The sequence below is a fragment of the Ambystoma mexicanum genome, chromosome 3p (genome assembly GCF_040938575.1).
Source record: "Ambystoma mexicanum isolate Mex_15411 chromosome 3p, UKY_AmexF1_1, whole genome shotgun sequence".
NCBI classification, from domain to species: Eukaryota; Metazoa; Chordata; class Amphibia; order Caudata; family Ambystomatidae; genus Ambystoma; species Ambystoma mexicanum.
The window spans coordinates 10,362,586-10,939,301 of record NC_090925.1 but is presented as its reverse complement, the minus strand read 5'-3'; the positions used below and the strand labels follow the sequence as shown (position 1 = coordinate 10,939,301).

At 48.5% G+C, this 576,716-nt stretch overlaps 1 protein-coding gene across 3 annotated transcripts; it reads right to left on the bottom strand.

Moving 5' to 3' along the window:
• Positions 1-164,174: 164,174 nt before the first annotated feature.
• On the bottom strand, positions 164,175-410,538 carry LOC138580069 (vitelline membrane outer layer protein 1 homolog). 3 transcript variants are annotated; one of them, XM_069650319.1, is made up of 4 exons: positions 410,453-410,538; positions 196,611-196,790; positions 165,908-166,020; positions 164,175-164,611 (listed from the first exon to the last, which is right to left on the bottom strand). In XM_069650319.1, exons 2-4 carry the CDS (start codon positions 196,773-196,775, stop codon positions 164,317-164,319), a joined length of 573 nt encoding a protein of 190 aa, XP_069506420.1. In that variant the 5' UTR covers positions 196,776-196,790; positions 410,453-410,538; the 3' UTR covers positions 164,175-164,316. The 3 variants fall into 3 exon arrangements, with proteins under 3 accessions (XP_069506420.1, XP_069506419.1, XP_069506421.1); XM_069650318.1 differs by lacking the exon at positions 410,453-410,538 and adding an exon at positions 317,237-317,299; XM_069650320.1 differs by lacking the exon at positions 410,453-410,538 and adding an exon at positions 268,603-268,756.
• Positions 410,539-576,716: the final 166,178 nt, after the last annotated feature.

Genomic DNA, 576,716 nt, shown 5'->3' with positions numbered 1-576,716 from the left:
ATGCCCTTCTAGAGAATGTGCATCATTTGGAGCATTGGCCATTGTGATACCCCTCTAGAGTACTAGTGGTTTGCGAGCATTTGCAATTGTGATACCCTTCTAGAGTACTAGTGGCTTGCGAGCATTGGTCATTGTGATACCCCTCTAGAGTACTAGCAGCTTGTGAGCATTGGCCAATGTGATATCTCCCTAGAATACTAGCGGCTTGCAAGCATTGGCCATTGTGATACCCCTCTAGAGTACTAGGAGCTTGCGAGCATTGGCCATTGTGATATCCTTGTAGAGTCCTAGCAGCTTGTGAGCATTGGCCAATGTGATAACCCCCTAGAATACTAGCGGCTTGCGAGCATTGGCCATTGTGATACCCCTCTAGAGTAGCAGGAGCTTGCGAGCATTGGCCATTGTGATATCCTTCTAGAGTACTAGCGGCTTGTGAGCATTGGCTATTGTAATACCCCTCTAGAGTACTAGCATCTTGTGAGCATTGGCCATTGTGATATCCCTCTAGAGTACTTGTCTCTTGATAGCATTGGCCATTGTGATACCCATCTAGAGTACTAGTGGCTTGCAAGTGTTGGCCATTGTGATACCCTTCTAGAGTACTTGTGGCTTGCAAGCATTGGCCATTGTGATACCCCTCTAGAGTACTAGTGGCTTGCGAGCATTGGCATTGTGATAAGCTTCTAGAGTACTTGTGTCTTGCAAGCATTGGCTATTGTGTTACCGTTCTAGATTACTAGTGGCTTGCGGGCATTGGCCATTGTGATACCCATCTAGTGTACTAGTGGCTTGCAAGCATTGGCCATTGTGATAGCCTTCTAGAGTACTAGTGTCTTGCGAGCATTGGCCATTGTGATACCCTTCTACATTACTAGTGTCTTGCGAGCATTGGCCTTTGTGATACCCTTCTAGAGTACTAGTGGCTTGCGCGCATTGGCCATTATGATCCCCTTCTAGAGTACAATTGGCTTGCGAGCATTGGCCATTGTGATACCCTTCTAGAGTGCTAGTGTCTTTCGAACATTGGGCATTGTGATACCCCTATCGAGTACTAATGGCTTTCGAGCATTGCCCAATGTGATACCCCTGTAGAGTAGTAGTGGCTTGCGAGCATTGGCCATTGTGATCCCCTTCTAGAGTACTAGCAGCTTGTGATCATTGGCCATTGTGATGCCCTTCTAGAGAACTTGCGTCTTGCGAGCACTGGCCATTGTGATACCCTTCTAGAGTACTAGTGTCTTGTGGGCATTGCCCATTGTGATACCCCTCTAGAGTACTAGTGGTTTGCGAGTTTTGTCCATTGTGATACCTCTCTAGAGTACTAGTGGCTTGCGAGCATTGGCCATTTTGATACCCTTCTAGAGTACTATGGTCTTGTGATCATTGGCCATTTTGATACTCTTTTAGAGTACTAATGTCTTGCAAGAATTGGCCATTTTAATACCCCTCTAATGTACTAGTAGCTTGCGAGCATTGGCCATTGTGATACCCTTCTAGAGTACTAGTGTCTTGCAAGCATTGGCCATTGTGATACCCTTTTAGAGTACTAGTGTCTTGCAAGCATTGGCTATTGTGATACCCCTCTAGAGTACTAGTGTCTTGCAAGCATTGGCCATTGTGATACCCTTTTAGAGTACTAGTGTCTTGCAAGCATTGGCTATTGTGATACCCCTCTAGAGTACTAGTGTCTTGCAAGCATTGGCCATTGTGATACCCTTCTAGAGTACTAGTGTCTTGCAAGCATTGGCCATTGTGATACCCTTCTACAGTACTAGCGTGTTGCGCGCTTTGGCCATTGTGATACTCCTCTAGAGTACTAGCGGCTTGCAAGCATTGGTGATTGTGATACCATTCTAGAGTACTAGCAGCTTGTGAGCATTGGCCATTGTGATGCCCCACTAGAGTACTAGCAGCTTGTGATCATTGGCCATTGTCATGTCCTTCTAGTGAATGTGCATCTTGGGAGCATTGGCCATTGTGATACCCTTCTAGAGCACTAGTGTCTTGCAGGCATTGGCCATTGTGATACCCCTCTAGAGTACAAGTGGTTTGCGAGTATTGGCCCTTGTGATACCCCCTAGAGTATTAGTGGCTTGCGAGCATTGGCCATTGTAATACCCTTCTAGAGTACTAGTGTCTTGTGAGCATTGGCCATTGTGATACCCTTTTAGAGTACAAGTGTCTTGCAAGCATTGGCCATTGTGATACCCCTCCAAAGTACTAGTGGCTTGCGAGCATTGGCCATTGTAATACCATTCTAGCGTACTAGTGTCTTGCGAGCATTGGCCATTGTGATACCCCTTTAGAGTACTAGCGGATTGCGAGCATTGGCCATTGTGATGCCCCTCTACAGTACTAGCAGCTTGTGATCATTGTCCATTGTGATGCCCTTCTAGAGAACTTGCGTCTTGCGAGCATTGGCCATTGTGATACCTTCCTAGAGTACTAGTGTCTTGTGGGCATTGGCAATTGTGATACCCCTCTAGAGTACTAGTGGTTTGCGAGCATTGGCCATTGTGATACCCTTCTAGAGTACTAGTGGCTTGTGAGCATTCGCCATTGTGATACCCCTCTAGAGTACTAGCAGCTTGTGAGCATTGGCCAATGTGATATCTCCATAGAATACTAGCGGCTTGCGAGCATTGGCCATTGTGATACCCCTCTAGAGTACTAGGAGCTTGCGAGCATTGGCCTTCTGATATCCTTCTAGAGTACTAGCAGCTTGTGAGCATTGGCCAATGTGATATCCCCCTAGAATACTAGCGGCTTGCGAGCATTGGCCATTGTGATACCCTTCTAGAGTACTAGGAGCTTGCAAACATTGGCCATTGTGATATCCTTGTAGAGTACTAGCGGCTTGTGAGCATTGGCCATTGTAATACCCCTCTAGAGTACTAGCATCTTGTGAGCATTGGCCATTGTGATTTCCCTCTAGAGTATTTGCGGCTTGCGAGCATTGGTCATTGTTATACCCTTCTAGAGTACCAGTTGCTTGCTAGCATTGACCATTATGATACCCTTTTAGAGTACTAGTGGCTTGCAAGTGTTGGCCATTGTGATACCCTTCTAGAGTACTAGTGTCTTGCGAGCATTGGCCATTGTGATACTCCCTTTAGCATACTAGCGGCTTGCGAGCAATGGCCATTGTGATACCCTTCTAGAGTACTAGCAGCTTGTGAGCATTGGCCATTGTGAAACCCCTCTAGAGTACTAGCGTCTTGCGAGCATTGGCCATTGTGATACCCTTCTAGAGTACCATTAGCTTGTGAGCATTGGCCATCATGATGCCCCTCTAGAGTATTAGCAGCTTGTGAGCATTGGCCATTGTGATGCCCTTCTAGAGTACTAGCGTCCTGCGAGCATTGGCCATTGTGATACCCTTCTAGAGTACTAGTGTCTTGCGAGCATTGGCCATTGTGGTACTCCTCTAGAGTACTAGTGGTTTGCGAGTATTGGCCATTGTGATACCCCTTTAGAGTACTAGTGGCTTGCGAACATTGGCCATTGTGATACCCTTCTAGAGTACTAGTGTCTTGCGAGCACTGGCCATTGTGATACCCCTTTAGAGTACTAGCGGCTTGCAAGCATTGGCCATTGTGATACCCTTCTAGAGTACTAGTTTCTTGCAAGCATTGGCCATTGTGATATCCCTCTAGAGTACTAGTGGCTTGCGACCATTGGCCATTGTGATACCCTTCTAGAGTAATAGTTTCTTGCAAGCATTGGCCATTGTGATATCCCTCTAGAGTACTAGTGGCTTGAAAGCATTGGCCATTGCGATACCTCTCTAGAGTACTTGCAGCTTGTGAGTATTGGCCATTGTGATACCCTTCTAGAGTACTAGTGTCTTGCGAGCATTGGCCATTGTGATACCCCCTTTAGAGTACTAGCGGCTTGCGAGCAATGGCCATTGTGATACCCTTCTAGAGTACTAGCAGCTTGTGAGCATTGGCCATTGTGATGCCCTTCTAGAGAACTTGCATCTTGCAAGCATTGGCCATTGTGATACCCTTCTAGAGTACTAGTGTTTTGTGGGCATTGGCCATCGTGATACCCTTCTAGAGTACTAGTGTCATGTGAGCATTGGCCATTGTGAAACCCCTCTTCAGTACTAGCGTCTAGCGAGCATTTGCCATTGTGATACCCTTCTAGAGTACCATTAGCTTGTGAGCATTGGCCATCGTGATGCCCTTTTAGAGTACTAGTGTCTTGAAAGCATTGGCCATTGTGATACCCTTTAAAGTACAAGTGGCTTGTGAGCATTGGCCATTGTGATACCCTTCTAGAGTACTAGTGTCTTGCAAGCATTTGCCATTGTGATACCCTTTTAGAGTACTAGTGTCTTGCAAGCATTCCCACTGTGATACCTGTCTAGAGTACTAGTGTCCTGCAAGCATTGGCCATTGTGATACCCTTCTAGAGTGCTAGCGTCTTGCGCGCATTGACCATTGTGAAAACCCTCTAGAGTACTGGCAGCTTGTGATCATTGGCCATTGTGATACCCTTCTAGAGAACTTGCATCTTGAGAGCATTGGCCATTGTGATACCCTTTTAGAGTACTAGTGTCTTGCGAGCACTGGCCATTGTGATACCCCTTTAGAGTACTAGCGGCTTGCGAGCATTGGCCATTGTGATACCCTTCTAGAGTACTAACAGCTTGTGAGCATTGGCCATTGTGATGCCCCTCTAGAGTACTAGCAGCTTGTGATCATTGGCCATTGTGATGCCGTTCTAGAGAACTGACGTCTTGCGAGCATTGGCCATTGTGATACCCCTCTAGAGTACTAGTGGCTTGCAAGCATTAGCCATTGTGATACCCTTCTAGAGTACTAGTTTCTTGCAAGCATTGGCCATTGTGATAACCTTTTAGAGTACTGGTGTCTTGCAAGCATTGGCCATTGTGATATCCCTCTAGAGTACTAGTGGCTTGCGAGCATTGGCCATTGCGATACCTCTCTAGAGTACTTGCAGCTTGTGAGTATTGGCCATTGTGATACCCTTCTAGAGTACTAGTGTCTTGCTGTCAATAGTGGGGCTCACCTGTGATTCGGTGTCTTATTCGCAGGAAGATATTTCAACATCAGCAGATGGCGTAGTGCGGTCCGGAGTCTTTTTTTTAGAGAAGAGATACGGTCTGTTCCGGGAACTCGCCACAGTGGTTGTGTAAGAAGGCAGACAGCAACCAAGGCGGAGGATTCCCTGCACAGCCTGTTGAGGGGAAAAAGCCAGTGGCAGAAAAAACCCCTGAATATTTGAATGTGCACAGGGCTGGATGGACGTTCAAAGATCTTTCAGTTCCGGGAAGAAAACTGTCACTGAGGCGCGCAAGAGCAAGCGCCTCGAGGAAATAAGGACAAGAGGGTCCACAGCAGGGGATCCGGTAAGTCCCAGGTAACAGATCCAGCTTCAGTATCCGACAGATGAAGGCCGGGAAACCAAGTTCTTTCATCCATCCAATAAAGGATCGGCTGCAGGTAGGGTGTAATGGAAAACTGGAGAAAGACCAAAGAAACTAAAAAACAGAAGCAGTGAAGCTAGACGTGATGCAGCAAAGACAAGAATGAAGAGGACCATAACTATAAAAAAAAGGAAAGGCAGAATCCAAATGTACTCACCCAAATGTTTACGAGGAGAGAAAGTAAGTAGAATCAAAAAGAAACTCGGAGAGGAATGCAAGTGGAAAAGCCAGAGGCTCGAAGGAGCTGTAAAAATGGCAGGGTGAAAATAACGAAACCCCGGAGGAAAAGCAGTCCGAAAATGCAGAAAAAAAAAGGAGGCGGAGTCACCTGAAAGTGAAAAGCCTAGCGGAGGCAGAGAAACGGAGGAAATAAACAGAAAGAAAGAAAAGAAGTCGAGAGTAATACCGCTAAAGGCGGAAAAATAAGGCTCAGGAACAAGAACGCTATGGAAGAGAGAATTCCAGTCGGGAGGCAAATACACAGAGGGCACGGGAACCAAAGGCACCAGTGTAGCGAAGAACAGGAAACAGTTGCAACGCAAGGAGGTGGCGTGGCTAACCTCCATATGAAGAGTACAGAACGTAACAGCTAGAACGCTGCACAGGGCGCCGTGAAGGGTGTATTAATGGCGCTTCCACCGTGTCCAACACTTCCATCGTCCTGTCCTCATGACAGTATGCCCCCTTCTAGGGGTACCTACCCCGGGTTTACCGGGATGAAGGGCATGAAACTGCCATACACATCTGGGAGCTGAAATACTGGTCACAGGTTCCCAGGAATCTTCAGCCTGAGAGTATCCTTTCCACCGGATCAAGTACTGAAGTCTGCCTCTGTAATACCTGGAGTCCAGGATCTTGTCTACTTCATAGACTTCTGGATCAGGTTCCGTGCTCTTTATCTGGAACCTTTTCTTCCGGTGGTGAAGATCAGGGATAAACGACTTCAACAAGGAAGAGTGAAATACTGGATGGATTCGGCTGAGTTGATAAGGAAGTTTTAGCCGAAAAGCCACTGGATTAATCCGAGCAGTGATAGAATATGGACCTAGATATTTGGGGGCCAATTTTGATGGATGAGTCCATCTGGGTAGGTACTTGGTAGAGAGCCAGACCTTATCTCCGACTTGCCAGTTAGGATCTTGGGTGCGGTGTAGGTCGGCCTGGTGTTTATATCGGGCTCGACTTTCTTGTAGATTACGGACAGCCATCTTTTGGGTCTTGTGTATGTTTTCCAACAGAGAATCCACCGTTGGTAGGTTTGAAGGTTGGATCTTATCCAGCGGAAAGGATCAGGGATGGTGCCCATAAGTGCAGAAGAAGGGTGACATCTTGATAGCTGAGTGTACTGTATTATTATAAGAGAATTCGGCCAAGGGGAGGAGTGACACCCAGTCGTCTTGTTGATCATTGACAAAGCAACGGAGGTACTGCTCCATGGTGGCATTGAGTCGCTCTGTCTGTCCATTTGACTGGGGATGGTATCCAGAGGTGAGAGCTCTTTCAATCCCTAGAAGGTCACATAATGTCTTCCAGAATGTTGAAGTGAATTGTGAGCCTCGGTCAGATAGGATGGTAGTTGGAATACCATGGAGTTTAATTACGTCTCTGAGAAACACCTGTGCCATCTCCGGAGCCAAAGGTACTCCCTTCAGAGGGGTGAAATGACCCATCTTGCTGAAGCTGTCAACAGTAACCATGATTGCAGTGTATCCTTGTGATAACGGAAGATCAATTACAAAGTCTGTGGAGACATGTGACCACGGAGTAGTTGGTAGTCTGGGTTGTAGTAGTAGCCCTGCCGGTTTGGAAAGGATTGTCTTACTTCTGGCACAGATAGGACAAGAACTAACAAATTGTTTGATGTCAGAGAGCATGGATGGCCACCAAAACATCCGTCGGATCAGGTCTGATGTTGCAGCGAAGCCCTTGTGTCCTGCGATCCGAGAATGGTGACCCCAATGAAGGACTTGTTCTTGTAGTTTGGCATCGGGTACAAAGAGTCTTCCTTGATGGAACCACATTCCTTCTTTCTTGGTTAGTTTGTTTCTTACACATCTGGGAAGAGGCTTGAGAGCCTCTACCGAGGCTTCTTTTACTTTCTGAAGAAACTTTGAAATTGAATGGACAATTCGGACTTCTGGGAACATTTCTTCTCCCTTAAAAGGGGGACTGGCGAAAGAAGAAGGACTCCTAGATAAGCAGTCTGCCAATATGTTCTTGCTACCCGGAAGGTAGGTAATGTAAAAATCATATTGAGCCAAGAAATAAGCCCATCGGGCTTGTCTGGAGTTCCTGCACTCCATTTGTTGTAATACCTTAAGATTGCTATGGTCGTACGAATTTCAAATGGGTGTCTTGACCCTTGAAGCAGATGTCTCCTTTCCGAGCATGCCTTTTTAATGGCCAGCAGCTCTTTTTCAATTACTGAGTAATTGTACTCACTGGGTTTTAGTGTGCGCGAGAGGTAGGCAATAGGGTGTTCCACCCCGTTATGCTCTTGTTTGAGTACTGCCCCCAAAGCCCCAGCTGAAGCGTCCGTTTCAACAATGAAGGGTATGCTTTGATCAGGTTGTTTTAGAATGGGTGCGGAACAAAAGGCTTTCTTCAATCCTTGAAACGCTTGTTCCGCAGTGTGATTCCAACTGAAGGGAACGTCTTTTTTTAGAAGAGTAGTGATGGGGAGTACTTGTTCAGAGAAGTTGAGAATGAACCTTCTGTAAAAGTTGGAGAGACCCAAGAAGGCTTGTACTTCTTTTACAGTGGAAGGAGAGGGCCATTCGAGAATAGCCGTGACCTTCTTCTGATCCATTTCAATGCCTTGTTCAGATAGGATAAATCCTAAATAGGGTACAGAAGATACAGCAATAAGACATTTTTCAGGTTTTGCAAAGAGTTGATGGTGCCTCAATCTCTTCATAACTTCGGTAAGATGTTCCTGATGTTGATGAGGATGACGAGAAAAAACTAAAATGTCGTCCAAGTAAACAATTACTGAAACAAACAATAAGTCACCAAACAGATGGTCCATAAACCTCTGGAAGGCTGCCGGGGCATTGACTAGACCAAACGGCATAACTCTGTATTCAAACAGTCCAAAAGGAGTACGGAAAGCCGTCTTCCATTCGTCCCTTTTCTTTACCCTTAAGAGGTGATAGGTGCCTCTTAGGTCAAGTTTACTAAACATGCGTGCCCCTTCGACTGCTTCCAGTATGTCCTTGATCAAAGGCATTGGGTAGCGATCTCTCACAGTGATCTTGTTTAGTCCTCTATAATCGATGCAAGGGCGCAGCTCACTAGTATCCTTCTTGGCAATAAAAAATAAAGAAGCCCCAGCTGGGGATTTAGAAGGCCGGATCAATCCGTTTTGTAGGTTTTGATCTAAATAGGTTCTTAGAGCTTGCTTTTCGGGTATTGTCAAGGAGAACATGCGCCCAAAGGGGACCGAAGTCTCCGGAATCAGGTCAATGACACAGTCTTCAGGACGGTGTGGGGGTAGATCCTTAGGTAATCGGTCTTCAAATACTTCAGCATACTCCTGAAATACTGAATGGATATGATGGACCTGAAGAGATTCAGAAGCCACCGAGGGGCACGAGACAGCAACTCTTTCTGTTTGATTATGGAAACAACAATGTTGGACACAAAACTCAGAATCAAATCTTATGGTGTTGAGGGACCAGTTTATCGTTGGATTGTGTCGGCGTAGCCAAGGAATCCCTAGAATTACAGGAAAATGTGCTGCTCTTATAACGTTGAATTCGAGGGTTTCCTTGTGATGTGAAATACATACTTGGATGTTGGTCGCTGCTTGCACAATGGGTCCAGAACTCAAGGGGCGTCCATCCACTCCTTCCACCTTTTGTTTCTCCTCCTTATTCACTAGGCAGATGCCTTCTTGTGTGGCCCAGTTTACGTCGAGGAAATTACCAGCTGCTCCGCTGTCAATGAGGGCTAGGGCCTTTTTCTTAGATTGATCTTTCCACTGCAGAGTGAGTTGTAACACCATAAAATGTGGATCTTCTCCTGAAGTTTGAGCACAAGGTGAGCCTTCCACTACACCCCGGTAAGCGGCTCCTTCTAAAACCGGGGTCCGTCGTTTCCCCGACGCTGTGGGGGTACTTCTGGGCAGTCCCTAAGAAGGTGGGCGTCGGATGCACAATACATGCAAAGGCCTCTTTCTTTTCTTCTGCTTCTTTCCACAGAGGAAAGGGGACCCCTGGCCGTGCTGATTTGCATTGGTTCTTCCCCTCCCCGGTGGGATGTTTGAGGTGTCGAGGATGGGAGTCCAGGAACTGGGGATACCTGGGATCGACCCTTCCTTTTCTCTGTCTTTCGTTCCGTAATACGATAGTCTATTTGAAGAACCAGAGAGAATAATTCAGTTAGCGTAGCAGGTCTAGGAACCCTTGCCAACTCGTCTTTTAGATCTTCATGTAGACCTCTTCTGAATGCCGTATATTGCACGGTCTCGGGCCAACCCACTTCAGCTGCCAGTCTCTTAAACGCTGAGATATAGGACATTAGGTCCGTAGATCCTTGCTTGATATCAAACATAGCTTCACCCGCCAAGAAGCCGATCTCCTGGCGTTCAAAAGACTGTCGTAACAAGTTATTGAAGGCGTTATAATCTTGTAGGACCGGATTGTTGGACGTGACCAACGGAGTAGCCCATGCTAGGGCATTCCCAATCATGTTCGATATGAGAAATCCCACTCGAGTGCGGTCTGAGGCATATGTAGTTGGCCGGAAAGTAAAATAGACCAGGCAGGCATCCAAAAACTCCTTAACCTTTTTGGGTGCTCCATCAAATTTCCCAACCGCAAGAGAAAAAGGCGGTAGGTCGGACAGATGGGCATCTCTGGTGGTCACCATCTGTCGGAGCACTGCATTTTCTGCCTTCACTCCCTGCATCTCCAGGGAGAGGCTCTGTACTGCATTTATCAACTCCTGGACCTGTTCTGCTGTGGCCATAACTGGGCGTTGCAATCTGTCAATAGTGGGGCTCACCTGTGATTTGGTGTCTGATTCGCAGGAAGATATTTCAGCCTCAGCAGATGGCGTAGTCCGGTCCAGAGTCTTTTTTTTAGAGAAGAGATACGGTCTGTTCCGGGAACTCGCCACAGTGGTTGTGTAAGAAGGCAGACAGCAACCAAGGCGGAGGATTCCCTGCACAGCCTGTTGAGGGGAAAAAGCCAGTGGCAGAAAAAACCCCTGAATATTTGAATGTGCACAGGGCTGGATGGACGTTCAAAGATCTTTCAGTTCCGGGAAGAAAACTGTCACTGAGGCGCGCTAGAGTAAGCGCCACGAGGAAATAAGGACAAGAGGGTCCGCAGCAGGGGATCCGGTAAGTCCCAGGTAACAGATCCAGCTTCAGTATCCGACAGATGAAGGCCGGGAAACCAAGTTCTTTCATCCATCCAATAAAGGATCGGCTGCAGGTAGGGTGTAATGGAAAACTGGAGAAAGACCAAAGAAACTAAAAAACAGAAGCCGTGAAGCTAGACGTGATGCAGCAAAGACAAGAATGAAGAGGACCATAAGTATAAAAAAAAGGAAAGGCAGAATCCAAATGTACTCACCCAAATGTTTATGAGGAGAGAAAGTAAGTAGAATCAAAAAGAAACTCGGAGAGGAATGCAAGTGGAAAAGCCAGAGGCTCGAAGGAGCTGTAAAAATGGCAGGGTGAAAATAACGAAACCCCAGAGGAAAAGCAGTCCGAAAATGCTGAAAAAAAAAGGAGGCGGAGTCACCTGAAATTGAAAAGCCTAGCGGAGGCAGAGAAACGGAGGAAATAAACAGAAAGAAAGAAAAGAAGTCGAGAGTAATACCGCTAAAGGCGGAAAAATAAGGCTCAGGAACAAGAACGCTATGGAAGAGAGAATTCCAGTCGGGAGGCAAATACACAGAGGGCACGGGAACCAAAGGCACCAGTGTAGCGAAGAACAGGAAACAGTTGCAACGCAAGGTGGGGGCGTGGCTAACCTCCATATGAAGAGTACAGAACGTAACAGCTAGAACGCTGCACAGGGCGCCGTGAAGGGTGTATTAATGGCGCTTCCACCGTGTCCAACACTTCCATCGTCCTGTCCTCATCACACTTGCGAGCATTGGCCATTGTGATACCCCCTTTAGAGTACTAGCGGCTTGCGAGCAATGGCCATTGTGATACCCTTCTAGAGAACTTGCATCTTGCAAGCATTGGCCATTGTGATACCCTTCTAGAGTACTAGTGTCTTGTGGGCATTGGCCATCGTGATACCCTTCTAGAGTACTAGTGTCATGTGAGCATTGGCCATTGTGAAACCCCTCTTGAGTACTAGCGTCTTGCGAGCATTTGCCATTGTGATACCCTTCTAGAGTACCATTAGCTTGTGAGCATTGGCCATCGTGATGCCCTTTTAGAGTACTAGTGTCTTGAAAGCATTGGCCATTGTGATACCCTTCTAGAGTACTAGTGTCTTGCAAGCATTGGCCATTGTGATACCCTTTTAGAGTACTAGTGTCTTGCAAGCATTGCCACTGTGATACCTGTCTAGAGTACTAGTGTCCTGCAAGCATTGGCCATTGTGATACCCTTCTAGAGTGCTAGCGTCTTGCGCGCATTGACCATTGTGAAAACCCTCTAGAGTACTGGCAGCTTGTGATCATTGGCCATTGTGATACCCTTCTAGAGAACTTGCATCTTGAGAGCATTGGCCATTGTGATACCCTTCTAGAGTACTAGTGTCTTGTGGGCATTGGCTATTGTGATACCCTTCTAGAGTACTAGTGTCTTGCGAGCATTGGCCATTGTGAAACCCCTCTAGAGTACTAGCGTCTTGCGAGCATTGGCCATTGTGAAACCCTTCTAGAGTACCATTAGCTTGTGAGCATTGGCCATCGTGATGCCCCTCTAGAGTATTAGAAGCTTGTAAGCATTGGCCATTGTGATGCCCTTCTAGAGTACTAGCATCCTGGGAGCATTGGCCATTGTGATACCCTACTAGAGTACTAGTGTCTTGTGAGCATTGGCCATTGTGATACTCCTCTAGAGTACTAGTGGTTTGCGAGTATTGGCCTTTGTGATACCCCTTTAGAGTACTAGTGGCTTGCGAACATTGGCCATTGTGATACCCTTCTAGAGTACTAGTGTCTTGTGAGCATTGGCCATTGTGATACCCTTTTAGAGTACTAGTGTCTTGCGAGCACTGGCCATTGTGATACCCCTTTAGAGTACTAGCAGCTTGCGAGCATTGGCCATTGTGATACCCTTCTAGAGTACTAACAGCTTGTGAGCATTGGCCATTGTGATGCCCCTCTAGAGTACTAGCAGCTTGTGATCATTGGTCATTGTGATGCCGTTCTAGAGAACTTGCGTCTTGCGAGCATTGGCCATTGTGATACCCCTCTAGAGTACTAGTGGCTTGCGAGCATTGGCCATTGTGATACCCTTCTAGAGTACTGGTGTCTTGCAAGCATTGGCCATTGTCCTCTTCCCAGTAAAACAGCGCATCATCTTCAAAACAATGTGCATAACGCACAGGGCAATCAGCGGACAAGGAGCAGAATTCCTACAAAAGAAAATAACAATCTACAAGCCAACGAGACCGCTCAGGTCAACCAATGAAATCCGACTGGAACAAAAACCTTACATCAAGAAGAAACTCGGAGGAACCGCTTTCTACCACCTAGCCGCGAAAACCTGGAACAGCATCCCAAAAATAATAAGGAACACCAAAGATCACCTCAAATTCAGAAAATTACTAAAAACCTGGCTCTTCAAAACCAGAGACTAAAACCGAAACAACAATAAGACAAATGACTCAACAAAAAGGACCTTGACACAGGGGTCCACCTGCGAGACCCAGGGAGACGGAGGCAACGACTCCAGCCAACCCTCACCATCCCCCATCACCCGTACAGCCACAACTAGGTACCACGAGCTGTGGAACGGACAAGACACAACTAATCACCACACAAACGGAAGTATGGACACTAGCAGCTGCGCTAGTCATGTGGGGGGGTGAGGAGCATGCAAAGTTATTAAGGGAGCGGGCGGAGGATACAGCTAAATCCTCAAACGGCCTCGAATGGAGAAAAAAAAAAAAAAAAAACGAGCACGTACCTCCTGAAGCACAGGGTGTACAAGCATCCCGTCGTGTAAGATTACACGAGCCCAACCGGCTCAATCCAGGATAGAGATGCCAACTAACCAATACCACTAACAACTTCCTTCTCTGCATACACCTCTCAAACTCCAAACCAAACACAACCACAAACCTCCAGCACAGCAAACCGCACGAACTTCACTACACTGCAACAACAAAACAAAAACACACATAGACTCGCACATCAGCACACGACGACTACCGGCCGCATACACCCCAGGCCCAGCCGACGGAACCACCGGGCTGAGGCTGCCAACAGCACATCACTGTAATCTTGCACTTTTCCAGCCTCCACCCACTAACCCACCCCTCCCTCCCTCTTTCAGAGCCGCCAGACCGCCAGGGGACCACTCCGGTGGTGATAGTGCGCGGTACAAATGACCTTTAACATTAACATTAACATTGTGATAACCTTTTATAGTACTAGTGTCTTGCAAGCATTGGCCATTGTGATATCCCTTTAGAGTACTAGTGGCTTGCGAGCATTGGCCTTTGCGATACCTCTCTATAGTACTTGCAGCTTGTGAGTATTGGCCATTGTGATACCCTTCTAGACTACTAGTGTCTTGCGAGCATTGGCCATTGTGATACTCCTTTAGAGTACTAGCGGCTTGTGAGCATTGGCCATTGTGATACCCTTCTAGAGTACTAGCAGCTTGTGAGCATTGGCCATTGTGATGCCCCTCTAGAGTACTAGCAGCTTGGGATCATTGGCCATTGTGATGCCCTTCTAGAGAACTTGCATCTTGCAAGCATTGGCCATTGTGATACCCTTCTAGAGTACTAGTGTCTTGTGGGCATTGGCCATCGTGATACCCTTCTAGAGTACTAGTGTCATGTGAGCATTGGCCATTGTGAAACCCCTCTTGAATACTAGCGTCTTGCGAGCATTGGCCATTGTGATACCCTTCTAGAGTACCATTAGCTAGTGAGCATTGGCCATCGTGATGCCCTTTTAGAGTACTAGTGTCTTGAAAGCATTGGCCATTGTGATACCCCTCTAAAGTACAAGTGGCTTGTGAGCATTGGCCATTGTGATGCCCTTCTAGAGTACTAGTGTCTTGCAAGCATTGGCCATTGTGATACCGTTTTAGAGTACTAGTGTCTTGCAAGCATTGGCCACTGTGAGACCTGTCTAGAGTACTAGTGTCCTGCAAGCATTGGCCATTGTGATACCCTTCTAGAGTACTAGCGGCTTGCGAGCATTGGCCATTCTGATACCCCCCTAGAGTACTAACAGCTTTTGAGCATTGTATGATACCCTTCTAGAGTGCTAGAGTCTTGCGCGCATTGGCCATTGTGAAACCCCTCTAGAGTACTGGCAGCTTGTGATCATTGGCCATTGTGATGCCCTTCTAGAGAACTTGCATCTTGAGAGCATTGGCCATTGTGATACCCTTCTAGAGTACTAGTGTCTTGCGAACATTGGCCATTGTGATACCCTTCTAGAGTACTAGTGTCTTGTGAGCATTGGCCATTGTGAAATCCATCTAGAGTACTAGCGTCTTGCGAGCATTGGCCATTGTGATACCCCTCTAGAGTACTAACAGCTTGTGAGCATTGGCCATTGTGATGCCCTTCTAGAGTACTTGCAGCTTGTGAGTATTGGCCATTGTGATACCCTTCTAGAGTACTAGTGTCTTGCGAGCATTGGCCATTGTGATACCCCTTTAGAGTACTAGCGGCTTGCGAGCATTGGCCATTGTGATACCCTTCTAGAGTACTAGTAGCTTGTGAGCATTGGCCATTGTGATGCCCCTCTAGAGTACTAGCAGCTTGGGATCATTGGCCATTGTGATGCCCTTCTAGAGAACTTGCATCTTGCAAGCATTGGCCATTGTGATACCCTTCTAGAGTACTAGTGTCTTGTGGGCATTGGCCATTGTGATACCCTTCTAGAGTACTAGTGTCATGTGAGCATTGGCCATTGTGAAACCCCTCTTTTATACTAGCGTCTTGCGAGCATTGGTCATTGTGATACCCTTCTAGAGTACCATTAGCTTGTGAGCATTGGCCATCGTGATGCCCTTTTAGAGTACTAGTGTCTTGAAAGCATTGGCCATTGTGATACCCCTCTAAAGTACAAGTGGCTTGTGAGCATTGGCCATTGTGATACCCTTCTAGAGTACTAGTGTCTTGCAAGCATTGGCCATTGTGATACCGTTTTAGAGTACTAGTGTCCTGCAAGCATTGGCCACTGTGATACCTGTCTAGAGTACTAGTGTCCTGCAAGCATTGGCCATTGTGATACCCTTCTAGAGTACTAGCGGCTTGCGAGCATTGGCCATTCTGATACCCCCCTAGAGTACTAGCAGCTTTTGAGCATTGTATGATACCCTTCTAGAGTGCATTGGCCATTGTGAAACCCCTCTAGAGTACTGGCAGCTTGTGATCATTGGCCATTGTGATTCCCTTCTAGAGAACTTGCAGCTTGCGAGCATTGGCCATTGTGATACCCTTCTAGAGTACTAGTGTCTTGTGGGCATTGGCCATTGTGATACCCTTCTAGAGTACTAGTGTCTTGTGAGCATTGGCCATTGTGAAATCCATCTAGGGTACTAGCGTCTTGCGAGCATTGGCCATTGTGATACCCTTCTAGAGTACCATTAGCTTGTGAGCATTGGCCATCGTGATGCCCCTCTAGAGTATTAGCAGCTTGTGAGCATTGGCCATTTTGATGCCCTTCTAGAGTACTAGCGTCCTGGGAGCATTGGCCATTGTGATACCCTACTAGAGTACTAGTGTCTTGTGAGCATTGGCCACTGTGATACTCCTCTAGAGTACTAGTGGTTTGTGAGTATTGGCCATTGTGATACCCCTTTAGAGTACTAGTGGCTTGCGAACATTGGCCATTGTGATACCCTTCTAGAGTACTAGTGTCTTGTGAGCATTGGCCATTGTGATACCCTATTAGAGTACTAGTGTCTTGCGAGCACTGGCCATTGCGATACCCCTTTAGAGTACTAGCGGCTTGCGAGCATTGGCCATTGTGATACCCTTCTAGAGTACTATCCGCTTGCGCGCATTGGCCATTGTGAAACCCCTCTAGAGTACTGGCAGCTTGTGATCATTGGCCATTGTGATGCCCTTCTAGAGAATTTGCATCTTGAGAGCATTGGCCATTGTGATACCCTTCTAGAGTACTAGTGTCTTGCGAACATTGGCCATTGTGATACCCTTCTAGAGTACTAGTGTCTTGTGAGCATTGGCCATTGTGAAATCCATCTAGAGTACTAGCGTCTTGCGAGCATTGGCCATTGTGATACCCCTCTAGAGTACTAACAGCTTGTGAGCATTGGCCATTGTGATGCCCTTCTAGAGTACTTGCAGCTTGTGAGTATTGGCCATTGTGATACCCTTCTAGAGTACTAGTGTCTTGCGAGCATTGGCCATTGTGATACCCCTTTAGAGTACTAGCGGCTTGCGAGCATTGGTCATTGTGATACCCTTCTAGAGTACTAGTAGCTTGTGAGCATTGGCCATTGTGATGCCCCTCTAGAGTACTAGCAGCTTGGGATCATTGGCCATTGTGATGCCCTTCTAGAGAACTTGCATCTTGCAAGCATTGGCCATTGTGATACCCTTCTAGAGTACTAGTGTCTTGTGGGCATTGGCCATTGTGATACCCTTCTAGAGTACTAGTGTCATGTGAGCATTGGCCATTGTGAAACCCCTCTTTTATACTAGCGTCTTGCGAGCATTGGTCATTGTGATACCCTTCTAGAGTACCATTAGCTTGTGAGCATTGGCCATCGTGATGCCCTTTTAGAGTACTAGTGTCTTGAAAGCATTGGCCATTGTGATACCCCTCTAAAGTACAAGTGGCTTGTGAGCATTGGCCATTGTGATACCCTTCTAGAGTACTAGTGTCTTGCAAGCATTGGCCATTGTGATACCGTTTTAGAGTACTAGTGTCCTGCAAGCATTGGCCACTGTGATACCTGTCTAGAGTACTAGTGTCCTGCAAGCATTGGCCATTGTGATACCCTTCTAGAGTACTAGCGGCTTGCGAGCATTGGCCATTCTGATACCCCCCTAGAGTACTAGCAGCTTTTGAGCATTGTATGATACCCTTCTAGAGTGCTAGAGTCTTGCGCGCATTGGCCATTGTGAAACCCCTCTAGAGTACTGGCAGCTTGTGATCATTGGCCATTGTGATTCCCTTCTAGAGAACTTGCAGCTTGCGAGCATTGGCCATTGTGATACCCTTCTAGAGTACTAGTGTCTTGTGGGCATTGGCCATTGTGATACCCTTCTAGAGTACTAGTGTCTTGTGAGCATTGGCCATTGTGAAATCCATCTAGGGTACTAGCGTCTTGCGAGCATTGGCCATTGTGATACCCTTCTAGAGTACCATTAGCTTGTGAGCATTGGCCATCGTGATGCCCCTCTAGAGTATTAGCAGCTTGTGAGCATTGGCCATTTTGATGCCCTTCTAGAGTACTAGCGTCCTGGGAGCATTGGCCATTGTGATACCCTACTAGAGTACTAGTGTCTTGTGAGCATTGGCCACTGTGATACTCCTCTAGAGTACTAGTGGTTTGTGAGTATTGGCCATTGTGATACCCCTTTAGAGTACTAGTGGCTTGCGAACATTGGCCATTGTGATACCCTTCTAGAGTACTAGTGTCTTGTGAGCATTGGCCATTGTGATACCCTATTAGAGTACTAGTGTCTTGCGAGCACTGGCCATTGCGATACCCCTTTAGAGTACTAGCGGCTTGCGAGCATTGGCCATTGTGATACCCTTCTAGAGTACTAACCGCTTGTGAGCATTGGCCATTGTGATGCCCCTCTAGAGTACTAGCAGCTTGTGATCATTGGTCATTGTGATGCCGTTCTAGAGAACTTGCGTCTTGCGAGCATTGGCCATTGTGATACCCCTCTAGAGTCCTAGTGGCTTGCGAGCATTGGCCATTGTGATACCCTTCTAGAGTACTAGTGTCTTGCAAGCATTGGCCATTGTGATAACCTTTTAGAGTACTAGAGTCTTGCAAGCATTGGCCATTGTGATATCCCTCTAGAGTACTAGTGGCTTGCGAGCATTGGCCATTGCGATACCTCTCTAGAGTACTTGCAGCTTGTGAGTATTGGCCATTGTGATACCCTTCTAGAGTACTAGTGTCTTGCGAGCATTGGCCATTGTGATACCCCTTTAGAGTACTAGCATCTTGCGAGCATTGGCCATTGTGATACCCTTCTAAAGTACTAGTAGCTTGTGAGCATTGCCCATTGTGATGCCCCTCTAGAGTACTAGCAGCTTGGGATCATTGGCCATTGTGATGCCCTTCTAGAGAACTTGCATCTTGCAAGCATTGGCCATTGTGATACCCTTCTAGAGTACTAGTGTCTTGTGGGCATTGGCCATCGTGATACCCTTCTAGAGTACTAGTGTCATGTGAGCATTGGCCATTGTGAAACCCCTCTTGAATACTAGCGTCTTGCGAGCATTGGCCATTGTGATATCCTTCTAGAGTACCATTAGCTTGTGAGCATTAGCCATCATGATGCCCTTTTAGAGTACTAGTGTCTTGAAAGCATTGGCCATTGTGATACCCCTCTAAAGTACAAGTGGCTTGTGAGCATTGGCCATTGTGATATCCTTCTAGAGTACTAGTGTCTTGCAAGCATTGGCCATTCTGATACCCTTTTAGAGTACTAGTGTCTTGCAAGCATTGGCCACTGTGATACCTGTCTAGAGTACTAGTGTCCTGCAAGCATTGGCCATTGTGATACCCTTCTAGAGTACTAGCGGCTTGCGAGCATTGGCCATTCTGATACCCCCCTAGAGTACTAGCAGCTTTTGAGCATTGTATGATACCCTTCTAGAGTGCTAGAGTCTTGCGCGCATTGGCCATTGTGAAACCCCTCTAGAGTACTGGCAGCTTGTGATCATTGGCCATTGTGATGCCCTTCTAGAGAACTTGCATCTTGCGAGCATTGGCCATTGTGATACCCTTTTAGAGTACTAGTGTCTTCTGGGCATTGGCCATTGTGATACCCTTCTAGAGTGCTAGTGTCTTGTGAGCATTGGCCATTGTGAAATCCATCTAGAGTAATAGCATCTTGCGAGCATTGGCCATTGTGATACCCTTCTAGAGTACCATTAGCTTGTGAGCATTGGCCATCGTGATGCCCCTCTAGAGTATTAGCAGCTTGTGAGCATTGGCCATTGTGATGCCCTTCTAGAGTACTAGCGTCCTGGGAGCATTGGCCATTGTGATACCCTACTAGAGTACTAGGGTCTTGTGAGCATTGGCCATTGTGATACTCCTCTAGAGTACTAGTGGTTTGCGAGTATTGGCCATTGTGATACCCCTTTAGAGTACTAGTGGCTTGCGAACATTGGCCATTGTGATACCCTTCTAGAGTACTAGTGTCTTGTGAGCATTGGCCATTGTGATACCCTTTTAGAGTACTAGTGTCTTGCGAGCACTGGCCATTGTGATACCCCTTTAGAGTACTAGCGGCTTGCAAGCATTGGCCATTGTGATACCCTTCTAGAGTACTAACAGCTTGTGAGCATTGGCCATTGTGATGCCCCTCTAGAGTACTAGCAGCTTGTGATCATTGGTCATTGTGATGCCGTTCTAGAGAACTTGCGTCTTGCGAGCATTGGCCATTGTGATACCCCTCTAGAGTACTAGTGGCTTGCGAGCATTGGCCATTGTGATACACTTCTAGAGTACTAGTGTCTTGCAAGCATTGGCCATTGTGATAACCTTTTAGAGTACTAGAGTCTTGCAAGCATTGGCCATTGTGATATCCCTCTAGAGTACTAGTGGCTTGCGAGCATTGGCCATTGCGATACCTCTCTAGAGTACTTGCAGCTTGTGAGTATTGGCCATTGTGATACCCTTCTAGAGTACTAGTGTCTTGCGAGCATTGGCCATTGTGATACCGCTTTAGAGTACTAGCAGCTTGCGAGCATTGGCCATTGTGATACCCTTCTAGAGTACTAGTAGCTTGTGAGCATTGGCCATTGTGATGCCCCTCTAGAGTACTAGCAGCTTGGGATCATTGGCCATTGTGATGCCCTTCTAGAGAACTTGCATCTTGCAAGCATTGGCCATTGTGATACCCTTCTAGAGTACTAGTGTCTTGTGGGCATTGGCCATCGTGATACCCTTCTAGAGTACTAGTGTCATGTGAGCATTGGCCATTGTGAAACCCCTCTTGAATACTAGCATCTTGCGAGCATTGGCCATTGTGATACCCTTCTAGAGTACCATTAGCTTGTGAGCATTAGCCATCGTGATGCCCTTTTAGAGTACTAGTGTCTTGAAAGCATTGGCCATTGTGATACCCCTCTAAAGTACAAGTGGGTTGTGAGCATTGGCCATTGTGATACCCTTCTAGAGTACTAGTGTCTTGCAAGCATTGGCCATTGTGATACCCTTTTAGAGTACTAGTGTCTTGCAAGCATTGGCCACTGTGATACCTTTCTAGAGTACTAGTGTCCTGCAAGCATTGGCCATTGTGATACCCTTCTAGAGTACTAGCGGCTTGCGAGCATTGGCCATTCTGATACCCCCCTAGAGTACTAGCAGCTTTTGAGCATTGTATGATACCCTTCTAGAGTGCTAGCGTCTTGCGCGCATTGGCCATTGTGAAACCCCTCTAGAGTACTGGCAGCTTGTGATCATTGGCCATTGTGATGCCCTTATAGAGAACATGCATCTTGCGAGCATTGGCCATTGTGATACCCTTCGAGAGTACTAGTGTCTTGTGGGCATTGTCCATTGTGATACCCTTCTAGAGTACTAGTGACTTGCAAGCATTGGCCATTGTGATACCCTTCTAGAGTACTAGTGTCTTGCAAGCATTGGCCATTGTGATAACCTTTTAGAGTACTAGAGTCTTGCAAGCATTGGCCATTGTGATATCCCTCTAGAGTACTAGTGGCGTGCGAGCATTGGCCATTGCGATACCTCTCTAGAGTACTTGCAGCTTGTGAGTATTGGCCATTGTGATACCCTTCTAGAGTACTAGTGTCTTGCGAGCATTGGCCATTGTGATACCCCATTAGAGTACTAGCGGCTTGCGAGCATTGGCCATTGTGATACCCTTCTAGAGTACTAGTAGCTTGTGAGCATTGGCCATTGTGATGCCCCTCTAGAGTACTAGTAGCTTGGGATCATTGGCCATTGTGATGCCCTTCTAGAGAACTTGCATCTTGCAAGCATTGGCCATTGTGATACCCTTCTAGAGTACTAGTGTTTTGTGGGCATTGGCCATCGTGATACCCTTCTAGAGTACTAGTGTCATGTGAGCATTGGCCATTGTGAAAACCCTCTTGAATACTAGCGTCTTGCGTGCATTGGCCATTGTGATACCCTTCTAGAGTGCCATTAGCTTGTGAGCATTAGCCATTGTGATGCCCTTTTAGAGTACTAGTGTCTTGAAAGCATTGGCCATTGTGATACCCCTCTAAAGTACAAGTGGCTTGTGAGCATTGGCCATTGTGATACCCTTCTAGAGTACTAGTGTCTTGCAAGCATTGGCCATTGTGATACCGTTTTAGAGTACTAGTGTCTTGCAAGCATTGGCCACTGTGATACCTGTCTAGAGTAGTAGTGTCCTGCAAGCATTGGCCATTGTGATACCCTTCTAGAGTACTAGCGGCTTGCGAGCATTGGCCATTCTGATACCCCCCTAGAGTACTAGCAGCTTTTGAGCATTGTATGATACCCTTCTAGAGTGCTAGAGTCTTGCGCGTATTGGCCATTGTGAAACCCCTCTAGAGTACTGGCAGCTTGTGATCATTGGCCATTGTGATGCCCTTCTAGAGAACTTGCATCTTGCAAGCATTGGCCATTGTGATACCCTTCTAGAGTACTAGTGTCTTGTGGGCATTGGCCATCATGATACCCTTCTAGAGTACTAGTGTCATGTGAGCATTGGCCATTGTGAAACCCCTCTTGAATACTAGCGTCTTGCGAGCATTGGCCATTGTGATACCCTTCTAGAGTAACATTAGCTTGTGAGCATTGGCCATCGTGATGCCCTTTTAGAGTACTAGTGTCTTGAAAGCATTGGCCATTGTGATACCCCTCTAAAGTACAAGTGGCTTGTGAGCATTGGCCATTGTGATACCCTTCTAGAGTACTAGTGTCCTGCAAGCATTGGCCATTGTGATACCCTTCTAGAGTACTAGTGGCTTGCGAGCATTGGCCATTCTGATACCCCCCTAGAGTACTAGCAGCTTTTGAGCATTGTATGATACCCTTCTAGAGTGCTAGAGTCTTGCACGCATTGGCCATTGTGAAACCCCTCTAGAGTACTGGCAGCTTGTGATCATTGGCCATTGTGATGCCCTTCTAGAGAACTTGCATCTTGCGAGCATTGGCCATTATGATACCCTTCTAGAGTACTAGTGTCTTGTGGGCATTGGCCATTGTGATACCCTTCTAGAGTACTAGTGTCTTGTGAGCATTGGCCATTGTGAAATCCCTCTAGAGTACTAGCGTCTTGCGAGCATTGGCCATTGTGATACCCTTCTAGAGTACCATTAGCTTGTGAGCATTGGCCATCGTGATGCCCCTCTAGAGTATTAGCAGCTTGTGAGCATTGGCCATTGTGATGCCCTTCTAGAGTACTAGCGTCCTGGGAGCATTGGCCATTGTGATGCCCTGCTAGAGTCCTAGTATTTTGTGAGCATTGGCCATTGTGATACTCCTCTAGAGTACTAGTGGTTTGCGAGTATTGGCCATTGTGATACCCCTTTAGAGTACTAGTGGCTTGCGAACATTGGCCATTGTGATACCCTTCTAGAGTACTAGTGTCTTGTGAGCATTGGCCATTGTGAAACCCCTCTAGAGTACTAGCGTCTTGCAGTTATTGGCCATTGTGATACCCTTCTAGAGTACCATTAGCTTGTGAGCATTGGCCATCGTGATGCCCCTCTAGAGTACTAGCAGCTTGTGAGCATTGGCCATTGTGATGCCCTTTTAGAGTACTAGCGTCCTGCAAGCATTGGCCATTGTGATACCGTTCTAGAGTACTAGTGTCTTGCGAGCATTGGCCATTGTGATACTCCTCTAGAGTACTAGTGGTTTGCTGCAAGTATTGGCCATTGTGATACCCCTTTAGAGTACTAGTGGCTTGCGAACATTGGACATTGTGATACCCTTCTAGAGTACTAGTGTCTTGCAAGCACTGGCCGTTGTGATACCCCTTTAGAGTACTAGCAGATTGCGAGCATTGGCCATTGTGATACCCTTCTAGAGTACTAACAGCTTGTGAGCATTGGCCATTGTGATGCCCCTCTAGAGTACTAGCAGCTTGTGATCATTGGCCATTGTGATGCTGTTCTAGAGAACTTGCATCTTGCGGGCATTGGCCATTGTGATACTCTTCTAGAGTACTAGTGTCTTGTGGGCATTGTCCATTGTGATACCCCTCTAGAGTACTAGCAGCTTGTGATCATTGGCCATTGTGATGCTGTTCTAGAGAACTTGCGTCTTGCGGGCATTGGCCATTGTGATACTCTTCTAGAGTACTAGTGTCTTGTGAGCATTGGCCATTGTGATACCCTTTTAGAGTACTAGTGTCTTGCAAGCATTGGCCATTTTGATACCCCTCTAAAGTACTAGTGGCTTGCGAGCATTGGCCATTGTGATACCCTTCTAGAGTACTAGTGTCTTGCGAGCATTGGCCATTGTGATACCCTTTTAGAGTACTAGTGTCTAGCAAGCATTGGCCATTGTGATACCCCTTTAGAGTACTAGTGTCTTGCAAGCATTGACCATTGTGATGCCCTTCTAGAGTACTAGCGGATTGCGAGCATTGTCCATTATGTTACCCTTCTAGAGTACTAGCGGCTTGCAAGCATTGGCCATTGTGATACCATTCTAGAGTACTAGCAGCTTGTGAGCATTGGCCATTGTGATGCCCCTCTAGAGTACTAGCAGCTTGTGATCATTGGCCATTGTGATGCCCTTCTAGAGAACGTGCATCTTGGGAGCATTTTCCATTGTGATACCCTTCTAGAGCACTAGTGTCTTGCGGGCATTGGCCATTGTGATACCCCTCTAGAGTACAAGTGGTTTGCGAGTATTAGCCATTGTGATACCCTTCTAGAGCACTAGTGTCTTGCGGGCATTGACCATTGTGATATCCCTCTAGAGTACAAGTGGTTTTCGAGTATTGGCCATTGTAATACCCTTCTAGAGTACTAGTGTCTTGTGAGCATTGACCATTGTGATACCCTTTTAGAGTACAAGTGTCTTGCAAGCATTGGCCATTGTGATAGCCCTCCAAAGTACTAGTGGCTTGCGAGCATTGGCCATTGTGACACCCTTCTAGTGTACTAGTGTCTTGCGAGCATTGGCCATTGTGATACCCTTGTAGCGTACTAGTGTCTTGTGAGCATTGGCCATTGTGATCCCCCTTTAGAGTACTAGTGGCTATCGAGCATTGGACATTGTGATACCCTTCTAGAGTACTAGTGTCTTGTGGGCATTGTCCATTGTGATACCCCTCTAGAGTACTAGTGGTTTGCGAGTTTTGGCCATTGTGATACCCCTCTAGAGTACTAGTGGCTTGCGAGTATTGGCCATTCTGATACCCTTCTAGAGTGCTAGTGTCTTGTGAGCATTGGCCATTGTGATGCCCTTCTAGAGAATGTGCATCATTTGGAGCATTGGCCATTGTGATACCCCTCTAGAGTACTAGTGGTTTGCGAGCATTTGCAATTGTGATACCCTTCTAGAGTACTAGTGGCTTGCGAGCATTGGTCATTGTGATACCCCTCTAGAGTACTAGCAGCTTGTGAGCATTGGCCAATGTGATATCTCCCTAGAATACTAGCGGCTTGCAAGCATTGGCCATTGTGATACCCCTCTAGAGTACTAGGAGCTTGCGAGCATTGGCCATTGTGATATCCTTGTAGAGTCCTAGCAGCTTGTGAGCATTGGCCAATGTGATAACCCCCTAGAATACTAGCGGCTTGCGAGCATTGGCCATTGTGATACCCCTCTAGAGTAGCAGGAGCTTGCGAGCATTGGCCATTGTGATATCCTTCTAGAGTACTAGCGGCTTGTGAGCATTGGCTATTGTAATACCCCTCTAGAGTACTAGCATCTTGTGAGCATTGGCCATTGTGATATCCCTCTAGAGTACTTGTCTCTTGATAGCATTGGCCATTGTGATACCCATCTAGAGTACTAGTGGCTTGCAAGTGTTGGCCATTGTGATACCCTTCTAGAGTACTTGTGGCTTGCAAGCATTGGCCATTGTGATACCCCTCTAGAGTACTAGTGGCTTGCGAGCATTGGCATTGTGATAAGCTTCTAGAGTACTTGTGTCTTGCAAGCATTGGCTATTGTGTTACCGTTCTAGATTACTAGTGGCTTGCGGGCATTGGCCATTGTGATACCCATCTAGTGTACTAGTGGCTTGCAAGCATTGGCCATTGTGATAGCCTTCTAGAGTACTAGTGTCTTGCGAGCATTGGCCATTGTGATACCCTTCTACATTACTAGTGTCTTGCGAGCATTGGCCTTTGTGATACCCTTCTAGAGTACTAGTGGCTTGCGCGCATTGGCCATTATGATCCCCTTCTAGAGTACAATTGGCTTGCGAGCATTGGCCATTGTGATACCCTTCTAGAGTGCTAGTGTCTTTCGAACATTGGGCATTGTGATACCCCTATCGAGTACTAATGGCTTTCGAGCATTGCCCAATGTGATACCCCTGTAGAGTAGTAGTGGCTTGCGAGCATTGACCATTGTGATCCCCTTCTAGAGTACTAGCAGCTTGTGATCATTGGCCATTGTGATGCCCTTCTAGAGAACTTGCGTCTTGCGAGCACTGGCCATTGTGATACCCTTCTAGAGTACTAGTGTCTTGTGGGCATTGCCCATTGTGATACCCCTCTAGAGTACTAGTGGTTTGCGAGTTTTGTCCATTGTGATACCTCTCTAGAGTACTAGTGGCTTGCGAGCATTGGCCATTTTGATACCCTTCTAGAGTACTATGGTCTTGTGATCATTGGCCATTTTGATACTCTTTTAGAGTACTAATGTCTTGCAAGAATTGGCCATTTTAATACCCCTCTAATGTACTAGTAGCTTGCGAGCATTGGCCATTGTGATACCCTTCTAGAGTACTAGTGTCTTGCAAGCATTGGCCATTGTGATACCCTTTTAGAGTACTAGTGTCTTGCAAGCATTGGCTATTGTGATACCCCTCTAGAGTACTAGTGTCTTGCAAGCATTGGCCATTGTGATACCCTTTTAGAGTACTAGTGTCTTGCAAGCATTGGCTATTGTGATACCCCTCTAGAGTACTAGTGTCTTGCAAGCATTGGCCATTGTGATACCCTTCTACAGTACTAGCGTGTTGCGCACTTTGGCCATTGTGATACTCCTCTAGAGTACTAGCGGCTTGCAAGCATTGGTGATTGTGATACCATTCTAGAGTACTAGCAGCTTGTGAGCATTGGCCATTGTGATGCCCCACTAGAGTACTAGCAGCTTGTGATCATTGGCCATTGTCATGTCCTTCTAGTGAACGTGCATCTTGGGAGCATTGGCCATTGTGATACCCTTCTAGAGCACTAGTGTCTTGCAGGCATTGGCCATTGTGATACCCCTCTAGAGTACAAGTGGTTTGCGAGTATTGGCCCTTGTGATACCCCCTAGAGTATTAGTGGCTTGCGAGCATTGGCCATTGTAATACCCTTCTAGAGTACTAGTGTCTTGTGAGCATTGGCCATTGTGATACCCTTTTAGAGTACAAGTGTCTTGCAAGCATTGGCCATTGTGATACCCCTCCAAAGTACTAGTGGCTTGCGAGCATTGGCCATTGTAATACCATTCTAGCGTACTAGTGTCTTGCGAGCATTGGCCATTGTGATACCCCTTTAGAGTACTAGCGGATTTCGAGCATTGGCCATTGTGATGCCCCTCTACAGTACTAGCAGCTTGTGATCATTGTCCATTGTGATGCCCTTCTAGAGAACTTGCGTCTTGCGAGCATTGGCCATTGTGATACCTTCCTAGAGTACTAGTGTCTTGTGGGCATTGGCAATTGTGATACCCCTCTAGAGTACTAGTGGTTTGCGAGCATTGGCCATTGTGATACCCTTCTAGAGTACTAGTGGCTTGTGAGCATTCGCCATTGTGATACCCCTCTAGAGTACTAGCAGCTTGTGAGCATTGGCCAATGTGATATCTCCATAGAATACTAGCGGCTTGCGAGCATTGGCCATTGTGATACCCCTCTAGAGTACTAGGAGCTTGCGAGCATTGGCCTTCTGATATCCTTCTAGAGTACTAGCAGCTTGTGAGCATTGGCCAATGTGATATCCCCCTAGAATACTAGCGGCTTGCGAGCATTGGCCATTGTGATACCCTTCTAGAGTACTAGGAGCTTGCAAACATTGGCCATTGTGATATCCTTGTAGAGTACTAGCGGCTTGTGAGCATTGGCCATTGTAATACCCCTCTAGAGTATTAGCATCTTGTGAGCATTGGCCATTGTGATTTCCCTCTAGAGTATTTGCGGCTTGCGAGCATTGGTCATTGTTATACCCTTCTAGAGTACCAGTTGCTTGCTAGCATTGACCATTATGATACCCTTTTAGAGTACTAGTGGCTTGCAAGTGTTGGCCATTGTGATACCCTTCTAGAGTACTAGTGTCTTGCGAGCATTGGCCATTGTGATACTCCCTTTAGCATACTAGCAGCTTGCGAGCAATGGCCATTGTGATACCCTTCTAGAGTACTAGCAGCTTGTGAGCATTGGCCATTGTGAAACCCCTCTAGAGTACTAGCGTCTTGCGAGCATTGGCCATTGTGATACCCTTCTAGAGTACCATTAGCTTGTGAGCATTGGCCATCATGATGCCCCTCTAGAGGATTAGCAGCTTGTGAGCATTGGCCATTGTGATGCCCTTCTAGAGTACTAGCGTCCTGCGAGCATTGGCCATTGTGATACCCTTCTAGAGTACTAGTGTCTTGCGAGCATTGGCCATTGTGGTACTCCTCTAGAGTACTAGTGGTTTGCGAGTATTGGCCATTGTGATACCCCTTTAGAGTACTAGTGGCTTGCGAACATTGGCCATTGTGATACCCTTCTAGAGTACTAGTGTCTTGCGAGCACTGGCCATTGTGATACCCCTTTAGAGTACTAGCGGCTTGCAAGCATTGGCCATTGTGATACCCTTCTAGAGTACTAGCAGCTTGCGAGCATTGGCCATTGTGATACCCCTCTAGAGTACTAGTGGCTTGCGAGCATTGGCCATTGTGATACCCTTCTAGAGTAATAGTTTCTTGCAAGCATTGGCCATTGTGATATCCCTCTAGAGTACTAGTGGCTTGAAAGCATTGGCCATTGCGATACCTCTCTAGAGTACTTGCAGCTTGTGAGTATTGGCCATTGTGATACCCTTCTAGAGTACTAGTGTCTTGCGAGCATTGGCCATTGTGATACCCCCTTTAGAGTACTAGCGGCTTGCGAGCAATGGCCATTGTGATACCCTTCTAGAGTACTAGCAGCTTGTGAGCATTGGCCATTGTGATGCCCTTCTAGAGAACTTGCATCTTGCAAGCATTGGCCATTGTGATACCCTTCTAGAGTACTAGTGTTTTGTGGGCATTGGCCATCGTGATACCCTTCTAGAGTACTAGTGTCATGTGAGCATTGGCCATTGTGAAACCCCTCTTCAGTACTAGCGTCTAGCGAGCATTTGCCATTGTGATACCCTTCTAGAGTACCATTAGCTTGTCAGCATTGGCCATCGTGATGCCCTTTTAGAGTACTAGTGTCTTGAAAGCATTGGCCATTGTGATACCCTTTAAAGTACAAGTGGCTTGTGAGCATTGGCCATTGTGATACCCTTCTAGAGTACTAGTGTCTTGCAAGCATTTGCCATTGTGATACCCTTTTAGAGTACTAGTGTCTTGCAAGCATTCCCACTGTGATACCTGTCTAGAGTACTAGTGTCCTGCAAGCATTGGCCATTGTGATACCCTTCTAGAGTGCTAGCGTCTTGCGCGCATTGACCATTGTGAAAACCCTCTAGAGTACTGGCAGCTTGTGATCATTGGCCATTGTGATACCCTTCTAGAGAACTTGCATCTTGAGAGCATTGGCCATTGTGATACCCTTTTAGAGTACTAGTGTCTTGCGAGCACTGGCCATTGTGATACCCCTTTAGAGTACTAGCGGCTTGCGAGCATTGGCCATTGTGATACCCTTCTAGAGTACTAACAGCTTGTGAGCATTGGCCATTGTGATGCCCCTCTAGAGTACTAGCAGCTTGTGATCATTGGCCATTGTGATGCCGTTCTAGAGAACTGACGTCTTGCGAGCATTGGCCATTGTGATACCCCTCTAGAGTACTAGTGGCTTGCGAGCATTAGCCATTGTAATACCCTTCTAGAGTACTAGTGTCTTGTGAGCATTGGCCATTGTGATACCCTTTTAGAGTACAAGTGTCTTGCAAGCATTGGCCATTGTGATACCCCTCCAAAGTACTAGTGGCTTGCGAGCATTGGCCATTGTAATACCATTCTAGCGTACTAGTGTCTTGCGAGCATTGGCCATTGTGATACCCCTTTAGAGTACTAGCGGATTTCGAGCATTGGCCATTGTGATGCCCCTCTACAGTACTAGCAGCTTGTGATCATTGTCCATTGTGATGCCCTTCTAGAGAACTTGCGTCTTGCGAGCATTGGCCATTGTGATACCTTCCTAGAGTACTAGTGTCTTGTGGGCATTGGCAATTGTGATACCCCTCTAGAGTACTAGTGGTTTGCGAGCATTGGCCATTGTGATACCCTTCTAGAGTACTAGTGGCTTGTGAGCATTCGCCATTGTGATACCCCTCTAGAGTACTAGCAGCTTGTGAGCATTGGCCAATGTGATATCTCCATAGAATACTAGCGGCTTGCGAGCATTGGCCATTGTGATACCCCTCTAGAGTACTAGGAGCTTGCGAGCATTGGCCTTCTGATATCCTTCTAGAGTACTAGCAGCTTGTGAGCATTGGCCAATGTGATATCCCCCTAGAATACTAGCGGCTTGCGAGCATTGGCCATTGTGATACCCTTCTAGAGTACTAGGAGCTTGCAAACATTGGCCATTGTGATATCCTTGTAGAGTACTAGCGGCTTGTGAGCATTGGCCATTGTAATACCCCTCTAGAGTATTAGCATCTTGTGAGCATTGGCCATTGTGATTTCCCTCTAGAGTATTTGCGGCTTGCGAGCATTGGTCATTGTTATACCCTTCTAGAGTACCAGTTGCTTGCTAGCATTGACCATTATGATACCCTTTTAGAGTACTAGTGGCTTGCAAGTGTTGGCCATTGTGATACCCTTCTAGAGTACTAGTGTCTTGCGAGCATTGGCCATTGTGATACTCCCTTTAGCATACTAGCAGCTTGCGAGCAATGGCCATTGTGATACCCTTCTAGAGTACTAGCAGCTTGTGAGCATTGGCCATTGTGAAACCCCTCTAGAGTACTAGCGTCTTGCGAGCATTGGCCATTGTGATACCCTTCTAGAGTACCATTAGCTTGTGAGCATTGGCCATCATGATGCCCCTCTAGAGTATTAGCAGCTTGTGAGCATTGGCCATTGTGATGCCCTTCTAGAGTACTAGCGTCCTGCGAGCATTGGCCATTGTGATACCCTTCTAGAGTACTAGTGTCTTGCGAGCATTGGCCATTGTGGTACTCCTCTAGAGTACTAGTGGTTTGCGAGTATTGGCCATTGTGATACCCCTTTAGAGTACTAGTGGCTTGCGAACATTGGCCATTGTGATACCCTTCTAGAGTACTAGTGTCTTGCGAGCACTGGCCATTGTGATACCCCTTTAGAGTACTAGCGGCTTGCAAGCATTGGCCATTGTGATACCCTTCTAGAGTACTAGCAGCTTGCGAGCATTGGCCATTGTGATACCCCTCTAGAGTACTAGTGGCTTGCGAGCATTGGCCATTGTGATACCCTTCTAGAGTAATAGTTTCTTGCAAGCATTGGCCATTGTGATATCCCTCTAGAGTACTAGTGGCTTGAAAGCATTGGCCATTGCGATACCTCTCTAGAGTACTTGCAGCTTGTGAGTATTGGCCATTGTGATACCCTTCTAGAGTACTAGTGTCTTGCGAGCATTGGCCATTGTGATACCCCCTTTAGAGTACTAGCGGCTTGCGAGCAATGGCCATTGTGATACCCTTCTAGAGTACTAGCAGCTTGTGAGCATTGGCCATTGTGATGCCCTTCTAGAGAACTTGCATCTTGCAAGCATTGGCCATTGTGATACCCTTCTAGAGTACTAGTGTTTTGTGGGCATTGGCCATCGTGATACCCTTCTAGAGTACTAGTGTCATGTGAGCATTGGCCATTGTGAAACCCCTCTTCAGTACTAGCGTCTAGCGAGCATTTGCCATTGTGATACCCTTCTAGAGTACCATTAGCTTGTGAGCATTGGCCATCGTGATGCCCTTTTAGAGTACTAGTGTCTTGAAAGCATTGGCCATTGTGATACCCTTTAAAGTACAAGTGGCTTGTGAGCATTGGCCATTGTGATACCCTTCTAGAGTACTAGTGTCTTGCAAGCATTTGCCATTGTGATACCCTTTTAGAGTACTAGTGTCTTGCAAGCATTCCCACTGTGATACCTGTCTAGAGTACTAGTGTCCTGCAAGCATTGGCCATTGTGATACCCTTCTAGAGTGCTAGCGTCTTGCGCGCATTGACCATTGTGAAAACCCTCTAGAGTACTGGCAGCTTGTGATCATTGGCCATTGTGATACCCTTCTAGAGAACTTGCATCTTGAGAGCATTGGCCATTGTGATACCCTTTTAGAGTACTAGTGTCTTGCGAGCACTGGCCATTGTGATACCCCTTTAGAGTACTAGCGGCTTGCGAGCATTGGCCATTGTGATACCCTTCTAGAGTACTAACAGCTTGTGAGCATTGGCCATTGTGATGCCCCTCTAGAGTACTAGCAGCTTGTGATCATTGGCCATTGTGATGCCGTTCTAGAGAACTGACGTCTTGCGAGCATTGGCCATTGTGATACCCCTCTAGAGTACTAGTGGCTTGCGAGCATTAGCCATTGTGATACCCTTCTAGAGTACTAGTTTCTTGCAAGCATTGGCCATTGTGATAACCTTTTAGAGTACTGGTGTCTTGCAAGCATTGGCCATTGTGATATCCCTCTAGAGTACTAGTGGCTTGCGAGCATTGGCCATTGCGATACCTCTCTAGAGTACTTGCAGCTTGTGAGTATTGGCCATTGTGATACCCTTCTAGAGTACTAGTGTCTTGCTGTCAATAGTGGGGCTCACCTGTGATTCGGTGTCTGATTCGCAGGAAGATATTTCAGCCTCAGCAGATGGCGTAGTCCGGTCCGGAGTCTTTTTTTTAGAGAAGAGATACGGTCTGTTCCGGGAACTCGCCACAGTGGTTGTGTAAGAAGGCAGACAGCAACCAAGGCGGAGGATTCCCTGCACAGCCTGTTGAGGGGAAAAAGCCAGTGGCAGAAAAAACCCCTGAATATTTGAATGTGCACAGGGCTGGATGGACGTTCAAAGATCTTTCAGTTCCGGGAAGAAAACTGTCACTGAGGCGCGCTAGAGTAAGCGCCACGAGGAAATAAGGACAAGAGGGTCCACAGCAGGGGATCCGGTAAGTCCCAGGTAACAGATCCAGCTTCAGTATCCGACAGATGAAGGCCGGGAAACCAAGTTCTTTCATCCATCCAATAAAGGATCGGCTGCAGGTAGGGTGTAATGGAAAACTGGAGAAAGACCAAAGAAACTAAAAAACAGAAGCAGTGAAGCTAGACGTGATGCAGCAAAGACAAGAATGAAGAGGACCATAAGTATAAAAAAAAGGAAAGGCAGAATCCAAATGTACTCACCCAAATGTTTACGAGGAGAGAAAGTAAGTAGAATCAAAAAGAAACTCGGAGAGGAATGCAAGTGGAAAAGCCAGAGGCTCGAAGGAGCTGTAAAAATGGCAGGGTGAAAATAACGAAACCCCGGAGGAAAAGCAGTCCGAAAATGCAGAAAAAAAAAGGAGGCGGAGTCACCTGAAAGTGAAAAGCCTAGCGGAGGCAGAGAAACGGAGGAAATAAACAGAAAGAAAGAAAAGAAGTCGAGAGTAATACCGCTAAAGGCGGAAAAATAAGGCTCAGGAACAAGAACGCTATGGAAGAGAGAATTCCAGTCGGGAGGCAAATACACAGAGGGCACGGGAACCAAAGGCACCAGTGTAGCGAAGAACAGGAAACAGTTGCAACGCAAGGAGGTGGCGTGGCTAACCTCCATATGAAGAGTACAGAACGTAACAGCTAGAACGCTGCACAGGGCGCCGTGAAGGGTGTATTAATGGCGCTTCCACCGTGTCCAACACTTCCATCGTCCTGTCCTCATGACAGTATGCCCCCTTCTAGGGGTACCTACCCCGGGTTTACCGGGATGAAGGGCATGAAACTGCCATACACATCTGGGAGCTGAAATACTGGTCACAGGTTCCCAGGAATCTTCAGCCTGAGAGTATCCTTTCCACCGGATCAAGTACTGAAGTCTGCCTCTGTAATACCTGGAGTCCAGGATCTTGTCTACTTCATAGACTTCTGGATCAGGTTCCGTGCTCTTTATCTGGAACCTTTTCTTCCGGTGGTGAAGATCAGGGATAAACGACTTCAACAAGGAAGAGTGAAATACTGGATGGATTCGGCTGAGTTGATAAGGAAGTTTTAGCCGAAAAGCCACTGGATTAATCCGAGCAGTGATAGAATATGGACCTAGATATTTGGGGGCCAATTTTGATGGATGAGTCCATCTGGGTAGGTACTTGGTAGAGAGCCAGACCTTATCTCCGACTTGCCAGTTAGGATCTTGGGTGCGGTGTAGGTCGGCCTGGTGTTTATATCGGGCTCGACTTTCTTGTAGATTACGGACAGTCATCTTTTGGGTCTTGTGTATGTTTTCCAACAGAGAATCCACCGTTGGTAGGTTTGAAGGTTGGATCTTATCCAGCGGAAAGGATCGGGGATGTTGCCCATAAGTGCAGAAGAAGGGTGACATCTTGATGGCTGAGTGTACTCTATTATTATAAGAGAATTCGGCCAAGGGGAGGAGTGACACCCAGTCGTCTTGTTGATCATTGACAAAGCAACGGAGGTACTGCTCCATGGTGGCATTGAGTCGCTCTGTCTGTCCATTTGACTGGGGATGGTATCCAGAGGTGAGAGCTCTTTCAATCCCTAGTAGGTCACATAATGTCTTCCAGAATGTTGAAGTGAATTGTGAGCCTCGGTCAGATAGGATGGTAGTTGGAATACCATGGAGTTTAATTACGTCTCTGAGAAACACCTGTGCCATCTCCGGAGCCAAAGGTACTCCCTTCAGAGGGGTGAAATGACCCATCTTGCTGAAGCTGTCAACAGTAACCATGATTGCAGTGTATCCTTGTGATAACGGAAGATCAATTACAAAGTCTGTGGAGACATGTGACCACGGAGTAGTTGGTAGTCTGGGTTGTAGTAGTAGCCCTGCCGGTTTGGAAAGGATTGTCTTACTTCTGGCACAGATAGGACAAGAACTAACAAATTGTTTGATGTCAGAGAGCATGGATGGCCACCAAAACATCCGTCGGATCAGGTCTGATGTTGCAGCGAAGCCCTTGTGTCCTGCGATCCGAGAATGGTGACCCCAATGAAGGACTTGTTCTTGTAGTTTGGCATCGGGTACAAAGAGTCTTCCTTGATGGAACCACATTCCTTCTTTCTTGGTTAGTTTGTTTCTTACACATCTGGGAAGAGGCTTGAGAGCCTCTACCGAGGCTTCTTTTACTTTCTGAAGAAACTTTGAAATTGAATGGACAATTCGGACTTCTGGGAACATTTCTTCTCCCTTAAAAGGGGGACTGGCGAAAGAAGAAGGACTCCTAGATAAGCAGTCTGCCAATATGTTCTTGCTACCCGGAAGGTAGGTAATGTAAAAATCATATTGAGCCAAGAAATAAGCCCATCGGGCTTGTCTGGAGTTCCTGCACTCCATTTGTTGTAATACCTTAAGATTGCTATGGTCGTACGAATTTCAAATGGGTGTCTTGACCCTTGAAGCAGATGTCTCCTTTCCGAGCATGCCTTTTTAATGGCCAGCAGCTCTTTTTCAATTACTGAGTAATTGTACTCACTGGGTTTTAGTGTGCGCGAGAGGTAGGCAATAGGGTGTTCCACCCCGTTATGCTCTTGTTTGAGTACTGCCCCCAAAGCCCCAGCTGAAGCGTCCGTTTCAACAATGAAGGGTATGCTTTGATCAGGTTGTTTTAGAATGGGTGCGGAACAAAAGGCTTTCTTCAATCCTTGAAACGCTTGTTCCGCAGTGTGATTCCAACTGAAGGGAACGTCTTTTTTTAGAAGAGTAGTGATGGGGAGTACTTGTTCAGAGAAGTTGAGAATGAACCTTCTGTAAAAGTTGGAGAGACCCAAGAAGGCTTGTACTTCTTTTACAGTGGAAGGAGAGGGCCATTCGAGAATAGCCGTGACCTTCTTCTGATCCATTTCAATGCCTTGTTCAGATAGGATAAATCCTAAATAGGGTACAGAAGATACAGCAATAAGACATTTTTCAGGTTTTGCAAAGAGTTGATGGCGCCTCAATCTCTTCATAACTTCGGTAAGATGTTCCTGATGTTGATGAGGATGACGAGAAAAAACTAAAATGTCGTCCAAGTAAACAATTACTGAAACAAACAATAAGTCACCAAACAGATGGTCCATAAACCTCTGGAAGGCTGCCGGGGCATTGACTAGACCAAACGGCATAACTCTGTATTCAAACAGTCCAAAAGGAGTACGGAAAGCCGTCTTCCATTCGTCCCTTTTCTTTACCCTTAAGAGGTGATAGGTGCCTCTTAGGTCAAGTTTACTAAACATGCGTGCCCCTTCGACTGCTTCCAGTATGTCCTTGATCAAAGGCATTGGGTAGCGATCTCTCACAGTGATCTTGTTTAGTCCTCTATAATCGATGCAAGGGCGCAGCTCACTAGTATCCTTCTTGGCAATAAAAAATAAAGAAGCCCCAGCTGGGGATTTAGAAGGCCGGATCAATCCGTTTTGTAGGTTTTGATCTAAATAGGTTCTTAGAGCTTGCTTTTCGGGTATTGTCAAGGAGAACATGCGCCCAAAGGGGACCGAAGTCTCCGGAATCAGGTCAATGACACAGTCTTCAGGACGGTGTGGGGGTAGATCCTTAGGTAATCGGTCTTCAAATACTTCAGCATACTCCTGAAATACTGAATGGATATGATGGACCTGAAGAGATTCAGAAGCCACCGAGGGGCACGAGACAGCAACTCTTTCTGTTTGATTATGGAAACAACAATGTTGGACACAAAACTCAGAATCAAATCTTATGGTGTTGAGGGACCAGTTTATCGTTGGATTGTGTCGGCGTAGCCAAGGAATCCCTAGAATTACAGGAAAATGTGCTGCTCTTATAACGTCGAATTCGAGGGTTTCCTTGTGATGTGAAATACATACTTGGATGTTGGTCGCTGCTTGCACAATGGGTCCAGAACTCAAGGGGCGTCCATCCACTCCTTCCACCTTTTGTTTCTCCTCCTTATTCACTAGGCAGATGCCTTCTTGTGTGGCCCAGTTTACGTCGAGGAAATTACCAGCTGCTCCGCTGTCAATGAGGGCTAGGGCCTTTTTCTTAGATTGATCTTTCCACTGCAGAGTGAGTTGTAACACCATAAAATGTGGATCTTCTCCTGAAGTTTGAGCACAAGGTGAGCCTTCCACTACACCCCGGTAAGCGGCTCCTTCTAAAACCGGGGTCCGTCGTTTCCCCGACGCTGTGGGGGTACTTCTGGGCAGTCCCTAAGAAGGTGGGCGTCGGATGCACAATACATGCAAAGGCCTCTTTCTTTTCTTCTGCTTCTTTCCACAGAGGAAAGGGGACCCCTGGCCGTGCTGATTTGCATTGGTTCTTCCCCTCCCCGGTGGGATGTTTGAGGTGTCGAGGATGGGAGTCCAGGAACTGGGGATATCTGGGATCGACCCTTCCTTTTCTCTGTCTTTCGTTCCGTAATACGATAGTCTATTTGAAGAACCAGAGAGAATAATTCAGTTAGCGTAGCAGGTCTAGGAACCCTTGCCAACTCGTCTTTTAGATCTTCATGTAGACCTCTTCTGAATGCCGTATATTGCACGGTCTCGGGCCAACCCACTTCAGCTGCCAGTCTCTTAAACGCTGAGATATAGGACATTAGGTCCGTAGATCCTTGCTTGATATCAAACATAGCTTCACCCGCCAAGAAGCCGATCTCCTGGCGTTCAAAAGACTGTCGTAACAAGTTATTGAAGGCGTTATAATCTTGTAGGACCGGATTGTTGGACGTGACCAACGGAGTAGCCCATGCTAGGGCATTCCCAATCATGTTTGATATGAGAAATCCCACTCGAGTGCGGTCTGAGGCATATGTAGTTGGCCGGAAAGTAAAATAGACCAGGCAGGCATCCAAAAACTCCTTAACCTTTTTGGGTGCTCCATCAAATTTCCCAACCGCAAGAGAAAAAGGCGGTAGGTCGGACAGATGGGCATCTCTGGTGGTCACCATCTGTCGGAGCACTGCATTTTCTGCCTTCACTCCCTGCATCTCCAGGTAGAGGCTCTGTACTGCATTTATCAACTCCTGGACCTGTTCTGCTGTGGCCATAACTGGGCGTTGCAATCTGTCAATAGTGGGGCTCACCTGTGATTTGGTGTCTGATTCGCAGGAAGATATTTCAGCCTCAGCAGATGGCGTAGTCCGGTCCAGAGTCTTTTTTTTAGAGAAGAGATACGGTCTGTTCCGGGAACTCGCCACAGTGGTTGTGTAAAAAGGCAGACAGCAACCAAGGCGGAGGATTCCCTGCACAGCCTGTTGAGGGGAAAAAGCCAGTGGCAGAAAAAACCCCTGAATATTTGAATGTGCACAGGGCTGGATGGACGTTCAAAGATCTTTCAGTTCCGGGAAGAAAACTGTCACTGAGGCGCGCTAGAGTAAGCGCCACGAGGAAATAAGGACAAGAGGGTCCGCAGCAGGGGATCCGGTAAGTCCCAGGTAACAGATCCAGCTTCAGTATCCGACAGATGAAGGCCGGGAAACCAAGTTCTTTCATCCATCCAATAAAGGATCGGCTGCAGGTAGGGTGTAATGGAAAACTGGAGAAAGACCAAAGAAACTAAAAAACAGAAGCAGTGAAGCTAGACGTGATGCAGCAAAGACAAGAATGAAGAGGACCATAAGTATAAAAAAAAGGAAAGGCAGAATCCAAATGTACTCACCCAAATGTTTATGAGGAGAGAAAGTAAGTAGAATCAAAAAGAAACTCGGAGAGGAATGCAAGTGGAAAAGCCAGAGGCTCGAAGGAGCTGTAAAAATGGCAGGGTGAAAATAACGAAACCCCAGAGGAAAAGCAGTCCGAAAATGCTGAAAAAAAAGGAGGCGGAGTCACCTGAAATTGAAAAGCCTAGCGGAGGCAGAGAAACGGAGGAAATAAACAGAAAGAAAGAAAAGAAGTCGAGAGTAATACCGCTAAAGGCGGAAAAATAAGGCTCAGGAACAAGAACGCTATGGAAGAGAGAATTCCAGTCGGGAGGCAAATACACAGAGGGCACGGGAACCAAAGGCACCAGTGTAGCGAAGAACAGGAAACAGTTGCAACACAAGGTGGGGGCGTGGCTAACCTCCATATGAAGAGTACAGAACGTAACAGCTAGAACGCTGCACAGGGCGCCGTGAAGGGTGTATTAATGGCGCTTCCACCGTGTCCAACACTTCCATCGTCCTGTCCTCATGACACTTGCGAGCATTGGCCATTGTGATACCCCCTTTAGAGTACTAGCGGCTTGCGAGCAATGGCCATTGTGATACCCTTCTAGAGAACTTGCATCTTGCAAGCATTGGCCATTGTGATACCCTTCTAGAGTACTAGTGTCTTGTGGGCATTGGCCATCGTGATACCCTTCTAGAGTACTAGTGTCATGTGAGCATTGGCCATTGTGAAACCCCTCTTGAGTACTAGCGTCTTGCGAGCATTTGCCATTGTGATACCCTTCTAGAGTACCATTAGCTTGTGAGCATTGGCCATCGTGATGCCCTTTTAGAGTACTAGTGTCTTGAAAGCATTGGCCATTGTGATAACCTTCTAGAGTACTAGTGTCTTGCAAGCATTGGCCATTGTGATACCCTTTTAGAGTACTAGTGTCTTGCAAGCATTGCCACTGTGATACCTGTCTAGAGTACTAGTGTCCTGCAAGCATTGGCCATTGTGATACCCTTCTAGAGTGCTAGCGTCTTGCGCGCATTGACCATTGTGAAAACCCTCTAGAGTACTGGCAGCTTGTGATCATTGGCCATTGTGATACCCTTCTAGAGAACTTGCATCTTGAGAGCATTGGCCATTGTGATACCCTTCTAGAGTACTAGTGTCTTGTGGGCATTGGCTATTGTGATACCCTTCTAGAGTACTAGTGTCTTGCGAGCATTGGCCATTGTGAAACCCCTCTAGAGTACTAGCGTCTTGCGAGCATTGGCCATTGTGAAACCCTTCTAGAGTACCATTAGCTTGTGAGCATTGGCCATCGTGATGCCCCTCTAGAGTATTAGAAGCTTGTAAGCATTGGCCATTGTGATGCCCTTCTAGAGTACTAGCATCCTGGGAGCATTGGCCATTGTGATACCCTACTAGAGTACTAGTGTCTTGTGAGCATTGGCCATTGTGATACTCCTCTAGAGTACTAGTGGTTTGCGAGTATTGGCCTTTGTGATACCCCTTTAGAGTACTAGTGGCTTGCGAACATTGGCCATTGTGATACCCTTCTAGAGTACTAGTGTCTTGTGAGCATTGGCCATTGTGATACCCTTTTAGAGTACTAGTGTCTTGCGAGCACTGGCCATTGTGATACCCCTTTAGAGTATTAGCAGCTTGCGAGCATTGGCCATTGTGATACCCTTCTAGAGTACTAACAGCTTGTGAGCATTGGCCATTGTGATGCCCCTCTAGAGTACTAGCAGCTTGTGATCATTGGTCATTGTGATGCCGTTCTAGAGAACTTGCGTCTTGCGAGCATTGGCCATTGTGATACCCCTCTAGAGTACTAGTGGCTTGCGAGCATTGGCCATTGTGATACCCTTCTAGAGTACTGGTGTCTTGCAAGCATTGGCCATTGTCCTCTTCCCAGTAAAACAGCGCATCATCTTCAAAACAATGTGCATAACGCACAGGGCAATCAGCGGACAAGGAGCAGAATTCCTACAAAAGAAAATAACAATCTACAAGCCAACGAGACCGCTCAGGTCAACCAATAAAATCCGACTGGAACAAAAACCTTACATCAAGAAGAAACTCGGAGGAACCGCTTTCTACCACCTAGCCGCGAAAACCTGGAACAGCATCCCAAAAATAATAAGGAACACCAAAGATCACCTCAAATTCAGAAAATTACTAAAAACCTGGCTCTTCAAAACCAGAGACTAAAACCGAAACAACAATAAGACAAATGACTCAACAAAAAGGACCTTGACACAGGGGTCCACCTGCGAGACCCAGGGAGACGGAGGCAACGACTCCAGCCAACCCTCACCATCCCCCATCACCCGTACAGCCACAACTAGGTACCACGAGCTGTGGAACGGACAAGACACAACTAATCACCACACAAACGGAAGTATGGACACTAGCAGCTGCGCTAGTCATGTGGGGGGGTGAGGAGCATGCAAAGTTATTAAGGGAGCGGGCGGAGGATACAGCTAAATCCTCAAACGGCCTCGAATGGAGAAAAAAAAAAAAAAAAAACGAGCACGTACCTCCTGAAGCACAGGGTGTACAAGCATCCCGTCGTGTAAGATTACACGAGCCCAACCGGCTCAATCCAGGATAGAGATGCCAACTAACCAATACCACTAACAACTTCCTTCTCTGCATACACCTCTCAAACTCCAAACCAAACACAACCACAAACCTCCAGCACAGCAAACCGCACGAACTTCACTACACTGCAACAACAAAACAAAAACACACATAGACTCGCACATCAGCACACGACGACTACCGGCCGCATACACCCCAGGCCCAGCCGACGGAACCACCGGGCTGAGGCTGCCAACAGCACATCACTGTAATCTTGCACTTTTCCAGCCTCCACCCACTAACCCACCCCTCCCTCCCTCTTTCAGAGCCGCCAGACCGCCAGGGGACCACTCCGGTGGTGATAGTGCGCGGTACAAATGACCTTTAACATTAACATTAACATTGTGATAACCTTTTATAGTACTAGTGTCTTGCAAGCATTGGCCATTGTGATATCCCTTTAGAGTACTAGTGGCTTGTGAGCATTGGCCTTTGCGATACCTCTCTATAGTACTTGCAGCTTGTGAGTATTGGCCATTGTGATACCCTTCTAGACTACTAGTGTCTTGCGAGCATTGGCCATTGTGATACTCCTTTAGAGTACTAGCGGCTTGTGAGCATTGGCCATTGTGATACCCTTCTAGAGTACTAGCAGCTTGTGAGCATTGGCCATTGTGATGCCCCTCTAGAGTACTAGCAGCTTGGGATCATTGGCCATTGTGATGCCCTTCTAGAGAACTTGCATCTTGCAAGCATTGGCCATTGTGATACCCTTCTAGAGTACTAGTGTCTTGTGGGCATTGGCCATCGTGATACCCTTCTAGAGTACTAGTGTCATGTGAGCATTGGCCATTGTGAAACCCCTCTTGAATACTAGCGTCTTGCGAGCATTGGCCATTGTGATACCCTTCTAGAGTACCATTAGCTTGTGAGCATTGGCCATCGTGATGCCCTTTTAGAGTACTAGTGTCTTGAAAGCATTGGCCATTGTGATACCCCTCTAAAGTACAAGTGGCTTGTGAGCATTGGCCATTGTGATGCCCTTCTAGAGTACTAGTGTCTTGCAAGCATTGGCCATTGTGATACCGTTTTAGAGTACTAGTGTCTCGCAAGCATTGGCCACTGTGAGACCTGTCTAGAGTACTAGTGTCCTGCAAGCATTGGCCATTGTGATACCCTTCTAGAGTACTAGCGGCTTGCGAGCATTGGCCATTCTGATACCCCCCTAGAGTACTAACAGCTTTTGAGCATTGTATGATACCCTTCTAGAGTGCTAGAGTCTTGCGCGCATTGGCCATTGTGAAACCCCTCTAGAGTACTGGCAGCTTGTGATCATTGGCCATTGTGATGCCCTTCTAGAGAACTTGCATCTTGAGAGCATTGGCCATTGTGATACCCTTCTAGAGTACTAGTGTCTTGCGAACATTGGCCATTGTGATACCCTTCTAGAGTACTAGTGTCTTGTGAGCATTGGCCATTGTGAAATCCATCTAGAGTACTAGCGTCTTGCGAGCATTGGCCATTGTGATACCCCTCTAGAGTACTAACAGCTTGTGAGCATTGGCCATTGTGATGCCCTTCTAGAGTACTTGCAGCTTGTGAGTATTGGCCATTGTGATACCCTTCTAGAGTACTAGTGTCTTGCGAGCATTGGCCATTGTGATACCCCTTTAGAGTACTAGCGGCTTGCGAGCATTGGCCATTGTGATACCCTTCTAGAGTACTAGTAGCTTGTGAGCATTGGCCATTGTGATGCCCCTCTAGAGTACTAGCAGCTTGGGATCATTGGCCATTGTGATGCCCTTCTAGAGAACTTGCATCTTGCAAGCATTGGCCATTGTGATACCCTTCTAGAGTACTAGTGTCTTGTGGGCATTGGCCATTGTGATACCCTTCTAGAGTACTAGTGTCATGTGAGCATTGGCCATTGTGAAACCCCTCTTTTATACTAGCGTCTTGCGAGCATTGGTCATTGTGATACCCTTCTAGAGTACCATTAGCTTGTGAGCATTGGCCATCGTGATGCCCTTTTAGAGTACTAGTGTCTTGAAAGCATTGGCCATTGTGATACCCCTCTAAAGTACAAGTGGCTTGTGAGCATTGGCCATTGTGATATCCTTCTAGAGTACTAGTGTCTTGCAAGCATTGGCCATTCTGATACCCTTTTAGAGTACTAGTGTCTTGCAAGCATTGGCCACTGTGATACCTGTCTAGAGTACTAGTGTCCTGCAAGCATTGGCCATTGTGATACCCTTCTAGAGTACTAGCGGCTTGCGAGCATTGGCCATTCTGATACCCCCCTAGAGTACTAGCAGCTTTTGAGCATTGTATGATACCCTTCTAGAGTGCTAGAGTCTTGCGCGCATTGGCCATTGTGAAACCCCTCTAGAGTACTGGCAGCTTGTGATCATTGGCCATTGTGATGCCCTTCTAGAGAACTTGCATCTTGCGAGCATTGGCCATTGTGATACCCTTTTAGAGTACTAGTGTCTTCTGGGCATTGGCCATTGTGATACCCTTCTAGAGTACTAGTGTCTTGTGAGCATTGGCCATTGTGAAATCCATCTAGAGTAATAGCATCTTGCGAGCATTGGCCATTGTGATACCCTTCTAGAGTACCATTAGCTTGTGAGCATTGGCCATCGTGATGCCCCTCTAGAGTATTAGCAGCTTGTGAGCATTGGCCATTGTGATGCCCTTCTAGAGTACTAGCGTCCTGGGAGCATTGGCCATTGTGATACCCTAATGGAGTACTAGTGTCTTGTGAGCATTGGCCATTGTGATACTCCTCTAGAGTACTAGTGGTTTGCGAGTATTGGCCATTGTGATACCCCTTTAGAGTACTAGTGGCTTGCGAACATTGGCCATTGTGATACCCTTCTGGAGTACTAGTGTCTTGTGAGCATTGGTCATTGTGATACCCTTTTAGAGTACTAGTGTCTTGCGAGCACTGGCCATTGTGATACCCCTTTAGAGTACTAGCGGCTTGCAAGCATTGGCCATTGTGATACCCTTCTAGAGTACTAACAGCTTGTGAGCATTGGCCATTGTGATGCCCCTCTAGAGTACTAGCAGCTTGTGATCATTGGTCATTGTGATGCCGTTCTAGAGAACTTGCGTCTTGCGAGCATTGGCCATTGTGATACCCCTCTAGAGTACTAGTGGCTTGCGAGCATTGGCCATTGTGATACACTTCTAGAGTACTAGTGTCTTGCAAGCATTGGCCATTGTGATAACCTTTTAGAGTACTAGAGTCTTGCAAGCATTGGCCATTGTGATATCCCTCTAGAGTACTAGTGGCTTGCGAGCATTGGCCATTGCGATACCTCTCTAGAGTACTTGCAGCTTGTGAGTATTGGCCATTGTGATACCCTTCTAGAGTACTAGTGTCTTGCGAGCATTGGCCATTGTGATACCGCTTTAGAGTACTAGCAGCTTGCGAGCATTGGCCATTGTGATACCCTTCTAGAGTACTAGTAGCTTGTGAGCATTGGCCATTGTGATGCCCCTCTAGAGTACTAGCAGCTTGGGATCATTGGCCATTGTGATGCCCTTCTAGAGAACTTGCATCTTGCAAGCATTGGCCATTGTGATACCCTTCTAGAGTACTAGTATCTTGTGGGCATTGGCCATCGTGATACCCTTCTAGAGTACTAGTGTCATGTGAGCATTGGCCATTGTGAAACCCCTCTTGAATACTAGCATCTTGCGAGCATTGGCCATTGTGATACCCTTCTAGAGTACCATTAGCTTGTGAGCATTAGCCATCGTGATGCCCTTTTAGAGTACTAGTGTCTTGAAAGCATTGGCCATTGTGATACCCCTCTAAAGTACAAGTGGGTTGTGAGCATTGGCCATTGTGATACCCTTCTAGAGTACTAGTGTCTTGCAAGCATTGGCCATTGTGATACCCTTTTAGAGTACTAGTGTCTTGCAAGCATTGGCCACTGTGATACCTGTCTAGAGTACTAGTGTCCTGCAAGCATTGGCCATTGTGATACCCTTCTAGAGTACTAGCGGCTTGCGAGCATTGGCCATTCTGATACCCCCCTAGAGTACTAGCAGCTTTTGAGCATTGTATGATACCCTTCTAGAGTGCTAGCGTCTTGCGCGCATTGGCCATTGTGAAACCCCTCTAGAGTACTGGCAGCTTGTGATCATTGGCCATTGTGATGCCCTTATAGAGAACATGCATCTTGCGAGCATTGGCCATTGTGATACCCTTCTAGAGTACTAGTGTCTTGTGGGCATTGTCCATTGTGATACCCTTCTAGAGTACTAGTGACTTGCAAGCATTGGCCATTGTGATACCCTTCTAGAGTACTAGTGTCTTGCAAGCATTGGCCATTGTGATAACCTTTTAGAGTACTAGAGTCTTGCAAGCATTGGCCATTGTGATATCCCTCTAGAGTACTAGTGGCGTGCGAGCATTGGCCATTGCGATACCTCTCTAGAGTACTTGCAGCTTGTGAGTATTGGCCATTGTGATACCCTTCTAGAGTACTAGTGTCTTGCAAGCATTGGCCATTGTGATACCCCATTAGAGTACTAGCGGCTTGCGAGCATTGGCCATTGTGATACCCTTCTAGAGTACTAGTAGCTTGTGAGCATTGGCCATTGTGATGCCCCTCTAGAGTACTAGTAGCTTGGGATCATTGGCCATTGTGATGCCCTTCTAGAGAACTTGCATCTTGCAAGCATTGGCCATTGTGATACCCTTCTAGAGTACTAGTGTTTTGTGGGCATTGGCCATCGTGATACCCTTCTAGAGTACTAGTGTCATGTGAGCATTGGCCATTGTGAAAACCCTCTTGAATACTAGCGTCTTGCGTGCATTGGCCATTGTGATACCCTTCTAGAGTGCCATTAGCTTGTGAGCATTAGCCATTGTGATGCCCTTTTAGAGTACTAGTGTCTTGAAAGCATTGGCCATTGTGATACCCCTCTAAAGTACAAGTGGCTTGTGAGCATTGGCCATTGTGATACCCTTCTAGAGTACTAGTGTCTTGCAAGCATTGGCCATTGTGATACCGTTTTAGAGTACTAGTGTCTTGCAAGCATTGGCCACTGTGATACCTGTCTAGAGTAGTAGTGTCCTGCAAGCATTGGCCATTGTGATACCCTTCTAGAGTACTAGCGGCTTGCGAGCATTGGCCATTCTGATACCCCCCTAGAGTACTAGCAGCTTTTGAGCATTGTATGATACCCTTCTAGAGTGCTAGAGTCTTGCGCGTATTGGCCATTGTGAAACCCCTCTAGAGTACTGGCAGCTTGTGATCATTGGCCATTGTGATGCCCTTCTAGAGAACTTGCATCTTGCAAGCATTGGCCATTGTGATACCCTTCTAGAGTACTAGTGTCTTGTGGGCATTGGCCATCATGATACCCTTCTAGAGTACTAGTGTCATGTGAGCATTGGCCATTGTGAAACCCCTCTTGAATACTAGCGTCTTGCGAGCATTGGCCATTGTGATACCCTTCTAGAGTAACATTAGCTTGTGAGCATTGGCCATCGTGATGCCCTTTTAGAGTACTAGTGTCTTGAAAGCATTGGCCATTGTGATACCCCTCTAAAGTACAAGTGGCTTGTGAGCATTGGCCATTGTGATACCCTTCTAGAGTACTAGTGTCCTGCAAGCATTGGCCATTGTGATACCCTTCTAGAGTACTAGTGGCTTGCGAGCATTGGCCATTCTGATACCCCCCTAGAGTACTAGCAGCTTTTGAGCATTGTATGATACCCTTCTAGAGTGCTAGAGTCTTGCGCGCATTGGCCATTGTGAAACCCCTCTAGAGTACTGGCAGCTTGTGATCATTGGCCATTGTGATGCCCTTCTAGAGAACTTGCATCTTGCGAGCATTGGCCATTGTGATACCCTTCTAGAGTACTAGTGTCTTGTGGGCATTGGCCATTGTGATACCCTTCTAGAGTACTAGTGTCTTGTGAGCATTGGCCATTGTGAAATCCCTCTAGAGTACTAGCGTCTTGCGAGCATTGGCCATTGTGATACCCTTCTAGAGTACCATTAGCTTGTGAGCATTGGCCATCGTGATGCCCCTCTAGAGTATTAGCAGCTTGTGAGCATTGGCCATTGTGATGCCCTTCTAGAGTACTAGCGTCCTGGGAGCATTGGCCATTGTGATGCCCTGCTAGAGTCCTAGTATTTTGTGAGCATTGGCCATTGTGATACTCCTCTAGAGTACTAGTGGTTTGCGAGTATTGGCCATTGTGATACCCCTTTAGAGTACTAGTGGCTTGCGAACATTGGCCATTGTGATACCCTTCTAGAGTACTAGTGTCTTGTGAGCATTGGCCATTGTGATACCCTTTTAGAGTACTAGTGTCTTGCGAGCACTGGCCATTGTGATACCCCTTTAGAGTACTAGCGGCTTGCGAGCATTGGCCATTGGGATACCCTTCTAGAGTACTAACAGCGTGTGAGCATTGGCCGTTGTGATGCCCCTCTAGAGTACTAGCAGCTTGTGATCGTTGGTCATTGTGATGCCGTTCTAGAGAACTTGCGTCTTGCGAGCATTGGCCATTGTGATACCCCTCTAGAGTACTAGTGGCTTGCGAGCATTGGCCATTGTGATACCCTTCTAGAGTACTAGTGTCTTGCAAGCATTGGCCATTGTGATAACCTTTTAGAGTACTAGAGTCTTGCAAGCATTGGCCATTGTGATATCCCTCTAGAGTACTAGTGGCTTGCGAGCATTGGCCATTGCGATACCTCTCTAGAGTACTTGCAGCTTGTGAGTATTGGCCATTGTGATACCCTTCTAGAGTACTAGTGTCTTGCGAGCATTGGCCATTGTGATACTCCTTTAGAGTACTAGCGGCTTGCGAGCATTGGCCATTGTGATACCCTCCTAGAGTACTAGCAGCTTGTGAGCATTGTCCATTGTGATGCCCCTCTAGAGTACTAGCAGCTTGGGATCATTGGCCATTGTGATGCCCTTCTAGAGAACTTGCATCTTGCAAGCATTGGCCATTGTGATACCCTTCTAGAGTACTAGTGTCTTGTGGGCATTGGCCATCGTGATACCCTTCTAGAGTACTAGTGTCATGTGAGCATTGGCCATTGTGAAACCCCTCTTGAATACTAGCGTCTTGCGAGCATTGGCCATTGTGATATCCTTCTAGAGTACCATTAGCTTGTGAGCATTAGCCATCATGATGCCCTTTTAGAGTACTAGTGTCTTGAAAGCATTGGCCATTGTGATACCCCTCTAAAGTACAAGTGGCTTGTGAGCATTGGCCATTGTGATACCCTTCTAGAGTACTAGTGTCTTGCAAGCATTGGCCATTGTGATACCCTTTTAGAGTACTAGTGTCTTGCAAGCATTGGCCACTGTGATACCTGTCTAGAGTACTAGTGTCCTGCAAGCATTGGCCATTGTGATACCATTCTAGAGTACTAGCAGCTTGTGAGCATTGGCCATTGTGATGCCCCTCTAGAGTACTAGCAGCTTGTGATCATTGGCCATTGTGATGCCCTTCTAGAGAACGTGCATCTTGGGAGCATTTTCCATTGTGATACCCTTCCAGAGCACTAGTGTCTTGCGGGCATTGGCCATTGTGATACCCCTCTAGAGTACAAGTGGTTTGTGAGTATTGGCCATTGTGATACCCTTCTAGAGCACTAGTGTCTTGCGGGCATTGGCCATTGTGATACCCCTCTAGAGTACAAGTGGTTTGTGAGTATTGGCCATTGTAATACCCTTCTAGAGTACTAGTGTCTTGTGAGCATTGACCATTGTGATACCCTTTTAGAGTACAAGTGTCTTGCAAGCATTGGCCATTGTGACATCCTTCTAGAGTACTAGTGTCTTGCGAGCATTGGCCATTGTGATACCCTTCTAGCGTACTAGTGTCTTGCGAGCATTGGCCATTGTGATCCCCCTTTAGAGTACTAGTGGCTTGCGAGCATTGGCCATTGTGATACCCTTCTAGAGTACTAGCAGCTTGTGAGCATTGGCCATTGTGATGCCCCTCTAGAGTACTAGCAGTTTGTGATCATTGTCCATTGTGATGCCCTTCTAGAGAACTTGCGTCTTCCGAGCATTGGCCATTGTGATACCCCTCTAGAGTACTAGTGGCTTGCAAGCATTGGCCATTGTGATCCCCCTTGAGAGTACTAGCGGCTTGCGAGCATTGGCCATTGTGATACCCTTCTAGCGTACTAGTGTCTTGCGAGCATTGGCCATTGTGATACCCTTCAAGAGTACTAGTGTCTTCCGAGCATTGGCCATTGTGATCCCCCTTTAGAGTACTAGTGGGTTGCGAGCATTGGCCATTGTGATACCCTTCTAGAGTACTAGCAGCTTGTGAGCATTGGCCATTGTGATGCCCCTCTAGAGTACAAGCAGTTTGTGATCATTGTCCATTGTGATGCCCTTCTAGAGAACTTGCGTCTTGCGAGCATTGGCCATTGTGATACCCTTCTAGAGTACTAGGGTCTTGTGGGCATTGGCCATTGTGATACCCCTCTAGAGTACTAGTGGCTTGCGAGCATTGGCCATTGTTATACCCCTCTAGAGTACTAGCAGCTTGTGAGCATTGGCCAATGTGATATCTCCCTAGAATACTAGCGGCTTGCGAGCATTGGCCATTGTGATACCCCTCTAGAGTACTAGCAGCTTGTGAGCATTGGCCAATGTGATATCCCCCTAGAATACTAGCGGCTTGCGAGCATTGGCCATTGTGATACCCCTCTAGAGTACTAGGAGCTTACGAGCATTGGCCATTGTGATATCCTTCTAGAGTACTAGCGGCTTGTGAGCATTGGCCATTGTAATACCCCTCTAGAGTACTAGCATCTTGTGAGCAATGGCAATTTTGATACCCTTTTAGAGTACTAGTGTCTTGCAAGCATTGCCACTGTGATACCTGTCTAGAGTACTAGTGTCCTGCAATCATTGGCCATTGTGATACCCTTCTAGAGTGCTAGCGTCTTGCGCGCATTGACCATTGTGAAAACTCTCTAGAGTACTGGCAGCTTGTGATCATTGGCCATTGTGATGCCCTTCTAGAGAACTTGCATCTTGCGAGCATTGGCCATTGTGATACCCTTCTAGAGTACTAGTGTCTTGTGGGCATTGGCCATTTTGATACCCTTCTAGAGTACTAGTGTCTTGTGAGCATTGGCGATTGTGAAACCCCTCTAGAGTACTAGCGTCTTGCGAGCATTGGCCCTTGTGATCCCCTTCTAGAGTATTAGAAGCTTGTAAGCATTGGCCATTGTGATGCCCTTCTAGAGTACTAGCGTCCTGGGAGCATTGGCCATTGTGATACCCTACTAGAGTACTAGTGTCTTGTGAGCATTGGCCATTGTGATACTCCTCTAGAGTACTAGTGGTTTGCGTGTATTGGCCTTTGTGATACCCCTTTAGAGTACTAGTGGCTTGCGAACATTGGCCATTGTGATCCCCTTCTAGAGTACTAGTGTCTTGTGAGCATTGGCCATTGTGATACCCTTTTAGAGTACTAGTGTCTTGCGAGCACTGGCCATTGTGATACCCCTTTAGAGTACTAGCGGCTTGCGAGCATTGGCCATTGTGATACCCTTCTAGAGTACTAACAGCTTGTGAGCATTGGCCATTGTGATGCCCCTCTAGAGTACTAGCAGCTTGTGATCATTGGTCATTGTGATGCCGTTCTAGAGAACTTGCGTCTTGCGAGCATTGGCCATTGTGATACCCCTCTAGAGTACTAGTGGCTTGCGAGCATTGGCCATTGTGATACCCTTCTAGAGTACTAGTGTCTTACAAGCATTGGCCATTGTGATAACCTTTTAGAGTACTAGTGTCTTGCAAGCATTGGCCATTGTGATATCCCTCTAGCGTACTGGTGGCTTGCGAGCATTGGCCATTGCGATACCTCTCTAGAGTACTTGCAGCTTGTGAGTATTGGGCATTGTGATACCCTTCTAGAGTACTAGTGTCTTGCGAGCATTGGCCATTGTGATACCCCTTTAGAGTACTAGCGGCTTGCGAGCATTTTCCATTGTGATACCCTTCTAGAGTACTAGCAGCTTGTGAGCATTGGCCATTGTGATGCCCCTCTAGAGTACAGCAGCTTGGGATCATTGGCCATTGTGATGCCCTTCTAGAGAACTTGCATCTTGCAAGCATTGGCCATTGTGATACCCTTCTAGAGTACTAGTGTCTTGTGGGCATTGGCCATCGTGATACCCTTCTAGAGTACTAGTGTCATGTGAGCATTGGCCATTGTGAAACCCCTCTTGAATACTAGCGTCTTGCGAGCATTGGCCATTGTGATACCCTTCTAGAGTAACATTAGCTTGTGAGCATTGGCCATCGTGATGCCCTTTTAGAGTACTAGTGTCTTGAAAGCATTGGCCATTGTGATACCCCTCTAAAGTACAAGTGGCTTGTGAGCATTGGCCATTGTGATACCCTTCTAGAGTACTAGTGTCCTGCAAGCATTGGCCATTGTGATACCCTTCTAGAGTACTAGTGGCTTGCGAGCATTGGCCATTCTGATACCCCCCTAGAGTACTAGCAGCTTTTGAGCATTGTATGATACCCTTCTAGAGTGCTAGAGTCTTGCGCGCATTGGCCATTGTAAAACCCCTCTAGAGTACTGGCATCTTGTGATCATTGGCCATTGTGATGCCCTTCTAGAGAACTTGCATCTTGCGAGCATTGGCCATTGTGATACCCTTCTAGAGTACTAGTGTCTTGTGGGCATTGGCCATTGTGATACCCTTCTAGAGTACTCGTGTCTTGTGAGCATTGGCCATTGTGAAATCCCTCTAGAGTACTAGCGTCTTGCGAGCATTGGCCATTGTGATACCCTTCTAGAGTACCATTAGCTTGTGAGCATTGGCCATCGTGATGCCCCTCTAGAGTATTAGCAGCTTGTGAGCATTGGCCATTGTGATGCCCTTCTAGAGTACTAGCATCCTGGGAGCATTGGCCATTGTGATGCCCTGCTAGAGTACTAGTGTTTTGTGAGCATTGGCCATTGTGATACTCCTCTAGAGTACTAGTGGTTTGCGAGTATTGGCCATTGTGATACCCCTTTAGAGTACTAGTGGCTTGCGAACATTGGCCATTGTGATACCCTTCTAGAGTACTAGTCTCTTGTGAGCATTGGCCATTGTGATATCCTTTTAGAGTACTAGTGTCTTGCGAGCACTGGCCATTGTGATACCCCTTTAGAGTACTAGCGGCTTGCGAGCATTGGCCATTGGGATACCCTTCTAGAGTACTAACAGCGTGTGAGCATTGGCCATTGTGATGCCCCTCTAGAGTACTAGCAGCTTGTGATCATTGGTCATTGTGATGCCGTTCTAGAGAACTTGCGTCTTGCGAGCATTGGCCATTGTGATACCCCTCTAGAGTACTAGTGGCTTGCGAGCATTGGCCATTGTGATACCCTTCTAGAGTACTAGTGTCTTGCAAGCATTGGCCATTGTGATAACCTTTTAGAGTACTAGAGTCTTGCAAGCATTGGCCATTGTGATATCCCTTTAGAGTACTAGCGGCTTGCGAGCATTGGCCATTGTGATACCCCTTTAGAGTACTAGCAGCTTGTGAGCATTGGCCATTGTGATGCCCCTCTAGAGTACCTGCAGCTTGGGATCATTGGCCATTGTGATGCCCTTCTAGAGAACTTGCATCTTGCAAGCATTGGCCATTGTGATACCCTTCTAGAGTACTAGTGTCTTGTGGGCATTGGCCATCGTGATACCCTTCTAGAGTACTAGTGTCATGTGAGCATTGGCCATTGTGAAACCACTCTTGAATACTAGCGTCTTGCGAGCATTGGCCATTGTGATATCCTTCTAGAGTACCATTAGCTTGTGAGCATTAGCCATCATGATGCCCTTTTAGAGTACTAGTGTCTTGAAAGCATTGGCCATTGTGATACCCCTCTAAAGTACAAGTGGCTTGTGAGCATTGGCCATTGTGATACCCTTCTAGAGTACTAGTGTCTTGCAAGCATTGGCCATTGTGATACCCTTTTAGAGTACTAGTGTCTTGCAAGCATTGGCCACTGTGATACCTGTCTAGAGTACTAGTGTCCTGTAAGCATTGGCCATTGTGATACCCTTCTAGAGTACTAGCGGCTTGCGAGCATTGGCCATTTTGATACCCCCCTAGAGTACTAGCAGCTTTTGAGCATTGTATGATACCCTTCTAGAGTGCTAGCGTCTTGCGCACATTGGCCATTGTGAAACCCCTCTAGAGTACTGGCAGCTTGTGATCATTGGCCATGGTGATGCCCTTCTAGAGAACTTGCATCTTGCGAGCATTGGCCATTGTGATACCCTTCTAGAGTACTAGTGTCTTGTGGGCATTGGCCATTGTGATACCCTTCTAGAGTACTAGTGTCTTGTGAGCATTGGCCATTGTGAAATCCCTCTAGAGTACTAGCGTCTTGCGAGCATTGGCCATTGTGATACCCTTCTAGAGTACCATTAGCTTGTGAGCATTGGCCATCGTGATGCCCCTCTAGAGTACTAGCAGCTTGTGAGCATTGGCCATTGTGATGCCCTTCTAGAGTACTAGCGTCCTGCAAGCATTGGCCACTGTGATACCTGTATAGAGTACTAGTGTCCTGCAAGCATTGGCCATTGTGATACCCTTCTAGACTACTAGCGGCTTGCGAGCATTGGCCATTCTGATATCCCCCTAGAGTACTAGCAGCTTTTGAGCATTGTATGATATCCTTCTAGAGTGCAAGCGTCTTGCACGCATTGGCCATTGTGAAACCCCTCTAGAGTACTGGCAGCTTGTGATCATTGGCCATTGTGATTTCCTTCTAGAGAACTTGTATCTTGCGAGCATTGGCCACTGTGATACCCTTCTAGAGTACTAGTGTCTTGTGGGCATTGGCCATTGTGATACCCTTCTAGAGTACTAGTGTCTTGTGAGCATTGGCCATTGTGAAACCCCTCTAGAGTACTAGCGTCTTGCAATTATTGGCCATTGTGATACCCTTCTAGAGTACCATTAGCTTGTGAGCATTGGCCATCGTGATGCCCCTCTAGAGTACTAGCAGCTTGTGAGCATTGGCCATTGTGATGCCCTTTTAGAGTACCAGCGTCCTGCAAGCATTGGCCATTGTGATACCCTTCTAGAGTACTAGTGTCTTGCGAGCATTGGCCATTGTGATACTCCTCTAGAGTACTAGTGGTTTGCGAGTATTGGCCATTGTGATACCCCTTTAGAGTACTAGTGGCTTGCGTACATTGGCCATTGTGATACCCTTCTAGAGTACTAGTGTCTTGTGAGCATTGGCCATTGTGATACCCTTTTAGAGTACTAGTGTCTTGCGAGCACTGGCCGTTGTGATACCCCTTTAGAGTACTAGCAGCTTGCGAGCATTGGCCATTGTGATACCCTTCTAGAGTACTAACAGCTTGTGAGCATTGACCATTGTGATGCCCCTCTAGAGTACTAGCAGCTTGTGATCATTGGCCATTGTGATGCTGTTCTAGAGAACTTGCGTCTTGCGGGCATTGGCCATTGTAATACCCTTCTAGAGTACTAGTGTCTTGTGGGCATTGTCCATTGTGATACCCCTCTAGAGTACTAGTGGTTTGTGAGTGTTGGCCATTGTGATACCCCTCTAGACTACTAGTGGCTTGCGAACATTGGCCATTCTGATACCCTTCTAGAGTACTAGTGTCTTGTGAGCATTGGCCATTGTGATACCCTTTATGAGTACTAGTGTCTTGCAAGCATTGGCCATTGTGATACCCCTCTAAAGTACTAGTGGCTTGCAAGCATTGGCCATTGTGATACCCTTCTAGAGTACTAGTGTCTTGCGAGCATTGGCCATTGTGATACCCCTTTAGAGTACTAGTGTCTTGCAAGCATTGACCATTGTGATGCCCTTCTAGAGTACTAGCAGATTGCGAGCATTGTCCATTATGATACCCTTCTAGAGTACTAGCGTGTTGCAAGCTTTGGCCATTGTGATACCCCTCTAGAGTACTAGCGGCTTGCAAGCATTGGCCATTGTGATACCATTCTAGAGTACTAGCAGCTTGTGAGCATTGGCCATTGTGATGCCCCTCTAGAGTACTAGCAGCTTGTGATCATTGGCCATTGTGATGCCCTTCTAGAGAACGTGCATCTTGGGAGCATTTTCCATTGTGATACCCTTCTAGAGCACGAGTGTCTTGCGGGCATTGGCCATTGTGATACCCCTCTAGAGTACAAGTGGTTTGCGAGTATTGGCCATTGTGATACCCTTCTAGAGCACTAGTGTCTTGCGGGCATTGGCCATTGTGATACCCCTCTAGAGTACAAGTGGTTTGCGAGTATTGGCCATTGTAATACCCTTCTAGAGTACCATTAGCTTGTGAGCATTGGCCATCGTGATGCCCCTCTAGAGTACTAGCAGCTTGTGAGCATTGGCCATTGTGATGCCCTTCTAGAGTACTAGCGTCCTGCAAGCATTGGCCACTGTGATACCTGTATAGAGTACTAGTGTCCTGCAAGCATTGGCCATTGTGATACCCTTCTAGACTACTAGCGGCTTGCGAGCATTGGCCATTCTGATATCCCCCTAGAGTACTAGCAGCTTTTGAGCATTGTATGATATCCTTCTAGAGTGCAAGCGTCTTGCACGCATTGGCCATTGTGAAACCCCTCTAGAGTACTGGCAGCTTGTGATCATTGGCCATTGTGATTTCCTTCTAGAGAACTTGTATCTTGCGAGCATTGGCCACTGTGATACCCTTCTAGAGTACTAGTGTCTTGTGGGCATTGGCCATTGTGATACCCTTCTAGAGTACTAGTGTCTTGTGAGCATTGGCCATTGTGAAACCCCTCTAGAGTACTAGCGTCTTGCAATTATTGGCCATTGTGATACCCTTCTAGAGTACCATTAGCTTGTGAGCATTGGCCATCGTGATGCCCCTCTAGAGTACTAGCAGCTTGTGAGCATTGGCCATTGTGATGCCCTTTTAGAGTACCAGCGTCCTGCAAGCATTGGCCATTGTGATACCCTTCTAGAGTACTAGTGTCTTGCGAGCATTGGCCATTGTGATACTCCTCTAGAGTACTAGTGGTTTGCGAGTATTGGCCATTGTGATACCCCTTTAGAGTACTAGTGGCTTGCGTACATTGGCCATTGTGATACCCTTCTAGAGTACTAGTGTCTTGTGAGCATTGGCCATTGTGATACCCTTTTAGAGTACTAGTGTCTTGCGAGCACTGGCCGTTGTGATACCCCTTTAGAGTACTAGCAGCTTGCGAGCATTGGCCATTGTGATACCCTTCTAGAGTACTAACAGCTTGTGAGCATTGACCATTGTGATGCCCCTCTAGAGTACTAGCAGCTTGTGATCATTGGCCATTGTGATGCTGTTCTAGAGAACTTGCGTCTTGCGGGCATTGGCCATTGTAATACCCTTCTAGAGTACTAGTGTCTTGTGGGCATTGTCCATTGTGATACCCCTCTAGAGTACTAGTGGTTTGTGAGTGTTGGCCATTGTGATACCCCTCTAGACTACTAGTGGCTTGCGAACATTGGCCATTCTGATACCCTTCTAGAGTACTAGTGTCTTGTGAGCATTGGCCATTGTGATACCCTTTATGAGTACTAGTGTCTTGCAAGCATTGGCCATTGTGATACCCCTCTAAAGTACTAGTGGCTTGCAAGCATTGGCCATTGTGATACCCTTCTAGAGTACTAGTGTCTTGCGAGCATTGGCCATTGTGATACCCCTTTAGAGTACTAGTGTCTTGCAAGCATTGACCATTGTGATGCCCTTCTAGAGTACTAGCAGATTGCGAGCATTGTCCATTATGATACCCTTCTAGAGTACTAGCGTGTTGCAAGCTTTGGCCATTGTGATACCCCTCTAGAGTACTAGCGGCTTGCAAGCATTGGCCATTGTGATACCATTCTAGAGTACTAGCAGCTTGTGAGCATTGGCCATTGTGATGCCCCTCTAGAGTACTAGCAGCTTGTGATCATTGGCCATTGTGATGCCCTTCTAGAGAACGTGCATCTTGGGAGCATTTTCCATTGTGATACCCTTCTAGAGCACGAGTGTCTTGCGGGCATTGGCCATTGTGATACCCCTCTAGAGTACAAGTGGTTTGCGAGTATTGGCCATTGTGATACCCTTCTAGAGCACTAGTGTCTTGCGGGCATTGGCCATTGTGATACCCCTCTAGAGTACAAGTGGTTTGCGAGTATTGGCCATTGTAATACCCTTCTAGAGTACTAGTGTCTTGTGAGCATTGACCATTGTGATACCCTTTTAGAGTACAAGTGTCTTGCAAGCATTGGCCATTGTAATAGCCTTCCAAAGTACTAATGGCTTGCGAGCATTGGCCATTGTGACACAATTCTAGCGTACTAGTGTCTTGCGAGCATTGGCCATTGTGATACCCTTCTAGCGTACTAGTGTCTTGGGAGCATTGGCCATTGTGATCCCCCTTTAGAGTACTAGTGGCTTGCGAGCATTGGCCATTGTGATACCCTTCTAGAGTACTAGGGTCTTGTGGACATTGGCCATTGTGATACCCCTCTAGAGTACTAGTGGCTTGCGAGCATTGGCCATTGTGATACCCCTCTAGAGTACTAGCAGCTTGTGAGCATTGGCCAATGTGATATCTCCCTAGAATACTAGCGGCTTGCGAGCATTGGCCATTGTGATACCCCTCTAGAGTACTAGCAGCTTGTGAGCATTGGCCAATGTGATATCCCCCTAGAATACTAGCGGCTTGCGAGCATTGGCCATTTTGATACCCCTCTAGAGTACTAGGAGCTTACGAGCATTGGCCATTGTGATATCCTTCTAGAGTACTAGCGGCTTGTGAGCATTGGCCATTGTAATACCCCTCTAGAGAACTAGCATCTTGTGAGCATTGGCAATTTTGATACCCTTTTAGAGTACTAGTGTCTTGCAAGCATTGCCACTGTGATACCTGTCTAGAGTACTAGTGTCCTGCAATCATTGGCCATTGTGATACCCTTCTAGAGTGCTAGCGTCTTGCGCGCATTGACCATTGTGAAAACCCTCTAGAGTACTGGCAGCTTGTGATCATTGGCCATTGTGATGCCCTTCTAGAGAACTTGCATCTTGCGAGCATTGGCCATTGTGATACCCTTCTAGAGTACTAGTGTCTTGTGGGCATTGGCCATTGTGATACCCTTCTAGAGTACTAGTGTCTTGTGAGCATTGGCCATTGTGAAACCCCTCTAGAGTACTAGCGTCTTGCGAGCATTGGCCATTGTGATCCCCTTCTAGAGTATTAGAAGCTTGTAAGCATTGGCCATTGTGATGCCCTTCTAGAGTACTAGCGTCCTGGGAGCATTGGCCATTGTGATACCCTACTAGAGTACTAGTGTCTTGTGAGCATTGGCCATTGTGATACTCCTCTAGAGTACTAGTGGTTTGCGTGTATTGGCCTTTGTGATACCCCTTTAGAGTACTAGTGGCTTGCGAACATTGGCCATTGTGATCCCCTTCTAGAGTACTAGTGTCTTGTGAGCATTGGCCATTGTGATACCCTTTTAGAGTACTAGTGTCTTGCGAGCACTGGCCATTGTGATACCCCTTTAGAGTACTAGCGGCTTGCGAGCATTGGCCATTGTGATACCCTTCTAGAGTACTAACAGCTTGTGAGCATTGGCCATTGTGATGCCCCTCTAGAGTACTAGCAGCTTGTGATCATTGGTCATTGTGATGCCGTTCTAGAGAACTTGCGTCTTGCGAGCATTGGCCATTGTGATACCCCTCTAGAGTACTAGTGGCTTGCGAGCATTGGCCATTGTGATACCCTTCTAGAGTACTAGTGTCTTACAAGCATTGGCCATTGTGATAACCTTTTAGAGTACTAGTGTCTTGCAAGCATTGGCCATTGTGATATCCCTCTAGCGTACTGGTGGCTTGCGAGCATTGGCCATTGCGATACCTCTCTAGAGTACTTGCAGCTTGTGAGTATTGGTCATTGTGATACCCTTCTAGAGTACTAGTGTCTTGCGAGCATTGGCCATTGTGATACCCCTTTAGAGTACTAGCGGCTTGCGAGCATTTTCCATTGTGATACCCTTCTAGAGTACTAGCAGCTTGTGAGCATTGGCCATTGTGATGCCCCTCTAGAGTACAGCAGCTTGGGATCATTGGCCATTGTGATGCCCTTCTAGAGAACTTGCATCTTGCAAGCATTGGCCATTGTGATACCCTTCTAGAGTACTAGTGTCTTGTGGGCATTGGCCATCGTGATACCCTTCTAGAGTACTAGTGTCATGTGAGCATTGGCCATTGTGAAACCCCTCTTGAATACTAGCGTCTTGCGAGCATTGGCCATTGTGATACCCTTCTAGAGTAACATTAGCTTGTGAGCATTGGCCATCGTGATGCCCTTTTAGAGTACTAGTGTCTTGAAAGCATTGGCCATTGTGATACCCCTCTAAAGTACAAGTGGCTTGTGAGCATTGGCCATTGTGATACCCTTCTAGAGTACTAGTGTCCTGCAAGCATTGGCCATTGTGATACCCTTCTAGAGTACTAGTGGCTTGCGAGCATTGGCCATTCTGATACCCCCCTAGAGTACTAGCAGCTTTTGAGCATTGTATGATACCCTTCTAGAGTGCTAGAGTCTTGCGCGCATTGGCCATTGTGAAACCCCTCTAGAGTACTGGCAGCTTGTGATCATTGGCCATTGTGATGCCCTTCTAGAGAACTTGCATCTTGCGAGCATTGGCCATTGTGATACCCTTCTAGAGTACTAGTGTCTTGTGGGCATTGGCCATTGTGATACCCTTCTAGAGTACTCGTGTCTTGTGAGCATTGGCCATTGTGAAATCCCTCTAGAGTACTAGCGTCTTGCGAGCATTGGCCATTGTGATACCCTTATAGAGTACCATTAGCTTGTGAGCATTGGTCATCGTGATGCCCCTCTAGAGTATTAGCAGCTTGTGAGCATTGGCCATTGTGATGCCCTTCTAGAGTACTAGCGTCCTGGGAGCATTGGCCATTGTGATGCCCTGCTAGAGTACTAGTGTTTTGTGAGCATTGGCCATTGTGATACTCCTCTAGAGTACTAGTGGTTTGCGAGTATTGGCCATTGTGATACCCCTTTAGAGTACTAGTGGCTTGCGAACATTGGCCATTGTGATACCCTTCTAGAGTACTAGTGTCTTGTGAGCATTGGCCATTGTGATACCCCTTTAGAGTACTAGCGGCTTGCGAGCATTTTCCATTGTGATACCCTTCTAGAGTACTAGCAGCTTGTGAGCATTGGCCATTGTGATGCCCCTCTAGAGTACTAGTGTCTTGCGAGCATTGGCCATTGTGATACCCCTTTAGAGTACTAGCGGCTTGCGAGCATTTTCCATTGTGATACCCTTCTAGAGTACTAGCAGCTTGTGAGCATTGGCCATTGTGATGCCCCTCTAGAGTACAGCAGCTTGGGATCATTGGCCATTGTGATGCCCTTCTAGAGAACTTGCATCTTGCAAGCATTGGCCATTGTGATACCCTTCTAGAGTACTAGTGTCTTGTGGGCATTGGCCATCGTGATACCCTTCTAGAGTACTAGTGTCATGTGAGCATTGGCCATTGTGAAACCCCTCTTGAATACTATCGTCTTGCGAGCATTGGCCATTGTGATACCCTTCTAGAGTAACATTAGCTTGTGAGCATTGGCCATCGTGATGCCCTTTTAGAGTACTAGTGTCTTGAAAGCATTGGCCATTGTGATACCCCTCTAAAGTACAAGTGGCTTGTGAGCATTGGCCATTGTGATACCCTTCTAGAGTACTAGTGTCCTGCAAGCATTGGCCATTGTGATACCCTTCTAGAGTACTAGTGGCTTGCGAGCATTGGCCATTCTGATACCCCCCTAGAGTACTAGCAGCTTTTGAGCATTGTATGATACCCTTCTAGAGTGCTAGAGTCTTGCGCGCATTGGCCATTGTGAAACCCCTCTAGAGTACTGGCAGCTTGTGATCATTGGCCATTGTGATGCCCTTCTAGAGAACTTGCATCTTGCGAGCATTGGCCATTGTGATACCCTTCTAGAGTACTAGTGTCTTGTGGGCATTGGCCATTGTGATACCCTTCTAGAGTACTCGTGTCTTGTGAGCATTGGCCATTGTGAAATCCCTCTAGAGTACTAGCGTCTTGCGAGCATTGGCCATTGTGATACCCTTCTAGAGTACCATTAGCTTGTGAGCATTGGCCATCGTGATGCCCCTCTAGAGTATTAGCAGCTTGTGAGCATTGGCCATTGTGATGCCCTTCTAGAGTACTAGCGTCCTGGGAGCATTGGCCATTGTGATGCCCTGCTAGAGTACTAGTGTTTTGTGAGCATTGGCCATTGTGATACTCCTCTAGAGTACTAGTGGTTTGCGAGTATTGGCCATTGTGATACCCCTTTAGAGTACTAGTGGCTTGCGAACATTGGCCATTGTGATACCCTTCTAGAGTACTAGTGTCTTGTGAGCATTGGCCATTGTGATACCCTTTTAGAGTACTAGTGTCTTGCGAGCACTGGCCATTGTGATACCCCTTTAGAGTACTAGCGGCTTGCGAGCATTGGCCATTGGGATACCCTTCTAGAGTACTAACAGCGTGTGAGCATTGGCCATTGTGATGCCCCTCTAGAGTACTAGCAGCTTGTGATCATTGGTCATTGTGATGCCGTTCTAGAGAACTTGCGTCTTGCGAACATTGGCCATTGTGATACCCCTCTAGAGTACTAGTGGCTTGCGAGCATTGGCCATTGTGATACCCTTCTAGAGTACTAGTGTCTTGCAAGCATTGGCCATTGTGATAACCTTTTAGAGTACTAGAGTCTTGCAAGCATTGGCCATTGTGATATCCCTTTAGAGTACTAGCGGCTTGCGAGCATTGGCCATTGTGATACCCCTTTAGAGTACTAGCAGCTTGTGAGCATTGGCCATTGTGATGCCCCTCTAGAGTACTAGCAGCTTGGGATCATTGGCCATTGTGATGCCCTTCTAGAGAACTTGCATCTTGCAAGCATTGGCCATTGTGATACCCTTCTAGAGTACTAGTGTCTTGTGGGCATTGGCCATCGTGATACCCTTCTAGAGTACTAGTGTCATGTGAGCATTGGCCATTGTGAAACCACTCTTGAATACTAGCGTCTTGCGAGCATTGGCCATTGTGATATCCTTCTAGAGTACCATTAGCTTGTGAGCATTAGCCATCATGATGCCCTTTTAGAGTACTAGTGTCTTGAAAGCATTGGCCATTGTGATACCCCTCTAAAGTACAAGTGGCTTGTGAGCATTGGCCATTGTGATACCCTTCTAGAGTACTAGTGTCTTGCAAGCATTGGCCATTGTGATACCCTTTTAGAGTACTAGTGTCTTGCAAGCATTGGCCACTGTGATACCTGTCTAGAGTACTAGTGTCCTGCAAGCATTGGCCATTGTGATACCCTTCTAGAGTACTAGCGGCTTGCGAGCATTGGCCATTTTGATACCCCCCTAGAGTACTAGCAGCTTTTGAGCATTGTATGATACCCTTCTAGAGTGCTAGCGTCTTGCGCACATTGGCCATTGTGAAACCCCTCTAGAGTACTGGCAGCTTGTGATCATTGGCCATGGTGATGCCCTTCTAGAGAACTTGCATCTTGCGAGCATTGGCCATTGTGATACCCTTCTAGAGTACTAGTGTCTTGTGGGCATTGGCCATTGTGATACCCTTCTAGAGTACTAGTGTCTTGTGAGCATTGGCCATTGTGAAATCCCTCTAGAGTACTAGCGTCTTGCGAGCATTGGCCATTGTGATACCCTTCTAGAGTACCATTAGCTTGTGAGCATTGGCCATCGTGATGCCCCTCTAGAGTACTAGCAGCTTGTGAGCATTGGCCATTGTGATGCCCTTTTAGAGTACTAGCGTCCTGCAAGCATTGGCCATTGTGATACCCTTCTAGAGTACTAGTGTCTTGCGAGCATTGGCCATTGTGATACTCCTCTAGAGTACTAGTGGTTTGCGAGTATTGGCCATTGTGATACCCCTTTAGAGTACTAGTGGCTTGCGTACATTGGCCATTGTGATACCCTTCTAGAGTACTAGTGTCTTGTGAGCATTGGCCATTGTGATACCCTTTTAGAGTACTAGTGTCTTGCGAGCACTGGCCGTTGTGATACCCCTTTAGAGTACTAGCAGCTTGCGAGCATTGGCCATTGTGATACCCTTCTAGAGTACTAACAGCTTGTGAGCATTGACCATTGTGATGCCCCTCTAGAGTACTAGCAGCTTGTGATCATTGGCCATTGTGATGCTGTTCTAGAGAACTTGCGTCTTGCGGGCATTGGCCATTGTAATACCCTTCTAGAGTACTAGTGTCTTGTGGGCATTGTCCATTGTGATACCCCTCTAGAGTACTAGTGGTTTGTGAGTGTTGGCCATTGTGATACCCCTCTAGACTACTAGTGGCTTGCGAACATTGGCCATTCTGATACCCTTCTAGAGTACTAGTGTCTTGTGAGCATTGGCCATTGTGATACCCTTTATGAGTACTAGTGTCTTGCAAGCATTGGCCATTGTGATACCCCTCTAAAGTACTAGTGGCTTGCAAGCATTGGCCATTGTGATACCCTTCTAGAGTACTAGTGTCTTGCGAGCATTGGCCATTGTGATACCCCTTTAGAGTACTAGTGTCTTGCAAGCATTGACCATTGTGATGCCCTTCTAGAGTACTAGCAGATTGCAAGCATTGTCCATTATGATACCCTTCTAGAGTACTAGCGTGTTGCAAGCTTTGGCCATTGTGATACCCCTCTAGAGTACTAGCGGCTTGCAAGCATTGGCCATTGTGATACCATTCTAGAGTACTAGCAGCTTGTGAGCATTGGCCATTGTGATGCCCCTCTAGAGTACTAGCAGCTTGTGATCATTGGCCATTGTGATGCCCTTCTAGAGAACGTGCATCTTGGGAGCATTTTCCATTGTGATACCCTTCTAGAGCACTAGTGTCTTGCGGGCATTGGCCATTGTGATACCCCTCTAGAGTACAAGTGGTTTGCGAGTATTGGCCATTGTGATACCCTTCTAGAGCACTAGTGTCTTGCGGGCATTGGCCATTGTGATACCCCTCTAGAGTACAAGTGGTTTGCGAGTATTGGCCATTGTAATACCCTTCTAGAGTACTAGTGTCTTGTGAGCATTGACCATTGTGATACCCTTTTAGAGTACAAGTGTCTTGCAAGCATTGGCCATTGTAATAGCCTTCCAAAGTACTAATGGCTTGCGAGCATTGGCCATTGTGACACAATTCTAGCGTACTAGTGTCTTGCGAGCATTGGCCATTGTGATACCCTTCTAGCGTACTAGTGTCTTGGGAGCATTGGCCATTGTGATCCCCCTTTAGAGTACTAGTGGCTTGCGAGCATTGGCCATTGTGATACCCTTCTAGAGTACTAGCAGCTTGTGAGCATTGGCCATTGTGATGCCCCTCTAGAGTACTAGCAGTTTGTGATCATTGTCCATTGTGATGCCCTTCTAGAGAACTTGGGTCTTGCGAGCATTGGCCATTGTGATACCCTTCTAGAGTACTAGAGTCTTGTGGGCATTGGCCATTGTGATACCCCTCTAGAGTACTAGTGGCTTGCAAGCATTGGCCATTGTGATACTCCTCTAGAGTACTAGTGGTTTGCTGCGAGTATTGGCCATTGTGATAACCCTTTAGTGTACTAGTGGCTTGCGAACATTGGTCATTGTGATACCCTTCTAGAGTACTAGTGTCTTGTGACCATTGGCCATTGTGATACCCTTTTAGAGTACTAGTGTCTTGCGAGCACTGGCCGTTGTGATACCCCTTTAGAGTACTAGCAGCTTGCGAGCATTGGCCATTGTGATACCCTTCTAGAGTACTAACAGCTTGTGAGCATTGGCCATTGTGATACCCCTCTAGAGTACTAGTGGTTTGTGAGTGTTGGCCATTGTGATACCCCTCTAGACTACTAGTGGCTTGCGAGCATTGGCCATTCTGATACCCTTCTAGAGTACTAGTGTCTTGTGAGCATTGGCCATTGTGATAGCCTTTTAGAGTACTAGTGTCTTGCAAGCATTGGCCATTGTGATACCCCTCTAAAGTACTAGTGGCTTGCGAGCATTGGCCATTGTGATACCCTTCTAGAGTACTAGTGTCTTGCGAGCATTGGCCATTGTGATACCCTTTTAGAGTACTAGTATTTAGCAAGCATTGGCCATTGTGATACCCCTTTAGAGTACTAGTGTCTTGCAAGCATTGACCATTGTGATGCCCTTCTAGAGTACTAGCGGATTGCGAGCATTGTCCATTATGATACCCTTCTAGAGTACTAGCGTGTTGCAAGCTTTGGCCATTGTGATACCCCTCTAGAGTACTAGCGGCTTGCAAGCATTGGCCATTGTGATACCATTCTAGAGTACTAGCAGCTTGTGAGCATTGGCCATTGTGATGCCCCTCTAGAGTACTAGCAGCTTGTGATCATTGGCCATTGTGATGCCCTTCTAGAGAACGTGCATCTTGGGAGCATTTTCCATTGTGATACCCTTCTAGAGCACTAGTGTCTTGCGGGCATTGGCCATTGGGATACCCCTCTAGAGTACAAGTGGTTTGGGAGTATTGGCCATTGTGATACCCTTCTAGAGCACTAGTGTCTTGCGGGTATTGGCCATTGTGATACCCCTCTAGAGTACAAGTGGTTTGCGAGTATTGGCCATTGTAATACCCTTCTAGAGTACTAGTGTCTTGTGAGCATTGACCATTGTGATACCCTTTTAGAGTACAAGTGTCTTGCAAGCATTGGCCATTGTAATAGCCTTCCAAAGTACTAATGGCTTGCGAGCATTGGCCATTGTGACACAATTCTAGCGTACTAGTGTCTTGCGAGCATTGGCCATTGTGATACCCTTCTAGCGTACTAGTGTCTTGGGAGCATTGGCCATTGTGATCCCCCTTTAGAGTACTAGTGGCTTGCGAGCATTGGCCATTGTGATACCCTTCTAGAGTACTAGCAGCTTGTGAGCATTGGCCATTGTGATGCCCCTCTAGAGTACTAGCAGTTTGTGATCATTGTCCATTGTGATGCCCTTCTAGAGAACTTGGGTCTTGCGAGCATTGGCCATTGTGATACCCTTCTAGAGTACTAGAGTCTTGTGGGCATTGGCCATTGTGATACCCCTCTAGAGTACTAGTGGCTTGCAAGCATTGGCCATTGTGATACTCCTCTAGAGTACTAGTGGTTTGCTGCGAGTATTTGCCATTGTGATAACCCTTTAGTGTACTAGTGGCTTGCGAACATTGGTCATTGTGATACCCTTCTAGAGTACTAGTGTCTTGTGAGCATTGGCCATTGTGATACCCTTTTAGAGTACTAGTGTCTTGCGAGCACTGGCCGTTGTGATACCCCTTTAGAGTACTAGCAGCTTGCGAGCATTGGCCATTGTGATACCCTTCTAGAGTACTAACAGCTTGTGAGCATTGGCCATTGTGATACCCCTCTAGAGTACTAGTGGTTTGTGAGTGTTGGCCATTGTGATACCCCTCTAGACTACTAGTGGCTTGCGAGCATTGGCCATTCTGATACCCTTCTAGAGTACTAGTGTCTTGTGAGCATTGGCCATTGTGATAGCCTTTTAGAGTACTAGTGTCTTGCAAGCATTGGCCATTGTGATACCCCTCTAAAGTACTAGTGGCTTGCGAGCATTGGCCATTGTGATACCCTTCTAGAGTACTAGTGTCTTGCGAGCATTGGCCATTGTGATACCCTTTTAGAGTACTAGTATTTAGCAAGCATTGGCCATTGTGATACCCCTTTAGAGTACTAGTGTCTTGCAAGCATTGACCATTGTGATGCCCTTCTAGAGTACTAGCGGATTGCGAGCATTGTCCATTATGATACCCTTCTAGAGTACTAGCGTGTTGCAAGCTTTGGCCATTGTGATACCCCTCTAGAGTACTAGCAGCTTGCAAGCATTGGCCATTGTGATACCATTCTAGAGTACTAGCAGCTTGTGAGCATTGGCCATTGTGATGCCCCTCTAGAGTACTAGCAGCTTGTGATCATTGGCCATTGTGATGCCCTTCTAGAGAACGTGCATCTTGGGAGCATTTTCCATTGTGATACCCTTCTAGAGCACTAGTGTCTTGCGGGCATTGGCCATTGGGATACCCCTCTAGAGTACAAGTGGTTTGGGAGTATTGGCCATTGTGATACCCTTCTAGAGCACTAGTGTCTTGCGGGTATTGGCCATTGTGATACCCCTCTAGAGTACAAGTGGTTTGCGAGTATTGGCCATTGTAATACCCCTCTAGAGTACTAGTGTCTTGTGAGCATTGACCATTGTGATACCCTTTTAGAGTACAAGTGTCTTGCAAGCATTGGCCATTGTGATAGCCCTCCAAAGTACTAGTGGCTTGCGAGCATTGGCCATTGTGACACCCTTCTAGCGTACTAGTGTCTTGCAAGCATTGGCCATTGTGATACCCTTCTAGCATACTAGTGTCTTGCGAGCATTGGCCATTGTGATCCCCCTTTAGAGTACTAGTGGCTTGCGAGCATTGGCCATTGTGATACCCCTCTAGAGTACTAGTGGCTTGCAAGCATTGGCCATTGTGATACCCTTCTAGCGTACTAGTGTCTTGCGAGAATTGGCCATTGTGATCCTCCTTGAGAGTACTAGCGGCTTGCGAGCATTGGCCATTGTGATACCCTTCTAGCGTACTAGTGTCTTGCGAGCATTGGCCATTGTGATACCCTTCTAGCGTACTAGTGTCTTGCGAGCATTGGCCATTGTGATCCCCCATTAGAGTACTAGTGGCTTGCGAGCATTGGCGATTGTGATACCCTTCTAGAGTACTAGCAGCTTGTGAGCATTGGCCATTGTGATGCCCCTCTAGAGTACTAGCAGTTTGTGATCATTGTCCATTGTGATGCCCTTCTAGAGAACTTGCGTCTTGTGAGCATTGGCCATTCTGATACCCTTCTAGAGTACTAGTGTCTTGGGGGCATTGGCCATTGTGATACCCCTCTAGAGTACTAGTGGCTGGCGAGCATTGGCCATTGTGATACCCCTCTAGAGTACTAGCAGCTTGTGAGCATTGGCCAATGTGATATCTCCCTAGAATACTAGCGGCTTGCGAGCATTGTCCATTTTGATACCCCTCTAGAGTACTAGCAGCTTGTGAGCATTGGCCAATGTGATATCCCCCTAGAATACTAGCGGCTTGCGAGCATTGGCCATTGTGATACCCCTCTAGAGTACTAGGAGCTTACGAGCATTGGCCATTGTGATATCCTTCTAGAGTACTAGCGGCTTGTGAGCATTGGCCATTGTAATACCCCTCTAGAGTACTAGCATCTTGTGAGCATTGGCCATTGTGATATCCCTCTAGAGTATTTGCGGCTTCCGAGCATTGGTCATTTTTATACCCTACAACAGTACCAGTTGCTTGCGAGCATTCGCCATTATGATACCCTTCTAGAGTACTAGTGGCTTGCAAATGTTGGCCATTGTGATCCCCCTTTAGAGTACTAGTGGCTTGCGAGCATTGGCCATTGTGATAAGCTTCTAGAGTACTAGCGGATTGCGAGCATTGTCCATTATGATACCCTTCTAGAGTACTAGCGTGTTGCAAGCATTGGCTATTGGGTTACCCTTCTAGATTACTAGTGGCTTGCGAGCATTGGCCATTGTGATACCCATCTAGTGTACTAGTGGCTTGCAAGCATTGGCCATTGTGATACCTTTCTAGAGTACTAGTGTCTTGCGAGCATTGGCCATTGTGATACCCCTCTAAAGTACTAGTGGCTTCCGAGCATTGGCCATTGTGATACCCTTCTAGAGTACTAGTGTCTTGCGAGCATTGGCCATTGTGATACCCTTTTAGAGTACTAGTGTTTAGCAAGCATTGGCCATTGTGATACCCCTTTAGAGCACTAGTGTCTTGCAAGCATTGACCATTGTGATGCCCTTCTAGAGTACTAGCGGATTGCGAGCATTGTCCATTATGATACCCTTCTAGACTACTAGCTGTTGCAAGCATTGGCCATTGTGATACCATTCTAGAGTACTAGCAGCTTGTGAGCATTGGCCATTGTGATGCCCCTCTAGAGTACTAGCAGCTTGTGATCATTGGCCATTGTGATGCCCTTCTAGAGAACGTGCATCTTGGGAGCATTTTCCATTGTGATACCCTTCTAGAGCACTAGTGTCTTGCGGGCATTGGCCATTGTGATACCCCTCTAGAGTACAAGTGGTTTGTGAGTATTGGCCATTGTGATACCCTTCTAGAGCACTAGTGTCTTGCGGGCATTGGCCATTGTGATACCCCTCTAAAGTACTAGTGGCTTCCGAGCATTGGCCATTGTGATACCCTTCTAGAGTACTAGTGTCTTGCGAGCATTGGCCATTGTGATACCCTTTTAGAGTACTAGTGTTTAGCAAGCATTGGCCATTGTGATACCCCTTTAGAGTACTAGTGTCTTGCAAGCATTGACCATTGTGATGCCCTTCTAGAGTACTAGCGGATTGCGAGCATTGTCCATTATGATACCCTTCTAGACTACTAGCTGTTGCAAGCATTGGCCATTGTGATACCATTCTAGAGTACTAGCAGCTTGTGAGCATTGGCCATTGTGATGCCCCTCTAGAGTACTAGCAGCTTGTGATCATTGGCCATTGTGATGCCCTTATAGAGAACGTGCATCTTGGGAGCCTTTTCCATTGTGATACCCTTCTAGAGCACTAGTGTCTTGCGGGCATTGGCCATTGTGATACCCCTCTAGAGTACAAGTGGTTTGTGAGTATTGGCCATTGTGATACCCTTCTAGAGCACTAGTGTCTTGCGGGCATTGGCCATTGTGATACCCCTCCAGAGTACAAGTGGTTTGTGAGTATTGGCCATTGTAATACCCTTCTAGAGTACTAGTGTCTTGTGAGCATTGACCATTGTGATACCCTTTTAGAGTACAAGTGTCTTGCAAGAATTGGCCATTGTGATAGCCCTCCAAAGTACTAGTGGCTTGCGAGCATTGGCCATTGTGACACCCTTCTAGAGTACTAGTGTCTTGCAAGCATTGGCCATTGTGATACCCTTCTAGCGTACTAGTGTCTTGCGAGCATTGGCCATTGTGATCCCCCTTTAGAGTACTAGTGGCTTGCGAGCATTGGCAATTGTGATACCCTTCTAGAGTACTAGCAGCTTGTGAGCATTGGCCATTGTGATGCCCCTCTAGAGTACTAGCAGTTTGTGATCATTGTCCATTGTGATGCCCTTCTAGACAACTTGCGTCTTCCGAGCATTGGCCATTGTGATACCCCTCTAGAGTACTAGTGGCTTGCAAGCATTGGCCATTGTGATACCCTTCTAGCGTACTAGTGTCTTGCGAGCATTGGCCATTGTGATCCCCCTTGAGAGTACTAGCGGCTTGCGAGCATTGGCCATTGTGATACCCTTCTAGCGTAGAAGTGTCTTGCGAGCATTGGCCATTGTGATACCCTTCAAGAGTACTAGTGTCTTGCGAGCATTGGCCATTGTGATCCCCCTTTAGAGTACTAGTGGCTTGCCAGCATTGGCCATTGTGATACCCTTCTAGAGTACTAGCAGCTTGTGAGCATTGGCCATTGTGATGCCCCTCTAGAGTACAAGCAGTTTGTGAGCGTTGGCCATTGTGATGCCCTTCTAGAGAACTTGCGTCTTGCGAGCATTGGCCATTGTGATATCCTTCTAGAGTACTAGTGTCTTGTGGGCATTGGCCATTGTGATACCCCTCTAGAGTACTAGTGGCTTGCGAGCATTGGCCATTGTGATACCCCTCTAGAGTACTAGCAGCTTGTGAGCATTGGCCAATGTGATATCTCCCTAGAATACTATCGGCTTGCGAGCATTGGCCATTGTGATACCCCTCTAGAGTACTAGCAGCTTGTGAGCATTGGCCAATGTGATATCCCCCTAGAATACTAGCGGCTTGCGAGCATTGGCCATTGTGATACCCCTCTAGAGTACTAGGAGCTTACGAGCATTGGCCATTGTGATATCCTTCTAGAGTACTAGCGGCTTGTGAGCATTGGTCATTGTAATACCCCTCTAGAGTACTAGCATCTTGTGAGCATTGGCCATTGTGATACCCTTTTAGAGTACTAGTGTCTTGCAAGCATTGCCACTGTGATACCTGTCTAGAGTACTAGTGTCCTGCAATCATTGGCCATTGTGATACCCTTCTAGAGTGCTAGCGTCTTGCGCGCATTGACCATTGTGAAAACCCTCTAGAGTACTGGCAGCTTGTGATCATTGGCCATTGTGATGCCCTTCTAGAGAACTTGCATCTTGCGAGCATTGGCCATTGTGATACCCTTCTAGAGTACTAGTGTCTTGTGGGCATTGGCCATTGTGATACCCTTCTAGTGTACTAGTGTCTTGTGAGCATTGGCCATTGTGAAACCCCTCTAGAGTACGAGCGTCTTGCGAGCATTGGCCATTGTGATACCCTTCTAGAGTACCATTAGCTTGTGAGCATTGGCCATCGTGATGCCCCTCTAGAGTATTAGAAGCTTGTAAGCATTGGCCATTGTGATGCCCTTCTAGAGTACTAGCGTCCTGGGAGCATTGGCCATTGTGATACCCTACTAGAGTACTAGTGTCTTGTGAGCATTGGCCATTGTGATACTCCTCTAGAGTACTAGTGGTTTGCATGTATTGGCCTTTGTGATAACCCTTTAGAGTACTAGTGGCTTGCGAACATTGGCCATTGTAATACCCTTCTAGAGTACTAGTGTCTTGTGAGCATTGGCCATTGTGATACCCTTTTAGAGTACTAGTGTCTTGCGAGCACTGGCCATTGTGATACCCCTTTAGAGTACTGGCGGCTTGCGAGCATTGGCCATTGTGATACCCTTCTAGAGTACTAACAGCTTGTGAGCATTGGCCATTGTGATGCCCCTCTAGAGTACTAGCAGCTTGTGATCATTGGTCATTGTGATGCCGTTCTAGAGAACTTGCGTCTTGCGAGCATTGGCCATTGTGATACCCCTCTAGAGTACTAGTGGCTTGCGAGCATTGGCCATTGTGATACCCTTCTAGAGTACTAGTGTCTTGCAAGCATTGGCCATTGTGATAACCTTTTAGAGTACTAGTGTCTTGCAAGCATTGGCCATTGTGATATCCCTCTAGCCTACTGGTGGCTTGCGAGCATTGGCCATTGCGATACCTCTCTAGAGTACTTGTAGCTTGTGAGTATTGGCCATTGTGATACCCTTCTAGAGTACTAGTGTCTTGCGAGCATTGGCCATTGTGATACCCCTTTAGAGTACTAGCGGCTTGCGAGCATTTTCCATTGTGATACCCTTCTAGAGTACTAGCAGCTTGTGAGCATTGGCCATTGTGATGCCCCTCTAGAGTACTAGCAGCTTGGGATCATTGGCCATTGTGATGCCCTTCTAGAGAACTTGCATCTTGCAAGCATTGGCCATTGTGATACCCTTCTAGAGTACTAGTGTCTTGTGGGCATTGGCCATCGTGATACCCTTCTAGAGTACTAGTGTCATGTGAGCATTGGCCATTGTGAAACCCCTCTTGAATACTAGCGTCTTGCGAGCATTGGCCATTGTGATACCCTTCTAGAGTAACATTAGCTTGTGAGCATTGGCCATCGTGATGCCCTTTTAGAGTACTAGTGTCTTGAAAGCATTGGCCATTGTGATACCCCTCTAAAGTACAAGTGGCTTGTGAGCATTGGCCATTGTGATACCCTTCTAGAGTACTAGTGTCCTGCAAGCATTGGCCATTGTGATACCCTTCTAGAGTACTAGTGGCTTGCGAGCATTGGCCATTCTGATACCCCCCTAGAGTACTAGCAGCTTTTGAGCATTGTATGATACCCTTCTAGAGTGCTAGAGTCTTGCGCGCATTGGCCATTGTGAAACCCCTCTAGAGTACTGGCAGCTTGTGATCATTGGCCATTGTGATGCCCTTCTAGAGAACTTGCATCTTGCGAGCATTGGCCATTGTGATACCCTTCTAGAGTACTAGTGTCTTGTGGGCATTGGCCATTGTGATACCCTTCTAGAGTACTCGTGTCTTGTGAGCATTGGCCATTGTGAAATCCCTCTAGAGTACTAGCGTCTTGCGAGCATTGGCCATTGTGATACACTTCTAGAGTACCATTAGCTTGTGAGCATTGGCCATCGTGATGCCCCTCTAGAGTATTAGCAGCTTGTGAGCATTGGCCATTGTGATGCCCTTCTAGAGTACTAGCGTCCTGGGAGCATTGGCCATTGTGATGCCCTGCTAGAGTACTAGTGTTTTGTGAGCATTGGCCATTGTGATACTCCTCTAGAGTACAAGTGGTTTGTGAGTATTGGCCATTGTGATACCCCTTTAGAGTACTAGTGGCTTGCGAACATTGGCCATTGTGATACCCTTCTAGAGTACTAGTGTCTTGTGAGCATTGGCCATTGTGATACCCTTTTAGAGTACTAGTGTCTTGCGAGCACTGGCCATTGTGATACCCCTTTAGAGTACTAGCGGCTTGCGAGCATTGGCCATTGGGATACCCTTCTAGAGTACTAACAGCGTGTGAGCATTGGCCATTGTGATGCCCCTCTAGAGTACTAGCAGCTTGTGATCATTGGTCATTGTGATGCCGTTCTAGAGAACTTGCGTCTTGCGAGCATTGGCCATTGTGATACCCCTCTAGAGTACTAGTGGCTTGCGAGCATTGGCCATTGTGATACCCTTCTAGAGTACTAGTGTCTTGCAAGCATTGGCCATTGTGATAACCTTTTAGAGTACTAGAGTCTTGCAAGCATTGGCCATTGTGATATCCCTCTAGAGTACTAGTGGCTTGCGAGCATTGGCCATTGCGATACCTCTCTAGAGTACTTGCAGCTTGTGAGTATTGGCCATTGTGATACCCTTCTAGAGTACTAGTGTCTTGCGAGCATTGGCCATTGTGATACCCCTTTAGAGTACTAGCGGCTTGCGAGCATTGGCCATTGTGATACACTCCTAGAGTACTAGCAGCTTGTGAGCATTGGCCATTGTGATGCCCCTCTAGAGTACTAGCAGCTTGGGATCATTGGCCATTGTGATGCCCTTCTAGAGAACTTGCATCTTGAAAGCATTGGTCATTGTGATACCCTTCTAGAGTACTAGTGTCTTGTGGGCATTGGCCATCGTGATACCCTTCTAGAGTAGTAGTGTCATGTGAGCATTGGCCATTGTGAAACCCCTCTTGAATACTAGCGTCTTGCGAGCATTGGCCATTGTGATATCCTTCTAGAGTACCATTAGCTTGTGAGCATTAGCCATCATGATGCCCTTTTAGAGTACTAGTGTCTTGAAAGCATTGGCCATTGTGATACCCCTCTAAAGTACAAGTGGCTTGTGAGCATTGGCCATTGTGATACCCTTCTAGAGTACTAGTGTCTTGCAAGCATTGGCCATTGTGATACCCTTTTAGAGTACTAGTGTCTTGCAAGCATTGGCCACTGTGATACCTGTCTAGAGTACTAGTGTCCTGCAAGCATTGGCCATTGTGATACCCTTCTAGAGTACTAGCGGCTTGCGAGCATTGGCCATTTTGATACCCCCCTAGAGTACTAGCAGCTTTTGAGCATTGTATGATACCCTTCTAGAGTGCTAGCGTCTTGCGCACATTGGCCATTGTGAAACCCCTCTAGAGTACTGGCAGCTTGTGATCATTGGCCATCGTGATGCCCTTCTAGAAAACTTGCATCTTGCGAGCATTGGCCATTGTGATACCCTTCTAGAGTACTAGTGTCTTGTGGGCATTGGCCATTGTGATACCCTTCTAGAGTACTAGGGTCTTGTGAGCATTGGCCATTGTGAAATCCCTCTAGAGTACTAGCGTCTTGCGAGCATTGGCCATTGTGATACCCTTCTAGAGTACCATTAGCTTGTGAGCATTGGCCATCGTGATGCCCCTCTAGAGTACTAGCAGCTTGTGAGCATTGGCCATTGTGATGCCCTTCTAGAGTACTAGCGTCCTGCAAGCATTGGCCACTGTGATACCTGTCTAGAGTACTAGTGTCCTGCAAGCATTGGCCATTGTGATACCCTTCTAGACTACTAGCGGCTTGCGAGCATTGGCCATTCTGATATCCCCCTAGAGTACTAGCAGCTTTTGAGCATTGTATGATATCCTTCTAGAGTGCAAGCGTCTTGCACGCATTGGCCATTGTGAAACCCCTCTAGAGTACTGGCAGCTTGTGATCATTGGCCATTGTGATGTCCTTCTAGAGAACTTGCATCTTGCGAGCATTGGCCACTGTGATACCCTTCTAGAGTACTAGTGTCTTGTGGGCATTGGCCATTGTGATTCCCTTCTAGAGTACTAGTGTCTTGTGAGCATTGGCCATTGTGAAACCCCTTTAGAGTACTAGCGTCTTGCAATTATTGGCCATTGTGATACCCTTCTAGAGTACCATTAGCTTGTGAGCATTGGCCATCGTGATGCCCCTCTAGAGTACTAGCAGCTTGTGCGCATTGGCCATTGTGATGCCCTTTTAGAGTACTAGCGTCCTGCAAGCATTGGCCATTGTAATACCCTTCTAGAGTACTAGTGTCTTGCGAGCATTGGCCATTGTGATACTCCTCTAGAGTACTAGTGGTTTGCGAGTATTGGCCATTGTGATACCCCTTTAGAGTACTAGTGGCTTGCGTACATTGGCCATTGTGATACCCTTCTAGAGTACTAGTGTCTTGTGAGCATTGGCCATTGTGATACCCTTTTAGAGTACTAGTGTCTTGCGAGCACTGGCCATTGTGATACCCCTTTAGAGTACTAGCAGCTTGCGAGCATTGGCCATTGTGATACCCTTCTAGAGTACTAACAGCTTGTGAGCATTGACCATTGTGATGCCCCTCTAGAGTACTAGCAGCTTGTGATCATTGGCCATTGTGATGCTGTTCTAGAGAACTTGCGTCTTGCGGGCATTGGCCATTGTAATACCCTTCTAGAGTACTAGTGTCTTGTGGGCATTGTCCATTGTGATACCCCTCTAGAGTACTAGTGGTTTGTGAGTGTTGGCCATTGTGATACCCCTCTAGACTACTAGTGGCTTGCGAACATTGGCCATTCTGATACCCTTCTAGAGTACTAGTGTCTTGTGAGCATTGGCCATTGTGATACCCTTTATGAGTACTAGTGTCTTGCAAGCATTGGCCATTGTGATACCCCTCTAAAGTACTAGTGGCTTGCAAGCATTGGCCATTGTGATACCCTTCTAGAGTACTAGTGTCTTGCGAGCATTGGCCATTGTGATACCCCTTTAGAGTACTAGTGTCTTGCAAGCATTGACCATTGTGATGCCCTTCTAGAGTACTAGCAGATTGCGAGCATTGTCCATTATGATACCCTTCTAGAGTACTAGCGTGTTCCAAGCTTTGGCCATTTTGATACCCCTCTAGAGTACTAGCGGCTTGCAAGCATTGGCCATTGTGATACCATTCTAGAGTACTAGCAGCTTGTGAGCATTGGCCATTGTGATGCCCCTCTAGAGTACTAGCAGCTTGTGATCATTGGCCATTGTGATGCCCTTCTAGAGAACGTGCATCTTGGGAGCATTTTCCATTGTGATACCCTTCTAGAGCACTAGTGTCTTGCGGGCATTGGCCATTGTGATACCCCTCTAGAGTACAAGTGGTTTGGGAGTATTGGCCATTGTGATACCCTTCTAGAGCACTAGTGTCTTGCGGGCATTGGCCATTGTGATACCCCTCTAGAGTACAAGTGGTTTGCGAGTATTGGCCATTGTAATACCCTTCTAGAGTACTAGTGTCTTGTGAGCATTGACCATTGTGATACCCTTTTAGAGTACAAGTGTCTTGCAAGCATTGGCCATTGTGATAGCCTTCCAAAGTACTAGTGGCTTGCGAGCATTGGCCATTGTGACACAATTCTAGCGTACTGGTGTCTTGCGAGCATTGGCCATTGTGATACCCTTCTAGCGTACTAGTGTCTTGGGAGCATTGGCCATTGTGATCCCCCTTTAGAATACTAGTGGCTTGCAAGCATTGGCCATTGTGATACCCTTCTAGAGTACTAGCAGCTTGTGAGCATTGGCCATTGTGATGCCCCTCTAGAGTACTAGCAGTTTGTGATCATTGTCCATTGTGATGCCTTTCTAGAGAACTTGGGTCTTGCGAGCATTGGCCATTGTGATACCCTTCTAGAGTACTAGAGTCTTGTGGGCATTGGCCATTGTGATACCCCTCTAGAGTACTAGTGGCTTGCAAGCATTGGCCATTGTGATACTCCTCTAGAGTAATAGTGGTTTGCTGGGAGTATTGGCCATTGTGATAACCCTTTAGTGTACTAGTGGCTTGCGAACATTGGTCATTGTGATACCCTTCTAGAGTACTAGTGTCTTGTGAGCATTGGCCATTGTGATACCCTTTTAGAGTACTAGTGTCTTGCGAGCACTGGCCGTTGTGATACCCCTTTAGAGTACTAGCAGCTTGCGAGCATTGGCCATTGTGATACCCTTCTAGAGTACTAACAGCTTGTGAGCATTGGCCATTGTGATACCCCTCTAGAGTACTAGTGGTTTGTGAGTGTTGGCCATTGTGATACCCCTCTAGACTACTAGTGGCTTGCGAAAATTGGCCATTCTGATACCCTTCTAGAGTACTAGTGTCTTGTGAGCATTGGCCATTGTGATACCCTTTTAGAGTACTAGTGTCTTGCAAGCATTGGCCATTGTGATACCCCTCTAACGTACTAGTGGCTTGCGAGCATTGGCCATTGTGATACCCTTCTAGAGTACTAGTGTCTTGCGAGCATTGGCCATTGTGATACCCTTTTAGAGTACTAGTGTTTAGCAAGCATTGGCCATTGTGATACCCCTTTAGAGTACTAGTGTCTTGCAAGCATTGACCATTGTGATGCCCTTCTAGAGTACTAGCGGATTGCGAGCATTGTCCATTATGATACCCTTCTAGAGTACTAGCGTGTTGCAAGCTTTGGCCATTGTGATACCCCTCTAGAGTACTAGCGGCTTGCAAGCATTGGCCATTGTGATACCATTCTAGAGTACTAGCAGCTTGTGAGCATTGGCCATTGTGATGCCCCTCTAGAGTACTAGCAGCTTGTGATCATTGGCCATTGTGATGCCCTTCTAGAGAACGTGCATCTTGGGAGCATTTTCCATTGTGATACCCTTTTAGAGTACAAGTGTCTTGCAAGCATTGGCCATTGTGATAGCCTTCCAAAGTACTAGTGGCTTGCGAGCATTGGCCATTGTGACACAATTCTAGCGTACTAGTGTCTTGCGAGCATTGGCCATTGTGATACCCTTCTAGCGTACTAGTGTCTTCGGAGCATTGGCCATTGTGATCCCCCTTTAGAATACTAGTGGCTTGCAAGCATTGGCCATTGTGATACCCTTCTAGAGTACTAGCAGCTTGTGAGCATTGGCCATTGTGATGCCCCTCTAGAGTACTAGCAGTTTGTGATCATTGTCCATTGTGATGCCTTTCTAGAGAACTTGGGTCTTGCGAGCATTGGCCATTGTGATACCCTTCTAGAGTACTAGAGTCTTGTGGGCATTGGTCATTGTGATACCCCTCTAGAGTACTAGTGGCTTGCAAGCATTGGCCATTGTGATACTCCTCTAGAGTACTAGTGGTTTGCTGCGAGTATTGGCCATTGTGATAACCCTTTAGTGTACTAGTGGCTTGCGAACATTGGTCATTGTGATACCCTTCTAGAGTACTAGTGTCTTGTGAGCATTGGCCATTGTGATACCCTTTTAGAGTACTAGTGTCTTGCGAGCACTGGCCGTTGTGATACCCCTTTAGAGTACTAGCAGCTTGCGAGCATTGGCCATTGTGATACCCTTCTAGAGTACTAACAGCTTGTGAGCATTGGCCATTGTGATACCCCTCTAGAGTACTAGTGGTTTGTGAGTGTTGGCCATTGTGATACCCCTCTAGACTACTAGTGGCTTGCGAGCATTGGCCATTCTGATACCCTTCTAGAGTACTAGTGTCTTGTGAGCATTGGCCATTGTGATACCCTTTTAGAGTACTAGTGTCTTGCAAGCATTGGCCATTGTGATACCCCTCTAAAGTACTAGTGGCTTGCGAGCATTGGCCATTGTGATACCCTTCTAGAGTACTAGTGTCTTGCGAGCATTGGCCATTGTGATACCCTTTTAGAGTACTAGTGTTTAGCAAGCATTGGCCATTGTGATACCCCTTTAGAGTACTAGTGTCTTGCAAGCATTGACCATTGTGATGCCCTTCTAGAGTACTAGCGGATTGCGAGCATTGTCCATTATGATACCCTTCTAGAGTACTAGCGTGTTGCAAGCTTTGGCCATTGTGATACCCCTCTAGAGTACTAGCGGCTTGCAAGCATTGGCCATTGTGATACCATTCTAGAGTACTAGCAGCTTGTGAGCATTGGCCATTGTGATGCCCCTCTAGAGTACTAGCAGCTTGTGATCATTGGCCATTGTGATGCCCTTCTAGAGAACGTGCATCTTGGGAGCATTTTCCATTGTGATACCCTTCTAGAGCACGAGTGTCTTGCGGGCATTGGCCATTGTGATACCCCTCTAGAGTACAAGTGGTTTGGGAGTATTGGCCATTGTGATATCCTTCTAGAGCACTAGTGTCTTGCGGGTATTGGCCATTGTGATACCCCTCTAGAGTACAAGTGGTTTGCGAGTATTGGCCATTGTAATACCCTTCTAGAGTACTAGTGTCTTGTGAGCATTGACCATTGTGAAACCCTTTTAGAGTACAAGTGTCTTGCAAGCATTGGCCATTGTGATAGCCCTCCAAAGTACTAGTGGCTTGCGAGCATTGGCCATTGTGACACCCTTCTAGCGTACTAGTGTCTTGCGAGCATTGGCCATTGTGATACCCTTCTAGCGTACTAGTGTCTTGCGAGCATTGGCCATTGTGATCCCCCTTTAGAGTACTAGTGGCTTGCGAGCATTGGCCATTGTGATACCCCTCTAGAGTACTAGTGGCTTGCAAGCATTGGCCATTGTGATACCCTTCTAGCGTACTAGTGTCTTGCGAGAATTGGCCATTGTGATCCCCCTTGAGAGTACTAGCGGCTTGCGAGCATTGGCCATAGTGATACCCTTCTAGCGTTCTAGTGTCTTGCGAGCATTGGCCATTGTGATACCCTTCTAGCGTACTAGTGTCTTGCGAGCATTGGCCATTGTGATCCCCCATTAGAGTACTAGTGGCTTGCGAGCATTGGCCATTGTGATACCCTTCTAGAGTACTAGCAGCTTGTGAGCATTGGCCATTGTGATGCCCCTCTAGAGTACTAGCAGTTTGTGATCATTGTCCATTGTGATGCCCTTCTAGAGAACTTGCGTCTTGCGAGCATTGGCCATTCTGATACCCTTCTAGAGTACTAGTGTCTTGGGGGCATTGGCCATTGTAATACCCCTCTAGAGTACTAGTGGCTGGCGAGCATTGGCCATTGTGATACCCCTCTAGAGTACTAGCAGCTTGTGAGCATTGGCCAATGTGATATCTCCCTAGAATACTAGCGGCTTGCGAGCATTGTCCATCTTGATACCCCTCTAGAGTACTAGCAGCTTGTGAGCATTGGCCAATGTGATATCCCCCTAGAATACTAGCGGCTTGCGAGCATTGGCCATTGTGATACCCCTCTAGAGTACTAGGAGCTTACGAGCATTGGCCATTGTGATATCCTTCTAGAGTACTAGCGACTTGTGAGCATTGGCCATTGTAATACCCCTCTAGAGTACTAGCATCTTCTGAGCATTGGCCATTGTGATATCCCTCTAGAGTATTTGCGGCTTCCGAGCATTGGTCATTTTTATACCCTTCTACAGTACCAGTTGCTTGCGAGCATTCGCCATTATGATACCCTTCTAGAGTACTAGTGGCTTGCAAGTGTTGGCCATTGTGATCCCCCTTTAGAGTACTAGTGGCTTGCGAGCATTGGCCATTGTGATAAGCTTCTAGAGTACTAGCGGATTGCGAGCATTGTCCATTATGATACCCTTCTAGAATACTAGCGTGTTGCAAGCATTAGCTATTGAGTTACCCTTCTAGATTACTAGTGGCTTGCGAGCATTGGCCATTGTGATACCCATCTAGTGTACTAGTGGCTTGCAAGCATTGGCCATTGTGATACCCTTCTAGAGTACTAGTGTCTTGCGAGCATTGGCCATTGTGATACCCCTCTAAAGTACTAGTGGCTTCCGAGCATTGGCCATTGTGATACCCTTCTAGAGTACTAGTGTCTTGCGAGCATTGGCCATTGTGATACCCTTTTAGAGTACTAGTGTTTAGCAAGCATTGGCCATTGTGATACCCCTTTAGAGTACTAGTGTCTTGCAAGCATTGACCATTGTGATGCCCTTCTAGAGTACTAGCAGATTGCGAGCATTGTCCATTATGATACCCTTCTTGACTACTAGCTGTTGCAAGCTTTGGGCATTGTGATACCCCTCTAGAGTACTAGCGGCTTGCAAGCATTGGCCATTGTGATACCATTCTAGAGTACTAGCAGCTTGTGAGCATTGGCCATTGTGATGCCCCTCTAGAGTACTAGCAGCTTGTGATCATTGGCCATTGTGATGCCCTTCTAGAGAACGTGCATCTTGGGAGCATTTTCCATTGTGATACCCTTCTAGAGCACTAGTGTCTTGCGGGCATTGGCCATTGTGATACCCCTCTAGAGTACAAGTGGTTTGGGAGTATTGACCATTGTGATACCCTTCTAGAGCACTAGTGTCTTGCGGGCATTGGCCATTGTGATACCCCTCTAGAGTACAAGTGGTTTGCGAGTATTGACCATTGTAATACCCTTCTAGAGTACTAGTGTCTTGTGAGCATTGACCATTGTGATACCCTTTTAGAGTACAAGTGTCTTGCAAGAATTGGCCATTGTGATAGCCCTCCAAAGTACTAGTGGCTTGCGAGCATTGGCCATTGTGACACCCTTCTAGCGTACTAGTGTCTTGCGAGCATTGGCCATTGTGATACCCTTCTAGCGTACTAGTGTCTTGCGAGCATTGGCCATTGTGATCCCCCTTTAGAGTACTAGTGGCTTGCAAGCATTGGCCATTGTGATCCCCCTTGAGAGTACTAGCGGCTTGCGAGCATTGGCCATTGTGATACCCTTCTAGCGTACTAGTGTCTTGCGAGCATTGGCCATTGTGATACCCTTCTAGCGTACTAGTGTCTTGCGAGCATTGGCCATTGTGACCCCCCTTTAGAGTACTAGCAGTTTGTGATCATTGTCCATTGTGATGCCCTTCTAGAGAACTTGCGTCTTGCGAGCATTGGCCATTCTGATACCCTTCTAGAGTACTAGTGTCTTGGGGGCATTGGCCATTGTGATACCCCTCTAGAGTACTAGTGGCTGGCGAGCATTGGCCATTGTGATACCCCTCTAGAGTACTAGCAGCTTGTGAGCATTGGCCAATGTGATATCTCCCTAGAATACTAGCGGCTTGCGAGCATTGTCCATTGTGATACCCCTCTAGAGTACTAGCAGCTTGTGTGCATTGGCCAATGTGATATCCCCCTAGAATACTAGCGGCTTGCGAGCATTGGCCATTGTGATACCCCTCTAGAGTACTAGGAGCTTACGAGCATTGGCCATTGTGATATCCTTCTAGAGTACTAGCGGCTTGTGAGAATTGGCCATTGTAATACCCCTCTAGAGTACTAGCATCTTGTGAGCATTGGCCATTGTGATATCCCTCTAGAGTATTTGCGGCTTCCAAGCATTGGCCATTGTGATACCCTTTTAGAGTACTAGTGTCTTGCAAGCATTGGCCATTGTTACACCCCTCTAGAGTACTCGTGGCTTGCGAGCATTGGCCATTGTGATCCCCCTTTAGAGTACTAGTGGCTTGCGAGCATTGGCCATTGTGATAAGCTTCTAGAGTACTTGTCTCTTGCAAGCATTGGCTATTGGGTTACCCTTCTAGATTACTAGTGTCTTGCGAGCATTGGCCATTGTGATACCCCTTTAGAGTGCTAGCGGCTTGTGAGCATTGGCCATTGTGATGCCCCTCTAGAGTACTAGCAGCTTGTGATCATTGTCCATTGTGATGCCCTTCTAGAGAACTTGCGTCTTGCGAGCATTGGCCATTGTGATACCCTTCTAGAGTACTAGTGTCTTGTGGGCATTGGCCATTGTGATACCCCTCTAGAGTACTAGTGGTTTGCGAGCATTTGCAATTGTGATACCCTTCTAGAGTACTAGTGGCTTGCGAGCATTGGTCATTGTGATACCCCTCTAGAGTACTAGCAGCTTGTGAGCATTGGCCAATGTGATATCTCCCTAGAATACTAGCGGCTTGCGAGCATTGGCCATTGTGATACCCCTCTAGAGTACTAGGAGCTTGCAAGCATTGGCCATTGTGATATCCTTGTAGAGTCCTAGCAGCTTGTGAGCATTGGCCAATGTGATAACCCCCTAGAATACTAGCGGCTTGCGAGCATTGGCCATTGTGATACCCCACTAGAGTACCAGGAGCTTGCGAGCATTGGCCATTGTGATATCCTTCTAGAGTACTAGCGGCTTGTGAGCATTGGCTATTGTAATACCCCTCTAGAGTACTAGCATCTTGTGAGCATTGGCCATTGTGATATCCCTCTAGAGTACTTGTGGCTTGCAAGCATTGGTCATTGTTATACCCTTCTACAGTACCAGTTGCTTGCGAGCATTGGCCATTATGATACCCTTCTAGAGTACTTGCCTCTTGATAGCATTGGCCATTGTGATACCCATCTAGAGTACTAGTGGCTTGCAAGTGTTGGCCATTGTGATACCCCTCTAGAGTACTAGTGGCTTGCGAGCATTGGCATTGTGATAAGCTTCTAGAGTACTTGTGTCTTGCAAGCATTGGCTATTGGGTTACCGTTCTAGATTACTAGTGGCTTGCGAGCATTGGCCATTGTGATACCCATCTAGTGTACTAGTGGCTTGCAAGAATTGGCCATTGTGATAGCCTTCTAGAGTACTAGTGTCTTGCGAGCATTGGCAATTGTGATACCCTTCTAGATTACTAGTGTCGTGCGTGCATTGGCCTTTGTGATACCCTTCTAGAGTACAATTGGCTTGCGAGCATTGGCCATTGTGATACCCTTCTAGAGTGCTAGTGTCTTGCGAACATTGGGCATTGTGATACCCCTATAGAGTACTAATGGCTTTCGAGCATTGCCCATTTTGATACCCCTGTAGAGTACTAGTGGCTTGCGAGCATGGTCCATTGTGATACCCTTCTAGAGTACTAGCAGCTTGTGATCATTGGCCAATGTGATGCCCTTCTAGAGAACTTGCGCCTTGCGAGCACTGGCCATTGTGATACCCTTCTAGAGTACTAGTGTCTTGTGGGCATTGTCCATTGTGATACCCCTCTAGAGTACTAGTAGTTTGCGAGTTTTTTCCATTGTGATACCTCTCTAGAGTACTAGTGGCTTTCGAGCATTGGCCATTCTGATAACCTTCTAGAGTACTATGGTCTCGTGATCATTGGCCATTGTGATACCCTTTTAGAGTACTAATGTCTTGCAAGCATTGGCCATTTTGATACCCCTCTAATGTACTAGTAGCTTGCGAGCATTGGCCATTGTGATACCCTTCTAGAGTACTAGTGACTTGCAAGCATTGGCCATTGTGATACCCTTTTAGAGTACTAGTGTCTTGCAAGCACTGGCTATTGTGATACCCCTCTAGAGTACTAGTGTCTTGCAAGCATTGGCCATTGTGATACCCTTCTAGAGTACTAGTGGCTTGCGAGCATTGCCCATTATGATACCCTTCTAGAGTACTAGCGTGTTGCGAGCTTTGGCCATTGTGATACTCCTCTAGAGTACTAGCGGCTTGCAAGCATTGGCCATTGTGATACCATTCTAGAGTGCTAGCAGCTTGTGAGCATTGGCCATTGTGATGCCCTACTAGAGTACTAGCAGCTTGTGATCATTGGCCATTGTGATGTCCTTCTAGTGAACGTGCATCTTGGGAGCATTGGCCATTGGGATACCCTTCTAGAGTACTAGTGTCTTGTGGGCATTGGCCATTGTGATACCCCTCTAGAGTACTAGTGGTTTGCGAGCATTGACCATTGTGATACCCCTTTAGAGTACTAGCGGCTTGCGAGCATTGGCCATTGTGATGCCCCTCTACAGTACTAGCATCTTGTGATCATTGTCCATTGTGATGCCCTTCTAGAGAACTTGCGTCTTGCGAGCATTGGCCATTGTGATACCCTCCTAGAGTACTAGTGTCTTGTGGGCATTGGCCATTGTGATACCCCTCTAGAGTACTAGCAGCTTGTGTGCATTGGCCAATGTGATATCTCCATAGAATACTAGCGGCTTGCGAGCATTGGCCATTGTGATACCCCTCTAGAGTACTAGGAGCTTGCGAGCATTGGCCTTCTGATATCCTTCTAGAGTAATAGCAGCTTGTGAGCATTGGCCAATGTGATATCCCCCTAGAATACTAGCGGCTTGCGAGCATTGGCCATTGTGATACCCCTCTAGAGTACTAGGAGCTTGCAAACATTGGCCATTGTGATATCCTTCTAGAGTACTAGCGGCTTGTGAGCATTGGCCATTGAAATACCCCTCTAGAGTACTAGCATCTTGTGAGCATTGGCCATTGTGATTTCCCTCTAGAGTACTTGCGGCTTGCGAGCATTGGTCATTGTTATACCCTTCTAGAGTACCAGTTGCTTGCTAGCATTGACCATTATGATACCCTTCTAGAGTACTTGTCTCTTGCGAGCATTGGCCTAAGTGATACCCTTCTAGAGTACTAGTGGCTTGCAAGTGTTGGCCATTGTGATACCCTTCTAGAGTACTAGTGTCTTGCGAGCATTGGCCATTGTGATACCCCCTTTAGAGTACTAGCGGCGTGCGAGCAATGGCCATTGTGATACCCTTCTAGAGTACTAGCAGCTTGTGAGCATTGGCCATTGTGAAACCCCTCTAGAGTACTAGCTTCTGGCGAGCATTGGCCATTGTGATGCCCTTCTAGAGTGCCATTAGCTTGTGAGCATTGGCCATCATGATGCCCCTCTAGAGTATTAGCAGCTTGTGAGCATTGGCCATTGTGATGCCCTTCTAGAGTACTAGCGTCATGCGAGCATTGGCCATTGTGATACCCTTCTAGAGTACTAGTGTCTTGCGAGCATTGGCCATTGTGATACTCCTCTAGAGTGCTAGTGGTTTACGAGTATTGGCCATTGTGATACCCCTTTAGAGTACTAGTGGCTTGCAAACATTGGCCATTGTGATACTCTTCTAGAGTATTAGTGTCTTGTGAGCATTGGCCATTGTGATACCCTTTTAGAGTACTAGTGTCTTGCAAGCACTGGCCATTGTGATACCCCTTTAGAGTACTAGCGGCTTGCGAGCATTGGCCATTGTGATACCCTTCTAGAGTACTAACAGCTTGTGAGCATTGGCCATTGTGATGCCCCTCTAGAGTACTAGCAGCTTGTGATCATTGGCCATTGTGATGCCGTTCTAGAGAACTGGCGTCTTGCGAGCATTGGCCATTGTGATACCCCTCTAGAGTACTAGTGGCTTGCGAGCATTGGCCATTTTGATACCCTTCTAGAGTACTAGTTTCTTGCAAGCATTGGCCATTGTGATAACCTTTTAGAGTACTAGTGTCTTGCAAGCATTGGCCATTGTGATATCCCTCTAGAGTACTAGTGGCTTGCGAGCATTGTCCATTGCGATACCTCTCTAGAGTACTTGCAGCTTGTGAGTATTGGCCATTGTGATACCCTTCTAGAGTACTAGTGTCTTGCGAGCATTGGCCATTGTGATACCCCCTTTAGAGTACTAGCGGCTTGCGAGCAATGGCCATTGTTATACCCTTCTAGAGTACTAGCAGCTTGTGAGCATTGGCCATTGTGATGCCCTTCTACAGAACTTGCATCTTGCAAGCATTGGCCATTGTGATACCCTTCTAGAGTACTAGTGTCTTGTGGGCATTGGCCATCGTGATACCCTTCTAGAGTACTAGTGTCATGTGAGCATTGGCCATTGTGAAACCCCTCTTGAGTACTAGCGTCTTGTGAGCATTTGCCATTGTGATACCCTTCTAGAGTACCATTAGCTTGTGAGCATTGGCCATCGTGATGCCCTTTTAGAGTACTAGTGTCTTGAAAGCATTAGCCATTGTGATACCCTCTAAAGTACAAGTGGCTTGTGAGCATTGGCCATTGTGATACCCTTCTAGAGGACTAGTGTCTTGCAAGCATTGGCCATTGTGATACCCTTTTAGAGTACTAGTGTCTTGCAAGCATTGCCACTGTGATACCTGTCTAGAGTACTAGTGTCCTGCAAGCATTGGCCATTGTGATACCCTTCTAGAGTGCTAGCGTCTTGCGCGCATTGACCATTGTGAAAACCCTCTAGAGTACTGGCAGCTTGTGATCATTGGCCATTGTGATGCCCTTCTAGAGAACTTGCATCTTGCGAGCATTGGCCATTGTGATACCCTTCTAGAGTACTAGTGTCTTGTGGGCATTGGCCATTGTGATACCCTTCTAGAGTACTAGTGTCTTGTGAGCATTGGCCATTGTGAAACCCCTCTAGAGTACTAGCATCTTGCGAGCATTGGCCATTGTGATAACCTTCTAGAGTACCATTAGCTTGTGAGCATTGGCCATCGTGATGCCCCTCTAGAGTATAAGAAGCTTGTAAGCATTGGCCATTGTGATGCCTTTCTAGAGTACTAGCGTCCTGGGAGCATTGGCCATTGTGATACCCTACTAGAGAACTTGCGTCTTGCGAGCATTGGCCATTGTGATACCCTTCTAGAGTACTAGTGTCTTGTGGGCATTGGCCATTGTGATACCCCTCTAGAGTACTAGTGGTTTGCGAGCATTTGCAATTGTGATACCCTTCTAGAGTACTAGTGGCTTGCGAGCATTGGTCATTGTGATACCCCTCTAGAGTACTAGCAGCTTGTGAGCATTGGCCAATGTGATATCTCCCTAGAATACTAGCGGCTTGCGAGCATTGGCCATTGTGATACCCCTCTAGAGTACTAGGAGCTTGCGAGCATTGGCCATTGTGATATCCTTGTAGAGTCCTAGCAGCTTGTGAGCATTGGCCAATGTGATAACCCCCTTGAATACTAGCGGCTTGCGAGCATTGGCCATTGTGATACCCCTCTAGAGTACCAGGAGCTTGCGAGCATTGGCCATTGTGATATCCTTCTAGAGTACTAGCGGCTTGTGAGCATTGGCTATTGTAATACCCCTCTAGAGTACTAGCATCTTGTGAGCATTGGCCATTGTGATATCCCTCTAGAGTACTAGTGGCTTGCGAGCATTGGTCATTGTTATACCCTTCTACAGTACCAGTTGCTTACGAGCATTGGCCATTATGATACCCTTCTAGAGTACTTGTCTCTTGATAGCATTGGCCATTGTGATACCCATCTAGAGTACTAGTGGCTTGCAAGTGTTGGCCATTGTGATACCCTTCTAGAGTACTTGTGGCTTGCGAGCATTGGCCATTGTGGTACCCCTCTAGAGTACTAGTGGCTTGCGAGCATTGGCATTGTGATAAGCTTCTAGAGTACTTGTGTCTTGCAAGCATTGGCTATTGGGTTACCGTACTAGATTACTAGTGGCTTGCGAGCATTCGCCATTGTGATACCCATCTAGTGTACTAGTGGCTTGCAAGCATTGGCCATTGTGATAGCCTTCTAGAGTACTAGTGTCTTGCGAGCATTGGCCATTGTGATACCCTTCTAGATTACTAGTGTCTTGCGAGAATTGGCCTTTGTGATACCCTTCTAGAGTACTAGTGGCTTGCGCGCATTGGCCATTATGATACCCTTCTAGAGTAGAATTGGCTTGCGAGCATTGGCCATTGTGATACCCTTCTAGAGTGCTAGTGTCTTGCGAACATTGGGCATTGTGATACCGCTATAGAGTACTAATGGCTTTTGAGCATTGTCCATTTTGATACCCCTGTAGAGTACTAGTGGCTTGCGAGCATTGGCCATTGTGATACCCTTCTAGAGTACTAGCAGCTTTTGATCATTGGCCAATGTGATGCCCTTCTAGAGAACTTGCGTCTTGCGAGCACTGGCCATTGTGATACCCTTCTAGAGTACTAGTGTCTTGTGGGCATTGTCCATTGTGATACCCCTCTAGAGTACTAGTGGTTTGCGAGTTTTGGCCATTGTGATACCTCTCTAGAGTACTAGTGGCTTGCGAGCATTGGCCATTCTGATACCCTTCTAGAGTACTATGGTCTTGTGCTCATTGACCATTGTGATACCCTTTTAGAGTACTAATGTCTTGCAAGCATTGGCCATTTTGATACCCCTCTAATGTACTAGTAGCTTGCGAGCATTGGCCATTATGATACCCTTCTAGAGTACTAGTGTCTTGCAAGCATTGGCCATTGTGATACCCTTTTAGAGTACTAGTGTCTTGCAAGCATTGGCTATTGTGATACCCCTCTAGAGTACTAGTGTCTTGCAAGCATTGGCCATTGTGATACCCTTCTAGAGTACTAGTGGCTTGCGAGCATTGCCCATTATGATACCCTTCTAGAGTACTAGCGTGTTGCGAGCTTTGGCCATTGTGATACTCCTCTAGAGTACTAGCGGCTTGCAAGCATTGGCCATTGTGAAACCATTCTAGAGTGTTAGCAGCTTGTGAGCATTGGCCATTGTGATGCCCCACTAGAGTACTAGCACCTTGTGATCATTGGCCATTGTGATGTTCTTCTAGTGATCGTGCATCTTGGGAGCATTGGCCATTGGGATACCCTTCTAGAGCACTAGTGTCTTGTGGGCATTGGCCATTGTGATACCCCTCTAGAGTACTAGTGGTTTGCGAGCATTGGCCATTGTGATACCCTTCTAGAGTACTAGTGGCTTGCGAGCATTGGCCATAGTGATACCCCTCTAGAGTACTAGCAGCTTGTGAGCATTGGCCATTGTGATACCCCTTTAGAGTACTAGCGGCTTGCGAGCATTGGCCATTTTGATGCCCCTCTACAGTACTAGCAGCTTGTGATCATTGTCCATTGTGATGCCCTTCTAGAGAACTTGCGTCTTGCAAGCATTGGCCATTGTGATACCCTCCTAGAGTACTAGTGTCTTGTGGGCATTGGCCATTGTGATACCCCTCTAGAGTACTAGTGGTTTGCGAGCATTGGCCATTGTGATACCCTTCTAGAGTACTAGTGGCTTGCGAGCATTGGCCATTGTGATACCCCTCTAGAGTACTAGCAGCTTGTGAGCATTGGCCAATGTGATATCTCCATAGAATACTAGCGGCTTGCGAGCATTGGCCATTGTGATACCCCTCTAGAGTACTAGGAGCTTGCAAGCATTGGCCTTCTGATATCCTTCTAGAGTACTAGCAGCTTGTGAGCATTGGCCAATGTGATATCCCCCTAGAATACTAGCGGCTTGCGAGCATTGGCCATTGTGATACCCCTCTAGAGTACTAGGAGCTTGCAAACATTGGCCATTGTGATATCCTTCTAGAGTACTAGCGGCTTGTGAGCATTGGCCATTGAAATACCTCTCTAGAGTATTAGCATCTTGTGAGCATTGGCCATTGTGATTTCCCTCTAGAGTACTTGCGGCTTGCGAGCATTGGTCATTGTTATACCCTTCTAGAGTACCAGTTGCTTACTAGCATTGACCATTATGATACCCTTCTAGAGTACTTGTCTCTTGCGAGCATTGGCCATTGTGATACCCTTCTAGAGTACTAGTGGCTTGCAAGTGTTGGCCATTGTGATACCCTTCTAGAGTACTAGTGTCTTGCGAGCATTGGCCATTGTGATACCCCCTTTAGAGTACTAGCGGCGTGCGAGCAATGGCCATTGTGATACCCTTCTAGAGTACTAGCAGCTTGTGAGCATTGGCCATTGTGAATCCCCTCTAGAGTACTAGCGTCTTGCGCGCCTTGGCCATTGTGATACCCTTCTAGAGTATCATTAGCTTGTGAGCATTGGCCATCATGATGCCCCTCTAGAGTATTAGCAGCTTGTGAGCATTGGCCATTGTGATGCCCTTCTAGAGTACTAGCGTCATGCGAGCATTGGCCATTGTGATACCATTCTAGAGTACTAGTGTCTTGTGAGCATTGGCCATTGTGATACTTCTCTAGAGTACTAGTGGTTTGCGAGTATTGGACATTGTGATACCCCTTTAGAGTACTAGTGGCTTGCGAACATTGGCCATTGTGATACTCTTCTAGAGTATTAGTGTCTTGTGAGCATTGGCCATTGTGATACCCTTTTAGAGTACTAGTGTCATGCGAGCACTGGCCATTGTGATACCCCTTTAGAGTACTAGCGGCTTGCGAGCATTGGCCATTGTGATACCCTTCTAGAGTACTAACAGCTTGTGAGCATTGGCCATTGTGATGCCCCTCTCGAGTACTAGCAGCTTGTGATCATTGGCCATTGTGATGCCGTTCTAGAGAACTGGCATCTTGCGAGCATTGGCCATTGTGATACCCCTCTAGAGTACTAGTGGCTTGCGAGCATTGGCCATTGTGATACCCTTCTAGAGTACTAGTTTCTTGCAAGCATTGGCCATTGTGATATCCCTCTAGAGTACTAGTGGCTTGCGAGCATTGCCCATTGCGATACCTCTCTAGAGTACTTGCAGCTTGTGAGTATTGGCCGTTGTGATACCCTTCTAGAGTACTAGTGTCTTGCGAGCATTGGCCATTGTGATACCCCCTTTAGAGTACTAGCGGCTTGCGAGCAATGGCCATTGTGATACCCTTCTAGAGTACTAGCAGCTTGTGAGCATTGGCCATTGTGATGCCCTTCTAGAGAACTTGCATCTTGCAAGCATTGGCCATTGTGATACCCTTCTAGAGTACTAGTGTCTTGTGGGCATTGGCCATCGTGATACCCTTCTAGAGTACTAGTGTCATGTGAGCATTGGCCATTGTGAAACCCCTCTTGAGTACTAGCGTCTTGCGAGCATTTGCCATTGTGATACCCTTCTAGAGTACCATTAGCTTGTGAGCATTGGTCATCGTGATGCCCTTTTAGAGTACTAGTGTCTTGAAAGCATTGGCCATTGTGATACCCCTCTAAAGTACAAGTGGCTTGTGAGCATTGGCCATTGTGATACCCTTCTAGAGTACTAGTGTCCTGCAAGCATTGGCCATTGTGATACCCTTCTAGATTACTAGTGTCTTGCGAGAATTGGCCTTTGTGATACCCTTCTAGAGTACTAGTGGCTTGCGCGCATTGGCCATTATGATACCCTTCTAGAGTAGAATTGGCTTGCGAGCATTGGCCATTGTGATACCCTTCTAGAGTGCTAGTGTCTTGCGAACATTGGGCATTGTGATACCGCTATAGAGTACTAATGGCTTTTGAGCATTGTCCATTTTGATACCCCTGTAGAGTACTAGTGGCTTGCGAGCATTGGCCATTGTGATACCCTTCTAGAGTACTAGCAGCTTTTGATCATTGGCCAATGTGATGCCCTTCTAGAGAACTTGCGTCTTGCGAGCACTGGCCATTGTGATACCCTTCTAGAGTACTAGTGTCTTGTGGGCATTGTCCATTGTGATACCCCTCTAGAGTACTAGTGGTTTGCGAGTTTTGGCCATTGTGATACCTCTCTAGAGTACTAGTGGCTTGCGAGCATTGGCCATTCTGATACCCTTCTAGAGTACTATGGTCTTGTGCTCATTGACCATTGTGATACCCTTTTAGAGTACTAATGTCTTGCAAGCATTGGCCATTTTGATACCCCTCTAATGTACTAGTAGCTTGCGAGCATTGGCCATTATGATACCCTTCTAGAGTACTAGTGTCTTGCAAGCATTGGCCATTGTGATACCCTTTTAGAGTACTAGTGTCTTGCAAGCATTGGCTATTGTGATACCCCTCTAGAGTACTAGTGTCTTGCAAGCATTGGCCATTGTGATACCCTTCTAGAGTACTAGTGGCTTGCGAGCATTGCCCATTATGATACCCTTCTAGAGTACTAGCGTGTTGCGAGCTTTGGCCATTGTGATACTCCTCTAGAGTACTAGCGGCTTGCAAGCATTGGCCATTGTGAAACCATTCTAGAGTGTTAGCAGCTTGTGAGCATTGGCCATTGTGATGCCCCACTAGAGTACTAGCACCTTGTGATCATTGGCCATTGTGATGTTCTTCTAGTGATCGTGCATCTTGGGAGCATTGGCCATTGGGATACCCTTCTAGAGCACTAGTGTCTTGTGGGCATTGGCCATTGTGATACCCCTCTAGAGTACTAGTGGTTTGCGAGCATTGGCCATTGTGATACCCTTCTAGAGTACTAGTGGCTTGCGAGCATTGGCCATAGTGATACCCCTCTAGAGTACTAGCAGCTTGTGAGCATTGGCCATTGTGATACCCCTTTAGAGTACTAGCGGCTTGCGAGCATTGGCCATTTTGATGCCCCTCTACAGTACTAGCAGCTTGTGATCATTGTCCATTGTGATGCCCTTCTAGAGAACTTGCGTCTTGCAAGCATTGGCCATTGTGATACCCTCCTAGAGTACTAGTGTCTTGTGGGCATTGGCCATTGTGATACCCCTCTAGAGTACTAGTGGTTTGCGAGCATTGGCCATTGTGATACCCTTCTAGAGTACTAGTGGCTTGCGAGCATTGGCCATTGTGATACCCCTCTAGAGTACTAGCAGCTTGTGAGCATTGGCCAATGTGATATCTCCATAGAATACTAGCGGCTTGCGAGCATTGGCCATTGTGATACCCCTCTAGAGTACTAGGAGCTTGCAAGCATTGGCCTTCTGATATCCTTCTAGAGTACTAGCAGCTTGTGAGCATTGGCCAATGTGATATCCCCCTAGAATACTAGCGGCTTGCGAGCATTGGCCATTGTGATACCCCTCTAGAGTACTAGGAGCTTGCAAACATTGGCCATTGTGATATCCTTCTAGAGTACTAGCGGCTTGTGAGCATTGGCCATTGAAATACCTCTCTAGAGTATTAGCATCTTGTGAGCATTGGCCATTGTGATTTCCCTCTAGAGTACTTGCGGCTTGCGAGCATTGGTCATTGTTATACCCTTCTAGAGTACCAGTTGCTTACTAGCATTGACCATTATGATACCCTTCTAGAGTACTTGTCTCTTGCGAGCATTGGCCATTGTGATACCCTTCTAGAGTACTAGTGGCTTGCAAGTGTTGGCCATTGTGATACCCTTCTAGAGTACTAGTGTCTTGCGAGCATTGGCCATTGTGATACCCCCTTTAGAGTACTAGCGGCGTGCGAGCAATGGCCATTGTGATACCCTTCTAGAGTACTAGCAGCTTGTGAGCATTGGCCATTGTGAATCCCCTCTAGAGTACTAGCGTCTTGCGCGCCTTGGCCATTGTGATACCCTTCTAGAGTATCATTAGCTTGTGAGCATTGGCCATCATGATGCCCCTCTAGAGTATTAGCAGCTTGTGAGCATTGGCCATTGTGATGCCCTTCTAGAGTACTAGCGTCATGCGAGCATTGGCCATTGTGATACCATTCTAGAGTACTAGTGTCTTGTGAGCATTGGCCATTGTGATACTTCTCTAGAGTACTAGTGGTTTGCGAGTATTGGACATTGTGATACCCCTTTAGAGTACTAGTGGCTTGCGAACATTGGCCATTGTGATACTCTTCTAGAGTATTAGTGTCTTGTGAGCATTGGCCATTGTGATACCCTTTTAGAGTACTAGTGTCATGCGAGCACTGGCCATTGTGATACCCCTTTAGAGTACTAGCGGCTTGCGAGCATTGGCCATTGTGATACCCTTCTAGAGTACTAACAGCTTGTGAGCATTGGCCATTGTGATGCCCCTCTCGAGTACTAGCAGCTTGTGATCATTGGCCATTGTGATGCCGTTCTAGAGAACTGGCATCTTGCGAGCATTGGCCATTGTGATACCCCTCTAGAGTACTAGTGGCTTGCGAGCATTGGCCATTGTGATACCCTTCTAGAGTACTAGTTTCTTGCAAGCATTGGCCATTGTGATATCCCTCTAGAGTACTAGTGGCTTGCGAGCATTGCCCATTGCGATACCTCTCTAGAGTACTTGCAGCTTGTGAGTATTGGCCGTTGTGATACCCTTCTAGAGTACTAGTGTCTTGCGAGCATTGGCCATTGTGATACCCCCTTTAGAGTACTAGCGGCTTGCGAGCAATGGCCATTGTGATACCCTTCTAGAGTACTAGCAGCTTGTGAGCATTGGCCATTGTGATGCCCTTCTAGAGAACTTGCATCTTGCAAGCATTGGCCATTGTGATACCCTTCTAGAGTACTAGTGTCTTGTGGGCATTGGCCATCGTGATACCCTTCTAGAGTACTAGTGTCATGTGAGCATTGGCCATTGTGAAACCCCTCTTGAGTACTAGCGTCTTGCGAGCATTTGCCATTGTGATACCCTTCTAGAGTACCATTAGCTTGTGAGCATTGGTCATCGTGATGCCCTTTTAGAGTACTAGTGTCTTGAAAGCATTGGCCATTGTGATACCCTTTAAAGTACAAGTGGCTTGTGAGAATTGGCCATTGTGATACCCTTCTAGAGTACTAGTGTCTTGCAAGCATTGGCCATTGTGATACCCTTTTAGAGTACTAGTGTCTTGCAAGCATAGCCACTGTGATACCTGTCTAGAGTACTAGTGTCCTGCAAGCATTGGCCATTGTGACACCCTTCTAGAGTGCTAGCGTCTTGCGCGCATTGAACATTGTGAAAACCCTCTAGAGTACTGGCAGCTTGTGATCATTGGCCATTGTGATGCCCTTCTAGAGAACTTGCATCTTGCGAGCATTGGCCATTGTGATACCCTTCTAGAGTACTAGTGTCTTGTGGGCATTGGCCATTGTTATACCCTTCTAGAGTACTAGTGTCTTGTGAGCATTGGCCATTGTGAAACCCCTCTAGAGTACTAGCGTCTTGCGAGCATTGGCCATTGTGATACCCTTCTAGAGTACCATTATCTTGTGAGCATTTGCCATCGTGATGCCCCTCTAGAGTATTAGAAGCTTGTAAGCATTGGCCATTGTGATGCCCTTCTAGAGTACTAGCGTCCTGGGAGCATTGGCCATTGTGATACCCTACTAGAGTACTAGTGTCTTGTGAGCATTGGCCATTGTGATACTCCTCTAGAGTACTAGTGGTTTGCGAGTATTGGCCATTGTGATACCCCTTTAGAGTACTAGTGGCCAGCGAACATTTGCCATTGTGATACCCTTCTAGAGTACTAGTGTCTTGTGAGCATTGACCATTGTGATACCCTTTTAGAGTACTAGTGTCTTGCGAGCACTGGCCATTGTGATACCCCTTTAGAGTACTAGCGGCTGCGAGCATTGGCCATTGTGATACCCTTCTAGAGTACTAGTGTCTTGCAAGCATTGGCCATTGTGATATCCCTCTAGAGTACTAGTGGCTTGCGAGCATTGGCCATTGCGATACCTCTCTAGAGTACTTGCAGCTTGTGAGTATTGGCCATTGTGATACCCTTCTAGAGTACTAGTGTCTTGTGAGAATTGGCCATTGTGATGCCCCTCTAGAGTACTAGCAGCTTGTGATCATTGATCATTGTGATGCCGTTCTAGAGAACTTGCGTCTTGCGAGCATTGGCCATTGTGATACCCCTCTAGAGTACTAGTGGCTTGCGAGCATTGGCCATTGTGATACCCTTCTAGAGTACTAGTGTCTTGCAAGCATTGGCCATTGTGATAACCTTTTAGAGTACTAGTGTCTTGCAAGCATTGGCCATTGTGATATCCCTTTAGAGTACTAGTGGCTTGCGAGCATTGGCCATTGCGATACCTCTGTAGAGTACTTGCAGCTTGTGAGTATTGGCCATTGTGATACCCTTCTAGAGTACTAGTGTCTTGCGAGAATTGGCCATTGTGATACCCCTTTAGAGTACTAGCGGCTTGCAAGCATTGGCCATTGTGATACCCTTCTAGAGTACTAGCAGCTTAAGAGCATTGGCCATTGTGATGCCCCTCTAGAGTACTAGCAGCTTGTGAGCATTGGAAATTGTGATGCTCTTCTAGAGTACTAGCATCTTGCGAGCATTGGCCATTGTGATACCCTTCTAGAGTACTAGTGTCTTGTGGGCATTGGCCATCGTGATACCCTTCTAGAGTACTAGTGTCATGTGAGCATTGGGCATTGTGAAACCCCTCTTGAATACTAGCGTCTTGCGAGCATTGGCCATTGTGATACCCTTCTAGAGTACCATTAGCTTGTGAGCATTGGCCATCGTGATGCCCTTTTAGAGTACTAGTGTCTTGAAAGCATTGGCCATTGTGATACCCCTCTAAAGTACAAGTGGCTTGTGAGCATTGGCCATTGTGATACCCTTCTAGAGTACTAGTGTCTTGCAAGATTTGGCCATTGTGATACCCTTTTAGAGTATTAGTGTCTTGCAAGCATTGGCCACTGTGATACCTGTCTAGAGTACTAGTGTCCTGCAAGCATTGGCCATTGTGATACCCTTCTAGAGTACTAGTGTCTTGTGAGCATTGGCCATTGTGAAACCCCTCTTGAATACTAGCGTCTTGCGAACATTGGCCATTGTGATACCCTTCTAGAGTACCATTAGCTTGTGAGCATTGGCCATCGTGATGCCCTTTTAGAGTACTAGTGTCTTGAAAGCATTGGCCATTGTGATACCCCTCTAAAGTACAAGTGGCTTGTGAGAATTGGCCATTGTGATACCCTTCTAGAGTGCTAGTGTCTTGCAAGCATTGGCCATTGTGATACCCTTTTAGAGTACTAGTGTCTTGCAAGCATTGGCCACTGTGATACCTGTCTAGAGTACTAGTGTCCTGCAAGCATTGGCCATTGTGATACCCTTCTAGAGTACTAGTGTCTTGCAAGCATTGGCCACTGTGATACCTGTCTAGAGTACTAGTGTCCTGCAAGCATTGGCCATTGTGATACCCTACTAGAGTACTAGTGTCTTGTGAGCATTGGCCATTGTGATACTCCTCTAGAGTACTAGTGGTTTGCGAGTATTGGCCATTGTGATACTGTCATGATCACTGCTTCCAAGGAGCCAGGACCAGCCCAACGTCCTTGGAAGCAGGCCCCTAACCCTAATCCTAGGCACCAGCCGGTCCTCACTGGGACCTTTTGGACCTTGTCCTGGCGCCGGTGGCACCAGGCTCATCAAAACCATCGGTCCCGGCACTGGAAGCGCTGGGCTCATAATATGTGTGAAGATGCTTGGGTGGACTTACCTGCAGCAGACCATGCTGCTTACTTACCAGCCACTTAGAAGTCCTCTGTGAACAGGAACTACTTTCTTACCTGGGTGGGGCAAGCTCCACTCCCTGGATACAGCACTGGAACTCTTCTGGAACTCTTTTCTTACCTAGGCGGGGCCGTGGAGGAAGACGCCTCATCACTCCAAGGCTATTTAAACCACACCCGATAGATGAAACGTGCTTCGCGTTATTCTGCATCTGCAGCAGAACGCTCACCGAGTCTGTTCCAGCCTTTCTTCTTTCGATCCTGAACCTGCAAGAATTATACTTACCATTCCTGTATCCAGTCAACAGCAGCACCTGCAAAGACAAGAAACAACAGGTTAGCAGGGCAACCTTTACTCGCAGTGCTTACTCACCTGATCCATCGGCTGCGGCCATTTCTTCACGCTGCACCTCCGCCTGTGAAGACAAAAGCATTGTTATTACTTACCGGCACTCCGCGAATTCCGGATTTCTTCACGCTGCATCGCCGCCTGTGAAGAGAAAAGCATTGTTATTACTTACGGACATTCCACGGACTCCGGCGCTGCAACCCAACTTCTGAAAGACAAAAGAAGAGACATTAGACAGGTATTTACTTACGCCCATCGCGCTCGTCGCAATAGAACGCCTGCAAATACTCTGGCGTCTCTTCAGCACGAATTAAGCTGCAAGGGAAAAAGACAGTTTGAGCGCTTGCATTTACTTACTCATTTCCAGGCGCTTCACTCCATCTTCCATCTCAAGAGTCCTGCAAGACAAAAAGGGAAAAGCATTATACAGAGTCCTGTTCAATATTAACGTGCTACGCACCTAAAGACTATAAAGACTAAAAAGGTGTCTGGAAACTCACCGCTCGTGCAGTTAACGACGGTAACGATCCTCTGAGTTCAAGAGGCGTATGTTTCATCAGTGAAGGAACTGGCAACGGCACCCTGCACCAGACGCAGATGGAGAGTCCAGCATTCACCTATCTAAGGTGAGCACGTTGACCTGGGGGCTCTACGGAGAAGCTAGGAAGAGAGAGAGAGAGAGGGACATTCAACAACCCAGACCATTAACCCCCATATTCTTTCACCTGCAGAAACCTCACCCTACGAGTTCGACACACAGTGCGAAGAGGTTCGACCCCAGAAGCCAATCGAGTCCTGCACATCACTTTTCGAGTCACAGACACCTTCCTGCCAAGACCAGCGCCTCCGTGGGAATCAGGTGAGCGTTACAGAACGCGAAGCCCACCGCAAAACTCCTACCCAGGCGCAATGGAAACCTCAGACACTGATCAATTAGCCCAGTTGCTCGGGGAATTAAGAGCAGAAGTACATGCAGCTCGTCAGGAAACAAACTCTCTAAGAAGAGAACTCATAATTTCCAAGGAGCGAACAGAGGACCTCGCTAGGCAATTGCTACAAACGCAGGCAGACAGACACCTCTGCCCGCTCCAGGAGGAAGCTATCCTTCTGCATCATCTTTAAATCCAGTGCAAATCAATCTACCCGGTAATGTGCCCTTGGCTCCGCCCGAACGCTTTTCTGGTGACCCAAAGAAATTTGCAGTGTTCATCAACCAGTGCCGCCTACACTTCTTATGTCGACCAGCTGCATTCCCAACAGACCGGACCAAGGTGGCTTTCGTGCTTTCTTATCTCAGTGGCAGCGCCGCAGATTGGTCGATCCCTTTAGTCACCCAGGATGATCTGGTTTTACATGATTTCCAGGCCTTCCAGTCCAGCATGGAGAAACTGTTCGCAAGACATGCACAAGGGCAGGCCTTGGACAATGAACTTCTTTCATTACGACAGGGTAATCAAGACCTCTTGACTTATATAGCCTCATTTAACAGACTTATAGTGGAAACTCAATGGCCTGAGGATAAGAGAATAACGCTTTTCTACCGAGGCCTGCGTGGAGAGCTCAAGGATGTGTTAGCTCAAGTTGTGAACCCTCCACAAGAATGCTCACACTATATTGACTTAGTTGTCCAATTGGACCACAGATTACAGAACAGGAAGGCTGATCGTTCTAAATTTGATACCCGAGTGTTTTCTAAACCACAGACCTCTACTAAGGGAGCTGACACTGTGGAACCCATGCAAATAGCGGGCATGAAAGGTCCTTTAACCCAAAAGGAGCGGGAAAGAAGAAGACAGCTGCAATTATGCCTCTATTGCGGGAACTCAGGGCACTTTCTTCGAGACTGTCCAGTGAAACCAGCTAAGAAGGCTGTAGGAGCCGCAGATACCTGTACCACAAGTTCTGAGCAGGGAAACGACCTAGCCCGGCAAGTGTAGAGGTCCTCTTGCCGAGCGTTAAAATCTGTCCCGTGACCTCGCATTTCGTGGTGCCCATGGTCCTCATTAGTCCTGAACGTCCGGATCGTTTGCATGCAATTGAAGCTTACATCGACAGCGGAGCAATCGGTAATTATGTGGACCGTGAAATGGTATCAAGGATGAATCTACCCCTTGTCCCTAAGGCGGTAAAAGACGTCATTACTACAGCGGATGGCACGGAGATAGCCTCCGGACCAGTAACGCACGCCACCCAAGAAGTGACGCTAGTGAGCCAAGATGGACACCGGGAGAAAATCGTGTTCGATGTGATCAAGGCCCCTCAGTTCCAGATCATTCTGGGAATCCCTTGGTTAGAGAAGCACAATCCTCAGATCGATTGGCGAGCAAAGACGGTTCAGTTTCCAGAATGTTTTACCACTTGTTATCCTCGGCCTGATGTTTCACTGGTGGCAATCTCTTCTGAGGTTCCCAAATTACCTCCCGAATACCAGGAATTCCAAGATGTCTTTCAGAAGGCTCAAGCTAACACCCTGCCTCCTCATAGGTCTTACGACTGTCAAATAGATCTGATACCCGGAACAACTCCTCCTTGCAGTAGGATTTATGCCCTCACCGAGCCAGAGAATCTTCACCTCAGACAATATCTGGACCAATACCTAGCTAACGGGTTTATCCGTCCTTCAAAATCTCCAGCTTCATCGGCTTTGTTCTTCGTTCCGAAAAAGGAAGGAGACCTTAGGACTTGTATAGATTACCGCGCCCTGAATCAAATCACCGTTAAAAACAGATACCCGTTACCTTTGATCCCTGAACTCCTGGACCAAGTCATAGATGCATGTATATATACAAAGTTGGATCTCAGAGGAGCCTACCACTTGGTACGAATAAAAGAGGGCGATGAATGGAAGACGGCCTTCCGCACCAAGTATAGGCTATTCCAATATCAAGTGATGCCCTTTGGACTTTGTAACGCTCCTGCCGCTTTCCAGTATTTTATGAACGATGTCCTTAGAGAACTCATAGATGTGTGTGTTGTTGTCTACATTGATGACATCCTTGTCTATTCATCATCTGAAGAGGAACATCAGAGACATGTTAAAAAGGTTCTCGAGAGATTGCGTCAACATAACCTTTTTGCTAAGCTTGAAAAATGCGTTTTCAACGTAACTGAAGTTGAGTTCCTGGGATTCATATTGTCACCTAACGGAGTCCATATGGATTCAAAGAAAGTCGATGCAATCATCAAGTGGCCATCACCAACCTCTGTAAAAGGAGTTCAAAGCATGTTAGGCTTCGCTAACTTTTACCACAGATTCATTCCTGAATTCCCTCGGATAGTCCAGCCCATCACCGCTCTGTTAATGAAGAACAAACGTTTTGAGTGGTCTACTGAAGCAGAACAAGCTTTTCAGGACTTAAAAGCTAAATTCATTTCTGCACCTGTTCTAAAACATCCTCGCCCAGAACTCCCCAACATCGTGGAAACAGATGCTTCTAGTCTTGCTATGGGGGCAGTTTTATCACAAAGAGATCCGGTCACACACCAATTACATCCTGTAGCCTTTTGGTCCCGCAAATTCTCGGCTCCCGAGATCAACTATTCAATTACAGACAAGGAACTTTTAGCTATCAGATCGGCCTTTAAAGCCTGGCGGCATTATCTTTTGGGAGCCAGACACAAAGTCACCGTAATGATTGATCACCCCAATTTACAATATCTGAAGACGGCCAAAGCTCAGTCTTCCCGACAGCTTCGCTGGGCTCTGTTTCTGGCTGAGTTTGACTTTATAATTACTTATCGACCAGGCAATAAAAACGGAAAAGCAGATGCCCTCTCCCGGATGGGAGTAGATGAACATTTGACCAATCCAGAACCAATACCCATAATCCCAGAACAAAGGATTTTGGGTTTGGTCAGCGCTCAATCCTTTGAAGACATCAAGACTACAGTCAAATCACTCCTAACTCCGGCCGATTTGCAGGACTGGCAATTAAAGGGAAAAGAATTCTCAGTGGATCAAGACCTACCATATTTCCGAGGACGATTGTACTTGCCCTGTGAGAAAATACAAAAACAAGTAATCTCCTGTTATCACGACTCTCTAATGGAGGGTCACCCTGGCATTACCAAAACCATGGAAAAGATCAAAAGACATTTCTGGTGGCCATCATGGAAGAAGGATATTAGAGACTTTGTAATCTCCTGCGGTGTGTGTGCCCAGAATAAAAGTCAGAAGGAGAAACCAGCCGGCCTATTACACCCTCTAGACATTCCTCCCTGTCCATGGCATACCCTGTCCATGGATTTCATCACGGACTTACCTCCATGCTCAGGGTATAATACCATTTTAGTAGTTGTGGATCTATTCTCCAAGATGGCTCACTTCATTCCCCTGAAGGGCCTACCTTCAGCTTCAGTATTGGCCTGAGAATTCTTAGAAAACATTGTTCGGTTACACGGTTTTCCCTCGGTTTTAGTCTCCGATAGGGGAAGTCAATTCATCTCCCGCTTTTGGCGAAGTTGCTGTCGTCTAGCCCAAATTGATGTAAGACTTTCAACCAGTCACCATCCCCAAACTGACGGACAAACCGAGAGGACAAATCAGACTCTAGAGCAATATCTACGTTGCATGCTCCAACAAACTGAAAACCCTTGGAAGGATATTCTTTGGATCGCTGAATACGCTTACAACAATTCGACTCATTCTGGAACCGGGAAGACTCCCTTCTTCCTATTATACGGACACCATCCTAGAACCTCTAACCTGGATCCTCCCCAAGAATTCGAAACACCTGCTGTGGATCACTTGCACTCGGAGATCACCCGTGCTTTTAAGGAAGCCACTGTCCATCTGCAAAGAGCTAAAGCTCAATTAAAAAAAGGAGCAGATCGACACCGTAAAGAGGCCCCTCACTACGCAGTAGGAGATCAGGTCTGGTTATCCACTAAGCACCTGCCTCTAAAAGGACCCCACACCTTCATCCCGAGATACCTTGGACCCTATCTCATCTCTACCATAGTTAATCCGGTGGCTGTCAAATTGGAATTACCTGCGCATATGAAAATACATCCAGTATTCCATGTCTCCTTATTAAAACCAGTACAACCAGAAACCCGATTGACTGAACTCCCAGAACCTGTTTTGGTAGATGGAGAACTTGAATTCGAAGTAAAGAACATCCTAGACTCCAAAATCTCCAAATCTAAGTTATATTATCTGGTTGATTGGAAAGGATACGGCCCCCAGGAAAGGTCTTGGGAACCCTCAGAATATGTCCACGCACCTCGTCTGGTCAAGAAATTCCATCTGAATCACCCCGACAAGCCAAAACCCCCGGAGAAGACACGCTTAGGAGGGGCCTTGAGGGGGGGTGCTGTCATGATCACTGCTTCCAAGGAGCCAGGACCAGCCCAACGTCCTTGGAAGCAGGCCCCTAACCCTAATCCTAGGCACCAGCCGGTCCCCACTGGGACCTTTTGGACCTTGTCCTGGCGCCGGTGGCACCAGGCTCATCAAAAACATCGGTCCCGGCACTGGAAGCACCGGGCTCATAATATGCGTGAAGATGCTTGGGTGGACTTACCTGCAGCAGACCATGCTGCTTACTTACCAGCCACTTAGAAGTCCTCTGTGAACAGGAACTACTTTCTTACCTGGGTGGGGCAAGCTCCACTCCCTGGATACAGCACTGGAACTCTTCTGGAACTGGAACTCTTTTCTTACCTAGGCGGGGCCGTGGAGGAAGACGCCTCATCACTCCAAGGCTATTTAAACCACACCCGATAGATGAAACGTGCTTCGCGTTATTCTGCATCTGCAGCAGAACGCTCACCGAGTCTGTTCCAGCCTTTCTTCTTTCGATCCTGAACCTGCAAGAATTATACTTACCATTCCTGTATCCAGTCAACAGCAGCACCTGCAAAGACAAGAAACAACAGGTTAGCAGGGCAACCTTTACTCGGAGTGCTTACTCACCTGATCCATCGGCTGCGGCCATTTCTTCACGCTGCACCTCCGCCTGTGAAGACAAAAGCATTGTTATTACTTACCGGCACTCCGCGAATTCCGGATTTCTTCACGCTGCATCGCCGCCTGTGAAGACAAAAGCATTGTTATTACTTACGGACATTCCGCGGACTCCGGCGCTGCAACCCAACTTCTGAAAGACAAAAGAAGAGACATTAGACAGGTATTTACTTACGCCCATCGCGCTCGTCGCAATAGAACGCCTGCAAATACTCCGGCGTCTCTTCAGCACGAATTAAGCTGCAAGGGAAAAAGACAGTTTGAGCGCTTGCATTTACTTACGCATTTCCAGGTGCTCACTCCATCTTCCATCTCAAGAGTCCTGCAAGACAAAAAGGGAAAAGCATTATACAGAGTCCTGTTCAATATTAACGTGCTACGCACCTAAAGACTATAAAGACTAAAAAGGTGTCTGGAAACTCACCGCTCGTGCAGTTAACGACGGTAACGATCCTCTGAGTTCAAGAGGCGTATGTTTCACCAGTGAAGGAACTGGCAACGACACCCTGCACCAGACGCAGATGGAGAGTCCAGCATTCACCTATCTAAGGTGAGCACGTTGACCTGGGGGCTCTACGGAGAAGCTAGGAAGAGAGAGAGAGAGAGGGACATTCAACAACCCAGACCATTAACCCCCATATTCTTTCACCTGCAGAAACCTCACCCTACGAGTTCGACACACAGTGCAAAGAGGTTCGACCCCAGAAGCCAATCGAGTCCTGCACATCACTTTTCGAGTCACAGACACCTTCCTGCCAAGACCAGCGCCTCCGTGGGAATCAGGTGAGCGTTACAGATACCCCTTTAGAGTACTAGTGGCTTGCGAACATTGGCCATTGTGATACCCTTCTAGAGTACTAGTGTCTTGTGAGCATTGGCCATTGTGATACCCTTTTAGAGTACTAGTTTCTTGCGAGCACTGGCCATTGTGATACCCCTTTAGAGTACTAGTGGCTTGCGAGCATTGGCCATTGTGATACCCTTCTAGAGTACTAGTGTCTTGCAAGCATTGGCCATTGTGATAACCTTTTAGAGTACTAGAGTCTTGCAAGCATTGGCCATTGTGATATCCCTCTAGAGTACTAGTGGCTTGCGAGCATTGGCCATTGCGATACCTCGCTAGAGTACTTGGAGCTTGTGAGTATTGGCCATTGTGATACCCTTCTAGAGTACTAGTGTCTTGCGAGCATTGGCCATTGTGATACCCCTTTAGAGTACTAGCGGCTTGCGAGCATTGGCCATTGTGATATCCTTCTAGAGTACTAGCAGCTTGTGAGCATTGGCCATTGTGATGCCCCTCTAGAGTCCTAGCAGCTTGGGATCATTGGCCATTGTGATGCCCTTCTAGGGAACTTGCATCTTGCAAGCATTGGCCATTGTGATACCCTTCTAGAGTACTAGTGTCTTGTGAGCATTGGCCATTGTGATACCCTTTTAGAGTACTAGTTTCTTGCGAGCACTGGCCATTGTGATACCCCTTTAGAGTACTAGTGGCTTGCGAGTATTGGCCATTGTGATACCCTTCTAGAGTACTAGTGTCTTGCAAGCATTGGCCATTGTGATAACCTTTTAGAGTACTAGAGTCTTGCGGGGTGGCGCTGTGGAGCAGCCCAAGATGGCTGCTTAGCTTTTGAGCTCCGTGCGGCTCCGGCCCTCATCTGCCCACATCTGCGAACATCGGAGCTTGCTACACTCCTATTGCGGCCAACCATCTGCCCCTGTCTGCTGGGCAGCTCCTGGCGGAGTCCCGGCCCTCTCTGACTACTGGGAGACTTGCTACTGCCACATCTCTCTGGAGGCCTACCCGGGCTGCGGCGATCACTCGAGGCCTCGCCACTCTTTCGCGGCCCGCCCGCCCCTGTCTTCCACCTTGGGGGGCCCCGCGGGGGCGATCACTGCCGGACGGTCTGTGGGGTGCCCCGCCACATCGACACCCACCTGGCGGAGGACTGCACTGTCGAGGTGAGGAGCGGAGGGGTGACGCATCCGGACGGGGCACGGTGGGCCCGGCCATCACCTCGCGCTGCCCCTGGACCTGCCCTGTGGGCGCCCCTGGCCCCCCCCCCCCCACTCTGTACTGCCAGCGTGATCCACGTCCACATCGGTGAAGATCCCCCCGGGCTTGACTCGACTCCTGGACCCTGTGCCCACCACCTCCACGTGGCTGACGCTTGATAACCACGGCGGCCGTCGCTACCCTTCGTCATGCCAAGTAAATCGAAAGGAAACTGCAGGGGAGGATCGATGGATAGATTCGCTAGAGCGGTTCCGAGATCCGACGCTTGCTCATCCCCACCCCCGCCGGAGGGGTCTGGGGTGGAGTCGCAGGCCGGGCCGCCGGGACCTGACCTCACGGTTATCATGGAGTCGATGGCCAAAAATTTCGCTTCCTTCCACGAGAAGTTGGACGATATACATGCCAATGTTGCCTCGCTCAAGACACGTGTAGACCAAGCCGGGACCCGAATAGCGGAGGCTGAAGGCAGGATCTCTACTAACGAGGACGAACTACACATGCTGCAGTCCACGGTCGCGGCCCTGTCCCGGGACATGAAGGCGGTTAAATCCAAATGCGATGACTTGGAGTCCGGCTCTCGCAGGAATAATCTACGCATCATTGGTGTCCCCGAGAACGCACTCAAGGGGCGCATGGAGGATGCGATCGAGAGCTTGCTTAGGGAACTGCTCGACAACCCGACCCTGTCTCCGCACTTTACGGTCGAGCGCGCACATCGGGCCCTGTCCCCTCGCCCTAGACCGGGTGATCTTCCGAGACCAATCATTGCCAGGATCCTGAACTATCGGGACAGGGACCTCATCCTACGCCTGGCACGGGAGAAGGGAGAGCTGCGTCTGGAGGCCAACACCGTTAGGATCTTCCCCGACTTCTCCGTAGCGGTCCAGCAGGAAAGGCGCCAATTTCTCGGGGTCAAAAAGCTGCTCAGGGAACGCAATGTCCCATACGCCATCCTCTTCCCGGCGCGATTGAAATTGACCCACAACGGCAAACTCTACTTCTTCACGGTCCCCGAGGAGGCAGTGAAGTTCATCGAGCTGGAGATACCATTACCTAATCCGATAAATGCTCCCGTGGCCGCTGAGTGAGCACTCCCTGTAGTGCCCCACTCTCCTCGCCAGCTCTCTCCGCTCATTTTGGATGTGTTGTTGGCAATGCTGTTCTTTACCCCAGCGACTCGAACCCCGTGGATGGCCATCCGGCCTGGGGTTTCGCCCTGGGCCCTTGGACACTACTCAATACTCCTCGTACACTGTATGCCCATGCGTTAGGTCGCCTATTGTTTTCCTGTTATCATCCGACCTCAACTCCTGGGTTCGAACTTGGATCCTTCACCGCAGAACTTGACTTGATGGCCCATGTCGGCCTACATGATGTTTAAGATGCCGTCCGCACGGCTACAGCGCCCCCACTGCGTTTGCAATGTTTGTGTGTGTGCTTGGTTTGCTGTTAGGGCTGGGTGGCCACTGTTGGGCCGAATCGTGGGCGCATCCCCGTTGGGTGGTGCCCTCTGTTCCTCCCCGGTTGGGGAGACCCTGTCACTCCCCTGGCTTAGCTGGGGACCTTGGGTGTGGGTGGGGGATGATACCTACTGCAAGTTGCGGGTGGGCAGTGTGGGTGGTGGGTGGTGATGTTGGGGGTGTGTGGGATTGTATTACAAAAGACGGAGGTAGTGTGGCAGAATGCATGACATCGGGGCACCATTGTGGGGCCCATTTTAAACTACTGGCTGGCTCTAAGCAGAGAGTGTGGGATGTACCCTAGTTTGATGCAATGACAACTGTTGTGCTGTCTTGGAATGTACGGGGCCTTAGTAACTACACCAAGGCTCGTAAAATTATGGCTTACGCCAACAGACATTGTTGTAAAATTTTGTTCCTGCAGGAGACCCACTCTGGGGGCCACCTGGCCAGATGCATGGCCCCTTCCTGGGGCCCCAATAGATATTTTACCTCCTACTCCTCCCGGGCTAGGGGGGTCCTGACGATGGTTCATAGATCGCTCAAGTTTTCTCTACATAAGAATTATGTTGACCCTGAAGGGAGGTATGTTATCCTGCATTGTTCTTTGGCGAATAGGGAATACCTGCTGGTCAATACCTATGGCCCTAATGTGGACTCTCCTGATTTCGTTGACCGGGTGGCGGCGATACTGCTGGGTTATGTGGGGGTACAGATTATCTGGGGGGGGACATGAATTTCATAATGGATACCACGTTGGACAGAACGGGCACTGCCCCCAGATTGCTCTCGGGCGCAGCGCGTAGGCTATTAGCACACGGGGTGTCACTAGATGTTCGAGACGCATGGCGGGCGATGCACCCGATGGCGCGCGAATATACCCATTATTCCTCGGTACACGACAGCTCCTCGAGGATTGACATGTTTTTCGTGTCCAGTACGCTTCTGGGCAGGGTGGCTGAAACTCAGATCTTGGCGCGTACCCTATCGGACCATTCTCCTGTCCGGATGTCCGTGGATCTGGGAGTCCCGGTTCCCACTATTAATACTTGGCGCTTCAAGTCTGCCGCCCTGCAAGACATAGTATTCAAGGCGGATATTCTTGCTGATATACAGTCCTACTTTGAGTTTAACTTGTCCCGGTCCACCTCCCTGGGGGTCCGGTGGGAGGCCTTCAAAGTCTTCATCAGGGGAATGTCCATATCGAGGGAGGCGGGAGTACTCAAGGCTATACGTGCTGCTCTTGCCCGTTCCGAAACCAAATTACGCGACCTGGAAAGAGCGCATCCCACTTCGGTTGACCCGGCCACCCTCTCCCAGATCAGTGAGGGGCTCCAAGCTTTTAATGACCAGGCCATCAGGGAAGTTCGTTATTTCAGTCGCCCCCAGGCGGCTCGCAAGTATGGCGAGGGGGACAGGCCGGGCAGGACGCTGGCTGCTGTGGCCAGGGGCGAGTGGGGTCATTCACAGATCTCCTGTATTAGGGACAGGTTAGGGCTGAGTCAAACATCTGACCAACGAATCTTGGAAGTCTTCGCGGACTTCTACGCTGACCTATACTCCCAGCCCCCGGAACATAGCGAGTCCCAAATGCGCGATCTCCTCAGCCAGATCCCCACGACACTCATTTCCCCCACAACCAAAGACTCACTGGACTCCCCCATTCTGCTGGACGAAATTGTCGGGGCAATCTCCAATCTACCCAAAGGAAAAGCTCCCGGTCCGGATGGGCTAACGGCAGAATTTTATCAGGAGCATGTGGCCATCTTGGCCCCCAGGCTGCTGGAGGTCTGGAATGAGTCGCTCCGGCTGGGCACCCTTCCTCCATCATTGCGGGAGGCCGCCATTACGGTCCTTCTTAAACCTGGGAAACCTGCTGATGAGTGTGGATCATATAGGCCCCTCTCACTAATGAATCTAGATACCAAAATATTCGCTAAGGTGATTGCCAACCGCTTCCTCCCGGTCATGTCCTATATGGTGCATGATGACCAATCAGGATTCGTCCCTGGGAGGTCGACGTCCCACAATATTAGACGGCTATTCAATGTCATGGCCCGCATGGATCAGGGAGTTGGCGCCGTGGCGGTTACGCTGGATGCCCAGAAGGCTTTTGACATGGTCTCCTGGAAATATACCTGGCTGGTGCTGGAGACCATGGGTGTAGGGCCTAACATGATAGCGTACATTAAGTTGCTATACACTTCCCCGGTGGCTAGGGTGCGGGTCAATTCCCAGACGTCAGCTCTGTTCCCACTCTCTAGGGGCACCCGTCAAGGTTGCCCGTTTTCTCCGATCTTATTCGCCCTGGCAATAGAGCCGATGGCCGACTATATCAGGGCCCGGCACGCCCACCAGGGGATCCGCCTGAAGGACGCTCCCGAAATCGTCTCGCTCTATGCAGATGATGTTTTACTTTTCGTAAGAGACCCGGATGTGCACCTGGACCCGATTATACGCGGTATCACCCAGATTGGCACTCACTCCGGGTTCACCATTAACTATACCAAATCCGAAATTTTCCCTCTTACTAGCTCCACCGCCCAACCGCTCACGGAGTACCCGCTACGCTGGTCCCCAATGGGGATTAAATATTTGGGGGTCTGGGTGTCTCGGTCTAGGGAAACACTGCTAGCGGATAACTACCGAGCGGTGGCGGAACAAGCTGAGGCTAAAATCACGCGCTGGCGCGCTCTCCCGCTGTCGCTGGCCGGTAGACTCTCGCTGGTGAAAATGATCCTGCTTCCTAAGTTCTTGTATATCTTCTCTAACGTCCCTGTCTGGCCGGGTGGGAGATACCTTACAGACCTTCATAAAGCACTTGCACAATTTCTCTGGCACTCTGGTGCGGTGCGTAAGAAATGGTCGGACATGTGCCTCCCATATGACAAAGGGGGCTTCACGGCCCCGGACCTGCTTAGATACTGGACGGCGGCACAGGCGCAATTCGCCTCGTACTGGTACCCCGGACCCCCACCTCGCCCCCACGTCAAATTGGGGACTCTGGCGGGGGCACCCTGTAACATAATGTCCCTGATTCTAAATAGGAAGTATGTCCCGGACTCGCCTATCGATCCAGTCCGCGCCACTGTACAGGCCTGGGGCCGGCTGTTTAACACGTGTGCCGAACAACACCCATACTACAGGTGGCTTCCCGCCTGGAACCTTCCCGGGCTTGAACCCACGTGTGACATTGCACTGGCGCGGTACTGGGAGGCGCTGGGTTACCGTGCCCTCACTGACTTTTACCCAGATGGGTGGTTTATAACACTGCAGACGTTGAAGCCGGGGCACTCCGGTTCAGTCATGGAGCTGCTGCAATTCTACAGGCTGCGCGCAGCCTTCCGCAGCGCGTGGCCTGACTTCCCAGCTGAGCCTCCGGACTCCCCCGGGATCGCATACATCGCCAATTCGGGAGGGGCGCGGGGTGTGGTCTCCTCATTATATGGATTGTTACTAACCGGCCCCTCTCCCCGCCCGTCCAGGGCACGGGAGGACTGGGCCGCCGAACTGGGGACGGACCTTACAGACCAATTGTGGGGGAAAATGTGCTCTCATACCAGTGGGGTGTCCTTGAACTTTCGCTACCGCACCATACAGTATAAATTGCTCAATAGGCTGTATTTTACACCGGGTAGAATTTCGAGATTTGCACGCTCTACTCCCCGGCCCTGCCTTCGCTGCGGAACCGATGGGGCTGACCATCTACACATGTTCTGGGCCTGCCCGGAGCTGGCCACATTCTGGTCCAAGATCATGCAGACGTTGTCGACAATTATTGATGTTGATGTTGACCTCGACCCGCTGGGGGCACTGTTTGGGGTGTGGGACCTCGGGGAGCCTAGAGATGTGGTCAAGTTCCTAAATGTAAGTTGTGTGGTGGCCAAGAAATGCATCTTGCTGGATTGGAAAAGCTCGACCCCCCCTACATATCAGAAATGGTTGAACCTGCTCACATGGTCTAGGAATTGCGAGGAGGGGTTTTTGGATATGCTCCCGGTCCGGTCCCGCCCCCGTAATATCTGGTCTGCCTTTAATAGTTATTTGAACGGTTTGGATGACATCTCCACGGTGGGCGGATCTCCCCGGCCTTCCACTAGTGTTGTCTAAAGTGTTGGTGTCTCATGTTATGTTGCTGATGGTCCCTGACAGCTTATGTTCCGCAGAAAAGCCCGTGCATTAATGTACCTATGTACTGTATTTGCTCTTGCTGTCCTGATGTAAGTGTGTATGCTACCTGCCTCTGTCAACAAAAATAAAAGTTTAAAAAAAAAGAGTACTAGAGTCTTGCAAGCATTGGCCATTGTGATATCCCTCTAGAGTACTAGTGGCTTGCGAGCATTGGCCATTGCGATACCTCTCTAGAGTACTTGGAGCTTGTGAGTATTGGCCATTGTGATACCCTTCTAGAGTACTAGTGTCTTGCGAGCATTGGCCATTGTGATACCCCTTTAGAGTACTAGCGGCTTGCGAGCATTGGCCATTGTGATATCCTTCTAGAGTACTAGCAGCTTGTGAGCATTGGCCATTGTGATGCCCCTCTAGAGTCCTAGCAGCTTGGGATCATTGGCCATTGTGATGCCCTTCTAGGGAACTTGCATCTTGCAAGCATTGGCCATTGTGATACCCTTCTAGAGTACTAGTGTCTTGTGGGCATTGGCCATCGTGATACCCTTCTAGAGTACTAGTGTCATGTGAGCATTGGCCATTGTGAAACCCCTCTTGAATACTAGTGTCTTGCGAGCATTGGCCATTGTGATACCCTTCTAGAGTACCATTAGCTTGTGAGCATTAGCCATCGTGATGCCCTTTTAGAGTACTAGTGTCTTGAAAGCATTGGACATTGTGATACCCCTGTAAAGTACAAGTGGCTTGTGAGCGTTGGCCATTGTGATACCCTTCTAGAGTACTAGTGTCTTGCAAGCATTGGCCATTGTGATACCCTTTTAGAGTACTAGTGTCTTGCAAGCATTGGCCACTGTGATACCTGTCTAGAGTACTAGTGTCCTGCAAGCATTGGCCATTGTGATACCCTTCTAGAGTACTAGCGGCTTGCGAGCATTGGCCATTCTGATACCCCCCTAGAGTACTAGCAGCTTTTGAGCATTGTATGATACCCTTCTAGAGTGCTGTGTCTTGCGCGCATTGGTCATTGTGAAACCCCTCTAGAGTACTGGCAGCTTGTGATCATTGGCCATTGTGACGCCCTTCTAGAGAACTTGCATCTTGCGAGCATTGGCCATTGTGATACCCTTCTAGAGTACTAGTGTCTTGTGGGCATTGGCCATTGTGATACCCTTCTCGAGTACTAGTGTCTTGTGAGCATTGGCCATTGTGAAATCCCTCTAGAGTACTAGTGTCTTGCGAGCATTGGCCATTGTGAAACCCTTCTAGAGTACCATTAGCTTGTGAGCATTGGCCATCGTGATGCCCCTCTAGAGTACTAGCAGCTTGTGAACATTGGCCATTGTGATGCCCTTCTAGAGTACTAGCGTCCTGCAAGCATTGGCCACTGTGATACCTGTCTAGAGTACTAGTGTCCTGCAAGCATTGGCCATTGTGATACCCTTCTAGAGTACTAGCGGCTTGCGAGCATTGGCCATTCTGATACCCCCCTAGAGTACTAGCAGCTTTTGAGCATTGTATGATATCCTTCTAGAGTGCTAGCATCTTGCACGCATTGGCCATTGTGAAACCCCTCTAGAGTACTGGCAGCTTGTGATCATTGGCCATTGTGATGTCCTTCTAGAGAACTTGCATCTTGCGAGCATTGGCCACTGTGATACCCTTCTAGAGTACTAGTGCCTTGTGGGCATTGGCCATTGTGATACCCTTCTAGAGTACTAGTGTCTTGTGAGCATTGGCCATTGTGATACCCCTTTAGAGTACTAGAAGCTTGCGAGCATTGGCCATTGTGATACCCTTCTAGAGTACTAACAGCTTGTGAGCATTGGCCATTGTGATGCCCCTCTAGAGTACTAGCAGCTTGTGATCATTGGCCATTGTGATGCTGTTCTATAGAACTTGCGTCTTGCGGGCATTGGCCATTGTGATACCCTTCTAGAGTACTAGTGTCTTGTGGGCATTGTCCATTGTGATACCCCTCTAGAGTACTAGTGGTTTGTGAGTGTTGGCCATTGTGATACCCCTCTAGACTACTAGTGGCTTGCGAGCATTGGTCATTCTGATACCCTTCTAGAGTACTAGTGTCTTGTGAGCATTGGCCATTGTGATACCCTTTTAGAGTACTAGTGTCTTGCAAGCATTGGCCATTGTGATACTCCTCTAAAGTACTAGTGGCTTGCGAGCATTGGCCATTGTGATACCCTTCTAGAGTACTAGTGTCTTGCGAGCATTGGCCATTGTGATACCCTTTTAGAGTACTAGTGTCTTGCAAGCATTGGCCATTGTGATGCCCCTTTAGAGTACTAGTGTCTTGCAAGCATTGACCATTGTGATGCCCTTCTAGAGTACTAGCGGATTGCGAGCATTGTCCATTATGATACCCTTCTAGAGTACTAGCGTGTTGCAAGCTTTGGCCATTGTGATACCCCTCTAGAGTACTAGCGGCTTGCAAGCATTGGCCATTGTGATACCATTCTAGAGTACTAGCAGCTTGTGAGCATTGGCCATTGTGATGCCCCTCTAGAGTACTAGCAGCTTGTGATCATTGGCCATTGTGATGCCCTTCTAGAGAACGTGCATCTTGGGCGCATTTTCCATTTTGATACCCTTCTAGAGCACTAGTGTCTTGCGGGCATTGGCCATTGTGATACCCCTCTAGAGTACAAGTGGTTTGCGAGTATTGGCCATTGTGATACCCTTCTAGAGCACTAGTGTCTTGTGGGCATTGGCCATTGTGATACCCCTCTAGAGTACAAGTGGTTTGCGAGTATTGGCCATTGTAATACCTTTCTAGAGTACTAGTGTCTTGTGAGCATTGACCATTGTGATACCCTTTTAGAGTGCAAGTGTCTTGCAAGCATTGGCCATTGTGATAGCCCTCCAAAGTACTAGTGGCTTGCGAGCATTGGCCATTGTGACACCCTTCTAGCGTACTAGTGTCTTGCGAGCATTGGCCATTGTGATACCCTTCTAGCGTACTATTGTCTTGCGAGCATTGGTCATTGTGATCCCACTTTAGAGTACTAGTGGCTTGCGAGCATTGGCCATTGTGATACCCTTCTAGAGTACTAGCAGCTTGTGAGTATTGGCCATTGTGATGCCCCTCTAGAGTACTAGCAGTTTGTGATCATTGTCCATTGTGATGCCCTTCTAGAGAACTTGCGTCTTGCGAGCATTGGCCATTGTGATACCCTTCTAGAGTACTAGTGTCTTGTGGGCATTGGCCATTGTGATACCCCTCTAGAGTACTAGTGGCTTGCAAGCATTGGCCATTGTGATACCCTTCTAGCGTACTAGTGTCTTGCGAGCATTGGCCATTGTGATCCCCCTTTAGAGTACTAGCGGCTTGCGAGCATTGGCCATTGTGATACCCTTCTAGCGTACTAGTGTCTTGCGAGCATTGGCCATTGTGATACCCTTCTAGCATACTAGTGTCTTGCGAGCATTGGCCATTGTGAGCCCCCTTTAGAGTACTAGTGGCTTGCGAGCATTGGCCATTGTGATACCCTTCTAGAGTACTAGCAGCTTGTGAGCATTGGCCATTGTGATGCCCCTCTAGAGTACTAGCAGTTAGTGATCATTGTCCATTGTGAAGCCCTTCTAGAGAACTTGCGTCTTGCAAGCATTGGCCATTGTGATACCCTTCTAGAGTACTAGTGTCTTGTGGGCATTGACCATTGTGATACCCCTCTAGAGTACTAGTGGCTTGCAAGCATTGGCCATTGTGATACCCCTCTAGAGTACTAGCAGCTTGTGAGCATTGGCCAATGTGATATCTCCCTAGAATACTAGCGGCTTGCGAGCATTGGCCATTGTGATACCCCTCTAGAGTACTAGCAGCTTGTGAGCATTGGCCAATGTGATATCCCCCTAGAATACTAGCGGCTTGCGAGCATTGGCCATTGTGATACCCCTCTAGAGTACTAGGAGCTTACGAGCATTGGCCATTGTAATACCCCTCTAGAGTACTAGCATCTTGTGAGCATTGGCCATTGTGATATCCCTCTAGAGTATTTGCAGCTTCCGAGCATTGGTCATTTTTATACTCTTCTACAGTACTAGTGGCTTGCGAGCATTGGCCATTGTCACACCCTTCTAGCGTACTAGTGTCTTGCGAGCATTGGCCATTGTGATACCCTTCTAGCGTACTAGTGTCTTGTGAGCATTGGCCATTGTGATACTCCTCTAGAGTACTAGCGGCTTGCAAGCATTGGCCATTGTGATACCCTTCTAGAGTATTAGCAGCTTGTGAGCATTGGCCATTGTGATGCCCCTCTAGAGTACTAGCAGTTTGTGATCATTGTCCATTGTGATGCCCTTCTAGAGAACTTGCGTCTTGCGAGCATTGGCCATTGTGATACCCTTCTAGAGTACTAGTGTCTTGTGGGCATTGGCCATTGTGATACCCCTCTAGAGTACTAGTGGCTTGTATGCATTGGCCATTGTGATACCCTTCTAGCGTACTAGTGTCTTGCGAGCATTGGCCATTGTGATCCCCCTTTAGAGTACTAGCGGCTTGCAAGCATTGGCCATTGTGATACCCTTCTAGCGTACTAGTGTCTTGCGAGCATTGGCCATTGTGATACCCTTCTAGCGTACTAGTGTCTTGCGAGCATTGGCCATTGTGATCCCCTTTAGAGTACTAGCAGCTTGTGAGCATTGGCCAATGTGATGTCCCTCTAGGGTACTAGCAGTTGGTGATCACTGTCCATTGTGATGCCCTTCTAGAGAACTTGCGTCTTGGAAGCATTGGCCATTGATATACCCTTCTAGAGTACTAGTGTCTTGTGGGCATTGGCCATTGTGATACCCCTCTAGAGTACTAGTGGCTTGCAAGCATTGGCCATTGTGATACCCCTCTAGAGTACTAGCAGCTTGTGAGCATTGGCCAATGTGATATCTCCTTAGAATATTAGAGGCTTGCGAGCATTGGCCATTGTGATACCCCTCTAGAGTACTAGCAGCTTGTGAGCATTGGCCAATGTGATATCCCCCTAGAATACTAGCGGCTTGCGAGCATTGGCCATTGTGATACCCCTCTAGAGTACTAGGAGCTTACGAGCATTGGCCATTGTGATATCCTTCTAGAGTACTAGCGGCTTGTGAGCATTAGCCATTGTAATACCCCTCTAGAGTACTAGCATCTTGTGAGCATTGGCCATTGTGATATCCCTCTAGAGTATTTGCGGCTTCCAAGCATTGGTCATTTTTATACCCTTCTACAGTACCAGTTGCTTGCGAGCATTGGCCATTATGATACCCTTCTAGAGTACTTGTCTCTTGAGAGCATTGGCCATTGTGATACCCTTCTAGAGTACTAGTGGCTTGCAAGTGTTGGCCATTGTGATACCCTTCTAGAGTACTTGTGGCTTGTGAGCATTGGCCATTGTGATACCCCTCTAGAGTACTAGTGGCTTGCGAGCATTGGCCATTGTGATTAGCTTCTAGAGTACTTGTCTCTTGCAAGCATTGGCTATTGGGTTACCCTTTTAGATTACTAGTGGCTTGCGAGCATTGGCCATTGTGATACCCATCTAGTGTACTAGTGGCTTGCATGCATTGGCCATTGTGATACCCTTCTAGAGGACTAGTGTCTTGCGAGCATTGGCCATTGTGATACCCCTCTAGAGTACTAGTGGCTTGCGAACATTGCCATTATGATACCCTTCTAGAGTACTAGTGGCTTGCGAGCATTGGCCATTGTGATATCCCTCTAGAGTACTAGTGGCTTACAAGCATTGGCCATTGTGATACCCCTCTGGAGTACTGGAGGCGTGTGAGAATTGGCCATTGTGATACCGCTCTAGAGTACTAGTGGCTTCTGAGCATTGGCCATGGTGATACTCTTCTAGAGTACTAGTGGCTTGCAAGCATTGGCCTTTGTGATACCCTTCTAGAGGACTAGTGGCTTGCGAGCATGGGCCATCATGATACCCTTCTAGAGTGCTATTGGCTTGCGAGCATTGGCCATTGTCATACCCTTCTAGAGTGCTAGTGTCTTGCGAACATTGGGCATTGTGATACCCCTCTAGAGTACTAGTGTCTTGTGAGCATTCGCCATTGTGATACCCTTTTAGAGTACTAGTGTCTTGTGAGCACTGCCAATTGTGATACCCCTTTAGAGTACTAGCAGCTTGCGAGCATTGACCATTGTGATACCCTTCTAGAGTACTAACAGCTTGTGAGCATTGGCCATTGTGATGCCCCTCTAGAGTACTAGCAGCTTGTGATCATTGGCCATTGTGATGCCCTTCTAGAGTACTAGTGTCTTGTGGGCATTGTCCATTGTGATACCCCTCTAGAGTACTAGTGGTTTGCGAGTTTTGGCCATTGTGATACCCCTCTAGAGTACTAGTGGCTTGCAAGTATTGGCCATTCTGATACCCTTCTAGAGTATTAGTGTCTTGTGAGCATTGGTCATTGTGATGCCCTTCTAGAGAACGTGCACCTTGGGAGCATTGGCCATTGTGATACCCTTCTAGAGCACTAGTGTCTTGCGGGCATTGGCCATTGTGATACCCCTCTAAAGTACAAGTGGTTTGCGAGTATTGGCCATTGTGATACCCCTCTAGAGTACTAGTGGCTTGTGAGCATTGGCCATTGTAATACCCTTCTAGAGTACTAGTGTCTTGCGAGCATTCGCCATTGTGATACCCTTTTAGAGTACTAGTGTCTTGTGAGCACTGGCTATTGTGATACCCCTTTAGAGTACTAGCGAATTGCGAGCATTGACAATTGTGATACCCTTCGAGAGTACTAACAGCTTGTGAGCATTGGCCATTGTGATGCCCCTCTAGAGTACTAGCAGCTTGTGATCATTGGCCATTGTGATGCCCTTCTAGAGAATTTGCGTCTTGCGAGCATTGACCATTGTGATACCCTTCTAGAGTACTAGTGTCTTGTAGGCATTGTCCATTGTGATACCCCTCTAGAGTACTAGTGGTTTGCGAGTTTTGGCCATTGTGATACCCCTCTAGAGTACTAGTGGCTTGCGAGTATTGGCCATTCTGATACCCTTCTAGAGTACTAGTGTCTTGTGAGCATTGGTCATTGTGATGCCCTTCTAGAGAATGTGCATCTTGGGAGCATTGGCCATTGTAATACCCTTCTAGAGCACTAGTGTCTTGCGGGCATTGGCCATTGTCATACCCCTCTAGAGTACAAGTGGTTTGCGAGTATTGGCCATTGTGATACCCCTCTAGAGTACTAGTGGCTTGTGAGCATTGGCCATTGTAATACCCTTCTAGAGTACTAGTGTCTTGTGAGCATTGGCCATTGTGATACCCTTTTAGAGTACAAGTGTCTTGCAAGCATTGGCCATTGTGATACCCCTCCAAAGTATTAGTGGCTTGCGAGCATTGGCCATTGTGATACCCTTCTAGCGTACTAGTGTCTTGCGAACATTGGCCATTGTGATGCCCCTCTAGAGTACTAGCAGCTTGTGATCATTGTCCATTGTGATGCCCTTCTAGAGAACTTGCGTCTTGCGAGCATTGGCCATTGTGATACCCTTCTAGAGTACTAGTGTCTTGTGGGCATTGGCCATTGTGATACCCCTCTAGAGTACTAGTGGTTTGCGAGCATTTGCAATTGTGATGCCCTTCTAGAGTACTAGTGGCTTGCGAGCATTGGCCATTGTGATACCCCTCTAGAGTACTAGCAGCTTGTGAGCATTGGCCAATGTGATATCTCCCTAGAATACTAGCGGCTTGTGAGCATTGGCCATTGTGATACCCCTCTAGAGTACTAGGAGCTTGCGAGCATTGGCCATTGTGATATCCTTGTAGAGTCCTAGTAGCTTGTGAGCATTGGCCAATGTGATAACCCCCTAGAATACTAGCGGCTTGTGAGCATTGGCCATTGTGATACCCCTCTAGAGTACCAGGAGCTTGCGAGCATTGGCCATTGTGATATCCTTCTAGAGTACTTGTCTCTTGATAGCATTGGCCATTGTGATACCCATTTAGAGTACTAGCGGCTTGCAAGTGTTGGCCATTGTGATACCCTTCTAGAGTACTTGTGGCTTGCGAGCATTGGCCATTGTGATACCCCTCTAGAGTACTAGTGGCTTGCGAGCATTGGCATTGTGATAAGCTTCTAGAGTACTTGTGTCTTGCAAGCATTGGCTATTGGGTTACCGTTCTAGATTACTAGTGGCTTGCGAGCATTGGCCATTGTGATACCCATCTAGTGTACTAGTGGCTTGCAAGCATTGGCCATTGTGATAGCCTTCTAGAGTACTATTGTCTTGCAAGCATTGGCCATTGTGATACCGTTCTAGATTACTAGTGTCTTGCGAGCATTGGCCTCGGTGATACCCTTCTAGAGTACTAATGGCTTTCGAGCATTGGCCATTATGATACCCTTCTAGAGTACAATTGGCTTGCGAGCATTGGCCATTGTGATACCCTTCTAGAGTGCTAGTGTCTTGCGAACATTGGGCATTGTGATACCCTTCTAGAGTACTAGTGTCTTGTGGGCATTGTCCATTGTGTTACCCCTCTAGAGTACTAGTGGTTTGCGAGTTTTGGCCATTGTGATACCTCTCTAGAGTACTAGTGGCTTGCGAGCATTGGCCATTCTGATACCCTTCTAGAGTACTATGGTCTTGTGATCATTGGCCATTGTGATACCCTTTTAGAGTTCTAATGTCTTGCAAGCATTGGCCATTGTGATACCGCTCTAGAGTACTAGTGGCTTCTGAGCATTGGCCATGGTGATACTCTTCTAGAGTACTAGTGGCTTGCAAGCATTGGCCTTTGTGATACCCTTCTAGAGGACTAGTGGCTTGCGAGCATTGGCCATCATGATACCCTTCTAGAGTGCTATTGGCTTGCGAGCATTGGCCATTGTCATACCCTTCTAGAGTGCTAGTGTCTTGCGAACATTGGGCATTGTGATACCCCTCTAGAGTACTAGTGTCTTGTGAGCATTCGCCATTGTGATACCCTTTTAGAGTACTAGTGTCTTGTGAGCACTGCCAATTGTGATACCCCTTTAGAGTACTAGCAGCTTGCGAGCATTGACCATTGTGATACCCTTCTAGAGTACTAACAGCTTGTGAGCATTGGCCATTGTGATGCCCCTCTAGAGTACTAGCAGCTTGTGATCATTGGCCATTGTGATGCCCTTCTAGAGTACTAGTGTCTTGTGGGCATTGTCCATTGTGATACCCCTCTAGAGTACTAGTGGTTTGCGAGTTTTGGCCATTGTGATACCCCTCTAGAGTACTAGTGGCTTGCAAGTATTGGCCATTCTGATACCCTTCTAGAGTATTAGTGTCTTGTGAGCATTGGTCATTGTGATGCCCTTCTAGAGAACGTGCACCTTGGGAGCATTGGCCATTGTGATACCCTTCTAGAGCACTAGTGTCTTGCGGGCATTGGCCATTGTGATACCCCTCTAAAGTACAAGTGGTTTGCGAGTATTGGCCATTGTGATACCCCTCTAGAGTACTAGTGGCTTGTGAGCATTGGCCATTGTAATACCCTTCTAGAGTACTAGTGTCTTGCGAGCATTCGCCATTGTGATACCCTTTTAGAGTACTAGTGTCTTGTGAGCACTGGCTATTGTGATACCCCTTTAGAGTACTAGCGAATTGCGAGCATTGACAATTGTGATACCCTTCGAGAGTACTAACAGCTTGTGAGCATTGGCCATTGTGATGCCCCTCTAGAGTACTAGCAGCTTGTGATCATTGGCCATTGTGATGCCCTTCTAGAGAATTTGCGTCTTGCGAGCATTGACCATTGTGATACCCTTCTAGAGTACTAGTGTCTTGTAGGCATTGTCCATTGTGATACCCCTCTAGAGTACTAGTGGTTTGCGAGTTTTGTCCATTGTGATACCCCTCTAGAGTACTAGTGGCTTGCGAGTATTGGCCATTCTGATACCCTTCTAGAGTACTAGTGTCTTGTGAGCATTGGTCATTGTGATGCCCTTCTAGAGAATGTGCATCTTGGGAGCATTGGCCATTGTAATACCCTTCTAGAGCACTAGTGTCTTGCGGGCATTGGCCATTGTCATACCCCTCTAGAGTACAAGTGGTTTGCGAGTATTGGCCATTGTGATACCCCTCTAGAGTACTAGTGGCTTGTGAGCATTGGCCATTGTAATACCCTTCTAGAGTACTAGTGTCTTGTGAGCATTGGCCATTGTGATACCCTTTTAGAGTACAAGTGTCTTGCAAGCATTGGCCATTGTGATACCCCTCCAAAGTATTAGTGGCTTGCGAGCATTGGCCATTGTGATACCCTTCTAGCGTACTAGTGTCTTGCGAACATTGGCCATTGTGATGCCCCTCTAGAGTACTAGCAGCTTGTGATCATTGTCCATTGTGATGCCCTTCTAGAGAACTTGCGTCTTGCGAGCATTGGCCATTGTGATACCCTTCTAGAGTACTAGTGTCTTGTGGGCATTGGCCATTGTGATACCCCTCTAGAGTACTAGTGGTTTGCGAGCATTTGCAATTGTGATGCCCTTCTAGAGTACTAGTGGCTTGCGAGCATTGGCCATTGTGATACCCCTCTAGAGTACTAGCAGCTTGTGAGCATTGGCCAATGTGATATCTCCCTAGAATACTAGCGGCTTGTGAGCATTGGCCATTGTGATACCCCTCTAGAGTACTAGGAGCTTGCGAGCATTGGCCATTGTGATATCCTTGTAGAGTCCTAGTAGCTTGTGAGCATTGGCCAATGTGATAACCCCCTAGAATACTAGCGGCTTGTGAGCATTGGCCATTGTGATACCCCTCTAGAGTACCAGGAGCTTGCGAGCATTGGCCATTGTGATATCCTTCTAGAGTACTTGTCTCTTGATAGCATTGGCCATTGTGATACCCATTTAGAGTACTAGCGGCTTGCAAGTGTTGGCCATTGTGATACCCTTCTAGAGTACTTGTGGCTTGCGAGCATTGGCCATTGTGATACCCCTCTAGAGTACTAGTGGCTTGCGAGCATTGGCATTGTGATAAGCTTCTAGAGTACTTGTGTCTTGCAAGCATTGGCTATTGGGTTACCGTTCTAGATTACTAGTGGCTTGCGAGCATTGGCCATTGTGATACCCATCTAGTGTACTAGTGGCTTGCAAGCATTGGCCATTGTGATAGCCTTCTAGAGTACTATTGTCTTGCAAGCATTGGCCATTGTGATACCGTTCTAGATTACTAGTGTCTTGCGAGCATTGGCCTCGGTGATACCCTTCTAGAGTACTAATGGCTTTCGAGCATTGGCCATTATGATACCCTTCTAGAGTACAATTGGCTTGCGAGCATTGGCCATTGTGATACCCTTCTAGAGTGCTAGTGTCTCGCGAACATTGGGCATTGTGATACCCTTCTAGAGTACTAGTGTCTTGTGGGCATTGTCCATTGTGTTACCCCTCTAGAGTACTAGTGGTTTGCGAGTTTTGGCCATTGTGATACCTCTCTAGAGTACTAGTGGCTTGCGAGCATTGGCCATTCTGATACCCTTCTAGAGTACTATGGTCTTGTGATCATTGGCCATTGTGATACCCTTTTAGAGTTCTAATGTCTTGCAAGCATTGGCCATTTTGATACCCCTCTAATGTACTAGTTGCTTGCGAGCATTGGCCATTGTGATACCCTTCTAGAGTACTAGTGTCTTGCAAGCATTGGCCATTGTGATACCCTTTTAGAGTACTAGTGTCTTGCAAGCATTGGCTATTGTGATACCCCTCTAGAGTACTAGTGTCTTGCAAGCATTGGCCATTGTGATACCCTTCTAGAGTACTAGTGGCATGCGAACATTGGCCATTATGATACCCTTCTAGAGTACTAGTGTGTTGCGAGCTTTGGCCATTGTGATACTCCTCTAGAGTACTAGCGGCTTGCAAGCATTGGCGATTGTGATACCATTCTAGAGTACTAGCAGCTTGTGAGCATTGGCCATTGTGATGCCCCACTAGAGTACTAGCAGCTTGTGATCATTGGCCATTGTGATGTCCTTCTAGTGAACGTGCATCTTGGGAGCATTGGCCATTGTGATACCCTTCTAGAGCACTAGTGTCTTGCGGGCATTGGCCATTGTGATACCCCTCTAGAGTACAAGTGGTTTGCGAGTATTGGCCCTTGTGATACTCCCTAGAGTACTAGTGGCTTGCGAGCATTGGCCATTGTAATACCCTTCTAGAGTACTAGTGTCTTGTGAGCATTGGCCATTGTGATACCCTTTTAGAGTACAAGTGTCTTGCAAGCATTGGCCATTGTGATACCCCTCCAAAGTACTAGTGGCTTGCGAGCATTGGCCATTGTGATACCATTCTAGCGTACTAGTGTCTTGCGAGCATTGGCCATTGTGATACCCCTTTAGAGTACTAGCGGCTTGCGAGCATTGGCTATTGTGATGCCCCTCTAGAGTACTAGCAGCTTGTGATCATTGTCCATTGTGATGCCCTTCTAGAGAACTTGCGTCTTGCGAGCATTGGCCATTGTGATACCCTCCTAGAGTACTAGTGTCTTGTGGGCATTGGCCATTGTGATACCCCTCTAGAGTACTAGTGGTTTGCGAGCATTGGCCATTGTGATACCCTTCTAGAGTACATGTGGTTTGCGAGTATTGGCCATTGTGATACCCCTCTAGAGTACTAGTGGCTTGTGAGCATTGGCCATTGTAATACCCTTCTAGAGTACTAGTGTCTTGCGAGCATTCGCCATTGTGATACCCTTTTAGAGTACTAGTGTCTTGTGAGCACTGGCGATTGTGATACCCTTTTAGAGTACTAGCGAATTGCAAGCATTGACAATTGTGATACCCTTCGAGAGTACTAACAGCTTGTGAGCATTGGCCATTGTGATACCCCTCTAAAGTACAAGTGGTTTGCGAGTATTGGCCATTGTGATACCCCTCTAGAGTACTAGTGGCTTGTGAGCATTGGCCATTGTAATACCCTTCTAGAGTACTAGTGTCTTGCGAGCATTCGCCATTGTGATACCCTTTTAGAGTACTAGTGTCTTGTGAGCACTGGCGATTGTGATACCCCTTTAGAGTACTAGCGAATTGCGAGCATTGACAATTGTGATACCCTTCGAGAGTACTAACAGCTTGTGAGCATTGGCCATTGTGATGCCCCTCTAGAGTACTAGCAGCTTGTGATCATTGGCCATTGTGATGCCCTTCTAGAGAATTTGCGTCTTGCGAGCATTGACCATTGTGATACCCTTCTAGAGTACTAGTGTCTTGTAGGCATTGTCCATTGTGATACCCCTCTAGAGTACTAGTGGTTTGCGAGTTTTGGCCATTGTGATACCCCTCTAGAGTACTAGTGGCTTGCGAGTATTGGCCATTCTGATACCCTTCTAGAGTACTAGTGTCTTGTGAGCATTGGTCATTGTGATGCCCTTCTAGAGAATGTGCATCTTGGGAGCATTGGCCATTGTAATACCCTTCTAGAGCACTAGTGTCTTGCGGGCATTGGCCATTGTCATACCCCTCTAGAGTACAAGTGGTTTGCGAGTATTGGCCATTGTGATACCCCTCTAGAGTACTAGTGGCTTGTGAGCATTGGCCATTGTAATACCCTTCTAGAGTACTAGTGTCTTGTGAGCATTGGCCATTGTGATACCCTTTTAGAGTACAAGTGTCTTGCAAGCATTGGCCATTGTGATACCCCTCCAAAGTATTAGTAGCTTGCGAGCATTGGCCATTGTGATACCCTTCTAGCGTACTAGTGTCTTGCGAACATTGGCCATTGTGATGCCCCTCTAGAGTACTAGCAGCTTGTGATCATTGTCCATTGTGATGCCCTTCTAGAGAACTTGCGTCTTGCGAGCATTGGCCATTGTGATACCCTTCTAGAGTACTAGTGTCTTGTGGGCATTGGCCATTGTGATACCCCTCTAGAGTACTAGTGGTTTGCGAGCATTTGCAATTGTGATGCCCTTCTAGAGTACTAGTGGCTTGCGAGCATTGGCCATTGTGATACCCCTCTAGAGTACTAGCAGCTTGTGAGCATTGGCCAATGTGATATCTCCCTAGAATACTAGCGGCTTGTGAGCATTGGCCATTGTGATACCCCTCTAGAGTACTAGGAGCTTGCGAGCATTGGCCATTGTGATATCCTTGTAGAGTCCTAGTAGCTTGTGAGCATTGGCCAATGTGATAACCCACTAGAATACTAGCGGCTTGTGAGCATTGGCCATTGTGATACCCCTCTAGAGTACCAGGAGCTTGCGAGCATTGGCCATTGTGATATCCTTCTAGAGTACTTGTCTCTTGATAGCATTGGCCATTGTGATACCCATTTAGAGTACTAGCGGCTTGCAAGTGTTGGCCATTGTGATACCCTTCTAGAGTACTTGTGGCTTGCGAGCATTGGCCATTGTGATACCCCTCTAGAGTACTAGTGGCTTGCGAGCATTGGCATTGTGATAAGCTTCTAGAGTACTTGTGTCTTGCAAGCATTGGCTATTGGGTTACCGTTCTAGATTACTAGTGGCTTGCGAGCATTGGCCATTGTGATACCCATCTAGTGTACTAGTGGCTTGCAAGCATTGGCCATTGTGATAGCCTTCTAGAGTACTATTGTCTTGCAAGCATTGGCCATTGTGATACCGTTCTAGATTACTAGTGTCTTGCGAGCATTGGCCTCGGTGATACCCTTCTAGAGTACTAATGGCTTTCGAGCATTGGCCATTATGATACCCTTCTAAAGTACAATTGGCTTGCGAGCATTGGCCATTGTGATACCCTTCTAGAGTGCTAGTGTCTCGCGAACATTGGGCATTGTGATACCCTTCTAGAGTACTAGTGTCTTGTGGGCATTGTCCATTGTGTTACCCCTCTAGAGTACTAGTGGTTTGCGAGTTTTGGCCATTGTGATACCTCTCTAGAGTACTAGTGGCTTGCGAGCATTGGCCATTCTGATACCCTTCTAGAGTACTATGGTCTTGTGATCATTGGCCATTGTGATACCCTTTTAGAGTTCTAATGTCTTGCAAGCATTGGCCATTTTGATACCCCTCTAATGTACTAGTTGCTTGCGAGCATTGGCCATTGTGATACCCTTCTAGAGTACTAGTGTCTTGCAAGCATTGGCCATTGTGATACCCTTTTAGAGTACTAGTGTCTTGCAAGCATTGGCTATTGTGATACCCCTCTAGAGTACTAGTGTCTTGCAAGCATTGGCCATTGTGATACCCTTCTAGAGTACTAGTGGCATGCGAACATTGGCCATTATGATACCCTTCTAGAGTACTAGTGTGTTGCGAGCTTTGGCCATTGTGATACTCCTCTAGAGTACTAGCGGCTTGCAAGCATTGGCGATTGTGATACCATTCTAGAGTACTAGCAGCTTGTGAGCATTGGCCATTGTGATGCCCCACTAGAGTACTAGCAGCTTGTGATCATTGGCCATTGTGATGTCCTTCTAGTGAACGTGCATCTTGGGAGCATTGGCCATTGTGATACCCTTCTAGAGCACTAGTGTCTTGCGGGCATTGGCCATTGTGATACCCCTCTAGAGTACAAGTGGTTTGCGAGTATTGGCCCTTGTGATACTCCCTAGAGTACTACTGGCTTGCGAGCATTGGCCATTGTAATACCCTTCTAGAGTACTAGTGTCTTGTGAGCATTGGCCATTGTGATACCCTTTTAGAGTACAAGTGTCTTGCAAGCATTGGCCATTGTGATACCCCTCCAAAGTACTAGTGGCTTGCGAGCATTGGCCATTGTGATACCATTCTAGCGTACTAGTGTCTTGCGAGCATTGGCCATTGTGATACCCCTTTAGAGTACTAGCGGCTTGCGAGCATTGGCTATTGTGATGCCCCTCTAGAGTACTAGCAGCTTGTGATCATTGTCCATTGTGATGCCCTTCTAGAGAACTTGCGTCTTGCGAGCATTGGCCATTGTGATACCCTCCTAGAGTACTAGTGTCTTGTGGGCATTGGCCATTGTGATACCCCTCTAGAGTACTAGTGGTTTGCGAGCATTGGCCATTGTGATACCCTTCTAGAGTACTAGTGGCTTGCGAGCATTGGCCATTGTGATACCCCTCTAGAGTACTAGCAGCTTGTGAGCATTGGCCATTGTGATACCCCTCTAGAGTACTAGGAGCTTGCGAGCATTGGCCTTCTGATATCCTTCTAGAGTACTAGCAGCTTGTGAGCATTGGCCAATGTGATATCCCCCTAGAATACTAGCGGCTTGCGAGCATTGGCCATTGTGAAACCCCTCTAGAGTACTAGGAGCTTGCGAGCATTGGCCTTCTGATATCCTTCTAGAGTACTAGCAGCTTGTGAGCATTGGCCAATGTGATATCCCCCTAGAATACTAGCGGCTTGCGAGCATTGGCCATTGTGATACCCCTCTAGAGTACTAGGAGCTTGCAAACATTGGCCATTGTGATATCCTTCTAGAGTACTAGCGGCTTGTAAGCATTGGCCATTGTAATACGCCTCTAGAGTACTAGCATCTTGTGAGCATTGGCCATTGTGATTTCCCTCTAGAGTACTTGCGGCTTGCGAGCATTGGTCATTGTTATACCCTTCTAGAGTACCAGTTGCTCTCTAGCATTGACCATTATGATACCCTTTTAGAGTACTTGTCTCTTGCGAGCATTGGCCATTGTGATACCCTCCTAGAGTACTAGTGGCTTGCAAGTTTTGGCCATTGTGATACCCTTCTAGAGTACTAGTGGCTTGCAAGTGTTGGCCATTGTGATACCCTTCTAGAGAACTGGTGGCTTGCGAGCATTGGCCATCGTGATACCCCTCTAGAGTACTAGCGGCTTGCAAGCATTCGCCATTGTGATAAGCTTCTAGACTACTTGTGTCTTGCAAGCATTGGCTATTGGGTTACCCTTCTAGATTACTACTGGCTTGCGAGCATTGGCCATTGTGATACCTATCTAGTGTACTAGTGACTTGCAAGCATTGGCCATTATGTTACCCTTCTAGAGTACTAGTGGCTTGCGAGCATTGGCCATTGTGATACCCCTCTTGAGTACTAATGGCTTACAAGCATTGGCCATTGTGATAACCCTCTAGAGTACTGGAGGCATGTGAGAATTGGCCATTGTGATACCGCTCTAGAGTACTAGTGACTTGTGAGCATTGGCCACGGTGACACTCTTCTAGAGTACTAGTGGCTTGCAAGCATTGGCCTTTCTGATACCCTTCTAGATTACTAGTGTCTTGCGAGCATTGGCCTTTGTGATACCCTTCTAGAGTACTAGTGGCTTGCGAACATTGGCCATTATGATACCCTTCTAGAGTACTATTGGCTTGCGAGCATTGGCCATTGTGATACCCTTCTAGAGTGCTAGTGTCTTGCGAACATTGGGCATTGTGAAACCCCTCTAGAGTACTAATGGCTTGCGAGCATTGGCCATTGTGATAGCGCTCTAGAGTACTAGTGGCTTGCGAGCATTGGCCATTGTGATACCCTTCTAGAGTACTAGTTTCTTGTAAACATTGGCCATTGTGATACCCTTTTAGAATACTAGTGTCTTGCAAGCATTGGCCATCGTGATACCCCTCTAGAGTACTTGCAGCTTGTGAGTATTGGCCATTGTGATACCCTTCTAGAGTACTAGTGTCTTGCGAGCACTGGCCATTGTGATATCCCCCTAGAATACTAGCGGCTTGCGAGCATTGGCCATTGTGATACCCCTCTAGAGTACTAGGAGCTTGCAAGCATTGGCCATTGTGATATCCTTCTAGAGTACTAGCGGCTTGTGAGCATTGGCCATTGTAATACCCCTCTAGAGTACTAGCATCTTGTGAGCATTGGCCATTGTGATTTCCCTCTAGAGTACCTGCGGCTTGCGAGCATTGGTCATTGTTATACCCTTCTAGAGTACTAGTGTCTTGCGAGCATTGGCCATTGTGATACCCTTTTAGAGTACTAGTGTCTTGCAAGCATTGGCCATTGTGATACCCCTTTAGAGTACTAGTGTCTTGCAAGCATTGACCATTGTGATGCCCTTCTAGAGTACTAGCGGATTGCGAGCATTGTCCATTATGATACCCTTCTAGAGTACTAGCGTGTTGCAAGCTTTGGCCATTGTGATACCCCTCTAGAGTACTAGTGGCTTGCGAGCATTGGCCATTGTGATACCCTTCTAGAGTACTAGTGTCTTGGGAGCATTGGCCATTGTGATACTCCTCTAAAGTACTAGTGGCTTGCGAGCATTGGCCATTGTGATACCCTTCTAGAGTACCTTTGTCTTGCGAGCATTGGCCATTGTGATACCCTTTTAGAGTACTAGTGTCTTGCAAGCATTGGCCATTGTTACACCCCTCTAGAGTACTAGTGGCTTGCGAGCATTGGCCATTGTGATACCCTTCTAGAGTACTAGTGTCTTGCAAGCATTGGCCATTGTGATACCCTTTTAGAGTACTACTGGCTTGCAAGCATTGGCCATTGTGAAACACCTCTAGAGTACTAGTGGCTTGCGAGCATTGGCCATTGTGATACCCCTCTAGAGTACTAGTGGCTTGCGAGCATTGGCCATTGTGATACCCTTCTAGAGTACTAGTGTCTTGCAAGCATTGGCCATTGTGATACCCCTCTAGAGTACTAGCAGCTTGTGAGCATTGGCCATTGTGATGCCCCTCTAGAGTACTAGCGGCTTGCGAGCATTGGCCATTGTGATACCCTTCTTGAGTACTAGTGTCTTGCAAGCATTGGCCATTGTGATACCCTTTTAGAGTACTACTGTCTTGCAAGCATTGGCCATTGTGATACACCTCTAGAGTACTAGTGGCTTGCGAGCATTGGCCATTGTTATACCCCTCTAGAGTACTAGTGTCTTGTGAGCATTGGCCATTGTGATACCCCTATAGAGTACTAGCGGCTTGTGAGCATTGACCATTGTGATACCCTTCTAGAGTACTAGCAGCTTGTGAGCAAATTATCCATTGTGATGCCCCTCTAGAGTACTAGCAGCTTGTGATCATTGGCCATTGTGATACCCTTCTAGAGAACTTGCGTCTTGCGAGCATTGGCCATTGTGATACCCTTCTAGAGTACTAGTGTCTTGTCTGCATTGGCCTTTGTGATTCCCCTCTCAAGTACTAGTGGTTTGCGAGTATTGGCCATTGTGATACCCCTCTAGAGTACTAGTGGCTTGCGAGCATTGGCCATTGTGATACCCTTCTAGAATACTAGTGTCTTGTGAGCATTGGCCATTGTGATACCCTTTTAGAGTACTAGTGTCTTGAAAGCATTGGCCATTGTGATACCCCTCTAGAGTACTAGTGTCTTGCAAGCATTGGCCATTGTGATACCCTTCTAGAGTACTAGCCGCTTGCGAGCATTGGCCATTGCGATACCCTTCTAACGTACTGGTGGCTTGCGAACATTGAACATTGTGATACCCTTTTAGAGTACTAGTGTCTTGCAAGCTTTGGCCATTGTGATACCCCTCTAGAGTACTAGTGGCTTGCGAGCATTGGCCATTGCGATACCATTCTAAAGTACTGGTTGCTTGCGAACATTGAGCATTGTGATACCCTTCTAGAATACTAGCGGCTTGCGAGCAGTGGCCATTGTGATACCCCTCTAGAGTACTAGCGTCTTGCAAACATTGGCCCTTGTGATACACTTCTAGAGTACTAGCGGCTTGCGAGCATTGGCCATTGCGATACCCCTCTAGAGTACTAGCGGCATGCGAGAATTGGCCATTGTGATACCCTTCTAGAGTACTAGCGTCTTACAAGCATTGGCCATTGTGATACCCTTCTATAGTACTAGCATCTTGCAAGCATTGGCCATTGTGATACCCTTCTAAAGTGCTAGTGGCTTGTGAGCATTGGCCATTGTGATACCCCTCTAAAGTACTAGTGGCTTGCAAGCATTGGCCATTGTGATACCCCTTTAGAGCACTAGTGGCTTGCAAGCTTTGGCCATTGTGATACCCCTCTAGCGTACTAGTGGCTTCAGAGCATTGGCCATTGTGAGAATCTTCTAGAGTACTAGCTTCTTGCGAGCATTGGGCATTTTTATATCCTTCTAGAGTACTAGCATCTTGCGAGCATTGGCCATTGTGATACCCCTCTAGAGTACTAGCGGCATGCGAGAATTGGCCATTGTGATACCCTTCTAGAGTACTAGCGTCTTACAAGCATTGGCCATTGTGATACCCTTCTAAAATACTAGTGGCTTGTGAGCATTGGCCATTGTGATACCCCTCTAGAGTATTAGTGGCTTGCAAGCATTGGCCATTGTGATACCCCTTTAGAGCACTAGTGGCTTGCAAGCTTTGGCCATTGTGATACCCCTCTAGCGTACTAGTGGCTTCAGAGCATTGGCCATTGTGAGAATCTTCTAGAGTACTAGCTTCTTGCGAGCATTGGGTACTTTTATATCCCTCTAGAGTACTAGGGTCTTGCAAGCACTGGCCATTGTGATACCCCTCTAGATTACTAGTGTCTTGGGGGCATTGGCCATTGTGATACCGCTCTAGAGTACTAGTGGTTTGCAAGCATTCGCCATTGTGATATCCCTCTCGAGTACTAGCGGCTTGCGAGCATTGGCTGTTGTAATATCCCTCTAGAGTACTAGTGTCTTGTGAGCACTGGCCATTGTGATACCCCTGTAGAGTACTAGTTTCTTGTGAGCATTGGCCATTGCGATACCGCTCTAGAGTACTAATGGTTTGCGGGCATTGGCCATTGTGATATCCCTGTAGAGTACTAGCAGCTTGTGAGCATTGGCCATTGTGATACCCTTCTAGAGTACTAGTGGCTTGCGAACATTGGCCATTGTGATAACCTTCTAGAGTACTAGTGTCTTGCGAGCATTGGCCATTGTGATACCCGTTTAGAGTACTAGTGTTTTGCAAGCATTGGCCATTGTGATACCCTCTAGAGTACTGGTGGCTTGCGAGCATTGGCCATTGCGATACCCCTCTAGATTACTTGCAGCTTGTGAGTATTGGCATCGTGATAACTCTCTAGAGCACTAGTGGCTTGCAAGCTTTTGCCATTGTGATACCCTTCTATCCTACTAGTGGCTTGCGAGCATTGGCCATTCTGATATCCCTCTAGAGAACTAGCAGCTTGTGAGCATTGGCCATTATGATACCCTTCTAGAGTACTAGCGTGTTGCGAGCTTTGGCCATTGCCATACCCCTCTAGAGTACTAGCGGCTTGCAAGCATTGGCCATTGTGATACCATTCTAGAGTACTAGCAGCTTGTGAGCATTGGCCATTGTGATGCCCCTCTAGAGTACTAGCAGCTTGTGATCATTGGCCATTGTGATGCCCTTCTAGAGACCGTGCATCTTGGGAGCATTGGCCATTGTGATACCCTTCTAGAGCACTAGTGTCTTGCGAGCATTGGCCATTGTGATACCCCTCTACAGTACTAGTGGCCTGCGAGCATTGGCCATTGTAATACCCTTCTTGAGTACTAGTGTCTTGTGAGCATTGGCCATTGTGATACCCTTTTAGAGTACTAGTGTCTTGTGAGCATTGGCCATTGTGATACCCTTTTAGAGTACTAGTGTCTTGCAAGCATTGCCCATTGTGATACCACTCTAAAGTACTAGTGGCTTGCAAGCATTGGCCATTGTGATACCCTTCTAGAGTACTAGTGTCTTGTGAGCATTGGCCATTGTGATACCCCTCCAAAGTACTCGTGGCTTGCGAGCATTGGCAATTGTGATACCCTTCTAGAGTACTAGTGTCTTGTGAGCATTGGCCATTGTGATACCCCTCCAAAGTACTCGTGGCTTGCGAGCATTGGCAATTGTGATACCCTTCTAGAGTACTAGTGTATTGTGAGCATTGGCCATTGTGATGCCCTTTCAGAGTACTAGTGTCTTGCAAGCATTGGCTATTGTGATACCCCTCTAGAGTACTGGTGTCTTGAAAGCATTGGCCATTGTGATACCCTTCTAGAGTAGTAGCAGCTTGTGAGCATTGGCCATTGTGATACCACTCTAGAGTACTTGCAGCTTGTGAGCATTGGCCATTGTGATGCCCTTATAGAGAACTTGCGTCTTGCGAGCATTGGCCATTTTGATGCCCCTCTAGAGTACAAGTGGTTTGCGAGTATTGGCCATTGTGATACCCCTCTAGAGTACTAGTGACTTGCGAGCATTGGCCATTGTGATACCCTTCTAGAGTACTAGTTTCTTGCGAGCATTGGCCATTGTGATACCCTTCTAGAGTACTAGTGTCATGCGAGCATTGGCCATTGTGATACCCTTTTAGAGTACTAGTGTCTTGCAAGCATTGGCCATTTTGATACCCCTCTTGAGAACTAGTGGCTTGCGAGCATTGGCCATTGTGATACCCTTCTAGAGTATTAGTGTCTTGCAAGCATTGGCCATTGTAATACCCTTTTAGAGTACTAGTGTCTTGCAAGCATTGGCCATTGTGATACCCCTCTAGAGTATTAGTGGCTTCCGAGCATTGGCCATTGTGATACCCCTCTAGAGTACTTGCAGCTTGTGAGTATTGGCCATTGTGATGCCCCTCTAGAGTACTAGCAGCTTGTGATCATTGGCTATTGTCATGCCCTTCTAGGGAACTTGTGTCTTGCGAGCATTGGCCATTGAGATACCCTTCTAGAGTACTAGTGGTTTGCGAACATTGGCCATAGTGATACCCCTTTAGAGCACTAGAGGCTTGCAAGCATTGGCCATTGTGATACCCTTCTAGAGTGCTAGCGGCTTGTGAGCATTGGCCATTGTGATGCCCCTCTAAAGTACTAGCAGCTTGTGATCATTGGCCATTGTGATGCCCTTCTATAGAACGTGTGTCTTGCGAGCATTGGCCATTGTGATACCCTTATAGAGTACTAGTGGTTTGCGAGTATTGGCCATTGTTATACCCCTCTAGAGTACTAGTGGCTTGCAAGCATTGGCCATTGTGATACCCTTCTAGAGTACCAGTGTCTTGTGAGCATTGGCCATTGTGATACCCTTTTAGAGTACTAGTGTCTTGCAAGCATTGCCCATTGTGATACCCCTCTAAAGTACTAGTGGCTTGTGAGCATTGGCCATTGTGATACCCTTCTAGAGTACTAGTGTCTTGTGAGCATTGGCCATTGTGATACCCTTTTAGATTACTAGTGTCTTGCAAGCATTGGCCATTGTGATACCCTTCTAGAGTACTAGCGGCTTGCGAGCATTGGCCATTCTGATACCCCTATATAGTACTAGCAGCTTGTGAGCATTGTATGATACCCTTCTAGAGTGCTAGCGTCTTGCGAGCATTGGCCATTGGGAAACCCCTCTAGAGTACTAGCGGCTTGCGAGCATTGGCCATTGTGATACCTTCTAGAGTACTAGCAGCTTAAGAGCATTGGCCATTGTGATGCCCCTCTAGAGTACTAGCAGCTTGTGAACATTGGAAATTGTGATGCTCTTCTAGAGTACTCGAATCTTGCGAGCATTGGCCATTGTGATACCCTTCTAGAGTACTAGTGTCTTGCACGCATTGGCCATTGTGATATCCCTTTAGAGTACTAGTGTTTTGCAAGCATTGGCCATTGTGATACCCTTCTAGAGCACTAGTGTCTTGCAGGCATTGGCCATTGTGATACCCCTCTAGAGTACTAGTGGCTTGCGAGCATTGGCCATTGTGATACCCTTCTGGAGTACTAGTGTCTTGGGAGCATTGGCCATTGTGATACTCCTCTAAAGAACTAGTGGCTTGCGAGCATTGGCCATTGTGATACCCTTCTAGAGTACCTTTGTCTTGCGAGCATTGGCCATTGTGATACCCTTTTAGAGTACTAGTGTCTTGCAAGCATTGGCCATTGTTACACCCCTCTAGAGTACTAGTGGCTTGCGAGCGTTGGCCATTGTGATACCCTTCTAGAGTACTAGTGTCTTGCAAGCATTGGCCATTGTGATACCCTTTTAGAGTACTACTGTCTTGCAAGCATTGGCCATTGTGATACACCTCTAGAGTACTAGTGGCTTGCGAGCATTGGCCATTGCAATACCCCTTAGAGTATTTGCAGCTTGTGAGTATTTGCCATTGTGATACCCCTCCAAAGTACTCGTGGCTTGCGAGCATTGGCAATTGTGATACCCTTCTAGAGTACTAGTGTATTGTGAGCATTGACCATTGTGATGCCCTTTCAGAGTACTAGTGTCTTGCAAGCATTGGCTATTGTGATACGCCTCTAGAGTACTGGTGTCTTGAAAGCATTGGCCATTGTGATACCCTTCTAGAGTAGTAGCAGCTTGTGAGCATTGGCCATTGTGATACCACTCTAGAGTACTTGCAGCTTGTGAGCATTGGCCATTGTGATGCCCTTATAGAGAACTTGCGTCTTGCGAGCATTGGCCATTTTGATGCCCCTCTAGAGTACAAGTGGTTTGCGAGTATTGGCCATTGTGATACCCCTCTAGAGTACTAGTGGCTTGCGAGCATTGGCCATTGTGATACCCTTCTAGAGTACTAGTGTCTTGCGAGCATTGGCCATTGTGATACCCTTCTAGAGTACTAGTGTCATGCGAGCATTGGCCATTGTGATACCCTTTTAGAGTACTAGTGTCTTGCAAGCATTGGCCATTTTGATACCCCTCTTGAGAACTAGTGGCTTGCGAGCATTGGCCATTGTGATACCCTTCTAGAGTATTAGTGTCTTGCAAGCATTGGCCATTGTGATACCCTTTTAGAGTACGAGTGTCTTGCAAGCATTGGCCATTGTGATACCCCTCTAGAGTATTAGTGGCTTCCGAGCATTGGCCATTGTGTTACCCCTCTAGAGTACTTGCAGCTTGTGAGTATTGGCCATTGTGATGCCCCTCTAGAGTACTAGCAGCTTGTGATCATTGGCCATTGTCATGCCCTTCTAGGGAACTTGTGTCTTGCGAGCATTGGCCATTGAGATACCCTTCTAGATTTCTAGTGGTTTGCGAACATTGGCCATAGTGATACCCCTTTAGAGTACTAGAGGCTTGCAAGCATTGGCCATTGTGATACCCTTCTAGAGTACTAGCAGCTTGTGGACATTGGCCATTGTGATGCCCCTCTAAAGAACTAGCAGCTTGTGATCATTGGCCATTGTGATGCCCTTCTAGAGAACGTGTGTCTTGCGAGCATTGGCCATTGTGATACCCTTATAGAGTACTAGTGGTTTGCGAGTATTGGCCATTGTTATACGCCTCTAGAGTACTAGTGGCTTGCAAGCATTGGCCATTGTGATACCCTTCTAGAGTACCAGTGTCTTGTGAGCATTGGCCATTGTGATACCCTTTTAGAGTACTAGTGTCTTGCAAGCATTGCCCATTGTGATACCCCTCTAAAGTATTAGTGGCTTGCGAGCATTGGCCATTGTGATACCCTTCTAGAGTACTAGTGTCTTGTGAGCATTGGCCATTGTGATACCCTTTTAGAGTACTAGTGTCTTGCAAGCATTGGCCATTGTGATACCCCTCTAGATTACTAGTGTCTTGCAAGCATTGGCCATTGTGATACCCTACTAGAGTACTAGCGGCTTGCGAGCATTGGCCATTCTGATACCCCTCTAGAGTACTAGCAGCTTGTGAGCATTGTATGATACCCTTCTAGAGTGCTAGCGTCTTGCGAGCATTGGCCATTGGGAAACCCCTCTAGAGTACTAGCGGCTTGCGAGCATTGGCCATTGTGATACCTTCTAGAGTACTAGCAGCTTAAGAGCATTGGCCATTGTGATGCCCCTCTAGAGTACTAGCAGCTTGTGAGCATTGGAAATTGTGATGCTCTTCTAGAGTACTAGAATCTTGCGAGCATTGGCCATTGTGATACCCTTCTAGAGTACTAGTGTCTTGCACGCATTGGCCATTGTGATATCCTTTTAGAGTACTAGTGTTTTGCAAGCATTGGCCATTGTGATACCCTTCTAGAGCACAAGTGTCTTGCAAGCTTTGGCCATTGTGATACCCCTCTAGAGTACTAGTGGCTTGCGAGCATTGGCCATTGCGATACCATTCTAAAGTACTGGTTGCTTGCGAACATTGAGCATTGTGATACCCTTCTAGAATACTAGCGGCTTGCGAGCAGTGGCCATTGTGATACCCCTCTAGAGTACTAGCGTCTTGCAAACATTGGCCCTTGTGATACACTTCTAGAGTACTAGCGGCTTGCGAGCATTGGCCATTGCGATACCCCTCTAGAGTACTAGCGGCATGCGAGAATTGGCCATTGTGATACCCTTCTAGAGTACTAGCGTCTTACAAGCATTGGCCATTGTGATACCCTTCTATAGTACTAGCATCTTGCAAGCATTGGCCATTGTGATACCCTTCTAAAGTGCTAGTGGCTTGTGAGCATTGGCCATTGTGATACCCCTCTAAAGTACTAGTGGCTTGCAAGCATTGGCCATTGTGATACCCCTTTAGAGCACTAGTGGCTTGCAAGCTTTGGCCATTGTGATACCCCTCTAGCGTACTAGTGGCTTCAGAGCATTGGCCATTGTGAGAATCTTCTAGAGTACTAGCTTCTTGCGAGCATTGGGCATTTTTATATCCTTCTAGAGTACTAGCATCTTGCGAGCATTGGCCATTGTGATACCCCTCTAGAGTACTAGCGGCATGCGAGAATTGGCCATTGTGATACCCTTCTAGAGTACTAGCGTCTTACAAGCATTGGCCATTGTGATACCCTTCTAAAATACTAGTGGCTTGTGAGCATTGGCCATTGTGATACCCCTCTAGAGTATTAGTGGCTTGCAAGCATTGGCCATTGTGATACCCCTTTAGAGCACTAGTGGCTTGCAAGCTTTGGCCATTGTGATACCCCTCTAGCGTACTAGTGGCTTCAGAGCATTGGCCATTGTGAGAATCTTCTAGAGTACTAGCTTCTTGCGAGCATTGGGTACTTTTATATCCCTCTAGAGTACTAGGGTCTTGCAAGCACTGGCCATTGTGATACCCCTCTAGATTACTAGTGTCTTGGGGGCATTGGCCATTGTGATACCGCTCTAGAGTACTAGTGGTTTGCAAGCATTCGCCATTGTGATATCCCTCTCGAGTACTAGCGGCTTGCGAGCATTGGCTGTTGTAATATCCCTCTAGAGTACTAGTGTCTTGTGAGCACTGGCCATTGTGATACCCCTGTAGAGTACTAGTTTCTTGTGAGCATTGGCCATTGCGATACCGCTCTAGAGTACTAATGGTTTGCGGGCATTGGCCATTGTGATATCCCTGTAGAGTACTAGCAGCTTGTGAGCATTGGCCATTGTGATACCCTTCTAGAGTACTAGTGGCTTGCGAACATTGGCCATTGTGATAACCTTCTAGAGTACTAGTGTCTTGCGAGCATTGGCCATTGTGATACCCGTTTAGAGTACTAGTGTTTTGCAAGCATTGGCCATTGTGATACCCTCTAGAGTACTGGTGGCTTGCGAGCATTGGCCATTGCGATACCCCTCTAGATTACTTGCAGCTTGTGAGTATTGGCATCGTGATAACTCTCTAGAGCACTAGTGGCTTGCAAGCTTTTGCCATTGTGATACCCTTCTATCCTACTAGTGGCTTGCGAGCATTGGCCATTCTGATATCCCTCTAGAGAACTAGCAGCTTGTGAGCATTGGCCATTATGATACCCTTCTAGAGTACTAGCGTGTTGCGAGCTTTGGCCATTGCCATACCCCTCTAGAGTACTAGCGGCTTGCAAGCATTGGCCATTGTGATACCATTCTAGAGTACTAGCAGCTTGTGAGCATTGGCCATTGTGATGCCCCTCTAGAGTACTAGCAGCTTGTGATCATTGGCCATTGTGATGCCCTTCTAGAGACCGTGCATCTTGGGAGCATTGGCCATTGTGATACCCTTCTAGAGCACTAGTGTCTTGCGAGCATTGGCCATTGTGATACCCCTCTACAGTACTAGTGGCCTGCGAGCATTGGCCATTGTAATACCCTTCTTGAGTACTAGTGTCTTGTGAGCATTGGCCATTGTGATACCCTTTTAGAGTACTAGTGTCTTGTGAGCATTGGCCATTGTGATACCCTTTTAGAGTACTAGTGTCTTGCAAGCATTGCCCATTGTGATACCACTCTAAAGTACTAGTGGCTTGCAAGCATTGGCCATTGTGATACCCTTCTAGAGTACTAGTGTCTTGTGAGCATTGGCCATTGTGATACCCCTCCAAAGTACTCGTGGCTTGCGAGCATTGGCAATTGTGATACCCTTCTAGAGTACTAGTGTCTTGTGAGCATTGGCCATTGTGATACCCCTCCAAAGTACTCGTGGCTTGCGAGCATTGGCAATTGTGATACCCTTCTAGAGTACTAGTGTATTGTGAGCATTGGCCATTGTGATGCCCTTTCAGAGTACTAGTGTCTTGCAAGCATTGGCTATTGTGATACCCCTCTAGAGTACTGGTGTCTTGAAAGCATTGGCCATTGTGATACCCTTCTAGAGTAGTAGCAGCTTGTGAGCATTGGCCATTGTGATACCACTCTAGAGTACTTGCAGCTTGTGAGCATTGGCCATTGTGATGCCCTTATAGAGAACTTGCGTCTTGCGAGCATTGGCCATTTTGATGCCCCTCTAGAGTACAAGTGGTTTGCGAGTATTGGCCATTGTGATACCCCTCTAGAGTACTAGTGACTTGCGAGCATTGGCCATTGTGATACCCTTCTAGAGTACTAGTTTCTTGCGAGCATTGGCCATTGTGATACCCTTCTAGAGTACTAGTGTCATGCGAGCATTGGCCATTGTGATACCCTTTTAGAGTACTAGTGTCTTGCAAGCATTGGCCATTTTGATACCCCTCTTGAGAACTAGTGGCTTGCGAGCATTGGCCATTGTGATACCCTTCTAGAGTATTAGTGTCTTGCAAGCATTGGCCATTGTAATACCCTTTTAGAGTACTAGTGTCTTGCAAGCATTGGCCATTGTGATACCCCTCTAGAGTATTAGTGGCTTCCGAGCATTGGCCATTGTGATACCCCTCTAGAGTACTTGCAGCTTGTGAGTATTGGCCATTGTGATGCCCCTCTAGAGTACTAGCAGCTTGTGATCATTGGCTATTGTCATGCCCTTCTAGGGAACTTGTGTCTTGCGAGCATTGGCCATTGAGATACCCTTCTAGAGTACTAGTGGTTTGCGAACATTGGCCATAGTGATACCCCTTTAGAGCACTAGAGGCTTGCAAGCATTGGCCATTGTGATACCCTTCTAGAGTGCTAGCGGCTTGTGAGCATTGGCCATTGTGATGCCCCTCTAAAGTACTAGCAGCTTGTGATCATTGGCCATTGTGATGCCCTTCTATAGAACGTGTGTCTTGCGAGCATTGGCCATTGTGATACCCTTATAGAGTACTAGTGGTTTGCGAGTATTGGCCATTGTTATACCCCTCTAGAGTACTAGTGGCTTGCAAGCATTGGCCATTGTGATACCCTTCTAGAGTACCAGTGTCTTGTGAGCATTGGCCATTGTGATACCCTTTTAGAGTACTAGTGTCTTGCAAGCATTGCCCATTGTGATACCCCTCTAAAGTACTAGTGGCTTGTGAGCATTGGCCATTGTGATACCCTTCTAGAGTACTAGTGTCTTGTGAGCATTGGCCATTGTGATACCCTTTTAGATTACTAGTGTCTTGCAAGCATTGGCCATTGTGATACCCTTCTAGAGTACTAGCGGCTTGCGAGCATTGGCCATTCTGATACCCCTATATAGTACTAGCAGCTTGTGAGCATTGTATGATACCCTTCTAGAGTGCTAGCGTCTTGCGAGCATTGGCCATTGGGAAACCCCTCTAGAGTACTAGCGGCTTGCGAGCATTGGCCATTGTGATACCTTCTAGAGTACTAGCAGCTTAAGAGCATTGGCCATTGTGATGCCCCTCTAGAGTACTAGCAGCTTGTGAACATTGGAAATTGTGATGCTCTTCTAGAGTACTCGAATCTTGCGAGCATTGGCCATTGTGATACCCTTCTAGAGTACTAGTGTCTTGCACGCATTGGCCATTGTGATATCCCTTTAGAGTACTAGTGTTTTGCAAGCATTGGCCATTGTGATACCCTTCTAGAGCACTAGTGTCTTGCAGGCATTGGCCATTGTGATACCCCTCTAGAGTACTAGTGGCTTGCGAGCATTGGCCATTGTGATACCCTTCTGGAGTACTAGTGTCTTGGGAGCATTGGCCATTGTGATACTCCTCTAAAGAACTAGTGGCTTGCGAGCATTGGCCATTGTGATACCCTTCTAGAGTACCTTTGTCTTGCGAGCATTGGCCATTGTGATACCCTTTTAGAGTACTAGTGTCTTGCAAGCATTGGCCATTGTTACACCCCTCTAGAGTACTAGTGGCTTGCGAGCGTTGGCCATTGTGATACCCTTCTAGAGTACTAGTGTCTTGCAAGCATTGGCCATTGTGATACCCTTTTAGAGTACTACTGTCTTGCAAGCATTGGCCATTGTGATACACCTCTAGAGTACTAGTGGCTTGCGAGCATTGGCCATTGCAATACCCCTTAGAGTATTTGCAGCTTGTGAGTATTTGCCATTGTGATACCCCTCCAAAGTACTCGTGGCTTGCGAGCATTGGCAATTGTGATACCCTTCTAGAGTACTAGTGTATTGTGAGCATTGACCATTGTGATGCCCTTTCAGAGTACTAGTGTCTTGCAAGCATTGGCTATTGTGATACGCCTCTAGAGTACTGGTGTCTTGAAAGCATTGGCCATTGTGATACCCTTCTAGAGTAGTAGCAGCTTGTGAGCATTGGCCATTGTGATACCACTCTAGAGTACTTGCAGCTTGTGAGCATTGGCCATTGTGATGCCCTTATAGAGAACTTGCGTCTTGCGAGCATTGGCCATTTTGATGCCCCTCTAGAGTACAAGTGGTTTGCGAGTATTGGCCATTGTGATACCCCTCTAGAGTACTAGTGGCTTGCGAGCATTGGCCATTGTGATACCCTTCTAGAGTACTAGTGTCTTGCGAGCATTGGCCATTGTGATACCCTTCTAGAGTACTAGTGTCATGCGAGCATTGGCCATTGTGATACCCTTTTAGAGTACTAGTGTCTTGCAAGCATTGGCCATTTTGATACCCCTCTTGAGAACTAGTGGCTTGCGAGCATTGGCCATTGTGATACCCTTCTAGAGTATTAGTGTCTTGCAAGCATTGGCCATTGTGATACCCTTTTAGAGTACGAGTGTCTTGCAAGCATTGGCCATTGTGATACCCCTCTAGAGTATTAGTGGCTTCCGAGCATTGGCCATTGTGTTACCCCTCTAGAGTACTTGCAGCTTGTGAGTATTGGCCATTGTGATGCCCCTCTAGAGTACTAGCAGCTTGTGATCATTGGCCATTGTCATGCCCTTCTAGGGAACTTGTGTCTTGCGAGCATTGGCCATTGAGATACCCTTCTAGATTTCTAGTGGTTTGCGAACATTGGCCATAGTGATACCCCTTTAGAGTACTAGAGGCTTGCAAGCATTGGCCATTGTGATACCCTTCTAGAGTACTAGCAGCTTGTGGACATTGGCCATTGTGATGCCCCTCTAAAGAACTAGCAGCTTGTGATCATTGGCCATTGTGATGCCCTTCTAGAGAACGTGTGTCTTGCGAGCATTGGCCATTGTGATACCCTTATAGAGTACTAGTGGTTTGCGAGTATTGGCCATTGTTATACGCCTCTAGAGTACTAGTGGCTTGCAAGCATTGGCCATTGTGATACCCTTCTAGAGTACCAGTGTCTTGTGAGCATTGGCCATTGTGATACCCTTTTAGAGTACTAGTGTCTTGCAAGCATTGCCCATTGTGATACCCCTCTAAAGTATTAGTGGCTTGCGAGCATTGGCCATTGTGATACCCTTCTAGAGTACTAGTGTCTTGTGAGCATTGGCCATTGTGATACCCTTTTAGAGTACTAGTGTCTTGCAAGCATTGGCCATTGTGATACCCCTCTAGATTACTAGTGTCTTGCAAGCATTGGCCATTGTGATACCCTACTAGAGTACTAGCGGCTTGCGAGCATTGGCCATTCTGATACCCCTCTAGAGTACTAGCAGCTTGTGAGCATTGTATGATACCCTTCTAGAGTGCTAGCGTCTTGCGAGCATTGGCCATTGGGAAACCCCTCTAGAGTACTAGCGGCTTGCGAGCATTGGCCATTGTGATACCTTCTAGAGTACTAGCAGCTTAAGAGCATTGGCCATTGTGATGCCCCTCTAGAGTACTAGCAGCTTGTGAGCATTGGAAATTGTGATGCTCTTCTAGAGTACTAGAATCTTGCGAGCATTGGCCATTGTGATACCCTTCTAGAGTACTAGTGTCTTGCACGCATTGGCCATTGTGATATCCTTTTAGAGTACTAGTGTTTTGCAAGCATTGGCCATTGTGATACCCTTCTAGAGCACAAGTGTCTTGCAGGCATTGGCCATTGTGATACCCCTCTAGAGTACTAGTGGCTTGCGAGCATTGGCCATTGTGATACCCTTCTGGAGTACTAGTGTCTTGGGAGCATTGGCCATTGTGATACTCCTCTAAAGTACTAGTGGCTTGCGAGCATTGGCCATTGTGATACCCTTCTAGAGTACCTTTGTCTTGCGAGCATTGGCCATTGTGATACCCTTTTAGAGTACTAGTGTCTTGCAAGCATTGGCCATTGTTACACCCCTCTAGAGTACTAGTGGCTTGCGAGCGTTGGCCATTGTGATACCCTTCTAGAGTACTAGTGTCTTGCAAGCATTGGCCATTGTGATACCCTTTTAGAGTACTACTGTCTTGCAAGCATTGGCCATTGTGATACACCTCTAGAGTACTAGTGGCTTGCGAGCATTGGCCATTGCAATACCCCTTAGAGTATTTGCAGCTTGTGAGTATTTGCCATTGTGATACCCCATTAGAGTACTAGCGGCTTGCGAGCATTGGCCATTGTGATACCCTTCTAGAGTACTAGTGTCTTGTATGCATTGGCCTTTGTGATACCCCTCTAGAGTACTAGTGGTTTGCGAGTATTGGCCATTGTGATACCCCTCTAGAGTACTAGTGGCTTGCGAGCATTGGCCATTGTGATACCCTTCTAGAGTACTAGTGTCTTGTGAGCATTGGCCATAGTGATACCCTTTTAGAGTACTAGTGTCTTGCAAGCATTGGCCATTGTGATACCCCTCTAGAGTACTAGTGTCTTGCAAGCATTGGCCATTGTGATACCCTTCTAGAGTACTAGCGGCTTGCGAGCATTGGCCATTGCAATACCCTTCTAACGTACTGGTGGCTTGCGAACATTGACATTGTGATACCCTTTTAGAGTACTAGTGTCTTGCAAGCTTTGGCCGTTGTGATACCCCTCTAGAGTACTAGTGGCTTGCAAACATTGGCCATTGCAATACCATTCTAAAGTACTGGTTGCTTGCGAACATTGAGCATTGTGATACCCTTCTAGAATACTAGCGGCTTGCGAGCAGTGGCCATTGTGATACCCCTCTAGAGTACTAGCGTCTTGCAAACATTGGCCCTTGTGATACACTTCTAGAGTACTAGCGGCTTGCGAGCATTGGCCATTGCGATACCCCTCTAGAGTACTAGCAGCATGCAAGAATTGGCCATTGTGATACCCTTCTAGAGTAGTAGCGTCTTACAAGCATTGGCCATTGTGATACCCTTCTATAGTACTAGCATCTTGCAAGCATTGGCCATTGTGATACCCTTCTAAAGTGCTAGTGGCTTGTGAGCATTGGCCATTGTGATACCCCTCTAAAGTACTAGTGGCTTGCAAGCATTGGCCATTGTGATACCCCTTTAGAGCACTAGTGGCTTGCAAGCTTTAGCCATTGTGATACCGCCTAGAGTACTAGTGGTTTGCAAGCATTCGCGGTTGTGATATCCCTCTCGAGGACTAGCGGCTTGCGAGCATTGGCTGTTGTAATATCCCTCTAGAGTATAGTGTCTTGTGAGCACTGGCCATTGTGATACCCCTTTAGAGTACTAGTTTCTTGTGAGCATTGGCCATTGCAATACCGCTCTAGAGTACTAATGGTTTGCGGGCATTGGCCATTGTGATATCCCTTTAGAGTACTAGCTGCTTGTGAGCATTGGCCATTGTGATACCCTTCTAGAGTACTAGTGGCTTGCGAACATTGGCCATTGTGATACCCTTCTAGAGTACTAGTGTCTTGCGAGCATTGGCCATTGTGATACCCGTTTAGAGTACTAGTGTTTTGCAAGCATTGGCCATTGTAATACCCTCTAGAGTACTAGTGGCTTGCGAGCATTGACCATTGCGATACCCCTCTAGATTACTTGCAGCTTGTGAGTATTGGCATTGTGATAACTCTCTAGAGCACTAGTGGCTTGCAAGCTTTTGCCATTGTGATACCCTTCTATCCTACTAGTGGCTTGCGAGCATTGGCCATTCTGATATCCCTCTAGAGAACTAGCAGCTTGTGGGCATTGGCCATTATGATACCCTTCTAGAGTACTAGCGTGTTGCGAGCTTTGGCCATTGCCATACCCCTCTAGAGTACTAGCGGCTTTCAAGCATTAGCCATTGTGATACCATTCTAGAGTACTAGCAGCTTGTGAGCATTGGCCATTGTGATGCCCCTCTAGAGTACTAGCAGCTTGTGATCATTGGCCATTGTGATGCCCTTCTAGAGAACGTGCATCTTGGGAGCATTGGCCATTGTGATACCCTTCTAGAGCACTAGTGTCTTGCGGGCATTGGCCATTGTGATACCCCTCTAGAGTACAAGTGGTTTGCGAGCATTGGCCATTGTGATACCCCTCTACAGTACTAGTGGCCTGCGAGCATTGGCCATTGTAATACCCTTCTTGAGTACTAGTGTCTTGTGAGCATTGGCCATTGTGATACCCTTTTAGAGCACAAGTGTCTTGCAAGCATTGGCCATTGTGATACCCCTCCAAAGTACTCGTGGCTTGCGAGCATTGGCCATTGTGATGCCCTTTCAGAGTACTAGTGTCTTGCAAGCATTGGCTATTGTGATACCCCTCTAGAGTACTGGTGTCTTGAAAGCATTGGCCATTGTGATACCCTTCTAGAGTACTAGCGGCTTGCGAGCATTGGCCATTCTGATACCCCTCTCGAGTACTAGAAGCTTGTGAGCATTGTATGATACCCTTCTTGAGTGCTAGCGTCTTGCGAGCATTGGCCATTGTGAAACCCCTCTAGAGTACTAGCGGCTTGCAAGCATTGGCCATTGTGATACCCTTCTAGAGTACTAGCAGCTTGTGAGCATTGGCCATCGTGATGCCCCTCTAGAGTACTAGCATCTTGTGAGCATTGGCCATTGTGATGCCCTTCTAGAGTACTAGCATCTTGCGAGCATTGGCCATTGTGATACCTTTCTAGAGTTCTAGTGTCTTGCGAGCATTGGCCATTGTGATACCCCTCTAGAGTACTAGTGGTTTGCGAGTATTGGCCACTGTGATACCCCTCTAGAGTACTAGTGGCTTGCAACCATTGGCCATGGTGATACCCTTCTAGAGTACTAGTGTCTTACGAGCATTGGTTATTGTGATTGTCAGGGCCACCACAGTAGTCAGGGTGGACCTGGTGCATGGGAGGCAGCAACCCGGGCCCAAGACAGCGTTAATGGGACACAGACAATCATACTTCAGGACTCTGTTGTGTCCTTATTGCAGGAAATGGCCCGGGAGCAGCAGAAAACACTATCCGGCATCCAGATCGTTGAAAGACTCCATTGCCCAGCATGCTCGCGCGTTCGCGAGCCCAGGAACTACTTGCGGGACCACGCCCGACGTTCTGCACATGCGAGAGTCACGCGCAAGGATACCTGCTTGCGCTAATGGACACGGAGCAGAGAAGACGTCTCGGCTGAGGGCTCCTGCAGGCTGCGATCCGCGGGGCCACACCCTGCCTGCGAGAACTGCAGGCCCCGCTCACCCAGACAGATAAGTGCTTTCCCCTTCTCTGTGTATGATTACGAACAAGGGATCGATGAGGATCGCTTGTCATATGTTGGCTGACATCAGTGTGTAGCTTCCCTTCGCCGGGAGGGCGTCACTTGGAGTCAGGCACCTCGTGCAAATGCTGATCAGCTGGGGGAAGCCTCGGCATACCACGTAGTGTGGCAAGACCAAGTTGCAGATAATTTACTGGCATCCTTAGCGCCGTGTGCAGTAACACGGCATCTTGTTTACTCAGGGGCAGATTGTGAATGTCCCTAGAACCGTGTGAAGCAACATGGCCTTTGACCTTATCTCATATATGTTTTTGGTTCTCTTGTAGCGGCGCACCGCTGTACTGACAGCAAGAACTTACCTCGCTCAGCGCCGTGGTATTATGGCAAGAACTGGCAGTCGCCTTGCACACAACTCCGCATCATCACTCGAAGCTAAGTGCTGTTTGGTTTCTAACTATTGAGTTTGTAAATGAGCGCTGGGGTTCACAGAATCTTTTGGTTGTGATTGGGGAATAACAATCAAGGAAATGCTTTGAATCTGGGCGTGACAGTAACGCTCCACACGTGGTGTAATATGTACATTCTGATACAGTGTCATAGAATTGAGGTTATAGTGTGCATGAGTGTGAGAGAGTGAGCAAGGGCGGAGTACCTACGATCTCAGGAGCCCCAGCAGGGGACATCAAGGCGGACCTTCCCCAAAACACCCTTTCCTAACCATAACCACTCCCTAACCCTTTTCCCGGTTACCCTAGCTCCCCTCTACCTACCCAATCCATCGGACCCTAACCCTCTTTCCCCAGCGGGTGGCGGTGGCCTGTGTTTTCTACCAAGCCAGGCGCCAAGACCCAATGGGGAGGTAGGTGTACGTGCTACCTCTGCGCAAGACGGCAAGCCTGACAGTAGCGCAAGCCCAAGTTTCTTTAAGCGCCTGGGTGGCACGTCACCATGGAAGAGGTATTCCAAGACTTAAAAAGGGAATTACAGGCCACCCGCCAGGATTATGTGAACCTAGCAGGGCAAGTGCATACACTAACTTTACAGAGCACTGCCCAAGCTACTCCCTTACCCCGGGACCATGTTACACCCACCCCAGTCCAGGTGCAAGTGTCTACAGGGCCACCGTTACCCTTGTCAGCCCCAGAGAGGTATCATGGTGACCCGCTGTGCTATAACCAATTTATCATGCAGTGTCAGCTTCACTTCATCACCAAACCCAATTTATTTCGTAGCGCCCAGTCCCGCACAGCATTTATTTCATATCTGGGTGGGGATGCAGCTTCTTGGGCCACACCCCTGGTAACCAAGGCGATGCTATACTATATAGTTGGGATACCTTTCTAGAGGAGTTTGGCAAGATCTTTAACCGAAAAGCAGCGACCTTGATTAAGGATAGGGAACTACTCACTCTACGCCAGGGAGGTAAAGACTTGGTTACCTATGTAACCACTTTCAACCAATTAGCAGTGGAAACGGACTGGCCAGAGGAGAAGCGTCTGGCGTTATTCTATCAAGGCCTACGGGATGATATGAAGGATATCATAGTGCAAGTGGACCCCCAGCCAAAGAGTTGCTCTTCTATGATAGATCTTGCCTTATGACTGGATCAACGACAGAGCGAAAGAAGGCAGGATAGAAGAAAATGGGAAACCAAACCCGTAGCTAGATTGGACCAACAACTAAAGACTACTAAAACTGAGAAACCAATCGATGAACCTATGCAGATTGGAACAATACGTGAGCCATTAACCACAGAGGAGAAGGACAAGAGGCGTAGGGAAAAGCTTTGTCTATATTGCGGTAAGGGAGGACACTTTGTTAGGGAATGTCCCGCGAAACCTAACGGGGGATCGCCGGGAGTACAGAGACCTTACCAGTCATCTACCAAGCTTGCCGGGATGTTTTTAGTAAAGCCGCAGTGGAGACTTTGCCACCCCATCGCACGTTTGACTGCAGGATCGATCTTGAACCTGGAGCAGCATTACCGTGTAGTCGCATCTACGCCTTAACGGAGTCAGAGAACAAACACTTAAGGGACTACATCGACACAAATCTAGCTAATGGCTTTATACGTCACTCCATGTCACCAGTGCCATCGCCGTTATTCTTCGTTCCAAAAAAGACCGGAGAGTTGAGAACTTGTATCGACTATAGAGCGATAAACCGAATAACCATAAAAAACCGATATCCACTGCCCCTAATACCAACCTTGCTGGATCAGGTACGGAATGCTAAGAGATATACTAAGGTCGACCTACGAGGGGCCTACCATCTGGTGCGGGGGCGCGAGGGGGACGAGTGGAAGACAGCATTTAGAACCAAGTATGGGCTCTATGAATAGCAGGTCATGCCATTCGGCCTCTGCAACGCACCCGCCGCCTTTCTGCACTTCCTGGATGAGGTTTTGCGGGGTTATTTGGATCTCTTCGCCATCCTCTACATAGATGATATGCTCATTTATTCTCAAACCTTGGAAGAACATCAGGACCACGTAAAAGCCGTTTTGCAGCATTTAGGGGAACATCAGTTGTATGCCAAGATCGAGAAATGCATGTTTCATCAAACTACAGTGGAATTTCTGGGGTTTGTTCTTTCCCTTGAAGGAGTAACCATGGACCAAGGCAAGGTGCGGACCATTATGGAATGGCCATCTCCGGCGTCAGTCAAGGATGTACAGACAGTGCTGGGATTTGCGAACTTCTATCGGCGGTTTATCAATGGGTTCGCAAAAATGGTGCAGCCGATTACTCATCTATTGAGGAAAGGAGTAGCGTTTCAATGGGATGCCGCCGCCGAAGCCAGTTTCCAGTCCTTAAAAGAGGCGTTCACAACAGCCCCGGTCTTACTACATGCGGACCCGACTCATCCCTATGTTATTGAGACACACACTTCAAGTTACGCTCTCAGGGCCATATTGTCCCAACGGGATAACACCGGTCAATTACACCCAGTGGCGTACTACTCTTGTACCCTGTTACCTGCGGAACGCAATTACGTAATAGCAGACAGAGAATTACTGGCTATAAAGGCAGCATTTGGTGAGTGGCGTCACTATCTGATGGGAGCTCAACATACCATAACGATTTTGACTGATCATAGAAACCTGCATTTTCTGAAATCGGCCAAAGCATTAAGTCCCCGCCAATTACGTTGGGCCATGTATTTTGCTGACTTCGATTTTATAGTTACATATCGTCCAGGAGCGGAAAACAGAAAAGCTGACATTCTGTCCCGTTACCCAGAACTGGAGACTAAAAGCGACAAGATGGAAGAACCAAAACCTATAGTACCACCAACACGCATCGTGGGGAGTTTGGTGGTAGATGACATGTTTACAGACATCAGAAAAACATTAACAGCACAAGAGTTGGCCCAGTGGAATGATCCTAACAAGAAGAAAACCGTAAAGGATGGACTACCCTTCTTTGTAACTGCTCTATATTTACCCACATCAGCAACGCGTCAACGAGCCATTAAGTGGTGTCACGGTTCGCCATTTGTAGGGCATCCCGGAGTGGCCAAGACATATGAGCTACTAACACGTCATTTCTGGTGGCCTCGGATGAAGCAGGACGTTCAACATTACTTACGTATGCATGAATGTTGTTTGAGAAACAAGGCAGATCATAAAAAAACAGCTGGGTTATTACGCCCTTTACTCACGCCGCCACTACTTTGGCACACTATATCTTTGGACTTCATAGTGGACCTACCAAAGTGTCATGATTATACCACAGTAATGGTGGTTGTAGATTCATTAACTAAATTGGCACACTTCATACACGGCTCAGGCTTTGGTTCACCTGTTTCTCCAAAATATAGTCTGTCTTCACGGCATACCCCTACATGTTGTTTCGGATCGTGGGGCGCAATTTACATCACACTTCTGGCAAGCCTTTTGCGCTAATGTGGGTATGGAACTGAAGTTGTCTACCAGCTATCACCCCGAGACGGATGGGCAAACCGAATGGGTGAACCAAACGCTAGAGCAATACATACGTTGTATGACATATGATAACGACACCATGTGGGCAGATGTCATCTGGTTGGCGGAACTGGCATATAACAATGCTGTACATGCATCTACTAAAGTATCCCCCTTTTACGGTACTTATGGTTTTCACCCGCGCTTTCAGCCAGTGCCAGAGGTAGCAAGTACAGAGGAACCAGCTGTTGCCTCACTCAGAGAAGATCTGGGAAAGGTCTGGCGAAGTATCATGGCTAATTTGAAAGCTGCTAAAGCATCTTATAAGAGGTACGCTGATGCTAGCAGGGGACAAGCGCCCGCATATAGGGTTGGGGATAAAGTGTGGTTGAGCACGCATAATCTGCACCTGGTAGGTCTCCGTAAATTTCAGCCCAGGTTTGTGGGTCCATTCCCAGTAGAAAAGGTTCTAAATCCAGTGGCTGTCCGTCTTACTTTACCTGCGCAAATGAAAATTCACCCTGTGTTTCATGTGGCATTACTCAAGCCTGCCCCAGCGTCCATTCGCCCAAAAAGACCTCCCCCAATAACTGTAGATGGGGTTCCTGAGTTCGAGGTCAGAGCTATTTTAGATTCCCGATTTCGCCTGGGGCAATTGTATTATTTGGTGGACTGGTTGGGTTACGGGCCGGAGGAACGCTCCTGGGAACCAGCATCAAATGTTCATGCAGCCCGGTTGATATGCAGGTTCCACAGAAATAATCCCGCTAAAGCGGGACCTGTTGGGAGGGGAAGTACTGTCAGGGCCACCACAGTAACCAGGGTGAATGGGAGGCAGCAATCCGGGCCCAAGACAGCGTTAATGGGGCACAGACAATCATACTTCAGGACTCTGTTGTGTCCTTATTGCAGGGAATGGGCCAGGAGCAGCAGAAAACACTATCCGGCATCCAGATCGGTGAAAGACTCCATTGCCCAGCATGCTCGCGCGTTCGCGAGCCCAGGAACTACTTGCGGGACCACGCCCGACATTCTGCACATGCGCAAGGCACGCGCAAGGATCCCTGCTTGCGCTAATGGACACAGATCAGAGAAGACGTCTCAGCTGAGGGCTCCTGCAGGCTGCGATCTGCGGGGCCACACCCCGCCTGTGAGAACTGCAGGCCCCGCTCACCCAGACAGATAAGTGCTTTCCCCTTCTCTGTGCATGATTACAAACAAGCGATCGATGAGGATCGTTTGTCATATGTTGGCTGACATCAGTGTGTAGCGTCCCTTCGCCGGGAGGGCGTCACGTGGAGTCAGACGCTTCGTGCAAGCGACGATCCGCTGGGGGAAGCCTCGGCATACCACGTAGTGTGACAAGACCAAGTTGCAGATAATTTACTGGCATCCTTAGCGCCGAGTGCAGTAACACGGCATCTTGTTTACTCAGGGGCAGATTGTGAATATCCGTAGAACCGTGTGAAGCAACACAGCCTTTGACCTTATCTCATATATGTTTTTGGTTCTCTTGTAGCGGCGCACCGCTGTACTGACAGCAAGAACTTACCTCGCTCAGCGCCGTGGTATTATGGCAAGAACTGGCAGTCGCCTTGCACACAACTCAGCATCATCAGTCGCAGCTAAGTGCTGTTTGGTTTCTAACTATTGAGTTTGTAAATGAGCGCTTGGGGTCACAGAATCTTTTGGTTGTGATTGGGAAATAACAATCAAGGAAATGCTTTGAATCTGGGCGTGACAGTAACGCTCCACACGTAGTGTAATATGTACATTCTGATACAGTGTCATAGAATTCAGGTTATAGCGTGCATGAGTGTAAGAGAGCGAGCAAGGGCGGAGTACCTTCGATCTCAGGAACCCCAGCAGGGGACATCGAGGTGGACCTTCCCCAAAACCCCCTTTCCTATCCATAACCACTCCCTAACCCTTTTCCCGGTTACCCTAACTCCCCTCTACATTACCCAATCCATCGGACCCTAACCCTCTTTCCCCAGCAGGTCGCGGTGGCCTGTGTTTTCTACCAAGCCAGGCACCAAGACCCAATGGAGAGGTAGGTGTACGTGTTACCTCTGCGCTAGACGGTGAGCCTGACAGTGATACCCTTTTAGAGTACTAGTGTTTTGCAAGCATTGGCCATTGTGCTACCCTTGTAGAGTACTAGTGTCTTGCAAGCATTGGCCATTGTGATACCCTTTTAGAGTATTAGTGTCTTGCAAGCATTGGCCATTGTGATATCCCTCTAGAGTACTAGTGGCGTGCGAGCATTGGCCATTGCGATACCCCTCTAGAGTACTTGCAGCTTGTGAGTATTGGCCATTGTGATAACCCTCTAGAGCACTAGTGGCTTGCAAGATTTCGCCATTGTGATACCCCTCTATCGTACAAGTGGCTAGCGAGCATTGGCCATTCTGATATCCCTCTAGAGTACTAGCAGCTTGTGAGCATTGGCCATTATGATACCCTTCTAGAGTACTAGCGTGTTGCGAGCATTGGCCATTGTGATACCCCTCTAGAGTACTAGCGGCTTGCAAGCATTGGCCATTGTGATACCCTTCTAGAGTACTAGTGTCTTGCAAACATTGGCCATTTTGATACCCCTCTAGAGTACCAGTGGCTTGCGAGCATTGGCCATTGTGATACCCCCCTAGAGTACTTGCAGCTTGTGAGTATTGGCCATTGTGATACCCTTCTAGAGTAATAGTGTCTTGCGAGCATTGGCCATAGTGATACCACTTTAGAGTACTAGTGTCTTGCAAGCATTGGCCATTATGATACCCTTCTAGAGTACTTGTCTCTTGCGAGCATTGGCCATTGTGATACCCTTCTAGAGTACTAGTGGATTGCAAGTGTTGGCCATTGTGATACCCTTCTAGAGTACTAGTGGCTTGCGAGCATTGGCCATTGCGATACCCCTCTAGAGTACTGGTGGCTTGCGAGCATTGGCCATTGCGATACCCCTCTAGAGTACTTGCAGCTTGTGAGTATTGGCCATTGTTATACCCTTCGAGAGTACTAGTGTCTTGCGAGCATTGGCCATAGTGATACCCCTTTAGAGTACTAGAGGCTTGCAACCATTGGCCATTGTGATATACTTCAAGAGTACTAGCAGCTTCTGAGCCTTGGCCATTGTGATACCCCTCTAGAGTACTTGCAGCTTGTGAGCGTTGGCCATTGTGATGCCCTTCTAGAGAACTTGCGTCTTGCGAGCATTTGCCATTTTGATACCCCTCTAGAGTACAAGTGGTTTGCGAGTATTGGCCATTGTGATACCCCTCTAGAGTACTAGTGGCTTGCGAGCATTGGCCATTGTGATACCCTTCTAGAGTACTAGTGTCTTGCAAGAATTGGCCATTGCGATACCCCTCTCGAGTACTAGTGGCTTGCGAGCATTGGCCATTGCGATACCCCTCTAGAGTACTTGCAGCTTGTGAGTATTGGCCATTGTGATGCCCTTCTAGCGTACTAGTGTCTTGCGAGCATTGGCCATAGTGATACCCCTTTAGAATACTAGTGTCTTGCAAGCATTGGCCATTTTGATACCCCTCTAGAGTACTAGTGGCTTGCGAGCATTGGCCATTGTGATACCCTTCTAGAGTATTAGTGTCTTGCAAGCATTGGCCATTGTGATACCCTTTTAGAATACTAGTATCTTGCAAGCATTGGCCATTGCGATACCCCTCTAGAGTACTAGTGGCTTGCAAGCATTGGCCATTGTGATACCCCTCTAGAGTACTTGCAGCTTGTGAGTATTGGCCATTGTGATACCCTTCTGGAGTACTAGTGTCTTGCGAGCATTGGCCATAGTGATACCCCTTTAGAGTACAAGTGGATTGCGAGTATTGGCCATTGTGATACCCCTCTAGAGTACTAGTGGCTTGCGAGCATTGGCCATTGTGATACCCTTCTAGAGTACTTGCAGCTTGTGAGTATTGGCCATTGTGATACCCTTCTAGAGTACTAGTGTCTTGCGAGCATTGGCCATAGTGATACCGCTTTAGAGTACTAGAGGCTTGCAAGCATTGCCCATTGTGATACCCTTCTAGAGTACTAACAGCTTGTGAGCATTGGCCATTGTGATACCCCTCTAGAGTACTTGCAGCTTGTGAGCATTGGCCATTGTGATGCCCTTCTAGAGAACTTGCGTCTTGCGAGCATTGGCCATTTTGATACCCCTCTAGAGTACAGGTGGTTTGCGAGTATTGGCCATTGTGATACCCCTCTAGAGTACTAGTGGCTTGCGAGCATTGGCCATTGTGATACCCTTCTAGAGTACTAGTGTCTTGCGAGCATTGGCCATTGTGATACCCTTCTAGAGTACCAGTGTCTTGCAAGCTTTGGCCATTGTGATACCCTTTAAGAGTACTAATGTCTTGCAAGCATTGGCCATTTTGATACCCCTCTAGAGTCCAATGGCTTGCGAGCATTGGCCATTGTGATACCCTTCTAGAGTATTAGTGTCTTGCAAGCATTGGCCATTGTGATGCCCTTTTAGAGTACTAGTGTCTTGCAAGCATTGGCCATTGTGATACCCCTCTATAGTATTAGTGGATTCCGAGCGTTGGCAATTGCGATACCCCTCTAGAGTACTTGCAGCTTGTGAGTATTGGCCATTGTGATGCCCCTTTAGAGTACTAGAGGCTTGCAAGCATTGACCATTGTGATACCCTTCTAGAGTACTAATAGCTTGTGAGCATTGGCCATTGTGATGCCCCTCTAGAGTACTAGAAGCTTGTGATCATTGGCCATTGTGATGCCCTTCTAGAGAACGTGTGTCTTGCGAGCATTGGCCATTGTGATACCCTTATAGAGTACTCGTGGTTTGCGAGTATTGGCCATTGTTATACCCCTCTCGAGTACTAGTGGCTTGCAAGCATTGGCCATTGTGATACCCTTCTAGAGTACTAGTGTCTTGTGAGCATTGGCCATTGTGATACCCTTTTAGAGTACTAGTGTCTTTCAAGCATTGGCCATTGTGATACCCCTCTAGAGTACTAGTGTCTTGCAAGCATTGGCCATTGTGATACCCTTCTAGAGCACTAGCGGCTTGCGAGCATTGGCCATTTTGATACCCCTCTAGAGTACTAGCAGCTTGTGAGCATTGTATGATACCCTTCTACAGTGCTAGCGTCTTGCGAGCATTGGCCATTGGGAAACCCCTCTAGTCTACTAGCGGCTTGCGAGCATTGGCCATTGTGATACCCTTCTAGAGTACTAGCAGCTTAAGAGCATTGGCCATTGTGATGCCCCTCTAGAGTACTAGCAGCTTGTGAGCATTGGAAATTGTGATGCTCTTCTAGAGTACGAGCATCTTGCGAGCATTGGCCATTGTGATACCCTTCTAGAGTACTGGTGTCTTGCACGCATTGGCCATTGTGATATCCTTTTAGAGTACTAGTGTTTTGCAAGCATTGGCCATTGTGATACACTTCTAGAGCACTAGTGTCTTGCGAGCATTGGCCATTGTGACACCCCTCTAGAGTACTAGTGGCTTGCGAGCATTGGCCATTGTGATACCCTTCTAGAGTACTAGTGTCTTGGGGGCATTGACCATTGTGATACCCCTCTAAAGTACTAGTGGCTTGCGAGCATTGGCCATTGTGATACCCTTCTAGAGTACCTTTGTCTTGTGAGCATTGGCCATTGTGATACCCTTTTAGAGTACTAGTGTCTTGCAAGCATTGCCCATTGTGATACCCCTCTAAAGTACTAGTGACTTGCGAGCATTGGCCATTGTGATACACTTCTAGAGTACTAGTGTCTTGTGAGCATTGGCCATTGTGATATCCTTTTAGAGTACTAGTGTTTTGCAAGTATTGGCCATTGTGATACCCCTCTAGAGTACTAGTGGCTTGCGAGTATTGGCCATTGTGATACCCTTCTAGAGTACTTGCAGCTTGTGAGTATTGGCCATTGTGATACCCTTCTAGAGTACTAGTGTCTTGCGAGCATTGGCCATAGTGATACCGCTTTAGAGTACTAGAGGCTTGCAAGCATTGCCCATTGTGATACCCTTCTAGAGTACTAACAGCTTGTGAGCATTGGCCATTGTGATACCCCTCTAGAGTACTTGCAGCTTGTGAGCATTGGCCATTGTGATGCCCTTCTAGAGAACTTGCGTCTTGCGAGCATTGGCCATTTTGATACCCCTCTAGAGTACAGGTGGTTTGCGAGTATTGGCCATTGTGATACCCCTCTAGAGTACTAGTGGCTTGCGAGCATTGGCCATTGTGATACCCTTCTAGAGTACTAGTGTCTTGCGAGCATTGGCCATTGTGATACCCTTCTAGAGTACCAGTGTCTTGCAAGCTTTGGCCATTGTGATACCCTTTAAGAGTACTAGTGTCTTGCAAGCATTGGCCATTTTGATACCCCTCTAGAGTCCAATGGCTTGCGAGCATTGGCCATTGTGATACCCTTCTAGAGTATTAGTGTCTTGCAAGCATTGGCATTGTGATGCCCTTTTAGAGTACTAGTGTCTTGCAAGCATTGGCCATTGTGATACCCCTCTATAGTATTAGTGGATTCCGAGCGTTGGCAATTGCGATACCCCTCTAGAGTACTTGCAGCTTGTGAGTATTGGCCATTGTGATGCCCCTTTAGAGTACTAGAGGCTTGCACGCATTGACCATTGTGATACCCTTCTAGAGTACTAATAGCTTGTGAGCATTGGCCATTGTGATGCCCCTCTAGAGTACTAGAAGCTTGTGATCATTGGCCATTGTGATGCCCTTCTAGAGAACGTGTGTCTTGCGAGCATTGGCCATTGTGATACCCTTATAGAGTACTCGTGGTTTGCGAGTATTGGCCATTGTTATACCCCTCTCGAGTACTAGTGGCTTGCAAGCATTGGCCATTGTGATACCCTTCTAGAGTACTAGTGTCTTGTGAGCATTGGCCATTGTGATACCCTTTTAGAGTACTAGTGTCTTTCAAGCATTGGCCATTGTGATACCCCTATAGAGTACTAGTGTCTTGCAAGCATTGGCCATTGTGATACCCTTCTAGAGCACTAGCGGCTTGCGAGCATTGGCCATTTTGATACCCCTCTAGAGTACTAGCAGCTTGTGAGCATTGTATGATACCCTTCTACAGTGCTAGCGTCTTGCGAGCATTGGCCATTGGGAAACCCCTCTAGTCTACTAGCGGCTTGCGAGCATTGGCCATTGTGATACCCTTCTAGAGTACTAGCAGCTTAAGAGCATTGGCCATTGTGATGCCCCTCTAGAGTACTAGCAGCTTGTGAGCATTGGAAATTGTGATGCTCTTCTAGAGTACGAGCATCTTGCGAGCATTGGCCATTGTGATACCCTTCTAGAGTACTGGTGTCTTGCACGCATTGGCCATTGTGATATCCTTTTAGAGTACTAGTGTTTTGCAAGCATTGGCCATTGTGATACACTTCTAGAGCACTAGTGTCTTGCGAGCATTGGCCATTGTGACACCCCTCTAGAGTACTAGTGGCTTGCGAGCATTGGCCATTGTGATACCCTTCTAGAGTACTAGTGTCTTGGGGGCATTGACCATTGTGATACCCCTCTAAAGTACTAGTGGCTTGCGAGCATTGGCCATTGTGATACCCTTCTAGAGTACCTTTGTCTTGTGAGCATTGGCCATTGTGATACCCTTTTAGAGTACTAGTGTCTTGCAAGCATTGCCCATTGTGATACCCCTCTAAAGTACTAGTGACTTGCGAGCATTGGCCATTGTGATACACTTCTAGAGTACTAGTGTCTTGTGAGCATTGGCCATTGTGATATCCTTTTAGAGTACTAGTGTCTTGCAAGCATTTGCCATTGTGATACCCCTCTAGAATAATAGTGTCTTGCAAGCATTGGCCATTGTGATACCCGTCTAGAGTACTAACGGCTTGCGAGCATTGGCCATTCTGATACCCCTCTAGAATACTAGCAGCTTGTGAGCATTGTATGATACCCTTCTAGAGTGCTAGCGTCTTGCGAGCATTGGCCATTGGGAAACCCCTCTAGAGTACTAGCGGCTTGCGAGCATTGGCCATTGTGATACCTTCTAGAGTACTAGCAGCTTAAGCACATTGGCCATTGTGATGCCCCTCTAGAGTACTAGCAGCTTGTGAGCATTGGAAATTGTGATGCTCTTCTAGAGTACTAGCATCTTGCGAGCATTGGCCATTGTGATACCCTTCTAGAGTACTAGTGTCTTGCACGCATTGGCCATTGTGATATCCTTTTAGAGTACTAGTGTTTTGCAAGCATTGGCCATTATGATACCCTTCTAAAGTACTAGTGGCTTGTGAGCATTGGCCATTGTGATACCCCTCTAGAGTACTAGTGGCTTGAGAGCATTGGCCATTGTGATACCCTTCTAGAGTACTAGTGTCTTGGGAGCATTGGCCATTGTGATACCCTTCTAGAGTACCTTTGTCTTGCGAGCATTGGCCATTGTGATACCCTTTTAGAGTGCTAGTGTCTTGCAAGCATTGGCCATTGTTACACCCCTCTAGAGTATTAGTGGCTTGCGAGCATTGGCCATTGTGATACCCTTTTAGAGTACTAGTGTCTTGCAAGCATTGGCCATTGTGATACACCTCTAGAGTATTTGCAGCTTGTGAGTATTTGCCATTGTGATACCCCTTTAGAGTACTAGCGGCTTTCAAGCATTGGCCATTGTGATACCCCTCTAGAGTACTAGCAGCTTGTGATCATTGGCCATTGTGATACCCTTCTAGAGAACTTGCGTCTTGCGAGCATTGGCCATTGTGATAACCTTCTAGAGTACTAGTGTCTTGTCTGCATTGGCCTTTGTGATACCCCTCTAGAGTACTAGTGGTTTGCGAGTATTGGCCATTGTGATACCCCTCTAGAGTACTAGTGGCTTGCGAGCATTGGCCATTGTGATACCCTTTTAGAGTACTAGTGTCTGGCAAGCATTGGCCATTGTGATACCCCTCTAGAGTACTAGTGTCTTGCAAGCATTGGCCATTGTGATACCCTTCTAGAGTACTAGCGGCTTGCGAGCATTGGCCATTGCGATACCCTTCTAACGTACTGGTGGCTTGCGAACATTGAGCATTGTGATACCCTTTTAGAATACTAGTGGCTTGCGAGCAGTGGCCATTGTGATACCCCTCTAGAGTACTAGTGTCTTGCAAGCATTGGCCATTGTGATAACCTTTTAGAGTACTAGTGTCTTGCAAGCTTTGGCCATTGTGATAACCCTCTAGAGTACTAGTGGCTTGCGAGCATTGGCCATTGTGATACCCCTCTAGAGTACTAGCGGCATGCGAGAATTGGCCATTGTGATACCCTTCTAGAGTACTAGCGTCTTACAAGCATTGGCCATTGTGATACCCTTCTATAGTACTAGCATCTTGCAAGCATTGGCCATTATGATACCCTTCTAAAGTACTAGTGGCTTGTGAGCATTGGCCATTGTGATACCCCTCTAGAGTACTAGTGGCTTGCAAGCATTGGCCATTGTGATACCCCTTTAGAGCACTAGTGGCTTGCAAGCTTTGGCCATTGTGATACCCCTCTAGCGTACTAGTGGCTTCAGAGCATTGGCCATTGTGAGAATCTTCTAGAGTACTAGTGGCTTGCGAGCATTGGCGATTGTGAAACCCTTCTAGAGTACTAGCTTCTTGCGAGCATTGGGCATTTTTATACCCCTCTAGAGTACTAGGGTCTTGCAAGCACTGGCCATTGTGATACCCCTCTAGATTACTAGTGTCTTGGGGGCATTGGCCATTGTGATACCGCTCTAGAGTACTAGTGGTTTGCAAGCATTCGCCGTTGTGATATCCCTCTCGAGTACTAGCGGCTTGCGAGCATTGGCTGTTGTAATATCCCTCTAGAGTACTAGTGTCTTGTGAGCACTGGCCATTGTGATACCCCTGTAGAGTACTAGTTTCTTGTGAGCATTGGCCATTGCGATACCGCTCTAGAGTACTAATGGTTTGCGGGCATTGGCCATTGTGATATCCCTGTAGAGTACTAGCAGCTTGTGAGCATTGGCCATTGTGATACCCTTCTAGAGTACTAGTGGCTTGCGAACATTGGCCATTGTGATATCCCTCTAGAGTACTAGCGGCATGCGAGAATTGGCCATTGTGATACCCTTCTAGAGTACTAGCGTCTTACAAGCATTGGCCATTGTGATACCCTTCTATAGTACTAGCATCTTGCAAGCATTGGCCATTATGATACCCTTCTAAAGTACTAGTGGCTTGTGAGCATTGGCCATTGTGATACCCCTCTAGAGTACTAGTGGCTTGCAAGCATTGGCCATTGTGATACCCCTTTAGAGCACTAGTGGCTTGCAAGCTTTGGCCATTGTGATACCCCTCTAGCGTACTCGTGGCTTCAGAGCATTGGCCATTGTGAGAATCTTCTAGAGTACTAGTGGCTTGCGAGCATTGGCGATTGTGAAACCCTTCTAGAGTACTAGCTTCTTGCGAGCATTGGGCATTTTTATACCCCTCTAGAGTACTAGGGTCTTGCAAGCACTGGCCATTGTGATACCCCTCTAGATTACTAGTGTCTTGGGGGCATTGGCCATTGTGATACCGCTCTAGAGTACTAGTGGTTTGCAAGCATTCGCCGTTGTGATATCCCTCTCGAGTACTAGCGGCTTGCGAGCATTGGCTGTTGTAATATCCCTCTAGAGTACTAGTGTCTTGTGAGCACTGGCCATTGTGATACCCCTGTAGAGTACTAGTTTCTTGTGAGCATTGGCCATTGCAATACCGCTCTAGAGTACTAATGGTTTGCGGGCATTGGCCATTGTGATATCCCTGTAGAGTACTAGCGGCTTGTGAGCATTGGCCATTGTAATACCCCTCTAGAGTACTGGTGGCTTGCGTTCTCCGAGACTAGCCTCGCATTCTCGCATTCTCCGAGACTAGCCTGTTGGACTGTAGAGTTTCTGATTATCGGTGCTGAATGTATGCATGCAGAGACAGCTAATTCACCAGAGGAAGTAAATCAGGAAGTGTGGGAACTTTAGTGATGTTGAGCTCTATCTTGGGAATACTCCCATAATTTAATTAATATTAAGAACGTTTTGGGGGCTGATATTACTTGAAGTATTCTTTTGAAGTTACCCAAGATTACAAGTCCCATAATGCATTTGGAAGATACGTGAGAGCCCAGACTGCTATAATAACGCAGGTACGATCAAGGGTTGCGGGTGCTGCCTGCCAGCAGAGGCTCCTTTTAACAGCATATAGCTACATTTCCCACTAACCCCACCCTGACCCCCACCTGAAAAGCCTCACGCACAGAAGGCGCAAGCAGAGAACACCTGCAAGTGGCTGTGACACCAGGGAGCTCTCCAGGTGCAAGATACAAATGTAAAGAAAATAAGAGAAAGCATAGGGGATGCGGCTCAAACCCAGAGCTCTTGGCTGTTCACTTTCCCGAGCACCTTTGTACCTGAGCACCTGTGTACCCTGTTGCATGGCATGATGACATCTAGCGGTGAAATGATGACATTGCAGCAGCATGCATGGCAGTGTCGTAGAGTGGCTGCAGAGCTTGACGCCAAAATAGCTGTGACATGCACCAATGCAATGGTGTTCCAAGCAGGAAAAAAAGAGGACGTGACCTTGGCAAGGACAGGCAGGGCACATTTGCAAATGTGGAAAGAGAGAAAGAGGGAGAGATTATCGACAATGGGAGAGAAGACTACAGGAAGGAGGAAAGAGAATGGATGAAGGAGGGGCAGGGAAGGTGGAGAGAAAGAAAAGCCTCTGCTGCATGGTGGAGAAAGAGTTAATAGCAGAGTCGATTAAGTCATCAACGGTGTGTGTCACCAGGATAAAAGTCAGAGCAAAGATCCAAAAAGGGGGTGTGAAATACAAAGAAACATTTTATTTTTTTGCACAAAGGGAACACTGACACATGTTCTGGGAAGGTTGATTTGAAGGCAAACAGTTCAAGAGAACATGTCTGATGTCATTGCTGCTGAAGGCCTCTCTGGCACTCTGCCCCCTTCAGTCGGTGCAGCAGAAGAAGCGGACGTCGTTGAGAGCCGTGTCATCCTGGGAGCCTTGGTGGTCCTCGACTCTTGTCATGATGCCACAGACACCCTTCAAGCAGGAATCGCTCCATGGTCCATACTTGCCCGAGTGGCCCCCATAGCCATCGATCACTACCCCCCCAGAACAGTAAAATCGGATGTTGTTGGCGGCTGTGTCATCGCCATATCCCTTCTTGGACTCCACTTGTAAAGAAAACGACACTAGGACACCGCTGGGACACCATGATGTTGTGGTCCACTCGCCCCACCTGCAAAGAAACATTGTGTTAAAAGGGCTCTGTTGTGGAGGGGAGCATGAGATGGGGCTGAGCTCAAGTCTGTGATATTCACCCCTTTGACTACATCTGATAAAGACATATTAAGAACCTAACAAGCCCCCTTCTGCCCCTTCCAATACATAGGAACTACTAGGCCCTGGCCAGATCGGTAAGCAATTGCCCAGTTCTTGACCCATTTTTGCAAAGCTTGGGCAATTTCTAGTCGGGTGAGTTTTTGAAACCATGAAGACTGCAGCACTGTCCTCCGGGCCAATCATGCACACACAACTATTCTAATGGCTGGAGGACAGTCTGATGAGCAGCTGTTACGTCGCACACGCCCTGCTTCAAGTGCACAATGGGCTGTCCACCTAAGTACAAGCGCAGCCTCAAACCCCTGCAATGGTGCAACACACTTTGTCAGTGCATCCTTCGGAAGCATTGCGTGTGCTCTGCTATTCACCGCTGAGTGTGTTATGCTGCCCTCATGTCCAAGGCAATGGGAAATACATGGCCTAGGTTCATGCCTAATGTCTTGCCTTGGTTTGTAAAGCGTTCAACACAGGCTTATGCAACACATATGACAAAGTGATATTACCTTTGATGGACCAATTGACTCGCTAACCCCTTATGCTGCACTTATTCCGGTGCCATATTAAATTAAATATTAAGTGCGTGAAGGGGGCCATTCATGTTTGTGGTCCTCTGCATGCAATATTAAACATTTTCAAGGCGGAGAGGAGAAGAAGAGAGTAAAAGCGAGGGAAAGTCGCTTTTACTGGTTCATTTTGCCTCAACATATGCTGTGCTAATGGAATCCTATGGAATCCACCTGATCTTGACCACCTACTGGCAGGCTACCACTAGCACCAGGCCCGCCCAGTGTGGGATACCGGCAATGCTGGGTGGAGGCTTAGTGGATGAGGTCATGTTAGCGTGGGGCACGAGCCACATGTGTGCATATGCCGGATCAGTGTCAGGGAGGTGGTGGACATCAGGTGAACATCATCCAGCTATGGGCTAGCTCTCAATTTGTCTATATGTGTGTGCTTTTTTCAGGTCAACCTGCACGGCCTGGCAGACCCAAACTCCTGTGTGGGGATCATGGGGACCCCTTCCTACTCTTTGGGATGTGGCCAATGAGGGCAAGGGGTGCAGTACACATTTTCTCCACTTCCAGCAGATTTACGTTTGCCAGAACGCTGTCTACCAGACCTACATGTATTAGATAGGGGTCGTTCATACATTACAAGTACCCGGATAATGAAAGCATAAACATGTACTTGCCCTCCAACAGCCGATTCAATATTGTGCCCTTTTTTGTATTCAGGGTCGGTGCACACCAGGCGGATCCCGTTCAGACTTGTGTCGTCAGCCTTGTCTGGTTGATGGTGCTCCACCTGTTATGGTGAAACAGATTGAACAAAACAACAGGTCCTGATGAAGTGCGTGCGGACAGCAAGAACACCAAATCTCACACCAGCACCTAACCGCCCTGCTTACCCAACCTCATCTCAGCACCTTACCCGTCACCTCACACAACCAACCCTCACAAGGTCTAGCTAACCAAAGCCCATCAGCACATAACACCAACGACCCTACCCAACCACACTGAGCTGTCCAAGCTCAAGTCAGCAGCCTAATCTCACCCTGCCATCTCAAGCACACATCCACCAAAACGCATCTCAGCATCTCACCTCACCACTTCATCCAAACTACCTTTCCCTAGTAACTCACCTCACCCAACCAACCTCAGCCCAGCACTATATACCCCCCACCACTTCACATCACTCTCCCAAGCTAAACTGAGCAACCAATCACATGCCAACCACTTCCCCAACCTCACCTCTGCACAGAACCCTCCCTCTAACCTTTGCTGGGCACCTCACCACCCCAGCCATCCAACCTTAATTTGGAACCACACCTTATTGAACACCTTACCCACTCAAACACATCCACCCATTGTATCATGAACCGTCATTCGCGTCCCTTCTGGACTTCGTGGTCCCTGACCCATAGGGGACTGAACTCAGTAGTACTCCCAACATGGCCGCTGAACGCGGAACGCTGTTTACCAGTGTCCGCGTTATACGCTCTACGTTCTACAAAGAAGACATGCCCCCGCGGCCCTGCGTGTCTCAACGCTACCGCTTGCAGTAGTCGGACGTGTGTTGCCAGAGCTCGTTCAGCGCTTACTTTTGATTCCTGGTTCCCGGTCCCCAGAATTCCTCTTCTTTCTTCCTTCCGCTTATCCTTACCTTTGCATATCCTGGATTTCCATTGCATTCAGATCTCCGAGTGCGAACCTCATTATTTCCTGGTCTTCGTCCCGGACATCTGAGCGTATCCTGGAGCTGGGTCACGAACCGCACGCTGGAATCCGGGGACCCACGCACAGGGTTATATAAATCCCGAACAGTGCGAAAGAAGACATCTCCGAAGATCACGAGCAAACAATACAGACAGGTGAGAAGGGGGGAGACCTGTGACAGATTGAGATGCCAACAAATTGATACAGTTACGGAAATGGAGGCTGCAGTTCAAGACCTCATGCGAGGCATGCAGGAGTTAACAACAGAAGTCCAAAATCTTAAAGCCAAAAATGCTGCATTGAAACAACTGGTCTTGTCACATGACACCACAACCAAGGAAAGCGTGTTGTTGGGAGGAGTAGTTGATAAATATGATGGCGCTTCAAAGACCCTTCGTGCCTTCCTCGATTCATGTTTAGTGCACTTCACCTTTAAGCCCTATTACTTCTCCACTCCCAGGGCAAAGGTGGGTTTTATGATCTCACATCTCACTGGGAATGTCTTGACCTGGGCAACTCCCTTAGTTAATTCGGGTGACGCCCTCCTGGATGACTATGATGGTTTCGTGCAAGTGCTAAAGACCATGTTTGATCACCCAGAGAAGGTTTACAGTGCTCAAGAACATTTATTGGACTTACCTATGTGACCCGCTTTAAACAACTTGCCAAGGAAGCAGACTGGTCTTCAGAGGCCTGTTTCACCCTCTTTCGAAGAGGATTGAATGAAGAGCTAAAAGACGAGCTAGCCAGGGTAGCTCGCCCAAGTTCCTTCCAGGCTCTCATGGATCTTTCCTTGCAGATTGACTTTCGTATCCAGGAAAGAAAGGCGGAAAAGAAGAAAATTAAATCACCCTTCCAAAAGGCCTCCAAAGACCATCCTTCTAGACCTGAGCCTGCAGCTTCCCCGACCACAGACCCAGAACCCATGCAACTTGGGGCCTTCCGCGGACCCATAACCCTGCAAGAAAGGATGTGACTGATTCACACTGGTCTGTGCATGTATTGTCCCTCTGATAAACACCTTGTGAGAGAGTGTCCTATTGCCCCTCCACGGCGTTCGGGAAACGCCAGCTCCCGATCCTAGATGCAGTACAGTTTCGGGAGAGAGATGTTTGCTCCACATCTATTCCATCCTTGAACTCTCCGGGACAGAACAACCTTGTGATTCTGCAGGCCTTTCTATTGCCTTCCAAGAAAGAATCTTATCCCATTCTGGCATTAGTGGATTGTGGGGCCATGGGGATATTCACAGATCATGATTGGGTCACTACCCATAACATTCTGTATGAAACTCGAGACATCATGCAACCTGTGGAGGCTATTGACGGAAGACCCCTCTCTTCAGGACCCATAACCCTTCAAACCAAAGAGATCATGCTTTCTATAAACCACCATCAAGAGAGAATCAAATTCGACATCATAAGATCTGCCCATTATCCAATGGTTCTGGGCATGCTCTGGTTACAGAAGCATAACCCCTACATCAACTGGGCAGGAGGACCCTTCTTTCTTGGTTCAGAACATTGTATGTCCCACTGTTTATCCCTATAATCGTCAGGATCCTCTGAAGAATCACAAGCGAACCAGCAAGGTCCACTCACTGTCTCAAATATCATCCAGATTCCCAGGGCCTACCAGGCTTATACAGATGTGTTTTTGACCGCCATAGATCAAGCTCTTCCCCCTCACAGACCTGAGGACTGCGCTATCGATACTGAACCTTTGGCGGTGATTCCTTTTGGGAGGATTGTTCATTCTATCAGAACCTGAGAAAAGAGCCCTCCAAGAATACTTGGATACTAACTTGGAAAATGGTACTATACGACCATCCAAATCCCCGGCGGGAGCTTCGTTGTTTTTCGTTCCCAAGAAAGATACCAAGGTGCTTAGGCCCTGTCTAGATTATCGTGGCCTTAATCAATGCACCCTAAAGGACCGCTACCCATTGCCCCTCATCTCGGATATCTTGGAAGCGGTAAGAGGAGCTGTAGTGTTCACAAAATTAGATCTCAGAGGTGCCTACCATCCGATCCGTATAAAGGAAGGTGACGAATGGAAAACAGCCTTTAGAACACCCTTTGGTCATTTTGAATACTTGGTTATGCCCTTCGGACTTGCCAATGCCCCAGCGGTCTTCCAACGTTTTATGGACCGGGTGTTCTCCGATATGCTGTTCCTCTTCGTCATTGTATATCTGGACGACATACTGATTTACTCCAAGGACCATCTGAAACATGAAGAACACGTAAAGGCAGTTTTACAACGTCTACGTGAACATAAGCTCTTGGCTAAACCCGAGAAATGCCTTTTCCATGTGTCTACTGTTCACTATCTTGGATTCGTCCTTAGCCCAAAAGGAATTGGAATGGACCCCTCGAAAGTTGACTCAATTCTATCCTGGCCTGTTCCAACTACTGTAAGACAAACTCAATCCTTCCTGGGGCTTGCTAACTTCTACCAGAAATTCATACCCTCTTTTTCGGAGATTGTACATCTGATCATTACATTGTTAAAAAACGATACCTCCTTTCACTGGACAGCAGCCCAAGATGAGGCGTTTCAACCGTTAAAGTCGGAGTTCACACAAGCAACCATTTTAGCCCAACCTGACATTGATCGACCCTTTCTTGTGGAAACTGATGCTTCCAACTACGCCATCGAGGCAGTCCTGAAACAGGAGTTCGATGACAAGCTAGAACACCCCATCACCTATCTTTCTCGCACTTTGACTCCTAGTGAAACCCACTATTGTGTTTTGGAAAAAGAACTACTAGCCATCCGTCAAGCCTTCACAGATTGGCGTCCTCTACTCCTGGGAGTGAAACACCCTGTTCATGTCTGCACGGACCATCAGAATCTTCAAATCCTGCAATCCCTGGAGTGTAGGAACAGTTGTCAAGCCCATTGGCCCTTCTTTTTTGCTCAATACCAGTTTCAAATCCATCATGTTCCTGTAACACACAACATAATAGCCGATGCCTTATCTCGACGTCCTGACTATGAAATCCTTGAAGATCGATCCTTCCCAAAGATGTTTCCCCACACAATATTTGTTGCCCAAGCAATCAACCTCCTGGAGGATATTCAGATTCAAACTCAGTCCTCTGAAACCTGGAAGGAGTTTAATGGTAATAATCGATGGAACCTCAAAACGAAGGACGGATATTTATACAAGGATAATTGCCTGGTCATTCCCACTCAGAGACTACGACAAAAGATCACAAGTCTATGTCATGATACCCTTCATTCAGGACACCGTGGCATCACCAACACCCTCCGTCTAATAGACAATTTTGGTAGCCGAAGATGAAGGATGATGTCCAGCATTATATCCAAACATGTGCGGTCTGCAATCAAAACAAGCATGATAACAAGAAACCGGCAGGTCTCCTGCTCCAACCAGCACTGCCAACAAGACCTTGGGAGTTTATCTCCACAGACTTTATTGTGAAACTACCACCTTCCACGGGCCACACAACTATCATGGTTACCATTGACTTGTTCACTCACATGGCTCATTTTACACCTTTATATAAACTGCCATCTTCATCTGAACTTGCCAGAATGTTCCTGGAACATATATTCTGACTCCACGGGCTACCCTCCAAGATCATATCTAACAGGGGACCCCAGTACATATCCCAGTTCGGGAAACAATGATGTCGCATACTGGGAATCCAACGTGCCTTATCCTCAGGTTATCACCCACAGACCAATGGAGCTACTGAACGCGTAAACCAAACTCTGGAACAATATCTTCGCTGTCTTGCCACCAAGGTCCAGGACAATTGGTCACTCTTAATACCTGTGGCTGAATTCGCCTACAACAATTCGGATCACTTGGCTGTCAAAACCAGTCCCTTCTTCTGTAGTCAAGGATTCCACCCTTCGGTTCTACCATCCATTCTCCCACAACCTACCCCAGTTCCTACAGTTGACTCCTGGATTGAAACCCTTATCAACGTACACAAAGAAGCAGAAGAACACCTAGAAAAGGCCCGAAAAGACGTCAAACATCATGCTGACTCCAAAAGAAGGCCAGGGCCTTCATACTCAATAGGTGATAATGTCTGGTTGTCTTTCAAACTTCTACCCCGACACCTACGACCAAATAAATTGGCTCCCTGGTATTACGGCCCATTTTCCATAAAGGAAGTCATTAACCCAATGGCTTTTCGGCTCAGACTAGCAGAATCTTGGAAGAGGATCCACCCGGTCTTTCACACTTCTCTGTTGAAACCATACGTCCAGTCCTCTCGAACTGCTCCAAGATCTACCCCTGTGATTGTGAATGATCAGATAGAATATGAGGTTTGCAGAATATGTGACTCCAGGTACAGAGTGGAAAGGGTACCCTCCTAGTGAACGCACCTGTGAACCCATCTCAAACATGAATGCCCCCAGACTGCTCCAAAGATACCACCTTATACATCCGGGTAAACCCGGAGGAGCTGGCTTTCAGAGGAGGCATGCTGTCATGAACCGTTGTTCGCGTCCCTTCTGGACTTCGTGGTCCCTGACCCATAGGGGACTGAACTCAGTAGTACTCCCAACATGGCCGCTGAACACGGAACGCTGTTTACCAGTCTCTGCGTTGTACGCTCTATGTTCTACAAAGCAGACACGCCCCCGCAGCCCTGCACGTCTCAAAGCGACCGCTTGCAGTAGTCGGACGTGTGTTACCGGAGCTCGTTCAGCGCTTACTTTTGATTCCTGGTTCCCGGCCCCCTGAATTCCTCTTCTTTCTTCCTTCCCCTTATCCTTACCTTTGCATATCCTGGATTTCCGTTGCATTCGGATCTCCAAGTGCGAACCTTATTATTTCCTGGTCTTTGTCCCGGACATCTGAGCATATCCTGGAGCTGGGTCATGACCGCACGCTGGAATCCAAGGACCCACGCACGGGGTTATATAAATCCCGAACAGTGCAAAAGAAGACATCTCCGAAGATGACGAGCAAACAATACAGACAGGTGAGAAGGGGGGAGACCTGTGACACATTGTCACTAGACTACCTCTCCTCACACTACAAACCCTAGATCACGCCGCCAATAGTTCACCCACTCCAACATGTCATACACCCACTCTACAAATGAAGTGCAAAAAGGTGTCACGTGAGTAATTATTTGAAAAATACTTAGAAAGAAAATATTCATTTTTCATTAATATACCATAATGAATATGTCATCTCCTATAAAAAGACAACCTGAATTCATAGGCGTGGGTGAAAAGTCATCTTCATTTATTAATTTATTTTAAAAAATGTACAATGATAGGTACACAAATAATTCAAAACATGTAAACAAACACAGAACTGAACACTCGCTCAATATCCTCATTGAATGCACTGAAGTCACATACACCACTCCATGCACATTCTCATACTCACAACCACTGTGCGAACATCTACACACAATCATCCAACTCCACTGTTACATACACTATTACATACAAATGCCACAAGAAAGTGCCAAGTGCTCCAGCTCTCAACCGAGACAAGTATCTCCATAAGACAATACATCATCTACACTTTAAATATTGTCTATAGTGGTTTAATGTTTCTTCATAGGACAATTTAGCGTCCATAATTTACTGTTGTCCATAATCATTTATGGTCTACTAGCAGCTTCCTTAAGTGTCACCATCTGACAATATATCGACAACCTTCCATAGCTAGTTTCGACTCTGAAGTGAACACATCACTAACATAGAGAGTCTTCTTCAGGACCAAAAACCTTCTGTGCAAGCTGCAAAGACAATAGTAATCTTTAATGAGAACTCACACTGTTATGTGCCAGGTCAATTTATAGGTAGAGTTAGCAATTACATACCTCTAAGTTTTTTGTACAGGCTTAAACTTTTGGGTGAATTAATTGACAATAACATCAGTTTCAACCGGTTCTATTAAACCTGCAGAATATATCTTGAGCATGTCATTCTCCAGGTGAACATATCAGAGAACATGCATCCATCTTGTCTTGGCAACACCCTCCAGGCCAACTCTGAGCCACACCCCAAGCATGGCAAAATATTTACTTAAAAGATCATTCGCGATCCACTTGCACAAGCTACCAATGGCTCCTTTTTGTTTAAAAACTGCTCTTAATATCCAAAAGAGCCCTAACTAACTAGTAATGTAATCTTGAGCATCAGACCTGGCCTTATGTATGGTATAACATATGATAGTATTACCTAAATAAGAGAAACCACCATCTTTCCATAATAATTCAATAAGGATGACAGACGATGATGTCAAATAAACCCTAATAAGGCTGGACGTAGATACACTGTCCACTTCGTCTCCCAGTGCACATGGCTGCCATCTGTCTAGCTGAAATGAAATAATAGCTCAAATAACCAAACGGCCAGGTCCCCATGCGTACTACTAGAACAGAAACGCAAAGAAGTTGCTCTGATATTGCAAGCAAGCTCTTAGCTGGACTCATGCTCTTACAGAGTGCTTCCCAAGTGGCGCGTCTGCAGACCATCGCTCTCATTCCTTGAGAGTTCAGAGCATTTTACAGAATAGGAAAAGCTGTCTCTCACCTGATGACGTCACTGCATTCATCCGCCGGGCCTGACGTTCGTTCCCATGGCAACATTGCATGCTTTATCATGCGCGTAGGAAGGATGCAGCCCACACTGAACAGGCAGCAGCACTAGCCACGTTTGTATCCATCGGCAGCACGTGCCTTGCTGAATAAAACATTCTAATTCAATAAGGCAAAACCGCAATTTTCGAAAAGCCGAATTGTTGCATCATGTTTCCCCTTCATACATCAACCTGGCTGCTGCATCCACAAGAAGGACACATTTCAATGCCCAATGCCTGTCATTCATCTTGTAAATTCAGCCCATCAATATTGCTATCAGTTTGATACAGCCAAAACTGCTCACAAATGTTCAACCTAGTGTCTACCACCTCAGCACTGTGGCCTTGTACCTTTTCTATAGCCCACCATTTGATATCCTCGGGGCAATGACCAACTGCCAAAAAGTCTTCAACTGAATGGGCAGTAAGCACCTTTGTTCTAATTTGAGAGCGATGTTCGTGATCCGAGTTTTTACTGATCTCAAAGTCTTTCCTCTGCAAACCTTTTTGCACGGACACTGAATTAAATACATCATATTGGAGCTATTGCTTAAAGTCGATGTCCTCTTCTTTACATCACAATGTTTCATCTGAATCCTGTGTTTCCATACGTTGCAATTCCCACATGGGTAATGGCCTAAAATGGGTCCCAGACCCCACATTTGACTGACTGAAATCGACCGTGAAATAGTTTTCTTTCTATCTACTTTGGTAAGAAGTTGTTTAAAGTTATTCCCTTTCTTGACAGAGTTGTGTCCTCTAGCTGCAATAACTGACAGTTCTTAAGAATCTCTTTTCTGATGGCATTGCGATGCATGCTGAAGTAGATCACACAAACTAGGCAATCTGCTTCATCTGATTGTTTGAGCGCATAATAATCCCTCTCTGTCCTGAATACGGGCTTTCTTTGATGACTGCCTCAATAATCTATTGAGACACCCTCTATTTAACAATTTATGAGTAAGAATCTTTGCCTGTTCCTGATAATCTTCCACGCTTGAGCGCTTCCACCTCGCTCTCGGAAACTGACCATAAGGAATGCTGTTTCTGAATGCTTATGGATGAAAAGAACTGTAGTGTAATGTGGTGTTTCCGTCAGTCTCTTTTCGATGTAGACTTAATGCCAGCATGCCTTGGCAAACTTTGATGTTTAAATCTAATAAGGGAATCTCTTTATGATGGCTATTAACAGTAAAATGTTAATTCTTTTGCAACCATTTATCCAAGGTAAAATATCTTTTAAAGATCCCTGCATCGCATCCCAGATCATAACGTAATCTTCAATGTACTGGTTAAAAAGCTGAATTGGTGAGGGAAACGGTTTGGTAGAAGAAAAAATATATCACTGTTCAAATTTAGTCATGTGTAAGTTAGCAAAAGTCGGTGCGAAAGCTTCGCCCATGGCTGATCCCTTAATCTTCATATAAAATCATTTCTGAAATGGAACAAGGTTTTAGTGAGAGTCAACTCCAGCAAATCCGTTAGGAACTCACTAGTAATGGAGTGAGGTCTATCTCTTTCGTTCAGAAAGTTTTTGATGATAGTTAAGACTTTCGCTTGGGGAATGTTAGAATATAATGCTAGCACATCAAGCATCACTAATATATCAGAAACTGGATAAAATGTCATGCCTCCCACTGTTTTGATAACTGCTCTGGAATCTTCCAAATACATCATAGTTTCTGAAGCTAAAGGTGTTAAGAAAAAATCAATGAATTTACCACTTGGCCCCAAAATCGACCTGCACAGAAACACAATAGGTCTTCCTGGTAGATGGACTAAATCTTTGTGCATTTTAGGCAACACGTAGGATAAAGGATCCCACATTTCCACAGGACTGAGATAATCAAAAATTATTTTTGACTGAGAAAACCCATATCCAGTGCCAATTGTGTTATATTCTGCAATTCCTGTTTGATTTTTTGCACTTGGGTCATCTCATAACAAAAGATAATGATACTTATTGCCCAACAGCCTTAGACATTCTTCATCAAAGGCCCGTGAATCCCGTGAAACTATTCCACCCCCCTTATCTACACTCTTGATGACGATAGAATCATCCTCACTACAGATACCCTTTCCTTTTCTTGTTGTTTAAAATTGAACATTCTAAAATGTCCTGTCGAATCTTCAGAGTAAATACTGAGAAAACCTTTCAACACAACCTTTTCAAAAGTTAAAGTCTCTTTTGAAACCATCTGGTTACAGGAAGTAACCAGCAATTGCGGTGTAATTGGGGTGGAACTCTCTACTGGCTGTTCCATTCAATTGGTGTGCCCAAAGAAATCTCTTATCTGATCTTACGAAAGAATTGTCTTAACTCAATTTCAACCTGCATTTTAGTAGGATTTGACATCGGAACAAAGGAAAAACCTTTGCTCCATAATGCCAAATCTGACGTCGTCAAAGGTTTAGAGGAAAGGTTAAAACTACAAATTCTTCATTCATCTCCTGTATTGCCTCCTGCGGATTTAAAAACAACTTGAGGGCAATGGAGGAGCTACTTCCTACAGGGACTCTGGGATGGGTGGGGGATAAGTTTGCCTCTTTGGCACCTGCTTTGCCCACGTCCACCTCTCCCTAAAAATATCTTCTGTTATTCCTATAATGGCTTTGGCCTGTGTAGTATTCCCCTTCCAGATCTGAACCAGATGATGTATTGAAAATGTTACTGTTCGTCTAGACGGTGGGCCATATTGTAACCATCCATATAGCTCTTGATTGTTCCAATAAATAGGGCCTGTATTGTTTGCACTCAAATACTCATAAACCAGCTCTTTACTGAAGTCTTGTAAATCCCTTTTAAGTTTCTCAATTATTTTATTTGTGGTAATCATAATTAATTCTGCCTCTTGTTTTTCAATAACTTCAAGCTTATCCTTTCCATTCTGTACAATGTTATCCGTCAAAAAGATTGTTCCGCTATTTGTAATTCTTCTTTTTGATTTTGGCGGACTCTCCTTAGGCCACCACACATACACACAATGTAACTTCACACAGCACATAGTCCACCCAGAGACTGCCCTGCTCAAGCTTACCCCACAACCCTACCTCCAAGCTCCAAACCACATGCCCTAGCTCTGCTTAGCAAAGCCCATCCACCTAGCCTTGCTCAAACTAGCACAACTCCCATCCACCCTTGCTCAACCCAGGCCAGTTTGCACCTACGCTACCTTACCCATTCTTACCACTCACACGTTGGCTTACCGATGATTACATATCAATTCACCCCTGTTTACCCCAGCACCCACATCTGAGCCCCCCACCCCAATTCACCACACCCACTGCATCTCATGCATCTCACCCCAGCCCACTGAAGAACCTCTCGCACTGCATCTCACTTTCATCAGCCCACCTATCCACCAACCACAGCATGAAAAGCTCACTTCAGCACCTCCAACTCAGCCTAACAAGCCAGCTCCCCATAAACACTATTTCACCGCAGCACCCCAAACTCACCAATTTAAAGGGACCAAAGTTCACCCAAGTTAATCACCTGATCCTCCCAAGCTCACCCAAACATCTCTCCTCACCTCAAAACTCACCAACCTCACCCCAGCACTACACTCACCACCCCAACTTCACCCTGTACCAGTGCTTCATTTGTAAACAAAAGAAGTGCCAGGGCCCAAATATGTTCTAGCGTGTCTATGCTATGTTTAGGTGGCAGGCCGCCAGCATGCTGCTTCTCCCCACAATGACAACATATTTGGTGTTGCGGCTAGATCTCCCACTGGCTCATTCAGGGGTGATTCTGCACTACCCATGGCATATGTGCCATTTAGACATGCCAACCAATATACAATGAAATAACACAACTTCCAAAGGGGGGCCTTGACTAGAGTCACCGAACCTCAATCTGGAGCTTTAAAGACCTCTTTTTTAAAGAAAAACTCTGTTTATTTGGGTTTTAACAACAAAACAACATAAACACACACATAGGCAATCATCAGGAAAACACATCAGCATTGTCAGTGAAAAGAGGCGAACAGGTAATAGATGGCAGTTCTGGTTACGTCTCAAATCTTTAGATTATAGGAGGGGGGTGATGGTGAGAGCAAGGGGGGGAGAGGGGTAGGAAGTAGGGCAGGGGTGTGCCTCAGTGAGCGTCCATCCATTTCCCCCATATCTTCTCAAATTTTCAGGGGCAGCCCCGCGCATTGTAGATGCGGCGTTCCAGAGATGCGCACCTACTTCATTGGTCCAACGGTTCAAGCATATTGGGTCCACAGAGCCTCAGTTTGCGGCAATAAGTCTTTTCCCCACAACCAGTGCCACTGCTATAAATGTTTTTTCATACTTAGTAAGGTCAACCTCCCCCCAGATTCCCAGAAGTGCCATTTTAGGGTCCTTGGGAATTGGCGTTCCTAATATGGTGGAGAGCATATCCGTGCACTTACCCCAGAAGACTTGTAACACCTGACAGTCCCAGATCATATGAAAGAACGTGGCCGTCTCCCGTTTGCATCGGATACATGTTTCATCTCCGGTCCCTCCCCATCTGGCCAGGGCGGTACGAGAGTAGTATGAGTGGAGAAGTATTCTGAGTTGTATCAGTCTTAGTTTGGCCTCAACGCCTATCTCTCGGGGGGACATTAGGGCGTCCGTCCAGTCCTCTGGTTCCAGATCACCCAGATCCCTTTCCTACCTTTCTTTCAGCTTATCTAGTTCTTTGGCACCAAAGGAGTTACGGGCCAGGTAAAGCGTGGAGGTGACCTTGGAGGGGATACGCTGCAGGAAAACGTTGGTCTCTATGGGGGAGGAGGGAGGTATGGTGGTTGTGTCTGGGAATTGGGTGTGTATGGCATGAGGGAGCTGTGCGTACTGAAACCGGTCCATAGGTTCCAAACCATATTTGTCTTGTAGGGTATCAAAGTTCAGGAGGCGTCCCTCTTGAATCACATGAGCTAGTGTGGTTATCCATCTAGTTCCCCAGTTCCCAAAATAGCCAATTTTCCTTATTTATGGGAGATGTACGTTGTGCCATATGGGTTGTGCAAGTGTTGGTTTTGCCTTCCAGCCAACGGGTTATGTGCGTCCCTCCAGGCATGACGGATGTGACGTGTCATTCTTGGTATTCTCGGGAATTGGTTGTTGGTGACGTGTAGGACCATGAAACCTTTGCACTCATAGATAGGAACCTCCGCACGTGGCTTTGGGGAGGGAAACAACCCAGAATCGCCCTCACTACACTCCAGCAATCAGTGTGGGAGGGAGGCATTGGACTACCTTGTATACGCACATACTATCTTACAACACATATTGGGGTGGTGAATGATTGGCTACACGCAGACCCCACTCTACCGCACATCTGCATTGAAATACCAAGATTGACACGTCACATTATTGAGGATGAGGGATACAATCGGGCATGAGGTGACCGGATTACTGAGATATATAAGGAGGTCATCTGCATATTACGAGAGCTGATTTTCTCCTCCCCCTGGCCAGGGGAATCCGGACCAGCTTTTTTTTGATCTAAGTTCGATTGCTAGTGGCTCGATGGCGAGCAGGAATAGGAGTGGGGAAAGGGGGCATCCCTGTCTGGTACCTCAGCTCAGGGGAAATGATCTGGAGGAGTTACCATTCACCCTCCCGGTTACCTCTGGGGATGCATAGAGGAGTCTAACCCAGGAGTTGAAGCTTCACCCAAAGTTAATTTGGGCTATAATTTCCCATAGGGCCTCCCATCCCACAGAGTCGAACGCCTTCTCATAGTCCACCACCAGGAGGGCCAGTGGACCCGATATCTCCGAGGCTCTGTCAAGGGCGAGTTGGATCCTGCGTAGGTTCATGCTGGTAGATTTATTGGGCATGAATCTGCATTGATCTGGATGGACGATTGTCCCTATCACCTTGAGCAGTCTGTTAGCAAGTACCCTGGCAAGGGCTTTGGCTTCCCCATTGATTAGCGAGATAGGGCGGTAGGAAGCACATACTTCCGGGGGCTTTCCGGTTTTATGTATGACCACGATGCTCGCTCTTCTAAGGTCCAGAGGGAGTATGCCATGTTCTTTACTGTGAAGAAACATTTGATGCATATGTCCCGTTAGGGTTCCGCCTAAGCTTTTCCAAGTCTCTGTTGGGAACCCGTTGGGGCCCGGGGATTTCCCCGGTTGGAGTTCAGCTAGCGCCTCTTGAATTTCGCTTTCGATGATTTCAGTGTCTATGAAATCTGTTTGTTGTGTGGACGGTTTCGGGATCTCAATCCGGTCCAGGAAGCTAGAGGGCGTCGATGTGGGGTTCCCGTTTGGTGGGGTGTAGAGCTTCTCATAGTAGGGGGCAAATGTTTCTGCTATGTCAGAGTCTTCGGTCAGCAGCACTCCCTCTGGGGATTGGATGGCTCGCACATGCCCTTTAGTTTGCTCACGTCGCTCCAACTAGGCAAGGGTTTTATTTGCCTTGTCTCCTTTCTCATAAATTTGACTCCGGACTAGCCAGTGGGCCGCCTGTGCATTATCCAGGGCTATGTTACTGAGCGCTTCTTGCGCTGCTACCAGGGCTTCCTTTGCGCTTTGGGTGCCATATGTAAGAAGATGTCCGTCACACTCCAGTACTTGCTTTTCTGTCTCCACGATCTTTTGAGCGTGTCACTTCCGGTAGGCTGATACTGCAGAGATGGATTCCCCGCGGAGGACAGTTTTATATTCTTCCCATAACATGGTCGGGCATTCCACTGCGCCTTCGTTTATTTCAAAGTATTCCATGGTGTTTTTCTCGAGCTCTTCAGCAATTTCGGGAAGCCGCAGGTAATATTTATTCAGTCGACAGGTGGTGTCTTGCGCTGGCGAGCGTTTTTCATAGTTATGAGGAGCAGGGAGTGGTCCGAAATACCTCTTGCCAGGAACTCCGCGGATAAAAGCCTGTGGAATATGTTGCGGGGGATGAAGGCATAGTCTATCCTAGAAAATGTTTTGTGTGCACTGGAGAAAAATGAGAATCCAGCCTCGCTGTCGTGCAGTGATAGCCAAGTGTCCAACAGTCACAGTGTCTCGGCAAACATGTACAGAGCTGTCGGGGCGAGTCGAGTTCCTGCCCTTTTGTGGGACCTGTCGCCCGTGACATCCATAACTTCGTTGAAGTTCCCCCCGATAGCCCATAAATTGGCGTCCTCCTCCAGGAGTATGTTCTGCAGTTCGCCAAGTAGTTCCTTCGTGAGTGTGGGGGGAGTGTAGACCGTGACAAGACCCCACTTTTCGCTCCAGATATCTGCGAGCAATATCACAAATCGGCCCCTGTGGTCGGTCCATACTTTCTTGGCCTGTAGGGGGACTCGTTTATGGATGAGTATCATTGTGCCCCTGGCTCCTTTTGTGAACCCAGCTTGGTAAGCATGCGGATAGTTGGATCTTCTAAAGAAGCCATTACGGGTTCCGATCAGGTGCGCTTCCGTAAGTAACGCTATATCTGGTGAGTATCGGTTGAGATTTTGGAGCACCAGTCTTCGTTTCACGCTGGAACCAAGGCCGTTGACATTCCAGGTCAGTAAGGATAACTTGTCTGTGTTTGTTTTAACTGCATGGGTCTCGTTGTAGGGCGTCACAAAGGATCTGATGTCTCAATAGCCTCCTGGGTCGTATGTAGTGTTCTCTTGAGCTCAGTCTAGTGTGCCCCATGTCTGGATTCCTCGTTGCTACTGGAAGCCTAGTGTAGACCCGGGGTACCCAGGTGTATCTCTTGGAAGGAGTCGTCCCAGGGTTGCCATATGACTGTGTACCTCGTGACTGAATAATGCGGGTCTCTCGGGCTCAGCACGTGGGCTGTTTGTGTTTCCTGCACCAGTAGGACAGAGTTCTTGCTTTCTTGTACTGTGTTTCAGATTGCCTTCACCCGTAAAACCCCACCCGTGGGTCCTTCCTCCGAGGCTATCTATCCCGCTGGAACTGTGGTTTGTGCGTCGGGGGTTTCCGTCCCCTTAGTAGTAGTGCCCCACAGGTGATGCTCCGCTGCTTGTCCCCCTCAGCCACTAGTCAGTAGCGTGGCGGAGGAAGGGAAGTCTATGGCTCTGCCGTGGGCCCAGGGTGCTTATGTTGGTTGGGGGAGCGGGCGCCCCTGGTCACTGCCGCCCTGCCCCACCTTCAGCGTATGCGGTCTCTGTGGAGGGGGGTCTTCCCCACTGTTGTAGGGTAAAGCTCTCGGTAGCGTACTAGGTGCCTGGGACCAGTCCAAGCGGGCCACCCCACCCGGCGGCCCGGCCAGCGTCCCCCACGTCTTTTTAGGGGGGTGGGCTGTATTCGCTATGCAGGTCTCGTGGACCCTGTTGATAGTCTGATCGTGTGTGGAGTTGTGGGGGGGAAGGGGGCCCCTACCTTCCCTGCACATACCTTGTTGGTGCTGGGTCTGCTTTTGCGGTACCCTTCGCAGTCAGGGGAGCACGGCACCGAGATCGCTTTACCGTGACGAGTCTCGACCCCGGGCGATGCAGCTCTCACTGGTGGGAGGGAGGGGGGGCACACTCCAATTCAGCTCCCCGATGCGGGTCGTGTTTGTCTGTGGATGCTTGTGGGGGGGGTGGACCGCCGTGGGGGTGCTTGTCTCACCCTCTTTTTGCAGTTGCTGGGTCAGGCAGCAAGGGGGGTGCTCTTTATGTTCTCTGCGTCCATGCGGGCCGTGCTGCAGTCCACCCACGGTCCGGGCCCCTGGTGGTCCTGTGCTCACCATCAGGGTCCGGTTCTCAGGATGTGGCGGTGTGGGTATCTGCCCACTATATGTTCCGGGCTGCTCCTCCCCCGCTCAGCTCCACGGCTTCAGTCCAGGGTGCCCCACGTCCCAGCTGTTGGAAAGGATCGCATTAGCGCAGCCTTTCGCTCTTTGGGCTCCAGGCACCGACTTTGCCCCAATCTTGAACACCGTGGTCCCGTGGTCTGCTTAGGAAGAACGTGATTTTTGGGCACTCGTCAATGCAGGATGTTGTCAGCCACAGTGCTCGCAGCCAGAGCACACGTCTGGTGTCCGTGTGGACGCAAGGATCAGGCGGGTGGGAGGGATCCCATGCGGCGGTGCTGGTGGGGTACGGTTGCCTCTTGCCGTCAAGCACACCACTGCGGCCCGTCCTTCGTCTCTGCTTCGTCTTCTCCCCAGGAGCCCCGTGGTCGTGGCAGCTCAGGAGGGAGGAGCGGGTCGACCGTTCTTGTCTGTCCAACAACGGCGGCAGGCCACACACAGGCGGTCGCCGGGTCAAATTCCCGGGTCCGATTTTTCTCCGGATTGCAGCGCTTGCTGCCCTAGTGGGTCCGCCTCTGTTTCGGTGCGTTTTGAGGCTGGTTGAAGTCTTGGGAACAGAATATTTCAGGATGATTGCTGCGGCCGCCGGGAGCCGATGCAGTTAGCTCTTCATGTGTGACTTGCGCGTGCGCAGTCCCTTTAAAGACCTCTTGATTATTATTTTCCTCCTATTCTGTAGCTGGAAAGTGGAATATTTTGACAGAACATCCACAGGAAAAAAAGCAGAATTGTTTTCTTCTTATAGCAAAGGTATGCAGAAATGCAGGCAAATCAATACTGAACTGAAGAACCCGACTGCCAAACGGCAGAAAGAGTTCTCCTATAGGTCAGCACTCCTCATTGGAACTTCGGCAGTGACGTTTCCCTGGATTTCTTTCTTTATTTTTATTTATTTCAATTTATAAAGCGCACAACGGCCGAAGGGCATCGTGGCGCTGTTACAGTATATACACTTAAGACAGATTCTTTAAAAAAACAGTATTAAGGTTCAGAGACAATGTGGTGCAGGAGTTCCATGTTTACAGAGGAACAACATTAGAGGAATCAAGTACAATCTAGTTTAATAAGTTGGTTTTTAGCACCTTTCTGAACATCATGAGAGAGTTTTCATTTCTTAGGCTGAGTGGTAGGGCGTTCCAGGCTTTTGGGGCTAGCACTTCGAAGCTGGTGCCACTGGCTTTGGCTCTATTGAAAGCAGGGAGTGAGAGTAGGTGAGAGTATTGGTCTCGTTTTGGTCTGTGGATGGCACCTGATGTATTCGTTCAGCTAGGATTTGCCCCTTTGGTGCTGCTGCTGACTGATGAGTGACTGTCCTGTTATTGTCCTCTTTCTGCCTGGTGACCCTATGCCTCACTAAGGTCACTGGCAACTGTGGGGGACCAATCCGAGCCATGTGCCCACACGTGTGTAAGAGGCAGTGAGTCAGAGGCCTTGCATACATTTGTGTATGGGCATACTACATGATGCCTCTGTACTCAAAGATAAAGGGGCAATGGCCAGCTAAAGAAGGTCCTACATGTGCCCACTGAGTGCCCCGGGCTACAGAGCCACCACATGTACAGCGCCATGTGTGCCATGTGCTAGCTATAACACCAGAGCTTGTAAATTGCCACGACACACAATTGCTCCGTCCACCACCAGTTTTTACGCCTTCCAGGCTGCTACTCAAGAATCCAGGGCGACATTGTTGAGGAGGCTGCTGGTCACATGACCAGGCCCTGCCACTCACCTGCTCCCCCCACCCCCTATTTCACCAGTCCTCCTTAGGTGTCCTGATCGCCAGTGCTCTTGTGCCTGTTCTGAGTTGACAGGGCCAGGTGCCCGACCCACCCGCCTGCATTTCACCTACAAAGTAGTTGCTACTATTGCTCCTCGCGGAAAGACATCACAATGTGCACCAGATGCAGTGGTCGAGGCATAGAAGTGGTTGAAAGAGTGCACCCTGTCACCCCTCAACGAGTCCCACCAGACACCCACAGAGGAATTTACTGGTGCCCCAGGAGGAACCCTCCTGCCCCTCTGGCATTGAATCCTGCTCCACCGTGGGCAAGATGGGCGGGTACGAGAGCGGTCTGTTACTGGATTTCTCTTGAGTTCACCAAGTGCCCCCTTTTCATTCCCCTGTGTAGCACTTGACTTTGGTGGTTTGGGAATTTAAAGGTTTCCCCTTGTAATGTACACCAGCTACACAGTGTTGTTCGGAGTGCGGTTCTATGTTATTTGAGATGTGTCATCTGGTTGTGGTAACATTAAGGGGCAACTGCTGCATATCTGGAGGTCGTGGTATCGTGAACAAACACTAACCTTGTTCCTGAGGAGAATGTGAGTCAAATGTCTACAGCCTTCTCTTTTTATAAATTATATTACATAAGGGGTAGCTCTACTCCCTGAAGCCTGAGCATGCATTATCTGTGTGGTATGAGGCTCTGTGCTGTGCACGTCGCAGCCTACACCGATGGCGGGCACCAGCATTGAATAAAAGTATTTTTAAATACTGTTGGAAATTAAAAGATTGTCTGGCATACACATAACTTATTTTATGAACATATGAACGTATAAATGAGTGATGCTAACATGTTGAAACATATAAAATAATCTTCCTTTCCAGTCTTTCTTGGATATTAGCCAGTGTGTCTTCTGTGTCTATGAACTCACTGGGACAGATTGCTGTCTCACGCCCTCAATGGAGTCCTCCTAGAGGACCTGCATCCACATTCTGAGACATCAGCAGGAGAAGAAGCCCTGCGCCAGCACCTCTCACCCCGAATCATGCCTAGTGCACCTGAGCACAAGATCTGTCCTTGAAGTGTCCAAGCCCCAGAGATCCTGGCTTTCCACTTCTCCAAAAAGGAAGCAGACCTCGCAGATGAGGGGGAGGTGGTGCAAGAGTCGTGAGACCATTACCTGGTAAAAGGCACCCCCCCCCCCCACTCTCCCCGCCCTCCTGGAGCGCGTCTGCGGGTCAAGGATGGAACTCAGCCAGGCAGGTCTGCGTACCAAGAGTCTTAGCTACATGGAACTTGCCTGACCACTGGAAGACCACCTATAGAGGAGATAGGCTAAACAACAGACTAACATCAGCCAACATCTGAATGCTGGAAACATCTGCTCATTGGGATGCTGGAAACATCTACTCATTGGGATGCTGGAAACATCTGCTCATTGTGAGGCTGGAAACATCTGCTCATTGTGATGCTGGAAACATCTGCCCATTGGGATGCTGGAAACATCTGCTCATTGTGATGCTGGAAACATCTACTCATTGGGATGCTGGAAACATCTGCTCATTGTGAGGCTGGAAACATCTGCTCATTGTGAGGCTGGAAACATCTGCCCATTGGGATGCTGGAAACATCTGCTAATTGTGATGCTGGAAACATCTGCCCATTGGGATGCTGGAAACATCTGCTCATTGTGAGGCTGGAAACATCTGCTCATTGGGATGCTGGAAACATCTGCTCATTGGGATGCTGGAAACATCTGCTCATTGGGATGATGGAAACATCTGCCCATTGGGATGCTGGAAACATCTGCTCATTGTGACTGCTTCGAGAAAGTGAGACAAATGAAGCAATCTGAGTGTCAATGGGCTGGGGCCTCAGACTGAGGGCCAGCTGTAATGTGTTTTTAATGTAATGTAATTTATCATTTGTATAGCGCCTTTACCCGAATGGTATGGCCTCAAAGCGCTGTAGCTGAATGCCCTCTGGGGACCTTAGTCAAAGGGAAATTTGATCAGAGGAGTTTAGAATGCATGTGTGCGTTTTGGCCAAAGGGAAGTTGAGTAAGGGTGGCCCGGTCCCCACTAGCTACCCATGTCGAGCTGGCAAGTGGATGGTGCTTTGAAGTTGACAAAAGAGTATGCGAGAGTAGTAGAACTCATTATGTGTCCAGCTAGACCACATGTTTGTCATGGCCAATAGCTGCATTTTAATAGCAGAGGTGTTGTGTGATGTGTCATTGGGATTGGTGTATGGTTACAGATGTGTGCGGGTCGGTGGCCTTGCCTTTGGCTATTTTCCATAAGCATGGAGTAATTGTAATTGATTATTTGTAAAGCGCTTATACACAAGTGAAGTGCTTCAAAGCGCTTCAAGGTGGGAAGGGAACAGGAAATACAGTCGTCATTCTTAGGCCTTGAAGATTCTGAATGATCTAACAAAAATAACTAGCATACTAGGCCAGAGACATTTCTACTAGTGTAAGTGCCTGGCAAAGAGTGAGGGGAGAAGGGAGCAGAGAGGGAAAGGACATAGAGAATAATAAACTACTGTACTAGGCCTGTCGACATTTCAGAATGGTTGATGGTTGATCATCAATGTGCCTATGCATGAGTATTTCTGGCACAACCAAGCTAGGGGGGGGAGACAGAGGGAGGACAGGACAGACAAACATGCTAGGCCTAGTACGTTCAAGGTTGTGCAAATGCGCAGAACAGGAAGGGCGAGGAAGGGAGCTGGGGGGGTGGGACAAGCGTATCCAGTCCTGCAGGGGCCTGGGTTAAGTACAGAGGGGTTCATGGATCATATTCCAAGTGCAGTTGTGCCAAGCAGAGAGTGCATAGGCCCGGAGGCAAGTGCAGGACTGGCGGGGGAGCCTGGGACATGTGAGGCTCAGGAGCTGCACCAGGCGACCAGTCAGTGAACTGAGTAGGTTGGGCAAGAGAAAGAAGGACGGTAGCAGGAGACAAGAGAAAGGAGGTTAGCAGGAGAGAGAGAAAGTAGAAGAGAAGAGGAAGGTCTTGAGGAGTTTCCGGAACTTAAGGAGGTCCGGCTCAAGGCGGAGAGAGGCAGGGAGGCTGTTCCAGAGGGAGGCACCTGCAGAGGATAAGGATCTACTCCCGAATCTCTGTTTGGAAAATTGGCTCACCTGTAGAGAGATGGAGGATGCCAAGCAGAGAGCTCTAAAAGGAGAGTATTTAGGAAGAGAGCATTGTAGATAGTAAGGGCCTGTGCCCCAGAAGGCCTTGTGGACTATGCAGAGGGACTTGAACTTGATCCTTGCAGCCACGGGGAGCCAGTGGAGTGATTTCAGCACCGGAGAGATGCAGTCGCTGGACTTGAGGCCAAGGATAAGTCTTGCGGTTCTCGAGTGTGATACGTACCTGTGTGCACCTGGCTGGCTTCTTGGTTTATTCTACTGTACAGCTAACTTAAAGCAGTGGCTGGCTAAAATGTCCAGCTGCAATTTAAAGCAGTGGATATCTCAGAAATCCAGCTGAATTCCAAACATAGGCTATGATCTTGTAGAGGCGGTGCCAAATGCCTCTACCAGAAGTCCCGCTACCATTTTGTCTATATGTTGGGAGCCGGAAATTGCGACATGTAAAACGCCAGTAATGATGTCTATATCACGGAAAGTCTTTGAGACAAGATATCCATTGAGAAAACCTTATCTGATGTATACTCGGAGAACTGACGGTCCCCTGGGGGAGATTCCTGAGGACGTGTAAAGCACTGGCATAACAGGGGTCCCCGCACCCGCCCGTGGTGCGGGGGGCCCCGCGACCTCATGTTCTGGAAGGGGGTCCCACGTGGAGTAAAAAAATTCTTTTACATTTTCTTTTTGAATTCACTCTGCATTTCGAAAGAAATGATTTCTGCAACAGAAATAATTTCTTTATGAAGGCAGAGTGAATACAAAAAGTGTGGTGGCCACCCGCACCCCATGACATGAAGACCCTAGACTGGAGGCTTCCATGTCATGGGGTGGGGGAAGCCCTATGACTTCAAAAATAAATAGTTTATTTTGAAGTTACTCTGCTTTCATAAAGAAATTATTTCCGTTATGGTTCAGTCCTTAACAGAATTAATTTTTTTATGAAGTCAGAGTGACTTCAAAAAGAAACAATGGGCCTCATTACGAGCATGGCGGTAGCCGTGCCTGTATGGCAGGCATGGCTACTGCCGTGCTCGCTACCGGCACCGCATCCCGCGATTGGGCAATAAATGACCCATTACAAAATGAATGGGCTGGTAATTGCTGATTCGCGGGTGGCGTTATTGCCGGGCTCCCGATCCCCATTCTGCCCAATAGGGCAGAATGGGGGTGGGGAGCAGGGTTGCGCCGGCACTGTTGATAACGGCGCCTGCGCAATTAGAAGTTATGCTCGTGGGTGCCGCACAGCCCTCCAGGTAAAACCTGGCGGGCTGTCAGGAACCCGTGAGCAGAATTTGTAATGCGACAGGACGGTATGAACCGGCACCGTTCATACCGTCACCACCAGGGTCCTAATGAGGCCCAATGTATTTTTGAAGTATTATGGCTCCCCTCAACCCATGACGTGTGCGTGTGTGAGTGTATGGTGAAAGAGTGCACACCAATGTATGGGTGGCTGGCTATGCGTGTGTGCGTGTACGGTGAAAAGATGCAGACTGAAATGTATGGGTGGCTGACTGGGTGTGTGTATGGTGAAAGTGTCCACACTTAAATGTATAGGTGACAGCATGTGTGAGTGTATGGTGAAAGGGTGCACACAAATGTATGGGTGGCTGGGTGTGGGTGTACAGTGAAAGGATGCACACTTAAATATATGGATGGTTGGGTGTGCTTGCGTATATATGGTGAATGGTGTGTGTGCTTGTGTCAGGGGCGCAACAAAACCTACATTTCAGGGGGGCTAATTTTAAAATGTTGGGAGAGGTGCTAACTTTACGTGTGGTGGGGAGGAGCAAACTTATTTGTGTGGGGGCATCTAACTTCTTTACGCATTTTAATAAGACTATTCTAGTGCAGCTTCAATATTACAAGCAGTTAACTATCTCCTTTAGGTCTGAAAACACCCACTTATGGGCTGCTGTGAGAATGACTGGTCTCCTGTTTCTGCTCTTCCCTTCCAATCACTCCCCTGGCATGCAAGTACTAAACCCACATCACAATTTCAACTACTTAAACAATTTAGCCTTTGAATGCAGGTACTAACAGTGAAATGATGTACATTAGTAATTGCTGGGCCGGGCCCTTGTTAATGGCAAAATCCAGGTGCCGTTTAACATCTGTGTCCTTTTCTGTCCGGCAACTGCTCTGTAGGTCAGCCAGGTCAAGTCAACATAGCCCACAATTTCAGTGGGGGGGGAGTGCTGAAGCCCAGTCAGCTCAATGGTGTTGCACCACTACTTGTGTTTAATGCCTTGATTAATTATTGGTAATCTTCTTTACAACTAGCCCTATTCCTCCTCATCCCAGTACTTGTGTATGAGGCACTATGCCTCATGCACAAGTACTGGGATAAGGTAAAGGTACATGAAGGTAATGCCTGACTTAGCTACCTGTAATCTTCATTATTCCTAGTCCCACTCTGCCCCATCCCAGTACTTACCAGTGAGGCAAGGAGCCTCATACGTAAGCACTGGGACAAGGAAGAGGGGCATGCAGGTAATTCTGGGCCAATGAGCTGATTTTGAAGGTTGGGGTAGGGGATGGGAGGGAGAAGGGATGTGTGGGGTGTGGGGTTGTGCAATAAATCATAATGGTCGCCCATGTCCATGCTATGCAGGCATGATATGTGGTATTAGTGGCTAGAGAGGCATTTTGGTGCAGCCAGTCTAGTCATTCCTCAGCTTGGTATGACTTTTTTTTAACTGGGCATTTCTGATAGAGCAGTCCTGCTAAGTGTAATTCCTGGCTAGACTGACATTTGGGTTCTGCCAGTCTAGCCGTTTCTTACTGCGGCACTGTATATTTTTCTGGGCATCTGTGATAAAATGATATGTTATGATATGATAAGTCATATATAACACACCTGTACACAAGTGTTTTTAGTCACGACAAGACAAGAGAAGGAAAACTGAGGGAGGACAAGGCAAATTATCTTACTAGGCCTTGTGTCATTCAGATCGTGCAAGTGCGAGAAGGAGACGTGCAAGGGGAAAGGGAGGGGGGAAGTGCAAGGGAGAGGGGAGGGGAAAACAGGGCAGCAATGCTCTGAGTAAGTGCCACCAGGGCAGCGCGGCTCTGGGTAGTGGAAGGAGAACAAGGGACTGTAGGGTTACAGTTACAACCCCTAAATGCGTGGTAGGCCTGTAGGCAGTGCAAGGGTGACTGATCAAGAAAGAGCCTGGACTCAGTGAGACTGAGGGTTGCCAAGCAACCAGTTGGTACAGCGGACAGGTAGGTCAGCAGGGCAGGGAGAGAGAGAAAGCAGAGGAGAAGAGTAACGTTCTGAGCTGCTTCCGGAACTTCAGGTGGTCTGGCTCAGGTTTGGGAGGGTCAGGGAGGCCATTTCAGAGGGAGGCGCCTTCGGGGGAGAAGGATGTGCCCCCACTCTCTGCCTGGAGAAGTATCTAACCCTTAGGGCTCGAGAAGGAAGGTATTTTGGAAGATAGCGTTGGATCTAGTGCAGATACCAGCCCCAGAAAGCCTTGTGGACAAAGAAAAGGGTCTTGAACTTGATCCTTGCAGCCACGAGAGCCAGTGGAGAGATTTCATGGCTGGAGAGATACAGTCCCTGGGCTTGAGGCCAAGGATAAGTCTTGCGGTCCTGTTCTGGATTAATTGCAGAGGGTGGAGAGTAGAGAAAGGCAGATTGAGAAAGTGGCTGTTGCAGTAGTCCAGCCTAGAGAGAACCAGAGCTCTGGAGACAGTGAGCTTCTGGGGGAAAGTGAGAAATGGAAGAGTCCCTTTGAGGAGGTGCAGCTGGTAGTGGGATTTCTTGGCGACGTCCGTGATGTTTGTTTGTTTGTTTGTTTGTTTATTTTATTTGTATGGCGCTCCAAACCCGGAGGTAGAAGGGCGCTTAAGAATTTGGTTACAAAGTTGAGAAGTATCTGTGTGTTGCATACTTCGTACAGGTTTATAATATATACATATATATACAGGGGTCAATAAATAGAACATGTGTAGTGCGTACAATATACAATTTTCAGAATAGGTACAGTGTCTAAGCTGGTAGTCGCGCAGGTCTAGAGTTAGTGGTGTTGTTCTTTGTTTAGCAGCCAGCTAATGACCTGCTTCCTAAAGATCTGGAAGGATTCGAGGGTTTTGATGTTGAGCGGTAGGGAGTTCCAGAGTTGGGGAGCAAGCACTGTAAAGCTTGCCCCTCCAGCTCTTTTTAGGTGGAACCTGGGTACTAGTAGACAAAGAGTGTTGGAGGATCTGGTGAGTCTAGTGGCAGGTTTCAGGGTGAGTTTATTAGCTAGATAGGGTGGTGCTAGGTGGTTGAGGGCTTTGTATGTGAGGCAGATGATTTTTAGATCAATTTGTTGGCGTATGGAGAGCCATTTGCAGGCTTTCCTAGTGGCAGAGATCTGCTCTTGTCTTGGAATGTTGAGGGCTGCGCGCAAGGCGTTATTTTGAATTACCTGCAATTTATTGAGTACGGATTGATTAGCGCCAAGGAACAGGCTGTTGCAGTAATCCAGTTTGGATTGTATTAGGGCCCTGGCAAGGGTGAGGCAGCTGTTGGGTGATAGGAAGGGTCTGTTGGCCCTAATGAGCTTGCCGGTATAGGCAGCAGCTGAGGCTGTCATATTGGTATGTTTGCTAAGGTTAGTGTTGGCATCTAGATAGAAGCCAAGGGTCTTTACGCTTTTGGCTATGGGAATGAAATGACCATCGATGGTGATGTTGTTATAGCTAGGGTCAAGTTTGGTTAGAGTGTTGGGGGAGCCGACGATTAGGAGCTCTGTCTTCTCATCATTCAGGCAGAGACCGTGGGAGGCCATCCATGCCTGAATGATGGAGAATATTTTGTTGATCCGGGCAGAGTCTTCTTGGTAATTACCAGAGATGGTGAGGAGTATCTGGGTGTCATCTGCGTAGTTTGTGTAGGTGACACCCAGATGGTCCAGTTGGTCGAATAGAGGCTTTGTGAATATGTTGTACAGAGTGGGGGATACACATGAACCTTGTGGGACCCCGCATGTGATGGGGATGGGGTCTGCAGCAGCTGTGATGGAGAAGACTCGTAAGGTTCTGTTTGTCAGGAAGGATTGTATCCATGTGATGGCAGGGGAGGAGAAGTGGGCTGCGGTGGCGAGGTGATTACAGAGGACCTCATGGCTGACCAGGTCAAAGGCCGCTGAGAGGTCTAGGAGGAGTAGGATTGCGGCATTGCCTTTGTCTTTTATTTCATCAATCTGGCTTTTGAGATCAACAAGGGCGGTTTCAGTTCCGTGTTGAGGTCTGAAGCCAGATTGACGTATTCCTAGTAGTTGGTTGGATTCTAGGTATTCCTGAATTTGGATGTAGGCGACTCTGTCCAGGATTTTCAGTAGGAAGGGGACTGTGGTGATGGGCCTATAGTTTGTGGGTGTGGCCGGATCGAGGGATTGTTTTTTCAGGAGAGGGAGAACCCATGATTGTTTTAGGTTGCTGGGGATGGAGCTATTGGTGAAGGATAAGTTGATGAGTTTGGTGATGAAGGGGGAGAGCTCTCTGGCTGCATCTTTTATGATTTGAGCCGGGCAGCTATCTCCTTTACAGTTAGAGGGTTTCAAGGAGGTGATGATTTTTTGGACTTCCGGGATGGTGACTTTTTGAACGAGAAGCCTGCGCTAGTGTTGTTAGGTGTGGGTGGGTAAGGTTGGTGACATTGTTGTTGAGTAATTGTCGGCGTTTGTTTTCGATTTTAGTTTGGAGTCCTAAGATTTTATTGTTAAGGGCGTTCTGGATGTTGGTGCACCAGGATTTGTCTTTTAGGCAGGTTTCTGGGGGCGAAATAGGGTTTTCTAGTTCCTTCAAAATTTTGAATAATCTTCAGTGGAGGATCCTGCCTGAGTGATCCTGGTGTCGTATGAATCTTTTTTGGTCCTGATTATCTCACTTTTGTAAAGTGAGGATAGGTTAGTGAGGTTGGATTTGTTTTCCGCCGTGGGGTTAGTCTTCCAGGTGTGGTGAGCCTTAGCTTTCTCTTTCCTAAGTAGTTTGAGCTCAGGGGTGTACCACGAGTTCAGATGAGCTTTGGGTTTGGCTTTGCGTATTTTCAAGGGGGCAACGGTGTCCATTGCTTCGGCCATGGAATCATTGAAGGTGTCAATCAGCTGGTTTAAGTCAGCGTTAGCTGGGAGAGCATTGAGGGTAGGTAAGACCAATGGTAGTAAGGCTTCAGCAGTGATGTTGCGTTTGTTCCTGGTGGGGCATGCTGGTGCCATGAGGTGCTTATTGGGCAGTACCTGATTGGTGTTAGCCTCAAGGGGGATCATGTGGTGATCGGTCCATGCCAGAGGTTGTGGGTCTTTGCAGGTTGTGTTGCAGTTGTGGGTTGCTACCCAATCAAGGGTTCTGCCTTTTTGGTGGGTGGGGAGCACAATGAGTTGAGTGAGACCATGATCAGTTAGGATATTGGCTAGGGATGCAGCAGGTGCATCGTTTGGGTCTTGGTAGCCGAGGTTGAAGTCTCCAAGGATCATGATTTGTGCTGTTGGTTTGGAAGTTTTGGTGATGAGGGATGTGAGGAGAGAAAGAGAGAGTGGAGTTGAAGATGACACCAGGAATGAGCGAGAGAGGAGAGTAGGCTGAGGGGAGGCTGAAGGAAAGCTGAGTGTCATCTGCATACACTGAAAGTTAGAGGAGAAGGTAGAGATCAGGTGGGTCAAAGGGGCCAAGTAGAGGTTGAAAAAGCAGGGTGAGAGGATAGAGCCCTGGGGAATGCCACATGTAGAGAGAGGTGGCGGAGTGAAAGGGACAAAGTTGGACCTGGGAGGGGCAGTCCAAGAGGAAGGAGGTCAGCCACTCCAGGGCCTGATCCATTATGCCCATGTTCTCACGGAGTCAATTGATCAGGATGGCGTGGTTGACCGTGTTGAAAGCAGAGGAAAGTTCCAGGATAATGAGGACAGAAGGAATGCCTGAATCAAGGTTAGAGATCAGATCTTCACAGGTGTTCAGGAGAGCAGTTTCCGTGCCTCTGGCAGCTCTTAAACCAGACTGATTGTCATGGACACAACCAACAGATTCAGTGTGGAGTGTAAACTGGCAGTTGGCCAGCTTTTCCAAGAATTGGGGAGAGGGGAAAGTTCCAGTGGCAAAAGAATGATTACAGAAATTGGCCAAGGCTGGATTGTGTCAATGTGGTCATTGATGGTTCTGGAGGAGCAGGCGAGCACCTGTTTCGATGACACTTCCATAGATGCGACTTGTCTAGAAACCTTGTCAGGTGTTAGAGAGAAAGAGGAGAAAGGAGGAGGAGAGGGAGGGATGGCCAAAGGGGGCCAAGAGAGGAAGAGGAGATAGTGGACAGGATGTCCTGAGTTTTAGCGGAGAAGCGAGAGGCCAAACCCGTACAGAGGGCCTGTTGCGGGAACAGGAGATGTAGAAACCGCAACAGGATTGGCCAGTTCCTTGCATATTTTAAAGAGTTTGGCTGTGTTGTTAGAGGCCGTAGAGATGCAGGCTTGAATGTGTGCTCTCTTCTTGATGAGTCTTATTGCTTCGACTGGCATTTTGGTGCATCCAGTCTAGCTATGTCTTAATGTTATTATGTGTCTACACTGGTCTACATTGTTCAGCCAGTTGGAAATGTTTTCATAGCAAAGTATTAATGTTCATGTGCACTGTTGGTGACTTGCATATTTTGGATTGCTGTTACCCTACACAACAAAAGCAAACACTGTGGCTTTTTAGTCATTTTTTCTGAGAAAGTGTGCTGTATTTTGCATTAAACCACATATCTATATCTTTCTCCTAGTGCAGTGTGTGGCATACCCCTTCAGTAATACGTTTGTGCGTATTGCGCAAGCGAGGTAATCTAGGGCGGCCCAGAGTGTGGCGCGACTTGTAATCTGTTGCCCAGTTGGGGGTGGCCCTCAGCATGGCTTGCAGGGGGCCCCCAGAGCTTGTGTTACGCCACTGGTGTAAAGATGAATAAAAGAGAAGGTTGGTGACGTCACAACAAAGTAAAGATGACGCACCGAGAGGACGGACCAAGGGAGAAGATGAATAGACTGTATAGAATCTGATGACGAAGTAAAGAATCGAGTAATCCGTTATGTGCAGAATGAAGATTGCACGTGTGAAGAGCACTGAAGAAAATGCAAACCATTTATAAACTGTACAGATGCTGTAACGCAAGTAATCATGAAGGCTGGCTATACGTAGTTAATAGTCTGCAGGCGGTGCCGCCATATCATAGACACCATGATGTAGATGCCATTATATAGAATCTGAATATTCAATGTCGCATTTTAGCAAGCCAAGACCCAGGAATAGAAGGACTGGAAGTGTGGTGCAGCAGAGTAAAACAGCTGACGATCGACGAAGAATCGAGAAGGCTGCCTGGCCAAGTGTCAAGGGTTGGGGTAGCCAAGAACTGGTTATCTATCTTCAAGAGATACAAAAGACGTGAGAAGCAAGACAGGCCCCTGTTAAGGTGCGAAGGAAAGATGCCATGAGTGCCAAGATGTATTCATTTAATACTATTAAAAACGAAAACGGAGGTAACACACGGTCTCCTGTCACATGGGGTAGATGGAAATACAAATTGGGCATGGAGCACCGAGACTTGAAGATAAGAACGTGCTTGCACTCCCTTCTATTCTCAGGAGCAGTGATACTTTGCAAGGCCAAGTTCAAAGACAATTCAAATGGCAGAAAGCAGGAGTGATGATGGATGATGGGCTAATTGGCTGGGAAGACATGGTCAAGTCCACCCACTGGCACTTGGGTTCCATCTTGTGTGCTGCTAGCAAGTCAAATATTCCAGAAGGGTACAAGCGTGACAACCAATTATAGAGGGCCACGTAGCAAAGAGCCCTGTACTTTGAGAGCCAATGAGATGTTGTGTATTTGATGACTGTGAAGATTATTTGCACTAGGGGTGGGCAAAGTTGTCCACCTGACTTTAGATATCCAATCACAATCCGAATCTCCTAAAGAAAGTATACCTAGATGTTCCACGTAGACAAATCACAATACCAACTAGTATAAGAGTGAATTTTTTCATGAAATGCTTTGAGATTATGCTGTGCGACGTCCGTTGATGTATTTTGTAGTCCCTGTTTTAGACAACTGAGAATAAAACAGATTACCTTGCCATCTTCCTGAGTCAGTGTTATTATTGGTGTAAGAGTTATTCTGCATCCCCATCCATTTAATGACGGGCTACCTCAGTTAAAATGGCCATAACGGTTCAATCTAGTGTACAGCTAAAATGTGTAGTAGGAGCGGAGACAAATATCTAACTGCCTCGCTAAATGAAAAAGCAGCAGCTAACTCAAATATCCAGCTAAATTCAGAACAGAAGCTATATTCTAATGCACAGCTGCATTTAACAACATTGCAGAGGGCATCTGGATTCAACACGATGGCTAACTTCAGAAATATTCCAATTGTTTTAACCTCAAATATCAAAGTGTATTCCTTTTTCAGGCAGTCTTCTTACATTTTATATTAGAATACATCTGTGTACTGCTCTGAAGTTACAATACCTTTATAGCAAATCCTCTGGCATATTGTTTATCAGGGCACATATCAAGGAATTTCCAGTCTCCCCAACTCCCACCGTTGGCAACATTAATAATTTGTTTGTAGACTCTGCCGTCGGCAAATCCATACATAAGGACCACAACCGTGAGGTGGAGCAGCGGCGACATTCTGTCTTCAGTTTCCTGTAAAAGGACGAGCAAAGTTAGCCACGATGGCATGTGCAAATATTTTCACTGTACAATAGAGGGGGTCAAAGAGCATTTTGATGCATTTATTTAGGTTTTTCGTTTAGACGCTAATTGCCGCCGGACAGTCAGTCCTGAGCACCATAGTAAGCGGTACACAGATAACACCACATGCCAAGTCTGTTATGGAGCGGGTCCCCCAGCCCATGTCCCCCTACAAGCCACATACCCGTCCCTCCAACCCCTCTGCCTACACCCCAATACCCCCCGCACACATATACATATTTATGTAATGTACATGTATTTGGTCAATTCGGGCAAAAGTGGTTGATCAAACTGCAGACTTTCAAAAGACAGCGGGATGCCGTCCTGTGGCAATGAAGTATTTCCAGAAGGAGGCAGGTTCCCATAAAGCTGTTCGCGCAGATTCATGTGCAGTTGAGAGGCAGTCATTGGGAGCCAGTCTAACACTGTTTCACCCAACTCTTAACCACAAACCAAGCTCCCTCAGGCTGCTAGTCACAATTTTAACATAAACAATATACCCCTCTCCCAATACAGCAAACACCACTTTGTTTGGTGGATTATTTCTCCAGATTATATTGTAAGTAACTGTGGAGTCCTAGAGAACTCAGAAAAATGAAGTTGCTTTCTGTAGCAAGTAAACGTTGGCATAGAAAAAGGCAGGAGAAACGCGGGAGGGCCTACTTAATGACCTCCCGCATTTGGGGACTTCTGTGGGGAATTAATGGGGGACATTATTCTTCCTCTATCATAGAGGAACAATTAAAGGTTGGGAATCGCTGATGCAGAATCAGGGACCCAACAGTGCTGCAGGAGGGAATCGCGAATACAGACTCAGGCACACAACAGTGCCACGGGAGGATATCAAATATGCTGTCTCGGGCACACAACAGTGCTATTGGAAGGAATCGCTGATGCAGACTCAGGCAAACAACAGCGCTACGGGAGGGAATCGCTGATGCAGACTCAGGCACACAACAGCGCTACGGGAGGGAATCGCTGATGCAGACTCAGGCACACAACAGTGCTACGGGAGGGAATCGCTGATGCAGACTCAGGCACACAACAGTGCTATCGGAAGGAGTCGCTGATGCAGACTCAGGCAAACAACAGCGCTACGGGAGGGAATCGCTGATGCAGACTCAGGCACACAACAGTGCCGCGGGAGGCAATCACTGATGCAGACTCAGGCACACAACAGTGCCGTGGGAGGGAATCGCATATGCAGACTCGGGCACACAACAGTGCTATTGGAAGGAATCGCTGATGCAGACTCAGGCAAACAACAGCGCTACGGGAGGGAATCTCTGATGCAGACTCAGGCACACAACAGCGCTACGGGAGGGAATCGCTGATGCAGACTCAGGCAACCAACAGTGTAGCGGGAGGGAATCGCTGATGCAGAACCATGGACCCAACAATGCAGCGAGAGGGAATTGCAGATGCAGAACCAGGCACCAAACAGTGCTACGGGAAGGAATCGCTGATGCAGAATCAGGGATCCAACAGCGCCACGGGAAGAAATCGCTGATGCAGAATCAGGGACCAAACAGTGCTAAAGGAAGGAATCGCTGATGTAGACCCAGAGACACAACAGTGCCGTGGGAGGGAATCGCATATGCAGACTCGGGCCCACAACAGTGCTATTTGAAGGAATCGCTGATGCAGACTCAGGCAAACAACAGCGCTACGGGAGGGAATCGCTGATGCAGACTCAGGCACACAACAGTGCCGCGGGAGGCAATCACTGATGCAGACTTAGGCACACAACAGTGCTGTGGGAGGGAATCGCATATGCAGACTCGGGCACACAACAGTGCTATCGGAAGGAATCGCTGATGCAGACTCAGGCATACAACAGTCCTGCGGGAGGCAATCGCATATGTAGACTCGGGCACACAATAGTGCTATCGGAAGGAATCGCTGATGCAGACTCAGGCACACAACAGTCCTGTGGGAGGTAATCACTGATGCAGACGCAGTCACACAACAGTGCTACAGGAGGGAATCGCTGATGCAGACTCAGGAACACAACAGTGCTGCGGGAGGGAATCGCTGATGCAGACTCAGGCACACAACAGTGCTACGGGAGGGAATCGCGGATGCAGAGTCAGGCAGATAACAGTGCTACAGGAGGGAATCGCTGATGCAGACTCAGGCACACAACAGTGAGGGAATCGCAAATGTGGACTCAGGCACACAACAGTACCAGAGGAGGGAATCTCTGATGCAGACTCAGACACACAACAGTAAAGCGGGAGGGAAACAGGTATGCAGACTCAGGCACACAACAGTGCTGTGATAGGGAATCGCTGATGCAGACGCAGGCACACAACAGTGATATGGGAGGGAATCGCTGATGCAGAACTATGGACCCAACAGTGGGTGGGAGGGAATCACTGATACAGACTCAGGCACACAACAGTGCTACGGGAGGGAATTGCTGATGCAGACTCAGGCACACAACAGTGCTATCGGAAGGAGTCGCTGATGCAGACTCAGGCAAACAACAGCGCTACGGGAGGGAATCGCTGATGCAGACTCAGGCACATAACAGTGCCGCGGGAGGCAATCACTGATGCAGACTCAGGCACACAACAGTGCCGCGGGAGGCAATCACTGATGCAGACTCAGGCACACAACAGTGCTACGGGAGGGAATCGCGGATGCAGAGTCAGGCAGATAACAGTGCTACAGGAGGGAATCGCTGATGCAAACTCAGGCACACAACAGTGCTACGTGAGGGAATCGCCAATGGGACTCAGGCACACAACAGTGCCAGAGGAGGGAATCGCTGATTCAGACTCAGGCACACAACAGTAAAGCAGGAGGGAAACATGTATGCAGACTCAGGCACACAACAGTGCTGTGGGAGGGAATCGCTGATGCAGACACAGGCACACAACAGTGATATGGGAGGGAATCGCTGATGCAGAACTATGGACCCAACAGTGGGTGGGAGGGAATCACTGATATAGACTCAGGCACACAACAGTGCTACGGGAGGGAATCGCTGATGCAGACTCAGGCACACAACAGTACTACGGCAGGGAATCGCTGATGCAGACTCATGCACACAACAGTGCCGTGGGAGGGAATCGCTGATGCAGACTCATGCACACAACAGTGCTACGGGAGGGAATCGCTGATGCAGACTCAGGCACACAACAGTGCTACAGCAGGGAATCGCTAATGCAGACTCATGCACACAACAGTGCCGTGGGAGGGAATCGCTGATGCAGACTCATGCACACAACAGTGCTGCGGGAGGGAATCGCTGTTGCAGAACCATGGACCCAACAATGCAGCGAGAGGGAATCGCTGATTCAGAACCATGGACCCAACAGTGCTACGGGAGGGAATCGCTGATGCAGACTAAGGCAACCAACAGTGTAGCGGGAGGGAATCGCTGATGCAGAACCATGGACCCAACAATGCAGCGAGAGGGAATGCAGAACCAGGCACCAAACAGTGCTACGGGAAGGAATCGCTGATGCAGAATCAGGGATCCAACAGCGCCACGGGAAGAAATTGCTGATGCAGAATCAGGGACCAAACAGTGCTAAAGGAAGGAATCGCTGATGTAGACCCAGAGACCCAACAGTGCCACGGGAGGGAATCGCTGATGCAGAATCAGGCACCCAACAGTGCCACGAGAGGGAATCACTGATGCAGGACCAGGCACCCAACAGTGCTACAGAAAGGAATCGCTGATTCAGACCCAGAGACCCAGCAGTGCTATAGGAAGGAATCGCTGATGCAGAACCAGGCACCCAGCAGTGCCACTAGAGGGAACCGCTGATGCAGAATCAGGGATCCAACAGCGCTTTGGGAAGAAATTGCTGATGCAGAACCAGGCACCCAACAGTGCCACAGGAGGGATCCCCTGATGCAGAACCAGAGACCCAATGCTTGGCTTGTACGTTGCAAATGGGACATTGTATGGGAAGGGGTTGTGCACACCAAGGATGAAAACGATTGACCAAGAAGGGATGTCAAGTAAGTCTCCCCCAGAGTGGTTGCCATCATATATGGCAATAATAAGGTCCTGTTTATTTGCAGTGTGAAGGGAAATCGTTTTAGGGGGTGTTTTCCTTGTTTTCAGTGAATGTTGATGTTTGCAAGGAACTTACTTTGTTGTGATGGGCCTTCTTGCTGTGGGGCGGGGGACAGCCATGGTGAAGGAAGATGCATTGGGGGAGGGGGGCAGACATCTAGGAAGCTCTGGGTCTTCTCAGGTCTGGTGAGGGGTCTGTCGCACAGCAGCAACTTGGAAGGCTGTGTTCTTGGGAGGACATTGTGGGTGAAGGGACAGGTGAACAAGTAGGCATTGGCAGTCCCCAAGTGATGGCGCTGCCAGAAGGTTCCCTACTATTCTGGTTCAATAAATCAATGGATGAAACACTTCTCACCTGACCCTGTTATGGGATCACCTGATGTGGCCCGCCTCACTATACATTTGGCAATGTTTTACAAAATGGCGGCCATAAGTACTGCCACTTTCCCACTCCTCTGAAATGGTCGATTCACTCAAGCAAAGAGCTGGATATGGATCCTCCACTTTATCTCCACAATTACTTGGATTTTCCGCAGCAGGACGGCCCTCCCAGCAACTCCGATTCAATCCACTATGGCCGTAAAACATGGCAGATGCACCTTGTTGTAATGTAGTCTTGTCATGTGATGTCACCGGCCAGGAGTGCTTGCTGTCAGAATGTTGATGTGTGAATGAGCAGCTCAGGAGAATGTTGAGTGGATCTGAGAGTGTCAGTTGGGGGACTGAGCTGGGGTGTTAGGATGGCCGGTGGGTTTTCTCCCATGTATGTAAGTACAATACCCTCCCTGTCACTGTCCTGTACTTCATGTTAATGTACATAGTACAAGAGTAACTGGATTGTGTTTGAATGACAACCAACCGACTTTATAACACGCCTCCACTTACATTTCTGAGTAAACACCTTCTGCTGCTATATTCAAAGAATTTGTTTAAAAAATGAACTGGCATGAAAATCCAGTGTGTTATGTGCTTAGAAGCTGACGCCACCTCTGGGCTAATTCCAATGGCACATGAAGTGCAGCAGGCCTTGCTAATGAAAACACCAGCATACATGTCTACAAGGTGATGAGGTGCAGTCACATGGCCACTGGACCCCCAGCCCTGTACAGCCTGTACCATGAGCTTGTCCATGGCTACTGTCCAGGGAATCACTCACTCCCAAGGAATCCGGCCGAGGCATACCTGTGGGGGTGGGGGGGTCATGAGGACATCAGACACACAGTACTGAAGGGCCTTATTTTAAGTTAATGCCCATGCAGTGTTAGCAGCAATGTGGTTGCTTTCTCTCGGCTCAACTAATCACAGGAATATCTAGCAGGACGCAGGGAAATAATTTAAACTCAGCAGTGAAGAGAAGCTGGCCTTTCAGGTGTCTGGATCAGGCAGGCTGACATGGGGTGCAGGAGGTGCAGGAAAAGCAGGCTTGACTTCATTACTTGGTGTCTGCTTCCCCACTGCTAGGTCCAGCCGTAGGGACCTGCAACCCCGGGAAGTCATAAAGTGGGCAAGTGTGTTTAGTAACCCGAGGCCGAAGCACCACACCTACCCGGTCCGGTTGGGCTGCGGCCGGGGAGCTGGTCTGCACTTAATATAGCTAATATAACTCTATAGCTTGAGGTTCAGAGGTGCTGGAGTTTAAACCCTGCCAGTTTCTAGTCCCAGGTCAACCAGGATTACCCGGTTATCTTGGCCTGGCTCCAGTCACTGCCCACTTAGCACTGCCAGCACCTCCAGCTGTCCTCTTCTTCCCCCCCCCCTCTTCGAGGCTTCACTGATCTTCTGCTCCCCCTCTTCTACTCCTAGCCTTTCTCTGTCCCCTCAGAACCCTGCCCTCTTCTCTCATTTGGGGCAGGATGGAGATGTTGCCGGCGTCCATGTGGGATATGGAGTCCTGTAATTGGCTAACGATTCCTCATGTGTCCATGTTGGAACCATGGGAGGTTACCCGGCTCTGTGCCCTGAGTGCATGAACTGGCAGGCCGCCATTTCAGAGTCACATGACTTCTTTCCGCTGGCTGCTCCTGAGGTCCTCCACTCCTGGACGTCCTCGCTCCACTTCCGCAGGCAAGCTTTGTGGTTTATCTCACCTGGCTCAAGCATTCTTATGTCTAATGTTTTGGGGGTACACGAAATGGGAGGAGGCCAGTGGGATTTCTTTGTATACCAACTCTATCCAAGTTCTCAATTTAGCAGTGGGGTGTTCAGTTCAGCCGGTTGGTTGATCCTTATTGTGCCATCCCAACACGACAAGTAGGTTCCTCTTGCTTGTGGCTCCCTTAGATTTCCTGAGCAGGATTAGGAGTTGAAAAGCAAAGCTTTCTAGGACTGTGAATGAGGCCCTCTGTGGTGCAGACCTTATACTTTACGTGTGTGTGCTAGTGAGTGCTAGTCACCTGCCGAGGATCACCGAGGCTTGGGCCCCCGGCATGGGGGAGAGGGGAACCCTACCTAGTCCATTGACACTTTAGCTTTTATTTCTGTTTTGTGAAGAAGTAAACGCTGCCTGCAAAGTGTGCTCTGCGGGCATCAATAATTATTAGCAGCCTGGTGGGGGAGCCCCCAATCAAATGGCTAGGTATTATTATTACTATTAGAGTCCTATGGAATCTTCTGGGCTTTCTGCAGGTGCAAAACTGCGGTGGACCCCAAAGTTCAAGACGGAGGAGGGCGGCACAGCCGAGATCTGATCTCCACCCATTGCCCCTTCTCCTCAGCACAATGGGGCAGAGCACCACACCTCACTTGGGCATGCTCATTGCCCGATCCAGGCTGGATATGGGTAGTCACAGGCCATAGATCAAGCAAGTCGAGAGAATAAAGGACCCTGGCATCTCTATGGCTTCTGGGAAGCTAGTGTGCACTGTGGCGGCAACCAAACAATACTTCTAGCAGGTGACCAACTGATGATCAGTCGTCAGGATGTCTGTATAGGTTCTTACAATTGCCTGAAAGATCCTCTTTCGCTCTGAAGTGAAGGTCACAGGGCTCTTTCTCCCAGAAGTGAACGTCACAGGGCTCTTTCTCTCTGAAGTGAATGGCATGGGGCTCTTTCTCCCGGAAGTGAACGTCACAGGGCTCTTTCTCTCTGAAGTGAACGTCACAGGGCTCTTTCTCTCTGAAGTGAACGGCACGGGGCTCTTTCTCCCAGAATTGAACGTCACAGGGCTCTTTCTCCCGGAAGTGAACGTCACAGGGCTCTTTCTCTCTGAAGTGAACGGCACGGGGCTCTTTCTCCCGGAAGTGAACGTCACAGGGCTCTTTCTCTCTGAAGTGAACGTCACAGGGCTCTTTCTCTCTGAAGTGAACGACACGGGGCTCTTTCTCCCAGAATTGAACGTCACAGGGCTCTTTCTCCCGGAAGTGAACGTCACAGGGCTCTTTCTCCGGAAGTGAACGTCACAGGGCTCTTTCTCCCGGAAGTGAACGTCACAGGGCTCTTTCTCTCTGAAGTGAACGTCACAGGGCTCTTTCTCTCTGAAGTGAACGTCACAGGGCTCTTTCTCCCAGAATTGAACGTCACAGGACTCTTTCTCTCGGACGTGATTGTCACAGGGCTCTTTCTCTCAGAAGTGAACATCACAGGGCTCTTTCTCTCTGAAGTGAACGTCACAGGGCTCTTTCTCTCTGAAGTGAACGTCACAGGGCTCTTTCTCCCAGAATTGAACGTCACAGGGCTCTTTCTCCTGGAAGTGAACGTCACAGGGCTCTTTCTCTCGGAAGTGAACGTCACAGGGCTCTTTCTCTCAGAAGCAAACGCCACAGGGCTCTTTCTCTCAGAAGCAAACGCCACAGGGCTCTTTCTCTTGGAAGTGAACGTTACAGGTCTCTTTCTCTCAGAAGTGAAAGTCACAGGGTTCTTTCTCTCTGAAGTGAACGACACAGGGTTCTTTCTCTCGGAAGTGAACGTTACAGGGCTCTTTCTCTCTGAAGTGAATGTCACAGGGCTCTTTCTCTCGGAAGTGAACATCACAGGGCTCTTTCTCCCAGAATTGAACGTCACAGGGCTCTTTCTCTCAGAAGCAAATGTCACAGGGCTCTTTCTCTAGGAAGTGAAAGTCACATGGTCCTTTCTCTCGGAAACGAACGTCACAGGACTATTTCTCTTGAAGTGAAAGTCACAGGGTTCTTACTCTCGGAAGTGAAAGTCACACGGTTCTTTCTCTCTGAAGAGAACATCACCAGGCTCTTTCTCCCGGAAGTGAATGTCACATGGCTCTTTCTCTTGGAAGTGAATGCCATAGGGCTCTTTCTCCCAGAAGTGAACGTCACAGGGCTCTTTCTCTGGGAAGTGAAAGTCACACGGTTCTCTCTCTCGGAAGCGAACGTCACAGGGCTCTTTCTCTCGGAAGTGAAAGTCACACGGTTCTTTCTCTCTGAAGAGAACATCACCGGGCTCTTTCTCCCGGAAGTGAATGTCACATGGCTCTTTCTCTTGGAAGTGAATGCCATAGGGCTCTTTCTCCCAGAAGTGAACGTCACAGGGCTCTTTCTCTGGGAAGCGAACATCACAGGACTCTTTCTCTCGGAAGTGAAAGTCACAGGGTTCTTTCTCTCGGAAGTGAACGTCACAGGGCCCTTTCTCTCAGAAGTGAAAGTCACAGGGTTCTTTCTCTCTGAAGTGTATGTCACAGGGCTCTTTCTCCCAGAAGTGTGCATCACAGGGCTCTTTCTCCCGGAAGTGAAAGCTACAGGGTTCTTTCTCTCGGAAGTGAAAGTCACGGGGTTCTCTTTCTCGGAAGTGAACGTCACAGGGCTCTTTCTCCCGGAAGTGAACGTCATGGGGCTCTTTATCTAGGAAGCGAATGTCAGAGGGCTTTTTTTCTCTGGAGTGAAAATTACAGGGTTCTTCTTCTCCAAAAGAGAACATCACAGGGCTCTTTGTCCCGGAAGTGAACGCCACAGGGCTCTTTCTCTTGGAAGTGAACGTCACAGGGCTCTTTCTCCTGGAAGTGAACATCACGGGGCTCTTTCTCTGGGAAGCGAACGTCACAGGGCTCTTTCTCTCAGAAGTGAAAGTCACAGGGTTCTTTCTCTCGGAAGTGAACGTCACAGGGCCCTTTCTCTCGGAAGTGAAAGTCACAGGGCTGTTTCTCCCGGAAGTGAACGTCACAGGGCTCTTTCTCTCAGAACTGAATGTCACAGGGCTCTTTCTCCCAGAAGTGAACATCATAGGGCTCTTTCTCACGGAAGTGAACGTCACAGGGATTGTTGCATAGTGAATACGTTAATATATGCATGCGCGAGCGGGATCGAGGCTCGCGCATGCGCGGTTTAGAATAAAGACGGTCCTCCGGCAGTTGGCACCGGGGACCCGAGCAAGTCACACGTCTCCGCCGTGGCTCATTGTATGAGTGTGCAAGCGCACGTGTGAATGCCGGTGGGGGCCCCATACCTGCCCCCACTAATACAACATTGGTGACGAGGACGGCTCCGGACCAGTTCTCCACTCCGACGGCGTCGGAGGGAAAGAACGTCGCTCCGTGTCGGCACGGATCCACACGCACGGCCGGCGGCCATCTTACTTTACACGCAGATTGCAGTGGTTGTGGCCCATGAGGGTGCTCGTGCACCAGCTGCATTCCATCAAGCTTTTGGACCAATTTCTGGAACTCCCACAGCCCTAGCTGCCGCAGGGCTGTGGCAACAAGAAAAAAAAAAGAAGTGAAGGAGAGCAGGAAGAGGACATTGTGTCACAAGTGGACCCACCTGACCAGACCACCTCGACACCCACAAGGAACAACCTCCTGTGAGTACCATACACCACCATGGGTGAGGAGGAAGAGCAAGAGGGTGCTGTTGCCCCAGTCCCATGCAGGATGCACAGTACTCTGGCTCCTATGCCCGAATTTGATACCACAGGCCCTCCATCCAAATTAGGACCGAAATGGCTCCTATGGGTCAAAAAATTAGAAATGTTTTTCAGAGCCTCGGGGGAAACAGAGAATGAGGCGAAGATAGCCATCATGGTGTATTCGGCAGGGATGGAAGTTCACAGAATATATGACTCTCTCAACATCCCAGTAGTCACATATGACGCAGTGAAACAAGCACTCCGAGACCTCTTTCTTCCCATGGCAAACATAGACTTTGACAGGTTTGTCATGTGCTCCGAAAAACAACTGGAAGAAGAATCGCTGGACCAGTTTTGTGCGCGGCTAAGACACCTAGCAAGCTCCTGCAGGTGGGTGAACGAAGAAGAAATGGTTCGTAACCAGCTGCTGCAAGGGTGCAGTTCAGGGAAACTGAGGAGACAAGTCCTGAGAGAACCTGGGCTGGCTCTACAGCAGATTTTGGACACAGGGAGAGCCTACGAACTGGCTGAGGCCAGGGGGGTGAAGATGGATGCAGCCACACACTCTAGAAAGGAAGAGGAGGCATTTGCGATCGGATGTTCTGGTCCAGGAAGAGCGAGATGGACACCAAGGAGAGGAGACGGCCCCACAGCACCAAGCAATGCTCCGTCGTGCCCCTACTGCGGGTATGACCTGCTGCACGTGGGTGAGTGCCCAGCCAAATCGAGAGTCTGTGGCCGGTGTGGCACACCAGGACACTATGCTAGGGCGTGCAGGGCAACAGCACCAGTAGCAGCCTCGAGAGAACCAGAGAGAGTTGGCAGAAGCGACGCTCGGAGAGTGAGGGGTGTATTGATTGTCGAACAGGGCATGCAAGACCTCAACATCTCAGAAGAGGAAGAGGAAGAAGAAGAGCTTTTCTTCATTTCAAGCATTGCCAAGGGCCCTGGAGGAAGTCGACAACCAACATGTACAGTATTCATTGGAGAAGTCCCTACTACAGGCCTCATAGACGCTGGGGCGTCAGTCTGTGTGCTAGCAACCGAACACTACAACACTACAATGCACTCCCAGGCCTGCCAGGATTGACAGAATCCACAGCACGGATATACGCATTTGGAGGAGACACACCCCTTCCCACCCAAGGAGTGCTCGTGGCTCCAGTATCTCATGGACAGAACAAAATAAAAGCGAGATTCTTCGTCACCAGCGTAAGCCCACATTCCCTTTTAAGTTGTGCTGCAGCGGAAGCACTGAACATTGTGCACTTCACTTTGGCAGTGTATCATGCTGATCTGGAACGTCTGTTACAACGCTTTGAGATGATTTTCAACGGCATAGGGAAACTAAAGGCCGAACACATTCGGTTGCACATTGATTGGTCAGTGAGACCGACAGCGCTCAAACATCGCCGCACCCCGTTCCATCTGTGGGCACAGGTGGAAAAAGAGCTACAGTCACTGGTCGACTTAGACATTATTGAAAGAGTGGAAGGACCTACCCCTTGGGTCTCCCCAATTGTAGTGGCCCCAAAGACCAAACAGCCGGGCACAGTACGCATCTGTGTGGACATGAGGCTGCCCAATGTAGCAATCAAGAGAGAACGTCAACTCACGCCCACCCTAGATGACATTGTTGGTGAACTTCAGGGAGCAAAAGTCTTATCAAAACTGGACTTGAGATCTGGCTACCACCAGTTGGAGCTCCACCCCAAGTCGAGATATATTACCACCTTTATGACTCACGAGGGGCTATACCAGTACAAAAGGCTCAGCTTTGGGGTCTCGTCCGCAGCGGAGGTCTTCCAAAATGCCATCGGGGGGCCCTGTCAGGACTCAAGTGGGTAATCAATATGTCAGACGATATCCTGGTCTTTGCACGATCAGAGGCTGAACATCTAAAGCACCCTCAAGAGACTTTGCAACCTCAGTCTGACCCTGCACAAAGAAAAGTGCGAGTTCTTGAAGGACAGGCTGGAATTTTTTGGATTCATATTCCACGCTGGGGGCATCTCCCCGGATCCCGAGAAGGTGAAAGATATTCAAGAAGCAGCCCCGCCAGCGTCCCCAGCAGAAATTAGAAGCTTCCTGGGGATGGTCAACTATTGTGGACGATTTATTTGTGACCTAGCCTCCTTGTCAGAACCCCTGAGGGCACTTACCAGAAACAACGTAGCGTGGACCTGGACGGGGAAAGAACAGAGGGCGTTCACGGCCATCAAGAATGCCCTATCGGGACAAGAGACCATGGCCTATTTCAACCCAGACCACGAGTCAGAGAACGTGGTCGATGCCAGCCCGGTAGGGCTGGGAGCAGTCCTCATGCAGGCAGACCATCAGGGGACCATGCGACCCATCGCCTATGCTAGCAAAGCGCTCACCGAGACAGAGAGGAGATATTCACAGATCGAGCGTGAGGCCTTCGCCATATTGTGGGGGTGCAAACACTTCCGGATCTACATTCTAGGGAAGCCAGTTGTCGCTGTGACAGATCATAAGCCACTCATCCCAATTTTGTCAGGAACCTCGTCCAAACCACCACCTCGCATAGAAAGATGGATGCTTTCGCTCATGGAATATGGGGTCAGGCTGCTCTAACACCCAGGGACACACAACCCGGCGGACTACGTATCCCGCCATCCGGGTACTGGATGACCCAGGGACTCACAGGAGGTGGCAGACTGTATGGAGGCTACACACCTGGTGGTGGAATCGGCATTGCCTGTTGCCCTAGCGTGCCAGGAGATCGCAGATGAATCCAACACAGATGAAGCATTCCTGAGGATAAAAGAAGCAGTGGCCAGTGGGGAGTGGTGTGAGGTCCTCCTGAACAACTCCCGTAGGAACCTGTGGGTGCAAAAAGACCTGCAAGCGCTCTGGAAGGCGCGCCATTAGCTGTCGGTAGCAGAAGACGGTCTCCTGCTGAGAGGCCACCAGATCGCGTTTCCAAGAACACTGGTAGACAAAGTCCTGCAGCTCGCCCACAAAGGTCACCAGGGGATGGCTAAGACGAAAGCACGTCTTAGATTGAAGGTCTGGTTTCCTGGTCTGGAAAGCAGGGTCGAAGAATTCATGAGAGCTTGCATCCCCTGCCAGGCAGCGAGTCCCGCGGAGAAGGGGCCGCCCATTCAGGCCATGGAGAGGAGTGACCGCCCATGGGGGATGGTGCATGCTGACTTCGGGTCCACAGGTCGAGGAATACACTTTTTGGTAGTGACAGACCAGTGGTCGCGCTATCCGGAGGTAGAGTTGGTTGAATCCACGGCCAGTGACCACACCATCCTAGCCATGGAGAAGATGTTCGCCACACATGGTTTTCCCCTGGAGATATGCTCGGACAACGGAGCACTGTTCAAAGGACAGCAATTTGCTCGCTATTGTGAGGAAAGGGGGATAAAACATCGTAAAGTCACCCCCCTATGGCCAAGAGCGAATGGAGAAGTAGAACGCTTCATGCGAAAGCTCAACATAGTGTTCCGCATATCGATGAATGGGGGGAAGACCTCCGGCGCAACCTGTTTGACTTCCTCCGAGAATACCGCACGACCCCGCACCAATCCACTGGGGTCGCCCCTGCGGAGGCCCTTTTCAAACGGGTACCAAGAGGACTGTTACCTGAAGTTGAAGGTCGACGTCCGGGAGAGATCGACAAAAACCACGTACGAACGTAGAGGGCTGCTCAGAACGAGAGAGAGACAATACGGCGAGGATTACCAGAGAAAGAGATTGCAGTGGGAGACACCATGCTGGTGCGGAATAGGAGACCGGAAGGAAAGTTGTGGCTGCCATATGAAACACAACCGCTGGGAGTGACACACGTCAAGGGGTCTATAGTCACCGCCACCAATGCACGAGGGACAGTCACCAGGAACGTCTCGTTCTTCAAGCGCATAGGAGCTGCAAACTCGGAGGAAGCCGTCATGCAAGGCCCAGATCATGACACAGATATTGCCACGGAGAAGCAATGGACCGCCAGAGACTCCTGGGACACCAGAGGTGCCCAATGCTGAGGCACGCAGGTACCCGAGCCGGGCGGGGCGCAAGCCGCCGCAGAGGTTCCAAGACTTTATTATGGACCCTGCCTCGTAACCAGTGACACACTGTCAGTTGCAATTTGAATAGAGCACTGTTGATTCTAATGTTTGGTAATGTTTATTGTTCAAGGGAAAAGGGAGGCATGTAGCGTAGTGAATACGCTAATGTACGCATACGCGAGCGGGATCGAGGCTTGCGCATGCGCGGTTTAGAATAAAGACGGTCCTCCGGCAGTTGGCGCCGGGGACAGGAGAAAGTCACACATCTCGGGCGTGGCTCATTGTATGAGTGTGCGAGTGCACGTGTGAATGCTGGCGGGGGCCCCTGGCCTTCCCCCACTAATACAAGTCACAGGGCTCTTTCTCTCGGAAATGAACGTCATAGGGTTCTTTCTCTCAAAAGTGAACGTCACAGGGCTCTTTCTCTCAAAAATGAACGCCACATGGCTCTTTCTCTCGAAAGTGAACATCACAGAGATCTTTCTTTCGGAAGTGAACATCAGCAGGTGGCTGGGTCCTCATTCTGTACTAGATGGGATGTACCAACATTGTTGATTATACTTATCCTGGGCAACATGCGCCACCTGAATTACGACACATGAAATACCCTAATCCAAACCTTGATCAACACCCCATGTTGGTCGAAACACATGTCGGCACCTACGGTGATCAAATCCACAATTAAAAATAAAAATCCACAATGGTATCAGAAATCAATGTGTGGACTATACATCGTATTATGTTGAACAATGAATGACACATCTTATAACCATGTGTGCAAGCACCTTTTAGGTAGGAACCTAACAAAAACCTACCCTATCCAAACTGGGGCACTAGAGCACTGGCCCTTTGGTTCCTACAACCAGCTGCTTGTGCAAACAAACCCAGTATTTCACTAGATGTTACCAGTTCCAAGTGCTCTGACCACTCCCCTGACTCTGCCCAATGGTATGTTCCAGCATTCTCCTACAAATTAGATTGTCTCTTTGCCAGTGCCCAACCATTTGTCATTATCACCAGTGTGAGTCCACATTTTGAAGATGGCGGTGCCCAACATATACCAGCATCCCACTGCACACACTGGATGTGTCCAATCTAGGCCTCTGTATAACATTTTCATGCAGGCCCTGCCTAATATATAGTCCAGCATGCCACTGTAAAACTATTCCATGTTTGCTCTACCCGCATTTACTGCATGGGTCTTTCCCCCACAGCGCATATATCAGAGCTTGTTCTCAGACTGTCAGGTCCTACCCCGGCCCCCATCTTTGAAGGGGCGTCTGCATCCTTCATCCCCTCCACCCCTCTTTCACTCGCCATCCCAACCGCCACCCGGGCACTTACCTGTCTCGCACTGTGCCTCGGCTTCTTCCTTGTCTACTCTTCTTTCGTGCCACTCTTTAATCATCACGTCCTCCTAAAGCACACCTCACCTGCCCACTCTCCACCTGCCTCCTGACATAACCAAAGTACTACCCAGCTTCCACGCCCTCCTCCCAGCTGCAGTAAGGATCTGTGTGCCACTCTTGCGAAAATGTTCATTTTGTCTGTGCCCGATATGCACCAGCATGCCATCGTAAACACACATTTGTGTGCTGGTTGTGCCTAATATATGTCTTTGTTGCCACTGTAAAACGTGTTCATGCTGACTGTACCCCATACACAGGAAGTAGGGGCCCGATGGTCCGCACAATAAATGTGGCTAAAAGAGTGGCCTTGAAGTGAGAGGAGGAACTAGAAGAGTTGGAGACTGCACTTTTGGGTTAATCTAATGTAAAAGTTTTCTACTATCACCAAAGATATAGAGGAGTTTCAAACAAGCAACCAGAGTAAGATACTAAAGAATTTAAAGAGGAAGTTGTGTGTTCTTCTCTATCCCAGGATTATAGTCTCAATCTGAGATTTACTGGTGGGTATTGGAGAGGGCGACTAATCAATGAAGGAGAAACAGGAAGTGGGGCATCTTTTGCAAATCTTCCAAAAGTAGAGATTCTGGAAATGAGCCGTGACAGAGCAGAGAACAACCATTCATCCAGGCACCTGCCGGGGGCGGGGAGCATTGTCCGGGTGAGACCATCGCCCGGGGGAGACCATGCCTGTGAGAGACCATCCCCCGTGGGAGACCATCGTCCGGGGAGACCGTCGCCTGGGGAGACCATCGTCCGGGGAGACCATCGCCTGGGAGAGACCATCCTCCGTGGGAGACCGCCGCCCGGGGAGACCATCGTCCGGGGAGACCATCGCCTGTGGGAGACCATCGTCCGGGGAGACCATCATCCGGTGAGACCGGTGTCCGGGGAGACCATCGCCCGGGTGAGACGATCACCCCAGGGAGACCATCACCCGGGGGAACAATACCATCCTAGCCGATTCAAGTATCAGCTGGAAAGCGCGTAATCTATCAACTCGCCAGGTCAAGGTCTCAGTAGATTATGACTGAGGCTCTTGATAGCCTCTGCACCCTCTTCCAGATCCATGGAGCACCATTTGCAGGGGTAGTTAGAAACGCTATAAATAGAAGCAGATATTCTTCCAAACACAACCGAAAATAATAAGCACCTGCTGAGTGCACCTTTGAGTGCTGTTAAGCTGTGGGAATCTGCAAGGAGGGCGCAGATCTCCCAAAACCTTTGTTTCAAACAATCAAATGGACCTGTTACATTTTATTGGATTTTGCTTTTAAAATTGTAGCCACATCCTCTGAATGCCGAAACACACTAAAAGGACTTCTGCAAGTGCACCTGCACGCACTCACCTGCTGAGTGCACCTTAGAGTGCTGTTAGGCTGTGGGACTCTGCTCGGAAGACGCTCATCTCTTGAAACCTTTGTTTTTAACAATTGTGTGTTGCACAAGGACACAAGGTGGAGAGGACTATTTAACTACTCTATTTTCTAGCACCTAAATCTCTTATTCATTTCACTTTTCAGAAATTGGCCTGCTACATTTTGTTGAATTTTCCTTTTCAAATTGTGGCCACACCCCTGAACGCGAAACCCGCCAAATTGACTGAGTGCGCCTTCGAGTGCTGTTTGGCTGTTAGGGCGTTGGAGGCGTCCGGGCAGCTGTTGTTGACAGTTTCGAAGGCCTATTGTTTCAGGTACCTACATATTGTTTCTACCAGCTTCATGTTATGTGGAATCTTTCTGGGGTTATTTCTTGGTAATGAAATTGTGTCTTGCAAGGAGTTATAGCTGTGCTACATTTGTATAGTTGTACCGTTTTTTGCAAAACAGATTTCACTGCACTCGGCTGTGTGTGAGCACTTTCTATAGTAATGCCAGCGATTAGCAATAAATATCGACTGCTGCGCAGTTCCATAAAAAAGGCCTGTAAGCACAATATAAATAAGACTGCTGGTAATACTGTGATTGTAAATAAAAAACAAATAGGTAAAATGGATAATAATCTACAATCAATTGGAGCTGCGCTTGGTGTGATGGAGGCAGTTTGGGAGAAAAGAGGTGACGCCAACCGTCCCAAGACAAAATCACTACTTACCTTAAGCCAGTGAACACTCACATTTTAGGAAATAACAAACAATTTGTACCTGCGTTAGGTGTTTGGATACAAAGTGAAGGAGTGTTTTAGCCTTTGGACGCTTACCTGCTTTTAGCTTTTGCATAGCACTGCGAGCGCTGCTCTTGCTGGAAAAGCATATTTCGTTTTCACCGCCCTGCTTCCTGGAAGAGGCGGGACTGATTGGCTGCACGTGACCAATCACGTGACTTCACCAGAGCATATCATCACGCTCGAGCCACCCTTGCGGCGTTAAGCCTGATAGGGGTGAAGGGCGCCGACTGTTTTGCGGCTGTATGGCGCTGGGGGAGACTGCGGAGGAAATCCCGTCTTTGATCCCTCTTGGATACTCAACCAACCCGCGCACCACGTGTAGGAATGATCCATTACTGTACACAAACAGGTAATCAGTTATACCTTATTTAATGTAAGTCTTAAACTCCTTCACAATATTCCCACTCTTTCATTTCAACCAAACACGTCTAGGTGCCCATTTTAACATAATCTGGGGTTATTAGTAACTATTATTGCAAATTAAGCATGAGCTCATACTTGCCAACCCTACCGATTTAGGCGGTAGGATACCACTTTTTAAGCAGTCCTACCGCCTACCGATTTTTTGACCCCAAATACCGATTTTTTTGGTAAAAAAAAGAATCATTTTTTTTTTTTTTTACATTTTTTTTCCACACCAGCTCGGGGGAGTCTTTCAAGGGCTCCCCCGAGCTGGCGTAGCGGGAGAAGGCGCAGCATGCAGGCTTTTAATGTCAAAGGCACCCACGGCGGTGGGCTAAAAGCGCCCCTCCACAGCGGGTGTCTTTGGCCAAAGGCGCCATTAGCCCCCCATCATGTCAACTCGGGGAGTCTTTCAAGGGCTCCCCCGGGCTGGCGTGGTGGCAGAAGGCGTGGCAGGTGCCTCATTGTCATTGAATGCACCCGTGGCGGCGGGCTCATTCAATGACAATGGGCTGCTGACGCGCCCTATTCCTATCATTACCTCCTCGCCTGACTATTTTTGAAACTTTAAGATTCCTACAGATTTTTGGTCACAGAATGTTGGCATGTATGTGAGCTCAATTCCTCAAACGTGTAAAACCAATTTGCCTTCAGCAGTGCTGAATGCCAATACTCCATCAGATGGCATCTCATCAAGACTAAAAAGCAATCTCAAAAAAATGTCATCCTCATCTTTGACGTCAATTACATTAACACTGCGTGTTAAAACGTGAGCTAAAACTCAGCTTGCTAGTAAAGATATTAGAGATTTCTGCCCTGTTGTGAAAAATACTTTGCCATTATTGAATGCACCCTCATCTCAACAAAGAGACGTGAATAATGTAAATAATGGGCCCTTTATTGAACTGCCTGTCCAATCAGCGCAACTTGTGCAGGTCGAATCATTGACTCAACTTGCAGAACCAGAGTCTCCAGAAAGTCCTTCAGCGCGATGCAGAGAAAAACATATTGGCACAAGTCTGTCAACTCTGAATGTTACATCCACAATCAATCAACATGATCCCGCAAACTCTGAGCCAGAAAATTCACATAAATTAACAATATCTGATAATACCATGATCCAATCAATAAAACAAACTGAGCAAAATAAGACTTCAAAAGTACAAGTAGATCAAATCCTAGAAATCCAAGAACATGAAAACCAGGATAACAATGAAGAGGTTTTTCCTGCAGACTCACAACAAATAACGGCTAGAAAAGAGAATTTCCCATCTAGTAGGTCGCCGATTGGCTACCACCGACGTTGCTCTATGGATTCAACCATTTCTGAAGCTGTCTCATACATATTACCAACACCTCGACATCGAGAATCATCCCGAGAAAAAGAAAGGGCCAGTACCAAGGCCAGACTTTTTGAAGTCACTCTTGCAGCAGTAAACCAAACGATTCAAAGTTTATTCAAACTATATGAATCTCTTGAATCCAAAATCAATTCACAATCAATTAAGATAGATCAAATATCGGCATGGATGCAATCTTACTCGACCAATATAGAGAAAGTTTGTCAACATGAAGAAATCACAAATGATTTATCAAAAAGTGTGGAAATCTTGACTATACCAGCTTCACTACATACAAGTCTTCCAGCATTTGAACATGTAATCTGTCCCATTGAAGAGGAGGGCCAAGAAAAAATTCAGCGAAATCCCTCATGGATAAGTGTTGACGAATCCGCGAAAAGCATAACGCAAGAAAGTAATAAAACTCAATATGACCTGTTTAATAATCACTCAAGAACCAAAGGACGAGCTAGACATCTCATGACCAAACCATTCCAACCATCGAAACGGAATAATAAACCAACTAATCGTACTGAACGATCACAAACGGTTGATCTAACTGCGCCTCTGAAACCTATGGATAACCAAATCACAGGTCAAGTGGTTATGAGCAGAGCCCCAGTCCCAAATCATCATATTCCATCAATACATCAGCCTCTATTGAGTCAACTGGTATCAGCTCTGGACAATGTTTCCTTAACTGCACAGGGTCAAAGGAATGGCCCACCCGCTCATGACGATTATTTAAGATCTAAAACAATTCTGCAGACTGCAGCAAAACGACTAGCAAATCAGTCAACAATTGATACATCTCAAGTTGATCAATTAAAATTCGCAGTTGACTCTTACATCCTTCATCGGACATCTGAGATAAAAGATCTGGCACTCAAATCATGCACGCAGAATTTAAATGCGCAACCTATTTTAAATCAAGAACACCAAAATGTATATGATGCAGGAATCCATTGCTTGAATCGACCTGAAAGTAGAGTACAAACACCTGCAAAGACATCAGAAACGCTGTATATAATAACAACCTCTAATGCAGCCGGCCCTTGCGATGAACAAGATGATAAGATCAAACTGATAATTGAAACATATTTGGCAACTCACATGGAGCCGTCAGTAAAAACTCTAAATATCTCGACAGACGAGAGTCACCTTCGCTGAGCAACCGGAATTACAGAACAATAACATTAAATCCCAAAAAACAAAAAAGAGTGATTTGAGTCACAAGAACTCATCTAACTTTGTAGACCCTGTAATGAAGTCACAAAAAATGGAGCAACAGCGTAAAAAGAAATTCGCGAGCTATCATACTTTAATTCTAAAATGTCGTGCTGCCCCACACTCACAATATGATTTGTCACGCCAGCGTACTTAATATCTTCAGTGATGTGCCGGAGCTAGGCGACTTAACGTCATCAGACATCGACCAAGTCGAATTTATTTGTGACGCAAATTTAGGAATTGTTCGATTATGGATGAAATCAGGGCTCGTCATGAACTCACTGTGGCAAGTCCGACTAAAACTTTTCTCGATGGGATTTTTGCTAGCACAAGATCCGGAAAGAAAAAATGTAGATACCAACAATGAAATGTCAGTCACTTCTCATCCCTTAAACACTGTTTGCCAGTGTTCTAATTGTAACTTGCCTGTCTGTGGGTTTGAATATCCTCCTTCCTCTCATTTGTAACCAACACTGCTCCAAGAGGATATGGAGAGAAACTTAAAGCCTATAAAATTAATAAGCTGGAATTCGAGAGGTTATTCTCATTTACTCACAAATCCCAATCCAATATTAGATGATACGGATATTATACTGTTACCGGATATTATACTGTTACATACTGTTACAAGAAACCCAGTATGGGACAATCATGATATTGTGATTAATCCAGCCATCACAGCCCAAAAGGGACGGCCGATGGCAGGACTTATGGTTGCCGTCAAACTGGGATCCAAAATGACACTTCACGCGTGGGATAATCCAAACAAATTTATACAAATGGTAAAAATATCATATGACCAAGAAACGCTAGCATTATTAAACGTCTACAGAAATCCAGTGGCAATTACAGATGATTGTTTCTATAAAGCCCTATCTAAGATGTTTGAACGCATTGCTAAAGCGAAAGAAATAACAGATGTAGTATTAGCTGGAGATCTTAATCTAGATGCTTTTAAATGTGACGCTGTGAAGAAAAAACAAGAATTCAATAAATCGAGTAACTTCATGAAGCAATTTGGCATGCGAATGGCCAACGGATCTCTCCCCGGAGATATCCCTCCGCAAATTACGTGGCAAAGAGGTTCCTCAGTAAGTAGCATTGATTACCTATATCTGTCAAATAAGAAATTCATGTCATCAAAAGAATTCAAGATAGTGAAACAAACTAGCAGTGAGCATCATATGCTTCTACTCACTTGGTCGAGAGATAAAGCAGAAGCAGATACCAATTCTCAATGGATGTCGCAAAAGCTGATATTTAATAATGCCAAATCACGCTTCAAGTGGTACCCATCGAAACTACTAGATCTAAATAACAATTTGCTACAACAGAATGATTCACAGACTGCAATATCATACGTAGATCTGTTGTCTGCCTATAGAACCTTTTTCATCCCTTCTGGTCGTGTTCCAGCCCATACGTATGATCATTAACTGTCTCAAAAAAAAAAGCTTATCGTAGAGAATTAAGATCTGCAAGACGACTTCCTTGGTCCAAAATTATTGCTGCCTGCAAAACGTTAAAATCTCGCTACAAAAACTGGGTGCGCTCTTATAAAGAACAGCTGTTTCAAAAACATGGGGAAACCTTCCTGGCTGCCATAATGAATAAGAACTCTGCTCAAATCTGGTATTTACTTAATTCAACGTCAAATTTAAACAACCAAACAGCACAATTAAATGGAGTAACGGAGAATCAATGGGTATTGCATTTCTCCAACCTATATATGGATAAATCCTTTCAAGCATATGAACACAAAGGTCAGGGCTCATCGTCCTGGAATTTAAATTGCTCGGAAGTTATCATTGAGACACCTATTACTAAATCATCATCCTCAAGAGCTGCAGGCCGGATGGCATTACCAACTATATGCTGAAACAACATCCATGGCACTGGGCAAACATTTTGAATAATATATTCCATCAGATATTGCAAACCCGGAGAATCCCAAACTCATGGCGTACCTTCATCATAGTCCCGATATTTAAAAAAGGAGACCGACGTATACCATCGAATTATCGTCCAATAGCGTTATTGGACGCTCCGGGAAAAAATTTCACTCGATTGGTCTTATCAGCATTTAACAACTGGACACAAGAAACCAAATGCCGAGACCTTGATCAAACTGGATTTGTTCATGGGCTGGGGACATCAATCAATCTCATGATCCTCAATTCTTTAAAAGCCCAAGCACAGCACTCCAAAACCTCCCTATTTATCGCCTTTGTCGATCTAAATGCTGCATTCGATTCTGTCTCCCGCGTGAAATTGTTCCAAAAACTAACCAGAGCTAATTGTCCACATGATATATTGGACATAATATGTGCCTTACACTCAGGCACGTCCATCAGGGTACAACTATCTACTATCGGTCTGTTATCGACAATAATAGAAACATCTAGAGGACTGAAACAGGGCTGTATTTTGGCTTCGGCACTATTTAATTTCTTTATTCATGATGTCCAAGAAGTTTTTTCCTCCATCTTAACAGACTCACCCAAAATTAATGGCACAGTGATACAAGCGCTGTGGTACGCGGACGATTTAGTCCTAATATCCAAAACACCTATAGGCCTCCAGAAATTAATATTTGCCCTCTCAATTTATTTTTGAAGAGAATGAGCTTTCTATGAACATCAAAAAATCTCAGATATTAGTTGATATCCCAAAGCGCTCATTAAGATCAAAGTTTGTATGGATGGTCAAAGATATTGCTTTAGATATTGTAACCAACTATAAATATCTCGGAACTCAGTTTGAATCAAATCTAATGACTATTGAACATCTGCAGTCACAGCAAAACAAACTGATGGTTGCAATTTCCCAATCAAAAGTAATTCTTCCTAAATACGGTAAATTCTCCATCAAGCCTCCATTATATTACTGGTTACAAAAAGTAACTCCAACCCTTCTCTACGGACTTGAAGCTCGAGATATCACTGATGTGAAACATCTAGACAGACTGGAAGCCAAACACTGGAAAAGCCTATTGCATTTACCTCAATCAACCCCGATCTCGTGCATTAGATATGAATTGGGTCTCACGTCACTCAACGCCAGATACCAATGGCAACTTTGTGCTCTATTTAGAAAATGCTTGGTAAATATAGCTGCTGATACTGTTATAGCCATCTTGCCTGACTATCTGTTCTCATCTAATCACTGTTTTCTTGTAAAATGGACCACCTATGTGTATCGAATTCTGGCTACAGCAGATGTAGATGTTGAGACTTTAATTCAAAATCCTGAACGAGCTAAGAAAAAGATCTTTATTCAAGACTGGCTGCTTAATCGCGATCTTTGTTTAGGTTATAAAAACTTTAACAGCCGTATATTCCCAGACAAAAAAATGGGAACTGTTGCGAATTATTTGATTAAATCGCCCTCACCACATATCCTTATAGCGATTATGAGATTGCGCTTTAATTTGTGGCCTACACGAGATATCTTAGCACAACGAAGGCAAATTGTTGTTTCAGATAACTTTTGCAGATTTTGTAACAATATGTTACAAAAAGGAACCTTAGAACATTTCATTGTTGAATGTTCCGCACTAAGTTCAATAAGAAGTAACATGTATCTACTGTTGCTAATCTCCATCCTAGTTTCAGAGGGTCTTGTTTACTAAACTCAACTAATATGAGTTTACTCATTGCCTCTGCAAATTTTGTGAATAATCTTTGCTTACCTATGATAGCAGACGATTAACTAAATACCATGAATGGGCACTTGATGAATTTATTCGTTAACATGAAGAAATTGTAAAAATCTTTTTTATCTAATTCTGTGTAAAATAGTGTATCCTGAATCAATGTGTAAAAATGCTTTTGTATAAACAATCTTGTAAAAATCATAAATGATTAAAAACAAGAATTATTAAATAAATAAATAAATAAAAATAATAAAAAGATAATAACTCGCTATTGACTTTGTCTCGACCTTAAGAGCGGTTTGAGCGAGAATGGTGTGAATGCTGTCCATAGTCAGACACTAAATACACCATTGGCTCAAATAGCACCAACTAATCTAGATAGATCGCCGGATTTTGGCTGATATTGCCTCAAAAGCCTGTGCCTCCATGCCTATTGATGAGGACTCATAATCCTTACTGATATCTCCGACGACGAGGACACTCCTGAACATGAGTTCATTTTAAAGGCACTTTTTACTCTCTGCAATTCAGAGAGAACAACAATGTTTCAAAGAGGGTTTAGGAAAGTTGGCAGAGGTGGTATTATATATGTCGACACAATTTCATAGAACAACATCTGGAGTTGAAAGTAGAGATGTAGCTTGCTCTGATCTATTAAATGATGCTGAAACGCAGGGGACTGATTACAATGGGGAGGAAAATAAAATAAGAATACTGGATGCGCCCAATAAGGACACACTAATTAATAAAGATACAGCCACTGTCAAATTGAATAGAGATGAACTATTAGTTAGGATCACCCAGAAACATGGGTGAACTAAACAGAAAGCGAAGTTGCCTAAGAGAAAGAAACATTCTAGAAATACACTGCCTCTGCCGGAGGCAGCTTCGGGCAGATTTAATCATGTTGGGCTGGAATACCATTTCACTATTGTAGAAGAAACTCAACAAAAAGAAAGCGCTCTAAGGTGAGAAGAACGAAAAACTGAAGATGCCAAGCAAGGGACTATTAATAAATGTGAAAGCGAATCAAATACAAGTGCGTCTGCCTCCAATGAAGAGACATTAGATATATATATTTGATATAGATAATGGGGGTCAATACGAGGTTGCCGGGTTGTAAACAACAGTACCTGTAAGCTTGCCGGTACCGTTGTTTCTGGACTGGCAAATTTGAGTTCTCCGAGCGGGTGCCTTTCCGCCCGGCAGGTCTGACCTGGGGGGCGGAAAGGCACCCACTCGCAGACGATGGCGGATGCATCAGCACCATTCATGAACGTGGAGTAATATTTTCTGGCGCCCGGCAATGGGCAATTACAGGGACCGTCAGGGCCGTAATGCCCCAGTAAGGCCCAATGCATCCTTTGTGGAGGTATGGGATGCAGCTGAAGCTGATAAAGGTGACAGCATTGCACGGACCAGTAAAAATGATATTCCAAAGGTCCTTGGAATAGGTGATATTCTAAGTTCAGCCAGAAGCCGAGTTAAAAGAAATTACATTTTTGGACAAATTTGCAAATATATATATAGCCTCTTTTTTAGAGGAATAATGTAATTGAATTATTCCATCAAGTGCAGGATCTTAAAGTGATTGCAACGAAGGAGATAACGTTGGTTGAGATTCCCCAAACATCAAGGGAAGCAAATTGGTCCATAATACACCTGGTCTCTCCAATCATCTTGGAATATATACTCTCGTACGCCAATATATTCAGTGAGATGGGATACACATTTATAAAGGTTGAAGATAAACAGACCAAACCTGTAATAAGAAAGGAAATAAAGCCAAGTTCGCGGAAAAAGAGATGGGGCGTGACGTAGATAATCTGGTGAAGAAGATTCTTGTTGGTCTAAATATGAACATGTATAACATTGACAATAATGATGGTGTTGAAGAACAGTTTGTGAACTGTGAGGAAATTGATTGACAAGATCGGAGGAATGTGGATAAATTATTGATACTCTCATGGAATGCTAAAGGATACCAATCATTTGTTTCAAAGCCCATGGGTATAGCATTGCTTTTAGATGCTGATATATTCTTACTTCAAGAGATGTGTTTGCTTAATGAGTTTGTATTAGATGGCTACACTGTTTTGTACAGGGTGACCCTAAGGAATAATAAGGACAGACCACTTGGGGGATTGTTGATGGGAGCTAAGAACCACTTGTCTCTACCTGAGTTCTGCCCTGCACGCAAATGTCAACATATATTGGCAGCCATATTGTCCATTGGTGCAAAGTCTGATGAGAAAAGTATTTTTATTCTTAATGTTTGCAACCCTCCCAATAGCATTTACACAATGAACATTATAGCAGAATTAGAGGAGTTATTGGATTGCTGGAGAAATGCAAATCCTGAGGGCTCGTTTTTATTGATGGGTGACTTGAATTACAAGAGATTCAAGAATAAGCTAATTATGAAACTGAAGCCCAACAGATTTACACTGATTGCATTGCCATGTGTGGAAGATACCAATGAATTGGATCCCTGGTTAAATATTATTAATACAAATGGTCTTAATCAATTGTATGTTAACAATCAAACAGACATGTCATCACACTATACCTGCTGCTGTGGCTAAAGATTCTCTTGGATTGATTATATATTCTTTTCTGAATCTCTTTTGGAGAGTTTAGGCCAAATGCCCCTTACGCCAACATCGATTAGTGATCATGTGGTTCGAAAATGTGAACTTTATGTCCCGACTAATATGTTGGGGACACTCTGTCTAAATAGATATGGTAATTTTATGCATTGGTTTATTAATGATATAGACAGATTAATGTGCTATTTTGAGGATCTGGTCTCAACAATGGATAAAAGCAGCTGTATTGACCTAAGCACTTTTGAAGAAATCTCTATAGCTGCTAAATTATATACATACGACGATCCAGGAGTAATACTGCTAAAATGATGTATAAAAGAAAGACATTCGTCATTATTATTGTTAAGGAAAAAAAAGACACTATAAGGAAATCAATGCAATTAAGCATCAATATGGCAAAAGGAGGATAACTTAAACATTTGAAAAGGGGTTATAAAAACTTTGTATGACGTCATAAAGCCTCCGAACATTCTAAAAGATGGGTGATACTTAGAAATGTGTTAAACTTCTGTGAAGCACGTACATTCTAGAATGTACACAATATGTACACTAATAAAATGGTGGAAGGAGTAAAGATATTAATCCTATAAAAGAGTTGGACTGGATTAAATATATTAAACAGACAATGGAAATATGAAACATTTTAATACACAGGGTGTGAAAATAATGAGAGTAATAACATGACCTTCAGCAGTGCCGATATCGAAGCAGTAATTGTTAAAGCTAAACCTTCCCGTCCCCCTGACCCAGATGGAATACCAAACTTAATATTCGAGAAATCCAGCATCTTGGGCAAACATATTTACTCAGTTATTTACTACACTTTTTATGACTAGATTTATTCTGGTCAGCTGGAAGGCAACCATTTGAATACGTATATTCAAGAAAGGGGATCATGAGGACCCACACAATTACAGATTGCTAGCCGTGACAGGTGTCTGTTCAAACATCTTTGCTCAAATCCTATTATGGGCAGTGGATGTCTGGATTAAAAAGAATAATATATTATCTAAGCAGCAAACAGCTATTCTATTAGGCATCAGCACTCTGTATAATGTCTGGACATCATTGTATTGGATAAGAGACAATTTGAAAGAGGAAGATTCGTTATATATATGTTTTATTGACTTTAAAGGTGCCTTCGCCACAGTTGATCCCCAATTGTTGTGGAATAAACTTGGCAAGTGGTGTCGTATTAGTGTGATATTACATTTTACACAGATACAGGGCGTCCTAAGTGAAACAATTGGGACTAATATGGGCTTAAAACAAGGTTGTTCACTTGCCCCACTCTTTACAATTTGTATGTATCCGATATGGGTCAGACTTTGACTGACTTCAGAAATGTTCCACCTAAAATAGGCAATGAACATTTGGCGTGGCTCGCTTACGCGGATGGCATACTTTTGTTGGATAAAACCCAGATTGGCCTGAAACGAATTATGGATACATTAGTACAATATTCTAACAATAACAGGTTGGCTATACATTTCCAAAAAACTAAGATTATGATGATTGGGCCAAATACAAACAAAAAGAATACATTTATGTGGTTAATGAACAGCAACAGAATTGAGGTCATTCATACACATGTAGGTCAATACTGACAGTTGTTCCTTTTGAGGAGGCTATTGCTATGTCTATTAGGGCACTGGTCATCCTAAGTCACCACTAGCAGCTGCTCACTCTGAGGATACTATTGCTGTGTCTATTAGGGCACTGGTCATCCTAAGTCACCACTAGCAGCTGCTCACTCTGAGGATACTATTGCTGTGTCTATTAGGGCACTGGTCATCCTAAGTCACCACTAGCAGCTGCTCACTCTGAGGATACTATTGCTGTGTCTATTAGGGCACTGGTCATCCTAAGTCACCACTAGCAGCTGCTCACTCTGAGGATACTATTGCTGTGTCTATTAGGGCACTGGTCATCCTAAGTCACCACTAGCAGCTGCTCACTCTGAGGATACTATTGCTATGTCTATTAGGGCACTGGTCATCCTAAGTCACCACTAGCAGCTGCTCACTCTGAGGATACTATTGCTATGTCTATTAGGGCACTGGTCATCCTAAGTCACCACTAGCAGCTGCTCACTCTGAGGATACTATTGCTGTGTCTATTAGGGCACTGGTCATCCTAAGTCACCACTAGCAGCTGCTCACTCTGAGGATACTATTGCTATGTCTATTAGGGCACTGGTCATCCTAAGTCACCACTAGCAGCTGCTCACTCTGAGGATACTATTGCTATGTCTATTAGGGCACTGGTCATCCTAAGTCACCACTAGCAGCTGCTCACTCTGAGGATACTATTGCTGTGTCTATTAGGGCACTGGTCATCCTAAGTCACCACTAGCAGCTGCTCACTCTGAGGATACTATTGCTATGTCTATTAGGGCACTGGTCATCCTAAGTCACCACTAGCAGCTGCTCACTCTGAGGATACTATTGCTATGTCTATTAGGGCACTGGTCATCCTAAGTCACCACTAGCAGCTGCTCACTCTGAGGATACTATTGCTATGTCTATTAGGGCACTGGTCATCCTAAGTCACCACTAGCAGCTGCTCACTCTGAGGATACTATTGCTATGTCTATTAGGGCACTGGTCATCCTAAGTCACCACTAGCAGCTGCTCACTCTGAGGATACTATTGCTGTGTCTATTAGGGCACTGGTCATCCTAAGTCACCACTAGCAGCTGCTCACTCTGAGGATACTATTGCTGTGTCTATTGGGCACTGGTCATCCTAAGTCACCACTAGCAGCTGCTCACTCTGAGGATACTATTGCTATGTCTATTAGGGCACTGGTCATCCTAAGTCACCACTAGCAGCTGCTCACTCTGAGGATACTATTGCTATGTCTATTAGGGCACTGGTCATCCTAAGTCACCACTAGCAGCTGCTCACTCTGAGGATACTATTGCTGTGTCTATTAGGGCACTGGTCATCCTAAGTCACCACTAGCAGCTGCTCACTCTGAGGATACTATTGCTGTGTCTATTGGGCACTGTTCATCCTAAGTCACCACTAGCAGCTGCTCACTCTGAGGATACTATTGCTATGTCTATTAGGGCACTGGTCATCCTAAGTCACCACTAGCAGCTGCTCACTCTGAGGATACTATTGCTGTGTCTATTGAGCACTGTTCATCCTAAGTCACCACTAGCAGCTGCTCACTCTGAGGATACTATTGCTATGTCTATTAGGGCACTGGTCATCCTAAGTCACCACTAGCAGCTGCTCACTCTGAGGATACTATTGCTGTGTCTATTGGGCACTGTTCATCCTAAGTCACCACTAGCAGCTGCTCACTCTGAGGATACTATTGCTGTGTCTATTGGGCACTGTTCATCCTAAGTCACCACTAGCAGCTGCTCACTTTCAGGAGACTATTGCTGTGTCTATTAGGGCACTGGTCATCCTAAGTCACCACTAGTAGCTGCTCACTTTGAGGATACTATTGCTGTGTCTATTGGGCACTGGTCATCCTAAGTCACCACTAGCAGCTGCTCACTCTGAGGATACTATTGCTATGTCTATTAGGGCACTGGTCATCCTAAGTCACCACTAGCAGCTGCTCACTCTGAGGATACTATTGCTGTGTCTATTAGGGCACTGGTCATCCTAAGTCACCACTAGCAGCTGCTCACTCTGAGGATACTATTGCTGTGTCTATTGGGCACTGGTCATCCTAAGTCACCACTAGCAGCTGCTCACTCTGAGGATACTATTGCTATGTCTATTAGGGCACTGGTCATCCTAAGTCACCACTAGCAGCTGCTCACTCTGAGGATACTATTGCTATGTCTATTAGGGCACTGGTCATCCTAAGTCACCACTAGCAGCTGCTCACTCTGAGGATACTATTGCTGTGTCTATTAGGGCACTGGTCATCCTAAGTCACCACTAGCAGCTGCTCACTCTGAGGATACTATTGCTGTGTCTATTGGGCACTGTTCATCCTAAGTCACCACTAGCAGCTGCTCACTCTGAGGATACTATTGCTATGTCTATTAGGGCACTGGTCATCCTAAGTCACCACTAGCAGCTGCTCACTCTGAGGATACTATTGCTGTGTCTATTGGGCACTGTTCATCCTAAGTCACCACTAGCAGCTGCTCACTCTGAGGATACTATTGCTATGTCTATTAGGGCACTGGTCATCCTAAGTCACCACTAGCAGCTGCTCACTCTGAGGATACTATTGCTGTGTCTATTGGGCACTGTTCATCCTAAGTCACCACTAGCAGCTGCTCACTCTGAGGATACTATTGCTGTGTCTATTGGGCACTGTTCATCCTAAGTCACCACTAGCAGCTGCTCACTTTCAGGAGACTATTGCTGTGTCTATTAGGGCACTGGTCATCCTAAGTCACCACTAGTAGCTGCTCACTTTGAGGATACTATTGCTGTGTCTATTGGGCACTGGTCATCCTAAGTCACCACTAGCAGCTGCTCACTTTGAGGATACTATTGCTGTGTCTATTAGGGCACTGGTCATCCTAAGTCACCACTAGAAGCTGCTCACTTTGCAGAGACTATCGTTGTGTCTTATAGGGCACTGGTCATTCTAAATCACTAGAAGCAGCTGTTCACTTTGAGGAGACTATAGCTATGTCTATTAGGACACTGGTCATACTAAATCACCACTAGCAGTTGCTCACTTTGAGGAAACTATTGCTGAGTCTATTAGGGTACTGGCCATCCTAAGCCACCACTAGCAGGTGTTCCCTTTGAGGAGACTATTGCTATGTCTAGTAGGGCACTGGTCACCCTAAGTCCCCACTAGCAGCTGCTCACTTTGAGGAGACTATTGCTGTGTCTACTAGGGAACCGGTCACCCTAAATCACCACTAGCAGCTGCTCACTTTGAGGAGACTTTAGCTGTGTCTACTAGGGCACTGATCATCGTAAGACACCACTAGCAGCTGCTCACTTTGAGGAGACTATTACTGTGTCTACTAGGGCACCGGTCATCCTAAGTCACCACTAGCAGCTGCTCACTTTGAGGAGACTGTCGCTGTGTCTATTAGGGCACTGGTCATCCTAAGTCGCCTCTAGCAGCTGTTCCCTTTTTGGAGAATATTGCTATGTCTATTAGGGCACCGGTCATCCTAAGTCACCACTAGCAGCTGTTCCCTTTGAGGAGATTATTGCTGTGTCTACAAGGGCACCGGTCATCCTAAGTTACCACTAGCAGCTGTTCCCTTTTTGGAGAATATTGCTATGTCTATTAGGGCACCGGTCATCCTAAGTCACCACTAGCAGCTGTTCCCTTTGAGGAGACTATTGCTATGTCTACTAGGACACCGGTCATCCGAAGTCACGAATAGCAGCTGCTCACTTTGAGGAGACTATCGCTGTGTCTATTAGGGCACTGTCACCCTAATTCACCACTAGCAACTGTTCCCTTTGAGGAGACTATTGCTATGTCTATTAGGGCACCGGTCATCCTAAGTCACCACTAGCAGCTGCTCACTTTGAGGAGACTATCGCTGTTTCTATTAGGGCATTGGTCATCCTATGTCACCACTAGCAGCTGCTTTTACAAGCACCAGCTTTTTGGCCTAACCTGCTGGGATGCAGTGCTCATTTATTGTGATGAGTGTCACTTTTCCGACATCAGCACAGAGAACTTCTCCTGTTGTCAGAGACAATTGGTTCGGCTGCACTGAAAACATGTTCCGATTGGCTCCTATCTGGGGGACAGCTTAAGATTTCTATGTAAGTATTGACAAGTGGTACTCAGTTGTGTAACACAAAAGTTGGGGGCTCCCCTACGAGCCATGCTGAGATCCTCCCCCCAACTCGCAACAAATCACGTGTCGTGCCACACTCTGGGCCGGCCTGCATTACCATGCTTGCCTAATGCGCATGAACGTGCTGCTGCAGGGGTACGCTGCACACCACACTAGGACAAATATATAAATATGTGTTTTAATGTGTTATACAGCACACTTACTGAGAAAAATTGGTTCAAAGGACAGACCGTTTGCAATTGTTTTGTAGGGTAGCACCAATGGTAACACCAATCTAAAAATCGAATACATGCAAACCACCAACAGTGCACATGAACATTAATGCTTTAATTAACGTAATGCTTTGCTATTAAAAATGCCATGCCACAATGAAAACATGTCCAACTGGCAGCACAATGTAGACCAGTCTAGACAAGTAATAACATATTAAAGTAAAGCATGCCAGGCCACATTTAGACATACCTAGACTGGTTGCACCAAAATGCCAGTCGAAGAAATAACACTTATCATGTTTATTTTATCACAGATGCCCAGAAAAATATACAATGCTGCAGTAAGACATGGCTAGACTCGTGGCACGCAAATGCCAGTCTAGCCAGTCAATCATACTTAACAGTGCTGCTTTCTCAGAGATGCCCAGTTAAAAAAAAGTCAAGCCTAACTAAATCATTACTAGACTGGCTGCACCAAAATGCCTCTCTAGCCACTAATACCACATAGCCAGCCTGCTCAGCCTGGACATGGATGACCATTGCAATTGATCACACAATCCCCATACCACCCCACCCCCCACAGATCCCCTCGAGCTCCCGCCCTCTACCCCAGCCCCCAAAATCAGCTTCTCAGCCCAGAATTACCTCCACGTCCCTTTTCTTTGTCCCAGTGCTTACGTTTGAGGCTTCTAGCCTCATAACTAAGTACTAGGATGAGGAAGAGTGGGACTAGTAGCAGTAATGAAGATTACAGGTAACTAAGCCAGGTATTACCTCCATATCCCTATACCTCATCCCTGTAGTTGTGTATGAGTCAAAGTGCCTCATACACAAGTACTGGGACGAGGGAAAATAGGGCAACTAGTAATGAAGATTACCAATAAGTACCCAAGGGATTAAAAAAAAAGTAGTGATGCAACATCCTGAATTTGCCGGGCTTCAGCCCCACCCCCATAAGCCCTTGACATGTTGGGCTATGTTGACTCGACCTGGCTGACCTACAGAGCCGTTGCCGGACAGAACAGGACACATATGTTAAAAAGGTTTTGCTGTTAACAAAGGCATAAAGCATTTCACTGTTAGTCCCTGCATTCAAATCTTGATGTGGGTTTAGTACTTGCATGCCAGGGAAGTGATTGGAAGGGTAGAGAGGGGACAGGAGACTTCTTATTCTCACGGCAGTCCGTAAATGGGTGCTTTCACACTTAAAGGAGAGAGTTAACTGATTGTAACATTGAAGCTGCAGTAGAATAGTCTCATTAGAATGCATAAAGAAGTTAGATGCCCCCACACAAATAAGTTAGCCCCTCCCCACCGCCTGTGAAGTTAGTACCTCTCCCACCATTTGAAGGGTTCGAACCCCATGTAGCCCCCGAAGTTTAGGTTTTGTTGTACCCCTGAACACAACCTTGCACACCATTCAACGTATACACACATGCACACCCAGCCACCCATACATTTAAGTGTGTACCCCTTCACCATACAGGCACACACACTCAGGCAGCCACCAATACATTTAAGTGTGCACCCTTCCACCATATATTCGACATGCACACGCAGCCACCCGTAGACTTAATTGGGCACCCTTTCACCATACACTCACACAGGTATGCATCATGGTGTTGAGGGGAGCCCTATTACTGCAAACAGAAATGTATTCTTTTTTTAAGGCACTCCGTCTTCATGAGGAAATTATTTCCGTTAAGGACCGAACCATAATGGAAGTAATTTGTTTATGAAGGCAGAGTGACTTCAAAAATAAACTATTTATTTTGTAGTCATAGATCTCCCCCACCCCATGACATGGAGCCTCCAGCCTAGAGGCTTCCTAGTCATGGAGTGTGGGGAGCCCTCGGACTTCAAGAAGAAATAGTTTTTTCTTTTTGTAGTCACTCTGCCTTCATAAATAAATAATGGGCCTCATTATAAGTCAGGCGGTAAGGGGTTAACGGTGCCGGTAAAGGTGTCGGCGCAGTCAACCCCGTACCTCGTGATTACGAGGTCCCCTCGCGGGACACGCTCTGCACGTCTGGTTTTACTAATGCTCATGCGCATTAGGTTTTACCAGACATGCAGAGCGGGTCCCGCGAGGGGAAGAGGGAGCAAACAACGGGCCGCTCGTAATCAGCCCATTGTTTGCTCCCTCTCCCATTCCCATTCAGCCCTATGGGGGCTGAAATGGGAATGGGGAAGGTCCGGGCCCGGGTTCCTGAAGGGAGGAATTACCGGGTCCTCCGAACTCAGAATGGCCCGGTAATTCCCCATTCTGGGAACCCGGACACGGACCCGATTTTGGCGGCAGCCAAACCGCCAATAGCGGCATGGCTACCGCCAAAGTCGTAATGACGGCCAATGTCTGTTACGCTGACAGAAATCACTTCTTTATGAAGGCAGAGAGACTTAATTATTATAATAATAATAATAATAATAATAATAATAATAATAATAATTTCGCATTTTAGTCCCAGGGGGCCCCTCCCCAGGACATGTGGTGACGGGGCCCCCGCACCGTGGTGGCCCCCGTCATGGCAGTTCTGGTACTGGAGTTATAGAACACCTGGAGAGTGAATACTGCAGTGGGAGAGAGGCCTTTCTGAGCAGGCATGTGTCGCTCCACTACGCCTCCACCATCTGTGCAGCAGCAGGCCTGCACCCTTAAGATGTTCTACACCCAGGCGCAAACACAGGAAGCCAGTCCCATGCCTGAGGGCGACAGCTGAACCCTCATTCTTGTGTTCCCTGCACCTGACAGAATTGCACTTGGGATGAGTGACTTCTGACTTGGTTCATAACTCTTCTCTGTAAGCAGATGTCCTGGCAGACGTCTCTTTAATGCTGGTCATACACTGAGAATGCAGCTCATTTCACCATAAAGAAGGGGGCCAGGAAAGATGTCACAAGATACACAATGGTATCTTTCATGTGCTTTGTGTGGGCATCATCATGAAACATTGACAGAGTTGCCTCGCCAGCTGTGTATTGTTGGACTCACCAGACCGATGGGCTGGGGGGGAATGAGGAGTATACCCAGTTAACTCTTGCTTGGTCCCCATCGCTTGGAAGGGGACAGTCAAACAACACCTCTGAACACCCTTCCCCAGTGAAGAAGCTCAAAGCCCTGCTCCTTTTCCATAAACCCCACACTGCGTTGGCAAGAAAACTCAATGGGGTCCTATCAGTTCACGAACATACCTACCGCAAAATTTGCAAGGTGTACAGGCCCATCCTGGTCCATGGACCACCCACAAAGGGTCTGCAAAGCCACCCATTAACTCTACAAACACTCAGGGGGCCTCATTACGACCCTGGTGGAACGGGTTAACGGGCTCAGCAAAAGGAGGCGGACCCGTTAAACCCTTTCCGCCACATTACGAGGTCCCCTTGTGGGACCCGGTAAGGACGCCTGGTAAAACCAGGTGTCGTTACCGGGTCCCGTGAAGGGAAGAGGGAGCAAACAACGGGCCACTCATAATCGGCCCGTTGTTTGCTCCCTCTCCCATATCCATTCCGCCCTGTGGGGCCTGAAATGGGAATGGGGAAGGTCCGGGCCCGGGTTCCTGGAGGGAGGAATCACCGGGCCCTCCAAACTCACAATGGCCCGGTAATTCCCCATTCTGAGAACCCGGACGCGATTTCGGCGGCAGCCATGCCGCCAATAGCGGCATGGCTACCCCCAAGATCGTATTGAGGCCCAGGGCCTCATTATGAGGCTGGCGCTCCAGTAATGAAGGGTGCCGGTCCCATACCGGCACCCTTCATTACGGGATGTCCGATTACGAGGTTCCCTTACAGGACCCAGTAAGGACGCCTGGTAAAACCAGGTGTCCTTGGCAGGTACCGCGAGGGGACCAGGGAGCTAATAACGGGTCCGTTATTAGCTCCCTCCCCATTCCCATTGAGCCCTATGGGGGCTCAAATGAGAATGGGGATGGGTTTTTCCAATGAGGACTTACCGGGTCCTCCAAGGTTGGAATGGCCCGGTAAGTCCTCATTGCAGGAACCCAGTATGGAAGCAGCCATGCCCTTACTAAGGGTATGGCTGCCTCCATACTCGTAATGAGGCCCCCAGACTCAACAAACTATCACAGACACTGTAAAGAACACAATCAAGGGCTGGAATCACCCCTTATGCTCCAAAGCTTTACTTACCTGCACGAGAACTGCACCCAGGCTTGTTCCTTCCAAAGCCAGCTCTCCCTGGACTGCTATGCCCATACATATGTAAACCAAAATGGACATACGGCTTGATACTGGTTTAGGCCCGTCCCTCAGCCTCATCTGGCTGGAATCAACAGCCAATGCTAGCCCTCCAACAGTTGGGAACCGCAGATGCAAACCCACACACAGAGTTCCACCCAAAGAGTGGGGCAAGTTCCTTGTCTGAGCCCAGCAGCTCAGTCTGAGAGTGTGGGTCTTTGAAGCAGGTTTTGGATGGAGGTTGGAGGACTTTGGAGTGTTATTTAGGGACTGTGGATCAGTGGAAGCTATTGGAGTCTAGAGTGGGAGGAGAAGCAAAGCAAAGGTGGTGAGAGTCTGGAAGAGTGGGTACCAGCATGAGGAGGAGCTGAAGAAGTGGAAGAGGTGATTGCTGGAGCACAGGGTGGTAACATTGGGAGCAGTTGATAAAGAGCTGGATGAGATGCTTGTATCTGAAGCAGGAGTTGAGAGTTTGGGGGAGGGTGTAACATCAGAAGGAGATGGGGAAGAGCTGGAGGAGGTTGTCATCTCATGAGGAGGTGTTGTGAATCTGGACATGGTAGTAACATCAGGAGGAGGTGGTGAACAGAGTCAGGGGGTGATTTAAATACCAGTAGGTGGTAGTGAACCCAAGGAGGAGAAGGTAGTAACTGGAGGAGGTGGAGGCACTAGCAGCAAGAGTAGGAAGAGTTGAGGAGACAAGGAGGGCCCAAGCCCAAGGTGAAGCAAGACCCCAGCAAGGAGCATACATCAGTAAGAAACCTAGAAGAAAGGGCCCCCGGGGGTCATACCCTGAGGGGGGAGAGGGGTCCTGGGCAGTAGAGAGTGGTAGTGGGGACTTCGGCTCCCACTCCAATCTCTGAAGAGGCTTGAGTTGTAGCTATAGTTGGGGAGGTGAAGAAGAGGCACATGAACAGGGGATTCCAAGAAGCCAATTCAGAACTGAATGTGATGCACTATTGGCACTGGATAGCAATGGGTATCAGACCCAGTATCCCCCACATCTACATGCTGCCCTGGATCAAGAGGACTCGGTAGCCCAGACTGCGCAAGTTTGCTTGGTTGTCTCGGAGACTTTTCCATTTCTTTACCTGCTCTGTAGAAATAAACATTCTAAGCCTCATCTCCTGGGCCCAGTCTTGTGTGCTTTCCACTCATCATCCGTGCCAATACCATTAGAAGTAATTCACCAGGTGACACCCAGCAATGGCTCCCAACATGTGCAGCTTCCTTAAAGAGGCAAGATCAGCGCATGAGCTGCCACTGAGGCCTTGTGAAGAAGGCATCCTTCAGTGCTCAGCTGTGACTCAAGCGCTTGTTATTTGCAACATTGCTATTCTCTCACAAATAGTCGAGTGTTAGGGAGAATTCTCCAGATTGGCTAATTTCTCTTACCTACTGAGTCCCTCAGCAGCTTTGCTGGATTTCTAGGATTTCTTTCTTTCACCTGGTAAGTGTGTGAGCCTTTTTTTCCCACTCTTATATGTGTTTTGCTGTGTCTGTTTAACATTTTCTTGTGTTCATAGACTGTGGAGCCTCACCTACTCCATAGTCATCATCGTTTTACTGTGTGTTACACAGCACCTTCAGTGCAGTGACACAGGGTTGTCTTTTTCGACTTCCCAAACTCCGACTCCATTTTCTATGGCTGACTACTGTCTCCCAGAACATGTAAAGTTGCCATTGACTTTATTAGTCTTTATAAACTCACAGACCCAGTACAAACTATCCTACATAGAGTTCTGGAAATGGTTAATGGTTAATACTTATAACTTTTTGTCTGTCTCTCATGGAACATTGTTTTTCTCCCTTTTCATTAAGATTTGGCTGGTGGCGGTGGTAACTACCCTACTTTTCCAACCGCGGTTATTTTAAATAGCCTTGGTATTGTTTTAGGCGATCTTGGTAGCCTCCAGCTTAAACCGCTGGACCATAAACGTTTTTATATGGTTCCGGCTGGGTTTATTCGCCATTTCTTTTTGTAAAAGTCTTTCTCGTGTTTTACTCTGCGCGCCAAACCAGGTTTGGTTCCTTTGTTCGCCGTCCATTCGCGGGCTTCTGCACAAAGCCCTCCTTAAGCGCCTGAATGTCTGAGGGGGGCAAGATGTGAGGGAGGGGTTTAGGACTCCCTGCACAGGGTCTCCTTATAGACCCATATCACACTCTGATATGATTGGCTGTGGTGACTGTCCTGGCGGGACAGCCACCCTGTTGTGTGATTGACAGCCAGGCTGTGTGAATGGGGGAAGACTGCATAAAAAGCAGATCTCTGGGGCTGGAAAAGCAGAGTCGCCACTGGATCGAGAGAACCAAAGAAAAGATGACAGAAGAGGACTTCTACCACGACTGAACCTCCCGGTGAAGCCCTGCTGCAGGTCTGAATCGTCTACTTCGAAGGCAGGCAAGATCTGCAAGGAATCTTCTCCCCTTGAGCTGGTGGGAACAACCAGTTTTCCAAACTGCTAGCCAGGCCTCCCTCCTCTGGTCGAATTTGCTGTGCAGAGCTACAGTGAACGGGATAGCCAGGAGGAACGGACCCTGCTTGCATTTTAAGGAGCGCACCTATTATTTGTCGCTTTGCTGCGCTGCTGGTTTCTTCCCTGAGCAGTGCAGGACCCTCCAGTCTTCCTCCTTCTTGTCAGTCCGACAGTCGCTTTAGGAACCGTGAGCCTGCAAGATCTGCCAGGAACGTCTGCCTCAGTTACAGCATTCTTCTGCTCTAAAGGTACTGTGCTAACATGGTTGTTTGTTTCGTCCAGCCGCGGTGAAAGTGTGTGAAATCATTCGTCAATCCGAGGGCTTGTCCTTCTTCATTCTTTAAAGTAACATTTCGTCCGACGAACTTCATTCTGAACTCATGGCAAAGACTTAACCGCAAACTACTCTGAACTGTGTGATCCTCTTCAAAGACTTTGGTCCAGTGACTTTGGGCCAGGTCCCTTTAATTAGATTTCTTCACTGTAGTTCCTTTTTCTAGATTGCCCTGCTTACTTACTTGTTGGTGCTGCTCAAATTCTGCCTAACTTTGTCTTTCCCTCCCTTTTAAATTACTGGAGTGCCATTTTGCTCACACTTCATTTTGAGCCTAACTTGTCCAGAATCTATTGGGTGCGGTGTAGTGTATTAGAAACGTGATTTTTTAACTGCTTGATAATAGTGAAATGTTTAATAACTGATGTGTAGATAAATGTATATTCTTTTACTCAGAAACCTAGAGTCAGTGTTTGTTTATATCATAGTAATTGCTGTCCTTTGTGTAACTATTGATACTGCTCACTTTACTCATGAGATAAGTCTTGCGGCTCAGCCATTGCTACCACTTTACTGTGTAGTATAGGCTTGTACCAAAGGCGAATTTGTACTGTCACTTATAGTCCTAATTGTGTGTGGTGTTCCCAAAGGGTACTGCATATAATTCTGCCTAACACTGGTGTACAGCGGTGAGGATCAAGTATAGTGATTACACTTAGAGTGCTGCTATTACCTTGGATCAACTAACCACAAGGCTAAACATCACTAAAAAGTGAAATTAATCATGTCTGATATGGAAAGCTACAGTCAGGAGACCCTCCTTAGTAACACTGTGGATTATCTGAAAAAATCTGTGTAGAAATAGGAATCTCTCTGTTAAAGGCAAAAGGTCTGAATTGATTGAAAGGTTGTTAGAGAAACAAAGTCTGGAGGGTGGGTCGGAAATACCTGGCCCCTCAGCAAATGTGGAAAGTAATGAGGATGATAGTTTCTATTATTGATGAGTTAGAGGAAGTAGATGTGTCTCACAATGTAGGCCTCACTGCTCCCTTATCTGCTCAGAAACCTCAACCTTTGTCCACTGGGACTCCATCAGGTCAGACACTCAGTCCTGAATTCATTGCTCTAGAAAAGATGAGGCTTGAATTGGAATTTAAACGTTTAAATGCCCAAACTGAACAAAAGCATCAAGAACGTAAGCTCAGATACATGGAGATGAACCATGCCTTAGAGATGAAAAAGTTGTCTATTTTTTTATTTTTTATATTTACTTGTTTATAACCATTAAGATTTTTACAAGAGAAATGTTCATTCAGGGAGCTAAATGAAGAAACAAAACAACGACGATCTGTATTTAAATCAGACAGTGTTTTGAGTAGAGATTGTTTTGGAAGCGATGGTAAGTTTCGTCTTTTCCATTGCAATGTTCAAAAGCTTTGCGGACGCCGTGTGCCATCTAATCTTGTCGCTTGTAATAAGGCGATTCCACCATGTTGCTTCATTACCGGCGAATGAGTTTACCAGCAGGGGACTGAAAAAGGCTTTCCTAACTTGGTGCAGAGCAGGGCACATCATCAGCAAGTTTCTGATGGATTCTATCTTTTCGGGATTTTTGCAGAGTCTGCAGGCTTTATACTTAGATCCTGATCTAATAGCTAAGATTTCCTGAGTTGGTAGTACGTTAAGACGTGCTTTCAATAAAGTTCTCATTACTGATTTGCTTGGGTATTTTTTGCAATACATCATAGGTTCTTTCAATTTATTTACCGTCATAGGGAAATGGGCTAGTAGTTTGTTTGATGTTGTTTTTTCGTTAGTGGTAATCCAGTCCAGACACTCCATTTTTGTTTTTATCCTTACCAGGTTATTCTTTAGCTCTTCCTCAGTGCAAGCCATTTCCTGCAGTTTTTGTTTTTGGGCCTTGGCCCAGTCATTCATAGAGCAGTTGTTTCCTCTGGCAATTCTTCTGCTATCATGCGGTAGATTTCGAGACTCTCTGGGTGTATGATTTTTTGTGTAGCTGTAAGGTACTATGGTCCACCACTGCTTTCAGGGAGAATAGACCAAGTTCCCGTCTTATCGTTGGTGCTGATGTAGAGTTGGGTAAACCCAGCACCGATCTCCAGATAAAACCTTCAAGTTTTTGCCATAATAGAGGGGGGATTGTAGGTGTAGCGTCCATACCGTATGCCAATGATGGAATAATCTTAACCGTGTAAAAATTGATGGGAGGTTGGAGTGAAAATGTGCCGTACTTTCTATCGACTGCGCGTAATTTAGCGGCTAAATTCTTAGCCTTTGACCACAGTGCTTCTTGCATATTTAAGGCTTTCTTGGAGCTATCGATTTGAACTCCGAGGTACTTGAATGTTTTAACCACTTCAATTTTCGTCTCATGAAGATACCACTGTAGACTCTCCTTCTTTTTCGTTCCTGGTTTGAGAAAATCATAATTTTAGTTTTCGATTTGTTGATCTCGAGATTATTTTCTGTAACGTAAGTCGTCAGGTTGTCAAGCTGTCGTTGCAGGCCGACCTGAGTATGATCGAGTAATATCAGTTCATCAGCATATAAGAGTCTCAGGACCGTTGTATTTCCTATTTTGGGTGCAAATGACCTGATCTTGTTTTGGCTATCTTTAAAGTCACCGAGAAAGGATATAAACAAGGCCGGTGCCAGGGGGCAGCCTTGCTTCACTCCGCAGAACGTTGGTATTGGATTCGAAATTAGGCCTTGGTTGTTTAGACGAACTGTGATGCTGGTGTTTGAATGCAGGTTGATTATAGGTTCCAAGATTCCTTCAGGACAGTGCCAGGTCCTTAATTTGGACCACAGTTTCTGTCTGTCCACTCTGTCGAAAGCTTGAGACAGGTGGTCAAACCCTAGAAAAATTTGCGGTGCTCCTATCAGGACTCTTTCCTTAAGTATGTTCAGGCACATTATGTTGGCACTGGTAATGGTGTTTTTCTGAAATCCTGTTTGCAGGGGATCGAAGCACAATGAAGTATGGGACTAAATTCGAGAGTGGGTCAGCAGTGTTGTAGCGAAGACTTTCCCAATGACATCGAGGAGGGCTATTGGCCGATAGTTGAGGGGGTCTTCTCTGGAGCCCTTTTTAAAAATCGGAACAATCACAGCTTTGGTCCAAGAGTCAGGGATTGTTTTCCTTTCTCTACAGACTTTGAAGATTGAACTGATTAGGTTTGACCAGTTGTCCGGATATTGTTTCAGATCACAGTTTGCGAGTCCGTCGGGCCCGGGGCTCTCGACGACTTCAGTTTTAAGATGTTTTTTTTATCTCATCGCTATCTGTCTGGTCCACCCAAACTGAATCGTTTGGTTGCTTGGTTACATGATGGTTTCTTTTTAATGGTTCAAACAGCTTCTAGAAATGGATGGTCCATTTTTCTTCCGGAACTGGGTTGATCATATGCGAGTTTAGGTGATTGTTCGGTTTATTGATGAGCGACCAAAACCCGCAAGATTTTTTGTTGCACAATGCCATCATCATCGCCTCGGCGTCAGACTGGTATAATAGAGATCTGGAATTTCTCAGCCATTGCTTATATTTTCATGTTTCAGAGTTAAAGTTTTCCCAAAGGTTGGTTTGATTCAGGGTTACAGCCTCTCTTTTTATCTTTCTCAAATGTCTGCGTTTGGTAACCAGAGTCGTGTTGTACTCATGGCTATGATGGTTACTGAGGTTATTGAAAATCTTCTTAGGCTTTTTGAAAACAAGAAGGAGGGGAATGTAACTGGATCTGGTAGCGACTTCTTGCGATGCAGGGTCAGACGTTAAATTGTCAAATTGATCAGTTAGCTTACGAACGTCTGAGGCAATCATACGTAGACGAGTTTGTTGTGAGTTCGTCTCAATTGACGCTTCGTAAAATTGCAGTTGACGAGCTTTACTTCTGCAGATAAGATTCAACAAGTTGTGGTCGCTGTCCTTAGTTCTAATTACTTCGAATGACACTATGTTGTGGAAAACAGGTTCAGCTGCGAAAATATAGTCAAGTGTGGCTGATGACCTGTCGCACTCCTAGGTCGGTATTAGAGTGTCTAGATCAGTAGCAGTCGCTGTGTTGAGAAGATTCCTGGATTTCATAATGGTAGTCTAAGCAAGTCCCCTAGTTATTGCAGATGAATTGATAGGTTGTTTCATTTTGGATGTGTTGGGGGTAATACAGTTCGCGTTGAGGTCCCCACAAATCCGGATGTTAGGAGATTGATATTTAATTGCAATCTCGTCAATAGTGTTAGCCACTTTGTCGCAGAAGTTCTCTGTTGATGTCTTTTGAGGATTCCAGTAGACATTGATGATAGCTACCGAATCAGACGATGAGAGCTTGTCCACTTGAGTTGACGAATTCCACATGGTCAGTACGGCCAGAATTTCGTAGCTACGGGCTATAACCTTTGTGATGGCTATTCTGGATCCTGTGCGGGTAGCTATCAATAGGCCAGAAGAAGGGCGTCCCAGTGGACCTTTGAAGGCCGGTGATATTTCAATGCAATAGCCATCTAGAGCCGGTTTATACAGCAGCCACGTTTCCTGAAGGCATACAACATCGTAGGTGCCCAGGTCGTGGCTGTCAGGCTTGGTAAGGTGGCAATGGCCTCTAGCATTCCAAGACGCTATACTTAGGGTTTCTTTTGAGTCTGGTTGCTGAGTAGATCGGGGTGGCAGTGACAGCGACGCAACACCCCTAGATGACTGCTATCTTTTAAGCCCTGGTGTTAAAGCGTTCCGGATCCAAGTCCTTTTGCCTTTCTTAGGTGATTTGTCGGAGCATGTTGTAGTCTGCTCCGAAGTTTTTATTATGGTCCTTTCATTTTGCGGGGAAGCTGTCTGGGCTTGGTTATGGGTGCGAGATGAAGTTGAATGAGACTGTTGCCGTTCGTATTCATACTTTTTTCTGTGATCTCCTATTGGATCTTTTCTCTCGTTATTGATTAGGGTATGCCTTGAACGGTTAGTTGTAGTATGCCCTTCTATTGTTGAGCCGTTGTAACGCTGGGTATTTTTATTCGGAGTTACTGGGCTTCTTCCACTTCTTACCGGTCTATAAAGGTCTTCTGTTTGTGATTTGAATCTGTATTTTTTGTTTGGCGATTTTCTGTATTTGTCTCTTGGAGTGTCTTTCGAATTTGTAATTGGGATCTCGTAGAGGTTAAAACCCAAGTGGCCTAGATCCGCATATACTTCTTGCAGTAATTCTTGGATTGCTCATTTTTTAATATGTAGATAGGCCTTCGCTTGATTCTTTCTATGGTAGGGTTCGATCAGGATGAAATCGTCTGATTTTAAGTTCTGCAAAGTTTTCACCTTTTTTAGTGTTCTGAGAACCAGGTTCTATTTAGAATCATATAGTGGTCCTTTGATGTTTTCTGTTCAATTTTGAAAAGACGGGTCGATCGTAGTGACAGATCTCTTGAATTTCCTTGGTCATCCGTCAGACGTCTCGAAGGACTGAGTCTTCGGTTTGTTCGATTAGTAAGGGCCAGCGGAACATTCTGTTGAATACGTTCCGAAATAGCCGGTATTGATTTGGTGACTTTATGATCTATTTGGCTGGTTGTAGGAGATAGGCAACTTTCCCCAGCTGGAGCACGAGTTGGCAGATTTGGTGTTTTCACAGACGATTTATTTAAAATTTCTGATTGCGAATCTCGTGTATCGGTTGTATCCCAGTGTTGGGTTATGCCCATCAATGAACTTTGAGCTATGAATTCTTCCGTCATCTTAGGAGAAGTGGAAATGCAGATCACTGAATTGTTGAAACTTTGTTTTTGTTGTAAAGATGATGGTTTTTCTTTCGTTGATTCTTTAGGTTTAGGTTTTGAAGACATCAGGGAGTCAAAGGCTGACACTGTTTGTGAAGCACTAGTATCTGATTCACTGGACGTTGCGACTTTCAGCATTGGTTTACTTTTGGAGCCATGCGCTGTTTTTTGTTGATTTTCCACTACTCTCTGATGTTTGGCCGATGATGGAACCGGGTGTGAGGGCTTTTCTGTTTGCCTTTTGAATACAGGGGCTATTTCAAGTGGATGAGGTGGTGCTTCGGTCTGGGTTTCCTTTTCCAGAGTAACCAGCTTAACTGATTTAAGGCAGTGTAATTTGTCTTCTAATAGAGTCAACTTCGATTCCCAAAGATCTCTGTGTTCCTTGCTTCTTTGATCCAATGCGGTGATATATCCTTCGACAAAAATCAGTTTACTGTGCATCATTGCAGTAATGACAGTACTGTCTTTCAACGATTCATTGATGGCTTCATACAGCTTCCAGAATGGTGATAGAGCTATTGTTATTGCTGACATAATTGTTGTGAGGTCGATTTTTTTTGTAGGCGATTCCTTTTTTTTTTTTTTTTTATTTCGGGCTTTTAAAATATTTATTTTAAAAAAAAGATCACATCATAACAACATATAAACAAAAACACAAACAAAATACAAACATCATGCAATCACAGCAAATCAACATTAACTATATACATCAGAAACACCCCCCTGTCCCCCAGGAGTCACAATACAAGCGATTACTTGATTCCTGAAGTGCCTATTTCACTTAATCTTCTGTTTTTGGGAGGGGATCGGGGTCGTGGAGTATTCAAAATCGGCAAGCATGGCACACCAGAGCGGTCATCTGTTTGAGTCTGTCCATCATCAAGGTTCGGTTGGTCAGGGCGAAGGACGTTTCACGGGTTGAATCGATGGTCCGGAGGCTTGAACTTCGGGGTAGCATGCAGGCGTTGGAGGCGTTTGTTTTTCATGTGTTGACCCAATTTCTTTAGAGCTGCTCGGATTGATCGGTTCAAAGGGACTCTCATCCGTTATTGGTTTATTTTGGGTCCCGGTGGTATTGGGATCGTCCTGAATGATTATCGCTTCTGGAGGTTCTAGCTCTTTATTGGATTCATTATCAGGAGACGTCTCGTTGTTTGATTTATCTGAAGTCATTAGAGTCGCTGCGTCGTTTCTAGGCGCGGTAGATGCCGCGTTTGTTCCAGTTAGTCACTTTTGGATTGATGATTGGATCTGAGCTTGGTTCAAAATCCTGGACGTTAGTTTCCTTGCTTTACTGACTGGCGGAAGGTCCTGAATAGCCTCCAGAATTTCTGCGTCTGAAAGTTCTTTTGTCTGATCTAGCTTTCTTTTATACTGCTTGTTAATAAAGTCTTTAAGTGTGCTGGAGGGAAGTGGTGCCGGTAGAGTTAATTTCCTTGCTTTCTTTAATCTGAGTGTTTTTTGTTTTGTGGTTATTTTTTTTGTTGTGTTTAGGGAAATCTTGGCTTTCTTGGTTAGCTGGCTGATCCGGAGTACCTTGCTCTGGTAAAGGTATACTACAGTCTTTCTGCTTTGCCAGTAATGCACAAGCACTGTTTTTCAGGGCTTGCAGGGGGGCCTTGGAGGTTACACAAGGCAATGTAGCTGCTGTTTGGGCGTTCTCCGGTGGAAAAAGGTTTGCCTGAGTTCTCGGGGTTAACGGTTGGGAAACAAATTGTTTGTTCCTTGTGCTGGGAGATTCCAGTGCAGCGTGAATTTGAGCCGCCACCACGACCGTCGTTGAAGTTGAAGTTGAAATTATGGCCATTGGAATAACCTCCAAAGGGCCCCCCAGCTCTGGCAACATCGACACTGTGTGCCGTGGTGGATGAGGGAAAGAGTCCGGCATCCAGGCAGTGCATGTGGAAAGCAGCGCCTCGAGAGCCCGGGGCGAACTGGGTGCCGCTCGCTGATCCTCTGTGTCTCAGCCAAGGCAGACTCACTCCCGGCCATACAGGCTGTCAAACCACCACCCGGAACTATCAGCACAGGGGCCAGGGCCGACCGTCCTCCGACGGCCGAAGCCAAGTCACCCCTCGTCGTGATAGCCGCTGGCGAGGAGGACGAGGAAAACTGCCGGGACACCGATGGTTGCGCAGAGATGTCAGAGACCACCGGGCAACAGACACGCGGCACCGGTAAAACGAGTAAGGCGGGGAGCGTGGTCACGGTGGGGTCTGTCTCAAACTCGGTCTCTATCACGTTCACAGTCTCAGCCTTGTCCAAGACAATTAGGGAGGTGTTTAAGGATGAATTTGGAGAGCCAGTGGGTGACTGGTCTGACAAGATCGCATCCTGCGGGGGCTGTGGGGGCAGAGCCGCAGTCGTGAAGGCAGGCTCCATGCTGCTCCTGCTGCAGACTGCGGACGACTGCTCACCCTCTGCTCACGCTCCGCTCACCGCTCCGTGGTGTGTCAGCTGTATAAGAGTCCTCCCACAAGGTAGCAGAATAGAAAGACTGCAGTCTGCGGACGACTGCTCACCCTCTGCTCACGCTCCGCTCACCGCTCCGCGGTGTGTCAGCTGTATAAGAGTCCTCCCACAAGGTAGCAGAGTAGAAAGACTGCAGTCTGCAGACGAATGCTCACCCTCTGCTCATGCTCTGCTCACTGCTCCGCGGTGTGTCAGCTGTATTTTTTTATTTATTTATTTGTTTTTGGTTTTAAAAGAAAAACCTTTACAAAAGAATGGAGCATTTCCTTAAATAAAATTACAATAGGATCTCGGAAACCAGGAAATAAATTGAATAACTGGGGGGGCCAAAGAATGTCAACCAGGAAGTTCAGAAGGCCATGTCATCTTTTGATGCTTTGTTAGTATAGTAAGTTTCTCTGAGACTTTTACTATCGCTGCAGTGAGCATGATTTCCTGGCCGGAGATCAGTCTGTTCCAGAATGCATCCTGATTTAGACTCTCTTCTCTGTTTACAAATCTCCTCAGTAAAGACACTCGTGACCCATGTGCCTTCGCATTCCAGCAGTAGATGTTTCAAAGTTTGGAGGTTCGAAGTTTTACAGATTTCGCAGAATTTTGTTGCCTTTTCTCCCTGGTTTCTTTGAGCCAGTATTTCTCCTGTGTAGGCTAGATTCAGTCGCAGTCTGAGAAAGCTGTTCCTTATCTCACGATCTGGGAATTTTTCCAGGTAACGTGGCATAGTTCCAAGTTTCCTGTCTACTATCAAGAAGGAGTGTTTTTAGGTTTCTGACTCCTGTGATTGTTTCGATCCAGTCAGCCATTTTTAGTTTTTTTTTTACTTTCAAGGGGTTTTGTAGAAGGAATTCTGTTGGTAAATCAAGCTTATGCAGGATCTGTCCAATCTTCTCTTCTAGGCTCGATAGTTGGTTTGATTTTGCTTTCTTTAGGTGTTGGTTTATATCGAAAAAAAGGGTGGCCTTGCTAGCTGTGATTATATTACGATAGAGTGACAGGAGTTTCCACTCTGCACGGCAGCTCAATGAGGTCAAGCCTAGTTCAAACCTCAGACTGACTGACGATGTGCATATTGGTAGCGAAATGGACGATTTCCCAATAAGGCCCTCAATTTTGTTCCAATCGTAGTTCCACAGCAGAGGTTTTGCCTCCAATCCATAGAGGAGGACAGGAACTGCTTTGCCTACGTAGAATTTCTTGAGTGGTGACAATGAAAATTTGCAAAATTTTCCGTTTAAGTTTTTCATTTGCGCAATAATTTTCGAGGTCTTGTTGAGAATAGATGAGTTCACCTTGTCTGTAGTTGGATTGGCAAAGACTTCATATCCCAGGTATGTGAGTTCATCTACTCGGGGAATTTCCTCATTGTCCAACATCCAGATCCTTGATGTTACCTTTTTTCTTGGATGTTTGAAAATCAGGACCTTAGATTTTAGTGGGTTGATTATTAGGCCATTTAACTTGGCATATTCACTAGGTTTGGATAAAAGATGTTGCAGTCCTAATGCTGATCCATCCAAAAGAACAAGATCGTCCGCATAGGCCAGCCAGTGTAGTCTTCTGCTGTTAATCCTGGGACAGATGAGCGACGCCGAAGCCAGAAAGTCTCCAATGTCTGATAGAAATAGGTTGAAGAGCAGTGGTGCACCCAAGCATCCTTGTCGTACCCCTTTGGGGGCCTGGATTGCTTCTGAAAGGTTGCCGACGTCATCCAGCCTCACGCTGATCGTAGTATTTTTATGTAGTTCGAAGAGCATAGCCAGCAGGGGGGCTGGAATTCCCCAGTTGTTCAGTTTCTGCCAGAGGAGTGATCTGTCCACCAGGTCAAATGCCTTGGACAGATCTACCCATGCCCCATACAGCGGCGAGCCTTCTTTCTCTTTTGAGCTTTCGCTTAACAGGTTCAGTGTAAGGCCATTAAGGCTGGTAGAAAGACCCTTCCTGAAGCCTGTTTGGTGCGGGGGGAGAATCTCATTTGAGTCCACCCATAGAGAAAGTTCCCTCAATAATATTCGCATGAAAATTTTGCTGTCTATATCCAAGAGGGCTATGGGTCGATAGCATGTTGGACTTAGCCTATCACCCCCTTTGAAAAATGGAATAATCACTGCGTTCTTCCACGACGGTGGAAACGTTTTTTCCCTCAGGATTCCTTGGAATAGATGGAATAGCATTTTTGACCAGAGTTTTGGCTGACTTTTTAACACCTGATATGTGAGGCCGTTCGGACCTGCTGCTTTCGAGGTAGAGGAGGAGTTTATGAGTTCTTCAATATCCTCTTCGGTAAATTCCAGAGACCAGGTGATGTTGCAGATGCTAATGTCTCTTGAGCCTGTTGCTTCGAAGTTCTTGGCCAGATGGTCTACCCACTTGTGTTCCGGCACTAAGTTGCAAAGAGAACTATTTTGGCCAGTTTCGAGTTGATTTAGAACTGCCCAAAAATGTCTGCAGTTATTTGAACTAAGAAGCGAAAGCATTCTCTCCCCATCCTCTTGTATCTTTAAATATTTATGATTCTTGGACCAGTTCCTATAAATTTGTTGGGTTTTTTTGAGTTTTTGAATACAGCCTAGAGGATCTTCTGCTCTGGTCTGTCTTATGCTTCGTAGTGTTTGTCGCAGAGTTCTTTTCCTTTTGAAAGTTTCCTCGTCGAAGTGATGGAGGTGTGTCTGTTTCCCCACTATTTGTACTTCACTTGGTCGGCAAATGGACCATATAAACTTTCCGAATCTTTCTGGATGGCACTCTTCGGCCACTATTGAGGGATGGACTATTGCTAAATGATTGTTCAAGTTCCCCCCCCCCATGTTTATACTTGACTACTTTCAGTTTCCCCTTAGAACCCTCCAAGTCCTGTCTGATGCGTGGGTTTATAAAATGCTCACCCTCTGCTCACCCTCTGCTCACGCTCCGCTCACCGTTCCGCGGTGTGTCAGCTGTATAAGAGTCCTCCCACAAGGTAGCAGAGTAGAAAGACTGCAGTCTGCGGTCGACTGCTCACCCTCTGTCTATTGAAAATGCTTCTCTCCCAGAGTCTTCTAGGTCTTCCAGTCCTAAGAGACCCTGTATGCCTAAAGAAATTGTGGGTATGTATGAGGTTAAGCTTGTTATTTTGGATTGGTTGGCAAGGTTTGAATATAACCATGGGATTCAAGACATTACAGGGAACCAGTTGCTTCCCTGGCTCTTCTCTAGGCTACCCACTGTTGCATCTGATGTTGTGATGGAGTTGGGAGAGGTGGATAGGATGGATTATGAGTGTGTGAAGCTAGCTTTAATTTCTAGATTTGGGAAGACCCCTTCCCGGTACCTTAAGAGGCTTAGGACCCTCAAAAAGCATGATGGTACCCCTTGGGCTACCTGGGTATGTGAATGTTTGAAGAACTTAGATGGTTGGGTTAAGGGTTACAGAGTGAACACTCATGAAGGAATGAGAAATCTTGTTATGTACGAGTCAATTTATGATGCCTGCTCTCCTGAGCTCAGATAGCACTTGGCTGATTCTAAGTAGATAGATCCCAAGAAGTTAGCTAAGGCTGCTGACCTGTGGGTTGCCAACAGGGCTACTCACAAGGATTCTGGGGCAACTCAGAAGAAGAATTAGGGAAAGCAGCCAAAGAAAGATAACAAGGAGAATTCAAATACCGCCACTCCAAAAGAGGGCCACATACGGCAACATAAGGGTAAACCCCAAGGAAAACCGAATAAGGCTAGTGCACCATCTGGACCCAAACCAGATGGAGGTCAGAACAAACCCCCATTCATCAAGACATTTGGGAAATGTTATGTTTGTGGGTCAACTGACAATGAGAAAGGGGATCCAAGATGCAAGGGTAAACCTTCAGGGGTCCACATTGTCTCCTTAGCCTTCTCCCCAGAGGAAGAAGTACCTATGGCAAGTGTAAACCTTCACCTACTGGCTGATGAACCCATGCAAGTCTCAGCTAGTGTTTCTTTAGTGTCCCTGGGCTTGTGGGAACAACAGAATTTAGATGTCTATAATTCCATCCCAGATAATACTAAAGAGTATTATAAAGATAGTGTTCTTGTGAATGGCCAGGAGACTCCTGCCATCAGAGACAATGGGGCCAGCATAACTGTGGTGGATGAATCCTTTTTCAAGGTGGAGGATGCTGCTAAGGCACCCAAACACCTCACCAAGTTAGCTGGAAGCCCTGTGCAAATGATTCCCCAGTTACCAGCTCTCATCCAGTGTAATGATATGACTTCCAAGATACATGTTAGTGTGCACAGTGAAGTGCCCGGGAGAGTCCTGTTGGGTAATGACCTGAAAACTCTTGGAGTTGTGTCCAGTACCCCCCGGCCTCCCAGTAAAAGGAAACAGGAGCTCACTAGGCCTGCAAGGTAGAGAACCTTCAGAGGCTCTCCAGAGGAGTTGATAGAGAAATCTATCACTCACACTCCCCAGGAGTTGCTTACTGTTATTTCTGGAAAGAAAGAGGCAAAGGGGAAACCCAAGACTTCAAAGAAAAAGATAGATGGCACCCCTGTGCTACCAACAACGACATCCCCAAGATTGTCCAAAGTCACACCTGTGACTCCTCCACCTACTGAAGGAGAGTGTGAGGTACAACCTTGTGTGGTTGATCCAGTTTCTGAAGAAACCGATCTCGAAGAAGACACTGTTTTGGTTGTAGATATGGACTCTGTTGACCATCCTGAACTGCAGTCTTTAATGGCATAAGGTGGACCCAACAGGTCAGACTTCAGCAGAGGACAAAGAGAGTGTCCTATTCTCAAAGGTCCTCGACAACAGGCTGCTTCTCAACTTGATGGGCAAGAAGTTGGAAAGTATAGGTTAAGCTGGGAAGATGGGCGTTTCTACAGTGAACCAACTGAGTCTATCCCTGGGGACTGCAAAAGAATTGTAGTGCCCCTGGCAAACAGACTCCAGTTCCTACAGTTGGCCCATGAGATACCTTTGGCTGGTCATTTGAGTTTCAAAAAAAACAATGAAAGGCTCTCCTTATACTTCTGGCCTAAGATGGGTTCAGAAGTTGACAAATTCTGTAGGAGCTGTCACACTTGCCAAACCTCTGGCAAGAGTGGAGTCAATAATGTGGCACTCCTGGTGCCTCTCTCAGTGGTGGGAGTTCCTTTTGAGAGGTTGGGCATTGACATTGTTGGTCCCCTTGACCCTTCCACATCACCAGGGAACAGGTTCATCCTAATTGTAGTAGACCATGCTACTAGATACCCAGAAGCAATACCTATGAGGACTGTTACAGCTCAGCCTGTGGCTAAGGCTCTACTTGGTATTTTTACCAGAGTAGGGTTTCCTAAGGAAGTGATAACCGACAGGGGATCCAATTGTATGTCCCACCACATAAAAGCCATGTGGAAAAACTGTGGTGTCACTTACAAGTTCTCTACAGTCTATCATCCACAGACAAATGGACTGGAAGAGAGGTTTAATCGTACAATGAAGAGCATGATAGGTGCTTTCGAGGAACCCTTTAAAAGAAAGTGGGACCTTCTACTGCCATGCCTTCTCTTTGCTTACAGAGAAGTCCTTCAGGAGGGAGTTGGTTACAGTCCCTTTGAACTTCTCTATGGCCATGCAGTCAGAGGCCCCTTGGCCCTGATGAAGAATGCTCCTTCCCCCAAGCCAGTCAGAGTTACTGACTATGTGATAGGTTTCCGGAGGAGATTGTCACACATGATGGCAGAAGCTAGTGATAACTTAAATGCAGGTCAGGCTCTGGTCAAACATTGGCATGACCAGAAGACCAGCATGTTGAGTTTACTCAAGACCAGCTTGTATTAGTTATGGTGCCAACAAGGGAGAGGGCCTTGCAGGACAAATGGATAGGATCCTTCAAGGTCGTGGGCAAACTTGCAGAAGTGAACTATTTGGTGGACTTAGGCAGACCTAAGGAGGCTCCCAGAGTCTTTCACACCAACCGTTTAAAGCATATGTCTCTAGACCAGAAGTGGGAGCTTTGCTTCTACCTTCAGCTCAAGAGGAGGAGGAGAATGAACCTCTGCCTGACCTTCTCAGAGGCCAACCTTTGGATGAGAACATAGAAGGAGTAAATCTCTCTTCTCAACTGACTTCTGAACAACAGGAGGAGTGCAAAGTTCTGTTAAATCAGTTTGCCTCCCTGTTTTCACTTTCACCAGGCTTGACCCCTTAGGGCCAGCATGATATTCTCACTGGTAACTGTTTACCTGTGAAAAGCAGAGGTTACAGAATGTCAGAACATGTGAGATCCAACATCAAAGGAGAGGTCAACAAGATGCTTGATCTCGGGTTGATAGAGCCATCCACAAGTCCATGGTCTAGTCCAGTTGTACTAGTACCAAAGGCAGGATCCAAGGAGTTGTGATTCTGTGTGGACTATAGAGCTCTAAATGCAGTCACTAACACTGATGCTCATCCTTTGCCAAGGACAGATGAACTGGTGGATAGACTTGGTTCAGCCAAGTACCTCAGTACATTTGATCTGACGTCAGGCTATTGGCAAATAGCCCTGACAGACCATGCCAAGGAGAAAATTGCCTTCTCAACCCAAGCAGGCCTCTACCAGTTTAAGGTTATGCCTTTTGGATTAAAGAATGCACCTGCTATATTCCAAATGATTGTCAATCAAGTTCTGAATGGGATGGAGGACTTCTGCATGGCATACTTGGATGACATTGCAGTGTTCAGCCCTACATGGAAAGAACATGTTGATCACTTAGGATATGTTTTGCAGGCTCTTGAGCAGGCCCATCTCACCATCAAGGCAAGCAAGTGTCAAATTGGTCAGAGCAAAGTGGTCTACCTTGGTCATGAGGTAGGAGGATGTGAAATAAGGCCATTGCCTAGCAAAGTACAAGCTGTACAAAACTGGGCCACCCCTACTACTCAAACCCAAGTGAGAGCCTTCCTAGGTCTCACTGAATACTACAGGAATTTCATAGAGAACTATGGGACCATAGCTACTCCTTTGAATGTAATCTCCTCCCCAAAATTCCCTAAAGAGGTTAGATGGAATGAGAAGTGCACTCAAGCCTTTGAAAGCTTGAAGAAAGCCCTTTGTCAAGCTCCAGTCCTAAGAGCTCCTGACTACCACCAACCCTTCATTGTACAAACTGATGCTTCTAATGTAGGTATAGGTGCAGTCCTTAGTCAAATGCATGAGAAAGGTAGGGAACACCCCATTTGTTTCATCAGCAGGAAGTTGAAGGATCCTGAGACAAGGTGGGCAACAATAGAACGTGAATGTTTTGCTATTGTGCAGTCACTGAAGAGGTTTAGGTCATACATGTATGGTTCTACATTCACCATTCAGACTGACCACCGACCCTTGAGATGGCTGATGCAAATGAAAGGGGAAAACCCAAAGTTACTCAGATGGTCAATCTGTCTGCAAGGATTTGATTTTTCCATTGAGCACAGAGCAGGAAGTCACCACCAAAATGCTGATGGTCTCTCTATGACGTTTATAACCGACTAGAGGTATGAGGTCAATCCAGGAGTGGATTAAATTCTCATGTCCCTTAGTCTGGGGGGGGGTGTTAGGGAGAATTCTCATTCTATGGCTAATTTCCCTTACCTAGTGAATCCCTCAGCAGCTTTGCTGGATTTCTGGAGTTTATATTTTCCACTTGGTAAGAGTGTGCCTCTTTCCCCCACTCTTACCTGTGTTTTGTCATGTGCATTTCTACTGTTGTGTGGTCTTGGACTCTGGAGCACACTACTCCAGGAGCCCAAATTTCTGTGTGTGTTACACAGCACCTTCAGTGCGGTAACACAGGGTTGTCTCTAAGACTTCCCAATGACTCCTTTTTCTGGGGCTGACTACTGTCCCCAGAAACAGGTAAAGTTGCCATTAACTTTACATAGTCATTTTAAAACTACAGACCCACTTCAACCCATCTTACATGGAGTACTGGAAAGGGTTAAATCCTAGCCCTTGTCGTCTGTGCCTCTCTGAGCTTTGTTTTGCTCTTTTAACATTTAGACTTGGCTGGTGGCAGTGGTATCTATCCAAACTTTTCTACTGTGATTATACTATATAAACGTGGTATTGTTTAGGCTATTATATTAGCCTCGAACATAAACCCGCTTGACCAAATACTCTTTCTTTTTGCTCCGGTTGGGTTAAGTCGCCCGCCATTTCTTTTTATTAAAGTCCTTCTTGTGTTTTACTTTCCGCGGCAAACCAGATTTGCCTTCTTTGTTCACCGTCTTTTGGCGGGCTTCTGCCAAGAAGCCCTCCTCTAGGCGCCTGGGTGTCTAGGTGGGCTGAATGTGAGGGAGGGGTGTAGTCACCCCCTGCACAGGGTATCCTAGAAAAAGCAAGTCATACTTTGCCATGATTGGTTGAGAAGGTTGTCCGGGCCGGACAACCCACCTGCTGCGTGATTGACAGCCAGGTTGTGTGAATGGGGGATTTTCAAATAAAAGGCAGGACTCTTGGGCTGGAAGTCATAGTCACCACTGGAACTGCAAGGAAACGAAGAGAAGCGGAGAAGAAGGTGGCTGCTGCAACTACCCCGTCCCGGTGAAGCCCTGCTGCAGTCCTGAGCTATCTATCCTTCGACGACCAGAGAAGATCCAGTCCGGAGTCTTCTTCCCTTGAGCCTGGTGGGTCAACCAGCTCATCTCCCACAGCCAGAGGATCCTCTTCGTGGTTGAAATCACTGCACCCTGCTGTAGTCGTCCGGATGGCCATCTGAAGAGCCTCTTTTTAAAGGAGCGCACCTTTAATTCACCGTCGCTGCTGCTGGCCTCATCCCTGAGTGGTGCAGACCCCTCCAGACGTCCTCCTTCTCCTCTCTGTGACTGAAGCCCCAGGAACAGTGGGTCTGCAGGAAACTACCAGGAACAACTGCCGTGGCACCAGCTTCTTCACTGAATAAGGTACTGTGTTCTGCTTTGAGGAACTAGGGTGAATCCCTTTTCTCCTCCTCCAAGGCTTGTCATTGTCTTCCTTCCCTCTTATAACTTGTGCTTCCTCTGTTGACAATAGCCAAGTACTCCTGGCAACGTTGAATCTTGAACTGTCTGACTGTGTGACGCTCGACAACAGGAACCCGGTTCCACTTGACACTGGCTCCGGCCTATTGACTTTTGTATTTCTGTCAGCGAGTGTTCCCTGATTCTACCTGCCTTGACAAAAGTATTGCCTATGATTTTTGCCCCAACCCTCTCTGGTTAACCCAGGTGCTAAGTGTGTTTTGCCCCGGTAACATTTCTTTCTGCCGATACGCGTATCTTTAGTAAGACCGAACTGTCAAAAAGTGATCGCATACGTATTCATGGTAACGTCTTTTGTTTCACAACACCGGTCCGCCAAAACATAAGATACTTACCTTGAGTTGTTCTGTGCCAAGAGAATTGGTTGATTGTAGTGTATTTTACATGTGGTTTTGAATGTATAGAAGTGTTGTGTTTTATAACAGACAGTTTAAAAATAAATGTACTTAAATTTTTTTAACCTCAAACCTTGAATGAGTGTTTGCTTGAGTCACAGTAATTGTGGTCCCTTTGTGTAATCTCTGCTACTGCTCATATACTCTTGAGATAAGCCTGGCTGCTCCGCCACTGCTACCACTCCGACATAGTAGTACACGCTTGTACCAAAGGTAAAACTTGTATTACCACTTGTAGTCTTAATTGTGTAGTGGTCCCTAAGGGCACTGCACAGGATTCTGCCTAACACGGCCCTACTGCACCTGATCTACTGCTGAAAGCGACAACTTCCAACACTGCATGGTAAAAAGCACATTCAATGGGTGGCTCCTCGGCTGACACTTCAACAGATCCCAGAAAAATGTGGACGTGCCCCCTTCTCTGCTGTAACATGGGCTGGCAGGATAAAGTCACACTTATGCCAGACTCAGATGTTATGGCAGGTTCAAAATGTCACCTGGCAAAAAAAGTTGCCTGGAAAAAAAGTCACCTGGAAAAAAACTGCTGTTTTTTGCAGAGACATTATTACATGGAACATGCGGGGGGCACCGCCGCAACTTTTTTTTTTAAGGGGAGCGGGGGATACCCCTGCAAGCCTGGCTTGCATTATCTCCATATATATGGTCATCATATATAATGTCACCACAACCTTTTGCTGGCGACATTATGTATGTCGACCATATATATGGGGAGAATATTACCTGATACCTAGGAAAGGTGTGAGTTCTGCTAGCAGTGGTGATGCATCAGACAGGGCCACGCCAGAGATGACATTGAAAGCACCAGTAACCACTCCACACAGTGTGTAATGTTCTGAGCGCCTGTAGCCTTGGTGGATGTGCTCACTATGTTTTTTTTTTTTTCTTGATTAAACAATTAGTCATTTATTTAACAGTCAGTTTGAATAAGCCTTCTTCAGAAGGGAGCAATATATAGCAACACCTCCAAAATACTCTTAGTTTCTATAAATCTGCAAACACCCATTTGGGATGCCACACAGACACTTCCTACACCCTCGGGTGAAAAATAGCTAGGGCACTTGTGGACATTAATATATCACTGTTACATGTATAGCAATACTGAGATAAGGGTCAAAGAAAAAAGAGTTTAGAATAAAACAAGAGATTATACAAATATTCTGAAGCAGGTTAGTACTTTTAGAATCCCCCCCAATGCAAAGTAAGTTAACCCCTTCCTGGAAGGAAGACCAAAGACCAAGTGAGGGGAAGAAGAGTCATTCAAGGGGCAAGTCTAGGTGGACTGAAGCACTTTGAGGTAGGTAAAAAGTCTAGCAATGTTTTAGAAGTCTTTGTAGATAAGAATAAATCAAAGTAGTGTCACATGTTTAGGCTTGTGAGGTAAAGAAGCTGTCAGCAACTCTACAGAAGCAACCAAGACCAGCCTCCACTGATAACAAGGCTAAATAAGAGGTTCTCTTAGATTGTACAGTACCTTTGGTTAGAAGAAAAAAGGTGAAGCTGGCCTGTGCCTTAGTCGTGGGAACAAGAGGGACGACGTCTGAGGACTCCCGCACTGCAATGGGACTGTCAGCAACAGCAACCAGCAATCTTCAAATCAGTGGCGCTTCGCGGTTTCCGCTCCTTGTTAATAGCACCACTGCGGTTCCTGGCTCTCGAGATGGGCTTTCCTTGTATCTGGGGTGCAGCACTGTTGAGGTGGCTCAGGCTCGGTCAGTCGTGCTTGCTGGGAGTCTGGAGGATCTTCCTGGAGCTCTTGGCCAATAAAAGTGATGCACTCCGAATCTGGTGGTCCTCTCCAGGCAATCGGTTCCTGCAGCAGCAATGGAAGTACAGCCAGCTCCGAGGATTTCCATATGAGCTTGTCTTGGCGTAGATTGGTCCCACCAACCCAAGGGGATAAGAAGTCCTTTGCAGGGCTTCTCTAGTTTTCTTTTTAAAACAATTTTATTGATTTTATTCAAACAACAAATAACAAACCCAACTCAACTTACAGTGGTTACATATCTTGCTCGTAAATACATATACATTGTTACTTTTTCGCCCACTGTATTTCCTGTCCCACCTCCCTCCCAAGCCTACTTTCTCCCATTGTTAGTATCCACCTCTTGTGGTGGGGAGACCTCTCCCGCCATGCTCATTGAATCATCATCACTTGGTCCATCATATGTGGGCCCAAATAGCTCTGCTATTAGCTGTCTCCAACCCTCTGGGGCTCTGGCTTCACCCTCTATGTCCCCTTTGCACGCTTCCTGCCATGCCACTGTTTCTGCCTCCACCCACTTCTGCAAGTCCCTCCACCACGTCTCCACTTTGGGCTTGTGGCACGCTTTCCATCCCATTGCAATCCTTCTCTTCGCCAATACATATGCCAGATCTTTCAATTTGCTCACATGTTTAAGCTTCCGCGGTCTGGGGAACCCTCCCAACAAACAAGCCCACGCCGTATCCACCTTCATGTGGATTCCCTTGTCTTCCATTTTCTGTGCTATATCTCGCCAATATTCCGCAATCTGTGGACATGCCCAGGACATATGCACCATTCCTGAGTTTTCCTCATTGCATTTGGGACACACCTGGCTTCCAGCATTCTTAAATGTAGCTACCTTTAGTGGCGTCAGATATACTCTGTGCATTATATACAACTGTATTTGTTGCAGCCTAGCATTTCTCAACAATTTCTTGTGATACCCCTGAGCCCTTTCCCACATTCCGTCACTCATCACATCTCCCACTTCCTCCTCCCAGGCCAGTCTAAGCTGCACCACTTCCTTGCCCACTTGAGTCATCATCATCTCGTTCACTCTAGATGTTTCATGCCCACCTTCCGCTATATCATATATCACATCTAATGTGGTGTCCGGTTCCTCTGCAAGTTCCACCTAGGACCAGGTATCTTTAATTTGTTGCCCCATCCCATGATACGTAATATATTACCCAGCACTCAACCCCGTTTGTTCCACCAGCTCCTCAAATTCCAGTATTTTCCCCTCTTGCCACACATCTCCCAATGTTGCTATTCCCACCGGTTCCCAATACTGCCTAATCATTAACCTTAGTTGCTTCTCTGTTCCCATCATTGTAACCAGTGGGATTTGCGGAGGGCACAGGACTGGCTTGTCCATCAACCGGCACGCCCTCTGCCACATCCCCCACCCCAGACCCAACATCCCGGGCGACCTCTCATCTCCCGCTTGGGTACCCATATCATTTCTCTCAGAAAGTATGGGGCGCAATCTCCTAGATGCAGCCTATGCTCTAAGGTGGACTCTGCAGAGAGCCATTTGGCTACATGTTGCAACTAGCTCGCTACATAATATACTTCCCAGTTGGGTAATTTAATGCCTCCTTTCTCATGCGGGTTTTGGAGTTTCCATAGGGCTACTCCGTTCCTCATCCCGTGCCATAGGAATTCCCTGCATATGCTATCCAGCTTAGTAAAGAATTGCCGGGGTATATAGTATGGGATGTTCACGAAGCAATGCAACAGTCTGGGCAATGCCACCATCTTGAGCATCGCCCCTCGTCCCATCATTGCCAAGGGGAGTTTCGCCTAGAACTTCATGCTGTTTTCCAGTTTCCGAACCGTTCTTTCTGTATTATGCCTATGTTCGGCTTCTACTGTATGATATCCCAAGATACCTAAAAGTTGTGGTCTCCCACGGTATCTGGAGTACCGGCAAATTCTCCACCAAGAGCCCTCTATATCTGCCCAGCGGGAGCACACAGGATTTACTTGGGTTCACGGCTATACCTGAGAGTTCAGCAAACCTATCTACCACTTCTAATACATACTGCAGATTTTCCTCTGGGTAGCGCAAATACAATAACATATCGTCTGCGTATAGAGAAATTAAGTGTGATGTTTCCCCAACTACAATGCCCATTGCGTCATATTGCTGCCTTAGATAAATCGCCAGAGGTTCCAAAGCCAGAATATACAACATGGGGGACCAGGGGCATCCCTGTCTGGTCCCTCTACCAAGTTGCCACCTTTCAGAAATCACAGTTCCTGTCTTCACTCTCGCTAATGACTCGCTATATAGAAGTTCTACCCAGTGAAGATATCCTGGTCCCATACCATAGCTGGCTAGGGCCGCCTTCAGCCAGGGCCACCTGACCGAGTCAAATGCCTTGATCCCATCCAGCGACACTATCGCCATTTCGCTAGTGTTCTTTTCAGTATGTTCAATCACTCGGTGGAGTCGCCCCAAATTATTCGAAATATTCCTATTTGGGACATATCCTGTTTGATCAGGGTGAATTAATTTGGTTATGACCTTATTCAATCTGTTTGCTAACACCGCTGTTAAGATCTTACTATCTTGGTTTAACATCGATAGGGATCTATAGGAACCACAGTCGCTACCAGGCCTGTGGGGCTTGGGGAGTGGTATAAAATAACCACTTTGCACAGTGATTCCGGTAGTCTCCCAACTTCATATGCTTCGATAAGCATTTCCAGCAGTGGGGGGGAGAATCTCTGCTTTATATGCCTCATAAAATTCACTCGGGAGTCCGTCAGTTCCTGGGGTTTTACTCATGGGCAGCTGCCTCACCACTTCTTCTAACTCTTCTAGAGTGATCGGGGCATCTAGCTCCTCCCTCTCTTCTACACTAATTTGTGGTAGCCCAATAACTTCCAATATGTCTCCTATTTCCACCCTCTTGCCTCCTGTCTCGTCTCCGTACAAGCGTCTATAATAGTCTTCAAATTCTTGTTTAACCCCCTCCTGTGTAACCACTACATTGCCATTATCTCTCCCCATTGTTCTGATTGGGGTCCTAGGAGTCTCGTTTTTGTAAAGCCATGCAAGGTGCCTCTTGGTTTGTCGCCTCCAGCATGTTGTCTTTCTATGTATTTTTTGTAATTAAGATTACATAATCTATCCCAATATCCTTTTTCTATACCCCGTTCCAATACCCTCTCCAATTCCTTCTCAGAGTCCTGTAATTCGGTGAGAATACCATCCTGCAGTCCTTTAGACTTGGCTATGGCAATTCCTCTCACTACCACTTTAAAGGCTTCCCAGAGTGTGCCCGCTGTCTTTACACTGCCAGTATTTATCTCGAAATAACTTATTATTTCCTCCCACATGTCCTCCCTGAATACGCTGTCTTTAAGAGCTTCTGCACGCAATCGCCATGTGGGTATCCTTCCCCTAGGGGGTCGGTATTGCCATGTTATCAACAGTGGCGAGTGGTCTGAGAGGACTCTAGCTTTGTATTCCGCCTGCGGTATTTCGGTCAGCAACTCCTGCGTGACAAATGTATAGTCCAATCTTGTATGTAGGCCCTGTGGGGCCACGTAATGTGAATAGTATCTATCCTGCGGATGGCATGTTCTCCATGCATCTGTAAGCCCAAACTCCGCCAATAGTACATGTAGTGCCTTTGCAGCCTGGGTGGGTCTAACTATTTTAGTGTCTGATCTATCGATAGTGGGGTTCAACACACAGTTGAAGTCGCCCCCCTACAATATGGCCCCCCCACGCTGCCACTGAGTTTACTATACAGGGTCCTAAAATACGCAGCTGTATCTTGGTTCGGAGGATAAGTATTCACAATGCAGATCTCTCTGTTTTCCACCATCCCTCTCATAATCACCATCCTACCATCCGCCTCTACCTGCGAACTCAGCAACTGAAACAGAACATCCGGGGCTACCCATGTGATTACCCCTCTTGCCTAGGCGGAGTATGTTGCCCCCACCATTGTCCCTCTCCATTTTTTCCGTATCACTTCTAGTTTGTCTTTCGTTAAATGAGTTTCTTGTAACAGGGCTATATCCACTTTCGGTCTGCGTAGCCCGCTTCAAATAACTATTGAGCCCCCTAACGTTCCAAGTGACTATCTTAAGGTCTCCCATGGTTCATCTCGTTTTCCGTGAAGTGTAGGCTTACCCCATAACTCTTCCCCAACTATAACAAACCACAGCACACAACCCCTTCCCTCCCTTCTCCCCACCCTACCCCAACCCCAACAGTTGCCCAGCTCCATCCCTGGATCTCAGGCTCCCCCGCTTTTGGGTCTACCTTGGTACCCCGGACAAGACCCCAGCAGGGCGTCACCGTACTATCGGCGACCTAACTAAATCTAAATGGGGGATGTATAGATTGGTCCTGCAAGGCCCCTAGTTAAAGTCTAAATCGCAGTATTCACGGATCACGAGTGTATCCCATCCTGAAAACACCATTCCGGTGGCTACTTTAGTGACTATATTCAAGTCCCATAGTCTTAAGTTCTGAGACCCCCTGGTGCCCCTCTCGTTCATTACTTATCCGCATCACCTCCTTCTCCTGTCCAAGCGTCCGACTCCTGGGGGCATCCCTGCGTGTCGAGCCATCCCATGGCTTCTTCCGGTGTTTCAAAAAAACAAAGTTCTGTGCTTGTGAAAAACCTTCAGTTTGGCCGGGTAAAGCAGCATGTATTTATAACCCGCTTCTCGCAATCTCCTTTTGACTGCCCCAAAGTTAATTCTGCTCCGCTGCACCGTCAGGGTATAATCCGGGTAAGCCGTTATGTTTGCCGAACCTCTTTGTATTGTCCCACCTTTGCGGAAGTGTTCCAGGATCCTTTCTTGATCCCTGTAATTAAGTATTTTAGTGATCACCGGCCTAGGTGGGCCTCCTGGTGGCGGTCTCCTCGTTAGGGCCCTGTGTGCCCTTTCCACCGCGAACCCCTGAGACAGCACTCCTCCAGTGATTTCTTGTAGCAACATTGTTTCAATGAATTCCGTGGGGTTATGGCCTTCCGCTCCTTCTGGTAGTCTAACAATACGGATATTATTCCTCCGGGCCCGTCCTTCTGCCACTCTACTCTCCAGGTTACCCACTCGTTGTACCAGGGCGTGAAGCTCCGACCAGTGAGAAGCACAGTCCACCGTGTTAGGGCCCATCTCCTTCTCGAGGTTCTCTGTGCGCTCCGCCAGAGACCTTACGTCTTGCCATAGCAGATTCACATCCTCCTGCACTGCCCCGACCTGGGGCTCCAGTGCTGTTTTTAGTTCTGCCACAGTCAGTTCGAGCTTGGTCTCCCAAGCCGCCTCCAGATCGGCGATTGCTTCAAGGACCTCCTGATTCACGCCCATGGTGGCACTGCTCCCAACTTGGGCTTTGTCTTTGCGCCTGGCTCCCTCCGGGCCTGGTGGCGTCTTTGTGTATTCCTCTAATGTGGGTTGCTTACTCTTCAGTCTTGTAGGTTTATTAGACATGGCTCTGTGCCTATGAGTCGTGGATCAGCCCCTTCACCCGTGGTCCTCAGTCCCAGCAAGGGTGGGTTCTCACCGTCCTCAAAGGGCTGGTCATATCTTCTAGTTCCTTCGATCGTCCACTCTTCGTTCGGAGCACTCCACCAGCGTTTTTCCCTTTGCTTTTCTTTCTCCGCGGCCACCCGGACTGGGCAATGTGATAATTATTTCATATCCCTAGCGATCTTCCTCTGCTGTCGTCGAACGGAGACAGCTCCTCCGTCTCAGGGGTGCGCCCCTCGGGATCTCTTTGTTCTCGTCCGCGGCCATTTTGATGCCCTCTCCATGGCCAACCTCTCAGAACAAAGTAACAATGCGATCGTTCCTCTGCCGTAAATTTGCAGTCAACCTGCCCATGCTCTGCTCTGTGCCTTCCCACGCCTGCAGATACTTTTTTGGGCCGCCACTGATCAAAACAATATGCGTTTCTTGGTCGGATCAAGTTGTCGGATCACAGAGCTCACAGGGTTTCCAGCCTATTCCATGGCTTCCAAGCCACGCCCCCCGTGCTCACTCTGGTTACACCTGATCCTGTATCCTGCTGCCACCCATGATCATCCATTGCAGCTGCAGCTGTTTCTTCTGCAAACCATACATGTCCACACCTTTCTCTCTCCGCCCACATCTGGCTGCGCTCTTGAGGACATCCTATCGCCACACACAAGTCAGGCACTGAGGGCCCTCCATGCACTTTCCTAAACTTGGTAGCAGTGTGCTGTGAGATCAGCCGATCGAAATAGAAAATACTGTTTCCCAGAGAGCCTTCTCTTCTCTTAAAGTGCGCTAACAGCTTTGACAAGAAGTGTAAGTGCTGAGCCAGCTATTGCTTGTTCACCCAACCAGTCTGGCCCGAAGACGCTTGCCTCTTACTCAAAGTGGGTGAATTTATGGAAAATGCTAGTTGCATGCCAGGGATTGCCAATATAAGCACTTATATACCATTGGGTCCCTTGCATGCACTTTTACATCAAGGTAGAGTGCCAGGTGAAGATGTCACCTTTGCTTTTACTTTTACTCTCCATCTTGTAAAAAAAAGTACATGCTGCCTGCAATTTAGGTTTAGCAGGTAGCATTTACAATGGAATCATATGTAATTGTCCTCCTTTTAGAGGGTTCTAATTACAAGTATGTGCCATAGGAATACTTTAACTTCATGCCAGCATGATAATCCCATGCTAGTGTAAAACCACACAGATTTCCATAGAGAGTGTAAAGTTTGAGGCAGAAAGTATTTACGCTCCATCTCCCACCCTGTCTTGCAAATCTTGGGAAGGTCTGCCAGTGCGGTATATCAAGGCCTAGCGCCTTGGTTTACGCTTCGTCTCCCACCCCGTCTTGCAAACCTTGGGAAGGTCTGCCGGTGCAGTATGTCGAGGCCTAACGCCTTGGTTTACGCTTCGTCTCCCACGCCTTCTTGCAAACCTTAGGAAGGTCTGCTGGTGTGGTGTATCAAGGCCTAATGCCTTGGTTTAACGCTCCATCTCCCACCCCATCTTGCAAACTTTGGGAAGGTCTGCCGCTGCGGTATATCGAGGCCTTGCGCCTTGGTTTACACTCTGTCTCCCACCCCTTTTTGCAAACCTTGGGAAGGTCTGCTGCTGAGGTATATCGAGGCCTAACGCCTTGGTTTACGCTTCGTCTCCCACCCCATCTAGCAAGCCTTGGGAAGGTCTGCGGGGGAAGTAAGTCGAGGCCTAACACCTTGCTTTTACGCTCCGTCTCCTACTCCGTCTTGCAAACCTTGGGAAGGTCTGCTGGTGTTGTATATCAAGGCCTAACACCTTGGTTTATGTTCCGTCTTCCCACCCCGTCTTGCAAACCTTGGGAAGGTCTGCGGCTGCGTTATATCGAGGCCTAACGCCTTGTTTTATGCTCCGTCTTCCCACCCCGTCTTGCAAAGCTTGGGAAGGTCTGTGGGGGTGGTATATCGAGGCCTAACGCCTTGGTTTTATGCTCTGCCAGCTTTCAAATGACCCCCAAAATGCGCTAATAAATTTTACATGAAATTCAAGCAATCATGTGTGTCCTAGTGCGTTCAACTGTGTCATGCATGAGTGCCTGTTTAAGGGAGAAGCTATTCTCATTTGACTATCTGGAGTAAGCTTTTCACTTCTGCACTCATAGTCCACAGGATATAGGGGGGATTGTGGGTGGGGTGGAGCTGCTGATTTAACCCACGCTTTGTGGCCTTACTGAGTGATGTTCCTTTTGAGCCTTACTGAACCGGGGTGATGCCAATGTCCCCATGTGACATTGAAATATAGGCTAATCCCAGCTGTTCCAGGCAGGTGGTGGCTGGGAATCACTTCTTGAGATCACTATTGCCAGTTCTCCTTCTCAAGCTGGAAGTGGGACCCCCTGCGAGAGAGGAAGTGGCACGTCTATGGCACATGGTTGAACTCTAGTGCTGGGTCTACCAGTGATGCAGGATGGGTGTGAGGGTGTCATGCAGGGCTTTGGATTTCCTTGGGACCAGACATTGAAGAAAGTGTTTGATTGCTTCAAGATCTCACGTGCCTGGGAGGAACTTCAGATGATGGACACAGGGTCTTCACATAACGGGGAGGACCTTCAGATGATGGACACAGGGTATTCACATACCGGGGAGGACCTTCAGATGATGGACACTGGGTCTTCATATACAGGGAGGACCTTCAGATGATGGACACAGGGTCTTCACATACCGGGGAGTACCTTCAGATGATGGACAGGGTTTTCAAATACTGAGGAGGACCTTCAGATGATGGACTCTGGGTCTTCACATACCGGGGAGGACCTTCAGATGATGGACACAGGGTGTTCACATGCCGGGGAGGACCTTCAGATGATGGACACTGGGTGTTCACATCCTGGGGAGGACCTTCAGATGATGGACACAGGGTCTTCTCATACCGGGGAGGACCTTCAGATGATGGACACTGGGTCTTCACATCCCGGGATGGACCTTCAGATGATGGACACTGGGTCTTCACATACCGGGGAGGACCTTCAGATGATGGACACAGGGTCTTCTCATACCGGGGAGGACCTTCAGATGATGGACACACGGTGTTCACATACCGGGGTGACCTTCTGATGATGGACACATGGTCTTCACATACCGGGGAGGACCTTCAGATGATGGACACACGGTGTTCACATACCGGGGGGAACCTTCTGATGATGGACAATGGGTCTTCACATACAGGGAGGACCTTCAGATGATGGACACAGGATCTTCACATACCGGGGAGGACCTCCAGATGATGGACACAGGGTCTTCTCATACCAGGGAGGACCTTCAGATGATGGACACACGGTGTTCACATACCGGGGGGGACCTTCTGATGATGGACAATGGGTCTTCACATACAGGGAGGACCTTCAGATGATGGACACAGGGTCTTCACATACCAGGGAGGACCTGCAGATGTTGGACACAGGTGCGTCACATACCAGGGAGGACCTTCAGATGATGGACACAGGGCCTTCACATACCGGGGAGGACCTTCAGATGATGGACACAGGGTCTTCACATACCAGGGAGGACCTGCAGATGTTGGACACAGGTGCGTCACATACCAGGGAGGACCTTCAGATGATGGACACAGGGTCTTCACATACCGAGAAGGTATGGAGGGTATTTCCTATGCCTAAGTGGGTACCTGACAATTGGCATCATTCATTTTGAAGTGGGAAAGGGTTCCATGGAACTCAGTAGCATTTGTCTGTGGTCGCCTCACTCTGGTGACAATAGCGGGGATCCTCTTACTGTGTACCCCTTAACCACGATTCAAGGAGATGCCCTTGTTCAAGTTAATCGGGGGGGATGGGTGCTGTAAGGGCTACGAAGATGTGTCTCACTCGGTCTAGTGCACGTCGCCAGCTTTCATATATCTTTGTGGAAGAGGCTAAATTAAGAATGTGATGGGAACAAATGAGTTGAAAGTACGAGTAGGACTTTGAAAATGTGTCTTAATAGCCCACATGGGAGCGACTTTCAGTTGTGGCCTGAATTGCTTCCAAATATGACTGGTAGCCTTGTCATATGCCATCAGGGCTCGAGGGTGTAGTGTGATATCACCTTTATTACTGCCTTCCTTCTCTGGGAATTCATTGGACGTTGAATAGCTGATATAAAAAGCAGCTACAATGCGTCCACTTTTAAACTTGCATTTCACAGAGTTATAAGTTCTATTAGTATCCGGCAAAGGTCAACCAGAATGGAACAAACATTCTGATTGGCCGTCACCCGGTCCATACCTCGCAGAGAATCCATCGAAGCTTTAGCTTCGTTGAAGTACTTGCCTTCGCTCTGGCCTGTAACTATGGGCCCTGGGGCATTACCTGACTCAGTAATGGCCCGCGGCTCGGGGCATATTGCTTAAATAATTATGTGTGACATTGTTCTGTATTCATTGTTTGTATTGCTATGGGTTGCTTTTTATGGACGTGGATCCCCAAATAAAGAGTGCTTGAGTGATAGAGTGTATGTTTAACCAATTGGCGTGCCCCAAAGATGTTAGCCCCGCCCTGAAACGGCGCAAATTCTTTTGACAAAAACTCAAGTTTTTGCATTGGCTGTCGTGCTTAACTAAGTTGTGTGAGCCCACATTCACCAAAGACAAGTTGCCCTTTGCTAACAGTGTGCTAATACATTTGACATGAAAATCAAATGATTGTGTCAATTATTGTGCTCAAGCAAGCCATGCACGAGACTGTGTCCAATCACCCAGCCTGCCCCATGGACATTAGCCCTTTCCTCAAAGTGCACTCATGAATTTGCTAAGAAATGAAAGCGCATGTGTGTGTCCACTATTGTGCTGAGCCAATTCATGAGCGAGTGCATCTGCAAGTATCCTGTGTATCCTAAAGAACCTTGGCCTCCATCAAAGTGTGCTAACACATTTTATAAGAATATATTCTGATGTCAAATGATTACCATCCCATCACAGTTGAACAATTTACTAGTCTGAGCATTTGAACATAGATTCTTTTACCCCAAAAGTGAATAATTTAAACACATCAAACAATATAATAAAAGGCCAGATGTATGTTTGTCTGATGAAGCGATCCACAGTAGAGACTGCCCGCTTTGCCTGTTGTCACCGCTAGAGGGAGCTGTTGCCTTAGGAGATCTATTAGGCCAGTATGAACACTCTGAACATTTCTCGCCTCATGCACTTTGGCTCATGTAAACAGGCTTTCACACTAGTTTAAACAACATAAATTATCATTGCTCTGATATAAGTAAAATTGCACACGAAAGGTTATGAACTAATTATGTTTTTCAGTGGTATTCCATACAGACATTCTCCCTAATATCCGCACATGTGTATTGATATTAAAGCTTGCAATCTATCGTGCCGCCATATGCTGTTCATATTAATACGTAGCATTTGCCAACAGGTCTTGCTCGCCTACAGTCTGATTTTCCAAAATGATTTTCGATCTGCACCAATCTTTCAATTATTGATTCAATTAAATTAAAGCTTTTGTGTCGTAACAAGGTTCATCAAACTAGAGTTTGCTATGAATTGAATAATTAATTAATTAATACAACAATTAAGGTATCATGGAGAATGTCTGTACAAGTGAAAAGATGTAATCTCGGTAACATTCGAAATAGATTTCAACTTGTGTTGGAACATTGATCATTTCTGTTGTTTATATTCAGTTGAAAAGCATTTTAGTTTATATTGTTTAATTATAAACTGCTGAGAGAATAGAATACATGTTGAAATGATCAGACGCTGAGACTTTGCCCTTTGCTCAAATTGTGATAGTGAATTTGACAAGAAATTGCAGTGCCTGTGTGTGTGTCAGCTATTGTGCTCACCAAGTCCTTTTTCAGTGCACACTCAAGCCGCACCCGTGCAAATCCCCCTCCCCTGTAAAGAGCACACACCCACTCACTCTGGACCCTGCACATATTTTTTTCCTAGCATGCCCCAAAGACTTTTCCCTTTCCCACAAATTGTGCTGATACATTTTTTCATTTTCATCATTTTTATAGCTTTATTTTTTAAAACGTTTATGAACGTATCGTATAACATTAAACACAGACTATATTACAATTTTCAAAAAGATTGAATATAAAACAACTCTGTATAAAATTACAAAAAATTCCTGGATTAGAATTTACCCACCTACCTCTCTTTTCTGCTGAGCGTGCAATCTATATTCAGAGGTAACCAGAGGGGAGCACCCAGTGCCAGGCTGTCTGAGCAGGGGGGTGGGGGGTGTAATCATAGCCCAGAGGAGGCGTTCATTGGTCACCCTGTAATCCACAGAGGGGACCTGCACTTTTCCTGCAGGGGCCACTGTGGTGCCAATGATTCACTGGCCTCCCAGCAGGCACGTGTGCACGGAGCGTGCGTGTCCGAGTGCTGGGCCGCTAACAGCCCCGTCATTGTGAAATGTTTGGGAGATAGAAATGCAAGTGTGACAGCACAAGTGTGCACTTCTGCTCTTACACTTGAGTCGCAATGCTGGGCCCTGCTCTCCACCTCCTCAGAGACGCACTAGGCATCCACGTCACGGGCGCGGAATTGGCACAGGGCATTGTGCTCATTTCTCGTGCATTTCGATGTGCACCACATTTTTGGACAGGGGGTGAACTTTGAAATGTGCAGAACCCCCCCCCACACCTGCGTAAACGCCTCCCAGATTTGACCGTTCGTGGCAACTTCCCGCCAGTCAAGGAATACAACTTCTTTTAAAGAACGAGGGCGGAAATAATGTACAAAGGTTTCGTTAATTAGTGAAGCAAATGTTTCATGTGTATTTACAAGAGGGAATACACCCTGGGCCCGATTCATGGAAAGGTACGTATTTATCCCGCAGTGCCTGCGCGCCAAGAATGACGCATAATAAACAATGCGTGCTCAGCGCATGCATGGAATAGTTCCTGCAAAGTGGGCCTATACGCAAGACGTGGGGGAACGTCCCCGACACACCCCCACGCAAACCCCACGCAAAGCCAAAACAGCTACATTCACTTACACTTGCGGGCTCTGAGGGCGCAAACTCACGCATTTCGTGAACAGTGCGTGGGGTCGCCTCCAACCAAGCCTGCACCTCAACACCACTGTGCAGGGTCCCCCGTAACTGTAACTGGCACCTCAACGACATGCGTACAGTTTCCCATTTATTTTTCCGGTCAAGCTGCGTACGAACCCCCATAAACTGTCCCTGCACCCTGATACACTGCATAGGTGCACCTTTTCTATGATTGGAACCCCGTCTGCTTACACGCATCCCTAAATCCGACATGCAAACGCACCTCCAGAGTTGTGATTCCTCTGCGCAAGTCAGTACTCCTGCTTCCGGGTGGCAGAGATTTAGAGGGCACTGAATGGGCATTTCACAGGCAAGAGGTTGCGTGGTCAGTTCTATGAATACGCTTTCACGTGCGCATTTGTGGGTGTGCTAGGGACTCCCTGCAGTCTGTCTCTTGTAACGCCCACTTTCTGCCTTGTTCTTCCCCATTTTGGTGTTCTGCCCCCTATTTCCGGCCACTAAGCAGGCCACGCCCAAGCCCTGAGTTGAGTCTCGCGCAAGGCACACGCCTGCTCGCAGAGCCATGCAGAGCCTGTGCGAACTCCATGCAAGTCTCAGAAAAGTCCTACGCAGACGGTTCCATGAATCAACGAGCAGTGTTTAGCACGCAGTTTGATGCACAAGTTAATGATTTTACACGCAAATAATTCCATGAATCAGGCCTCCACAGTATAGTGCAACATGTTTGAAGCACTTTGGAAACGTTTTAGGTAGCCGTTTTCAACAATGCGGCTTTGCATGAATTGCGTCGGTGGTTTCCTGGGTGCAACAACTGCGATACCTTTAAAGTTTTAATATCACACCTTTGTGCAAATGAGATGATGTTATTTCTGTTTCCAAAGGCACATATTACAGGGTAATTCATTTCACACAAAAGTGGCGCACGCGGCTGGCGCACAGTGTACACGTGCTATACACTGCGCCAGCCGCGTGCAATAAAATCCATTTAATCGCACAGCGTATTCATGGATTTTAACCTCCAAAACCAGCCGTGGGGCAGAGTGGCACAGCGACCCTGCAGCAGCGCCAGTTACACCCCCAAGAACGCCCTCGCGCAAGGAAAATCCATAAAAATCCCCAAATCATCGCAAATGTCTGCGCTAACCCTGGACCAGTTTACAGGGCTGCCAAACAGCAAACGCCAAGCGGGGTCCGTGTATTACTGGGCTGCATGGGAAGTTTCACGCGATTGGCCCTGTGCGAGCGTGGTACGTGTATAACTGGGGAGCGCGGGAAGTTTCGCACGCAATTTCAGCAGGGTACGTGTATTACTCGGGTGCGCAGGAAGTTTTACACGCGATTGGCCCTGTGCGAGCGGGGTACGTGTATTACTGGGGTGCACGGGAAGTTTCACACGCGATTGGCCCTGTGCGAGCGGGGTACGTGTATTACTGTGGTGCGCGGGAAGTTTCACCCGCGATTGGCCCTGTGCGAGCGGGGTACGTGTATTACTGGGGTGTGCGGGAAGTTTCACACGCGATTGGCCCTGTGCGAGCGGGGCACGTGTATTACTGGGGTGCGTGGGAAGTCTCACACGCGATTGGCCCTATGCGAGCGGGGTATGTGTATTACTGGGGTGCGCGGGAAGTTTTACACGCGATTGGCCCTGTGCGAGCGGGGTACGTGTATTACTGGGGTGCGCGGGAAGTTTCACACGTGATTGGCCCTGTGCGAGCGGGACACGTGTATTACTGGGGTGCGCGGGAAGTTTCACACGTACGTGTATTACTGGTGTGCGCAGGAAGTTCCACATGCAATTGTCCTGGGTACGTGTATTCCAGGGGTGCGCGGGAAGTATCACACGCAAATTCAGAGGGTACGTGTATTTCAGGGGTGCGCGGAAACTTTAACACGTGATTCCATCAGGGCATGTGTATTTCAGGGGTGCGCGTGAAGTTTCACACGCAAATTCAGCAGGGTATGTGTCTTTCAGGGGTGCGCGGGAAGTTCCACACGCGATTGTCCTGGGTACGTGTGTTCCAGGGGTGCGCGAGAAGTCTCACTTGCGAATTCAGCAGGGTACGTGTATTTCAGGGGTGCGCGGGGACATGAGTTGGACATGTGTGGGGGCCTGGTGGAGGGTGCCCCTGGATTCTGGGGGGTGGGGGTGCTGGGAGACATGAGTGGGGGCCTGGTGGAGGGTGCCCCTGGATGCTGGGGGGTGGGGGTGCTGGGAGACATGAGTGGGGGCCTGGTGGAGGGTGCCCCTGGATGCTGGGGGGTGGGGGTGCTGGGAGACATGAGTGGGGGCCTGGTGGAGGGTGCCCCTGGATGCTGGGGGGTGGGGGTGCTGGGAGACATGAGTGGGGGCCTGGTGGAGGGTGCCCCTGAATGCTGGGGGGTGGGGGTGCAGGGAGACATGAGTGGGGGCCTGGTGGAGGGTGCCCCTGGATGCTGGGGGTGGGGGGGTGGGAGACATGAGTGGGGGCCTGGTGGAGGGTGCCCCTGACTGCTGGGGGTGGTCGTGCAGGGGGACATGAGTTGGACATGAGTGGGGCCTGGTGGAGGGTGCCCCTGGATGCTGGGGGGTGGGGGTGCAGGGAGACATGAGTGGGGGCCTGGTGGAGGGTGCCCCTGACTGCTGGGGGGTGGGGGTGCTGGGAGACATGAGTGGGGGCCTGGTGGGTGGTGCCCCGGGATGCTGGGGGGTGGGGGTGCAGGGAGACATGAGTGGGGGCCTGGTGGAGGGTGCCCCTGGATGCTGGGGGGTGGGGGTGCTGGGAGACATGTGTGGGGGCATGGTGGCGGGTGCCCTGCACTGCTGGGGGGTGGGGGTGCTGGGAGACATGAGTGGGGGCCTGGTGGACGGTGCCCCTGACTGCTGGAGTGTGGCGGTGCAGGGGGACATGAGTTGGACATGAGTGGGGCCTGGTGGAGGGTGCCCCTGACTGCTGGGGGGTAGGGGTGCTGGGACACATGAGTGGGGGCCTGGTGGATGGTGCCCCTGGATGCTGGGGGGTGGGGGTGCTGGGAGACATGCGTTGGTGGGCAGTAGTGCAAGGTGACATGTGGGTTGGCTGGGGGGCATGGCCAAGGTGGATGGGCTGCCTGCGGGACCTGTGCAGGGGTGCAGGGTAGTCCCCTGTGGTGTGGGCCGCCGTGGAGGGTGTAGAGGGAACAGCGTGCAGGACCCACATGGCCAATTCATGTGTAGGACTCCCCGGCACCCCCGAAATACACGTAGGCTGCTGGATTCGCGTGTGGAATTTCCCGCGCATCCGGAGTACACATACCCTTCTGAAATCGCGTGTGGAACTTCACGCGCACACCGAAATACACGTACCTTGCATAATTGCGTGTGAAACTTCCCGCGCACCTTGGAATACACGTACCCTGCTGAAATCGCGTGTGAAACTTCACACGCACCCCGAAATACACGTACCACAGACAAACGCATGTGGAACTTCCCGCACACCCCGAAATACACGTACCCAGGCCAATCGCATGTGGAACTTCCCGCGCACCCCGAAATACACGCACATGCTATTTTTCACAAAGCGGCTGTCCGTGTTTGTCGGTACCCCTTTACACCTCATTTGTCCTAGAGGGCCACAGTATGGATCATTCATCATAGCTGTATATAGGTGATTTTTGTAAGCGCACATTTTGGCGCACATTTATTTCAGGGGCAGGGACGCTACTGCCTGTTTTCTTGTGGCGGACTTGTTTGGCCCTGTGCGCGTCTTTGACCGTGTGCTGGTTTGCCCTATTCGATTCCATGAATACGAGTTGTAGGGGAGCGTGTGGGCGTTCTGCGCACTTGCCTCCTGTACTTCTCCCGTGACGCCCATATTTTCACGCGTTGTTCCCCATTCCGAGTGTTACGCCCTGTGTTCTGCCTACTTTTGTTATGTGCGCCGCGCTATGTGCGGTTTCGCTGTGGCCGTGGCGCATGCCGTTGGATGACCTGTGCGCCGGCGTGCGCCGCGCACTTTTTCAGCGCACATCCCATATTTTTCTCGCGCACGGACTTCCATGAATCGATGTGCGCTGGTTTCCCTGCGATTTTCGCACTTGCACTGCGATTCGCACGTTTTGGCACCTCTGCGCCGGAATTTTTGGCGCACATTAATTCCATGAATCGGCCAGTTAATATCATGTGTACATCTATATGGTTCTATTGCGTCTATGATATTATGTTATTGGGTAATGAGATACAGTACTTGGGCAACAGCAATACTATATGGGATACGAGTACATATCACTCATGGAGCAAAACATGTATAGATTTTGTGTTACCTCTATTTGTTGCTTTTAGCATCATCTGGAGTTACTTGGATTATTGTGCACCAGTGTACAGATTTGGATACTAAGAACAAGCCGATACAATGGTTGCTGTACATACCAGTGCCACAATATCACTGAAGAAGAGTACAAGACTGGAAACGCGTCTGATGTGACTTGGATTGAAAAACGTATCAACTGCAACGCTAAGCAGAAGAGGGATCCTGAAGTAGAAAGGCAAGAAAGGCAAGCACAATCACCTGGAAGATGATGGCTCCTGAATTAGACAGAAAAGCACAATCAGCAAGAAGAACAAGGATCCTGAAGTGGACAGGTCAGCACAATCACCCAGCAGAAGAGTAGAACTGAAGTAGACAGGCAAGCACAATCACCCGGCAGAAGAGGGCTCATGAAGTAGACAGGCAAGCACAATCACCCAGCAGAAAAAGTCTCTTGAAGTAGACCGGCAAGCACAATCACCCAACAGAAGAGGACTCCTGAAGTAGACAGGCGAGCACAATGACCCAGCAGAAAAGGGCTACTGAAGTAGACAGGCAATCACAATCACCCAACAGAAGAGGACTCCTGAAGTAGACAGGCGAGCACAATGACCCAGCAGAAGAGGGCTACTGGAGTAGACAGGCAAGCACAATCACCCAGCAGAATAAGGCTCCTGACGTAAAGTAGACAGGCAAGCACAATCACCCAGCAAAAGAAGGCTGTTGAAGTAGACAGGCAAGCACAATCACCCAACAGAAGAGGGCTCCTGAAGTAGACAGGCGAGCACAATGACCCAGCAGAGGAGGGCTACTGGAGTAGACAGGCAAGCACAATCATCCAGCAGAAGAAGGCTCTTGAAGTAGACCGGCAAGCACAATCACCCAACAGAAGAGGACTCCTGAAGTAGACAGGCGAGCACAATGACCCAGCAGAAGAGGGCTACTGAAGTAGACAGGCAATCACAATCACCCAACAGAAGAGGACTCCTGAAGTAGACAGGCGAGCACAATGACCCAGCAGAAGAGGGCTACTGAAGTAGACAGGCAAGCACAATCACCCAGCAGAAGAAGGCTCCTGAAGTAAAGTAGACAGGCAAGCACAATCACCCAGCAAAAGAAGGCTGTTGAAGTAGACAGGCAAGCACAATCACCCAACAGAAGAGGGCTCCTGAAATCGACAGGCAAGCACAATGACCCAGCAGAAGAGGGCTACTGAAGTAGACAGGCAAGCACAATCACCCAGCAGAAGAAGGCTCCTGAAGTAGACAGGCCAGCACAATCACCCAGCAGAAGAAGGCTCCTGAAGTAGACAGGCAAGCACAATCACCCAGCAGAAGAAGGCTCTTGAAGTAGACCGGCAAGCACAATCACCCAACAGAAGAGGACTCCTGAAGTAGACAGGCGAGCACAATGACCCAGCAGAAGAGGGCTACTGAAGTAGACAGGCAATCACAATCACCCAACAGAAGAGGACTCCTGAAGTAGACAGGCGAGCACAATCACCCAGCAGAAGATGGCTCCGGAAGTAGACAGGCAAGTATTATCACCCAGCAGAAGAAGGCTCCTGAAGTAGACAGGCAAGCACAATCACCCAGCAGAAGAAGGCTCCTGAAGTAGACAGGCAAGCACATTCACCCGGCAGAAGAGCGCTCTTGAAGTATACAGGCAAGCACAATCACCCAGCAGAAGAAGGCTCCTGAAGTAGACAGGCAAGCACAATCACCCAGCAGAAGATGACTCCGGAAGTAGACGGGAAAGTACTATCACCCAGCAGAAGAAGGCTCCTGAAGTAGACAGGCCAGCACAATCACCCAGCAGAAGAAGGCTCCTGAAGTAGACAGGCAAGCATAATCACCCGGCAGAAGATGGCTCCGGAAGTTGACAGGGAAGTACTATCACCCAGCAGAAGATGGCTCTAGAATTAGACAGGCAAGTACTATCACCCAGCAGAAGAAGGCTCCTGAAGTAGACAGTCAAGCACAATCACCCAGGAGAAGAAGGCTCCTGAAGTAGACAGGCAAGCACAATTACCCAGCAGAAAATGGCTCCGGAAGTAGATATGCAATTACTATCACCCAGCAGAAGAAGGCTCCTGAAGTAGACAGGCAAGCACAATCACCTGGCAGAAGAAGGCTCCTGAAGTAGACAGGCCAGTAAAATCACCTGGCAGAAGAGAGGTCTTGAAGTGGAAATGCGATCACAAACACCCCGCAGAAGAGGACTCCTGAAATAGACGTGCAAGCACAAACACCCGGCGGAAGAGCGCTCCTGAAGTAGACAGGCAAGCACATTCACCAGGCAGAAGAGGACTCCTGAAGTAGACAGGCAAGCACAGTGACCTGGAAGAAGAGGGCTCCTGAAGTAAACAGGTGGCCAAACTCACCCGGCAGAAGAGGACTCCTGAAGTAGACAGGTAAGCACAACCACCCAGCAGAAGAGGGCTCCTGAAGTAGACAAGCAAGCACAATCACCAAGCAGAAGAGGACTCCTGACATAGGCAGGCAAACACAATCACCCACAGAAGAGGACTCCTAAAGTAGACAGGCAAGCACAATCAGCCTGGAGAGGAGGACTCCTGAAGTAAACAGGCAAGCACAATCACCTGGCAAAAGAGGGCTCCTGAAGTAGACAGGAGAGCACAAACACCCGGCACAAGAGGGCTCCTGAAGTGGACAGGCAAGCATAATCACCCCGCAGAAGAAGGATACTGAAGTAGAAAGGCAAGCACAATCACCTGACAGAAGAGCACTCCTAAAGTAGACAGGCAAGCACAATCACGCGGCAGAAGAGAACTCCTGAAGTAGACAGGCAAGTACAATCACCTGGCAGAAGCGGACTCCGGAAGTAGACAGGCAAATACAATCACCCGGCAGAAGAGGGCTCCTGAAGTAGACAGGCGAGCACAATCACCCAGCAGAAGAGGGCTCCTGAAGTAGACTGGCGAGCACAATCATCCAGCAGAAGAGGGCTACTGAAGTAGACAGGCAAGCACAATCACCCAGCAGAAGAGGGCTCCTGAAGTAGACAGGCAAGCACAATCACCCGGCAGAAGAGCGCTCCTGAAGTAGACAGGCCAGCACAATCACCCGGCAGAAGAGGACTCCTGAAGTAGACAGGCAACCCCAATTACTCGGCATAACAGGGCTCCGGAAGTGGAAAGGCAAGCAAAATCACCCGGCAGAAGAGGACTCCTGAAGTGGACAGGTAAGCCCAATCACCGGGCAGAAGAGGGCTCCAGAAGTATACAGGTGAGCACAATCACTCGGCAGAAGAGGGCTCTTGAAGTAGACAGGCAAGCACATTCACCTGGCAGAAGGCGGCTCCTGAAGGAGACAGGCAAGCACAAGCAACCAGCAGAAGAGGGCTCCTGAAGTAGACAGGCAAGCGCAATCACCCAGCAGATGAGGACCCCTGAAGTAGAAAGGCAAGCTAAATCACTCGCCAGAAGAGGACTCCTGAAGTAGACAGGCAAGCACAATCACCCGGCAGAAGAGGGCTCCTGAAGTGGACAGGCAAGCACAAACACAACCCAGAAGAGTACTCCTGAAGTAGAAAGGCAAGCACAAACACCCGGCAGAAGATGGCTCTGGAAGTAAACAGGCAAGTACTATCACCCAGCAGAAGAAGGCTCCTGAAGTAGACAGGCAAGCACAATCACCTGGTAGCAGAAGAGGGCTCCTGAAGTGGACAGGCAAGCACAAACACCCAGCAGAAGAGTAGTCTTGAAGTAGGCAGGCAAACAATCACCCAGCAGAAGATGGCTCTGGAAGTAGACAGGAAAGTACTATCACCCAGCAGAAGAAGGCTCCTGAAGTAGACAGGCTAGCACAATCACCCAGCAGAAGAAGGCTCCTGAAATAGACAGGCAAGCACAATCACCCAACAGAAGAAAGCTCCTGAAGTAGACAGGCAAGAAAATTCACCAGGCAGAAGAGGACTCCTGAAGTAGACAGGCAAACACAGTGACCCGGCAGAAGAGGGCTCCTGAAGTACAGGTGGCCACATTCACCCGGCAGAAGAGGACTCCTGAAGTAGACATGTAAGCACAATCACCCAACAGAAGATTATTCCTGAAGTAGACAGGCAAGCAAAATCACCCAGCAGAAGAGGGTTCCTGAAGTAGACAGGCAAGCACAATCACCCTGCAGAAGAGGGCTCCTGAAGTAGACAGGCAAGCACAATCACCTGGGAGAGGAGCGCTCCTGAAGTAGACAGGCAAGGACAATCACCCGGCAGAAGAGCACTCCTGAAGTAGACAGGCCAGCACAATCACCCAGCAGAAGAGGACTCCTGAAGTAGACAGGCAAGCACAATCACCCGGAAGAAGAGGGCTCCTGAAGTGGACAGGCAAGCACAAACACACCGAAGAAGAGTACTCCTGAAGTAGAAAGGCAAGCACAAACACCCGGCGGAAGAACGCTCCTGAAGTAGCCAGGCAAGCACAATCACCTAGCAGACGAGCGCTCCTGAAGTAGACAGGCAAGTACATTCACGAGGTAGAAGAGGACTCCTGAAGTAGACAGGTAAGCACAATCACGCGGCAGAAATGGGCTCCTGAAATAGACAGGCAAGCACAATCACCCACAGAAGAGGACTCCTAAAGTAGAGAGGCAAGCACAATCACCCGGCAGAGGAGGACTCCTGAAGAAGACAGGCAAGCACAATCACCCAGCAGAAGAGGACTCTTGAAATAGACAGGCATGCACAATCACCCGCAGAAGAGGACTCCTAAAGTAGACAGGCAAGCACAATCACCCGGCAGAGGAGGACTCCTGAAGTAGACAGGCAAGCACAATCACCCGGCAGAAGAGGGCTCCTGAAGTAGACAGGAGAGCACAATCACTCGGCAGAAGAGGACTCCTGAAGAAGACAGACAAGCACAATCACCCAGCATAACAGGGCCCCTGAAGTGAACAGGCAAAGAAAATCACCCGGCAGAAGAGGGGTCCTGAAGTAGACAGGCAAACACAATCACCCGGCAGAAGAGGGCTCCTGAAGTGGACAGGCAAGCACAAACAACCCGCAGAAGAATACTCCTGAAGTAGAAAGGCAAGCACAAACACCCGGCATAAGATGGCTGTGGAAGTACACAGGCAAGTACTATCACCCAGCAGAAGAAGGCTCCTGAAGTAGACAGGCAAGCACAATCACCCGGCGGCAGAAGAGGGCTCCTAAAGTGGACAGGCAAGCACAAAAACCCAGCAGAAGAGTAGTCCTGAAGTAGGCAGGCAAGCACATTCACCAGGCAGAAGATGGCTCTGGAAGTAGACAGGCAAGTACTATCACCCAGCAGAAGAAGGCTCCTGAAGTAGACAGGCCAGCACAATCACCCAGCAGAAGAAGGCTCCTGAAATAGACAGGCAAGCACAATCACCCTAGAGAAGAAGGCTCCTGAAGTAGACAGGCAAGCACATTCACCAGGCAGAAGAGGACTCCTGAAGTAGACAGGCAAGCACATTCACCAGGCAGAAGAGGACTCCTGAAGTAGACAGGCGAGCACAATGACCCAGCAGAGGAGGGCTACTGGAGTAGACAGGCAAGCACAATCACCCAGCAGAAGAAGGCTCTTGAAGTAGACCGGCAAGCACAATCACCCAACAGAAGAGGACTCCTGAAGTAGACAGGCGAGCACAATGACCCAGCAGAAGAGGGCTACTGAAGTAGACAGGCAATCACAATCACCCAACAGAAGAGGACTCCTGAAGTAGACAGGCGAGCACAATGACCCAGCAGAAGAGGGCTACTGAATTAGACAGGCAAGTACAATCACCCGGCAGAAGAGGGCTCTGGAAGTAAACAGTTGGACACACTCCCCCGGCAGAAGAGGACTCCTGAAGTAGACAGGTAAGCACAATCACCCAGCAGAAATGGGCTCCTGAAATAGACAGGCAAGCACAATCACCCACAGAAGAGGACTCCTAAAGTAGAGAGGCAAGCACAATCACCCGGCAGAGGAGGACTCCTGAAGAAGACAGGCAAGCACAATCACCCAGCAGAAGAGGACTCTTGAAATAGACAGGCATGCACAATCACCCGCAGAAGAGGACTCCTAAAGTAGACAGGCAAGCACAATCACCCGGCAGAAGAGGGCTCCTGAAGTAGACAGGAGAGCACAATCACTCGGCAGAAGAGGACTCCTGAAGAAGACAGACAAGCACAATCACCCAGCAGAACAGGGCCCCTGAAGTGGACAGGCAAAGAAAATCACCTGGCAGAAGAGGGCTCCTGAAGTAGACAGGCAAGCACAATCACCCGGCAGAAAAGGACTGCTGACATAGACAGGCAAGTACAATCACCCGGCAGAAGAGCGCTCCTGAAGTAGACAGCCCAGCACAATCACCCGGCAAAAGAGGGCTCCTGAAGTGGACAGGCGAGCACAAACACCCGGCAGAAGAGGACTCCTGAAGTAGACAGGCAAGCACAATTACTCCGCAGAACAGGACTCCTGAACTGGACAGTCAAACAAAATCACCCGGCAGAAGAAGGCTCCTGAAGTGGACAGGCAAGCACAATCACCCGGCGGAAGAGGGCTCCTGAAATAGACAGGCGAGCACTGTTAGGGAGAATTCTCTGTAAGGCTAACTTCCCAAACCTAGTGAGTCCCCCAGCAGCTTTGCTGGATTTTTGGGGTTTATTTTTTTCTCTCCTGCTAAGAGTGATATTCTTTTGCTCCCACTCTTAGACATGATTTGAGGTGTTTCTTTAACTTTCCATGGGCCTCATTACGACCCTGGAGTTAAAGGTTTAACGGCGCCGTAAAAGGTATCGGCGCCGTTAAACCCTTAACGCCTGATTACGAGGTCCCTTTGCGGGACCCGACCTTAATGGCTGGTTTTACCAGCTGTTAAAGTAGGGTGCCGCAAAGGGACCTTGGTGCTAAGTACGGTGCCGCAATTTGCGGCACCGTACTTAGCGCCTTCCCCATTCCCATTGAGCCCTTTGGGGCAAAAATGGGAATGGGGAAGGGCCCATGGTGAATGGGGAATTACCGCCCCGCCAACCTTGGAATGGGGCGGTAATTCCGCCATTCACCATGGCGGACCACGGCATGGACCATGGTGCTAATAGCACATTGGTTAACACCGGGGTCGTAATGAGGCCCCATGTGTTTTATGGGCTATGGGTTATTTTACTCCATAGGGTGTCATGTGTTTTTTTGTGATGTGGGTTACACAGCACTGTCCGTGCCGTAACCCAGGGGTGTCATAGCGACCCCCCAACATAGACTCCATACCCTGGGACTGACTACTGTCTCCCAGGGCATGCAAAGTCACCATTGGCTTTACTAGTCCCAAATTATGAACAGAAACCAGTACAAACCGTCATATTGTGGACGTACAGATCGGGGCAATTCGATTGCCCCGGGGTCTGTTGTTCGAGGGGGCACGTCTCCGTCCCCCCTGATCGAGTTTTGGCTGGTGGCAGTGGATACTACTTTTTATATTCAATCGCGAATATATCTCTATGGGATTTTCCGATTGTTCGAAGCTACCAACTTTAATTATTTAATTCTTATAGCCTCGAACATACCGCTGGTTTATTTATTTAATATTAATTCACTGGTTGGTATTTTTTGCCAGAACTCGATTCTAAAATGGCGTTTGTGTTCTCTTCTGTGACTCCAACCCAAGTCGAGCCCTTTGTTCCACCTTTTGGCGGGCTTCTCCACAGAAGCCTCCAAAAGTGGTGCCACTCTGTCTAGGTATCACAGGGGGTGTGGGAGGGGGTTTAGACACCCTGGACTGAGTTACCTTGGTAACTCAAGTCGCACTCTTGTGTGATTGGCCCAAGTGGTGAGCCGGCGGCTCACCACTTAGCATGTTTGATTGACAGCTAGGCTGAGTGAATGGGGGTGTGCTGCATAAAAGCAGGGCTTTGGGGACTGGAACTTCAGAAGTCGCCACAGGACTTAAGAATCCGAGGAGGGAGAAGCTGAGCTGACCTGCAACAACGACACCACTGGTTGAGCCCTGCTGAACCGTCTCACCACTTTTCCCGACGACAGAGGAGATCTCCAGTCCGGAGAGTCTTCTTCCTTTGACTGGTGGGGATAACCAGTTTTGCCTTCTTTTCACCTTCCTGGAGCATCTCGTGGCCGCCTTGCCCATGCCAAGCACCCCTGCAACCGGAATACCACGGTTTACCACTACCCGAAGAGAAGTGTAGTGCCTTTTAACCGGAGAACTCCGCGGCTGGTTTCTTCCCTGGCAGTGCAATGACCTTCATCTTTCCTCCACGCGAGACCGCTTCTTCCTCTGGACGAGACACCGACTTCCACCTGCTGCCAGGAACAACTGCCCCCACTGGAGCTTCCTTCACACTTAAGGTACTGTGTCCCGCCTGGCTTCCCTTGCGACAGATCGTTTGGAGTGACAGTAAAACCTTGACTTTCTAAACTGGGCTGGCCTGGGGAAACCTAGCTAACGTTTCCTGACTTTAATTTCATCCTTTTTGTGCGAACTATCTACAAAGACACTTTGGGCATAACCCCATGGTGAACCTGGACCCCTTCTGCTTGCTGTCTCCAAGAGTGGGCCTTGCAATTGACTTCCTTGCTCTCCAGAAGAACTCTGCCTATCCTGCCTTACTGTGGTTCTTTGAAAAAGTATTGAAACTTGTGTGCTTCTTTAACTCTGCCTTTTTCCCTCCCTTTCTTTACAACTTATTAGAGTGTCATCTTATGCTAAGCACTCACTTCTGACTGAAAATAAGTGGTGTTTCTCACTAAGAATTGTCTAATAAGTGAATAGGGTTGTACATATATGATAGTGACTGTGTGTTGAATTTACTTACCTTGTTTTTGCTAGTGTAAATCACAAGTGTGTTTTTAAATAAATAATGATATACTTTTACACCAAAGCTCTGGTCAGTGTTTGTTTGTGCTACTGTGTCTCTGTACCTATTGTGTATACTCTGCATGCTGCCTAACTCTTCTTGAGGGAAGTCTGACTGCTCAGCCACAGCTAACTAGTGAATCTGTGTGGTACAGACTGCTACCAAGTGGGTTTACTGCAAAACAACTGTAGTCTTAAAGCTCTTGCAGTGGTCCCTAAGGGAACTGCACAGGTTTCTGCCTAACAAGCACAATCAACCTGAATAAGAGGGCTCCTGAACTAGACAGGCAAGGACAATCACCCGGCAGAAGAGGAGTACTGAAGTAGACAGGCAAACACAATCACCCGGCAGAAGAGGGATCCTGAAGTAGACAGGAAAGTACAATCACCCGGCAGAAGAAGGCTCTTGAAGTAGACAGGCAAGCACAATCACCTGGCAGATGAGGACTCCTGAAGTAGACAGGAAAGCACAATCACCCAGCAGAAGAGGGCTACTGAAGTAGAGAGGCGAGCACAATCACCCGGCAGAAGTGGGCTCCTGAAGTAGACAGGCAAATACAATCACCCGGCAGAAGAGGGCTCCTGAAGTGGACAGCCAAGCAAAATCACCCAGCAGAAGAGGGTTCCTGAAGTAGACAGGCAAGCACAATCACCCGGCAGAGGAGCGCTCCTGAAGTAGACAGGCAAGCACAATCACCCGGCAGAAGAGCGCTCCTGAAGTAGACAGGCCAGCACAATCACCCAGCAGAAGAGGACTCCTGAAGTAGACAGGCAAGCACAATCACCCGGCAGAAGAGGGCTCCTGAAGCGGACAGGCAAGCACAAACACACCGAAGAAGAGTATTCCTGAAGTAGAAAGGCAAGCAAAAACACCCGGCGGAAGAGCGCTCCTGAAGTAGCCAGGCAAACACAATCACCCAGCAGATGAGCGCTCCTGAAGTAGACAGGCAAGTACATTCACGAGGCAGAAGAGGACTCCTGAATTAGACAGGCAAGCACAATCACCCGGCAGAAGAGGGCTCTGGAAGTAAACAGGTGGACACACTCCTCCGGCAGAAGAGGATTCCTGAAGTAGACAGGTAAGCACAATCACCCAGCAGAAATGGGCTCCTGAAATAGACAGGCAAGCACAATCACCCACAGAAGAGGACTCCTAAAGTAGAGAGGCAAGCACAATCACCCGGCAGAGGAGGACTCCTGAAGAAGACAGGCAAGCACAGTCACCCAGCAGAAGAGGACTCTTGAAATAGACAGGCATGCACAATCACCCGCAGAAGAGGACTCCTAAAGTAGACAGGCAAGCACAATCACCCGGCAGAAGAGGGCTCCTGAAGTAGACAGGAGAGCACAATCACTCAGCAGAAGAGGACTCCTGAAGAAGACAGACAAGCACAATCACCCAGCAGAACAGGGCCCCTGAAGTGGACAGGCAAAGAAAATCACCTGGCAGAAGAGGGCTCCTGAAGTAGACAGGCAAGCACAATCACCCGGCAGAAAAGGACTGCTGACATAGACAGGCAAGTACAATCACCCGGCAGAAGAGCGCTCCTGAAGTAGACAGCCCAGCACAATCACCCGGCAAAAGAGGGCTCCTGAAGTGGACAGGCGAGCACAAACACCCGGCAGAAGAGGACTCCTGCAGTAGACAGGCAAGCACAATTACTCCGCAGAACAGGACTCCTGAACTGGACAGTCAAACAAAATCACCCGGCAGAAGAAGGCTCCTGAAGTGGACAGGCAAGCACAATCACCCGGCGGAAGAGGGCTCCTGAAATAGACAGGCGAGCACTGTTAGGGAGAATTCTCTGTAAGGCTAACTTCCCAAACCTAGTGAGTCCCCCAGCAGCTTTGCTGGATTTTTGGGGTTTATTTTTTTCTCTCCTGCTACGAGCGATATTCTTTTGCTCCCACTCTTAGACATGATTTGAGGTGTTTCTTTAACTTTCCATGGGCCTCATTACGACCCTGGAGTTAAAGGTTTAACGGCGCCGTAAAAGGTGTCGGCGCCGTTAAACCCTTAACGCCTGATTACGAGGTCCCTTTGCGGGACCCGACCTTAATGGCTGGTTTTACCAGCTGTTAAAGTAGGGTGCCGCAAAGGGACCTTGGTGCTAAGTACGGTGCCGCAATTTGCGCACCGTACTTAGCGCCTTCCCCATTCCCATTGAGCCCTTTGGGGCAAAAATGGGAATGGGGAAGGGCCCATGGTGAATGGGGAATTACCGCCCCGCCAACCTTGGAATGGGGCGGTAATTCCGCCATTCACCATGGCGGACCACGGCATGGACCATGGTGCTAATAGCACATTGGTTAACACCGGGGTCGTAATGAGGCCCCATGTGTTTTATGGGCTATGGGTTATTTTACTCCATAGGGTGTCATGTGTTTTTTTGTGATGTGGGTTACACAGCACTCTCCGTGCCGTAACCCAGGGGTGTCATAGCGACCCCCCAACATAGACTCCATACCCTGGGACTGACTACTGTCTCCCAGGGCATGTAAAGTCACCATTGGCTTTACTAGTCCCAAATTATGAACAGAAACCAGTACAAACCGTCATATTGTGGACGTACAGATCGGGGCAATTCGATTGCCCCGGGGTCTGTTGTTCGAGGGGGCACGTCTCCATCCCCCCTGATCGAGTTTTGGCTGGTGGCAGTGGATACTACTTTTTATATTCAACCGCGAATATATCTCTATGGGATTTTCCGATTGTTCGAAGCTACCAACTTTAATTATTTAATTCTTATAGCCTCGAACATACCGCTGGTTTATTTATTTAATATTAATTCACTGGTTGGTATTTTTTGCCAGAACTCGATTCTAAAATGGCGTTTGTGTTCTCTTCTGTGACTCCAACCCAAGTCGAGCCCTTTGTTCCACCTTTTGGCGGGCTTCTCCACAGAAGCCTCCAAAAGTGGTGCCACTCTGTCTAGGTATCACAGGGGGTGTGGGAGGGGGTTTAGACACCCTGGACTGAGTTACCTTGGTAACTCAAGTCGCACTCTTGTGTGATTGGCCCAAGTGGTGAGCCGGCGGCTCACCACTTAGCATGTTTGATTGACAGCTAGGCTGAGTGAATGGGGGTGTGCTGCATAAAAGCAGGGCTTTGGGGACTGGAACTTCAGAAGTCGCCACAGGACTTAAGAATCCGAGGAGGGAGAAGCTGAGCTGACCTGCAACAACGACACCACTGGTTGAGCCCTGCTGAACCGTCTCACCACTTTTCCCGACGACAGAGGAGATCTCCAGTCCGGAGAGTCTTCTTCCTTTGACTGGTGGGGATAACCAGTTTTGCCTTCTTTTCACCTTCCTGGAGCATCTCGTGGCCGCCTTGCCCATGCCAAGCACCCCTGCAACCGGAATACCATGGTTTACCACTACCGCAAAGAGAAGTGTAGTGCCTTTTAACCGGAGAACTCCGCGGCTGGTTTATTCCCTGGCAGTGCAATGACCTTCATCTTTCCTCGACGGCGAGACCGCTTCTTCCTCTGGACGAGACACCGACTTCCACCTGCTGCCAGGAACAACTGCCCCCACTGGAGCTTCCTTCACACTTAAGGTACTGTGTCCCGCCTGGCTTCCCTTGCGACAGATCGTTTGGAGTGACAGTAAAACCTTGACTTTCTAAACTGGGCTGGCCTGGGGAAACCTTGCTTACGTTTCCTGACTTTAATTACATCCTTTTTGTGTGAACTATCTACAAAGACACTTTGGGCATAACCCCATGGTGAACCTGGACCCCTTCTGCTTGCTGTTTCCAAGAGTGGGCCTTGCAATTGACTTCCTTGCTCTCCAGAAGAACTCTGCCTATCCTGCCTTACTGTGGTTCTTTGAAAAAGTATTGAAACTTGTGTGCTTCTTTAACTCTGCCTTTTTCCCTCCCTTTCTTTACAACTTATTAGAGTGTCATCTTATGCTAAGCACTCACTTCTGACTGAAAATAAGTGGTGTTTCTCACTAAGACTTGTCTAATAAGTGAATAGGGTTGTACATATATGATAGTGACTGTGTGTTGAATTTACTTACCTTGTTTTTGCTAGTGTAAATCACAAGTGTGTTTTTAAATAAATAATGATATACTTTTACACCAAAGCTCTGGTCAGTGTTTGTTTGTGCTACTGTGTCTCTGTACCTATTGTGTATACTCTGCATACTGCCTAACTCTTCTTGAGGGAAGTCCGACTGCTCAGCCACAGCTACCTAGTGAATCTGTGTGGTACAGACTGCTACCAAGTGGGTTTACTGCAAAACAACTGTAGTCTTAAAGCTCTTGCAGTGGCCCCTAAGGGAACTGCACAGGTTTATGCCTAACAAGCACAATCAACCTGAATAAGAGGGCTCCTGAACTAGACAGGCAAGGACAATCACCCGGCAGAAGAGGAGTACTGAAGTAGACAGGCAAACACAATCACCCGGCAGAAGAGGGATCCTGAAGTAGACAGGAAAGTACAATCACCCGGCAGAAGAAGGCTCTTGAAGTAGACAGGCAAGCACAATCACCCGGCAGAAGAGCGCTCCTGAAGTATACAGGCAAGCACAATCACCCAGCAGAAGATGGCTCCGGAAGTAGACAGGCAAGTATTATCACCCAGCAGAAGAAGGCTCCTGAAGTAGACAGGCAAGCACAATCACCCAGCAGAAGAAGGCTCCTGAAGTAGACAGGCAAGCACAATCACCCAGCAGAAGATGACTCCGGAAGTAGACGGGCAAGTACTATCACCCAGCAGAAGAAGGCTCCTGAAGTAGACAGGCCAGCACAATCACCCAGCAGAAGAAGGCTCCTGAAGTAGACAGGCAAGCATAATCACCCGGCAGAAGATGGCTCCGGAAGTTGACAGGGAAGTACTATCACCCAGCAGAAGATGGCTCCGGAAGTAGACAGGCAAGTATTATCACCCAGCAGAAGAGCGCGCTTGAAGTATACAGGCAAGCACAATCACCCAGCAGAAGAAGGCTCCTGAAGTAGACAGGCAAGCACAATCACCCAGCAGAAGATGACTCCGGAAGTAGACGGGCAAGTACTATCACCCAGCAGAAGAAGGCTCCTGAAGTAGACAGGCCAGCACAATCACCCAGCAGAAGAAGGCTCCTGAAGTAGACAGGCAAGCATAATCACCCGGCAGAAGATGGCTCCGGAAGTTGACAGGGAAGTACTATCACCCAGCAGAAGATGGCTCTGGAATTAGACAGGCAAGTACTATCACCCAGCAGAAGAAGGCTCCTGAAGTAGACAGTCAAGCACAATCACCCAGGAGTAGAAGGCTCCTGAAGTAGACAGGCAAGCACAATTACCCAGCAGAAAATGGCTCCGGAAGTAGATATGCAATTACTATCACCCAGCAGAAGAAGGCTCCTGAAGTAGACAGGCAAGCACAATCACCTGGCGGAAGAAGGCTCCTGAAGTAGACAGGCCAGTAAAATCACCTGGCAGAAGAGAGGTCTTGAAGTGGAAATGCGATCGCAAACACCCCGCAGAAGAGGACTCCTGAAATAGACGTGCAAGCACAAACACCCGGCGGAAGAGCGCTCCTGAAGTAGACAGGCAAGCACATTCACCAGGCAGAAGAGGACTCCTGAAGCAGACAGGCAAGCACAGTGACCTGGAAGAAGAGGGCTCCTGAAGTAAACAGATGGCCAAATTCACCCGGCAGAAGAGGACTCCTGAAGTAGACAGGTAAGCACAACCACCCAGCAGAAGAGGGCTCCTGAAGTAGACAAGCCAGCACAATCACCAAGCAGAAGAGGACTCCTGACATAGGCAGGCAAACACAATCACCCACAGAAGAGGACTCCTAAAGTAGACAGGCAAGCACAATCAGCCGGCAGAGGAGGACTCCTGAAGTAAACAGGCAAGCACAATCACCTGGCAAAAGAGGGCTCCTGAAGTAGACAGGAGAGCACAAACACCCGGCACAAGAGGGCTCCTGAAGTGGACAGGCAAGCATAATCACTCCGCAGAAGAAGGATACTGAAGTAGAAAGGCAAGCACAATCACCTGACAGAAGAGCACTCCTAAAGTAGACAGGCAAGCACAATCACGCGGCAGAAGAGAACTCCTGAAGTAGACAGGCAAGTACAATCACCTGGCAGAAGCGGACTCCGGAAGTAGACAGGCAAATACAATCACCCGGCAGAAGAGGGCTCCTGAAGTAGACAGGTGAGCACAATCACCCAGCAGAAGAGGGATCCTGAAGTAGACTGGCGAGCACAATCATCCAGCAGAAGAGGGCTACTGAAGTAGACAGGCAAGCACAATCACCCAGCAGAAGAGGGCTCCTGAAGTAGACAGGCAAGCACAATCACCCGGCAGAAGAGCGCTCCTGAAGTAGACAGGCCAGCACAATCACCCGGCAGAAGAGGACTCCTGAAGTAGACAGGCAACCCCAATTACTCGGCATAACAGGGCTCCGGAAGTGGAAAGGCAAGCAAAATCACCCGGCAGAAGAGGACTCCTGAAGTGGACAGGTAAGCACAATCACCTGGCGGAAGAAGGCTCCTGAAGTAGACAGGCCAGTAAAATCACCTGGCAGAAGAGAGGTCTTGAAGTGGAAATGCGATCACAAACACCCCGCAGAAGAGGACTCCTGAAATAGACGTGCAAGCACAAACACCCGGCGGAAGAGCGCTCCTGAAGTAGACAGGCAAGCACATTCACCAGGCAGAAGAGGACTCCTGAAGCAGACAGGCAAGCACAGTGACCTGGAAGAAGAGGGCTCCTGAAGTAAACAGGTGGCCAAATTCACCCGGCAGAAGAGGACTCCTGAAGTAGACAGGTAAGCACAACCACCCAGCAGAAGAGGGCTCCTGAAGTAGACAAGCCAGCACAATCACCAAGCAGAAGAGGACTCCTGACATAGGCAGGCAAACACAATCACCCACAGAAGAGGACTCCTAAAGTAGACAGGCAAGCACAATCAGCCGGCAGAGGAGGACTCCTGAAGTAAACAGGCAAGCACAATCACCTGGCAAAAGAGGGCTCCTGAAGTAGACAGGAGAGCACAAACACCCGGCACAAGAGGGCTCCTGAAGTGGACAGGCAAGCATAATCACTCCGCAGAAGAAGGATACTGAAGTAGAAAGGCAAGCACAATCACCTGACAGAAGAGCACTCCTAAAGTAGACAGGCAAGCACAATCACGCGGCAGAAGAGAACTCCTGAAGTAGACAGGCAAGTACAATCACCTGGCAGAAGCGGACTCCGGAAGTAGACAGGCAAATACAATCACCCGGCAGAAGAGGGCTCCTGAAGTAGACAGGTGAGCACAATCACCCAGCAGAAGAGGGATCCTGAAGTAGACTGGCGAGCACAATCATCCAGCAGAAGAGGGCTACTGAAGTAGACAGGCAAGCACAATCACCCAGCAGAAGAGGGCTCCTGAAGTAGACAGGCAAGCACAATCACCCGGCAGAAGAGCGCTCCTGAAGTAGACAGGCCAGCACAATCACCCGGCAGAAGAGGACTCCTGAAGTAGACAGGCAACCCCAATTACTCGGCATAACAGGGCTCCGGAAGTGGAAAGGCAAGCAAAATCACCCGGCAGAAGAGGACTCCTGAAGTGGACAGGTAAGCCCAATCACCGGGCAGAAGAGGGCTCCAGAAGTATACAGGTGAGCACAATCACTCGGCAGAAGAGGGCTCTTGAAGTAGACAGGAAAGCACATTCACCTGGCAGAAGGCGGCTCCTGAAATAGACAGGCAAGCACAAGCAACCAGCAGAAGAGGGCTCCTGAAGTAGACAGGCAAGCGCAATCACCCAGCAGATGAGGACCCCTGAAGTAGAAAGGCAAGCTAAATCACTCGCCAGAAGAGGACTCCTGAAGTAGACAGGCAAGCACAATCACCCGGCAGAAGAGGGCTGCTGAAGTGGACAGGCAAGCACAAACACAACCCAGAAGAGTACTCCTGAAGTAGAAAGGCAAGCACAAACACCCGGCAGAAGATGGCTCTGGAAGTAAACAGGCAAGTACTATCACCCAGCAGAAGAAGGCTCCTGAAGTAGACAGGCAAGCACAATCACCTGGTAGCAGAAGAGGGCTCCTGAAGTAGACAGGCTAGCACAATCACCCAGCAGAAGAAGGCTCCTGAAATAGACAGGCAAGCACAATCACCCAACAGAAGAAAGCTCCTGAAGTAGACAGGCAAGCACATTCACCAGGCAGAAGAGGACTCCTGAAGTAGACAGGCAAACACAGTGACCCGGCAGAAGAGGGCTCCTGAAGTACAGGTGGCCACATTCACCCGGCAGAAGAGGACACCTGAAGTAGACAGGTAAGCACAATCACCCAACAGAAGAGTATTCCTGAAGTAGACAGGCAAGCAAAATCACCCAGCAGAAGAGGGTTCCTGAAGTAGACAGGCAAGCACAATCACCCTGCAGAAGAGGGCTCCTGAAGTAGACAGGCAAGCACAATCACCTGGGAGAGGAGCGCTCCTGAAGTAGACAGGCAAGGACAATCACCCAGCAGAAGAGCACTCCTGAAGTAGACAGGCCAGCACAATCACCCAGCAGAAGAGGACTCCTGAAGTAGACAGGCAAGCACAATCACCCGGAAGAAGAGGGCTCCTGAAGTGGACACGCAAGCACAAACACACCGAAGAAGAGTACTCCTGAAGTAGAAAGGCAAGCACAAACACCCGGCGGAAGAACGCTCCTGAAGTAGCCAGGCAAGCACAATCACCTAGCAGACGAGCGCTTCTGAAGTAGACAGGCAAGTACATTCACGAGGTAGAAGAGGACTCCTGAAGTAGACAGGTAAGCACAATCACGCGGCAGAAATGGGCTCCTGAAATAGACAGGCAAGCACAATCACCCACAGAAGAGGACTCCTAAAGTAGAGAGGCAAGCACAATCACCCGGCAGAGGAGGACTCCTGAAGAAGACAGGCAAGCACAATCACCCAGCAGAAGAGGACTCTTGAAATAGACAGGCATGCACAATCACCCGCAGAAGAGGACTCCTAAAGTAGACAGGCAAGCACAATCACCCGGCAGAAGAGGGCTCCTGAAGTAGACAGGAGAGCACAATCACTCAGCAGAAGAGGACTCCTGAAGAAGACAGACAAGCACAATCACCCAGCATAACAGGGCCCCTGAAGTGAACAGGCAAAGAAAATCACCCGGCAGAAGAGGGCTCCTGAAGTAGACAGGCAAACACAATCACCCGGCAGAAGAGGGCTCCTGAAGTGGACAGGCAAGCACAAACACCCCGCAGAAGAGTACTCCTGAAGTAGAAAGGCAAGCACAAACACCCGGCATAAGATGGCTGTGGAAGTACACAGGCAAGTACTATCACCCAGCAGAAGAAGGCTCCTGAAGTAGACAGGCAAGCACAATCACCCGGCGGCAGAAGAGGGCTCCTGAAGTGGACAGGCAAGCACAAAAACCCAGCAGAAGAGTAGTCCTGAAGAAGGCAGGCAAGCATAATCACCGAGCAGAAGATGGCTCTGGAAGTAGACAGGCAAGTACTATCACCCAGCAGAAGAAGGCTCCTGAAGTAGACAGGCCAGCACAATCACCCAGCAGAAGAAGGCTCCTGAAGTAGACAGGCAAGCACAATCACGCGGCAGAAGAGAACTCCTGAAGTAGACAGGCAAGTACAATCACCCGGCAGAAGCGGACTCCGGAAGTAGACAGGCAAATACAATCACCCGGCAGAAGAGGGCTCCTGAAGTAGACAGGCGAGCACAATCAACCAGCAGAAGAGGGCTCCTGAAGTAGACTGGCGAGCACAATCATCCAGCAGAAGAGGGCTACTGAAGTAGACAGGCAAGCACAATCACCCAGCAGAAGAGGGCTCCTGAAGTAGACAGGCAAGCACAATCACCCGGCAGAAGAGCGCTCCTGAAGTAGACAGGCCAGCACAATCACCCGGCAGAAGAGGACTCCTGAAGTAGACAGGCAAGCCCAATTACTCGGCATAACAGGGCTCCGGAAGTGGAAAGGCAAGCAAAATCACCCGGCAGAAGAGGACTCCTGAAGTGGACAGGTAAGCCCAATCACCGGGCAGAAGAGGGCTCCAGAAGTATACAGGTGAGCACAATCACTCGGCAGAAGAGGGCTCTTGAAGTAGAAAGGCAAGCACATTCACCTGGCAGAAGGCGGCTCATGAAGTAGACAGGTAAGCACAAGCAACCAGCAGAAGAGGGCTCCTGAAGTAGACAGGCAAGCGCAATCACCCAGCAGATGAGGACCCCTGAAGTAGAAAGGCAAGCTAAATCACTCGCCAGAAGAGGACTCCTGAAGTAGACAGGCAAGCACAATCACCCGGCAGAAGAGGGCTCCTGAAGTGGACAGGCAAGCACAAACACAACCCAGATGAGTACTCCTGAAGTAGAAAGGCAAGCACAAACACCCGGCAGAATATGGCTCTGGAAGTAAACAGGCAAGTACTATCACCCAGCAGAAGAAGGCTCCTGAAGTAGACAGGCAAGCACAATCACCTGGTAGCAGAAGAGGGCTCCTGAAGTGGACAGGCAAGCACAAACACCCAGCAGAAGAGTAGTCTTGAAGTAGGCAGGCAAGCACAATCACCCAGCAGAAGATGGCTCTGGAAGTAGACAGGAAAGTACTATCACCCAGCAGAAGAAGGCTCCTGAAGTAGACAGGCTAGCACAATCACCCAGCAGAAGAAGGCTCCTGAAATAGACAGGCAAGCACAATCACCCAACAGAAGAAAGCTCCTGAAGTAGACAGGCAAGCACATTCACCAGGCAGAAGAGGACTCCTGAAGTAGACAGGCAAACACAGTGACCCGGCAGAAGAGGGCTCCTGAAGTACAGGTGGCCACATTCACCCGGCAGAAGAGGACTCCTGAAGTAGACAGGCAAGCACAATCACCCGGCAGAAGAGGGCTCATGAAGTAGACAGGCAAGCACAATCACCCAGCAGAAAAAGTCTCTTGAAGTAGACCGGCAAGCACAATCACCCAACAGAAGTGGACTCCTGAAGTAGACAGGCGAGCACAATGACCCAGCAGAAAAGGGCTACTGAAGTAGACAGGCAATCACAATCACCCAACAGAAGAGGACTCCTGAAGTAGACAGGCGAGCACAATGACCCAGCAGAAGAGGGCTACTGGAGTAGACAGGCAAGCACAATCACCCAGCAGAATAAGGCTCCTGAAGTAAAGTAGACAGGCAAGCACAATCACCCAGCAAAAGAAGGCTGTTGAAGTAGACAGGCAAGCACAATCACCCAACAGAAGAGGGCTCCTGAAGTAGACAGGCGAGCACAATGACCCAGCAGAGGAGGGCTACTGGAGTAGACAGGCAAGCACAATCACCCAGCAGAAGAAGGCTCTTGAAGTAGACCGGCAAGCACAATCACCCAACAGAAGAGGACTCCTGAAGTAGACAGGCGAGCACAATGACCCAGCAGAAGAGGGCTACTGAAGTAAACACGCAATCACAATCACCCAACAGAAGAGGACTCCTGAAGTAGACAGGCGAGCACAATGACCCAGCAGAAGAGGGCTACTGAAGTAGACAGGCAAGCACAATCACCCAGCAGAAGAAGGCTCCTGAAGTAAAGTAGACAGGCAAGCACAATCACCCAGCAAAAGAAGGCTGTTGAAGTAGACAGGCAAGCACAATCACCCAACAGAAGAGGGCTCCTGAAATCGACAGGCAAGCACAATGACCCAGCAGAAGAGGGCTACTGAAGTAGACAGGCAAGCACAATCACCCAGCAGAAGAAGGCTCCTGAAGTAGACAGGCCCGCACAATCACCCAGCAGAAGAAGGCTCCTGAAGTAGACAGGCAAGCACATTCACCCGGCAGAAGAGCGCTCCTGAAGTATACAGGCAAGCACAATCACCCAGCAGAAGATGGCTCCGGAAGTAGACAGGCAAGTATTATCACCCAGCAGAAGAAGGCTCCTGAAGTAGACAGGCAAGCACAATCACCCAGCAGAAGAAGGCTCCTGAAGTAGACAGGCAAGCACATTCACCCGGCAGAAGAGCGCTCTTGAAGTATACAGGCAAGCACAATCACCCAGCAGAAGAAGGCTCCTGAAGTAGACAGGCAAGCACAATCACCCAGCAGAAGATGACTCCGGAAGTAGACGGGAAAGTACTATCACCGAGCAGAAGAAGGCTCCTGAAGTAGACAGGCCAGCACAATCACCCAGCAGAAGAAGGCTCCTGAAGTAGACAGGCAAGCATAATCACCCGGCAGAAGATGGCTCCGGAAGTTGACAGGGAAGTACTATCACCCAGCAGAAGATGGCTCTAGAATTAGACAGGCAAGTACTATCACCCAGCAGAAGAAGGCTCCTGAAGTAGACAGTCAAGCACAATCACCCAGGAGAAGAAGGCTCCTGAAGTAGACAGGCAAGCACAATTACCCAGCAGAAAATGGCTGCGGAAGTAGATATGCAATTACTATCACCCAGCAGAAGAAGGCTCCTGAAGTAGACAGGCAAGCACAATCACCGGGCAGAAGAAGGCTCCTGAAGTAGACAGACCAGTAAAATCACCTGGCAGAAGAGAGGTCTTGAAGTGGAAATGCGATCACAAACACCCCGCAGAAGAGGACTCCTGAAATAGACGTGCAAGCACAAACACCCGGAGGAAGAGCGCTCCTGAAGTAGACAGGCAAGCACATTCACCAGGCAGAAGAGGACTCCTGAAGTAGACAGGCAAGCACAGTGACCTGGAAGAAGAGGGCTCCTGAAGTAAACAGGTGGCCAAACTCACCGGGCAGAAGAGGACTCCTGAAGTAGACAGGTAAGCACAACCACCCAGCAGAAGAGGGCTCCTGAAGTAGACAAGCAAGCACAATCACCAAGCAGAAGAGGACTCCTGACATAGGCAGGCAAACACAATCACCCACAGAAGAGGACTCCTAAAGTAGACAGGCAAGCACAATCAGCCGGGAGAGGAGGACTCCTGAAGTAAACAGGCAAGCACAATCACCTGGCAAAAGAGGGCTCCTGAAGTAGACAGGAGAGCACAAACACCCGGCACAAGAGGGCTCCTGAAGTGGACAGGCAAGCATAATCACCCCGCAGAAGAAGGATACTGAAGTAGAAAGGCAAGCACAATCACCTGACAGAAGAGCACTCCTAAAGTAGACAGGCAAGCACAATCACGCGGCAGAAGAGAACTCCTGAAGTAGACAGGCAAGTACAATCACCTGGCAGAAGCGGACTCCGGAAGTAGACAGGCAAATACAATCACCCGGCAGAAGAGGGCTCCTGAAGTAGACAGGCGAGCACAATCACCCAGCAGAAGAGGGCTCCTGAAGTAGACTGGCGAGCACAATCATCCAGCAGAAGAGGGCTACTGAAGTAGACAGGCAAGCACAATCACCCAGCAGAAGAGGGCTCCTGAAGTAGACAGGCAAGCACAATCACCCGGCAGAAGAGCGCTCCTGAAGTAGACAGGCCAGCACAATCACCCGGCAGAAGAGGACTCCTGAAGTAGACAGGCAACCCCAATTACTCGGCATAACAGGGCTCTGGAAGTGGAAAGGCAAGCAAAATCACCCGGCAGAAGAGGACTCCTGAAGTGGACAGGTAAGCCCAATCACCGGGCAGAAGAGGGCTCCAGAAGTATACAGGTGAGCACAATCACTCGGCAGAAGAGGGCTCTTGAAGTAGACAGGCAAGCACATTCACCTGGCAGAAGGCGGCTCCTGAAGTAGACAGGCAAGCACAAGCAACCAGCAGAAGAGGGCTCCTGAAGTAGACAGGCAAGCGCAATCACCCAGCAGATGAGGACCCCTGAAGTAGAAAGGCAAGCTAAATCACTCGCCAGAAGAGGACTCCTGAAGTAGACAGGCAAGCACAATCACCCGGCAGAAGAGGGCTCCTGAAGTGGACAGGCAAGCACAAACACAACCCAGAAGAGTACTCCTGAAGTAGAAAGGCAAGCACAAACACCCGGCAGAAGATGGCTCTGGAAGTAAACAGGCAAGTACTATCACCCAGCAGAAGAAGGCTCCTGAAGTAGACAGGCAAGCACAATCACCTGGTAGCAGAAGAGGGCTCCTGAAGTGGACAGGCAAGCACAAACACCCAGCAGAAGAGTAGTCTTGAAGTAGGCAGGCAAGCACAATCACCCAGCAGAAGATGGCTCTGGAAGTAGACAGGAAAGTACTATCACCCAGCAGAAGAAGGCTCCTGAAGTAGACAGGCTAGCACAATCACCCAGCAGAAGAAGGCTCCTGAAATAGACAGGCAAGCACAATCACCCAACAGAAGAAAGCTCCTGAAGTAGACAGGCAAGCACATTCACCAGGCAGAAGAGGACTCCTGAAGTAGACAGGCAAACACAGTGACCCGGCAGAAGAGGGCTCCTGAAGTACAGGTGGCCACATTCACCCGGCAGAAGAGGACTCCTGAAGTAGACATGTAAGCACAATCACCCAACAGAAGATTATTCCTGAAGTAGACAGGCAAGCAAAATCACCGAGCAGAAGAGGGTTCCTGAAGTAGACAGGCAAGCACAATCACCCTGCAGAAGAGGGCTCCTGAAGTAGACAGGCAAGCACAATCACCTGGGAGAGGAGCGCTCCTGAAGTAGACAGGCAAGGACAATCACCCGGCAGAAGAGCACTCCTGAAGTAGATAGGCCAGCACAATCACCCAGCACAAGAGGACTCCGGAAGTAGACAGGCAAGCACAATCACCCGGAAGAAGAGGGCTCCTGAAGTGGACAGGCAAGCACAAACACACCGAAGAAGAGTACTCCTGAAGTAGAAAGGCAAGCACAAACACCCGGCGGAAGAACGCTCCTGAAGTAGCCAGGCAAGCACAATCACCTAGCAGACGAGCGCTCCTGAAGTAGACAGGCAAGTACATTCACGAGGTAGAAGAGGACTCCTGAAGTAGACAGGTAAGCACAATCACGCGGCAGAAATGGGCTCCTGAAATAGACAGGCAAGCACAATCACCCACAGAAGAGGACTCCTAAAGTAGAGAGGCAAGCACAATCACCCGGCAGAGGAGGACTCCTGAAGAAGACAGGCAAGCACAATCACCCAGCAGAAGAGGACTCTTGAAATAGACAGGCATGCACAATCACCCGCAGAAGAGGACTCCTAAAGTAGACAGGCAAGCACAATCACCCGGCAGAGGAGGACTCCTGAAGTAGACAGGCAAGCACAATCACCCGGCAGAAGAGGGCTCCTGAAGTAGACAGGAGAGCACAATCACTCGGCAGAAGAGGACTCCTGAAGAAGACAGACAAGCACAATCACCCAGCATAACAGGGCCCCTGAAGTGAACAGGCAAAGAAAATCACCCGGCAGAAGAGGGCTCCTGAAGTAGACAGGCAAACACAATCACCCGGCAGAAGAGGGCTCCTGAAGTGGACAGGCAAGCACAAACAACCCGCAGAAGAGTACTCCTGAAGTAGAAAGGCAAGCACAAACACCCGGCATAAGATGGCTGTGGAAGTACACAGGCAAGTACTATCACCCAGCAGAAGAAGGCTCCTGAAGTAGACAGGCAAGCACAATCACCCGGCGGCAGAAGAGGGCTCCTGAAGTGGACAGGCAAGCACAAAAACCCAGCAGAAGAGAAGTCCTGAAGTAGACAGGCAAGCATAATCACCGAGCAGAAGATGGCTCTGGAAGTAGACAGGCAAGTACTATCACCCAGCAGAAGAAGGCTCCTGAAGTAGACAGGCCAGCACAATCACCCAGCAGAAGAAGGCTCCTGAAATAGACAGGCAAGCACAATCACCCTAGAGAAGAAGGCTCCTGAAGTAGACAGGCAAGCACATTCACCAGGCAGAAGAGGACTCCTGAAGTAGACAGGCAAGCACATTCACCAGGCAGAAGAGGACTCCTGAAGTAGACAGGCGAGCACAATGACCCAGCAGAGGAGGGCTACTGGAGTAGACAGGCAAGCACAATCACCCAGCAGAAGAAGGCTCTTGAAGTAGACCGGCAAGCACAATCACCCAACAGAAGAGGACTCCTGAAGTAGACAGGCGAGCACAATGACCCAGCAGAAGAGGGCTACTGAAGTAGACAGGCAAGCACAATCACCCGGCAGAAGAGGGCTCTGGAAGTAAACAGTTGGACACACTCCCCCGGCAGAAGAGGACTCCTGAAGTAGACAGGTAAGCACAATCACCCAGCAGAAATGGGCTCCTGAAATAGACAGGCAAGCACAATCACCCACAGAAGAGGACTCCTAAAGTCGAGAGGCAAGCACAATCACCCGGCAGAGGAGGACTCCTGAAGAAGACAGGCAAGCACAATCACCCAGCAGAAGAGGACTCTTGTAATAGACAGGCATGCACAATCACCCGCAGAAGATGACTCCTAAAGTAGACAGGCAAGCACAATCACCCGGCAGAAGAGGGCTCCTGAAGTAGACAGGAGAGCACAATCACTCGGCAGAAGAGGACTCCTGAAGAAGACAGACAAGCACAATCACCCAGCAGAACAGGGCCCCTGAAGTGGACAGGCAAAGAAAATCACCTGGCAGAAGAGGGCTCCTGAAGTAGACAGGCAAGCACAATCACCCAGCAGAAAAGGACTGCTGACATAGACAGGCAAGTACAATCACCCGGCAGAAGAGCGCTCCTGAAGTAGACAGCCCAGCACAATCACCCGGCAAAAGAGGGCTCCTGAAGTGGACAGGCGAGCACAAACACCCGGCAGAAGAGGACTCCTGAAGTAGACAGGCAAGCACAATCACCCGGCGGAAGAGGGCTCCTGAAATAGACAGGCGAGCACCGTTAGGGAGAATTCTCTGTAAGGCTAACTTCCCAAACCTAGTGAGTCCCCCAGCAGCTTTGCTGGATTTTTGGGGTTTATTTTTTTCTCTCCTGCTAAGAGTGATATTCTTTTGCTCCCACTCTTAGACATGATTTGAGGTGTTTCTTTAACTTTCCATGGGCCTCATTACGACCCTGGAGTTAAAGGTTTAACGGCGCCGTAAAAGGTGTCGGCGCCGTTAAACCCTTAACGCCTGATTACGAGGTCCCTTTGCGGGACCCGACCTTAATGGCTGGTTTTACCAGCTGTTAAAGTAGGGTGCCGCAAAGGGACCTTGGTGCTAAGTACGGTGCCGCAATTTGCGGCACCGTACTTAGCGCCTTCCCCATTCCCATTGAGCCCTTTGGGGCAAAAATGGGAATGGGGAAGGGCCCATGGTGAATGGGGAATTACCGCCCCGCCAACCTTGGAATGGGGCGGTAATTCCGCCATTCACCATGGCGGACCACGGCATGGACCATGGTGCTAATAGCACATTGGTTAACACCGGGGTCGTAATGAGGCCCCATGTGTTTTATGGGCTATGGGTTATTTTACTCCATAGGGTGTCATGTGTTTTTTTGTGATGTGGGTTACACAGCACTGTCCGTGCCGTAACCCAGGGGTGTCATAGCGACCCCCCAACATAGACTCCATACCCTGGGACTGACTACTGTCTCCCAGGGCATGTAAAGTCACCATTGGCTTTACTAGTCCCAAATTATGAACAGAAACCAGTACAAACCGTCATATTGTAGACGTACAGATCGGGGCAATTCGATTGCCCCGGGGTCTGTTGTTCGAGGGGGCACGTCTCCGTCCCCCCTGATCGAGTTTTGGCTGGTGGCAGTGGATACTACTTTTTATATTCAATCGCGAATATATCTCTATGGGATTTTCCGATTGTTCGAAGCTACCAACTTTAATTATTCAATTCTTATAGCCTCGAACATACCGCTGGTTTATTTATTTAATATTAATTCACTGGTTGGTATTTTTTGCCAGAACTCGATTCTAAAATGGCGTTTGTGTTCTCTTCTGTGACTCCAACCCAAGTCGAGCCCTTTGTTCCACCTTTTGGCGGGCTTCTCCACAGAAGCCTCCAAAAGTGGTGCCACTCTGTCTACGTATCACAGGGGGTGAGGGAGGGGGTTTAGACACCCTGGACTGAGTTACCTTGGTAACTCAAGTCGCACTCTTGTGTGATTGGCCCAAGTGGTGAGCCGGCGGCTCACCACTTAGCATGTTTGATTGACAGCTAGGCTGAGTGAATGGGGGTGTGCTGCATAAAAGCAGGGCTTTGGGGACTGGAACTTCAGAAGTCGCCACAGGACTTAAGAATCCGAGGAGGGAGAAGCTGAGCTGACCTGCAACAACGACACCACTGGTTGAGCCCTGCTGAACCGTCTCACCACTTTTCCCGATGACAGAGGAGATCTCCAGTCCGGAGAGTCTTCTTCCTTTGACTGGTGGGGATAACCAGTTTTGCCTTCTTTTCACCTTCCTGGAGCATCTCGTGGCCGCCTTGCCCATGCCAAGCACCCCTGCAACCGGAATACCACGGTTTACCACTACCGCGAAGAGAAGTGTAGTGCCTTTTAACCGGAGAACTCCGCGGCTGGTTTCTTCCCTGGCAGTGCAATGACCTTCATCATTCCTCCACGGCGAGACCTCTTCTTCCTCTGGACGAGACACCGACTTCCACCTGCTGCCAGGAACAACTGCCCCCACTGGAGCTTCCTTCACACTTAAGGTACTGTGTCCCGTCTGGCTTCCCTTGCGACAGATCGTTTGGAGTGACAGTAAAACCTTGACTTTCTAAACTGGGCTGGCCTGGGGAAACCTAGCTAACTTTTCCTGACTTTAATTTCATCCTTTTTGTGCGAATTATCTACAAAGACACTTTGGGCATAACCCCATGGTGAACCTGGACCCCTTCTGCTTGCTGTCTCCAAGAGTGGGCCTTGCAATTGACTTCCTGGCTCTCCAGAAGAACTCTGCCTATCCTGCCTTACTGTGGTTCTTTGAAAAAGTATTGAAACTTGTGTGCTTCTTTAACTCTGCCTTTTTCCCTCCCTTTCTTTACAACTTATTAGAGTGTCATCTTATGCTAAGCACTCACTTCTGACTGAAAATAAGTGGTGTTTCTCACTAAGACTTGTCTAATAAGTGAATAGGGTTGTACATATATGATAGTGACTGTGTGTTGAATTTACTTACCTTGTTTTTGCTAGTGTAAATCACAAGTGTGTTTTTAAATAAATAATGATATACTTTTACACCAAAGCTCTGGTCAGTGTTTGCTTGTGCTACTGTGTCTCTGTACCTATTGTGTATACTCTGCATGCTGCCTAACTCTTCTTGAGGGAAGTCTGACTGCTCAGCCACAGCTACCTAGTGAATCTGTGTGGTACAGACTGCTACCAAGTGGGTTTACTGCAAAACAACTGTAGTCTTAAAGCTCTTGCAGTGGTCCATAAGGGAACTGCACAGGTTTCTGCCTAACAAGCACAATCAACCTGAATAAGAGGGCTCCTGAACTAGACAGGCAAGGACAATCACCCGGCAGAAGAGGAGTATTGAAGTAGACAGGCAAACACAATCACCCGGCAGAAGAGGGATCCTGAAGTAGACAGGAAAGTACAATCACCCGGCAGAAGAAGGCTCTTGAAGTAGACAGGCAAGCACAATCACCTGGCAGATGAGGACTCCTGAAGTAGACAGGAAAGCACAATCACCCAGCAGAAGAGGGCTACTGAAGTAGAGAGGCGAGCACAATCACCCGGCAGAAGTGGGCTCCTGAAGTAGACAGGCAAATACAATCACTCGGCAGAAGAGGGCTCCTGAAGTGGACAGCCAAGCAAAATCACCCAGCAGAAGAGGGTTCCTGAAGTAGACAGGCAAGCACAATCACCCGGCAGAGGAGCACTCCTGAAGTAGACAGGCAAGCACAATCACCCGGCAGAAGAGCGCTCCTGAAGTAGACAGGCCAGCACAATCACCCAGCAGAAGAGGACTCCTGAAGTAGACAGGCAAGCACAATCACCCGGCAGAAGAGGGCTCCTGAAGCGGACAGGCAAGCACAAACACACCGAAGAAGAGTATTCCTGAAGTAGAAAGGCAAGCAAAAACACCCGGCGGAAGAGCGCTCCTGAAGTAGCCAGGCAAACACAATCACCCAGCAGATGAGCGCTCCTGAAGTAGACAGGCAAGTACATTCACGAGGCAGAAGAGGACTCCTGAATTAGATAGGCAAGCACAATCACCCGGCAGAAGAGGGCTCTGGAAGTAAACAGGTGGACACACTCCTCCGGCAGAAGAGGATTCCTGAAGTAGACAGGTAAGCACAATCACCCAGCAGAAATGGGCTCCTGAAATAGACAGGCAAGCACAATCACCCACAGAAGAGGACTCCTAAAGTAGAGAGGCAAGCACAATCACCCGGCAGAGGAGGACTCCTGAAGAAGACAGGCAAGCACAGTCACCCAGCAGAAGAGGACTCTTGAAATAGACAGGCATGCACAATCACCCGCAGAAGAGGACTCCTAAAGTAGACAGGCAAGCACAATCACCCGGCAGAAGAGGGCTCCTGAAGTAGACAGGAGAGCACAATCACTCAGCAGAAGAGGACTCCTGAAGAAGACAGACAAGCACAATCACCCAGCAGAACAGGGCCCCTGAAGTGGACAGGCAAAGAAAATCACCTGGCAGAAGAGGGCTCCTGAAGTAGACAGGCAAGCACAATCACCCGGCAGAAAAGGACTGCTGACATAGACAGGCAAGTACAATCACCCGGCAGAAGAGCGCTCCTGAAGTAGACAGCCCAGCACAATCACCCGGCAAAAGAGGGCTCCTGAAGTGGACAGGCGAGCACAAACACCCGGCAGAAGAGGACTCCTGAAGTAGACAGGCAAGCACAATTACTCCGCAGAACAGGACTCCTGAACTGGACAGTCAAACAAAATCACCCGGCAGAAGAAGGCTCCTGAAGTGGACAGGCAAGCACAATCACCCGGCGGAAGAGGGCTCCTGAAATAGACAGGCGAGCACTGTTAGGGAGAATTCTCTGTAAGGCTAACTTCCCAAACCTAGTGAGTCCCCCAGCAGCTTTGCTGGATTTTTGGGGTTTATTTTTTTCTCTCCTGCTAAGAGTGATATTCTTTTGCTCCCACTCTTAGACATGATTTGAGGTGTTTCTTTAACTTTCCATGGGCCTCATTACGACCCTGGAGTTAAAGGTTTAACGGCGCCGTAAAAGGTGTCGGCGCCGTTAAACCCTTAACGCCTGATTACGAGGTCCCTTTGCGGGACCCGACCTTAATGGCTGGTTTTACCAGCTGTTAAAGTAGGGTGCTGCAAAGGGACCTTGGTGCTAAGTACGGTGCCGCAATTTGCGCACCGTACTTAGCGCCTTCCCCATTCCCATTGAGCCCTTTGGGGCAAAAATGGGAATGGGGAAGGGCCCATGGTGAATGGGGAATTACCGCCCCGCCAACCTTGGAATGGGGCGGTAATTCCGCCATTCACCATGGCGGACCACGGCATGGACCATGGTGCTAATAGCACATTGGTTAACACCGGGGTCGTAATGAGGCCCCATGTGTTTTATGGGCTATGGGTTATTTTACTCCATAGGGTGTCATGTGTTTTTATGTGATGTGGGTTACACAGCACTCTCCGTGCCGTAACCCAGGGGTGTCATAGCGACCCCCCAACATAGACTCCATACCCTGGGACTGACTACTGTCTCCCAGGGCATGTAAAGTCACCATTGGCTTTACTAGTCCCAAATTATGAACAGAAACCAGTACAAACCGTCATATTGTGGACGTACAGATCGGGGCAATTCGATTGCCCCGGGGTCTGTTGTTCGAGGGGGCACGTCTCCGTCCCCCCTGATCGAGTTTTGGCTGGTGGCAGTGGATACTACTTTTTATATTCAACCGCGAATATATCTCTATGGGATTTTCCGATTGTTCGAAGCTACCAACTTTAATTATTTAATTCTTATAGCCTCGAACATACCGCTGGTTTATTTATTTAATATTAATTCACTGGTTGGTATTTTTTGCCAGAACTCGATTCTAAAATGGCGTTTGTGTTCTCTTCTGTGACTCCAACCCAAGTCGAGCCCTTTGTTCCACCTTTTGGCGGGCTTCTCCACAGAAGCCTCCAAAAGTGGTGCCACTCTGTCTAGGTATCACAGGGGGTGTGGGAGGGGGTTTAGACACCCTGGACTGAGTTACCTTGGTAACTCAAGTCGCACTCTTGTGTGATTGGCCCAAGTGGTGAGCCGGCGGCTCACCACTTAGCATGTTTGATTGACAGCTAGGCTGAGTGAATGGGGGTGTGCTGCATAAAAGCAGGGCTTTGGGGACTGGAACTTCAGAAGTCGCCACAGGACTTAAGAATCCAAGGAGGGAGAAGCTGAGCTGACCTGCAACAACGACACCACTGGTTGAGCCCTGCTGAACCGTCTCACCACTTTTCCCGATGACAGAGGAGATCTCCAGTCCGGAGAGTCTTCTTCCTTTGACTGGTGGGGATAACCAGTTTTGCCTTCTTTTCACCTTCCTGGAGCATCTCGTGGCCGCCTTGCCCATGCCAAGCACCCCTGCAACCGGAATACCATGGTTTACCACTACCGCAAAGAGAAGTGTAGTGCCTTTTAACCGGAGAACTCCGCGGCTGGTTTATTCCCTGGCAGTGCAATGACCTTCATCTTTCCTCCACGGCGAGACCGCTTCTTCCTCTGGACGAGACACCGACTTCCACCTGCTGCTAGGAACAACTGCCCCCACTGGAGCTTCCTTCACACTTAAGGTACTGTGTCCTGCCTGGCTTCCCTTGCGACAGATCGTTCGGAGTGACAGTAAAACCTTGACTTTCTAAACTGGGCTGGCCTGGGGAAACCTAGCTAACGTTTCCTGACTTTAATTTCATCCTTTTTGTGTGAACTATCTACAAAGACACTTTGGGCATAACCCCATGGTGAACCTGGACCCCTTCTGCTTGCTGTCTCCAAGAGTGGGCCTTGCAATTGACTTCCTTGCTCTCCAGAAGAACTCTGCCTATCCTGCCTTACTGTGGTTCTTTGAAAAAGTATTGAAACTTGTGTGCTTCTTTAACTCTGCCTTTTTCCCTCCCTTTCTTTACAACTTATTAGAGTGTCATCTTATGCTAAGCACTCACTTCTGACTGAAAATAAGTGGTGTTTCTCACTAAGACTTGTCTAATAAGTGAATAGGGTTGTACATATATGATAGTGACTGTGTGTTGAATTTACTTACCTTGTTTTTGCTAGTGTAAATCACAAGTGTGTTTTTAAATAAATAATGATATACTTTTACACCAAAGCTCTGGTCAGTGTTTGTTTGTGCTACTGTGTCTCTGTACCTATTGTGTATACTCTGCATACTGCCTAACTCTTCTTGAGGGAAGTCCGACTGCTCAGCCACAGCTACCTAGTGAATCTGTGTGGTACAGACTGCTACCAAGTGGGTTTACTGCAAAACAACTGTAGTCTTAAAGCTCTTGCAGTGGCCCCTAAGGGAACTGCACAGGTTTATGCCTAACAAGCACAATCAACCTGAATAAGAGGGCTCCTGAACTAGACAGGCAAGGACAATCACCCGGCAGAAGAGGAGTACTGAAGTAGACAGGCAAACACAATCACCCGGCAGAAGAGGGATCCTGAAGTAGACAGGAAAGTACAATCACCCGGCAGAAGAAGGCTCTTGAAGTAGACAGGCAAGCACAATCACCCGGCAGAAGAGCGCTCCTGAAGTAGACAGGCTAGCACAATCACCCGGCAGAAGAGGACTCCTGAAGTAGACAGGCAAGCCCAATTACTCGGCATAACAGGGCTCCGGAAGTGGAAAGGCAAGCAAAATCACCTGGCAGAAGAGGACTCCTGAAGTGGACAGGTAAGCCCAATCACCGGGCAGAAGAGGGCTCCAGAAGTATACAGGTGAGCACAATCACTCGGCAGAAGAGGGCTCTTGAAGTAGAAAGGCAAGCACATTCACCTGGCAGAAGGCGGCTCCTGAAGTAGACAGGCAAGCACAAGCAACCAGCAGAAGAGGGCTCCTGAAGTAGACAGGCAAGCGCAATCACCCAGCAGATGAGGACCCCTGAAGTAGAAAGGCAAGCTAAATCACTCGCCAGAAGAGGACTCCTGAAGTAGACAGGCAAGCACAATCACCCGGCAGAAGAGGGCTCCCGAAGTGGACAGGCAAGCACAAACACAACCCAGATGAGTACTCCTGAAGTAGAAAGGCAAGCACAAACACCCGGCAGAATATGGCTCTGGAAGTAAACAGGCAAGTACTATCACCCAGCATAAGAAGGCTCCTGAAGTAGACAGGCAAGCACAATCACCTGGTAGCAGAAGAGGGCTCCTGAAGTGGACAGGCAAGCACAAACACCCAGCAGAAGAGTAGTCTTGAAGTAGGCAGGCAAGCACAATCACCCAGCAGAAGATGGCTCTGGAAGTAGACAGGAAAGTACTATCACCCAGCAGAAGAAGGCTCCTGAAGTAGACAGGCTAGCACAATCACCCAGCAGAAGAAGGCTCCTGAAATAGACAGGCAAGCACAATCACCCAACAGAAGAAAGCTCCTGAAGTAGACAGGCAAGCACATTCACCAGGCAGAAGAGGACTCCTGAAGTAGACAGGCAAACACAGTGACCCGGCAGAAGAGGGCTCCTGAAGTACAGGTGGCCACATTCACCCGGCAGAAGAGGACTCCTGAAGTAGACAGGTAAGCACAATCACCCAACAGAAGAGTATTCCTGAAGTAGACAGGCAAGCAAAATCACCCAGCAGAAGAGGGCTCCTGAAGTAGACAGGCAAGCACAATCACCTGGGAGAGGAGCGCTCCTGAAGTAGACAGGCAAGGACAATCACCCGGCAGAAGAGCACTCCTGAAGTAGACAGGCCAGCACAATCACCCAGCAGAAGAGGACTCCTGAAATAGACAGGCAAGCACAATCACCCGGAAGAAGAGGGCTCCTGAAGTGGACAGGCAAGCACAAACACACCGAAGAAGAGTACTCCTGAAGTAGAAAGGCAAGCACAAACACCCGGCGGAAGAACGCTCCTGAAGTAGCCAGGCAAGCACAATCACCTAGCAGACGAGCGCTCCTGAAGTAGACAGGCAAGTACATTCACGAGGTAGAAGAGGACTCCTGAAGTAGACAGGTAAGCACAATCACGCGGCAGAAATGGGCTCCTGAAATAGACAGGCAAGCACAATCACCCACAGAAGAGGATTCCTAAAGTAGAGAGGCAAGCACAATCACCCGGCAGAGGAGGACTCCTGAAGAAGACAGGCAAGCACAATCACCCAGCAGAAGAGGACTCTTGAAATAGACAGGCATGCACAATCACCCGCAGAAGAGGACTCCTAAAGTAGACAGGCAAGCACAATCACCCGGCAGAGGAGGACTCCTGAAGTAGACAGGCAAGCACAATCACCCGGCAGAAGAGGGCTCCTGAAGTAGACAGGAGAGCACAATCACTCGGCAGAAGAGGACTCCTGAAGAAGACAAACAAGCACAATCACCCAGCATAACAGGGCCCCTGAAGTGAACAGGCAAAGAAAATCACCCGGCAGAAGAGGGCTCCTGAAGTAGACAGGCAAACACAATCACCCGGCAGAAGAGGGCTCCTGAAGTGGACAGGCAAGCACAAACACCCCGCAGAAGAGTACTCCTGAAGTAGAAAGGCAAGCACAAACACCTGGCATAAGATGGCTGTGGAAGTACACAGGCAAGTACTATCACCCAGCAGAAGAAGGCTCCTGAAGTAGACAGGCAAGCACAATCACCCGGCGGCAGAAGAGGGCTCCTGAAGTGGACAGGCAAGCACAAAAACCCAGCAGAAGAGTAGTCCTGAAGTAGGCAGGCAAGCATAATCACCGAGCAGAAGATGGCTCTGGAAGTAGACAGGCAAGTACTATCACCCAGCAGAAGAAGGCCCCTGAAGTAGACAGGCCAGCACAATCACCCAGCAGAAGAAGGCTCCTGAAATAGAAAGGCAAGCACAATCACCCTAGAGAAGAAGGCTCCTGAAATAGACAGGCAAGCACAATCACCCTAGAGAAGAAGGCTCCTGAAATAGACAGGCAAGCTCAATCACCCGCAGAAGAGGACTCCGAAAGTAGAGAGACAAGCACAATCACCCGGCACAGGAGGACTCCTGAAGTAGACAGGCAAGCACAATCACCCGGCAGAAGAGGGCTCCTGAAGTAGACAGGACAGCACAAACACCCGGCAGAAGAGGACTCCCGAAGTAGACAGGCGAGCACAATGACCTGGCAGAAGAGGGCTCCTGAAGTGGACAGGCAAGAACAATCACTACGCAGAAGAAGGATACTGAAGTAGACAGGCAAGCACGATCACCTGACAGAAGAGCACTCCTAAAGTAGACAGGCAAGCACAATCACCCGGCAGAAGAGGACTCCTGAAGTAGACAGGCAAACACAACCGCTCAGCAGAAGCGAGCTCCGGAAGTAGACAGGCAAATACAATCACCCAGCAGAAGAGGGCTCCTGAAGTAGACAGGCGAGCACAATCACCTGGCAGATGAGGACTCCTGAAGTAGACAGGAAAGCACAATCACCCAGCAGAAGAGGGCTACTGAAGTAGAGAGGAGAGCACAATCACCCGGCAGAAGTGGGCTCCGGAAGTAGACAGGCAAATACAATCACCCGGCAGAAGAGGGCTCCTGAAGTGGACAGCCAAGCAAAATCACCCAGCAGAAGAGGGTTCCTGAAGTAGACAGGCAAGCACAATCACCCGGCAGAGGAGCGCTCCTGAAGTAGACAGGCAAGCACAATCACCCAGCAGAAGAGGACTCCTGAAGTAGAAAGGCAAGCACAATCACCTGGCAGAAGAGGGCTCCTGAAGCGGACAGGCAAGCACAAACACACCGAAGAGGAGTACTCCTGAAGTAGAAAGGCAAGCAAAAACACCCGGCGGAAGAGCGCTCCTGAAGTAGCCAGGCAAACACAATCACCCAGCAGATGAGCGCTCCTGAAGTAGACAGGCAAGTACATTCACGAGGCAGAAGAGGACTCCTGAATTAGACAGGCAAGCACAATCACCCGGCAGAAGAGGGCTCTGGAAGTAAACAGTTGGACACACTCCCCCGGCAGAAGAGGACTCCTGAAGTAGACAGGTAAGCACAATCACCCAGCAGAAATGGGCTCCTGAAATAGACAGGCAAGCACAATCACCCACAGAAGAGGACTCCTAAAGTAGAGAGGCAAGCACAATCACCCGGCAGAGGAGGACTCCTGAAGAAGACAGGCAAGCACAATCACCCAGCAGAAGAGGACTCTTGAAATAGACAGGCATGCACAATCACCCGCAGAAGAGGACTCCTAAAGTAGACAGGCAAGCACAATCACCCGGCAGAAGAGGGCTCCTGAAGTAGACAGGAGAGCACAATCACTCGGCAGAAGAGGACTCCTGAAGAAGACAGACAAGCACAATCACCCAGCAGAACAGGGCCCCTGAAGTGGACAGGCAAAGAAAATCACCTGGCAGAAGAGGGCTCCTGAAGTAGACAGGCAAGCACAATCACCCGGCAGAAAAGGACTGCTGACATAGACAGGCAAATACAATCACCCGGCAGAAGAGCGCTCCTGAAGTAGACAGCCCAGCACAATCACCCTGCAAAAGAGGGCTCCTGAAGTGGACAGGCGAGCACAAACACCCGGCAGAAGAGGACTCCTGAAGTAGACATGCAAGCACAATTACTCCGCAGAACAGGACTCCTGAACTGGACAGTCAAACAAAATCACCCGGCAGAAGAAGGCTCCTGAAGTGGACAGGCAAGCACAATCACCCGGCGGAAGAGGGCTCCTGAAATAGACAGGCGAGCACTGTTAGGGAGAATTCTCTGTAAGGCTAACTTCCCAAACCTAGTGAGTCCCCCAGCAGCTTTGCTGGATTTTTGGGGTTTATTTTTTTCTCTCCTGCTAAGAGTGATATTCTTTTGCTCCCACTCTTAGACATGATTTGAGGTGTTTCTTTAACTTTCCATGGGCCTCATTACGACCCTGGAGTTAAAGGTTTAACGGCGCCGTAAAAGGTGTCGGCGCCGTTAAACCCTTAACGCCTGATTACGAGGTCCCTTTGCGGGACCCGACCTTAATGGCTGGTTTTACCAGCTGTTAAAGTAGGGTGCCGCAAAGGGACCTTGGTGCTAAGTACGGTGCCGCAATTTGCGCACCGTACTTAGCGCCTTCCCCATTCCCATTGAGCCCTTTGGGGCAAAAATGGGAATGGGGAAGGGCCCATGGTGAATGGGGAATTACCGCCCCGCCAACCTTGGAATGGGGCGGTAATTCCGCCATTCACCATGGCGGACCACGGCATGGACCATGGTGCTAATAGCACATTGGTTAACACCGGGGTCGTAATGAGGCCCCATGTGTTTTATGGGCTATGGGTTATTTTACTCCATAGGGTGTCATGTGTTTTTTTGTGATGTGGGTTACACAGCACTCTCCGTGCCGTAACCCAGGGGTGTCATAGCGACCCCCCAACATAGACTCCATACCCTGGGACTGACTACTGTCTCCCAGGGCATGTAAAGTCACCATTGGCTTTACTAGTCCCAAATTATGAACAGAAACCAGTACAAACCGTCATATTGTGGACGTACAGATCGGGGCAATTCGATTGCCCCGGGGTCTGTTGTTCGAGGGGGCACGTCTCCGTCCCCCCTGATCGAGTTTTGGCTGGTGGCAGTGGATACTACTTTTTATATTCAACCGCGAATATATCTCTATGGGATTTTCCGATTGTTCGAAGCTACCAACTTTAATTATTTAATTCTTATAGCCTCGAACATACCGCTGGTTTATTTATTTAATATTAATTCACTGGTTGGTATTTTTTGCCAGAACTCGATTCTAAAATGGCGTTTGTGTTCTCTTCTGTGACTCCAACCCAAGTCGAGCCCTTTGTTCCACCTTTTGGCGGGCTTCTCCACAGAAGCCTCCAAAAGTGGTGCCACTCTGTCTAGGTATCACAGGGGGTGTGGGAGGGGGTTTAGACACCCTGGACTGAGTTACCTTGGTAACTCAAGTCGCACTCTTGTGTGATTGGCCCAAGTGGTGAGCCGGCGGCTCACCACTTAGCATGTTTGATTGACAGCTAGGCTGAGTGAATGGGGGTGTGCTGCATAAAAGCAGGGCTTTGGGGACTGGAACTTCAGAAGTCGCAACAGGACTTAAGAATCCGAGGAGGGAGAAGCTGAGCTGACCTGCAACAACGACACCACTGGTTGAGCCCTGCTGAACCGTCTCACCACTTTTCCCGACGACAGAGGAGATCTCCAGTCCGGAGAGTCTTCTTCCTTTGACTGGTGGGGATAACCAGTTTTGCCTTCTTTTCACCTTCCTGGAGCATCTCGTGGCAGCCTTGCCCATGCCAAGCACCCCTGCAACCGGAATACCACGGTTTACCACTACCGCGAAGAGAAGTGTAGTGCCTTTTAACCGGAGAACTCCGCAGCTGGTTTCTTCCCTGGCAGTGCAATGACCTTCATCATTCCTCCACGGCGAGACCTCTTCTTCCTCTGGACGAGACACCGACTTCCACCTGTTGCCAGGAACAACTGCCCCCACTGGAGCTTCCTTCACACTTAAGGTACTGTGTCCCGCCTGGCTTCCCTTGCGACAGATCGTTTGGAGTGACAGTAAAACCTTGACTTTCTAAACTGGGCTGGCCTGGGGAAACCTAGCTAACGTTTCCTGACTTTAATTTCATCCTTTTTGTGCGAACTATCTACAAAGACACTTTGGGCATAACCCCATGGTGAACCTGGACCCCTTCTGCTTGCTGTCTCCAAGAGTGGGCCTTGCAATTGACTTCCTTGCTCTCCAGAAGAACTCTGCCTATCCTGCCTTACTGTGGTTCTTTGAAAAAGTATTGAAACTTGTGTGCTTCTTTAACTCTGCCTTTTTCCCTCCCTTTCTTTACAACTTATTAGAGTGTCATCTTATGCTAAGCACTCACTTCTGACTGAAAATAAGTGGTGTTTCTCACTAAGACTTGTCTAATAAGTGAATAGGGTTGTACATATATGATAGTGACTGTGTGTTGAATTTACTTACCTTGTTTTTGCTAGTGTAAATCACAAGTGTGTTTTTAAATAAATAATGATATACTTTTACACCAAAGCTCTGGTCAGTGTTTGTTTGTGCTACTGTGTCTCTGTACCTATTGTGTATACTCTGCATACTGCCTAACTCTTCTTGAGGGAAGTCTGACTGCTCAGCCACAGCTACCTAGTGAATCTGTGTGGTACAGACTGCTACCAAGTGGGTTTACTGCAAAACAACTGTAGGCTTAAAGCTCTTGCAGTGGTCCCTAAGGGAACTGCACAGGTTTCTGCCTAACAAGCACAATCAACCTGAATAAGAGGGCTCCTGAACTAGACAGGCAAGGACAATCACCCGGCAGAAGAGGAGTACTGAAGTAGACAGGCAAACACAATCACCCGGCAGAAGAGTGATCCTGAAGTAGACATGAAAGTACAATCACCCGGCAGAAGAAGGCTCTTGAAGTAGACAGGCAAGCACAATCACCTGGCAGATGAGGACTCCTGAAGTAGACAGGAAAGCACAATCACCCAGCAGAAGAGGGCTACTGAAGTAGAGAGGCGAGCACAATCACCCGGCAGAGGTGGGCTCCGGAAGTAGACAGGCAAATACAATCACCCGGCAGAAGAGGGCTCCTGAAGTGGACAGCCAAGCAAAATCACCCAGCAGAAGAGGGTTCCTGAAGTAGACAGGGAAGCACAATCACCCGGCAGAGGAGCGCTCCTGAAGTAGACAGGCAAGCACAATCACCCGGCAGAAGAGCGCTCCTGAAGTAGACAGGCCAGCACAATCACCCAGCAGAAGAGGACTCCTGAAGTAGACAGGCAAGCACAATCACCCGGCAGAAGAGGGCTCCTGAAGCGGACAGGCAAGCACAAACACACCGAAGAAGAGTATTCCTGAAGTAGAAAGGCAAGCAAAAACACCCGGCGGAAGAGCGCTCCTGAAGTAGCCAGGCAAACACAATCACCCAGCAGATGAACGCTCCTGAAGTAGACAGGCAAGTACATTCACGAGGCAGAAGAGGGCTCTGGAAGTAAACAAGTGGACACACTCCCCCGGCAGAAGAGGATTCCTGAAGTAGACAGGTAAGCACAATCACCCAGCAGAAATGGGCTCCTGAAATAGACAGGCAAGCACAATCACCCACAGAAGAGGACTCCTAAAGTAGAGAGGCAAGCACAATCACTCGGCAGAGGAGGACTCCTGAAGAAGACAGGCAAGCACAATCACCCAGCAGAAGAGGACTCTTGAAATAGACAGGCATGCACAATCACCCACAGAAGAGGACTCCTAAAGTAGACAGGCAAGCACAATCACCCAGCAGAAGAGGGCTCCTGAAGTAGACAGGAGAGCACAATCACTCGGCAGAACAGGGCCCCTGAAGTGGACAGGCAAAGAAAATCACCTGGCAGAAGAGGGCTCCTGAAGTAGACAGGCAAGTACAATCACCCGGCAGAAGAGCGCTCCTGAAGTAGACAGCCCAGCACAATCACCCGGCAAAAGAGGGCTCCTGAAGTGGACAGGCGAGCACAAACACCCGGCAGAAGAGGACTCCTGAAGTAGACAGGCAAGCACAATTACTCCGCAGAACAGGACTCCTGAACTGGACAGTCAAACAAAATCACCCGTCAGAAGAAGGCTCCTGAAGTGGACAGGCAAGCACAATCACTCGGCGGAAGAGGGCTCCTGAAATAGACAGGCGAGCACTGTTAGTGAGAATTCTCTGTAAGGCTAACTTCCCAAACCTAGTGAGTCCCCCAGCAGCTTTGCTGGATTTTTGGGGTTTATTTTTTTCTCTCCTGCTAAGAGTGATATTCTTTTGCTCCCACTCTTAGACATGATTTGAGGTGTTTCTTTAACTTTCCATGGGCCTCATTACGACCCTGGAGTTAAAGGTTTAACGGCGCCGTAAAAGGTGTCGGCGCCGTTAAACCCTTAACGCCTGATTACGAGGTCCCTTTGCGGGACCCAACCTTAATGGCTGGTTTTACCAGCTGTTAAAGTAGGGTGCCGCAAAGGGACCTTGGTGCTAAGTACGGTGCCGCAATTTGCGGCACCGTACTTAGCGCCTTCCCCATTCCCATTGAGCCCTTTGGGGCAAAAATGGGAATGGGGAAGGGCCCATGGTGAATGGGGAATTACCGCCCCGCCAACCTTGGAATGGGGCGGTAATTCCGCCATTCACCATGGCGGACCACGGCATGGACCATGGTGCTAATAGCACATTGGTTAACACCGGGGTCGTAATGAGGCCCCATGTGTTTTATGGGCTATGGGTTATTTTACTCCATAGGGTGTCATGTGTTTTTTTGTGATGTGGGTTACACAGCACTCTCCGTGCCGTAACCCAGGGGTGTCATAGCGACCCCCCAACATAGACTCCATACCCTGGGACTGACTACTGTCTCCCAGGGCATGTAAAGTCACCATTGGCTTTACTAGTCCCAAATTATGAACAGAAACCAGTACAAACCGTCATATTGTGGACGTACAGATCGGGGCAATTCGATTGCCCCGGGGTCTGTTGTTCGAGGGGGCACGTCTCCGTCCCCCCTGATCGAGTTTTGGCTGGTGGCAGTGGATACTACTTTTTATATTCAACCGCGAATATATCTCTATGGGATTTTCCGATTGTTCGTAGCTACCAACTTTAATTATTTAATTCTTATAGCCTCGAACATATCGCTGGTTTATTTATTTAATATTAATTCACTGGTTGGTATTTTTTGCCAGAACTCGATTCTAAAATGGCGTTTGTGTTCTCTTCTGTGACTCCAACCCAAGTTGAGCCCTTTGTTCCACCTTTTGGCGGGCTTCTCCACAGAAGCCTCCAAAAGTGGTGCCACTCTGTCTAGGTATCACAGGGGGTGTCGGAGGGGGTTTAGACACCCTGGACTGAGTTACATTGGTAACTCAAGTCGCACTCTTGTGTGATTGGCCCAAGTGGTGAGCCGGCGGCTCACCACTTAGCATGTTTGATTGACAGCTAGGCTGAGTGAATGGGGGTGTGCTGCATAAAAGCAGGGCTTTGGGGACTGGAACTTCAGAAGTCGCCACAGGACTTAAGAATCCGAGGAGGGAGAAGCTGAGCTGACCTGCAACAACGACACCACTGGTTGAGCCCTGCTGAACCGTCTCACCACTTTTCCCGACGACAGAGGAGATCTCCAGTCCGGAGAGTCTTCTTCCTTTGACTGGTGGGGATAACCAGTTTTGCCTTCTTTTCACCTTCCTGGAGCATCTCGTGGCCGCCTTACCCATGCCAAGCACCCCTGCAACCGGAATACCACGGTTTACCTCTACCGCGAAGAGAAGTGTAGTGCCTTTTAACCGGAGAACTCCTCGGCTGGTTTCTTCCCTGGCAGTGCAATGACCTTCATCTTTCCTCCACGGCGAGACCGCTTCTTCCTCTGGACGAGACACCGACTTCCACCTGCTGCCAGGAACAACTGCCCCCACTGGAGCTTCCTTCACACTTAAGGTACTGTGTCCCGCCTAGCTTCCCTTGCGACAGATCGTTTGGAGTGACAGTAAAACCTTGACTTTCTAAACTGGGCTGGCCTGGGGAAACCTAGCTAATGTTTCCTGACTAATTTCATCCTTTTTGTGTGAACTATCTACAAAGACACTTTGGGCATAACCCCATGGTGAACCTGGACCCCTTCTGCTTGCTGTCTCCAAGAGTGGGCCTTGCAATTGACTTCCTTGCTCTCCAGAAGAACTCTGCCTATCCTGCCTTACTGTGGTTCTTTGAAAAAGTATTGAAACTTGTGTGCTTCTTTAACTCTGCCTTTTTCCCTCCCTTTCTTTACAACTTATTAGAGTGTCATCCTATGCTAAGCACTCACTTCTGACTGAAAATAAGTGGTGTTTCTCACTAAAACTTGTCTAATAAGTGAATAGGGTTGTACATATATGATAGTGACTGTGTGTTGAATTTACTTACCTTGTTTTTGCTAGTGTAAATCACAAGTGTGTTTTTAAATAAATAATGATATACTTTTACACCAAAGCTCTGGTCAGTGTTTGTTTGTGCTACTGTGTCTCTGTGCCTATTGTGTATACTCTGCATACTGCCTAACTCTTCTTGAGGGAAGTCTGACTGCTCAGCCACAGCTACCTAGTGAATCTGTGTGGTACAGACTGCTACCAAGTGGGTTTACTGCAAAACAACTGTAGTCTTAAAGCTCTTGCAGTGGTCCCTAAGGGAACTGCACAGGTTTCTGCCTAACAAGCACAATCAACCTGAATAAGAGGGCTCCCGAACTAGACAGGCAAGGACAATCACCCGGCAGAAGAGGAGTACTGAAGTAGACAGGCAAACACAATCACCCGGCAAAAGAGGGATCCTGAAGTAGACAGGAAAGTACAATCACTCGGCAGAAGAAGGCTCTTGAAGTAGACAGGCAAGCACAATCACCCGACAGAAGAGCGCTCCTGAAGTAGACGGGCAAGCACAATCACACGGCAGAAGAAGGCTCCTGAAATAGACAAGCCAGCACAATCACGCAGCAGAAGAGGGCTCCTGAAGTAGACTGGCAAGCACAATCACCCGGCAGAAGAAGGCTCCTGAAGTAGACCGGCCAGCAGAATCACCCGGCAGAAGAGATCTCCTGAAGTGGACATGCAAGCACAAACACCCAGCGGAAGGCCGCTCCTGAAGTAGGCAGGCAAGCACAATCACCCAGCAGAAGAGGGATACTGAAGTAGACAGGCAAGCACAATCACCTGGCAGAAGAGCACTCCTGAAGTAGACAGGCAAGAACCATCACCTGGCAGAAGAGCACTCCTGAAATAGACAGGCAAGCACAATCAACCATTAGAAGAAGGCTCCTGAAGTAGACAGGCCAGCACAATCACCCGGCAGAAGAGCGCTCCTGAAGTGGACATGCAAGCACAAACACCCGGAGGAAGAGCGCTCCTGAAGTAGCCAGGCAAGCACAATCACCCAGCAGAAGAGGGCTCCTGAAGTAGACAGGCAAGTACAATCACCCGGCATAATAGGGCTCCTGAAGTAGAGAGGCAAGTACAATTACCCTTCAGAAGAAGGCTCCTGAAGTAGACAGGCAAGCACAATCACCCAGCAGAAGAGGACTCCTGAAGTAGAAAGGCAAGCTAAATCACCCTGCAGAAGAGGACTCCTGAAGTAGAAAGGCAAGCTCAATCACCCGGCAGAAGAGGACTCCTGAAGTATACAGGTGAGCACAATCACCCGGCAGAAGAGGACTCCTGAAGTATACAGGCGAGCACAATCACCCGGCAGAAGAGGGCTCCTGAAGTAGACAGGCAAGTACAATCACCCGGCAGAAGAAGGCTCCTGAAGTAGACAGTCAAGCACATTCACCCAGCAGAAGAGGACTCCTGAAGTACAAAGACAAGCTAAATCACCCAGCAGAAGAGGACTCCTGAAGTAGAAAGGCAAGCTCAATCACCTGGCAGAAGAGGACTCCTGAAGTAGATAGGCAAGCACAATCACCTGGCAGAAGAGGGCTCCTGAAGTAGACAGGCAAGTACAATCACCCAGCAGAAGAGGGCTCCCGAAGTAGACAGACCAGCACAATCACCCAGCAGAAGAAGGCTCCTGAAGTAGACAGGCAAGCACAATCACCCAGCAGAAGAGGGCACCTGAAGTAGACAGGCAAGCACAATCATCCAGCAGAAGAGGACGCCTGAAGTGGACAGGTGAGCACAAACACCCTGCAGAAGAATACTCCTGAAGTAGACAGGCAAGCACAATCACCCGGCTGAAGAGCGCTCCTGGAGTAGGCCGGCAAGCACAATTACTCGGCATAACAGGGCTACGGAAGTGGAAAAGCAAGCAAAATCACCCAGCAGATGAGCGCTCCTGAAGTAGACAGGCAAGCACATTCACCAGGCAGAAGAGGACTCCTGAAGTAGACAGGCAAGTACAATCACCCGGCAGAAGAGGGTTCCTGAAGTAAACAGGTGGACACACTTACGCGGCAGAAGAGGACTCCTGAAGTAGATAGGTATGCAATATCAACCATCATAAGAGGGCTCCTGAAGTAGACAGGCAAGTACAATCACCCGGCAGAAGAGCTCTCCTGAAGTGGACAGGAGAGCACAAACACAAGGCAGAAGAGGGCTCCTGAAGTAGACAGGCAAGCACAATCACCCGGCAGAAGAGGGCTCCTGAAGTGGACAGGCAAGCACAATCACCGAGCAGAAGAGGGCTCCTGAAGTATACAGGCGAGCACAATCACCCGGCAGAAGAGGGCTCCTGAAGTAGAAAGGCAAGCTAAATCACCCGGCAGAAGAGGACTCCTGAAGTAGAATGGCAAGCTCAAACACCCGGCAGAAGAGGACTCCTGAAGTATACAGGCGAGCACAATCACCCGGCAGAAGAGGGCTCCTGAAGTATACATGTGAGCACAATCACCCGGCAGAAGAGGGCTCCTGAAGTAGACTGGCCAGCACAGTCACCCGGCAGAAGAATACTCCTGGAGTAGACAGGCAAGCACAATTACTCGGCATAACAGGGCAAGTGGAAAAGCAAGCACAATCACCCAGCAGAAGAGGGCTCCTGAAGTAGACAGGCAAGCACAATCACCCGGCAGAAGAGGGCTCCTGAAGTGGACAGGCAAGCACAATCACCGAGCAGAAGAGGGCTCCTGAGGTAGACAGGCGAGTACAATCACCCGGCAGAAGAAGGCTCCTGAAGTAGACAGGCAAGCACAATCACCCAGCAGAAGAGGACTCCTGAAGTAGAAAGGCAAACTCAATCACCCGGCAGAAGAGGACTCCTGAAGTAGACAGGCAAGCACAATCACCAAGCAGACGAGCGCTCCTGAAGTAGACTGGCCAACACAATCACCCGGCAGAAGAATACTCCTGGAGTAGACAGGCAAGCACAATTACTCGGCATAACAGGGCAAGTGGAAAAGCAAGCAAAATCACCCAGCAGACGAGCGCTCCTGAAGTAGACAGGCAAGTACAATCACCCGGCAGAAGAGGGTTTCTGAAGTAAACAGGTGGACACACTTACGCGGCAGAAGAGGACTCCTGAAGTAGACAGGCAAGTACAATCACCCGGCAGAAGAGCTCTCCTGAAGTGGACAGGCGAGCACAAACACAAGGCGGAAGAGGGATCCTGAAGTAGCCAGGTAAGCACAATCACCCGGCAGAAGAGGGCTCCTGAAGTGGACAGGCAAGCACAATCACCGAGCAGAAGAGGGCTCCTGAAGTATACAGGCGAGCACAATCACCCGGCAGAAGAGGGCTCCTGAAGTAGACAGGCGAGTACAATCACCTGGCAGAAGAAGGCTCCTGAAGAAGAAAGGCAAGCACAATCACCCGGCAGAAGAAGGCTCCTGAAGTGGACAGGCAAGCACAATCACCCGGCGGAAGAGGGCTCCTGAAATAGACAGGCGAGCACTGTTAGTGAGAATTCTCTGTAAGGCTAACTTCCCAAACCTAGTGAGTCCCCCAGCAGCTTTGCTGGATTTTTGGGGTTTATTTTTTTCTCTCCTGCTAAGAGTGATATTCTTTTGCTCCCACTCTTAGACATGATTTGAGGTGTTTCTTTAACTTTCCATGGGCCTCATTACGACCCTGGAGTTAAAGGTTCAACGGCACCGTAAAAGGTGTCGGCGCCGTTAAACCCTTAACGCCTGATTACGAGGTCCCTTTGCGGGACCCAACCTTAATGGCTGGTTTTACCAGCTGTTAAAGTAGGGTGCCGCAAAGGGACCTTGGTGCTAAGTACGGTGCCGCAATTTGCGGCACCGTACTTAGCGCCTTCCCCATTCCCATTGAGCCCTTTGGGGCAAAAATGGGAATGGGGAAGGGCCCATGGTGAATGGGGAATTACCGCCCCGCCAACCTTGGAATGGGGCGGTAATTCCGCCATTCACCATGGCGGACCACGGCATGGACCATGGTGCTAATAGCACATTGGTTAACACCGGGGTCGTAATGAGGCCCCATGTGTTTTATGGGCTATGGGTTATTTTACTCCATAGGGTGTCATGTGTTTTTTTGTGATGTGGGTTACACAGCACTCTCCGTGCCGCAACCCAGGGGTGTCATAGCGACCCCCCAACATAGACTCCATACCCTGGGACTGACTACTGTCTCCCAGGGCATGTAAAGTCACCATTGGCTTTACTAGTCCCAAATTATGAACAGGAACCAGTACAAACCGTCATATTGTGGACGTACAGATCGGGGCAATTCGATTGCCCCGGGGTCTGTTGTTCGAGGGGGCACGTCTCCGTCCCCCCTGATCGAGTTTTGGCTGGTGGCAGTGGATACTACTTTTTATATTCAACCGCGAATATATCTCTATGGGATTTTCCGATTGTTCGTAGCTACCAACTTTAATTATTTAATTCTTATAGCCTCGAACATACCGCTGGTTTATTTATGTAATATTAATTCACTGGTTGGTATTTTTTGCCAGAACTCGATTCTAAAATGGCGTTTGTGTTCTCTTCTGTGACTCCAACCCAAGTCGAGCCCTTTGTTCCACCTTTTGGCGGGCTTCTCCACAGAAGCCTCCAAAAGTGGTGCCACTCTGTCTAGGTATCACAGGGGGTGTGGGAGGGGGTTTAGACACCCTGGACTGAGTTACCTTGGTAACTCAAGTCGCACTCTTGTGTGATTGGCCCAAGTGGTGAGCCGGCGGCTCACCACTTAGCATGTTTGATTGACAGCTAGGCTGAGTGAATGGGGGTGTGCTGCATAAAAGCAGGGCTTTGGGGACTGGAACTTCAGAAGTCGCCACAGGACTTAAGAATCCGAGGAGGGAGAAGCTGAGCTGACCTGCAACAACGACACCACTGGTTGAGCCCTGCTGAACCGTCTCACCACTTTTCCCGACGACAGAGGAGATCTCCAGTCCGGAGAGTCTTCTTCCTTTGACTGGTGGGGATAACCAGTTTTGACTTCTTTTCACCGTCCTGGAGCATCTCGTGGCCGCCTTGCCCATGCCAAGCACCCCTGCAACCGGAATACCACGGTTTACCACTACCGCGAAGAGAAGTGTAGTGCCTTTTAACCGGAGAACTCCGCGGCTGGTTTCTTCCCTGGCAGTGCAATGACCTTCATCTTTCCTCCACGGCGAGACCGCTTCTTCCTCTAGACGAGACACCGACTTCCACCTGCTGCCAGGAACAACTGCCCCCACTGGAGCTTCCTTCACACTTAAGGTACTGTGTCCCGCCTGGCTTCCCTTGCGACAGATCGTTTGGAGTGACAGTAAAACCTTGACTTTCTAAACTGGGCTGGCCTGGGGAAACCTAGCTAACGTTTCCTGACTTTAATTTCATCCTTTTTGTGTGAACTATCTACAAAGACACTTTGGGCATAACCCCATGGTGAACCTGGACCCCTTCTGCTTGCTGTCTCCAAGAGTGGGCCTTGCAATTGACTTCCTTGCTCTCCAGAAGAACTCTGCCTATCCTGCCTTACTGTGGTTCTTTGAAAAAGTATTGAAACTTGTGTGCTTCTTTAACTCTGCCTTTTTCCCTCCCTTTCTTTACAACTTATTAGAGTGTCATCTTATGCTAAGCACTCACTTCTGACTGAAAATAAGTGGTGTTTCTCACTAAGACTTGTCTAATAAGTGAATAGGGTTGTACATATATGATAGTGACTGTGTGTTGAATTTACTTACCTTGTTTTTGCTAGTGTAAATCACAAGTGTGTTTTTAAATAAATAATGATATACTTTTACACCAAAGTTCTGGTCAGTGTTTGTTTGTGCTACTGTGTCTCTGTACCTATTGTGTATACTCTGCATACTGCCTAACTCTTCTTGAGGGAAGTCTGAGCTACCTAGTGAATCTGTGTGGTACAGACTGCTACCAAGTGGGTTTACTGCAAAACAACTGTAGTCTTAAAGCTCTTGCAATGGTCCCTAAGGGAACTGCACAGGTTTCTGCCTAACAAGCACAATCAACCTGAATAAGAGGGCTCCCGAACTAGACAGGCAAGGACAATCACCCGGCAGAAGAGGAGTACTGAAGTAGACAGGCAAACACAATCACCCGGCAAAAGAGGGATCCTGAAGTAGACAGGAAAGTACAATCACCCGGCAGAAGAAGGCTCTTGAAGTAGACAGGCAAGCACAATCACCCGGCAGAAGAGCGCTCCTGAAGTAGACGGGCAAGCACAATCACACGGCAGAAGAAGGCTCCTGAAATAGACAAGCCAGCACAATCACGAAGCAGAAGAGGGCTCCTGAAGTAGACTGGCAAGCACAATCACCCGGCAGAAGAAGGCTCCTGAAGTAGACCGGCCAGCAGAATCACCCGGCAGAAGAGATCTCCTGAAGTGAACATGCAAGCACAAACACCCGGCGGAAGGCCGCTCCTGAAGTAGGCAGGCAAGCACAATCACCCAGCAGAAGAGGGATACTGAAGTAGACAGGCAAGCACAATCACCTGGCAGAAGAGCACTCCTGAAGTAGACAGGCAAGAACCATCACCTGGCAGAAGAGCACTCCTCAAATAGACAGGCAAGCACAATCAACCATCAGAAGAAGGCTCCTGAAGTAGACAGGCCAGCACAATCACCCGGCAGAAGAGCGCTCCTGAAGTGGACATGCAAGCACAAACACCCGGAGGAAGAGCGCTCCTGAAGTAGGCAGGCAAGCACAATCACCGAGCAGAAGAGGGCTCCTGAAGTAGACAGGCAAGTACAATCACCCGGCATAATAGGGCTCCTGAAGTAGAGAGGCAAGTACAATTACCCTTCAGAAGAAGGCTCCTGAAGTAGACAGGCAAGCACAATCACCCAGCAGAAGAGGACTCCTGAAGTAGAAAGGCAAGCTAAATCACCCTGCAGAAGAGGACTCCTGAAGTAGAAAGGCAAGCTCAATCACCCGGCAGAAGAGGACTCCTGAAGTATACAGGCGAGCACAATCACCCGGCAGAAGAGGGCTCCTGAAGTATACAGGCGAGCACAATCACCCGGCAGAAGAGGGCTCCTGAAGTAGACAGGCAAGTACAATCACCCGGCAGAAGAAGGCTCCTGAAGTAGACAGTCAAGCACAATCACCCAGCAGAAAAGGACTCCTGAAGTACAAAGACAAGCTAAATCACCCAGCAGAAGAGGACTCCTGAAGTAGAAAGGCAAGCTCAATCACCTGGCAGAAGAGGACTCCTGAAGTAGATAGGCAAGCACAATCACCTGGCAGAAGAGGGCTCCTGAAGTAGAAAGGCAAGTACAATCACCCAGCAGAAGAGGGCTCCCGAAGTAGACAGACCAGCACAATCACCCAGCAGAAGAAGGCTCCTGAAGTAGACAGGCAAGCACAATCACAAAGCAGAAGAGGGCACCTGAAGTAGACAGGCAAGCACAATCATCCAGCAGAAGAGGACGCCTGAAGTGGACAGGTGAGCACAAACACCCTGCAGAAGAATACTCCTGAAGTAGACAGGCAAGCACAATCACCCGGCTGAAGAGCGCTCCTGGAGTAGACAGGCAAGCACAATTACTCGGCATAACAGGGCTACGGAAGTGGAACAGCAAGCAAAATCACCCAGCAGATGAGCGCTCCTGAAGTAGACAGGCAAGCACATTCACCAGGCAGAAGAGGACTCCTGAAGTAGATAGGCAAGTACAATCACCCGGCAGAAGAGGGTTCCTGAAGTAAACAGGTGGACACACTTACGCGGCAGAAGAGGACTCCTGAAGTCGATAGGTATGCAATATCAACCAGCATAAGAGGGCTCCTGAAGTAGACAGGCAAGTACAATCACCCGGCAGAAGAGCTCTCCTGAAGTGGACAGGAGAGCACAAACACAAGGCAGAAGAGGGCTCCTGAAGTAGACAGGCAAGCACAATCACCCGGCAGAAGAGGGCTCCTGAAGTGGACAGGCAAGCACAATCACCGAGCAGAAGAGGGCTCCTGAAGTATACAGGCGAGCACAATCACCCGGCAGAAGAGGGCTCCTGAAGTAGAAAGGCAAGCTAAATCACCCGGCAGAAGAGGACTCCTGAAGTAGAATGGCAAGCTCAAACACCCGGCAGAAGAGGACTCCTGAAGTATACAGGCGAGCACAATCAGCCGGCAGAAGAGGGCTCCTGAAGTATACAGGTGAGCACAATCACCCGGCAGAAGAGGGCTCCTGAAGTAGACTGGCCAGCACAGTCACCCGGCAGAAGAATACTCCTGGAGTAGACAGGCAAGCACAATTACTCGGCATAACAGGGCAAGTGGAAAAGCAAGCACAATCACCCAGCAGAAGAGGGCTCCTGAAGTAGACAGGCAAGCACAATCACCCGGCAGAAGAGGGCTCCTGAAGTGGACAGGCAAGCACAATCACCGAGCAGAAGAGGGCTCCTGAGGTAGACAGGCGAGTACAATCACCCAGCAGAAGAAGGCTCCTGAAGTAGACAGGCAAGCACAATCACCCAGCAGAAGAGGACTCCTGAAGTAGAAAGGCAAGCTAAATCACCCGGCAGAAGAGGACTCCTGAAGTAGAAAGGCAAACTCAATCACCCGGCAGAAAAGGACTCCTGAAGTAGACAGGCAAGCACAATCACCAAGCAGACGAGCGCTCCTGAAGTAGACTGGCCAACACAATCACCCGGCAGAAGAATACTCCTGGAGTAGACAGGCAAGCACAATTACTCGGCATAACAGGGCAAGTGGAAAAGCAAGCAAAATCACCCAGCAGACGAGCGCTCCTGAAGTAGACAGGCAAGTACAATCACCCGGCAGAAGAGGGTTTCTGAAGTAAACAGGTGGACACACTTACGCGGCAGAAGAGGACTCCTGAAGTAGACACACAAGTACAATCACCCGGCAGAAGAGCTCTCCTGAAGTGGACAGGTGAGCACAAACACAAGGCGGAAGAGGGCTCCTGAAGTAGCCAGGTAAGCACAATCACCCGGCAGAAGAGGGCTCCTGAAGTGGACAGGCAAGCACAATCACCGAGCAGAAGAGGGCTCCTGAAGTATACAGGCGAGCACAATCACCCGGCAGAAGAGGGCTCCTGAAGTAGACAGGCGAGTACAATCACCTGGCAGAAGAAGGCTCCTGAAGAAGAAAGGCAAGCACAATCACCCAGCAGAATAGGACTCCTGAAGTAGAAAGGCAAGCTAAATCATCCGGCAGAAGAGGAATCTTGAAGTAGAAAGGCAAGCTCAATCACCCGGCAGAAGAGGACTCCTGAAGTAGACAGGCAAGCACAATCACCCAGCAGAAGAGGGCTCCTGAAGTAGACTGGCGGGCACAATCACCCAGTAGAAGAAGGCTCCTGAAGTAGATAAGCCACCACAATCACCCAGCAGAAGAGGGCTCCTGAAGTAGAGAGGCAAGCACAATCACCCGGCAGAAGAATACTCCTGGAGTAGACAGGCAAGCACAATTACTCGGCATAACAGGGCAAGTGGAAAAGCAAGCAAAATCACCCAGCAGACGAGCGCTCCTGAAGTAGACAGGCAAGTACAATCACCCGGCAGAAGAGGGTTTCTGAAGTAGACAGGCAAGCACAATCACCCAGTAGAAGAAGGCTCCTGAAGTAGATAAGCCACCACAATCACCCAGCAGAAGAGGGCTCCTGAAGTAGAGAGGCAAGCACAATCATCCAGCAGAAGAGGACACCTGAAGTGGACAGGTGAGCACAACACCCTGCAGAAGAGTACTCATGAAGTAGACAGGCAAGCACAATCACCCGGCAGAAGAGCGCTCATGGAGTAGACAGGCAAGCACAATTACTCGGCATAACAGAGCTACGCAAGTGGAAAAGCAAGCAAAATCACCCAGCAGACGAGCGCTCCTGAGGTAGACAGGCAAGCACATTCACCAGGCAGAAGAGGACTCCCTCAAGAAGACAGGCAAGTACAATCACCCGGCAGAAGAGGGTTCCTGAAGTAAACAGGTGGACACACTCACCCGGCAGAAGAGGACTCCTGAAGTAGATAGGTAAGCACAATCAACCGGCAGAAGAGGGCTCCTGAAGTAGACAGGCAAGCACAATCACCCAGCAGAATAGGGCTCCTGAAGGAGACTGGCGAGCACAATCATCCAGCAGAAGAGGGCTACTGAAGTAGACAGGCAAGCACAATCACCCGGCCGAACAGGGCTCCTGAAGTGGACAGGCAAGCACAAACACCCCACAGAAGAGTACTCCTGAGGTAGAAAGGCAAGCACAAACACCCGGCAGAAGAGGACTCCTGAAGTAGACAGGCCAGCACAATCACCTGGCAGAAGAGGACTCCTGAAGTACAAAGGCAAGCACAATTACTCGGCATAACAGGGCTCCGGAAGTGGAAAGGCAAGCAAAATAACCCAGCAGAAGAGGGCTCCTGAAGTGGACATGTATGATATGATATGATATGATATAGCATTTGTAACGCGCCTATACACAAGTGTTTCAAGGTGCGACGAGGTGGGGGGGAACAAGGGGAGACAGGGCTAGGCCCTACTAGGCCAGGTGTCATTCAGATCGCGTAAGTGCAAGGGTAGAGGGGAACTGGGAAAAGTGCAAGGGGAAGGGGAGAGGGGGAAAAGTGCTGTACATGGTTAGTACAATATATGATAAATAATAGGGCCAGCTGGTGGCAAGTGCAAGGAAAGTGCAGTAAATGGTTAGTAGAATACAAAATAAATAATAGGGCCAGCTGGTGGCAAGTGCAAGGTAAATGCCGGGAGAAGGGGCTGTAGGATACAGAGACAGTCCCGTCGTGCAGGTAGGCAGTACAGGGAAGAGTGGCTGGGCCAAGGACCGAGAAGGGTGAGTGGCCCAGTAGCAGATTCAGTGCAGGTTCAGTGATTTTAGCAGGAGAGAGAGAGAGAGAGAACGCGGAGGCAAAGAGGAAGGTTTTGAGGTGCTTCCGGAACCGGAGATGGTTATCCTCAAGTTTCAGGGAGGCAGGAAGGCTGTTCCAGAGGGAGGCCCCGGCTGCGGAGAGAGATCTACCCCCAGCTCGTTGCTTGGAGAAGCGGCTGACCCTGAGGTAGTTGGAAGTGGATGAGCGAAGAGCTTGAGAAGGAAGATATTTCGGAAGAGAGAGTTGAAGGTATTTTGGCCCAAGGCCCCTGAAGGCACATCTAAGCACACTCTCCGGGCAGAAGAGGGTTCCTGAAGTATACAGGGGAGCACAATCACTTGGCAAAAGAGGGCTCCTGAAGTAGACAGGCAAGCACAATCACCCGGCAGAAGAGGAGTCCTGAAGTAGACAGGCAAGCACAATGACCCAGCAGAAGAAGGATCCTGAAGTAGACAAGTTAGCACAATCAGCCAGCAGAAGAGGACTTCTGAAGTAGACAGGCAAGCACTATCACCTGGCAGAAGAGGACTCCTGAAGTAGAAAGGCAAGCTAAATCACCCGGCAGAAGAGGACTCCTGAAGTAGACAGGCAAGCACAATCACCCGGCAGAAGAGGGCTCCTGAAGTGGACAGGCAAGCACAAACACCCCACAGAAGAGTACTCCTGAAGTAGAAAGGCAAGCACAAACACCCGGCGGAAGAGCGCTCCTGAAGTAGGCAGGCAAGCACTATCACCCAGAAGACGAGCGCTCCTGAAGTGGACAGGTAAGCACTATCACCTGGCAGAAGAGGACTCCTGAAGTAGAAAGGCAAGCTAAATCACCCGGCAGAAGAAGGCTCCTGAAGTAGACCGGCCAGCAGAATCACCCGGCAGAAGAGCGCTCCTGAAGTGGACATGCAAGCACAAACACCCGGCGGAAGGCCGCTCCTGAAGTAGGCAGGCAAGCACAATCACCCAGCAGAAGAGGGATACTGAAGTAGACAGGCAAGCACAATCACCTGGCAGAAGAGCACTCCTGAAGTAGACAGGCAAGAACCATCACCTGGCGGAAGAGCACTCCTGAAATAGACAGGCAAGCACAATCAACCAGCAGAAGAAGGCTCCTGAAGTAGACAGGCCAGCACAATCACCCGGCAGAAGAGCGCTCCTGAAGTGGACATGCGAGCACAAACACCTGGAGGAAGAGCGCTCCTGAAGTAGGCAGGCAAGCACAATCACCCAGCAGAAGAGGGATGCTGAAGTAGACAGTCGAGCACAATCACCCGGCAGAAGATCGCTCCTGAAGTAGACAGGTGAGCACAATCACCCAGCAGAAGAGGGCTACTGAAGTAGACAGGCAAGCACAATCACCCAGCAGAAGAGGGCTCCTGAAGAAGACAGGCAAGCACAATCCCCCAGCAGAAAAGGGCTCCTGAAGTGGACAGGCAAACAAAATCACCCAGCAGAAGAGGGCTCCTGAAGTAGACAGGCAAGTACAATCACCCGGCAGAAGAGGGCTCCTGAAGTAGACAGGCGAGTGCAATCACCCGGCAGAAGAAGGCTCCTGAAGTAGACCGGCAAGCACAATCACCCAGCAGAAGAGGACTCCTGAAGTAGAAAGGCAAGCTAAATCACTCTGCAGAAGATGACTCCTGAAGTAGAAAGGCAAGCTCAATCACCCGGCAGAAGAGGACTCCTGAAGTATACAGGCGAGCACAATCACCCGGCAGAAGAGGGCTCCTGAAGTATAAAGGCGAGCAAAATCACCCGGCAGAAGAGGGCTCCTGAAGTAGACAGGCAAGTACAATCACCCGGCAGAAGAAGGCTAATGAAGTAGACAGTCAAGCACAATCATCCAGCAGAAGAGGACTCCTGAAGTAGAAAGGCAAGCTAAATCACCCGGCAGAAGAGGACTCCTGAAGTAGAAAGGCAAGCTCAATCACCTGGCAGAAGAGGACTCCTGAAGTAGATAGGCTAGCACAATCACCTGGCAGAAGATGGCTCCTGAAGTAGACAGGCAAGTACAATCATCCAGCAGAAGAGGGCTCCCGAAGTAGACAGACCATCACAATCACCCAGCAGAAGAAGGCTCCTGAAGTAGACAGACAAGCACAATCACCCAGCAGAAGAGGGCTCCTGAAGTAGACAGGCAAGCACAATCATCCAGCAGAAGAGGACGCCTGAAGTGGACAGGTGAGCACAAACACCCTGCAGAAGAATACTCCTGAAGTAGACAGGCAAGCACAATCACCCGGCCGAAGAGCGCTCCTGGAGTAGACAGGCAAGCACAATTACTCGGCATAACAGGGCTACGGAAGTGGAAAAGCAATCAAAATCATCCAGCAGACGAGCGCTCCTGAAGTAGACAGGCAAGCACATTCACCAGGCAGAAGAGGACTCCTGAAGTAGACAGGCAAGTACAATCACCCGGCAGAAGAGGGCTCCTGAAGTAGACAGGCGAGTACAATCACCCAGCAGAAGAAGGCTCCTGAAGTAGACAGGCAAGCACAATCACCCAGCAGAAGAGGACTCCTGAAGTAGAAAGGCAAGCTAAATCACCCTGCAGAAGAGGACTCCTGAAGTAGAAAGGCAAGCTCAATCACCCGGCAGAAGAGGACTCCTGAAGTATACAGGCGAGCACAATCACCCGGCAGAAGAGGGCTCCTGAAGTATACAGGTGAGCAAAATCACCCGGCAGCAGATGGCTCCTGAACTAGACAGGCAAGTACAATCACCCGGCAGAAGAAGGCTCCTGAAGTAGACAGTCAAGCACAATCACCCAGCAGAAGAGGACTCCTGAAGTAGAAAGGCAAGCTAAATCACCCGGCAGAAGAGGACTCCTGAAGTAGAAAGGCAAGCTCAATCACCCGGCAGAAGAGGACTCCTGAAGTAGATAGGCAAGCACAATCACCTGGCAGAAGAGGACTCCTGAAGTAGACAGGCGAGCAAAATCACCTGGCAGAAGAGGACTCCTGAAGTAGATAGGCTAGCACAATCACCTGGCAGAAGATGGCTCCTGAAGTAGACAGGCAAGTACAATCATCCAGCAGAAGAGGGCTCCCGAAGTAGACAGACCATCACAATCACCCAGCAGAAGAAGGCTCCTGAAGTAGACAGACAAGCACAATCACCCAGCAGAAGAGGGCTCCTGAAGTAGACAGGCAAGCACAATCATCCAGCAGAAGAGGACGCCTGAAGTGGACAGGTGAGCACAAACACCCTGCAGAAGAATACTCCTGAAGTAGACAGGCAAGCACAATCACCCGGCCGAAGAGCGCTCCTGGAGTAGACAGGCAAGCACAATTACTCGGCATAACAGGGCTACGGAAGTGGAAAAGCAATCAAAATCATCCAGCAGACGAGCGCTCCTGAAGTAGACAGGCAAGCACATTCACCAGGCAGAAGAGGACTCCTGAAGTAGACAGGCAAGTACAATCACCCGGCAGAAGAGGGCTCCTGAAGTAGACAGGCGAGTACAATCACCCAGCAGAAGAAGGCTCCTGAAGTAGACAGGCAAGCACAATCACCCAGCAGAAGAGGACTCCTGAAGTAGAAAGGCAAGCTAAATCACCCTGCAGAAGAGGACTCCTGAAGTAGAAAGGCAAGCTCAATCACCCGGCAGAAGAGGACTCCTGAAGTATACAGGCGAGCACAATCACCCGGCAGAAGAGGGCTCCTGAAGTATACAGGTGAGCAAAATCACCCGGCAGCAGATGGCTCCTGAACTAGACAGGCAAGTACAATCACCCGGCAGAAGAAGGCTCCTGAAGTAGACAGTCAAGCACAATCACCCAGCAGAAGAGGACTCCTGAAGTAGAAAGGCAAGCTAAATCACCCGGCAGAAGAGGACTCCTGAAGTAGAAAGGCAAGCTCAATCACCCGGCAGAAGAGGACTCCTGAAGTAGATAGGCAAGCACAATCACCTGGCAGAAGAGGGCTCCTGAAGTAGACAGGCAAGTACAATCACCCAGCAGAAGAGGGCTCCCGAAGTAGACAGACCAGCACAATCACCCAGCTGAAGAAGGCTCCTGAAGTAGACAGGCAAGCACAATCACCCAGCAGAAGAGGGCTCCTGAAGTAGACAGGCAAGCACAATCATCCAGCAGAAGAGGACGCCTGAAGTGGACAGGTGAGCACAAACACCCTGCAGAAGAATACTCCTGAAGTAGACAGGCAAGCACAATCACCCGGCCGAAGAGCGCTCCTGGAGTAGACAGGCAAGCACAATTACTCGGCATAACAGGGCTACGGAAGTGGAAAAGCAAGCAAAATCACCCAGCAGACGAGCGCTCCTGAAGTAGACAGGCAAGCACATTCACCAGTCAAAAGAGGACTCCTGAAGTAGACAGGCAAGTACAATCACCCGGCAGAAGAGGGTTCCTGAAGTAAACAGGTGGACATACTTACGCGGCAGAAGAGGACTCCTGAAGTAGATAGGTATGCACAATCAACCAGCATAAGAGGGCTCCTGAAGTAGACAGGCAAGTACAATCACCCGGCAGAAGAGCTCTCCTGATGTGGACAGGAGAGCACAAACACAAGGCAGAAGAGGGCTCCTGAAGTAGACAGGCAAGCACAATCACCCGGCAGAAGAGGGCTCCTGAAGTGGACAGGCAAGCACAATCACCGAGCAGAAGAGGGCTCCTGAAGTATACAGGCGAGCACAATCACCCGGCAGAAGAGGGCTCCTGAAGTAGAAAGGCAAGCTAAATCACCCGGCAGAAGAGGACTCCTGAAGTAGAATGGCAAGCTCAATCACCCGGCAGAAGAGGACTCCTGAGGTATACAGGCGAGCACAATCACCCGGTAGAAGAGGGCTCCTGAAGTATACAGGTGAGCACAATCACCCGGCAGAAGAGGGCTCCTGAAGTAGACAGGTGAGTACAATCACCCGGCAGAAGAAGGCTCCTGAAGTAGACAGGCAAGCACAATCACCCAGCAGAAGAGGACTCCTGAAGTAGAAAGGCAAGTTAAATCACCCGGCAGAAGAGGACTCCTGAAGTAGAAAGGCAAACTCAATCACCCAGCAGAAGAGGACTCCTGAAGTAGACAGGCAAGCACAATCACCAAGCAGACGAGCGCTCCTGAAGTAGACAGGCCAGCACAATCACCCGGCAGAAGAATACTCCTGGAGTAGACAGGCAAGCACAATTACTCGGCATAACAGGGCTCCGGAAGTGGAAAAGCAAGCAAAATCACCCAGCAGACAAGCACTCCTGAAGTAGACAGGCAAGCACATTCACCAGGCAGAAGAGGACTCCTGAAGTAGACAGGCAAATACAATCACCCGGCAGAAGAGGGTTTCTGAAGTAAACAGGTGGACACACTTACGCGGCAGAAGAGGACTCCTGAAGTAGACAGGCCAGCACAATCACCCGGCAGAAGAGCGCTCCTGAAGTGGACAGGCTAGCACAAACATCCGGAGGAAGAGCGCTCCTGAAGTAGGCAGGCAAGCACAATCACCCAGCAGAAGAGGGCTCCTGAAGTAGACAGGCAAGTACAATCACCCAGCATAATAGGGCTCCTGAAGTAGACAGGCGAGTACAATTACCCGGCAGAAGAAGGCTCCTGAAGTAGACAGGCAAGCACAATCACCCAGCAGAAGAGGACTCCTGAAGTAGAAAGGCAAGCTAAATCACCCAGCAGAAGAGGACTCCTGAAGTAGAAAGGCAAGCTCAATCACCCGGCAGAAGAGGACTCCTGAAGTATACAGGCGAGCACAATCACCCGGCAGAAGAGGGCTCCTGAAGTATACAGGCGAGCACAATCAACCGGCAGAAGAGGGCTCCTGAAGTAGACAGGCAAGTACATCCACCCGGCAGAAGAAGGCTCCTGAAGTAGACAGTCAAGCACAATCACCCAGCAGAAAAGGACTCCTGAAGTAGAAAGGCAAGCTAAATCACCCGGCAGAAGAGGATCCTGAAGTAGAAAGGCAAGCTCAATCACCCGGCAGAAGAGGACTCCTGAAGTAGATAGGCAAGCACAATAACCTGGCAGAAGAGGGCTCCTGAAGTAGACAGGCAAGTACAATCACCCAGCAGAAGAGGGCTCCCAAAGTAGACAGACCCGCACAATCACCCAGCAGAAGAAGGCTCCTGAAGTAGACAGGCAAGCACAATCACCCAGCAGAAGAGGGCTCCTGAAGTAGACAGGCAAGCACAATCATCCAGCAGAAGAGGACGCCTGAAGTGGACAGGTGAGCACAAACACCCTGCAGAAGAATACTCCTGAAGTAGACAGGCAAGCACAATCACCCGGCCGAAGAGCGCTCCTGGAATAGACAGGCAAGCACAATTACTCGGCATAACAGGGCTACGGAAGTGGAAAAGCAAGAAAAATCATCCAGCAGACGAGCGCTCGTGAAGTAGACAGGCAAGCACATTCACCAGGCAGAAGAGGACTCCTGAAATAGAAAGGCAAGAACATTCACCAGGCAGAAGAGGACTCCTGAAGTAGATAGGTATGCAAAATCAACCGGCATAAGAGGGCTCCTGAAGTAGACAGGCAAGTACAATCACCCGGCAGAAGAGCTCTCCTGAAGTGGACAGGAGAGCACAAACACAAGGCAGAAGAGGTCTCCTGAAGTAGACAGGCAAGCACAATCACCCGGAAGAAGAGGGCTCCTGAAGTGGACAGGCAAGCACAATCACCGAGCAGAAGAGGGCTCCTGAAGTATACAGGCGAGCACAATCACCCGGCAGAAGAGGGCTCCTGAAGTAGAAAGGCAAGCTAAATCACCCGGCAGAAGAGGACTCCTGAAGTAGAATGGCAAGCTCAATCACCCGGCAGAAGAGGACTCCTGAAGTATACAGGCGAGCACAATCACACGGCAGAAGAGGGCTCCTGAAGTATACAGGTGAGCACAATCACCCGGCAGAAGAGGGCTCCTGAAGTAGACTGGCCAGCACAATCACCCGGCAGAAGAATACTCCTGGAGTAGACAGGCAAGCACAATTACTCGGCATAACAGGGCAAGTGGAAAAGCAAGCAAAATCACCCAGCAGAAGAGGGCTCCTGAAGTGACCAGGCAAGCACAATCACCGAGCAGAAGAGGGCTCCTGAGGTAGACAGGCGAGTACAATCACCCGGCAGAAGAAGGCTCCTGAAGTAGACAGGCAAGCACAATCACCCAGCAGAAGAGGACTCCTGAAGTAGAAAGGCAAATTAAATCACCCGGCAGAAGAGGACTCCTGAAGTAGAAAGGCAAACTCAATCACCCGGCAGAAGAGGACTCCTGAAGTAGACAGGCAAGCACAATCACCAAGCAGACGAGCGCTCCTGAAGTAGACTGGCCAGCACAATCACCCGGCAGAAGAATACTCCTGGAGTAGACAGGCAAGCACAATTACTCGGCATAACAGGGCAAGTGGAAAAGCAAGCAAAATCACCCAGCAGACGAGCGCTCCTGAAGTAGACAGGCAAGTACAATCACCCGGCAGAAGAGGGTTTCTGAAGTAAACAGGTGGACACACTTACGCGGCAGAAGAGGACTCCTGAAGTAGACACACAAGTACAATCACCCGGCAGAAGAGCTCTCCTGAAGTGGACAGGTGAGCACAAACACAAGGCGGAAGAGGGCACCTGAAGTAGCCAGGAAAGCACAATCACCCGGCAGAAGAGGGCACCTGAAGTGGACAGGCAAGCACAATCACCGAGCAGAAGAGGGCTCCTGAAGTATACAGGCGAGCACAATCACCCGGCAGAAGAGGGCTCCTGAAGTAGACAGGCGAGTACAATCACCTGGCAGAAGAAGGCTCCTGAAGAAGACAGGCAAGCACAATCACCCAGCAGAATAGGACTCCTGAAGTAGAAAGGCAAGCTAAATCATCCGGCAGAAGAGGACTCTTGAAGTAGACAGGCAAGCAGAATCACCCAGCAGAAGAGGGCTCCTGAAGTAGACAGGTGGGCACAATCACCCAGTAGAAGAAGGCTCCTGAAGTAGATAAGCAAGTACAATCACCCAGCAGAAGAGGGCTCCTGAAGTAGAGAGGCAAGCACAATCATCCAGCAGAAGAGGACACCTGAAGTGGACAGGTGAGCACAACACCCTGCAGAAGAGAACTCCTAAAGTAGACAGGCAAGCACAATCACCCGGCAGAAGAGCGCTCATGGAGTAGACAGGCAAGCACAATTACTCGGCATAACAGAGCTACACAAGTGGAAAAGCAAGCAAAATCACCCAGCAGACGAGCGCTCCTGAAGTAGACAGGCAAGCACATTCACCAGGCAGAAGAGGACTCCTGAAGAAGACAGGCAAGTACAATCACCCGGCAGAAGAAGGTTCCTGAAGTAAACAGGTGGACACACTCACCCGGCAGAAGAGGACACATGAAGTAGATAGGTAAGCACAATCAACCGGCAGAATTGTGCTCCTGAAGTAGACAGGCAAGCACAATCACCCAGCAGAATAGGGCTCCTGAAGTAGACTGGCGAGCACAATCATCCAGCAGAAGAGGGCTACTGAAGTAGACAGGCAAGCACAATCACCCAGCAGAAGAGGGCTCCTGAAGAAGACAGGCAAGCACAATCACCCGGCCGAACAGGGCTCCTGAAGTGGACAGGCAAGCACAAACACCCCACAGAAGAGTACTCCTGAGGTAGAAAGGCAAGCACAAACACCCGGCAGAAGAGGACTCCTGAAGTAGACAGGCCAGCACAATCACCTGGCAGAAGAGGACTCCTGAAGTACAAAGGCAAGCACAATTACTCGGCATAACAGGGCTCCGGAAGTGGAAAGGCAAGCAAAATAACCCGGCAGAAGAGGGCTCCTGAAGTGGACATGTATGATATGATATGATATGATATGGCATTTGTAACGCGCCTATACACAAGTGTTTCAAGGCGCGACGAGGTGGGGGGGGGAACAAGGGGAGACAGGCAACGATCCTACTAGGCCAGGTTTCATTCAGATCGTGCAAGTGCAAGGGTAGAGGGGAACTGGGAAAAGTGCAAGGGGAAGGGGAGAGGGGGAAAATTGCTGTACATGGTTAGTACAATACATGATAAATAATAGGGCCAGCTGGTGGCAAGTGCAAGGAAAGTGCAGTAAATGGTTAGTAGAATTCAAAATAAATAATAGGGCCAGCTGGTGGCAAGTGCAAGGTAAATGCCGGGAGAAGGGGCTGTAGGATACAGAGACAGTCCCGTAGTGCAGGTAGGCAGTACAGGGAAGAGTGGCTGGGACAAGGACCGAGAAGAGTGAGTGGCCCAGTAGCAGATTCAGTGCAGGTTCAGTGATTTAACAGGGGAGAGAGGGAGAGAACGCGGAGGCAAAGAGGAAGGTTTTGAGGTGCTTCCGGAACCGGAGATGGTTCTCCTCAAGTTTCATGAAGGCAGGAAGGCTGTTCCAGAGGGAGGCCCCGGCTGCGGAGAGAGATCTACCCCCAGCTCGTTGCTTGGAGAAGCGGCTGACCCTGAGGTAGTTGGAAGTGGATGAGCGAAGAGCTTGAGAAGGAAGATATTTCGGAAGAGAGAGTTGAAGGTATTTTGGCCCATGGCCCCTGAAGGCACATGTAAGCACAGTCTCCGGGCAGAAGAGGGTTCCTGAAGTATACAGGGGAGCACAATCACTTGGCAAAAGAGGGCTCCTGAAGTAGACAGGCGAGCACAATCACCCGGCAGAAGAGGAGTCCTGAAGTAGACAGGCAAGCACAATGACCCAGCAGAAGAAGGCTCCTGAAGTAGACAGGTCAGCACAATCAGCAGCAGAAGAGGACTCCTGAAGTAGACAGGCAAGCACTATCACCTAGCAGAAGAGGACTCCTGAAGTAGAAAGGCAAGCTAAATCACTCGGCAGAAGAGGACTCCTGAAGTAGTCAGGCAAGCACAATCACCCGGCAGAAGAGGGCTCCTGAAGTGGACAGGCAAGCACAAACACCCCACAGAAGAGTACTCCTGAAGTAGAAAGGCAAGCACAAACAGCCGGCGGAAGAGCGCTCCTGAAGTAGGCAGGCAAGCACTATCACCCAGAAGACGAGCGCTCCTGAAGTGGACAGGAATGCACTATCACCTGGCAGAAGAGGACTCCTGAAGTAGAAAGGCAAGCTAAATCACCCGGCAGAAGAGGACTCCTGAAGTAGACAGCAAGCACAATCACCCGGCAGAAGAAGGCTCCTGAAGTAGACCGGTCAGCAGAATCACCCGGCAGAAGAGCTCTCCTGAAGTGGACATGCCAGCACAAACACCCGGCGGAAGGCCGCTCCTGAAGTAGGCAGGCAAGCACAATCACCCAGCAGAAGAGGGATACAGAAGTAGACAGGCAAGCACAATCACCTGGCAGAAGAGCACTCCTGAAGTAGACAGGCAAGAACCATCACCTGGCAGAAGAGCACTCCTGAAGTAGACAGGCCAGCACAATCACCCGGCAGAAGAGCGCTCCTGAAGTGGAAATGCAAGCACAAACACCCGGAGGAAGAGCGCTCCTGAAGTAGGCAGGCAAGCACAATCACCCAGCAGAAGAGGGATGCTGAAGTAGACAGTCGAGCACAATCACCCGGCAGAAGATCGCTCCTGAAGTAGACAGGTGAGCACAATCACCCAGCAGAAGAGGGCTACTGAAGTAGACAGGCAAGCACAATCACCCAGCAGAAGAGGGCTCCTGAAGAAGACAGGCAAGCACCATTCCCCAGCAGAAAAGGGCTCCTGAAGTGGACAAGCAAACAAAATCACCTAGCAGAAGAGGGCTCCTGAAGTAGACAGGCAAGTACAATCACCCGGCAGAAGAGGGCTCCTGAAGTAGACAGGCGAGTACAATCACCCGGCAGAAGAAGGCTCCTGAAGTAGACAGGCATGCACAATCACCCAGCAGAAGAGGACTCCTGAAGTAGAAAGGCAAGCTAAATCACCCTGCAGAAGAGGACTCCTGAAGTAGAAAGGCAAGCTCAATCACCCGGCAGAAGAGGACTCCTGAAGTATACAGGCGAGCACAATCACCCGGCAGAAGAGGGCTCCTGAAGTATACAGGCGAGCAAAATCACCCGGCAGAAGAGGGCTCCTGAAGTAGACAGGCAAGCACAAACACCCGGTGGAAGAGCGCTCCTGAAGTAGGCAGGCAAGCACTATCACCCAGAAGACGAGGGCTCCTGAAGTGGACAGGTAAGCACTATCACCTGGCAGAAGAGGACTCCTGAGGTAGAAAGGCAAGCTAAATCACCCGGCAGAAGAGGACTCCTGAAGTAGACAGGCAAGCACAATCATCCGGCAGAAGAAGGCTCCTGAAGTAGACCGGTCAGCAGAATCACCCGGCAGACGAGCGCTCCTTAAGTGGACATGCCAGCACAAACACCCGGCGGAAGGCCGCTCCTGAAGTAGACAGGCAAGCACAATCACCTGGCAGAAGAGCACTCCTGAAGTAGACAGGCAAGAACCATCACCTGGCAGAAGAGCACTCCAGAAATAGACAGGCAAGCACAATCAACCAGCAGAAGAAAGCTCCTGAAGTAGACAGGCCAGCACAATCACCTGGCAGAAGAGCGCTCCTGAAGTGGACATGCGAGCACAAACACCCGGTGGAAGAGCGCTCCTGAAGTAGGCAGGCAAGCACAATCAACCAGCAGAAGAGGGATGCTGAAGTAGACAGTCGAGCACAATCACCCGGCAGAAGATCGCTCCTGAAGTAGACAGGTGAGCACAATCACCCAGCAGAAGAGGGCTACTGAAGTAGACAGGCAAGCACAATCACCCAGCAGAAGAGGGCTCCTGAAGAAGACAGTCAAGCACCATTCCCCAGCAGAAAAGGGCTCCTGAAGTGGACAAGCAAACAAAATCACCCAGCAGAAGAGGGCTCCTGAAGTAGACAGGCAAGTACAATCACCCGGCAGAAGAGGGCTCCTGAAGTAGACAGGCGAGTACAATCACCCGGCAGAAGAAGGCTCCTGAAGTAGACAGGCATGCACAATCACCCAGCAGAAGAGGACTTCTGAAGTAGAAGAACTAGTTACTCTTACCTTGTAACGTTCTTTCGATGGGATGTTCCTCCGACGTATTCCTTATCTTAGATAGAAATCCTTCAGCTTTGCTGGCCTCGGAAAATTTTTTCGCCAGAGGGCGCTGCGCGTCGATGATCGCCGAGTCGATGACCCTCGACGGCCTCCGTGCCGACGTCGACGTCATCCTGCCTATAAAGGCCGCGCGCAGCGTCCGTTGCTCAGTTCCGTTTTGTAGTCCCCAGTAATGTTTTTGGATTAGACTAATCACCTTGAAGGAGCATAGGCTGCAAACCCACAGGAAGTCATACTGCGGGGATGGATGGGAGGGTCGATAAGGAATACGTCGGAGGAACATCCCATCGAAAGAACGTTACAAGGTAAGAGTAACTAGTTCTTCGAAGGGATTGTGTCCTCCGACGTATTCCTTATCTTAGATAGACTCCCATAGCAGTGGTATTGTGACTGGAGGCGGGAGTAATAAAAGTTATGTTACCCTTCCAGAATGGACAGAGTGTAACACAGCCTTGCCGAATCTAGTTTCTTGACTAGAGGAGGAATCCAGGCTATAGAATTTGGTAAATGTATGTGCGGACGACCATGTGGCAGCCGCACATATATCTCGAATTGGCACCCCTCTTTGAAGGGCTGAGGATGTTGCGATACCCCTGGTAGAATGAGCCCTTAGATTTTGAGGAGGCTCCTTTCCTGCCAATTTGTAGCACTCCAGAATGGCTAAAATAATCCATCTGGAGATGGTTTGTTTTGTTATTGGAAGGCCCAACTTATGTCCTGCATAACCTACAAAGAGTTGGTCTGCTTGTCTGATCTTAGCCAATCTGCTGATATAGAAGCTCAAGGCTCGCTTAGGGTCCAGCCTGTGCAGTCTCTCTTCCTCCTTCCCCGGATGAGGAGGAGGGTAGAAAGAAGGTAATATAATCTTCTGAGTGATGTGAAACTCCGAGACTACCTTCGGGAGGAAGTTAGGCTTCACCTGAAGAACAACTTTGTCCTTGTAAAAGATTGTATGTGGAGGTTTACACGATAAGGCTTGCAACTCGCTAACCCTTCTAGCAGATGTCAATGCTATTAGCAAAACAGTTTTGAGGGTGAGAAGCTTCAATGAACAAGAGTGTAGTGGTTCAAAAGGGGCACCCTTTAGGAAGTTTAAAATTAGGTTTAAATCCCATAAGGGAACTTGAAAAGGTTTCGGGGGATAAACATTAGTTAATCCTTTTAGGTATTGTATTACCAATGGAATTTTGAAGTATGAAGGCTCCTCTGCAGTGCGCTTAAAGATTGATAGCGCTGCGAGATAGCCCTTAATTGTGCCAACCTGTAGGCCTGAATTAGCCAGGTAAAGTAAGAATGACAACACCATAGGTGTACCACAAGAAAAGGGTTCAATATTCTTTTCTCTGCACCAGCTGCAAAATTTGTTCCAACGGCAGCGGTATAGAGTTTTAGTTGCCGGCCTTCTGGCCGAAAGCAACACCTCCATAACATCATCCGGAAGGTCCCAATCCTTGTACCTCAACCTTTCAGACACCAAGCGTGAAGGTTGAGGGTCTTGATGGCTGGATGGAGAACCTGACCTTCCTTCTGCGAGAGAAGATCCTCTCTGTATGGCAGTCGAATTGGAGGGCAGATGGACATGTCTAGAAGGTCCGGGTACCACGTTCTCCTGGCCCAATCCGGGGCAATTAGGATCATGGTCTTCCGAAACCTTCTCAACCTCCTGATCATTTGAGGAATGACAGGGACCGGAGGGAACGCGTACAGAAGTGGGAACTCCCAGTCCACTACGAACGCATCTCCTAGAGCTCCTCTCGGGGGAAATTCCCTTGAGCAAAATCTGACGCACTTCCTGTTGATACTGGTGGCGAACAGATCCACTTGAGGGGTTCCCCAAAGGGCGAAGATCTCTTGAAGGACTTCCTGAGCTATCTCCCACTCGTGAGAGACTGTGCTCTGCCTGCTCAGAGCGTCCGCTGTCAAGTTCTTCTCTCCGGCTAGGTGAATTGCCGATAGAGAGATTCCTTCCTGAATTGCCCAAAACCAGAGCTGCATCGCCTCTCTGCACAGTGGTAGTGAGCCTACGCCTCCTCTTTTGTTGAGGTAGTGCATGGCCACTGTATTGTCCGTCATTATTAGGACGTTTCTTCCCCGTACAGACGGCAGAAAAGCCTTCAGCGCTAGTCTGATGGCTCTCAGCTCCAACAGGTTGATATGTAGTCTGGACTCCGATGGAGACCAACGACCGCTGATGGTCAAGTCGTTGGCGTGAGCTCCCCACCCCGTGAGTGAGGCATCCGTGACTACTGTTATCTCCGGCCATGGTTGCCAAAACATTTCTCCTTTCAGGATGTTCTCCCGACAGGCCCACCACTGAAGGTCTCGGGCTACTTTGACCGGGATCCGAAGGAGATCTGTCATCCTTCCTGAGAACTGTGACCACTGAGTTCTCAGTGCCCACTGGAGGGATCTCATTCTCAGGCGAGCCTCCGGCACGAGGAATATGCAGGATGCCATGAGGCCTAGCAACCTCAGAAAGTCGTAGGCTGGGAGATATTGGGCATTCTGAAATCTGATGACCATCTGCAGAATATCTCGAGCCCTCACCTCTGGTGGCAAGGCTTTTCCCAGGGAAGTGTCCAGGACTGCTCCAATGAATTGGAGTCTCTGTGATGGTATCATCTGTGACTTCTTTAAATTGAGGGAGAAGCCCAGCTTGTGAAGGAAGTGGCAAACATAATCTAGTTGTCTCTGAGCCTGTTCCGAAGATACAGCTCTGATCAACCAATCGTCTAGGTAAGGGTAGACATGAATCCCTTCCCTCCTTAGACTTGCAGCCACAACCGACATTAGCTTGGTAAAGACCCTCGGGGCGGAGGTTAGCCCAAATGGCAGAACTCGAAATTGATAATGAGAGCTGCCAATTGCGAACCTCAGGTATCTCCTGTGCCTGGGATGGATCGGCACATGGAAATAAGCGTCCTGGAGGTCTAGAGATACCAACCAGTCCTGAAGCTGGAGGGCCTGAAGGATCTGAGAGAGAGTCACCATCTTGAACTTGTCCTTTCGGAGGAATTTGTTCAATTCCCGTAAGTCTAAGATGGGTCTCAGTCCTCCGTCCTTCTTCGGTATTATGAAGTAGGGGGAGTACCAACCCTTGTTCCTTTCCGCTACAGGTACCAGTTCTATGGCACCTTTCTCTAGCAGGTCTAAAACCTCCTGCAAGAGGAGCGGATCTGGAAGCTTCAAAGGGTTGTTCCCCGGTGGATGACTCTGAGGGATATGTAGGAAGGGCAGGCAGTAACCTTGGGCCACTGTCTCCAGAGCCCAAGCATCTGACGTAATAGCCTGCCATTCCGTCAGATGGTGAGTTAACCTGCCCCCTACTGGTGTTCTGTGAGGGGAGACCTCAGAGTGGTTTTGAAGCGGCTGATGCAGTTGCCGAAGGTAAAGTGGCTCCTGCTCCTGCGGGTGCGGCTTTCTTTCCCCTACCCCGTCCACCACGGGTAAATCTTCCTTGGCCTCTTTGAGCCGGTCGTCCCCTGCCCCTTCCATATGAGGAATAGTAACGAAAGGACCGTCCTCTCCACGATGATCCCGAAGGACGAAAGGTATTCTGACGGATAGCAGCTCCCAATGACTTGGCTGCTGCCTTGGACGTTTGCAGTTTCTCCAAACTGTCATCCGCCTTCTTTCCAAAGAGGGTAGAACCGTCAAAGGGCATATTCAAAAGCCTGGTCTGCACGTCAGAGGCAAAACCAGACTTCCTCAACCACGCATGCCTGCGGATTGTGGTACTTGCCGCCATGGCCCTGCTGATACTGTCAGCAGAATCTAGGCCAGTTTGTAGGGTCTCGCACATCGCATCTTTACCATCCCTGATGATGTTTAAAAATGCGTCCCTTTCCTCTCCTTCTTGGAGGCAGTCAGCCGCTGATGAAGCGCACTCCCAAAGGGTGTGGCTGAACCTAGCGAGCGTACAGGTCGCGTTAATAGACTTTAACGCCATGCTACAGGCAGAAAAAACCTTCTTAGCCATGGCATCATACTTTTTGTCATCCCTATCCTGCGGAGCAGTGGGGTATGCAGATGTGCTGCCTGATGAGGTTGCAGCCTGTACAACCAAGCTCTCAGGAGTAGGGTGTTTTGACAAATATTCAGGGTCAGAACTAGCCACCCTGTATTTTGTTGACAGTTTTTTATTTACTGCCGGGATAATTTCTGGCGTTTCCCAGTTTGTCAAAATCCTTCTCTGTAGAGCAGAGTGAAATGGAACCACAGGATCCTCCTGTGGGCCCTTGTCCAGTATGTCAGTGAGGTCATCCTGCTGAAAGGCAGGAGAAGGTGCAGACCAACCCATAAATTCTATGATTCTAGACATCAGAGCTCTATATGGAGTCTCCGCATGTTCTCCTGGGTCTGGTTTGATAAATTCTGCTTCAGGAGAAGTGTTCCAAGCCACTAGCTTCCTGAAGTGCATCCTGAAGATTTTTTAATCTTCCTTCCTCAGAGGCGAAAGTCTCTGGCTCTGGTGATGTGGTCCTCTGTAAATCAATATCTTGGTCTGAATCCTCCCTTTCCTCAAAAATCGAGGTTAAAGGGGGATACATTGGTTTTTGGAATGGTATAAACCCCATTTCCAATGCAGAAGGAGCCATCATCACAGGCCTTGAAAACGTCGATGTCGTCGACACCGACGTGAAAGTACTCGAAGGCGCCGTGAAAAGCGTCGAGAAATGTGTACTAGGCCTCGAAGAACTCGAAAGGATCGGAGTCCTGCTCGAGAACGACGTCGACGTTCTCGGCGTCGAGTCGGAGGTCTTTTGTCTAACCGTTGGCTGTGGAGTAGCCGTGGTTCTTTCCTTCACCGGCGTCGATATCGGCGTCGACGTCGGCGTCGACTCGATCGACTGATGCGCCGATGAATCCTTCGACAACGGCGTCGATGGCGCCGACCTCTGTTTCGAAGGAGTTTTCGACGATGGCGTCGATGATGCTTTATCTCCCGATGGCTCGAGGCGCTTTCGGGTTGACTTTTCCGCCGGGTACTGCGACTCGCGGCGTTTAGATTTTTTGGGTTTTTTACCCGGGGTATCACCCTCAGCTGTCTTCGAGGGGGACGAGGCCGCTTTCTCGAAGACGCTTAGCATCTTTTTCCTGAATTCCTCCCACTCAGCTTGCGAGCTGCGTTTTGTGGGGCAATGAACTCTCTCAGGAGAACTCGACGAAGATGACGAAGGGGATCTCCTACGTCTCTTCTTCGAGTGTCTCGATGTCGACGAGTGGTGGGAGACACTTCGTGATCTAGATCGAGAGTGTTTTTTATGGTGAGGAGACGAACGTCTCGACTCTACCGAAGAAGCTTTCGAGGAAGTTAAAGTTGACCTACCTCTCTCGAGCTTCCCCCTACGCTCCTTCAAGGCTTTCGCCGTCATGGAAAGGCATTCCTCACACTCCGAACTCTGGTGCGTGATTCCCAGACACCACAAACAGACCCTGTGAGGGTCCGTCAACGACATTTTCTTCCCGCAGTCTCGGCACTTTTTGAAATCGGACCGAGGGGTCGTCGGGTCGGAGGAGGATGCCATCGATATCGAGGTAAATAGTAGTTATTATATACGTTATCTTGACGAGAACTGAGCAACGGTGTTCCGAGGCACAACGAAGCGCGGAAAAACGGAACTGAGCAACGGACGCTGCGCGCGGCCTTTATAGGCAGGATGACGTCGACGTCGGCACGGAGGCCGTCGAGGGTCATCGACTCGGCGATCATCGACGCGCAGCGCCCTCTGGCGAAAAAATTTTCCGAGGCCAGCAAAGCTGAAGGATTTCTATCTAAGATAAGGAATACGTCGGAGGACACAATCCCTTCGAAAGGCAAGCTAAATCACCCTGCAGAATAGGACTCCTGAAGTAGAAAGGCAAGCTCAATCACCCGGCAGAAGAGGACTCCTGAAGTATACAGGCGAGCACAATCACCCGGCAGAAGAGGGCTCCTGAAGTATACAGGCGAGCAAAATCACCCGGCAGAAGAGGGCTCCTGAAGTAGACAGGCAAGTACAATCACCCGGAAGAAGAAGGCTCCTGAAATAGACAGTCAAGCACAATCACCCAGCAGAAGAGGACTCCTGAAGTAGAAAGGCAAGCTAAATCACCCGGCAGAAGAGGACTCCTGAAGTAGAAAGGCAAGCTCAATCACCCGGCAGAAGAGGACTCCTGAAGTAGATAGGCAAGCACAATCACCTGGCAGAAGAGGGCTCCTGAAGTATACAGGCGAGCAAAATCACCCGGTAGAAGAGGGCTCCTGAAGTAGACAGGGAAGTACAATCCCCCGGCAGAAGAAGGCTCCTGAAGTAGAAAGGCAAGCTAAATCACACGGCAGAAGAGGACTCCTGAAGTAGAAAGGCAATCTCAATCACCCGGCAGAAGAGGACTCCTGAAGTAGATAGGCAAGCACAATCACCTGGCAGAAGAGGGCTCCTGTTGTAGACAGGCAAGTACAATCACCCAGCAGAAGAGGGCTCCCGAAGTAGACAGATCAGCACAATCACCCAGCAGAAGAAGGCTCCTGAAGTAGACAGGCAAGCACAATCACCCAGCAGAAGAGGGCTCCTGAAGTAGACAGGCAAGCACAATCATCCAGCAGAAGAGGCGCCTGAAGTGGACAGGTGAGCACAAACACCCTGCAGAAGAATACTCCTGAAGTAGACAGGCAAGCACAATCACCCGGCTGAAGAGCGCTCCTGGAGTAGACAGGCAAGCACAATTACTCGGCATAACAGGGCTACGGAAGTGGAAAAGCAAGCAAAATCATCCAGCAGACGAGCGCTCCTGAAGTAGACAGGCAAGCACATTCACCAGGCAGAAGAGGACTCCTGAAGTAGACAGGCAAGTACAATCACCCGGCAGAAGAGGGTTCCTGAAGTAAACAGGTGGACACACTTACGCGGCAGAAGAGGACTCCTGAAGTAGATAGGTATGCACAATCAACCAGCATAAGAGGGCTCCTGAAGTAGACAGGCAAGTACAATCACCCAGCAGAAGAGCTCTCCTGAAGTGGACAGGAGAGCACAAACACAAGGCAGAAGAGGGCTCCTGAAGTAGACAGGCAAGCACAATCACCCGGCAGAAGAGGGCTCCTGAAGTGGACAGGCAAGCACAATCACCGAGCAGAAGAGGGCTCCTGAAGTATACAAGCGAGCACAATCACCCGGCAGAAGAGGGCTCCTGAAGTAGAAAGGCAAGCTAAATCACCCGGCAGAAGAGGACTCCTGAAGTAGAATGGCAAGCTCAATCACCCGGCAGAAGAGGACTCCTGAAGTATACAGGTGAGCACAATCACCCGGTAGAAGAGGGCTCCTGAAGTATACAGGCAAGCACAATCACCCGGCAGAAGAGGGCTCCTGAAGTAGACAGGTGAGTACAATCACCCGGCAGAAGAAGGCTCCTGAAGTAGACAGGCAAGCACAATCACCCAGCAGAAGAGGACTCCTGAAGTGGAAAGGTATGCACAATCAACCAGCATAAGAGGGCTCCTGAAGTAGACAGGCAAGTACAATCACCCGGCAGAACAGCTCTCCTGAAGTGAACAGGAGAGCACAAACACAAGGCAGAAGAGGGCTCCTGAAGTGGACAGGCAAGCACAATCACCCAACAGAAGAGGGCTCCTGAAGTGGACAGGCAAGCACAATCACCGAGCAGAAGAGGGCTCCTGAAGTATACAGGCGAGCACAATCACCCGGCAGAAGAGGGCTCCTGAAGTCGAAAGGCAAGCTAAATCACCCGGCAGAAGAGGACTCCTGAAGTAGAATGGCAAGCTCAATCACCCGGCAGAAGAGGACTCCTGAAGTAGACAGGCAAGCACAATCACCCGGCAGAAGAAGGCTCCTGAAGTAGACCGGCCAGCAGAATCACTCGGCAGAAGAGCGCTCCTGAAGTGGACATGCCAGCACAAACACCAGGCGGAAGGCCGCTCCTGAAGTAGGCAGGCAAGCACAATCACCCAGCAGAAGAGGGATACTGAAGCAGACAGGCAAGCACAATCACCTGGCAGAAGAGCACTCCTGAAGTAGACAGGCAAGAACCATCACATGGCAGAAGAGCACTCCTGAAATAGACAGGCAAGCATAATCAACCAGCAGAAGAAGGCTCCTGAAGTAGACAGGCCAGCACAATCACCCGGCAGAAGAGCGCTCCTGAAGTGGACATGCGAGCAGAAACACCCGGAGGAAGAGCGCTCCTGTAGTAGGCAGGCAAGCACAATCACCCAGCAGAAGAGGGCTGCTGAAGTAGACAGGCAAGTACAATCCCCCGGCAGAAGAGGGCTCCTGAAGTAGACAGTCGAGCACAATCACCCGGCAGAAGATCGCTCCTGAAGTAGACAGGTGAGCACAATCACCCAGCAGAAGAGGGCTACTGAAGTAGACAGGCAAGAACAATCACCCAGCAGAAGAGGGCTCCTGAAGAAGACAGGCAAGCACAATCCCCCAGAAGAAAAGGGCTCCTGAAGTGGACAGGCAAACAAAATCACCCAGCAGAAGAGCGCTCCTGAAGTAGACAGGCAAGTACAATCACCCGGCAGAAGAGGGCTCCTGAAGTAGACAGGCGAGTACAATCACCCGGCAGAAGAAGGCTCCTGAAGTAGACAGGCAAGCACAATCACCCAGCAGAAGAGGACTCCTGAAGTAGAAAGGCAAGCTAAATCACCCTGCAGAAGAGGACTCCTGAAGTAGAAAGGCAAGCTCAATCACCCGGCAGAAGAGGACTCCTGAAGTATACAGGTGAGCAAAATCACCTGGCAGAAGAGGGCTCCTGAAGTAGACAGGCAAGTACAATAACCCGGCAGAAGAAGGCTCCTGAAGTAGACAGTCAAGCACAATCACCCAGCAGAAGAGGACTCCTGAAGTAGAAAGGCAAGCTAAATCACCCGGCAGAAGAGGACTCCTGAAGTAGAAAGGCAACCTCAATCACCCGGCAGAAGAGGACTCCTGAAGTAGATAGGCAAGCACAATCACCTGGCAGAAGAGGGCTCCTGAAGTAGACAGGCAAGTGCAATCACCCAGCAGAAGAGGGCTCCCGAAGTAGACAGACCACCACAATCACCCAGCAGAAGAAGGCTCCTGAAGTAGACAGGCAAGCACAATCACCCAGCAGAAGAGGGCTCCTGAAGTAGACAGGCAAGCACAATCATCCAGCAGAAGAGGACGCCTGAAGTGGACAGGTGAGCACAAACACCCTGCAGAAGAATACTCCTGAAGTAGACAGGCAAGCACAATCACCCGGCCGAAGAGCGCTCCTGGAGTAGACAGGCAAGCACAATTACTCGGCATAACAGGGCTACTGAAGTGGAAAAGCAAGCAAAATCATCCAGCAGACGAGCGCTCCTGAAGTAGACAGGCAAGCACATTCACCAGGCAGAAGAGGACTCCTGAAGTAGACAGGCAAGTACAATCACCCGGCAGAAGAGGGCTCCTGAAGTAGACAGGCGAGTACAATCACCCGGCAGAAGAAGGCTCCTGAAGTAGACAGGCAAGCACAATCACCCAGCAGAAGAGGACTCCTGAAGTATACAGGCAAGCTCAATCACCCGGCAGAAGAGGACTCCTGAAGTATACAGGCGAGCACAATCACCCGGCAGAAGAGGGCTCCTGAAGTATACAGGCGAGCAAAATCACCCGGCAGAAGAGGGCTCCTGAAGTAGACAGGCAAGTACAATCACCCGGCAGAAGAAGGCTCCTGAAGTAGACAGTCAAGCACAATCACCCAGCAGAAGAGGACTCCTGAAGTAGAAAGGCAAGCTAAATCACCCGGCAGAAGAGGACTCCTGAAGTAGAAAGGCAAGCTCAATCATCCGGGAGAAGAGGACTCCTGAAGTAGATAGGCAAGCACAATCACCTGGCAGAAGAGGGCTCCTGAAGTAGACAGGCAAGTACAATCACCCAGCAGAAGAGGGCTCCCGAAGTAGACAGACCAGCACAATCACCCAGCAGAAGAGGACGCCTGAAGTGGACAGGTGAGCACAAACACCCTGCAGAAGAATACTCCTGAAGTAGACAGGCAAGCACAATCACCCGGCCGAAGAGAGCTCCTGGGTAGACAGGCAAGCACAATAACTCGGCATAACAGGGCTACGGAAGTGGAAAAGCAAGCAAAATCATCCAGCAGACGAGCGCTCGTGAAGTAGACAGGCAAGCACATTCACCAGGCAGAAGAGGACTCCTGAAGTAGACAGGCAAGTACAATCACCCGGCAGAAGAGGGTTCCTGAAGTAAACAGGTGGACACACTTACGCGGCAGAAGAGGACTCCTGAAGTAGATAGGTATGCAATATCAACCAGCATAAGAGGGCTCCTGAAGTAGACAGGCAAGTACAATCACCCGGCAGAAGAGCTCTCCTGAAGTGGAAAGGCAAGCACAATCACCGAGCAGAAGAGGGCTCCTGAAGTATACAGTCGAGCACAATCAACCGGCAGAAGAGGGCTCCTGAAGTAGAAAGGCAAGCTAAATCTCCCGGCAGAAGAGGACTCCTGAAGTAGAATGGCAAGCTCAATCACCCGGCAGAAGAGGACTCCTGAAGTAGATAGGCAAGCACAATCACCTGGCAGAAGAGGGCTCCTGAAGTAGACAGGCAAGTACAATCACCCAGCAGAAGAGGGCTCCCGAAGTAGACAGACCAGCACAATCACCCAGCAGAAGAAGGCTCCTGAAGTAGACAGGCAAGCACAATCACCCAGCAGAAGAGGGCTCCTGAAGTAGACAGGCAAGCACAATCATCCAGCAGAAGAGGACGCCTGAAGTGGACAGGTAAGCACAAACACCCTGCAGAAGAATACTCCTGAAGTAGACAGGCAAGCACAAACAGCCGGCGGAAGAGCGCTCCTGAAGTAGGCAGGCAAGCACTATCACCCAGAAGACGAGCGCTTCTGAAGTGGACAGGAATGCACTATCACCTGGCAGAAGAGGACTCCTGAAGTAGAAAGGCAAGCTAAATCACCCGGCAGAAGAGGACTCCTGAAGTAGACAGCAAGCACAATCACCCGGCAGAAGAAGGCTCCTGAAGTAGACCGGTCAGCAGAATCACCCGGCAGAAGAGCTCTCCTGAAGTGGACATGCCAGCACAAACACCCGGCGGAAGGCCGCTCCTGAAGTAGGCAGGCAAGCACAATCACCCAGCAGAAGAGGGATACAGAAGTAGACAGGCAAGCACAATCACCTGGCAGAAGAGCACTCCTGAAGTAGACAGGCAAGAACCATCACCTGGCAGAAGAGCACTCCTGAAGTAGACAGGCCAGCACAATCACCCGGCAGAAGAGCGCTCCTGAAGTGGAAATGCAAGCACAAACACCCGGAGGAAGAGCGCTCCTGAAGTAGGCAGGCAAGTACAATCACCCAGCAGAAGAGGGATGCTGAAGTAGACAGTCGAGCACAATCACCCGGCAGAAGATCGCTCCTGAAGTAGACAGGTGAGCACAATCACCCAGCAGAAGAGGGCTACTGAAGTACACAGGTAAGCACAATCACCCAGCAGAAGAGGGCTCCTGAAGAAGACAGGCAAGCACCATTCCGCAGCAGAAAAGGGCTCCTGAAGTGGACAAGCAAACAAAATCACCTAGCAGAAGAGGGCTCCTGAAGTAGACAGGCAAGTACAATCACCCGGCAGAAGAGGGCTCCTGAAGTAGACAGGCGAGTACAATCACCCGGCAGAAGAAGGCTCCTGAAGTAGACAGGCATGCACAATCACCCAGCAGAAGAGGACTCCTGAAGTAGAAAGGCAAGCTAAATCACCCTGCAGAAGAGGACTCCTGAAGTAGAAAGGCAAGCTCAATCACCCGGCAGAAGAGGACTCCTGAAGTATACAGGCAAGCACAATCACCCGGCAGAAGAGGGCTCCTGAAGTATACAGGCGAGCAAAATCACCCGGCAGAAGAGGGCTCCTGAAGTAGACAGGCAAGCACAAACACCCGGTGGAAGAGCGCTCCTGAAGTAGGCAGGCAAGCACTATCACCCAGAAGACGAGGGCTCCTGAAGTGGACAGGTAAGCACTATCACCTGGCAGAAGAGGACTCCTGAGGTAGAAAGGCAAGCTAAATCACCCGGCAGAAGAGGACTCCTGAAGTAGACAGGCAAGCACAATCATCCGGCAGAAGAAGGCTCCTGAAGTAGACCGGTCAGCAGAATCACCCGGCAGACGAGCGCTCCTTAAGTGGACATGCCAGCACAAACACCCGGCGGAAGGCCGCTCCTGAAGTAGGCAGGCAGCACAATCACCCAGCAGAAGAGGGATACTGAAGTAGACAGGCAAGCACAATCACCTGGCAGAAGAGCACTCCTGAAGTAGACAGGCAAGAACCATCACCTGGCAGAAGAGCACTCCAGAAATAGACAGGCAAGCACAATCAACCAGCAGAAGAAAGCTCCTGAAGTAGACAGGCCAGCACAATCACCTGGCAGAAGAGCGCTCCTGAAGTGGACATGCGAGCACAAACACCCGGTGGAAGAGCGCTCCTGAAGTAGGCAGGCAAGCACAATCAACCAGCAGAAGAGGGATGCTGAAGTAGACAGTCGAGCACAATCACCCGGCAGAAGATCGCTCCTGAAGTAGACAGGTGAGCAAAATCACCCAGCAGAAGAGGGCTACTGAAGTAGACAGGCAAGCACAATCACCCAGCAGAAGAGGGCTCCTGAAGAAGACAGTCAAGCACCATTCCCCAGCAGAAAAGGGCTCCTGAAGTGGACAAGCAAACAAAATCACCCAGCAGAAGAGGGCTCCTGAAGTAGACAGGCAAGTACAATCACCCGGCAGAAGAGGGCTCCTGAAGTAGACAGGCGAGTACAATCACCCGGCAGAAGAAGGCTCCTGAAGTAGACAGGCATGCACAATCACCCAGCAGAAGAGGATTTCTGAAGTAGAAAGGCAAGCTAAATCACCCTGCAGAATAGGACTCCTGAAGTAGAAAGGCAAGCTCAATCACCCGGCAGAAGAGGACTCCTGAAGTATACAGGCGAGCACAATCACCCGGCAGAAGAGGGCTCCTGAAGTATACAGGCGAGCAAAATCACCCGGCAGTAGAGGGCTCCTGAAGTAGACAGGCAAGTACAATCACCCGGAAGAAGAAGGCTCCTGAAATAGACAGTCAAGCACAATCACCCAGCAGAAGAGGACTCCTGAAGTAGAAAGGCAAGCTAAATCACCTGGCAGAAGAGGACTCCTGAAGTAGAAAGGCAAGCTCAATCACCCGGCAGAAGAGGACTCCTGAAGTAGATAGGCAAGCACAATCACCTGGCAGAAGAGGGCTCCTGAAGTATACAGGCGAGCAAAATCACCCGGTAGAAGAGGGCTCCTGAAGTAGACAGGCAAGTACAATCACCCGGCAGAAGAAGGCTCCTGAAGTAGAAAGGCAAGCTAAATCACCCGGCAGAAGAGGACTCCTGAAGTAGATAGGCAAGCACAATCACCTGGCAGAAGAGGGCTCCTGAAGTAGACAGGCAAGTACAATCACCCAGCAGAAGAGGGCTCCCGAAGTAGACAGATCAGCACAATCACCCAGCAGAAGAAGGCTCCTGAAGTAGACAGGCAAGCACAATCACCCAGCAGAAGAGGGCTCCTGAAGTAGACAGGCAAGCACAATCATCCAGCAGAAGAGGCGCCTGAAGTGGACAGGTGAGCACAAACACCCTGCAGAAGAATACTCCTGAAGTAGACAGGCAAGCACAATCACCCGGCTGAAGAGCGCTCCTGGAGTAGACAGGCAAGCACAATTACTCGGCATAACAGGGCTACGGAAGTGGAAAAGCAAGCAAAATCATCCAGCAGACGAGCGCTCCTGAAGTAGACAGGCAAGCACATTCACCAGGCAGAAGAGGACTCCTGAAGTAGACAGGCAAGTACAATCACCCGGCAGAAGAGGACTCCTGAAGTAGAAAGGCAATCTCAATCACCCGGCAGAAGAGGACTCCTGAAGTAGATAGGCAAGCACAATCACCTGGCAGAAGAGGGCTCCTGAAGTAGACAGGCAAGTACAATCACCCAGCAGAAGAGGGCTCCCGAAGTAGACAGATCAGCACAATCACCCAGCAGAAGAAGGCTCCTGAAGTAGACAGGCAAGCACAATCACCCAGCAGAAGAGGGCTCCTGAAGTAGACAGGCAAGCACAATCATCCAGCAGAAGAGGCGCCTGAAGTGGACAGGTGAGCACAAACACCCTGCAGAAGAATACTCCTGAAGTAGACAGGCAAGCACAATCACCCGGCTGAAGAGCGCTCCTGGAGTAGACAGGCAAGCACAATTACTCGGCATAACAGGGCTACGGAAGTGGAAAAGCAAGCAAAATCATCCAGCAGACGAGCGCTCCTGAAGTAGACAGGCAAGCACATTCACCAGGCAGAAGAGGACTCCTGAAGTAGACAGGCAAGTACAATCACCCGGCAGAAGAGGGTTCCTGAAGTAAACAGGTGGACACACTTACGCGGCAGAAGAGGACTCCTGAAGTAGATAGGTATGCACAATCAACCAGCATAAGAGGGCTCCTGAAGTAGACAGGCAAGTACAATCACCCAGCAGAAGAGCTCTCCTGAAGTGGACAGGAGAGCACAAACACAAGGCAGAAGAGGGCTCCTGAAGTAGACAGGCAAGCACAATCACCCGGCAGAAGAGGGCTCCTGAAGTGGACAGGCAAGCACAATCACCGAGCAGAAGAGGGCTCCTGAAGTATACAAGCGAGCACAATCACCCGGCAGAAGAGGGCTCCTGAAGTAGAAAGGCAAGCTAAATCACCCGGCAGAAGAGGACTCCTGAAGTAGAATGGCAAGCTCAATCACCCGGCAGAAGAGGACTCCTGAAGTATACAGGTGAGCACAATCACCCGGTAGAAGAGGGCTCCTGAAGTATACAGGCAAGCACAATCACCCGGCAGAAGAGGGCTCCTGAAGTAGACAGGTGAGTACAATCACCCGGCAGAAGAAGGCTCCTGAAGTAGACAGGCAAGCACAATCACCCAGCAGAAGAGGACTCCTGAAGTGGAAAGGTATGCACAATCAACCAGCATAAGAGGGCTCCTGAAGTAGACAGGCAAGTACAATCACCCGGCAGAACAGCTCTCCTGAAGTGAACAGGAGAGCACAAACACAAGGCAGAAGAGGGCTCCTGAAGTAGACAGGCAAGCACAATCACCCAACCGAAGAGGGCTCCTGAAGTGGACAAGCAAGCACAATCACCGAGCAGAAGAGGGCTCCTGAAGTATACAGGCGAGCACAATCACCCGGCAGAAGAGGGCTCCTGAAGTCGAAAGGCAAGCTAAATCACCCGGCATAAGAGGACTCCTGAAGTAGAATGGCAAGCTCAATCACCCGGCAGAAGAGGACTCCTGAAGTAGACAGGCAAGCACAATCACCCGGCAGAAGAAGGCTCCTGAAGTAGACCGGCCAGCAGAATCACTCGGCAGAAGAGCGCTCCTGAAGTGGACATGCCAGCACAAACACCAGGCGGAAGGCCGCTCCTGAAGTAGGCAGGCAAGCACAATCACCCAGCAGAAGAGGGATACTGAAGCAGACAGGCAAGCACAATCACCTGGCAGAAGAGCACTCCTGAAGTAGACAGGCAAGAACCATCACGTGGCAGAAGAGCACTCCTGAAATAGACAGGCAAGCATAATCAACCAGCAGAAGAAGGCTCCTGAAGTAGACAGGCCAGCACAATCACCCGGCAGAAGAGCGCTCCTGAAGTGGACATGCGAGCAGAAACACCCGGAGGAAGAGCGCTCCTGTAGTAGGCAGGCAAGCACAATCACCCAGCAAAGAGGGCTGCTGAAGTAGACAGGCAAGTACAATCCCCCGGCAGAAGAGGGCTCCTGAAGTAGACAGTCGAGCACAATCACCCGGCAGAAGATCGCTCCTGAAGTAGACAGGTGAGCACAATCACCCAGCAGAAGAGGGCTACTGAAGTAGACAGGCAAGAACAATCACCCAGCAGAAGAGGGCTCCTGAAGAAGACAGGCAAGCACAATCCCCCAGCAGAAAAGGGCTCCTGAAGTGGACAGGCAAACAAAATCACCCAGCAGAAGAGCGCTCCTGAAGTAGACAGGCGAGTACAATCACCCGGCAGAAGAAGGCTCCTGAAGTAGACAGGCATGCACAATCACCCAGCAGAAGAGGACTTCTGAAGTAGAAAGGCAAGCTAAATCACCCTGCAGAATAGGACTCCTGAAGTAGAAAGGCAAGCTCAATCACCCGGCAGAAGAGGACTCCTGAAGTATACAGGCGAGCACAATCACCCGGCAGAAGAGGGCTCCTGAAGTATACAGGTGAGCAAAATCACCCGGCAGAAGAGGGCTCCTGAAGTAGACAGGCAAGTACAATCACCCGGAAGAAGAAGGCTCCTGAAATAGACAGTCAAGCACAATCACCCAGCAGAAGAGGACTCCTGAAGTAGAAAGGCAAGCTAAATCACCCGGCAGAAGAGGACTCCTGAAGTAGAAAGGCAAGCTCAATCACCCGGCAGAAGAGGACTCCTGAAGTAGATAGGCAAGCACAATCACCTGGCAGAAGAGGGCTCCTGAAGTATACAGGCGAGCAAAATCACCCGGTAGAAGAGGGCTCCTGAAGTAGACAGGCAAGTACAATCACCCGGCAGAAGAAGGCTCCTGAAGTAGAAAGGCAAGCTAAATCACACGGCAGAAGAGGACTCCTGAAGTAGAAAGGCAATCTCAATCACCCGGCAGAAGAGGACTCCTGAAGTAGATAGGCAAGCACAATCACCTGGCAGAAGAGGGCTCCTGTTGTAGACAGGCAAGTACAATCACCCAGCAGAAGAGGGCTCCCGAAGTAGACAGATCAGCACAATCACCCAGCAGAAGAAGGCTCCTGAAGTAGACAGGCAAGCACAATCACCCAGCAGAAGAGGGCTCCTGAAGTAGACAGGCAAGCACAATCATCCAGCAGAAGAGGCGCCTGAAGTGGACAGGTGAGCACAAACACCCTGCAGAAGAATACTCCTGAAGTAGACAGGCAAGCACAATCACCCGGCTGAAGAGCGCTCCTGGAGTAGACAGGCAAGCACAATTACTCGGCATAACAGGGCTACGGAAGTGGAAAAGCAAGCAAAATCATCCAGCAGACGAGCGCTCCTGAAGTAGACAGGCAAGCACATTCACCAGGCAGAAGAGGACTCCTGAAGTAGACAGGCAAGTACAATCACCCGGCAGAAGAGGGTTCCTGAAGTAAACAGGTGGACACACTTACGCGGCAGAAGAGGACTCCTGAAGTAGATAGGTATGCACAATCAACCAGCATAAGAGGGCTCCTGAAGTAGACAGGCAAGTACAATCACCCAGCAGAAGAGCTCTCCTGAAGTGGACAGGAGAGCACAAACACAAGGCAGAAGAGGGCTCCTGAAGTAGACAGGCAAGCACAATCACCCGGCAGAAGAGGGCTCCTGAAGTGGACAGGCAAGCACAATCACCGAGCAGAAGAGGGCTCCTGAAGTATACAAGCGAGCACAATCACCCGGCAGAAGAGGGCTCCTGAAGTAGAAAGGCAAGCTAAATCACCCGGCAGAAGAGGACTCCTGAAGTAGAATGGCAAGCTCAATCACCCGGCAGAAGAGGACTCCTGAAGTATACAGGTGAGCACAATCACCCGGTAGAAGAGGGCTCCTGAAGTATACAGGCAAGCACAATCACCCGGCAGAAGAGGGCTCCTGAAGTAGACAGGTGAGTACAATCACCCGGCAGAAGAAGGCTCCTGAAGTAGACAGGCAAGCACAATCACCCAGCAGAAGAGGACTCCTGAAGTGGAAAGGTATGCACAATCAACCAGCATAAGAGGGCTCCTGAAGTAGACAGGCAAGTACAATCACCCGGCAGAACAGCTCTCCTGAAGTGAACAGGAGAGCACAAACACAAGGCAGAAGAGGGCTCCTGAAGTAGACAGGCAAGCACAATCACCCAACAGAAGAGGGCTCCTGAAGTGGACAGGCAAGCACAATCACCGAGCAGAAGAGGGCTCCTGAAGTATACAGGCGAGCACAATCACCCGGCAGAAGAGGGCTCCTGAAGTCGAAAGGCAAGCTAAATCACCCGGCAGAAGAGGACTCCTGAAGTAGAATGGCAAGCTCAATCACCCGGCAGAAGAGGACTCCTGAAGTAGACAGGCAAGCACAATCACCCGGCAGAAGAAGGCTCCTGAAGTAGACCGGCCAGCAGAATCACTCGGCAGAAGAGCGCTCCTGAAGTGGACATGCCAGCACAAACACCAGGCGGAAGGCCGCTCCTGAAGTAGGCAGGCAAGCACAATCACCCAGCAGAAGAGGGATACTGAAGCAGACAGGCAAGCACAATCACCTGGCAGAAGAGCACTCCTGAAGTAGACAGGCAAGAACCATCACATGGCAGAAGAGCACTCCTGAAATAGACAGGCAAGCATAATCAACCAGCAGAAGAAGGCTCCTGAAGTAGACAGGCCAGCACAATCACCCGGCAGAAGAGCGCTCCTGAAGTGGACATGCGAGCAGAAACACCCGGAGGAAGAGCGCTCCTGTAGTAGGCAGGCAAGCACAATCACCCAGCAGAAGAGGGCTGCTGAAGTAGACAGGCAAGTACAATCCCCCGGCAGAAGAGGGCTCCTGAAGTAGACAGTCGAGCACAATCACCCGGCAGAAGATCGCTCCTGAAGTAGACAGGTGAGCACAATCACCCAGCAGAAGAGGGCTACTGAAGTAGACAGGCAAGAACAATCACCCAGCAGAAGAGGGCTCCTGAAGAAGACAGGCAAGCACAATCCCCCAGAAGAAAAGGGCTCCTGAAGTGGACAGGCAAACAAAATCACCCAGCAGAAGAGCGCTCCTGAAGTAGACAGGCAAGTACAATCACCCGGCAGAAGAGGGCTCCTGAAGTAGACAGGCGAGTACAATCACCCGGCAGAAGAAGGCTCCTGAAGTAGACAGGCAAGCACAATCACCCAGCAGAAGAGGACTCCTGAAGTAGAAAGGCAAGCTAAATCACCCTGCAGAAGAGGACTCCTGAAGTAGAAAGGCAAGCTCAATCACCCGGCAGAAGAGGACTCCTGAAGTATACAGGTGAGCAAAATCACCTGGCAGAAGAGGGCTCCTGAAGTAGACAGGCAAGTACAATAACCCGGCAGAAGAAGGCTCCTGAAGTAGACAGTCAAGCACAATCACCCAGCAGAAGAGGACTCCTGAAGTAGAAAGGCAAGCTAAATCACCCGGCAGAAGAGGACTCCTGAAGTAGAAAGGCAACCTCAATCACCCGGCAGAAGAGGACTCCTGAAGTAGATAGGCAAGCACAATCACCTGGCAGAAGAGGGCTCCTGAAGTAGACAGGCAAGTGCAATCACCCAGCAGAAGAGGGCTCCCGAAGTAGACAGACCACCACAATCACCCAGCAGAAGAAGGCTCCTGAAGTAGACAGGCAAGCACAATCACCCAGCAGAAGAGGGCTCCTGAAGTAGACAGGCAAGCACAATCATCCAGCAGAAGAGGACGCCTGAAGTGGACAGGTGAGCACAAACACCCTGCAGAAGAATACTCCTGAAGTAGACAGGCAAGCACAATCACCCGGCCGAAGAGCGCTCCTGGAGTAGAAAGGCAAGCACAATTACTCGGCATAACAGGGCTACTGAAGTGGAAAAGCAAGCAAAATCATCCAGCAGACGAGCGCTCCTGAAGTAGACAGGCAAGCACATTCACCAGGCAGAAGAGGACTCCTGAAGTAGACAGGCAAGTACAATCACCCGGCAGAAGAGGGCTCCTGAAGTAGACAGGCGAGTACAATCACCCGGCAGAAGAAGGCTCCTGAAGTAGACAGGCAAGCACAATCACCCAGCAGAAGAGAACTCCTGAAGTATACAGGCAAGCTCAATCACCCGGCAGAAGAGGACTCCTGAAGTATACAGGCGAGCACAATCACCCGGCAGAAGAGGGCTCCTGAAGTATACAGGCGAGCAAAATCACCCGGCAGAAGAGGGCTCCTGAAGTAGACAGGCAAGTACAATCACCCGGCAGAAGAAGGCTCCTGAAGTAGACAGTCAAGCACAATCACCCAGCAGAAGAGGACTCCTGAAGTAGAAAGGCAAGCTAAATCACCCGGCAGAAGAGGACTCCTGAAGTAGAAAGGCAAGCTCAATCATCCGGGAGAAGAGGACTCCTGAAGTAGATAGGCAAGCACAATCACCTGGCAGAAGAGGGCTCCTGAAGTAGACAGGCAAGTACAATCACCCAGCAGAAGAGGGCTCCCGAAGTAGACAGACCAGCACAATCACCCAGCAGAAGAGGACGCCTGAAGTGGACAGGTGAGCACAAACACCCTGCAGAAGAATACTCCTGAAGTAGACAGGCAAGCACAATCACCCGGCCGAAGAGAGCTCCTGGAGTAGACAGGCAAGCACAATAACTCGGCATAACAGGGCTACGGAAGTGGAAAAGCAAGCAAAATCATCCAGCAGACGAGCGCTCGTGAAGTAGACAGGCAAGCACATTCACCAGGCAGAAGAGGACTCCTGAAGTAGACAGGCAAGTACAATCACCCGGCAGAAGAGGGTTCCTGAAGTAAACAGGTGGACACACTTACGCGGCAGAAGAGGACTCCTGAAGTAGATAGGTATGCAATATCAACCAGCATAAGAGGGCTCCTGAAGTAGACAGGCAAGTACAATCACCCGGCAGAAGAGCTCTCCTGAAGTGGAAAGGCAAGCACAATCACCGAGCAGAAGAGGGCTCCTGAAGTATACAGTCGAGCACAATCAACCGGCAGAAGAGGGCTCCTGAAGTAGAAAGGCAAGCTAAATCTCCCGGCAGAAGAGGACTCCTGAAGTAGAATGGCAAGCTCAATCACCCGGCAGAAGAGGACTCCTGAAGTAGATAGGCAAGCACAATCACCTGGCAGAAGAGGGCTCCTGAAGTAGACAGGCAAGTACAATCACCCAGCAGAAGAGGGCTCCCGAAGTAGACAGACCAGCACAATCACCCAGCAGAAGAAGGCTCCTGAAGTAGACAGGCAAGCACAATCACCCAGCAGAAGAGGGCTCCTGAAGTAGACAGGCAAGCACAATCATCCAGCAGAAGAGGACGCCTGAAGTGGACAGGTAAGCACAAACACCCTGCAGAAGAATACTCCTGAAGTAGACAGGCAAGCACAAACAGCCGGCGGAAGAGCGCTCCTGAAGTAGGCAGGCAAGCACTATCACCCAGAAGACGAGCGCTTCTGAAGTGGACAGGAATGCACTATCACCTGGCAGAAGAGGACTCCTGAAGTAGAAAGGCAAGCTAAATCACCCGGCAGAAGAGGACTCCTGAAGTAGACAGCAAGCACAATCACCCGGCAGAAGAAGGCTCCTGAAGTAGACCGGTCAGCAGAATCACCCGGCAGAAGAGCTCTCCTGAAGTGGACATGCCAGCACAAACACCCGGCGGAAGGCCGCTCCTGAAGTAGGCAGGCAAGCACAATCACCCAGCAGAAGAGGGATACAGAAGTAGACAGGCAAGCACAATCACCTGGCAGAAGAGCACTCCTGAAGTAGACAGGCAAGAACCATCACCTGGCAGAAGAGCACTCCTGAAGTAGACAGGCCAGCACAATCACCCGGCAGAAGAGCGCTCCTGAAGTGGAAATGCAAGCACAAACACCCGGAGGAAGAGCGCTCCTGAAGTAGGCAGGCAAGTACAATCACCCAGCAGAAGAGGGATGCTGAAGTAGACAGTCGAGCACAATCACCCGGCAGAAGATCGCTCCTGAAGTAGACAGGTGAGCACAATCACCCAGCAGAAGAGGGCTACTGAAGTACACAGGTAAGCACAATCACCCAGCAGAAGAGGGCTCCTGAAGAAGACAGGCAAGCACCATTCCCCAGCAGAAAAGGGCTCCTGAAGTGGACAAGCAAACAAAATCACCTAGCAGAAGAGGGCTCCTGAAGTAGACAGGCAAGTACAATCACCCGGCAGAAGAGGGCTCCTGAAGTAGACAGGCGAGTACAATCACCCGGCAGAAGAAGGCTCCTGAAGTAGACAGGCATGCACAATCACCCAGCAGAAGAGGACTCCTGAAGTAGAAAGGCAAGCTAAATCACCCTGCAGAAGAGGACTCCTGAAGTAGAAAGGCAAGCTCAATCACCCGGCAGAAGAGGACTCCTGAAGTATACAGGCAAGCACAATCACCCGGCAGAAGAGGGCTCCTGAAGTATACAGGCGAGCAAAATCACCCGGCAGAAGAGGGCTCCTGAAGTAGACAGGCAAGCACAAACACCCGGTGGAAGAGCGCTCCTGAAGTAGGCAGGCAAGCACTATCACCCAGAAGACGAGGGCTCCTGAAGTGGACAGGTAAGCACTATCACCTGGCAGAAGAGGACTCCTGAGGTAGAAAGGCAAGCTAAATCACCCGGCAGAAGAGGACTCCTGAAGTAGACAGGCAAGCACAATCATCCGGCAGAAGAAGGCTCCTAAAGTAGACCGGTCAGCAGAATCACCCGGCAGACGAGCGCTCCTTAAGTGGACATGCCAGCACAAACACCCGGCGGAAGGCCGCTCCTGAAGTAGGCAGGCAGCACAATCACCCAGCAGAAGAGGGATACTGAAGTAGACAGGCAAGCACAATCACCTGGCAGAAGAGCACTCCTGAAGTAGACAGGCAAGAACCATCACCTGGCAGAAGAGCACTCCAGAAATAGACAGGCAAGCACAATCAACCAGCAGAAGAAAGCTCCTGAAGTAGACAGGCCAGCACAATCACCTGGCAGAAGAGCGCTCCTGAAGTGGACATGCGAGCACAAACACCCGGTGGAAGAGCGCTCCTGAAGTAGGCAGGCAAGCACAATCAACCAGTAGAAGAGGGATGCTGAAGTAGACAGTCGAGCACAATCACCCGGCAGAAGATCGCTCCTGAAGTAGACAGGTGAGCAAAATCACCCAGCAGAAGAGGGCTACTGAAGTAGACAGGCAAGCACAATCACCCAGCAGAAGAGGGCTCCTGAAGAAGACAGTCAAGCACCATTCCCCAGCAGAAAAGGGCTCCTGAAGTGGACAAGCAAACAAAATCACCCAGCAGAAGAGGGCTCCTGAAGTAGACAGGCAAGTACAATCACCCGGCAGAAGAGGGCTCCTGAAGTAGACAGGCGAGTACAATCACCCGGCAGAAGAAGGCTCCTGAAGTAGACAGGCATGCACAATCACCCAGCAGAAGAGGATTTCTGAAGTAGAAAGGCAAGCTAAATCACCCTGCAGAATAGGACTCCTGAAGTAGAAAGGCAAGCTCAATCACCCGGCAGAAGAGAACTCCTGAAGTATACAGGCGAGCACAATCACCCGGCAGAAGAGGGCTCCTGAAGTATACAGGCGAGCAAAATCACCCGGCAGTAGAGGGCTCCTGAAGTAGACAGGCAAGTACAATCACCCGGAAGAAGAAGGCTCCTGAAATAGACAGTCAAGCACAATCACCCAGCAGAAGAGGACTCCTGAAGTAGAAAGGCAAGCTAAATCACCTGGCAGAAGAGGACTCCTGAAGTAGAAAGGCAAGCTCAATCACCCGGCAGAAGAGGACTCCTGAAGTAGATAGGCAAGCACAATCACCTGGCAGAAGAGGGCTCCTGAAGTATACAGGCGAGCAAAATCACCCGGTAGAAGAGGGCTCCTGAAGTAGACAGGCAAGTACAATCACCCGGCAGAAGAAGGCTCCTGAAGTAGAAAGGCAAGCTAAATCACACGGCAGAAGAGGACTCCTGAAGTAGAAAGGCAATCTCAATCACCCGGCAGAAGAGGACTCCTGAAGTAGATAGGCAAGCACAATCACCTGGCAGAAGAGGGCTCCTGAAGTAGACAGGCAAGTACAATCACCCAGCAGAAGAGGGCTCCCGAAGTAGACAGATCAGCACAATCACCCAGCAGAAGAAGGCTCCTGAAGTAGACAGGCAAGCACAATCACCCAGCAGAAGAGGGCTCCTGAAGTAGACAGGCAAGCACAATCATCCAGCAGAAGAGGCGCCTGAAGTGGACAGGTGAGCACAAACACCCTGCAGAAGAATACTCCTGAAGTAGACAGGCAAGCACAATCACCCGGCTGAAGAGCGCTCCTGGAGTAGACAGGCAAGCACAATTACTCGGCATAACAGGGCTACGGAAGTGGAAAAGCAATCAAAATCATCCAGCAGACGAGCGCTCCTGAAGTAGACAGGCAAGCACATTCACCAGGCAGAAGAGGACTCCTGAAGTAGACAGGCAAGTACAATCACCCGGCAGAAGAGGGTTCCTGAAGTAAACAGGTGGACACACTTACGCGGCAGAAGAGGACTCCTGAAGTAGATAGGTATGCACAATCAACCAGCATAAGAGGGCTCCTGAAGTAGACAGGCAAGTACAATCACCCAGCAGAAGAGCTCTCCTGAAGTGGACAGGAGAGCACAAACACAAGGCAGAAGAGGGCTCCTGAAGTAGACAGGCAAGCACAATCACCCGGCAGAAGAGGGCTCCTGAAGTGGACAGGCAAGCACAATCACCGAGCAGAAGAGGGCTCCTGAAGTATACAAGCGAGCACAATCACCCGGCAGAAGAGGGCTCCTGAAGTAGAAAGGCAAGCTAAATCACCCGGCAGAAGAGGACTCCTGAAGTAGAATGGCAAGCTCAATCACCCGGCAGAAGAGGACTCCTGAAGTATACAGGTGAGCACAATCACCCGGTAGAAGAGGGCTCCTGAAGTATACAGGCAAGCACAATCACCCGGCAGAAGAGGGCTCCTGAAGTAGACAGGTGAGTACAATCACCCGGCAGAAGAAGGCTCCTGAAGTAGACAGGCAAGCACAATCACCCAGCAGAAGAGGACTCCTGAAGTGGAAAGGTATGCACAATCAACCAGCATAAGAGGGCTCCTGAAGTAGACAGGCAAGTACAATCACCCGGCAGAACAGCTCTCCTGAAGTGAACAGGAGAGCACAAACACAAGGCAGAAGAGGGCTCCTGAAGTAGACAGGCAAGCACAATCACCCAACAGAAGAGGGCTCCTGAAGTGGACAGGCAAGCACAATCACCGAGCAGAAGAGGGCTCCTGAAGTATACAGGCGAGCACAATCACCCGGCAGAAGAGGGCTCCTGAAGTCGAAAGGCAAGCTAAATCACCCGGCATAAGAGGACTCCTGAAGTAGAATGGCAAGCTCAATCACCCGGCAGAAGAGGACTCCTGAAGTAGACAGGCAAGCACAATCACCCGGCAGAAGAAGGCTCCTGAAGTAGACCGGCCAGCAGAATCACTCGGCAGAAGAGCGCTCCTGAAGTGGACATGCCAGCACAAACACCAGGCGGAAGGCCGCTCCTGAAGTAGGCAGGCAAGCACAATCACCCAGCAGAAGAGGGATACTGAAGCAGACAGGCAAGCACAATCACCTGGCAGAAGAGCACTCCTGAAGTAGACAGGCAAGAACCATCACGTGGCAGAAGAGCACTCCTGAAATAGACAGGCAAGCATAATCAACCAGCAGAAGAAGGCTCCTGAAGTAGACAGGCCAGCACAATCACCCGGCAGAAGAGCGCTCCTGAAGTGGACATGCGAGCAGAAACACCCGGAGGAAGAGCGCTCCTGTAGTAGGCAGGCAAGCACAATCACCCAGCAAAGAGGGCTGCTGAAGTAGACAGGCAAGTACAATCCCCCGGCAGAAGAGGGCTCCTGAAGTAGACAGTCGAGCACAATCACCCGGCAGAAGATCGCTCCTGAAGTAGACAGGTGAGCACAATCACCCAGCAGAAGAGGGCTACTGAAGTAGACAGGCAAGAACAATCACCCAGCAGAAGAGGGCTCCTGAAGAAGACAGGCAAGCACAATCCCCCAGCAGAAAAGGGCTCCTGAAGTGGACAGGCAAACAAAATCACCCAGCAGAAGAGCGCTCCTGAAGTAGACAGGCAAGTACAATCACCCGGCAGAAGAGGGCTCCTGAAGTAGACAGGCGAGTACAATCACCCGGCAGAAGAAGGCTCCTGAAGTAGACAGGCAAGCACAATCACCCAGCAGAAGAGGACTCCTGAAGTAGAAAGGCAAGCTAAATCACCCTGCAGAAGAGGACTCCTGAAGTAGAAAGGCAAGCTCAATCACCCGGCAGAAGAGGACTCCTGAAGTATACAGGTGAGCAAAATCACCTGGCAGAAGAGGGCTCCTGAAGTAGACAGGCAAGTACAATAACCCGGCAGAAGAAGGCTCCTGAAGTAGACTGTCAAGCACAATCACCCAGCAGAAGAGGACTCCTGAAGTAGAAAGGCAAGCTAAATCACCCGGCAGAAGAGGACTCCTGAAGTAGAAAGGCAAGCTCAATCACCCGGCAGAAGAGGACTCCTGAAGTAGATAGGCAAGCACAATCACCTGGCAGAAGAGGGCTCCTGAAGTAGACAGGCAAGTACAATCACCCAGCAGAAGAGGGCTCCCGAAGTAGACAGACCACCACAATCACCCAGCAGAAGAAGGCTCCTGAAGTAGACAGGCAAGCACAATCACCCAGCAGAAGAGGGCTCCTGAAGTAGACAGGCAAGCACAATCATCCAGCAGAAGAGGACGCCTGAAGTGGACAGGTGAGCACAAACACCCTGCAGAAGAATACTCCTGAAGTAGACAGCCAAGCACAATCACCCGGCCGAAGAGCGCTCCTGGAGTAGACAGGCAAGCACAATTACTCGGCATAACAGGGCTACTGAAGTGGAAAAGCAAGCAAAATCATCCAGCAGACGAGCGCTCCTGAAGTAGACAGGCAAGCACATTCACCAGGCAGAAGAGGACTCCTGAAGTAGACAGGCAAGTACAATCACCCGTCAGAAGAGGGCTCCTGAAGTAGACAGGCGAGTACAATCACCCGGCAGAAGAAGGCTCCTGAAGTAGACAGGCAAGCACAATCACCCAGCAGAAGAGGACTCCTGAAGTATACAGGCAAGCTCAATCACCCGGCAGAAGAGGACTCCTGAAGTATACAGGCGAGCACAATCACCCGGCAGAAGAGGGCTCCTGAAGTATACAGGCGAGCAAAATCACCCGGCAGAAGAGGGCTCCTGAAGTAGACAGGCAAGTACAATCACCCGGCAGAAGAAGGCTCCTGAAGTAGACAGTCAAGCACAATCACCCAGCAGAAGAGGACTCCTGAAGTAGAAAGGCAAGCTAAATCACCCGGCAGAAGAGGACTCCTGAAGTAGAAAGGCAAGCTCAATCATCCGGGAGAAGAGGACTCCTGAAGTAGATAGGCAAGCACAATCACCTGGCAGAAGAGGGCTCCTGAAGTAGACAGGCAAGTACAATCACCCAGCAGAAGAGGGCTCCCGAAGTAGACAGACCAGCACAATCACCCAGCAGAAGAGGACGCCTGAAGTGGACAGGTGAGCACAAACACCCTGCAGAAGAATACTCCTGAAGTAGACAGGCAAGCACAATCACCCGGCCGAAGAGAGCTCCTGGAGTAGACAGGCAAGCACAATTACTCGGCATAACAGGGCTACGGAAGTGGAAAAGCAAGCAAAATCATCCAGCAGACGAGCGCTCGTGAAGTAGACAGGCAAGCACATTCACCAGGCAGAAGAGGACTCCTGAAGTAGACAGGCAAGTACAATCACCCGGCAGAAGAGGGTTCCTGAAGTAAACAGGTGGACACACTTACGCGGCAGAAGAGGACTCCTGAAGTAGATAGGTATGCAATATCAACCAGCATAAGAGGGCTCCTGAAGTAGACAGGCAAGTACAATCACCCGGCAGAAGAGCTCTCCTGAAGTGGAAAGGCAAGCACAATCACCGAGCAGAAGAGGGCTCCTGAAGTATACAGTCGAGCACAATCAACCGGCAGAAGAGGGCTCCTGAAGTAGAAAGGCAAGCTAAATCTCCCGGCAGAAGAGGACTCCTGAAGTAGAATGGCAAGCTCAATCACCCGGCAGAAGAGGACTCCTGAAGTAGATAGACAAGCACAATCACCTGGCAGAAGAGGGCTCCTGAAGTAGACAGGCAAGTACAATCACCCAGCAGAAGAGGGCTCCCGAAGTAGACAGACCAGCACAATCACCCAGCAGAAGAAGGCTCCTGAAGTAGACAGGCAAGCACAATCACCCAGCAGAAGAGGGCTCCTGAAGTAGACAGGCAAGCACAATCATCCAGCAGAAGAGGACGCCTGAAGTGGACAGGTAAGCACAAACACCCTGCAGAAGAATACTCCTGAAGTAGACAGGCAAGCACAATCACCCGGCCGAAGAGCGCTCCTGGAGTAGGCAGGCAAGCACAATTACTCGGCATAACAGGGCTACGGAAGTGGAAAAGCAAGCAAAATCATCCAGCAGACGAGCGCTCCTGAAGTAGACAGGCAAGCACATTCACCAGGCAGAAGAGGACTCCTGAAGTAGACAGGCAAGCACAATCACCCAACAGAAGAGGGCTCCTGAAGTGGACAGGCAAGCACAATCACCGAGCTGAAGAGGGCTCCTGAAGTATACAGGCGAGCACAATCACCCGGCAGAAGAGGGCTCCTAAAGTCGAAAGGCAAGCTAAATCACCCGGCAGAAGAGGACTCCTGAAGTAGAATGGCAAGCTCAAACACCCGGCAGAAGAGGACTCCTGAAGTAGACAGGCAAGCACAATCACCCGGCAGAAGAAGGCTCCTGAAGTAGATCGGCCAGCAGAATCACTCGGCAGAAGAGCGCTCCTGAAGTGGACATGCCAGCACAAACACCAGGCGGAAGGCCGCTCCTGAAGTAGGCAGGCAAGCACAATCACCCAGCAGAAGAGGGATACTGAAGCAGACAGGCAAGCACAATCACCTGGCAGAAGAGCACTCCTGAAGTAGACAGGCAAGAACCATCACGTGGCAGAAGAGCACTCCTGAAATAGACAGGCAAGCACAATCAACCAGCAGAAGAAGGCTCCTGAAGTAGACAGGCCAGCACAATCACCCGGCAGAAGAGCGCTCCTGAAGTGGACATGCGAGCAGAAACACCCGGAGGAAGAGCGCTCCTGTAGTAGGCAGGCAAGCACAATCACCCAGCAGAAGAGGGCTGCTGAAGTAGACAGGTGAGCACAATCACCCAGCAGAAGAGGGCTACTGAAGTAGACAGGCAAGTACAATCACCCGGAAGAAGAAGGCTCCTGAAATAGACAGTCAAGCACAATCACCCAGCAGAAGAGGACTCCTGAAGTAGAAAGGCAAGCTAAATCACCCGGCAGAAGAGGACTCCTGAAGTAGAAAGGCAAGCTCAATCACCCGGCAGAAGAGGACTCCTGAAGTAGATAGGCAAGCACAATCACCTGGCAGAAGAGGGCTCCTGAAGTATACAGGCGAGCAAAATCACCCGGTAGAAGAGGGCTCCTGAAGTAGACAGGCAAGTACAATCACCCGGCAGAAGAAGGCTCCTGAAGTAGAAAGGCAAGCTAAATCACACGGCAGAAGAGGACTCCTGAAGTAGAAAGGCAATCTCAATCACCCGGCAGAAGAGGACTCCTGAAGTAGATAGGCAAGCACAATCACCTGGCAGAAGAGGGCTCCTGAAGTAGACAGGCAAGTACAATCACCCAGCAGAAGAGGGCTCCCGAAGTAGACAGATCAGCACAATCACCCAGCAGAAGAAGGCTCCTGAAGTAGACAGGCAAGCACAATCACCCAGCAGAAGAGGGCTCCTGAAGTAGACAGGCAAGCACAATCATCCAGCAGAAGAGGCGCCTGAAGTGGACAGGTGAGCACAAACACCCTGCAGAAGAATACTCCTGAAGTAGACAGGCAAGCACAATCACCCGGCTGAAGAGCGCTCCTGGAGTAGACAGGCAAGCACAATTACTCGGCATAACAGGGCTACGGAAGTGGAAAAGCAAGCAAAATCATCCAGCAGACGAGCGCTCCTGAAGTAGACAGGCAAGCACATTCACCAGGCAGAAGAGGACTCCTGAAGTAGACAGGCAAGTACAATCACCCGGCAGAAGAGGGTTCCTGAAGTAAACAGGTGGACACACTTACGCGGCAGAAGAGGACTCCTGAAGTAGATAGGTATGCACAATCAACCAGCATAAGAGGGCTCCTGAAGTAGACAGGCAAGTACAATCACCCAGCAGAAGAGCTCTCCTGAAGTGGACAGGAGAGCACAAACACAAGGCAGAAGAGGGCTCCTGAAGTAGACAGGCAAGCACAATCACCCGGCAGAAGAGGGCTCCTGAAGTGGACAGGCAAGCACAATCACCGAGCAGAAGAGGGCTCCTGAAGTATACAAGCGAGCACAATCACCCGGCAGAAGAGGGCTCCTGAAGTAGAAAGGCAAGCTAAATCACCCGGCAGAAGAGGACTCCTGAAGTAGAATGGCAAGCTCAATCACCCGGCAGAAGAGGACTCCTGAAGTATACAGGTGAGCACAATCACCCGGTAGAAGAGGGCTCCTGAAGTATACAGGCAAGCACAATCACCCGGCAGAAGAGGGCTCCTGAAGTAGACAGGTGAGTACAATCACCCGGCAGAAGAAGGCTCCTGAAGTAGACAGGCAAGCACAATCACCCAGCAGAAGAGGACTCCTGAAGTGGAAAGGTATGCACAATCAACCAGCATAAGAGGGCTCCTGAAGTAGACAGGCAAGTACAATCACCCGGCAGAACAGCTCTCCTGAAGTGAACAGGAGAGCACAAACACAAGGCAGAAGAGGGCTCCTGAAGTAGACAGGCAAGCACAATCACCCAACAGAAGAGGGCTCCTGAAGTGGACAGGCAAGCACAATCACCGAGCAGAAGAGGGCTCCTGAAGTATACAGGCGAGCACAATCACCCGGCAGAAGAGGGCTCCTGAAGTCGAAAGGCAAGCTAAATCACCCGGCAGAAGAGGACTCCTGAAGTAGATAGACAAGCACAATCACCTGGCAGAAGAGGGCTCCTGAAGTAGACAGGCAAGTACAATCACCCAGCAGAAGAGGGCTCCCGAAGTAGACAGACCAGCACAATCACCCAGCAGAAGAAGGCTCCTGAAGTAGACAGGCAAGCACAATCACCCAGCAGAAGAGGGCTCCTGAAGTAGACAGGCAAGCACAATCATCCAGCAGAAGAGGACGCCTGAAGTGGACAGGTAAGCACAAACACCCTGCAGAAGAATACTCCTGAAGTAGACAGGCAAGCACAATCACCCGGCCGAAGAGCGCTCCTGGAGTAGGCAGGCAAGCACAATTACTCGGCATAACAGGGCTACGGAAGTGGAAAAGCAAGCAAAATCATCCAGCAGACGAGCGCTCCTGAAGTAGACAGGCAAGCACATTCACCAGGCAGAAGAGGACTCCTGAAGTAGACAGGCAAGCACAATCACCCAACAGAAGAGGGCTCCTGAAGTGGACAGGCAAGCACAATCACCAAGCTGAAGAGGGCTCCTGAAGTATACAGGCGAGCACAATCACCCGGCAGAAGAGGGCTCCTAAAGTCGAAAGGCAAGCTAAATCACCCGGCAGAAGAGGACTCCTGAAGTAGAATGGCAAGCTCAAACACCCGGCAGAAGAGGACTCCTGAAGTAGACAGGCAAGCACAATCACCCGGCAGAAGAAGGCTCCTGAAGTAGATCGGCCAGCAGAATCACTCGGCAGAAGAGCGCTCCTGAAGTGGACATGCCAGCACAAACACCAGGCGGAAGGCCGCTCCTGAAGTAGGCAGGCAAGCACAATCACCCAGCAGAAGAGGGATACTGAAGCAGACAGGCAAGCACAATCACCTGGCAGAAGAGCACTCCTGAAGTAGACAGGCAAGAACCATCACGTGGCAGAAGAGCACTCCTGAAATAGACAGGCAAGCACAATCAACCAGCAGAAGAAGGCTCCTGAAGTAGACAGGCCAGCACAATCACCCGGCAGAAGAGCGCTCCTGAAGTGGACATGCGAGCAGAAACACCCGGAGGAAGAGCGCTCCTGTAGTAGGCAGGCAAGCACAATCACCCAGCAGAAGAGGGCTGCTGAAGTAGACAGGTGAGCACAATCACCCAGCAGAAGAGGGCTACTGAAGTAGACAGGCAAGTACAATCACCCGGAAGAAGAAGGCTCCTGAAATAGACAGTCAAGCACAATCACCCAGCAGAAGAGGACTCCTGAAGTAGAAAGGCAAGCTAAATCACCCGGCAGAAGAGGACTCCTGAAGTAGAAAGGCAAGCTCAATCACCCGGCAGAAGAGGACTCCTGAAGTAGATAGGCAAGCACAATCACCTGGCAGAAGAGGGCTCCTGAAGTATACAGGCGAGCAAAATCACCCGGTAGAAGAGGGCTCCTGAAGTAGACAGGCAAGTACAATCACCCGGCAGAAGAAGGCTCCTGAAGTAGAAAGGCAAGCTAAATCACACGGCAGAAGAGGACTCCTGAAGTAGAAAGGCAATCTCAATCACCCGGCAGAAGAGGACTCCTGAAGTAGATAGGCAAGCACAATCACCTGGCAGAAGAGGGCTCCTGAAGTAGACAGGCAAGTACAATCACCCAGCAGAAGAGGGCTCCCGAAGTAGACAGATCAGCACAATCACCCAGCAGAAGAAGGCTCCTGAAGTAGACAGGCAAGCACAATCACCCAGCAGAAGAGGGCTCCTGAAGTAGACAGGCAAGCACAATCATCCAGCAGAAGAGGCGCCTGAAGTGGACAGGTGAGCACAAACACCCTGCAGAAGAATACTCCTGAAGTAGACAGGCAAGCACAATCACCCGGCTGAAGAGCGCTCCTGGAGTAGACAGGCAAGCACAATTACTCGGCATAATAGGGCTACGGAAGTGGAAAAGCAAGCAAAATCATCCAGCAGACGAGCGCTCCTGAAGTAGACAGGCAAGCACATTCACCAGGCAGAAGAGGACTCCTGAAGTAGACAGGCAAGTACAATCACCCGGCAGAAGAGGGTTCCTGAAGTAAACAGGTGGACACACTTACGCGGCAGAAGAGGACTCCTGAAGTAGATAGGTATGCACAATCAACCAGCATAAGAGGGCTCCTGAAGTAGACAGGCAAGTACAATCACCCAGCAGAAGAGCTCTCCTGAAGTGGACAGGAGAGCACAAACACAAGGCAGAAGAGGGCTCCTGAAGTAGACAGGCAAGCACAATCACCCGGCAGAAGAGGGCTCCTGAAGTGGACAGGCAAGCACAATCACCAAGCAGAAGAGGGCTCCTGAAGTATACAAGCGAGCACAATCACCCGGCAGAAGAGGGCTCCTGAAGTAGAAAGGCAAGCTAAATCACCCGGCAGAAGAGGACTCCTGAAGTAGAATGGCAAGCTCAATCACCCGGCAGAAGAGGACTCCTGAAGTATACAGGTGAGCACAATCACCCGGTAGAAGAGGGCTCCTGAAGTATACAGGCAAGCACAATCACCCGGCAGAAGAGGGCTCCTGAAGTAGACAGGTGAGTACAATCACCCGGCAGAAGAAGGCTCCTGAAGTAGACAGGCAAGCACAATCACCCAGCAGAAGAGGACTCCTGAAGTGGAAAGGTATGCACAATCAACCAGCATAAGAGGGCTCCTGAAGTAGACAGGCAAGTACAATCACCCGGCAGAACAGCTCTCCTGAAGTGAACAGGAGAGCACAAACACAAGGCAGAAGAGGGCTCCTGAAGTAGACAGGCAAGCACAATCACCCAACAGAAGAGGGCTCCTGAAGTGGACAGGCAAGCACAATCACCGAGCAGAAGAGGGCTCCTGAAGTATACAGGCGAGCACAATCACCCGGCAGAAGAGGGCTCCTGAAGTCGAAAGGCAAGCTAAATCACCCGGCAGAAGAGGACTCCTGAAGTAGAATGGCAAGCTCAATCACCCGGCAGAAGAGGACTCCTGAAGTAGACAGGCAAGCACAATCACCCGGCAGAAGAAGGCTCCTGAAGTAGACCGGCCAGCAGAATCACTCGGCAGAAGAGCGCTCCTGAAGTGGACATGCCAGCACAAACACCAGGCGGAAGGCCGCTCCTGAAGTAGGCAGGCAAGCACAATCACCCAGCAGAAGAGGGATACTGAAGCAGACAGGCAAGCACAATCACCTGGCAGAAGAGCACTCCTGAAGTAGACAGGCAAGAACCATCACGTGGCAGAAGAGCACTCCTGAAATAGACAGGCAAGCATAATCAACCAGCAGAAGAAGGCTCCTGAAGTAGACAGGCCAGCACAATCACCCGGCAGAAGAGCGCTCCTGAAGTGGACATGCGAGCAGAAACACCCGGAGGAAGAGCGCTCCTGTAGTAGGCAGGCAAGCACAATCACCCAGCAGAAGAGGGCTGCTGAAGTAGACAGGCAAGTACAATCCCCCGGCAGAAGAGGGCTCCTGAAGTAGACAGTCGAGCACAATCACCCGGCAGAAGATCGCTCCTGAAGTAGACAGGTGAGCACAATCACCCAGCAGAAGAGGGCTACTGAAGTAGACAGGCAAGAACAATCACCCAGCAGAAGAGGGCTCCTGAAGAAGACAGGCAAGCACAATCCCCCAGCAGAAAAGGGCTCCTGAAGTGGACAGGCAAACAAAATCACCCAGCAGAAGAGCGCTCCTGAAGTAGACAGGCAAGTACAATCACCCGGCAGAAGAGGGCTCCTGAAGTAGACAGGCGAGTACAATCACCCGGCAGAAGAAGGCTCCTGAAGTAGACAGGCAAGCACAATCACCCAGCAGAAGAGGACTCCTGAAGTAGAAAGGCAAGCTAAATCACCCTGCAGAAGAGGACTCCTTAAGTAGAAAGGCAAGCTCAATCACCCGGCAGAAGAGGACTCCTGAAGTATACAGGTGAGCAAAATCACCTGGCAGAAGAGGGCTCCTGAAGTAGACAGGCAAGTACAATAACCCGGCAGAAGAAGGCTCCTGAAGTAGACAGTCAAGCACAATCACCCAGCAGAAGAGGACTCCTGAAGTAGAAAGGCAAGCTAAATCACCCGGCAGAAGAGGACTCCTGAAGTAGAAAGGCAACCTCAATCACCCGGCAGAAGAGGACTCCTGAAGTAGATAGGCAAGCACAATCACCTGGCAGAAGAGGGCTCCTGAAGTAGACAGGCAAGTGCAATCACCCAGCAGAAGAGGGCTCCCGAAGTAGACAGACCACCACAATCACCCAGCAGAAGAAGGCTCCTGAAGTAGACAGGCAAGCACAATCACCCAGCAGAAGAGGGCTCCTGAAGTAGACAGGCAAGCACAATCATCCAGCAGAAGAGGACGCCTGAAGTGGACAGGTGAGCACAAACACCCTGCAGAAGAATACTCCTGAAGTAGACAGGCAAGCACAATCACCCGGCCGAAGAGCGCTCCTGGAGTAGACAGGCAAGCACAATTACTCGGCATAACAGGGCTACTGAAGTGGAAAAGCAAGCAAAATCATCCAGCAGACGAGCGCTCCTGAAGTAGACAGGCAAGCACATTCACCAGGCAGAAGAGGACTCCTGAAGTAGACAGGCAAGTACAATCACCCGGCAGAAGAGGGCTCCTGAAGTAGACAGGCGAGTACAATCACCCGGCAGAAGAAGGCTCCTGAAGTAGACAGGCAAGCACAATCACCCAGCAGAAGAGGACTCCTGAAGTATACAGGCAAGCTCAATCACCCGGCAGAAGAGGACTCCTGAAGTATACAGGCGAGCACAATCACCCGGCAGAAGAGGGCTCCTGAAGTATACAGGCGAGCAAAATCACCCGGCAGAAGAGGGCTCCTGAAGTAGACAGGCAAGTACAATCACCCGGCAGAAGAAGGCTCCTGAAGTAGACAGTCAAGCACAATCACCCAGCAGAAGAGGACTCCTGAAGTAGAAAGGCAAGCTAAATCACCCGGCAGAAGAGGACTCCTGAAGTAGAAAGGCAAGCTCAATCATCCGGGAGAAGAGGACTCCTGTAGTAGATAGGCAAGCACAATCACCTGGCAGAAGAGGGCTCCTGAAGTAGACAGGCAAGTACAATCACCCAGCAGAAGAGGGCTCCCGAAGTAGACAGACCAGCACAATCACCCAGCAGAAGAGGACGCCTGAAGTGGACAGGTGAGCACAAACACCCTGCAGAAGAATACTCCTGAAGTAGACAGGCAAGCACAATCACCCGGCCGAAGAGAGCTCCTGGAGTAGACAGGCAAGCACAATTACTCGGCATAACAGGGCTACGGAAGTGGAAAAGCAAGCAAAATCATCCAGCAGACGAGCGCTCGTGAAGTAGACAGGCAAGCACATTCACCAGGCAGAAGAGGACTCCTGAAGTAGACAGGCAAGTACAATCACCCGGCAGAAGAGGGTTCCTGAAGTAAACAGGTGGACACACTTACGCGGCAGAAGAGGACTCCTGAAGTAGATAGGTATGCAATATCAACCAGCATAAGAGGGCTCCTGAAGTAGACAGGCAAGTACAATCACCCGGCAGAAGAGCTCTCCTGAAGTGGAAAGGCAAGCACAATCACCGAGCAGAAGAGGGCTCCTGAAGTATACAGTCGAGCACAATCAACCGGCAGAAGAGGGCTCCTGAAGTAGAAAGGCAAGCTAAATCTCCCGGCAGAAGAGGACTCCTGAAGTAGAATGGCAAGCTCAATCACCCGGCAGAAGAGGACTCCTGAAGTAGATAGGCAAGCACAATCACCTGGCAGAAGAGGGCTCCTGAAGTAGACAGGCAAGTACAATCACCCAGCAGAAGAGGGCTCCCGAAGTAGACAGACCAGCACAATCACCCAGCAGAAGAAGGCTCCTGAAGTAGACAGGCAAGCACAATCACCCAGCAGAAGAGGGCTCCTGAAGTAGACAGGCAAGCACAATCATCCAGCAGAAGAGGACGCCTGAAGTGGACAGGTAAGCACAAACACCCTGCAGAAGAATACTCCTGAAGTAGACAGGCAAGCACAAACAGCCGGCGGAAGAGCGCTCCTGAAGTAGGCAGGCAAGCACTATCACCCAGAAGACGAGCGCTCCTGAAGTGGACAGGAATGCACTATCACCTGGCAGAAGAGGACTCCTGAAGTAGAAAGGCAAGCTAAATCACCCGGCAGAAGAGGACTCCTGAAGTAGACAGCAAGCACAATCACCCGGCAGAAGAAGGCTCCTGAAGTAGACCGGTCAGCAGAATCACCCGGCAGAAGAGCTCTCCTGAAGTGGACATGCCAGCACAAACACCCGGCGGAAGGCCGCTCCTGAAGTAGGCAGGCAAGCACAATCACCCAGCAGAAGAGGGATACAGAAGTAGACAGGCAAGCACAATCACCTGGCAGAAGAGCACTCCTGAAGTAGACAGGCAAGAACCATCACCTGGCAGAAGAGCACTCCTGAAGTAGACAGGCCAGCACAATCACCCGGCAGAAGAGCGCTCCTGAAGTGGAAATGCAAGCACAAACACCCGGAGGAAGAGCGCTCCTGAAGTAGGCAGGCAAGTACAATCACCCAGCAGAAGAGGGATGCTGAAGTAGACAGTCGAGCACAATCACCCGGCAGAAGATCGCTCCTGAAGTAGACAGGTGAGCACAATCACCCAGCAGAAGAGGGCTACTGAAGTACACAGGTAAGCACAATCACCCAGCAGAAGAGGGCTCCTGAAGAAGACAGGCAAGCACCATTCCCCAGCAGAAAAGGGCTCCTGAAGTGGACAAGCAAACAAAATCACCTAGCAGAAGAGGGCTCCTGAAGTAGACAGGCAAGTACAATCACCCGGCAGAAGAGGGCTCCTGAAGTAGACAGGCATGCACAATCACCCAGCAGAAGAGGACTCCTGAAGTAGAAAGGCAAGCTAAATCACCCTACAGAAGAGGACTCCTGAAGTAGAAAGGCAAGCTCAATCACCCGGCAGAAGAGGACTCCTGAAGTATACAGGCGAGCACAATCACCCGGCAGAAGAGGGCTCCTGAAGTATACAGGCGAGCAAAATCACCCGGCAGAAGAGGGCTCCTGAAGTAGACAGGCAAGCACAAACACCCGGTGGAAGAGCGCTCCTGAAGTAGGCAGGCAAGCACTATCACCCAGAAGACGAGGGCTCCTGAAGTGGACAGGTAAGCACTATCACCTGGCAGAAGAGGACTCCTGAGGTAGAAAGGCAAGCTAAATCACCCGGCAGAAGAGGACTCCTGAAGTAGACAGGCAAGCACAATCATCCGGCAGAAGAAGGCTCCTGAAGTAGACCGGTCAGCAGAATCACCCGGCAGACGAGCGCTCCTTAAGTGGACATGCCAGCACAAACACCCGGCGGAAGGCCGCTCCTGAAGTAGGCAGGCAGCACAATCACCCAGCAGAAGAGGGATACTGAAGTAGACAGGCAAGCACAATCACCTGGCAGAAGAGCACTCCTGAAGTAGACAGGCAAGAACCATCACCTGGCAGAAGAGCACTCCAGAAATAGACAGGCAAGCACAATCAACCAGCAGAAGAAAGCTCCTGAAGTAGACAGGCCAGCACAATCACCTGGCAGAAGAGCGCTCCTGAAGTGGACATGCAAGCACAAACACCCGGTGGAAGAGCGCTCCTGAAGTAGGCAGGCAAGCACAATCAACCAGCAGAAGAGGGATGCTGAAGTAGACAGTCGAGCACAATCACCCGGCAGAAGATCGCTCCTGAAGTAGACAGGTGAGCAAAATCACCCAGCAGAAGAGGGCTACTGAAGTAGACAGGCAAGCACAATCACCCAGCAGAAGAGGGCTCCTGAAGAAGACAGTCAAGCACCATTCCCCAGCAGAAAAGGGCTCCTGAAGTGGACAAGCAAACAAAATCACCCAGCAGAAGAGGGCTCCTGAAGTAGACAGGCAAGTACAATCACCCGGCAGAAGAGGGCTCCTGAAGTAGACAGGCGAGTACAATCACCCGGCAGAAGAAGGCTCCTGAAGTAGACAGGCATGCACAATCACCCAGCAGAAGAGGATTTCTGAAGTAGAAAGGCAAGCTAAATCACCCTGCAGAATAGGACTCCTGAAGTAGAAAGGCAAGCTCAATCACCCGGCAGAAGAGGACTCCTGAAGTATACAGGCGAGCACAATCACCCGGCAGAAGAGGGCTCCTGAAGTATACAGGCGAGCAAAATCACCCGGCAGTAGAGGGCTCCTGAAGTAGACAGGCAAGTACAATCACCCGGAAGAAGAAGGCTCCTGAAATAGACAGTCAAGCACAATCACCCAGCAGAAGAGGACTCCTGAAGTAGAAAGGCAAGCTAAATCACCTGGCAGAAGAGGACTCCTGAAGTAGAAAGGCAAGCTCAATCACCCGGCAGAAGAGGACTCCTGAAGTAGATAGGCAAGCACAATCACCTGGCAGAAGAGGGCTCCTGAAGTATACAGGCGAGCAAAATCACCCGGTAGAAGAGGGCTCCTGAAGTAGACAGGCAAGTACAATCACCCGGCAGAAGAAGGCTCCTGAAGTAGAAAGGCAAGCTAAATCACACGGCAGAAGAGGACTCCTGAAGTAGAAAGGCAATCTCAATCACCCGGCAGAAGAGGACTCCTGAAGTAGATAGGCAAGCACAATCACCTGGCAGAAGAGGGCTCCTGAAGTAGACAGGCAAGTACAATCACCCAGCAGAAGAGGGCTCCTGAAGTAGACAGATCAGCACAATCACCCAGCAGAAGAAGGCTCCTGAAGTAGACAGGCAAGCACAATCACCCAGCAGAAGAGGGCTCCTGAAGTAGACAGGCAAGCACAATCATCCAGCAGAAGAGGCGCCTGAAGTGGACAGGTGAGCACAAACACCCTGCAGAAGAATACTCCTGAAGTAGACAGGCAAGCACAATCACCCGGCTGAAGAGCGCTCCTGGAGTAGACAGGCAAGCACAATTACTCGGCATAACAGGGCTACGGAAGTGGAAAAGCAAGCAAAATCATCCAGCAGACGAGCGCTCCTGAAGTAGACAGGCAAGCACATTCACCAGGCAGAAGAGGACTCCTGAAGTAGACAGGCAAGTACAATCACCCGGCAGAAGAGGGTTCCTGAAGTAAACAGGTGGACACACTTACGCGGCAGAAGAGGACTCCTGAAGTAGATAGGTATGCACAATCAACCAGCATAAGAGGGCTCCTGAAGTAGACAGGCAAGTACAATCACCCAGCAGAAGAGCTCTCCTGAAGTGGACAGGAGAGCACAAACACAAGGCAGAAGAGGGCTCCTGAAGTAGACAGGCAAGCACAATCACCCGGCAGAAGAGGGCTCCTGAAGTGGACAGGCAAGCACAATCACCGAGCAGAAGAGGGCTCCTGAAGTATACAAGCGAGCACAATCACCCGGCAGAAGAGGGCTCCTGAAGTAGAAAGGCAAGCTAAATCACCCGGCAGAAGAGGACTCCTGAAGTAGAATGGCAAGCTCAATCACCCGGCAGAAGAGGACTCCTGAAGTATACAGGTGAGCACAATCACCCGGTAGAAGAGGGCTCCTGAAGTATACAGGCAAGCACAATCACCCGGCAGAAGAGGGCTCCTGAAGTAGACAGGTGAGTACAATCACCCGGCAGAAGAAGGCTCCTGAAGTAGACAGGCAAGCACAATCACCCAGCAGAAGAGGACTCCTGAAGTGGAAAGGTATGCACAATCAACCAGCATAAGAGGGCTCCTGAAGTAGACAGGCAAGTACAATCACCCAGCAGAACAGCTCTCCTGAAGTGAACAGGAGAGCACAAACACAAGGCAGAAGAGGGCTCCTGAAGTAGACAGGCAAGCACAATCACCCAACAGAAGAGGGCTCCTGAAGTGGACAGGCAAGCACAATCACCGAGCAGAAGAGGGCTCCTGAAGTATACAGGCGAGCACAATCACCCGGCAGAAGAGGGCTCCTGAAGTCGAAAGGCAAGCTAAATCACCCGGCATAAGAGGACTCCTGAAGCAGAATGGCAAGCTCAATCACCCGGCAGAAGAGGACTCCTGAAGTAGACAGGCAAGCACAATCACCCGGCAGAAGAAGGCTCCTGAAGTAGACCGGCCAGCAGAATCACTCGGCAGAAGAGCGCTCCTGAAGTGGACATGCCAGCACAAACACCAGGCGGAAGGCCGCTCCTGAAGTAGGCAGGCAAGCACAATCACCCAGCAGAAGAGGGATACTGAAGCAGACAGGCAAGCACAATCACCTGGCAGAAGAGCACTCCTGAAGTAGACAGGCAAGAACCATCACGTGGCAGAAGAGCACTCCTGAAATAGACAGGCAAGCATAATCAACCAGCAGAAGAAGGCTCCTGAAGTAGACAGGCCAGCACAATCACCCGGCAGAAGAGCGCTCCTGAAGTGGACATGCGAGCAGAAACACCCGGAGGAAGAGCGCTCCTGTAGTAGGCAGGCAAGCACAATCACCCAGCAAAGAGGGCTGCTGAAGTAGACAGGCAAGTACAATCCCCCGGCAGAAGAGGGCTCCTGAAGTAGACAGTCGAGCACAATCACCCGGCAGAAGATCGCTCCTGAAGTAGACAGGTGAGCACAATCACCCAGCAGAAGAGGGCTACTGAAGTAGACAGGCAAGAACAATCACCCAGCAGAAGAGGGCTCCTGAAGAAGACAGGCAAGCACAATCCCCCAGCAGAAAAGGGCTCCTGAAGTGGACAGGCAAACAAAATCACCCAGCAGAAGAGCGCTCCTGAAGTAGACAGGCAAGTACAATCACCCGGCAGAAGAGGGCTCCTGAAGTAGACAGGCGAGTACAATCACCCGGCAGAAGAAGGCTCCTGAAGTAGACAGGCAAGCACAATCACCCAGCAGAAGAGGACTCCTGAAGTAGAAAGGCAAGCTAAATCACCCTGCAGAAGAGGACTCCTGAAGTAGAAAGGCAAGCTCAATCACCCGGCAGAAGAGGACTCCTGAAGTATACAGGTGAGCAAAATCACCTGGCAGAAGAGGGCTCCTGAAGTAGACAGGCAAGTACAATAACCCGGCAGAAGAAGGCTCCTGAAGTAGACTGTCAAGCACAATCACCCAGCAGAAGAGGACTCCTGAAGTAGAAAGGCAAGCTAAATCACCGGCAGAAGAGGACTCCTGAAGTAGAAAGGCAAGCTCAATCACCCGGCAGAAGAGGACTCCTGAAGTAGATAGGCAAGCACAATCACCTGGCAGAAGAGGGCTCCTGAAGTAGACAGGCAAGTACAATCACCCAGCAGAAGAGGGCTCCCGAAGTAGACAGACCACCACAATCACCCAGCAGAAGAAGGCTCCTGAAGTAGACAGGCAAGCACAATCACCCAGCAGAAGAGGGCTCCTGAAGTAGACAGGCAAGCACAATCATCCAGCAGAAGAGGACGCCTGAAGTGGACAGGTGAGCACAAACACCCTGCAGAAGAATACTCCTGAAGTAGACAGGCAAGCACAATCACCCGGCCGAAGAGCGCTCCTGGAGTAGACAGGCAAGCACAATTACTCGGCATAACAGGGCTACTGAAGTGGAAAAGCAAGCAAAATCATCCAGCAGACGAGCGCTCCTGAAGTAGACAGGCAAGCACATTCACCAGGCAGAAGAGGACTCCTGAAGTAGACAGGCAAGTACAATCACCCGGCAGAAGAGGGCTCCTGAAGTAGACAGGCGAGTACAATCACCCGGCAGAAGAAGGCTCCTGAAGTAGACAGGCAAGCACAATCACCCAGCAGAAGAGGACTCCTGAAGTATACAGGCAAGCTCAATCACCCGGCAGAAGAGGACTCCTGAAGTATACAGGCGAGCACAATCACCCGGCAGAAGAGGGCTCCTGAAGTATACAGGCGAGCAAAATCACCCGGCAGAAGAGGGCTCCTGAAGAAGACAGGCAAGTACAATCACCCGGCAGAAGAAGGCTCCTGAAGTAGACAGTCAAGCACAATCACCCAGCAGAAGAGGACTCCTGAAGTAGAAAGGCAAGCTAAATCACCCGGCAGAAGAGGACTCCTGAAGTAGAAAGGCAAGCTCAATCATCCGGGAGAAGAGGACTCCTGAAGTAGATAGGCAAGCACAATCACCTGGCAGAAGAGGGCTCCTGAAGTAGACAGGCAAGTACAATCACCCAGCAGAAGAGGGCTCCCGAAGTAGACAGACCAGCACAATCACCCAGCAGAAGAGGACGCCTGAAGTGGACAGGTGAGCACAAACACCCTGCAGAAGAATACTCCTGAAGTAGACAGGCAAGCACAATCACCCGGCCGAAGAGAGCTCCTGGAGTAGACAGGCAAGCACAATTACTCGGCATAACAGGGCTACGGAAGTGGAAAAGCAAGCAAAATCATCCAGCAGACGAGCGCTCGTGAAGTAGACAGGCAAGCACATTCACCAGGCAGAAGAGGACTCCTGAAGTAGACAGGCAAGTACAATCACCCGGCAGAAGAGGGTTCCTGAAGTAAACAGGTGGACACACTTACGCGGCAGAAGAGGACTCCTGAAGTAGATAGGTATGCAATATCAACCAGCATAAGAGGGCTCCTGAAGTAGACAGGCAAGTACAATCACCCGGCAGAAGAGCTCTCCTGAAGTGGAAAGGCAAGCACAATCACCGAGCAGAAGAGGGCTCCTGAAGTATACAGTCGAGCACAATCAACCGGCAGAAGAGGGCTCCTGAAGTAGAAAGGCAAGCTAAATCTCCCGGCAGAAGAGGACTCCTGAAGTAGAATGGCAAGCTCAATCACCCGGCAGAAGAGGACTCCTGAAGTAGATAGACAAGCACAATCACCTGGCAGAAGAGGGCTCCTGAAGTAGACAGGCAAGTACAATCACCCAGCAGAAGAGGGCTCCCGAAGTAGACAGACCAGCACAATCACCCAGCAGAAGAAGGCTCCTGAAGTAGACAGGCAAGCACAATCACCCAGCAGAAGAGGGCTCCTGAAGTAGACAGGCAAGCACAATCATCCAGCAGAAGAGGACGCCTGAAGTGGACAGGTAAGCACAAACACCCTGCAGAAGAATACTCCTGAAGTAGACAGGCAAGCACAATCACCCGGCCGAAGAGCGCTCCTGGAGTAGACAGGCAAGCACAATTACTCGGCATAACAGGGCTACGGAAGTGGAAAAGCAAGCAAAATCATCCAGCAGACGAGCGCTCCTGAAGTAGACAGGCAAGCACATTCACCAGGCAGAAGAGGACTCCTGAAGTAGACAGGCAAGCACAATCACCCAACAGAAGAGGGCTCCTGAAGTGGACAGGCAAGCACAATCACCGAGCTGAAGAGGGCTCCTGAAGTATACAGGCGAGCACAATCACCCAGCAGAAGAGGGCTCCTGAAGTAGACAGGCAAGCACAATCATCCAGCAGAAGAGGACGCCTGAAGTGGACAGGTGAGCACAAACACCCTGCAGAAGAATACTCCTGAAGTAGACAGGCAAGCACAATCACCCGGCCGAAGAGCGCTCCTGGAGTAGACAGGCAAGCACAATTACTCGGCATAACAGGGCTACTGAAGTGGAAAAGCAAGCAAAATCATCCAGCAGACGAGCGCTCCTGAAGTAGACAGGCAAGCACATTCACCAGGCAGAAGAGGACTCCTGAAGTAGACAGGCAAGTACAATCACCCGGCAGAAGAGGGCTCCTGAAGTAGACAGGCGAGTACAATCACCCGGCAGAAGAAGGCTCCTGAAGTAGACAGGCAAGCACAATCACCCAGCAGAAGAGGACTCCTGAAGTATACAGGCAAGCTCAATCACCCGGCAGAAGAGGACTCCTGAAGTATACAGGCGAGCACAATCACCCGGCAGAAGAGGGCTCCTGAAGTATACAGGCGAGCAAAATCACCCGGCAGAAGAGGGCTCCTGAAGAAGACAGGCAAGTACAATCACCCGGCAGAAGAAGGCTCCTGAAGTAGACAGTCAAGCACAATCACCCAGCAGAAGAGGACTCCTGAAGTAGAAAGGCAAGCTAAATCACCCGGCAGAAGAGGACTCCTGAAGTAGAAAGGCAAGCTCAATCATCCGGGAGAAGAGGACTCCTGAAGTAGATAGGCAAGCACAATCACCTGGCAGAAGAGGGCTCCTGAAGTAGACAGGCAAGTACAATCACCCAGCAGAAGAGGGCTCCCGAAGTAGACAGACCAGCACAATCACCCAGCAGAAGAGGACGCCTGAAGTGGACAGGTGAGCACAAACACCCTGCAGAAGAAGGCTCCTGAAGTAGACAGTCAAGCACAATCACCCAGCAGAAGAGGACTCCTGAAGTAGAAAGGCAAGCTAAATCACCCGGCAGAAGAGGACTCCTGAAGTAGAAAGGCAAGCTCAATCATCCGGGAGAAGAGGACTCCTGAAGTAGATAGGCAAGCACAATCACCTGGCAGAAGAGGGCTCCTGAAGTAGACAGGCAAGTACAATCACCCGGCCGAAGAGAGCTCCTGGAGTAGACAGGCAAGCACAATTACTCGGCATAACAGGGCTACGGAAGTGGAAAAGCAAGCAAAATCATCCAGCAGACGAGCGCTCGTGAAGTAGACAGGCAAGCACATTCACCAGGCAGAAGAGGACTCCTGAAGTAGACAGGCAAGTACAATCACCCGGCAGAAGAGGGTTCCTGAAGTAAACAGGTGGACACACTTACGCGGCAGAAGAGGACTCCTGAAGTAGATAGGTATGCAATATCAACCAGCATAAGAGGGCTCCTGAAGTAGACAGGCAAGTACAATCACCCGGCAGAAGAGCTCTCCTGAAGTGGAAAGGCAAGCACAATCACCGAGCAGAAGAGGGCTCCTGAAGTATACAGTCGAGCACAATCAACTGGCAGAAGAGGGCTCCTGAAGTAGAAAGGCAAGCTAAATCTCCCGGCAGAAGAGGACTCCTGAAGTAGAATGGCAAGCTCAATCACCCGGCAGAAGAGGACTCCTGAAGTAGATAGACAAGCACAATCACCTGGCAGAAGAGGGCTCCTGAAGTAGACAGGCAAGTACAATCACCCAGCAGAAGAGGGCTCCCGAAGTAGACAGACCAGCACAATCACCCAGCAGAAGAAGGCTCCTGAAGTAGACAGGCAAGCACAATCACCCAGCAGAAGAGGGCTCCTGAAGTAGACAGGCAAGCACAATCATCCAGCAGAAGAGGACGCCTGAAGTGGACAGGTAAGCACAAACACCCTGCAGAAGAATACTCCTGAAGTAGACAGGCAAGCACAATCACCCGGCCGAAGAGCGCTCCTGGAGTAGACAGGCAAGCACAATTACTCGGCATAACAGGGCTACGGAAGTGGAAAAGCAAGCAAAATCATCCAGCAGACGAGCGCTCCTGAAGTAGACAGGCAAGCACATTCACCAGGCAGAAGAGGACTCCTGAAGTAGACAGGCAAGCACAATCACCCAACAGAAGAGGGCTCCTGAAGTGGACAGGCAAGCACAATCACCGAGCTGAAGAGGGCTCCTGAAGTATACAGGCGAGCACAATCACCCGGCAGAAGAGGGCTCCTGAAGTCGAAAGGCAAGCTAAATCACCCGGCAGAAGAGGACTCCTGAAGTAGAATGGCAAGCTCAAACACCCGGCAGAAGAGGACTCCTGAAGTAGACAGGCAAGCACAATCACCCGGCAGAAGAAGGCTCCTGAAGTAGACCGGCCAGCAGAATCACTCGGCAGAAGAGCGCTCCTGAAGTGGACATGCCAGCACAAACACCAGGCGGAAGGCCGCTCCTGAAGTAGGCAGGCAAGCACAATCACCCAGCAGAAGAGGGATACTGAAGCAGACAGGCAAGCACAATCACCTGGCAGAAGAGCACTCCTGAAGTAGACAGGCAAGAACCATCACGTGGCAGAAGAGCACTCCTGAAATAGACAGGCAAGCACAATCAACCAGCAGAAGAAGGCTCCTGAAGTAGACAGGCCAGCACAATCACCCGGCAGAAGAGCGCTCCTGAAGTGGACATGCGAGCAGAAACACCCGGAGGAAGAGCGCTCCTGTAGTAGGCAGGCAAGCACAATCACCCAGCAGAAGAGGGCTGCTTAAGTAGACAGGTGAGCACAATCACCCAGCAGAAGAGGGCTACTGAAGTAGACAGGCAAGCACAATCACCCAGCAGAAGAGGGCTCCTGAAGAAGACAGGCAAGCACAATCCCCCAGCAGAAAAGGGCTCCTGAAGTGGACAGGCAAACAAAATCACCCAGCAGAAGAGCGCTCCTGAAGTAGACAGGCAAGTACAATCCCCCGGCAGAAGAGGGCTCCTGAAGTAGACAGTCGAGCACAATCACCCGGCAGAAGATCGCTCCTGAAGTAGACAGGTGAGCACAATCACCCAGCAGAAGAGGGCTACTGAAGTAGACAGGCAAGAACAATCACCCAGCAGAAGAGGGCTCCTGAAGAAGACAGGCAAGCACAATCCCCCAGCAGAAAAGGGCTCCTGAAGTGGACAGGCAAACAAAATCACCCAGCAGAAGAGCGCTCCTGAAGTAGACAGGCAAGTACAATCACCCGGCAGAAGAGGGCTCCTGAAGTAGACAGGCGAGTACAATCACCCGGCAGAAGAAGGCTCCTGAAGTAGACAGGCAAGCACAATCACCCAGCAGAAGAGGACTCCTGAAGTAGAAAGGCAAGCTAAATCACCCTGCAGAAGAGGACTCCTGAAGTAGAAAGGCAAGCTCAATCACCCGGCAGAAGAGGACTCCTGAAGTATACAGGTGAGCAAAATCACCTGGCAGAAGAGGGCTCCTGCAGTAGACAGGCAAGTACAATAACCCGGCAGAAGAAGGCTCCTGAAGTAGACAGTCAAGCACAATCACCAAGCAGAAGAGGACTCCTGAAGTAGAAAGGCAAGCTAAATCACCCGGCAGAAGAGGACTCCTGAAGTAGAAAGGCAAGCTCAATCACCCGGCAGAAGAGGACTCCTGAAGTAGATAGGCAAGCACAATCACCTGGCAGAAGAGGGCTCCTGAAGTAGACAGGCAAGTGCAATCACCCAGCAGAAGAGGGCTCCCGAAGTAGACAGACCACCACAATCACCCAGCAGAAGAAGGCTCCTGAAGTAGACAGGCAAGCACAATCACCCAGCAGAAGAGGGCTCCTGAAGTAGACAGGCAAGCACAATCATCCAGCAGAAGAGGACGCCTGAAGTGGACAGGTGAGCACAAACACCCTGCAGAAGAATACTCCTGAAGTAGACAGGCAAGCACAATCACCCGGCCGAAGAGCGCTCCTGGAGTAGACAGGCAAGCACAATTACTCGGCATAACAGGGCTACTGAAGTGGAAAAGCAAGCAAAATCATCCAGCAGACGAGCGCTCCTGAAGTAGACAGGCAAGCACATTCACCAGGCAGAAGAGGACTCCTGAAGTAGACAGGCAAGCTCAATCACCCGGCAGAAGAGGACTCCTGAAGTATACAGGCGAGCACAATCACTCGGCAGAAGAGGGCTCCTGAAGTATACAGGCGAGCAAAATCACCCGGCAGAAGAGGGCTCCTGAAGTAGACAGGCAAGTACAATCACCCGGCAGAAGAGGACTCCTGAAGTAGAAAGGCAAGCTAAATCACCCGGCAGAAGAGGACTCCTGAAGTAGAAAGGCAAGCTCAATCATCCGGGAGAAGAGGACTCCTGAAGTAGATAGGCAAGCACAATCACCTGGCAGAAGAGGGCTCCTGAAGTAGACAGGCAAGTACAATCACCCAGCAGAAGAGGGCTCCCGAAGTAGACAGACCAGCACAATCACCCAGCAGAAGAGGACGCCTGAAGTGGACAGGTGAGCACAAACACCCTGCAGAAGAATACTCCTGAAGTAGACAGGCAAGCACAATCACCCGGCCGAAGAGAGCTCCTGGAGTAGACAGGCAAGCACAATTACTCGGCATAACAGGGCTACGGAAGTGGAAAAGCAAGCAAAATCATCCAGCAGACGAGCGCTCGTGAAGTAGACAGGCAAGCACATTCACCAGGCAGAAGAGGACTCCTGAAGTAGACAGGCAAGTACAATCACCCGGCAGAAGAGGGTTCCTGAAGTAAACAGGTGGACACACTTACGCGGCAGAAGAGGACTCCTGAAGTAGATAGGTATGCAATATCAACCAGCATAAGAGGGCTCCTGAAGTAGACAGGCAAGTACAATCACCCGGCAGAAGAGCTCTCCTGAAGTGGAAAGGCAAGCACAATCACCGAGCAGAAGAGGGCTCCTGAAGTATACAGTCGAGCACAATCAACCGGCAGAAGAGGGCTCCTGAAGTAGAAAGGCAAGCTAAATCTCCCGGCAGAAGAGGACTCCTGAAGTAGAATGGCAAGCTCAATCACCCGGCAGAAGAGGACTCCTGAAGTAGATAGGCAAGCACAATCACCTGGCAGAAGAGGGCTCCTGAAGTAGACAGGCAAGTACAATCACCCAGCAGAAGAGGGCTCCCGAAGTAGACAGACCAGCACAATCACCCAGCAGAAGAAGGCTCCTGAAGTAGACAGGCAAGCACAATCACCCAGCAGAAGAGGGCTCCTGAAGTAGACAGGCAAGCACAATCATCCAGCAGAAGAGGACGCCTGAAGTGGACAGGTAAGCACAAACACCCTGCAGAAGAATACTCCTGAAGTAGACAGGCAAGCACAATCACCCGGCCGAAGAGCGCTCCTGGAGTAGACAGGCAAGCACAATTACTCGGCATAACAGGGCTACGGAAGTGGAAAAGCAAGCAAAATCATCCAGCAGACGAGTGCTCCTGAAGTAGACAGGCAAGCACATTCACCAGGCAGAAGAGGACTCCTGAAGTAGACAGGCGAGTACAATCACCCGGCAAAAGAAGGCTCCTGAAGTAGACAGGCAAGCACTATCACCCAGCAGAAGAGGACTCCTGAAGTAGAAAGGCAAGCTAAATCTTCCTGCAGAAGAGGACTCCTGAAGTAGAAAGGCAAGCTCAATCACCCATCAGAAGAGGACTCCTGAAGTATACAGGCAAGCACAATCACCCGGCAGAAGAGGGCTCCTGAAGTATACAGGCGAGCAAAATCACCCGGGAGAAGAGGGCTCCTGAAGTAGACAGGCAAGTACAATCACCCGGCAGAAGAAGGCTCCTGAAGTAGACAGTCAAGCACAATCACCCAGCAGAAGAGGACTCCTGAAGTAGAAAGGCAACCTAAATCACCCGGCAGAAGAGGACTCCTGAAGTAGAAAGGCAAGCTCAATCATCCGGCAGAAGAGGACTCCTGAAGTAGATAGGCAAGTACAATCACCCAGCAGAAGAGGGCTCCCGAAGTAGACAGGCAAGTACAATCACCCAGCAGAAGAGGGCTCCCGAAGTAGACAGACCAGCACAATCACCCAGCAGAAGAAGGCTCCTGAAGTAGAAAGGCAAGCACAATCACCCAGCAGAAGAGGGCTCCTGAAGTAGACAGGCAAGCACAATCATCCAGCAGAAGAGGACGCCTAAAGTGGACAGGTGAGCACAAACACCCTGCAGAAGAATACTCATGAAGTAGACAGGCAAGCACATTCACCAGGCAGAAGAGGACTCCTGAAGTAGACAGGCAAGTACAATCACCCGGCAGAAGAGGGTTCCTGAAGTAAACAGGTGGACACACTTACGCGGCAGAAGAGGACTCCTGAAGTAGAGAGGTATGCAATATCAACCAGCATAAGAGGGCTCCTGAAGTAGACAGGCAAGTACAATCACCCGGCAGAAGAGCTCTCCTGAAGTGGAAAGGCAAGCACAATCACCGAGCAGAAGAGGGCTCCTGAAGTATACAGTCGAGCACAATCAACCGGCAGAAGAGGGCTCCTGAAGTAGAAAGGCAAGCTAAATCACCCGGCAGAAGAGGACTCCTGAAGTAGAATGGCAAGCTCAATCACCCGGCAGAAGAGGACTCCTGAAGTTTACAGGCGAGCACAATCACCCGGTAGAAGAGGGCTCCTGAAGTATACAGGCAAGCACAATCACCCGGGAGAAGAGGGCTCCTGAAGTAGACAGGCAAGTACAATCACCCGGCAGAAGAAGGCTCCTGAAGTAGACAGTCAAGCACAATCACCCAGCAGAAGAGGACTCCTGAAGTAGAAAGGCAACCTAAATCACCCGGCAGAAGAGGACTCCTGAAGTAGAAAGGCAAGCTCAATCATCCGGCAGAAGAGGACTCCTGAAGTAGATAGGCAAGTACAATCACCCAGCAGAAGAGGGCTCCCGAAGTAGACAGGCAAGTACAATCACCCAGCAGAAGAGGGCTCCCGAAGTAGACAGACCAGCACAATCACCCAGCAGAAGAAGGCTCCTGAAGTAGAAAGGCAAGCACAATCACCCAGCAGAAGAGGGCTCCTGAAGTAGACAGGCAAGCACAATCATCCAGCAGAAGAGGACGCCTAAAGTGGACAGGTGAGCACAAACACCCTGCAGAAGAATACTCATGAAGTAGACAGGCAAGCACATTCACCAGGCAGAAGAGGACTCCTGAAGTAGACAGGCAAGTACAATCACCCGGCAGAAGAGGGTTCCTGAAGTAAACAGGTGGACACACTTACGCGGCAGAAGAGGACTCCTGAAGTAGAGAGGTATGCAATATCAACCAGCATAAGAGGGCTCCTGAAGTAGACAGGCAAGTACAATCACCCGGCAGAAGAGCTCTCCTGAAGTGGAAAGGCAAGCACAATCACCGAGCAGAAGAGGGCTCCTGAAGTATACAGTCGAGCACAATCAACCGGCAGAAGAGGGCTCCTGAAGTAGAAAGGCAAGCTAAATCACCCGGCAGAAGAGGACTCCTGAAGTAGAATGGCAAGCTCAATCACCCGGCAGAAGAGGACTCCTGAAGTATACAGGCGAGCACAATCACCCGGTAGAAGAGGGCTCCTGAAGTATACAGGCAAGCACAATCACCCGGCAGAAGAGGGCTCCTGAAGTAGACAGGTGAGTACAATCACCCAGCAGAAGAAGGCTCCTGAAGTAGACAGGCAAGCACAATCACCCAGTAGAAGAGGACTCCTGAAGTAGAAAGGCAAGTTAAATCACCCGGCAGAAGAGGACTCCTGAAGTAGAAAGGCAAACTCAATCACCCGGCAGAAGAGGACTGTTGAAGTAGACAGGCAAGCACAATCACCAAGCAGACGAGCGCTCCTGAAGTAGACAGGCCAGCACAATCACCCAGCAGAAGAATACTCCTGGAGTAGACATGCAAGCACAATTACTCGGCATAACAGGGCTCCGGAAGTGGAAAAGCAAGCAAAATCACCCAGCAGACGAGCGCTCCTGAAGTAGACAGGCAAGCACATTCACCAGGCAGAAGAGGACTCCTGAAGTAGACAGGCAAGTAAAATCACCCGGCAGAAGAGGGTTTCTGAAGTAAACAGGTGGATACACTTACGCGGCAGAAGAGGACTCCTGAAGTAGGCAGGCAAGTACAATCACCCGGCAGAAGAGCTCTCCTGAAGTGGACAGGCGAGCACAAACACAAGGCGGAAGAGGGCTCCTGAAGTAGCCAGGAAAGCACAATCACCCGGAAGAAGACGGCTCCTGAAGTGGACAGGCAAGCACAATCACTGAGAAAAAGAGGGCTCCTGAAGTATACAGGCAAGCACAATCACCCGGCAGAAGAGGGCTCCTGAAGTAGACATGCAAGTACCATCACCCTGCAGAAGAGTACTCCTGAAGTAGATAGGCGAGCACAATCACCCGGCAGAAGAGCGCTCCTGGAGTAGACAGGCAAGCACATTCACCAGGCAGAAGAGGACTCCTGAAGTAGATAAGTAAGCACAAACACCCCACAGAAGAGTACTCCTGAAGTAGAAAGGCAAGCACAAACACCCGGCGGAAGAGCGCTCCTGAAGTAGGCAGGCGAGCACTATCAGCCAGAAGACGAGCGCTCCTGAAATGGACAGGTAAGCACTGTCACATGGCAGAAGAGGACTCCTGAAGTAGAAAGGCAAGCTAAATCACCCGGCAGAAGAGGACTCCTGAAGTAGACAGGCAAGCACAATCACCCGGCAGAAGAGGGCTCCTGAAGTGGACAGGCAAGCACAAACACTCCACAGAAGAGTACTCCTGAAGTAGCAAGGCAAGCACAAACACCCGGCGGAAGAGCGCTCCTGAAGTAGGCAGGCAAGCACTATCACCCAGAAGACGAGCGCTCCTGAAGTGGAAAGGTAAGCACTATCACATGGCAGAAGGGGACTCCTGAAGTAGAAAGGCAAGCTAAATCACCCGGCAGAAGAGGACTCCTGAAGTAATTAGGCAAGCACAATCACCCGGCAGAAGGGCGCCCCTTGAGTAGACAGGCAAGCACAATTATTCGGCATAACAGGGCTTCGGAAGTGGAAAAGCAAGCAAAATCACCCAGCAGACGAGCGCTCCTGAAGTAGACAGGCAAGCACATTCACCAGGAAGAAGAGGACTCCTGAAGTAGACAGGCAAGTACAATCACACGGCAGAAGAGGGTTCCTAAAGTAAACAGGTGGACACACTCACCCGGCAGAAGAGGACTCCTGAAGTAGATAGGTAAGCACAATCAACCGGCAGAAGAGGGCTCCTGAAGTAGACAGGCAAGCACAATCACCCAGCAGAATAGGGCTTCTGAAGTAGACTGGCGAGCACAATCATCCAGCAGAAGAGGACTCCTGAAGTAGACAGGCAAGCACTATCACCTTGCAGAAGAGGACTCCTGAAGTAGAAAGGCAAGCTAAATCACCTGGCAGAAGAGGACTCCTGAAGTAGACAGGCAAGCCCAATCACCCGGCAGAAGAGGGCTTCTGAAGTGGACAGGCAAGCACAAACACCCCACAAAAGAGTACTCCTGAAGTAGAAAGGCAAGCACAAACACCCGGCGGAAGAGCGCTCCTGAAGTAGACAGGCAAGCACAATCACCCAGAAGACGAGCGCTCCTGAAGTAGAGAGGCAAGCACATTCACTAGGAAGAAGAGGACTCCTGAAGTAGACAGGCAAGTACCATCACCCTGCAGAAGAGTACTCCTGAAGTAGATAGGCAAGCACAATCACCCGGCAGAAGAGCGCTCCTGGAATAGACAGGCAAGCACAATTATTCGGCATAACAGGGCTCCGGAAGTGGAAAAGCAAGCAAAGTCCCCCAGCAGACGAGCTCTCCTGAAGTAGACAGGCAAGCACATTCACCAGGCAGAAGAGGACTCCTGAAGTAGATAAGTAAGCACAATCAACCGCCAGAAGAGGGCTCCTGAAGTAGACAGGCAAGAACAATCACCCAACAGAATAGGGCTCCTGAAGTAGACTGGTGAGCACAATCATCCAGCAGAGGAGCACTCCTGAAGTAGACAGGCAAGCACTATCACCTGGCCGAAGAGGACTCCTGAAGTAGAAAGGCAAGCTAAATCACCTGGCTGAAGATGACTCCTGAAGTAGACAGGCAAGCACAATCACCCGGCGGAAGAGCGCTCCTGAAGTAGGCAGGCAAGCACAATCACCCAGAAGACGAGCGCTCCTGAAGTAGAAAGGCAAGCACATTCACCAGGAAGAAGAGGACTCCTGAAGTTGAGAGGCAAACACAATCACCCGGCAGAAGAGAGCTCCGGAAGTAGGCAGGCAAGCACAATCACCCAGAAGACGAGCGCTCCTGAAGTAGAAAGGCAAGCACATTCACCAGGAAGAAGAGGACTCCTGAAGTTGAGAGGCAAGCACAATCACCCGGCAGAAGAGAGCTCCGGAAGTAAACAGATGGAAACACTCCCCTGGCAGAAGAGGACTCCTGAAGTAGACAGGCAAGCACAATCACCCGGCAGAAGAGGGCTCCTGAAGTAGACAGGCCAGCACAATTACCCAGCTGACGAGTGCTCCTGCAGTAGACAGGCAAGCACAATCACCCGGCAGAGGAGGACTCCTGAAGTAGACAGACAAGCACAATCACCCAGCAGAAGAGGACTCCTGAAGAAGACAGGCAAGCACAATCACCCGGCAGAACAGGTCCCCTGAAGTGGTCAGGCAAACAAAATCACTAGTCAGAAGAGGGCTCCTGAAGTAGACAGGCAAGCACAATCACCCGGCAGAAGAGGACTCCTGAAATAGACAGGCAAGCACAATCACCAGGCAGAAAAGCGCTCCTGAAGTAGACAGCCCAGCACAATCACCCGGCAAAAGAGGGCTCCTGAAGTGCACAGGCCAGCACAATTACTCGGCAGAACAGGGCTCCTGAACTGGACATGCAAACAAAATCACCCGGCAGAAGAGGGCTCCTGAAGTGGACAGGCAAGCACAATCACCCGGCAGAAGAGGACTCCTGAAGTAGACAGGCAAGCACTATCACCTGGCAGAAGAGGACACCTGAAGTAGAACAGCAAGTATAATCACCCGGCAGAAGAGGGCTCCTGAAATAGACAGGTGAGAACAATCATCCGGCAGAAGAGGAGTCCTCACCCAGCAGAAGAGGGCTCTTGAAGTAAGACAGGCAAGACCAATGACCCAGCAGAAGAAAGCTTCTGAAATAGACAGGCAAGCACAATCACCAAGCAGAAGAAGGCTCTTGAAGTAGACAGGCAAACACAATCACCCAGCAGAAGATGGCTCCGGAAGTAGACAGGAAAGTACAATCACCTGGCAGAAGAAGATTCCTGAAATAGACAGGCAAGCACAATCACCCAGCAGAAGAAGGCTCCTGAAATAGACAGGCAAGTACAATAGCCCAGCAGAAGAGGGCTCCTGAAATAGACAGGCAAGCACAATCACCCAGCAGAAGAGGACTCCGGAAGTAGACAGGCAAGCACAATTACTCGGCATAACAGGGCTCCGGAAGGGGAAAGGCAAGCAAAATCACCCGGCAGAAGAGGCCTCCTGAAGTGGAGAGGCAAGCACAAACACCCCACAGAAGAGTACTCCTGAAGTAGACAGGCCAGAACAATCACCCGGCAGAAGAGGACTCCTGAAGTAGACAGGTAAGCACAATCACCCGGCAGAAGAGGGCTCCTGAAGTGGACAGGCAAGCACAAACACCCCACAGAAGAGTACTCCTGAAGTAGAAAGGCAAGCACAAACACCCGGCGGAAGAGCGCTCCTGAAGTAGGCAGGCAAGCACAATCACCCAGCAGAAGAGGGATTCTGAAGTAGACAGGCGAGCACAATCACCTGGCAGAAGAGGACTCCTGAAGTAGACTGGCAAGCACAATCACCCAGCAGAAGAGGGCTACTGAAGTAGAGAGGCAAGCACAAACAACCCACAGAAGAGTACTCCTGAAGTGTCAGGTCAGCACAATCACCCGGCAGAAGAGGACTCCTGAAGTAGACAGGCAAGCATAATTACTCGGCATAACAGGGCTTCAGAAGGGGAAAGGCAAGCACAATCAACCGGCAGAAGAGAGCTCCCGAAGTAGACAGGCAATCGCAATCACCCAGCAGATTAGGGCTCCTGAAGTAGACTGGCGAGCACAATCATCCAGCAGAGGAGGACTCCTGAAGTAGACAGGCAAGCACTATCACCTTGCAGAAGAGGACTCCTGAAGTAGAAAGGCAAGCTAAATCACCTGGCAGAAGAGGACTCCTCAAGTAGACAGGCAAGCTCAATCACCTGGCAGATGAGGGCTCCTGAAGTGGACAGGCAAGCACAAACACCCCACAGAAGAGTACTCCTGAAGCAGAAAGGCAAGCACATACACCCGGCGGAAGAGCGCTCCTGAAGTAAGCAGGCAAGCACAATCACCCAGAAGACGAGCGCTCCTGAAGTAGACAGGCAAGCACATTCACCAGGCAGAAGCGGACTCCTGACGTAGACAGGCAAGCACAATCACCCGGCAGTAGAGGGCTCCGGAAGTAAACAGGTGGACACACTCGCCTGGCAGAAGAGGACTCCTGAAGTAGACAGGTAAACACAATCACCCGGCAGAAGAGGGCTCCTGAAGTGGACAGGCAAGCACAACACCCCACAGAAGAGTACTCCTGAAGTAGAAAGGCAAGCACAAACACCCGGCGGAAGAGCGCTCCTGAAGTAGGCAGCCAAGCACAATCACCCAGAAGACGAGTGCTCCTGAAGTAGACAGGCAAGCACATTCACCAGGAAGAAGAGGACTCTTGAAGCAGACAGGCAAGTACAATCACCCTGCAGAAGAGTACTCCTGAAGTAGACAGGCAAGCACAATCACCCGGCAGAAGAGGACTCCTGAAGAAGACAGGCAAGCACAATCACCCGGCAGAACAGGGCCCCTGAAGTGGTCAGGCAAACAAAATCACCCTGTAGAAGAGGGCTCCTGAAGTAGACAGGCAAGCACAATCACCCTGCAGAAGAGGACTCCTGAAGTAGACAGGCAAGCACAATCACCCGGCAGAAGAGCACTCCTGAAGTAGACAGCCCAGCACAATCACCCGGCAAAAGAGGGCTCCTGAAGTGGACAGGCCAGCACAATTACCCGGCAGAACAGGGCTCCTGAACTGGACAGGAAAACAAAATCACCTGGCAGAAGAGGACACCTGAAGTAGAAAGGCAAGCACAATCACCCTGCAGAAGAGGGCTTCTAAAATAGACTGGTGAGCACAATCACCCGGCAGAAGATTAATCCTGACCCAGCAGAAGAGGATTCTTGAAGTAGACAGGCAAGCACAATGACCCAGCAAAAGAAGGCTCCTGAAATAGACAGGCAAGCACAATCACCTAGCCGAAGAAGGCTTTTGAAGTAGACAGGCAAACACAATCACCCAGCAGAAGATTGCTCCGGAAGTAGACAGGAATGTACAATCACCTGGCAGAAGAAGGCTCCTGAAGTAGACAGGCAAGCACAATCACCCGGCAGAAGAGGGCTCCTGAAATAGACAGGCAAGCACAATCACCCAGCAGAAGAGGACACTGGAACTAGACAGGCAAGCACAATTACTCAGCATAACAGGGCTCCAGAAGGGGAAAGGCAAGCAAAATCACCCGACAGAAGAGGGATCCTGAAGTGGAGAGGCAAGCACAAACACCCCACAGAAGAGTACTCCTGAAATACACAGGCCAGCACAATCACCCGGTAGAAGAGGACTCCTGAAGTGGAGAGGCAAGCACAATCACCCGACGGAAGAGCACTCCCAAAGTAGGCAGGCAAGCACAATCACCCAGCAGAAGAGGGATACTGAGTACACAGGCAAGCACAATCACCTGGCAGAAGAGGACTCCTGAAGTAGACTGGCAAGCACAATCACCCAGCAGAAGAGGGCTACTGAAGTAGTGAGGCAAGCACAAACACCCCACAGAAGAGTACTCCTGAAGTAGACAGGCCAGCAAAATCACCCGGCAGAAGAGGACTCCTGAAGTAGATAGGCAAGCATAATTACTCGGCATAACAGGGCTCCTGAAGGGGAAAGGCAAGCAAAATCCGCCTGCAGAAGAGTACTACTGAAGTAGAAAGGCAAGCAAAAACACCCGGCGGAAGAGCGCTCCTGAAGTAGGCAGGCAAGCACAATCACCCAGCAGATGAGCGCTCCTGAAGTAGACAGGCAAGCACATTCACCAGGCAGAAGAGAACTCCTGAAGTAGACAGGCAAGCACAATTACTCGGCATAACAGGGCTCCTGAAATGGAAAGGCAAGCAAAATCACCCGGCAGAAGAAGGCTCCTGAAGTGGACAGGCAAGGACAATCACAGGCCAGAAGAGGGCTCCTGAAGTACACATGTGAGCACAATCACCCGGCAGAAGAGGGCTCCTGAAGTAGACAGGCGAGTACAATCACCCGGCAGAAGAGGAGTCCTGAAGTAGACAGGCAAGCACAATCACCCAGCAGAAGAAGGCTCCTGAAGTAGACAGGCCAGCACAATCACCCAGCAGAAGAAGGCTCTTGAAGTAGACAGGCAAGCTAAATCACCCAGCAGAAGAAGGCTCTTGAAGTAGACAGGCAAGCACAATCACCCAGCAGAAGAGGGCTCCTGAAGTAGACAGGCAAGCACCGTCACCCAGGAGAAGAGGGATCCTGAAGTAGACAGGCCAGCAATATCACCCAGCAGACGAAAGCTCCTGAAGGAGACAGGCAAGCACAATCACCCAGGAGAAGAGGGTTCCTTAAGTAGACAGGCAAGCACAATCACCCAGCAGAGGAGGGCTCCTGAAGTAGACAGGCACGCTCAATCACCCGGCAGAAGAGGACTCTGGAAGTAGATAGGCAAATACAATCACCCGGCAGAAGAGGGCTCCGGAAGTAGACTGGCAAGCACAATCACCCAGCAGAAGAGGGCTCCTGAAGTAGACAGGTGAACACAATCACCCAGCAGAAAAGGGCTACTAAAGTAGACAGGCAAGCACAATCACCCGGCAGAAAGGGCTCCTGAAGTGGACGGGCAAACAAAATCACCTGGCAGAAGAGGGCTCTTGAAGTAGACAGGCAAGCACAATCACCCAGCAGAAGAGGACTCCTGAAGTAGACAGGCAAGCACAATCACCCGGCACAGGAGGGCTCCTGCAGTGGACAGGCGAGCACAAACTCCCGGCGGAAGAGGACTCCTGAAGTAGATAGGCAAGCACAATTACTCGGCAGAACAGGGCTCCTGAACTAGACAGGCAAACAAAATCACCCGGCAGAAGAGGGCTCCTGAAGTGGACAGGCAAGCACAATCACCCTGCAGAAGGGAGCCCCTGAAGTAGACAGGCAAGCACAATCACCTGGCAGAAGAGAGCTCCTGAACTTGACAGGCAAGCACAATCACCCAGCAGAAGAGGAGTCCTTAAGTTGGCAGGCAAGCACAATGACCCAGTAGAAGAAGGCTCCCGAAGTAGACAGGCCACCACAATCACCCAGCAGAAGAAGGCTCCTGAAGTAGACAGGCAAGCACAATCACCCAACAGAAGAGGATTCCTGAAGTTTACAGGCAAGGAAATTCACCAAGCAGAAGAGGGCTCCTGAAGTAGACAGGTGGTCACAATCACCCGCCAGAAGAGGACGCCTGAAGTAGACAGGCAAGCACAATCACCCGACAGAAGATGAACCCTGAAGTAGAAAGGCAAGCTCAATCACCTGGCAAGAAAGGACTCCTGAAGTAGACAGGCAAGCACAATGACCTGGCAGAAGATGCCTCCTGAAGTAGGAAGGCAAGCACAATCACCCGGCAGAAGAGTACTCCTGAAGTTGAAAGGCAAGCTCAATCACCCGGCAGGAGAGGACTCTTGAAGTAGACAGGCAAGCACAATGACCTGGCAGAAGATGGCTCTTGAAGTAGACAGGCCAGCACAATCACCCAGCAGAAGAAGGCTCCTGAAGTAGACAGGCAAGCACAAGCACCCAGCAGAAGAGGGCTCTTGAAGTAGACAGGCAAGCAAAATCACCCAGCAGAAGAGGGCTCCTGAAGTGGACGTGCAAGCACTATCACTCGGCAGAAGAGGACTCCTGAAGTTGAAAGGCAAGCTCAATCACCCGACAGGAGAGGACTCTTGAAGTAGACAGGCAAGCACAATCACCTGGCAGAAGATGTCTCTTGAAGTAGACAGGCCAGCACAATCACCCAGCAGAAGAAGGCTCCTGGAGTAGACAGGCAAGCACAAGCACCCAGCAGAAGAGGGCTCTTGAAGTAGACAGGCAAGCAAAATCACCCAGCAGAAGAGGGCTCCTGAAGTGGACGTGCAAGCACTATCACTCGGCAGAAGAGGACTCCTGAAGTAGACAGGCCAGCACAATCACCCTGATCCCCTAAAATTCCAAAAGTTTCTGTGGATCTCGAATGAAGCAGGAAATTGTGTGATTCAGGATTTGGCTGAATAAATGTGGCCACATGTAACGTTTCATCTGGTATCCACGGGGAGGCCACCCAGCACTGGTTGGATGATTTGCACTCTCGAACACTCTCCCGGCCCCTTGGTAAGACCTCTGGTTAAAGATGGGTCTGCAATATAGGAGAGCTGGATTCAATACCAGATTGTCTTTATGTTTTCCCACCTCCCTTGGCCTCAACTACTTCCTCCCCCTTGGGCCTTCTCCTCACCTTAATATTGTAAAAGGTGGATTCTCCGTCCTGCTCCTCGAGGCAGGGGCGCGTAAATGTGGGGGGCAAGCAGCGAACAAGTTACTTCACTGGTTCAAGCCCCCCTGTGGGAATCCAGGCCTGCTGCGACTCCGTAGGTTTGCTGCTTTACAGTCTTTATATGCAGTTCTTATGCTCCTCTTAGTTCAAATAATAATGTCTTGCTTCTTTCCTTTTAGGTATGGAAAGGTATTTTGGTGTTGTCATGCAGTTTGAAGATGAGCATGGGCTGGTAAGCGAAAGCGAGGTGTGCGCGATGCTGTCCGGTGAGTAATGCGCGATGCACGGCGCTCTTTCGCCTTTTATATTGCTAACCTGTGTCTTTTCTCTCCTTGCGGCTTGCGATGTTCCTCGCCAGGCGCTGTAATGTTCCAGCAATGATTCTGACCAGGAGATGACTACCCAGGTAAGAATTGTGTGGCTTTCTTCATTTGGGAGGAAACGTGAGTAAACGCTTACTAATGCTGTCTTTCTTTCTCCGTTTCTGGGGTATGGTATTCCAGTATGCATGCGGTGCCGGAAAATGGAGTTCGTACCTTAAGGTGAGTGGAACTGAAGTCAGCAATGGATTGAAGACAGGATACTGTTCCAGGTAAGTTTCGTAGTGTTCTTTCTCTCTCTGCAGGTCCTTGGTTTCATATAAACTGGCATCAAAGAACTGGACACGGTGAGCGTTTCGCTGCCCACAGCAGAATAACACAAAGCATGTTCTGCTGTTTGGGTGTGGTTTAAATAGTCTCAGGTAAAGTAGTCCAGGTAAAATAGTCCCAGGCCTGCCACACCCAAAGTAGTCCAGGTAAAGTAGTCCCAGGCCTGCCACAACCAAAATAATAGACCGCATTGCTCAGTTCCTTGTAACTGAGCTATGTGTGTGCCTCCATGTTGGCTGAACCCCACCAAGTGAAATAGTCCCAAGTAAATAGTCCCATTCTAATGTTGGTCTTCATGATGGTTATGAGACTGGCGCCAAAGGCGCCAGGGCTGACTCCAAGAGAGTCTTGGGTGAGGTTTTAAGGCCTTTGACCCGGCCCTAACTGAAAGGCTGATTTGCCAATGAGGGCCAGGGGCAAGGGTCATGACACCACACTCTGGAGATTGCCAGATATTTTTTCCTGTGCAATGCTCTCTCAATGTGTCTGGTAATGCTAATTCAGATTATGGGCATTGACTTCATGTGATCAGCACTATATGAGCTCTACGATTGTGGCAACTCTATGCCAATAAAACCAACACTGCACACAAACCCAAGTAGTAAGACTCATCATTCGCTCGTGCCTGACATACTACCTTAACTGGTGACAATAATTGAAATCCAGCATCATTAAAGACGGGGTTCCCATCTTCTTCCTACATCTTTATTTTTGTAAGTAAGGGCTTCCCTCACTGCATCCACTGGACTTGGTTTGGGCTTGATCCCTTGTCCTGTCCGCTGACCGTCTTGCCCCCTTCACCTTCCCCAGGTCGAGCCGACCCGGGGCCTTCCTTATTTGGGCATGTACTTTCCCGCGAAACACAGATGCTTTCGCGGGCTTCTACAGGCCTTGTGTGTGCCTCCAGGATGTGGGCTGGGATGTCTGGTCCCAATACACATCCTGGGTGCCAGAGAGTCTAGTGTGGTGTGAATGCCTGGGACCACCGTGGTCCGTGATAGGTCCACGTATGGTGTGAGTGTTTGATGAGCGGATCTCCCATTGGGTCCCCTCTGTTTTGGCGCGAAGGGAACCGTGGATAAGAGGAGGCTGGAAACGCCACTACCATGTCAATCTCCTGAGTTCTCACGAACAAAGGAATACAGGAGCCAAGTATCCTGCAACCACGAGGCTGAACCGAGGAATCGCTGGTGACCCGCTGAAGGACTGCTCCTCTGCACTGCTGTCGCCTTGTGAAACCCTTTCTACCTCTGATCGAACCAGAAGGCCTGTACTGGTACTTCGACCCTTGGAATAGCGGGGACAGCTATTCTCGGCATCTTCACCATCTCCTGCATGTAAGCCTTCGGAAGTGTCTCTGGGCCATCCAGCAGACTGACTAGCCTACCCAGGAGTCTTGCTCTGTAACCGCCGCCAGGTTGTGTTGTATTTCGAGTCCTGGTCACTCTCACACGATTCGTACACTTGGCATTCCCAGGTCTGAAGTGAGTAGTGTACATTTGGCTGAGATACACACGGCCGCTCCGTTGCTCTGCTGTGGTAACAAACTGCGCGGGTTCACTGCGTTTGGGATATCTTTAACTCAACTCTGCTGCTGCAGAATCTACACGACGACGAGACGTCCCCTGCTCCCCTGAACCTGTCAGCACTGAAACTGACGCGGAGAAGCCTGGGTCTGCTTGCATCGGGGACCGGTGAGTAGCATAGCTAGGAACTGGTCGCCCTCCTGCAGGAGCCCATAGCTTTTCCCCGCTGTGTCAAACAGCACGCCTTTCCGTACTCGCGCTCTGCTTCTGCCCACAGTGGAGGCTGCGCTTGAGTCACGGAACTCTGTTCTTCTTCATTTGTGCACCAAACTGAACTGCCTGATTCCCTCTAAGAGACTCCCCTTTTTGCCCGTTGGCACCAGCGTGTGCAGGTACTTTTGAGCACAAGGCTCCACTCTTCGTAGGGCTTGGACTTCCTTTTAGTTAGGTGCCTCTGAAGGCAGACTGGGTCTAATCATTATTTCGCACTGCCTGTTTTCCTCCCCTTCTAGCTGGACTACATATTTCGGGCATCTAACGCTTTAGACTCGTTTGTATTTGTATATATATTGTATTGGTTTGGTATGTGTTGGTTTACTAAAGTTTTATCGTGATTTCTCGCTACGGTCATTGTTGCAAAGGCCTTGGAATAAATGTGTATATATTTTTAATATAACACCTGTTTGGAGTAATTTGTAAGTGTCCTTGCTTTGCGTGCTCATTGCGAGCTTTCAGTCACCCTCACCCCTCTTGAGACCTAGTCTTGACCGCCGCGATCGCTACCCTGATTGGTCTGGCTTGTACAGAGGTTACCCTGTTCCAAGCAATTAGGTTGGCCTTCTGAACTTCTGCGCCACCAGATCAGAGTTCAGAAATCCGTCTTAACAATATGTGACTTCCTCTACCCTAAATTGGCACTTATCATGTCTTAATGTTAACTCTTCTTAATATAGTCGATACTTGTTTCAGATGTTTATCATGAAGATCTAGGCTCTCAGCAAACACTAACAGATCAACGTAGAAATACTTTACATTTGGAATAGCATTAAATAATTTTTCCATGACTCTCTGAAATACAGCACCTGCTGAAGCCTGGCTGAGCGTCATCCTTCCAAATCTGTATGCTTCAAAAGATGATTTCACTGCGTGAGATGTTGTGAATCTTTATGCGGTTCAATTTGAATACAAGTATTGGACAAATCTAACGCTGAAATGTACCGTGCCCCACTCAGTATGGAAATCATGTTTGGTACTCTGGGTAATGGGTGTCTGTTTACCTATATGTTCTTATTCAATGATCAGAGATCTGCACACATCCTTATTGATCCATTTTGTTTCCTGGCAATTACCATGGGAGGAACTCATTCCGGAGCTTCGTCTTCTTCTATTATGTGGTTCTTCTCCAGTCTGTTTATCTCTTCCTTGAGATATTCTTTGAGCATAAGGGGTACAGGTCTGACTTTGTGTGTAACATGGTTAGCCCCTCTCTTTAATTATTTTATTCTGAAACAGTGGGTTGAAAATATAAGTAAATTCTTCACTAACATTGTATTCAATCTGCATCACTGGTTCAATGGTCTTTGGGCTCAAACAAATCTTAAGGTCTCTTTGATGACAGGAACTTAATAATGGTGCCCATTTTTTGCAACATACAGTTTGGCTTGTATTTTCAATTTTTTAAACTCTATATTGACCATTCTTGATCCCAGGATTTCTATGATTGCCCCGCCATAAGCCTTGAGTTTGATGTTTGGAAGTGTTCATTCTTTGACATTCCAACCTAGCTGGTTGCATGTGTCCACTCCTAATACTGTGTATTTGGATCTGGAAACAGCCGTCATCTTTAAGTTGTGTCCTTCTATTTTCACTTCACACCATGGTGCCTCAATGTCTTCTTCTTCTACTGTCGCCACCAGTACGTCACCCATGTTTTCCCTCACTAATTGCATTTCATCTTCCACGCGTCTCATGGAATTCCGTTTTGTCTAACACACTTTGGCCAGATGATTTCTTCTTCCGAATGTGCTACATATAGTTCCGTTGGCTGGGCATTTGGGGTTGTTGGCAAAATGGCCTGTGTTCCCACAAGCATAGGAACTAATTCTCTTCCTTCTCATGGTAGTCTTGTCTTCAAAATATATTCTTTGCCCTTCAATTCTCAGGTTATGTTGACTATATATTTGATTTCCTGCTTTAGGACCCTTTTATTGACACTGATTTACATCACTTCGTTCATTACATGCTAATACTTGGGCATATCCTACAGATTGATCTGCCACCTGTGCCATTGTCACAGCATGTTGTAAACGGGGATCTTTAATAAGTAGTAGCCTCTCGTAATTTGTTATCATTAGTGAATTGCACAATCTGATCATGAATCAAACAGTCTCTTAGCAGACTAAATTCACAGGCTTTCGCTAGGCCTCTTAAAGTTGTAACATAATTGTTTTATCTTTTCATGCACTCCTTGGCGCCCCATGACTACATTTTTACTTGGTCCATAATGCACCTCTAAGGCCCTCTCTGTGGCCTGTAAAACTCTTTGGCTTCTCCTGTACCTTCCCCCACCAGAATTTCATCTAGGCTTGCATATATCATGCACTCTTCTTCTCCAAGGCAATCTAAGAGTATCACCTGTTTACGTTCTAATGTTCTTGCCTCTGATAGCAGTTAAATATGTGTTAAACAATTGTTTCCAATGGGACCATAGAATTGCTGGTTCAATTTTTGTGGGTTGAAAGGTTGTGGTGTGTTGTAGGGCATTCCCCAGGCCCTGTGATCCTCCGGGAGCCCCCTCCCGCTACAGATGCACACAAGACACGTCTGTCTAGTTCGGGCTCCCCAGTCGCTCTAACGTGGCCGGGAACACCCCGTTTTATTTATACGCACGCGGCGGAGTGCAACGTCACTCTGCCGCGTGCTACACCCTTAATTGGCTAGCACTACACTCCTCCTTTTTCATGAGGACAACAACACAACAAAGTAACAACATCGTTACTAAACCCCACTCTTCACAGCAACCACACCCGCACAACAAACCCCTTTAAGCACAGCCAGCTGGATCCCTGTGACACTTCCGCATCCCAGCCGGTTCATCCGGATTCACGACTGCAGCACATAGTCACTGAGGCAGACAGGTTTCCCTCATCCTGTCCTCAGGGGGTACCTCCTGCCCGCCTGCGGGTAGGGGATTCATCGTTGACCATCTCTCTTGCTGGAGAGCAGGGAGACAGGGCCACACTCCCACCCTCATCTGGAACCTCCATTATGTCCCTGTCCAGGGATACCTCCTCCCAAGGTTCTCCCAGTCTTTTAAAGAAACTCACATTTCGGGTTACAGACGCCTTTGCCTTCCAAGGCCATCACCAAGAACCCCTTGACAGCCACCACATCCAGCAGTTCTGGCTCATAAGTCAATGACATTATCCCGTGGGAATGCCTGTTCTTGATGAGAACCTCGTCCCTGGGAATCAGCTGCTGAGACCTGAGGCCTCTCCTCTGGTTCTCCTGTTCAGTCCTTAGTCTCCGGTCACGTTCCACCTGTTGGTCATCAATGACAGCCGGCTCTTTCTCCCCGACCTCAGGTATCAGTCCTCTTGGGCACCGTCTGAAGAGAGCTTACGCAGGCGCCACCCCTGTCATTGTGTGCAGGGTGGTCTGGTATACCAGTAGAAACTGGTATAGCACCCTCTGTAGGTACTGGCCTTGCCCCTGCGCGATGCGGGACACCTTATTGAGAGTCCTCATCATTCTCTCCGCCTACCCATTTGCTCTAGGCCACAATGGGGTAACCTTCCTGTGATGGATCCCATAGCTCGCCATCTGCACGGCAAAGCTCTCACCTTGAAAAGGCACACCATTGTCCGAACACAGCACTTTGGGGAGTCCATGAGCTGAAAAGGTTTTCTCCATCGCCACCACCACATTCTCAAACACTACAGACTCCCCAAACTCAACTTCAGGGTACCTGGAACACTCGTCCACCACCACCAGGAAGTGTGTCCCCCGGGCCGTGGACCCAAAGTCTGCATGCACCACTCCCTATGGTTGAATGCTCTGCGGCATGGTTTCAATGGTGGGCTCCGGCTGGGCTGGAGACGCCGCCTGACACCATACACAGGACGCGACAAATTGTACCACCCATCTCTCCAGCTCGGGAAACCAAACTTTCAGACGCAGCCGTGCTTTTGTTTTGGCCGCTCCTTGGTGCCTCTGGTGAGCCAGGCAGATGACTTCCTGAATCTTCGCCTGTGGGACTACGATCCGAATCTCCACTGAGCAGGAGGCCGGATCCAGAGAACGAGAGTTCATCCTTTACTTTCCATAGCTATTCAAGAGTGACTTTTGCCTCCTGCGTACTCTGCACCAGATGGTCCAGCACCGCCTTCCAGGACCCTAGCTGCCTCCACCACTAAGCGAATGTGTGCATCCGCCTCTTCCGCACAGTCATCTGCCCGGCTTTCCGGTCTACCTCTGGTGTGGTGAGATAGTCAGCCGCGTTGTTACTCCCAGGCCGATAAACCAGCATAACCCCATATTCGAGCAGTGCCAACATCCACCGCTTAATCCCTGCAGGTGGTTTGGAGGCCGAGCCTGCTAGGATGGGCAGCATGGGTGTGTGGTCCGTCACCACCATCACCAGCCGCCCCTGGACATACAGTCTGAAGTGCTTGCATCCCCACAGGACAGCCAGGACCTCCCGCTCGATCTAGAAGTACCGTTGTTCCATCTCGGTGAGAGCCTTGCTGGCGTATGCCACCAGCCGAACGCTCGAGTTGGCATCAACATGTGTCACAACCGGTCCCAGGCCAAACGGACTGGCATCCACCATGATTTCCGACTAAAAGCCCGGGTCGAAGAACACCATGGTGTCTTCAGCTGTGAGGGTGCCCTTGATGCCGTCGAACGCCGCCTGTTCCAGCGGCCCCCACTGCCACTTGACCTCTTTCTTAGTCAGGGCTTGCAGAGGCTCGGATCGAGAGGCCCAGTTATTGATGAAGCGACCACAGTACGTCACCATGCTCAACAATCTCTGAACCTCTGACACATTCTCCGGTGGTCGTGCCTCCATAATGTCTTTGAATTTGTGGCGGTCAGGTGACACTCCCCCCTCTTTGAACATGAACCCTAAGAATTCAATTGTTGACTTGAGAAACTCACACTTGTCACAGTGCAGCGTTAGGCCAAGGGAGTGGAGCCATTCAAACGTCATGGCCAATCTGTTTAAGTGTTCCGATTCTGACTTGGCAAAAACCAGGATATCAACACTGATGTTGAGGACTCCATCCAGGTCTGCCAGAGCCCCCCGTATGAGGTTCTGAAAGACCTCCGCTACTGAGGACACTCCAAAGCTTAGTCTTTTGTAACAGTATAATCCCCTATGGGTGGTGAATGTTGCGATATACAGTGACTCAGGGTGCAGAACCACCTGGTGGTATCCAGCTCTAAGGTCTAATTTGGAAAAGAACCTGGCTCCCTGTAACTCGATGAAGATGTCGTCAATGGTCGGTGTTAAATACCTCTCTCTCTTGATGGTCTTGTTGGGGAGGCGCATGTCGACACAAATCCTCACCGAGTCCGGCTGCTTCGGCTTTCTTGCCACTACGATGGGGACACCCAGGGGTGGGGCCTTCCACCTTTTAAAAGATATCAAGGGAGACCAGATTGTCCGGTTCTCGATCCACCAGCTCCAGCAAATGGAAAGGCACCCTTCGATGTTTGAGAGCGATGGGCTGCACTGATTCGTCAATGTGCATCCTCACCGGGTCACCTGCCATTCGCCTAATGCCTTCAAACAGTCTGGCGTACTTGTTGAGAAGCATTTGAATGTCCTCAACATACACAGAGTACGCGAAACTCACAAGTCCTAGGGCTTCAGCCGCCATGCAGCTTAACAGAGTGTTGCTGCTCACGCGTGTCACATAGAGGTGAGCCCTTATCTGAGAAATCCTATGTCCCACATCAGCCACAAAAGCACTGTCGAGGGGAATTGGTTGTGACCACCCAAACTTGAAAATACATGCCTTAGGAGCAGCCAGTTGTTGGGGGCACTCCATGGCATTGTAATGTTCTCTTGCCATAACGTTGACAGAGGCCCCAGTGTCCACGAGCACCGGGACAGATGACTTGTTGACCATGCAATGCATCGTGATTGCCGTCTGTTCTTTGATTGTAGGGCCCCAACGCTGGACACAAAGAAGATGTTCTCCTCTTCATCCTCTTCTTCCTCCTCTGGTCGGGCGCCTTCTTCACCCTGGTCTACGTTGACGACATTGGGTGGGTGTGATTGGCAAAAGTAGCCAGATCGGACAGGGCCTCTCGGCACCACCACGGGTAGAGAGGCTCTGCATATGCGGCCGTAATGATCAGCTAGACCACACAGACCACACGCTTTCCCCGTGGCTGGGCACTCAGCAGGATGGGGCAGGTCCTACCCACACTTAAGGCACGCCACCCCGGCTTTCCGCCCCTGTCATGGAAATTACCTGCTGGCCTCCGGCACCTCTGCCACCTGCACCACGGCCTACAGCACACACCTCTTCTGCCTTTGGGCGCACGGCCGCCTCCATTTTGGATGCCCTTAATTCAGACATCTCCTGGCACTGACCCAACTCGAGGATACCAGGTAAGATGATTCCTGGCTCCCGCAGCACCTGTCAAAGTACCTTGCCCGATGAGCATCCTTGGATCATCTGATTCCTGACCATCACATCTGGATAGTCCCAGGGACATGCCACTGACAGCCACCGCAGACAGCTATATAAGGTGTCGAGAGTCTCATCGTCTTTCTGATGAGTGGAAGTCATTACAAAGTGCTCATAATCCACATTAGAGCCGCCTTTGCCGAGTCATACGATGCATCTGCCGGTTGGAGAGATTAAGAAATGTTGTGTACCGCAGGCCCCGCAGAATACAAAAAGGTTGCCAGCTTGCTATCCTCATTTGTTTCCATGGTGGCCCGGAAGTACATGTCCAAACGATCAATCCACCTTTTCCACTGAAGCCCCAGGCTGGATGGAGGACCAGAGACGTAAAACTCAGGGATTAGCTGCAGCGCCCCTGGTGATCTCATCTGGGCCATAGCTTGAGGTGAAGGCTGAGATGCAGGCTGAATCACAGGTTGGGCCACAGATTGGTCAGCTTGGTCATTCATGGGTTAAACGCACAAGCACCCCACCTTAATTCAAGATGGGGCCGCAACTCACCCCACACAGTCTGCTTTCAGCTGGAACAAAGTTAGTAGCAGGCTTCCTTGATTATCATCCCCACCACAAAACAGTCACAATGCAGCCTCGAGACGTCCCCACTTGAGCGGTCCAAAGCACACAACCAGTGTGCAGCAGATGAATCCACAGTAGAAAAATGGATCTGTCCCAACGTGTCCAGAAATTGAGCCAGGGAGGCCTAGGGGATCAACCAAGAAAACAGCAGGCCAATAATCCCCCCCAGCAACTCACACCAATGCGATGAAAATGCACTTCAAAATCGAAATTTGGTTTTCTGATGTGCTGTGTCTGTAGAAATAGCTGTCCACTGTTGATAGCTCAAAACATTTGGTCTGGATGGCGCACAAGCACCCTTATAGATGGCTGCAACCATCCTAGGCCTTATCCTCAAAATGGCAGCCAAGCCGCATGGGCCACTCCCTCTTCGTGGCATAGAACGAGATGAAATTCACCTCGTTCAGGAAGAATTTTTTTTTTAAATCACTGCTGTGCCTGGGTGTGGCACCAATCTCGTCGCCACTGTTGTAGGGCAATCCCCAGGCCCTGTGATTCTCTGTGAGCCCCCTCCCACTACAGACGCACACAAGACACGTCTGTCCAGTTTGGGCTCCCCGGTCGCTCTAACGCTGCCGGGAACGCCCCATTTATTTATACGCACGCGGCAACGTCACTCCTCCGCATGCTACACCCTTAAAGGACTAGCACCACAGGGTGGTTGGGTGTTAGCTTCTATGTTCCTTTAATATAATTATAATTATAATTAAATAATTAACTAACCTAATAAATGACTATAACAAGCTAAAATAACTACTTAAAATAATAGATTTGCAAAACAAGTAAAAACAATACGTTAAAACAACTAGCTAAAGTAATGACATACAGACTCCTGTAGTTGGGTGAGAGTCTGTGCCAGGATTTCTCTACAGGTTCTCCTCTCTTTCTCCTGTTGCTGTTTGGTATGAGCAAACCCTCCTCTCTTGACAGGTTCCAGTTGCTCTGTTTCCAGTATTTTCTGGCTCTGTCCGTCCTTTTCCTGTTGTGTGTGCCAACAGTCCTCTTTTGCTGCCTGTTCTGTGAGCTTTGATAGTCCTTCTTCTGTGTTTATGCTCGCAGTCCTCTTTTTGCCGACTTGCTCTCCACATTGGAGATATCTTCTGCAATGTCTTGTGGATAAGGCTCTGCGTCTTAAAGAGTGACCAGCCTCCTCTTGGAAGCCAGGGAATATGCCCCAGTGCTGGGTGATGTGCTCCAGCCTTTGTTCATGGGATGATCCGAGTTGGGCAGTTCTGAACTCCCTGAAGTGTGGCTGATATTTGCTGGGAGACCACTGCATGGTGATTTGCACCACTGCAAGGACTAAGGCAAACCTGTGGGGCCTTTTTAGAGATGGAAATCCTGATCGTCTGTGAACAACTGCAAAGGTATCAAGTCTCACTTCAAAGAAAAGATGGGGACCCTTTAGTGCTGGCTGCTTTCAGTTTCAACAGATGTATTCCCACGGGAACCACTAGTATTCCCACGGGAAAAACTAGTATTCCCACGGGAGACACTAGCATTCCCACGGGAAAGACTAGTATTCCCAAGGGAAACACTAGCATTCCCACGGGAAACAGTAGCTGTCACGATATATAGTATACCACATTCACCTGCTGTCATTAGTGTAACTTCAACAGCGCTAGCGATGCATGGCGGATCGCTGCAGCTACCCAATGGGCCGGTCTGCCCATGTGGGATGAATGGCGGATCGCTTCAGCTACCCAATGGGCCGGTCTGTCCATGTGGGATGCATGGCGGATCGCTGCAGCTACCCAATGGGCCTGTCTGCCCATGTGGGATGAATGGCGGATCGCTTCAGCTACCCATTGGGCCGGTCTGCCCATGTGGGTTGCATGGCGGATCGCTTCAGCTACCCAATGGGCTGGTGTGCCCATGAGGCATGCATGGCGGAGCGCTTCAGCTACCCAATGGGCCGGTCTGCCCATGAGGCATGCATGGCCATGCAGTGTTATGTGCCCACTTGGTATATTACATCACTAGTTTAATTCACAAAGTGGGTACTCGTTAAGGAGGTGAGAAAGTGAGAGAGAGAGGGGGGAAGAGAGATAGAGAAAGAGAGAGGTGATACAGAGAAACAGAGAAAGAACGCGAGAGAGATAGAGGGGGAGAGAGAGGGAGAACGAGAGAGAAGTGAAACAGAGAAAGAGAGCGAGAGAGAGATATATAGGGGGAAGAGAGGGAGAACGAGAGAGAAAGACAGAGGAGAAACAGAGAGTGGGAGAAAGCGAGAGAGAGAGAAGGAGAAAGGTGAAACAGAGAAAGAGAAAAAGAGTGAGAGAGGGGAGTGGAAAGAGGGAGTGGGAGGGAGTGAGAGAGAGAAATGAAATATTAAATATTGCAACTGTGGCAGTAGAAAGCCCAAGACATAGCAGCATCTTCTGATGTCAGATTAGTTTTACATTCTACAAAGTAACTCCATAAAAGATACAATGGTCCCAAGAGAAAGCTGTGTGACCTCTACCTGTGGCTGCTACTTTCTGGAAGGCGTCTCAGTCTTGAAGGAGTGAGGCGGCCCAGTGGGACTAAGAGTTCTTTCCCCTGTTTATAGTCACTGAGGGGGAGGAAACAGTCCCTCTCACCTGTTCCATTGACTCATTAAATACACACGCACCTCAGCCAAAGAGAACCTAGGTGTGTGCACACGCCCCACTGTGCTTCCGTGACGGTTACGTCAGGAAATTCTGAGCAGTGCCTTTCTCATGGTTAGGGAGATTTTCCAGAAGGCCCCGTGGGTAGGGTCCTCAGGATCGCCAAGTGGTAGTGGTGGCAGAGGAGCCAGGCCTATATCAGGGGAGTGGCAGTGGAGCGCTTCACTGACACACTGTGCACGTTTCATTATGCACGATCTATGAATACAATATGATCTGTATACTCAGGAAAGGCAAAGGCAAAACAATGCAGTAACAGGCCACAGAGAGGTCACTGCAGAAAGAAGGTGTCACCTTTTAAATAATGTTTCTTTCCGAGTCACCAGAAGAGCCTTTGCTGAAAAAGAAACAGCACTGAGATTCGGGCAGGCGAGTTATCAGACCCCAAGAGTGACCCTCATTGCGAAGAGGGGCACTCTTGGCAGGAGAGAGTTCCTTCAGTGTGAAAGTACCTCAAAGGAGGATTTCCTGGGGTTCCATTGGAGGGAGATCCTGCGGAGCCGGCAGACGGAAGAAGAGGCCGCCAGTCCTGCCATAGGTTCAGGAGAGAGATACCCTGGGGCCGGTGACGCGGTTCTGCAGGTTGCGGTGCACGTTGTTCAGAGACCACTGAGTGCTCGAGTGATAGCACATCAATGCAAAGAGGGCCCCCAGATCCTTGGGAAGGGCGATTATTCAAGTATTGACCATTCCCAGGTCAGGGGTCAGAGGAGCAGGCAGGAGTGGAGACTGCTGTCAGGGGGGTTGTGATGATGCAGCGCCCCCGTGTCATCCGTGAGCACAGGATCTGCTTCTGAGGGTGCGGTCAGCTTGGCAACACCCCAATGAAGAGCAGAAGATGAAAAGAACACACCGCAGAGGGGCCACTCATGGAAGGTGGATCCGGACAGCAGACAGGGCCGGACTGGGAACCAAAAGAGGCCCTGGAAAATGTTGTCAAAGTGGCCCAATATTTTGCTGAACGAGCGAGCATAGTGCGTGAGCCCAACACACCGTGCATTAGACAGGCCACGAGACACCCGGTCCCGCACCAAAGGGTGTTAGGAAACCTGCATTATTAAGAGTAGGAGATTGAAATTAACAGGAAGAAGGAACACCTGCCCTCCCCTGCTTCCAAGATGGTGCCAACTGAAGGGTATTTCTAGGCACTTTAAAAGGGCTAGGGTCAATCCCCAGGCCATGAATGAGTCCGGTGTTGTCTTACCCCGGACCTTCCTCTGGTTCTGTGTTAACTGACTCGTAGCTTGGGTCCTTTGTTGGGCCAAAGCACAGGTAGGCAAATACGAGCTGAGGCTGTTAGGGAAAATGGGCACCGTGAAATCAATGCCAACTGCTTAGTGCTTCTGGGGCCCCTGACCATGGCACGGTTGTCCCCCATCCCCTCTCCAAGCCTAGCCCTGGGTTCTGGCAGAGGTAGGCCCCCAGGGTGTGTGGTAGTCACTAGTCACATTCTGTGAAGATTTTCATTGGATCTGCTATTTGCTCTCACTCTAACAGGCTTTGTGAGGGAAGATGAAAACTCTGTACACTTGTCCCTGCACATGCTTTCTGTGCCCCCATGTGTGCAAACAGATAGGAACTATGTGAACATGATTCTGAGGGTCATCTCAATGGGTTAACCTGTGCAGGGGATAGGAGCTATGTGTAAAGGCTTCTGAGATTGCTATCAATAGCACAGGGTGTGCACAGAGGTAGAGGCTGTGTGTACAAGCCCCTGAGAGCACTCATACAACAGTAACATGTGTACAGGGTGATGGGGGCTATGTGTAGGCGTCTGAGAGCACTCTCAATAGCCCTGGGTTAGTAGGGAGGTAAGCGCTATGTGTGCTCCCCTGAGAACGTTTTCAATGGCCGTGTGTCTTTATAGAGGTAAGTGCTATGTTCACAGGCATGAGAGAGAGCTCTCAAGTGATCTGTATGAATGTAGGAGCTATGCACACATGTAAGTGCTCTTGTGGGTGAAGGGAGGTAGTAGACATGCATAGAGGTGTGGGACTGCTTGCATGGGGTCTGGGTATGAAGGGATGTAAACAGAGTCCTGGGGTGTTCCTAGTGACCCTGTGTGTGCACGCTTGTAGGAGTCATGTGCACAGGCCACTAATAACTCTGTGTTGTGGGGTATGCATGGCAGTAGGTGCTATGTACACAGCAGGACAGCTGCTTGAACACATTGTACCCTAGAGGCAGGCAGGCCAAGGGCCAGTGCCACGCCTGTTTGCCCACAATCCACAGTGCACAACGTGGAGGAAACTGGTATGAAACACACATGACGTGATTTAGGCTTGGTGCCCCAGCCAGCTCCTGAGGGTGTTTGGGGGGGAGCTTCTGTGCTATTAATTCCCACCAGGCTTTGTGAATGTGCTGCAGAGACAGGGCACTGGGCACGTGCATTAGACAGGTCCCTGGATTTGAAACACAGCAGGCAAAGTTTGTGTGACAGGGCAGTGGGCAAAGAACAGGCAGACAATGTGCACAAAGGCCTGCCTCAGGGCACGTAATGCAAAGTGCATGGGAGGGAAACTAAAGTGCAATTATGCAATCCTCACTGTGCAAGGATTGGTCAAAGAGATCACACTGTGGAAAGAAAGATGTAGGGACACTGAGTAGGTTCCTGGTACAGGAAACGGAACCAAATGTGTAAAGTGCATCCACTGCATACATACTATGTTCAAGGGCCAAGAAGAATTTGGGCCTGTACCCATTAAAAAACGTTTTGTGATTAATCATTCCCATTGCGTAATAAACAGACTTTGGGACACTGTGTAATGCTAATGCCCACCCATTACTTAGTTATGTGATGCCAACGCATGAATTGCAAAATATACACGCAGGGGGCGCGCCTCCCGTGATTTGCACCATGCACACAGTGGAAATACACTCCTCCCATATAATTTGCAAAATGTGCATTTCGGAAACACACTTAGTAAGTGCATATGATATGACTGGTGATATGCACGGACTTCAGGAATACACGGACACCACACCCTCATGGCCAGTTGCACCCACGTGCCCTAGTTTCACTGGACCAATTTGGTACATTTTACTGTTGGCTCTAGAAAATAGACTGTGGGGGCATGGGAAGGATCCAGAAGAGAGGAGGGCAGGTAAGCCTGGAGAGGAGAGGAAAGAAGGAGGTAAAAGTACCAGAGAAGAACTAGCAAGTGATGGTCACTCAGCAGTGTTACCCAAAATACTCATCCAAGTCTATCTGTCGTCCCCACTGCGACCTTGGCATGAACAGGCGTGTGCTCCTTCAAGGAGCTGTCTTTGACACTCCCTTCTGACAGCTGTGGCTCTCCTCTGCCCCATTTCAAAATGTGCTCTGCGGAACCTCTTTCAATAACTCTAACAACTCAAGGACACCACTACAACACGTGGCTGTGTGAATTGCAAGTTAGAGCCACGAAAATTGTCTACCAAACCCCGACTAACAATATAACATTATGTCAAAAAACGAAAGTCAGGAAAACACAGCCAAAATGTGCACATCAGTGAAAACCACAAACAAGTAAAAATGAACCTACAAGTACGTTTTAACTATTATTTTACATTGGATAACATGGCTATGCACCCATTCATTTAACAAAGAATGTATGCGAGGATCAATCTAACCTGGTGTGATACCTCAGTCAAGCAAATGGTGGCCTGATTCGAATCGGTGTCAGTGAATTGGCCATTGTGGATAGAGGTGGTGTATCCACAATGATGCTGAAGCAAGATAAGCAGATATTATGCATAATTTAAGCTTGTTAACATGTCTCCACGAATAACAGCAGCTGTACACTTATGTTTCCCATGTGCTTAGGTTTGTGTTAAGTGTAAATGGTCTGGGTATTCCATGTACTTGTGTTGTATGTTCTTTTGTGAAGGGTGTGGTTGATTACTTTTCTCCATGTGGAAAGTAGGTCTTGTTTAAAGTGTTCTTAATGTGACACCAGCCTTGTATCAATCAGTGGCATCGTCGGGGGGCTTCATTGAACTCTCAACCTTAATTACACTCGTCCAGAGTTCGAAAATGTAATGTCCAGTCACTTATGTGAAGTATTGACTCGGATTAGTGTTTTTTAGATTTCCGTTTTTTTTTCTTCCCTTTTTTAGCCAGTGCTTCAGTGAAACGTGCCATTCAGTAAGTTACACTACATCCATATCTTAATATGAGGATAGACCCCGCGTTAAGCCTGCGGGCAGTGGCATTACATTGCCCCTTGTGCGCAACTACACTCAGCAGAAGATACAATGGGAGAGTGGGGCACTCATCACGCAAAAATAATTCTTACCTTTCAGTCGGCAGTCTGGCTGCTGCCCTCAGCCACAGCCACAGCCTCCCTCGAGTCGCCTCCTGCTTATGCTGTCTGCTGATGGATTAGGGTGACCAGATTTCCAAAACGAAAAACTGGGACGACCAACAACATAAAAGAGGGAGTAACACGTTGCATCCCACCAATTACCGCCCCTCCCCAACCAGTGGCATAACACATGGTCTGGGGCCCCCCCTGCAAGCCATGCTGAGGGCCCCCCCCAACTCAGCAACAAATCACGGGTCGCGCCACACGCTGGGCCGGCCCCAGATTACCACGCTTGCGCAATATGCACAAACGTGTTGCTGAAGGGGTATACCACACACTGCACTAAAAGAAAGATATAAATATGTGTTTTAAGGCTATATATAACACACTTTCTGAGAAAAATTGGCTAAAAAGCCACAGTGTTTGGTATTGTTGTGTAGGGTAAAAGCAATCCAATACATGCAAGTCACCAACAGTGCACATGAACATTAATGCTTTGCTATTAAACATGCCATGCCACAATGAAAACATGTCCAACTGGCTGCACAATGTAGACCAGTGTAGACACATAATAACATTACAATAAAGCATGCCGGGCCACATTAAGACATGCCTAGACTGGTTGCACCAAAATGCCAGTCGAAGCAATAAGACTCACAAAGAAGAGAGCACACATTCAAGCCTGCGTCTCTGCGGCCTCTAACAACACAGCCAAACTCTTTAAAATCTGAAAGGAACTGGCCAATCCTGTTGCGGTTTCTACCTCTCCTGTTCCCTCAACAGGTCCTCTGTACAGCTTTGGCCTCTCGCTTCTCCGCTAAAATTCAGAACATCCTGTCCACTATCTCCTCTTCCCCTACCTCTTCCTCTCTCGGCCCCCTTTGGCCATCTCTCCCTCTCCTCCTCCTTTCTCCTCTTTCTCTCTAACACCTGACAAGGTTTCTAGACAAGTCCCACCTATGGAAGTGTCGGCGAAACACGTGCTCGCCTGCTCCTCCAAAACCATTAAGGACCACATTGACACCCTTCATCCATTTCTGTAATCATACTTTTGCCACCGGAACTTTCCCCTCTCCCAAATTCTTGGAAAAGCTGGCCAACTGCCAGCTTACACTCCAAACTGAATCTGTTGGTTGTCTCCATGACCATCAGTCTGGCTTAAGAGCTGCCAGAGGCACTGAAACTGCTCTCCTGAACACCTGTGAAGATCTGATCTCTAACCTTGATTCAGGCATTCCTTCTGTCCTCATTATCCTGGAACTTTCCTCTGCTTTCGACACGGTCAACCATGCCATCCTGATCAATTGACTCTGTGAGAACCTGGGCATCATGGATCAGGCCCTGGAGTGGCTGACCTCCTTCCTCTTGGACCGCCCCTCCCAGGTCCAACTTGGTCCCTTTCACTCCATCACCTCTCTCTACATGTAGCGTTCTCCAGGGCTTTATCCTCTCACCCTGGTTTTTCAACCTCTACTTGGCCCCTTTGACCCACCTAATCACTACCTTGTCCTCTAATTTACAGTGTTATGTGGATGACACTCAGCTTTCCTTCAGGCTCCCCTCAGCCTCTCCTCTCTCGCTCATTCCTGGTGTCATCTTCAACTCCACTCTCTCTCTCTCCTCACATCTCGGACGTAGCCATGAAATCCCACTACCAGCTGCACCTCCTCAACGGGACTCTTACATTTTTCACTTTCCCCCAGAAGCTCACTGTCTCCAGAGCTCTGGTTCTCTCTAGGGTGGACTACTGCAACAGCCACTTTCTCAATCTGCCTTCCTCTACTCTCCGCCCTCTGCAACTAATCCAGAACAGGACTGCGAGACTTATCCTTGGCCTCAAGCCCAGGGACTGTATCTCTCCAGCCATGAAATTTCTCCACTGGCTCTCGGTGGCTGCAAGGATCAAGTTCAAGACCCTTTTCATTGTCCACAAGGCTTTCTGGGGCTGGGATGCGCACTACATCCAACGCTATCTGCCAAAATACCTTCCTTCTCGAGCCCTAAGGGTTAGATGCTTCTCCAGGCAGAGAGTGGGGGGGGTAGATCCTTCTCCCCTGCAGGTGCCTCCCTCTGAAATGCCCTCCCTGACCCTCCCAAACTTGAGCCGGACCACCTGACGCTCTGGAAGCAGCTCAAAACATTCCTCTTCTCCTCTGCTTTCTCTCTCTGCCTCCCCTGCTGACCTACATGTCCGCTGTACCAACTGGTTGCTTGGCTACCCTCTGTCTCACTGAGTCCAGGCTCTTTCTTGATCAGTCACCCTTGCACTGCCTCCAGGCCTACCACGCATTTAGGGGCTGTAACTGTAACCCTACAGTCCCTTGTTCTCCTTGCACTACCCAGAGCCACGCTGCCCTGGCGGCACTTACTCAGAGCATTGCTGCCGTGTTTTCCCCTCCCCTCTCCCTTGCACTTCCCCCTCCCTTTCCCCTTGCACTTCTCGTTCTCACACTTGCACGATATGAATGACACAAGGCTTAGTAAGATCATTTGTCTTGTCCTCCCTCAGGTTTCCTTCCCTTGTCTTGTCGTGCCTAAAAACACTTGTGTACAGGTGTGTTATATATGACTTATCATATCATAACATATCATTTTATCACAGATGCCCAGAAAAATATACAGTGCCGCAGTAAGAAACGGCTAGACTGGCAGAACCCAAATGTCAGTCTAGCCAGGAATTACACTTAACAGGACTGCTCTATCAGAAATGCCCAGTTAAAAAAAGTCATACCAAGCTGAGGAATGACTAGACTGGCTGCACCAAAATGCCTCTCTAGCCACTAATGCCACATATCATGCCTGCATAGCATGGACATGGACGACCATTATGATTTATTGCACAACCCCACGCCCCACACATCCCTTCTCCCTCCCATCCCCTACCCCAACCTTCAAAATCAGCTCATTGGCCCAGAATTACCTGCATGTCCCTCTTCCTTGTCCCAGTGCTTACGTATGAGGCTCCTTGCCTCACTGGTAAGTACTGGGATGGGGCAGAGTGGGACTAGGAGTAATGAAGATTACAGGTAGCTAAGTCAGGCATTACCTTCATGTACCTTTACCTGATCCCAGTACTTGTGCATGAGGCATAGTGCCTCATACTCAAGTACTGGAATGAGGAAGAATAGGCATGGGTGAAAGATGATTACCAATAATTAATTAATTAATCAAGGCATTAAACACAAGTAGTGGTGCAACACCATTGAGCTGACTGGGTTTCAGCACTCCCTCCCCCCACTGAAATTGTGGGCTATGTTGACTTGACCTGGCTGACCTACAGAGCAGTTGCCGGACAGAAAAGGACATAGATGTTAAACGGCACCTGGGCTTTGCCGTTAACAAGGGCCCGGCCCAGCAATTACCAATGTACAGCATTTCACTGTTAGTACCTGCATTCAAATACCAAATTTTTTAAGCAATTGAAATTGCGATGTGGGTTTAGTACTTGCTTGCCAGGGGAGTGATTGGAAGGGTAGAGAGGAAACAGGAGACCAGTCATTCTCACAGCAGCCCATAAGTGGGTGCTTTCAGACCTAAAGGAGAGATTTAACTGCTTGTAACATTGAAGCTGCACTAGAATAGTCTCATTAAAATGCGTAAAGAAGTTAGATGCCGCCACATAAATACGTTTTCTCCTCCCCACCACACGTGAAGTTAGCGCCTCTCCCAACATTTGAAGGGTTAGCCTCCCTGAAATGTAGGTTTTGTTGTGCTCCTGAACACAAGCACACACACCATTCACCATATATACACACACACCCAGCCATCTATATATTTAAGAGTGCACTCTTTCACCATACAAGCACACAGAGGCAGCCACCCGTACATTTAAGTGTTCTCCCTTTCACCACACAGCCACACACACCCAGCCACCTGCCCATATATTTAAGTGTGCACCCTTTCACCATACAGGCACACCCAGGCAGCCACCCATACATTTAAGTGTAAGTGTGCATCCTTTCACCATACATGCACACCCAGCCACCCATACATTTGAGTGTGCACCCTTTCAGCATACCCTCACACAGCCACCCATACATTTAAGTGTGCATACTTTCACTGTACACACACACACACACACACACGCATAACCAGCCACCCATACATTTGTGTGCACTCTTTCACCATACACTCACACATGCACACGTCATGGGTTGAGGGGAGCCATAATGCTTCAAAAATTCATTTGGCCTCATTAGGACCCTGGCGGTGACGGTATGAACGGTGGCGGTAGGGCACCGGCACCGTTCATACTGTCCCACCGCATTATGAGTTCTGCTCGCAGGTTCCCGACCTGTGTGGCACCAGCGAGCATAACTCGTAATTGCGCCGTCACCGTTAACAACGGTGCTGGCACAACCATGCTCCCCACCCCCATTCTGCCCTATAGGGGGATTGTGAGCCCGGCAATACCGCCACCCGCGAATGGGAAATTACCGGCCCATTCAGCTTGTAATGGGCCGGTTATTGCCTATTCGCAGGAGGTGGTGCCATGCTCGTAATGAGGCTGATTGTTTCTTTTAGAAGTCACTCTGACTTCATAAAGAAATTATTTCTGTTAAAGACTAAACCATAATGGAAATAATTTCTTTATGAAGGCAGAGTGACTTCAAAAATAAACTATTTATTTTTGAAGTCATAGGCTTCCCCCACCCCATGACATGGAGGCCTCCAGCCTAGGGTCTTCATGTCATGGGGTGGGGGTAGCCACCAGACTTTTTGTATTCACTCTGCCCTTCATGCAGAGTGAATTAAAAAGAAAATGTAAAAAAAAAAAGTAAAAAAAAAAAAGGTAGACATTTTTTTTTTTTTACATAAGTGGGGCCCCCTTCCAGAACATGTGGTTGCGGGGCCCCCCGCACCGTGGGGGGTGCAGGGGCCCCTGTTACGCCAGTGTCCCCAACATGCCCCCACAACCACCACCCAATCATATTTCCAGCACTTCTCGTTTTTATAAACCGTATATGATCTAATTTGTGCCTTTTTGTCTGTGAATCTTGGCATGTTAATTCAAAACAAGCGTTTGCTCTCATTCATATTATATGGCTTGCTGTACAGCCATTTCCAAGGCAGTCTCTGTGGCACAGTCAATAAGTGCTGTGACTTGTACCTGAAAGTTTGGGGGTTTAAGCCAATCCTCCAGCTCCAACATTCTGAACGTGTTAACTACAATTTTAATTACCATAGTTGCGCGGCGCTTCCGCGCCAAAGAGGCCCTGCAGACAGAGGCCTACCGGGGATGTCCCGGTGGGGCAGTCCAGCCCTGACAGCAGCAGTGTGGGCTCAGGAGATTCCCAGGCGAGGGGCGACGGAACCCAGCGTGGAGCCAGGGAGGGGGGTACCACAGGCCTCTGGAGATTCCCAGGCGAGGGGCGATGGAACCCAGCATGGAGCCAGGGAGGGGGGTACCACAGGCCTCAGGAGATTCCCAGGCGAGGGGCGACTGAACCCAGCGTGGAGCCAGGGAGGGGGGTACCACAGGCCTCAGGAGATTCCCAGGCGAGGGGCGACGGAACCCAGCGTGGAGCCATGGAGGGGGGTACCAAAGGCCTCTGGAGAGGTTCCCAGGCGAGGGGCGATGGTACCAGTGCACGTGCACAGGCTCCTGAAGTGAGGATTCGCAGGTCAGTTTGGCTCATAGACTATTTAGGGTCCTGGCAGTAAAGGGGCGCCCACTTCTGGGTCCAGTAATGCAGGTACAGCCAGGAGCTTCAGGGGGGTGCGGAAGGAGCACCGCAGAGGGTGCCCTCTGGTTCTCCTTGGAGAGGCAGCGCTTCACAGTTGGATTGTTTAGGGTGACAGAGCATGTTGGTGCAGAGCTGCCCCAGCTCGAGCAGCAGGCCTTACAGAGTGCAGTTTTAGTGGTTACAAGCGGTTAGCGGTGCTCGGTGGTCCCTCAGATCATGGAAAGAGGGCGCCTAACCAGGTCCTCCCTTGGATCAGTCTCGATGGCTCGGCGGCTTTCGGATTTCGGTGAGGGGAGACAACAGTCAACCTTCTTCTTCAGGCTCGGCTTCGAGATTCAGCTTCAGTTTCAACTTCAGCGTCTGAACGAATTCTAGCAGTGAGAGGCCCCCAGATATACTAGTTGATCTCTCATTAATTCTGCTGGTTCACACTCAGGCAACCAATCACTCAGAAGGGCATTCAGCAGTCAGTCAGCCAATCAGGCATACATTGCATTGAGGCCATTCTCCTCCCTCTCAGACACTCACAACAAGGAGTGTGTATTGGTACAAGTACCCAGCCATTCAACACTACACACTGCATTCATACCAGGTCAGGCAGGGCTGACTCAGTCATTGTGCCAAGCACCAGAAACCAGACATACACAACAAGAAGTGCATATTGGTCACACACTCCATTCAGCCAGGTCCCACCCCAAGGGTGTACCCACAACATACAGTCACTGGGAAGGCTCCAGCCAGTCTGGCCTGGACTTCACAACAACACCATATATGGAACTTCACCCAACAGCGAGTCAGGGGGAAGGGATAGAGTCAGGGTTTCCCATTACTTTGGGAAAGCAAGGTAACAGGCAATAGAAAGCAAGAGGCCACAGGGGCCATCTTGTTTCCTATCAGGAATCAAATGATTTTAATGGCAGGGCTTGGGTAGCCCAAAATGTTCCTCAGAGCATCTGTCAAATTCAGCATGGAGCTGCCACCAGTCCATACCCTGCTCTGGGGCACAGGGTTGTACCCCCACCCATGGGTGCCATAAGGGTATCCCATGGGTCTGTACACCCAACCAAAAACAGGAAGAGCTGCACTGCCAGGAGTCGCCCATGGACTCCGGGCCAGAACACAATACAGAACACAAATAAAAACAGACTACAGGACAAGGACAGGGAGGCCCTGTCCCTCCAATGCATTTCCAGCATCACACTCACCTCATGGTGCAAGGGGCTAAATCAGGAGTGTATGAAGCATAACACAAAATAAGAAACATTTGAGTAACAGCGCAGTATGGCAAGGCCTCATCTCATGGTGCAAGGGGCTACATCAGGAGTGCATGAAGCATAACATATACTGAGAAACGTTTGAGGAACAGCACAGTCTTGGTGCTGCATCAGGAGTGCATGAAGCATAACACACACTGAGAAACGTTTGAGGAACAGCACAGTCTTGGTGCTGCATCAGGAGTGCATGAAGCATAACATATACTGAGAAACGTTTGAGGAACAGCACAGTCTTGGTGCTGCATCAGGAGTGCATGAAGCATAACACACACTGAGAAACGTTTGAGGAACAGCACAGTCTTGGGGCTACATCAGGAGTGCATGAAGCATAACATATACTGAGAAACGTTTGAGGAACAGCACAGTCTTTGGGCTTCATCAGGAGTGCATGAAACATAACACATACTGAGAAACGTTTGAGGAACAGCACAGTCTTGGGACTGCATCAGGAGTACATGTAGCATAACACATACTGAGAAACGTTTTAGGAACAGCACAGTCTTTGGGCTTCATCAGGAGTGCATGAAGCATAACACATACTGAGAAACGTTTTAGGAACAGCACAGTCTGGGGGCTACATCAGGAGTGCATAAGGCATAATATGAAACATTTGAGTACCGATCAGAGTACCAGTCTGCACCAGTCCATGCTGTGAGAAGACGTGTTTCACTGCCTCTCTGCTGTTTGCTGAGTACAGCTTTAAGAAGTACAAGACCCACCACCTTTAAAAACTCCTTTTCAGCGCGGAGCATGCGCGGAGTACCGAGCAGAGTACCAGTCTGCACCAGTCCGCGGCAGGAGGTGGCGAGTGGAGGCAGACGCTCTGCCCAGCCGTCTCCCGATATGGAGGTAGGCGGCAAGCTTTCATTCTGACTTTGGCCTGACCTTGTGAACTTTTTCGAACTTTTGGCCCGTTCTCTTGAGCTCTCAGAGTTACTCAGAAGCTACACGTCCAGTCCGAGTCACTGACCCCTGTAACAGAGCCTTTTCCTTCCTCCCCTCCCCTCGCCTCCCTCCACCTTCCACGCACACTGCCCGTGTCTCATGGAGCAAGATTCTGACCAACGCTTTTTAAGATGCCATGTGAAAAAAAACTTGTTGCCTTCAAACTCACCTCTCAGTCTAAACATCCCGTCGATGAGAAGTCCTTTGGTTTCGCTCGATTTTGCCCCCTGCCGAGGTGTACCATGTCCCCCGCCGAAAATCGGCAGCAATGGCCACACTGCGCTTCCCTCGCTGCCTGACGGAACTGGACAAAACAACTTAAACCACTCAATGGCCTCAGGTACTAGGGAGCCATTGCTGCCACCAGCCTCGTCCTGCGAACCGCTGACTGACTCCGGTCTGGGAGGTGGAGTCCCCGGATCTGGCGCTGGACCGTGTTCGGACCTGCCAGTCAATGCCATCCGCCCCTACACCGCCTCGGCGATGGCCCGTCCTGCGTGGGGATCGGAAGGTCCCCGATAGGGGGTCTGAGGGCAGAGGCGCTGGCGTCCGGAGTCATCCAGCCGTCTCATCAGCTATCGCCTGCTGTTTATATGCATGGCACTCGAAACATCCGGTCTCCTCCTGCCTTTTCAACCTCATTGGAGACAAATTCACTGGCACAGTCCCATTCAGAGGCTCTGTCCCTAGAGCAGCGCACCATCCAGTCCAACGCCCGTGAACTGCACCTTGACCTTCTGGAGAGACCTGCTCAACGGACCATCATGGTCATGATGCACTCTGTCCCGGAGGCTGTTAGGGAGAATTCTCTCTTTAGGCTGAATTTCCTAACCTAGTGAGTCCCCCAGCAGCTTTGCTGGATTTCTGGAGTTTGTCTTTTTCTCCTGCCAAGAGTGAGACTCTTTTTCTCCCACTCTTGGACCTGATTTATGGTGTTCCTTTGACTGTTAATGTGTTTTATGGGCTATGGGGTCCTTTACTCCATAGGGTCTCATGTGTTTTTACTATGTGTGTTACACAGCACCCTCCGTGCAGTGACACAGGGGTGTCATAGTGACACCCCAGCATAGACTCCATACCCTGGGACTGACTTCTGTCTCCCAGGGCATGTAAAGTCACCATTGGCTTTACTAGTCCCAAATTATTAACAGAAACCAGTACAAACCATCATATTGTGGAAGTACTGGTCGGGGCAATTCGATTGCCCCGGGGTCTGTTAGTCGAGGGGGTACGTCTCCGTTCCCCCTGATCGAGTTTTGGCTGGTGGCAGTGGATACTACTTTTTTATATTCGACCGCAAATATATCCCTATGGGATTTTCCCATTGTTCGAGGCTACCAACTTTAATTATTTAATTCTCATAGCCTCGAAAATACTGCCGGTTTATTTATTTAATATCAATTCGCCGGTTGGTATTCTTTGCCAGGACTCGATTCTAAAATGGAGTTTGTGTTCTCTTCTGTGACTCCAACCCAAGTCGAGCCCTTTGTTCCACTTTTTCGCGGGCTTCTCCACAGAAGCCTCCAAAAGTGGTGCCACTCTGTGTGGGTGCCACAGGGGGTGCGGGAGGGGGTTTAGGCACCCTGGACTGAGTTACCTTGGTAACTCAAGTTGCACTCTTATGTGATTGGCCCAAGTGGTGAGCCGGCCGGCTCACCACTTAGCATGTTTGATTGACAGCTAGGCTGAGTGAATGGGGGTGTGCTGCATAAAAGCAGGGCTTTGGGGACTGGAACTTCAGAAGTCGCCACAGGACCTGAGAACCCGACGAGGGAGAAGCTGAGCCGACCTACCATGACGACACCACCAGTGGAGCCCTGCGGAACCGACTCACCACTTCCCGACGACAGAGAAGATCTCCCAGCTGGAGAGGCTTCTTCCCCTGACTAGTGGGCACAACCAGTTTCCCTCCTTCTCTTCACATCCCAGGCCGTCTTGTGGTCGAATTGCCCGTACCAAGCATCCCGGCAACCGGATAGCCACTTACGACTGGACCGCGAATAAAAGGACCGCTCCTTTTGCCTGAGAACTCCGTGGCTGGTTTCTTTCCTGGCAGTGCAACATACTCCTCTCTTCCCCCGGACGAAGCACCGACTTGCATCTGCTGCCAGGAACAACTGCCCCTGCTGGAGGAACAGCTGCCCCCGCTGGAGTATTCTCACCACTTTAATGTACCGTGTCCGCAAGGCCTCCCTTTCTAAAGATTGCTACAAGGTAATAATAACCCCTTAACCTTCTGGACTGGGCTGGCCGCCTTGACCCTCTAACTGGTCCCTTTCTTTTGGTCCAACTCTTTATGAACCTTTGCAAGACTCTTGTGCACTGCAACCGTGTGACCTTGGAGACATTTCGTTTTGATCCTCTTAAAGTGGATCCGGCCTACTGAACTCTAAACTCACGGTTTTACTTTGCTTTCCTCTCTTGTTGTGTTCTTAAAAAAGTGTTGGGATCTGTTTCAGTTATACTCTGCTTTTCTCTCCCTTTTAAAACGAATTATTAGAGTGCCATCTGCGTTAAGCGCTCACCGCTGTCTGGAAATAAGTGGGGCTTTACTAAAGAATTGTCTAATATTCTTTTAAGGGAGTGTATTTCTTTTAGTGGCCGTGTTTTTGAATTGCTTACTATTAGTGCCTATGTGTTTTTCTAGATGTGGTTTTAAATAAATAATTATATCTCTTTTACACCAAGCTCTGGTCAGTGTTTACTTGTTCTACTGTGTTCTCTTGACCTATTGTGAATACTCTGTATACTGCCTAACTCTTCTTGAGGGAAATCTGACTGCTCAGCCACAGCTTCCAAGTGAATCTGTGTGGTACAGACTGGTACCAAGTGGGTTTACTGCCAAACACCTGTAGTCTTAAATCTTTTGCAGTGGTCCCAGAGGGAACTCCACAGGTTTCTGCCTAACAGTGGCCACACCTGCTAAGCCCATCGATGCAGATAAAACCGCTTTCCCAGTCAATTTACCAGCTCCACCTGCAGCAGCCCCCACATCTAGTGAGCTCACATCACGGACAACACCATGGGCCTCATTACAAATCAGGCGGTCCGGAAATAACGGTGGCGGTAAACCCGCCGCCACTGTTGTTTCCAGACCGCCTGATCCTGACTCCTGCAGGCGGACGAGGAAACACCGGCAGCATTACGAGATGCTGCCGGTGTTTCTATGATCCCCATTCCCATTGAGTCCCATAGGACTCAATGGGAATGGGGATTAACACCATTCCCCTTCCGTGATTCCTGGGAAACCGGGGTTGTAATGCCCCGGTAATTCCGGGAATCACAGAGGCGGAATGGTAATACGAGTCCAGCGGAAACCAGGCGGTTTTACCGCCTCGGTTACCGCTGGACTCGTAATGAGGCCCCATATCCTGCTGTTGCTGCTACAACGCCTCCCACACATTCAGACTCAATCTCGGAGGAAAATCCAGGCTCTGACCCTCACCCGGTTCCTCAAAATCAAAGTCTACCCTCTAAACCCACCTCAGAGTCAGACTCTGAGCCAGATTCCGACCAACGCTTCATACCGTCGGACAACTGCAACCAAAAATCAAATCTCCTTACAAACAAGAAAAGAACACTGTACAAAAAAAAGGCAAGTCCACACCCAAAGTCCCAGTGTCCCAAGGTCCAAACAGCAAACATCTCACCACAAAAAAAAACACCAAAATCAAGATGAACTTAATGCAAAAAACAGCAACCAGACCAAAAACACTGGCATTCAACTAGGATTCAAAAGGCGGGGCCTTGGGAAATCCTCCCTTCCCACCCCGCTTCTCTCAAATGCCTTATTGAACTTTTTCAAGACCCAAGGAAAAAGAAAATTATCGAATGACTCCGAACTTTCGGACACAGAAATCTTGGAAGCTCTGGATGAGACTCCACCTGCAACCAAGTGCAGAAAAACTATCGCCGCCCTAGACGCTCAACCACCTGCAGCTGGGAAAGACGCTGCTCAAGTGCCGCCCAGCCTCAGAATTTCCACTGTCACAGCAGCCCTCCCCAACTGGAACCTTAGTGTTCAGACAACACTAATCTAAGTCCACCAACAGACCGGAAGGTGGGGAAACTGACACCGCCTGTCCTGAGGCTGGGTGCCAGCACATCACACACCCCAACTATTGATGCCCGGCCGTCCCATCATGGGGTCTCGGGCATTCTGGATCTACTGCAGCCAAAATCCTATTTGCCCCAAAGAGAAATGAGCCCCCAATCATGGACCAAGGTCCACTTAGCTACCCCGAAACCCTCCTCCGTACTGCAAGAGCCCGCACCATACCCGCTTCTTTCAGGAGACTCTGACACAGGCTCACGGATCACCTCACCAAGGCCATTTAACCCCCTGGAGGTGGGGGGCATCAGCTCCAGGCGTAGGCATTCCGTTCCGAACCCCGCATCCACAGAGCACAGGGACACTCCCCTGGAGAGCAGAAGACCCAATGACTTTCCCTCACCTCTCCATGAAGAGTCGCCAAACAACAGGTAAGACATGACCACGATCATGTCAGCAATAACTATTGCCATGGCTCCCTTTTGCAAGCTTTACGGAACACTAAGTGACGCCTCAAGAGACAACACAGCAACCCTTGCAATCATCCAGTCCAAGCTAACCTTTTTGGAAGGCTATATAATCGCCATAGAGCTGAAGTACGACATCCCACAATGAAAAAGTGACGCGTCGGATCCTATTGAGGATAAGCCTCTGGCTTGCACTTTCCGCAAAGACACGCCACCCGAGACAGGGCGCACAAATCAACACAGACGTGTTTGCTCAAACGAAACAATGAAATTGCTCCACTGTTCCTCAATAAACCCAAACCAGCAATAACTGTAAGCATGACAAAAGTGACTACTAACCCAGCACCTTCATACAGTTCCGGACAGAATCAACACCTGGGCCGGGGAAAAAAGGTACTAAAACTGGCCATGAAGGACCAACCGGAACCTTACACTCATTACTCCACTCACCGCGGACCCGATTGGACCACGTTGGGTTCTCAGTCGCACACACCCACTGGCAACGCAGATTCAGTGATCAACCCAGCGGTCTCTGTGACTGACTTAACTCAGTCCCCCAAATCAACGGCCGAATTCATAGACTCAAGCCTTCTATCTATCATGTCTCTCCACCTTGACCGAGAGTCACCTGATAAAGGAGGTACTTCCAACGACCGGCAGAAAACATCCATCTCTGTCAACAAGTCAGTAGCCATATCCCACGCTCCACCCCACTCAATGGATGGACTAACACCTCAAAGACCTCGGCTAGAGCATGTCCGAACGCCCCCTCAAGAGCCTCACCAGCCTCACGGCACAGACCCTCCACAAGAACTCCCTCAAACGGATCCCTGCCCACTCGGCTCCACACTTCTCATAAATCAGAGGAAAATAGAGAGGCAGACTCTAACAGAGATAAATACACCCACCCTTTTAAAATTGAGCAGATCTCCAGCAAAGACAAATACATGGTTTTGAACCGAAGAACAGTCTTGAAAATAACATCTTCTATAACTGGCCTAAAGAATTTGAAATCGGAGGATTTCAAGCAGATCGAGCCATATCACAGCGACAGCAAGGCAAAAGCCTACCTGCACATCTACGCATCCGCAATCCAAGATCTGTACCGACAAGCTGGAGAAGAACTAAAACTATCAGGTCTTCTTCTGTCTGAACTAAAAACTTATGCCCACAAAAGACACATCTAGGAAGATCTAATACCTACGACCATGGCCCCCTGCACCAACACACTGCTCAAAGAGATGAACTGAAGGCCCACTTCACAGTTCCTTCAGAGAACTTTGAGGAGCGTCGTGGACTAGACAAGCACCCCACTCGGATCGCAGTTGGCGGCCCCGACCCGGGATGTCCCACAGTCAAACTCGATCGCACTAAGGCGGCCGACATAATGGACCTATGCCCATCTCGAGGCCGACAAGAGACAAGCAGGCTCAGTCCGGTTAACCGCACTATGGACAGGCATCGTCCATATCAAAGAAGACAAAGCTGGAGAGATTACTCTCCTCATAGAAGACCACACAACTACAGAGCCTACAGGCAAGACTCGCCTACTCAGACACCATCAGACACAGCGGCCGCTCCAAAAAAAGCCACGACATCGGGTGGACCATGGCACTGGATAAAAGGAGCCCTAACCTCAAACCGAACCAGATAGCAATCACAAACTGAAGCCTATGAACCCTTCCATCAAAAATCCCTGATTTTGGCCTCATGGAACACTAGAGGACATGCCCACCTCGCCGACCCAGACGGTCTGGACCTGGGTCGGTTCGATATTTTCTGGCTTCAAGAGACTTGGCTCCAGGAGAAACCGTCAATGGACGGTTTTGAAATTGTGAACTCTCCAGCTGCCAAAGGTCTGTTAGGCTGTCCCTCTGCAGGCCTTCTCATCGCTGTATGGTCAGGCGAGAACCTAACAATTATCAAGACAACGGCTAGATCCTATGGGGTGCTAGCTGTTCTCATTGAGTGGAACCGTTCTGTTGAAAATACAGAGTCTAGGACAAAGTCTTGCTCAACACCTCCTCTTGCGTTGATCACTACATACTGGAACCAGCAAAGGACGTTGACAATAGACTTCTGCCAAACTATGGCCGAAACCATTGACGCCATTCTGATCGAATGGAACACCCTGTTGAAATAATTTGCGGAGACCTCAACGCAAAGTGCATTCATCCGAAAGTTCCTGCCCTGTCCATGCAATCGGAACTCAGAGGACAAGCCTGGATGAAGCTAATGTCAACAAGAAACCTACACAATACTGCATGGATTTTGGACGGGCATCAACACTTACCGACCTGGGAAAGAGGTCAGTCGGCTGCCATCCTTGATTACATCTTTGCCTCACACGCTATGTGCCCAGAAATCGAACACTTCCTGGTGGTCAAAACTAGAGCGAGTGACCACAATATGCTAACACTAGCATGGCCCCTCTACTGCCCGGATGGCCAATTGCTACTTACACCCAGTCGAGACCAACCCCAGCAGTCTCTGCACCGTCTGACAGCAGTCAGTGTTAGAACAATGACCCAGCAGTACGCCGTAGAAACTGAGGCCCAGCCGACTCTTGACTCAGCATCAAGACCAAACTACCTGCCTCTGTTGATCAAATACAAGAAACATCCGACTACTGGAAAGGCTATTCCTAACACTTACAACCACAACTACCACAAATGGATAGCATACAATAAAAGGGCGCTAAGAAAACTAAAACGCAGTGCTAAAGCGGAAAACACACCGGTCGCGTGGGATTTGTGGAAAAATGAACATAAAATCTACAAATCATGGATTAGATCACGAAGGGCTGCAGTATACCAAAACGATGCTGCAACGATGTTGAGAGCCGTCACGACTAAAAAAACAGCCGACTTCTGGTCCTTGATAAACAACTCTCAAGGCACTACAGCTACAAACATGATCAACTCAGTTACAGAATCAGCATGAGTTGATTTTTTCACTGATCTCTTTGCCAGTCCGAGATTGCCCACGAACCTCTATCTGGAGACTACGCAAGCGCCCTGGGTTGATCTTTCGGCAAAAGCAGATATAAGCTCAGCCATTCGGAAGCTAAAACCATCAAGAGCTCGGGGCCCTGACGGCCTTACCGACATCGATCTAAAAAAACATCTCAACGAATGGGCAACTTTCATCAACCTCTTGTTCGAACACTGCAGAGCCAGCAGGTAGATCCCATTATCATGGTCCAAAGCTACTGTCATTCCAATTTTCAAGCAAGGAAGCAGGGAAGATCCGGGCAACTACTGCTCGATAGCTCTGCTGGACATTATGGGCAACTGTTTGCATCCCTCCTCTTGGACCACTTTCAACGCTGGGCGAAACTGGCCCCCTGCAGTGACCCATTCCAGCTGGGCTTCAAGAAGAACGGGAGCACTACAGTGAATATCTTCATACTCAGCATCTTAAAGGCAAAAATAAAAAGGGTGCTCCGACAGTCTACGCTGCTTTCATCGACCTATCGCAAGCGTTCAATAAAGTTGACAGAATGCTATTATGGGCAAAGCTGAAACACTTGAGATGCCTGGATGCTTTTCTAAACCCCATAATAGCGCTGCATACCAACACCACACTCAGTGTCCAGTTGAAAAGGCAAGGGACTCTTTCTAAGGAAATCCAAGCAGATAGAGGAGTCAAGCAAGGATGCCCGCTGGCCCCAGCACTCTTTGTCGCCTTTCTGGGGGACTTTAAAGACTCGGAAGCCCCTGTTCGAAGCTTTCCACCGAAGTTCGGCAACACTGAGCTGTCCCGCCTTCTTTATGCCGATGATATGATCCTTCTTGACCAGATGCCATTGGCTTACAACGCCAGCTGGGCAATTTGGCAGATTACATGAATACTAACAACCTACGCATAAACAAGACCAAAACTAAAATCATGATTTTCTCTAAAAACCGTCAATCCCTGAAAGACACCAGCTCTTGGTCAGTGAACAAAGCTAGAATCGAAGTGGTCCCTCACTTCAAATACCTTGGAATTATCATTGACGGGACGCCTCAAGAGTCGAAAATGCAACAACATCTTTGGGCCAAAGCCAAACATTTGACATCTCAATTGAGAACGATCGACTGAAAGTTTGGAACATTTTCGCTGATCCCTGCTATCAATTTCTACAAGGGAAAAATGGGCCCCGCTCTAACTTATGCCATGGATGCCACGATCACCATGCCAAATGGGTTTTAGCAGAAACTGGAGGGGTATATTTTGAAATCCCTCCTAGGCCTCTGAGAGCTGGGGCTTCTGTCGCTGAACGCCACCGTCAGCGCGGCCTCATTGGCCCTCTTCAGGAAGACTCTCATGCAAGATGGTCTTCCAATCTTCAACATCATCGGCCAGGAGCTGGCCTCAACGAATTGCAAGTTACTGCAAAACTGGATACACCACCAAAAAAACAAATTGTAGGACCTTGTATTTTCGACAGATGATCTGATCACCAATCCACAAAGAGTAACTGAAAAACTGAAAATTCAAGACTGCATAGCCACCACTGAACAAGCTGCAGCCATCAAGTTTCTGAAACACTTGCCCCCCACGTACAACAAGCTAAAAACTCCTTTGGCGTATTGCGCAAAATTTCTGGACAAAAAGCTACGCAGCACTTTTTTAAGAGCACAACTCAATCTGCTCCACACCAGAGAAATCCTGGGGCTAAGAAGTCAATCCACTATAACAACCTGCAGACTGTGCAAAATCTCTGATTCCATTGAGAGAGTTCGTCACCTCTTGCTAAACTGTCCCTCTTTAAAGCATGAACGCACAGCTTATCTGGTACCTTTATACGTTGATTCCGTGTTGATCGAAGAAGACACATGGGGGTGTTGCTTATTTCGGAAGAAAAATCCTGTTGGGCTGTAGCCACGTCTAAATTAATGGAAGCAGCCTTTATCAAAATCAATGCCAACGGGCATCTACCCACCATCACTGAATCCTCAACCTAACCATACTCCTTATCTACAGAGCCAACTCTAGTCTGAGTAGCCTTGTTCGTCTTCTGTGCACGGTCCATCGCAGACATTCCCCTACCAGGCGACGAATTGCACGGATATCTGTCAAAGACTCCCACGTGTTGCGCCATTGATCTGGCTCAACTCTCCAATCGCTCACTACAAGGTGCATTCCTCCTTATCTGAAACTTTGGAAACAAACCTTTGTACATTGCACGACTTCTCTCTTGTAAAAATCATTTTCTTTGATTACACACAAGTAATAAAAGTAACAGCACATTCTGGTAAAACCTCACTTTATGGTGCGAGGGGCTACATCAGGAGTGCATGAAGCATAACGCATAATAAGAAACATTTGAGTAACAGCACAGTATGGCAAGGCCTCATCTCATGGTGCAAGGGGCTACATCAGGAGTGCATGAAGCATAACACATACTGAGAAACGTTTGAGGAACAGCACTGTGTGGGGCTGCATCAGGAGTGCATGTAGCATAACACATACTGAGAAACGTTTGAGGAACAGCACAGTCTTTGGGCTGCATCAGGAGTGCATAAGGCATAATACAAAACATTTGAGTAACAGCACAGTCTGGTAAAGCCTCACCTCATGGTACGAGGGGCTACATCAGGAGTGCATGAAGCATAACACATAAGAAAATTTGAGTAACAACACAGTCTGGTAAAGCCTCACCTCATGGTACGAGGGGCTACATCAGGAGTGCATGAAGCATAACACATAAGAAAATTTGAGTAACAACACAGTCAGGTAAGGCCTCACCTCATGATGCAAGGGGCTACATCAGGAGTGCACGAAGCATAACACATAAGAAACATATGAGTAACAGATCAGGCTGGTAATGCCTCACCCCATGGTGCAAGGGGCTACATTATGAGTGCATGAAGCATAACACATAAGAAACATTTGAGTAACAGCACAGTCTGGTAAAGCCTCACCCCATGGTTCAAGGGGCTACACTAGGAGTGTATGAAGCATAACACATAAGAAACATTTGAGTAACAGCACAGTCTGGTAAGGCCTCACCTCATGGTGCAAGGGGCTACATCCAGAGTGCATGAAGCATAGCGCATAATAAGAAACATTTGAGTAAGAGCACAGTCTGGCAAGGCCTCACCTCATGGTGGAAGGGGCTACATCAGAAGTGCATGAAGCATAACACATATTGAGAAACAAGTGAGGAGCAGCACAGTCTTGGGGCTGCCTCAGGAGTGCATGAAGCATAATAAGAAACATGTGAGTAACAGCACAGTCTGGGGGCTACATCAGGAGTGCATGAAGCATAACGCATAATAAGAAACATTGGAGTAACAGCACCGTATGGCAAAACCTCATCTCATGGTGCAAGGGGCTACATCAGGAGTGGATGAAGCATGACACATACTGAGAAACGTTTGAGGAACAGCACAGTCTTGGGGCTGCATCAGGAGTGCATGAAGCATAACACATACTGAGAAACGTTTGAGGAACAGCACAGTCTTTGAGCTGCATCAGGAGTGCATGAAGCATAACACATACTGAGAAACGTTTGAGGAACAGCACAGTCTTTGGGCTGCATCAGGAGTGCATGAAGCATAACACATACTGAGAAACGTTTGAAGAACAGCACAGTCTTGGGGCTGCATCAGGAATGCATGATGCATAACACATACTGAGAAATGTTTGAAGAACAGCACAGTCTTTGAGCTGCATCAGGAGTGCATGAAGCATAACACATACTGAGAAACGTTTGAGGAACAGCACAGTCTGGTAAAGCCTCACCTCATGGTGTGAATGGCTACATCAGGAGTACATGTAGCCTAAGATATAATAAGAAACGTTTGAGGAACAGCACAGTCTTGGGGCTGCATCAGGAGTGCATGAAGCATAACACATACTGAGAAACGTTTGAGGAACAGCACAGTCTTTGAGCTGCATCAGGAGTGCATGAAGCATAACACATACTGAGAAACGTTTGAGGAACAGCACAGTCTTTGGGCTGCATCAGGAGTGCATGAAGCATAACACATACTGAGAAACGTTTGAAGAACAGCACAGTCTTGGGGCTGCATCAGGAATGCATGATGCATAACACATACTGAGAAATGTTTGAAGAACAGCACAGTCTTTGAGCTGCATCAGGAGTGCATGAAGCATAACACATACTGAGAAACGTTTGAGGAACAGCACAGTCTCGGGGCTGCATCAGGAATGCATGATGCATAACACATACTGAGAAATGTTTGAAGAACAGCACAGTCTTGGGGCTGCATCAGGAATGCATGAAGCATAATAAGAAACATTTGAGTAACAGCACAGTCTGGTAAAGCCTCACATCCAATTGTTTTTTTATCCCCAAGGAAATGCTGTATAATGTGTTGCCTTTAGAACATGACTCTTTTTCATTGGATTGTCCTACACATAGTCACAGTGAATATAACGCACAATTGCTGGCAGAACTAACATCTCTACGTGCATAGAACCATTGCTTACAAGGTAAGTAGTACAGTCCTTGACTAATACCTAGTAACCCAATAATCTATAAGGCTAGCGCCTGTAACAGTACATCAGAGAAGTTGGAGCAGCGAAAGAGGCTTGAGGGAAGGTGGACGGGGCTAAATTGCAGCCCTACCTTCCACTTCCCATCCGCGGTGTCCTTCATCTGCTTAACGCTTTCTTCACAATGTGTAACCTTTCGAGTAATAATTCTGATGTTGGCCCATCCACATCTCATACACTGTTGTAGTTTAGGTGTCATGGCCAGAATGTAGTTGCCTTTAACTATTTTATTTAACTGTAGGACAGTTACAAACCACGCAAAGACCCAATCAGTTGGCAATACATCATTTGTAGGCATCACTGGCAGCTCTGACAGGACCGATTCGTTCCTGGAATCAGCAGAGAAGTCGCTGGAAATGGACACGAGATCATCCACACAACAAAAGGTGATACCTTTTCCTACTCCTTCATAACATGTTTCTATTCCTTAATGTATTGTCTCCTACACAGTGTATGACCAAATCTTTGTGTGAATATAAATTAAGAGGAAATATTCTGCATAGATTCTAGCCAGGCATCGATCTATCCACATGCACCGGAGTGCGAGGACTTAAATCTCCCCTCTCCTGCCATCCTGTTTGCGCACCCGGAGGTTGTGCAGGGCAACAGGAGCCATTCCATGAGGTAGGAGGAACTAAACACTGCCTTGGGCACCCAGTTGAAAAAAGAAAAAGACATTTGGCCCAAAATGCCTTGTTAATTTGCACCTGCCACCGCGCCGCAAAGCCTGGAATTTCACCTCATGCACCCCAAATTGCATTTTGTAGCAATTAATGTGGTGATCCTGGCTGCTGGCTGCCTTTCAGCTGACCTTGCGGCACTTCCAACATGGCTACCACTTTCTCTCTTTGTTCCTTGAATGCTATCCTGACTTCCTACTTCACCCTGCATCCTATTGGCCTGCTGTGTGCTTTTTTCGACCAATGGGGGACCGGCAGGCTTTTGCTGGCCCCCTAGCCAAAGGCCCACTCCTAAGGCACCTACCTGCTTTCTGTGTACTCCTGTTACGCTGCCTGTGGTATTTTGCACCCCCCCTTGTATGCATGTAAAGTCTGCCTGTGGTATTTCACCCCCCCTTGTATGCATGTGAAGCCTGTCTGTGGTATTTTGCCCACCCTTGTATGCATGTGAAGCCTGCCCGTGGTATTTTGCCCCGTCTTGTATGCATGTGAAGCCTGCCTGTGGTATTTTGACACCCCTTGTTTGCATGCAAAGCCTGTCTATGGTATTTTGCCCCCCGTATGCATGTGAAGCCTGCCTGTGGTATTTCACCCATCCTTGTATGCATGTGAAGTCTGGCTGTGGTATTTTGCCCACCCTTGTATGCATGTGAAGCCTGCCTGTGGTATTTCACCCCCTCTTGTATGCATGTGAAGCCTGCCTGTGGTATTTTGCCCACCCTTGTATGCATGTGAAGCCTGCCCGTGGTATTTCGCCCCCCCCCTTGTATGCATGTGAAGCCTGCCTGTGGTATTTTGCCACCCCTTGCTTGCATGCGAAGCCTGTCTGTGGTATTTCACCCCCCCACTGTCTGCATGTGAAGCCTGCCTGTGGTATTTTGCCCCCCCCGTATGCATGTGAAGCCTGCCTCTGGTGTTTTGCCCCCCCCTTTGTTTGCATGCAAAGCCTGCCTGTGGTATTTCTCCCCCACCGTATGCATGTGAAGCCTGTCTGTGGCATTTCGCCCCGCTTTGTATGCATGTGAATCCTACCTGTAGTATTTCACCCCTCCATGCATGCATGTGAAGCCTACCTGTGGTATTTCACCCCTCCTTGTATGCATGTGAAGCCTGATGAGAGAAAAATTGGGCGGAACCCTCTTTTTTGTGAAGGGGGCCTGACTCCTGAGGGTGGGTATACTAGAAAAAGAGGAAATGGAGTCAGAAAGGCTACCCTGACCCAAGACGGGAAAGGAGGTCACAAGATTTGCAGCGAAGCTAGGTAATGGCTAGCTTATTAAGACAAACACCCTTAAAGACGGCGAGAGTATCAAGAAAAAACAAGTTTATTTAACACTAACACGATAAACATATTTTCAGAAAACAAGACATATTTTCAAAAAGGGTGCTATTGCATTCAGGATGTGCAACCGTGAGCACATAAATATCTGCTATTTCGTGGGTTAGTAGGCAGAGTGAAAACTTAGTACATGTATTGCTTGGAATCACAATACGATCGTTTTGTCGACACAAAGACTGGTGTTTCTGGTTCGGTGTATTCATTGGTGTTGTTGCAGTGGCTGTACCAGGTGGAGCCGCGCTGCTTGGATGTACCGAACGGTCTTCAGGACTTATACGTTGTGGTTGGAGTCATGATGGTGAAGTGTGTCCATCTAAATATTGTGAGAGAGGACTGGGTTAGTCTGGGGGCGGTGTTGTCAAAGATTTGTATCATTTTCAAGAAAAAGAATGCTGCAAATAAAAGGACCTACCGTGGTCGGATAATTATACGTCTGGGTTGAGGTCCAAATTAATTGGCAGGCATCTGCGGTAACGTCAGATGTCAGGAGCTGTAAGTGAACAATTAAATGAAAAAAGGGTGATTACCCTATTGGGCAACGAATGTTTACAAATGCCTATAAAGTGATTCGGTGCCGTAGAGAGAACCGCCTGTGTTGAGTACAAGTGGTCGTGCACAGTTTTAGTATAAAGGATTGGCGGTGCTTCCAGTGCTGGTTGGGTTGAAATACCTCACTGCTGATGTGGGGAGCCTAGTAGCGGCGTGTGGAACATGGATGCAGGTCAAGTTGGTATTGCGTACGTCTGAAAACCTGGGCTTAGAACCTAGGGGGTTGAGTTTCGGAGGGCAAGGCGGAATGAACATGCGTGGCTGAAGAGGTGACTCGAAAGTGGCGCGCACAGGTACCTGGTGATAGTCGACTGTGGAGCTGTGTTGCCTCCTGCGCTTGGTCCAGTTGTTCTGTGGGTAATGAGCTGTGCTCCTCCGGAAAACGATAGTGCGCCTGCGCGATGGCGAGTCGTGTTTTAAAGGCTGCAATGCGCATGTCACCGGGGTGTTGGGTGTACAGGCGCATGAGTCGGTGATTAGTGTACAGGCGCATGAGTCGGTGTGGACGTCAGTCCAGGGTGGGTATTGTACGAGGGTTGTCCAGGCACTGAAGTGAGCATGTGGATTACAATTTAATGCTTTATAAAGATACTGCGCTGGTTAGCATCCGACAAGTAAAACATTTGCTATTGTCGTGAAGGAAACATTTGGATGTCAAAGGATTGGCAGAAAGTTTCGCAAAAGATTACGGCTAGCAGTTTGGATAGCACACCAGTACATATAGTGCAATTTGACTGTTTATACATATGGTTTTCAAAATGAACAAATTTAACAATTGTAGGAAAACCATCGATTATGGCATTTTGTATAGATGTCAAAAGATGTGACAGGATTGGCAGAAGGTTATTTTGCAAAGGATATCGGCTTGCAGTATGGATGGCACACCAGTACATTTCGTGCAATTTGACTATTTATACATATATTTTTCAAAAATGAACAAAATTGACAATTGTGAGAATAACATCAATTGTGGCATATTTTCGAACTGAACAATCGAATGGACATATTCATACAGACATGAGCATTTTGTTACCAAGTACACTTTGGTGGACGGCTAAAAACCCAAAGAAGCTTCGTGGCTGATTTTGGTGGTAAGGATCGCTTTTATTTGTTGAAAAAGAGATTCCATTCTATAGAAATGTTTAAACCCTGTTTTACAGAGTCTAGACGGTAAATCCATTTCTGTTCTAGTTTGCGTAAGGCCAGGTCCCTGTCACCTCCGCGAAAGGGGTTCCCCACGGTTTGCAAAACTGTCCAGAAGATGTCATTATGGGTGTGATTTTTGGCTTTGAAATGTGCCACTAGGGGTTTGTCGTCTACTTGGTTGCGCACACAAGAACGATGTTCGCATATGCGTTGTCTAATCTCTCTTTTCGATTTGCCAACGTAGATGAGGTTGCAGGGGCATTTGATTATGTAAACAGACCATTTGGTTTTACAATTCGAGAAAGAATTTAGGGTCCATTGTTGGCCCTTCAGGTCAATTGTTTTGAGGTTGTCTGTCAGGGAACATACCGAACAATTTCCACATTTGAAGTGTCCTTTTGCTGGCGGAAGGTGCCAGAGAGTGGTTTGTTGGTTTCTTGGGGTCTCAACTTCCGAATATGTGTGAACCAGGTGATCCTTGAGATTGCTGCTTCGTTTGAATGCGAATCTTGGTTTCTCTGGTTTGAAAGTGTCGGTTTGGAGTATATCCCAATGTTTAAGGATCACCTTTCTGATGGTGTTGCTTAGTGGCGTAAAGGTGGTTACGCAAGTCATCTTAGTCGCCAGTTGGTCTCTTTTGGTTGGTGTAAGACATGATTCTCGGTTTGTGTTTTTTACACGCTTACGGGCTTGTCTGACGATATGTTTTGGATAGCCTCTTTCTTGTAATCGGGTAGCTAGTTCTTTACTCTTTGATATGTACTCGCTCATTGTGGAGCAATTTCTTCTTATGTGCAGGAATTGGCCATATGGAAGATTGATCTTGAGGCCTGAGGGGTGGAAACTGGAGTAGTCCAAAAGTGTGTTCTTTGATGTGGGTTTTCGGTACAAAGTTGTGCTTAAAGTCTTGTCTGGGTTTTTGTAAATTTCTAGATCCAGAAATGGTATTTTGTTCTTGTCGTGATCCATGGTGAATTTTATACAGTGGTTGCATGAGTTAAGCCATTGTAGGAAAAGGAGGAGGTCGTATTCCGTTCCTTGCCATATCATAAATACATCGTCTATGTATCGTAGCCAACATTTGATCGACTGTTTGAAAATGTTCTGTTCGTTGTAGATAGAGTCCTTCTCAAAAGCGTCCATAAAGAGATTGGCTACATCGGGGGCAAAGGTGGCCCCCATGCTGGTTCCATGGCATTGTTGATAAAAAAGTCTGTTTGTAGACGAAGTAATTCTCCATAAGGGCTATTCTTGTAACTTCAAGAAGAAATGCTGTGGGTGGTTCTACTTTTGGTCTTTTATCTAGGTATGTCTTGAGGACTTGCAAACACTCCATTTGTGGGATGCTTGTGTACAATGATTCCACGTCTAGAGTAACTAGTAGGTCTTCAGGTTCTACTCGTATGGTGTCCAACTTTCTAATCATCGCCGTGGTGTCTTGGATGTAGGAGGGCATCTTGCAGATAAATGGTCTTAGGAAGTAGTCGATGTAGATGGACAGAGGTTCTAGCACTGAGCCTATACCGGCTACGATGGGTCTGCCAGGAGGTGTTTGTTGGTTTTTGTGGATTTTCGGAAGCAAGTATATAGCTGGGATGACCGGGTGTTGGTTGACTAAGAATAGTTTCTCGTCGTCATCTATCCAGCCTTCATCATGTGCATGGTTCATGAGACTTGTTATTTCTGACAATATCCTGGACGTTGGATTGATGGTAAGCTGTTTGTAGAACGATGTGTTTGAAAGTTGTCTGGTGACTTCTGTATCGTATAGGGTGTTGCTCCACAGTACTATACCTCCGCCTTTGTCGGCTGGTTTGATTACAAAGGTCTTGTTATTTTCTAAAGCCTTGAGTGCTAATCTTTCAGGAGATGAAAGATTATTTTTGAAAAAAGTTTTCTGATCAAAAATTTTTTGTACTTCAGAGAGAATGCGATTCTCAAAAGATAGTATTTCAGGACATATCATTGATGATGAAGGGGTAAAGGTCGATGTGGGTCTTAGTCCTGTCGTTCCGCGACTTTCTTTTTCCGGGCTGTCTCTGAAGAAATACCGCAACCGGATGGTGCGAAAGAATTTTCGTAGTTCGACTTCCGTGTTGAAAATGTTGGCAGTGGTACTTGGGATGAAACTGAGACCTTTGCTTAGTACATCTATCTCGCTTGAAGATAGAATGTGTTCACTAAGGTTAAAGATAGGGATCACCATGTTTGCTGAGGTCGTGGGATCCACTGTCGTGTTCTCATGGGGTGCTGGCCTTGGTGTCGTGACCTGCCGCGTTGTCCCCTCCCTTGAAAACTTGAGGCCTGTTGTGGATTTGTCGATCCGCTGGTACTAGAATCTGAGTCACTGCTGTTAGAACTGGTAGAAAAGGTTACAAATTTTTTCTTTTGTTGTCTCCGTGGGTTTTGTCTTGATGCGTTTGAGTTAAGCTGGTTGTAGAAGCCAGGGACCAAATAAGGATATGTCTTCTCTTCTTTATAGTTTTTGATGTCGTTTTGCAGTTTCCACAGCTTTTTGTCAATTGTGAATTTTTGAAATTTCTTAATTTCTTCTTCGATCTTTTCCAGATGGCTTTTTATGTCTGGTATTATAGAGTCCTTTTTTATTTGGTCCTCAAGGGTTTTTAATTCCAGTTGTTGCGTCTTGGTCTCTTCTTCCGCAGTCTCTATTACTAAGATGACCCAATCTCGTGAACATTTGTTACCAACGCCACTGAATTTGGTCATGAATCTCGGGTTGTCTAAGAAGACACGGGGTATATTTTTTACTTGTAAACCTTCTGGTATAATGCCAGCTTTGAGATATTCTAGCATCAGTTGGCCGTGCGATTGTGCACAACTTTGTACCGAAAACCCACATCAAAGAACACACTTTTGGACTACTCCAGTTTCCACCCCTCAGGCCTCAAGATCAATCTTCCATATGGCCAATTCCTGCACATAAGAAGAAATTGCTCCACAATGAGCGAGTACATATCAAAGAGTAAAGAACTAGCTACCCGATTACAAGAAAGAGGCTATCCAAAACATATCGTCAGACAAGCCCGTAAGCGTGTAAAAAACACAAACCGAGAATCATGTCTTACACCAACCAAAAGAGACCAACTGGCGACTAAGATGACTTGCGTAACCACCTTTACGCCACTAAGCAACACCATCAGAAAGGTGATCCTTAAACATTGGGATATACTCCAAACCGACACTTTCAAACCAGAGAAACCAAGATTCGCATTCAAACGAAGCAGCAATCTCAAGGATCACCTGGTTCACACATATTCGGAAGTTGAGACCCCAAGAAACCAACAAACCACTCTCTGGCACCTTCCGCCAGCAAAAGGACACTTCAAATGTGGAAATTGTTCGGTATGTTCCCTGACAGACAACCTCAAAACAATTGACCTGAAGGGCCAACAATGGACCCTAAATTCTTTCTCGAATTGTAAAACCAAATGGTCTGTTTACATAATCAAATGCCCCTGCAACCTCATCTACGTTGGCAAATCGAAAAGAGAGATTAGACAACGCATATGCGAACATCGTTCTTGTGTGCGCAACCAAGTAGACGACAAACCCCTAGTGGCACATTTCAAAGCCAAAAATCACACCCATAATGACATCTTCTGGACAGTTTTGCAAACCGTGGGGAACCCCTTTCGCGGAGGTGACAGGGACCTGGCCTTACGCAAACTAGAACAGAAATGGATTTACCGTCTAGACTCTGTAAAACAGGGTTTAAACATTTCTATAGAATGGAATCTCTTTTTCAACAAATAAAAGCGATCCTTACCACCAAAATCAGCCACGAAGCTTCTTTGGGTTTTTAGCCGTCCACCAAAGTGTACTTGGTAACAAAATGCTCATGTCTGTATGAATATGTCCATTCGATTGTTCAGTTCGAAAATATGCCACAATTGATGTTATTCTCACAATTGTCAATTTTGTTCATTTTTGAAAAATATATGTATAAATAGTCAAATTGCACGAAATGTACTGGTGTGCCATCCATACTGCAAGCCGATATCCTTTGCAAAATAACCTTCTGCCAATCCTGTCACATCTTTTGACATCTATACAAAATGCCATAATCGATGGTTTTCCTACAATTGTTAAATTTGTTCATTTTGAAAACCATATGTATAAACAGTCAAATTGCACTATATGTACTGGTGTGCTATCCAAACTGCTAGCCGTAATCTTTTGCGAAACTTTCTGCCAATCCTTTGACATCCAAATGTTTCCTTCACGACAATAGCAAATGTTTTACTTGTCGGATGCTAACCAGCGCAGTATCTTTATAAAGCATTAAATTGTAATCCACATGCTCACTTCAGTGCCTGGACAACCCTCGTACAATACCCACCCTGGACTGACGTCCACACCGACTCATGCGCCTGTACACTAATCACCGACTCATGCGCCTGTACACCCAACACCCCGGTGACATGCGCATTGCAGCCTTTAAAACACGACTCGCCATCGCGCAGGCGCACTATCGTTTTCCGGAGGAGCACAGCTCATTACCCACAGAACAACTGGACCAAGCGCAGGAGGCAACACAGCTCCACAGTCGACTATCACCAGGTACCTGTGCGCGCCACTTTCGAGTCACCTCTTCAGCCACGCATGTTCATTCCGCCATGCCCTCCGAAACTCAACCCCCTAGGTTCTAAGCCCAGGTTTTCAGACGTACGCAATACCAACTTGACCTGCATCCATGTTCCACACGCCGCTACTAGGCTCCCCACATCAGCAGTGAGGTATTTCAACCCAACCAGCACTGGAAGCACCGCCAATCCTTTATACTAAAACTGTGCACGACCACTTGTACTCAACACAGGCGGTTCTCTCTACGGCACCGAATCACTTTATAGGCATTTGTAAACATTCGTTGCCCAATAGGGTAATCACCCTTTTTTCATTTAATTGTTCACTTACAGCTCCTGACATCTGACGTTACCGCAGATGCCTGCCAATTAATTTGGACCTCAACCCAGACGTATAATTATCCGACCACGGTAGGTCCTTTTATTTGCAGCATTCTTTTTCTTGAAAATGATACAAATCTTTGACAACACCGCCCCCAGACTAACCCAGTCCTCTCTCACAATATTTAGATGGACACACTTCACCATCATGACTCCAACCACAACGTATAAGTCCTGAAGACCGTTCGGTACATCCAAGCAGCGCGGCTCCACCTGGTACAGCCACTGCAACAACACCAATGAATACACCGAACCAGAAACACCAGTCTTTGTGTCGACAAAACGATCGTATTGTGATTCCAAGCAATACATGTACTAAGTTTTCACTCTGCCTACTAACCCACGAAATAGCAGATATTTATGTGCTCACGGTTGCACATCCTGAATGCAATAGCACCCTTTTTGAAAATATGTCTTGTTTTCTGAAAATATGTTTATCGTGTTAGTGTTAAATAAACTTGTTTTTTCTTGATACTCTCGCCGTCTTTAAGGGTGTTTGTCTTAATAAGCTAGCCATTACCTAGCTTCGCTGCAAATCTTGTGACCTCCTTTCCCGTCTTGGGTCAGGGTAGCCTTTCTGACTCCATTTCCTCTTTTTCTTGCATGTGAAGCCTGCCTGTCGTATTTTGCACCCCCCTTGAATACATGTGAAGCCTGCCAGTGGTATTTCACCCCCCGTATGCATTTGAAGCCTGCCTGTGGTAGTTGCACCCCCACTTGTATGCATGTGAAGTCTGCCTGTGGTATTTCACCCCTCCTTGTATGCATGTGAATCCTGCCTGTAGTATTTCACCCCTCCTTGTATGCATGTGAAGCCTGCCTGTGGTATTTCACCCCTCCTTGTATGCTTGTGAAGCCTGCCTATGGTATTTAGCGCCCCCTTGTATGCACGTGAAGCCGGCCTGTGGTATTTCACCCCCCCCCTTGTATGCATGTGAAGACAGGAGAGGTAGAGACTGCAGCAGGATTGGCCAGTTCCTTGCCGATTCTAAAGAGTTCAGCCGAGATGTTATATGCCACAGAGACGCAGGCATGGATGTGAGTTCTCTTCTTGTTGAGGACAGCGAGCCAGTATTGCCTGTGGAGCAGGCGGCAGGCCAGTTTGTCAGAGGATGTACCAGAAGCACGCCATTTCCTCTCAGCCACCCAGCACTTCAGTTTGAGAGTGACGAGGTCTGAGTTGTAGCAGGAGTTGCACTTGGCTTTGGGCTTCAAGCAGATCCTCATGACAGGGGCAAGAACATCAAGAGTATCAGATATAGCAGAGTGGAGTATGGAAAGGGCTGTGTCAGGGTGTCAGTCAGCCGAAGGGGATGGGGGAGTGAGAAATTTGCGGCGAAAGCCTCAACTGACACCTGCTTCATGGTTCGGATAACCAAGAATGTGGTGGCAGTGCTGGAGGTGGCTTGGCCTGAGGGGTGGAGAGGGTTAGCTGGGAGGAAAGGAGGAAGTGATCACTCCAGGAGAGAGGAGTGGTGAGAGAGATAGAAAGGGGAAGGTCGGATGAAATCAGAACATCCAGAGTGTGCCCTGCAGTGTGAGTCGGGCCAGAGGGAAGAATAGAGAGTGTGAGAGAGTCGCAGAGGTCGCGAAAGAGTGCAGAGGAAGGACAGGAAGCATCCAGGTGGATGCTGAAGTCTCCAAGAAGGAGGAGTTGAGTGGTCGAGACGAGGAGGGAAGAGGAGAGGTCCGCCCACTCAGAGAGAAAGGAGGAGATCTGACCAGGTGGCCGATAGATAGCAGCCACAATAAGGGAATGGCTAGGAGAGAGAGAGAGCCTGCAGACGAGGCATTTGAAAGAGGAGTAGGCCTGTGTAGGAATGACAGAGGCAGGAATCCACTCAGGGAAGATGAGGCTACACCCCCTCCAGAACAGAGGGGGTGTAGCCTGCCTGTGGTATTCCCCCCCACTGTCTGCATTTGAAGCCTGCCTGTAGTATTTTGTCCCCCCTTGAATGCATGTGAAGCCTGCCTGTGGTATTTCACCCCCCCTGCATGCATGTGAAGTCCTCCTGTGGTATTCCCCGTGTATGCATGTGAAGCCTGCCTGTGGTATTTCGCCCCCCCTTGTATACATGTGAAGACTGCCTGTGGTATTTCATCCCCTCCTTGTATGCATGTGAATCCTACCTGTGGTATTTCGCCCCCCCTGTATACATATGAACCCTGCTTGTGGTATTTTGCCACCCCTTGTATGCATGTGAAGCCTGCCTGTGGTATTTCACCCCCTTGTCTGCATGTGAAGCCTGCCTGTGGTATTTCACCCCCTTGTCTGCATGTGAAGCCTGCCTGTGGTATTTCATCCCCGCCTTGTATGCACGTGAAGCCTGCCTGTAATATTTCATTCCCACCCCCCTTGTATACATATGAAGTCTGCCTGTGGTATTTTGCCACCTCCTTGTATGCATGTGAAGCCTGCCTGTGGTATTTCGCCCCCCCTTGTATGCATGTGAAGCCTGCCTGTGGTATTTGGACCCCCTTGTATGCATGTGATGCCTGCCTGTGGTATTTCACCACCCCCCTTGTATGCATGTTAATCCTGCCTGTGGTATTCCCCCCTTGTATGCATGTGAAGCCTGCCTGTGGTACCCCCACCTTTATGCATGTGAAACCTGCCTGTGGTATTTCACCCCCTCCCCTTTGAATGCATGTGAATCCTGCCTCTGGTGTTTCACCCCCTACTTGTCTGCATGTGAAGCATGCCAGTGGTATGTTTCCCCCATTGTGTGCATGTGAAGCCTGCCTGTGGTATTTCATCCCTCTCTTTTATGCATGTGAATCCTGCCTGTGGTATTTTGTCCCCACCTTGTATGCACGTGAAGCCTTCCTGTGTTTTTTCACCCCCCACCCCCTTGTATACATATGAAGTCTGCCTGTGGTATTTTGCCAACTCCTTGTGTGCATGTGAAGCCTGCCTGTGGTATTTCACGCCCCTTGTATGCATGTGAAGCCTGCCTATGGTATTTTGCCCCCCCTGTATGCGTGTGAAGCCTGCCTGTGGTATTTTGCCCCCCCTGCATGCATGTGAAGCCTGCCTGCGGTATTCCCCCCATTGTATGTATGTGAAGCCTGCCTCTGTCCTTCCCTGTTGTATGCTTGTGATCCCTGTCTGCCTGCATTTTTATTTTGTTTGATCCCCTTCCACCTCTTGCTTGCCTCCTCTTCTCTTGCACCATACTCACCGTTTTCTCAGTCTTCTCTTTCTCTCCCTATCTTTCCCTCTCCCATTTCCCCTTTCCCCTTTCCCCTTACCATATTCTTTTCACTTACTCTATCCGAATTGTCATCTGACCTAGTACGATAGTAGCTTGTTTTGTTTTCCTCCCCCCTCCTTCCTGGTCTGTGTCTCTGCCCCCCCCTCCTCCCAGCACTACCCGAAATATCGACAGGCCTAGTACGATAGTAGCTTGTGTTTTTGTTCCTCCCCCCTCCCTCCTGGTCTGTGTCCTCCCCTTGTGCCCCCCCAGCACTATCTGAATTGTTGTCAGGCCTAGTATGATAGTCACTTGTTTTGTTCCACTCCTCCTCCCTCCGCCGCCTTCCACCTCCCTTGTCAAATCTTGTCAGACCTAGCACGATAGTCATTTTTCACATTCTTAAATGTTTCCAGGCCTTGTAAGAATGTCATTGTATTTTTCCCTTGCTCCCTCCCTTGCCTTGAAGCGCTTTGAAACACATTGTGTATAGGCGCTATCCGAATAAACTATCAATCAATCAGGCCAATTCTTTTCATTTATTGCTTAAAAATTAAACGTCACCCAGATGATGGATATTTGCACCATAGTTGCAGGCATGCTGTGTTTGTCACTAGAGGATGGATATTTGCACCATGGTTGCAGGCATGGCTGCGCTTGTCACTAGAGGATGGATATTTGCACCTTGGTTGCAGACATGGCTGCGTTTGTCACTAGATCATGCCTATTTGCACCATGGTTGCAGGCATGGCTGCGTTTGTCACTAGATGATGGATATTTGCACCATTGTTGCAGGCATGGCTGCATATGTCACTATACGATGGATTTTTGCATCATAGTTGCAGGCATGGCTGCGTTTGTCACTAGAGGATGGATATTTACACCATGGTTGCAGGCATGGCTGCATTTGTCACTATACAATGGATTTTTGCACCATGGTTGCATGCATGGCTGCATTTGTCACTAGACGATGGATTTTTGCACCTGTTATGATCTTGATGGTCGTGCAGATTAATAATGCCTCAGTCCCCAAGTACCACATAGACAATTGGTATAGAATGCCTGTGCAGTCTTTGAGGCCACAGGTTTTTGTTTGTGAGCCGTCAGGTCTGGAAACGGGAACTGCCAGAAGGACCCCTTGAGCGCTGTAAGGCAATGAGTGGTTATCAGATAATGTGCGATGGTTACAAGGTATACCCAGCAGTGAGATAAAGTACCTCTTACCTAGAAATACGGAAGGTGACACCCTGATGGAAGAGGCAGTGAAACCCGGGACAGAGGGCTTGGTGGGCTTCTCGGTGTGGAATGTGGGTGGTATCCAAACCCTGGATGGCGGCACACACGTGGCTTGTGGTACTGTAGTCAGGCAAACGCCTAGCAGAAGGCCAATGACCAAAGTCACTGAATCCAAAAACGAAATCCGTAAGACAGTCCAATTCCAAAAAACCAAGGTCGGTTAACAAATGCCAGGAGTTGACAGAACAATCCAGTAAACAGAGTCCGAGGTCTGGTAACGTGTAAGAAGCAAGAAGTAGATAAAGCAATCCGATAGACAAGGCAATCCAGTAGACAGTATCCGAGGTCGTAGTAAACGAGATTCTAGCATGCGAACAAACGCTGTAAAGTCCTGAAGGTAAACAGCTGTGAAGCAACGCTATCGATTTCAGGAGGCCTTTTAAGTCAACAGGGAAGGTCACCTGATGCTGGAATGATCATAGACGTGCGTCAGGTGATGCAGTCACGTGAGATGTTGTCGTCACGTGACGTTTGGCCCAATCACGTGACGTGTAGATCTTCGTTGACAACGTGTAACGTTGCGGCCCAGCAGATGTTTCCATTGTAGACGCCAGCGATGCGAAGGCCGGTAAACACCTGATCCAAATGACCATGTCCTGGCATAACGGGTGAGAGGCCGCAACCTCCGTAAGCCAGAATGTGTGCGTGGGATACCCTTGTTTTGAAGTGTAGTAGAGGGATTAGTACGTATGGGGTTAGCACGTGTGCCTGTGGGTTGTCTGGCAGGAACAGGGCATGTCGTGGGAAACGTAACAGCACCATAGTTGCAGGAATGGCTGCATTTGTCACTAGATGATGGATATTTGTACCATGGTTGCAGGCATGGCTGCGTTTGTCACTAGATGATGGATATTTGTACCATGGTTGCAGGCATGGCTGCGTTTGTCACTAGATGATGGATATTTTCACCATGGTTGCAGGCATGGCTGCGTTTGTCACTAGATGATGGATATTTGCACTATTGTTGCAGGCATGGCTGCATATGTCACTATACGATGGATTTTTGCATCATAGTTGCAGGCATGGCTGCGTTTGTCACTAGATGATGGATATTTGTACCATGGTTGCAGGCATGGCTGCGTTTGTCACTAGATGATGGATATTTTCACCATGGTTGCAGGCATGGCTGTGTTTGTCACTAGATGATGGATATTTGCACTATTGTTGCAGGCATGGCTCCATATGTCACTATACGATGGATATTTGCATCATAGTTGCAGGCATGGCTGCGTTTGTCACTAGAGGATGGATTTTTGCACCATGGTTGCAGGCACGGCTGCATTTGTCACTAGACGATGGATTTTTGCACCATAGTTGCAGGCATGGCTGCATTTGAAATGTTTGCAGACACTCGATTATTTCTTGCCTCTACTCTCCTGCTCTTCACCAGCTGCCACTCCATATATAGTATATGCATCCTAGCAGTGGAAACTTGTTCTCCTAAGAATAATTCATAGTGTGCCACAGCGGCCAAAGTGCAAGTCTAGAATGCAGCTCAAAGGGTCCTTGATTCATAAAGTAGAAATGTCATGATTTATATTGATCCGATGGTTTAGGTATCACATTTCTTATGCAGGGAATTCACTGCACCATGTTTTGTGAAAAACATCATTGCTTATAATACAATCTGTACTTGCACGTCATGAATATGTGTGTTAATATAATATATTGCGCTATATTTCCAGGCTGATATGCAACAACTGGTTAAGGATGCCAATGACCCCACCAGATTGCATGGTAGGTCATTGAAGAGTCTCTCATTCTTTTTCCAAAGCTAATGTTTAATCATCACTTTGACGTATTAGTTTTATTGGCTTTGAAAACTGTACAAGAACATTGTGTACATACATGAATGAGAAAGAAATACCAGTAGCAAGCAAATACAGCCTAATCTATCAAGTGTGATACGTTGATGAATATCTAAGCATTTAAACATCTGCTAAAGAAATCAAGTCGTTATAGACATCAGAGCCAAAGTGGAAACGAAACGTGTGCATTTTAGGATGGCTTGCAAAATGTTAAACCAAGGATGTCAAGTAGGACATAGTAGGAGTTAACGTTTGTTTACCTTTGTTTTACTGTTGAACCTAAATCATAACCAACCTGAGATAGCCAACTCTCCCTTGCTTTACACTTTGGGACGGTATTGACCGGATACCAAAAGGATTTTTTTGAAATCCACAAATGGAGTTATGTTATTAAACCTTAAAGGCATTGTTCCATAGGACGCACCGATGGTGCACCAAAGCCACACTATCTCCTCCTCATTACAGAACCGTTCCCAGTGTGAAAACTATAGTTAACTTACTTCATTTTAACTTTACCGCATTGAATGGACAGTATATATGCATGGTGGCCATTACGCGAGAGCTGTTGGCGTATCAATTGGCTACTGCGTTTACATATTCTGTTGTAGACTTATAAGTAATTTGTTTCTAATACATTTTAAAACCTGTCCTTCATTCATTGCACATTGGCCACTCCTGGTTTCCAAGCAGAAGAGGGGTAATTAAAGTCAGGGAATGAGTATTATCTTTGGGGTGTTGTTGTATATTTTAGTCCCTCCAAGTAGTCAACGAATCAGTGATGCATGGTTTTCAGGCAGGAGGCGTTGGGTCACCCATGTGAGCAAGGTGTGCTTTGGGATCTCTGGGGTCATGTGTTTGCGGACCTTCTGGTTATGTTAATTAGCAAAGGGTTTAAAAGTCTATTTCCCCATATCCGCTTATGCTTTCTATTTCTAACTGTGTGATCGTTTCTAATGTACAAATCAAACAGTTGTATCTAAGCAATTAATCTGTCAATCTTGTTTCTGCACGATTGCCCCCTCTCCTATCCTCACCAACTCATCCCCGGCTCAACATCTCCTCGAAGACATATTCACCCCTTTGACAACTAAAGACCATATATCTTCTGAATGCAGCCAGAGAAAACCATGATTCATTTTCAGTTCAAATCTATCTTTTTAGCTTATTTTATCCTTTGTGTACAAAGGAATTTAAATGTAGTGACACATTTGCAAGTGGACATTTTAACATCAGTTAATCCTGTACTTATTCTACAATTAGGAATTTAACAATGCCTATTGAGATGTCCATTTATACTCATATATCCTTTCTTGTTTTGTAGTACTTTTTCGATCTGTCTGCAAGGCCACCAGTTGGCCTACTATGGACTTCCGGGTGATAAGAAGGAAGCTTGCCACCAAAGCTTGCAACGCCAGAAGAGGCCTAAAGAAGACTCCACCTTTGGAAATGCAGAATGGGTGATTTTATTTGTTTGTATTTTTGCAAACTTATTGATTCTTATATAATACAGCTCTGCCGCTAAACTGCATTTGTTAAATAAAAAAGTTGAACACTTTCTGAGCCTATGTTTGATGGAATACATCTTATAGCCACAGCAATAGTATTAAAATATCAACAATTTATACCTGCAGTATTTTACATCATAATATAAACTTGGTAATTGTTAGCTGCTCTTAGTGATATTGGGGTGAAGTAACTGGCGGCAGTCTGTCATGCAGGTAGACTTTTAACAGGTTCTGTTTAGGTCGCTGAAAGTGTGCATTTTAGTGCAGTGATTTGCAATTGTGGGAGTTTGTTTGGTGTGAGGCCTTGTTAGCTAGAAATGATGGAGTTTACAGGTTCATTGCTGACATTGGGGTGGATTTGTAGTTTTGTAGATTAAATCGGCAAACGTTAACGACATTTGGGTGCTCTAGCATAGAAGGCAAAGATGGAAAGTGACAGCTGCCAAATTCCCTTGAGGTTTTCCAGTGCACTATTCCTAAGTCTAACTAGACTCACCCTATAGTAATACCACTCCTCTCACACACAAGGGATACATCCTGCGGGAATCAAAACCCTTTTCATAAGTCTTTTGGAAGCATCTTGAAATAATGTAAACTCATCCTGGAGTTGTCCGCAATAATCAATCACAATTCCAAACCCATCCTGAAGTTATCATGGAACCATGCTGGAGTAACCCCCACCCATCCTGAAGTTCCGATGGGGTCATCCTGTAGTAATCCCCACCCATCCTGAAGCTGTGACTGAATAAATAAATAATTAACCCTTGGCTGGCACGTGGGCCGGACGTGTGGCAACTCGCATGAAGTGGACATTCTTAGGTCAGGCTGCACGATGAGCTCATCCTCTCCAGCCCGTGACACCTGTCTGCTTATTGCAACTCTGCAGTTCTCCATCAAATAGAATAAAGAAAGAAAGGGCCACTCCCTGGAGGCTTTGCTGGGGGTCGTATTCAGACCCATCTCATGTTCCTGCTCCACATCTAAAGGCCCTTGCAGGAACCAGATGGCCACCCAGAGCCAGTGAAGCCACTGCATCTCCATTTGCCAGAGTGCACTCTGCGCGGTCTAGCGCCACACCGTGGAGATGCAGAAGCGCTGCAGTGAGTTTCACTTTAGGATCACGTGACGCGGCAGCCGTCCTGGCATGAGGGTAATGGGCTGCACTATGGTGCAGTTGCCTTTCTAGAATGTTTCCAGGCACACCCTTTAGTGGCTACCCTGGCTCCTGCCGCGTTTGTGTGCACAAGTGCATTGTCTTCTAAACCCCACACTCACTGTGGATAGCTCTTACACCCACTAGGGCCCGGTGCCCCCTACAGGACAAAAATGCACACTATAAAATAGCCAATGAGTGATCAGGACCCCCACTGTTTAAAATGGGAATGTGTGGTCAGCAGCAGCAGACGGTACTCTCCGATATTGACATGCTGCTTTAGAGCAGGGGTCTTCAACCTGTGCCGAAGGCCCCCTATGGGTGGGGGCCCGAATGATGTCCAGGAGCGGGGTGAGGGGGGACACAAGGCTCTTCAAATAGGGAGTACGGTCAATACTGTTACTAGAACATATTCGCGGATTTAGTGCCCAGACAACATATGTTTACTGGAAGCGGGGCTCGGCATAACAGGCTTGCATGCCACTGCTGTGTACCCCGTGTCTGCAGCCTGTAGGGGTCCTCTCTGCCTAAAACAGGGAGATGGTCAGTGGGGGCTGAATCCCCCCTCACCTCCAGAAAGCAAGCAGGAAACCCTTAAGGATGGTGCCGTAGATCTGACCCCTGGTGTTAAGTGGTGATGATGCGAGATGTGCAATAGCCAAGACTCCTGCCCAGCCTTGACTCCTCCCCCAGCCTTGATTCCTCTCCCAGCCATGACTCCTCCCCCAGCCAGGACTCCTGCCCCAGCCTTGACTCCTGCCTAGCCTTGACTCCTCCCCCAGCCTTGACTCCTCCCCCAGCCTTGACCCCTCCCCCAGCCATGACTCCTCCCCCAGCCAGGACTCCTGCCCCAGCCAGGACTCCTGCCCAGCCTTGACTCCTCCCCCAGCCTTGACTCCTCCCCCAGCCTTGACCCCTCCCCCAGCCAGGACTCCTGCCCCAGCCTTGACTCCTCCCCCAGCCTTGACCCCACCCCCAGCCTTGACTCCTCCCCCAGCCATGACTCCTCCCCTAGCCATGACACCTCCCCTAGCCATGACACCTCCCCAGCCTTGACTCCTCCCCCAGCTATGACTCCTCCCCTAGCCATGACTCCTCCCCAACAATGACTCCTCCCCTAGCCATGGCTCCTCCCCAACCATGACTCCTCCCCAGCCATGGCTTCACCCCTAGCCATGACCCCTCCCCAGCCTTGGCTCCTCCCCAAGCCATGGCTCCTCCCCTAACCATGGCACCTCCCCTAGCCATGACCCCTCCCCAGCCTTGGCTCCTCCCCCAGCCATGGCGTCACCCCTAGCCATGACCCCTCCCCAGCCTTGACTCCTCCCCTAGCCATGAATCCTCCCCTAGCCATGACTCCTCCCCCAGCCATGAATCCTCCCCCAGCCTTAACTCCTCCCCAGCCATGATTCCTCCCCAGTCATGACTCCTCCCCTAGCCATGACTTCTCCTCCAGCCATGACTCCTCCCCCAGCCATGGCTCCTCCACTAGCCATTGCCCGTCCCCAGCCTTGACTCCTCCCCCAGCCAGGACTCCTCCCCCAGCCATGGCCCCTCCCCCAGCCATGAATCCTCCCCCAACCATGACTCCTCCCCCAGCCATGACTCCTCCCCAAACTGTGGCCCCTCCCCTAGCCATGATTCTTCCCCAAACATGACTCCTCCCCAGCCATGAATCCTCCCCTAGCCAGGGCTCCTCCCCTAGCCATGGCCCCTCCCCAGCCTTGACTCCTCCCCCAGCCATGACTCCTCCTCCAGCCATGGACCCTCCCCCAGCCATGGCTCCTCCCCTAGCCATCGCCCCTCCCCAGCCTTGACTCCTCCCCCAGCCAGGACTCCTCCCCCAGCCATGACTCCTCCCCAGCCATGACTCCTCCCCATCCATGGCTCCTCCCCTAGCCATGACCCAGTCCCCAGCCTTGACTCCTCCCCCAGCCATGACTCCTCCCCCAGCCATGATCCTCCCCCAGCCATGGCCCCTCCCCAGCCTTGACTCCTCCCCCAGCCATGACTCCTCCCCCAGCCATGGCCCCTCCCCCAGCCATGGCTCCTCCCCTAGCCATCTTCCCTCCCCAGCCTTGACTCCTCCCCCAGCCATGGCCCCTCCCCCAGCCATGATGCCTCCCCCAACCATGACTCCTACCCAGCCATGACTCCTCCCCTAGCCATGGCCCCTCCCCCAGCCATGACTCCTCCCCCAACCATGACTCCTCCCCAGCAATGACTCCTCCCCTAGCCATGGCTCCTCCCCCAGCCATGGCCCCTCCCCATCCATGACTCCTCCCCAGCCATGACTCCTCCTCCAACCATGACTCCTCTCCAGTCATGACTCCTCCCCTAGCCATGGCTCCTCCCCTAGCCATGATGCCTCCCCAGCCTTGACTCCTCCCCAGCCATGGCTCCTCCCCTAGCCATGACTCCTCCCCAACCATGACTCCTCCCCTAACCATGGCTCCTCCCCAACCATGACTCCTCCCCAGCCTTGACTCCTCCTCCAGCCATGACTCCTCCCCAAACTATGGTCCCTCCCCTAGCCATGATTCCTCCCCAGACATGACTCCTCCCCCAGCCATCGCCCCTCCCCTAGCCATGACCCCTCCCCCAGCCATGACTCATCCCTCATCCATGACCCCTCCCCAGCCATGACTCCTCCCCTACCATGACTCCTCCCCAGCCATGACTCCTCCCCTAGCCATGGCTCCTCCTCTAGCCATGACCCTTCCACAGCCTTGACTCCTCCCCAGCCATGAGTCCTCCCCTAGCCATGGCTCCTCCCCAGCCATGACCCCTCCCTAGCCATGGCCCCTCCCCAGCCATGACTCCTCCCCTAGCCATGACTCCTCCCCCAGCCTTGAGTCCTCCCCAGCCATGACTCCTCCCCCAACCTTGACTCCTCCCCCAGCCATGACTCCTCCCCCAGCCTTGACTCCTCCTCCAGCCATGATTCCTCCCCAGACATGACTCCTCCCCTAGCCATGCCTCCTCCCCTAGCCATGGCTCCTCACCTAGCCATGAATCCTCCCCCAACCATGACTCCTCCCCCAGCCATGAGTCCTCCCCTAGCCATGACCCCTCCCCAGCCTTGACTCCTCTCCCAGACATGACTCCTCCCCCAGCCATGACTCCTCCCCTAGCCATGACTCCTTCCATAGCAATGGCTCCTCATTACTCCTCCCCTAGCCATGACTCCTCCCCCAGCCGGGACAGCATACAATAAGCTCTCAAAATTACAATGATTGTGAGCGGGTTTTGTACCAAAAATATGTAATCAGTGACATCATAATGCAATATCAATTAGAATCGTAGGAGTTTTTTCAGATTGGTTAATGTCCCAAGCAACATATAGAGTACTGCGAAGGCCTCATGAAGCAAGACACAGACAACAGATACAAGTTCAAACAAGTTTGTTTTATTAACTTAAATGTTAGGATGGTTGAAGGCCAAACCTGCCCTACGCTGAGGTGGGATCTTCCTACTTAAAGAAACTAAGGATAGTCTGAGTCTTAAAGTTCAACTTAAAAGTCTGTCTGTCTCTGAAACCTATCCTGGCCCTCACAACTAAGGCTAAACAACGTGTAAGGATGTCAGCAATACAAGAAATAGTGTCCTAATAAAGTTCTCAGCTTCTTCCAGCTGCTCGCTTACTTTTCAGCTCCTCTTCTCCAAGTTCAAGACAGTGCCACAAAGTCTTGGGGTTCTCTTCCCCAAGTTCAAGACAGTCACACAAAGTTTAAGACAGTCAACTTATACTTATTCTCCATCTTGCAATATTCAAAACCAACTGCAAATCAATGTTACGCTCCTTCTGGGTGCTTTTAACAATTCAGTCTGATTACTTTTTCTTATTTCACTTCAGCGCCTTCTTTGCTTTTCACAATTGGGGTTCCCAGGTCGAGGCGCAGTTGTCAGACCACACGGTCCACCCATTACAGGTCGCGCAACCAGGAACCCTAGGCTCTCAGGCCCATACAGGTTCTTCTGCATCTGTACCAGTGTGAAGGTTCACACTCACTCAGCTTCCACTTGTCAGCCTCTTGGCTTTGCCACAATGTGTCACATATCCTTTGCAGGTCTTTGGCCTTGCCTTGCCATACTGTATTCATGCATATAGTTCAGTTCCTTCAGGGCCTTGCTTTCATGCTCTCTCGCAATCTTCCATGCTTGCTTTCTTCTGTGCTGTAAATTACTCGTTCCTTGCTTTCCAATAGGCAGTATCTGAGTTTCACGCCAGGTCGTAACTTTCCCAAAAGCGACCATTTAGTTCGACATTCAATATCTGTGATTTTTCACTCGCTGCTTGCAGATTATATTGTCCTAAATTTTCGCTCAACCACAGGCTTCGAGTTTGTTTCATTGTGGATATGCTTTTTTATTTATTCAACATTCATTTCGGTTTCCCCACAGCCCCCAGGAGTGCGGCGACTCAAGTGACTTCCCCTGTTCTCTCACCGGTCCCAGGAATCTCCTTCAGGTGTTTTCCATTTCGCCTTCGTCTGCACATTTTCCTTCAACCGCAAGCCACGCTTTTACTTCTGTTTCTCTCCATCTCCCGCCGGCAGCTCTGCTTTCTCGACACAGAAGCTGTTAGTCACCTTGCTTCTTCTGCGTTCGCAGCTCTGGATGCAAACCTCTGACCATTGAAGCTCCCACACCTGTGGCTTTATCGCGGCCCACCTGGCCCTGGGCTCCTTGGTTCTTTGGGGTCATCTGCCGGCGTCCTGCTCTCCTGTAGGACCCACCTCGGCTGCCTCCTTGCATACAACATTCCCTGCTGGTCCGAATGCTGCTGGTTCCCTCCATTTTTATACACCTGCCGCCACTTGACAGGTTGCAGGTGTGAGTTCCAAATTGTAATTGCCGGGCTGCAATTAGTGGAATACTTGCGACATGCCTGACCTTTACCACACTCTGGAGGGCTCTTCCTTGTCTCAGTACTAGAGTGGCGAAATGACTCACTAGTGTTCATTACTTCTACTCGCCTCTTCTTCATTCCAGTACTAGAGTGGTAAAATGGCCTACTAGTGTTCACCACTCTGAGTCGCCTCTTCCTCGTCTCAGTGCTAGAGTGGTGAAATAACTTACCAGTGTTCACTACTCCCAGTCACCTCTTCCTCGTCACAGTAGTAGAGTGGTGAAAAGGCCTACCAGTGTTCACTACTCCTAGTCGCCTCCTCCTCGTCCCCGTACTAGAGTGGGTTGAATGAGGGGAAATGAGGGGAGATGTTTTACATCAGCCCATAAAAGACAGGGGGCGGGTTAGGTTGGTTCTCACAATGGAATGGAGGATACCATGTCTCATCTGTGGATACCCTCTTCACAATCCCCATGGACCCACCACGCAAGTGATCCTCCCTTGTATCTCCAGCCCAGGGTCGAGATCCAAAAGCGATGGCCTTTCCCTGGCCACATGAGAAGAGGATCAAGGGGGAGTATACGCTCAGGTTTCTCACAGTGCATACTTGTTAGTTCCCTGATTGGATTAAACGTATTTGACGGCCCCGTCTGGGCCCAGCCTATTGCAGGTAATATTTCAATACATCATCACATGCATAACTAAACAATTACTGCTGTTCAATGTAGGGGGCGTGTCAGGAAGGCTCTCTGTTGCTTGACACTTTGACGAGATGTCAAGATATGAGAGAGACATAGGGTAGCGGGAGAGAAGTTCATGGTCTGCACTAATTCCAATTAAAAGTAACTCCTTGTGATTCCGAGATGATGAGGCCTATCCTTTCCTTTGTACTGGGCCTTGTGTATCATCTGGTGTCTGTCTGTGTACGAGCAGGTTCAGCAGGTGCCTTATCCAGCAGGTTCAGCAGGTGTCTTATCCAGTGAGTGCAGCATGTGTCTTATCCAGTGAGTTCAGTAGGTGTTTTATCCAGCAGGTTCAGCAGGTGTCTTATCCAGTGAGTTCAGCAGGTGTCTTATCCAGTGAGGTCAGTAGGTGTCTTATCCAGCAGGTTCAGCAGGTGTCTTATCCAGTGAGTTCAGCAGGTGTCTTATCCAGCAGGTTCAGCAGGTGTCTTATCCAGTGAGTTCAGCAGGTGTCTTATCCAGCAGGTTCAGCAGGTGTCTTATCCAGTGAGTTCAGCAGGTGTCTTATCCAGCAGGTTCAGCAGGTGTCTTATCCAGTGAGTTCAGCAGATGTCTTATCCAGCAGGTTCAGCAGGTGTCTTATCTAGTGAGTTCAGCAGGTGTTTTATCCAGCAGGTGTCTTATCCAGTGAGTTCAGCAGGTGTTTTATCCAGCAGGTTTAGCAGGTGTCTTATCCGGTGAGTTCAGCAGGTGTCTTATCCAGTGAGTTCAGCAGGTGTCTTATCCAGCAGGTTCAGCAGGTGTCTTATCGAGTGAGTTCAGCAGGTGTCTTATCCAGCAGGTTCAGCAGGTGTCTTATCCAGTGAGTTCAGCAGGTGTTGGTTCAGCAGGTGCCTTATCAAGTGAGTTCAGCAGGTGTCTTATCCAGCAGGTTCAGCAGGTGTCTTATCCAGTGAGTTCAGCAGGTGTCTTATCCAGTGAGTTCAGCAGGTGTCTTATCCAGCAGGTTCAGCAGGTCTCTTATCCAGTGAGTTCAGCAGGTGTCTTATCCAGCAGGTTCAGCAGGTGTCTTATCCAGTGAGTTCAGCAGGTGTCTTATCCAGCAGGTTCAGCAGGTGTCTTATCCAGTGAGTTCAGCAGGTGTCTTATCCAGCCGGTTCAGCAGGTGTCTTATCCAGCGAGTTCAGCAGGTGTCTTATCCAGCAGGTTCAGCAGATGTCTTATCCAGCGAGTTCAGCAGGTGTCTTATCCAGCAGGTCCAGCAGGTGTTTTATCCAGTGAGTTCAGCAGGTGTCTTATCCAGCAGGTTCAGCAGGTGACTTATCCAGTGAGTTCAGCGAGTGTCTTATCCAGCAGGTTTAGCAGGTGTCTTATCCAGTGAGTTCAGCAGGTGTCTTATCCAGGGAGTTCAGCAGGTGTCTTATCCAGCAGGTTCAGCAGGTGTCTTATCCAGTGAGTTCAGCTGGTGTCTTATCCAGCAGGTTCAGCAGGTGTCTTATCCAGTGAGTTCAGTGGGTGTCTTATCCAGCAGGTTCAGCAGGTGTCTTATCCAGTGAGTTCAGCAGGTGTCTTATCGAGTGAGTTCAGTAGGTGTCTTATGCAGCAGGTTCAGTAGGTGTCTTATCCAGTGAATTCAGCAGGTGTCTTATCCAGCAGGTTCAGCAGGTGTCTTATCGAGTGAGTTCAGCGGGTGTCTTATCCAGCAGGTTCAGCAGGTGTCTTATCCAGCGAGTTCAGCGGGTGTCTTATCCAGCAGGTTCAGCAGGTGTCTTATCCAGCGAGTTCAGCAGGCGTCTTATCCAGCAGGTTCAGCGGGTGTTTTATCCAGCGAGTTCAGCAGACGTCTTATCCAGCAGGTTCAGCGGGTGTCTTATCCAGTGAGTTCAGCAGGTGTCTTATCCAGCAGGTTCCGCGGGTGTCTTATCCAGTGAGTTGAGCAGGTGTCTTATCCAGCAGGTTCAGCAGGTGTTTTATCCAGTGAGTTCAGCAGGTGTCTTATCAAGCAGGTTCAGCAGGTGTCTTATCCAGTGAGTTCAACAGGTGTCTTATCCAGCAGGTTCAGCAGGTGTCTTATCCAGTGAGTTCAGAAGGTGTCTTATCCAGCAGGTTCAGCAGGTGTCTTATCCAGTGAGTTCAGCGGGTGTCTTATCCAGCAGGTCCAGCAGGTGTCTTATCCAGTGAGTTCAGCGGGTGTCTTATCCAGCAGGTTCAGCAGGTGTCTTATCCAGTGAGTTCAGCGGGTGTCTTATCCAGCAGGTCCAGCAGGTGTCTTATCCAGTGAGTTCAGCAGGTAACTTTTCCAGCAGGTTCAACAGGTGTCTTATCCAGCAGGTTCAGCAGGTGTCTTATCCAGTGAGTTCAGTGGGTGTCTTATCCAGCAGGTTCAGCAGGTGTCTTATCCAGTGAGTTCAGCAGGTGTCTTATCCAGCAGGTTCAGCAGGTGTCTTATCCAGTGAGTTCAGCAGCAGGTTCAGCAGGTGTCTTATCCAGTGAGTTCAGCAGGTGTCTTATCCATCAGGTTCCGCAGGTGTCTTATCCAGTGGGTTGCGCAGGTGTCTTATCCAGCGGATTCAGCAGGTGTCTTATCCAGCGGGTTCCGTAGGTGTCTTATCCAGTGGGTTCCACAGGTGTCTTATCCAGCGGGTTCTGCATGTGTCATATCCAGCGGGTTCCGCAGGTGTCTTATCCAGCGGGTTCTGCAGGTGTCTTATCCAGTGGGTTCCGCAGGTGTCTTATCCAGCAGATTCAGCAGGTGTCTTATCCAGCGGGTTCCGTAGGTGTCTTATCCAGCGGGTTCCGCAGGTGTCTTATCCAGCGGGTTCTGCAGGTGTCATATCCAGCGGGTTCCGCAGGTGTCTTATCCAGCAGGTTCTGCAGGTGTCTTATCCAGCGGGTTCCGCAGGTGTCTTATCCAGCGGGTTCTGCAGGTGTCTTATCCAGCGGGTTCTGCAGGTGTCTTATCCAGCGGGTTCAGCAGCTGTCTTATCCAGCGGGTTCCGCAGGTGTCTTATCCAGCAGGTTCCGCAGGTGTATTATCCAGCGGGTTCTGCAGGTGTCTTATCCAGCAGGTTCTGCAGGTGTCATATCCAGCAGGTTCCGCAGGTGTCTTATCCAGCGGGTTCCGTAGGTGTCTTATCCAGCGGGTTCCGCAGGTGTCTTATCCAGCGGGTTCCGCAGGTGTCTTATCCAGCGGGTTCTGCAGGTGTCCTATCCAGCGGGTTCCGCAGGTGTATTATCCAGCGGGTTCTGCAGGTGTCTTATCCAGTGAGTTCAGCAGCAGGTTCAGCAGGTGTCTTATCCAGTGAGTTCAGCGGGTGTCTTATCCAGCAGGTTCCGCAGATGTCTTATCCAGCGGGTTCTGCAGGTGTCATATCCAGCGGGTTCTGCAGGTGTCTTATCCAGCGGGTTCCGCAGGTGTCTTATCCAGCGGGTTCTGCAGGTGTCATATCCAGTGAGTTCAGCAGGTGTCTTATCCAGTGAGTTCAGCAGGTGTCTTATCCAGCAGGTTCAGCAGGTGTCTTATCCAGTGAGTTCAGCAGGTGTCTTATCCAGCAGGTTCAGCAGGTGTCTTATCCAGTGAGTTCAGCAGGTGTCTTATCCAGCAGGTTCAGCAGGTGTCTTATCCAGTGAGTTCAGCAGGTGTCTTATCCAGCCGGTTCAGCAGGTGTCTTATCCAGCGAGTTCAGCAGGTGTCTTATCCAGCAGGTTCAGCAGATGTCTTATCCAGCGAGTTCAGCAGGTGTCTTATCCAGCAGGTCCAGCAGGTGTTTTATCCAGTGAGTTCAGCAGGTGTCTTATCCAGCAGGTTCAGCAGGTGACTTATCCAGTGAGTTCAGCGAGTGTCTTATCCAGCAGGTTTAGCAGGTGTCTTATCCAGTGAGTTCAGCAGGTGTCTTATCCAGGGAGTTCAGCAGGTGTCTTATCCAGCAGGTTCAGCAGGTGTCTTATCCAGTGAGTTCAGCTGGTGTCTTATCCAGCAGGTTCAGCAGGTGTCTTATCCAGTGAGTTCAGTGGGTGTTTTATCCAGCAGGTTCAGCAGGTGTCTTATCCAGTGAGTTCAGCAGGTGTCTTATTGAGTGAGTTCAGTAGGTGTCTTATGCAGCAGGTTCAGTAGGTGTCTTATCCAGTGAGTTCAGCAGGTGTCTTATCCAGCAGGTTCAGCAGGTGTCTTATCGAGTGAGTTCAGCGGGTGTCTTATCCAGCAGGTTCAGCAGGTGTCTTATCCAGCGAGTTCAGCGGGTGTCTTATCCAGCAGGTTCAGCAGGTGTCTTATCCAGCGAGTTCAGCAGGCGTCTTATCCAGCAGGTTCAGCGGGTGTTTTATCCAGCGAGTTCAGCAGACGTCTTATCCAGCAGGTTCAGCGGGTGTCTTATCCAGTGAGTTCAGCAGGTGTCTTATCCAGCAGGTTCCGCGGGTGTCTTATCCAGTGAGTTGAGCAGGTGACTTATCGAGCAGGTTCAGCAGGTGTTTTATCCAGTGAGTTCAGCAGGTGTCTTATCAAGCAGGTTCAGCAGGTGTCTTATCCAGTGAGTTCAACAGGTGTCTTATCCAGCAGGTTCAGCAGGTGTCTTATCCAGTGAGTTCAGAAGGTGTCTTATCCAGCAGGTTCAGCAGGTGTCTTATCCAGTGAGTTCAGCGGGTGTCTTATCCAGCAGGTCCAGCAGGTGTCTTACCCAGTGAGTTCAGCGGGTGTCTTATCCAGCAGGTTCAGCAGGTGTCTTATCCAGTGAGTTCAGCGGGTGTCTTATCCAGCAGGTCCAGCAGGTGTCTTATCCAGTGAGTTCAGCAGGTAACTTTTCCAGCAGGTTCACAGGTGTCTTATCCAGCAGGTTCAGCAGGTGTCTTATCCAGTGAGTTCAGTGGGTGTCTTATCCAGCAGGTTCAGCAGGTGTCTTATCCAGTGAGTTCAGCAGATGTCTTATCCAGTGAGTTCAGCAGGTGTTTTATCCAGCAGGTCCAGCAGGTGTCTTATCCAGTGAGTTCAGCAGGTGTTTTATCCAGCAGGTTTAGCAGGTGTCTTATCCGGTGAGTTCAGCAGGTGTCTTATCGAGTGAGTTCAGCAGGTGTCTTATCCAGCAGGTTCAGCAGGTGTCTTATCGAGTGAGTTCAGCAGGTGTCTTATCCAGCAGGTTCAGCAGGTGTCTTATCCAGTGAGTTCAGCAGGTGTTGGTTCAGCAGGTGTCTTATCAAGTGAGTTCAGCAGGTGTCTTATCCAGCAGGTTCAGCAGGTGTCTTATCCAGTGAGTTCAGCAGGTGTCTTATCCAGTGAGTTCAGCAGGTGTCTTATCCAGCAGGTTCAGCAGGTGTCTTATCCAGTGAGTTCAGCAGGTGTCTTATCCAGCAGGTTCAGCAGGTGTCTTATCCAGTGAGTTCAGCAGGTGTCTTATCCAGCAGGTTCAGCAGGTGTCTTATCCAGTGAGTTCAGCAGGTGTCTTATCCAGCCGGTTCAGCAGGTGTCTTATCCAGCGAGTTCAGCAGGTGTCTTATCCAGCAGGTTCAGCAGATGTCTTATCCAGCGAGTTCAGCAGGTGTCTTATCCAGCAGGTCCAGCAGGTGTTTTATCCAGTGAGTTCAGCAGGTGTCTTATCCAGCAGGTTCAGCAGGTGACTTATCCAGTGAGTTCAGCGAGTGTCTTATCCAGCAGGTTTAGCAGGTGTCTTATCCAGTGAGTTCAGCAGGTGTCTTATCCAGGGAGTTCAGCAGGTGTCTTATCCAGCAGGTTCAGCAGGTGTCTTATCCAGTGAGTTCAGCTGGTGTCTTATCCAGCAGGTTCAGCAGGTGTCTTATCCAGTGAGTTCAGTGGGTGTCTTATCCAGCAGGTTCAGCAGGTGTCTTATCCAGTGAGTTCAGCAGGTGTCTTATCGAGTGAGTTCAGTAGGTGTCTTATGCAGCAGGTTCAGTAGGTGTCTTATCCAGTGAATTCAGCAGGTGTCTTATCCAGCAGGTTCAGCAGGTGTCTTATCGAGTGAGTTCAGCGGGTGTCTTATCCAGCAGGTTCAGCAGGTGTCTTATCCAGCGAGTTCAGCGGGTGTCTTATCCAGCAGGTTCAGCAGGTGTCTTATCCAGCGAGTTCAGCAGGCGTCTTATCCAGCAGGTTCAGCGGGTGTTTTATCCAGCGAGTTCAGCAGACGTCTTATCCAGCAGGTTCAGCGGGTGTCTTATCCAGTGAGTTCAGCAGGTGTCTTATCCAGCAGGTTCCGCGGGTGTCTTATCCAGTGAGTTGAGCAGGTGTCTTATCCAGCAGGTTCAGCAGGTGTTTTATCCAGTGAGTTCAGCAGGTGTCTTATCAAGCAGGTTCAGCAGGTGTCTTATCCAGTGAGTTCAACAGGTGTCTTATCCAGCAGGTTCAGCAGGTGTCTTATCCAGTGAGTTCAGAAGGTGTCTTATCCAGCAGGTTCAGCAGGTGTCTTATCCAGTGAGTTCAGCGGGTGTCTTATCCAGCAGGTCCAGCAGGTGTCTTATCCAGTGAGTTCAGCGGGTGTCTTATCCAGCAGGTTCAGCAGGTGTCTTATCCAGTGAGTTCAGCGGGTGTCTTATCCAGCAGGTCCAGCAGGTGTCTTATCCAGTGAGTTCAGCAGGTAACTTTTCCAGCAGGTTCAACAGGTGTCTTATCCAGCAGGTTCAGCAGGTGTCTTATCCAGTGAGTTCAGTGGGTGTCTTATCCAGCAGGTTCAGCAGGTGTCTTATCCAGTGAGTTCAGCAGGTGTCTTATCCAGCAGGTTCAGCAGGTGTCTTATCCAGTGAGTTCAGCAGCAGGTTCAGCAGGTGTCTTATCCAGTGAGTTCAGCAGGTGTCTTATCCATCAGGTTCCGCAGGTGTCTTATCCAGTGGGTTGCGCAGGTGTCTTATCCAGCGGATTCAGCAGGTGTCTTATCCAGCGGGTTCCGTAGGTGTCTTATCCAGTGGGTTCCACAGGTGTCTTATCCAGTGGGTTCTGCATGTGTCATATCCAGCGGGTTCCGCAGGTGTATTATCCAGCGGGTTCTGCAGGTGTCTTATCCAGTGGGTTCCGCAGGTGTCTTATCCAGCGGATTCAGCAGGTGTCTTATCCAGCGGGTTCCGTAGGTGTCTTATCCAGCGGGTTCCGCAGGTGTCTTATCCAGCGGGTTCTGCAGGTGTCATATCCAGCGGGTTCCGCAGGTGTCTTATCCAGCAGGTTCCGCAGGTGTCTTATCCAGCGGGTTCCGCAGGTGTCTTATCCAGCGGGTTCTGCAGGTGTCTTATCCAGCGGGTTCTGCAGGTGTCTTATCCAGCGGGTTCAGCAGCTGTCTTATCCAGCGGGTTCCGCAGGTGTCTTATCCAGCAGGTTCCGCAGGTGTATTATCCAGCGGGTTCTGCAGGTGTCTTATCCAGCAGGTTCTGCAGGTGTCATATCCAGCAGGTTCCGCAGGTGTCTTATCCAGCGGGTTCCGTAGGTGTCTTATCCAGCGGGTTCCGCAGGTGTCTTATCCAGCGGGTTCCGCAGGTGTCTTATCCAGCGGGTTCTGCAGGTGTCCTATCCAGCGGGTTCCGCAGGTGTATTATCCAGCGGGTTCTGCAGGTGTCTTATCCAGTGAGTTCAGCAGCAGGTTCAGCAGGTGTCTTATCCAGTGAGTTCAGCGGGTGTCTTATCCAGCAGGTTCCGCAGATGTCTTATCCAGCGGGTTCTGCAGGTGTCATATCCAGCGGGTTCTGCAGGTGTCTTATCCAGCGGGTTCCGCAGGTGTCTTATCCAGCGGGTTCTGCAGGTGTCATATCCAGTGAGTTCAGCAGGTGTCTTATCCAGTGAGTTCAGCAGGTGTCTTATCCAACAGGTTCAGCAGGTGTCTTATCCAGTGAGTTCAGCAGGTGTCTTATCCAGCAGGTTCAGCAGGTGTCTTATCCAGTGAGTTCAGCAGGTGTCTTATCCAGCCGGTTCAGCAGGTGTCTTATCCAGCGAGTTCAGCAGGTGTCTTATCCAGCAGGTTCAGCAGATGTCTTATCCAGCGAGTTCAGCAGGTGTCTTATCCAGCAGGTCCAGCAGGTGTTTTATCCAGTGAGTTCAGCAGGTGTCTTATCCAGCAGGTTCAGCAGGTGACTTATCCAGTGAGTTCAGCGAGTGTCTTATCCAGCAGGTTTAGCAGGTGTCTTATCCAGTGAGTTCAGCAGGTGTCTTATCCAGCAGGTTCAGCAGGTGTCTTATCCAGTGAGTTCAGCTGGTGTCTTATCCAGCAGGTTCAGCAGGTGTCTTATCCAGTGAGTTCAGTGGGTGTCTTATCCAGCAGGTTCAGCAGGTGTCTTATCCAGTGAGTTCAGCAGGTGTCTTATTGAGTGAGTTCAGTAGGTGTCTTATGCAGCAGGTTCAGTAGGTGTCTTATCCAGTGAGTTCAGCAGGTGTCTTATCCAGCAGGTTCAGCAGGTGTCTTATCGAGTGAGTTCAGCGGGTGTCTTATCCAGCAGGTTCAGCAGGTGTCTTATCCAGCGAGTTCAGCGGGTGTCTTATCCAGCAGGTTCAGCAGGTGTCTTATCCAGCGAGTTCAGCAGGCGTCTTATCCAGCAGGTTCAGCGGGTGTTTTATCCAGCGAGTTCAGCAGACGTCTTATCCAGCAGGTTCAGCGGGTGTCTTATCCAGTGAGTTCAGCAGGTGTCTTATCCAGCAGGTTCCGCGGGTGTCTTATCCAGTGAGTTGAGCAGGTGACTTATCCAGCAGGTTCAGCAGGTGTTTTATCCAGTGAGTTCAGCAGGTGTCTTATCAAGCAGGTTCAGCAGGTGTCTTATCCAGTGAGTTCAACAGGTGTCTTATCCAGCAGGTTCAGCAGGTGTCTTATCCAGTGAGTTCAGAAGGTGTCTTATCCAGCAGGTTCAGCAGGTGTCTTATCCAGTGAGTTCAGCGGGTGTCTTATCCAGCAGGTCCAGCAGGTGTCTTATCCAGTGAGTTCAGCGGGTGTCTTATCCAGCAGGTTCAGCAGGTGTCTTATCCAGTGAGTTCAGCGGGTGTCTTATCCAGCAGGTCCAGCAGGTATCTTATCCAGTGAGTTCAGCAGGTAACTTTTCCAGCAGGTTCACAGGTGTCTTATCCAGCAGGTTCAGCAGGTGTCTTATCCAGTGAGTTCAGTGGGTGTCTTATCCAGCAGGTTCAGCAGGTGTCTTATCCAGTGAGTTCAGCAGGTGTCTTATCCAGCAGGTTCAGCAGGTGTCTTATCCAGTGAGTTCATCAGCAGGTTCAGCAGGTGTCTTATCCAGTGAGTTCAGCAGGTGTCTTATCCAGCAGGTTCCGCAGGTGTCTTATCCAGTGGGTTGCGCAGGTGTCTTATCCAGCGGATTCAGCAGGTGTCTTATCCAGCGGGTTCCGTAGGTGTCTTATCCAGTGGGTTCCACAGGTGTCTTATCCAGCGGGTTCTGCATGTGTCATATCCAGCGGGTTCCGCAGGTGTCTTATCCAGCGGGTTCTGCAGGTGTCTTATCCAGTGGGTTCCGCAGGTGTCTTATCCAGCGGATTCAGCAGGTGTCTTATCCAGCGGGTTCCGTAGGTGTCTTATCCAGCGGGTTCCGCAGGTATCTTATCCAGCGGGTTCTGCAGGTGTCATATCCAGCAGGTTCCGCAGGTGTCTTATCCAGTAGGTTCTGCAGGTGTCTTATCCAGCGGGTTCCGCAGGTGTATTATCCAGCGGGTTCTGCAGGTGTCTTATCCAGCGGGTTCTGCAGGTGTCTTATCCAGCGGGTTCAGCAGCTGTCTTATCCAGTGGGTTCCGCAGGTGTCTTATCCAGCAGGTTCCGCAGGTGTATTATCCAGCGGGTTCTGCAGGTGTCTTATCCAGCAGGTTCTGCAGGTGTCATATCCAGCAGGTTCCGCAGGTGTCTTATCCAGCGGGTTCCGTAAGTGTCTTATCCAGCGGGTTCTGCAGGTGTCATATCCAGCGGGTTCCGCAGGTATCTTATCCAGCGTTTTCCGCAGGTGTCTTATCCAGCGGGTTCCGCAGGTGTCTTATCCAGCGGGTTCTGCAGGTGTCCTATCCAGCGGGTTCCGCAGGTGTATTATCCAGCGGGTTCTGCAGGTGTCTTATCCAGTGAGTTCAGCAGCAGGTTCAGCAGGTGTCTTATCCAGTGAGTTCAGCGGGTGTCTTATCCAGCAGGTTCCGCAGGTGTCTTATCCAGTGGATTCCGCAGGTGTCTTATCCAGCGGATTCAGCAGGTGTCTTATCCAGCGGGTTCTGTAGGTGTCTTATCCAGCGGGTTCCGCAGGTGTCTTATCCAGCGGGTTCTGCAGGTGTCTTATCCAGCGGGTTCCGCAGGTGTCATATCCAGCGGGTTCCGCAGGTGTCTTATCCAGCGGGTTCTGCGGGTGTCATATCCAGCGGGTTCTGCAGGTGTCTTATCCAGCGGGTTCCGCAGGTGTCTTATCCAGCGGGTTCAGCGGGTGTCATATCCAGCGGGTTCCGCAGGTGTCTTATCCAGCGGGTTCCGCAGGTGTCTTATCCAGCGGGTTCCGCAGGTGTCTTATCCAGCGGGTTCTGCAGGTGTCTTATCCAGCGGGTTCAGCAGGTGTCTTATCCAGCGGGTTATGCAGGTGTCTTATCCAGCGGGTTCCGCAGGTGTATTATCCAGCGGGTTCTGCAGGTGTCTTATCCAGCGAGTTCTGCAGGTGTCATATCGAGCGGGTTCTGCAGGTGTCCTATCCAGCGGGTTACGCAGGTGTATTATCCAGCGGGTTCTGCAGGTGTCATATCCAGTGGGTTCCGCAGGTATCTTATCAAGCGGGTTCCGCAGGTGTCTTATCCAGCGGGTTCCGCAGGTGTCTTATCCAGCGGGTTCTGCAGGTGTCTTATCCAGCGGGTTCAGCAGGTGTCTTATCCAGCGGGTTCCGCAGGTGTCTTATCCAGCAGGTTCGGCAGGTGTCTTATCCAGCGGATTCCGCAGGTGTCTTATCCAGCGGGTTCAGCAGGTGTATTATCCAGCGGGTTCTGCAGGTGTCTTATCCAGCGGGTTCAGCAGGTGTATTATCCAGCGGGTTGTGCAGGTGTCTTATCCAGCGGGTTCCGCAGGTGTATTATCCAGCGGGTTCTGCAGGTGTATTATCCAGCGGGTTCAGCAGGTGTCTTATCCAGCGGGTTCTGCAGGTGTCTTATCCAGCGGGTTCCGCAGGTGTATTATCCAGCGGGTTCTGCACGTGTCTTATCCAGTGGGTTCCGCAGGTGTCTTATCCAGCGGGTTCTGCAGGTGTCTTATCCAGCGGGTTCAGCAGGTGTCTTATCCAGCGGGTTCTGCAGGTGTCATATCCAGCGGGTTCCGCAGGTGTCTTATCCAGCTGTCTTATCCAGCGGGTTGCGCAGGTGTCTTATCCAGCGGGTTCTGCAGGTTTCTTATCCAGCGGGTTCCGCAGGTGTCTTATCCAGCGGGTTCCGCAGGTGTATTATCCAGCGGGTTCTGCAGGTGTCTTATCCAGCAGGTTCCGCAGGTGTCATATCCAGCAGGTGCCGCAGGTGTCTTATCCAGCGGGTTCCGTAGGTGTCTTATCCAGCGGGTTCCGCAGCTGTCATATCCAGCGGGTTCCGCAGGTATCTTATCCAGCGGGTTCCGCAGGTGTCTTATCCAGCGGGTTCCGCAGGTGTCTTATCCAGCGGGTTCTGCAGGTGTCTTATCCAGCGGGTTCTGCAGGTGTCTTATCCAGCAGGTTCTGCAGGTGTATTGTCCAGTGGGTTCTGCAGGTGTCTTATCCAGCAGGTGGCGCAGGTGTATTATCCAGCGGGTTCTGCATGTGTCTTATCCAGCAGGTTCGGCAGGTGTATTATCCAGCGGGTTCCGCAGGTGTCTTATCCAGTGGGTTCCGCAGGTGTATTATCCAGCGGGTTCTGCAGGTGTATTATCCAGCAGGTTCAGCAGGTGTCTTATCCAGCGGGTTCCGCAGGTGTCTTATCCAGCGGGTTCCGCAGGTGTATTATCCAGCGGGTTCCGCAGGTGTCTTATCCAGCGGGTTCCGCAGGTGTCTTATCCAGCGGGTTCCGCAGGTGTCTTATCCAGCGGGTTCTGCAGGTGTCTTATCCAGCGGGTTCAGCAGGTGTCTTATCCAGCGGGTTCTGCAGGTGTCTTATCCAGCAGGTTCCGCAGGTGTATTATCCAGTGAGTTCAGTGGATGTCTTATCCAGCAGGTTCAGCAGGTGTCTTATCCAGTGAGTTCAGTGGGTGTCTTATCCAGCAGGTTCAGCAGGTGTCTTATCCAGTGAGTTCAGCAGGTGTCTTATCCAGCAGGTTCAGCAGGTGTCATATCCAGTGAGTTCACCAGCAGGTTCAGCAGGTGTCTTATCCAGTGAGTTCAGCAGATGTCTTATCCAGCGGGTTCTGCAGGTGTCATATCCAGCGGGTTCTGCAGGTGTCTTATCCAGCGGGTTCCGCAGGTGTCTTATCCAGCGGGTTCTGCAGGTGTCATATCCAGCGGGTTCAGCAGGTGTCTTATCCAGCGGGTTCTGCAGGTGTCTTATCCAGCGGGTTCCGCAGGTGTATTATCCAGCGGGTTCTGCAGGTGTCTTATCCAGCGGGTTCTGCAGGTGTCATATCCAGTGGGTTCTGCAGGTGTCATATCCAGTGGGTTCCGCAGGTATCTTATCCAGAGGGTTCCACAGGTGTCATATCCAGCGGGTTCCGCAGGTGTCTTATCCAGCGGGTTCTGCAGGTGTCTTATTCAGCGGGTTCTGCAGGTGTCTTATCCAGCGGGTTCTGCAGGTGTCTTATCCAGCAGGTTCCGCAGGTGTATTATCCAGCGGGCTCTGCAGGTGTCTTATCCAGCAGGTTCACCAGGTGTATTATCCAGCGGGTTCTGCAGGTGTCTTATCCAGCAGGTTCTGCAGGTGTATTATCCAGCAGGTTCTGCAGGTGTATTATCCAGCGGGTTCAGAAGGTGTCTTATCCAGCGGGTTCCGCAGGTGTCTTATCCAGCGGGTTCTGCAGGTGTCTTATCCAGCGGGTTCCGCAGGTGTCTTATCCAGCGGATTCAGCAGGTGTCTTATCCAGCGGGTTCCGTAGGTGTCTTATCCAGTGGGTTCCACAGGTGTCTTATCCAGCGGGTTCTGCATGTGTCATATCCAGCGGGTTCCGCAGGTGTCTTATCCAGCGGGTTCTGCAGGTGTCTTATCCAGTGGGTTCCGCAGGTGTCTTATCCAGCGGATTCAGCAGGTGTCTTATCCAGCGGGTTCCGTAGGTGTCTTATCCAGCGGGTTCCGCAGGTATCTTATCCAGCGGGTTCTGCAGGTGTCATATCCAGCAGGTTCCGCAGGTGTCTTATCCAGTAGGTTCTGCAGGTGTCTTATCCAGCGGGTTCCGCAGGTGTATTATCCAGCGGGTTCTGCAGGTGTCTTATCCAGCGGGTTCTGCAGGTGTCTTATCCAGCGGGTTCAGCAGCTGTCTTATCCAGCGGGTTCCGCAGGTGTCTTATCCAGCAGGTTCCGCAGGTGTATTATCCAGCGGGTTCTGCAGGTGTCTTATCCAGCAGGTTCTGCAGGTGTCATATCCAGCAGGTTCCGCAGGTGTCTTATCCAGCGGGTTCCGTAAGTGTCTTATCCAGCGGGTTCTGCAGGTGTCATATCCAGCGGGTTCCGCAGGTATCTTATCCAGCGTTTTCCGCAGGTGTCTTATCCAGCGGGTTCCGCAGGTGTCTTATCCAGCGGGTTCTGCAGGTGTCCTATCCAGCGGGTTCCGCAGGTGTATTATCCAGCGGGTTCTGCAGGTGTCTTATCCAGTGAGTTCAGCAGCAGGTTCAGCAGGTGTCTTATCCAGTGAGTTCAGCGGGTGTCTTATCCAGCAGGTTCCGCAGGTGTCTTATCCAGTGGATTCCGCAGGTGTCTTATCCAGCGGATTCAGCAGGTGTCTTATCCAGCGGGTTCTGTAGGTGTCTTATCCAGCGGGTTCCGCAGGTGTCTTATCCAGCGGGTTCTGCAGGTGTCTTATCCAGCGGGTTCCGCAGGTGTCATATCCAGCGGGTTCCGCAGGTGTCTTATCCAGCGGGTTCTGCGGGTGTCATATCCAGCGGGTTCTGCAGGTGTCTTATCCAGCGGGTTCCGCAGGTGTCTTATCCAGCGGGTTCAGCGGGTGTCATATCCAGCGGGTTCCGCAGGTGTCTTATCCAGCGGGTTCCGCAGGTGTCTTATCCAGCGGGTTCCGCAGGTGTCTTATCCAGCGGGTTCTGCAGGTGTCTTATCCAGCGGGTTCAGCAGGTGTCTTATCCAGCGGGTTCTGCAGGTGTCTTATCCAGCGGGTTCCGCAGGTGTATTATCCAGCGGGTTCTGCAGGTGTCTTATCCAGCGAGTTCTGCAGGTGTCATATCGAGCGGGTTCTGCAGGTGTCCTATCCAGCGGGTTACGCAGGTGTATTATCCAGCGGGTTCTGCAGGTGTCATATCCAGTGGGTTCCGCAGGTATCTTATCAAGCGGGTTCCGCAGGTGTCTTATCCAGCGGGTTCCGCAGGTGTCTTATCCAGCGGGTTCTGCAGGTGTCTTATCCAGCGGGTTCAGCAGGTGTCTTATCCAGCGGGTTCCGCAGGTGTCTTATCCAGCAGGTTCGGCAGGTGTCTTATCCAGCGGATTCCGCAGGTGTCTTATCCAGCGGGTTCAGCAGGTGTATTATCCAGCGGGTTCTGCAGGTGTCTTATCCAGCGGGTTCAGCAGGTGTATTATCCAGCGGGTTGTGCAGGTGTCTTATCCAGCGGGTTCCGCAGGTGTATTATCCAGCGGGTTCTGCAGGTGTATTATCCAGCGGGTTCAGCAGGTGTCTTATCCAGCGGGTTCTGCAGGTGTCTTATCCAGCGGGTTCCGCAGGTGTATTATCCAGCGGGTTCTGCACGTGTCTTATCCAGTGGGTTCCGCAGGTGTCTTATCCAGCGGGTTCTGCAGGTGTCTTATCCAGCGGGTTCAGCAGGTGTCTTATCCAGCGGGTTCTGCAGGTGTCATATCCAGCGGGTTCCGCAGGTGTCTTATCCAGCTGTCTTATCCAGCGGGTTGCGCAGGTGTCTTATCCAGCGGGTTCTGCAGGTGTCTTATCCAGCGGGTTCCGCAGGTGTCTTATCCAGCGGGTTCCGCAGGTGTATTATCCAGCGGGTTCTGCAGGTGTCTTATCCAGCAGGTTCCGCAGGTGTCATATCCAGCAGGTGCCGCAGGTGTCTTATCCAGCGGGTTCCGTAGGTGTCTTATCCAGCGGGTTCCGCAGCTGTCATATCCAGCGGGTTCCGCAGGTATCTTATCCAGCGGGTTCCGCAGGTGTCTTATCCAGCGGGTTCCGCAGGTGTCTTATCCAGCGGGTTCTGCAGGTGTCTTATCCAGCGGGTTCTGCAGGTGTCTTATCCAGCAGGTTCTGCAGGTGTATTGTCCAGTGGGTTCTGCAGGTGTCTTATCCAGCAGGTGGCGCAGGTGTATTATCCAGCGGGTTCTGCATGTGTCTTATCCAGCAGGTTCGGCAGGTGTATTATCCAGCGGGTTCCGCAGGTGTCTTATCCAGTGGGTTCCGCAGGTGTATTATCCAGCGGGTTCTGCAGGTGTATTATCCAGCAGGTTCAGCAGGTGTCTTATCCAGCGGGTTCCGCAGGTGTCTTATCCAGCGGGTTCCGCAGGTGTATTATCCAGCGGGTTCCGCAGGTGTCTTATCCAGCGGGTTCCGCAGGTGTCTTATCCAGCGGGTTCCGCAGGTGTCTTATCCAGCGGGTTCTGCAGGTGTCTTATCCAGCGGGTTCAGCAGGTGTCTTATCCAGCGGGTTCTGCAGGTGTCTTATCCAGCAGGTTCCGCAGGTGTATTATCCAGTGAGTTCAGTGGATGTCTTATCCAGCAGGTTCAGCAGGTGTCTTATCCAGTGAGTTCAGTGGGTGTCTTATCCAGCAGGTTCAGCAGGTGTCTTATCCAGTGAGTTCAGCAGGTGTCTTATCCAGCAGGTTCAGCAGGTGTCATATCCAGTGAGTTCACCAGCAGGTTCAGCAGGTGTCTTATCCAGTGAGTTCAGCAGATGTCTTATCCAGCGGGTTCTGCAGGTGTCATATCCAGCGGGTTCTGCAGGTGTCTTATCCAGCGGGTTCCGCAGGTGTCTTATCCAGCGGGTTCTGCAGGTGTCATATCCAGCGGGTTCAGCAGGTGTCTTATCCAGCGGGTTCTGCAGGTGTCTTATCCAGCGGGTTCCGCAGGTGTATTATCCAGCGGGTTCTGCAGGTGTCTTATCCAGCGGGTTCTGCAGGTGTCATATCCAGTGGGTTCTGCAGGTGTCATATCCAGTGGGTTCCGCAGGTATCTTATCCAGAGGGTTCCACAGGTGTCATATCCAGCGGGTTCCGCAGGTGTCTTATCCAGCGGGTTCTGCAGGTGTCTTATTCAGCGGGTTCTGCAGGTGTCTTATCCAGCGGGTTCTGCAGGTGTCTTATCCAGCAGGTTCCGCAGGTGTATTATCCAGCGGGCTCTGCAGGTGTCTTATCCAGCAGGTTCACCAGGTGTATTATCCAGCGGGTTCTGCAGGTGTCTTATCCAGCAGGTTCTGCAGGTGTATTATCCAGCAGGTTCTGCAGGTGTATTATCCAGCGGGTTCAGAAGGTGTCTTATCCAGCGGGTTCCGCAGGTGTCTTATCCAGCGGGTTCTGCAGGTGTCTTATCCAGCGGGTTCCGCAGGTGTCTTATCCAGCGGGTTCTGCAGGTGTCTTATCCAGCGGGTTCCGCAGGTGTCTTATCCAGCGGGTTCAGCAGGTGTTTTATCCAGCGGGTTCTGCAGGTGTCTTATCCAGCGGGTTCCGCAGTTGTCTTATCCAGTGGGTTCTGCAGGTGTCTTATCCAGCGGGTTCCGCAGGTGTCTTATCCAGCGGGTTCCGCAGGTGTATTATCCAGCGGGTTCTGTAGGTGTCTTATCCAGCGGGTTCTGCAGGTGTCTTATCCAGCAGGTTCCGCAGGTGTATTATCCAGCGGGTTCAGCAGGTGTCTTATCCAGCGGGTTCTGCAGGTGTCTTATCCAGCGGGTTCAGCAGATGTCTAATCCAGCGGGTTCTGCAGGTGTCTTCCAGCAGGTTCCGCAGGTGTCTTATCCAGCGGGTTCTGCAGGTGTCTTATCCAGCAGGTTCAGCAGGTGTCTTATCCAGCGGGTTTTGCAGGTGTCTTATCCAGCGGGTTCCGCAGGTGTCTTATCCAGCGGGTTCTGCAGGTGTCTTATCCAGCGGGTTCTGCAGGTGTATTATCTGTGTTTGGCTCATAATGAATATCCAGAGCCAGTGTTCACAGTGTCTGATCACTTGTTGGGGGACCATGTTGGGGAATCAATGTTCTCCTATTCACTGAACGTTTGGCTAATTCTAAAGTGCATGTTGTACTCTTTGTGACCACTTGAGGTGCCCTTTATTTATTCTGTATGGAGTGTTTTCCATGGTAACCTCAGGTGCCTGGGCATCAATGGCTGTTTGTGCTTTTATTGATTTAATTAACTCAGGAGGTCCCTGCTTCACGTCCTGGGACTGGTATCTTTCCTCCGGGTTCGGCTCACCCACTGCTCTCTTCCTTGGGTTCTCACCTTGGTGCTCACTGTGAACTACTGTCTGGGCAGCTTCAAAGACTTTCTCAAATACATGCATTTTTGTGAATCCAGCATCTTGGATTCTAATGTGTTGCTCTTTCTTGGACCTGCTGCGGCCTCTGTACTTCTACACTCTGGCCTCCATATTGGCAACCTTTATTCGTGTCTGTTCATGTGACTCGCATCTCGTACATCCGCCATACGTTGGTTTCCCTGCCCGTGTATTTTGCACCCCCATTTACCTATATTTCCATCTGCCCTGCCAAAGGAGTGAGTACCTTCTATGGTACGCTGGAACCTTCCTTCCTCCTATGCTAGTTAGAGCACACTACTTGTGCCTTCTGGGACCTAGCATTAATCTCTACTAGTATAGCACAGCCTAAAACTTCTTTATGGCAGATGCATGTGTGTTAATGGATTGATAGTTTTATAGATTCTGTCTCAGCGTGTATTGTTTCTTGCCTGTATGCTCATGGGGCGGCAGGGCCTTTTTGTACTATCTCTCACCTTTAATGTAACAAGGAGGAGGAGGGGCAGAAGTTGGTGCAGGCCCATATATGTGCACCATTACAGTTTATAGTTTATACACCACCAGGAAAAGAGGAGTTTGCTAGTTATTCACGGTCAGCAACACAAGATGACATACACAACACTTGCAAGCAAGGTAAACATGTACACAGTGCACAATGCCTTATTAAGCAGAAAACAATGTAATCTTTTTCATGAAACAACACAATGATCAATCTCTGGGGTGGACTGGGTTCCAGAAGTGGCCCCATATTACTGCATGCAGGTCAACCCAACCCTCTAAGATTCTCCCACAAGTACATTTGGAAATAAACGTGTCCAAATAGTGAATTCTGAAGCTCATTTGGCCCATTTGTTGCTTTCCTCTTGACAACCACCCCTCTACTACTGTTACCATGGGAACAGTCTCCTTTTTTCACAGTATGCCACTACTTCAGACAACTAAAATGTAACATCCACTGAGAGTTTATACACCACCACAGTTCAGGTACTTCTGCTTCTTCTTCTACAACTTTATACTTCAGGATTATTAGAAAAACAAGACATTTCGACCTCCACAGGTAGGCAAGGCACTCTTCTTTCCTAAGCTCCAAGAAAAGGGCAGCCTCTTTGCCTCTTCCGTCGGTCTCACTGCCACAAGCATAACCTGCCTCTGCCCCAAAACTGACTTTCTCTCAACCTCGGCAGCATTACAGATTATTTTCTTAATCTTCTTTCACAAGCACCCAGCCCCCTTCCCCAGTTTTGTTCACACCTTCTCGGTTCCAGTATCTCCCCTGAAGCTGTATTGCCACTCTTCCAGCTTCAGGTAACAATGTCACACTTGTATCAGAGGACACTGGACCTTTAACAACCTGGCAGATCAGGTGGGGCTTCTTTCACTATGAAAAGGGTTCGCCTCTCGGCTTGGTAATGCGTGTTCTCCTCATCAATACAACAACTTCTGGACTAAAAGAATAATTGTTCAGAATTCTACAAGGTTCAGTCTTCAAAGGGAAAACAGATTTAAGCATGCACAACCACTCTTTAAGATAGGGCTTTAAACTTAAAGAGATACCAGGGATTGTATTTCTGTTCAATATCACAGAGACGGTTTCAGGCTCTTTCGGGAAATACAATTGGCCAATGCAACCTTCCTTTTGTTCCCTGCGACCACTCCGGCAACAGTTAATTGTTCAACAAAGGAAATAATAGGCTTTTCTTCTTATGCAAACACTATTTCTTTCACTAATAGTGCGTGTGTTACTTTTCCATTATTAAATGAAAATTCCACAATGACGAACAGTTTATACTCACTTTTGAACCTAAGCAAGTTACTTCTTAGCTGGTAACAGTTACCGGCAAGGCTTGCTGAGTGGACCTGAATGCTGAGCTTCACTCACCGGCTGCAGGAACACTGCAGTTGTGGCTGCTTCACTCTCCCGACTTCTTCAACTGCTACTGCTGCTTCGGACACTCTTGGGACCCACACCCTTACGCAGAACGGGTGTCTCTGGTCTGGCCACGCCAACTGGGAGTCTCCTTTACTCCATAGTCCGTCGGCTTACCTCAGGCTTCAGCACGGCCACAGCTCTGCGATCACAGCCACGTGGCACACCTGGGGAAACTCCACTCTCAACACATCTTCCTGGGTACAGCTATGGCAAAGCAGGGTTTGAGATCACAGGACCCTCTCAGAACTTGCAGGTGAAATCTGCTATCTAGACGTTCCAGCGTCACTTCCGTGTTGACACTTGCTCGTGAATTGCCAGTCTTGTGCTCTTCTACTACCACTACTGCTGCCAGCCTTCCAACTCGTGCTCCCGCTCCTTCCTTCGCCTCTCTCCTGCTGCAGCCTCACAGGTTTGGCAACAGACTTCAGGTCCGAGAGCTGTTGGTTCCAATATCCTGACCCTTGCAAAGGTTGTTATGCCGAACTGCCTGACTACTACATCTACATGCTTCTTAAGCCCTCTTCTTCGTCTCAATCCCTATAGGATTCTGGGGCATGTCGTTTATTTAATCAAAGTCAGGTGTTTCTACTTCTTGAGTATTTGTAAGAGTAGATTTAATTCCCATAGTAATTATAACAGAGGGGCTGTAGGTTTTAAATTTGCTAAAGGGAAATGATTTAGAGAAGACACAATTTCCACCATTCCTTGTAGTGCACCTTTGGCATTGAGGAGGGCATTTGATTTTAGGAACCAAAATAATTCTTTCCTTTGGTGTAATATGTTTTGATGTTAGAATCTTAGGGTTTACCACCTTAGATTCCATGGGAGGTTGAAAGACATTAAAATTACACTAAGCTCTAACCTCTTTTGGTACAGTGGTAAGAGTCTCCCTGTTAGAGGAAATCTCCCCACGGAATCTTCCCAGTACCCTGGGCTCGCTCTCCTCCCAGATGATCCTCCCGCAGTACACCACACCAGGGTTGGGATCAGGAAGCATCTGGCCGGGGGTTCAGTAAGGGATCCACAGGATTCTTCACAAAGCATTGATATAGGAACTGAATAGTGGTAGATGTGCTATATTTTAGGATGAAGGGATGAGAGCTAGGAGGTTGGATTTAAATACAGATGGAGCAGCAGTAGTTCAGAGAGGTTCTGGCCTTCTTGAAGGCCTTGTTCTGTGAAAGGGCTCCCTCAGGGTTTAGTGGAGCATTCATCCCTTTGGCATTCCCTAATTACAAGGGACCCGTGGTGATAAGGGCTACCCTGGGGGCCTTTAATGAATCATTTCTCTTGGTGGTTTAGTGGGTTCTTTGAGCACAGGCGCCAGCAGGCAGTGTCTGCTGGAGAAACGCCCCTATTGCTGCCATGCTGGTGCTGTGACATTTGCTACATCCTGCTCATTGGTTTGCCAGGCCTCCTCGTCCTCCTGTGATTGGTGTATTCACGGTCGCTGCATCCCACAGAGTTGTGCAGCTGCCTCTGCCCGGTGCCGCCCTCCAGGCTTCCCAGCACGGTGCTGGAACCTCAGTGCTGGTTGTGACGGGGCCCTCCACTGCTGCCAACGTTTTCAGGTAGAAACGGGAATGGATGGCGCCTGCTCACCCCCAGGCACCCTAGAGGGGGGTTAGGGGTAGGTATCCCTCGCCCCAAGACAAGTCTGCGACGTCAGTCCTCTTACATTCATTAAACAAAATAATCCCGATTTTGACCAGATTTTGTCTTGGGAGGATAGTTCAGGGAAAACGCGCTTGTCTTGGAAGCAAGACGATGCGGAGCAACACAGGTGAAACCCGGGTCTGCGCTTAGAAACCTCTGGGTATGAAGCGAGCTATAAATAACCCATTACAATTGCAATTACGATGGTTGTTTTCCCCTCGGGCTTTGTCTCACCCTATTTAAATGTGCACATTTTGAAGACATGCGTTCACTTGCAACTCATGGGCCAAGTCACCTGCTGTACCTACAGTACTATCCACTACCCTAAAAACACCAGCCCTGAGCTGAGGGAGCTTTGTGACAATGGGTGTCCCATTACATAAATCTAGCAATATCTCTCTGGCATTGAATTTACACCAACACAGACGGGGTGCAAAGTCCAGGGGAAACCGACACTGCTGCATGGAGGCAGGTGCAGCCTGGCACGTGCCCGGGCTCTATTGTGCTCGCTGATAAATCCTTGCAGATGTGTTTATAGAAAACAAACATGCGGCATGCTGATGGCACAGACCTTACTGCCATGACAGCCCATAACGAACCAATCCAGGGCCCACATACTAGGAACAGAAGATTATATGTAAACACGAAGACTGTACTATAACTTGGAAATTGTAATTGCAATTGGTAATTTATAATACGCTTGATAGCCAGAGGTTTCTAAGTGCAGACTCAGGGATCGAACCTGTGTTGCACTGCGTCATCTGGCTTCCAAGACAAGCACATAGCAGAGCTATTTTCTTAAGGGGAGCCATAGATATATCATTTAATACCGTCTCTGTTTATCTGCACAATCCATTAAAATGAGCCTGGAGCACAGGGTTTGGGGTGTAACGCAATGTACCCTTGATGAATGATATCAATATTATAGCTTTTGGCAATCAGTACGTGGTGAACAAGGGTGGGTGTGGCTTAAAAAGAAGATGGTGCCCCCCAGGTGTGTTGGAGGGGATCAGTGAGTAGAGCAATCTCTGAGGAAGGGGAGGGTGTAGGTCAGAAGTCATCCCATACTCTCTGCAGCTGTGCCCAAACCTCTATTTTGACAGTGGGCCACATTACGATTTTGGCGGTAGCCATGCCGCTATTGGTGGCACGGCTGCCGCCAAAATCGGGTCTGGGTCCGGGTTCCCAGAATGGGGAATTACCGGGCCATTCCGAGTTCGGAGGGCCCAGTAATTCCTCCCTCCAGGAACCCGGGCCCGGACCTTCCCCATTCCCATTTCAGCCCCCATAGGGCTGAATGGGAATGGGGGAGGAAGCAAACAATGGGCCGATTACGAGCGGCCCGTTGTTTGCTCCCTCTTCCCCTCGTGGGACCCGGTAAGCACGCCTGGTCTGACCAGGCGTTACTTACTAGGTCCCGCGAGGGGAGCTTGTAATGAGGCAGAACGGGTTTAACGGGTCCGCCTTCTTTAGCGGGTCCCGTTAACTCGTTCCGCCTCACTTGTGATGAGGCCCAGTGACACTGAGTTGCCGATTCTGAGCTTGTGATAAAAAGAGTGTGGAAATATGACATTCTCGCCTCCAGCGTGCAGCACCACCATTCTGAGGTGGCTGGAAGTACGACATTCTCCCCTCCAGTTTCCAGCACCACCATTCTGAGGTGGGTGGAAGTATGACATTCTCCCCTCCAGTTTCCAGCACCACCATTCTGAGGTGGGTGGAAGTACGACATTCTCGCCTCCAGCGTGCAGCACCACCATTCTGAGGTGGGTGGAAGTACGACATTCTCGCCTCCAGCGTGCATGACCACCATTCTGAGGTGGGTGGAAGTACGACATTCTCGCCTCCAGCGTGCAGCACCACCATTCTGAGGTGGGTGGAAGTACGACATTCTCGCCTCCAGCGTGCAGCACCACCATTCTGAGGTGGGTGGAAGTACGACATTCTCGCCTCCAGCGTGCATGACCACCATTCTGAGGTGGGTGGAAGTATTAGAAGCAAAAGCTGCTGAAATCACACGTTGTGAAGGAAACTTGCCCTCCAGTGCCATTGCGAGCATTTCTTTGAAGACATTGGGCCTCATTACGACCCTGGCGATAGCCGTGCCCTTACTAAGGGCACGGCTGCCGCCGGTAATGATTTTTTGCCGGAGCCCAGAAAAGGGCAATAACCGGGTCATGCCGACCTTGGCGGACCCGGTAATTGCCCTTTTCTGGGCTCCGGTAAAAATGAATCCCCATTTGAGCCCCATAGGGCTCAATGGGAATGGGGAGGATGCTAACAACGGGCCCGTTAATGACCGGCCCGTTGTTAGCATCCTGGCCTGCTAGCGGGTCCCGCTAAGGACACCTGGTCTGGCCAGGCATCCTGAGCAGGACCCGCAGCAGACCTCGTAATGATGCGGCCCACAATGAACGGTGCAGGTCCCTTACCGGCACCGTTCATTCCGCGGACGCCAGGGTCCTAATGAGGCCCATTCACTTTTATAATTTAAGAGTGTTTTCTTAAGTGTTCTAAGAAATGCTATGTTTATAAAGGGAAGAAGTGTGCAGTGGAATTTAACAGCACCTCAGAGGTGTTGTATTTTAACTCCTTTTTTTGTTGTGCTAAAGCAGTGTTGCTGGGAGGAGAATCCCCTCCATGTGGCTGCCCTGCATTCCTCGTGGTTGCAAGGGCTGCACTGCACTCCTCAGGGTTGCTAGGGCTGCCCTGAATTCTTCATGGTTGCTAGGGCTGCCCTGCATTCCTCATGGTTGCTAGGGCTGCCCTGCATTCCTCATGGTTGCTAGGGCTGCCCTGCATTCCTTGTGGTTGCTAGGGCTACACTGCACTCCTCAGGGTTGCTAGGGCTGCCCTGCATCCTCATGGTTGCTAGGGCTGCCCTGCATTCCTCATGGTTGCTAGGGCTGCCCTGCATTCCTTGTGGTTGCTAGGGCTACACTGCACTCCTCAGGGTTGCTAGGGCTGCCCTGCATTCCTCATGGTTGCTAGGGCTGCCCTGCATTCCTCATGGTTGCTAGGGCTGCCCTGCATTCCTTGTGGTTGCTAGGGCTACACTGCACTCCTCAGGGTTGCTAGGGCTGCCCTGAATTCTTCATGGTTGCTAGGGCTGCCCTGCATTCCTCATGGTTACTAGGGCTGCCCTGCATTCCTCATGGTTGCTAGGGCTGCCCTGCATTCCTCATGGTTGCTAGGGCTGCCCTGCATTCCTCATGGTTGCTAGGGCTGCCCTGCATTCCTCGTGGTTGCTAGGGCTACACTGCACTCCTCAGGGTTGCTAGGGCTGCCCTGAATTCTTCATGGTTGCTAGGGATGCCCTGCATTCCTCATGGTTGCTAGGGCTGCCCTGCATTCCTCATGGTTGCTAGGGCTGCCCTGCATTCCTTGTGGTTGCTAGGGCTACCCTGCACTCCTCAGGGTTGCTAGGGCTGCCCTGAATTCTTCATGGTTGCTAGGGCTGCCCTGCATTCCTCATGGTTGCTAGGGCTGCCCTGCATTCCTCATGGTTGCTAGGGCTGCCCTGCATTCCTCATGGTTGCTAGGGCTGCCCTGCATTCCTTGTGGTTGCTAGGGCTACACTGCACTCCTCAGGGTTGCTAGGGCTGCCCTGAATTCTTCATGGTTGCTGGGGCTGTTGTCAAGCCGTAAGTCAGGCTCATGCTAAAGCTGAGGCTTTCATGTCCCTGCACCATATTCTTTCCCTGTCAGAATATGGTGCATTTAAGAAATGTGTTGTTTCTGCTTGGAACAACACATTTCTATTTTTACACAAACCTCTTAATCAGGCCTTGAGACTTGTGTACAACACTTTCCACTCTGGGCCCGATTCTGAGCTTGTGTTAAAAGTAGTGAACAAAGCAAAACTTCTCCCCTGTATTTTCCAGTACCACACATCTAAGGTGGGTGGAAGAATTGGAGGGAAGTGGCCGTGCTTTTCAGCAACAGACGCTGCCTAAACATATGTAGCAGTGGCACTGCAAGCATTTCTTACAAGACTGACCATTCATTGATTTCCATTAAACTAGCGTCTAGGAAATGCTGTGTTTTCATAAAGGGGGAAAGTGTGCAGAAGAGCTTAACGGCACGTCCCTGCTGCCGTATGTAAAGCCTTTTTGTGACATGACAAAGCAAATTCAAAGTAAACCAAATACGTCAGTGCCGTTCAGTAAAATTATTTATATATGAGTCTTTATGCATTGGGGGCTGGGCATGTTCAACCCCCCCATATGCAGAGACATCCTCACCCTAACACTCGGCTTCCCCTCTCAGCCCCATCTCTTCTAAAAATCTGCCATTAACAGATGTTGGAATCATTGTAGCCTCACATCGAAATCCAGAGGTGCCTCAATGAGTAAATGCGCTTTATGATAAATGTTAATGTTAAAGGTATTTGTACCGCGCACCGTCACCAGCGGAATTGGTCCCAAGGCGCTCTGGTGGATTTGCAAACGAGAAGGCGGGATGGGTTAGTAAGATGAAGAGGGAGTAGGATAGTGAGAGGAGTGGTGCCTGTTGGCAGCTTCAGTTCAGTTTACACTGTGCGCTAAGCTTTGCTGCAATTATCGGTTCGATGTGAGTCCTCATGTGCTGTTGGTGCAGCTTATGTGTTTGTTTGTTGTTGCGGTGTGGTGAAGTGCATGTGGCTTGCTGTGCGATAGGTGGTTGTGTGGGTTTTGTATGAGTTAAGTATGCAGACATTTTGAGCTTTTTGGTTAGTGGGTTATGTCTCGCAGCTGACCTTCGCAGAGTGTCTAAATGCCTAGATTTGAGGATCCGGTATGTAGGGGGGGAGGCCCAGGTCTCACAATACACTACATTGCACCATACAATAGACAGGATGTAGGCTACACCTAGATTTGAGTGTCCTGCAAAGTGGTGGCGAGGCCTAGGTTTCACAATACATGATGTTTCACCATACAGTAGACAAAGATAGAGGCTATACCTATATTTGAGAGTCCTGTATAGTGGGAGAAAGGCCTGGGTTCCACAGTAAGTGGGTTTCAACATATAATAGATAGAGGTGGAGGCCACATCTAGACCTGAGAGTCCCGTAGAGTGGGGGGCAGGCCTAGGCTTCACAATACATGATGTTTCACCATACAGTGGACAGAGGTGGAGGCTACACCTAGATTTGAGAGTCCTACAGAGTGGATGCAACGCTGGGTAATGTTCACAATTCTATCTAAGTGTGGCACAAGCTAACATTCACAAATCTGTCTAGATCTGAGGCAGGGCAACATTTACAATCCAACAGAAGGGACAGATCCAGATGAAGATGATTATGTTCAATCACATGATAAGATACAAACAGCCTGGAGTGAACGTGGCTGGAATCAGATGGGAGGTAAACAGAAGGCTTGAGAGTCCAGGAAAATCTGCAGAAGAAATCCAAAGATGGAAGAACAGAGGTCAAATACACATTTGGGGATCAGTACTTTCTCCAGATGGATGGGAAGAAGGTGTGGTCATCTGCAAAGCGTGGTTAGTCATTGGTTTATACAAAGCAACCATTTACATTGTACAGAATGGGTGCAAACCTTTATGGCCAAGATAGGAGGGCCCTTGAAGATAGTGCAGTTGGAAAGTGCAAAACTGTGTTCCAGAAATAATGGCACAAGAAAAATGGGGGAAAATCAGAATTGTGGTTGAATCTTTGATGTGTCAGGAATGAGCATTGGAACAGCAGTGATAATGGACCACTACAGGACTTGTGGTTCCAGAGCTTAAATGAAGCTGCCCAAGGATTGGGGAGGATTATTTTCTATAGTAATTGTCCATGCTCAAGCATTGGTGATTCCTAAAAATGACCTGATCATTGGCAAGTTCCCGAAAGCAGATGCTCACCCGAGGAAGAAGAGATCTGCTGAACTCCTGAATCGAATGAAGAGAGATAACTATTTCTCAGCCAAGTCAATAGAAGCCTTTGATTCTATCCTGTATGAACATAGATTGTTTATTAGGACTTCATTGATATTCACAATAATCTTTATGCCCAGGATCCAGACGGATGCAAATACTAAGTGGTTACAAATAACCAGATGGGAGCTCCTGCAGACGATCAACACTACCATAAAGGGATTCAATGCTATTAAGCAAGAGCTGAGAGACATACGACTGATGACTCTTCAGAATAGATACATCCTGGACATGATTACAGCTATGAATGCAAGTGTTTGTGCCAAAATTAGAGAATCATGTTGCACATTCAAACCTCCTCACAACGACGAGAATGGCACCTTGACAGATGTCATATCGATGTTGGTGAAGTTAAACATCCAGATGACAGATGAAGTGGAAGATATTGCTGATGACAGTTGCTTTCAATCATTATTTTCGTGGGTTCCACAATGGATGGCAGATATATTCAAGTTCCTTGGAGCCCTGATAGTGTTGGTATTGTTTGGATTTTGTGTGATCAGGATAATAATCTGACAATGCAAGAAGACTGCAGAGAAAGCTGTAGAAATGAAGATCATAATTGATGTTGAATAGGGATGGAAAACCAAAGAGCTGACAGATGAAGAAATCGAAGACTACGTAAAGGCCAGCATTCATGCACCTGAGGGAACAAAGTTTCTGTACCCAAAGAACCAGAAGAAGTATGCTCTGGGAAATTGATCTACTGCAGTCCAAGTGGACAATGCATGCTCATGTCCTGGAGTAGTGATGAGCATGTGAAATCAGCAGGATGCCTGAAAGGAGTCATAAAGATATGGGTCCCAAAGAAGCCTTTCTTCAAACGAGGATGTCTAGATGTGAAGGTAGATGAGAGAGTGGTCGATGAATCGCCCACAGGGGGGAGTGTAGAGGTGGAGCCAAGTACCCCCACCCCAAAGCTTGGCCCCCATGCTGCCTATATGTTGGGAGCCGGAGTGTGAGACACGTGCAGTACCAGTAAGAATACCAATACCAAAGAGAATCCTGGAAGTAAGATTCCCATTGAGAAAGCCATACATGCATTCACAACAACATGATGGCCATTTGAATGAAATCCCAGAGGAAGTATGAAAACTGAGCAAAAGTGTTCACAAATTCTGCCTAAGTGTGGTCCTTGTTATCATTCACAGTTCTATCTGCATCCGGCACAGGTTAATGTTCACAATTCTAAGTGTGGCACTTGCTAACATTCACAATTCTGTATTCTGTCTGGATGCGACGCAGGCTGATGGTTAATGGTATATTAACCATATATAAAGACGAAGGCTACGCCTGGATTTGAGAGTCCTGTATAGTGGGTCAAAGGCTTATGTTTCATAATGCAGCAGGTTTCTGAATATAGTATAGTAGGTTTAGTTTTGTAGCAGACACAGGTGGTTTGATATACCTATACTTGAGAGTACATTTATAACGGGCGATTGCTAGTGTTGAGTATTCCCTAAAATAGTGATGTAGGTGATGTTTGCCTGGCAAGCTATGTTCTTAAGTAAGGTAATGTAGAGTGGCAGGGCTTTCTGGAGTAGAGTGATTGCTCTACTCCCCACCCTTGCCACATTTACTTTGGTAGTTGCTGCTGGTTGACAGCTGGCTACTGGTTCCCCTGCTGACACCTGCAGACACTTTCCGGAGCTGCCTCAGTTGGAGCTGCCCTTTGCTTTGGGGCCCTTAGCTGAAGGGGATGCCGGGCAGAAGGCTGCCCTGGGAGGGACTGTTAAATACGGGAGCTACCCAATCGGGGTATGAGGCAGGTCAAGGGCTTGGAAAAGGTGAGGGGCAGCGAGAGCTAGTTGGATGGGAGGTGGGCGGTAGGTTCAGGAAGTACGTCAGGGTTTACATGGGAAGTTGCAGAGCGCACCTGTTAATTTACTTAATTGGGCCAAAATGGTTTTTTGAAAAAGGGTCTTACCAGCTGTTGCTTAAATGCTGCTTTAAAACCACTTGAATGTTAGGGCGAGCACCAAACCACTGCCCATTATGTGTTGTGTACACCGCTTTTTTTAGATATGAAGTTCTGTGCTCATTCTTATGTTCCCAAAATTCTCCTTAATTTTATGCAAAGCAGCCAGGCAACTCCTTGGCGCTATTGCTTCCCTCACTCTTTCTCATATGGGTATTTCTAAAGAGTACAATAGTAAAATAGCAAACTTTTTCTCTTGGAAAGAAAATCTTTTACCAGAAAACAATCTACATGGCTATTCTAGGTTTTCATAATTTGTTTTTCCCGGTAAGGCAAGTTCAGCATTCTTATAAGGACAATAGGATTTTCTGAAAATTATCATTAGAAATGCATTTAAAAAATAGCCAATGCCACAATGAATCATTTTCTTTTTTTCAAAAACTGTTTTTGTGACGATTACGCAGAATCTTGACTCCTAATGCGGCCTTCTTTCTTGCATAGGGTCACACTCAGCTTCTGTGAGAAAGAAGGAATCGTAATGTAGGCCTCCCGGCCACTGATTGGTCAGTCGTTCTCCTGAACTTGCACATTTGTTACCGTATGAACAAGTACTAAACATTGTTAAAAAAATAGAAAATTACAGACACTGTTGAAGCCAGCTCCTTTGGTACTTTACAACCCCCCAGCACCCTCTGTGTCCCTCTCCCCTTCCCGGCCTGGACCACTCACCATCCGTGTGATGGCGACATTCCCACAGGACACATGCAATAGCAATGTATGTCTCCAAATACCACATCGAGCCCTACCCAAGGAAGGCCAGGGCCAGTACCCCCTAAAGCTCCCTTTCCAGTGACCTCACTGCTGCTAGCAATGACTGGTGCGGCTGTAGACCACGCCCACCTGCCACCATGAGTCTCAACCCCAGAGATAAACAGAGAATCAGAGACATAGTGGGTCATTACGAGGTTGGAGGTAGCCATGGCGCTATTAGCGTCAGGGCTGCCTCCAAAATTGTTCCGACTCCGGTCTGGTGGATGGAGCAATTACCGGTCCATTTCGAGGTCGGCGGGACCGGTAATTCCCCATTCACCAGAGCCCTTCCCCATTCCCATTTGAGCCCCCATAGGGCTCAATGGGAAGGGGAAGGCGGCACTAACGGTACCGCAAATTGCGGTACCGTTATTGACCCCGGTATCCCTTTGCGGGTCCCGTCCTTAACGCCTGGTAAAACCAGGCATTAAGGAAGGACCCGCAAAGGGAACTCGTAGTAGGGCGGTAAGGGATGAGGAAGAGAGTGACAGAAAGAGAGAGAGAGGAGTGAGAGGAGAGAGATAGCGAGAATGGTCAAGAGAGAGAAAGAGCGAGAGAGAAGAGAAAGAGGGAGAGAGAGAGAGTATACAAGAAACAGAGCGAGCAGAGAGAGTGAGGGATCATAGCCAGGAGAAAGAGACAGAGAGGAATAGAGGAGTGAGAGGAGAGAGAGAGTTAGTGTGAGCGAGAGAGAGGGACAGAGAGAGAGAAGAGAGAGAAAGAAGGAGAGAGAGAGTATGCAAGAGACAGAGCGAGCAGAGAGAGTGAGAGGAGAAAGAGAGAGGGAGAAAGAGAGTGAACAAGAGAGAGACAGAGCGAGACAGAGAGAGCGAGTGAGCAGGAGAGAGACAGAGCGAGACAGAGAGAGAGAGAGAGAGATCAGAGCCAGACAGAAAGAGAGAGGGATAGAAACAAGAGAGGGAGATAGAGACAGAGAGAGAAGTGAGAGGAGAGAGTGAGCGAGAAAGAGAGAGGGGGACAGAGAGAAAGAGGAGACAGAGAGAGGGAGAAAGAGAGTGAGCAAGAGAGAGACACAGAGAGAAGAGAGTGAGCAGGAGAGAGACAGAGCGAGACAGAGAGAGAGAGATTGAGAGAGCGAAAGAGAGTGAGCGAGAGAGAGACAGGGAGACAGGGAGAGTCAGAGATATAGACATAGAGTGACGGAGAGAGAGAGAGCAGGAGAGAGACAGAGCGAGACAGAGAGAGAGGGATAGAGACAAGAGAGGGAGATAGAGACAAGAGAGGGAGATAGAGACAGAGCGAGACAGAGAGAGAGAGTGAGCAGGAGAGAGACAGAGAGAGAGAGAGAGATAGAGAGAGGGAGCCAGAAACATAGACATAGAGAGACACAGAGTGAGATAGAGAGAGAGAGTGAGCAGGAGATGGACAGAGCGAGAGAGGGGGAGTGAGCATGTGAGAGAGAGAGAGCGAAAGAGATTGAGCGAGAGAGAGAGACAGGGAGACAGAGAGAGTCAGAGATATAGACAGAGAAAGACACAGAGCGAGACAGAGATAGAGAGTGAGCAGGAAAGAGACAGAGCGAGACACAGGGAGAGAGAGAGTGAGCAGGAGAGAGAGAAGAGAGAGACAGTGAGCGAGAGAGAGAGAGAGAGCAGGAGAGTGACAGAGCGAGACAGAGAGAGGGATAGAGACAAGAGAGGGAGATAGAGACAGAGCAAGACAGAGAGAGAGAGTGAGCAAGAGAGAGAGAGAGAGTCAGAAACATAGACATAGAGAGACACAGAGCGAGATAGAGAGAGAGAGTGAGAGAGAGAGAGAGCAGGAGAGAGCAGGAGAGAGACAGAGCGAGACAGAGAGAGGGATAGAGACAAGAGAGGGAGATAGAGACAGAGCGAGACAGAGAGAGAGTGAGCAAGAGAGAGAGACAGAGAGAGAGAGAGTCAGAAACATAGACATAGAGAGACACAGAGCGAGATAGAGAGAGAGAGTGAGCAGGAGAGGGACAGAGCGAGAGAGTGGGAGTGAGCAGGAGAGAGAGAGAGAAAGCGAAAGAGAGTGAGCGGGAGAGAGAGACAGGGAGACAGAGAGAGTCAGAGATATAGACATAGAGAGACATAGAGAGACACAGAGCGAGACAAGAGAGAGAGAGTGAGCAGGAGAGAGACAGAGGGAGAGAGAGAGTGAGCAGGAGAGAGAGAGGGATAGAGAGAGAGAGAGAAAGAGAGTGAGCAAGAGCAGAACAGCGAGACAGAGAGAGTGAGAGGAGAGAGAGAGCGAGAGTGAGCGAGAGAGACAGAGAGAGAAAGCGAGAGAGAGAGCATGAGCGTCAGACAAGAGAGAGTGAGCGAGAGAGCGAGAGAGACAGAGAGAGTGAGCGAGAGAGACAGAGAGAGTGAGCAAGAGACAGAGAGAGACACAGATAGAGAGAGAAAGAGAGATTCAGAGAGAGAGTGAGAGAGAGTGAGAAAGAGAGAGAGAGAGTGAGAGAGAGCGCGAGAGAGTGAGCGAGAGAGAGGAAGAGTGAGAGAGAGAGCGAGAGAGAGAGAAAGACAGAGACAGAGAGAGGGGTGAGTGAGAGGAGAGAGAGCAAGAGTGAGCGAGAGAGACAGCGAGAAAGAGAGCGAGAGAGAGCATGAGTGTCAGACGAGAGAGAGTGAGCGAGAGAGAGTGAGTGAGAGAGCGAAAGAGAGACAGAGAGGGTGAGCAAGAGACAGAGAGAGAGAGAGAGAGAGAGAGCGCAAACGAGCGAGAGAGAATGAGCGAGAGAGAGAGTGAGAGAGCGAGCGAGTGAGAGTCAGAGAGGGAGAGCGAGAGAGAGTGAGCAAGAGAGAGAGAGAGAGAGAGGAAGAGTGAGAGAGAGCGAGAGACAGAGAGACAGAGAGCAACAGAGAGAGAGAGCGAGTGAGAGAGAGAGCGAGAGAGAGCGTGAGTGAGCGAGAGAGAGAGGAAGAGCGAGATATATAGTGAGAGAGAGAGACAGAGAGAGAGCGAGAGTTAGCGAGAGAGACAGAGAGAGAGAGAGAGTGAGAGTGAGAGCTAGAGAGAGAGAGAGAGTGAGCAAGAGAGAGAGTCACAGAGAGAGCAAGAGAGAGTGAGCGAGAGAGAGGAAGAGAGAGAGGGAGAGAGTGAGAGAGAGTGAGCGAGAGGGAGTCAGAGAGAGAGAGCGAGAGAGGAAGAGAGAGAGAGAGAGAGAGAGCGAGAGAGAGCGCAAGAGAGAGAGAGTGAGCGAGAGAGGAAGAGAGAGAGAGAGAGCGAGAGAGAGCGCGAGTGAGCGAGAGAGAGAGGAAGAGCGAGATATATAGTGAGAGAGAGACAGAGAGAGGGGAGAGTGAGAGGAGAGAGAGAGAGCGAGAGTTAGCGCGAGAGAAACAGAGAGTGAGCAAGAGACAGAGAGAGACATAGAGAGACAGAGAGAGAGAGTGAGCGAGCTAGAGAGAGAGAGAGAGAGAGAGTGAGCAAGAGAGAGGGAGAGAGTGAGAGAGAGTGAGCGAGCAGGAGAGAGAGTCAGAGAGAGAGAGCAAGAGAGAGTGAGCGAGAGAGAGGAAGAGAGAGAGGGAGAGAGTGAGAGAGAGTGAGCGAGAGGGAGTCAGAGAGAGAGAGCGAGAGAGTGAGCGATAGAGAGGGCGAGAGAGAGTGAGCAAGAGACAGAGAGAGAGAGAGAGAGAGAGAGAGAGAGCGCGAGAGAAAGCGCAAGAGAGAGAGAGTGAGCGAGAGAGGAAGAGAGAGAGAGAGAGCGAGAGAGTACTAGATTGGTGTGATATGCTGGGCAAGTTGCAACAAATGGTCTTGTGTTTATTGTAGTCCCTTTTCAAGTTGTGTAGCCTATTGTCCTGGTTTTGTTTCTTAAAGTTCGACTCCCTCTTCGTGATTTTGTCTTTGAATACCTTTTTCTACCACTCCTCCTTCCAGGACAAAAAAATTGAAGAGGGAAAAAATGAAACCTGCAGTGGCAACCTTCGCATAATGCGCCCCACACTTGTTATTAGCCATAAAGAAAGGAGGCAGGGTCTCTCCTTGGAAGCACACCACCAGACGAGGAGGAGGTGGTGAGTGTTGGGCACAGATGCAGCGCTGCTGAGATTGGAGCTGGCACCTCTTTCAGGGGCATCCATGTGGCGGCCATGACAGACGGGATCAGAGAGAGCAGAATCCAGTAGCATGCAGCCTGGTGAGGGTCCCTTCCCTGAGGCGGTGAGAGAGACATGCGGGGCAGCAGGGGGAACACAGAGACACGCATGCGAGGCAGCAGGAAGCTCAACACTAGGAGGGGCAGGTGAGGAGCAGCAGGCAGAGGATGAGGAGGGGGCGGCACAGAAGGAGGCGCAACACAAGGCATGGTGAGAATGTGGCCTTGGGTCCGGAGCAAGAGAGGCACGCGGCCTAGCTGCACATTGCCTTCATAGCAGAGTGGTGAGGAGCAGGTGGGGAGCGCACACAGCTGCTCAATTCAGCAAGTACAGGAACTGTGTGATGAGGCCGGCAGGCAGGAAGCAGCTTCCTGTAATACCCCGTCCACCCTGCATTTTCTTTTCCCAGTCCCCCCTCCTTCCCTATATTTTTTTGTTTCCATAGATAAGGAGATGTTATATATACTTATGTCCAATTCCATGCATTCCGTTCCACCAGAACGGAGAACGTTTGTCTCTTCATTCCACCACGGAACGCATTGTTCATGAGGTAGGTGAGAGCTTTATTTAATGGCCCCCGGAGGCTGGGGCAGTCGGGGAGGGAATGAACAATCCGTTCCGTGGTGGAACGAAGAGACAAACGTTCTCCGTTCTGGTGGAACGGAATGCATGGAATTGGACATAAGTATATATAACATCTCCTTATCTATGGAAACAAAAAAATATAGGGAAGGAGGGGGGGAAACTGGGAAAAGAAAATGCAGGGTGGACGGGGTGAACAGATGCTGATCAATAATAAACAAAATCATTCTTGAAATTCTGGATGATGATGCGGTTCCTTCTCGACAGGCTTCTGGCTGAGGATCTCTCATCGTTGGGACGGTGTTCGCTGTGCCAGCTTGTGCCAACGTGTGAGTCTGTGGAAGTACTGGGTCTGTAGGTATCGGTGGTTGTTCTTTTCACATCTTCTCTCGACCGAGTACCAATGTGGTTGTTTTTGGAAGTGCTAGGTCTGTGGTTGTCATTCGTTATTTTCACGAGATCGTCGTGGGACCATCTCTTCCCATCCTCTAAAGTGGCAGACTTTCAGTGGCAGTGCGTGACTTTTTGTGGGGATCTGAATTTCGATTCGCCCTTGAGTATCTTCTTGGGTTCTCTGACACAGACCCAGTCCCCTTCCTGTAGTGTCAATTGTCTTGTTCCATTCTTAAGGTCATAGTAATTTTTGTACTTCCTTTGTTTCTCTTTTATATTTCTATGTATTTGTTCCATGTCTACCTTCTGTTCTGTGTTTATTCTTGCTTCACTAGTATCTAAGAAAATCCATGCTGGTCTCAGTTGGTTGGTTGCTGTTCTTCCACGCATCAAGGTGAAAGGTTCAGAGTTGGTGGTGGAATGCGGCGTTGTTCTATATGCGAGCAGGGCCTCCTTGAGGGTTTCTCTCCATGGCTTGCCATTGGCTGTGGCTAGTTGGATGACACTTTTTATTAGTCTGTTCATTCTTTCCACCAATCCGTTGGACATAGGGTGGTAGAGTGATGTGGTGATGTGGTTGATGCATTTCTTTGCAAGGAATTCGCGGAATTCCAACAAGGTGAACTGGGACCCATTGTCTGACACTATATCTCTGGGGTCACCTTCCCTGTTGAATATTTCTGTTAAGAAGTCAATGACTTTTTTCGTGGTTGCGCTGGTTTCTACCACACCCCATTCGGTCCATTTGGAAGTGTAGTCCACGATCACGATGATGAATATTTTTTCAGCTTCCAGATTTTCAAAAGGGCCCATGATGTCTATGGCCAGCTTTGACCATACGTGTTTGGGGGTTTCTACCGGCTGAAGTGGTGTTTTTCTTAAAGTTTTCGATTTGTCGCTCGAAGCGCAGGCACTGCAGTTTTTTACTGTTTCTTCTGCTTCTTTCCACATGTTGGGCCGCCAGTAGTTAGCCCTTATCCTGTTCTTTGTGAGACTCCTTCCCAGGTGTCCTTCATGGGCTAGTTCAAGTAGTTTCTTTCTGAGTGCTACGGCTGGAATTATTCTGTTACCTCTCAAGATGTGGTTGTCGTTAATGGATATTTCATCTTTGAATGGGGTGAAGTTTGCCAACTCTTGTCTGATATCTTTCCACTCGTTCATTACGGCTCTTCTGATTTCTTGTTGCTCCGTGTCGGCTTTGGTGATGCGTGTCCACTCATTGGAGGGAATAGTAGAATGAATGCTGGCTATGATGTCTTCGTCTTGAACTTCATTTTCAGTGTCTGGTTTGTCTTGAATGGTGGTTAGTCTGGAGAGACAATCTGCTACTTGGTTTAGTGGGCCCGGATTGTATAGAACCTGAAGATTATATTGCATCACATCCAGGAACCAGCGTCTTATTCTAGGGGATATTAGGTGTGGCATTTTGGATTGTAGGATGTTAACAAGAGGTTTGTGATCAGTTTTTAAGAGAATGGGTAGACCCCAAATCAAATTTCTGAAGCGTTGTAAGGCCCACTTGACAGCCAAGGCTTCTCTCTCAATGGTGGAATAATTCAACTCCGCATCCCTGAGCACTCTCGATGCAAATGCGATGGTCACGATGTTGCCCTTCTGTTGTTGTTCTAGTATCGCACCAAGGCCGAGCTTACTGGCATTCACTGACACTATTGTCTTAGCCTTGTAATCAAACATGCTTAAAGCTGGAGCTTGATTGATGTCCGACTTGAGACTCTCAAATTCGTTTTTGCAATCTATGGACCATTGAAATCTGCTACTTTTCTTCATGAGTTTCCTCATGTTTTCTGCCTTATTAGCATAGTTACTGACGAATTTGGAGTAGTACTCCGTCATTCCTAAAAAACTTTTCAACTGGTCTTTATTGGTAGGTTCAGCCAAGCTCAATATTGTGTCCAGTAGTTTTTTCTTGGGACGGATGCCTCTGGCATCGATGGAGTGGCCAGGATAGGAGACTTGATTGCACTTTATGTTGTATTTCTCTAACTTGAGGGTGAGTCCACTTCTTTGGATTATCCGTAGCACGCCCATCAGTTTGGCATTGTGATCTTCCTCGGTTCTGGCTGATATAAGAATGTCGTCTTGGAAGCATCGTACTCCATCAAGACCTCCAAAGAGATGTGACATGAGTCTCTGGAACACCGCCGCGGCCGAAGCAAGCCCGAACGGCATTCTGTTGAACATATAGGCTCCCAAGGGTGTGACAAAAGAAAGGAGGGCCTTCGAATTGTCATCTAGGGCAATTTGGTGGTATGCCGAGGAGAGGTCTAAGGTGCTAAAAAAACTTGCTGGTTCCATGGTTGAAAGAAGTTCTGTTATATTGGGAAGTGGATGTCTATCAACCCATATGTTTTTGTTTAGATCTCTTAGGTCAACGCACATGCGTATGGAATTGTCGGGTTTCTTTACAAGGACGATGGGGGCGAGCCATTCAGAACTCTCTATGGGTTGTATAATGTTCTCATTGCATAGGCGTGTGAGTTCATCCTTGAGTGCCGCCTTGGTCCCAAGGGGCACACCACGCACCCGATGGACCACAGGAACGGCACCTCTTTTCAATATTATTCTCTGCTGGAAGCCCTTGAGCAATCCGATCTTATCACAGAACACTTTGGGAAATTGTTCAGCCAAGTTAGCCTTGATGTCGGTATCGTTCTTGAGCACACTCAGTATGGGGATATCTTCTCCGGGATGGATTCTCACTTGGAGGGCTGCTTGTTCTTCCCATCCTACTACGGAGGACCCGTTCTTGGCTACAAACAACTTACAGTATGTTTGTCTGTCCCGAAATTTGAGCTTGACCCAGGTGTATCCCATGATGTCAATGGGTGTTTTCCCATACCCAGTGGCTCTTACTGAGGAGCTCTGTAAGTCATGGATCTTGCCAAAAAGTACCTTTACAAAGGTTTCAATATCCACCATGGTATATGGGGATCCGGTGTCAACCATCACTCTCAAGGGTATGTCATTGACGTACATGTTAACCCATGGACCATTCACCTCTTGGAAGGAAGTGACTGTGAGAATCTGTACCTGTGGGTGCGTCTGATTGACAGATAGCATACTGTCTGACATTTGCTCATAGTCCACTGTTTTCACGGACCCATATCTGTTGATGGGTCGTCTGCTGCCGTTGCTAGATCCACGTGGTCTCCCTCTGGTGTTTCGGCAGAGCTTAGCAAAGTGGCCTAATTGGCCACACTTATAGCACTCAACATTGTTGGCCGGACACGTCCTCCCAGCTACATGGCGTTTATACCATCCGCACTTTTGACAACTCGTGGGATTTTGATTATCGTACACTGATGTTCTACCTCTTTTAGAACTTCTCCTGGTACCTTGGGGGGAATTTTTTACAGCCGCTACTAATGCCCCATCTTGGTCGTAGTCGGAACTGCCTTCCACATACTTCACTTCCACTCCAGCACCCTCCTTCAGGACCTGCCTCTCTTTCATACAACGGTCCCCGAATTCCATGCTCCTCACTATCTCAGTGGCTTGGTCCAGCGAGGGATTTTTTGTTTGCCATAGTTTTTGCTGTATGCGAGGGTCTGCTACATTGAGGACAAGCTGGTCTCTCAAGTACTCGTCACTGACACCTGTGAACTCGCACGTGGACATGAGTACTCTGAGGGAGGTTAAATATGCGTCGACAGGCTCACCTTTCGTTTGTTTCCGAGAAAAGAATTTATATCTTTCTAGTACTACGTTTATCTTGCTGCCGAAGTGCTTGGTGAGCTTTGTTAATGCAGTGTCGAACTTCCGGTTGCTATCTCCACTTGTGCTGTCTGGTTTGGGGAGTGCCCTGAATATCCTGAGGCCCTCGGTTCCTAAGCAGTTCAGAAGGGTCGCTTCCTTAAGGTCGTCGCTAAATTTACTTCCGCCAATGGCCCTGAGGTATATTTGGAAGCTGTCCAGCCATTGCTCCCAGGGGCAGGTTGGGATTCCGGGGCAAGGAAGAAATTTGGTGGGATGCGGCACGTTCTGCATGTTTAAGGATGAAGGGGCTAGCTAGAGTATGAAGATTTGCACAACTTGTAATCTCAAAGTTTTTGGAATTCACTATTTTTTTAAATTGCGGGGGAACGTTGAGGTGTGTGGCGTTGTTGTGGTAGCAGGGATTAGTTTATGTGCTTTTCCAGAAAGAAAAAAGAAAAATATATATATATATATATTTTTAACGTTCTCTGCCCCTAGCACCTGTGTGGGCTCTGTGTGACTTGGCCTTGAAACGGTGGCTGAGAACAGCTGATCTCTTTATATTGTTCTCTGCCCCCTGCGACCTGTGGGGGCGTTGTGGTGCGCAGCCTTGGGGCGGTCGCTGGGGACAGCTGATGAGATATACGAAGAACTGGGGCTGGCCCAGACAAAATGGCCACACGCAGGGCACGTTGCGAGGTCCTTTCCTCGAACGGCCGTTGGACTGTGCTCAAAAGATGCACTGCAGCGCTGTTAGCATACATTGATCCACACACAGAAAATATAAAATTGTACCTCTTTGTATCGATCAGGTACCTGGAGTCTGCCGGGTGGCCTGCCGGACGGCCCCCTTCCCAAAGATAGCAAGACTGGGGCGATGGGGGCGGCGGCAAGAGGGGAAAAACCGACGGGCCGTCGTTGTCGCCGGAGGCAGGCTGGGGCACCGGTAGTGGAACTCCGGGGGCCGGGTGTCACAGGAAGAGGAGCCTCGTCGCCAATTGTAATAAAGTGCGACACCGTTGAGGTAGGTGAGAGCTTTATTTAACGGCCCCCGGAGGCTGGGGCAGTCGGGGAGGGAATGAACAATGCGTTCCGTGGTGGAACGAAGAGACAAACGTTCTCCGTTCTGGTGGAACGGAATGCATGGAATTGGACATAAGTATATATACCACTTCCATAGTGTTCCATGAACTACTGCTGCCCCTGGCTTCTTCTAGCCCTCAGAACTCTACTGCGCACACCATGAGATCTAGAACCCGCCTCAATCACTCTGTCCATAATCTACCCTGACCGTCGTCTTGCCTCTTCTCTCCCACCCCCTGACATCAACAACACAAACACGATATTTGCATTTAAGTTGGCCCTCAAACTCCACCTCCTTCGCTTGGCAGAGTCTCCCACACTTCCCTGCACATCATTCTTCTCCCCTCATTGACTCTCATTCACCCTCATTCACTCTTGTTCACCCTCATTCACTCTCATTCACTCACATTCACACTCACTCAGTCGCATTCACTATCATTGACCCTCATTCACTCTCATTCACTCTCATTCACCCTCATTCACCCTCATTCACTCTCATTCACTCTCATTGACCCTCATTCACTGTCATTGACCCTTATTTACTCTCATTCACTTTCATTCACCCTAATTCACCCTTATTCACCCTCATTCACTCACGTTCACACTTATTCATGCTTATTCACCCTCATTTACTCTCATTCGCTCTCAGTCACCCTCACTCACTCTCTTTCACTCTATTTCACTCTCATTCACTCTTATTCACCCTCATTCACCCTCATTCACTCTCATTCACTTACATTCACACTTATTCATGCTTATTCACCCTCATCTACTCTCATTCGCTCTCAGTCACCCTCATTCACTCTCTTTCACTCTATTTCACTCTCATTCACTCTCATTGACCCTCATTCACTCTCATTCACTCTTATTCATCCTCATTCACCCTCATTCACTTACGTTCACACTTATTCATGCTTATTCACCCTCATCTACTCTCATTCGCTCTCAGTCACCCTCATTCACTCTCTTTCACTCTATTTCACTCTCATTCACTCTCATTGACCCTCATTCGCTCTCATTCACTCTCATTCACCCTCATTCACTCTCATTCACTCTCATTGACGCTCATTCACTGTCATTGACCCTCATTTACTCTCATTCACTTTCATTCACCCTAATTCACCCTTATTCACCCTCATTCACTCACGTTCACACTTATTCATGCTTATTCACCCTCATTTACTCTCATTCGCTCTCAGTCACCCTCACTCACTCTCTTTCACTCTATTTCACTCTCATTCACTCTTATTCACCCTCATTCACCCTCATTCACTCTCATTCACTTACATTCACACTTATTCATGCTTATTCACCCTCATCTACTCTCATTCGCTCTCAGTCACCCTCATTCACTCTCTTTCACTCTATTTCACTCTCATTCACTCTCATTGACCCTCATTCACTCTCATTCACTCTTATTCACCCTCATTCACCCTCATTCACTTACGTTCACACTTATTCATGCTTATTCACCCTCATCTACTCTCATTCGCTCTCAGTCACCCTCATTCACTCTCTTTCACTCTCTTTCACTCTCATTCACTCTCATTGACCCTCATTCACTCTCATTCACTCTTATTCATCCTCATTCACCCTCATTCACTTACGTTCACACTTATTCATGCTTATTCACCCTCATCTACTCTCATTCGCTCTCAGTCACCCTCATTCACTCTTGTTCACTCTATTTCACTCTCATTCACTCTCATTGACCCTCATTCGCTCTCATTCACTCTCATTCACCCTCATTCACTCTCATTCACTCTCATTGACCCTCATTCACTGTCATTGACCCTCATTTACTCTCATTCACTTTCATTCACCCTAATTCACCCTTATTCACCCTCATTCACTCACGTTCACACTTATTCATGCTTATTCACCCTCATCTACTCTCATTCGCTCTCAGTCACCCTCATTCACTCTCTTTCACTCTATTTCACTCTCATTCACTCTCATTCACTCTCATTGACCCTCATTCACTCTCATTCACTCTTATTCACCCTAATTCACCCTTATTCACCCTCATTCACTCACGTTCACACTTATTCATGCTTATTCACCCTCATCTACTCTCATTCGCTCTCAGTCACCCTTATTCACTCTCTTTCACTCTCTTTCACTCTCATTCACCCTCATTCACCCCCATTCACTCTCATTCACTCTCCCTAAAAGAGTCATTGCGCATGATAGCATCTTCTTGCAAATATTGCAGTGTTCCCCTGGATTTCTGTCCTCTGTCACGAGTTCAAATCCTACACTTCATCTACCATCATCCAATTAATTGCGCAGTCATCAAATGTGCAATTGAAAGGCACTACCTTCCAGCACTGCCCCAGCCACTGACTGTACCTCTTTAAGTATGCCTTGCTGAAGTCAACCCTTGCAATACTGATGCAGGCCCAAGTTGAGGGTACACAATAGTGGCCGAAGTCCCCCCAGTTTTTTCAGGAGTCCCCCCACTTTTTTTAAGAGAGAACCTTGATATGGTGATGCCACATTCAATTGGAATGTTAATGAGTCCCACATGTATTTTTGGACTTGACCCTTGTACTGATGTATTGGGGAGGGCCTATGAATGTGTTATGTCTGCGTCTCTCTCGTGTAGTGGCGAGAACCTGTATAATTCTCATGAGGACTCTCTGACTTGTTGAAAGGCGGCCCACCCACCTGTGCCCCACAGACTCACTGCCTCATCAGCAGAAGGTTCAGCTTGTGAGGGTTACAGTAGACTTGCACTTCCTGACGCTGCAGAAGACCGTGCTCTGGACGTCTCTTAAGCTTGTTTGATCCCTGGAGCTGTTGCGTGGCTTTTCTGCCTCTGTTCCTCTTGCGTGGTGTACGTCAGAGCGTCATTTGTAGACTGGCACAGCCCTCTCACCCACACATCTTGCGACTATCTGTCCCTGGGACGTGGCTGATACACTCTTATGAAATGACGTCATCATTACACCACCAGGTGTCCCCTTTACCCCAGCAGGGGTCTGAATGACGGCACCCGAATGCTCTGGCCACAACAGGCATGGGTGCACCATTCGCAAGCACATAGGAGCAACTTTAGGCATAAATGTAATGAGTAAAAGTCATGCGTACGTTTTGTACGCATTAAATTTACATAGGAGCTCATTTTCATGCATTTGTGTGCTGAATAGGAGGGGCAGATCATACGTTTTGATTCCGTCCCCCCCTTCCTCCGCCAGACCAACCATCCAGCATTTACACCAGCATGACATTTCCATGGTCAAGTAAATACTGTGGATTCCTCGGGAATCCGACTCATTTTAACACCAGCAAAAAGCATGCATTTTCAATAGGAATTCATTGCAAACGCTACCTACCATGCATGCAAGACAGGCAGCGTTTATTCGTTTTGCAAGTCAGAGCACAGAAGGTTGCCATAAAAGCCAGTGCCACAACATTTCACACTCCCTTTCTGCGCTTTTCCACTTTTTAAAAGAAGGAAACTATGTGGAGAGGACTAGTAAAACGAGCTCCACAGTGTTTCAGCCAAGCATCATTCCTGTCAAGCTAATGACAGCGATTACACTAATATTCTTTTTCCCTCGTCCACTTTATTTCATGTGTTTCCATACAGCTACGAACACAGGGCTCTGTTTTAGTGAAACCGTACACAGTGAGCATTAAAACACCTGGACATTTGGGCAGGCCATTAATAGTCAAGGTGAACTGCTGAGGCCTAAATTAGCCCCCATTCTAGAGGTTGTGCTGGGAAATACAGTGCAAAGCCTGTCAGCGTATACGCTGCTTGTCTTGCGAGAAACCTGAAGGCGCTCTCACAACTACTCCCCAGGGATCTTCTGTTCAGGTGGCCAGGGAAGGGCACTGTTACTGAAGGTGCCGTTGCTCCAGGTTTCCCATTCCCACAGGGTCTTATGGTTCTCCATGGGAATGTTAAATAACCGTGGAGTACCGCCTATGATATCCCGGTAGCAGCAGGATGTCGGGCAGTGGAAACAGTGTTACGGGGTTGCTGACAACCCGCCGGCTACTGGCGGGTTGTACCGCCATCCCCGTAATGAGGCCCATTTGTCCTAATTGGAATCAGGCAAACCAAGCAAGTGAATCAGACCTGAAACCCCTTGATGGGGCCCAGGTGTATGAAAGGTGGAGCACCAGTGAACTGAGAGGAACGAGCAGCAGGAAGGCCAGCCCAACCCGCAGGAAGCCAGAGGAGAACGGGACGCTGAAGGACTGCTGAAGGAAGCAGAGTGTCATTGTGTGACGAGGGTGCTGTGTCTCCAGGGAGCCAGAGAAGGCAGGAGAAGGGAGCCATGGAAAGTGTTGGTCCCTTTGCTGTGGCCAAGAAAGGCTTGTACCCCTGAATGGAAGTATCAATTCAGGGGCGCCTGAGGGGCAGGTGGTGAGACTCTGACCTCAAGTCCCAGGAATCATCTTATCGAGGAAACGGAGGAAAAGAACTCCACGACAGGTGAGTTTCAGAGGAATGCGAGAAACTCGGTGCTCGTATGAAACAGACTGAATTACATTGTATTGGAGTGGTCGCGTGCAATCAACATGTTCTCGAAAGCCTCCGATCAAAGCGGAAGAAGGGACTGAAACAAATGAAATGTTTGAAATTGATACACTATATCCAAGTGGTCAAGTTTGAGCGGTACGTGTTCAAAAGTCTCTGATTAACCAAGAACATTGGGAAAGTAACACCAAGTTGGAATATAGTGAATTAGAGAATGAAAGCTGTGGATGAGCAGCTGAGGGGAGCCAGTGAAGTGTGAGCAAAATGCTGAATGGGCAAAAGTAAAACTGAGCAAATAAAAGTGAAGGCTGTAATTGAAAGCCGACAAAGTACATTGTGGAAAAGAGAGCCAAAGACGTATCAAGAAAGGCAAATAATTATTCAGTGAACTTGTTAGTCTTTGTGAACTACTGCGGGGGCAGAAAGCTGGAAAAGGGTAACTGGTAGCGTGGCCTGTAATGGGTGGGCCATGCGGCCGGTGAACTGTGGCTCGACCAGGAAGCCCCAAAAAATCCAGGGGAAGTGAGAACGCAACGCTGAAACAAGATAAAGCTGAACAGTGTGAGGTTGTTCTGTGGATCGATGCTTGAAGCTTGGGGAAGGGAACCCATGGCTCCTTTGGATCATTGGTTTGTGATTAGGTGCTTGAAGCTTGGGGAAGAGAACCCTGAGCTCCTTCAGAACATTGTTTTGTGAACCAGCGCTTGAAGCTTGGGGAAGGGAACCCTGAGCTCCTTCAGAACATTGTTTTGTGAACCAGCGCTTGAAGCTTGGGGAAGGGAACCCTGAGCTCCTTCAGAACATTGTTTTGTGAACCAGCGCTTGAAGCTTGGGGAAGGGAACCCTGAGCTCCTTCAGAACATTGTTTTGTGAACCAGCGCTTGAAGCTTGGGGAAGGGAACCCTGAGCTCCTTCAGAACATTGTTTTGTGAACCAGCGCTTGAAGCTTGGGGAAGGGAACCCTGAGCTCCTTCAGAACATTGTTTTGTGAACTAGTGCTAGAAGCTTGGGGAAGGGAACCCTAAGCTCCTTCGGAACATTGTTTAGTGAACCAGTACTTTAAGCTTGGGGAAGGGAACCCTAAACTCCTTCGGAACGTTGTCTACTGAAACCAAGTGTGCTTGAAGTTTGAGGAAGGGAACCCAGGGCTCCTTTGGAACATTGTTTTGTGAACTAGTGCTATAAGCTTGGGGAAAGGAACCCCTGAGCTTCTTTGGAACATTGTTTAGTGAACCAGTACTTTAAGCTTGGGAAGGGAACCCTAAGCTCCTTCGGAACGTTGTGCACTGAAACCAAGTGTACTTGAAACTTGGGCAAGGGGAACCCAGGTACTGAAGGAACATTTGAAACCTATAATTGTTGGAACTGTATCCTGAACTTGCAAAGGGAGCTAGAGGCTGCTCCAGACTTTATTGTGAACACTATTTGAGTTAGAATAACCCTACACTACGTTTCTCTATTAGATGTCAGGGCAAGCATAGGTTTTGACACAGACAGGCTCTTGATTTGGACTTACAGGCATAGACTCTCCTTCGATTCTTTAGGTAGGGCAATCCCCACCATAGCCATAGGGCAAGTTGGGCATTACACCCATCCTGATGCTTGATACAGATTCTATTGTTGAATTAACACTCTGTTGTCTTTGTCATCTCTTGATCCCATGCCTGTCTCACAGTTTTCACAGTTTCAGTTTACGGGCCTGATTCACAGAAGCTGTTTATAATGGCGCAATCCCATAGGAAAACACTCAGTGACTCAGGCTCTAAGTATTAAATGTGTCCAATACCTGGGTAGCAGTGCCAGTTTGACTCCAGTAGAATTCAGCATACATTCCAGTCCCATGTATATTCAGAAAGTCCAGTATATTTCTAGTGTCGCTTGGGAAGAGCTCTGGAGAATAAGGGATGAAGGGTAACCTTGACCCTGGAACGCCGCCCTTCTTGGTGAAACCTTCTCCTCCACCACTCGACTGATCCTGCAGCAGCTTCTGTAAAATCCCTGCTCACCTTAAGATCCGCTCGCCCACCACCCCGTTCACACCAAACGGCTGTTGAGAGCTAAAGTACTCTCATGCCTTCCATAAACCCCCCTTTTCAGCTGTGCTGTGTGAACCCCCATATCTTGGAAGTACTACAACCTGAAGGAATGACCACATTTGCATAATAGATTCCACACGCCACCATTAATGCTGCTCAAAGTCTGACCACTGTATTTGACAAGACATGGTGTAATGGCAGCACCAATCACTGAACGGAGACCAAACATCTCAAACATTAAAACATCCCCCAAAGGCCAGGGTAAAAAGAAAGAACAAGGTGTTAGTTACCACTAAGGCCAAGATAATGTGCTGTACTGTGTATTGTTCCTGTTTCTTCCCCTATTACAGTATAAAGAAGTAAGTGCCCCCTCCCCACTGCACTGTCTTGTGGTCTTCCCATTTGCAAGGATGTCATTAATTGTCTATGGCCACTGGTAGTGTTTGATATTGGGAACAGTACTCTTTGTTGTGTTGTATTCTTGTGTTCTTTCCATTTGTGAGGGTCTGTGACATCATGCTCTCTGTTTTGCTTAGCACCAAGACCTCAGCAGCAAAGACTTTTTGGTGCCTACAATAGCGCCTGGCACCTCCCGGGCTTCTGCTTCCCACTTGCTCCTGCAAAGGGTTTCTTGTGATGTATCCAATCGAGCTGTTGCTGTTTCTTTGGGTGGTAACACCTCTTTTTCCCTCGCTCTCGATCACTGAGTCCCACAAGGGTTTGTCCTTCCTTTCTTGCTCCTATTATTTCATCTTTTGGTGTATCTCACCACTTCTATGCTGACGATACTCAGTTCTTTCTTTCCTTTTCTTCCTTCTCATCTGATATTCATCTCACTATTTCATCTTTCCTCACTGCCATTAAATCATGGATGACCTCTCACTTTCTTACTCTAAACCCCCGGAAAGACCAAAGTCCTTTTCTTTCCTGCACATACTCTTCCATCCCCTTCATCCCCTCCTTCAATCTCCTTTCGCCCTCTGATCTTTCTTTCTGTGCTACGGCCCGCCACCTTGGCCTCTATTTTGACTCTGATCTGTCCTTTTCACACCACATTTCTTTCATCTCACGTGCCTATCGGTTCCATCTTTACAACATACGTAAGAATCGCCCTTTCCTTACTTTTCACGCTGCTAAACTCCTGGTCTCCTCGCTAGTCTTTTCTCGACTCTTCTACTGCTCTGTCTTATTCTTTGGTCTTCACTCCTCACGTCTTGCCCCTCTCAAATCAATCTATCATTCCTCTGTTCGATCTCTTTGTCTGCTTTCTTACCGTGACTCCATTTCTTCTGCCCTTGACTCTCTGGGTTGGCTTTTCTTTCGCTCTCAGCTTAAACACAACTCCCTTTGTCTAGTGTTCAAATCTCTTCCTGGTCTTGTCCCTGTTTACCTTGCCTCTCTTCTCTCATTTTATTCCCCTCCTCAGCCTCTTCGGTCTGCTAATCTTTTTTGACTCAATGTTCCCCGCGCCCCTTGTGCGCAATCTCGTTTTTGTTCCTTCCAACTTCTTGCCCCATTTCACTGGAATCTCCTTCCTCTATCTCTCCACTCAATTACCTCCTATCCTCTCTTCCGCTCTTCCTTAAAAACTTACTTACGTCAATCACCTGTTTGATTGTGACCGGTCGACTCTGCTTCTACTGCTATTTTTTTCTACTGCTGTTTATTCTCTGTGAACCACTTTGGCTAAAAGCACTATATAAAATATAATAAAATACAAATACAAACACAAATGAACTGTGCATTTGTGCCTCCTGAGAAACAATGTGTGCCTTTTAAGAGCGGTGTCCTTAAACAGCGTTGGTTCTGCTGAAGACAGAATTGCAAAATGGCAATCCCAACCCTACCCCTCACTGTTTGAAACAGTAAGCACTACAAAACCTTTCTGCTCACACCATGATTATGCAAAGGGGTGAGGGAGGGGCAAGTCACAGCTAATTGCACAAACACTGACTAAACATTAGGGACAAAAAGTCACTCTAGGTTCTGGGTATGCATGGACAGAGAGTCAGTCTAGGTTCTTTATATGGACAGAGAGTCAGTCTAGGTTATTTATATGGACAGAGAGTCAGTCTAGGTTCTGCATATGGACAGAGAGTCAGTCTAGGTTCTGCATATTGACAGAAAGTCACTCTAGGTTCTGGATATGGGCAGAGAGTCACTCTAAGTTCTGGCTATGGACAGAGAGTCAGTCTAGGTTCTGCATATGGACAGAGAGTCTGTCTCGGTTCTGCATATGGACAGAGAGTCAGTCTAGGTTATGCATATGGACAGAGTCAGTCTAGGTTCTTTATATGGACAGAGAGTCAGTCTAGGTTCTGCATATGGACAGAGAGTCCGTCTAGGTTCTGCATATGGACAGAGAGTCAGTCTAGGTTCTGCATATTGACAGAAAGCCACTTTAGGTTCTGGGTATGAATGGACAGAGAGTCAGTCTAGGTTCTTTATATGGACAGAGTCAGTCTAGGTTCTGCATATGGACAGAGAGTCAGTCTAGGTTCTGCATATGGACAGAGAGTCAGTCTAGGTTCTGCATATTGACAGAAAGTCACTCTAGGTTCTGGATATGGGCAGAGAGTAACTCTAAGTTCTGGCTATGGACAGAGAGTCAGTCTAGGTTCTGCATATGGACAGAGAGTCAGTCTAGGTTCTGCATATGGACAGAGAGTCAGTCTAGGTTCTGCATTTGGACAGAAAGTCTGCCTAGGTTCTGCATATGGACAGAGAGTCGGTCAAGGTTATGCATATGGACAGAGTCAGTCTAGGTTCTTTATATGGACAGAGAGTCAGTCTAGGTTCTGCATATGGACAGAGAGTCAGTCTAGGTTCTGCATTTGGACATAGAGTCAGTCTAGGTTCTGCATATTGACAGAAAGTCACTTTAGGTTCTGGGTATGCATGGACAGAGAGTCAGTCTAGGTTCTTTATATGGACAGAGAGTCAGTCTAGCTTCTTTATATGGACAGAGAGTCAGTCTAGGTTCTGCATATGGACATAGAGTCAGTCTAGGTTCTGCATATTGACAGAAAGTCACTCTAGGTTCTGGATATGGGCAGAGAGTCACTCTCAGCTCTGGGTATGAACAGAGAGTCACTCTAGGCTTTGGGTATGAACAGAGAGTCACTCTAGGTTCTGGATATGGACAGAGAGTCACTCTAGGTTCTAGGTATGGACGGAGAGTCACTCTAGGCTCTGGGTATGGACAGAGAGTCAATCTAGGCTTTGGGTATGAACAGAGAGTCACTCTCGGCTCTGGGTATGAACAGATAGTCACTCTAGGCTCTGGGTATGAACAGAGAGTCACTCTAGGCTCTGGGTATGAACAGAGAGTCATTCTAGGCTCTGGGTATGAACAGAGAGTCACTCTCAGCTCTGGGTAGGAACAGAAAGTCACTCTAGGCTCTGGGTATGGACAGAGAGTCACTCTAGGCTCTGGGTATGAACAGAGAGTCACTCTAGGCTCTGGGTATGGACTGCTGAGCAATCAAAAGCTTTTTCTATGAGGTCTTCTTACCCATTGTGAGAATAAAAGACGCCTTACGATAGTGGTTCATGTTGGTCCCAGGTCAAAAAGTGAAAGCTCCCCATAGCAAGAGAATGAGGCTGATACAGTAGGCCACATACGTCATCCGGAAAATGGGTTAACATGGCCAGGTGGCAGTGAGCAGGAGGAGAGAAACCCCAAAGTGGAGTAAAAAGTGGTGAAATAATCTCCAGCAGCAGTGGGTTGAGTGGAAGGAGGAGACTGATTGTGTTCTGCTCCAGCTGGGACATGTGTGAAGGACATGGTGCATGGGGGCCCCAACCAGCCATGAAAGTGAATGCAGGTTCTGTAGGGATGGAGGAGCCTTGCAGCCCAAAAGACACCCGGGATTCGAAGCACGGCCAAAGGCGAGCACCGTATGAGCAGGAAATAGCGGGAAAGAACGAGACCCCAGGAGAATCAGTGAACGTGGGCAGGGCCAGAGAACACCAAAGGGGGGAATGGCGGGATGGGCACATGCCGATTTAGAGAGAACTAGAGCAGACAGTCAGCAGTGCAGGCTGCCAGGGCAAGGAATCTTACTATCCTAGGAAAACTGTCAGAATGGGGCTCCCCCCCACCCCACCACAATCTTTCCGGGTCCTAACCATTCTCAACCAACCGTCACCATTTTGTTGCTGATTGCTGCCACCCATTATATTACCATCACCTAACACATTGCTCACGTCTTCTGCTGTGTATGGATTCCAATGCACTTTCTTCACATTAAACTGCAAGAGCACTAGCATGTCGTTGGTACACTGTATCCAGGCAGGCTGGCTGCCTTGTGAAGGCTCTCGGATGCGGTTGTGTGTCAGCTGCACACATGCTCGCAGTGGCTGATGGCAGGTTGAGAGATGGCCAGGAACAGCAACCAAGGGCTAATCGCTTGTGCAGGGTTATTATTCCAAGGAACTCTTTCACAGTGCATGGAGCATTCATGTCAGTGTGACACTTATTGTCCAAAGGGATGCACACAGCAGGCTTTGCTTGTATTGATGACTGATGCTGGCTGATAAAGTAAAGTAAACACAGTCTGGCTTTCTTTTGTTTTGCTCTCACTCAACTTACCCTCCACACTGAATCTGTTGGTTGTCTCTGTGACCATCAGTCGGGCTTTAGAGCATCCAGAGGCACAGAAACTGCTCTTCTGAACACCTGTGAAGACCTGCTCTCAAACCTTGATTCTAAACCTTCCTCTGTCCTTATACTTCTCGACCTCTCCTCTGCTTTCAATATGGTAAACCACAACATCCTGATCATCCGTCTCCGTGATACCCTGGGCATCACTGATCAGGCCCTGGCGTGGCTCGCCTCCTTTCTCTCTGACCGGTCCTCCCAGGTGGAACTTGGGTCCTTTCTCTCCTCTATTACTCTCTCTACTTGTGCTGTCCCCCAGGGATCTAACCTATCCCCCTGGTTTTTCAATATTTACATGGCCCCCTTGTCCCACTGGATCTCTACCTTTACCTCGAACTTTCAGTGCTATGCGGATGACACGCAGCTCTCTGTCAGGCTACCCTCAGCCTCCTCCTCGCTCATTCCTGACTGTCTATCTGCAGGTCAGTCATGGTTTGCTGCTAATGATCTTTGCCTGAATGCCAGTAAGACAGAGATCGTACTCATTGGGACGCCTGCTCCCGCTTTCCCACTCTCACACGGGCCGACCTCCCTAGGCCCTGCGCCCTCACCAATCAATGAGGCAAAACATGTAGGGGTCATCTCTCCTTCTCTTCCCACATCTCAGACATTGCCAAAAAAGTCCCACTACCAACTAAACCTCCTGAGAGGTATTCTGCCTTTTCTTGCTTTCCCCCAGAGACTCACTACCTCGCAAGCCCTGGTTCTCACTAGGCTGGACTATTGCAACAGTCTCTTTCTCAATCTTCCTACCTCTACTCTCTGTCCTCTGCAACTCATCCAGAACAGAACAGCAAGACTTATCCTTGGCCTCAAGCCCAGGGACTGCATCTTTCCGTCGCTGAAATCCCTCTGATGGCTCCCTGTGGCTGCAAGGATCAAGTTCAAGTTCCTCTGCATTATCCACAAGGCTGTTCAGTTTTGCTGACTGGTTGCCTGGTTCACCTCCAGAGCCTCATAGGTCCCAGGCTCCCCCGCCAGTCTTTTGCACTTGCCTCCGGGCCACTGCGCTATGTTCAGCATTACTGCACTTTCAGATCACGCTCCATGAGCGGGGCAACCTCCCTGCACTTAACCCAGGGCCCTGCTGCACTGGACTCATTTGTTCCCCCCAGGATCCCCTTCCTCGCACCTCTCTCTGTACGCATGCATGACCTAAATGTGCCAGGACTAGCTAGTTTGTTCGCCCTGTCGGTTACATGTAATTATAACAAATCCAAAAATAACTAATATCATAATAACAAATTCCTAAATAACTAATCCTTTATCATTGTTTTGGGGGGTTCTGCCCCAAACCCCCCCCAATTTTATTGTTCGTAATACTTTCCCCCACCCCCAAAACCACTATCCCCCTCCCAACCCCTTTTTGTTTTTTTCCGAATTCAATATTTTGGAAATCGTTATTTTAGCTTCATTATAATACTATCAGTTATTTTGGTATTCATGATCATCACTGCATAGCGTAATGTCCCCGCCACCCCCTTTTGGGTCCCATCTCCCCAGCTTGGTCACTACTGTAAAACTTCATGCACTTGCACTAGGTGAAATGCCATCAGGCCGAGTATGCTAGCTTTTCTGTCAATCACTCGGAAACTTCAAGGCCTAAAAGTGATTACTGTATTTCCTTGTTCCCTTCCAAAACTTGAAGTGCTTTGAAGCACTCCACCTGTATATAAGCGCTATATAAATGAACAATAAAATAAGTAAAAATAAATATATTAGTGTCATGATGTTCCCTTAAATAGGTTACCTTGCACTCCAGTACTAGAGGAAGTGTGATGAGCTGGCACTCCTCACAGCCCCCAACTCCCCTTTTTATTTTTTAAGCAACAACTGTATTTCAAAGTGACCTACTTGAGCAGAGCTGTGACCGAGCAGTAATGAACTGCACTTACTCAAAACATCTTTTGCCGTTGGTGCAACCTGACTGATGGGGTCAAGAGCTGACTCTGAGATGATCTCAGCGATATGGGGCTATTGGCTTGAGTAAAGCAAGCTAAAAGACATCCCAGGAGTGGATGCATTTTGGTCTGGAAGTGGGTGGGAATGGCTGGCCATAGGGATTAGCATGGCCTTAAGTAGTCAATGGACTGCAAACTCAAATAGGCACAAGTGTCCCATGAAGGTAGATGGGGCATCTCGACCCCCACATGTTCCTCGCATTTGATGTAATCACTAAAACAATGTCCAAGAATCAGGAAGGCTGTGTGACCTGCAGGGACACTGGGATTGCCTGCATTCCAGAGTCTCAGTAAACCTGCCGTATTTATTCCATGTGGGGCATTCCATGAATGTTTTGCCTCCAGCTCCCCTCAATGCTTTGAAAAGCTATATTCCGAATCCCCAAGTGAGTAGCGTGGGGGACTGGCTACAATATTCAAGGTCCTGGCTCTGTCAAGAACAAGTGTTGCCCCAAGGAAGGAAATGGCAGCCATGTTATTAATTGACCTTGGAAAGTTGAAAGGTGGAGTCGGTCCTGCTTACATTAGTGCCATTGACCAGAAGGGTTTGCCGCACACAGGTGAGGTGTCTACAGCAGGCGTGTTAACAAACTGAGCTAACTTAATGCATAATATGTTGCACACACGCACCTCTGCCTACACTCCGTGTTATTTTCCACTGTTATAGTCAGTGCATTTTGTCATGATGCCTACCCCCGGAGCACCAGGCCAGGCCCAGCACCCCCGGGAGCAAGCATCATGCCCCCGGGTAAAAGCCAAGCGGCCCCTTATAGGGGCTCTTTGGACTCTGTCCTGGCGCCATAGGCGCCAGGCTCATAAAGGAAGGTGTTTTGTGCACTTACCTGATGCAGGCCATGCTGCAAGATTCAGGCCTCCCTGAGACCTGAAAGGGACTATTTTTTCATTGGGACTATTTTGCCACTCGGGCGTGGCCAGGGAAGGATACTTACCTGGAACTACTTTGGGGGCTATTTAAGCCACTCCCAGACAGTAACTCACGCTTCGCATTGTTCTGCATCCAAGCAGCTGAACGCTCACCGTGTCTGCTCCTGCATCTGGTCTCCAGCCACGCCCGCCTCGATCCTGGAACACCTGTAAGGAAAGAAGAGAAGAGAAAGGTGAAAACCAAGAATTTTATCAAACTTCTTACCTGCATCCGAACCTTCACGCCAGCGTTCCTGAGAAAAGACTTTCATTTAAAAGCACTGCGTTGCTCGCTGCAGTGCCGCGCTTCACTCACCTGTCCTCGGGAGTTCTTCTGGCTCCACCGCGACTGTCTGCTCCGGTCGCCACATCTCTGTGCCTAGGGGAGAGAAGAAGAGACAAAAGGTGAGCAGAAGGAACATATGAGGAAAGCCTAATTTTCTGCCATAACACTTACCGGTCTTCTGTTGGTGCACCATTCCTCATTTCGGGTCGGCGCCACTTCGTTGGCAGGTACCGCACCCCGGCCCCTATGGGGAAAGGACAAAAGACATTACTGGAGGAATAAAAAGACATTAAGAGGGGTCTCCCCCATCACTAACTCACCTGAGTTTACCATCAGCAATTCAATCCCTCAACGCATCACCTTCATTCGGCACAAGAAATAAAGGACAGATCACAGGTTAGGAAGGCAACAGAAAAGGAGGCTCAACACTTGAACTTTTGTAATCTTCATACTTACGGCGTTCCGCTCGGAAAAGTCAAGTGGATTTTGCCAGCGCCATTCTGAAAACCAGTGAAGTAACTGGACAAACCCGCGCCCCTGCACCAGAAGCAGGATGGAGAGTTCATCCTTTCAAACCATAAGGTGAGCTGGGGATTTCGGAGGAAGTTAGAGAAGAATGAAGGGGGGAAGGGGGGAGCAAGCACACTATTCTGCAGACTGTTAATCCCTTTTCTCATCTGCAGAAGGATATTCCTACGGGCCAGACAAGCAAGATTTGAGGGTCCTGTTCAGTCGGTGTTCCGAGTTCTGCGCATCACGCTCGAAGAGGCCACAGCAACCCAGACTAGACCAGCGCCTCTGTGGGAGTCAGGTGAGCATTACAGAACGTGAAGCCTTCCTACAAATTCCCACCCAGGCGCTATGGAAACTTCTGAGACTGATCAGTTGGCCCAACTACTGGGGGAATTACGGGCCGAAGTACACGCCGCTCGTCAAGAGACTAATGCTCTCAGGAGGGAAGTGATTGTATCAAAGGAAAGAACTGATGACCTGGCTAGACAGTTTTTGCAAGGTCAAGCTGGACACACTCCTCTACCTAGTTCCGGGGGGAACCCCGCTACTGTGGTTCCCAGTAACCCTGTGCAGATTAATCTACCTGGAGACATCCCGCTGGCCCCACCCGAACGCTTTGCTGGGGACCCCAAACGATTCGCCGTATTCATGAATCAGTGTCGTTTGCACTTCCTATGCAGACCTGGGGCCTTCCCTAATGACCAGACCAAGGTAGCCTTTGTATTGTCATATCTCAGCGGCTATGCTGCCGATTGGTCAGTTCCACTGGTTACTCAAGATGACCCGATTCTCCGTGATTTTCAAGGATTTCAAGCAAGCATGGAAAGGTTATTTGCTCGACACTCTCAGGGGCAGGCTCTGGATGACGAACTCCTATCCCTGCGACAGGGCAATCAGGACCTCCTATCCCACATTGCAACCTTTGATAAACTAATTGTGGAAACTGGGTGGCCAGAGGATAAAAGAATCACGTTATTTTATTGAGGTCTACGCGGAGAACTTAAAGATGTCCTGGCCCAAGTTGTAAATCTGCCCAAAGAATGCACAGAATATATAGACTTAGTGGTCCAATTGGATCACAGACTTCAAAACAGAAAAGCAGATCGGTCCAAGTTTGAGACCCGGGTTTGGTCAAGACCCACGCTAACCCCAAGGGTGCTGATGTCTCTGAGCCTATGCAAATTGGAGGGGTTAAAGGACCTTTCACACAAAAAGAACGTGAAAGAAGACGGCAGATGCAATTATGTCTTTATTGTGGGTCCTCTGGACACTTTCTACGAGATTGCCAGGCAAAACCGCCCAAGAAGGTGGTAAGAGCTGCTGATAAAAACCATGAAGACTCTGTTTCGGGAAACGACCACGCCCGACAAGCGTAGGGGTCCGCTTGCCGAGCTTGAAAACTAACTCTCACACCTCACATTTCATTGTGCCAATGGTCCTCGTAGATCCGGAACAGCCTAAGCGGTTGCATGCAATAAAGGCATACATCGATAGTGGGGCTATAGGAAATTATGTGGATTGTGAATTGGTCTCTAGGATTAACCTCCCTCTGCGTCCTAAAACCAGCAAAGATGTCATCACCACAGTCGATGGAACCGAAATTGCCTATGGACCGGTAACACATTCCACTGCTGAGGTGACACTTATAGGTCCGGACGGCCATCGGGAGGCAGTTGTGTTTGATGTAATCAAGGCTCCACAGTTTCAGGTTATTCTCAGAATCCCTTGGTTAGAGACACATAATCCTCGAATTGATTGGCGAGCGAAGAGAATAACCTTCCCGGATTGTGCACAAACCTGCTACCCAGAAAATCTGAAGATTAGTCTAGCGTCTGTAACCTCTGTCTCCATGCAACTACCTCCGGAATACCAAGACTTTCAGGACGTCTTCCAAAAGGAACAGGCCAACACGTTACCTCCCCACAGATCGTCCGATTGCCAAATCGATCTGGTGCCCGGTGCACAACCCCCTTGTAGCAGGATTTATGCCCTTACTGAACCTGAGAATCTGCATTTGAGACAATATTTAGATCAATACCTAGCCAATGGTTTCATTCGCCTGTCAAAGACTCTGGCATCCTCGGCTTTGTTCTTCGTGCCCAAAAAAGAAGGAGACCTTAGAACTTGTATCGACTACCGCGCATTGAACCAGATAACTGTTAAAAACCGTTACCCTCTGCCTCTGATCCCTGAACTCCTTGACCAGGTGAAGGACGCTTGCGTATACACCAAGTTAGATCTCCGGGGGGCTTATCATCTGGTGCGAGTAAAAGAAGGCGACAAATGGAAAACGGCCTTCCGTATAAAATATGGATTATTCGAATACCAGGTGATGCCTTTCGGGTTGTGCAACGCGCCTGCTGCCTTCCAATTCTTCATGAACAATGTCCTTCGGGAACTCATCGATGTTTGTGTTGTCGTATATATCGATGACATTCTTGTGTACTCCTCTTCGGAATCTGATTACAGAAAGCATGTCAGGGCTGTCCTTGAGAAATTGCGCCAGCACAAACTGTTTGCAAAGCTGGAAAAGTGCGTTTTCCATACCACCGAGGTTGAGTTTCTTGGATTCATCCTGACACCTAAAGGGGTCCGAATGGACTCACGAAAAGTGGATGCCATCCTCAAATGGCCATCACCTAGTTCGGAGAAAGGTGTCCAAAGCATGCTTGGTTTTGCTAATTTTTATCGCAGATTTATCCCGGATTTTCACGTGTGGTACAACCCATCACTGCACTCTTGCGAAAAAATAAACGCTTCAAATGGACCGAGGAAGCCGAACAGGCCTTTCAGGAATTGAAAGCTAAATTCACGTGCGCACCTATTTTGAAGCACCCGCATTCCGATCTCCCTTATATAGTCGAAACCGACGCGTCCAGCTTAGCCATGGGAGCTGTCCTGTCTCAGAGTGACCCTGAAACCAACCAACTGCACCCCGTAGCATTTTGGTCCAGAAAGTTCTCGCCGCCTGAGGTAAATTATGCAATCACCGATAAGGAATTATTAGCCATTAAGTCTGCCTTTAAGGCTTGGCAGTATTATCTTCTTGGCGCCAGGCACACCATCACCGTGATCACTGATCAAGGAAACTTACAATATTTAAAAACTGCCAAGGCTCAATCGTCACGTCAGCTCTGATGGGCTTTATTCTTTGCTGAGTTCGATTTTGTAATCACTTACCGTCCCGGCTGTAAGAATGGCAAAGCGGACGCGCTATCTCGAATAGGAATGGGAGAAATAGACACAAATGCAGAACCTGTGCCGATAATTCCCGAACAAAGAATTTTGGGGATAACCTCTTTACAAACCCTTGAAGACATTCAAGCATGGGTAAAACAACTCCTGGACTCTACAGCCTTGCAGGATTGGATCCAAAGGGGGTCTTACTTTTCGGTCAATGATGGCCTACCTTACTTCCAAGGAAGCTTATTTCTGCCAGAAAAGGAATTGCAAGAACTGGTTATTTCCTGTCATCATGATACCCTGATGGAAGGACATCCTGGCATTGCCAAAACTGAGGAAAAAATTAAACGACAATTCTGGTGGCCTTTCTGGCGAAAGGATATTAAATCTTTCATGATGTCCTGTGGAGTTTGCGCCCAAAACAAAGGCCAAAAGACAAAACCCGCCGGTCTTCTTCAGCCTTTAGACATTCCACAAGCACCTTGGCACACCTTGTCACTAGATTTTATCACGGACCTGCCCCCTTGTAATGGATACAATCCTATTCTGGTTGTGGTGGATTTATTTTCCAAGATGGCCCATTTTATTCCGTTGAAAGGATTACCTTCAGCTTCTGTCCTAGCCAAGGAATTCCTCGAAAATATCATCCGTTTGCATGGATTCCCGTCCATACTAGTCTCCGACCGAGGAAGCCAGTTTATTTCTCATTTTTGGAGAAAGTGTTGTCAACTGGCACAAATCGACGTAAGACTCTCAACCAGCCACCACCAACAGACCGATGGTCAGACGGAGAGAACGAACCAGACCCTTGAACAATACCTACGATGTATGTTGCACCAATCGGAGGGTAATTGGAAGGATATTTTATGGGTGGCAGAATATGCAAACAATAACTCGGTACACTCTGGAACTGGACAAAGCCCCTTTTATACCCTATATGGACATCACCTTCGTACCTCAGACCTGGACTCACCTCTGAGGCTTGAAATGCCCGCAGTGGACCATTTGCATTCCACGATAACTCAAGCCTTCAAGGATGCAACTGCACATTTGCAACAAGCGAAAGGGCAATACAAAAAGAATGCGGATCTGCATCGGAGTGAGGCGCCTCCATACCAAATAGGGGATCAAGTATGGTTGGCTACCAAACACTTATTGCTCAAGGGACCTCAAACTTTTAATCCAAGGTATTTGGGCCCTTACTCGATCAAAGCTATAATTAACCCAGTGGCAGTCAAGCTCGATCTACCAGCTAACATGCGGATTCACCCCGTTTTTCATGTGTCACTTTTGAAACCAGTGCAACCAGGAACCAGATTAATAAAGCTACCAGAACCAATCCAGATAGATGGGGAGCCTGAATTCGAGGTGAAGAACATTTTGGATTCTAAGATCTCAAAATCAAAACTTTTCTATCTAATTGATTGCAAAGGGTACGGACCTCAGGAAAGGTCTTGGGAACCCAGCGACCACGTACATGTACCTCGGCTGGTAAAAAGGTTCCATCGGAATTTCCCAAAGAAACCGAAACCTCCAGAGGGAATGACCTTGGGAGGGGCCTTGGAGGGGAGTGCTGTCATGATGCCTACCCCCGGAGCCCCAGGCCAGGCCCAGCACCCCCGGGAGCAGGCATCATGCCCCTGGGTAAAAGCCCAGCGGCCCCTTATAGGGGCTCTTTGGACTCTGTCCTGGTGCCGTTGGCGCCAGGCTCATATTGGACATCAGTCCTGGCGCCATAGGCGCCAGGCTCATAAAGGAAGGTGTTTTGTGCACTTACCTGATGCAGACCATGCTGCAAGATTCAGGCCTCCCTGAGACCTGAAAGGGACTATCTTTTCATTGGGACTATTTTGCCACTCGGGCGTGGCCAGGGAATGATACTTACCTGGAACTACTTTGTGGGCTATTTAAGCCACTCCCAGACAGTAACTCACGCTTCGCGTTGTTCTGCATCCAAGCAGCTGAACGCTCACTGTGTCTGCTCCTGCATCTGGTCTCCAGCCACGCCTGCCTCGATCCTGGAACACCTGTAAGGAAAGAAGAGAAGAGAAAGGTGAAAACCAAGAATTTTATCAAACTTCTTACCTGCATCCGAACCTTCACGCCAGCGTTCCTGAGAAAAGACTTTCATTTAAAAGCACTGCATTGCTCGCTGCAGCGCCGCGCTTCACTCACCTGTCCTCAGGAGTTCTTCTGGCTCCACCGCGACTGTCTGCTCCGGTCGCCACATCTCATCGCCTAGGGGAGAGAAGAAGAGACAAAAGGTGAGCAGAAGGAACATATGAGGAAAGCCTAATTTTCTGCCATAACACTTACCGGCCTTCTGTTGGTGGACCATTCCTCATTTCGGGTCGGCGCCGCTTCGTTGGCAGGTACCGCACCCCGGCCCCTATGGGGAAAGGACAAAAGACATTACTGGAGGAATATAAAGACATTAAGAGGGATCGTCCCCATCGCTAACTCACCTGAGTTTACCATCGGCAATTCAATCTCTCAACGCATCGCCTTCATTCTGCACCTGAAATAAAGGACAGATCACAGGTTAGGAAGGCAACAGAAAAGGAGGCTCAACACTTGAACTTTTGTAATCTTCATACTTACGGCGTTCCACTCGGAAAAGTCAAGTGGATTTTGCCAGCGCCATTCTGAAAACCAGTGAAGTAACTGGACAAACCCGCGCCCCTGCACCAGAAGCAGGATGGAGAGTTCATCCTTTCAAACCATAAGGTGAGCTTCAACCAGGGATTTCGGAGGAAGTTAGAGAAGAACGAAGGGGGGAAGGAGGGAGCAAGCACACTATTCTGCAGACTGTTAATCCCTTTTCTCATCTGCAGAAGGATATTCCTACGGGCCAGACAAGCAAGATTTGAGGGTCCTGTTCAGTCGGTGTTCCGAGTTCTGCGCATCACGCTCGAAGAGGCCACAGCAACCCAGACTAGACCAGCGCCTCTGTGGGAGTCAGGTGAGCGTTACAATTTAGATTAAGGGTACAAATGGGTGTGCAACCCAAACTATGTTTTAAAGGTGTTTGCAGGGGACGCACTGACTTTCGTGTAGTGGAGTGTGAAGGAGACACAGGGCACACACGAGCATGCAATCTGCACAGTGTCAGTCTCCTAGTGTTGCATGAGTAGTACAGCAGAGCACACATGTTAATGCAGGTACCAGTTCCTGCTAGGGGGATTGGAAGAGAAGGAGGGAGTGTGAGAAGGAATCAGGGTCGATCCTATCAAGGCAAGGCAGTATACAATTAGTGTTGGAGTCCTCACCTGTATGCCTTTGGATGGACTGTTCTCAGCACAGGTCCCAGTACAGGCAGGTCCCAGCCCCAGGGCCGCTCTCACAGCACAGCAGGGGCTGCCACGTCCAGGATGGGTGGCTTACGCAACAGGTACTCAATGGCCTGGCGCACCGCACAGCAAAACACTGCTGCCGGCCTCCAGCAAGGGTGCACAGGCCACCACGTCTGATTGACGGTCCAGACAGTGGAGCAATAAGTTAACAGGTTCAGGGCAAGGGGCTCAGCCAGGATGCACAGTGCACTGCAGCATTCCTTGATAGACTCACACCACGACAATCGGTCGAGACTCGAGGGAGCACGTATCGTATGGTGCTTTGTTCATGGCCTCCCATGTGGAGTGCAAATGTGCAGGTGCCGGACTGTGCCAGCGCTGCCACGCCCATGCCACTCGTGACCCTGACCCGACCCCAACCTTTCCGGCGTGGCAGCGCCGCCTGATCTGCTTCTGCTGCAGCCATCCTCAGCCTGCAGACAGTCAGGGCCGGTGCTATCACAGGCAAGGCAGTAAGTATACAATTAGTGTGGAGGTGTTAAAGCAGCATTTTGCCGCTCTAAAATATCCACATATAGGAAAGCGCCTAACCTTGCCTAGTGATAGCACCAGCCCTGCAGGCTGCTACCTTCTAGAATGATTCTGCCAAGCACTGTGTTGACCCTCACTGGGGGTGTCTGCTCGCTTCCGCTTCCTGCACTTCCTGTCTGTCCATTACTAACCGTTTCACCATCTTCAAATGGTCTGCTTCTCTGACACGCCGTCCATCATTTCAGTGGACTGACTATGCTGAAAATGTTGGAGGGGGGCATGGCATCTGAATGAAAGGGTTCCCCGTCCAAATGAGTGGGGCAAAATGGTGTGCCACAAAAGTTGGCAGGGTGGGGCAAACACACTTGAATTAGGCCCATGTCTAATTTGTCAAATGTTTTCCGAGACCTTTGTTATCATGCCACCCTTATTAGTTTCCCTTCCACTCGTTTATTACTGGCAACCATGATAATAACCCCCTGTGATGCTAGTAACCCCCCTGTGATGATAGTAACCCCCCTGTGGTGAGAGTAACTCCCTGTCGTGATATTAACCCCCTGTGATGATAGTAACCCCCTGTGATGAGAGTAACTCCCTGTCGTGATAGTAACCCCTTGTGATGATAGTAACGCTGTGTGATGATAGTAACCCCCCGGTGATGAGAATAACCCCACTGTCGTGATAGTAAACCCCTGTGATGATAGTAACCCCCCTGTGATGAGAGTAACCCCCCTGTCGTGATAATAACACCCTGTGATGATAGTAACCCCCTGTGATGATAGTAATCCCCCCTGTGATGAGAGTAACCCCCCTGTCGTGATAGTCCCCCTGTGATGATAGTAACCCTGTGTGATGATAGTAACCCTGTGTGATGATAGTAACCCCCCCTGTGATGAGAGTAACCCCCTGTCATGATAGTAACCCCCTGTGATGATAGTAACCCAGCTGTGATAAGAGTAACCCCCCTGTCGTGATAGTAACCCCCTTTGATGATAGTAACTCTGTGTGATGATAGCAACCCCCCTGTGATGAGAGTAACCCCCTGTCGTAATAGTAACCCACTGTGATGATAGTAACCCTGTGTGATAATATTAACCCCCCTGTGATGAGAGTAACCCCCCTGTCGTGAAAGCAACCCCATGTGATGACAGTAACCCCCTGTGATGATAGTAACCCCCCTGTGATGATGGTATCCCCCCTGTGATGACAGAAATCCCCCTGTGCTGATAGTAGCCCCCCTGTGATGACGGTAACCCCCCTCTGATGATAGTAACCCCCCTGTGATGAGAGTAAACCCCCTGTGATGATGATAACGCCCCTGTAATGATGATAACCCCCTGTGATGATAGTAATCCCCTTTGATGAAAATAACCCCCATTGGATGATGGTAACCCCCCTGTGATGAGAGTAACTCCGCTGCGATTATAGTAACCACCCTGTGATGATGGAAACCCCCCCTGTGATGATAGTAACCACCCTGTGATGATAGTAACCCCGTGCAATTAAAGTAACCCCCTGTGATGATAATAACCCACCCTGTGATGATAGTAACCTTCTATGATGATGGTAACCCCCCTGTGATGAGAGTAACCCCCCTGTGATTATAGTAATCCCCCTGTAATGATAGTAACCCCCTGTGATGATAGTAATCCCCCTGTGATGAAAGTAACCCCCCTGTGATGATGGTAACCCCCTTGTGATGAGAGTAACCCCTCTGTGATGATAGTAACCACCCTGTGATGTTGGTAACACCCATGTGATGAGAGTAACCCCCCTGTGATGATAGTAACCCCCCTGTGATGATAGCAACACCCCTGTGATGATAGTAATCCCCCTGTGATGAGAGTACCCCCCCGTCGTGATAGTAACCCCCTGTGATGATATATAACCCCGTGTGATGATAGTAAACCCACTGTGATGAAAGTAACCCCCCTGTCGTGATAGTAACCCCTGTGATGATAGTAACCCCATGTGATGATAGTAACCCCGCTGTGATGAGAGTAACCCCCTGTCATGATAGTAACCTGTGTGATTATAGTAACCCTGTGTGATGATAGTAACCCCCCTGTGATGAGAGTAACCCCCTGTTGTGATAGTAACCCCCTGTGATGATAGTAACCCCATGTGATGATGGTATCCCCCTGTGATGATAGTAACCCCCCTGTGATGATAGTAACCCCCTGTGATGATGGTAACTGCCCTTTGATGATATTAACCCCCCTGTGATTATACTATCCCCCTGTGATGAGAGTATCCCCCCTGTGATGATAGTAACCCACCTGTGATGATGGTATCCCCCCTGTGATGATAGTAATCCCCCTGTAATGATAGTAACCATCCTGTGATGATAGTAACCCCCCTGTGATGATGGTAACCCCCCTGTGATGATATTAACCCCCTGTGATGATGATAACCCCCCTGTGATGATAGTAATCCCCTTGTGATAAAGTAACCCCCTGTGATGATGGTGACCCCCTTGTGATGAGAGTAACCCCTCTGTGATGATAGTAACCACCCTGTGATGTTGGTAAGACCCATGTGATGAGAGTAACCCCCCTGTGATGATAGTACCCACCCTGTGTTGATAGTAACTCCCCTGTGATGATGGTAACCCCCCTGTGATGATAGTAATCCCCCTGTGATGAGAGTAACCCCCTGTTATGATAGTAACCCCCTTGTGATGATAGTATCCCCCTGTGATGAGAGTAACCCCCCTGTCTTGACAGTAACCCCGTGTGATGATAGTAACCCCTCTGTGACGATAGTAAACCCCCCTGTGGTGATATTACCCCCTGTGGTGCTAGTAACTCCCTGTGATGATGGTTACCCTCCGTGATGATAGTAATCCCCCTGTGATGATGGTAACTCTCCTGTGATGATAGTAACCCCCTGTGATGATAGTAACCCCCTGTGATGATAGTAACCCCCTGTCATGAGAGTAACCCCCCTGTGATGAGATCATTCCCCTGTCATGGAAGTAACCCCCCTGTGATGATAGTAACCCCCCTGTGGTGCTAGTAACCCTCTGTGATGATGGTAACCCCCCGTGATGATAGTAATCCCCCTGTGATGATGGTAACTCTCCTGTGATGATAGTAACCCCCCTGTGATGATAGTAACCCCCCTGTCATGAGAGTAACCCCCCTGTGATGATAGTAACCCCCTGCGATGAAAGTAACCCGCCTGTGATGATAGTAACCCCCCTGTGATGATAGTACCCCCCCTGCAATGATGGTAACCCCCCTGTGATAATAGTAATCCCCTGTGATGATTATAACCCCCTTGTGATGATGGCAACCCCCCTGTGATGATAGTAATCCCCCTGTGATGATAGTAACCCCCAGTGATGATGGAAACCCCCTGTGATGATAGTAACCCCCTGTGATGATGGTAACCCCCCTGTGATGATAGTAACCACCCTGTGATGATAGTAACCCCTTGCAATTAAAGTAACCCCCTGTGATGATAATAACCCACCCTGTGATGATAGTAACCTTCTATGATGATAGTAATCCCCCTGTGATGATAGTAACCCCCCTCTCATGATAGTAAACTCCCCTGTGATGAGAGTAACCCCCCTGTGATTATAGTAATCCCCCTGTAATGATAGTAACCCCATGTGATGATGGTAACCCCCCTGTGATGATAGTAATCCCCTGTGATGATAGTAACCCCCCTGTGATGAGAGTAACCCCCTGTGATGATAGTAACCCCCTCTCATGATAGTAAACCCCCTGTGATGAGAGTAACCCCCTGTGATGATACTAACCCCCTCTCATGATAGTAAACCCCCTGTGATGAGAGTGACCCCCCTGTGATGATAGTAACTCTCTGTGATGATAGTAACCCCACTATGATGATAGTAACCCCCCTGTGATGATGGCAACCCCCCTGTGATGATAGTAACCCCCCTGTGATGAGAGTAACCCCCTGTGATGATAGTAACCCCCTCTCATGATAGTAAACCCCCTGTGATGAGAGTAACCCCCTGTGATGATACTAACCCCCTCTCATGATAGTAAACCCCCTGTGATGAGAGTGACCCCCCTGTGATGATAGTAACTCTCTGTGATGATAGTAACCCCACTATGATGATAGTAACCCCCCTGTGATGATGGCAACCCCCCTGTGATGATAGTAACCCCCTGTGATGAGAGTAACCCCCCTGTGATGATAGTAACCCCCTGTGATGATAGTAACCCCCCTTTGATGATAGTAACCCCCCTTTGTTTCTCTCTCCCACTGTTAGGTTTGTGTGGGTACTTTTTGTGAAACCATTAACCTGTCAAGGTGCATGTTCCGGCCGCTGAGCTTCAGGTCAATATCCTTCCACTCGATGACGGGCTGAAGCTGGCCTTTGAGATTCTGGAATCACGTGTGTCGCCTGCATCAGATTCTGGGCTACATCCTGCAGCTCCAGCTGGTGGCTCTGGTTACTCTTTCACCAGGTGTTAATGATGTGTGCAACACTGCCTGAACATGCCCCTTGCTTAGAAAGCACAACTTCATGGCTACCACATTACTCCTTCCCTTAATGAACAATGGACCACCCAGTAACGATTTGCATCACAAACACACCTTTAACTAATCTGACTAAGCACTCTCCCCCTACAAACATGAAAACACACACTGTAGTGCAACTTGCTCGCAACTACCCACACCTCACCTGATCCACAAAATGCCTTCATAGTGTGCAGCGCCTTCCTACCTCCTGCTGGGCTCTTGGTCCACCACCTCCTATGACATCAACCAAACAACCCACATTTCCAGCTTCCTGTGGGGGCCTTTTATTCCCCTCCCTCTGACTGCATTGGGCCTCTGTCTCAGGCTCTACCCTTCCACCTTGGTGTGACCCATACAGAGAAAATCTTAAAGGGTGGTCCAAGTGCCCCCTCGTCCCACTGAAGGTGCTGACCAATGAACCGTGATGGTGGCCCGTGCTGGTTCAAGTCTTTACTACTTTTTGGTCTCCACCGGGTAATGTCAATGTCAGTGTTATAAAAACGTCCTGGATGGCCAAGTGGTTGAACCGACAGGGCAGTGTATGCATGCTGGCACTGGGGAGCTTTGCGCATCCCAGCTCGCGAAACAGCTGCTCTGCATGCATACTCCTGGAAGCTCCTGGATAAACCTAAAGTCTGCGAGTCCCATTTACACTGACCATATTAGACTGTGCTAGGACACAAGCAGCTTTCAAGGATAAAATCACCAGTGCAAGTAATACGAATCCATTAGCTCAGTGTCACTTCTCCTCACTTAGAGCGTCGGCTAATAATACAGAGGGAGACAGTCTACATCCCAGCTTCTCCTTTGCACAGATTTCCCCTCAAAACATGACAACGATGCTATCTTCTATGCACGCTGCAACATCCTGCCATCACAACCTACTGCCACCCAAACTCATACTGGAGCACAAAGAGCAGCTGTGTTTTCATTTCTTCACACTCTTTGTTGATGCTTCTTTTAGAGACAGTCTAGTTCCTAATGTAATTAAGAAAGTAACAATCACCCCCATTCCAACAAAAATCAAACCTTGTGTGCTCCAAGACCCCCAACCGGCCCATAGAGTCGGGGTTTTCTCAGAAGCGCTTTAAAACAACATAGCAGCACCCGTGAAATGGATGGGGGTGCAGATTTACTACTCCAACACCCATCAATAAGGGCAACTCAACGGTTTAGTAAAGGGAGTCCGTTTAATGACAAGTACAAAAAACTGGGAGTTATGAATATCAGCAATGGTGCGATCTTCCTTCTCGCTTCAACTCCAACGAACTTCATAAAAATTATAGCATTTATACTGAAAACTTGTCATCATCGACGTGTAACACTCAAAAGTTGCAATGCAATTCTGTTGGTTAGGAAAAGGTAACTTTAAGATAGGTATTATATCTGTATATGGTAACGGAGTGAGGGGATTGTGTAAACACTGTCAGGTGGGCATCTAAGCCCTTCCTCCAAAATGACTACTGCAGACGTCACTAAAAGTACAACATCCTATTGGTCCTACTGACTATAGGACCCTAGATTATTTGGTCCATTGTGATTAGGTTGGCACCAACTCCATGCATACTTTTCCACTTTGCTTAGCAGCACGCAGAATGGTCGGCTAGGTGCAAGGTGCCCCTTAGTTACCCGGCCTTCCTCCAGTCGCTGTTACAATCAATCATTACTTTAGTAGCCATTTGTCAATTATTTCACTGGGGTTGGCCTCGAGACGCATCTTCTGTCTGGAAAAGTTCTGATATCTGGCTTTGTGTCATGCGTAGGTGTGAGCTCTCATTTTCCTCCTGCTCGGCTGGTCACGTGGTTCGGACCCCGAGAATTTGCTTCTTTTCCATCAATTAGTGTATTTGATTCTCGTTAAACCCACCACCTGCCAGGCTCTTCTCATCTTGACCTTTCAGAGGCAGGATATTCTGTTCTTAGTTTCAATTAAATGTAGCTACTGTTCGGCTCTTGTTGGCTTTCCCGGCACGAGTTGCCTCTGCTGAGTTTCGTTTCAGCCGTCTCTTCTCGTTTTTGCTAAATATGAAGCTTTTCTCGTATGGCCTTTAGTAACCTAGGTTGATTCTGCTTCTTGTGCAAAGTAGAAATATACTTATAATAACGTGCTTCGTTTGATGTAGATTATGTATATTGGCACTTGCTGCACTATTCTTCTACTAAGCATAGCAAGCCACATTGCTTTCTTAGCTTTCTTGAGGTTCCAAGCATATGTGCAGGTGTAAACTGGGCAAATATCGTTGCCATGCTTACAGTTTAAGCTTCATTCATTTTGACAGCATCCTTTCACTTTAGGTTCACGATATTCTTGTTCATGATGCTTTGTCTATTTGCGTCCTTCTCTGGTCGTCATTTCCTCTATACGTGAGTTAGTTCGGGCCCTAGTGACGTCACCATTCGTCTTCCATTAAGACCTTTTTGGTTTCTTCAGGGACTATACTCAGACGATCTTCATTTTGTTTCATTTGTTGATATGGTTTTCTCAATGGATACATTACTGTCCATGGTTTCCTTGGTATTGGTACTTCAATAGGTGCTGTTCTTCTAATAGGTACTGGGCAGAGCCCTACCGCGGCTCACTGCTGGTTTATATACCCATCATACTTCACATATTTCGGTGTGAACGTTCCTGGTACTTCAAAATGGTTGGTTGGAGTGCGGGCTGCATTTGGGACCTCCTCTACACTCCGCCCTCTGGGCTATTCATCAACCACTTTCCCTTCTTTCTTCAGTTCTTCCAGTTTCTCTTTTGTTTCATTGTTTGAGTCTATTCCCTCTTCATCTTCTGGGTCTATACATGATGATCTGAAGAAGTGTCTCTTTGAAGTCCATATCCTTATGACTCCTTTTAGGCTTCCTGCTGTTCTCACATGTTCGTCCTTGTTCCATGTAATCAGTTGACATTGTCCATTTGGGCTGCAGTAAACCCACCTTCCCACATAATTTCAATGCTTCCTGGGATAGAGAAACTTTGTTCCATCAGGTGCATGAATGCTAGATTTCACAAGGTCTCTTATTTCCTCATCAGTCAGGTCTTTGGGCTTCCATCCTGGCTTGACATCAATTATGATCTTCATCCGTATAGATTTCTTTGCATTTTTCTGGGACTGAGAGATTATTATCTCAATAACACAGAATCCTAGCAATATCATCACTAGTAGGGCTCCCAGGAACTTGAATGCATCCACCATCCATTGCGGAACCCATGAGAATAGTGATCCAAACCAACTGTCATCATCAATTTCGTCAGTTTCATCAATAATTTGGTTATGGAGTTTTGTCAGCATACCTATGGCTTCTGTTAGAGTTCCATTTTCCTCACCGTCAGAAGGTATAAATGTGCAACAGGATTCTCCGATTTTTGCACATATACCTCCACCCATAGCTGTGATCATGTCAAGCACATATCTGTTCTGGAGATTCATCAGTCGGATGGCTCTTAACTCTTCTTTGATTGCGTTGAATCCCTTTATGGTTGTGTTGATGGTCTGCAGTAACTCCCATCTGGTTATCTGCAACCATTTAGTATTTGCTCCAACTTGGAATCTTGGCATGAAGATTGTTGAGAACACTGATGAGGTGAGGCTAAACAGTCTGTGTCCATATGGAATCATATGAAAAGCTTCTTCAGATTTGGCAGAAAATTAATTTTCCCTCTTCAGTCGGGTCATCAGTTCCACAGATCTCTTCTTCTACATGTGAGCATCTGCTTTAGGGAAGCTTTAGGGAAGCTGTCAATATTCAAGTCACTTTTCGGGATCACCAAAGCCGGAACATGGACATTAACTATTGTGCATATACCTCCCCAGTTTCTGGGCAGTCTGATGTGTGCTTTGGATCCACATGCCCATTAATGATCCATAATTACTGCAGTTCCGTGTTCCATTCTTGGGGCATCAAAGATGCATCCACAGATCTGATTCTCTCCCTTCTTTCTTGTGCCATTATTCCTTAAGCACAATTTTGAGCTTTCCAGTGGTACTATCTGCAAGGGTCCTCCTCTGTCTTTAACCCATGTCAGCAGTTTTGCAAGCTTTGGCCACAATGGCTTGCATAACCTTTGCACATTTTCAATTGCTTTCAATTGCTTCTTTGCAGGCTCCAAGGACCATCCATGCCCTGCAAATCACTACTCCTTTCTCCCATTCATCTGGTGAAAGCACTGTTCCCCAAATCTACATTTGGCCTCTGTTCTTCCAACTGCAAGCCTCTTCTGGAGTCTTTGCTTGGACGTTCATTTTCTGGTTTGCTTTTCTTCTAATCTCCGCTCCTTTAAATCCAGGCTTCTCAAATCTGATCCCAATATGTTTTGTCTTCCCACTGTTTCTAGTCTTTATGTCCTGGACATAATCGTCTTCATTTAGATCAGTTTCTTCAGTGTGAAAGACAGTGTGCTGTCTGGACATCAATTTCTACAGCAACGAAGATATTGGACTTCCTCATGCTGTACGGTAGGAGTGCACAAACAAAGCATTCCCCTTCTGAACTTTGCCTTCCAACTTCTTTAATATGCTGGTACCAAATGTTGTTTCCCAAATGTGCTGTGCTGTCCAAGTAATCGTTTAGTTCACTGTCATCTCCATGCATGCTTCTCTTGATTCTAAAAGTTATCATGTAGTTTGCTATAACTACATCGCTGAATGCATCTGTATGGCTTCTTCTTGCTGGAGGATCTTCAGGTATCCTGGTCCATGGTGCAGGCCTCCTCATCTGCGCCATTTGGGTAGACAAAAGTCTGGCAGCTCTTTCTTTGTCCTCATATATCTTTTTCTTTCTTTTTAGAAATGCCCATATCCACGCTGGCATTGGTCCTGTATATGGCTGCATTGTAGGACTTGCACTTGTTCCTTTCATTGGAACATATGTGCTTGTCCATGCTGTCTCTATTGGTCGAGACTCCTCTTGTCTCTTCAGGGGTTCAGCTTCTTCCATTTGTCCTTTTACTTTACTTATAGTGGGACTTCTCATAGTCTGCCGTCTTTTCTTCTCCCATGCTTTGGATTGTGGTTCTGCAGTCATTGACACTCAGCCTGGTGTATGTGCATTCAATTTTTGCATGCGTGTGGTTGTCAGTAACCTTTTCACATTCATACTTTGCCGACCCTGTCTCCGGCTTTTTGATTTGCTTGTTACCACAATTGTGTGTGTGTCATTGCTAATCACATCCATCTCAAGTTCATTCATTCCACCATCAGATCTTCCAGGGACTGGAATGACTATATAAGGTCTGGGTGCCTTCGTAGGCTTCATGCGTGCATCATTAGGTGGGTGCACCAGAATCGGAACAAATTGTGCACCAATAAAAAATGCAGTTCTGATCGTCAATGATAGTAAAACAATGATGAATATAATACATAAATACATTATGCCCCTGTAGGTCAGGCGGCAGCATTTACTTCCAGAAAAATGTGGACATGTGTCCTCCTGCGAGAGGACGAGGTTGCTGCTCTGGATCCCCATGTCGATCATTCGTCAAAATGTTAACTTTGAATATAATCCTTTAAACAATATTGTCTTCCGGATTCTGTGTGTGAGTTGCAGGTATTAAACATTTGTCCCCCTTCCTTTGAAAAATGAATTGTCTATTATCTCAGGATACAGTTCTCTATGGGAATTGTCAAAATCAAGCAATAATTCAGCAAGTCTTTTTACTGTGCATGCTCAAAATATGTCAGCTCCCAGTCCATGTCTCTGATTTGCTTCATTCCTGAAGACATGTGTCCTTGTCAATATAAAAATAAGAAATTAAATCTCTGGCAATGTTTTCTCGATCTGTCCCTCGGTGGAAAGTCTAAAATCTTCTCAAATAGATCTGTTGATGGTTAGAAAGGTCCACTTGCATCACTATTCCATGCAAGAGCATGTCCATCTGTATACAATTAGCTGTGTCTCTGATGAATGTGAGGACGTCAACATCTACAGGTCTCCCCACTAGCTCTGGAAAATCTGTGATTAACCGGAAGAAGACGTTGCTGGACAATCTACTATCTTCTGGTGACAGGGACATTTGTCCTGTCTTGCTGAGGTCCAGGACTGTAGGCTTTCACTTTACTGTGAACAGTGTTTGCACTTTCCATTTGCGTGGCTTGCAACTAAGATCACAATGCTGTTGAGAATTATGCTCAGACATTCTGTATTTGCTGGATATCGAAGAAAAGGTAGTACGTCTGTCGTTCTCCCGGCAAGTCTTTGGACAGTCTTCGATTAGGCGAAAGAACAATACGTTGATATGCTCATTTACTTCCCTCTCTGCTTGGGACATTTGGCTTTTCCTTGCTGTACTCCAGAAGTAGGAGGAACTGCTTGGCAATCACAGTAAGCAATCGCTTTATAATCTTTTCGTTTTCAGGATCTTGATTTCAGGATCTTGAAGAAAGTCAGTGACACTTGTGACCAGTGACTGGTACGATCTTAGCACTAGAGCGAAGTATGTCACCTAGTCTTGGTGATGTTGCCACTGCGGGACACCATAAGTGATTCCGAACAAAGTCTCTGTGTGGAAGGAATCTGGGTACTGTATTTTTTTCCAATGTATGTGTCCTCTATCAACATTTTGCATATTATTTACTAGTCAAGTCTTCAGTGTGCCTCAGTCCAAAGTTCAAAGTTAACAGACTATGTTGTGGTTTATAAATACAGTTTTCTTCTTCATCCTGCAACTAGGATAGACAGAGTGTCCGTTTTTATGTCCTTATCCTCTTTTTTGCTCAGAGGAATGTCCAAAATGAAACCACAACTATCTCACAAAAGTTATTTGTCTTTACTTTGCTGCTGCTCATGCGTCCTGCTTCTTCGTCATGGATCTCGTGTGCACGTGCTGTGGTTCTTCCCAGTCGTTCATAGTCTCCTTGCGCTGGGGTGCAGGCAGAGGGCCTTCTCCGATATATGGTTTGATGTCACCCAGGAAGATCCAAGCTCACCCGGCGGCACTCTGCTATAGAACCTGTACAGAAGGAGGATTTTGAGAAGAAAAACCAAGTAATACACTAAGAATCTGAAAAGAATTGACAGCAGAGGGCTGCAATATTGAAACAGCATAATATACTTCAAATAAGGATTTAAGTGAAAGTAACCTCAAAACTAAGGTTAATTGAATAAGAATAAGTTTTTTTGTGGTTATCAAGATTGTGATAAACTCTCCTGAAGAACCATTGCAAAGAGCGATGGGGAAACACGTGTAGAGAGTATTTGGGAATTGGAAAATGTTATATGGGAAATTGAAAAACAAATTCAATGGATATGTTCGCATGTGATGTCAACATGTGTAGTCCACAATAAATGGAACCATGTAATTACAGATTTGACTATTTGAAATCGTTAATTTGTGGAATTTTGCTCTTCAATTTTTTTATGAGAGTACTCACCGAAATAAGTTCAACACAAGTGGTTGGCGCATTAGAGTAAAATTATAACTCTTATCGTTTTTCAAGATTTTGATTGTTTCTGTGTAGCAACCACACACGGATTAGAGAATTACTCATGCTGACAACCCTTTAAGAAAAAAAGTGACCAGTTTGACTACATAACTGTCGCCAAGGCAAGCTTTTTTTGTTTGGTTGCAAATCTCTCCTTTCTTGTAGTTTCACTGCTGAGGGAGTGCAGTCCTCCACTGCAAAGGGACAGTTAAACCTTGGTTCGTCCCACCTTTTTCTGATATGGTTCTTTACCAGGACGGTGTCTCCAAGGAAGACGGATGGAACAAAAAGTCCTTGAGCTGTGCCTGTAGTAGGATCTCCTTCTGTTTTCTGTGCTGCCCTGCACCCTTTTCGTCGTCGGTGCAGCTGGTCTGAAATTACAGTAAGGCAAGATGTCATGCAATTCAGGTAATTTTATATTTCAGACCCTAAGAGTTCTCCTGTTGACTGGGCATCACAACTAGCTCTGTCTCGGTGGGTCAGGGGAGTGTGCATTCTTTTTCCTGTAGCTATTTCGTGCGGCGTAAGATGATGGTCGGAACCGGGTTGATTCCTGAGTGCATACAGTGCCAAAGGAAGGCAGTGCAACCATCCCTTTCTTAGAGTAAGTTTCAACTTGGCTATCCTCACCTTTAATTGGCCGTTGAGCTTCTCACATATTCCATTACCTTGTGGGTGGTAGGCCGTCGAGAACTTGAGTTTTATACCAAGCAGCAAGCTAATCTGTTCGAAAACCTCATTTACAAAGTGGGCCCTGTTATCTGATCTCCTGACTTCACATACCCCCCACCTGGTAAATACCTCTCTCACAAAAAATGTGGCAGCACAGGTAGAGTCTGGGTGTGTACAAGGACCTGCCACTATCCATCTAGAGAATGGACACACCAGAACAATTAGGTATCTGTACCCGTTACATACTTGAATCATGTCGACTCCCTTAGCTTTTACTTTTACTTTTAATGTGTTCCCAGCTGTGAATTGTTGGCAGATGATGCAGTTCACTAGAAAAAAAGGCAACATGCTCGGTTAAGTTCGGTATGAACCAGTCTTCTACGAGCGTTGCCGCTAGATTCTCTTTTGACATATGTGCAGGATAGTGTAACTGTTCCAGCGCTAATTTTAACAGGGCTATAGGCATTTCTGGTTTACCAGTGCTGTCTTGTTGCCACAAGCTTTTGGAGGGGTTTAAAGAACACCCTCGCTGTTTCCATACGTTTTTTTCCTCCTGTGGTGCCTCCCCTGGGAGTTCCATCAACTGTGTTTGTAACAGATTATTATAGCTTTCAGGTGCAACCCGTGCAATCATCATTTTCTCATTTGTGTGGGTGACTTCCACTTCCATGATCATCTCACTCTTGGATGCCTTACGTTTGGCTTCCGTGTCTGCAGCTTGATTTCCACGTGAGATAAAATCTGTCCCTTTCGTGTAGGGGGTGCATTTCACGACCGCTACGCCCACTGGGAGCTGTAGTGCCTTGACAAGCCTGTCCAATAAGGCTGCCTGCTGCACTGGCGTGCCATCTGCTCGGAGGTGGCCCCTCCTTTTCCAGCACGCTAAGCCTGCGTGCACCGTTGATGTCACATAGGCAGAGTCACTATATACTGTTACTTCTTGGTCTGCGTGATTCTCAATCGCGAGTATCAACACCAATAGTTCTGCAACCTGTGCTGAATAGTGAGATGGTAATTGTGCACTAAGGAGTACTCAAAATTCTCCATTTGCCGTGTGCTTCATCACAGCAGCGCCTGTATGTCTTTGGCCATCGTTTTTATTGATTCTCAAGGAACCGTCAATGAAGACAATTTCTCCGTCTGCCTGTCGGAATAGAAATAATATTATGCCTCCTATTGTAATAAGGCTGCGTGCTGCACTAATGTTCCGTAGCCCCTCCTTTTCCAGCGCTCATAGGCGGAGTCACTGTACACAGTTACTTCCTGGTCGGCGTGATTCTCAATGGCGAGTATCAATGCTAATAATTCTGCACTCAAAATTGTCCATTTGCTGTTTGTTTCATTACAGTGACACCTGTATATCTTTGCCCATAGCTTTGATCGATTAAGACACTTTCAACTTCTGCCAATGCATTTTCTTTACTCTGGGAATTTCATCATAGAATTCTTCATAATTTGCACAGTCAGGTATTGGCTATCCTTCAGTGACTGGCTCTGCTATGAAGACAGCTGGGTTCACTATCTTGCATCAGACTATTTTAATCAATGGATTTGATATGATCACTTCATAGACAGAAGCTCTCTGAGATGTTAGTGTGCCCTTTGGTTTCTCGAGAATAGCAAATAGTGAGTGCTCGACGTATAAAGTCATGGAGCATCCCATTACAATGGTAGTAGCTTTTTCATGGCGAACGCTGCAGCAGCTAAACTTTGTTCACACAGGAAATGGCCTCTCATCACTGGGTCCACATTTCAACTATAATATGCCAGGGGCTTATACCCCAATGTGGTTCTTTGTGTGAGCACTGCTGTCATAATGCTGTCATTTGTGTGCGAGAACAGGAAAAATGTCTCTCCATAATTGGGAATTCCTAAAACTGGTGCTGTGCAAATTGCTTTTTTGAGTTCAGCAAATCCTTCCTCCATGGTCTCAGACCATTCAATCTTTTCTTTCGTTACTTGGGCTTTCTTTGGGGCCTGAAGCAAATGCTTGGTATAAGAGCTGTAGTCGAAGACCCATGCCCTGACATAATTGAATAGGCCTAAGAAACTCTGCATTTGCTTTACCGTGTGTGGCTTGGCTGTGTTTAGTATGGCTTCAGCTCTTTCTGAGGTAACTTTTTTCCCACCTGCGAGATCAGCTGACCTATGTATAGCACTTCTTGTTGACAATATTGTAGCTTTTCTTTGTCAACCTTATATCCTTTCTCAGCAAGTATAGTCAATAGCTGAACAGAATCGTGTCTGCATTGCTCCTCTGTCATGCTGCAAATTAAGATGTCATTCACATATTGCAGGACAACACTTTCTAAGGTAATATTGCTTAGGTCCATCTGCAGGACTGTTAAAGATAGAAGGAGACTCACAGTACCCCTGGGGTAGCCTCGTGATTTTTAGACACATCTGTCTGAACGTGAATGATTTCAGATCTTGTAAGTCACGGTGCAATGGGGTTAAGAAAAATGCATTTTTCAAGTCAATCACTGTGAAATGTTTTGCATCAATGGGTACATTACATAGAATTGTAGCCAGGTTAGGGACTAAAGGGAACTCGGCCTCAACAATATGATTTATTGGGCGTAAATCCTGAATTAAACGCCAAAACCCTCCCTTTGATTTTTTGATACGGTAAACTGCAGTATTGCATGATGATTCTGACATCACTTAGATACCATGCTACATCATAGCCGAAATTGTCTTAAAAATCCCTTCATCTACCTCCCTGGACATGGGGTATTGCCGTGCTTTTGGTAAAATTGCTCCTGGTTTCAGTTTGATTTTCACTTCTCCGACTCCTTTCAATAAGCCTATATCATAGGGGCCTGTAGTCCACACTGAGAAAGGCACCTGGGCCATGTCGTCATCAAAATATTCGGGACGGTGCTATACTAACATCATTCTCTGAGGCACTTCTCTTTTGATCATTCTCACCCAAAAGGTGAGGCTCACTTCAACTGCTGTCTCTCCCATATCTGCTTGCTCATCAAACAGATCGTCATCAGTGACATCAGTCAATCGGTATCCTTCTTCAATGGCGATTACTGTGCACCATTGTCGGCCTTCATCGCCACACCCATCATTCATAGGCATTTTCCCTCATATTGCAGCTGTGTGTATCACCAAGGGGTCCTCATGGTTTTCTCAGCAAGGCCTGGTGGCCCTGCATTTAGCACACGTATTCCATACTTGAATATTTCGGGCTCTAATGGTACAGCCCTCATGGCTGTGTGTCCTGCATATGCTCCAATCATTTTGCATGCGTTTGAATAGTGCATTCCTGGAGTTGAACATACTATGGCCTCCTCCGTGAAGGAGATTGTCGTATTTAACTTTGTCATTAGATCTCAACCCAAAATGTTTACTGGGGTTTGTCATGAATATAATAGAGGCACATTCATCTCACATTCTCCTATAGAGACAGGAAGTGCGTTTGTAAAGAGAACACAACTTGTAGCTCCTGTGAAACTCTGAGTATTTATGGCATCGCCGGACAAGGAAAACTTGCCTTAACGTATACACAAACGTGTTGCACCTGTGTCAACGAGGAAGGAATATTCTTCATCCCCTATAACGACATCCACCCTTGGTTCCCGGTGAGGGTCTGGAGTCACTGATAGGATAGAACACATCAGGGTTCCCAGTGAGCTGTCCTAGTATATATAAAGGTTTGGCCCACCTTGTGCTGATGGATTTCCCCCACTGTAGTGTTACCCCTCATTCCAGGGTTTGCAGCCTGTCCTGTACTCACTGTCTGTGACAGTTGCATCTGTGACTGTTGGGACTGTCCTTGTGGAAACTTCACTACATTTTGAGGTTGTGGGCTTTGCTGTGCTCCTGGTGTTTGCAGTTGCACCGTGTGATTCTGTGCAACTCCCTGCTGTACAAACGCAGGTGGATTCACCATGCCTGGTCCTATTCCTTGGCCGTTTTGCAACCTGCCTTGATTTCTGCTGGTGCGCGCTGAATGCCCTGTCATCCCACACAACCAACATACTGGCAGTGATTGGATCACTTGCCCATTTGACATATCTTGATTGCCATTTTGCATATTTTGAAAACCTCCTTGATTATTCTGGAAACCTCCCTGGTTACTCTGCCATTCTCTTCCTCTAAATCCTCTTCCCTTGGGGTAAAACCCCATACTGCCCTGATTATTCTGCTGTGGATTATTGGCTTGTTGCATGTTTGATCTGTCTGTGCTAGTTATCATTGCTCCTTCAAGAGCATATTTTGATAATTTCTTCTGCACTCATTTTGCCTCTTCACCCTTTTGTGCAGCTTCTTTATTGCGATTCTTTTCTTGCAGCAGCCTGCAATAGTGTGCGATGGTCAACTGTATTTCTGACCATGGCTTGGTCTCGATTCCTACCAATTTCTTGAGCTGTTTCTGTACTTGCTCTGGCAGTCCTTGGCACAATATATGGTAGAACACGGGTATAGATTTCCCCCAAGATTCACGAGTCTCGAGTACCCACGCATCTTGAAAATTCTGTATATAAAGTAACAGATCTTCCGACCACAAGCAAGCTCCCACCAGAACCCTGAGGGCCTTAAAACCACTGCAAAAGGGCTCCTGGAGCCAATCCTGGCACCTTTGGCACCAGGCTCATATGTATGAAGGAAGTGCTGTTCAAACTAGGTCCCATTTATGTACATGGGCCTTTAAATCCAACATGGATGCACCCACACAGTCTAGTTCTAAGAACCAAGCCATGCGGTCAAGTGTTTTGGGTGTGGCAGGCCTGGAACTACTGTCCCTGGTAATACTTTACCTGGGCTATATGAATCACACTCTGACTGCAGAACACGATTTGTGTTATTCTGCCACCAGCAGCGTGACGCTCACCGTGTCCAGCTCCTGGCCTTCAGCATCTTCCTGTTTAAAGTTTGTTTTATTTGTAAAGCGCAACCAGGCCGCGGGCAACCGGGTGCATATTCTTAGGAAGTTGCAGTACATACAATATAAATATTTACAGTACAGTACAGAGTATATATACACAGTTACAGAATATTACAAGTGGGTGCCAGATTTTGAGTGAGGTGCTTCAGGCGTTCTGCGAGAACAACCAGGATTTCGTTTTGTTCTTGAAGGTTAGGAAAGAAGGCTCTAATCCTGCAAGAACAAGAACAAGATTATTCTGTTTTACCTGAGAAAACACCATCCAGCACTCAGCATCTCAACTGGGCTGCAATTTGTAGAAACCGAGAGAAGAAGAAACATCACTCACCTGTGAGTACTAGCTTAAGGACTTCCAGTGATCTGCTACCACAGCTGCTGTTCGAATATTGCGACCTGCAATAACGAGAAAGGGAAAAACAATATTAGAATGCGCGCTTCCAAAACATCGAATTCCATCAGTCTTACCTGAATTCCATCGCTCTACGCCACGCTTCCATCCAGAGCACCACAGCAACATCTGCAAAAAAAAGAGACCTATTCAGGTTCGCTTTCAATATTAAACAACCGCACAGCGCTGTACTTACCCAAATGGATTCTGGTGGCCTGTTTTTCATCGTGCTCTCATCCACTCACAGCACCACAGCGGCCTGTGAGGAGAAGAAGAAGGAAACACAGGTTTGCTTTAAAAGACAATAAAGGCACTGTGCTTTGCACTTTCTCTTACCTAGAAACGTGCCTCTCCATCCGGCACGCCAGCATCAAGACCTTTGCACCTGAAAAGAAGGAGATAAAGACATTAACAAATTCCCACCAGAAACAGAACAAAGACTTACAATTAATAAACCTACCTGCCTACCAGCAGATTCGGGGTCACAGCAGGCTTGGGCCCAAGGAAGGAGTACTGCACCAGTGAAGCAACTTGGGCAGATCCCCAACAAACGTCAAGCACCCCTGCACAAGAAACGCAGGACGGATACCTCACCCTACAAATAACTAAGATTCATTATTTAGTACTTGGCAACTACGCATCCAGGGATCCAGATCTCAGAGCCTTCCAGATGCCCCTGGGGATATCAGGTGAGCGTAACAGAACACAAAGCCTTTAAACCTTATCCATCTGAGCATCATGGAGACATCTCAGACTGATCAGTTATCCCAGCTTTTGGGACAATTACGCGCCAAGGTACACGCAGCCTGGCAGGAAACCAATGCCTTAAAATGAGAGCTAATAGTCACAAAAGTCTGTACTGATGAACTAAGCAAACAGCTACTACAAACACAGGCGGGGCAGGCTCCATTGCCCGGATTCGCCCCATTCGTCGCTACACCATCATCAGTCAATCCAGTACAGATAACGTTGCTGGGAGCAGTACCCCTGGCACCACCAGAACGGTTTAATGGAGACCCCAGAAGGTACGCAACATTCAGGAACCAGTGCTGCCTCCATTTTCGTTGTAGGCCTGGGGCTCTCCCAAACGACCAGGTGAGGGTGGCCTTCGTGTTATCATATTTGAGTGGAAGTGCTGCAGACTGGTCGGTACCTTTGGTGAGCCGGGATGACCCATTACTGCAGAACTTCAGGGGTTTTCAACAGGAGATGGAAAAGTGATTTGCTCGACACTTGCATGGACAAACTCTTGATAATGGACTCCTGTCCCTCCACCAAGGGAATCGCGATTTGCTGAATTATATTGCCACCTTTAATAGAGTGGTTGTAGAAGCGCGATGGCCAGAAGATAAAAGAACCACGTTGTTTCATCGGGGCCTACGAGGAGACCTGAAGGATGTCCTTGCTCAAGTGGTAGGCCCACCTAAAGACTGTGCAGAGTTTATCAACCTGGTAGTTCAGTTGGACCACAGATTACAGGATTTAAAGAACAGACCGAAGTAGAATAAAAAATCGTGCCATGTACGTACGTTCAAAAGATAATGTTCAACGTCCATCAGAAAATACCACAGAACACATGCAGATTGGAGGGGTATGACCCCCTTTAACCAAGGTTGAAAGAGACAAGAGGAGACAGCTATGCCTATGCTGCGGTAAATCGGGTCACTACCTCAAGGAATGCCCAGTGAAACCTCCAAGGAAGGTGGTAGGCACTACAGAGAAAGAAGATGATGGAAAGGAATCGGAAAACTACCAGGCCCGGCAAGCGTAGAGGTCTGCTTGTTGAGCAAGAAGGATGAGTCACAGACCTCAGATTTCGCCCTACCAGTAACCTTGATCAATCACCAACGACCGTCACGGATGCATGCCATAGAGGCATTTATAGACAGCGAAGCAGTTGGTAATTACATAGATCGATATCTGGCAACAGAAATGGGACTTCACTTATGCACAAAACCAATAACTGAAAAGGTAACTACTGTTGATGGTACAGAAATTGCTTCGGGACCAGTAACCCAATGCACAACAGAATGATCTCATCTGTGTCAGGATGGACATCAAGAAGCAATCACGTTTGACCTCATCAAAGCTCCTCAGTTCCGGTTGATCTTAGGGATGCCATGGTTAGTAACTCACAATCCCCACATAGACTGGTGTGCAAAGAGACTGACCTTTTCCGACGAATGCGCCCATGCTTGCTACCCAAAATCTGTACCACAGCCAAACCTGAGATCTGTTCAAGGAAAAGCATTGGGGATCGCGGAACCAATGGACACATTACCAAAAGAATATCAGGATTATCAAGATGTTTTTCAGAAGGAACAGGCTAACACATGACCGCCACATAGGTCCTATGACTGTCAGATCGACCTGATACCTGGCGCACAGGTTCCTTGTGGTCGAATTTATGCACTTAAGGAAACTGAAAATCTCCACTTGAAGTCCTATCTGGGTCAAAACCTGGCTAATGGGTTTATCCACCCGTCAAAGTCACCGGCAGCCTCTCCCTTATTCTTCGTGCCCAAGAAGGAAGGAGATTTGAGGACTTGCATCGATTACCGTGCATTTAATCAAATCCCAGTAAACAAACGCTACCCTTTGCCCCTTATCCTGGAACTGTTGGACCAAGTCAAGGATGCCCGAATCTACACCAAACTAGACCTCAGAGGAGCATACCACCTTGTACGTGTTAAGAAAGGGGATGAATGGAAAACTGCGTTTCGCACTAAGTATGGCCTGTACCAATATCAGGTAATGCCTTTCGGACGGTGCAACGCTCCCGCAGCGTTCCAATACTTCATGAATGATGTATTAATGGAATTAATCAATGTCTGTGCCCTGGTCTATATTGACGACATCCTGGTGTATTCCCCCTCTGAAAGAGATCATGTGGAACATGTTTGCTCAGTCCTTGCAAAACTTTGCCAGCACAAACTATACGCTAAACTCGGGAAATGCTCCTTCCATGTAATCGAAGTTGAGTTCACAACACAATTTACACAAAGTAGATGCCATCCTTAATTGGCCGTCACCTTCTTCACTTAAAAGAACCTAAAGCATGCTCGGCTTTGCAAATTTTTATCATCGATTTATTCCAGATTTCTCACGGATAGTCCACCCAATCACATCGTTACTGAGAAAAAACAACAAAAAATTCCAATGGACTGAAGAGGCGGAACAGGCCTTTCAAGAACTCAAGAAAATATTCACCTCTGCGCCAATTTTACGACATCCTCGTCCTGATCTTCCCTATGTAGTGGAAACTGATTCTTCCAGCGTAGCTATGGGAGCAGTTCTCTCGCAAAAAGATCCAAAGACAGGCCAATTACACCCCATGGCCTTTTGGTCACGTACATTCTCACCACCAGAACCTAACTATGCAATTACAGACAACGAATTGTTGGCAATAAAATCAGCCTTGAAAGCCTGGTGGCAGCATCTATTAGGTTTGTAATATAAAGGGGTGATGTGTCCCTCTTTTCATGAGGGGGGGCCTAAATCATGAGGGAATTAACAATTTGAGAGAGAGAGAGGAACTTAGGTTACCCCACCTGTTTATCACTGGCCGGTTGTGGATCCAGCACACTATTAACAGATCACTGCAAGTTGTCTGTATATAAGAGAACACCCAATATTTATGTAGTACAATTACAATTTGTATTTATGTGATTTAAAACAAATAACATAACACAGCTATTAACAGAATCTTTTGCTTGCCCGTAATGACCGGGGTTGTTCAGTGTTTCAGGTATTTCAATCAACCTAATACATTAGTTCTTTACATTCACTGATTTGTAGAGTGGGTTAGTAAAGGTAGTGACTTAGAATGTGGTCCGGTTGACCTCACATCTGTCTAGTCGACACAAAAATGGTGTTTCTGGCACTCAATTGCTAGTTGGTATTCTGGTGCCGTCTTCAGGATGATTGTAGTAGACTGTAGTGGAAAGGCAGTATCTTGGAACTACAACAGTTTCACACTTGGCTTAACAATGTAGACCCCTTTTTCAAGTTTACAATGCACCGATGCCTTATCTCATATGGGTGTTGAAGAGAAAACGAACAGTACCCTGGACCCTACTGCCATCATCCCAAGTAAACTACTTGGAATCACCACCACATTGACTCTGACTGAACTTCAAGATAAGATTCGAACCTTAATGAACCCAGAGATCTTGCAGAAATGGAATTCCCAAAATGAACATCACACGTTTCTGGATGGATTACCCTACTTCAGGGAATGATTATATCTACCATGTAAAGATCTGCAAGAATTGGTCATGTCTGGTTATCACGATTCCCTGATCGAAGGCCATCCTGGAATTGCTAAGGCTCTAGCCACGGTTAAACAGAAATATTGGTGGCCAACCTGGCGTGAGGACTTTGCTCGATTCGTCCTATCCTGTGGGGTATGTGCACAGAATAAATCACAAAAACAGAAACCAGCTGGCCTCCTACAACCACTGAATATTCCACCGGCTCCCTGGCATACTCTTTTACGGATTTACCTCCCTGTCAAGGTTTTAATACCATTCTGGTGGTTGTAGAGGTGTTATCTAAAATGGCACATTTCATTCCATTCAAAGGACTTCCTAACGCTACCGGTCTGGCTAAAGCATTTCTTGAACAGATTATAAAACTGCACGGTTTCCCCTCAGTCCTAATCTCAGATCGTGGAAGCCAATTTGTATCCAACTTCTGGAGGAAATGTTGTACCATGGCGCAAATCGATGTTCGATTATCCATTGGCCATCACCCCCAAACGGATGGACAAACAGAAAGAACAAACAAGACATTAGAACAGTATCTACGTTGCATGCTGCATCAAGTGGAAGAGAATTGGAAAGGCTTGTTATGGATAGCGGAATACGCATACAATAACTACATACACACCAGCACAGGACAAAGCCCGTTCTACACACTATACGGAAGACATTCACGTACCTCTGAACTAGACTCCCGCACAATGTCTGGCTGGCATCAAAACATGTGCCCATAAAAGGTACCCGGACCTTTTGTTCAAGATATCTAGGACCCTATAACATCGAATCAGTGATAAATCCAGTGGCCGTCAAGTTAGCCTTACCACCAAGCATGCAAATTCATCCGGTGTTCCATGTGTCACTTGTAAAACCTGTACAACCAGGAACCCGAGTCTTAACACCACCAAAACCTGTGCTAGTTGATGGAGAGCCTGGATTTGAAGTTAAAAACATCCTGTATTCGAAACGTACCAGATCTAAGCTATACTATTTAGTGGACTGAAAAGGGTACGGGCCTCAAGGCAGAACTTGGGAACCTAGTGAACATATTCACGCACCACGTCTGATTAAGAGATTTCACCTGGATAACCCCACCAAACCCGGACCAGACAGGAAGGATTCCAATGAGAGGGGCCTTGGGGGGGAGTGATGTCATGACCACTGTGAGGGGGCACACGTTGTGCCACAAGCAGGCACCCACCAGAACCCTGAGGGCCTTAAAACCACTGCAAAAGGGCTCCTGGAGCCAGTCCTGGAGCCTTTGGCACCAGGCTCATATGTAGAAAGGAAGGGCTGTTCAAACCTGGTCCCATTTATGTACATGGGCCTTCAAATCCAACATGGAAGCACCCACACAGTCTAGTTCTAAGAACCAAGCCAATCGGTCTAGTGTTTTGGGTGTGCAGGCCTGAAACTACTTTCCCTGGTACTACTTTACCTGGGTTATATAAAGCACACCCTGACTGCAGAACACGCTTCGTGTTATTCTGCCACCAGAGCTGCGAGTCAATTGTGGTGTCCCGCAGGCTGCTTCTATTTCACCTCTGTAGTTTAACAGGACTCCATCAATTTGAAGTTCATCTACGGCATCAGCGAAGGCTGGATGTCTGACCACTGGCTGTGCCTGAATGGTAACAAGACAGAGCTCCTCATTTTCAGCTCTCCCCAGGCTCAGGCCAAGTTTGATCCGTCCTACACCAACTTTCATATCCAAGACAACAACATTGAGATGGACAAGATTGTTAAAACTCTAGGGATTATACTAGAACCCTCTGACAACACAGATGCCCAGGTAAAACATCTCAGACAAAATTGCAATTTCTAACTAAAACTCCTCTGGAGTATTCTCCCCTACCTTAGCGAAAAGAACTGCATGACCATAGCTCAGGCTACCATTCTCACCAGATTGGACTATTGCAATGTCCTGCTCTGCCGAGCTTCTAAAGCAAACATCCAGGCTTGTCAAATCATTCAGAACAACGCTGTTCGTATTGTCAAGAACGCTCCTAGAAGATCCCACATCTCCAATGCTAGGAAAGAACTCCCTGGCTACGCGTTTACAAACACATGATTTAAGATGGGCACTCTGGTCCACCATTGCCTCTATGGCAAGTCACCTGAATATTTCAAAACACTGTTACCCCTGTAGCAACCTTTGAGAAAGCTAAGTTCTTTAACCCTAGGTCATATTCAAGGTCCTAAATACACACGGTCTGCAGGTCTCGGCAGAACCTTCCTAGCCGTAGCGACCTCCTTCTGGAATGCCCTACTGTTAAACGGGGAATCATATTGTGCCTCCTTTCTAATATATAAATATTGGCCTAATCCCAGTTGCTCTGCGATAGAAAACCGCGTTGCAAAGTTCCGATTTTGGATCGACTTCGCTGCCATTTTGGGATCATCCGCCATTTTGATTTCTGTTCAAATGTAACTCTGTGTTCTAAAATGGTGAACTGTGTTTCCAACTTGTAACCGAGCCTTCCCGATCCTTGCACCTTAGTTAATGTTTAGACTGTCCGCGGCCGAATGTTTAGACTGAGTAAAGAGACCTTGTCCCATGCCTGACTTGTGGTTTTAGGATTGTCTGCACCAATAAGCCTCATCCATGAACATACATCGAAACAATGTAAAGTAAATATCGAATGTGGACACTGGCTGAACTGCATTGTGAAGGGACATGTGCTAAGGCTTACTGCTAAACCTGGGAATACACTGTCGCCATTGTAACTTGTTAGTATGTAAACCGAATGTAATCCGTGTGCATATTGTCGTATAAGCCATAAGTGAACTCGGCACGAACTCTAGACCATGGATTATTAACTTGCAGAGGGGCTGGACCTTATATTGAAATTGTATAAATGCACAAATGTCCAAATGTCCAGTACCTCTCACTTCTCACACTGAAGGGCTGGTATTCACTGTGATGTACTGAGGGCCAGATAGCTATCTGATTTGGTCTTTGTAAACTGCGCAGTATTAAAGGTCTGTGAATCTTTATAATCCCGTGTTTGCTGTATTTCCTTTTGTGGTACTCAGCCTCGATATTTCCTCTTGCTTTTACACTACCACCGGCAGTTAGACTTATGCCAAACAAGGAGCTTTTTAGAAAATCCTTGAAAACCCACCTAGTCAAGTAAATTCCTGGAAATTGACATGTAACCCATCTACCCCTGACCCGTGCTGCCTGTTGTCTACTTGTGTCCATGTTTGCGCCCCGTTGCCCGCGGTCTGCCGGCACACTACAAATACATAAATAAATAAAAATAAATACTCTCTCTTCTGCTCTTTTCTGTGCCAGAGTGGGACTCCGGTGCCACTGCTGTTGCTTCGACAGATCTAAGTCTCTACACGGCTCTGTAACGAGGATGGAGGTTCTTCTGCTTCGGCACTTGTATCGAGGTGACTTTGCTGGCTCACATGCAGAAGAAAGAGTCTGGGGAGCATTTGCTGAATGAGGCATGGTGAGAGACAATTGTGAACTACAATGGTACATGCTGACATGGGGGCTGGGAAATTGGGGCCCTCTGCACTGCCACCTTCCCAAGTAGGGTGAGGACTGGCTCCGGTAAGTACCCTGCTAGGCTTCCCACTGCCTTTCGAGGGTGTTCCCATGCCCTTTTGAGAAGTCCAGGGTACTGGCCTTGTCACAGTGTATAATGACTTTATCCAATGTTTCATTTAGAAGCTGTAAGCATGTTTAAGCCATCAGTATGTCTGAGCTTCTTACCATTCTCTAAAAGAATTTGAGATTGAATGCAATTTGACTCAGAGCAGTGAGGTCTTGCTTGAAATTTGAACCAAAGTAAGATAGGCAAACTCTGCCAGTCGAATGGTGGGTGATAAATGGTGGGCTTATCTCACCGGTTGCTACCTAGAATTATGAAATTCATTCTGCCCCTCTCTCAGTTACGATGGATTTTGGTAACCCATATAATCTGCCTCTTTCTGACTCTTTCTAATTTACAAGGGGGCTGATCGAATATTTCTAACCTTTTCAAATGGGCTTATTTGGGGAGCAATTCCACCTCTACCAAAATGGTCCTAAACTCACTGAGGCTGGCAACTTCACCATGAAGCCTGGAGGCCCCCACAGCAATGTGTGTTTGCTGTAGGTAATCGGTACAACTTCCATGCAAGTGCTCTCTTCATGCTCTTACCTCTCACTCAAACCACACCATCATTTAGATAATGAGTTCTTTGTTTCTACATTTTGGCTACTGTCTGAAATACCCTTAATACCAGCTCTCCAAGCCCCTTTATCCCTGATGTCGTGCTCCCCTTACATACTATTCCTGGCAGAGAGATCAGGTGTTCCTTGAGCAGTGTTGACCTGCATTCCTTCACCAGTGTGGGGTTGGCTATTGTTGTCATTATGCAAACTCTTTGCATTGTTGATTGCATATCACTCTAGTCCCTGGAGATTCTTCTAGTATTTTGGCTCACCGGGTTTCCTCTTTTCTTTGTCCACTGATATCCATGACAGGGCCTTCCCTCGTCCCTCACCAGACCTATAAATACCAACAATTGAAATCTTTTGAAAAAGAGGTTCCAGGGTACATGCCTGCGATCACTTCTCAAAACCCCTGATTGTGTCTTTTGGAACTGTGGAGCAGAATCCTGCTTGAATCCCGAAAGGGGAATTCTCCCAGATTATAAGGAGAGACTATGATCATATTCCAAACTACATTGTTATATTATTTTTGCCTTTGAACTGCCGTATATATTACTTCACTGAGTTATTGTATGTATACGTGTGAGGGACAAATATCCTTTGTTAGAGTGTTTTTCTTTGTTTATTTTAGGCAGGGTAATCCTCGCCAGGGTAGGAATAGTGAGGCGTTTATCTCTTAATTTAATAAAATGGCATCTTTTGAAGAATCTTTATAAAGTTGTCAGCCTCACATTTCTGACCCCTCACAATAGCTATTCAACAATGTGTGAAACACTCTGGCTGTTCAGTCTGCACTAATTATTTGTCAGTTCATTCCTTAATCACAGATACCCTTATTTAAGGAAGTGACCAAGCACAGTCTTGGTGCTGTTGGTTGACTTACCAAGTCTAATATTGAATCCCACAGAGATAAATCCACTTAATTGGGCCAGAGAAATGTCAGATGGGCTCAGGATTCTTAATGAATCCTCTTTCATTTCAAGCTTTATTTAATTGATACAATGCTTACTTACCCATGTGTTTTTTTCTTTCCCTTTTCTTTTTTCCCCTTTTTCATTTTCTTAACGATTTTGATTTGTGTTACAAGACATTTTTTGAAATATACAAATGTTGTATGTTGTAAACAATACTTTCATTCGCGTGTTTCAATATGAAATTTAAATATGGGCACTCGGTTGTAAGACCCGTCCTGCCAATTGACACAAATCATTCTGCTATCATATTTGTCTCATTAACCAGCCTTGAAGAAGACCTTTGTGGGTCGAAAAACGTGTTGGCTGTGACAGTATGGATATTAATTCCATTGTATTTTGAATACTAATTGGAGATATAATTAAATTGGACATTGAACAGAATTTGAATTTGTTGAACCAATTTATCTCAGATGGAAAATCCATTAGTGATTTGGCATACAGAAGCTAGGATAAGAGTATAGACTGGCCAGGCGCGGCACTGTCACAGGAACCTTGTGCAGGAATGGCACTTCCTGGGTGATGTAAGTCAGCACCGTATTGATTGTCAATAGTAGACACAGTTAGAGAAGCGTTGTAGGGCCCTGTTATTTGGTCATTGGCATCTGATCTTCAACGCATTTATGTTTAACTTGTGAATACCACACAAGTGTGCCTCCACGTTAGGTATGAAACCTATCCATGCACCGGTGAGTGGGGTGGAGTTGCCAATGATTCTACACCTCCCTGACTGTTAATGCACCCTGTCTTCTAATATGTGGTCACGCAGGAATACCACAATGGTGCAGTCATGTTTTTGCCTCTTGTCACAAATTGGTCCAATCTAGAATAGAACTCCTCAGATGTTCAGTTACCAAGAACTTCTGCTAAATTAGGAGCTTTAGAAGGTCAGAGAGGTCAAGCTCCTGACTCAGTTTTGACATTAAGGGTTCCTACACCATCTCAGTAGCTCTGACTAGTTCCAGGGTTCTGGGGTCCCAAACCCCAAAGATTGACTTGGTTTCTCAGTCCTTTGAACAGTCAGCAAAACCATGAGGTGCTTTGGAGAAAGAAGCAAGGGAAGAAAACGAGTGATTGCTGGTTATCAGTCACAAAAAGTGTTTTCTCTTGATCTGCCGCTATTCGGGCTCTGCTCCTGATGAACTCCCCTTGTCCTGCACTCATTCCTCCTCCCATTCTCTGTGGATGGCTGACCTGGACCTCCCTGCGCTGTCTGGCCAGGCTACTGACTTGTGTGCATGTCTCCCATGCTAGTATGGGCTTCTTACCCCAATGGTTCCCACCTTCTTCTTTCTAAATGCCACCTTTGGTGCTCATCCCACCTCCTCTTTTGCATGGTCCTCACTTAGTGCCACAATGCTCTGCTCCCGACACCACCTGATCTTAATATCATGAGGCACGTGTTAGCTTCTGATGTTACCACCCGCTGGGTACCATCCTGAACTCCAAGTACCACCTCCTTCACAGCTTCCTCTTACTAATACCTAGCCCAGTCCACTACCTCCTCTCTACTTCAAGACCAGTCTCAGCTCTTGAGGTTCCCACCTCACCTTCCCTAACACATTCTCCTCATGACATCAGCCCCTCCTCAGTAGCCCAACCACCCTCCCGTGCCACCTCCTCTTTTAGACTGCTAAAGACCCTTGTTGGGACCACCCACACTATCCTAATTCTACCATTGGCTCCTGTAGACACTTGCCCTTCAGCAACACCGTATTCAGCAACCGTTGTGAACTCCTCCTCCTCCTCAACCGTACTCTCCTCCTCACTAGCATCTCCGCCATCTGATGCAAGCAGATGCAAGCAGGCGAGGAAGGATAGCTCAGGGGCAACATGTTTGTCTTGGAATCAAGATAACGCAGCGCAACACAGGTTTGAATCCCGATCCCGTGCTTAGAAACCACTCTGTGGTATTAAGCGCCTTATAAAAGAAGAATTATAATTATAGAATCTCCTTATTTGCAGTAGCAACTTCCTTCTTCCTGACTAAGAAGCCTTCTTTAGCCATTTACTCCCAGTTCTCTCCAGCTTCTGCTCTATCCAATCTTCTCTTCTCGTCAAATGTCAGCAAACTCCAGCCTCCCTCACCGGCCAGTCGCCAGAACCCCTACTTCCTGTTCTCTCTGTGTGAGTGTTTGCATCTGTGCACTGCAAATGGGCCGGACTGGGGTGTGAACATGCTCTGGGGTTCACTTGTGTTCACCTTGACCATCAGGTGCAGGCCCAAGTTTATGTGTGGCCTAGCCATCATCTTGGAATCCCCTTCCCTCTGTATGGGAGAGCTTGGAACTGCATGGGAAGCCTCCGGCATCTCGGTTCCTTTGACATTTGGAGCTGCTGCTGAAATCCCTCCTCACAGCTCTTTTACCTCTCCAGAAGGTAAAGTAAATACTGTTTGCGAAGTATTGTAACGTTTTATCCTTACTGAGTGCTGGAGACACCATTTCACTCCCGGATGGGATACTATGAACACTAAGGGGCCGATTCATGGAACAAACGTGCGCCGAAAATCCCAGCGCAAGCAGGCGCAAGGAGGCGCAAGCGTGAGAAAGCAAGCGCACGCGCATGCATGCGATTCAAGGAAGGTGCTGCACTACTTTCCCACTGGTTGTGCGCCAAATCCGTGCATGGCGCACGCTGGCGCACACGTCTCCAAACAGCATACGCTAAGCGCACAGCAAAAGCGCACATAGCGCAGTGCACACAACAAAAGTAGGCGGAACAAGGGACGTAACACGCGGAATGGGGAATACCGCGAGAAAGAGAAGGCGTAACTGGGGAAGTACTGCTGGGAAGTACACGGAACGCCCAAACGCACGCAAACCACACGTGTTCATGGAATCGAATAGGGCAAACCCACGCACGGGCAAAGACACGCACAGGCCTAAACACGTCCGCCACACGAAGGCAGGCGGTAGCGTCCCACAAAGTGTGCACAAATAAAAAGCACATATATACTGAGTGGGGTACGTGTATTACTGGGGTTCGCAGGAAGTTTTACACGCAAAAGGGCCCTGTGTGAGTGGGGTACGTGTATTACTGGGGTTTGCGGGAAGTTTTACACGCGAAAGGGCCCTGTGCGAGTGGGGTACGTGCATTACTGGGGTTTGCGGGAAGTTTTACACGCGAAAGGGCCCTGTGCGAGTGGGGTACGTGTATTCTGAGGGGTGCACAGGGAGTTTCACACCAGATAGGCCTTGGGTGAGTGGGGTACGTGTATTCTGAGGGGTGCACAGGGAGTTTAACACGCGATAGGCCTTGGCCGAGTGGGGTACGTGTATTCTGAGGGGTGCGCAGGGAGTTTCACACACAATAGGCCTTGGGCGAGCGGGGAACGTGTATTTTGGGGGTGCGTGGGAAGTTTTACACGCGAAAGGGCCCTGTGCGAGTGGGGTATGTGTATTACTGGGGTTTGCGGGTAGTTTCACACGCGATTGGCCCTGTGCGAGTGGAGTACGTGTATTACCGGGGTTCACGGGAAGTTTTACATGCGAAAGGGCCCTGTGCGAGTGGGGTGCCACTCACCTTCTGCCTTGTGTGTAGAAGAACGCATAGCCAACACCCACTCGCTGTGAAGTAATAGCGTGTGAACCCCAACGGCTGGAAAACACATGCCCGCACCCCACGAAAAGCATGTACAGAGCAATAGAAAGCCATGTGGGATCTTCAACCGGTGCCATTGCAACACCGGTGTGCGATACGTCACAGATGCGCTTATGCGCTACGGGCCTTTGGTCCAATGAAATCGCGTACGTGTGCTGACGCGCTTACGCGATAAGGGCCTTTCCTTGGATTTCACACTGACGTGCACTTTTTTCACATGCCAATTCACTCCGTATCAAGCTGGCCACGCGTACACACACGGAAGACCATGCTCCTGCCCTGAAGGCCATTTTCCTGCCCCCCCAGAGCCCCGAGCACGCTCCCACCTGCCATCTGCTGCTGCCTGACTGCCTGCTGCCCACGTGCCCTGCTATTTGGTGCCTGCACATCAGCCAGGGTTCCAGTTGCTGTGTCCACCCCTTCTGGAACAAAAGACTCCCGACTGGGATACCATCGCTCCACAGCCCAGCCCCAGGACCCAGTTGCCCACCCACGCCTGCCTCGGGGGTCGCCATGTCGGGGGCAAACACCATCTGAGACCACTGGCGACCCCCAGCCAGAGAGGATGAGGGCCACCAGCTTCAGTGTGAAGGAAGTTGGTGTCCTGGTGGAGCATGTCCTAGGGCATTATGATGCCCTCTTCGGAACATCACGCGCCAACAAGGAAGGACGGCAGAGGATCTGGGACGACGTAGTGGTTGCCATCAACGCGGAGGGGGTGCAACCCACGACATCAAGCACGTCAAGAAGCGCTGGGAGGACTTCAGGCCCAGGACCCTCCACAAGGCCCGGCGCCTCGCGGAGGGGGGCCGGGTCAGCATGAGTGACATCCAGATGAGGGTCCTGGAACACGTATGCCCAGCGCTCCACGCCCAGATCCTTCAGAGGAAGACCCGTCTGGAGTTGAGCGGTAAGTAGCCAAGCATTGGTGTGCGAGACAGGGCATGCTGCAGTGTGCTGGTAGTCTGATACTTGCCTGTATGTGTGACATGGGCCATCTATGGATGTGTGTGTGCAGGGACATCATGGTCATGCATGTGAGACCAGTAATGTGCGAACCACATGGTTGGTGCATGAGTTCCAATGCTACATGGGGAGCTGTATGGCAAATGCACACATGAAAGCATGCCAATGTCTGTTCTTGCACATGGTGGGGGTGTGAGGGATGGGTGCTGCTGTCATGTACATGTATAGTGCACATGTGTGTGTGTCTGAGAAGTGTGTCTGTGACTTCGATATGTCATGGATTCATGACACATGTCCGTGATGATGTGTAGATTCACTCATGCAGTGCGGTCACCATTGTATGCACTGTGTCTATCCACTGTGTCTGTGGTGTACGAGGCATGATGCATGACCCTCCGGTGATGTGTGTGCATGGGATCAGTGTGAGCCAGGATGCATGTGAGTTTGAAGGCAACATTTTGATTAATAGAGGCCCTTCTACATGGATGCTGATGTTGATTGCAGGCGCCATGGCTGTTTATGCACGTGTGTTGCGTGCATTCACCCATGGGTTGTGGAGGGACAGGATGGAAGTGACGTTAGACACTGCCACTCATGTGTTATTGCGTCCTGTCTAGGGAAATATTGAACTGTACCCTGATGCTTGTGTTCTATGTCTCCCTCTACGCAGCGTCAAGTGAAGAAGAGGGCGGAGACGGTGCTGTGGAGCCAAGCGGCGGGAATGCCTCCACTGGGTGGCGACGCAAGGCCCAGCCACCCTCCCAGGACTTGCCATCATCCGGGAGCAAGCGGGCTGGTGCCGCGTCTGCCACTACGGCTGTGGCGGAAGGGCCGGGTGAGCCCCCACAGGGGCTTGCAATGGCGGAAGACGGTACGGAGACATCCACGTTGGTGGTCTCCACAGAGGAGGAGGAGCCCGCTACTGAGCCACACATGGGGCCTGGTGGGGGTAGTACCAGTGGTGCAAGTGGTGCAGTCCAGGGCCAGGGTCAGGAGGCAGCACAGGTCACTGCAGAGGGGTCTGTGCATGTCCCTGTCCTTGACCCTGTGACTGCACCACCATGCACCAGCAGGGAGGCCCCGTCCCAGGCCCGTCCGCAGGTAGGGGAGAGTGCCATGTCATCTGCCTCTCCACTACCTGCGGACGAGGGGTCCCATGAATGTATGGGCTCCGTCTTGATTGGTGTCGCATTGCGCACGCGTGACTTTTGTGATGATGTGCGTTCTTCCTGGGCAAAGAACGCACGCCATCACGCAGAGCAGCGTTGCGACGTGGCACTGTTGGGAGGGGCCCTGGTTGGTGGGTTCCTACATGTGATGCGCACTCTGGCGGACCTCTCCTCCTCTGTGGAGGCTATGCGCCGGTCGTTCTCCACATCGTCTTCCGGACCAGATTCCACCAGGGCCCCCTGTGGACCTGGCCTGCCCAACACAGCCAGCTTGGTGGAGATCCCATCCCTGCCACAGTCGGGAGTTGGCGGTCCAGCAGGGGTGGACACCACAACTGGAGACCAGCAGATGGAGGATGTGCAGGCACCATCGGACAGGGCACATGGACAGCAACAGCAGCAGCAGGAGCAGGCTGTAGGGGGAGCAATGATGGCTCGGGGCCATCAACATCGGAGGGACAGGCATCGGCCGGAGGGCAGGAGGACCCTGGACGGGAAGTGTCTTCCGTGTGGCAGCGGTTGGGCCAGCGCATAGATGCGGAACGGCAGCGGGTGGAAGAGGCGTGGCTCACCATGGTCAGGGCGGAGTTCTCCATGCGTCGGGCATTGAGGCGGGCAGAGTGCCTCGAGGCGACTCGCAGGGAGTTGGAACTGGCCAGGAGTGCCTCCCTGCGAGACCTCGGGGACAGGGCAGAGGCCCACCTCCGGGACATCGACATGAAGTTCGATGATGCCCTGGCCCGGAACACCGCACAGTGAGCCGCAGGACTTGCCCGCCACCATTGTATATAGTTAGATAGTGTTAGGTTTCCTTTCCTTTTCTTTTTTATTTTGGTTGCGCTTGGACAATGCACCACGTTTTTGTATATAGTTTTTTATTAGGTAGTATTTTTGGTAGGTTTCATTTCATCAGTTGGGCTCATGGACCCTGGATTGTTCATTTGTACTTAGTTCACCATTGGATTATTCTCATTTATTTTTATTTTCACCATGGAGCAATGGATTTCACTTTCTTTTTTTCCCTTGTATTTGATTTGTTGGACTGTGACTTTGGACACCATTTCTTTTGGATTTCTTTGGATTATGATTTCTTGTTTTTTATTCTTTTACGGACATGCAGCATTTCTTTAATTATTCCCATTGTTGTGGGTTTTCTTTTAATTACATTCATTTTGTGTTTAATACATTTCTTTCTTCATACTTCGATGTGTGGTATTATCTCATTGGTTTCATGCATGTCATGATATGGGTTTTCACGTTCACTTTCACCCATTGTGTGTGTGTGACGGACATGTGTTCATTTACATACTTGCCTTTGGGGTTGTATCATGTAATTGCCTTTTCTATGTGGGTGGATGCAATACTTGGTTGGGTCTTTGGTTGGTTGGCTCTCAGCTTCCCACCCCATCCTCAGTAGCACTCCCACTCCCCTGACGCTTCCCTCTCATCAGCCTCTCTTCTCGACACTCTTCTTCTTGTCGCACAGCATCACCCGCCACCACCCCACCCCTACTTGTTGAGATCTCTGAGTTGCAGTATTCTCTCCCCTCCCCCTGGGTTGGTCTCTTTGTGAATATTTGTACCTGTGCACTGTAGTTGGGGCAGCACTGGGATAGGTTGCTGCTCCTTGGTACACCTGTGCTTACTTTGGGTTTTGGGGTGGACCATATCTATATATCTATCTCTGGACTGGTGCCCATCTCATACTTGCCCACATTCTGTGGCCAAAAAGATGTAGGATTTTTCAAGTTTCAAAAAGAATGCTTCGCATAACAATGACATCACAGGAAAATACAAAACAAACATTGTTGGCACCACTGGGGCATTGTGAAATACATAACCCATCAAACAGCACAACATGGAAAGATGTTCAAATGTTTAAAATATGTGATTCTGAATGGTAAGTTATCACCAAATTCAATTACCTAACTTCACAGAAGGTACAACGTTTGCCACTGTTCTGTAGCAGCAGCCTGGGTTATACATGTTTTTTCCTGCAGTGCAAGATGGATAATTGAACAACATGGAGACTGATACCCTCCTCAGTCTGATAGGCAGATACTGTGTGATGGTGGTACGATCTGCCGCTTGCCTTCACTGGTGGTTCACCTAAGGCCTGTCCGTGCTAGAGTGCAGGGCAGGGTCATGTAGATGTCGGGTCACTGGATGGGTCTGAGCCCATCACTCAAAGGAATCACTTACCCGCCCACCACACAGACAGACTAACTAATGTGTTGCATGCTTCATCCTGGGCCAGTCTCAAGCAGCCTACCTTAGAGTCACATAAATTACCTGCCACTGTAAAAAGCAGTAGGATCTGTCACCCAAATCTGTAGGCAGCAGGACTGCCTTAAAATCTGTAGGGTTGGCAAGTATGCCGTCTTTGAATCCCTCCCCGAGATTTGAGCCTGATTGCATACTTGCCAACATTCTGTGACCAAAAAGATGTAGGATTTTTTGAAGTTTCAAAAATAATACTTAGCTTAACAATGACATCACAGGAAATTACAAAACATACAGTGTTGGCACCACTGGAGCATTCTAAAATACACTAATCAAACAGCACAACATGGAAATATGCTCAAATGTTTAAAATGTATAATTGTGAATGGTAAGTTAACACCAAATTCAATTACCTAACTTCACAGAGAATAATCACACAGAGCTGGGGGGCAGCAGCCCAGGCGGTACGTATTTATTCCTGCAGTGCAGGTTGAACACCGAACAACATGGCGACTGATACCCCCTCAGTCTGATAGACGGATGCAGTGTGATGGCGGCACGCTCTGCCACTTGCCTCCACTGGTGGTTCACCTAAGGTCTGTCCCAGCCAGAGTGCAGGGCAGAGTCATGTGGCTGTCAGGTCAGTGGATTGATCTGAGCCCATCACTCAAAGTAATCACTTACCCGCCCACTGCACAGACAGATTAATTGCCTTAGAGACACATAAATTACCTGCCATTGTAAAAAGCTGCGCCCCAAATCCGTAGGTGGTAGGACTGTTCAAAAAGCAGTAGCCTACTGCCTAAATCAGTAGGGTTGGCATGTATGTGATTGCCCACAGCCAGGAGCATGATATTAGCAGCAGTATGTGCTGTAGTGAGCTCTCTCTCTGCAGGGAGCTGTGCTCCTGTTGTGGGGCTTCCAGGTCTCTCAGCTTAGGGTGGGGGTCCACAGGAAGTGTGAATGTAAGGGTAACGTGGTGTGGCATGTGTCCAGGAGATCCTGACATCCCCATGGCTGCTCCTAGACCCAAGCAGGGGATCTCTTTACACTCGTTTTCAGGAAATGGCAGCCATATTTCTCTTACTCCCTCCTGAGGCCCTGTCACTGCTTCTTACCTGGGCTGGAGCTCGTGCATGCATCTCGTGTTCCAATGCTGCCCGCAAGCAACCCTGGGAATTATAAGACATTCTTCCTGGAATCCAGTCAACCGGAAGTTTATTTTCTCTTAAACCTGGCATGCCTAAGAATGAATGCTGAATCTGCTGTCTCTTGGGGGATTTCCCCAACGCTGTAGAGCATATATGCGTGGAGGTCGAATGGGGGGTGTCGATCAAGCTAGGATGGCACAATGCCGATCCCACCTGCTCCCTTCGCCTCCGGTCCTTTTTGGCTCGTGCTATCCTGTTGCCGCCACTCCACTCACCGCACTGTTCTCACCACCAATCAATGCACACGCCTTCATTAATCGGCCTCTGTGTTTATGCCCCTGAAGTTCATGCTGCCCCAGGTATATCAGGAAAGCATGCTGCAGGGTGGCGGTTATAAAGCACGAGCCGAGCGGGGATGCAATGGCATGATCTAGAAAGGGGGCTACACGTGGTGTTCAGGGTCACGCAGCCGGGACGGACAAAGACATTTAACATGGGACCGCATTGAGCAGATCAATAAACCCGGGACAGGGATGTTACCAGGAATATTTTGGCCCAAGCAGGACCAGTAGAGAGCATTGAGTTGAGGTTTGGTTGAAGACCCAGTGATCCCAGCTGTGCCTTTGCAGCTTCAGAAGGAGGATGTCCTAAGCCATCTCATGTACACATGGAAAAGGGGAGCCGGGTGAGGGTATGCGCAGGGACACAGGAAGGCAAGGGTAATAGCATTTAGCAGCCTAGCTGATGGTGTCCTTCGAGCAGTCAGGGGAGGAAGGACAGCTCAGGGGAAGCAAGACAATGCGGCGCAACACAGGTCCAAATCTAAGCGCCTTACAAAAGAATCATTAGAATTCACAAGTACATTTAGTCAACAAATGAAAAAAAGGTTAATGATCTGTCTCCTGTTTCAACAAGGCGGTCCACGGAATCTTCAAAATGTATAGTGCTTCTCTGGCAGTCGTGATGCAGAGGCAGGTTTCTTTCATGGGATGAGGCTTCGTTCGACCTTGCAGAGCCCACCGTAGGTTCTCTGTGTGTGGCAGGGTGCTCCTCTGGCACTCGTGATGCAGAGGCTGGGTTTCTTCCATGTAATGAGGCTTCGGTCGACCTTGCAGAGCCCACCGTCGGTTCTCTGAGTGTGTGGCAGGGTGCTTCTCTGGCACTCGTGATGCAGAGGCTGGGTTTCTTCCATGGAATGAGGCTTCGGTCGACCTTGCAGAGCCCACCGTAGGTTTCTTGAGTGTGCTGGAGGGTGCTTCTCTGGCATTCGTGATGCAGAGTCAGGGTTTCTTTCATGGGATGAGGCTTCGGTTGACCTTGCAGAGCCCACCGTAGGTTCCTTGAGTGTGTGGCAGGGTGCTTCTCTGGAAGTCGTGATGCAGAGGCAGGGTTTCTTCCATGGGATGAGGCTTAGTTCGACCTTGCAGAGCCTACGGTAGGTTCCTTGAGTGTGTGGCAGGGTGCTTCTCTGGCAGTCATGATGCAGAGGCAGAATTTCTTCCATGGGATGAGGCTTAGTTCGACCTTGTAGAGCCTAACGTAGGTTCCTTGAGTGTGTGGCAGGGTGCTTCTCTGGCAGTCGTAATGCAGAGGAAGGGTTTCTTCCATAGGATGAGGCTTAGTTCGACCTTGCAGAGCCTACCGTAGGTTCCTTGAGTGTGTGGCAGGGTGCTTCTCTGGCAGTCATGATGCAGAGGCAGAATTTCTTCCATGGGATGAGGCTTAGTTCGACCTTGCAGAGCCTAAGGTAGGTTCCTTGAGTGTGTGGCAGGGTGCTTCTCTGGCAGTCATGATGCAGAGGCAGAATTTCTTCCATGGGATGAGGCTTAGTTCGACCTTGCAGAGCCTACCGTAGGTTCTCTGAGTGTGTGGCAGGGTGCTTCTCTGGCAGTCGTGATGCAGAGGTATCATTTCCTCCGTAGCATGAATCTTCATTCGACCTTGTAGGGTTCACCTCAGGCTTCTTGAGTGCCTTGTACGGTGGAGCTGTGTCTGTCATGTGGTTTGCTCATCTTGCGCAGTAGGAATGGTGGGGCTGATGGGTGGTGCAGAATAGTTTTCTTTCATTACATCTTCTCATTTGTAATGTGTTTACTCTTCTGCGATGGCAATAATGATAAATGAAGCCAACAGAGTGGAATTGGTTGTTGCCATTATATGCAGAGGAGCTTCGGCTTTCACATGTATCACATGAAATGAAGTCTACGGATCATTGTTTCCCAGCTGATTATACCCATAGCATGTCCAGAAGGCATGCCACCGCCCCCCGCCTCCCTCCATGGTTAGTCATGTGCTCCCTTGCCTCGGTGTGCCGGGGGCTTCCTGAGATTATCCTCTTATAATCTTCTACTTGGTCCTGGAGGTGATACATGAATAGCCCTTAATAGCAACAGCTTTGCCTACTTCTGCCACCCATTTCTCTCTTGGCACCACCATCTGCGCTCTGTACCCATGACAAGAGCCAAGTCAAGCCATCCTCTGAGTGCCTTGAGGCACCATCGCTCTCCGGCATGGTATTGTCAATGGTTAAGTGTTTCCTAAAGTTTGATATGTCTATCAGCCCCAGTGCCCTCACAAATTGCCCACAGGGTCAAAAAACCTGCAGGTCTTAGAAGGTGCTAAGATAGCTTAGTGGGTTGAGCACTCCCTACTGTGATCTATGTGTAATCTGCAGGTCACAGGTTCAAATCACAGTAAGGCCAACTCAGCCTCCCATCCTTTCCGAAGTCGATAAACAAGTACCAACTTCGGTTGAGATGATGATTGCAGTTAATAATGTCTGTGTATAGCGCTTAGGCGTAAGCGCTATATTAATAACAAATTATTGTCAACTGCACAAATTAAGAGTCTAGTCCTACTGGCTCCTTATTTCATCAGAAACCCACATCCATGGGAGATTTCACCTTTTATTGTCTTCCACTGTAAATATATGCCAACCCTGCTTCCTTCAATTTTATCCACCGTAAGTATATGCCACCCCTGCTTCCTTCAATTTTATCCACCGTAAGTATATGCCAACCCTGCTTCCTTCAATTTTATCCACCGTAAGTATATGCCACCCCTGATTCCTTCAATTTTATTCCCCGTAAGTATATGCCACCCCTGCTTCCTTCAATTTTATCCACCGTAAGTATATGCCAACCCTGCTTCCTTCAATTTTATCCACCGTAAATATATGCCAACCCTGCTTCCTTCAATTTTATCCACCGTAAATATATGCCACCCCTGCTTCCTTCAATTTTATTCCCCGTAAGTATATGCCACGCCTGCTTCCTTCAATTTTATCCACCGTAAGTATATGCCACCCCTGCTTCCTTCAATTTTATCCACCGTAAGTATATGCCATCCCTGCTTCCTTCAATTTTATCCACCGTAAGTATATGCCACCCCTGCTTCCTTCAATTTTATTCCCCGTAAGTATATGCCACGCCTGCTTCCTTCAATTTTATCCACCGTAAGTATATGCCACCCCTGCTTCTTTCAATTTTATCCACCGTAAGTATATGCCATCCCTGCTTCCTTCAATTTTATCCACCGTAAGTATATGCCACCCCTGCTTCCTTCAATTTTATCCACCGTAAGTATATGCCACCCCTGTTTCCTTCAATTTCATCCACCGTAAGTATATGCCATCCCTGCTTCCTTCAATTTTATCCACTGTAAGTATATGCCACCCCTGCTTCCTTCAATTTTATCCACCGTAAGTATATGCCATCCCTGCTTCCTTCAATTTTATCCACCGTAAGTATATGCCACCCCTGCTTCCTTCAATTTTATCCAGCGTAAGTATATGCCACCCTGCTTCATTCAATTGTATCCACCGTAAGTATATGCCAACACTGCTTCCTTCAATTTTATCCACCGCAAATATATGCCACCCCTGTTTCCTTCAATTTTATCCACCGTAAGTATATGCCACCCCTGCTTCCTTCAATTTTAGTCACATTGTTGCCAAGGGCCTGGCTACCCCAATCTATGCTGCCGCTATGAGTTAGTGGTATGTGTAATAACATATCAAGTTGATTGCTATACTTTTTTCTATATTCTCATTAGATTGTTGGAGTAGATAACAGTTACACTTGATGAGAGGACGGAGCGTCCCAAAACACGCAGTGTGGTGACAATATGAGAGCATCTCATTAAGAAAACCTCTGTTTTGCTGATGTGGTATTGCTTGGGTTGGACACAGAATTGTTATCTACATATACGTACACATAAAATTTCTCATGTATAACATGTGAAGACTAAATTGTTGAATGTATTTGTGGTGTCTCTTCTGTTTTTGTTGGAGGTACATGTTACAACAATACAGCACCAAATTACTGCATGTTGAAGAATTATAATTTATTGTTGTATCTTTATGTGATTAAAGTCTTTTTTATGTGTAAAAGTAGAGAATATGTATGAAGGGGTTGTCCTTGCTGCACCCACTGCGATTGGAGCACAGCACTAGGGCGGCAGTCAAGTAGTTAAAGAGATTCTCCTTTGAGTACTATGCCCTCAGAAGATACTTCCAGTCAATCAGGTGAAGTCATCAGTTTGCCATCATGTCTTTTGGGGACCCCAGCCCCTCGCCCATGTTCCCTCTACACTGCCCACTCATATTTGTCTGAGTTTATCCAATGGGGTCATAGCAAAGGCTGCTGATGCCCACGAGAATGGCGAATGGCCTGCCCTGTGCTTAACCACCCAGAATGTTGCGTTTGATTGTGTTGACATGGTGATTGCTATCCGGTCGAAGCAAACCCTGGTTCTGTATACTCACAGACATCCCCCATGCCCAGAATACAATCCTCTCTTGGGGACTGAAATGTTTTCAGCACCCCATTTGTTATATTAACACCAAGCCTACTCATTCCCATGCCCCTCCGCGCAAAGTTGAGTCTCCAATGTCAATCAGCCACCTACAAACTACGATTGAAGCCAAAAAAACAGCCTTGACCAGCTTCATAAGGTCACACCTCCTGCTACCACTACCAGTCTCCCTAAAGCGCTTCTACCCTTTGAATTCACAGAGGTCTCCATCCCAGAAGTGCTGCAAATCATCCTTGGCCTTAAACCTTCTCGATGCCAAGGTGACCCATGCCCACCAGCAGTTATTAAAGAGTGCGCTCCCCAACTCGCCCCATTCATCACCAACCTGATCAATTCCTCCTTCAAATGTAACTGCGCCCCTTCCGACTTAAAGAAATCCTGTGTGCTACCCCTCCTAAAAAAACAAACCCTGGACCCTAACATTCCAATGAACTACCGCCCTACTACAATGGTTCCTTTTCTCCCGAAACTCCTTGATCGTGTAGCATATCTACAGATACAGAATTACCTCGAAGTTAACAATATCCTATGGTTACGTCAATATGGTTTTCGGTCCAGACACAGAACGGAAACAGCACTCCTGGACTTAAAAATCCAAATGGACAACCTGAGAGACAATGGGAAACTAGTTGTACTTCTTCTCCTTGACCTCTCTGCTGCTTTCGATCTCGTGGACCGTAACATTCTCTCTCAACACCTTTCATCAGCAGCTAACTTTTCACCTAACATCACTCTCTAGATAAAGTCCTTCCTCAGCGACAGATCCATGAGAGTCTTCTCCCCCAAAGCCAAGGCACCCTCCCTCTCCAATCACCTGTGGAGTGCCACAAGGGTCCTGTGTTGCCCCCACCCTATGTAACGTATTCACAAAGACACTGTTTGACCGCCTTGGTGACATGGGTGTCATCTACACTTATTACGCACATGACACGCAGGTCCTCATACCCATCGCAGGAGATCACAACACAGACACAACCATCATTAACTTCATCTTCAGAGCTATCCAATACTGGATGGCCCACTCATTAGAGCCTGCAGAAAATTCCTCTCCTCTGACAGTTGCCTTACCCTGGCCAGAACCCTAGTCCTCGTGCGCCTTGACTTCTGCAACGCTCTCTATGCAGGAACCTCAAATCAGCACATCGGAAAGCTCCAAGTCCTTCAAAACAATGCCCTTAGAGCTGCTCTCAACGTCCCTAGATCGGTGCGCATCTCAGCCATCGGACACAGCAACACTGGCTACCAGTACAGGAACACAATCTGTTCAAATCACTCACCCTAACACACAAGTGTCTATATCAGATAGCACCCGACAACCTCTCGAACAGCTACACACCGACACAATGCTCCAGACCTACATGAGCAACCTATCAGCATCGCCTTGCCACTCCCAGATTCAAGCTACAAAAAGGGGGCGGTTGCAGCTTCCCTACCTTTGCCAGCAAACTCTGGAACTCACTTCCCTCAAAACTCAGAGCTCAAGACTCTTTCTGGATCTTCAGGAAACAACTTAAAAACACCTCTTGACCAAAAGTCTAAGCCAACCAGTCACACAACCCGTCTAGCTCCTCACCACCTATCATGCGCACGTCTGTCTGCCATAATTGTATATGTTAAGTGTTACTCTCTGTCCAACTGTAAAGACACTTACTTGCTTTCTCTACTTGTTTGTACTATGTAACAAATGTACCTACTCCTCACTGTAAGTTAGAGCCCAGATGACTACGGGCTCGGTGAGCTGTATAAATGCCAAACAATGAAATATTTTTTTTTTTAAATAAATAAATATACCTCTCCATACCTGTCCGGTCCTCCCCTGATTCCATGCTTCTCCGCATGGAGTGTCCGGCGTATCCCTAATCCTCCTAAAGCAAATTATACCTTAATGTCTGTCCCATTTCTAAATTTCCACCCCGAAATGGGATGCCCAAATACTGTAAGTGAGTTTTGAAAGCCTGAGACCACCCTCCCAAACCTAATTATATAGTGTTGTCATGGCACATTTTTTTGCAGCATCAATCTCCAGCTTTGCCCCTCACCTGTTTGGAAATCCTTCCTCCATCGAGAAGGATCGAGAAGAACACCACGCTTTATAGTGCCACTCTCTCCCAATTCATTCCAGGGGACTCTTTCCCATTGTGTGATGTGTAAAAATTCAGCCGGCTTGATCCCGAGAACTGGATTGGTCTTGCGGCAAGACTGTACATGTTTATGATAGCTTTCCCCCTTTTCAGGGAACTGCCTTGATTTTTCCAGATAATTTTTGACGACCCAATAGGTCTTTGACTCTCCAATTATCTCTGCAGCTCTCAACATTGTAAATTGAGGATTTGCCAATCATATCAGAACATAATCCACATAGTGTGAGATGTAAAATTCTGTTCCCCAAAGCCAGTGGAAGACCTCCCCTCCTGCCCTAAATTGAGGATTCACCAAGAATATCAGAAGATCATTCGCATTGTGTGAGATGTGTAATTCGGTTTGCCAAAGCCAGTGAAAGACCTCCCCTCCTGCCCTAAATTAAGGATTCACCAAGAACATCAATAGAGCCTCTGCATAGTGTGAGATGTGCAATTCCGTTACCCAAAGCCAGTGAAAGACCTCCCCTCCTGCCCTAAATTGAGGATTCACCAAGAATATCAGAAGATCATTCGCATTGTGTGAGATGTGTAATCCCCTCCTGCCCTATGCACGCTAGCTGGGGACATGGAAAACACTTTCTAGTGCACCCTGTTCCTTCAAATCTACTCAAGGAAAATGAATATACCATTGCCCGAACCAGAGGGGGTTCACAAATAAACATCACCCAACACAACCCAAATATGGCGGTCCAGAATCCACAAACATGCAACTCTATTCCATGGAGTCGAAGGCCTTCTTAAAGCTAAGAGACCTAACACTCAATGGTCTGTGAATTATCTCTGCTAGTCCCAGAGCTGCATGCAACTTGAGTGAATGATACCTGTGCCATCTCTCTGAGATGGACCCATTCTGATCTCATTGAATCTTAGGTTGGAAGGTCCTGAGGAAGACAAGGCCTCAATTAGATTAGCCAATCGTTAATCAAAGCTTGACCACATTCTAAGGCAATGAGTATGTGTATTACTGTATCCCTGCGCAAAACCAGTGTGCTGTGTGAGAGGACAGTGATAAACGTGTAGAGGAGGTGCCAAGCACGATTCACACTCCTGCCGCTTCTTTTGAAGTACCAGGAACATTCACGCCAAAATATGTGACATATAATAAGCAAATAAACCAGCAAAGTGCCGCAGTTGGGTTCTGTCCAGTACCTATCACAATTACAGCACCTATTGAAGTACCGACACTGAAGAAAAGGTGGACAGTAAGGTACCCATTGAGAAAACCATATCGACAAAATGTAATACCTGAAGAACCTAAGAAGTTACTGATGGAAGACGAATGATGACATCATGAGAACCTAGACTGACTCACATATAGAAGATATAACGACCTGAGAAGGATGACAACAAGAGACAAACTACCATGGATAAGCGACATCCTGAGCCTAAAAGTGAAAAAATTGATGTCAAGATGTAAAGAACGTATGCCACATGCACGATGAAGATATTCAGTTAGTTTAAACGTGTACATATGCAAAGAAACCACAAGAAGCAAGGAATCGTGAGGCTTGCTCATGCTTAGTAGCAAAAGTAGATTGCGGCAAGCGCCACCTACACATATCTACCTCGAAAGAAGCACTGTATACTTCCACTGCACACAAGAGCAGAATCAACCAAAGGATACTAAAGTTCTCAAGAGGAGAGTTTTGCAGCAAACAAATGGAGAATTAAAGACGCAGAAAAACTCAGACGAAGATAACCATGCCAAGAAGCCAGGTCGTATCAGCTGGAATAGGCCGACAGTGGATACAATTAAATAGAAAGAAGATCAGAGTATCCTGTTCGGAAAGGTCAAGATAAGCCACATATGGCAGACGACTGGCAGAATTAAATCAAATATATGAAATTGCATGAAGGTAAGGCTGATTTCACTGTGTTGGAATCACATGACCAGACGAGCAGGATGGGATGAAACTTTCACACCTATGCATGGACCTTTGCCATATTCAGACGCCTTAACTTTCCCAGACCAAGAAGTATACTCAAGGCTAAACTGCAAGGAAATAATTGACACCTGACCACTGAGGTGATGATGGATTGTAACAATAATTGGAGGAAGGCTGGGGTGCAGACGAACTCCCATCACCTGGCCGGCTATTCTGCATGCTGCTAAGCGCAAGTGGAAAAGTAAGAATGGGGTTGATGCCAACCCAATCATAGTGGATTGTGTAATCTAGGGTCCTATAGTTAGTAGAACCAATGAGACGTCATACTTTTAGTGACGTTTACAGTAGCCATTTTAAAGGAAGGGCTTAGTTGCCCCACCTGACATTGTTTATCCAATCCCCTCTCCCTGTTACCATATACAGATATAGTACCTATATTAAAGTTACCTTCCTAGAACCAATCAAGTTGCATGCTAAGTTTTAAGAGTTACACGTCAGTGATGATGAGTTTTTGGTATAAATTTTATGTTTTTTCTGAAGTTAATCGGAGTTGAAGCAAGAAGGAAGATCGAGCAATTGCTGATATTCATTGAACTCCCCGTTTTTTGTACTTGTCGTTAAACGGACTCCCTTTGCCAAACTATTGAGTTGTCATTATTGATTTGGTGCAAGAGTATGACTCTGCATCCCCATCTATCTCGAGGGTGCTGCTGCTCATCTTTAAGTGATGTTTGGAAACCCCCAGTCCTATGGACCAGCTGGGGTCCATTGAGCACACTTGGTAGCAGAGATTGATAGTTCGATTAGAATCGATTAGATAAGACACCCGTTAGCTGTCGACATAAGTAACTATAGGCCCTCGGCAATATTAGGAGTCCTTTGCCATCCGGCTGAGTAGAACGAGAAGCTCCCTGTGGATAGTGTTTAGTCTAAGTAAAAACCCCGCAGGTTAGGTCTGAAGGAACCTTTGCTTTCTCCCATAAACCCCTTCCCACTTCTATGAGCAGGTGATCGGACGAATGGCACGTAGAGGCGGTAACGAAGGCGGTGATCCCGAGAGCCCACAGAGGAAAAAAATGCGAACTGTGAGTGAAAAAGACTAAGGGCCTCATTACACGGTAGGCGGTGAGCTATGGCGCTATTAGCGCCATGGCTCATGCCGGTAAAATACCGGCACCGCCTTGGCGGAAAGAGGATTTACCGCCCCATTCCAAGGTTGGAGGGGCGGTAAATCCCCCTTCCGCCATTGCCCTTCCCCATTCCCATTTCTGACCCATAGGGCTCTATGGGAATGGGGAAGGCGCTAATTACGGCACCGCAATTTTGCGGTGCCGTAATTAGCTCCGAGGTCCCTTAGCGGGTTGGATTTTAACACCTGCAAAAAGCAGGCGTTAAATCCCCCAACCCGCAAAGGGACCTCGTAGTAAGGCGGTAGGGATTTACCGGTACCGGTATTTTACCAGTACCGGTAAATCCCTACCGCCATCCGTGTAATGAGGCCCTAGATGCTTTGGCAAAAAGTTGCATGCCTTAGAACAAGTAAAGGGAAGGTAACCGAGGGAGGAGGGATTAACATTAACGTCAGAGTATGACTATAAAGTATATACAAGGGGAGAATTGTGACTCGAGGGAGGCCGAGCGATAGAGAGAGAGATACCGGGAGGATACCCGAGAGAGGCGTATACGCCCAGATACCTAGGTTTTAATATAGTGCTAGAAGAAGCCTGCATTTAAAGTCCTGAATTAATAGGATGCTATAGGAGTCCGGAATCGATTAAAGGCGATCTGAAAGAAATGGGTTTGCATTCCATGTCGGAATAATGATAGAGGCAGAAATGCATCTGAGGAAGCAGATGGCATGAGATTTATGTAGCCGGCTGGAGTCTGTCTAGTCTGTTGTGTCTGTCATGTGTTTTTCTTTTTTTTTTATGTCACGAGGTAAAAACATTTTAGGAGGAAATTGCATGAAAATTGTGCGATTGAATGGACAAAATGTTGCATGACATGGATTGATGATTGTTGTTTGAAAAAGTAAAAGTAAAATATTTTGTGAAAAACGGGATTGGAGCTTGCGACGATTGGTGCTTGCTCATATTGTTGATCTTGTTTGTGAAACGAAAAGCAGAACAAAGTGTTATATGAGGAGAGGATATAACAGGGTAAGCCCAGAAGACGTTACCCCATTGGTACACTTGTGCAAACAGTTGCCAAAACATGCACCTAAGTTTAAACAGTACAGTGCAGAATGGGTTAAAGGAACCGCAATTAAAATGTTCATGCCATGGCCCCAAGGTGGATCGCTATCTAAAACGGTCCTGCAACACATGACGACATATTTGCATGCCACGTATACTGGAAAAAAGTTAGATAAATGCCTAGCTAGTTTAGAACTTTGGAAGATGTACCAAGAGGACAAGAAGGAGGAGCTTCCGGTAGATTGGATACTTAACATATGCGCAGTGGGCAGTGAAACGCCTTCAGTGCCACCAGCACCGTCTGAAACAAAAAGCGAAGCTAGCAAAGTTGAAGTATTATACCCATTGAGGGAACTTAAAGCAGCCATGGGATATAGCAACCCATCATATGAGTCACCTACACAAAGTATTGATGAAAGCCCAGAGAAGGACAGAGACAGAGATGTTAACTCCAAAGTCCCAAGGGACAAGGAGAGATGAGAAAAAGAAAAAGGAGATCAAGTACAAGCAAATACATCTCTAGATACTGGTAGAGAGCGAAAGAGATTGAAAGGAGATGAGGACAGGACTGATGAGACGGCATTCACACAGAACAAATGGATGGGAGGTCAGATTTTATTGAAACTCAATGGTAAAAGCATTGAGGACATGAGACAAAAGGGAGAGCCAGATGAAGTGAAAAGGAAAGAGAAGGAAAAAGAAAACCGATTGAGAGATGAAGGAACTAAGAAAAAGGATAGACATAAACGAGAGCAGCTATATCGTGAGGAGCAAGAAAGAAAACGTGATCATAAGCAGAGAACATCTATGATCAGGACAGGCAGGAACCAAGGAGACTAGAAGAAGAACAACAAAAATACGGGAGGAGAGAATAAAAAGACAACAGGAGGAGGAAATACGAAGGACGAATGAACGTAGAGATATGAGGAAACAAGAAGAAGATAGCTTCAGAAAGGAAGCGAGAAAGTGCAGAGAATTTGATGACGACATAGAGCACAAAAGAAGACAGAGAGCACGGGATCTTAAAAAACCCAATCCAGTAGTAGACTGGGAAGACATAGAATAATTATTTCCTGAGTACGCTTTAGTACCAGGCACGTCTTGGGCAAATATGGAAGATGAATTCGACACCAAAAGCATCGGAGAGACGATCGATAGAATATATGATGAAATGGGGCTAGAACAGATACCCCAAGGGAAAGGAGAGGACGAGCGTCTGGAGAGCACTCAATTGTATGACACTGAGGATGCCTCCCGAAGTAGCAGAAATAGAGAACTGTCCCCAGATAGGTTGATGCTAAACAGGAACAAGGAAGATGAGAGGAGTTGTACGAGTTGGACACAGACAATATCAGACGCAGAAAGAGAGGAATGTGCGGCAAGAGAAGATGAGAGAAGATGTGAAAAATGCTTCTCTAGGGGAAAGGGAATAAGATGGTCAGATTCTAGTGGATCTGTACCTAAGACATCAGAGTCAGCCACACAATCAGACTGACATGAAGGGGTATTTTACGGTCAGAGGGGGTGTCCCCACCAACCTATGTGAGCAGATTAAGGACATTGCCAGGTAGACGGCAATGCAGAAATATTACCCCTGCAGTGGATAGAAAAATTATGAGAGAGGAAAAGGAGTGCCATGTGTCACAATTCCCATTACTCGAAAAAGGAGGAACGAGGCCTCAATATATACCCTGGCCACACATGGATCGGGAAAATCTGAAAAATAAGCTTCCTATGTTGACATCGGGAGCCGGAAAATGGATACATGAGCTAGAAAAAATGACAGGAGAGAACACGTTAGCCATTAGAGATATTAAGGGTCTTTTAATTTCCATAATTGGTGATACAGCTGACGATGTGTGGACACGTGCAGGTTACCCTGGTGTGACTACAGGTAATACTGCGCATGATGGAACGCCATTTAACAATTGCAGAACTTCGGTATGGAAAGCTTTACGATTGCTATACCCGGATACTTCTGACATGGGAGCTATAATTACACATAAAATGAAGGAGTCAGAGGATCCTTTGCTTTACATTCTGAATTTCCAAGATGCCTGGGTCCTGGAAACTCGTGAATCTTGGCGGAAATCTATACCCGTGTTTTACCATATATTATGCCAAGGGCTGCCAGATCAAGTACAGAAGCAGCTCAAGAAATTGGTAGGAATTGAGGTCAAACCGTGGTCCAAAATACAGTTGACCATAGCGCACTATTGCAGGCATCTGCAAGAGAAAAATCACAAAAAAAGGCTGCACGAAAAGAGGAAGAGGCAAAATTAGTGCAAAAGAAATTGTCAAAATATGTCATTGAAGGGGCAATGATAACTAACACAGATGGATCAAACATGCAGCAAGCCAAAAATCAAGGGAGGGGGGATCAAGGCAATAACAGGTTTTACCCAAGGGGGAGAGGCTTTCGAGGAAGAGGATGGCAGAGTAATTAGGGAGGTTTCCAAAATAATCAGGGAAGTTTCCAAAACATGCAAAATGGCAATCAGTATATGTCAAACGGCAATAATCAGACCACTGGCAATATGATGGATGTGTGGGATGACAGGGAATCTAGCACGCACATGCAGAAGTCAGGGCATGGTGAAAAATGACCAAGGAACAAGAGTAGGGCTGGTGAAGCCACCTGTTTTTTTACAGCAGAGTGGAAATGGAGTTGCACAAAATCACACAGTGCAGCAGCAAGTGCCAGGAGCACAGCAACATTTGCAACCTCAGAATATGATACATTTTCTGCAAGGACAGTCTCAGCAGTCGCTGATGCAACTGTTACAGACAATAAGTACAGGGCAGGTACTGAATTCTGGAATAAGAAATGATACTGGTGATGGAGGAAGGCCATTCACTCAACATGGGACAGTTGAGTTATGTATGGATTAGGACAGCTCACTGGGAAACCTGATGTGTTCTATCCCATCAGTGACACCAAACCCTCACATGGAACCAAGGGTAGATGTCTTCATGGGAGATAAGGTGTATTCTTTCTTAGTTGACACGGGTGCCACACGCTCGTGTATACGTGAAGGCAAGTTCTCTTTATCCGGCGATGCCATAAATACTCAGGGCTTCACAGGAGCAGCAAGTCGTGTTCCTTTTTCAAAATAACTTCCAGTTTCTATAGGAGAATGTGACATGAATGTGCCACTGCTGTATTCAAGGCAAACCCCAGTAAATATATTGGGACGAGACCTAATGACGAAGTTAAACATGACAATCTCATTCACGGAGAAGGGCATAATATGTTCAACTCCAGGAATGCATTACTTGAACGTATGCAAAATGATGAGAGCATACGCAGGACAAATGGCTATGAGAGCAGCTCCATTGGAGCCAGAAATGTTCGCGTATGGAGCACGCATATTAATGTCATGGCTACCAGGCCTTACAGACAAACCAATGAGAACCCCAGATGAGTTTCTATTTAGGCCAAGAATACCTGTGCACGAGGAAAAGGGATGAGTGTTTCTCTTGGCAATACACACAGCCATAGTGCGAGGAAAAGTGGCATTGATCGATGGTTGTGATGACAAAGGCAGACAATGGTGCACAGTAATCGCCATTGAGGAAGGATACAGATTGACTGACGTCACTGATGACGATCTGTTTGAAGAGCAAACAGCTATAGATAAAACAACAGTTGAGGTTAATCTCATTTATTGGGTGAAAATGATCAAAAGAGAGGTGCCCCAGAGAATGATGCTGGTACAAAAACGTCCTGAATATTTTGTTGACATGGCAAAAGTGCCCGTCTCAGTATGGACTACAGGCCCTTATGACGTAGGTTTGTTGAAAGGGGTCAGAGAAATGAAGATTAAATTGAAACCAGGAGCAATTTTACCAAAAGCACAACAGTATCCCATGTCTTGGGAAGCAGATGAAGGGATTTTCAAGACAATTTCCGTTATGTTGGAGCAGGACATCTTAGTGACATCAGCTTGTTGCTTGGTATAAAGCACACGTTTTCATCAGCGTTTCATCCTCAAGGGAATGGGATGTTCGAAGCTCAACAGCTTGTTAAAGGAAAGGATAGCCAAGTTGAAGCTTACTCTAAAGAAGGGATGGCTACACTGTCTTCCACTGGCACTGTATGCACTCAGAAACCAGCCTGGGTCTGACCACCATCTCACGCCGAATGAAATCGTGACAGGCAGAAGGATGCACACCCCACTGACACCCAGAGATAGAGCTAGATGTGATGCTCAGCCAACAGGGGAAGTTTTAGGATTGGAAATGCAAAATTACTTGAATTGAATGACAACTTGCCTTACTGTAATTTCAGGACAGCTGCAGCGATGACAAGAAGGGTGCAGGGCAGCACAGAGCACAGAAGGAGATATTGCAACAAACCAAGTTCAAGGTTTACGTGTAACACAATTGTTCCCTGGGGACACGGTCCTGGTAAGAAACCACATGAGAAAGAAGTGGAACGAGCCAAGGTTTAACGGTCACTTTAGAGTGGAGGACGTCACTCCCTCTGCAGTCAAGTTACAGGGAAGAAGAGCTTGGATCTTTTTGGGTGACATCAAGCCATACAACGCAGAAGACCCTCTGCCCTCACTCCAACACGTAGAGACTACAGACAATGGGGAAGAACCACAGCACATGCAAACGAGATCCATGATGAGGAAGAAGCACGCATGACCAGCAAAGCAAAGGCAAAGAACGTTTGTGCAAAGTTGTGGCTTAATTTTGGACATTTTCTCTGAGCAAAACAAGGGGATAAGGACATAAACACAGACACTCTGTGCATCCTAGTTGCAGGGTGAAGAAGAAAAATTGCACGTATAAGCCACAACATAGCTTGGTGACTTTGAACTTTGGACTGAGGTACAATAAAGCCTTGATGAGAAAAGGATATGCCAAATTTTGATCGAGGACACATAAATTGGAAGAAAATACAGTATCCTGACTCTTTTAACACAGAAGCCTTATTTGGACTCATTTATGGTGTCATGCAGTAGTGACATCACTAAGGAAGTTTTGATATATTTCGAGTTAGTATTGAGATTGTACCCGTCGTTGGTGGGAAGGCTCACAAACATTACAGAATTTCTTCAAGATCCTGAAACGAAAAGACAATGAAGAGGCTGCTCATCGTGATTGCAGAGCAGTTTCTTTTGCTTCCGGAGTACAGAGAGGATAAGACAAATGTCCCTGTCACAAGAAGATAGCAGACTAGCAAGCAATGGGTTTTTTCACCTGATTGAGGACTTTCCAGAGCTTGTTGGGAGACCTGCCGGTGTTGACGTCCTCACTTTCATCAGAGACCCAGCAAATTCTACACAGATGAGCATGCTCCTGCATGGTATTATAATGCAGGTCGAACTTTCTAATCATCATCAGAATTACCAGAGAAGAATGTGAACTTTCATATGAGGGACAGATCGTGGACGTGTTGACAAGAAATACACTTTTGCTGGAGGAGAAGCAACATGTCATCTGGAGTGAAACAGATAAGAGGCATTGACTGGGAGCTTGTTTATGTTGAACACAAACATTAAAGACCTGCTGAACTTATTACCTTATTTGACATTTTGGTATCTGGAAGAGAGAACTGTTTCCAGAGGCAAGAGACAATCTATTATTCATGCAGAGAGGATAATCGTTCCAGTATCTGTGACCTGCAAGAAGAGACAGCAGAACCCAGATATGACACTATCTAGAATGATTTAAAAATTGAGGTTTTTTTTTCCTTCGATGATCGAAATGCAGCCATAATAGTAATCCTTCAGGAGGAGAGATGCTCACATTGGCCCAGAAATAAGTGCTGTAAATTGACCTACAGAAAAATCATCTACCTATGTATAGCATTCGGTATTGTGTTACTGTCACTGACGATTCAAACTGCATTTTTTATTGGTGCATACAGCGTCCATATTCCAGTGCACCCACCTAATGATGTACGCATGAAACCCACGAAGGTGCCCAAACCTTACAGTCATTCGTGTCCCTAGAAAGTCTGGTAAAGGGGTGAGTGGACTTGAAATGGATGTGATTAGCAATGACACCCACACACTTTTGCTAACAAATAAATTAAACTGCAGAAGACAGGGTCAGCAGAGCAAGCATGAGAGGGGGTTAATGAAAGACAAACATACGCATATGATGAGTGCACATACACCTGGTCTAGTGTCAACAACTGCAGAACCACATTCCAAAGAATGGGGGAAGGTTGGACAACCAACTATGAGAAGCTCCACACCAAGCAAAGTCAAAAGACAAATGGAGAAAGCTGAACTCTTAAAGGACAAAAGGAGTTGGAGAATAGATAAACAGAGACAGCATTGACAAGCACACCCAATCCAGTGATGAAAGGGTCAAGCTTGAGTCCTGCAATACAGCCACATGCTGGAACAATAGCAGAGTCTATATGGACATTCATAACCAGAGCAAAAAATATACAAGAGCACAAGGAAAGAATTACCAGACTTTCTCCTTCTCAAATGGTACAGATGAAAATGCCTGGACCATGGATGGAGATGCCTGAGAATCCTCCAGCAAGAAGAAGCTATATGGAGGCATTTAAGGATGTGATTATAGCAAACTACAGGAAAACCTCGTGAATCAAAAGAAGCACACAAGAAGACAATAACGAACTAAACCACTACCTGGACAGCACAGCACACTTGGGAAATAACATATGGTATCAACATATTTGGAAGACAAACTACAGAGGAAGAATGTTTTGTTTGTGAACTTTTACCGTACAGAGTGGGGAAGTCAAAAATCTTCGTAGCTGTGGAAATAGATGTGCAGACGGCACACTGCCTATCACATATAGCAATGTGAAAGACCGGAGGGCAGTTCATGGGAAGTGATGCTTCACTCAAATGGGCAACTGAAGTAACCAATCCGAATGAAGATGATTATGTCCAGGACATAAAGATGAGAAACAATAGCAAAACAAAGAACATTGTGATCATATATGAGAAACATGGAGTTAAAGGAGCGGAGATCAAAAGAGAGACAAACCAAATACTGAATGTTGCAGGAAAAACTCCAGAAGAAGCTCGAAGTTGGAAGAACCCAGGCCACATGCAAATCTGGGGAACATTGCTTTCACCAGAAGGATGGGAGAAAGGAGTAGTGATCTGCATGGATGGTCATCAGTCATTACAAGTCTACCATTGACATAATACAGAATGGATGCAAGCCATTATGGCCAAAGCTTGCTAAACTATTGACATGGGTCGAGGACAGAGGAGGACCCTTGCAGATAATGCCATTGGAGAGTCCAAAATTCTGCTTCAGGAATAATGGTACAAGGAAAATGGGAGAGAATCAGAACTGTGGTCGAGTCTTTGACACTCCAGGAATGGTACATGGTACTGCAGTGATCATGGATCATTATTGGGCATGTGGATCCAAAGCATATATCAGACTACTGAAGAATTGGGGAGGTATATGCACATTAGTGAATGTCCATGTTCCAGCCTTGGTGATTCCAAAAAGTGATCTGAATATTGACAGTTTCCTGAAAGCAGATGCTCACCTGAGAAAGAAGAGGTCTATGGAACTGATGAGCCGAATGAAGATAGAAAATTACTTTTCTGCCAAATCAGAAGAAGCCTTTCATGCAATCCCATATGAACACAGGTTGTTCAGCCTAACCTCATCAGTGTTCACAACAATTCTGATGCCAAGAGTTCAGGTTGGAGCAAATACTAAATGGTTACAGATAACCAAATGGGAGTAACTGCAAACCATCAACACGACCATAAAAGGATTAAATGCAATCAAGGAAGAGTTAAGGGCGATTCGACTAATGACTCTCCAGAATAGATATGTCCTTGACATGATCACAGCTATGGATGGACGTGTTTGTGCAAAAATTGGAGAATCATGCTGCACATTTATACCATCACACGATGACGGAAATTGAACTTTAACAGAAGCTGTAGGTATGCTGACAAACCTACAGAATCAGATGATAGATGACGTTGACGAAGTTGATGATGACAGTTGGTTTGGATGAGTATTCTCATGGGTTCCACAATGGATGGCAGATGCATTCAAATTCCTAGGAGCCCTGCTAGTGATGATATTACTTGGATTTTGTGTTATCAAGATAATAATCTCTCAGTGCCAGAAAACTGCGAAAAAGGCCATAGGAATGAAGATCATGATAAATGTCGAGTCAGGTTGGAAGCCCAAGGACCTAACTGATGAAGAAATAAGAGACGTTGTGAAATCCAGCATTTATACACCGAAGAAACAAAGTTTCGGTATCCAAGGAAACACAGCAATTATGTGGGAAGATGGATCTATTGCAATCCAAGTGGAGAATGTCAACTAATGACTTGGAATAAAGATGAGCATGTAAGAACAGCAGGAAGCTTGAAGGTAGTCATAAAGATATGGACGGCAAGGAGATATTTCTTCAGACCTGTATGTCTGGATCCAGAGGATGAGATAAAGGTGGATACAAAAGAAGAAGTTAGAGTGGTCGATGAATCACCCAGAGGGGGGAGTGTAGAGGAGGTGCCAAGCATGATTCACACTCCTGCCGCCCCTTTTAAAGTACCAGGAACATTCATGCCAAAATGTGTGATGTATAATGAGCAAATAAACCAGAAGAGAGCCGCAGTTGGGCTCTGTCCAGTACCTGTCAGAATAACAGCACCTATTGAAGTACCGACACATGGACAGTAAGGTACCCATTGAGAAAACCATATTGACAAGTGAGACAGAATGACGACTGTCAAAATGTAATACCCGAAGAAGCTAAGAAGATACTGATGGAAGACAAATGATGACGTCATGAGAACCTAAACTGACTCATATATAGAAGATATAACAACCTGATAAGGATGACAACTAGAGGCGAACTACCATGGATAAGCAACATCCTGAGCCTAAAAGTAAAACAATTGATGTCAAGATGTGAAAAACATACGCCACATGCATGATGAAGATATTCAGTTAGTTAAAACGTGTACATATGCAAAGAAACCGCAACAAGCAAGGAATCGTAAGGCTTTCTCATGCTTAGTAGCAAAAGTAGATTGTGGAAAGTGCCACCTATACATATCTACCTTGAAAGAAGCACTTTATATAAGTATACTTCCACTACTCACAAGAGCAGGATCAACCAAAGGTTACTAAAGGTCTCAAGGGGAGAGTTTCGCAGCAAACAAATCGAGAATTAAAGACGGAGAGAAACTCAGATGAAGATAACCATGCCAAGAACCAAGGCCGACAGTGGATACAATTAAAGAGAAAGAAGAACAGAGTATCCTGTTCGGAAAGGTTAAGATAAGCCACAGATGGCAGACGACTGGCAGAATTAAATCAAATGCATGGAATTGCATGAAGGAAAGGCCGATTTCACGGTGTCGGAATCACGTGACCAGGTGAGCAGGAAGGGATGAAACTTTCACACCTACGCATGGACCTTTGCCATATTCAGACACCCTAACTTTCCCAGACCAAGAAGCAGACTGAAGGCTAAAGTGCAAGGAAATAATTGACACATGACCACAGAGCTGATGATTGATTGTAACAATAATTGGAGGAAGGCTGGGGTGCAGACGAACTCCCTGTACCTGGCTGGCTATTCTGCACGCTGCTAAGCGCAAGTGGAAAAGTATGAGTGGGGTTGATGCCAACCCAATCATAGTGGACCGGGTAATCTAGGGTCCTATAGTTAGTAGAACCAATGAGATATCCTACTTCTAGTGACGTTAACAGTAGCCATTTTGAAGGAAAGGCTTAGTTGCCCCACCTGACATTGTTTATCC

What these genes read in the sequence shown, in the direction of transcription:
- LOC138580069 (XM_069650318.1), bottom strand. Translation starts at nt 317,287, where the DNA reads ATGATGGTTGATATTGCATACCTATCTACTTCAGGAGTCCTCTTCTGC. An exon ending in CAGGAGTCCTCTTCTGCCGC is followed by an intron (nt 196,791 to 317,236) that starts GTAAGTGTGTCC and finishes GTCCTTTTACAG; the next exon opens with GAAACTGAAGACAGAATGTC. An exon ending in ATTGAATCGGCTGTTGGAGG is followed by an intron (nt 164,612 to 165,907) that starts GCAAGTACATGT and finishes GTTTCTTTGCAG; the next exon opens with GTGGGGCGAGTGGACCACAA.